The sequence below is a fragment of the Scyliorhinus canicula genome, chromosome 11 (assembly GCF_902713615.1).
Source record: "Scyliorhinus canicula chromosome 11, sScyCan1.1, whole genome shotgun sequence".
Lineage (NCBI taxonomy): Eukaryota > Metazoa > Chordata > Chondrichthyes > Carcharhiniformes > Scyliorhinidae > Scyliorhinus > Scyliorhinus canicula.
Window position 1 is genome coordinate 79,505,340 of NC_052156.1, and position 576,716 is coordinate 80,082,055.

The 576,716-nt window shown below is 45.9% G+C and overlaps 1 protein-coding gene across 5 annotated transcripts; it reads left to right on the plus strand.

Moving 5' to 3' along the window:
* The first annotated feature begins 58,658 nt into the window (after window positions 1-58,658).
* rad18 (RAD18 E3 ubiquitin protein ligase) lies at window positions 58,659-465,784 on the plus strand. Of its 5 annotated transcripts, none has more exons than XM_038810763.1 (13): window positions 58,659-58,794; window positions 59,618-59,699; window positions 118,718-118,779; window positions 122,931-123,001; window positions 186,273-186,610; window positions 189,487-189,586; window positions 219,806-219,987; window positions 282,399-282,472; window positions 282,559-282,619; window positions 307,864-307,983; window positions 323,272-323,437; window positions 427,697-427,759; window positions 465,388-465,784. In XM_038810763.1, the coding sequence occupies exons 1-13, from the start codon at window positions 58,777-58,779 to the stop codon at window positions 465,473-465,475; spliced, it is 1,425 nt and encodes a 474-aa protein (XP_038666691.1). In that variant the 5' UTR covers window positions 58,659-58,776; the 3' UTR covers window positions 465,476-465,784. The 5 variants fall into 5 exon arrangements, with proteins under 5 accessions (XP_038666691.1, XP_038666695.1, XP_038666693.1 ...); XM_038810767.1 differs by having other exon boundaries at window positions 186,273-186,361; XM_038810764.1 differs by lacking the exon at window positions 58,659-58,794 and adding an exon at window positions 59,303-59,388.
* Window positions 465,785-576,716: the final 110,932 nt, after the last annotated feature.

The window sequence follows — 576,716 nt, forward strand, 5'->3', positions numbered from 1 at the left end:
CATGCACAGAAAGCAAATAAAGAATAAACGAAAGCCCATCGGAGATGGGAGGAGAGAGGACTCAAGACCAACCATTGCAGAAGACTGGAGACCCAGAGTTCCGAGCTGTGAGAAGGATAACAGTCTTCCCCCAGAAGAATGAACCTGCCCAGTTTCTCCTAGATGGGTAATATCTGAAACAAACTCTGAGAAACTTTGTGACTCGGAACTGTGTGAGAGATTAGACTAGACAGTAGATTGGAGCTTTAATTCTGTGCGAGTAGATAGAGGGAAAACCAGCAAGTGGAGTGATTTGAATGAAAGTCGAGTCAGTGTGAATTGTCAGAGACATTAAAAGGGTTGTGGTACAGTTTACCCAAAACTGCAAAAGGACACAGACAGGTTGGTGGATGGGCGGACAAGTAGACGATGGAATTCAGTGCAGAGAAGTGTAAAATGATTCAATTTGGTAGGAAGAACAGAGAGAGAGAATATAAAATAAAAGAGGTTCCAGGTGCATGGGGGCCTGGATGTATATGTACATATGGACTGAAGGTGAAAGAACAGATTGAGAGCACAGTCAATAAAGCATACAGCATTGCACACTTTATGAATAAAGGCACAGAATACAGAAGGAAGGAAGTCATGTTAAGCTTGTATAAAACACTGATTTGGCCTCAGCTGGAGTATTGTGTCCAGTTCTGTCACCGCACTATAGTAAAGAGCTGAAGGCATTGGATAGTATGGAGAAGAGCTCCAGGAATGAGGAACTTCAGTCACGTAAATAGACAGAAATTGGTGTCAATGTCTTATTAGTTATATTGTTACGGTTTGTTAATGTCAATTACATTGTTAAGGAGAAGGACTCATGGGAATTTGAATATATATGAATAGGGAATAGTTGGGACACTGGGTGTAGGTGATGTGGTGATATGCATCACTGTAAATACACAAGGAGTTAATGTAAATACACGTAGACTAGATAGACACTAGAGGGAGCACTAGAGACATGACGCACAGACATTCAACCAATAGGCCAGTAAGATAGGACATGACCAATGGGCATTCAAAATACACACAGAGGTGACACTACCACAGGGGGGGCATTACACCAATCCATATAAAAGGACACAGCACAGATGGTTTTTCTCTTCCAGTGGAGACACTTAGTGAATGCACAGGGTTGTTTGAAACACATCACACCCACCACTTGGATTGTAGCAGACTGGTTAGGTTGTCTGAGTAGCTATAGCAGGATTAACAGGAGAGTCAAATCCAAGTAGGAAAATCATTAACAGTTTAATAAATGTGTTAAAGCTATCTCCAAGTCTGAGCCTTCCTTCGTCAGAGTGCACATCAAGGAAGCAGCTTATGCTACGTCAAGAGCATAACAAAACATGGTACCAGTGAGTGAACTGTTTAAATCCATATAGTTACAACTCAGCAAACAGTGACAACCAGCAACAGCAGCCAGGCAAGGTGATGTTCGAGATTCCGGTTCCTCAGCAGCTCAGGTACCAAGGCAATCTCAGTGAAAACTGCCGTACGTTCAGGCAGAGATTCGAGATCTACCTGGTAGCGTCCGACCATGATGGCGTTGCGGATGCAGAGAAAATAAAGCTTCTACTTACCATCGCGGGTCCAAGAGCAGCTGAAATCTTCCAGACCTTCAAATACTCAAAGGGGCAAAACAAGAGCGACTTCCAGTCAGTCCTGGACAAATTCCAAGAATTCTGCGAGGAACATACAAGAAAAAATGGTGAAAGAGGCACCAACAAACATCAGTTTGGATTTTCAGCCATCTTGGAAAAGGTTCTGCACATGCGCAGTTGCATGAAGAGCACACAGAACGGGAAGGTCCCGTTTGTGCATGCGCGAGAAGCCGTGCATGTGCAATTGCGAAAAAGTCCCCAAGTAAAGGAACAGCGATCTGCGCATGCACAATCGCTTCCCACGCTCTACATCACACGCTTCGTGATGTCAGATGCCCCGGACCACGCCCACTTAAAGGGGAAATGTCCCAAAACACGAAAAAGAAGTTTTAAAGCCGTAAAGCCCGATTCTTTCACCTGGAACGACAGCACAATGCCTAAAATTCGACCAGTAGCTGAAAGTAACCTCCGCAGAACCCTGCAACAAGCAGTTAGGACCGCCCAGAGATGATGCAGTCCTTGAAGACTATGACTCAGACCTTGAATTCTTCTTTGGACATCACAAGCCCAATGCCAGCTCCGACACAAAACGTGATGATATGGTCCTAGAAGACTACCACTCAGACGATGATTTCATCTTGGGAGGTGGCTACCCCAGTACCAAATCCGAACCGCAACTAGAGGTGTTGTGCATTAAAGATCCCGACGATGAGTTCTTCGGATTGGGGAATCCTCAGCCCAGCATATATGACATCCCGATGTGAGTGCAGGATTATGCTGCGGCCTGATGCCAAGAGACAGAGAGCGGTACAAGCCCACAGAGTGTGGCCTGCTGCCACACAGAAAGTGGTCCACGCACCGCGAAGGGTCCCAGCCTCCACACAGAAAGCGATGAAAGACTCCACAGCGAGACAACTGCACATCTCCACACAGAAAGTGACTCCAGTGACACAAGTCTCCATAGCGAGCTCGTGGACAGCCTCCAAGATGGAAGCAACGCAAGACTCCAGAGCGCAGTTCTTGCATGAACAAGAAGTGATGACAGTCTCCACAGTGAGACCAATGCACGGTTCCACACAGGGAACGCTGCCAGACTCCACAGAGGGAGTGACACAAGCCTCCACTGCGAGCTTGTGGACGGACTCAACGATGGAAGGAACGCAAGACTCCAGAGCGCAGTCCTTGCATGAACAAGACCATGAGGGTCTAGCAACCTCCTCTGAGCAACCAGCAGCAGATGATGCAGGTCTGCCACGCTCAAGTGAACAACAGAAAGACTCTGACAGTCTACCCAGCTCAAGTGCACAGCAAGAAGACACTGAGGCTCTACCCACTGTATGTGCGACAAGTGACGACGGCATCCCACTTCCCAGATACCAGATGTGCAACGTGACAGACCTCAGCTAGTGTGCACAGAGGCACTCGACAATCACAGTGAGACTACTGGTGACTCCGGTGACACCACGTTAATTCAATCCTCATCTGCTCGAGCCTCTGCACAAGTTAATGCATTCCTGAACGTTTTGACTCTGGATGTGGAGCATCAAGAAACCTCAGCTGCCTCAAGTGAACCTGCAATGACTCCAGACGGGGAGCGGCAAGAAACCAAAGCTGATTCAGGTGAACCAGAAAGGGCTCCAGACGGGCAGCATTGACAAGCCAAAACTGACTCAGGTGAAACAGACCAGACGAGGAGAATCGACAAGCCAAAGCTGATTCAAGTAAGCCAGACATGACTCCAGACGGGGAACGCCACAAACGCAGTGATGGCACGCTCAAGGAAACAGCAGATGCAACAAAGACGCTGACACGAGTAACTGTGTGAAGGACTCGTATTATCCACTGAGTGTGGTCCTTGAGCGCAGCAAACACGACAACAAAACCAACCGACACAACAACAACATCAAAGACAATAACGAGAAGCGTACCAGAGGCAACAATGTCAACAACAAGCACGACAAAAACAACAACAATGGAACTACGACTGGTACGACATGGTACAACTCTGCAAATGAGGGACATTGTTACTGTTCAGTTCAGTACAATGACATACCATGGCAGGACGATACATCTTACCAATTCACGTTTGCTACACTACCAACAGGCAACCCGGCTTTCAGGAGAGATACCATCAAGAATTGCTACCATAAGCATCGAAAAAAAAAGACATCAAATCAGTCAAGAAGTGATTTTGAACACTTGAACACCTCCTGATGACCAAACACCAGGACACTGAGGGCGTTCACAAGGGAATGACAACGTCACCATTGACACTTCCACACAAGACCATATAAATTCATGAACTATTGGAGTCATAAATTTTATTTTGTATTGTCTTATCCTCAAAGTCATCGCAACTGTTATTTGGTCTTGTATACTATTGTATAGTCATCACAGTCATCATAACTTGTACATAGCATCACTTATCCACCTGTTTTTGTTCAAATTTCTTGAACACTGTACAGAAAATATATAACACGAACAAAGGGGGGATGTGGTGATATGCATCTCTGTAAATACACAAGGGGCTAATGTAAATACACATAGACTAGATAGACACTAGAGGGAGCACTAGAGACATGACACACAGACATTCAACCAATAGGCAAGTAAGATAGGACACGACCAATGGGCATTCAAGATACACACAGAGGTGACACTACCACAGGGGGGCATTACACAAACCCATATATAAGGACACAGCACACATGATCTTTCTCTTTCCAGTGGAGACATTCAGTGAGTACACAGGGTTGTTTGAAACACATCACATCCACCACCTGGATTGTAGCAGACTGGTTCGTCAGTCTGAGTAGCGATAGCAGGATTAACAGGAGAGTTGAATCCAAGTAGGAGAATCGTTAACAGTTTAATAAATGTGTTAAAGCTATCTCCAAGTCTGAACCTTCCTTTGTCAGAGTGCACATTAAGGAAGCAGCTTATGCTACGTCAAGAGCATAACAAAACAGGTGAGAAGTGTTGACACTGAACATCGTCAATAAACTCACTGAACATCGTCAGTCAACTCTCGCAGCAAGGAAAGGCCCTGTGACTTAATTTTAAATTCACCAACTGGGGTGGGTACTGTTAACATTTTGGGACTGTTTTCTTTGCAGAAGAGAAATAAATTGTTATGGGAGAATGTCCAATTAGTGATTAACAATGTGACACTTCCATTTCGGAATAGCTTGGTCAACAATTGAACTCATTCCCATTCACAGCGCGCTGCTGACGGTCCAAGTACATATGCCCACTTGCTGACCTCAAAATGTTGGAATGGCTGCAAACACTGCTAATTGCCGACAAGAAAGCTTTTGTCTGCAGTATTCCTCGCCAGCATGATTGCTGGTGTGACATGAGCCAAGGACACAGCACACAAAGGGATGCTTGCTGGAGCTGCCCATAGTTGAGTGGCAGCACATTCAGGCAATGAGGGAGACACCAAACACACTTGGCAAACATATTTTCCGTCAGAAAGTCTTATTTCCAAATAAGACTTATCTAGCACAAAGTCTGCGTGGAACAGGTTGGCTGGGAGAGTAATTATTTTCCTGTCCATCATTTTTGCAACATGTCTGCGTGCCTTGCCTCAGATGAAATTATCCTGACATTTTTCCCTGAACAGAAATCTTTTATTCACAAAAATGAAAGCACAATACTACAGATGCTGCCAGACCTGGAGTGTTTATCCAGCATTTTCTGTCTTTTTTTCTTTTTCTCACCCGTTGCTTCCTTCCCTTCCCAATGTGACAGATTAAATTGTTGCATGAAATTACCATCTCCCAAACCACCTGCCTCAGCATTGTACTTTCATGCTTAGAATCATAGAATTTACAGTTCTGCCCATCGAGTCTGCACTAGAAAGAGCATCCTACTTAAGCTCACACCTCCACCCTATCCCCATAACCCACCAAATTTTTTTGGACACTAACGGCAATTTATCATGGCCAATCCACCTAACCTGCACATCTTTGGGAGAAAACCGGAGCACCCAGAGGAAACCCACGCAGACATGGGGAGAACGTGCAGACTCCACACAGACAGTGACCCAAGCCAGGAATCGAACTCAGGTCTCTGGCGCTGTGAAGCAACAGTGATAACCACTGTACATCTGCTACTATGTTAGCAGTTCCCAAACTTTTCCTTGGAACCCATACAGTGCAGTGGGAGGCCATTCAGCCCATTGAGTCTGCACCAAGCCTCTGAAAATACACCCTACCTAGGTCCACAGCCCGCCCTATTCCCATAACCCAGTAACCCCCGCCTAGCCTTTGTACACTAATGGGAAATTTAGCATGGCTAATCCACCTAACCAGCAAATATTAGGGGTGAGGTGCAGACCCCTCAGGGGGGTTGGACTTGGATGAGGGGCTGAAGAACTCCAGGTCACGGGTCACCCCAGGGGCAGACAGGAGAGGATGAGGGGCTTTTCATCTGTGAGACCTTCAAGCCATTTTTAAATATTGTCGACACCCATAACTGAGTTACCCATAACAGAGGCACCAGGCGCAAATCACGATTTTTGCATTACCTGCTATTCGCCACCCAATCCCAATTCTAGCTGCCAGCTTCGGGAGGCGGAGAATTCAGCCCTAGATTTATTTCAGGACAGCAATATACATCCTCCCACAACTGCAGCCCCACCATTGCCCTTCCTGTTGTCGGTCAGCCAGCCCAGATCAGACTGATGTCACCCATGATGAGGTGCTGCAGTCTAAAGCTGGATCTCCTGGCTCCAGAGGTACTTAAGGGGGTTAAGCAAGGTCACCTGCAGTTGCTTCCAATGAAAGTCAGCAGTCTTCCACCAGCCATGCTGTATCCTCTTGGGTAACACTGCATAGGAGCACCAGGACAGGCAAAGACTAACGGAAAACAGACAGCAAAGAAATACGCAAGGTAGGTTCTGTGACGTTTCCAATGGAATGTTGGATAATATGACTGACATTGGTTTGGAATATTAGTTTTGTGATGGATTTTATTTCAGCATTGTGGTCAAGTAGATGTTATGATCATCAGTAATAGGGGGGCAAGGTGTGAAGACTATTGGTGAATGGAGAATTGCACTTGAGTCCAGTAGTACTGCAGTCAGATGAGCCAGTCACAGTCTAGCCAGAAAGGAAAGGCTTCCTTCCTCTTCTTTGCTCTTCCCCTTCCTCCTCAGATGCTTGCCAAATAACTGGTGCTAAAGGCTGTGTCTCGTGATATATACATAGATGATAGGAGCAGGAGGAGGCTTTTTGGCCCTTTGAGCCTGCTCCGCCATTCATCACGATTGAGGCTGATCATCCAACTCAATAGCCTAATCCTGCTTTCCCCATAGCCTTTGATCCCATTCTCCCCAAGTGCTATACCTAGCCGTCTCTTGACTATATTCAATGTTTTGGCATCAACTACTTCCTGTGGTAATGAATTCCACAGGCTCACCACTCTGTGTGAAAAAATGTCTTCTTATATCTGTCCGAAATGGTTTCCCCTGAATCCTCAGACTGTGACCCCTGGTTCTGGACACACCCATCATTGGTAACATCTTCCCTGCATCTTCCCTGTCCAGTCCCATTAAAATTTTATGTCTCTATGCCATCCCCCTTCATCTGAACTCCAGCGAGATGACATGCAACAGAGCATTGGCGAATAATGCAGGGCTCCCCCAATGTGATGCACACACCAGAAGCCATGTTTAAGCAACCCAGTGGTCTGCTCGATAACACTTTGTGTAGCAGCATTTTTGTTATATGCCTGCTACCCACATGTGCATGGGTTATGTTCTGGAGTTATGAGCTACATGGTCTAGAGATATGCCTCGCTGTCCAGCGGCTCAAATGCTCAAGTGGCTCAAATGCAGTTGGTGCAGTGGACTTTCACAATATGAAGACTGTTGCCAGGATACCAGGCATTGAGCTGCAAGGTGCTCTAAATGTGGTCAAACACCAGCTGGAAGTTAAGGGATTGGAACCCCTGCTGGTTCCAGTACATTCAGAAGTGACGTGTAAGCACCCACAAAACGATATAGGCGTGCAGTCAATGACATCCTGCGCCACGGGCAATCCTACAACCCTGACAAAAATGTGTGTTTCCTCTGCCAGCTTCTCTCTGGCAGGAGAAAATGAAATGTTTTCACTTTGCTCTGCGTATAGAGCCTTTTACAACAGCGGCTGGACGGTGTTACATCACGGGCTAGATTCTCCTGTCTGCCAGCCCTGTGGTTCTCAGCAGCGTGCAATTCGCTGGTGGCAGGATTCTCTACTCCTGCCACTTGTCACTGGGATTTCCCATTTAAGCCACCCCAAATCACTGGGAAACCTGTGGGTGGGAAAAGATCATTCCGGCCCTTATCTCCAGTTCGAGGCTAGAAGGAAGCCTGGCGAGTGAAAGTTCATGGCCACAGTCAACCTTTACAGACACTAGTAATATCACCCTCACCCGGCCGTAAGGTTCCAAGTTTGCCTGCAATAAGTGGCAGGTTTCCGTGAACATCTCCCAGGTGACCCTGAAGCATCCAACGCCCTAATCCTCGCTCAGCCTAAGGTTGGAGAATTGTCCCCTGAATACACTGTGGATATTACCTCCTGCTGAGAACCTCATCCTCCTCCCATCTTTGAGATGCTTGCCCTGCTCTGTGACACCACTGCTTATTCTCCCTGCTATGCTGCAGGCTGTGGGGCGACAAGACACTACGGGACAGGGTGTCGGCTCAAGTCTTGAGCTCCAAAATAGCTGGCGTCAAGCCAGAGCTATACACCAACTGATGTCACAAGCTGCCCAGTTCCCTATTCCCAAGAGCTAATGTCCTTACAAAAATACTGTCCTGGACTGTAAGTCTGAATGCATTGTATGGACACCATTTTGACACCAGTAGTAACAAGATTAGCAGCTATTGTCTCCAGTGTGTTGACCTATCTGTATAATTAAAAGACTTGTCTCTAATGTACATCCATAGTGTGTGAAGCAGCTCGGAGTTTTACACATGAATATTTTCTTCTTTTTAAAAAAATATTTCTTTATTCTCCTCCTTTTTTCACATTTTCTCCCAAATTTACACCCACCAACAATAAACACAATCAGTAACCAATATGTCAATCCCCATATCAATAACAGCAATCCCATCCTCCCACCAAACCCCAAACAGTAGCCGCATGTTCACATAAACAAATAACAAAAAGGAATCAGGAATCACCCATAGTCACCCTTAATACACACAGCCCCCCCCTCCCCCAACCCTTCCACCCACCCCCACCAACTAATGTTCGATGTTATCCAGTTCTTGAAAGTGCATGATGAATAATGCCCATGAATTGTAAAACCCCTCCGTCCTTCCCCTCAGTTCAAACTTAACCTTCTCAAGAGTCAAGAATTCCAACAAGTCTCTGTGCTCTGTGTACCACCTTCAACTGTATCAGCCCCAACCTCACGCACAAGGTGGAGGCATTTACTCTCCGGAGCACCTCACACCAGAACCCCTCCTTCATATCCTCTCCAACTCTTCCTCCTACTTTGCTTTGATCCCTTCCAGTGGTGCCTTCTCCTCTTTCAAAATAGTTCCATAAACCGCTGACACTATCACCTTCTCCAGTCCCCCTGTCATCAGCACCTCCTCCAGCAATGTGGAGTTGTGGATGTGGAACTCCTCCGGGGAGTTCTGTATCTCCTTTCTGGCAAAATCTCGAACCTGGATGTATCTAAGCATTTCACACATGAATATTTTCATCTGATTGGTTTGAATGTTCTGTCAAGTTATGCTGATTTGCATAATTCACATTTATATACCAGTTAAATAAGCGTCCAGGCACAAATAAGCAATCTACATAATACCAATCAATCAAACCATTCATTCAATATTGTTTTCAAACAGATCAGTCAGGAGCCAATTATTTAGCCATATATTCATAGTCATTGCAGCAAAGAGGAAGGCTATTCAGCCCATCAATTTCATACTAACCCACTGTAGTAATCCAGTCAGTCCCATTCCCCTGCTTTATCACCCGTAGTCCTGCAGATTTATTTCCATGAAGTTCCCATCCAAATTCTTTTTGAAATCATTCATCGCCTCCACCACCCTTGTAAGCAGCGAATTCAAGGTCATTATCACCTGCTGCATCCTTACATGCTCCTCTGCATATCTTGTCCCAAATCTTGCGTCTATGTTCCCTGTGTTTAGTACTGATGGTATCTCTGTAATAAAAAGTGGAAACAAGTCTTGACTTGTTGAACACCAATTTTATTGTGTTCTACAATCACTCCTCATCCAACACCACAGAGTGCCACCTCTATCCCCTTTATATGGTCTATTAAACAATTAAAACTCCAATTCTAAATTAAGCCCTGGGGAACAGTAACTCTTTCTTAACAGATTCCCATCTTAAAGAAAAAAATAAGAATCTTTTATGTAAATTACAATAGCACAAATGTATATTTTTTGTTTTCTACAATAACTGAAAACTATTCGCCCCCTTTTAAAAAATTTTAATATCCACTTTCACATTCTCTTCCTTATAAAATGTCCCTCTTTCACAATTCCTAATAACATCTTCGAACTTCCCCATTAATTCCAGATAATTGGTAACCGCTATCAACCCACTTGATGCTGTCAATCCCCCTGTACTCTAGCATCTGTTTTAGGCCCGCTATGTCAATCTGTTTCAGTTCTCTAATATCACCTGAAGATGAGAATTTCAAAAGACAATTCTCCAATTTTAATTTCGCTAATGTTTTGTGTGCGCTAACAATTTCTTCAACTTTGGGATTGTTCATTTTAGTGCTTCGTTCTAAAACATCAAAACTGCCGTCTGATCTTGTTTGTCTGGCTGACCAAGTCAGCTGCCCAATTAAACTTTAGAGTTTCTCTTTCTCCATTTCAGAAGGCACTGTATCCTTTTGTGAGGCCTGGCCACAAGTAATTGCTCTGGGGTTAATATTCTCCAAGTAAGGCTGCTGATGTCGAGTGGCATGTGAACCACTCTGCCTGATTTTTAACCAAATGCATTTGAATGCACCAGAGGCCTGACTGCCAATTTTGAACTCTGTTCTAAGCCTATTAATAAGTTATTTCAAATTTGTTACTATCGCCCCACAAAACGTCATCTACATGCATCATGAAGATGGCCAAGAGTTTCCCTCCATGTGCCAATAAAACATTACAGGGTCTGCTTTCTGATGACAGGCATCATTCACTCCATATACACATTCATGGAATGGCAGTGGCATAGTGGTATTGTCGCTGGACCAGAAACCCAGGGCGATGATCTGTGGAGCAGCGTTCAAATCCCACCACAGCAGTTGATGGAATTTAAACATAATAAACAATCTGGAATTAAAAATCTAATGATGACCGTGAAACCATTTTCGATTGCCGTAAAAACCCATCTGGTTTGCCAATGTTCTTTAGGGAAGGAAATCAGCCATTCTGACCCACATGTGATTCCAGACCCACAATAATGTGGTTGACTCTTAACTTACCCCTCAATGGCAATTAGGGATGGGCAATAAATGTTGGCACAGTTTGTGATACCCACGCCCATGAACGAGTAAAAAAAAATGTTACTTCCATAATACCCTTTCTGTGTTTAAACCTCTTTCGGAGGTCTTACTCTTTGAAGCTGATGTCCCTGAAATATCTATCAACTTGCATTCCCAAGTATTTGTGGCTAACAGAGCCAAGAAGATCTTCAAAATAGCCTTTTCTGCTGCAGGTGAATCTATCCTGACATCTTGATTCCCCAAGTTTCTTCAAAGCCTCGTGTCACCAGCTTGGCCTCATAAATTCCATCAGGAAGCACCTTTTTTCTGCATATCCATCTGTGAGATAGAACCCGTTGTCCCCTCTCTGGGACCTCCATGTACACCCCAAGCTCTTGCTTGTTTTGCTTCCTTTATTAATTTATCATCTAATTTGTTGGAAGTCACTAGGTCCTCTCAATCATATGAGCTTCTGCCCCTTGTAGCATTCCTAGTCTGTACCATGGGCAGGATTCTCCATCCCACCAGCTCCATTTTCCGGGGCAGTGCACGCTCGTCGACAGTGGAATTCTCCGTTCCCACAGCCGGACAATGGGGTTTTCCTGTGGGCCACTCCAGATGATCAGGAAACACGCGGGTAAGGGTGCGCTGCCGGCAGGGCGGACAATCCCGCTGATGGAGAATCCCGCAGCATATTTCTTGAACTTGTTAAGCTGTGTCCTCTGCCCTGCCTTATATCTTATTCTGGACTGCTACTGAGTGATCTGCTCTTCCTATTATTAGATGTTCTTTCAACAGTTCTTGATTTCTTCCGATGGACATGTTCACTGCCAGACCCACTGTGCAAACAGGCACTACGTTTCTGTGCTCTGTGTTTTTGTACTTCATGTTCCCTGTCAGGCCGTCATAGAATCTTAGAACTTACAGTGCAGAAGGAGGCCATTCGGCCCATCGAGTCTGCACCGGCTCTTGGAAAGAGCATCCTACTTAAGTCAACTCCTCCACCCTATCCCCGTAACCCAATAACCCCAGATAATCTTTTTCTTTGGACGCTAAGAGCAATTCAGCATGGCCAATCCACAAAACCTGCACATTTTTGGACTGTGGGAGGAAACTGTAGCACCCGGAGGAAACCCACGCACACACGGGGAGAACGTGCAGACTCCGCACAGTGACCCAAGCCGGGAATCGAACCTGGGACCCTGGCGCTGTGAAGCAACAATGCTAACCACTGTACTACCATGCTGCTCCATGGGCCTAACCTCCTTCTCTTTACCTTGTACATTCAGCCAGTTTTTAAATTTTCTGGTGGCCTTCTCTGCCCAACCAACAATAGTTGCATCCTTCCACTGACTGGCCCCTTCTGGCAAGTATGTCACTTCAGTGCCAACTTCTGGCTGTTGTCCTTTGGGACAAGTAACCTCATTGGCTCCTCAGAATTACTATGCCCTTCTTTAGACACCCTGTGAATTTCCACAATCTGGTCCTCATAATTCTGTAACATGTATGGATGAGAAGTACCTAGTTTCTCAGCACTTTCAATAATGCCTTTTGAATCCACAAAGTTATAATCTGTGCCCACTAATCTTGATGAGAGTACCCAAACAGTCTGGGTTTCATGCTGCAAAATGATTGTTTTACCTTCTATGCTTATAACCTTTCCTGGGTCTTGCCACTCATTAAATCCATCGCTTTTTTAGTATGCCGTGTCTCCCTGCTTCCGATGGCCGTATATTGTGCCTCAAGGCTCTCCGAATTCTTTCTGAAATTTCTGCTTTAAGGAATGCTCTTCAGCCCGGGTTCAGTGAATTCAAATGCTCAGAAAAGATTGAGCTAATCATATTTCCCCTCCCAAGCTGGAGGATGATCATTCATGACTGAAGGAATTTTGGGATTCCTACAAAAAAAAACAACTGATATGCTCTGTAGCCACCTAACCATCTATAGCAAACTCTTTGTATGGATGGCCCGTGCTAAAGCAGAAGTTAATTATCTGCCAATATTTTATGAAGCATTTCATCTATCACAGCATAATTTCTCTCGCTCACCCCGTTACTAAATGGGCTTTCTGCAGCTGTATTCACAACTATTATGTTCAAATTCTCAAACATATCCCAAAATTCATTGTGAGCAGATTCCCTTCAAGATGAGTGAGCAACTTTGCTGATGGCCCAAATCCCGTCCCTATCCATTGTTCCATTATCTGTTCCACAATGATTTTCTTTACTGCTTCTAATCATCGATCGACTAAACCTATTTGCCAAATCTACGAAGTGTAAAATGAAAATATTCTTCTCTTTATCCCACACTTAAAGATCCATAGCCACAACTTCATTAAAATCTCTCGCGAAGGCATACTCACTATGGGTCACGCTGCTGGGCTTCTATACTTCTTACATATATCACATTAATCGCTTATCTGTTCATACGTTTAGTGTATTCTTCATCTCTTATACCCGAATCCCAGAGCAAAATTTTTCATCTTTGGGCAAATTGTCAATGTAACTTCAACACAATCGACTTTTTGTTTTCTGGACTCCAGCGGCGGGATTCTCCGGTCACCGATGCCGAAATCATGTTTGGCGATCAGCCGGAGAATCAACGTTCATGCCGAAATCGGGGGCAGCGCCACTTTCGTGATGCTCCACCCCCTCCAAAGCAGCATACTCTAGGAGTATGCCGCACGTCATATTGATGGCCTCAGGACATTGCCTGAGGCCCTCCCCCCCGATGTTCCGCCCCCAACCAGCTGCGTTCCCAAAGGCGTAGGTCTCTCATGCTATTATTTGTCAGGAACTCGGCCTGGCGGCTGCGGACTCAGTCCAGTGCTGATCGGGAGAGCCGATCCGCGGGAAGGGGGGACTTCTGCAGCGACTGGGGGCAGTGTTGGGGCGTGGTCCGGCGTCCCGAGCCGACCAAAGTGGGGGCACTATTTGGCTTGCTGGATCCACGTGCAGTAGTGGCCATGTTGCACAGAGCAACCGCTGCAGGTCGCTACCGTGCACATGCGCAGCCAAGCACCGGGCAATTCTCTGGTCGTATCTGCGTGTGGGGGTTGGGGAGGTTCTCCTTATCCGCCGCAGGGTCCTCAGATGTCCGGGGGGGCATGTCCATGGGCGGTCATGATGCCTCTTGGGAGGAGTGCAGTGGGGGTCGATGTCCATGGAGTGGAGTCCCAATGCCTGTTTGGCCTTAAATTTCACTTTGAGATTGTGGTGCTCTTCAAAAGGGGTGTCCCAATCTCAGATTCCTGGCATTGCCGGCATGTTTAGGTCCCGCCCCTCCAGCTGGCTATGTGGTCCTCACCAGCATTCTAAAATTTCACAGAGCGCTGTTAAATCAGGTGAGAAAAGGTGGCTGTGAAGTCAATGGCTTTCACACAACTTTTCTCATCTGATTTTCCTTTAACAAATCCAGGCTGAAGCATTCACAATAATCTTCAACCAGAAGTGCCGAGTTGATGATCCATCTCAGTCTTCTGGCAGAAGACTAATAGAATGTTATCCTTTATTATGAATGAAATTGAACATAAAATAAGGATAATGGCCGGGTTGCTCCAAAACACCCGGTGACGCCGGTGTAAACACCGGAGTGCTTCACTCTGGCGTCAACGGGTCTCTTGGCCCAGTGATTTAGTGGGTCACAGGGGGCCAGCACGATGCCGGAGTGCTGCGCGATGCACCAGCGCCAATACACGACCTTGCACCATCGGCACGGGACCGCGCATGCACGTGGTGGCCGTTTCCGCACTGGCGCATGTGCATGGTGACCTTTTCCCCGCCGGCGCCGCGCAACATGACAGAGTCACCCAGCGGGCCCGTGCGGAAGGAGGTAGGCCCCCTCCAGATCACGCGCGCCCACCGATCAGTAGCCCCCCATCGTGGGGCTTCCCGTCGTGCAAGTCCCCCCCGGAGTCTGATCCCCCCCGCCCCCCCCCCCCCCCCCCCCCCCCCCCCCCCCCACCAGGATGGCTACTGCAGCTGCGGGTCCGAGCTCCCGCCGTGTGGTACCAGGTTGGAACCACGCCGGCGGAACTCGGCGGGAACTTGACCGGTCGATTGCGGAGAATGGCCATGGGGGCCGTTCAAAATGGCCCCCGACTGTCGCAACATCGACCGCATGCACGCGACTGCCGCCGATTCTCTGGTCACCGGAGAATCGCGTTCCAGTGTCGGCATGGCGGGAATTTCTAGTGTGACCGCCAATTCTCCGACCCGGCGTGGGCTCGGTCAGTTATACAGGGCATTGGTGAGACTTCATCTCAGATACTGCGTGAAGCTTTGGTCTCCCTACTTAAGGAAGAGTATCAATGTATTGGAGGTGGTTCAGAGGAGGTTTACTCGATTGATACCTGGAATGAGCGGGTTGTCTTATGAATCCAAAACTATGGGGCACTGTTTTAAAATGAGGGGCTGCCCATTTCGGACAGAGATGAGATGAGGAGAATTTTCTTCTCTCGGAGGGTTGTGCAACTTTGGATCTCTCTGCCTCAGAAGGCGGTGAAGTGGGGGGACGTTGGTATTGAATGTCTTTAAGGTGGAAGTAGATAGATTCTTATTAGGAAAGGAAATCAAAGTTATTGGGGGTAGATGGGAATGTAGAACTCGAAACACAAATAGACCAGCCAGGATCTTATTGAATAGTAGAGCAGGCTCGAGGGGCAGAGAAGCCTGTTTGATCTTCTACAACCACCCCTGGGACACATTCCTCCATCCTCCCCGCCAACAACTTAGCCAATACTTTCACATCAGTGTTCAATAGTGATATTGATCGATACAACCCACCTTCCACCAGATCCTTCCCCTTTTTTGGGGATTAGTGTGATTACTGCCTGCTTCATCGTCCTCGGCAATCCCCCTTCTCCAGTGCTTCATTAAACGCCCCCAAATGATGTGGTGTCAGGTCCGCAGCAAATTCCTTATAGAATTCCGCCTAGTACCCGTCCGGCCCAGGGGCCTTCCCCGACTTCATATCCCTGATACTATCCAGCACCTCCCTCAGACCCAGGGGCTCCTCCAACGCCTGCCTCCTTGCTTCCTCCACCTGGGGAAATTCCAGCTCGGCCAGAAACTGCCCCATGTCCCCCTTCTCTCCTCCTGGGTCTGCCTCATAAAATCCCTGGTAATGCTCTCTAAATGCCTCATTTATCTTCCCTGGCTCTGACACCACATCCCCAGCCCCAGTCCGGATCTTCAATATTTCCCTGGATGCAGCCTGCCTCCGCAGCTGGTGCGCCAGCATGCGGCTCGTCTTCTCTCCATACTCGTATTGCACCCCTCTTGCCCTACGCAGTTGCCCTACCGCCCTCCCCGTTTTCAGCCTGTCAAATTACCTCTGCAACTTTTTCCTCGTCGCCAATCCCTCCACGGTGGGCACCCTCGAATATTCCCTGTCCACCTCCACTATCTCGCTCACTAGATGGTCATGTTCGGCCCTCCTTTCCTTATTCGCCGGAACTGTAAATGAGATAATTTCTCCCCGGACCACTGCCTTCAGTGCGTCCCAAAATTGCCCGCTGACAACTCCCCATTCTGATTGAACTCCACATAATCCCTAATCGCCAACCGCACCTTATCACAAAAACCTCCAACAACCCCGAGTCAAACCTCCACCCCGGCCTCTGCTCTCGTCCCGAACTGAACCGAATATCCAGCCAGTGGGGTGCATGGTCCGAGATAACTATCCCGCATACTCTGCCCCCTCCACCCCAACCAAAATTTCCCGACTCACTACAAAGTAATCAATCCTCAGTACACCTTATAGACGTGTGAAAAGAAGGAATACTCCCTTCCCCCTGGGTTCTGAAAGCGCCATGGATCCACCATACCCATCCTCTCCGTAAACCCTCCCCCCAGCTACCTTGCCATTCGTACCCTACCCATCAACCTGGGGCTCGATCTATCCACCCTCGGCTCCAGGACACAGTTAAAATCTCCTCCCATGATCAACTGGTACGTGGCCAAATCCGGGAATGCTGCCAGCAACCCCCTCATAAAACCCCCATCATCCCAATTTGGGGCATACACATTCACCAACACTACTGGTGCCCCTTCCAATACCCCACTCACAATCACATATCTCCCACCTGGATCCCTCACCTCCTTCGCACTCACAAATCACAAATCGCCACACCCCTCGATTTCATATCAAACCCCAAGTGAAAAACCTGCCCAACCCACCTCTTCCTTAACCTAACCTGGTCCCTCACACGGAGGTGTGTCTCCTGCAAAAAGACCACCCCCGCTTTCAAACTCCTGAGGTGCGCGAACACCCGCGCCCTTTTAACCAGCCCATTCAGGCCCCAAACGTTCCACGTTACCAGTCTTCCCGGAGGTTAGCGCCTCCAATTCCGTCTACCATCCGTCATCTTCCCCACTTAACTCCTGCCCCTTTAATTCCACTCTGTACCTAGCCCATCCCAGATGGCCCCTTTCTTCGCCCTTGACCGCGTCATCTCTCACCCCCTGCCGCGTCACAAACCCCACCTCCGCTTTTCCCCTTTCCCCCCTCCCCCCCCTCTTGGCCTTCTCCCCCACCACCTCACTTCCGTTCACCAGCATGACCTGCTAGCGCGGCTGCCACTGCCCTAAAGGCACATCCTAATGACCTCCCCCTCCCACCCCCCCCCCCCCCCCCCCCCACTCCTCAGCTCCAAGAAGAAGGCCTCCTGCTGGCCTTACCCTCCCCCACCCAAACAAGGACTTCTGCTGAACTCCAGGTCACCTTCTCCAAAAGCAAACAAACAGATGTTAAACACAAACAGTCCCATAAAACAGGAAGGGGGATGGGAACATCCATCCCCACATAAACTTTTCACCCCTACAACTCCTTACAATCTCAACATTTGAACAGAACCACCCCCCCCCCTCCCCCCCCACAAAAAAGGCCAAAATCCCCCAATCCCTACATCCACTTCAAACATGCTCCGGACCATTACATAGTGCCAACACCCCGGTTCCCAAGCATTTTCCACTCAGTTGTCCCCCAGTTTATGATCCTTGATAAAAGACATCAGTCCCTGTATCTGGGGCGTTCCAGCTTGTCCCTCCCCCGCCTGCACGCTGGAAGAGGCTGTTGCTGCAGCACCAGACTGTTTCAACTTTCCAACCAAATTTCTCACTGTTTTCTGCTGGGTCTGGCGATCAGGAGACATACCATTCCGGGGGTAAACTACTCCTCTAACATTCACCTCCACCTTTCCATCAAAATTCCACCTGGATCTGTGTGAAAAGAGCCCTCTTCTGTGACTTTAAGCAGGAGCAGCCCTGTAAGTGACCACTCACTCCATGGTCACAACTGGAAGTCCAACATCTCAAATACATACTGCCAAAGCACCAACACAAATAACTATTAAGCTTCTATCGTTACTGTTGCTTCACAGCGCTAGGAACCCGTGAATGATTCCTGGCTTGGATCACTGTCTGTGCGGAGTCTGCACGTTCTCCCCGTGTCTGCGTGGGTTTCCTCGGGTGCTCCGGTTTCCTCCCACAAGTCCCGAAAGAGACATGTTGTTAAGTGAATTGGACATTCTGATTTCTCCCTCAGTGTACCCAAACAGGCGCCGGATTGTTGCAGTGTTAATGTGAGCCTGCTTGTGACACTAATACTGATTATTATTCCAGGGCGGAATTCTCCCATTCCGCCCATGGCAGCTGGGAATGGAGAATCTAGAGGGAGCCAAAAAGTCATAAACCCACCAACCTAAAATCAGATTGAAAATCTCTCACTGGCGGTGTTATAACCCCCACAACCTGATCAATTGCCTTGTGAGGTTAATGCAAAACAAGCTCCCCCAGTGAGCAGCGGAGGCCCAACAGCAGGACTCAGGAAGGAGCCGGCATCTCGGGATGGTGCGGGCTGGGACTTGGACTGTTGCTTAGTTGCTGTATTTCCTAACTGAGTAGGAAATAAACTACTTTTGACTTACCTTTTCGGGGCTCCTCATTGACTACAATAGACGGATTAATGGCGGGCCAGTCTTCCCGCTGGCTGATGTCATGAACGTCAATTGCATCTAATGAATATACATTAAAACAGCTGCCCACCAGCATCTGGTCAGGTCTTCCAATTCTGTGTCACGCCAACAGGGAATCACATCAGTCTAAAACCCTATTAATAAAGGAACTTCTCAGTTCACAAGAGAATTTGAGATGAGCACAACCAAGCCTTTCTGTCACAGTGCTGCTGTGCTCCTGATGCCCACTCTGCCGGGCCAGACTGGTTCCTGCCCTCCATCTCTATGCCAGTTGGTTTTCACGGACAGCACCGTGCTTCTGGACCCAGGTGCCCTCCTGCGTCACCGAATTGATCTATACCACACCTGAGGTTGGGCAGCATAGAGTCTCCTTCTGCCTGGACAGCACTGTGCTGTGAGACTCAGTCAGCAACAAAGATCTGAAGTTCCACTGGGGTTGGAGTGAAAGGTGAGGCTAGGGGCGGTGGCAATTGAAGTAGACAAGAGATGGCAGGCAAAGGGGTAAGGAAGTGGATGACGAAGATGAACAATGGGAGGCAGAAAGAAGACCGAGAGGAGGGAAGCAGGATCCCAATGAGGTTGCATGGAAAGCTCACAAACAAGGGGGTCAAAGCGACACCACATCTTTTTCTGGACGGAAATGGACGAAGGTTCCAGGTGCAATGGGTAGAGGGTTCAAATGGGGTATGGGCGCCTCGCAGGCAATGTGGTCGGTGGGGGTGGGGGAGGGGGGCGGCGGGGCGGGGAGGAAAGTGGTTGAATCAAGGGATAGATGTCTTCTTAAGCTATTTTGCTGGTCAGGACAGCTGGATTTCAAACAGTCGTGGCAGATTGGCTTCAGCAGTCACAGGATGTGGAATTTTACATTCGTTGAAGAGACCTCTGGATTGATGACATCCTGCACGGTCTGGTGAAGACAGATGGGCTGGAGAGAGTGATATGAGTGCGCTGGACCGCTATTTAAATATGACACTGGGACCTTCGAACCCGCCAGCTGAGGTAGCCTGCCCCCTTAAGGGGGTGAGTTTTCAGAGAGTCATGTGACCCGTAGGGCCAATCAGGCCAGGGCATGCAAATCATGGGGCTGAGTGCAGTTTTTACTGTTAGTAAGGAGTTTGGAGTTGTGCAATTCGGTTGCCTTTATCTGAGGGCGGGAGGACGAATCAGCTTCTGGAGCGTCAGGAGAGTTTGAGGGGAACTCACCTCTACATAACCAGGAACATGTACCAAGGCACCATATGCTTGCAGCCCATGATTATTCCATTCGTAACAAAACACACCACTAAAAAATGTAATCTCAAGTTACTTTTTTAATCGGAAAATCTGGCAATTACATTGTTTTAAGAAATATCAACATTCTACATCGATTGCACACACATTTTATGATCAGTATTAACTCGTAAATACTTTTTAAATGGATTTTATTAAGAATATAAAATGGACAAAGTGATATGTTATTCACGCAGCTGAGACACTGAACGTCATTTTTGAATTGAGCTCTGAAAACTCTAATTGTCTGTCATTTGCTTCAATAAATGCATTCCATGTGGACTGACTCAGTGGTAATTCAGTCATAAATTCTAGTTACTTTGTGCTGCACTCCTTAGAGAATGCCAAAGATTTGTCAGAAAGTTTCATGCATTTAGAATGAAAGCTTAGTCAATGTGTTCCCTCACCTCAACCTCAGCGAGGAACAGGGTGTGCTGTGTAAAAACACAAAATGCTGGAAACACTCAGCAGGAACAAAATCCTGGAATTTCCTTCGCAACAGCTCTGTGGGTGTTACCTGCACCAAATGGACTTCAGTGGCTTAACTGTCAAGGGATTAGTAATGGACAACAAATGCTGGTTTTGCCAACAAAATCCATGGCCCAAGAGCTTGTTAAACCAAAGTCAACATTTCTGGAGGTAGAAACAAAGTTGGCATTTCAGGTCGATGATCTTTCTGTTTCCCAGTATCCTCAGCATCTCGCCTTTGTGCTTCTGTAGTGTGTGTGCGACGTCGGCATGTTGCTCACTGAAAACATCTACCTGTTGCAGACAGTTTTAAAACAGGCGAGGACAGCCCTGCCAGGGATTGTGAGGGGGACAATGGCTACGAACATCTTTGGCTGGAGCAGGTGACTTATTCAACATTTTGCAACTTGTGTCCGGCATTTTGGAGGGAACGCACTATATGGAGAGGGGAGCACATTCAGCTGGATTCTCCGTCGGCGGGATTCACCGCTTCACCAGCAGTGCACCCCGACGGCGCGGATTTCCCAATGCCGCCGGGGTGCCCATAATGTGAAACCCCATTGGCCAGCTGCCGGGACGGAGGATCCCGCTGCCGGCGGGGGCGTGCCACACCAGAAAATGGGTGCGGTGGGGCAGAGAATCCCGTCGATTGTTTTCACTCTGTGGTAGCCTGCCCCTTTAAGGGGGTGAGTTTTCAGAGTCATGTGACCCGTAGGGCCAATCGGACCAGGGCATGCAAATCATGGGGCTGAGTGCAGTTTTTACTGTTAGTAAGGAGTTTGGAGTCGTGCAATTCGGTTGCCTTTATCTCATTCTCTGTAAGTAGTTATTTGCCTTAATAAACCTCTTTACTCATTAATCTACTTGATGGTCTCCAGTCTTTCAAGATACTACACTCTTTCCAGAGAAGAGCAAGAAGAGTGTAAATATGGCTTCACTCGAATTTCTGACTTCCGGACAGTACAGAGTGACATTAACTGCACAGATGTCACTTTACAGAAGCTGCATCTAAATGCAGAGATGTACCTCAACCACAGAATTCCACTCCTTGAATGTATGGTTGATATATGGGCATGCTTCGTGCACCATGCACTGCAATAACAGCTGTCCTGCCAAGATGGCGGCTAGTCTACTGTATCATCTTCATTTGAACCACCACATCAAACCAGAGGATGGTTGCTCAACAACATGGGCTACCACTGACCGCTGACTCTGGTTCACATCCCAAGCGCACGTGAGAAGCATGAATAAACCGAGGACTGTGCTGTCACACGGAATTTCATTGAGCAGACCAGGGGGTGCTTCCGCAACACTAACCACAGCATGGAGCACTCTGGAGGAGCCCTGTAGTGCTTGTGTGTCCTGATTTGTCATGGTCTGCTGTATCCTTTGTAACCTTGCTGTTGTCAAGACCTTGCCCCTGCCACCAGGTATATGGCAATCAGCCAGGGAGAAGGGGGAGGAGGAAGATGAAGAGAAAGGGAGGAAGCAGCCAGTGCATCCCTTTTCTGTCCAGGTTGTCCACGATCAGCTCTTCTCATTTTGGTACCAGTGAACAGAACCCCAACTCCCCATTCACTAACAGTCCCACACTTTTTAAATCTTTTGTCCCTCTTCTTGGCCGTAACGCTGAAGTAAAAGCCAGCATAATAAACAAAAACCAACAAATATGAGAAAACAACAAACCATCCAATATTCCATATAAGAGTCAGCTATTCATCAATATGCTTTCCATGAGTGCCTGTCTTCCACTTGCTTTGTCTACCCTAGTGCTCCTCCACTCTGCTAGCCCAGTGCCTGCAGCATGGTTGGTGGAAGACTGCTGACTTTCAGTTGAGGAGACCACAGAATGACCTCAAACAGCTCTGATCCTCAAAGGCCTGGTTTCAGACTGCACCATCTCGACATGGGAGGTAGCAGTTTGGACTGGTTGGTTTTGAGAGGCAACTGCGAGGGTACTGGAGTGGTGACAAGGAGAGTCCTGAGAGGGGGCAGCAGGTTTGTGGTCAACGGTGCCGCAGCCACTACTGTTGTCACGAGTGGCACCTTATCAACTCCAGTAATCTATTGAAGGGCGCAGATTGCTGGACTGCTGGAAGAACCTGCAAGCCCCTTTCCCATGATGGCAGCAGTCTGACCTTCCGCTGCAGAGCTGAGAGACTTGGTGCCTTCAGCCTACTTTGCAATGGAAGCTAAGATATCGGCAAGCAAACACTGCACATTGCATACGCCGGCTTGTTCTCATAGAACTGGCCACCACTTGCACACTCCAAAGAATGGACTGCAAACCTAATTTGCCCTGTGCTTTGATCATGCTTATAAGACCACGAGAAAGGATATATTGCTCCAGGAGTGATTCCATGCCCAAATAGTGATAGTGTATTAAAACAAATCTATTACTAACATAGGATTAAACGAACTTTAACATCATGAAGAAAAGAGTTTATAATTACCAGTTAAACAATGCTTAACAATGAAATAAAACACTAATTCCTAACTGCTTTCTTTTATCTCACTCAAGCAAACCCCATCTCAGGTCAAAACCCACTTTTAAATACAGTTAGCAGACCCATAAATACTTGCATAAAGAGATGTCTTGGACAAACTTTTTTGAAAGAGAGATCCTTCAGGAACCAGCTTGCAGATTCTTGTCTGTCAAACCATAGTTTAGACTGCCAGCCTTTTCAGGAACTGCTGTCTGTTCACAGGCAAAATCTTTAACTGAACTGAACACTAGAACTCAACACCTGGCTGCTTCATCCCCTGGCTTCTCCCATCAATTACATCATCTTACTAAAGCTAAATATAATGGCCGCGATTTTAAGGCCGCATCGTGCTTGAGCGACAGCGCGACATGGCCGATAGATGCCAGGCTCCGATCGGCTTGCAATCTAAGCTGCCCGCTCCCATTGCCGAAATCAGGATTCTGCTGTGATCTAATCGCCTTCCCAGCAAGTGTCCACGTGGACGCAGATTAGTACACCTTTCTAAAAACATGAAGCTGGCGGAATGTCTGCTGAGGGGAGCCAAGGAGGTGATCAGCCACTTTGAGCCCCGGGCAATGAGGGGCATTGGGCTGCTGCCCCAGTGCTTTGGGGGGGGGGGGGAATCTCGGTTCTGGATGGGACCATCATCGGTGGGGGAATCAGCTCTAGGCTGGGGGGAGTGGGGGGGGGGAAGTGGGTGTCTCAGCACCCGCACCTCTGTCATGCCACCCTCTGGATGGTGTGCACAAATAATGGGGCCAACCCCAGCTCCCGCCTGTCTGACCCAACAACACCCATAACTCCCACTGACCGTGGAAGCCTCTAGCAGCTCAGCTGAAGGCAATTGCTAAGAGGGAATTGGCATTTGTAGATAAGTGAACACTTCACGCCTCCCAAGGGATTCTCACGGGTAGGCGTGCCATGTAGCAAGTGGGAGTCATTGCCTCGCATCCCAATCCGGGACACGGTGCCTGAACACTGCGGAAGGCAACACCACGGACATAGTGGCCAACATCCAGACACCCAGGGGCTGGGCCGCAGCAGTGGGGACATTACCGCAACTAGATAGTAGGTCTGTGCACCAGGGAGGGGACCAGCGGCCGGTCCAGGTAATGCTATATGTGGGTGCCTGAGATACAGGGTCTGGTGTAAGTGACCAGGGTCCGTCACTGTTGGGGGCTCATGAGCAGCCCGTTTTGGATGGCAGGGGTGTGGTGGGAGGGAGGGGAGGAGCATCACGGGAATGGAGGGTACCGGGACTGAAGACATCACTGGTTGTCAGTCTCTCATCCTCTCCAAGTTCTTACAGATATCACACGGGATGGATGTGAATTTGGACCCCGCGGAGGCTGCCCTCACGGTGCTGCTGGCAGACCTGGTGACCAGCTGCTGGGGAAGGTGACGGCAGCTGCGTCGACAGGGGCTCGAGGTGGCGGCCCATGCAAGGTGTACAGGCATCGCTGGTCTTTCGAACAGGTGAGGTGTAGCACCTGTGCCATGTCCGTGCAGACTTGGCACCATGTGGAGTAGGAGGATACCCGCTCCTGGTAGCCATCAGGGTCACTGCAGCCCTGAACTTTTATTCCTCAGGATCATTCCATGACTCGAGCGGGGACTTCTGGGCATCTCACAAGCTACAGCCCACAACTGTATCCGTGAGGTCATGGATACCCTGTTTGCCTGAGCAGCAAACTATATAAACTTTGACATGGGCCAGGCCTAACAGGATACCCTGGCAGCAAGATTCTCTGCCATCGACGGGATGGCCCAGGTCCAGTGGGTAATAGATGGCACTCATGTCATCTTGTGTGCACCGAGTTGTCAGGGAGTGCCCTATATCAACAGGAAGGGGTTCCACTCCCTAAACGTCTAACTCAAGTGCGACCACCACAGGAAGATCATGCACATGTGTGCACACTCCTGGGGCAGTCGGACATCCCGGTCTCTTCGAGGACCACCCCAGGATGGCCAGTTAGTTCTTGGGGGATAAAGACCTGGCTAATGACACCAATATGGAGACCAGTGACCGATATAGAGGCCCAATACAACAAGGCCTATGTGGCCACTCGGGCTGCCATTGAGCGGTGCTTTGGAATCCTCAAAATGCAGTTCTGATGCCTCGACCAACCTGCTGGTGCACTGCAGTGCACTCTCCAGAGGAATGCCCAATTCGTAGTGGTCTACTATGTCCTCCACAACCTGGCACAATAGCAGAGCGACGTGCTGGACGTGGAGGGGGAGGAACATGCAGCCACCTTAATGAATAAACTCAGCCGGTACGGAAATTGAACCCATGCTGCAGGCTTCGCTCTGCATCACCAACCAGCTTTCGCAGGAAACTAAGGAAATTCAGCATGTCCACATTAACTTGCCAAGTTTTACAGATTAACTTTTACAGATGCAGCATAGAAAGCATCCTCTCAGGCTGCATCACAGCCTGGTATGGCAACTGCTCAGCCCAAGACCGCAAGAAACTTCAGAGAGTCGTGAACACAGTCCAGTCAATCACACGAACCTGCTTCCCATCCATTGACTCCATCTACACCTCCCGCTGCCTGGGGAAGTGGGCAGCATAATCAAACACCCCTCCCACCCGGCATACTCACTCTTCCAACTTCTTCCATCGGGAAGGAGATACAAGTTTGAGAACACGCATGAACAGACTCAAAAACAGCTTCTTTCCCGTTGTTACTAGACTCATAAATGACCCTCTTATGGACTAACCTCATTAACACTACACCCCTCTATGCTTCACCCGATGCCGGTGTTATGCAATCACATTGTGTACCTTATGTATTTTATTTCCTCTTCTTTTCATGTACTTAATGATCTGTTGAGCAGGATCAGAAAAATACTTTTCACTGTATCTTGGTACATGTGACAATAAACAAAATCCAAATCCAGCCAACTAAACTAAACAGGCTTCCCATTAACGTTTGATACCGGTAACAGACTCGCCAGGTCAGGAAGGTTGCGACAGTTCCCGCTCACTTCCAGACTTAGAAACTTCTCAATTAAATCACTCACAATGTCTCTAATTATCTATTCCAAAGGAAACCTCCTTCATATGAACTAAATTCCATTAGCCCAACTTTTACAATGCCTTAATTATCAATTGCAGCCAAAGTGTCCACTTGTCTTTTAAATTCGTATTTTAAAAAACGTGACTGCAGCAGTCATATGCACACTAACCCAGGCTTTTGCCTCTTACTGCGGGAGGCAGGAGTTTTAGTCTGTGTCGGTGCTAATCCGTCACCAGTACCGGCATCGGTGAGGGGTTTGCACTGATTGTTTTTGCATAAACCTTCGCGGATTCTCTGTTCGAGCCGGCACTTAGCCGCACGAACAGAGAATCCCACCCAATATATCTGAAACTCCTACATTCGTCACAGCAGTAACCATTGCAGACCAAGCAGGCCAGCAGCACGGTTCGATTCCCGTACCAGCCTCCCCGGACAGGCGCCGGAATGTGGCGACTAGGGGCTTTTCACAGTAACTTCATTGAAGCCTACTCATGACAATAAGCAATTTTCATTTCATTTCATTTCATTGGCTTTCTGCCAATGCATCAAACATTTCCTGTAGTGATTCCATCCTAGTTCTCATCAAGTCCCTTGCAAAAGAATACATGTGCAATGTTGTCCTCTGGTCAGCTGACCTTTCTACTGCATTGCCCTCTGCACCTGCCCTGGCTGTCGCAACTCTTTTCTCTGACTCACCGTGCAGAATTCCCACCTCGATGCTGCTCTCTAAGGTTCGCATAGCCATGGTGACTGTGGGTATGAGATGGTGAAATGGTGTTTCTTCATCAATTTCCTGTCCTACTTCCACTTCTTGCTCATGCACCACTGCATGACCAGGTGGGGGTTCTTGGAGATATGAAAGGAGCAAGGCAGAAAGGGTTGGATTGTGCTAAGGGCATGAGGGGCGACAAGAACTGCCATGTTTAGACCATCTGCAGGTTGGAAATCAGAAGAGCTTACGGGGGAAGTGGCAATGTGGCCATCACGGTTGAACAGCTGACAGTGAGTGTGAGCGGTAACATATTGATTTTTGAGACTCGCAGCAGTGTATGTGAATGAGGGTGAGGTGAGGTTGTGAACATTAGCTATGAGCAGTCATTGATGGTGTTTGTTGGTCAGCGAGTGATGGGAAGGGTGACTCGTGTAAATTTTGGCAAGGTGGACTGTCGAACTGGGGGCAGTGGGGTGGCTGGGGTTTGGTGCTGAACATGTGAGAGTGGTGGCTGGGAGAAGGGGGTCTGCTGGCAAACCTGTGGGAGCAGAGGGGATGTTGCAGAATATGTGGCGGGACAGCAGGAAATCAAAACTTAGATCAAATAATACATAAACTGGTCAGAACATAGCAAAAAGCGTTAAGAATAGAAGCATAAAGAAATCAATTTAAACACAAACAGATAGATGATTCAGGAATTCAGGAAGTTAGGAATTCAAGAATGAAACCTCACCCACGAGATCTTACTTTTAAGGGAATCCATATCTATGATCTAACCCCTTATTTACTCTCATGGGTTCTAATTCTCAGCTGAAGCTTTCTGATTTATTCAAACAACTGCCTGTCACTTAGCACATGATTTGTTAGCCAGGCATTGATCATTACTTAAAATTCTCTAATGTCCATCAAATTAATTAAATGTCTACATGCACCCGCGCAGACACAGGGAGAACGTGCAGACTCCACACAGACAGTGACACAAGTCAGGATTTGAACCTGGGACCCTGGATCTGTGAAGCAACAGTGCTACCCACTGTGCTACCATGCTGCCTAATAGCACCTAAAACCATGAATAAATCAATAAATCAATAATCTATCAATGGTCCTATAAAGTCCAGGGTGGTTGGTATGCCATTCTTATAAAAATAAGGTGCTTGCATCAACCTTGCTGTTGACACATTTTTAGTATTCCAATGGGCTTTATGGAACTTTTCATGGAACAATGTTTTGAATTTCTCCAGCCATGACACAAAAGTTTGATAGTTTATTCATTATTTAAAATAATGACTATTCTCACAGTCAAGGCATTTTTAATATTTCACTCTTAGCTATGATTTCAATTAATAATAATCATAATAATAATAATAATCTATATTGTCACAAGTAGGCTTACATTTACACTGCAATGAAGTTACAGCTTACATTTACACTGCAACGACACCACACTCCGGTGCCTGTTCGTGTACACAGAGTGAGAATTCAGAATGTCCAAATTACCTAACAGTACATCTTTCGGGACTTGTGGGAGGAAACCGGAGCACCCGGAGGAAACCCACGCAGACACAGGGAGAACGTGCAGACTCCACACAGACAGTGACACAAGTCAGGATTCGATCCTGGGACCCTGGATCTGTGAAGCAACAGTGCTACCCACTGTGCTACCGTGCTGCCCAATAGCACCTAAAACCATGAATAAATCAATAAATCAATAATCTATCAATGGTCCTATAAAGTTCAGGGTGGTTGGTCATCCTAGGGATGGGGTGTGGTAATTTGAGCAGAGGATGTTACTAATGGTAAAGCTGGGGAAATGTGGCATTTGAAGATTCATTAACTCACCTTGATCACTCAAATAACTTCTTTGGCACTTGCACTCAAGTCCAAAGTATGAGACTGCTGGCAATAACCTGATGCTCATCTACTCTTAATGTATTCTCAAAGTTTGCTCAGAGGGGGCAGCACGGTGGCCTAGTGGTTAGCACAACTGCCTCACGGCGCTGAGGTCCCAGGTTTGATCCCGGCTCTGGGTCACTGTCCGTGTGGAGTTTGCACATTCTTGCCGTGTCTGCGTGGGTTTCGCCCCCACAACCCAAAAAAAAATGTGCAGAGTAGGTGGATTGGCCACGCTAAATTGCCCCTTAATAGAAAAAATAATTGGGTAATCTAAATTTATTTTTAAAAAAGTTTGCTCAGAGGGCCTCCTGAACCCTGGGGGTAGAGTCCCTCTTTTCTCATTTCAACCTCCTGCACCATGGCCTCCAGTGCCGCATCAGAGAGCTTAGCTTGGAGCTATTATTCACTCCCATTGTGTGCTATTCCTGTGTCTTTCCCAGCATAAAGCTATTTGCGCAATGAATTCCAACCCCATGACCTACCCAGGACACACTTCCACTTTAAGAAGTGTTTTAAAAAAACATTAATTCCTGGGATGTAGGCATTGCCCTTGAGAAGGTAGGTGGTGGTGAGCTGCCTTCTTGAACTGCTGCCGTCTATGTGGTGTAGCTACACCTATACTGCTGTTCGGGTGGGTGTTCCAAGATTTTGACCCAGTGATAGAGAAAAAACGGCGATTTGTTTACAGGTCAAGGTGGTTAGTGTCTTGGAGGGGAACTTGTAGATGGTGGTGTTCCCATGCATCCGCTGACTCAGCCTTCTAAATGGTAGTGGTCTAGATGGTTTGGAAGGTGCCGTTAAAGGAACCTTGGTGAGTTCCTGCAGTGAATCTTGCAGATGCTACATGTAATGTTCTTGTCGGTTGGCCTGATTTATATTACAAGAACACCTGTAGCTAAAGCTGTAAACTTTATAGTTTATTAACATTAACTGTGGGTCAAATATATACAAAGCAACAGATGAATAACAGTACTAACATGCACAAGCAACCTCTCTCTTCCAACTGCCGAGTCAGTCTGAGGTCACCTAACTCTATGATTCACTTATATACTAACGCGGCTCCTAGTGGTCAATCGGTGAATTACAACACAATCATGCTATCACTACAGTATACACTACTGATCCTGCGTTGGTGGTGGAGGAAGTGAATGTTTGTGAAAGGGGTGCCAATCAAGCAGCCTGTTTTGTCCTAAATGCTGTTGAGCTTCTTGAGCATTGGAGCTACACTCATCCAGACAAGTGAATATTCTATCACACTTTTGACTTCTGCCTTGTGAACAGGTTTTGGGGAGTCAGGAGGTGAGTTACCTGCCACAGGATTCTTAGCCTTTGACTTACTCCTACAGTCACAGTATTACATGGGCAGTCCAATTCAGTTTCTGGTCAATGGTAACCCTCAGGATTTTATTAGGGTGTTTATAGATAATGAGCACTCGGTCCATGTGATCTGCACGGCTGGTTTTGAGCATCTCTGGGGTTCAGAGTGCAATTTTCCAGAGCATTTGTTTTCCCTTTTTGGTTTTGTTTTCTGTTTTTCTTTGTCTCTTGTTCGAATAATTCCTTCCTTATATCCTTTTAACAGATTTGAAAAGCTAGGGGGAATAATGTTTTTGCCAATTTACTTACTGTGGTGCAAAACATTCATCTTAAGACGCAAACAGCATGTATACCCCCTAACGTATAAAACTTGCATGTGGAGAACATAACTGGAATTGCGAGCGTGACATATCCAAATCTATTCACGCCACCTCGTCTTGAAGTTATTGTTAGTCGAAGTTTGGACTAAGTCAAACATTTGTCTTTAAACCATTGTCTTTAATTTTGCTGGATGTAACTGTTGTTTTATTATCCTTGGATTATTCAAGAGATTGTTGGATAATTATGTCCTGTCAAATTGTATCTTTGTTTTTGATCTTTTTTCTTCCCGAACTAAAACCTTTGTGGTGAAACGTATCTTTCGCAATTTCTGTGGTTACAGGAATCGATTCCCTTATTTATGCTGCAGTTATTTTCTGCTTTTACACTACCCTTCTGTAATATAAATGTGTTTTAACTTAACAACCCTTTTAGCTTCATATCATTAATGCCATCAAAATTACTTATTGTTCAGGGCCGAGTCGCATGGGACACTCTTCTAATCACCTCCAGGTTCGCCAACCATGGGGCCCGGCCAGTGGCACGGACATCCCATCCCACCCCACACTCAACCCTGCCCTTGACCACCCCATCCCATGAACACCCTCCTTGCGCCATACCCCCCTTACAACACCCTCTGTTATTCCTACCTGCCTCACTACGGGGTGCGGGCTCTGAGTTGGCAGGACCCGAAGGCCCCCGGGCTACTCCATCGGACGAGAGTGTAGTTACTGTAGTTGCTGAGCTGTCGGCCCTGGCGCACACATTGTGCGGCCTCCTGTGCCTACCCAGGCTCCATGTCCTGACCGTTCTGTCCTTCCTCTGCATCCTCCCCATCAGGCGAGGGCTGGTGTTCATCTCCCTCCTCCAGCACGTCACCCATCTGCTGCGTGATGTTGTGGAGGACGTGGCAGGCCCCCACAATGTGGGAGACTCTCCGGTTCCATACTGCAGGACCCGGGCATTGCTGCTGAGCCTCAGGAAACTACAGAAATGAAGAGAGGTTTCCAAGAAATCTGGAGTTAATAGAATGGAGGAAACTTGTAATCAGAATCGCTTACTGTTTAGTCACAGAGAGTTGAAAAGGCATTGAATCGTGTGAGACCAGAAAGATCTGCATTAATGATAAGGTTTGTGAGAAATTACTACAGTTTGGGAGACATTGAGGGGAATTCTCCATTGGCTGAGGCCCACCCCCCGCAGACGCCGCCACCTACCAGCGGGACAATACGCCACCCACCTAAGGGCAGCGCCCATAATAGCCTGTGCAGGAAGGCACCGGATGGGGGCCGTAGAGCGTTCTGGTAGTATGGATAATGCCAGCACCTGGCAGCAGGGACGGGCACCAACAAGGCCAGGGGTGCATAAAGCAGAGTGCCAGAGGGAGCGGCCAGAGGACCCTCCAGAGAGCTCCAGGGACCTGAACTCCATCTTCAGAATTCCAAAGCACCACTCGATTAGGCCCCTGGTCACAGCGTGGGAGTCGTACTAGCAGGTCTCCTCAGCAAAGCCCGCTGTGACTGGGCCATGCTCTGCAGCGCTGCTGCAATGTCCAGGTGGCCCTGGTACATGGCAGCCTGTGATAGAGCACTGTTCTAGGCCTCGTCACCACTGCACAGTGCCCCAGGCCTTGGACATCCTGATCCATGGCCGATACTTTCTCCTCTAAGGCCTCCACCGCAGGTGGTGGTGTTAGCCTGGGTGGCAAGAATTGTCAGCACCACGTCCTGCGAGTTGAACTCCTCCAACTGTACCTGCAGGTGCTGGATGGTTGCCAACACCCCCTTATGCAGTCACTAGCTCTGCGACTGTATCTCTACCAAAGATGGGATCGGCCTTTCCAGAAGCACAAAACCCATCTGGATGGCAGCTAGTCCCTGGGGTCGGCCAGCCCTCGACCGTCTGCCCCATCGGGGGTTCCTGCCTTCACCTGATGTCCCACAGCACGTGATAGTGCCCCAGGAAACTCTTCACTAACATGCCCAACCGTGTCTCTGGGATGGTGGAGGGTGTTGGAGACAGCTGTGACAGGAGGTCAGTGTTATCCCTAGACTGGTGCTCCGGGTCCTCTTCCACTTTGCCCTCCTCTTGGGCGTTTGGGTTGGGGTTGTGGTTGGAGACACGGGACACCAGAAAGGCCTGCCCCGTCGCCAGGAGATCCCGCCAAACACATGACAGGATGTATAATTGGATCGCGGGTTGGGGTGGCGGGGGCAGTGGTGGTGGAGGGGATGATGATGGAGAGGGAGGTGTGGGATGGTGGTGGTGGTGGAGAGGGAGGTGTGGGGGCGGTGGAGGGGGGTCTGGGGGTGGTGGTGGTGGAGGGGGTGGTGGAAGGGCAGTGGTGGGATGGGGTGGTGGTGGAGGGGGTGGTGGAGGGGGTGTGTAGGGGTGGTGAAGGGGGAGGGGGGATATGGGGTAGTGGTGGAGAGGGTGGAGGGGGAGGGGGTGGTGGTGGAGGTGTTGGTGGCGACACAAGTGCCATACGGAACCCTGACTCAGCGGGGTCACGCTTGCCCGAAGCAGACCTCCGCCTCGGTGACTGCCCTCTCTCCAGGCCCACTGATGAAATCCAGTGTCTGCTGCCCTGCTGCGGGATGGGGTTGCAGGTCCCGTGGTCTCCCTCCAGCCTTTTCTCTCTCCCAGCAGTTGTGGGCCACCTTCTCCTCAGGGGAGACAGAAAACACAGTTTTAGACAGTGGGACACATGCAGCTCAGGGTGTGGGTAGCTGGTGGTCTTCATGGCCAGGATACCCGGCCATGGTGGCTGGTGTGGGTGATGGCATGTGGTGCAGGGTGGGGTTCAGTCAACCTCCGGATGGGGGTTACAGGTGCTTGGGATGGGGGTTGGTGCCAGGGGCACAGTGCTGTCTACTCACCCTGGCCGCCCTGAGGAGATTGCACTGCTGTCCGGTCCGGATGGTGTTGCCCACAGCATTCACGACCTCTCCCAGCTGCGCCCAGGCCTGGTGCACTCCTTCCCACCCTGGGTGCAGAGTAGCCGCCTCTCTTCCACAACGTCCAGGAGGGTCTTGGGCTCGGCGTCTGTGAACCATGGTGTCACGCATCTTGTTGCCACCATGTTGGCTGGGATGAGTGTGTGTGGGGGAGTGGAATGCTTATATGTAGCTGCGGCTTGACAATCCCGAGTTCAGTGAAAGGGACATCGTTTTTCATGGGAATCGATCGTGTTCCATGTAGCCCGGCGCGAGCCCGTTAATGATTGATGAATTGGTCCAGGAGCGACACCAATATTTCTGTCATGGAAGCCAACCGATTCAGTTCCAACGTCAACTCTGAAACGGAGAATCCCGCCCATTGAATTAATTGTGGAAATCAGTGGCTGGACCGTGATGTTTGTGTGAAAGCCTTTTGAGACAAAAGAAATCGGAAGGGGGAGCTGTAAAACCTGAAAGCAAAACCTTGATGGAAGCAGCGGATGGAAAGCATAATTTAAAAGAAGATTTGAAAGTATGACTTTTGAAAGCGGAATTTTAAATCACTCGTGTGGAAGCTAGAGTTCAGTGGGACAAGGTGGCTCACGGTATTAGAATCTGCTGCGGGAATTTCGAGCAGAATTCTAGGCATTCACTTGGGTTCAGAGCGGAGTGTGTTTTGCCATAGTCATCTTATGTGTTCAAAAGGGACTTTGTGGGTCAATGAGACCATTGTAGTTGAAGAGATACTTTGTAATCCATGTTAATCTTAAAATCTATGTGTAATTGTTGGGGGAGTAAAGGGGTATTAATCCAACTTTTCATGTTTAATAATTTTTTTTTGTTGGTGTTAAAACTAATCAGCGGTCTTGTGACTATATTCCTCCATGCTTTGTTGAAAAAAGTAAAAGTTGATGCACGATCAATTGCACAAAGACGAGCATTGAATACAACTGAGGCTTTATTACACTAAGATGTGTGGCCTCCGACAGCAGCTGGCGAAATGGCTGCTGTACGGGTAGCACACATATTCATACTCCCCCTTCTGGGCGGAGCCAGCAGGCAGGGTCTACCCCCGTACCTGTAGTACAGGGCCTTACCACACCTCTCCTAATATATACAACAGTGGTGATTACCACATTCACCCCCTGTTAAAATTGAGTCCGGCGGGGGTAGCGGAGAACAATATACAGAACAAGTTTTAATATACAGAGGCAAAAACATTTTTGGAGTCCAGTACAAGGTGCTTTAACAGTCCCGAACCAATTACAGGTTTAGCTGGTCCAGGGCCTTGATCTAACGTTGGGAGCGCCGCAGTTGTGGCAGCAATTCTGGTGACAGTCTGGTCCTCGGTGACTCTGGAAACGTGCCGAAACCCTCCTCATCCTTGGGCGTGGGCAGGGGGAGGACTGATGGTCCCGGGGGGGGTTGCTGCTGGGTGTGTCGGCCGAGGGTAAGCCTGACTGATAATCTTAAGTTGGTTGTTAGCATCATTCTTGGCATCGTGGTGGTGGTGGGGGGGGGCAATAATTCTCTGGTGCATTCTCAATGTCTTGACCATTCAGAATCAAGCTGACAACCATTCAGCACCCCTTCCTCATGCAGCAAAAGTTGTTACTCCCTTTGAAATTTGGCATTCTGCAAGATCAAAACCTTTGGCTGCATGTCTCTTTTTTTTCAGCAATACTCAAGTTCTGTTCCAACAAGCAACTATTTATCGAATCAATCCCAATGACCTATCCTTTCCCCAGAGCCCTGCTGGAAGTAACTGTTGTAGACGGAGGCAACGACTCCATGAGAGACCAGGCTGACAGGATACAGCTCACTTTTATTCCACACGAGTCACAATAATCACTCGTCTCCACTCCCCGCAGGGTCTCCTTCTCCGAACTGCTCCCAGGTCAGGGTTTATATTCTATGTGGTGCTCCTCCAAATGGGAGGAAGCTCCGGCCCCTTGTCACCAAGTAGCTCATACTCTGAAGTGCAGGAGGGGAACTGGATGCTATGGAAGCTCTGTCCGCGTAGGTGTCGTAACAGTAACTATTCAATCTGCTTCCATTGCCCTTGCAAACAGTGCATTCCAGACAATAACATGTCTCCTTACTTTTCTATTTGTTTGTAATATATAATTGCATTCTGTCAGCCCTTGGAAACATCAAGATACAATTTAACTGATGAGTCATGCTGTTCTGCATTCTTCTTAATAACTGAATAGCTCCTTAATCAATATAAATTACGTTAGTTTAGGTAGGATGACTCAGTCAAATTTACCCATTGCAAATTAAATAATTGGCATAAATTTAAATCACAATCCATTTTTCTTACCAGCGTGGAGGGAGAGAAGCAGCTTGTTTTCCTTTGCTAATAATTTCTCAGTTAACGTTGATAAAGGTGTGCATGTTAAGTACAGAGAAGCATTGGTACGTTCTCTCACTGAATTATCTGGTACATTCCCATGGTCGAGATGTGGAAGAAGGCACGGGAATAAGGCTTGGATCTGACATTCAGCATCTGCTTCTGCAGTGTCCAGTCACAAAGATTCTGGGCCAAAGACTGCCGGGGCCTTTGCAGCAGTCGCAGAGGTGCCGGCCACCAATTGGCTGGGGGCGTAACATGCCCAGAATAAAAGCAAAATACTGCGGATGCTGGAAATCTGCAATAAAAACAGAAAATGCTGTACAGACTCAACAGATTTGGTTACAGCATCTGTAGAGAGAGCAACTGAGTTAATGTTTCAAGTCCATTCAGAGCTGACGAGAGGGAGAAATGTGTTAGATTTTATACTGTATAAGAGGGGGTAGAGCAGGTGGAGCAAAATACAAGGTCAGCTATGAGCGATTGCACAAAGATGTGCAGGGCACTAGGCAAAGGGATTGTTTATTGAAGCGTGAAGAACTATAGAAGGTGCTGATGGTGGCATAAAGGTAAAGTAGCGGAATGTGTTAATGAGAGAACATGGGTCAGTACTCAGTGGAAGCAAAACTTCAGAACAAGTGATGATTGGCTCTGTGGGAGGAGTTTGCATGAGGCAAAAAAATGTTTGGATTAAAAAAGGATCAAGATGATGGAGAAAGTTCACAGTCTAAAGTTGTTAAACATGGTGTTAGGTACAGAAAGCTGCAACGTGCCTAATATGAAGATGAAGTGTTGTTTCTCCAATTTGTGTTGGGCAAAGATACCCAATAACATGCCCAGTTGGCCTTCATACAAACGTAATTAAGGAAGTAGCTATCAAAATATTTCATATTCTCACAGGTCTCTTTAGGGAATTATTAAAAAGTGGCAGAGGAACAACTCAGGAAGCCACGGATCAGAAGCGTGTGAGCAAAGTATGAGAAAACATTCCAAAGGATGGAGTAATGAAACACTTTGAAAGATGCAGAATAATAATAAGGGCATGGTTCACACATTCAAAATTCATTATAATCACTCTCACTCTATGCAGATGATCTGCACCTCTACATCTCGGACCCACAAAGCAGCATGGACGGAATCATCGCGCTCCTGAAATAGTTTGGAGCCTTCTCGGGCTACAAACTCAACATGAGCAAAAGCGAGATCTTCCCAGTACACCAGCAGGGGGGGGGGGGGGGGGGCAGTACTAAAGGGGCTGCCGTTCAAACAAGCCCGACATAAATTCCGCTACCTGGGGATCCAAATAGCCCATGACTGGAAAGGGATCCACAAATGGAACCTCACCAGCCTGGCGGAGGAAGTAAAAAAGGACATGCAAAGATGGAACACACTCCCACTCTCCCTCACGGGGAGAGTCCAGACGATCAAAATGAACGTATTGCCCAGGTTCCTCTTCCTGTTTGGATCCATTCCGATCTACATCCCCAAGGCCTTCTTCAAAGCGCTGGACAAACTTATCATGGCGTTCGTATGGGGGGGTAAAAATGCTAGGATCCCAAAGAAGGTCCTACAAAAAACAAAATCCGGGGGGGGCTAGCCCTCCCGAATCTACAATTCTACCACTGGGCGGCAACAGCCGAGCGAGTAAGGGGATGGATCCAGGAGCCAGAAGCCGAGTGGGTGCGTGCGGAGGAGGCCTCCTGCATAGGGACCTCCCTCCGGGCCCTCGCCACAGCAGCACTCCCATCCCCACCCAAAAAACACTCCAGCAGCCCAGTGGTGACAGCCACCCTCCAATCCTGGAACCAACTGCGGCAGCAATTTGGCCTGAACAAAATGTCGGACAAGGCTCCCATCTGCAACAACCATAGGTTCAAACCAGCACTGACTGACGCCACCTTCAAAAGGTGGAGGCAGGACGGAGGGACACTGACAGTCAGGGACCTATACACGGACGACAGGATCGCAACACTGGACGAACTGACAGAGAAATTTCGGCTAGCTGGGGGGAACGAGCTACGGTACCTGCAGCTCAAAAACTTCCTACGAAAGGAGACAAGGACGTACCCACAACCGCCACGACAGACACTACTGGAAGACCTACTGGACGCAAGTATCCTAGAGAAAGGGAACTGTAGCGACATGTATGACCGACTGGTAGAAAGGGACGACACCGTACTGGACGCAACAAGAAGGAAATGGGAGGACGTCCTGGGGATGGAGATAGGGTGGGGAGTCTGGAGCGAAGCACTGCATAGGGTCAACTCCACCTCCACGTGCGCAAGGCTCAGCCTGACGCAACTAAAAGTGGTACATAGAGCCCACTTAACAAGAAACCGTATGAGTAGGTTCTTCCCGGAGGTGGAGGACAGATGTGAACAGTGCCAAAGAGGCCCGGCCAACCACGCCCACATGTTCTGGTCTTGCCCCAGACTTGTGGAGTACTGGACAGCCTTCTTCGAGGCTATGTCCAAAGTGGTGGGGGTGAGGGTGGAGCCATGCCCGATAGTGGCGGTCTTCGGGGTTTCAGACCAGCCAGATCTATTCCTGGGGAGGAGGGCGGACGCCGTTGCTTTTGCCTCCCTGATCGCCTGCCGTAGAATCCTGTTTGGCTGGCGGTCAGCAGCACCGCCCAGAGCTGCAGACTGGCTGTCTGACCTCTCGGAATCTCTCCAAATGGAGAAAATCAAATTCGCCATCCGAGGGTCGGACGACGGCTTCCACAGAACGTGGGAGCCATTCATGCAACTGTTCCGGGACCTGTTTGTGGCCAACGTACAAGAGGTACAACGTACAAGCAGTCATTCTGTACTGGAGCTGCTGGGGTAACTACTTGTTCATTAAAGCCTTCAATTGGACTACAATCTCGCTTCAGCAGTGATTGATCACTACTTTCCAACATCCTTCACCTGAAATTCTCAGCTTTACTAATCAAAAACATTACAACTGCCCAGTAAAAGTGAATACAGAAGCTGTATTAATCTCAAGGCAACGAGATTGGAAAACTATCTACAGTTTTCAGATTGAGAGAGATAAGCTGTTGTACACTGTTCTTAAACCGAATGTACGTTTGAGAGACATTGGCAAATCGATTATTTGACAATTTGCCATTTTGCAAATTATTTCAAGGAAGCATGTGTGGAGTCTGCACGTCCGTGTGGAGTCTGCACGTCCTCCCCCTGTGTGCGTGGGTTTCCTCCGGGTGCTCCGGTTTCCTCCCACAGTCCAAAGATGTGCGGGTTAGGTGGATTGGCCATGCTAAATTGCCCGTAGTGTCCTAATAAAAGTAAGGTTAAGGGGGGGGTTGTTGGGTTACGGGTATAGGGTGGATACGTGGGTTTGAGTAGGGTGATCATGGCTCGGCACAGCATTGAGGGCCGAAGGGCCTGTTCTGTGCTGTACTGTTCTATGTTCTATGTTCTATGGCTCAAGGGTGCACAATTCAACCAGCAGGGAATGAACTTTCCCAACTATAGCAAGTAAAGGTATTCAGGTTTTTTGCCATACCAATATCTGACTGTAAAACGGGGCATGACAGTAAAATGCCTCGGAACAAATTTAAATGTATCATAAATCAGACATGGCTAGAAACCACTGATATATACCTTGCATTCCATGATTCGTTAATGAAAGTTGAAATATTCTGAATATTCTGTGCCAGTGCCATGTTTTGATAGAAAGACCAATGAGAGTCAAGCTGTCTGGTTTAAATTTCAAAAGATGCTTGGCAGTTGACTGTCACTCACCATCAACTGGCACATTCTCTATGGCAACACCTACACCACAGAGTTCACTTTCCAACCAATCAGGAATCTCTTCTCATAAAATTGATGCTTCCCCTGGCATTGGTACTTTTGCAATTGGCCTGATGAGTGCAAGATGAAAAGCTTCAACAAAATGTATTTTTTCAGCAATATTCAAGTTAAGTGCTACAAAATGATAATCTGATTATTGTTGTATTGCTAGTAATAAGTCCTATATTTTCTTTCCCCACATTTTTCCTCATCTCCTGAATGTAGGAATCATGTTCTACAATTATCTGGTATCTTTTTGTACCTGGCCCAGGTTTTAATTCTTCATGAATCAGCCCACAAGAGGAAAATGTGCTGGGTACTTGGTGGTGGAGAACGCAAACGTGAATTCATCCTGAAGCAAGGTCCACTTTACAACTGGATACCAATCAGCACTTTTGGTGAGCTACCCTTGACATCCTTTAAAATTTCTGGAGTGGGGATTGAACCCACAACCTCCTGAGCCAGGAGCAAGAGTCTGACTCTGGAGGTGATAGAAATTAGATTTTTTTACATTTAAAAATATAAAAGCTGTTACAATGCTCAGTATCAACCTTGGTTGGAAATATATGCTTTGGAATTCCAATAAATTCAAGGGAAAATTAGACAAGTGTTTAAGGGAAAAGGGAACAGATGGCTACAATGGGTGGATTTAGATGAGAAAGACTGGGTGGTGGCTCGAGTGGAGCATAAGCACCAGTATGGATGGATGGGAGAATGGCTTTTTTCTGTGTCTATATCATAAGTTCAGAAGGTATAGGAGTGGAATTAGGCATTCGGCCCATCAAGTCTGCTCCACCATTCTATCATGGCTGATATGTTCCTCATCTGCTCCCCACAATGTCACGACCAAGAGCTGGATTGCAGTTAACCAAATCCCAATTTTGTGCATCTGTTACATTCTCCACAACTTGGTCCAATCCTTCCAAGGTGTATCTTCACTTCTTCCTTCAGGTAGCATGCCCTGAGAGGACATTGGTGACCATGGACTTCCATTGGATTGGTCCATGATTCTGCGGGCAAAGTGTTTGCTGTTGCCTTCTGCAGTAGGGATGACCAGGAAACTCTCCCACGTTTGCTGCCTGCCAGCAAGTCTATTGTTAGAATTTATAAGCTGATAATCAACCTGTTTGGCCATATTACGAACACACCTGCCATGGGCATGATGTCCTAACTTGGACTTGAACCCATAGCTTCTGGCGTGTAGGTAGGGACACTAACACTCCGCCACAAGACCTCTGCACTTGCTGTTTCTACTTTTATTGAACCTGAACTTTTATGGTCTCTTACTCGTTCAACCAGCTTGAGTGTAAATAGACAAACCCAGTTATTTTTAAAGTATACATAATAAAACATTAAATAACAAAAGACAATCATCTCCAGAGACCGGATACAATCATAGATCTATCGAATTTCTTTAGAATAAATTTTCAGTAAGGGTGTTTCAAGTTAAATCAAGCAAAACTTGAATATATTTATCTAATCTTATATCCTGCTCTCTACCTCCGGTGAGATGCTTTTCTTGAGCACAATAGATCTTTGGTCCTTGCAACAGAACCATAATGCTCAATTTCTATTATGTTTTATTTGTTTGTAGGAAATACAGGCAAGGCTGTATATATTGTCTGAACCTAGTTATTGTTACAGCCCTGGGTCCTGTTCCTAACCAGGTGCTGATCCAGATATTTTTGCAAAGGTTACTGAGATATTACAAGGCGGAAACAGACTGTTCAGCTCAATTATTCTATGCTAGTATTTATTGGCCTGTTGCCATAAACCTTTATTTCCTTGTCCTTCAACCATTTATCTAATCTAATCTTAAAAGTTGATATGTTCGCTGCTTCAATCAATGACTCTGGAAGTTCATTCCATAGCCTATCTCTATATTAAAACAAGTTTCTCTTGCTCTCCGTACTAAATCTCTTTCATTTAATCTTACAACATAATTTGTTTTAGACCTCTTGATCACTGGAGAATGTTTGTTTCTAGCTACTCTGATCCATCACTTCATCGTATAAATATCACTATCAAATTCAGCCTTAATCTCTTCTGTTCTAACTAAAACAGCACCAATTCTTTCCTCATGCCAGGTACATCCCCCCCCCCCCCCCCCCCCCAATGAATATGCAACATTCTCTCTCTGCTATCTTTGAATGCTTCCTATAGTTTGGAACCAAAATGGCTTGTTGCAGGTCAGTCTGTGTCAGCTGGTTTTGCCGTGTGAAGGCCCAGTACAGATCAGTACTGAAGAGTGCTTCTGATTTAGAGTTGACCCTCTCTCACAAATTTCTGGGATTTTCCAGCCCTTCCAGTGGCAGGAAATTGCTATTGGTGGGACTGGCAAATCTCGGCCTATGTCTGAAATCAGAGACCAAGGATATTGGGCAGGATTCTCTGTTGACTGACGACAAAATCGTGAAACACGATTGGGCGGAGAATAGGTTCTGATGGCAAAATCGCGGCGGCCGCCGATTTGACGCCAAATCACAGTTCTCCATCACCTTGACAGCGGTGTCAATGCGGTCCGGAACGCACGTAAACACGTTTGCATGTCATTAGCGGGCCTGACCAGGTTTTCTAATCATCTTTATTAGTGTCACATGTAGGCTTACATTAACACTGCAATGAAGTTACTGTGAAAATCCCCCAATTGCCACACTATGGCTTCCAGGGCCTCCGCGATTCTCCGCCTTTGATGGACTGAGTTCCCAAAGGTGCTTTAAAAAATCGCGAAACCGGCTTTGTGATTGCTGAGGAAGAGAGAGCGGGTACGGAAAGTGTCCAACATCGCCAGTGTGCTGACAGTTGTGCCGTTGCCTGGGGGCTTCTGACAGGGCTGGGGGGAGTAGCTGCAGGTGGCCAGGAGGTGGGCTGTGGGGTTGGGGTGGACGGGCATGGAGCACCATTACTGAAGCCGGAAAGGCAGCCAAGCAGCTGCGCACGCCGATGACAGCCCACTGTTAACGTAGGGCCACGGGTCATATTGTTGACCCCCCAGGCCACCTTTAGGTGCCCTCATGCCCCAGCCAACTCATCAGGTGTATGAGCGTGCTCCAGCGCAACCAGTGGCATCTTGTTTGCTGGGATGAATGTATGTTGGGATAACAATGTGTATATGTGGCTGCAGCTTGTCAGCCTCCCAAGTGACAATCACGGACCCGGCGTATCCCGCACCGTTTTTCATTGGAATTGATTGTGTTCCACATGGGGCCATTGCTAGCCACTCCACAGTCGCTGAATCGATCCAGGTTATGACTGAAGTGATATGCACTTTGTCATGAGAATGTCACTTTAAAAAATGGTTAGCTGCTCATGTTACTGCAGTGATGTCAGGGTGTGGGTGGAGCTGAGCTCTGGTTCTGCTTTTTAGTTTCAGTTTGAGAAACAGCTTGGGTGTGTCTGTGTTTTTCAGTGAGCTGCAGCTGAAGTCTGCCATCCAAAGACTATCTATGGATCATTTGGTGAACCCAGAATTGAAAAGGGTTTCAGTATTGAATGTAAACCCTGATTTGCTTATGTTTAGAGGTTTGTTAAGACTTTTGGAAGTTAAAAGAACAGCATACAGATTACTTAGTGTTGTATTCTTTGGGGGGGTGTATTTGAATTAATGGTTGCTAAGGTTAAATAGAGCAGGTGAATTGGCTAGACAACATTTGAAAGGTGCACAAAATGTGATGAAACGGGTAGCGGACAAGAAATCCAAAGTCCTGTGGAGATAAAGTTTTAGTGTTGTTACTAGTGGTAGGTGAACCTTTAAAAGCTAGGTTTGTGGACCTTATCAGATTGAAAGGAAATTAAGTGAGGTGAATTATGTGTTAAAAACACCACATAGAAGGAAGACTTACCGAGTGTGTCATGTGAATATGCTTAAAAGGTACTTTGAAAGGGAAGGAAAGGAAAAGGAGGAGGTTTTAATGATTCTAACTCAAAGTGATGAACCAAATCCAGATGACTGCGAATTTGACATACCTCAAATTAAATTGAAAATGAGGATGTTCTTAAAAATCTTCCAGAGGAAAAACGAACTGACCTGAAAGAGTTATTGATATCACATGGGCAAGTTTGTGGAGCTTAATTGGGAAGTACTAAAATGGCTATACATGATGTAGATGTGGGAAATGCTGTTCCAATCAAACAACATCCACATAGACATAACCCTTTAAAATTGGCACAGATTAACAGAGAGATTGAGAGTATGCTTAAAAATGGCATAATTGGAGTGGGTTGCAGCCAATGGAGCTCACCCATAGTGATGGTACCTAAACCAGACGGTACCCAACGGTTGTGTGTGGACTATAGAAAGGTTAATGCAGTTACAAGAACAGACTCTTATCCCATCCCACATTTGGAGGATTGCATTGAGAAAGTGGGACAGTCCGCTTTTATTTCCAAATTGGATTTACTTAAACGTTACTGGCAGGTACCTTTATCGAAAAGGTCGAAGGAGATTTCAGCTTTTGTGACTCTAGAAGGTATATACCAATTCAAAGTTAAGCTATTTGGCATGAAAAACGCCCCAGCCACATTTCAACAGTTAACTAACAAAGTTGTTTCAGGATTACACAATTGTGCAGTATACATCGACGATCTGGTAATTTTCAGCCAGAAATGGAAAGACCATTTAAAACATCTGATGGAGTTATTCGATCGACTTCAGGAGGCGGGTTTGGTGATAAACCTAGCCAAAAGTGAATTTGGAAAAGCCCGAATCACTTTCCTTGAGGAGTTTCTGATACCCTCAAGCCAAAGGAAAATAATGCGATTTCTTGGCATGAGTGGATTTGATCGAACATTTGTGCAAAAGCTTTGTAGCGTGATTGCACCACTGGTGGACTTGCTGAAAAAACGTTGAAAATTTCAACGAACAGCGGAGTTTCAACAGGTATTTGACGGCCTGAAAGCTGTGATAACCAATGCTTCTGTGTTGGATATTGCAAGGGATTGCAAGCAGATTGAACTAAAGTATTTGACTTTAAAGAGAAATGCCGAGGCATGGAGAAATGGACGGATCATGCAGAGACCTTCTTGTTCAAAGAGACTGTCAATCGAGACGGGTTTCAGTTGGAGGAAGAACGGAAAAAATGGATTATATTATACCTGTTTGTGTCTGTTGTTTTTTGAAACGATAAAGTGTATTTACTGTGTGCATTTTTAAAGGATGGTGAAAAAGCGAAAAATGAAACCATCTTGAAGTTGATGGTTTATTTTTTTTTCTTGGGGGAGGTGTCATGAGAATGTTGCTTTAAAAAATGGTTAGCTGCTCATGTTACTGCAGTGATGTCAGAGTGTGGGTGGAGCTGAGCTCTGGTTCTGCTTTTTAGTTTCAGTTTGAGAAACAGCTTGGGTGTGTCTGTGTTTTTCAGTGAGCTGCAGCTGAGGTCTGCCATCCAAAGACTATCTATGGATAATTTGGTGAACCCAGAATTGTAAAAGGTTTCAATATTGAATGTAAACCCTGATATGCTTCTGTTTAGAGGTTTGTTCAGTCTTTTGGAAGTTAAAAGAACCACATACAGATCACTTAGTGTTGTATTCTTTGGGCGGGGGGGGGGGGGCTGTATTTGAATTAATGGTTGCTAAGGTATTCACTGTTTGTTTTAAAAAGGTTAACTTGAGTTCATAGAATAAACATTGTTTTGTTTTAAAAAATACTTGTCCATTTCTGCTGTACCACACCTGTAAAGTGGGCCGTGTGCTCCCCATACCACAATCTATTAAAAGTTGTGGGTCAGGTGAACTACATGATACACTTTGGGATTCTCTAAACCCTGACCCATAACTACTTAAAGCAAGAGCAAGTGGTATGAGGTACGTGCTGATTGCTCACAACATTGACTGTGAGAGCCATGTGTCCAAACAGTAAATATTTATTTTGTTTTTACCATTTGAAGATAGTGACAGTTGATGACAATCCTGCGGTCCACTGAGATGAAGGAGGCCACTCATGTGGGCCACTCACTTGTCTATCTTGTCTATCACTGTTGTAGACGGTGCATACTATACACACGGTGCCATATGGTAGAGGGAAATGTTCTTTTCTCATATCTCTTTTGCAAATTGCTTTAAATCTGTGCCCTCTCATTTTCGTTCATTTCACGAGTGGGAAGTTCCTCCCTATCCACTGTGTTGAGACCCCTCATGATTTTGAATATCTCTATCAAATCTTTTCTCCCACAAAAACAGTCCAAACTTCTACAATCTATCTTTAAGAAGGATGCACAGAGGCAGATTAATATGCCATCAATTAAGACGGAAAACGCAGAACGATTTAAACTATGGTTTTAATTGAATTACAATAAATTAAAGAGCTATTTATCATGGCTCCGGGCCTCAAACCAGACCTCCTGCAGATAAACCCCCAATCAGCCGACGCCGATGTCATCTTTGCACACTGGCTACGCTGTCCAGAATCTTTCACCAATTCTGCCGCCGTCGCCGTCACTGAGAAGCGCAAGCTGCGAGTCCTCATCTCCCAGGTGAACCCGCGAATTTTTCTCATCTACCGGGACGCGGCCTCGTTTAATGAAGCCATTAATCTCTTGAAAGGACGGTATGTGAAACGGGTTAACGGACTGTTCGCCAGGCACCTCCTTGCCACGCGGCGTCAGCGCCCTGGAGAGTCGCCGGCATTGACTCACACTGCATTCGCCAGCACCTGCTAGAGAGAAAGAAACTCGACCTCTGGGAAACGGTGCAGCTTGCTGAATCGCTGGAGGTGGCCTTCTGTAACATGGGTGGCTATGCCTCCGACCACGTGGCACCCTCGTGGACGTCGGGGGCACCACCATCGTCAATGCCACCCGCCACGTGTGACCCGCGGGGGCCGTCATCTGCCACGTAGGGCTGCCATCTTCGACATCATTTTTCAAGTCCACCGCCGCATCTCCGACGCCATGTTTGAAGTCCACCGCCGTCTCCTGGAACCCCGGCTCGCCCGTTCGTCAACTGGCCTCTGCTACTGTGGGCCGGCCTGCCTGCTGTCCGAAGCCCACGCACCTTCCGAAGCCGGCCCGCTGTCCCGTTGGCCCCTCCATCACCCTAGATCATTCTCGGCCTCGTCACCTCGCAAAATGTATGATAGCGGTCCGGATCAACGGCCACTAGACGCCTTGCCTTTTTGACTCCGGGAGCACTGGCAGCTTCATATACCCGGACATGGTACGGCGCTCCTCCCTTCCCGTTTTACCCACAGCCCAGAGAATCTGCCTGGCCTCTGAGTTGCATACCGTGCACATCCGTGGGTACTGTGTCGTAACTCTCATGGTACGGGGCGTAGATTTCAAAAGTTTTAGGCTCTATGTCCTCCCACACCTCTGCGCGGACGGTCTTCTGGGTCTCGACTTCTAGTCAGGGCCGGCTCAAGGCACCGGCGACTCGGGCAGTCGCCCGGGGCGCCATGTGCTAGGGGGCGCCAGAGACTCGGGTCCCGCGCATGCGCAGTTGGGCCGGTGCCAACCAGCGCATGCGCGGTGGCCGCCCTCCCCCAGGGCGGCCCCCCCGGTCCGCCCCCCCGCTCGGTCCGCTCCACCCGCCCCCCCCCTCGGTCCCCCCCCCCCCCCCCCAGGTCCGTCCCCCCTCGGGTCCGCCCCCCCCCTCGGGTTTCCCCCCCCCCCGCACCTCTTCGGCCCGGCCCCCCCCGCCCCCCCCCCCCCCTCCAAGGGCGCCGAAGTTCAGTTTGCCCGGGGCGCCAGCAACCCTAGGGCCGGCGCTGCTTCTAGTGCAACCTCCAGAGTATCACTCTGAAGTTCGATGGACCCTGCCCCCACTCACCGCCAGTAGCCTCTCGACCCTTAAGGTCGCTCCTCCCTCGCTCTTTGCCAACCTCACCCCAAACTGTAAGCCCGTCGCCAGTAAGAGCAGACGATACAGTGCTCGGGACATGACCTTCATCAGGTCGGAGGTTCAGCTGGAAGGGATCATAGAGACCAGGAACAGGCCCTGGAGAGCTCAAGTGTTGGTCGTCTGGACTGGGGAGAAGCATCGGATGGTCATCGACTACAGTCAGACCATCAACTGGTACACGCAGCTCGATGCATACCCACTTCCCCGCATATCTGACATGGTCAGTCAGATTGCGCAGTACTAGGTCGTCTCCACCATGGAATTGAAGTCCGCATACCACCAGCTCCCTATCGGCCCAGAGGACTGCCAATACACTGCCTTCGAGGCAACTGGCCACCTATACCACTTTCTCTGGGTTCCCTTTGGCGTCACCAATGGGGTCTCGGTATTCCAGCAAGCGATGGACCGAATGGTTGACCAGTTCAGGCTGCGGGCCACGTTCCCGTACCTAGATAATGTCACTATCTGCGGCCATGATTAGCAGGACCACGATGCTAACCTCAAGAAATTCCTACACACTGCCAAGCTCCTTAATCTGACATACAATAAGGAGAAATACGTTTTCCGCGCAACCTAACTAGCCATCCTGGCTATGTCGTGGAAAACGGAGTCCTAGGGCCCGACCCCGACCGCATGCGACCCCTCCTGCAACTCCCCCTCCCCCACTGCCCCAAGGCCCTGAAGAGATGCCTGGGGTTCTTTTCGTACTATGCCCAGTGGGTCCCCAATTATGCGGACAAGGCCCGCCCACTCATCAAATCCACTGTTTTTCCCCTGACGGCTGAGGCCCGCCTGCCCTTCAACTGCATCAAGGCGGATATTGCCAAAGCCACGATACACGCTGTGGGCAAATCCATCCTGTTCCAGGTAGAGTGCGATGCGTCTGACTTTGCCTGGCCGCAACCCTCAACCAGGCAGGAAGGCCCGTGGCTTTACTCTCCCGTACCCTCCATGCCTCCAAAATTCGACACTCCTCCGTCGAAAAGGAAACCAAAGCCATTGTGGAAGCTGTGCAATATTGGAGGCATTACCTGGCCGGCAGGTGATTCACTCTCCTCACTGACCAACGACCGGTTGCCTTCATGTTCAGTGGGGCAACCAGGGACTGCCAGGTCTGCGCAGAGTGCAAACCGCACTTCTATCAGCCAGACAGAGCACACCTGGTGAAGGCCTCACGCCTCTTTGTACGCCTCAGCATTGATTTCAAAGGGCCCCTCCCCTCCACTGACCATAATGTGTACTTCCTCAACATCCTTGACGAGTACTCACGTTTCCCTTTCGCCATCCCACGCCCAGACATGACCTCTGCCACAGTCATCAAGGCCCTGAGCGGTGTCTTCACCTTGTTCGGTTTCCCCACTGACATCCAGTGATTGGGGTTCCTCCTTCATGAGTGATGAGCTTCGTCAGTTCCTGCTTAGCAAAGACATCGCCTCAAGCAGGACTACCAGCTACAACCCCCGGGGCAACGGGCAGGTGGAGAGGGAGAACGCGACGGTCTGGAAGGCCGTCCTTCTTGCCCTACGGTCTAGTGGTCTCCCAGTCTCCCAATGGCAGGAGGTCCTTCCCAATGCGTTCCAATCCATCCAGTCGCTTCTCTGCACAGCTACTAATGTGACCCCCCATGAGAGGATGTTTGCCTTCCTCAGAAGGTCCACCTCAGGGGTCTCACTCCCGACCTGGCTGACGGTTCCAGGGCCCATCCTCCTCCGACGACATGTGAGGACTCATAAGTCGGATCCTCTGGTCAAGAGGATCCTTCTCCTCCATGCGAATCCTCAGTACGCCTACGTGGCTCACCATGGCGGGCGGGAGGACACAGTATCCCTTCGGGATTTGGCACCCGCAGGTTCCCCAGCGACTGTCACCGGAGCTCCCAGCTCTATTCCTCCCCTCTCCACTATTGATATGCCATCAATGAAGACAGAAAACTTAGAGCGAATTAAACTATGGCTTTAATTGACTTACAACAGAGCTGGCAGCGTGCCCCAGAATGAGGCAGTGTGAGAGGTCGGCAGCTTATATACCCAGGCCCTAGCGGGAGGAGCCATGGGCAGAGCCAAAACCGTACAACATGTAGTATATTGGCAATACTGTACAACACGTAATACTGCAGCAGCACAATACAACACAGTGGTTTCACTGCAATGAAGGATGCACAGAGGCAGATAGATACAGAGATATGTTTTAAGCGTTGACCCCTACGACGGTACATAGGACTGCAATAAATCTGGGCAGCAGCTAGCAAGGTTCCACTGTGTCTGAATGCAAGCGGTGAAGGTTACACAGTGCCCAATGCAGGCGGTGCAGTTTGTACAGTACCCAATGCAGTCGAACGTTGGACAAGTACTCACTGGAAGCATTGAAGGTTGCACAGTATCCAATGCAGGTGAAGGTTGCGCAGTGCTCACTGCAGCAGTCAAGAGTGGAATTTGCCCGCTGCAGACACAGTGGCATTTGCAAGTTGTCCGGTGCAGACACAACGCTGTTTTCATGGTGCCGGTGCAGACACAGTGCCATTTGCAGTGCCCGCTGCAGACACAGTGCCATTTCCATGGTGACCGGTGCAGACACAGTGTTGTTTGCAGTGCCCGCTGCAGACACAGTGCCGTTTCCATGGTGACCGGTGCAGACACAGTGTTGTTTGCACAGTGCCCAGTGCAGCTACAGTGCTGTGGTGCCCAGTGCAGACACTGTGGGGTTTGAACTGTACAGACACACGGTGCCCGTGCAGCTACAGTGCTGTTTGCACAGTGCAGACACAGTGCCGTCTGCAGGGTGCCCGGGTGCAGACACAGTGCCGTCTGCAGGGTGCCCGGTACAGACACAGTGCCGTTTGCAGGGTGCCCGGGTGCAGACACAGTGCCGTCTGCAGGGTGCCCGGTGCAGACACAGTGCCGTCTGCAGGGTGCCCGGTGCAGACACAGTGCCGTCTGCAGGGTGCCCGGTGCAGACACAGTGCCGTCTGCAGGGTGCCCGGTGCAGACACAGTGCCGTCTGCAGGGTGCCCGGTGCAGACACAGTGCCGTCTGCAGGGTGCCCGGGTGCAGACACAGTGCCGTCTGCAGGGTGCCCGGTGCAGACACAGTGCCGTCTGCAGGGTGCCCGGGTACAGACACAGTGCCGTCTGCAGGGTGCCCGGGTACAGACACAGTGCCGTTTGAAGGGTGCCCGGTGCAGACACAGTGCCGTTTGCAGGATGCCCGGGTACAGACACAGTGCCGTCTGCAGGGTGCCCGGTGCAGACACAGTGCCGTCTGCAGGGTGCCCGGTGCAGACACAGTGCCGTCTGCAGGGTGCCCGGGTGCAGACACAGTGCCGTCTGCAGGGTGCCCGGTGCAGACACAGTGCCGTCTGCAGGGTGCCCGGGTGCAGACACAGTGCCGTCTGCAGGGTGCCCGGTGCAGACACAGTGCCGTTTGCAGGGTGCCCGGTGCAGACACAGTGCCGTCTGCAGGGTGCCCGGTGCAGACACAGTGCCGTCTGCAGGGTGCCCGGGTACAGACACAGTGCCGTCTGCAGGGTGCCCGGTGCAGACACAGTGCCGTCTGCAGGGTGCCCGGGTGCAGACACAGTGGGGTTTGCAGGGTGCCCGGGTACAGACACAGCGCCGTCTGCAGGGTGCCCGGTGCAGACACAGTGCCGTCTGCAGGGTGCCCGGGTGCAGACACAGTGCCGTCTGCAGGGTGCCCGGGTGCAGACACAGTGCCGTTTACAGGGTGCCCGGGTGCAGACACAGTGCCGTCTGCAGGGTGCCCGGTGCAGACACAGTGCCGTTTACAGGGTGCCCGGGTGCAGACACAGTGCCGTCTGCAGGGTGCCCGGGTGCAGACACAGTGCCGTTTACAGGGTGCCCGGTGCAGACACAGTGCCGTCTGCAGGGCGCCCGGGTACAGACACAGTGCCGTTTGCAGGTTGCCCAGGTGCAGACACAGTGCCGTCTGCAGGGTGCCCGGTGCAGACACAGTGCCGTCTGCAGGGTGCCCGGTGCTGACACAGTGCCGTCTGCAGGGTGCCCGGTGCAGACACAGTGGGGTTTGCAGGGTGCCCGGTGCAGACACAGTGTCGTCTGCAGGGTGCCCGGTGCAGACACAGTGGGGTTTGCAGGGTGCCCGGTGCAGACACAGTGCCGTCTGCAGGGTGCCCGGTGCAGACACAGTGCCGTTAGCAGGGTGCCCGGGTGCAGACACAGTGCCGTCTGCAGGGTGCCCGGTGCAGACACAGTGCCGTTTGCAGGGTGCACGGTGCAGACACAGTGCCGTCTGCAGGGTGCCCGGTGCTGACACAGTGCCGTTTGCAGGGTGCCCGGTGCAGACACAGTGCCGTCTGCAGGGTGCCCGGGTACAGACACAGTGCCGTCTGCAGGGTGCCCGGTGCAGACACAGTGCCATTTGCAGGGTGCCCGGTGCAGACACAGTGCCGTCTGCAGGGTGCCCGGGTGCAGACACAGTGCCGTCTGCAGGGTGCCCGGGTGCAGACACAGTGCCGTCTGCAGGGTGCCCGGGTGCAGACACAGTGCCGTCTGCAGGGTGCCCGGGTGCAGACACAGTGCCGTCTGCAGGGTGCCCGGGTGCAGACACAGTGGGGTTTGCAGGGTGCCCGGTGCAGACACAGTGCCGTCTGCAGGGTGCCCGGGTGCAGACACAGTGCCGTCTGCAGGGTGCCCGGTGCAGACACAGTGCCGTCTGCAGGGTGCCCGGTGCGGACACAGCGCCGTTTGCAGGGTGCCCGGTGCAGACACAGTGCCGTCTGCAGGGTGCCCGGTGCAGACACAGTGCCGTCTGCAGGGTGCCCGTTGCAGACACAGTGCCGTCTGCAGGGTGCCCGGTGCAGACACAGTGCCGTCTGCAGGGTGCCCGGGTACAGACACAGTGGGGTTTGCAGGGTGCCCGGGTGCAGACACAGTGCCGTCTGCAGGGTGCCCGGTGCAGACACAGTGCCGTCTGCAGGGTGCCCGGTGCAGACACAGTGGGGTTTGCAGGGTGCCCGGTGTAGTCACAGTGGGGTTTGCAGGGTGCCCGGTGCACAGTGCCGTCTGCAGGGTGCCCGGTGCAGACACAGTGCCGTGTGCAGGGTGCCCGGGGCAGACACAGTGCCGTCTGCAGGGTGCCCGGGTACAGACACAGTGCCGTTTGCAGGGTGCCCGGTGCAGACACAGTGCCGTTTGCAGGGTGCCCGGTGCAGACACAGTGCCGTCTGCAGGGTGCCCGGTGCAGACACAGTGCCGTCTGCAGGGTGCCCGGTGCAGACACAGTGCCGTCTGCAGGGTGCCCGGTGCAGACACAGTGCCGTCTGCAGGGTGCCCGGTGCAGACACAGTGCCGTCTGCACCGTGCCCGGGTACAGACACAGTGCCGTCTGCACCGTGCCCGGTGCAGACACAGTGCCGTCTGCACCGTGCCCGGGTACAGACACAGTGCCGTCTGCACCGTGCCCGGTGCAGACACAGTGCCGTCTGCACCGTGCCCGGTGCAGACACAGTGCCGTCTGCACCGTGCCCGGGTACAGACACAGTGCCGTCTGCACCGTGCCCGGTGCAGACACAGTGCCGTCTGCAGGGTGCCCGGTGCAGACACAGTGCCGTCTGCAGGGTGCCCGGTGCAGACACAGTGCCGTCTGCAGGGTGCCCGGTGCAGACACAGTGCCGTCTGCAGGGTGCCCCGGTGCAGACACAGTGCCGTTTGCAGGGTGCCCGGTGCAGACACAGTGCCGTCTGCAGGGTGCCCCGGTGCAGACACAGTGCCGTCTGCAGGGTGCCCGGTGCAGACACAGTGCCGTCTGCAGGGTGCCCGGTGCAGACACAGTGCCGTTTGCAGGGTGCCCGGGTGCAGACACAGTCCCGTTTGCAGGGTGCCCGGTGCAGACACAGTGCCGTTTGCAGGGTGCCCGGTGCAGACACAGTGCCGTCTGCAGGGTGCCCGGTGCAGACACAGTGCCGTCTGCAGGGTGCCCGGTGCAGACACAGTGCCGTTTGCAGGGTGCCCGGTGCAGACACAGTGCCGTCTGCAGGGTGCCCGGTGCAGACACAGTGCCGTCTGCAGGGTGCCCGGTGCAGACACAGTGCCGTTTGCAGGGTGCCCGGTGCAGACACAGTGCTGTTTGCAGGGTGCCCGGTGCAGACACAGTGCCGTCTGCAGGGTGCCCGGTGCAGACACAGTGCCGTCTGCAGGGTGCCCGGTGCAGACACAGTGCCGTCTGCAGGGTGCCCGGGTGCAGACACAGTGCCGTCTGCAGGGTGCACGGTGCAGACACAGTGCCGTTTGCAGGGTGCCCGGTGCAGACACAGTGCCGTCTGCAGGGTGCCCGGTGCAGACACAGTGCCGTCTGCAGGGTGCCCGGTGCAGACACAGTGCCGTTTGCAGGGTGCCCGGTGCAGACACAGTGCCGTCTGCAGGGTGCCCGGTGCAGACACAGTGCCGTCTGCAGGGTGCCGGGTACAGACACAGTGCCGTTTGCAGGGTGAAGACACAGTGCCGTCTGCAGGGTGCCCGGGTGCAGACACAGTGCCGTCTGCAGGGTGCCCGGGTGCAGACACAGTGCCGTCTGCAGGGTGCCCGGGTACAGACACAGTGCCGTTTGCAGGGTGCAGACACAGTGCCGTCTGCAGGGTGCCCGGGTACAGACACAGTGCCGTCTGCAGGGTGCCCGGTGCAGACACAATGCTGTTTGCAGGGTGCCCGGTGCAGACACAGTGCCGTCTGCAGGGTGCCCGGGTACAGACACAGTGCCGTCTGCAGGGTGCCCGGTGCAGACACAGTGCCGTCTGCAGGGTGCCCGGGTGCAGACACAGTGGGGTTTGCAGGGTGCCCGGTGCAGACACAGTGCCGTCTGCAGGGTGCCCGGGTGCAGACACAGTGCCGTCTGCAGGGTGCCCGGTGCGGAAACAGTGCCGTCTGCAGGGTGCCCGGGTGCAGACACAGTGCCGTCTGCAGGGTGCACGGTGCAGACACAGTGCCGTCTGCAGGGTGCCCGGGTGCAGACACAGTGCCGTTTGCAGGGTGCACGGTGCAGACACAGTGCCGTTTGTCGGGTGCCCGGTGCAGACACAGCGCCGTTTGTCGGGTGCCCGGTGCAGACACAGTGCCGTCTGCAGGGTGCCCGGGTGCAGACACAGTGCCGTCTGCAGGGTGCCCGGTGCAGACACAGTGCCGTTTGCAGGGTGCCCGGTGCAGACACAGTGCTGTGTGCAGGGTGCCCGGTGCAGACACAGTGCCGTCTGCAGGGTGCCCGGTGCAGACACAGTGCCGTCTGCAGGGTGCCCGGTGCAGACACAGTGCCGTCTGCAGGGTGCCCGGTGCAGACACAGTGCCGTCTGCAGGGTGCCCGGTGTAGTCACCGTGCCGTTTGCAGGGGGCCCGGTGCAGGCACAGTGCCGTCTGCAGGGTGCCCGGTGCAGACACTGTGCCGTCTGCAGGGTGCCCGGTGCAGACACAGTGCCGTTTGCAGGGTGCCCCGGTGCAGACACAGTGCCGTCTGCAGGGTGCCCGGTGCAGACACAGTGCCGTCTGCAGGGTGCCCGGGTGCAGACACAGTGCCGTCTGCAGGGTGCCCGGGTGCAGACACAGTGCCGTCTGCAGGGTGCCCGGTGCAGACACAGTGCCGTTTGCAGGGTGCCCGGTGCAGACACAGTGCCGTCTGCAGGGTGCCCGGTGCAGACACAGTGCCGTCTGCAGGGTGCCCGGTGCAGACACAGTGCCGTCTGCAGGGTGCCCGGTGCAGACACAGTGCCGTCTGCAGGGTGCCCGGTGCAGACACAGTGCCGTCTGCAGGGTGCCCGGGGGCAGACACAGTGCCGTCTGCAGGGTGCACGGTGCAGACACAGTGCCGTTTGCAGGGTGCCCGGGTGCAGACACAGTGCCGTCTGCAGGGTGCACGGTGCAGACACAGTGCCGTTTGCAGGGTGCCCGGGTGCAGACACAGTGCCGTCTGCAGGGTGCCCGGTGCGGAAACAGTGCCGTCTGCAGGGTGCCCGGGTGCAGACACAGTGCCGTCTGCAGGGTGCACGGTGCAGACACAGTGCCGTCTGCAGGGTGCCCGGGTGCAGACACAGTGCCGTTTGCAGGGTGCACGGTGCAGACACAGTGCCGTTTGTCGGGTGCCCGGTGCAGACACAGCGCCGTTTGTCGGGTGCCCGGTGCAGACACAGTGCCGTCTGCAGGGTGCCCGGGTGCAGACACAGTGCCGTCTGCAGGGTGCCCGGTGCAGACACAGTGCCGTTTGCAGGGTGCCCGGTGCAGACACAGTGCTGTGTGCAGGGTGCCCGGTGCAGACACAGTGCCGTCTGCAGGGTGCCCGGTGCAGACACAGTGCCGTCTGCAGGGTGCCCGGTGCAGACACAGTGCCGTCTGCAGGGTGCCCGGTGCAGACACAGTGCCGTCTGCAGGGTGCCCGGTGTAGTCACAGTGCCGTTTGCAGGGTGCCCGGTGCAGACACAGTGCCGTCTGCAGGGTGCCCGGTGCAGACACTGTGCCGTCTGCAGGGTGCCCGGTGCAGACACAGTGCCGTTTGCAGGGTGCCCCGGTGCAGACACAGTGCCGTCTGCAGGGTGCCCGGTGCAGACACAGTGCCGTCTGCAGGGTGCCCGGTGCAGACACAGTGCCGTTTGCAGGGTGCCCGGTGCAGACACAGTGCCGTCTGCAGGGTGCCCGGTGCAGACACAGTGCCGTCTGCAGGGTGCCCGGTGCAGACACAGTGCCGTCTGCAGGGTGCCCGGTGCAGACACAGTGCCGTCTGCAGGGTGCCCGGTGCAGACACAGTGCCGTCTGCAGGGTGCCCGGTGCAGACACAGTGCCGTCTGCAGGGTGCCCGGTGCAGACACAGTGCCGTCTGCAGGGTGCCCGGTGCAGACACAGTGCCGTCTGCAGGGTGCCCGGTGCAGACACAGTGCCGTCTGCAGGGTGCCCGGTGCAGACACAGTGCCGTCTGCAGGGTGCCCGGGTGCAGACACAGTGCCGTCTGCAGGGTGCACGGTGCAGACACAGTGCCGTTTGCAGGGTGCCCGGGTGCAGACACAGTGCCGTCTGCAGGGTGCACGGTGCAGACACAGTGCCGTTTGCAGGGTGCCCGGTGCAGACACAGTGCCGTCTGCAGGGTGCCCGGTGCAGACACAGTGCCGTCTGCAGGGTGCCCGGTGCAGACACAGTGCCGTCTGCAGGGTGCCCGGTGCAGACACAGTGCCGTCTGCAGGGTGCCCGGTGCAGACACAGTGCCGTCTGCAGGGTGCCCCGGGTGCAGACACAGTGCCGTCTGCAGGGTGCCCGGGTGCAGACACAGTGCCGTCTGCAGGGTGCCCCGGGTGCAGACACAGTGCCGCTTGCAGGGTGCCCGGGTGCAGACACAGTGCCGTCTGCAGGGTGCCCGGGTGCAGACACAGTGCCGTCTGCAGGGTGCCCGGGTACAGACACAGTGCCGTTTGCAGGGTGCAGACACAGTGCCGTCTGCAGGGTGCCCGGGTACAGACACAGTGCCGTCTGCAGGGTGCCCGGTGCAGACACAATGCTGTTTGCAGGGTGCCCGGTGCAGACACAGTGCCGTCTGCAGGGTGCCCGGGTACAGACACAGTGCCGTCTGCAGGGTGCCCGGTGCAGACACAGTGCCGTCTGCAGGGTGCCCGGGTGCAGACACAGTGGGGTTTGCAGGGTGCCCGGTGCAGACACAGTGCCGTCTGCAGGGTGCCCGGGTGCAGACACAGTGCCGTCTGCAGGGTGCCCGGTGCGGAAACAGTGCCGTCTGCAGGGTGCCCGGGTGCAGACACAGTGCCGTCTGCAGGGTGCACGGTGCAGACACAGTGCCGTCTGCAGGGTGCCCGGGTGCAGACACAGTGCCGTTTGCAGGGTGCACGGTGCAGACACAGTGCCGTTTGTCGGGTGCCCGGTGCAGACACAGCGCCGTTTGTCGGGTGCCCGGTGCAGACACAGTGCCGTCTGCAGGGTGCCCGGGTGCAGACACAGTGCCGTCTGCAGGGTGCCCGGTGCAGACACAGTGCCGTTTGCAGGGTGCCCGGTGCAGACACAGTGCTGTGTGCAGGGTGCCCGGTGCAGACACAGTGCCGTCTGCAGGGTGCCCGGTGCAGACACAGTGCCGTCTGCAGGGTGCCCGGTGCAGACACAGTGCCGTCTGCAGGGTGCCCGGTGCAGACACAGTGCCGTCTGCAGGGTGCCCGGTGTAGTCACAGTGCCGTTTGCAGGGTGCCCGGTGCAGACACAGTGCCGTCTGCAGGGTGCCCGGTGCAGACACTGTGCCGTCTGCAGGGTGCCCGGTGCAGACACAGCGCCGTCTGCAGGGTGCCCGGTGCAGACACAGTGCCGTCTGCAGGGTGCCCGGTGCAGACACAGTGCCGTCTGCAGGGTGCCCGGGTGCAGACACAGTGCCGTCTGCAGGGTGCCCGGGTACAGACACAGTGCCGTCTGCAGGGTGCCCGGTGCAGACACAGTGCCGTCTGCAGGGTGCCCGGGTACAGACACAGTGCCGTCTGCAGGGTGCCCGGGTGCAGACACAGTGCCGTCTGCAGGGTGCCCGGGTGCAGACACAGTGCCGTCTGCAGGGTGCCCGGTGCAGACACAGTGCCGTCTGCAGGGTGCCCGGTGCAGACACAGTGCCGTTTGCCGGGTGCCCGGTGCAGACACAGTGCCGTTTGCCGGGTGCCCGGTGCGGACACAGTGCCGTCTGCAGGGTGCCCGGTGCAGACACAGTGCCGTCTGCAGGGTGCCCGGTGCAGACACAGTGCCGTCTGCCGGGTGCCCGGTGCAGACACAGTGCCGTTTGCCGGGTGCCCGGTGCGGACACAGTGCCGTCTGCCGGGTGCCCGGTGCAGACACAGTGCCGTCTGCCGGGTGCCCGGTGCAGACACAGTGCCGTTTGCCGGGTGCCCGGTGCGGACACAGTGCCGTCTGCCGGGTGCCCGGTGCAGACACAGTGCCGTCTGCCGGGTGCCCGGTGCAGACACAGTGCCGTCTGCAGGGTGCCCCGGTGCAGACACAGTGCCGTCTGCAGGGTGCCCGGTGCAGACACAGTGCCGTCTGCAGGGTGCCCGGTGCACAGTGCCGTCTGCAGGGTGCCCGGTGCAGACACAGTGCCGTTTGCAGGGCGCCCGGGTGCAGACACAGTGCCGTTTGCAGGGTGCCCGGTGCAGACACAGTGCCGTCTGCAGGGTGCCCGGGTGCAGACACAGTGCCGTCTGCCGGGTGCCCGGTGCGGACACAGTGCCGTCTGCAGGGTGACGGCTTCGCGACCGGAACAAGGTTTCTCAGCTGGTGATGACGTGTATCCGGCGGTCTGAAGCGCGCGGTTTTTACTCCGAAAGAGAAAATGTGGGAGAGACTGAAGGTGAGAGAGACTGAGAGGGAGAGCAACTGAGGGAGCGAATGGGAATGTGGGGGAGTATTTGGGAGGAGGGATAGAGAGAGTTTGGGAGGAGGGATAGAGAGAGAGAGAGGGAGAGTAAGTTTAGAAGAAGGGATAGATAGAGAGAGAGTGAGTTTGGGAGGAGGGAGAGAGTGAGTTTGGGAGGAGGGAGAGAGTGAGTTTGGGAGGAGGGAGAGAGTGAGTTTGGGAGGAGGGAGAGAGTGAGTTTGGGAGGAGGGAGAGAGTGAGTTTGGGAGGAGGGAGAGAGTGAGTTTGGGAGGAGGGATAGAGAGAGTGAGTTTTGGAGGAGGGATAGAGAGAGAGTGAGTTTGGGAGGAGGGATAGAGAGAGAGAGTGAGTTTGGGAGGAGGGATAGAGAGAGAGAGAGTGCGTTTGGGAGGAGGGATAGAGAGTGTGGGAGGAGGGATAGAGAGAGAGAGAGAGAGTGAGTTTGGGAGGAGGGATAGAGAGTGTGGGAGGAGGGAGACAGGTTTGTGTGACACCAGCTCAGAAGTTGTTGAGTATGTCGCTTTGGGATATTCTGGGGTTCTTTGTGATTGAGTTAAATTTAACCCTGTAAGTGGGATATCCATTTTATTCTGTTGGTAAATTAAGTGAAATAAGTAAATTGGTGCAAATATTGTGCATTGAACTCCATAAACCTACAATCATGTGGTTTTATACACCAAGTTCCCTTAGTCAAGATGACACCTTCATTAAAAACGGATAGTACTCATTGTAGTTTTGCTCACTTTGTGTAATACACATCCAGTTTGGATTCATGTTTGATTTGTTTCTGTCCTAGGACATGGATAATCTCCTGCGCTGTGGCATCTGTTTTGACTACTTCAACATTGCCATGATGATCCCTCACTGTTCGCATAATTGTAAGTATTCAGGTTGCGGCAATCACTACAGAGGCACCAGAAACATCCTGTGTTGTCAAGATTTCAGTAAAGTGTAATTCGGTTGTGAAGAAATTTACATACATCTGCCCTTCTAAAATGCAAAGTATATTGATTTTGATTGACAGATGAGCTATAAACAAAATAACTAGCAGAGTATTATTTAAATGATAGATTAGGAAATGCTGACATACAAAGAGACCTGGATGCTCTTGTACACCAGTCACTGTAAGACCATAAGATATAGGAGCAGAATTAGGCCACTCGGCCCATCGGGTCTGCTCAGCCATTCAATAATGGCTGATATTTTTCACATCCCCATTCTCCGGCCTTCTCCCCATAACCCGGGTCCCCTTATTAATCAAGAACCTACCTATCTTTGTCTTAAACACATTCAGTGATTTGGCCTCCACAGCCTTCTGCGGCAAAGAGTTCCACAGATTCACCACCCTCTGGCTGAAGAAATTCCTCCTCATCTCTGTTTTAAAGGATCACCCCTTTATTCTGAGATTGTGTCCTCTGGTTCTAGTTTTTTCCTACAAATGGAAACATCCTCTCCACATCCACTCTACCCAGGCCTCTCAGTATCCTGTAAGTTTCACTAAGATCCACCCTCATCCTTCTAAACTCCAATGAGTACAGACCCAGAATCCTCAACCGTTCCTCATATGACAAGCTGTTCATTCCAGGTATCATTCTTGTGAACCTCCTCTGGACCCTTTCCAAGACCAGCACATACTTCCTTAGATATGGGGCCCAAAGCTGCTCACAATACTCCCAATGGGGTCTGACCAAAGCCTTATACAGCCTCACATTTCTGCTCTTGAATCCTAGACATAAATGCTAACATTGCATTTGCCTTCCTGACTGCCGACTAGACCTGCACGTTATTCTGAAGAGAACCTTGAACAAGGACTCCTAAGTCTCTTTGTGCTTCTGATTTTCTAAGCGTTTCCCCATTTAGGAAATAGTCTATGCCTTCACTCCTTCCAAAGTGCATAATCTCATACTTTTCCACATTGTGTTCCATATACCACTTCTTTGCCCACTCTCCTAGCCTCCCCAAGTCCTTCTGCAGCCCTCCTGCTTCCTCAATACTACCTGTCCCTCTACAGATCTTTGTATTATCTGCAAACTTAAGCCCAGTGGCCGATGTTCCATTGTGAAGAAAAAGTGCATGCGACATTCACATTAGAGTTTATAGTTAATGTCGTCAGTTCGTTGGAAGGGGGATTTATATTCTGCTGAACTGTCTGAACAGCAACAACTGTATTTTCATAGCACCGTCAATGGTGTTTCACAATTCCAAATTTGTTGGAAGTGTTTCTTGGGTCATTGGGCATTCGTTGCACGTGATGATTGTGAGCGGAGAGTTCAGTGCTTGCCATGTCGCAGGTGGGTAATAGAAGTTGTTGCAATTACAGACATCCATATCTGGACTGGCAGATCTCTGCTGTATGTAAATGGGGAAGAGGTTGTACATGACCTAGAGACGTACCTGAGTCAAATGGAAGGTCTTGGTATTTCCTCCTGCCTACAGAGAATATTGAGTTGCATTTAAAAATAAAAGATTGCAACATCAATGGACAGGAATAGACCAGTTGGCCCATTAAGCCTGTTCCATGCACCTCTGCTCCTGACCAAACCCTTGCTCCCCATGACCTCTTGCAGCCATGTAATCTCAACAAATTAAAATAAATATGAGGCCTGCTGGGATCTGGAAAAAGATACTGCAGGTTGATGCTTGATGATGGTGTGATGTTTGATAAAACTTTATTCTTGGGATGTTGGTATTGCAGGCTAGGTCAGCATTTGTTGCCCATCCCTAATTTTCCTTGAGAAGGTGGTGGGGGGTGAGTCTCCTTCTTGAACTGTTGCAGTCCCTGAGGTATAGGTACACCCAGAGTGCTGATCAGGAGGGATTTCCAGCGACAGTGAAGTTACGGAGATATATTTCCAAATCAGGATGGTAAGTTTTGGAGTGGGTGTTCCAGGTGGTGATTTCCAAGGTGGTCGAGGGTTTGGAAGGTACTGTCTGAGGAGGCTTGGTGAGTTACTGCAGTGCATTCTGCAGACGGTACACACGGTTGGCACTGTGTCGTTGGTGGAAGGAGTGAATATTTGTGGAAGGGGTGCCACTCACATGTTACGTTGTGCTGGATGGCGTTGAGCTTCTTGAGTGTTGTTGGAGCTGCACTCATCCAGGCAAGTGGAGAGTATTCCATTACACTCCTGACTTATCCCCTGTAGATGGTGGACCTGCTTTGGGGAGTCAGGAGGTGAGTTAATTGCCACTGCTCTGGCAGCCACAGTATTTATATAGTTATTCCAGTTAGGTTTCTGGTCAATGGTAGCTCCAAAGGTGTTGATAGTTGGAGATTCAGCAATGGTAATGCTATTGAATGTCCTTGGGCAATGGTTTGATTCTCTCTTATTGGAGATGGTCATTACTTGCCACTTGGCAGCCCAACCCTGGATATTGTGCAGGCCTTGCTGCATATTCACGCAAACTGCTTCAGTGTTTGAGGCATCATGAATAATGCTGACCATTGTGCAATCGTCAGCCAACAGACCCACATCTGACCTAATGATGGCAGGGAGGCCATTGGTGAAGCAGCATTATAGCACAGTGGGTAGAGCTGGTGTTTCACAGCTCCAGGGTCCCAGGTTCGATTCCTGGCTTGGCTCACTGTCTGTGAGAAGTCTGCACGTTCTCCCAGTGTGTGCGTGGGTTTCCTCCGGGTGCTCCGGTTTTCTCCAACAAATCCCAAAAGATGTGCTGTTAGGTAATTTGGGAATTCTGAATTCTCCCTCCGTGTACTCTAACAGGTGCCGGAATGTGGCGGACTACGGGCTTTTCACAGTAACTTCATTGCAGTGTTAATGTAAGCCTACTTGTGACAATAAAGATTATTATTAAGCAGCTGAAGATGGTTGGGTGTAGGACACTACCCTGAGGAATACCTGCAATGATATCCCGGGACTGAGTTGATTGATTTCCAACCACCACAACCATCTTCCTTTGTGCCAGGTATGACTCCGACTAGTGGGGAATTTTCCCACTGAGTCCCATTGACTCCAGTTTTGCTCCGACTTCTTGATTCCACACACAGCCAAATGCTTCCTTGAAGTCGAGGGCAGCCACCCTTTTAAAAAAAAAATTAGAGTACCCAATTCATTTTTTCCAATTAAGGGGCAATTTAGCATGGCCAATCCAGCTATCCTGCACATCTTTGGGTTGTGGGGGTGAAACCCACGCAGACACGTGGAGAATGTGCAAACTCCATACGGACAGTAACCCAGAGTTGGGATTGAACCGGGGACCTCGGCTCCGTGAGGCAGCAGTGCTAACCAATGTGCCACCGTGCTGCCCTCGAGGGCAGTCACTCACCTCACCTCTGGAGTTCAGCTCTTTTGTCCATGTTTGAACCAAAGCTGTAATGTGATTGGGTGCTGAGTGACCCTGGCGGAATCCAAACTGAGCAGGCTATTACTAAGCAAGTGCCTCATGATAGCACTATTGATGACCCTTTCCGTAGCTTTACTGATGATCGGGTGTAGACTGGTGGGGCGGTAATTGGTCCAGTTGGAGTTATCCTTTTGTGTACAGGATGCACCTGGGCAATTTTCCACATTGCCAGGTAGATGCCAGTGTTGTAGCTGTAGTAGGTCAGCTTGGCTAGTGGTATGGCAAGTTCTGGAGCACAAGTACTAGCACAAGCATCAGTACTGTTGCCAGAATATTGTCAGGGCCCGTAGCCTTTGTAGCCAGTGCCTTCAGCCATTTCTTGAAACCCCATGGAGTGAATTGAATTGGCTGAAGACTGGCATCTGCGATGCTGGGGACCTCAAGAGGAGGCTGAGATGGATCATCTACTCAGTACTTTTGGCTCAAGATTGTTGCAAATGCATCAGCCTTGTCTTTTGCATTGATGTGCTGGGCTTCCCCATCATTGACGACATGGGCTATCTGTGGAGTCCCTTCCTCCAGTGAGTTAATTGCCACCAGCATTCACGACGATGTGGCCGGACTGCAGAGCTTAGATCTGATGCGTTCATTGTGCGATGGCTTAGCTCTTCTATTATTAGCTGCTTACGTTGTTTGGCACACGAGTAGTTCTGCGTTGTAGCCTCACCGTGTTGACACCTCATTGTTATGCTTGCCACCGCCCCTGGCGTGCCCTCCTTCACTTTTCATTGAACCAGGGTTGATCTCCCGACTCAATGGTACTTCCACGATGGGGGGGGGGGGGGGGCAGGATGGGGATGGTAATGGTTCCATGAGTATGATTGTGTCAGGCTGTTTCTTGCTAGCCTGTGAGACAAATCTACTTTTGGCACAAGCCCCCAGATATTAGTAAGGAGGACGTTGCAGCGTCGATGGAACTGGGTTTGCCATTGGAACCAAGCAGTTTTTATTTCCGATCTCGGTGAAGCTGTTGTGTATTTCTAGCATTTTCTACTCTTATTTAAGTCCCAGCGATACCAGATTTTCTTTTTTACTTGTCTTGTAGTTATGTTTTGGATTCTTTCTCGCTCTCTCTCCTAACCACCGTGCCGCAGAAACATGAAAGGTTTATAAGTTTGGGAAAAATGTCTGGTGTTTGGGTGACCAGATTTGAAACACTGTACATGTACTTTTATGCCACTTTGGCTGATATCAATTAACTATGAACCTGGATCTGCATGGATCACATTCCATGCTTTCCACTGAGTCTGAATTCTTGAGTTATTCAGCCTGATGGTTTGATCTGAGCAATGGGAAGGAAGATGGCTGATATATTTCAGTTGCTTTGAGAGGAAGAGGGAATCTCACCTTCTGTCTGCTCATGTCGCATCCAGTGAATCTTCCGTCTTCAGCTCGCCTGGCCCCCAGTGAACACGGAGCTGTAATTTGATATGGTTTGCAGGTAGAAGGACTGTTTTGTGGAAGCCTGGGTGAGGTTCTGGTTTGTCGGGAGAGAGGGGGGTTGCAGGGAGGGTCTCGTCTCCTGTTCTTCGGTGATAACTCTAGCACAGCTTCTGTCTGCTTGGGAAAGATAGTGAGGTGGCTGAAAACAATCACGCTCAGAAAATTAGCATTTGACTGCAAATAGATTTGTGGTTAGCACTGTTGCCTCACAACACCAGGATCTCAGGTTTGATTTCTGGCTTGGGTCACTGTCTGTGAGGAGGTTGCACATTCTCCCCGTGTCTGCGCGAGTTTCCTGAGTGCTCTGGTTTCCTCCCACAAGTCTCGAAAGAATTTGGTAAATTGGACATTCTGAATTCTCCCTCTGTGTACCCAAACAAGGGCCGGAATGTGGCGTCTAGGGGCTTTGCACGGTAACGTCATTGCAGTGTTAATGTAAACCTACTTGTGACAGTCAAGGTGATTATTATTGAAGCAGAGCGTGAGTCACTCAGCAGTTTAATGGTATTGCAGGTCAGTGCTCCCTGTTCCACAGAACACAGTTAACAATTCTCTTTGTGTCACAGTCCTTATATGGGATTGCTTTATTGTTGTATTATTAATTGATTTTAAAATCAATTAATTTCCCAGCAGTAAATCCTCCCGTTTTCCCCCCCTTTCATGGCTTACTCTTCCCTGGATAGAAGCCAGGCTGATTGGCCTGCAGTTGTTGCCTGGATTGGACTTGGAGAATGCAGGCATGAGAATTTCTCGTTTTAAATCCTGCAATGTCTATTTCTTTTTTTTAAAACATATTTTATTCAAACTTGTATCAAAGTAGGTTACAGCAAATAAGCACCCCCCGGGAAACATACTTCCCAACAATCAGTTACACAGTTTATACAGATTTTTCTCCTTTTTCATCCCCCTTCCCATCACCCACCCCCTCTACCCCCCTGCGACGAACAGCTCCTCAAACACGGTCACAAACATCCCACCTCTTTTCTCGAACTCCCCTGCTGAGCCCATTAACTCATACTTTATCTTCTCTAACTGCAGGAAGTCATGCAAGTCACCCAACCATGCTGCTACACCCGGTGGCAATGCCGACCGCCACTCCAGCAACATTCGTCGCCGTGCAATCAGAGAGGCGAAGGCCAAGACATCGGCCTTCCTCCTCTCCATGAGCTCCGGCTTCTCTGAAACCCCAAATATCGCCACCAAAGGGTCCGGGTGCACTCCTTTCTCCACTATCCTGGCTAAGACCGCGAACACTTCCGTCCAGAATCTTCACAATTTTTCACAACCCCAAAACATGTGCGCATGATTTGCTGGCCCCCTCTCACACCCATCTGCTACCCCCTGAAAAAAACCACTCATTCTCGCCAGAGTCATGTGCACCCTGTGCAGCACCTTAAACTGTATCAGGCTCAACCTTTCACAAGAGGAGGTCCCGTTTACTCTTCGCAGTGCCTCACTCCATGCTCCCCAATTGATCTCCATTCCCAACTTCGCTTCCCATTTCTCCTTGATCTTCACCACCCGCTCGCCTTCCTGCTCCCCAGCCACTTGTATATATCCCCAATTCTTCCCTCCCCTTCCACATCTGGAAGCAGCAGTCGCTCCAGCAGGGTGTATCCCGGCAATCTAGGGAACCCCTTCCAGACCTTTTGTGCAAAGCCCCTAACCTGTAGATACCTGAACTCACTCCCCCTCAGCAGCTCTACCCTCTCCCTTAGCTCCTTCAGACTGATGAACTCTTCCTCCAAATGGAAATCCCTCACCTTGACCAGCCCCACTTCCCTCCACCTCCTGTATACACTATCGTTCCCCCTCCGGCTCAAACCCATGATTCTCGCAGAGCGGCGTTAGCACCTAGAATGCCTCCTCAGCTGATTCCATATCTTCACCGTGGACTGCACCTCTGGGCTCCCTGAAAACCTACTCGGAACCATTGGCAATGCTGCCGTCACCGTAGCCCTCAAACCCGACCCCTTACAAGATTCCTCCTCCATCCTAACCCGCTCTACCCCTTCTCCTTCCCACCACCGCCGCACCTTGTCCACATTCTCTGCCCAATAATAATGAAGCAAGTTTGGCAACTCCACCCCCCCCCGCCGCTGCCTCTGCCTCTGTAGCATGCGATGTCTATTTCTGCTAACCATCAGCACCTCCCCAACCTCCCAATTCCTCACAAAATAAATACCTCAAGGCTCACTCTTGTTACAATTTAAAGATGAAAGAAAGAATTGTAATGTGTTTTCCATTTCATGAAAATAAATCCCGAATGACAAATGAGGAATATGACCCCTTGATTGTCCAGCTCCTGTTTCCCAACTCTATTGAGCTGTCTCAAATTTAGTGTGTTGAGGGTTTATGGTGTATGTTGTATATAATTAATTAGTGAAATTAAATAAACTTCCTTCCTTTGAAATTCCCATGCTGTTTCTGACGTTAGAATGTTCTGTTTGCTGAATAGACTCTGTGTTCAGCCAGGCTAGAAAATGCCCTGTTGCTGATCGGCCTCTATTATTCGTAAATAACTCCTCCGCCTGGCACTGCAGAGATGTTTTCTCGAGCACATGCCTTTATTTGTCGAATAAAACTTTATGGCTTTTGGGAATCTGCATGTTTTAGCTAATTTGGTTTATGGGAATCAAGCATATTATTAGAATGAATCAAACCCGAGTTATGCTCCATAGCTCTTCCTGCATTTCACCTTTGGCTGTAAGGCATGAGCATGCTGCCTGTCAGTACTGGAAGAGTTTAATGGTCCTTCGGCAGAATGTCAGTAAAGCTGATCGCTGTTGTTTTTGGCTCTGTCGAGCACCTATGAGCTTCTGGCCTTGGCTCCATCGCCCTCCCTGGATCTTACCTCAGGCTAAACCTGATGGTGGCAGTTTTAACCCAAGCAAAACTTTCTTGAATCTGATTTGTTGCCAGTATTGTCCGTCTGAAGCACTGTCTGCCCTTTTTCCCCCATCTTTGCAGCCAAAAACTCTTATCTTTTACATTTCAACTCCTGCATCAGTCGTGCTGTTGGCCTGCCGGTTTCCCTGCCCATTTAAATAAGAATTCTCTGGCCTGGATCCTCTCCCAGCTTTCCAACACATCGTCCATCTAAGTTCCCTGCCCGCAGATGATTTTCGGATTTCTGTCCTGCAGTTCTGTGGCGCTGTCCCGTCCAGTCTCTGCATTCTCTTCTAATCATACATCCCAATGTGCTCTTGGTGGTCCTTCAACACTAGTTTGTTCTTTTTATTCAATGGCAGGATGTGGCCATTGCTGGCAAGGCTGGCATTTATTGTTCATTCCTAATTCTTCTTGAGAAGCTGAACCACATGCTTGAACCACACCAGTTTCTACGGTTTGTAGTTTTCTTGGACAGGTTTTTTAAAATAATCTTTATTAGTGTTACAAGTAGGCTGACATTAACACTGCAATGAAGTTACTATGAAAATGCCCTCGTCGCCACATTCTGGCACATGTTCGGGTATGGAGAGGGAGAATTCAGAATGTCCAATTCACCCAACAACGTGTCTTTTGGGACTTGTTGGAGGAAATCTGAGCACCCGGAGGAAACCCACGCAGACACAGGGAGAATGTGCAGACTCCGCATAGACAGTGACTCAAGCCGGGAATTGAACCCAGGTCCATGGTGCTGTGAATAAACAGTGCTACCCAATGTTCTACCGTGCCGCCAATATTTGATATAACCGAGTGGCTTGCTAGGCCACTTGAGAGGAAAGCTAAGAGTCAATTATATTCCTGTGGTTCTGGAGTTGCATACAGACAGACCAGGTAAACACACAGGTTTCCTTCTTTAATGGAGATTAGTGTGAACCCATTTTTTTTACCGGCCGTCTGATTGTTACATGGTCACTGCACACGAATGCTAGCTGTTTATTCAAAATTTTGTGAATTATTAATTTAAATTCAGCAGCAGCCTCGGTGGGACTCAAACCCCTGCCTTCAGATTATTAGTTCTGGCATCGGGATTGGTAGTCCGTTAACGCAATTGCTGAGTTGCAGCAATGCAGTCCCTGATCCTCAGGCCAATGCCGGCGGGAGCCCGGCCCGGTTGCTGAAGCCGGCGGGAGCCCGGCCCGGTTGCCGAAGCCGGCGGGAGCCCGGCGCGGTTGCTGATGCCGGCGAGAGCCTGGCCCGGTTGCTGAAGCCGGCGGGAGCCTGGCCCGGTTGCCGATGCCGGCGGGAGCCCGGCCCGGTTGCTGAAGCCGGCGGGAGCCCGGCCCGGTTGCTGAAGCCAGCGGGAGCCCGGCCCGGTTGCTGAAGCCGGCGGGAGCCCGGCCCGGTTGCTGAAGCCGGCGGGAGTCCGGCCCGGTTGCTGAAGCCGGCGGGAGCCCGGCCCGGTTGCCGAAGCCGGCGGGAGCCCGGCGCGGTTGCTGATGCCGGCGAGAGCCTGGCCCGGTTGCTGAAGCCGGCGGGAGCCTGGCCCGGTTGCCGATGCCGGCGGGAGCCCGGCCCGGTTGCTGAAGCCGGCGGGAGCCCGGCCCGGTTGCTGAAGCCGGCGGGAGCCCGGCCCGGTTGCTGAAGCCGGCGGGAGCCCGGCCCGGTTGCCGAAGCCGGCGGGAGCCCGGCCCGGTTGCCGAAGCCGGCGGGAGCCCGGCCCGGTTGCCGAAGCCGGCGGGAGCCCGGCCCGGTTGCCGAAGCCGGCGGGAGCCCGGCCCGGTTGCCGAAGCCGGCGGGAGCCCGGCCCGGTTGCCGAAGCCGGCGGGAGCCCGGCCCGGTTGCCGAAGCCGGCGGGAGCCCGGCCCGGTTGCCGAAGCCGGCGGGAGCCCGGCCCGGTTGCCGAAGCCGGCGGGAGCCCGGCCCGGTAGCCGAAGCCGGCGGGAGCCCGGCCCGGTTGCCGAAGCCGGCGGGAGCCCGGCCCGGTTGCCGAAGCCGGCGGGAGCCCGGCCCGGTTGCCGAAGCCGGCGGGAGCCCGGCCCGGTTGCCGAAGCCGGCGGGAGCCCGGCCCGGTTGCCGAAGCCGGCGGGAGCCCGGCCCGGTTGCCGAAGCCGGCGGGAGCCCGGCCCGGTTGCCGAAGCCGGCGGGAGCCCGGCCCGGTTGCCGAAGCCGGCGGGAGCCCGGCCCGGTTGCCGAAGCCGGCGGGAGCCCGGCCCGGTTGCCGAAGCCGGCGGGAGCCCGGCCCGGTTGCCGAAGCCGGCGGGAGCCCGGCCCGGTTGCCGAAGCCGGCGGGAGCCCGGCCCGGTTGCCGAAGCCGGCGGGAGCCCGGCCCGGTTGCCGAAGCCGGCGGGAGCCCGGCCCGGTTGCCGAAGCCGGCGGGAGCCCGGCCCGGTTGCCGAAGCCGGCGGGAGCCCGGCCCGGTTGCCGAAGCCGGCGGGAGCCCGGCCCGGTTGCCGAAGCCGGCGGGAGCCCGGCCCGGTTGCCGAAGCCGGCGGGAGCCCGGCCCGGTTGCCGAAGCCGGCGGGAGCCCGGCCCGGTTGCCGGTGCCGGCGGGAGCCCGGCCCGGTTGCCGGTGCCGGCGGGAGCCCGGCCCGGTTGCCGGTGCCGGCGGGAGCCCGGCCCGGTTGCCGGTGCCGGCGGGAGCCCGGCGCGGTTGCCGAAGCCGGCGGGAGCCCGGCGCGGTTGCCGGTGCCGGCGGGAACCCGGCCCGGTTGCCGGTGCCGGTGGGGGTCCGTTCCGCTTGAGAATCGCAAAATATGAATTGAAATTGCAGAGAACGCTGTCACAGTTCGGCCTGTTCGCAGGTAATCCGTTGGTTAGCCATAATAAAAGAGAAGGTAAAATGAGGGGATTATTTTTATCTCTGTTTGGAAAGAAGGATTTACTTTCCTGTTTTCCATCAAAGCAAATGCAATGTTTCAAATATCCACTGTTGTCACAAGGATTGCACTAAACCATACATCAGCATAATTTGGTCGACCTTGTGTGTTGTGTGCGCAAAGAGCATTTTGCTCTGTGCAACATTCACATGAAGTACTAATGGTTTGTCACTCAGGATGGGAAGTGATTAATTAAATCACTTCAGTCGCAAACAAGTGAAGAATCATTAAAGAATACATGTGATACATACAGAATAAATACATCTCAAATCTAGGCAGTGTGCAAATGTATAAGAAATTAATCCAAAGTGCAATAAGGAGAAAGAATGAACTCCACAAATCTTGTTGACGGAGGAGTTTGTTGGGATAAATAGAACATGCAAAATGCATGTTAAAAAGGTTGGTGGAGTTGCAAAAAGAGACTTTGTGGAAGTGTATCTTCATCATAACTGCAACCAATTATTTAAGCACAATAACAGAACTGATAGGTCTGAAACTGAGCACGAACACCAGGTAGTTAATATATTAAATGATTATTTTCTTCCTCTGAATCTAGGAAGCCGCAGACAATGTGGCCTCCTTGTTTTGTCATATCCAAGTAGAATTAATGATTTAAACTAGGTGAATAATCTACATAACCTTAAAGAATTCAGAAGAAATAAGACTCGAGGGGTAGTTTATCTCAGTGTGCTGAGACAAGAGACTGTAATAATAAGGAGCTCTGACATTATGAAAGTCCAGTTAGATTTCATACAGACAAAACTGGTGCCCACTTCCAGAAAATATGACCAAGCAGAAAATGACCAGAACACATTCTGACACCTCTGGATGAAAATTTAGAAGCACCCGGAGGAAACTCATGCAGACACAGGGAGAAAGTGCAAACTCCACACAGACACCCGAGGCTGGCATTGAACCCGGGACCCTGGAGCTGTGAGGCTGCAGTGTCCTGGATTGGCACAGTGGTTAGCACTGCTGCATCACAGCTCCAGGTTCAATTCCGGCCTCGGGTGACTGTCTGTGTGGAGTTTGCACTTTCTCTCCGTGTCAGCGTGGGTTTCCTCTTGGTGCTCTGGTTTCCTCCCACAGTCCAAAGAGGTACAGGTTCGATGGATTGGCCATGCTAAATTGCCCTTAGTGTCAAAAAGAGTTAGGGGGGGGGGGGGGTTACGGGGATATGGTGGAGGTGTGGGTTTGGGTAGGGTGCTCTTTCCAAGGGTCGGTATAGACTCGATGGGCCGAATGGCCTACTGCGCTGCAGGGATTCTATGATAACCTGCACATCTTTGGGTTGTGGGGGTGAAACCCACGCAAACACGGGGTGAATGTGCAAACTCCACACACAGTGACCAGAGTCAGGATCGAACCTGGGACCTCGGCGCCGTGAGGCAGCAGTGCTGCCCTAAATCACTGGATATTTGTTAGATAAAGTAGTGTTGGGGTGAAGACAATTGCTGACTTGCTGGCAAATGCTTGGCTCAATGTTGGGACCCACACTGTTTCAGATTTACATTAATGATCTGGTTCAGAAAATGATCAGATTTACACTTCATGCCAAATTAGGAGAGGCATTTAATTTGGGGAAGATGGTGTCATGGATTTGCCTTGTAACAGCAGTGACACAAATTTAATAAGACATTAAAAGGATGTAATATGTCCAGCAACAGAAATCTGCCTAGCAACAGCAGTAGCCAGCTGACAAAAGGCAGGATGAGGTGCACCTTTCCTAGTAATGAGATTAGCAGATAGAATCATGCGTGAATCCCCTTTTAGGAGAAACAGTTTATCAAGATAACCGCGAGATCAATGAGGCATACACACGCTAATTTCAAGAGTCAAGAAATTTGAGGGGAGCAGACAGCCAAATACATCGACGGCAGAATCAAAGGGGAACGAAGTATAATTGCCAGGACCCAGAGGATGAAGGCAGGCCAGTTTTCACCTTGCAGCTTGGAGACTATGTTTTACATCTTTACAGCCTCTATGTCTCAAGAGGCACGGCAGTGCAGAAACCTTTGTAACGGAAGTTTAAATACCTTCACTGGATCAGGAAAAAATGTTTTTCCGACTTGATCATCAGCCCTGTATTTTAAAAAAAAAGTGAAAATCGCTTATTGTCACGAGTAGGCTTCAAATGAAGTTCCTGTGAAAAGCCCCTAGTCGCCACATTCCGGCACCTGTTCGGGGAGGCTGTTACAGGAATAGACTAGATTTAACTCCTCGATGTATTTCATTTGGATTTGTTTGGGGGCCAGGGGCCATCCTAAAGAATTTGGGGATCGTGGATATATTTTGGAACAAGGGGTACTTTGCACAAAAACTGTGTGTTACATGCCTAATTATCTTAAGAGTAATGTAGTCCTGTTCATGTGTATTTCTTTTCTCTAATTTAATAAATAGTCTTTAATAATTGTGACACCACAACAAAACTGATTATTCTCACTGCGGGTTTCACTTGACTGCTCGCACCGTTCCAAAAACAAAATTATACACCCCCACGAACAGGTGTTTTAAGTTGTGATACCCTCGCAGATAACATCAGCGTGGTTCATGACAATGGTTTGGAAACTGCAAAGTAAATTGGAAGTAAGCAGGTGGCACAATGGCGAATGAAACTTTAACACAGGAAGTATATGATGCTGTGCTCTCCGTCCGCAGGCATATGTAAGCCAGGGTAGATGAAGACTGAGTGGAGACCAGTGTCTGCAGCCATTCTAAAGATGGACCTGCTCAAAGGCTGTCCAACTGCTGTAAGCAGTCTCTATACTCCAGCTAACTGGAGGCCTGGAATACCCTATGTTCAATATCTGGTGGGCTTTTAATTAGCAAAGTTGTGCTAAAGACCATGATATAGGTTTCTGCAACTGGGTTAGGGACCTCTGGTTCTAATTGGTATCCAGTGACATTTGATGGGTGGTGCAATTTGGGAGGGTGGGGGGGAGTGGTGCATTCTGCACATTGATGTCAAATGGGTATAAGTCCTGTCCCTGAGAATTCTCTTTAATAATTTACCGACTACCGACGTGCGGCTCACCGGCCTATAGTTTCCTGGATTATCCCTGCTACCTTTCTTAAACAGTGGTCTTTCTTATACAATAGCTATTCTCCAGTCCTCTAGGATCTTTAGGGGCTGGTTTAGCACACAGGGCTCAGTAGGTCTCTGTCAATACCACCTCCTTTTTGATGTCAACATGACCCAGACTACCAACACACCCTACCCAAGAATCATCATCCACGAAGTCCTTTTCTTTGGTGAACACTGATGCAAAGTACTCATTTACTACCTCACCCATTTCCTCTGGCTTAACACATAGATTCCCCCCACTGTCCTTAAGTGGTCCAATCCTTTCCCTGGCCACTCTCTTGTTTTTTTACATATGAATAAAAAGCTTTGGGATTCACCTTAATCCGCCTTGCCAAGGACTTTTCATTACCCCTCCTAGCCCTCCAAATTTCCAACTTAAGTACCTTCCTACTTTATTTAAAAAAAAAAAAAATCTGGAGTATCCAATTAATTTTTAACAATTAAGTGGCAATTTAGCATGGTCAACCCACCTATCCTGCACATCTTTTGGGTTGTGGGGGCGAAACCCATGCAAACACGGGGAGAATGTGCAAACTCCACACGGACAGTGACCCAGAGCCAGGATCGAACCTGGGAGCTCGGCGCCATAAGGCAACCATGCTAACCCCACTTTCGCCACCGTGCTGCCCTCCAATACCATCCTACTTTCTTTATACTCCTCGAGGATTTCGACTGTCCCCACTCTTCTAGACCGTGCAAAAGCCTCCTTTTTGACGAGATTTACAATATCCCTCATTATCCAAGGCTCCCTAAACTTATCCTTTGTTGTCTCAGGAACGTGACTTTCCTGAATCCTAATCAACTGTCGCTTGAAAGACTTCCCAAATGTCCGATGTTGATTTACCGTCCAACAGCCGCACCCAATCCACATTCTTCAATCCCTGTCTAATGTTATCGTAATTTGCCTTTCCCCAGTTTAGCACCTTAAGTAACCTATCCAAAAGTAACCTAAAACTTGGGAATTGTGGTCACTACTCCCAAAATGTTCCCCGACTGAAACATCAACCACCTGTCCAGGCTCATTCCCCCATACCAGGTCCAGTACTGCCCCTTCCCTAGTTGAACTATCTGCATATTGCATCAAGTAGCCTTCCTAGATACACCTCACAAACTCTGCCCCATCGAAGCCCCTAGCACTAAATGAGTCCCAGATGGTGTAGGGGAAATTAAAATCCCCTACCACAACAACCCTGTTACTTTTGCACCTATTCAAAATCTATCTACCTATCTGCTCATCTATCTCTTGCTGGCAGTAAACACCCAACATTGTGATTCCCCCCTTCCTGTTCCTGAGCTCTACTCAGATTGACTCATTGTATGAGCCCTCCGAGGTGTCCTCCTGCAGTACGGCTATAATCTCCTTAACCAGTAATGCTACTCCCCCACTCCTTTTACATTCCCCCTCTATCTCTCCTGAAGCATCTATATCCTCCAACGGTCAGCTGCCAATCCTGCCCTTTAACCATGTTTCTTTGATAGCCACATCATAATTCTAGGTACCAATAAGTGCTCTAAGTTCATCTGCCTTTCCTGCTGTACGTCTGGCATTGAAACAAATACACTTCAAACTACTGCGCTTGAGCAGACAGGGTGATATTGTTCTCTTATTTTTTTTCTCTATTTCCCCTTCAGTTATTACACCGAAGCAATGTTCTGGTTCCCACTCACCTGCCATACTAGTTTAAATACTCCCGAGTCACACTAGCAAGCGTCTCTGCCAGGATAACGGTGCCCCTCCAGTTTAGATGCAACTCGTCCTTCTTGTAGAGGTCACACCTGCCCTGGAAGAAATCCCAGTGGTCCTGAAATCTGAAACCCTCCCTCCTACACCACCAGTTTAGACACATATTTTGCTGCACTGTCCTCCTATTTCTATCCTCACTGGCACGTGGCACAGGGAGTAATCCTGAGATCACAACCTCAGAGGTCCTGCTTTTTAGCTTACTGCCTAACTACCTGAACTCCTTCTGCAGGACCTCATCACTCTTCCTGCCGATGTCGTTAGTACCTATGTGTACTACGAACTCTGGCTATTCACCCTCCCCCTTCAGAATGCCCTGCGTTCATTTAGAGACATCCTTGACCCTGGCACCAGGGAGGCAACACACCATCCTAGAGTCTCTTTCACATCCACAGAAACGCCTATCTGTGCCCCTTACTAGAGAGTCCCCTATAACTATCGCTCTCCTACACTTTGACCTCCCCTGCTGACCAACAGAGCCAGTTGTGGTGCCACTGTTCGGGCTGCTGTTGTTTTCCCCTGATAGGCTGTGGCCCCCAATAGTATCCAAAACGGCATACTTGTTAGAGAGCGGGCAGCCACAGGGGATTCCTGCACTAACTGCCTGCCCTTTCTAGCGGTCATCCATCTGTCTGCATGCACCTTGGGTATGACCACATCTGTATAACTCCTATCTATGATGCTTTCCGCCACTTGTATGTTCCTAAGTGCATCCAACTGCTGCTTCAACCGAACTACGCAGTCTGTGAGGAGCTGCCATTGGTTATACTTCCTGACGACGTAGTTGACCAAAACGCTGGAATCGTCACAGATCTCCCACATCTCGCAGTTGGGAGCACTGCACCCCACTGAGTGACATTTAAGCACTAGTTAATTAATTTTTTAAAAAGGGCGGCATATGGTACAGTGATTAGCACTACTGCATATAGTGCTGAGGACCCGGGTTTGAATCCTGGCCCTGGGTCACTGACCGTGTGGAGTTTGCACATTCTCCTCGTGTCTGTGTGGGTTTCGCCCCCACAACCCAAAGATGTGCAGGTTAGGTGGATTGGCCACACTAAATTGCCCTGTAATTGGAAAAAAATAATTGGACACTCTAAATTTATAAAAAGAAACAAAAACAGAAAAAAATAATTTAAAATAAATACTTAAATCGTTATTAGAATAAGTTGCAATTAATTCTATGGTCCCTGGTGCGAGATTTTTACTGTAAAATTAAATGCTAAATACTAATCTCTGCCCTCAGGTTTAGTTATTCCTCTACCTAGTTAATTAATTAGTTTTTTCAATGTTTTTGTTTTCAAATTTAGCACAGATTTTCCACCAGCCAATCAGGACACAACTTTATTGTGCTGTCACTTCAGTTTCCCCGTCCCCCCACAATTTGAAAACCCAGAGACACAGAAACAAATACCACTTACCTCCCCAGACTGCGCTGTTGTTTCTCCCACTCATCTCCGCTCCCCAATTGAAGGACTTACTTGCCTTACCTGATACTCGCCAATCAGCTTCCTCCCAGCCGGGCAAGGCCACTCACTGGAAATCGAAAAACAAATCAAGGGACAAAAAGCACCTCCTCCCACCCAGCCTTGAATTCCCACCTAGCTTCAAAATTCCCAACTCCCAAACTCGCTCTTCAATGTGTCCGCTGACAACAGCGCGGCCTGGATGTTGCTTGGGACCGTGCCCTGGACTATGGCGAGCCTTCACATTAGCTTGTTGTGTATTGTGAGCTGGAGTTGGCAGGGGATTATGTGGGTGGTCCTTTTATCCCTGAGCGTGTTGCCTGCCAGATCCGGGATCTTGACATCGGTGATGTAGGCAGGGGCTCTGGCCCCGACACAGTGACCCTTGTGCACTGGGCAGAAGCTGGTGGATGTAGCCGATGGGGAGATGGAGAATTGGCCTGCAGGAGCGGGTCTTGGCTTGTGGAGGAGGAGCAGGTGAGATGCCTTTAACTGGCTTGGCCCTGCTTCAACTAGGACAGGTTAGCGCTTTGGAATTGGCCAGCACAGGTGTGAGTGTTTGTCTCCCTCCTACCCCATGGGCACGGAGAGATGTGGTAGAGCATTATTTTATGATTCTATTTTATTAAATTTGGTACTCTGAACATTTCTAAGAAGGTGTCATAAACCAGAATTAAGTTGGAAGGATATTATTTATCTTGCACAGTGAAGCAACACTCCTCAAAATTGTCAGTGCAGCTCAATTGGTTTACAGTTAAAATTCTTGATTAGATGACAACATTGAACTTTTTCCGTAAATTTACACCCTTGCCCTTTCCCTGTTTTCTGTCTCATTGAGTCAAATGCTTGGGAATTGTATTTATAACCCAAATTTCAGACATAACACCAAGGAATGAAGGAAGAAGAGTGTCCTGAGTCCCAGAAAACCAGGAAACTGCCCCAGAATTCCAAAAGTAATCCTTGAGAATATCCCGAGAAGAGCCTTTGGGGAAAAAACACATTTTGACCCCTTTTCATCAGGCTCATTTTGATGAGAGATTTTTACTGTCGTATTGCGATGAGAAAAACGATTTAATGTTGCTCTCAAACTGCTAAATGGCACGGGAGAAAATTACCCACGAACTTCAAAGCTGCAATTTCACAGACCAATGAAGGATTCAGCTTGACGACAGCTTCATTAGCCAAATTTCCATTGTTCGCTCCAACAGGAAACCGCATTAATTCTTTGAAAATAGGAATTACCAAGTGGATATCTGCATTGTTTTTAAATTCTGTTTTTGTTAAATACTACAATATCATCTGAAAGGCATTAAATCATAGCAGGGTATGATTCTGCGGACATCAGCCATCCATATGTGTTCCTTATGTGTGTGTGTAGACAGTGAATGTCCGTAGGTTATTTAATCACAGTGCATTGTAGTTTAATCTAACCTCGTTTTCACCTCGCATAAATGCACCTTCAGCGGGAGTTGCATGTTTCTAATTTTTATAATGGTTTCTAGGTGAGCGGAGAGTTCGTATGTTTTGTGTACATTCAACACTTGTCAGTATTTGCATGCAAACATTCTTTGAATATTGATGCAAGTCTTTTTTTCTCTTTCCTGCGCACTGCATTTAAATGTTCGTCATCCTGACTCAGTAGGTCTCTGTCAATCCAAGACATTGATCAAAAGGGGCAGAGGTGGGGTGCAGCTACAGCCATCCGTATCAATGTGAAAGAGACCTTTTTGTTGATGCAGCTGAAATTGTAATTTAGGCATTGAGTAAAATATAATTCACGATTGTTCCATCAGTGTAACTCCCGTGTCACTTGCTGTAAATCAGTACATAGCATGTTTCTCTATATACTGGAGCCTGAGCTTGAGCATCCAGGGTGTTGGTATTGGATAAGTTCACTTCACTTTAGATTGCTAGCAATTAAATCTTGGAAACCCAGCGGTGGATGTTATCTAACTTTAAATTGGTAATTTCTCTATGTCCTTGTTTGTATTGGAGTAAACAAGCTTTTTTTGATTCCAGTCACCAAATTCACTGTTCTATTTAAAGTTGTGACTCTGTTTATGCTGCCAGAGGGGTACTGGTGGTAGTGCTAGGCTTTTGCAGCCTGCAACAATGTGTGTTCAATCAAAGGGAGATGGCAGGGCCCTGATGAGGTCATACAGGTGCTGTATCCTGGTGTGCGACAGACAATCAGTACGGTGGCATCGTGGTTGTGTTGCTCATAAACCGATGGCATGAATTCAAATTCCTCCAAGGCAGTTGGGGAATGCAAATTTAGTCAATTAAACAATTCTGGAATTAGGCAGGAACAACAGTAACCGTGACCATGGAGCCATGATTTGTTTTAAAATCCCAGCTGGTTCACTGACATCTTTTAGGGAAGAAATCTGCTGTCTTTGCCCGATCTGTCCTACATGTGATTCCAGACCCACAGCGATGTGTTTGACCCTTAACTGCCCTCTGGCAGTTCGTGTGAGTAATGGAAATGTGCAGCATTGCAGCAGGGAGAGATTTATTGAAATTACTGCGATTAAGGGAGTGCACATGGAGCCTTATTTTTCATCTAACCCATGCTGTACCTGAGCTGGGAATGTTTAATGCTAACCCTGAGTGCCTGAAGTAGGAACTTTTGTTCCATTACTGAAAACTTTACCTTTTTTAGATGCAATGATAGCTGTAAAAGAGACAAAGTAATGATGTGGTACAAATTCTCAAACCTGCACTTAAAAAAATTCTGTAATCGAAAATTTTTTGAGTACAAGGTTAACCACCTCTTGTGATTCTTCATTGCAATGGTGACATATGGTGACAGGATGTGCTGAGCGGATACACGAAAGGTGGCTCTCCTCCTGAGAATTAGGATTTAGATACTTTAAACTCAAAACACCCCCTCACCCTCTTCCGACATCACGGCTAGTCATAGGAACAACAGCAACTCCAGGGGACAAAAAGAAGGGAGAGGCAACAAAAGCGTGGAGAGGCGAACAGAGGAGACGGCAAGCACGTGGCGACGTAACCCAGGCCACACCTTACCAAGAGGTACCACCAGGCAGAACCACCTGGCCGTGTGCTGAGCGAACGGATGGAGGGAATTCATCCACAGGAACTCCAGGAGGCCATTAAAGTTGTTTTGAGAGCAGGGGTGAAGGTGGCAGAGGAAGCTGGAAACTCAGAGGACAACCATCAGGGAGCAGGAAAAGGCCTCAACAAGAGTGACCGGATCACTGCACTAGAAACGGAGGTAGCAAGGTTGGTGGCTACTCGAGGGATGCTAAAGAGAAAGATCGAATATCAGAGAACCGATCACGGCTTCAGAACCTAGCATAGAGGGCCTACTGGCGGGAACCGAGGGCAGGAACCTCGCGGATATGGGCCCAAATGCTGGGCAACCTGGTGCAGAGACACAGCTTCCCCAGGCCACCAGAAATGGACAGAGCCCACAGGTAACTCCGGCCAAAGCCCAGGGCCGGGGAACAACCAAGGGCCATAACTGCAAAATTACACCCGTACCAAGACTGGAAAAGAAACCTGAACTGGGGCAAGCAGGCAAGGTCGTGTAGTGGGAGGGACAACTGATCAGGATTTATCAGGACATTGAGGTGGATCTGGGCTAAGCACCGGGTGGAATTCAATAGAGCCAAAGCAGTCCTGTATAATGACATGGTGAAATTGGAATGCTGGACCCAGTCAAGCTCGCGGTCACCTTACAGGGCAGGGAGCATTGCTTCCCCTACACCTGTGGATATGGGCCAATTTGTCCATAAACAGGGGCTGGGAAGACAGCAGCAGAGCCAGCGATGAAATGGACACCCTAGCGGATTGGGATTGTGAAAGACTATTTGTGCGGGACTGCATCTCCTCGGTTTAAATGTGAGAACTAAGGCTCAGAAAGGAGGTGGCAAGAGCAGCAGGAGAGGGTGAGAAGGAGGAAGGGGGAAATATCTATAGCAGATGAAGAGGAGGTTTAAGCCGACCCTGGGGTGGGTGGGGGGGGGGGGGGGGGGGGGAGGAGAAGCACACTAGTGGGATAGCTAACATCAGGACATCAGGAGGTACGAGCGAGATGGAGGGGGAAGGCTTGCGGCTCATCTCCCATCGGCGAGAGAGTGCCTGCCGACATTGCGGGAGGGGGGGGGGGGGGGGGGGGGAAGGGGAGAGGGAGAGACAATTGGGTAGAACGGGTGGCAGTTTTGGGTGGACAAAAAGAAACCTTGGAGCGCAGGGACCCAGCCTCATGGTGAGTACGGTGACCGTGGCCATCCTGGGTTGCCCCAGGAAACCCTGGGGCGTATCCACAAGGTAAGTATGGTTGATCCCGGGGCGTCATGGACCTGGAAGACGATACGTTATAGTCGGCGATGTCCTGGAAGTGGCACGACTGGTCCTTGTTAAAATGTACGCTCCCAACTAGCACGACATGTAATTCATGAAGAATACGATGACGGAAATCCTTGATATAAACACACACCGACTTATCCGGGGCGGGGGGGGGGGGGGGGGGGGGGGGGGGGGGCTTTAACGTACTGGACCCACTGACAGACAGATGAAACATCAAATTGGGGGGGGGGGGGGTGGGGGGGGGGATCAAAGGAATTAGACACGTTCATGGAACAGATGGGGGCAGTGGACCCATGGAGGTCCATGCCCAGGGGAAAAAGAGTTCTCCTTCTCCCAGGTAAACAGAATATATACCAGGATCGACTTCTTTGCAGTGGGGAAATTGGTGCTCCCAGGAGTAGTAAGAGCGGAATACTCCGCAATTGTAATCTCCTACCATGCCCCACACGACATGGATGTGAGGTTGGAGACAGGCTGGGCCCACGCCCGCGATAGGAGACGGGGACTGGAGGCACCATTAGAACTGGAGCTGTCATGGAAAGTATCAACTCCATGCAAACGGGGAAGGTGCTGGGCCCAGATGGATACTCGGCGGACATCAACAATACACTTGCAACAGCACTGGCCCTGCACTTGTGGGACTGTAAATACCTGATAGAGGTATTGGAGTGGTTTGGACTTGGATCAGCATTCGCCGCCTGGGTGAATCTTATGTACAATGCTCAAATGGCGAGCGAGCGGACTAACGCCACCAGCTCTAAATATTTCCAGCCGCGCAGAGGCACAAGGCAGGGATGCTCACTGTCCCCGCTGCTGTTTCCCCCTGGCAATCGATCTACTGGCAATCACCCTCAGGACAGCGAAAGGTTGGAGAGGTATCCGGAGAGGGCACAGAGAACAAAAGTGTGACTCTATGCGGATGACCTGCTTCTCTGCATCTCGGATCCACAAACCAGTATGGAAGGGCTCTTGAAGGATTTTGGCGCCTTCTCTGGCTACAAGCTCCAACTTGAGCAAAAGCAAAATCTTCCCAGTGAACCCGCAAGGGAGAGGGACTTAGCTGGAGGTATTGCCATTCAAATAAGCCCAAACAAAATTTGCTACCTGGGGATCCAAATTACCCATGACTAGACACAGATCCACAAATGGAACCTGATGAGTCTGGTGGAGGAAATAAAAAAGGATCTATGGAGGTGGCACACACTTCCAGTCTGGCTGGCAGGAAGAGCGCAGACGATCAGGATGAAATATCTACTCTGGTTCCTCTCCCTGTTCAGATCCCTACTGATCTTCAGGGTAGATAAACTAATCATGGTGTTTGTGTGTCGAGGAAGGAGAGTTCCTGTACAGGGATATTCCTCCGGGCCCTCGTCACAGCAGCACTCCCAACCCCACCAACCAAACAGTCAAAAAGCCCAGTGGTAGTAGCCATGCTCCGAACATAGTACCAGTTGCGGCAACACTTTGGCCTGATCGAAATGTCCACCATGGCCCCCACTTGTAACAACCACAGGTTCCTGCCACCTGCAAAAGGTGGAGACATGACGAGGGGACATTGACAGTTAGTGATGTTTATACAGATGACAGTGACATTTATGCAGACGAGAGACTGACGACTTTGGAGGAATTAAGGGGAGGTTCCAGCTGCCCAAAGGGAATTAATTAAGGGGGGGGGAGGAGGAGGAGCCTCTGGATCGAAGCAGTAAACAGGGCAAACTCCACCTCCACATGTGCGGGGGTGAGCCTAATGCAGCTAAAGGTGGTATACAAAGTGCACATAACCAGTACCCGAATGAGCAGGTGGAGGGCAAATGTGAACGGTGCCAGGAAAGCTCAGCCAACCATGCCCACATGTTCTGGGCCTCCCCCAGACTTGTTGGGTTCTGAACATCCTTTTTTGAGGCAATTTCCAAGGTTGTGGGGCTGAGGGTGGAGCCGTGCCCAAAGGTGGCGTTCTTCGGGATCTCAGAACAGCCAGAATTCTTCATGGGGAAGGGGCTGATACCCTAGCCTTTGCCTCCCTATTTGCCCGCCGAAGAATCCTGCTCAGTTGGTGATCAGCAGCATCACCCAAAGCTGCAGACTGACCGTCCGACCTGTCGGTATGACTCCAACTGAAGAAAATATAATTCGCCATTTTGAGTATAAAAATTGGCAAGTCATGTTGCAGCTGTATAGAACCTTAGTTCGGCCACACTTGGAGTATAGTGTTCAATTCTGGTCACCACACTACCAAAAGGATGTGGAGGCTTTAGAGAGGGTGTAGAAGAGATTTACCAGGATGTTGCCTGGCATGGAGGGCATTAGCTATGAGGAGAGGTTGAATAAACTTGGTTTGTTCTCACTGGAACGAAGGAGGTTGAGGGGCGACCTGATAGAGGTCTACACAATTATGAGGGGCATAGACAGAGTGGATAGTCAGAGACTTTTTCCAGGGTAGAGGGGTCAATTACTGGAGGGCATAGGTTTAAGGTGCTCGGGGCAAGGTTTAGAGGAGATGAACAAGGTAAGTTTTTTTTACAGAGGGTAGTGGGTGTCTGGAACTCGCTGCCGGAGGAGATGGTGGAAGTAGGGACGGTAGTGACGTTTAAGGGGCATCTTGACAAATACATGAATAGGATGGGAATAGAGGGATACGTATCCCGGAAGCGTAGACGATTTTAGTTTAGACGGGCAGCATGGTCGGCGCAGGCTTGGAGGGCCGAAGGGCCTGTTCCTGTGCTGTACTTTTCTTTGTTCTTTGTTCTTTGCTCATCTGTGGGCCCAAAGGGGGCTTCCACAGGACGTTCCCAGACCTGTTTGTAGCCAGCAACCTATAGAGGCGGGGGTGGGAGGCAAGCCACAAAACGCAAAGGGGAGGGGGTTAAAAGAAGCCTCCGGGGAGAGGGCGGGGTGGGGGGGGGGGTGGCAACCATGGGACACAGACGGAATAGCCGCAGAGGATGGGCCCGAGGGAAAAATGAACAACACCAGTTTGATGGGTGATATGCACCAGGGCCAACGCTGAGAGCTCAACCAGGGCAGAATGGCCAGATTGGGTAGGGGGGAGGAGGGGAGAAATGTAAATAGTCATACGGTCCCTTGTTTGAGTATTTTCTCTATCTGTTTTTATGTCTGCTCGTTTCTGGAAGGGAGCTCCGTAAATATGCAAGCATTAACCTTTCAGTGAATGCTGGACTATGCATCATTAAAATATGAAAATCAATAAAAACATTTTTAAAAAGGGCGACATTATACCTGCTGTATTCTCATCACAGTTGTGTTTCAAGTCCTTTTCTAGGGTTTTGTTTGAAAGCTTTGTGCACAGCCTGGGGTTTTCTTTGGCTGCTGTTTTAGTGCCCTTTATTACTAACATTTAACTCTTGTTCTGTTTCTTTTTATAAAGTTACAGATCATTGACCTTTTCTGGGAAACATTGGATTTTATCTAGACTTCGTCTGTTGTGCCCAAATAAAATAAGAGCTGGATTTTCTCACAAGCGTTTGGGAAGATATAAATATCCATTCACATATCAAATTCGTACATCAGGCAAGACTTCCACTTACCTTTCGTCCTGTCACCAGTTCCTCCTATTTGCATTTCTTTGGATCCAGTGCTGTTGTAAAATTATACGTCGGGGTCTGAGTTTTAATGGGATCAAATGATTCTGCCCATTTAGTCCCCATTGATACAGAGCCTCGAGTCTTCACGCACTTCATCCCTTGTAGGCATGTGTAGATGTGAAATTCACAAGGATTGAGTAAGCATATTAGTCTCAAACTTGGATGGTTGGCAGAGCACTGATGTCTAGCTTGTTAAATTAAGCACATAAGGTGTGAATAATAAAAATGGAACAGTTGGAAAGGAATAAAAGAAAAATTTACTGTAAAAGATTGCAGAAGACAAATGTAAGTCCCTTACAGTCAGAAACAGGGCAATTTATAATAGGGAGCAAAGAAATGGCGCGCCAACTGAGTATATACTTTGATTTTGTCTTCACAAAGGAAGACACAAGTAACGTACCAGAAATGTTGGGGCACAGGGTTTAGCGAGAGGGAGGAACTGAAGGAGGTCAGTATTATTAGAGATATGGTGCTGGGGAAATTGATAGGGGTTTATCGGCTTTGAATCGAAGGCCTGATAATCTACATCCCAGAGTATTTAGGGAAGTGGCCCTAGAAATAGTGGATACATTATTGGTAATCTTCGAAGGCTCTGTAGACTCTGGAACAGTTCCTACAGATTGGAGGATAGCTAATGTAACCACACTATTTAAAAAGGGAGGTATAGAGAAAACAGGCAATTATAGACCAGTCAGCCTGATGTCAGGTCTGGGGAAAATGCTAGAGTCTATTAGAAAAGGTTTAATCGCAGAGTACTTGGGAAAACAGTGGCAGGATCGGACAGGGAGTCAGGGATTTATGAAAGGGAAATCATGCTTGACAAATCTACTAAAATTATTCTAAGATGTAACCAGTAGAGTTGATGAGGGGGAGCCAGTGAATGTGGTTTATTTGGATTTTCAGAAGGCTTTCAATCTCTCAAGAGATTAGCATGTAAAATTAAAGCGCATGGGATGGGGGCAGTGTATTCAGATGGATAGAAAACTGGCTGGCAGGCAGGAAACAAAGTGCAGGAATAAACGGATCTTTTTCCGAATGGCAGGCAGTGACTTGTGGGGTATTCACAATATATATTAATGATTTATATGAGGGGACGCAGGGGTTACATCTAAGGGTGTGGGTAAACCGTTTAGGATTGAGATGAGAATTCTTTTCATCCAGAGATTGTTGAGCCTTTGGAATTCTCTACCACAGAAAACATTATGTTTTGAAGAAGGAGGTAGATACAGCTTTTGGGGCTAACAAAATCAAAGGATATGGAGGAAAGCATATCCATCAGTTGGATTTCGGCGGGAGCTGGGATACTTCAGCTGGTGAGTAGATTTGTCAATTTCAATTGCAGCAGCCAGCCATTGGATACCGGCAGGGGCTGAGCCTATCGGGAGGTGAGTGGTAAGTTTAAATTACTTACCTTTGCAGGGGTTGCAGTCAGTTGGATTTCGGCGGGAGCTGGGATACTTCAGCTGGTGAGTAGATTTGTCAATTTCAATTGCAGCAGCCAGCCATTGGATACCGGCAGGGGCTGAGCCTATCGGGAGGTGAGTGGTAAGTTTAAATTACTTACCTTTGCAGGGGTTGCAGTCAGTTGGATTTCGGCGGGAGCTGGGATACTTCAGCTGGTGAGTAGATTTGTCAATTTCAATTGCAGCAGCCAGCCATTGGATACCGGCAGGGGCTGAGCCTATCGGGAGGTGAGTGGTAAGTTTAAATTACTTACCTTTGCAGGGAACAGGAAGTTTGTCCCGTGGACTTCTGGGAAGGTTTACCCCTCCCGAGTTAATAAATTCTGGTGGAGAGGAAACCCGAGACACTACACGTGTAGTGTCTCCCACCCGCCCTCCTCCTCTAACCTAATAATAAGACCCATTGGGGTGAGCAGGTGAGTGCCTTATTACATTATTATTTCTCTTTTTCTTATTTGTTAACCAGAACTAGGTTGGAAAAGACTATAGCAGAGGTCTCCAAGTTTTTTTAACTGAAATTTATACAAAGTAATAAATTAATTAACTAATCAGAGATGGCTGGGCAGGTGATGTGCTGTAGCTGTATGATGTGGGAGCTGGCTGTTCCCCTTGTGAATGGCAATGACCACATCTGCAGCAAGTGCTGGTTGCTGGAAGATCTCCGGCTCAGAATTGATGATCTGGAGTCTGAGCTTCAAACACTGCGGCACATCCGGGAGGGGGAGAGTTACCTGGACACTTTGTTTCAGGAGGCAGTCACACCTGGGAGATTAAGTAATTCACATTCAGTAACTGATCAGGGACATCAGAGTGTGACTGTAAGTGAGGCAGGCAGAGGGAACCTGAGTTCAGGAGTGCAGGAGCCTCAGCCCTTGACCTTGTCCAACAGGTATGAGACTCTTGCTCCCTGTATGGATGAGGAAAGGGGCTCTGGACAGGATGAGCCAACTGACCACGGTACCATGGTGCAGAAGGCCATTCAAGAGGGGGGAGTAAAAAGACAAGTAGTTGTTATAGGGGATTCTATAATTAGGGGGACAGATAGTATCCTATGCAAGCCGGATCGGGAGTCTCGCATGGTGTGTTGCCTGCCCGGTGCCAGGGTGCGGGACATCTCTGACCGGCTTGAAAGGATACTGGAGCGGGAGGGGGAGGATCCAGTTGTTGTGGTCCACGTTGGGACTAACAACATAGGTAAAGCTAGGGTGGAGGACCTGTTCGGGGACTATCAAGCACTAGGAAGAAAATTGAAGTACAGGTCCTCAAGGGTCATAATCTCTGGATTACTGCCCGAGCCACGTGCCAATTGGCATAGGGATAGGAAAATTAGGGAAGTAAACACGTGGCTAAGGGATTGGTGTGGGAAAGAGGGATTCCACTTCATGGGACATTGGCATCAGTTTTGGAACCGGGGGGATCTGTACCGTTGGGACGGTCTCCACCTGAACCGATCTGGAACCAGTGTTCTAGCGAAGAGGATAAATAGGGTGGCCAGTAGGACTTTAAACTTCTGAGTTGGGGGGAAGGGAAAGTGAAAGCGACAGGGAGCAGGGAGTTAAATGGCAAGATACGCAGGAGGATAACATGTAGGCAGGTGGATTTAAGCTTGAGGCAGACTAGGAATGCAACAAAAAGGAAGGATAACTTTGGACATCTTAGGACTTCCAATATCTGTACTGATAAGAAAGTTAACATTAAGGCACTTTACCTGAATGCTCGTAGCATTTGTAACAAAGTAGATGAACTAATGGCACAGATCATCGTGAATGATTATGATGTGGTAGGCATCACAGAGACATGGCTGCAGGGGGTTCAGGACTGGCAGTTAAACATCCAAGGATATACAACCTATCGAAAAGACAGGGAGGTGGGCCGAGGGGGTGGGGTTGCCTTGTTAGTTAAGAACAAAATTAAATCTATGGCACTAAACGACATAGGGTCGGATGATGTGGAGTCTGTGTGGGTAGAATTGAGGAACCACAAAGGCAAAAAAACCATAATGGGAGTTATGTACAGACCGCCTAACAGTGGTCAGGACCAGGGGCGCAACATGTACCGGGAAATAGAAAAGGCATGTCAGAAAGGCAAGGTCACAGTGATTATGGGGGACTTCAATATGCAGGTGGATTGGGTAAATAATGTAGCCAGTGGATCCAAAGAAAAGGAATTCATGCAATGCTTACAAGATGGCTTTTTGGAACAGCTTGTCATGGAGCCCACAAGGGAGCAGGCTATTCTGGACCTAGTGCTATGTAATGAACCAGACTTTATTAAAGATCTTAAAGTAAGGGAACACTTAGGAAGCAGCGATCATAATATGGTTGAGTTCAGTCTGCAGTTTGAAAGAGAGAAGGCAAAATCGGATGTAATGGTGTTACAGTTAAATAAAGGTAATTACGAGGGCATGAGAGAGGAACTGGTGAAAATCAACTGGAAGCAGACCCTAGCAGGGAAGACAGTAGAGCAAAAATGGCAGGAGTTTGTATGCATAATTGAGGACACTGTACAGAGGTTCATCCCCAAGAAAAGAAAGATTATCCAGGGAGGGATTAGACAGCCATGGCTGACAAAGGAGGTCAGGAAATGTATCAAAGAAAAAGAGAGATCCTATAAAGTGGCCAAAAGCACCGGGAAATCAGAAGATTGGGAAGGCTACAAAAACAAACAGAGGTTAACAAAGAGACAAATAAGGAAGGAGAGGATCAAATATGAAGGCAGGCTAGCCAGTAATATAAGAAATGATAGTAAAAGTTTCTTTCAATACATAAGAAACAAACGTCAGGCCAAAGTAGACATTGGGCCAATTCAAACTGATTCTGGAAGGCTAGTGATGGGAGATGAGGAAATGGCTGGAGAACTTAATAAGTACTTTGCGTCTGTCTTCACAGTGGAAGACGTTAGTAATATCCCAAAAATTATAAAGGGTCAGGGGGCTGAGTTGAGTATGGTTGCCATTACAAAAGAGATGGTGCTAAAAAAGCTAAAAGGTCTTAAAATTGACAAATCTCCTGGCCCCGATGGGCTACATCCTAGAGTTCTGAGGGAGGTGGCTGAAGAAATAGCGGAAGCGTTGGTTGAGATCTTTCAAAAATCACTGGAGTCAGGGAAAGTCCCGGACGATTGGAAGATCGCTGTTGTAACCCCCTTGTTCAAGAAAGGATCAAGACAAAAGATGGAAAATTATAGGCCAATTAGCCTAACCTCGGTTGTTGGTAAAATTCTAGAATCTATCGTTAAGGATGAGATTTCTAATTTCTTGGAAGAGCAGGGTCGGATTAGAACAAGTCAACATGGATTTAGTAAGGGGAGGTCGTGCCTGACGAACCTGTTAGAATTCTTTGAGGAGGTGACAAGTAGGTTAGACCAGGGAAACCCAGTGGATGTGGTCTATCTGGATTTCCAAAAGGCCTTTGATAAGGTGCCACACAGGAGGCTGCTGAGTAAGGTGAGGGCCCATGGTGTTCGAGGTGAGCTACTGGCATGGGTTGAGGATTGGCTGTCTGACAGAAGGCAGAGAGTTGGGATAAAAGGTTCTTTTTCGGAATGGCAGCCGGTGACCAGCGGTGTCCCACAGGGTTCAGTGTTGGGGCCGCAGCTGTTCACCATATATATTAATGATCTGGATGAAGGGACTGGGGGCATTCTAGCGAAGTTTGCTGATGATACGAAGTTAGGTGGTCAGGCAGGTAGTGCTGAGGAAGTGGGGAGGCTGCAGAAGGATCTAGACAGTTTGGGAGAGTGGTGCAGGAAATGGCTGATGCATTTCAACGTGAGAAAATATGAGGTCTTGCACTTTGGAAAAAAGAATCCAAGCATAGACTACTTTCTAAACGGTGAGAAAATTCATAATGCCAAAGTACAAAGGGATCTGGGAGTGCTAGTCGAGGATTCCCTAAAGGTAAACATGCAGGTTGAATCCGTGATTAAGAAAGCGAATGCTATGTTGTCATTTATCTCAAGAGGGTTGGAATATAAAAGCAGCGATGTGCTACTGAGCCTTTATAAGGCTCTGGTTAGGCCCCATTTGGAGTACTGTGTCCAGTTTTGGGCCCCACATCTCAGGAATGACATACTGGCACTGGAGCGTGTCCAGCGGAGATTCACACGGATGATCCCTGGAATGGCGGGTCTAGCATATGAGGAACGGCTGGCGTTCCTGGGATTGTATTCATTGGAGTTCAGAAGGTTAAGGGGAGATCTAATAGAAACTTACAAGATAATACATGGCTTAGAAAGGATGGACGCAAAGAAACTGTTTCCGTTAGGCGAGGAGTCGAGGACCCGTGGGCACAGCCTTAGAATTAGAGGGGGTAAATTCAAAACAGAAATGCGGAGACATTTCTTCAGCCAGAGAGTGGTGGGCCTGTGGAATTCATTGCCGCAGAGTGCAGTGGAGGCCGGGACGCTAAATGGCTTCAAGGCGGAGATAGATAAATTCTTGATGTCGCGAGGAATTAAGGGCTATGGGGAGAATGCTGGGAGGTGGAGTTGAAATGCCCATCAGCCATGATTGAATGGCGGAGTGGACTCGATGGGCCGAATGGCCTTACTTCCACTCCTATGTCTTATGGTCTTATGGTCTAAAGCGGGAACACATTACTGAGCTGGATGATCAGCCATGATCATAATGAATGGTGAAGCGGGCTCGAAGGACCAAATAGCCGACGACTCCTATTTTCTATGTCCCGATGTGAAAATGTACGGTGATTAACAATATGCACATCTTTAAGGTTCATAAAGTTAGTGCCATTTAATAATGTTTGGATTGAGATTAGGTAGAAACATTCCCAGTAAAAAGACTTTTGAGGACAAAATAAGTGCCTGGAATTAGAATTGCTGAGGAACAAGTGACTTGTTAAGTCCTTTAGGGATAGAAAGTAATGAACAGTAGAATGTATAGCTACAGAAACAAGAGGCCAAGATTAGTGAAGATTATGTAACATTTACAAGGAAATAAGGTAGTAAGAAGGCAGAAAAAACTTGAAGTATCTTACAGATTTAATGTCACCACTGAGTTGGCACCTGGATACTTGAAGAAAGTCCACATAAATAAATTGGGGTTGTTGCAGAACTGAAGGATGAGCGAGGAAGCAGTATTAGCAGAAATCTGTTAAGGATTAGCTAGATAGTGGGGACAGTTCCAGAGGACTGCAGAGCACCGAACGCAGTGGCAGGATTTTGGTAATAGACAGATTATTATGGTATCAGTGCTACATTATTTTCATGAATCAATTATGAGAGAATGGCTAGTGAAACACACAGAGAGCTGTAAACTAAATAGAAAATGACAGCATGGATTTATAAAATAAAACTTTTAAGTGCAGAGCAATTTGATATCATTTCAGTGAGCTCAACAGTGTGTGTGTAATTGACTTTAATTAGGTGAAGTATTCTAGCATAAAAAATTAGTACCTGAAGTCAGCAGGCATGACACTGCTGGCGTTGCGCTAATGTAGAGTAAAAACAGGTGGGGTGGTAGACAAAGCATTTTGTCAAAGGGCACTATTTTGGATGGAGAAGCGGTGACTGGAATTCTTAGCGCCCCGGTTAGGACTGGTGTTGTTTAATATTTTTGTCTGTGACTTGTAGGAGACCACCTGCTGCTTTATCATAAAATTAATGGACAAAACTAAATTGGTGGAGCATTTGGAAAGCTCGGGGGAATGCACATTGTTTTGGAGGGAAATTTTTGACAGTTTGGTTGGGACAAATATAAAATGCCTGTGAATTAGGAGCAGGAGTAGACCACTCGACACCCCCCCCCCCCCCCCCCAAAAAAAAAAGCTTGATTCACCATTCAAAAGGATTGTTGCTGAACTGACTGTAACCTCAACCCCATATTCTGACTACCCACCATAACCATTCAGCCCTTTGCCTATCAAGAATCGATCGATCTCGCTCTGCCTTAAAAACATTCAGAGACTCTGCTTCTATCGCCTTTTGCGGAAGAGAGTTCTGGAGAGACACGGCCCTCCATCTTAAGTCAGCAACTACTTATTATTAAACAGTGGCCCATATTTCTAGATTCTCCCACAAGAGAGCAAATAACATAGGTTAGTTAACATTGACCTGAAATGTTAGCTTTGTTTCTGTCGGCAGATGTTGCCTGGCCTGCTGAGTATTTCCAGCATTTTCTCTTTTGACTCTCTTAAAATCTTCTCTCATCAGTTTTAATCTGTGCCTCTCTGTTCTCACTCTTTCACTTGAAGTAACGTCATTACCCTAATATCGATTATATTTCTATAAGGTTCCTCCTAGTCACCTTCTAATGCTGTAGAACACCAATTCATCGGCTTTTTTCCTCGGCCTTTAATACAGGAGGTTTTGTGGTTTTTCTGTACATTACTTCTATTCTTGAATGTTCCCCGTTGTTGAGTATCTGCAGTTATGCTCATTTCCAGTTCTTCTTATCCATCCGCTCACTTTCCTGACATGCTTTTTATATTCTTCCGAGAGGATCTATAGAATTATAGAATCCTTAAAGTGCACAAGGAGGCCTTTGGCCCATCGAGTCGTCACTGAAGCCCCCCCCCCCCCCCCCCCCCCCACCCGAAAGAAAACCTTACCTAGACCCTCCCCCATCCCAGAGGAAACCAATGCAGACACGGGGAGAATGTGTAAACTCCACATAGTCACCCAAGCCGGAATTTAACCTGGGTCCTTGGTGCTGTGAGGCAGCAGTGCTAACCACTGTGCCACTTGGCCTTTATTGCAAGGGGAATGACGTGTAAAGGTAGGAAAGTCTGATGACAACTGTACAGGGTGTTTTTGAGACCAGTTCGAGAATAAAACGCACAGTTTCACTCTGCCAACGTCAGGAGGGAAATACTTGCATTGGAGGCAGTTCAGAAAAGTTTATCAGGCTGAATTGCTGGGATGAGTGGATTGTCTTGTGGCAAAAGGTTGAATAGGTTGGGCCTATTGGTGTACATTTTCTGCTTTGGTAGTGCATGCTGAGATACTTGGCTATATGAATTAATGCTTGCTTTTAAGTTGCCACGAATGGTGTTTTCTGCTGAAACAGTGACTTTGGACTAAACGAGTGACTCATAACAGATGCATCCTTAAATGACAATGGGTCAATGATGACCATTGCTCCATGGACTGCAGGAGCTGTTACTCTAGCTGTCAAAACCAGCTGAGAGGAAGCCCGCCAAGCGGCTACGAGTGAAAGCGCCCTCCCAGATCCGGCATCCAAGACCGGCAATTCATGATCTTGTGTAATCACGCAAGCAACATATAGAATAGAATAGAACAGTACAGCAAAGAACAGGCCCTTCGGCCCTCGATGTTGTGCCGAGCAATGATCACCCTAATCAAACCCACGTATCCACCCTATACCCGTAACCCAACAAACCCCCCTTAACCTTACTTTTTAGGACACTACGGGCAATTTAGCATGGCCAATCCACCTAACCCGCACATCTTTGGACTGTGGGAGGAAACCGGAGCACCAGGAGGAAGCCCACGCACACACGGGGAGGAAACCCACGCACACACGGGGAGGACGTGCAGACTCCGCACAGACAGTGACCCAGCCGGGAATCGAACCTGGGACCCTGGAGCTGTGAAGCATTTATGCTAACCACCATGCTACCGTGCTGCCCATTGATTGGACGAATGTAACATACTGTGTAAAGAATTGATTAACTATATATGGAATGAACTGCGATACTAAGAGAATTGATTGGCTGCATGTAAATGAGAATGCGATCTAATTCTGCCTTTGAAAGAGTATATTAACCCAGAAGAAGCCACAACTCTGAGAGAAAGTGTGCCGCCAGGACCATGGGGTCTAGGACCTTTCTCCCACAGCTCTGCAACAATAAATTGCTTCTTTTGCTCACGTTAAGGTCTACTTGTGAACATTTTCACCCAACAGGCCTATATTGATTGGCGAATAAAAGCATGAGAGATGATCTTATTGAAACATATTAGATTTTGAGGGGGCTCGACAGGGTAGATATGGCGAGGTTGTTTCCCCCTCCTGGGGGAATCTGGAACTAGAGGGCACAGTTTTAAAATAAGGGGTGCCTCATTTATGGTAGAGATGAGGAAGAATTTCTTCTCAGAGTTGTTAATCTTTGGAATTGCCTACTCCAAAGAGATGTGGCAGCTTGGTTATTGAATATAGGCCAAGTTAGATTTTTGATCTACAAGGGAGTTAAGGGTTATGTGGGGCTCGCAAGAAAGTGGAGATAAGGCCGCAATCAGATTAAGCCAGGCATTGTCAAACTCTGGGGCACGACCTGCGGGTGGGTTGCGGGCGGGTGTCGGGAGGATCGCGGAGCCGTCCATCGCGGCGCTCCCGAGTGCGCAAATTTGTGCGCAACAGCCGCAACCAGCCGGCTTTTAATAATGCCGGCTGCGAGCGGCCTTCAAAATGACCAGGAACAGATTTTTAAAAAATTTGGCCGCACTGCACATGCGTGCCTGATCTTCGGTGCGCATGAACAACTATTCGCATGCGTACCGAAGATCGGGCACGCATGCGCAGTGCGGCCGCACTTTTTTAATATGGTTGCTGCCTTTTGTTTTTCCAAGTTCGGGAGCCAAAGGGACCCAAAAGCATTTTCTCAGTTTTTGTCAGCAACAAACAAGGTCAGATAAAATGGCAGGTCGCGCAGGTCGACCGGCGTGGGTTGTGAAGGTCGGCCGGGTTGGGACCCGAAGGTTGGGCGGTTGTTAAAAATGGATCCCCGGAAAAAAAGTTTGAAACCACTGGATTAAACCATGATTGAATGGTAGAGCAAGCTTGAATGGTCAAATCCTGCTTCAATATTTCATGTTCTAAACTTTCTCACTCCAGAATTCTTAGCACTGTTGCTTCACAGCTCCAGGGTCCCAGGTTCGATTTTCGACTTGGGTCACTGTCTGCGGAGTTTGCACATTGTCTACGTGTTTGCGTGGGTTTCATCCGGGTGCTCTGGTTTCCTCCCACAGAGCAAAGATGTGCAGGTTAGGTGGTTTGGCCATGCTAAATTGCCCTTAGTGTCTAAAAAGGTTAGGTGGAGTTTAGGGGATTGGGAGGGGGGGGGGGTTCGCCTTGGGTATAGGAGCTCTTTCCAAGGGCCTCTGCAAACTCGATGGGCCAAATGGCCTCCTTCTGCACTGTAAATTCTATGATCCTGGGACATTTGGGAGTGGTGGGGCTTGCGTGTATCTATGATTTACAAGTTTTTGCATGCTTTCTCTGGCTCAGCTCATCTCCCATCAATGTAGCACAGGCTTTTTCAAAGTGGGGGGGTCACGATCCATGGGTGTAAAAAGGGTTGCGCACACCCCAAAATGAGTGCAGGTATCCCAATTACTGGGCAAGATCAGGATGGTAAACAGAAACAGTTCCATGAAAATGGATTTTGTGAGGGGTTATCCGGGAGAATGCATGGCCCAGGAGTGAAAAGCTGAGTGGGCTGGCAGGCTGACAGTCATCTCAACAGCATGGCAGACGGTTATCTATAATTTTGAACCATCACACTATTACGGGCCAGGGTTTAGAGAACCCCAAAGTGTATCATGGAGTTCACCTGACCCACAACTTTTAATAGATTTTGGTTAAGGGGAGCACAAGGGCCCACTTTACAGGTGTGATGCAACAGTGATTAAAGTACTTTTAAAACAAAACAATGTTTATTATATGAATCCAGTTAATATTTTATAAACACACAGTAATCATCTTGGCAACTATCAACTCAAATACTTCCCCCAAAGAATACAGTACTCCATAAGTAACCCTAAATCTTTACAGGCAACATCCATCAGACAAATACCCTCTTTAACAAAGACAGCAGGTTTAAATTCTCTACTGAGAGCAGTTACCACTTTTAAATTAGCCAGTGATCTGAAGACATTCTTTTCGTGCGGAGAGAGATTAAAATTACACCTTGTTTGGCTGGCTGCAGTTCCAACTCTAAAAACAAACCAAACACACACACACTAGCTGCCATCTCAAAAACGAAAGCAAAAGCAGACAGACAGCCCAGTTCTAATCACTCCGACATCACTGCAGCTATTTGATAAACACCCCTTTCTTTCTTAAAGGTACATCCACTACAGCTATTTGATAAACACCCATTTCTTAAAGGTATTCTCGCATGACAACACAGACCAGAATGAAGCCGAGTAACGAGCCATTGGGTCGTAACCAATCAATCCGACTCTTCACTGAACTGAAATCTTTCAATCAACTAAACTTAAATTGAGTAGCAATCAGGTTCACCCACCAAGAGACTCTGTTCCCATTTGTGTAGAGAAGCTAGCACAGGCCCACACCCTGAAATCCCTCCTCCTTACACACTGTCCCTCTTGATCCCCTCATTGGAAGAAGCTTTTGGGAAGCCAAATGCCAGGTTGGAGAGTTTACGCATCCATTCAAAATATGTGAAGGACAACAGTTTGGTGAAAACTGTCGTCTTTCTTTCTGGATCTGGGTGTCGATTCTCACCTGCAACTCTGCATTTACCAGATTAAACCTGGCGTAGAACAATCACACTTGGGCATAGAACAATCACACTTGGGCATAGAACAATCACACTTGGACTCTTTCACAACAGCTACCGAAGGAAAATCCTCAATTTTATGGGAACTCGCTGCCTTTGTCCTTTGTCTGCACCCCCACAAAAGAATCTTCATGCATCGTAAGTGAAAAAAATATTGGTCTGAATCCCAAAAGCAGCTTTTCAGTGTTTAAACCTGTATGCCTTTGTCTTACTCTTCAGTTTAATTTACAGTAATGTTCTGGATTCATCTTCCCAACCATTTATTAGCATACTGCATCTTCAGGGGCTGATTTAGTTCACTGGGCTAAATCGCTGGCTTTTAAAGCAGACCAAGCAGGCCAGGAGCACAGTTCGATTCCCGTATTAACCTCCCCGGACAGGCGCCGGAATGTGGCGACTAGGGGCTTTTCACAGTAACTTCATTGAAGCCTACTCGTGACAATAAGTGATTTTCATTTCATTTCATTTCATTTCTCCTGCAAGACTATCTTTAATATTAAGGACTATTAACTCTAAATTTCTGTAATCTTTCCTCTGTTAGTTGTGGCTCAGTGGATAACGCTCTTGTTACTACATCGGACGGGTATGGGTTCACCTCCACATCTAGACTAAGTCTAGTACTGCAGGGATGCTGCCCTGTTAGAAATGCCATTTTCCAGTTACCATGTTACATGGTAACTGCCTCTCATGTAGATGTAAAAGAATAACTACATTGAATAAGAACAGGGAATTATCTCTAATGTCCCTTTATCACACACTCAACATCACAAAAACAGATTATCTTGTCTTTTTCACATTGCTGTTTGTGGGATCTTGCTGTGTATAAAATGGCATTACAGCAGTGGCTATTTCATTGGTGACAAACAACGTTATACTCATGCAATTGTGAAGCTGCTAGAAAAATGTAAATCTTGTTTTTTCTCAAACTTTGACATCGACCTCGTGACTCTCCTCTGCATTTTGAATATATCTCTACTTTCACAGAGTCATATAGTTTTACAACACAGAAAGAGGCCCTTCGGTCCATCATGTCTGTGCTGACCATCAAGCAGATCCCGAAGGTCAGGCAGGTGGCAAAAGTGAGTCCCGGGGAAAAAAAGTTTGAAAAACACTGATTTAGCATCAAGCATAATTTTGACTTGTTTGCACTGGGTTCCATTGAGAAGCTATTTTAAAAAAAAAGCAAATTCCCCTCCAGGTGTTCAATCCATTCAAGAGTTTAATTCTAGCAGAGTTCATTATAGCATACTTGACTCTTAATTGTTGTCATAGCTATGAATAGGTGCTGGTTATCAAACTGATTTGTTTGTGTTGCTATGTTATCGCAATCAGAATGATTATCAGGTACCCAGACTTTATTGGAGTGTTTCAACCATTAAGACTGGCTCTATGATATATCAAGTGATTTATCCTAGCAGAGTTACCGAGTAGCTGAAGGATCTTACACACAGATTCTCCCTGAACAGATATCTTTGAGTTTAATGTTATTGATGTTGTGCAGACAGTGACCTCAGAGCAATTTATTGTGCTATTGTTAGTGTCCAGGACTTTAATTTTTTTTCTTTCATCATGGGATGTGGACATCCCCAATTGCCCCTGAGAAGGTGGTGCTGAGCCGCCTTCTTGAACCGCTGCAGTCCATATGGTGTAGGTACACCCACAGTGCTGTTCGGGAGGGAGTTCCAGGATTTTGACCCAGTGACAGTGAAGGAACGGCGATATATTTCCAAGTCAGCATGGTGAGTGGGTTGGATGGGAACTTGCAGATGTTGGTGTTTCCATGTCTCAGTGCCCCTTGTTCTGGATGGTAGTGGTTGTGGACTTGGAATTGATCTTTAACATATCTGGTTTGCAGCAACTAGTGATGTTAAAAAAGCGCCAGGTTTGGGGGGGGAGGAGAGAAGAAGAGAGGGGGGCGGGGATGCGTCTGCTTTTCTGCCCTTGGACTCACCTGAACCCACTTTGATGATGGGTCCCAGAGATGCACTGTTGCATGGATCTCTCACGGTCTGAGTCAGAAGATCGGGCAAGACATGCTGACGGTAAAAATTAAGGAAACGGAGAAGCAACCCAACACTGATTGTCACTCCAAGGAAGATAAGGGAGTAAAGATGCTAAGGCCTGAGAGAAGATGTCGAGCAGATTTATTAGGACTGTACTTCAGGAGAGGCGGTGGCATAATGGTATTGTCACTGGATTAGTAATCCAAAGACCCAGGGTAATGCTCTGGGGACCTGGGTTCAAATCTCGCCAGGACAGTTAGTGGAATTTAAATTCAATAAAAATCTGGAATTAGAAGTCTAATGATGACCATGAAACCATTGTCGATTGTCGTAAAACCCCATCTGGTTCACTAATGTCCTTTAGGAAATTTGCCGTTCTTATCTGGCCTGGCCTGCATGTGACTCCAGACCAACAGCAATGTGGTTGACTCTTGAATGCTGTAGCCACCTGGGTTGGCCACTTCCTCACACAAAATGGAAGAACGCAAAGGTTACAGGGAAAAATGGACAGTTGCAAAGAGACAAGCAGTTTGCAGAATCCCTGTGTATTCTGGCTGCTAAAGAAACCAGACAGCATTGTAACAAGCTGCGCATATTAAGTGAGCGATTCCCGGTGATTCCCAGGCACAATGGACACAACAGTTAGCTGCAATCGCTACATTCTATAGAAGGTCAGACTTCTTGGCGCCAAAGGGAGTCTGAAACAATAAGCCCCAAGGACTGCCCAGTGATCAAGGAACAGCCCCGTTATTGGGGAAATTCAAATCAATCGATTGGGAAGAGACCCAATCGATTGCAAGTTTATAGAGGGTCCGCCCAGAAGGGCGCGAAGCCCCTGGGACCTATAAAAGTCAGGTCCCAGGACTGATTCTTTCTTCCTGACCAGCCGGCCCTCCCAGCAGAACACCTTTGCAGCAGAAGACCTTGAGAAGGAGAGGCCTGGTCAGCAGCCGCCATCAAGTAAGTGTCATACAACGCAGGCTACGAGAGTAGACACTCCTGACCCCTTTAGTCCACACCAGCTGGAAGCCTGCGGATCCAGGACAAAGCAAGAGGCCATTGTTCCCTGATCCGGCAGTTCCCTTATTTCAGATAAGTATTGGCCTAAGTAGTGGTAGGAACAGTTTAGTCTTAGTTTATATGCATGAGTAGCAAATAACTGTGTAATAATAAACGTGTCTTGTTTGAACTTACTAACTGGTGTATTGAGTCATTGATCTGAACTTGAACTTGAATCTTGTGGCGGTATCATAAGGATACCTGGCGACTCTAGAGCTAAGGAATAAAACAGAGCCAATTGAGTGTAAAGCACACTCACCCAGAACAAGCAATAATGCCCTCAGGGATGTGCAATAAATGCCAGCCAGTGACGTCCACATCCCATGAACGAATTTAAAAAAAGTGAGGGACTGATATGGCAGGGATTGTTTTCCTCCGAGCAAAGGTTATAGGTAGATTTTATTGACGTGTTCAAAACCTTGAAAGGATTTGATAGAATAGATGGTCAGAAACAATTTCTATTGGCAGGAGGGATGGAAAGCAGAGGGCATAGATATGAGATAATGTGCAGAAGAACCAGAAGGCAGATGAAGAGCCTCTTACGCAGTGACTTAGTATGATCTGCTTGGAAGGGTGGTGGGATCTGATTAAATATTACCTTTCAAAAGATGAATGGATATGTCCTTGACAAGGGAAAAAAATTAAAAACTAAAGAGCAGGGGAGAGGGGCCTAAATGGTTGGCTCTTTCAAAGAGCTGGCACAAGCACGGTAGGCTGAATGGCCATCTCAACTGTGCTGTCGGATCATTCAAACTCAATGATGGTGATACTGGAATCAAAGCAGATTTCTGAGAGTCTGGCTCAGTTAATGTTACTGCCACAGATTGGCTCTGAAAGTTGAGAGTTCAAGCCTCATTGTGTGACTTTGGTGTGTAATCTTGCTTGCTAAATCCCAGTGCAGTACTCAGATGAGATAATAAACTGCGGTCCCATATGCCTGTTCCGGTCGTCATGTAAAATCCCACATTAAAATGCAAAGGACAGAGCGTTCTTGGTATCTTGCCTATCATTCTTTTCCCTCTTCTTGAATCAACAGTACCAAAATAAAATGATTAACTCTTCATTCATCCAACTGCTCTTTGGGGGACCGATGCACATAAATTGACAGCAATCGAACTTCAAAACATCTCGTGTTTCAAGCGCTTTGAGATTTTGATATGAAGTGTTCTTAATAAATGTTACTTGAATTAAATGGTTTTTCCATTATCACACTGGGCACTGGGGGTTTAGGGTACTTTACTCTTGTTTACTTCGATGTCAACAAAAACAACTTGCATTTTATACAGGACCTTTAACATAATAAAAAAGGTCGCAGGAACACTATCAACAATGATACTGAGCCAGGTAAGGAGATATTAAGGCAGATAACAAAGCTTGGCCAAAGAGGTAGGTTTTAAGGAGCATCTTGTAGGAGGGGTGTGAGTGGTGGAGACAGTGAGGTTTAGGAGGGAATGCTACAGTTTAGTGTTCAATCAGCCGAAGACACAGCTGTCAATAGTGGAGCAAGAAATATCACTACCTCCAGAATTTTCCAAACCTGATTTGTTTCTTTCATATATGATTGACTTGCAAATGAACTTGCTCCAAGTTGAAGCACCATCAAATATAGCATAGCGGATAGCATATTTGATTCTAGCCGCTGTCTGGCTGCAGTGTCACCTTTCCTTTACCCACGACATAGCTCTTGATGGTTTTTCTTGCTGTCGTATCCAGGTTTAGGGCAGCATTTGCATAGTACCAGACTGGGAGCTGAGTAACACTGACGGGCAGAATTATTGTGAAGCTGAGGAGGAACCTCCTCCTGAGGTACGGAAAGTAAATCTGCGGTAATATGGACACAAGGAAACAATGATCAGGCTGTTTTGGGGCACAGGTCCAATTTATGGGATCCTGTTGTTTTTGCCCCCCCCCCCCCCCTTCTCATGGGAAAAGGGGTTGGGCAAGTCTGATCCAATATGTCATTGTGAAGAAGCTAAAATCCATTACTAAAGAGGTAACAGCTAGACATTCAGGAAGTCATAACGATGAAGCAGAGTCGACATGGTTTGTGAAAGGGAAATCATGTTTGACAAATTTATTAGAGCTCTTTGAGATGTAGCAAGCTGGGTGGGTAATGGCGAAACGGTAGATGTAGCGTATTTTAGATTTCCTAAGGCATTCATAGAAGGATTCTGCACAGAGAGAGCTGATGCTGCTGGGGTGTTCTATTAGTTTTGTAGAGGATTGTCTAACTAACAGGAAACAGAGTCAGGATAAATGGATTATTTCCAGGTTAGCAAACTAACTAGTGGAGGGCCACAGGGATCAGCGTTGCCACTTCAACTAGTGAGAATATCGAACCAAGCTAGAGTCGCAGAGTTTCGGCGGTTGTGGCAAGGACTAGAAGAAGAAGAAATCGCTTATTGTCACAAGTAGGCTTCAAATGAAGTTACTGTGAAAAGCCCCTAGTCGCCACATTCCGGCGCCTGTTTGGGGAGGCTGGTATGGGAATGGGACTAAATAACATAATGGGCTACAAAGCGAGGCCCAGCAGTATCTCTGGCAGCAGCGCACCCCTCCCTGATGAATTCAATGCATTCTATGTTCGGTTTGAGCAGGAAACCAACAATCCGCTGTCGAGTGCCCCAGCAGCCTATAACTCACCCATACCCACCATCACAGTTTCCGAAGTCAGATCGGCTTTCCTGAAAGTAAACCCTTGCAAGACAACGGGCCCAGACAGGATCCCTGGTCGTGCACTCAGAACCTGTGGGGGTCAACTGGCAGAGGTGTTCGTGGACATCTTTTACCTGTCCCTATTCCACTCCGAGGTCCCCACCTGCTTCAAGACCATCATCATACCGGTGCCAAAGAAGAACCAGGCAATATGCCTCAATGACTACCATCCGGTGGCCCTGACTTCAGCCATAATGAAGTGCTTCAAGAGATTGGTCATGAAGCGCATCACCTCCATACTCCCTGAACGCCTTGATCCACTGCATTCGCATACCGCCGCAACCGGTCCACAGCAGACGCCATTTCCCTGGCCCTACACTCATCCCTAGAGCATTTCGACAACAAGGACTCCGACATCAGACTCCTATTTATTGATTACAGCTCCGCCTTCAACACTGTAATCCCAGCGAAGCTCATATCAAAGCTCCAAAACCATGGACTTCGCTCCTCACTCTGCAACTGGATCCTCGACTTTCTGACCTGCAGTCCACAATCAGTAAGAATAAACAACAACATCTCCTCCACAATAGTCCTCAATACTGGGACCCGCAAGGCTGCATACTTAGCCCCCTAGTCTACTCCCTGTACACACAACTGCATAGCAAAATTTGGTTCCAACTCCATCTACAGGTTTGCTGACGATATGGCCCTAGTGGGCCGGATCTCGAATAACGACGAGTCAGAATACAGGAGGGAGATAGAGAACCCAGTGGAGTGGTCATTGACTTCAGGAAGCAAAGTACTGTACACACCCCTGCTTGCATCAGTGAGGCCGAGGTGGAGATGGTTAGCAGTTTCAAATTCCTAGGTGTGAACATCTCCAAAAATCTGTCCTGGTCCGCCCACGTCGACGTAACCACCAAGAAAGCACGACAGCATCTATACTTCCTCAGGAAACTAAGGAAATTCAGCATGTCCACATTAACTCTTACCACCTTTTACAGATGCACCATAGAAAGCATCCTATCTGGCTGCATCACAGTCTGGTATGGCCCAGGACCGCAAGAAACTTCAGAGAGTTGTGAACACAGCCCAATCCATCACACAATCCTGCCTTCCATCCATTGACTCCATCTACACCTCCCGCTGCCTGGGGAAAGCAGGCACCATAATCAAGGTTCCCTCCCACCCTGCTTACTCACTCATCCAACTTCTTCCATCGGGCAGGAGATACAGAAGTCTGAGAACAGACTCAAAAACAGCTTCTTCCCCACTGTTAGCAGACTCCTAAACAATCCTCTGATGGACTGAGCTCATTAACACTACACCCTGTATGCTTCACCCGATGTCGGTGCTCATGTAGTTACATTGTGTACCTTGTGTTGCCCTATTATGTGTTCTCTTTTATTTACTTTTCTTTTCATGTACTTAATGATCTGTTGAGCTGCTCGCAGAAAAATATTTTTCACTGTACCTCGGTACACGTGACAATAAACAAATCCAATTCAATCCAACTATTTCTGATCTATGTTAATGACTTGAAGGACTGAGTGTATTGTCAAATTTACTGATGATGGAAAGATGGGTGGGAAAGCGAGTTGAGGGGAGCACACAGTCCACAAAGGGGTATCTATAGATAGGTTAAGTGAGTGGGTAAAAAATGGGCATCTGGGAGTATAATGTTTGAAAATATGAGGTTGTCCACTTTGGCAGGAAGAACAGAAAAGCAAAGTTTTACTTAAATGAAGAGAGATTACAGAATGATGCAGTACAGAGGGATCTGAGTGCTTTTGTACATGAATCACAACACGTTGGCAAGGAAGCGAAGTGTTATAGGGGAAAGGCAGGAAAGCAGAGTGAAAGCCAGTATCAGATCGACCCTTATCTTATTGAATAGCTGAGCAGGCTTGCTGGGATGAGTGCTCTACTCTTGCTCCTATTTCTTATGATTCCATGTCTGCAAATTTGGCTACAATTTACTTCATGCCTTTATTTATGTTGTCAATATGGATATGCATTGTAAATAGTTGAGGGCCTGGTACTGATTGCTGTGGCATTCTGTGGCACTGCACTGGTTCCAGTTTACCAACCTGAAAATAAACCATTTAGCCCAACACTCTTCTCTGCAAGTCAGTCAATCCTCTATTCATGCCAATATATTACCCTGACACCTCGAGTTTTTATCATGTGCAGTAAACTTATTTATTTTTATTTTTTCATGGTATGTCGACGTTGCTGGCTAGGCCAGCATTTATTGCACATCCCTAATAGCCCTTGAGAAGGTGGTGGCGAGCTGCCTTCTTGAACGTACATCCACAATGCTGTTCCAGGATTTTTACACAGAGGGCAACAGTGAAGAAACAGCAATATAGTTCTAAGTCAGGATGGTGTGTGCCTTGTCGGGATGCTTGCAGGTGGTGGTGTTCCCATGTGTCTGCTGCCCTTGTCCTTCCAGGTGGTCGAGGTTTCATGCTTGGAAGGTGCTATTGAAGGAGCCCTGGTGAGTTGCAGCAGAACATCTTGTGGATGATAGACACTGCTGCTACTGTGCGTTGGTGGTAGAGGGCGTGGGTGTTAAGATGCTGGATGGGGCACCAATCAAGCGGCCTGCTTTGTCCTGGATGGTGTTGAGCTTCTTGAGTGTTGTTGCAACTGCACTTATCCAGGCAATTGGAGAGTATTCTATCACACTACTGACATGGACGTTGTAGATTATGGACAGGCGTTGGTGAAGTCAGGAGGTGAGTTATTCTCTGCAGAATTACCAGCATCTGACCTGTCCTTATGACCACAGTGTTTATACGGTTAGTCCAGCTCAGTTTCTGGTCAATGTAATCCCAGGATATTGTTAGTGGGGGCTTCCTGATGTTAATACCATTGAATATCAAGGGAAGATGGTTGGTTTCTCTCTTGTGGGCAATCATTTCCAGGCTTTTGTGTGACATGCATGTTACCTGTCACTTAGCAACCCCCAAGCCTGAATGTTGTCCAGATATTGCTATGTATTGGAACAGGCTGCATAAGTGTCTGAGGAATTGTGAATGGTGCTGAACATTATGTGATCATCAGTGAATAACTCCACTTCTGATTTTATGGTGAGAAGATCAAGAGCTGGAGAACGTTGGGCCTCGAACACTACCCCTCCGAACTCCTGCAGTGACGTCCTGGGATTGAGATGATTGACCTTCAATAACCACCACCATTTTCCTTTGTGCTAGGCATGACCCCCAACTAGTGGAGAGCAGCACCGCATCGAATGTCTTTGGAAATCCGAATTCGCTATATCTACCGGTTCTCCTTTATCCATCTGCTTATTACATTCACAAAGAGCTCTTCTCCCTCCCCATTACTTTGCTTTGAATGGCTGTATCCAGCCATTTACATCTTAGTAGACACGTCTTTTGTTTCTTTAATTCACCTATTACTGCCCTCTTTGGCTTTTGAAACATTTTGACATATATTATCTCATGCTCTCCACCCTATTCCAAATTTTCCCTTTTGTCCCACTCTCCCCATCTTCCCCTTATCAGTTGCTCCCAACCTTTAAATTTCTATCTTTCCTAAGGTGTCGATGGTAGCTATGATGTGGAGATGCCGGCGTTGGACTGGGGTGAGCACAGTAAGAAGTCTTACAACAGGTTAAAGTCCAACATGTTTCTTTCAAACACTAGCTTTTGGAGCACTCTCCTTCACTGATTCACCTGAGGAAGGAGCAGTGCTGCGAAAGCTTGTGTTTGAAACAAACATGTTGGACTTTAACCTGGTGTTGTAAGATTTCTTTCTATCTTTCCTAAGTTCTGATAAAAGGACATTGACCTAAAATGAATGGCCCCTAATGTCCTGGCTCCCGAGCGTTCGGTTTGGGCTGGGGTAATCCTGGTGCGAATTCCCAGCTATGGGTAACCCCCCCCCCCCTGACTTGACATCCGACCCGATCACATGTCCCCGATGTCTGACCCACCTCAATCGATGTCTGACAAGGCTGAACTGCACTGCCTGAGCCTCAGCAGGCCTGAGTCAGGAAGATCGGATGAGACAGGTGCTGTGAAATGAAATGAAATGAAAATTGCTTGTCACAAGTAGGCTTCAATGAAGTTACTGTGAAAAGCCCCTAGTCGCCACATTCCGGCGCCTGTTCGGGGAGGCTGGTATGGGAATTGCTGCTGGCCTGCCTGGGTCTGCTTTAAAAGCCAGCGATTTAGCCCAGTGTGCTAAACCAGCCCCTCTGTATTAACCCTTATTGGATTCTCAATGTTCCTCCATACAAAATGCTGTGTTAATTTACCATGGATGTAAAAATAGCCCATGGCTACAGAAAACTTTGAATGCCTCAGTAATAATATACTTACACAAACCACAGGGAGCATCCACAGTGATTAGTGACAGTAACACAAAATAATTAGGGAAACGTATTCACAATTATTAAAAGTGAAGGCAGTGTCTGTATCACCACTGCAGAACTTATATAGTAAAAGGCACTGTGATGATTTTTGCAAGAGTGGAGCGCATTCAACTTCCAAAATTGACTGACTTGGAGGGGAATTTATAGGTGGTGGTATTCCCAAATATCTGCTGCTCTTGCCCCTTGAGGTGGAGGAGATGCTATTAAAGGAGCCTCGTTGTGATAATATTGCAGTGAAACTTGTAATTGATACGCGCTGCTGCCATTGTGCCTTGGTGGTGGAGGGGGGAATATTTAAGCCTGTGGATTAAGAAGGCTGTTTTGTCTGGGATGATGTTGAGTTTATTGACTGTTGTTGGAGCTGCACTCAGCACACTCCTGACGCATGTCTTGTATTTGGTCCAGGCTTTAGAGAGTTGGGAGGTGAGTGACACATGGCTGAATTTACAGCCTCTGACCTGCCCTTGCGCTAACAGTTTTTATATGGCTAGTGCATTGCAGTCTCTGGTCAATGGTAACCCCAGGATGTTGATAGTGGGGATTCAGTGATGGCAATGCAGTTGAATGTCAAGGAAAGATGGTTAAATTTTCTCTTGTTGAAGATCACTGCCTGACACTTGGATCGTGCAGGTGAGCACTGACTGCTTCATTATCTGTGGAGTTGCAAATGGTGATGAACACTCTGCAGTCATCAGCGAACATACTATTCTGTTTGTCAAAAAGTCATTTATGAGCCAGCTGATGATAATTGGGCTCAGGGCACTCCCTTGACAACGTTCTTGGATTGAGATGTTCGGCTTTCAAAAACTACAATCGGGTTATTTTGTACTTGGTATGATTCCAGCCGGTGGAGAGTTTTTTTCCCCAATTACCATTGACTTCCATTTTGCTGGGTGTCTTTAATACCACAGTTGGTAAACGCTGCCCTTTTCTCACTTCGTCACACCCCTGGGATTCAGTTCTTTTGTCCATATTTGTGCGAAGGCTGTAGTGAGATTTGGGGTGGGCAAAACCCAAACTGGGCATTGGTGAGCAATTTATGCTGATTAACTGCTGCTTGGTAACACTTCTGCCGACACCTTCCGTCACTTTGATTGGGAGTAGACTGGTGTGCTGCTAACTGGCTGAATCGGATTTGTTCTGTTTTTACTGAGCAGGACATACCTGGAAAATTTTCTACATTGCCGCGTAGATACTTGTGCTGTAGCTGAAATGGAACACCGTGGCTAAATATGGCTATTTCTGGTGCAATAGTCCATAGACCCATGGCCTTTGCAGTATCCAGTGGGGTTAATTGGATCGGCTGCAGACTCTCATTTTTTATCACATGAGGCTGCTGAGATAGATTACCCACTTGGCATTTCTTGGTTGCAAGTATTACAAATGCTTCAGTCTTGTCGTTTGCACTAATCTGCTGGTCTCCCGCATCATTAACAATGGGAGCATTTTTGTAGCCTTCCCCTCTGGTTACTTTTTAATTGCCCACCACTATTCACAACCATATATGGCAGGACTGTCAAGCTTTGATTTGATGTGTTGGCTGTTGGGTGTCTTAGCTCTGTCTGGAACATGCTGTTTTTGCTTTTCAACATGCAGGTAGTCCCATGTTGTAGTTTGCCAGATTGGTACCTCATTTTTTTTTTGGTATATATGGTGTTGCTCCTGGCCTGTCCTAGAGTCCTTATTGGAGCAGGGTAGGACCCTCTCTTGATGGTAATGTTCGAGTGAGGAATATGCTGGGCCATCTGGTTGTGGATTTAGGTTGAATATAATTCAGCTGTGGTTATAATTCTCCTTGTGGCTTTCCAGTTTACCGACACCTTTACAGAACCTAGGGAATTTTGGAAGATTTCAACCATCTCACTGCATCGCTTATTTTGAGACTCTAGAATGCAGACCGGAATTGTCAGCCTTCAGACCCATCAGTTAGCTCGATAACTTTTCTGTAGTAATCACTGTTTTGAGCTCCTCCCTTTCCCTCTTGAATTTCTTCTGTCATATAGCTGATTTTAGTATCTTCTAACATGAATACAGAGCAAAATACATGTTTGAGTTGATGGGCCAAAGGGCCTCTTTCTGTGCTATAATTCTCGATATTCAAAGCCCCTGCGATTTTCTTGTTTCCAGTTAAAATTCCCCCAGTATTAACCACTAGAGGACCAAGGTTTATTTTAAGGACTTGCTGTATTTGTAGAAACTCTGTTAGGTTCGATAATCTAATTTGAGATCTTGTGGTTTTAAGGAATTAATCTAATTTATGGGGTCTTGTCATTTTACAAAACCAGTTACAATTTATAGAATCCTGCAGTTTGAGGGAATTAGTCCAATTTGCAGGATCTGGCTAATTTATGTGTTTTGGCAAATGTGGAATACTGCTTCCTTCTTGGAAAAAAGATTGCACTCTGACTTAACTTCGCTATAACACAATCCATGGGGACCATACTTTGAGACTGGGTTAGAGGTAAAACCGTTACCTGCAGGGTGCATACTGCATTCCCGTAACAGCCTCCCCGAACAGGCGCCGGAATGTGGCGACTAGGGGCTTTTCACAGTAACTTCATTGAAGCCTACTCGTGACAATAAGTGATTTTCATTTCATTTCAGGCTTTCTTTCTTGGCTGCCATCATCCATCCCTCCCGACACTCTTCCCAGTTTCATCTTTCAGTCACCCTGAAGCATTGACTCCGCTGTCTGCATCCTTTCATTAGACATGCGTGCCTGATCGTCTTTGATCTTGTCAACGACTATCATAGATAGAATTCCTAGAATTTACATTGCAGAAGGAGGCCCTTTGGCCCATCGAGTCTGCACTGGCCCTTACAAAGAGCACCCTACTGAAGCCCATGTATCTACCCTATCCCAGTAACCCCACCTTACCATTTTCGGATACGAAGGACAATTTATCATGGCCAACCCACCTAACTCGCACATCTTTGGACTGTGGGAGGAAACCGGAGCACCCGGAGGAAACCCACGCAGACACGGGGCGAATGTGCAGACTCCGCACAGACTGTGACTCAAGCTGGGAATCGAACCTGGGATCCTGGAGCTGTGAAGCAACTGTGCTAATCTCTATGCTAACGTGCTGCCCAGCTTTCGTGACTTTCAGCTTCCCAGTGATGATAAATGTGTTTATTTTCGTGACCCCAGTACACGTTTCTGTGTTGATTGTTGTGTGGGTACCAGTGCAAGCACAGCTGATCCTATCCTAAATTTGACCTGCATTGAAACAGTGAAAACTATAGTTCAATTACGATGGGAAATTTCACTGACTGAACACCTTAACTAGTCACATGGCTGCCATCTCATTGACTGGGGTTCAAAATCTAACTGCATGTTTTTAAATTAAAAAAAAAATAATAATGAAAGCATAATCAATAATCCAGTTAATAAAGGATAGTTTTGTGAATATCAATATATTTAAATTTATATTTCCATACAAAAATGACCTGAAATTAAAATGTTTGAAATAAAATTTCATTTAATTGCTTGTTTGGGTGCTGAAATGTATTAACTCATGGAGGTGGAATATTTCCACTTCAACAATGTTTGACACAGTGCAAAAAGAGACTGGAAATACAGTCTAAAAGGATAAGACCCGTGTTATATAGTGTTTAGCACTACAGTGGACTGCATTATAGCAGTGCCTGAGAGTACTTTTACAACCTTTGAAATGTGATCACATCACCTGGGCTGTGAAATGATTGTTAAGAAAGTAATTCAGGATTGTGTATGGAAAATATCTGACGGACCTTGGTGCGTATTCTCCAGCAGTCACCGATGGGTGGAAAGCTGGAGTAGAAAGCCTGCCTGGACACTGTGGTTTGTGAGGTATTAGCTCAACTGCAGCATCAGCCTCTTTGTTAGTGCAGCTTCCTCTGGAGATCCAGAATTGTTAATGTTTTCAGAACAGTGATATAAATACAATATTAGATTTGTTATTAAAATGAATTAGATATTATTGGGACAAAAGCAAAATTCTGCGGAAGCTGGAAATTAAAATAAAAAAAAGTTCTGGAGACACTCAACTGGTCAGCCAGCATTTGTGAAAAAACAACCTCAGTTTAGGTTTCAGGTTGATGACTTTGCATTTGAACTGGAAGATGTTAAAAAGTCAGGGATAAGTCTAGTTTGGGGCACTTTCTCGCTCTGTAGGGTGTGATTTAGCATAATGGTATGGTGTGTGTTCTTTTATTCTCAAGCAGTACTATTCTCTTATTCCAGCATGGAGTTACGTGAAGAGAGAACTGTAAGCTGTATGACATTAGGCCCAAGTGTATTGGTAGTTACAAGTTATTCTTTGATATCGGTGAGAGCAATTTGATCTTTTGGGTTGTGTATCTTTTTTCTTGTAGTATTGGGAGAAGTACATTAACAGAGCCTTGCGGCAACACTTGGAAGTAGCCTGCATTGGTGAATTGCACATCAACCCTTCTACTGGTTTCTTGAATCTGTTATAAAAGATGAGAAATAGTTAACATTAACTGTTAAATTTTATTAGTTAATATTGTTTACAAACTTGCACTCTATTTTGCCTGCTAGTTTTCTCCCAGCTGAAAGAAAGAGCTGTCTATGCATTACACCTTATCGCACGTAACATTGCGATGTCTTTCACACATTTCTTTTGTAGGTGATTACAGTGACAAAGTAACACACAGCAAGTTTACAGAAGAAGCAATGAGAAGTATGAGTAAGCTGTTTCAGTGGTTTGTTGACCAATGCACCAGGGAGAATTTCATATTCTTAAATGTGCCATGGCATTTTACATACGTTTTGTAAAGACGCTGCAGTTTTTTTTTTTTGCAAGGTGCACTCAGAAGAATATTTTGCAGTGCCATCTTGTAACATACACCGACAGAATTGTTACGATGCAGGAGGAGGCCATTTGGCCCTTCATGTCCACACCGGCTCTCCAAATGAGCATGGTCACATAGTGTCATTCCCCTGCCTTTTCCCCATACACAGTTTCTGTACAAGTAATCAGCGAATGCCCTCTTGAATGCTTCGATTGAACCTTCCTCCACCACACTTCCAGGCAGTGCATTCCAGACCCCAACCACTCGTTGTGTGAAAAAGATTTTCCCACATCACATTTGCTTCTTGTGCAAATCCCTTCAAAACTGTGCCTTCTCGTTCTTGATCCTTTTGCGAGTGGGAACAGTTTTATCCCTGTTTGCTCTGTCCTGCCCCCTCATAATTTTGAACATCTCTATCAAATCTCCTCTCAGGCTTTCCCTCTCCAAGGCGAACAGCCCCAACCTCTCCAATCTATCCTCATTACTGAAGTTTCTCCTCCCTGGAACTGCACTCTCTCCAGTGCGTTCACACCCTTCCGAACAAGCACTGGGTTTTGATTTTCGAGTTTAATCTCAGGAAAATACATTAAATATTGACAGTACATTCCGTCCAACCGAGCTAAACTGCTACTTAGTAAAAGGCACTGACTCGCCTCCGGGTTTTGTTCCATTGAATTAAGTGATCTTTCTTTATATATTTAGAATGTCTATATGTGTCTGCTGGCCAGTGGACTCTGTAATGTTCAAGCCATAATCTGACATCTATAGCTATGCAATTGAGTCGAGGTCACTGGATAGCCAGTGGTTAGCACTGTTGCTTCACAGCGCCAGAGTCCCAGGTTCGATTCCCGGCTTGGGTCACTGTCTGTGCGGAGTCTGCACGTTCTCCCTGTGTCTGCGTGGGTTTCCTCTGGGTTCTCCGGATTCCTCCCACAAATCCCAAAAGACGTGCTATTAGATGTGTAATGCAGAACAATGCCAGCAGCGCGGGTTCAATTCCCGTACCGGCCTGCCAGAACAGGCGCCGGAATGTGGTGACTAGGGGCTTTTCACAGTAACTTCATTGAAGCCTACTTGTGACAATAAGTTATTATTATTATTCGATGAATTCTCCCTCTGTGTACCCGAACAGACGCCGGAATGTGGCGTCCAGGGGCTTTTCACAGTACCTTCATTTCAGTGTTAATGTAAGCCTACTTGTGACAATAAAGATTTATTATATATATTATAATAGGAATTTTGGCTGTTATTTGTCTTCCTTCTACTTGCACTTCGTGATTTTACAGGGTGTACATAGAACATAGAACAGTACAGCACAGAAGAGGCCCTTCGGCCCTCAATGTTGTGCCGAGCCATGATCACCCTACTCAAACCCACGTATCCACCCTATACCCGTAACCCAACTGTACTGTACTGTATGGAAACTTTGTGTGGAAGTCCACCTGGCGATATAATTTTTCTTACTGACCCAAGCAAAGTTAAATACAGATCCCAAATTACTCAGCGTGTAAGATTAAGAATTCACAATCTCCATAAATAATTATCATTAGGTGAAGGATTTCAGATTTGAACAATATCTCATAAAAATTGATTGGTATTTAAATCATTCTTTTTGAATGCTTCAATTAGATTGCTTTGAATGATGCTGCTAATTCAGTTCGTATGAGTTAGATGATTTCCCATGGTGTTGCACACAGCAAATCAAAACCCAGAGTGTGTTGAAATTTCTGCTGGACCGTTGCAAGGAATGTGATGACCACGTATCATAAAACGGGACTGTAGAGGCTGACTTTAATAAGGTACGATAAATAATAATGCGTTTATGGAAAACGCGCTCCCAATTTGTTTTGCCATGGCAATGCCTCTGCCAATTAGAGTCAACTTGTCAACGAAGCAGCATCCTTTTCTCCTGTAGTATAAATCATGGTGATTGTTTGAAACTTGGCATTCTTGCATTTTGCCTGGTGAGAGCCAGACCAAAAGCTTCAGCAATCCTCCAGAAACCTTCACCACCTCGGGAAGTCCCAAAGCGTCTCACAGTCTGTTGCACTTTTTCTTTGAATTGCGGCAGTGTAGGAATCCTGACAGCGAAGGGGTGCATAGCAAGATCCCGCAAATAGCATTGCGGTAGATCATCCAGATCATTTTTAATCTCCGTGACATTTAAGAAACGTTTAGATAAGCACTTGAATACCATAGCACACAAGGCTGCGGATCAAGTGCTGGAAAATGGAGTTAGAAGAGGTGGGTGCTTGTTGGCTGGCACAGACACGATGGGCTGAAGGGCCTCTTTCAGTGCTGCAAAACTTATGACTGACATTTCTTCAGCAAAAATCAAGCAACTGCTTTTTGTATGTGCCATTATATAAGCACAAAAGGAAAACTGAAGCCACCAGGTTTCCCAGTGACATACTATCGATGAATAGTGTAGCGAAGTAGACATGAATAAATTAATAAATGACTGGAAAATCAGCATCACTGAACAAATGAATTCTTAGAACAATAAAACCAGCAAACTAATACATTAATGCGGTAGTGGGCACCAGTGAATTAAATAGTGAAGTGGGAAGAAGTTAATTGATGTATTCAGTGATACTGGAGCAACAATGATTCAGTAAAGGAGCGAATGAATAAAGAATGCTGCCAACTGGAAAGCATAATTGTTTTAAAAAAAGCTAATACGTTCTTAAGACATTTAAGTGGTTAATATGTATTTGCATCATATTGCTTTATCTGATTACACGTGCTAGAGTACTAGGGCATTCCTCTACATTAAAGCTGCTATATAAAACGTACTGATGTTGCATAATAAGGTTAAATAGTTCACAGAAATATTTCTGACACTTGAATTTAGAAGTGGCAGTCCCATCACAAAGCATCGTTCTCGGATTAAAAGAGAAATGCAGGGGGCTGGATTCTCCGATTTTGAGACTAAGTGCTGTCGCCGGCTTGGGAACAGTGGTGTTTTACGACAGCATAAACGGCGCAATAGTTGCACCGATTCAGCAACTCTAAATGGGCTAGCACCATCGCCACGTGGAACACAACCGGTTCCAAACGAAACGGCGCCAGATTCGCCAGGTCCATGATTGGCGCACTTCAGGCCCGCACGCCGCTGTCGTACTTAAACTATCCATCCTCCAACACACATTGTTGCAGCCAACAAGGTGGTTGGAAGGCGAGCGGCGCATGAGCGGATGGTGCACTGGGCAGCACCTTTTATCCCTTGCAGGTTTTCACGCTTTTGGGCGGTCCCAGGTAGGTGCCCAATAAATCAATAAGGCCTCGATCACCCTGATCGATCTCAATCAATTGGTGATGGGCACCTTGATAGCGGGGAGGATCCCAGTCAGCCATGACCGTTTAGTCCGAGGCATATAGGCCTTCCCAAATAAGGAAACCGACGCCACCAAATCTGCCACATGTTGTTAGTTTCTACCTGGAGCCCATTGTCCCGCGATCGCCTTTCAACGGCTTTTTCCCTGTGTCAGTTTCTGCAAGGTCCGGGCTACAGACCCTGTATGTTTGCAAGCTGCAGCCTGCTTCTGTGTTGACCAATTTCCCATCGATCATTTTGTATACCCATACCCCTCATTCTCACCCCCCTCACCCTTTCCCTCCTCACCCCAGCCTGTTATCTGCCGGTGCCCCCGGTTCTGGCGCCTGGGGCACCGTTGGCTGGCACTACCCTCACTGGGGGATGCCTTGGGTGTGGCCCTGGGTGATCCCCCGGTGGGTTGCTGCTGGTTGGGCAGGATGTTTGGTGCTGAGTAGGGTGCTGCGGTGGCGGTGGGGTGCAGGGGTGGCCGCACCCACCCGGCCGGTGCCACTGTGTCGAACAAGGGGCCGGGGTGAGTGGTCAGCGCGTGTTCAGCAAAATGGTAGTCGGTGCCTGGGCACTGCACCAGTCCCGTGGGGGTGCACCCCGGCGACTCGATACCCCCTCCTTCTGCAGCCAGCAGCCCGCAGTCACACCACGCCATTTGCTACCGCCGCGCTCTCGCTCAGCAGCCAGGACACCAGGTTCGTGATTTGTGAGAGCACAAGTGAACAAGGCCATGGGGAAATCGGCCCATCGGTGGCGGTGAATCACGGAGGCCCAGGAGCAAGGGTGGCAGGCCCGCTAATTTGCCTACTTTACTTTATGCCTGCATGGCATGCGCCGCATTTACACCATTTTCGGGGTGCTGGAGCATCCCGATTTGGCGTCAAACTGACTCGTACTGCGATTTCGGTGTCGGAAGATATTCTCCACCCAATCACATTTCATGATTTTGACATCTGCAAATGGAGAGTCCAGCCCAGAGTCTGGGAAGTTATCTCAGAGGGTGTTATTAGAGTTGGGCAAGTGTTGGTGTGACTATGGGACTAGTGAGTTGTGAGGAGTGAGGTACTAAGCTTGAAAACAGTGCTATCCAGGAAAGGAAGCAAGGTCATTATTCCACGTGTGAAAGCTGAGACTTGGGTAGACCGTGGGCTAAAATTGTGCTGAATGGCAGCATGAAGGAGGGAGAGATTGGAAAATATGCAAAGGAATTTTTGACCAAACATTAATACTTGGCTTGCTGTTAAAACTGCTGTGATATTTACTACGTTAATAAATGCAAGCATCCAATTTGAACAAACCACTCCACTGTCCTTGTCTTTCTGCATTTTTGCTGTATTAAAAGCTAGTTTTATTTTATTCTGTGCCACATTCCTTGTGGCTGTTCCACTACACTGCAAAGGAATTCTTCCAAACCTCTTTATATGATCTGTTAATGGTATCTTATATTAATATTTGTGCTCCCCATTCTCTGCTCTATTCTGGACTTGCCCACAAATGGAAAAGGTTTATCCATATCTACTCTCTCCTATGTTCCCATTGAACCAGTTATTACTCCCAGATCCTTAGACCACACACTCAACAATACCAAATCATATGACCTCTGATCTCCCCTGCATACTAAACTGGTGTAGGAAAAGACCTGTTGGTCCATCAAGCCTCTCCCGCCTATGAAAGCTGGACCATCACCATCCTTATTCTGCATCACCGCCACCTACCACATACCCATTCTCCTGCAATCATGTAATTGCCTTGGAGAGGCAATACAACTCCAGGGTCGATAAGCAAGGAGAAAAACACTAAAGTTTCTCTCTTAAACCAGTCCAGGCAGTTGTGTGCACTAAGTCTGAAAAGAAGGGAGGCCGTTTATTTATACAGAGCCTTTCAAAATGCCAGGATGCCCTGAAGTGCTATTTTGAAGTGTAGTCACTGCTGGAATGTTGGACATATATGGCAGCCAGTTTGTGCACAATAAACACCCACAAAGAGCAACGAGGGAATGGCCAGCTAACTTTTTTGTGTGTGTGTGATGTTGATTGAGAGATAAATGTTGGCCGGAACGTGAGGGATAGTTCATCTGCTCTTTAAAATAGTGTAATGAGATTTTTTTTAGCACCCATCCGAGAGAACAGATTCAGCCTCCATTTAACATCTTTTCTGAAAGATGGCACCTCCTACAATGCAGCACTGCCCTGATACTATATTGTAATAACAACTTAGATTTTTGTGCCTAAGTGTCTGGAAAAGGACTCAAGCCCATAATCTTCAGGCGTGAGTGCTATTGAGTAACTGGCTGACATTTACCTTCTGTAAAATGTAATCTCATTGCCCAGTCAGGAACCTGTCCAGCTCCCTTCTTCAAGGCATGCAAAGAGTCCGCATTCACCATGTCAGCTGGTAACACATTTGGGAGGCTCATAATTCTCTGGGAGAAGAACTGCTGAGCATCCAATATGTTTTTATGCTTGTCTAGTTTATACTCTTGTTTCTTGAACCTTTACAGTTTGTTAATACAAACCAATATCTTATTAGCTTTAACTATAGTTCCTCTATATTGGCCATGAACCTTCAGTGATCTGTGCACAATTACACCCAAGATTATTTTCTCTCAATCTCCACTATTGTTTCTTGTAAATGATACATGTTTTCTTGTTGAACCTAACAACATCCATGACGCTGCATGGACAGATTTTGGTGGTGTCATTGGCAGACTTGCTTACTGTACTCTAAATACCTCTGCCCAAAATAGTTGTAAATCAAGGCCATGAAGAGTAGTGGGGAACCACTTGTCTCCAGGCTGAACCACATTCATTAACTACAACATTTTGGCTACGGGTTTGGAACTGATTCCTAATCCAGCATTTCAAATCCCTCCTGATGCTCCAAGATGCTAGACTGTGAAGTAATTTGCTGCAAGATGCCCAATCAAATGCTTGTATTGAGATGCATCTACTCACCCACATTGAACATCTTCTATGCTATCTATAAATGGATTCTGGTTGCCAAAAACAAAAATGAGGAGGAGGAGAAGGAATCCAAATTTAGGTTATGGGTAAACAAATGAAAAATAATTTTTTAAAAACTTTTACAGTTTGCATATGTTGATAACAGGATTTCTCACCCACAAATACCCTAATATTCCCATGATACTTTGCAATATAAGGAACATTTCACTTAACCATTTAGTGATCCTGCTACTGCATTGGAAGTTACAAAAATTAAAATTGTACTGTCTAACTCTTGAGCCACTTCAGCTCATGCTGTTTACATTGTACCAGCGAGGTCTAAATGCTCCTGTATGAAGGCCAGCATTTGTGTGAATGGTGCTGGAATGGCATGCTAGAAAGTTGTGGTTCCAACAGGCTCTCAATAAGCTTTTTGATTGATCTTCGGACCTGGAGACATAATTCCCTGGTTTGCCTTCATCCTAACTGTTCATGTGTGACTCTTGTTAGTGCCCATACTTAGTGCAGCTTCAAGTGTATCCAGGTTTGTTTGATCCAGAAGGTGTGTGAAGAGTTACTTTACTACCAGCTCATAAAACTTACTCAGTTTGAGTACTGAGGTTTAGAAAGAAAGCAACTCGTGGCCAGATTCTTAACACCTCTGCAGAACCTTCACCCTGCAACCCAACTGTCAGTGGTGTGTTGTGAATATCTAAAGTGTAACACAGCTTAATGCTACTAGAATAAACTGACTATGCTAAGTATGCGCCTTCAGAGTTCAATTACCCCGATATTCCATGGATTGCTTCCTCGTCTCTGCACACTCAAAGTACAGCAATTCTCTTTCATATTGTCCTCAATCGAAAAACTTCTACCATCCTGAGGGTTTGTTATGGGTAAAGGCATACAAGGCTCAGTAATTTTATTCTTTTTCACTTTCTAGATTGTTCCCTTTGTGTGAGGAAATTCTTATCGTACAAAACCCAGTGTCCGATCTGTTGTGTGGTAAGTAAAGCTTCTTCATGCCCCTGAGAAAGGAACTGACCAACCTTGAATATAGTATGAGAACATAAAATGACATGTAGGGATCTTGAAATTAGGAGTTAAACATAATATTTCCCATATTAGAGACCCTGAACTTGAAAATGCTGGGATTATGGGCAAACTTTACAGAAATTGATTGTAAGGCAAATGGGATAAGCCTTACTGCCAAGGGTAAGGTTTACTGTAAATCCTTTATCAGTCTATTGCACCTGTGATGGATTCAGGTATTGAGAATTTAGGCCTGATCCTGTTCTTCAAAGTGAAAAACAAGATTCCCTTTATGCAGGACGAGTAAGGACAATATAAACTGTGTGAAAATGTTGGCTCGAGAGAGAAATGCTGTAGAAGGCATCCTCTTAAATCATTGTTTTTTTTCATGATCGTCTGTCCAAGAGCAGACCTTGAGCGAAGTCAATGAAGAGAAAGACGTGAGATAGTGTGTGACCGGGAGATATGGAAAAGACATAGAGCAAGAATAAGAGGGACAGTGTGAGAGATAATAGATGGACAAATATCAGTGAGGGGCAGGCATAAACATGGAAGAGAGAAATGAGAGACGTTATAGTGGATGAGAGGGACAAGTCAAAATTGGAGAGAGTGAGAGACAAGTGAGAAATCTGAAGGAAGGTGAAAGCCCCAGACTTTCAGAAGTTGGATGATTACAGTGAGTTGTGCGACAGTCCAAAGATGTGCAGGTTAGGTGGATTTGACCATGCTAAATTGCCTTGAGTGTCCCCAAAAGGTTAGGTGGAATTACTGGGTTGTGGGATTAGGCTGGAGGTGTGGGTTTAGGTAGGGTGCTCTTTCCAAGGGCCGGTGCAGACTCGATTGGCCGAATGGCCTCCTTCTGAACTGTAAATTATATGAAATCTACAACATTTGATCAACTTAATGTCTTGGGAATCTTGTGTTATATATATTGTGCATATCATGACTCATTCGCATATTGTTATATTTTCTGTCACAATTACACTTTTTTTTCTCTGTGGTAATTAATACTATCAAAAGGTAGGGCTGAATGTTCTTGGGTGTGTGCCAGTATTTGCAGGACATTCCTCCCCCAATACAATACTTTGAAACGCGCTGCACGATTGTGCAATGTTGAGGTAGAGCTGCATTGTCACAGGTGTTGTCCTAACCTTTCAGCTGGCTGCACGTGGCGCAGTGGTTAGCACTGCGACTGCGGCGCTGAAGACCCGGGTTCGTATCCCGGCCCTGGGTCACTGTCCATGTGGGGTTTGCACATTCTCCCCGTGTCTGCGTGGGTTTCACCCCCACAACCCAAAGATGTGCAGGTTAGGTGGATTGGCCACGCTAAATTGCCCCTTAATTGGAAAAATAAAATAATTGGGTACTCTAAATTTATCAAAAAACCCAAAAAAGAGTCTTTCAGCTGAGAAGGCAGATGGAGGATCAGTTTAATGTTAAAGATCTGACAACACTATTCACTAGACCAACATTTTTCTCCAAACTGATAAAAACAAATGAATTGGTCATTTATCTTTTTTAATACACGTTTTTATTGAATTATCAAATATAAACTAATACACATATAGCCAAAAATATATATACAATATAACTTTCATAAACAACCAAAGAGAACCCCCGTCCCCCCAAAAGCCCTCTAACAAGTCCAGGTCCTTAAAGAAAGAAATGAATGACCGCCATCTCTGGTAGAACTTCCATACTGAGCCATTGATGAAATACTTGACTTTCTCCAGATGTAAAACGGACATCAGGGGCGGGATTCTCCCCTACCCGGCGTGACGGGGGGTCCCGGCGTAGGGGAGTTGCGCCAACCTCTCCGGGGTCGGGCCTCCCCAAAGGTGGGGAATTATCCGCACCTTTGGGGGCCAGCCCGTGCCGGAGCGGTTGGCACCAGAAGACTGGCGCAAAAAAACCGGCGCCAGCTGCAGCGGGGCTGGCTGAAAGGCTTTCGCCGGTCGGCGCATGCGCCGGCGGTGACGTCAGCGACCAGCTGCCGCTGACGTCACCACCGGCCCATGCGCGATGTGGGTTTCTCTTCCGCTTCCCCCATGGCGGAGGCCGTGGCGGCCGCGGAGGAGAAAGAGTGCACCCAGGGCACTGGCCTGGAGTCTGAGCGGGGGGCTCTGATCACAGGCCAGGCCACCGTGGGAGCACCCCCCAGGGTCCGATTGGCCCCCGCCCCCCCCCAGGACCCCGGGGCCCGCTCGCGCCGCCGATCCCGCCGCCACCAGAGGTGGTTCAAACCTCGGCGGGGGAGAGGCCTCCCAGCGGCGGAACTTCGGCCCATCTGGGCCGGAGAATCACCGCAGGGGCCTCGCCGATCGGAGTGGCGAGATTCCGCCGCCGCCACTTCCCGGGGTGGCGGAGAATCTCTGCCACGGCGGGGGCGGGATTTTCGGCGGCCCCAGGCGATTCTCCGACCCTGCTGGTCATGATGGCCATGCGATCGTCTGGGGGGAGGAGGTGCATGCAGCCGCCGCCATTTTGTCTCCTCCCAACTCCAACGAAGCCTCCGATTCTGAGTAGCACATCTGGATCCCCCCTCTCTTGTTCTTCTTATTTTTTGGCATGTTTTGATTTGAAGTTGTATACTTCCCTTGGTGTCCCTTTAAATTTTTGTTTTGAGTGCTATTTATAGTGCGCTTTACCAGTCCGGTCGGGTTGGAGCTTCTCCAGATGCGTGCCCTCTGCTCACATCCACAAACGGAAGTCTATTGGTCATTTATCTTGTCGCTGTTCGTGAGATCTTCTTGTGCTTTCGCATTTGTTTGTGGTTTGAGAGACATGATCCAGTGCTGTATAAATTAAGTTAAATCTTTTTGAAGTTGAATTTAGCATGTTGTGCAGCTGCTTCTCCCAAGCCAAGCATAATCTGCATCTGGAAGCCAGCACTGTTCTCATGGCAGTGGCGACATTTCGATCAATCCTAGAATCCCTACAGTGCAGAAGGAGGCCATTCGGCCCACTGAGCCTGCACCTCCCTTTGAAAGATTACCCTACCCAGGCCCATTTAACCACCTAACCTATGCATCCCTGGGCACTAAGGCATTGCCAGCCCACCTAACCTACTCGGAGGAAATCTACGCAGACACGGGGGTGAGTGTGCAAACACAGTCACCCAAGGCCAGAATTGAACCTGGGTCCCTGGTGCTGTGATGCAGCAGTCCTAACCACTTCCAGATTTTCTTATGCTCTTCTTTCTCGCCCCTTCCATGGGGGAAACCTGACTTCTGCTCACTGGATGGTTACCCAACATCACTAATCAAAGCACTTAACAGTGGGGAAACTGCATCTCTTCTCGCCATATCTTTAGGTCTTAGTGGACCAAAGCATAGTGCTATTAATTGTTCAGGAAGGAACCTTTGTGGTACTAAGAAACCATCCTTTCTTTGTACAATAGGGTATTTGTGCACAGTAGATGGGATCCTGGGCTCCCACCATTTATCGGATAGCAAAGACTCATGGATGTAGTGTCTTTCATGACTTCAGGACAGTCCAAAGCACTTTATAGTCAATGAATTACTTGAAGCTGAACACTGTTGTAGAAAATGCAAGTCATTTGGCGCTCAGCTAGATTCCCCGCCCCCCAGCAATGTGTTAATGATGTCCAGAACTAACACTCCTGTTCTTTGAAATAAGGCCATGGAATCTTTTACATCCACTTGGGAGAGTCAAAGGGGCCTCAATTTAATGTTTCCTCTGAGTGAAGGCACTTTAAGTGTCAACCTAGATTTTTCTGTTGAAGTTCTGAGGTGAACACAATCTTTGTCTGAGGTCAGAGGACTACCAACTGTGGGACAGTGAACACGGTAAATGTGTGTACAGGGCTATTGAGTGAGTTATTTAAGTAGAGCGTTCTTTTACCACTTCTGCAGGAAATAAAATGTCCAGTACCCTGTTTGCTACAACAAAAATTTGAAACTACTGGTGTAACCAGTCCAAAACTAGATCGGCAGTGGTGGCCAATGGATGGCAATGTTATAGTGTCACTGCAATCTGGGTTTGAAACAAGCATCTTTTTCGTGGTGTTTGTTTCCCATTATTGTTTCCACCAATTACCGGCAACCCCCAGAACCCCCATTGTAATTGTGCCTCTCTTCTCCCCCAACCCCACCACCCCTCAGACTGTGACGGAACCAGAGCTACGAAATAACAGAATATTGGATGAATTGGTGAAATGCTTTCGCTCTGCAAGGTACAGCAATTTTTGTTGTTGAAAAAGTTAAGTGGAATGCCTTCTGTTTTCATTTCATTGGAATTGTCTGTTGTTTTTCAAAGTGTGTGAATAATTTTAGAAGTGCTTTTTGTTTTCCTATGATGAATGGAATTCACGCGTAAGTTATGGCACATGTGTCTCCAGGAGTGTGTATACTCCATCTTAACTCTTGCTATGCTGACGTTTGTGTTGATCTCAGTTTGTCGCATGCTATTTTCTGCCAATTTTCTCACCTCTGTGTGCTGAAGGCATTGGTTGTTGCTGGAATATAATTCCACAGAAGGGTGTCCTTCTGCATTAGTTAACACTTCAACTGGAGAGATGTCGGAGCTCAGCTCCATCCTGATACCTCTGCTTTTACCAACAGGAATCATTGGATAGTGGTTAGTAATAGGAAATTAAATTGTCCTGTAACCCAGGGCAACTGAGCCCAACTGTAACTAGCCCTACTTGCACCGTGACTAAGCTGAGCTAACTCAAAATGCACTGCAAATTGAATTTGATCTTATGCTCCATGCAGTCATTGGCAACTGAACGATTTGCGAGATCATGTTGCATATTTTTAAAAGACCAAACTTATATTTATATTGTGCCTTTCACAACCTCATGATGTCCACAGCCTTCACAACCAAAGAGGTATTTTGGAAGTGAAGTAACTGTTGGTGATGTAGGAGACATAGCAGCCACTTTACACACAACAGGTGATATGGAAACTAGGCTAATAAGTGGGTTACATGAGTGGCCCTTCTTCATCTCAGTTGGCCGCAAGATTGAAATCGGGCATGTTCATTAACCAGGACCTCATGAATAAGATTAAGTACATTTGATGCACGCCGAATATTTCATAGAAAGTTATAGAAAATGCTTAACCATTTATATCTTAATAGAACTGTCATCAACTTCAAGTGGTAAAAGCAAAATGGATCTGTGCACTTGAATGGACACACAGGGAATGCACAGCTCTCTCAGTCAATGTTGTGAGCAATCAGCATGCACCTCATTTTTCATTGCCGTTCTTTACATTTGTCTCACTTCAATCATACCGACAGGACAAAGGATAATGCGGATGGAAGCCAGTCGAATGTGGCAACTCAGGGTGTGGGCAAAGGTCGACAAAATGTCTCGTGGGCCACACTCAGGGCATTGGACCCAAGCTTGATCTTCTCCTTAGTTGCTGTTGGTACAAGTGCACGGCTCAGCATGAATCGCTACCAAGCAATAAATAATCGAGTCCTATCTGCTTTTTGTTCTCCCCTCCAAAACCCAAGGAGCTGAAGCCAGTTGTATCATTTACAGTGACATCTTAGCTAAGATCACCTAATTCAGCAAGAGGCTGACAGTCTAACCTATATGGTGTGGTAGAACCTGAGGCAGTACGTTTATCAGTTGGACCAGTGACAAACTGATTAAATTTGATTTTTCACAATAAATTGGCTTAATCATAGGTGGCTAATAGCATTGGAGTTTGGCTAAGGAAAAGAATGGTCAGGACCTGAAATGTCTGCATGTATTATCAGACCATGACCACATTGTTGTGTTATACTTGAACCTAGATGATAGAGCAGGTTGGATGGATAAAGTGGGCCATTTGCTCTGCTTCTGTGTGCTGCTGGTATGGAACTCGTGGATGATTCAAGAAATTATACCATTAGGTGAATGCAGTAGATTAGGCCCAGTCCTTTCATTTCCAGGGACAAGCTTGATTGGATGAAAGTTTCCCCTCTCCATTGATTGTCAGGATCTCCGATTAACTGAGTTTTGAATGGTATTGACACAGTTCCTGGACAGTATAGATCCACGCGATATTTGGCCAATTTAGTGCGCATCACAGGAAAGGTATTTGTATCGTGCTGATCTAGAATGCACTGCCTAAATGTGAAGTGGAAGCTGATTTAATCAGGGCCTTCAGAAAGGGGAAAAGACAGGGGGAGTGGAACTAGTTGAATTGCTCTTACAGAGAGCCAGCATGGTTATAATGTATTGACCAGCCATGTTCTGCAGTGTAACCATTCTGAGATTCTGGCCGGAAATATCTGGCTGTTTGCTGGCGGTGGGATTCTCTGGTCCTGCCGGCAGCACATCCCCGCAAGCGCATTTCCCGGCAGTGTGGGGTGGCTTCAACGGAAATTCCTATTGACGGCAGTGGGAGCAAAGAATCCCACCACCAGCGAACACACGGCTGGGAGACCGTGAATTCCACCCTCTGTATAAGGCCAGTCCATTTCTTATTTTGAATGAATTGCCACGGTGTACCTATAGGTGGCAGCAATGCTTAATTTTGCCTGGCAACACTTGCAAAGCATATTTTAGAATGTTAACGGCCCCATATTAAGGCAAGTTATATTTGTTTTTAAAAGAAAAGTGATATACTGAAAACTATAAAAATGTTTTAACGCTGAGGTTTTTCAACATGAAGAATTAAAGGAAAAACCTATTGAATTTGTTTTCTGACACCTTGCCAACATGATCTTGAAAAAGTGCTGTTGTTCACCAAGGGTAAAAGCATTTTCTAAATTTGTGTCCTCCTATGAGTCTGCTCCTTTTAAAGGAATGCAGCTTTTGATTAACATCAGAGTCACAGCTGGTGGGGGAAAAACAACTTTTAGTCACAACTTCAGATATTGTCAACCAGTGAGAATTAGTCTGTCAGCTGATGTAATGCTATGTTTTGATATGGTTTCCATTGGTAGAAATCCCACTCCTTGCTAGAGAATGTCATCCTCCAACCAGTCATGAAATGGGACAAAAACAGAAAATGCTGGACAATTTCAGCAGGTCTGACAGCACCTGTGAAGAGAGAAGGAAGCTAACGTTTCGAGTCTGGATGACTCTTTGTCAAAGCTGGCCCCATCTCCACTGTCGGCATTCTACGATGATACAGAGTGTGACTCAATCAGTGTCTAGAGTCTTGAAATGGGAACAGATAAAATATAGGAAGCCCTATCTTGATTGGAAGAATGAAGAGCAAGACAGTTTATAACATTAGGATGAAAGTAGGGGCGGCATGTGGCGCAGTGGATAGCACTGGGACTACGGCGCTGAGGATCCGGGTTCGAATCCACGCCCTGGGTCACTGTCCATGTGGAGTTTGCACATTCTCCTCGTGTCTGCGTGGGTTACACCCCCACAACCCAAAGATGTGTAGGTTAGGTGGATTGGCCAAGCTAAATTGGGGGAAAAAAAATTGGGTACTCTAAATTTAAAAATAAAGTAGCTGCAGAACATATTGGCTCCTGTTCACGTAGAAAGCATTGGCCAACTGGAGCCTGTAGATCCAAACAATACCACCGGGTCCACCCCATCAACTTTGCGTGTCTTAGGAAGGGTGATAGATGTATGTGTCTGTGCATGGTGGCACAGTGGTTCGCACTGCTACCTTGCAGCGCCAGAGACACAGCTTCAGTTCCAACCTTGGGTAACTGCCTGCGTGCGTTTTCACGTTCTCCTCGTTTCTGTGTGGTCATTGCCTGCCATTTGTGTGACGTGAATGTTACTTGTCAGTCGAAGCCTGGGTGTTGTCCAGATCTTGCTACGTGCGGACATGGACGGCTTCAGTATCTGAGCAGACGTGAAATGTGCTGAAGATTGTGTGATCGTCAATGAGCTTTCCTTCTGACCTTGTGATGGAAGGAACGTCATTGATGAAGCAGCTGAAGATAGTTGTGTCTGAGGCACTCCTGCAGTGATTACTGGAGCTGCGATGACGGACATCGAACTACCACAACCATCTCCCTTTGTGCCAGGTATGACTAACCAGCGGAGAGATTTCTTTGATTCCCATTGACTTCAGTTTTGCTCGGGCTCCTTGATGATGCCTTGATGTCAACGGCAGTCACTCTCACCTCACCTCTGGAATTCAGCTGTTTTGTCCATGTTTGAGTCAAGGCTGCAATGCGGTCAGGAGATGAGTGACCCTGAGCGTCTGTGAGCAGGTTATTGCTAACCAAGTGCCACTTGATAGCACTGTTGATGGCTCAATCCATCAATTTGTTGATGATGGAGTAGACTGATAGGGCCGGAATTGGCTGTGCTGGATTTGTCCTATTTCTTGTGCACAGGCACATCTCGGCAATTTTCCACATTGTCGGGTAGATGCTAGTGTTGTAGCTGTACTGGAACAGTTTGGCTAGGAGTGTGGTAAGTTATGGAGCACAAGTCTTCAGTACTGTTGTGATAAAGTGCTATCCGAGTGGGTGCAGTAGGCCTGGTGCAAGGCTGCTGACTTTCTCTGGGAGAGCTGTAGATGGCCTTTCAAAACACACTCGCGCAGCTCTGGGCTTCAAAATGTGTCTCCTAAGCACTGTGGCACTAGACTGACAGGCAATAGCAAGCTGTGGCAGAGTGTTGGTGGAAGCACAAATTCTCCCATCCTGAGAGAAGACAACCAGTTTGTGCATCAAGGAGTCACTGTTATTTCCCTGGATGTCTCAGCAACCCTCCCACACAGCACATACCACCCCCACACTGCGCACCTCCCACATTTAGGACCCCCCCTCACAGCGCACCCCCCCCTCACAGCGCACCCCCCCTCACAGCGCACACACCCCTCACAGCGCACCACCCCCTCACAGCGCACCCCCCCCTCACAGCGCACCCCCCTCACATCGCACCCCCCCCTCAGAGCGCACACCCCCTCAGAGCGCACACCCCCTCAGAGCGCACACCCCCTCAGAGCGCACACCCCCTCAGAGCGCACCCCCCCTCAGAGCGCACCCCCCCCCTCAGAGCGCACCCCCCCCTCAGAGCGCACCCCCCCTCACAGCGCACCCCCCCCTCACAGCGCACAACCCCTCAGAGCGCACACCCCCTCAGAGCGCACACCCCCTCAGTATAGTGTCAACCTGTCTTGCAAATGTATCTGTTAGCTCAGTAAAAGTGTTGTTTTAATCTATTGAATTATGCTGTTTCATGCTGATTTGTGTCTATCTATGTTTTGAGGTGGCCTGAGGTTATGAGTGAATGTAAAACGGGTATTTAAAGATTGGGGCTTAATATTTACGCTAAATAGCTATCTTTTACCTAGCAGGTGTATTAGAAAATCGTCGGTTTCTACAGTCCCCACTTTGATAAATCGAAAGAATAAGTGAGATATATCACAATAAGATAAATGACACCATTAATGTGATAGGATAGGTTAAAGCACAAAGAATAACTCATTCATATTGTCATTGCAGTTTTAAATAATAGAGTGGGCAAGCATTGCATTACAAGCATTTCAGCAAAAATTATTATAATTCTTAAAGAATCATTATAAAATAACAATTAATCAATTAATCAAATTTGATTTTACTGATTCAGTAATAATATATTAACAATATGTTAATATTACAGTCAAATAATTGATTGATCAGTAACATTTCAGCAATAATACTTCATTTCTATTTCAGCTAATGCTGGTGCAGTAGGATTAGTGTGAATAATTCTGACAATTGGGCCCTTGCATTTGGTGAATAGTTCTTTGATGCTATTGGTACATTGGCATGTTATGTAAATGATGAATCCAGCTACACAGGAGAATAAGATTATTCTTACTGTTGACATTCCAGTGTGTCCCAACTACCCGCAAAGTTTATCCCAGAGAGAGATATCTGGGGGTGGATCAAGTTTCTTTATTTCTCTTTGGACATGTAATGCCAGATCTTTAACTTGTTTTGAGTTATCTGGAATGAAAGTGCAACACTCCACACCAATTAGGGTGCAGGTACCATCTTTTTCAGCAAGCACATAGTCAGATGCCATTTGATTTTGTAATGCCTCGGTTCGAATTGCTTGCATTTCGTCAGAAACTTTACCTCGGGCAGTGGTGGTGCAATCGGCTACGTTTTGTATGATGGTCATTATTTTATTCAATTCATTGCCCATCCTTATTTCCCAATAGAAAGGAATAATTCTAGCGTAAATTGCATCTCGTAAGGTTATGGAACGTTTATTTCTTCGAGTGGCTGGTTCTGTAACATAAGGGAGATGAGGAAGATGACGGATGGCAGGTACTAAGTATCCTAAATAGCAAGATCCTGACCAGTATTTTGGGAGCCAGGAATATCATCACAAACAAAATAAGTCCCATTATAAGCAGAATATAAGTAAATATCTTCTAAGTACCAATGATCTGAGAATGTTTCATTATTTGTGATGTTACGTATGCCTGTTATTGTTGAGGACCGTTTAGTTCTTTGTAATAAATTTTCTGTACATTTATAAGCTGTGTTAACATCTAAATAATTAGTACAAACATTATTGCCCATTTTCATCCCTTCAGAGTGATTACTAATGAGGCATATTGATCCTTTTTAAAAAATATTAGTTGGGAGGCTAATATATTGAGGATTTTGTTAGGGTTATAAGCCTGCAGATTTCCGTAAGTTAATAAGTTTCTGTAAATAAATCTTGAACCTTTTTCACATGAATATGCTCCAGAATGGACCACTACAGAGCGAGGGACGCTTTGATAGATGCACCATTCTACTGTTTATGAAGTATTAAAGGGAATAGTTAGAAAGGGAATACCCTCTTCTGAGTTAGTAGGGGTTGCAATGCATACCCAACAATTGGAAATTTCAAACTTTTTAGCATATATCTTAGATGTGTAAAGTAATGTGTTCTTATTCAGTCCTGGTACAACATTTACAAAGCCAATCAAATAACAAAATGAATATTACGGTAAACATTTTACAGATCTTAATATTTATACGTGCACTTCACGTGCGATGTGTGAATGCAACTTTTCTTTCCTTTTAACTTTACAGCGGATTGGGTGGTGAGAAGGATTCCGAATGGTCCTTCCCACTCTGATCCTAGGGGTTCTTTTTGTTGCTTTTTGACATACACTTATTCTCAGAGCACCAGGTCGTGCCCACCTTCTGGAGGATCTCCCCACGCTAACACCTGTTGAGAAGCAGAACTAACAGCATTTGTTAGATTTTGACAATAAGTCAGCAAAGTATCACTCTCTAAATGACAGTCTGCTTTCCACAAATCAATAGTTCCTGGCAAAGCCATTGGTCTGCCTGTGATTATTTCAAATGGACTCAGGCCTGTTGTTTTGTTTGGTGTAGCTCTAATACTGCATAATACTATTGGCAAAGCTTTGACCCAATTCATGCCTTCCTGGCTGTATTTAGATAGTCTTTCTTTCAAAGTTCGATTCATACATTCCACTTGTCCTGATGATTGTGGATGATAAGTTCAGTGTAAATTCCAGTCACTATTCAATAGTCTACAGACTTCCTTACAAACAGCACCTGTAAAGTGGGTTCCATTGTCTGAGTCAATGCTAGCTGGTACTCCACATCTGGAGATAAAGTCTTTGCATAGCACTTTGGCTGAATGGGCAGCTGTCCCTCTTCTAGCTGGAGCAGCTTCTACCCATCTGGAGAATGAATCCACTATTACAAGGACGTCATTATATTGTTGACATTTAGGAAGGGTGATGTAAACTACCCGTATATCCTGGAATGGTCCTGCGGGAGCAGGAGCTCTTAATCGAGGCATTGATGTTCTGGGTCCCAAGTTATTCTTTTGACAGGTTACACAACGGTTTGATACTAATTGTGCATGTTTTTTGAATTCTTTACCACATCAACTTCTATGGAATCGATCCATCATTTGTTGAGGTGATAGATGTCCCCATGAATGAATTTGTTGAGCGCAGAAGGGCATTAGTGATTGTGGTGTGACTGGTTTATCAGTTTGGACTTCTCTTCAAATATTGTCATCATACGGCTGAATACCTGATTCTAACCATGTCCATTTCTCTTCTTTTGTACAATCATGCTGCATTTCACGTAAATCCTGTAATACAGTGGTTACTCCCAATTTGTAAATGTGACTGCATTCCTTATGCCATTGAGAGGCAGCTTCCCTTGCTGCTTGGTCCGCAAGTGCATTTCCTCTTGCTTCCATAGTGTCCTCATGAGAATGGGCTTTACATTTTAGAACTGATACTTCTTTTGGCAAGGCCATAGCTTCTAGAAGATCTTGTACTTCCTTTCCATTTCGGATAGGTGTACTTGCTGTTGTGAAAAATCCTCTTTTTCTCCACAGGTGGCCAAAATCATGTGCTACTCCAAAACTATATCTGGAGTCAGTATAGATGTTAGCAGTTTTATCTCTTGCCACATGACATGCTTCTGTTTGTGCTTTTAATTCGGCCTGCTGAGCTCATGTACCTGGGGGCAAACTTCCTTCAGCTAATACTTAGTATGGGCTTGTGACTGCCCACCCAGCTTTTCTGATACTCTTGTCAATAAAAGAGGAACCATCACTGAATAGGACTAAATCTGGGTTCTGTAGTGGTTCTTCTACTAAGCGTACTTCTTCCATTTCCTCTATTATTTTCACAGTCATGCCCTTCTCCCTCTCCCCACTTTTGTTCCTCGGGAAGTGGGAGCAAAGATGATGGGTTTACAGGACTGGCTCTGTGAAAATATAGGTTGGGAGCTTCAAAACTGCTGTCCACCTAGTCCATCTAGCTGATGTACCTTGGGATACTCTGTTCATGGATAGGAGAGAATGGACTGAATGTGGATATTTAATGGTTAACTTTTGGCCTAGGACAAGGCCTGATGTTGCCATTACAGCTCGACATGTGGCTTCCATTGCTCGTAAACAGCTGCCAAATGCTAATGCCACATTGTCAAGTTTAAGGGAGTAGTATCCAACCGGTCTTAACAGATCACCATGTTCCTGGGCTAGTACTGCAGTCATGGATCCATCTTTTTCATGCGCAAAAATAGTAAAAGGTTTTCCGTTGTTTGGAATACCTAAGGCTGGTGCTGAACACAGGGCCTTTTTCAAATTTAGAAATGATTGCTTCTGCTCTGAATTGAGTTTAACTGGATCTTTTGATTTCCGGTTTCCTTTTAAAAGATAATTTAATGGCTGGGATAATTGAGTGTAAGAATCAATCCAATTTTTGTTAAAATTACACAGTCCCAAAAAAGATCTGACTTCTTGAACAGTTGAGGGTTCTTTAGCGGCTTTGATGGCAGCCGTTCTGTCCTGAGTAAGTTCCCCATTGCCTTTAGATATTTTCTGACCTCAGTAGATAACATCATCCTGGGAAATCTGAGCTTTGGCAAAGCTAGCTTTGTGACCATTATCACTGATGTGGTTCAGGACCACTCGTATGTTTTTCTCATGAACATTTTTATTGATGGAGGCTATCAGAGCGTCATCTACATACTGGATATTGGTAGAAGGCAGATCAAGCAGTTGCCTGAGATGATTCTGTAGGGCCTTTTGGTAAACAGTTGGGCTACTGTGAAAACCTTGCAGTAGTCTAGTCCATGTGTACTGTCATTGATTAACGGTGAAAGCAAACCATGGTTGTACTTGCTTAGCTAGTGGTACTGACCAGAAACCATTTGCCATGTCAATGACTGAAAACCATTGAAGGTCAGGTGTTAAAGAGTTAAATATTGTAGATGGATCTGCCACTAAAGGAGCTTTTCTGACAATGAATTGATTTGCTCCTCTGTAGTCAATAGTAAGGCGCCATGTGCCATTAGCTTTTTTTACAGGCCATACCGGGCTTTTGATGAGCTGTGAATGTGCACTAAGATATCCCTTTCTTCAAGTTGTTTTATTATAGGTAGAATGCCTTGAATTGAAGTTTTGTTAATAGGGTATTGTATGGTACAAGGTGGAGCGGATCCCATGAAAGTGACTGGTTCCATTTTCAAAAGGCCGCAATCTTTTTGTCTTTTTGCCCAAATTGGATGATTTTGTATTTCATCTTTTTTGAATGTGTCTACTGGACCAGGTGATTTTTCCATTATCGAAATTAAGTGAAGAATTTAGTTGAGATAAGATGTCCATAGCTAGAAGTGCTTGTGTTACCGGACCTACCCAAATTGATGCCATCAGTTGATGTGGTCCAAATTCGAAAAGCAGTGGCTCAGTTTGTCGCAGAATTAAAGAATTTCCACCTGCAGCAAAAGCATAAATTTTTCCTGCAGTTAGGGGAAATAAAGCAGCATAAGTTTTGAGTAACACAGGTAAGTTCAGCTCCAGTGTCAAAAAGAAAATTGATATGGATACCTCCCACTCTTAGTGAAATATATAGTACATCCTTTTTCTGTTCCAAAAGTGCATGTAGAGAAATATGGAAAGAATCATCAAGAGTGGGGTTCAGTAGTTTTTTGAATGATCACACATAGAACTCCTTTGAGCTGGAGTGCAGCTGTTTAACATTTCGTTCATGCCATTGTCGTCATCACGTGCGTCTGTACGTGGGTATGGCTCATCCCTACATGGAATGCCTGGGAGGGTCTAGAATCCCTGGACGCAAGTCTGGGTGTGTCTTGTTGGAACGTAACCATAGGTGTGTCATGTCTGTGCATGTTACGTGATTGGCCACGAGGTAGATATGTATTGTAGGAATCATTGCATACTTCATTGTCATCTCTTGACTCGAGCCGTTGTTTATAATAACATGAGGCCATCTAATGTCCTAGTTTACCGCAGAAAAAACATTGAGGTATTTTCTTATCTGATTTTAATGGAGGAAGAGTGCATGCTTGCCCCGATGCTTGTGGGGAGGTTGCTGTTACTGCTGATACCCCTGCAGGCGCTGCAGCAGCTGCCGCCAGAGCAGCAGGTAACACAGGCTGAATTGAGCAGTTGCAGTGTTGTAGTTTATCTGGTTATGCAAACCGCGATCAATCTGAATGCATCGGTCAACTATTTCGCGATATGTACCAGCTGTGACCCAAGTTGGTAAAACCAGATTCAAAGCATCAGAAATTTCAGGTTTAATACCGGCTATAAAAGCCATCTTAATTGGACCTAAAGTGCTTGTGTCCCAAGTGTCAGTCTCCTCTTGGAGTTGCATTCCTGAATGTTCTATCCAGTCATGTAAAAATCTATCTTTGAAATCCTGTATATCTTCAGTATGTTTTTGAATGCAAGATGTGATTTTAGACCAATCGGTTTTTGGAGGGCAAAATTTTTGACTGCTAGCCAACCAGCTTCTAAATTTTGCAAACCTCCTCCAAGAGTTGCACTGTCACGAGAGCCTACCATAATAGACAGAATTTGTACTCCATCGAATGGGTGAAGATGATAAATGGATTGCAATCTGTGGAGTTGTTCCCATATGGCCAAACCACCCCTTTTCAGGTGATGAAGATCTTTAGACCATCTGTCAATTTTTTTCAGGGTCTGCGACCTCATGTACCCAATGCTGGCCAAATATAGTTTTAGTAAACGTCAAACTGTCTTTGTCTACTTCTTTGCTTCCAATTTTAACCCGTTTGCATTTTAAAGGGTCTAATCGAATTACTTTATTATTTTGCATTCTAGGAAGGCTTGTTTCATCACTATCTTCATCTGAGTCAACTGGCAAACAAAATTTAGATTTTGATTTAGTCCTAGCACTTGATCATGGCTTTGGAACTGGAGCTGATTGTGCAACTGGGTTTGCTAGTTGAATTGGAGCTATTTGAGGAACTGGAATTGAATTTGGAGGTGAAACTGGAGTTGGAGCTGTGTTGCTTAGAGTACTTACTCCAGCTCTAGAACTAACATTCACGTTTGTGCTTTGATTTAAATTATGAGCTGCAAGATTGTCTGTCAAGATTTTGCTGTGTCCTTTAAAATTGCTTATTTCACCTTCCAAAACACATCTTTCCTTGATTAACTGACCAATTTGACTTTTGATTTAATCAAATTCTCTGTGTAACCATTGGTATTTGGACTCTGATTCAATATTTTTACGTTGCAATTTTCCAATTTGAAATGATTGTTGTTGAACTTTAAAGGTTTCGTTTTGCAATAATGTTCTAATTTGATCAATTGCTCAAGTCTAGCTTTTGCATCTCGTAATTCCTCAACAACTGCGGTTAGTTGGTCTTTAGTGGATTAAGGTCATGATCGCTTTTATTTTTAACGATTAGCTCTTGCTGTCTGCGAAGCTGTGCCATTATTACAATAGACCATTGTGCACGTTTTTCACCGTTTAAGCATGTGGTTTTCCCCTTGCCCTTCTGATATTATCGAGGGACCACTGTCCTTTGGGGATATCATATTTTGATTTCGTTTTTCTTGAAAGTTCAGACAGTCCAAATTATCTACGAATCAAAGATCCAAGATCACCCAATGCGTCGTCGATAGAGACATCCGGTACAGCGCAAACTCCCTTGGTAGTTGTGGGAATTAGTTCTCTACCATTTGAAGGCTCTGAATCTATTTTAGGATTAATTTCTGCCATAAATTCAACCTTACACCCAATTGTTTGGTCGGCAACTGTGTAATCTGTGCACACTACCGCGACTATTTTTTCAGTCCTGTTTTATTTTACTTCCAACGACCGGCACCCGATTGAATTAACACAGTCTATAAAAATGTCCTTTCTAGAGGTCGAAGCATTGCTTGATGTGGCTTTAAGACTTTTAATGGGTGAAAAAGATGTTTCTTACCCAGTCTAGTCTTTTTTTTTGGGGTCTTCCGTCCTTCTGGGCTTCCGTTAGCGATATGATCATTTGTCTTCCGACGTCCTCCAATTCTCCCCGACGTCTCCACTTGTTCCGAAGGTTTCCGAAACTCTCCGATTTCGTCTCAGCGCTCCTCACCTTTTGCCGAACTACGTCAGTTGTAGAGATCTACCATACGGATCTAGAACATAGAACATAGAACAGTACAGCACAGAACAGGCCCTTCGGCCCTCGATGTTGTGCCGAGGAATGATCACCCTACTCAAACCCACGTATCAACCCTATACCCATAACCCAACAACCCCCCCCCCTTAACCTTACTTTTTAGGACACTACGGGCAATTTAGCATAGCCAATCCACCTAACCCGCACATCTTTGGACTGTGGGAGGAAACCGGAGCACCCGGAGGAAACCCACGCACACACGGGGAGGACGTGCAGACTCCGCACAGATAGTGACCCAGCCGGGAATCGAACCTGGGACCCTGGAGCTGTGAAGCATTTATGCTAACCACCATGCCACCGTGCTGCCCTAGTGGCACTTGCGACACTAAAACGCAGCAGAAATTTGTGTTAAAATTTCTCGGGTGCAAATAGGAATAGTTTATTGCCTCTATTTGATTACAATTGATAGTCACTTAAATTTTATTCTCTAATAAGCCTGGCTAGCAAGAAAGACTTAAAGAGAAGCAACTTGTACACAATTTAACTTTTAAAATAATACAGACATTGTTTCTTGCTTACGGCAAAACACCTTGCATTCACTTCCAGAGTTCGAGTGGAAAAGTGAAAGTATGAAAAATAGAGACAGCGAATAGTTTAGATCAAAGTATAGGATGACTCCGGAATAAAGATGGCTGTACGGACCCTCACGGTTACACAAAATCATATCAGTCTTTAGCCATCTATCTGCACCTCTAAGTCGTCCTATTTGGTTTGGGTTACAATCAAATGAGTTTGATTTGACGGTTAGCTGTCAATCTTCAATGTGCAACATTAGTTTTAAATGTTTCATGTCTGAATACTTGTGCATGTTATGGAAAGCGATTCTGTGCTGTTATCACGACTAGCTTAAACGGATCTTCTGCTGACTTAGCTGTTATCCGTATTGTGAACAATGGTGCCTTCATATTACTATGGTGTTGCTATGGTGTTGCTATGTCCTTGAACTGATAAATGGTACAGCACAAGTATAGTGTCAAACTGTCCTGCAAATGTATCTGTTAGCTCAGTAATTGTGGTGTTTTAATCTATAATGGAATTATGCCGTTTCATGCTGATTTGTGTCCCTGTATGTTTTGAGATGGCCTGAAGTTATGAGTGAATGTAAAATGGGTATTTAAAGACTGGGGCTTAATATTTACTTTGAATCTATCTTTTACCTGTCAGGTGTATTAGAAAATAGTCAGCTTCGACACCGATGCTCTTACCCTATCTGGTATTGCTTGATGGCACAAGTGCAAAAGAAACCTGACCTTGTATGCTTGATTGAATGGTGTAACAGGATCATTTCTATTTTTTGTTACTACATGAAATGAAAATGAAATGAAAATCGCTTATTGTCACGAGTAGGCTTCAATGAAGTTACTGTGAAAAGCCCCTACAAAAAACCACTACATGGTTTTGCAGTGCCTAATGGGGACACTATAGTTCTTTGATTACTGTGTATCTAACATAGAATACCTCCCGCAGGAGTGATTTATTGGAACTGTATGGAGGAAACTACTGTGAACTTCCTGCATTTTCACTGTGATGGAATCTGTGGGCAAAGCTATTTTTTGATACAGACCCCAACTGAAAAGATAAACTGAGAAAGGAAACTGACCCAAATACTAAGAAAACTAAGACTCAAACTGAGAAACCAAAATCTTCTGTTTGAAACAGTATAAAAGACATAGCCATTAGAGATCAGAAGTTGATGAGTCCGGTGGTGCAGTACAGGCAGGCTGTAAAGACAGAGGCTGAAGTTAGAATCGGAGAATAAGCAAAGGTATAATTTCTGCAGCTGTTACTTGAAGATAATATTGGTGTAATCTGTGCCATCCAGACCAAATCGAGGAGGTATTGCATATGTGTGCCATTTTTGGTGAAGTCCAGTCACCCGGAACTCTGGTTGGTTGTTGTCTGGGGCTCACACTACATCCTTGAAGAACAGATGCTGGAATTCTTTGTGAGGAAGACAGTGTTTTGACCTAATTTGATGACCTATATGCTGAATAGACTACTGCACCAATTTGCTAAGATCTGTCTCAGTTCCATCTGTAATTTAATGTACAATTGATCGCAATTTACTTGCCACTTCATGTTTAACTAATTTTGATTGGATTTGAGTATAGTGATTAACCAAGATAGTATTCACTGTTTGCTTTGCTTGACCCTTATATAGTAAGGGTTCTTCTGTTTCAGCCATGAATGAATAGTGGAGCAGAGTTGATGGGCCGAGTGGCCTACTCCTCCTATGTCTTATGGTCTTAAGTTTCAAACCATGGAATTTTGTAGCTTCACCTTTCGGAAAATAACTGGGATTTTGTCTACTTGTTCAAGACCAATGAAATATATTTTTTGACAAGATGAGAATACACCAATCTTAGGAGTGCTTGATGCTGACACTGGGATTTTGGATTTTGTCTACTTGTTCAAGACCAATGATATATATTTTTTGACAAGATGACAATACACCAATCTTAGGAGTGCTTGATGCTGACACTGGATACAGAAGTGGTGTCCTCTTTCCCCGCCAACAGTACCCTCTTGATAACATAAAAGTTCACAAATACACTTGCGTCATGGACCAAAGACTCCTGCCCAATTCTGGGCTTGTAATAACAATCTTTATTATTGTCACAAGTAGGCTTATATTTAACACTGCAATGCAGTTACTGTGAAAATCCCCTAGTTGCCACATTCCGGCGCCTGTTCAGGTACACAGAGAGAGAATTCAGAATGTCCAATTCACCTAACAAGCACGTCTTTTGGGAGTTGTGGGAGGAAACTGGAGCACCCGGAGGAAACCCACGGCGACACGGGGGGAACGTGCAGACTCCGCACAGATAGTGACCCAAGCCAGAAATCGGACCTGGGACCCTGGTGCTGTGAAGCAGCAGTGCTAACCACTGTGCTACTGGCCTTTTTCTTTCTCGGCTGCTTTATATACGTACACAAATTGAAAACCCTTCAAAGCTGATATTTCAGAATGGTCTCCTACATTAAAGCCCTTTTAATTAACAATCTGGCAGTTTTCTTACGGTGAGGAAAACCTTCTGCTGTGCTCAGGGCTTTTGTAAAACAAGAAGTGAATGAGATGACTTGAAAAGAGAAATGTGTGTTTTCACATAGGCACTAGTGCGTATTGCTTTCTGATACCTTACTTTGGCAAACAAGCATCTTTTTTGCATTGAGAGCTCATTAAGTCACTGCCACATCAAGCAGGAAAACGTGAAGTAGGTCATAGCTATTCTCAGTTTGATGACCGTTTTCCAACTCTTGGAGGCTTTTTGCAAATGGCTGTCATCAGGCACACTTGTGGAGACAGAACAGAGAATGTAAAATCTGGAGGATCCGTGCTGATGCGTAGCCTCACTTGAAGTTCTAATAATGTAACGACTCACTTAATCGTTGCTTCTCCTAAACATTGATGAATCCGCCACCCCCTTCACTTTCTTTCTCGAGTAAAATCTCTCATTTACCTCCTATTGTCTCAACTCATCACTAACTCTTGATGAGGGTAAAGTTTAATGGGTGCCTGTAGCACTTATGTACATCACCCAGTTGGCCACTGTTCACGTGTAAATCTGGACGGCTAATGATGGCAGGACATTGAACCATGAGAGCCTGACAGCTGAGATCAACCTCTGCCAACTTGAGGTGGGAGGGGTGGGGTTATTGCATTGTGATCAGGATGGGTTGGAACTTAGTTTAATTTGCATCTCCCTAACCCGGGGTCAGTGCCCTTGCTGAGATCAGTTAACTGCACATACCAGGGTGCTCCACTATGTATGGGTTCAGAGGGAAGCTAATTTTGTTCTTCACCACTGCACACCACGCAGCCCTGCTGCTCTCTTCTGTCTTTCCACCACGGAACAGTTGCTGTTTCAATTAAAGATGAACTTGTTTAGAAACCCCATCAGTTTTGCTTTGGTGGTTTCAGTGCTTTGTGTGTTATATTTTATACCATTTATCAATTGCTGGTGAAGTTGCAGTTTTTTTGGTTCTTTTTCTGCAGTGGCCGTAGACATAGAACATACAGTGCAGAAGGAGGCCATTTGGCCCATCGAGTCTGCACTGACCCCCTCAAGCCCTCACTTCCACCCTACCCCCGTAACCCAATTACTGCTCCTAACCTTTTTGGTCACCAAGGGCAATTTATCATGGCCAGTCCACCTAACCTGCTCGTCTTTGGACTGTGGGAGGAAATCCGAGTACCCAGAGGAAACCCACGCAGACACGGGTAGAACGTGCAGACTCAGCACAGACACTGGCCCAGCAGGGAATCAACCCTGGGACCCTGGCGCTGTGAAGCCACAGTGCTATCCACTTGTGCTATCATGCTGGAGAATCTCTAAAATTTGCAACTTGGTGAAAAATATTTTATAAGTTAACCACTTCTCGAGGGGAGGTCAGTTATAAATGTTTTTTCCTGTTGTCACTTGTACTGTTTAGCATTAACTGCAGAGTTTATAGTGTTCGTGAGTTTGCTTCTTTGACTCTTCATGTTTCATGTTAAGACACAGAAGGTAACACTGCACACAGCTCCATCGGACCTTTGGTTTTCTCTTGCTTTTGCAGTTTCGGTATACAAAATTTGATTTAATGCTTCTTCTCCCCTTTGTGTGGCAGCGTCTGTTCTACTGCAGTTCAGGTGCTTAGGAATTTACTTTTTAAAATTCATTTGTGGGATGTGGCTGAGCTAGCCATTTATTGTCCATTCCTGGCGACTAGGGGCTTTTCACAGTAACTTCATTTTGAAGCCGACTTGTGACAATAAGTGATTTTCATTTCATTTTCATGTCCAAGAAAGGGAATAGGGAAAACCCTGGGAATTACAGACCAGTCAGTCTCGCATCTGTGGTGAGCAAAATAACTGGAAAGGATTCTGAAAGAGAAGACTTATGATTATTTAGAAAAACATAGTTTGATTAAAGAAAAACATAGTTTGATTAAAGAAAAACATAGTTTGATTAAAGATAGTCAGGTGTATTGCACACAGCGCCACACATGCTGCCGACTCCATTTCTATGTCTGTTGCACACTGAGCTGGCACATGCTGCCGATTCCATTTCTATGTATCGCACATTGAGCTGGCACATGCTGCCGATTCCATTTCTATGTATCGCACACTGAGCTGGCACATGCTGCCGATTCCATTTCTATGTATCGCACACTGAGCTGGCACATGCTGCCGATTCCATTTCTATGTATCGCACATTGAGCTGGCACATGCTGCCGATTCCATTTCTATGTATCGCACACTGAGCTGGCACATGCTGCCGATTCCATTTCTATGTATCGCACACTGAGCTGGCACATGCTGCCGATTCCATTTCAAGTGTACTATACACTGAGCTGGCACATGCTGCCGATTCCATTTCTATGTATCGCACATTGAGCTGGCACATGCTGCCGATTCCATTTCAAGTGTACTATACACTGAGCTGGCACATGCTGCCGATTCCATTTCAAGTGTACTATACACTGAGCTGGCACATGCTGCCGATTCCATTTCAAGTGTACTATACACTGAGCTGGCACATGCTGCCGATTCCATTTCTATGTATCGCACACTGAGCTGGCACATGCTGCCGATTCCATTTCAAGTGTACTATACACTGAGCTGGCACATGCTGCCGATTCCATTTCTATGTATCGCACATTGAGCTGGCACATGCTGCCGATTCCATTTCTATGTATCGCACATTGAGCTGGCACATGCTGCCGATTCCATTTCTATGTATCGCACATTGAGCTGGCACATGCTGCCGATTCCATTTCTATGTATCGCACATTGAGCTGGCACATGCTGCCGATTCCATTTCTATGTATCGCACATTGAGCTGGCACATGCTGCCGATTCCATTTCTATGTATCGCACATTGAGCTGGCACATGCTGCCGATTCCATTTCTATGTATCGCACATTGAGCTGGCACATGCTGCCGATTCCATTTCTATGTATTGCACACTGAGCTGGCACATGCTGCCGATTCCATTTCAAGTGTACTATACACTGAGCTGGCACATGCTGCCGATTCCATTTCAAGTGTACTATACACTGAGCTGGCACATGCTGCCGATTCCATTTCAAGTGTACTATACACTGAGCTGGCACATGCTGCCGATTCCATTTCAAGTGTACTATACACTGAGCTGGCACATGCTGCCGATTCCATTTCTATGTATCGCACATTGAGCTGGCACATGCTGCCGATTCCATTTCTATGTATTGCACACTGAGCTGGCACATGCTGCCGATTCCATTTCAAGTGTACTATACACTGAGCTGGCACATGCTGCCGATTCCATTTCAAGTGTACTATACACTGAGCTGGCACATGCTGCCGATTACATTTCAAGTGTACTATACACTGAGCTGGCACATGCTGCCGATTACATTTCTATGTCTGTTGCACACTGAGCTCGCACATTCCGCCGATTCCATTTCAAGTGTACTGCACACTGAGCTGGTACATGCTGCCGATTCCATTTCTATGTCTATTGAACACGGCGCACACAAGCTGCCGATTCCATTTCTACGTCCATTGCATACTGAGCTGGCACATACTGCTGATTCTATTTATATCTGTATTGCACACTGAGCTCACCATTTCTATCCATTTCTATCTTAAAGGTGGACTGAAAGGCATTGTAGTGTGATGTGGCTAATTCTAAATAAACATCTTGAAAACTCAATAAAAAACATTTTTTTAAATTCTAAATAAACATCTGGTTTGATTTATGATTGAGCAGAGTACAGTTTGCAGATCAAGATTTAATCATCTCTCCTATTACTCTTTGTACCATACTCACTTTACAAGCCTCAATTAACTGCCTGGCACTAATCTTTCGAAAACAAGACCTTCTAATCTCATTCTGACTGCATAAGAATGCGTGCATGTGTCTGCGAAGTATATATGTAATACACACATACATGCACCTGAATGTGTATGGTTTCCATCTCCACACTGTTTTCAAGCATTTTCAGGTCAAAAATAAGTTCAAGGTAACTTTTTGCATTCTACACATACCACCCTGACTTGGAAATATATCGCTGTTCCTTCACTGTCGCTGGAGCAACATCCTGGAACTCTCTCCCTAACAGCACAGTGGGTGTACCTGCACCTATAGGACTGCAGCGGTTCAAGAAGGCAACTCATCTGCACCTTCTGAAGGGCAACTGGGGATGGGCAATAAATGTTGGCCTAACCAACAATGTCTACATTCTGTAAATGAATTTTTAAAAAAATAATGATACAACCATCAAAAATATTAGACAGGAAGAAAGAAAAATCTCCCATTTTCATAGCACCTTTTATGACTACCAGTTGTTCAAAATGCTTTATAACTAATGAAGTGTCGCCACTATTGTAAGAAAATATGGAAGACTTTTTCTCCTAGAAAGCCAGTTGGCAAAGGATAAAGCCGGAGCCAATCTTTATACACTTCTAAACATTTAAGTAGAGTTGCATATTATAAGCATACAACCCCTAAACCAACAACCACAGTTTTAGTCTATGTCTGTTATTAAAATTTTCAGCTCACCCATGCTTGCCACAGGATGATTTTATTTAATTCAAATTCAAATTTGAGTGGCATTCAAGCCTACATCCCAGAGCATTGCTCTCGGTCAGTTGACCGACCAGGCCATTGGAGACGCAACCAAATCACTAGTTAATGTCCACCACATGCATACAATTAAATACCATTATAGAATCATAGAATTTACAGTGCAGAATGAAGCCATTCGGCCCATCGAGTCTGCACCGGCCCTTACAAAGTGCACCCCACTGAAACCCACGTATCTATCCTATCTCCGTAACCCACACTGAACATTTTTAGGACATTAAGGGCAATTTACCATGGCCAATCCATCTTTGGACTGTGGGAGGAAACCGGAGCACCTGGAGGAAACCCATGCAGAGAAGGGGAGAACGTGCAGACTCCTCACACACTGACCGAGCCGGGAATCGAACCTAGGACCCTTGAGCTGTGAAGCAATTGTGCTAACCAATGTGCTACCATGCTGCCCAAATAGAAATTAATAGAAACAGGCCATTTTGAGCCGAATTGTGATTTGTCTAATCCCATAATCCGTAATATCACATATATTATGCCTGAAGACCAAGATGAAAATGATGCTTGTGGGGGAGAAGCAACCGATCTTAGAACTGTAAATGTTGCAGATTTAATAAGTGACATCACCTGATGCACATTCCCTGGCTCTCTCAGTATTTTCATCTATGTTAATATACTGTTATGTTTGTACAGGGTGTTGTTCTCCATAAGGTTTTTAAATTGTTTTGTGTAACTGCATTGTAGATGTAGTCTGTGTTTGTAAAGTATACTTTAACTAAATGCTTACAAAATGTTTTCAACTTTTAATTGAAATGCAGGGTCTAGTTTCTGTGAAGTTTGAAATTGATACACAAGTAAGGACTCTAAATATGGGCATGTGATGTCTTTTTTAGTTACAAAGTCAATTGGATGAGGTCTGACTTAATAAGTAGCATGGATTTCGTTCCTGGTTCAGATTTATTAAAAAGTGAGGATACGATTATTCTTTGCTTCCCACTGACCCTCTAATTGTCGGAGGGGAATGGAAGAGGAAATAGTGGGCACACTGGGGAGGAAACAAATAACTAAATAATTGTTATAGATTGATTGTAAAAGAAGGAAAGAAAAGGAATGGAATTCTGAAAGTATGCATTAGCCTCCTTCCTCAACCAGTGTGTTTGTGAAGGCATTGCTAAGTTTAGTTATGAATAATAAAATGTATCAGAGAATTGAGTGACCATAATGAGAGGTTTGGGGTCCAAATAGAAAAGCAAAATAAAATAGTAGAACAGCATCAGATTGGAAAAGGTCAGCCTTGAAACAGATGAGGACTGACACGAGTTAAGATCAGATGGAAAGCGAAATTGGAACACAGGCCAGCCGGTCAACAATGTGATTTTTGTTTTAATCGAGATTCCACGGTTTCAGAACTCGATTAGTGTAGTTTTGTTAAGTTTTGGAGAAATTCTTCTATTTCTTGTATTTGCTGCCCAAAGGCAAGTCTGACCCACCTTGCTGCGTCCTCCACCACAGTTAGGGCAAGGAAGCGAACCCTGAATCTACCCAGCCGGAAGGGGGATTGAACCCTGAGTTGTTGGCACTAATCTGATCCACATAGCAATCCAGTCAACTGCTCTCTCTTCTCTCCTCCCCCTGCCTCCCATGAGTCCGGGTTGTTGTGGCAACATACATTTTTGCCCAGTAGTTCCAATTTCCTTCCATCCGTTTGCTGACCAGTGTTCAGTCCGACACTTATCCCCTGCCATTGGCGTATGTTGGACGGATTTTCAAGTTGGTACTCAACTTGTTTAGTCGTGTTATGAACACACTTTTCTTGGCCGCGTGAACCTGGAGCTTCTGGCTCAGAGACGGGCATACACCCACTGTGCCAGAAGATCTCCAGTTAATAATTTACTACCGCTTTATTCATTGTGTGTACTGCTTACCCTAAGTAGATGCCCATGGAGGGTTTGACACTGTGGTTAACTAAGTTGATCCTGCACATGGCTCCACCATGTGCGCAACTTGCACTTCTCAGCCAAAGCTTGTGCTGGGCTTCCAGCCTCTGCTCCTCCTGTTGACAGCTAAGAACACATTCAACTGGACCTGCGTTGAGAGCTCTACACAATCCATGGCACCTGCCGTGCCGTCAGGCATCTCGCAACTTTCTGGTTCGAGAGCCAGGACGTTAACCGGGAGCCCAATGACTCCCTTACCCTGATCACCTCCAGCCTGATAGCATCTAGTGCTATGGTAAAGCAAAGCACCGTGAAGAAGACAAAAAATATATGTTGTCACAGCAACTCTGATTCCTTGGGGGGCCAGTTGGCTTGATAGCCAGTGTGGATCAGATTGACGCAAACAGCATGATGTTTGACCCCCAATCTGGCAGAGGTCATTCGGGATCTGTCTCCTTGCCCTACCTGTGATGGAGGTCGTGCCGCTGAGGGTCAGACCTAACTTTGGGCAGGGAGCACAAGAGAAAAAAATGGAATAATTTTTGAATAACTTGGCAACGCTATGCTATTTAAAAAAAAAAAATCACATTGTTGACCAACTGGCCTGTGTCAATTTCTCCCCTCACTTGACATCAGCTCGTTTCATTCCTTATCTATCCACATGCTGACTTTTTCCAATTTACTTATTGAGTCAATTCAAATTGATTAGTAACGGGTCACCTAGCCATGTTTAATGATCCTTGCATGTTGCTGTATATCAAATTCAAACTTCACAGAAGCTAAAATATTTCCTGCAGGCTCTGCAGGGAGAAGAGAGCTGAGAATCTCTGCAGTAACGGACCAGGTAATCAGCATCCTGATCAGCGATACATGCAGAAGCGGTGACCCCTGGTTCGTTAGCAATTGTGGAGCAATCAGGACAAACAAAACCTGCTCTCTTTGGTTCTTTGAATGAAGGAGGTTTATGTACATTGTATTTAGTTTATTGGGGCCGAAAATGTTGGGTTTGAATGCATTGCCAGATATTACAAATATTTAAATGAGAAAACTTGCTTTTATACATTTCATTATGATTTTAGTTGTGATTTTTAAGAAGCCTATCTATTATTTAAAATGGCACATTCCTTTAAGTCGATGCCCTGTAGCATGAACTAGAACTCCATTCTGTTTGAGAATTCTGCAGATGAATTGAAAGCTTAAAAACAAAATCGAATTGAAGAAGAACTGATGGCTGTGATTAAAAGTAAGGGAAATGAGAAAATAAGGACAGTGGTTTAAAAAAAGGATATGGAATGCTATGAGGAGAAAACTTCTTCAATACCAAGAAATGTGTATTAATAAAGAGAATAATTAAGTGTTGGATTGGATGCCCAAGAGGAGAAAAAAGTGAGTTAAGTTAAGGCCATGAGAAATTGATGGTGTTTATTAAATACTTCAATGCTTATACATACTTCATTGCTTAAAAAAGTGAAGGATGTTGGGGAGGAGTTAAACCTGACTTGGTTTAAAACAAGATGAATGGTATTAGAAACAGATATATATGAGGTACGTTAGTTTTTGTTAAAGGAGGACAAAGTACCAGCACTTTATGAGATACATCCACAGATCCTGAGGGAAACAGTAGAACAAGCAATCCTATTCCGAGGCTCCACGAGCGTGGATATTTGCCAAAAGACTGGCGAGCGGCCCATACAATACTCATTTTCAGAATTGGGGCAGCAGGGTAGCATGGTGGTTAGCATAAATGCTTCACAGCTCCAGGGTCCCAGGTTCGATTCCCGGCTGGGTCACTGTCTGTGTGGAGTCTGCACGTCCTCCCCCTGTGTGCGTGGGTTTCCTCCGGGTGCTCCGGTTTCCTCCCACAGTCCAAAGATGTGCGGGTTAGGTGGATTGGCCATGCTAAATTGTCCGTAGTGTCCTAATAAAAGTAAGGTTAAGGGGGGGGGTTGTTGGGTTATGGGTATAGGGTGGATACGTGGGTTTGAGTGGGGTGATCATGGCTCGGCACAACATTGAGGGCCGAAGGGCCTGTTCTGTGCTGTACTGTTCTATCTATAAGACAGAGTGAACCCAGTTAATTATAGACCAATTAGCTTAACATAGTGGGAGGGAAAGTTTTGAAATCCTTGCTTAAAGATGCTATTACTCTAGAACTAGGCAAAGAAAACTCAATTAAAAACAGCTAACCTGGATTTTAAAAAAGGAAGGTCTTGTTTGACAAATCTGTTAACCCTGTTTGAGGAGGTGACAGATTGGGGAGGTTGTGGCATAGTGGTGTTGCCGCTGGACTAGTAACCCAGAGATCAAAGGCAATGATCTGGGTACCTCGGTTTGAATCCCACCATGGCAGGTGCTGGAATTTAAACTTAATAAAATATCTGCAATTAAAGTAGGAGAGGGAGAGAGAAGAGTTGCCCTGGGTGCCCTCAACTTTGACACTGGCCCCTTGAAATCTCATGGCTTCAAGGTTAAATATGGGAAGGAAACCTTCTGCGAACTATCATGTAATGGCCACCATCGGCTGATGAATCACTACTCTATGTTGAACACCACTTTTATGATAATCTTTATTATTGTCACAAGTAGGCTTACATTAACACTGCAATGAAGTTACTGTGAAAATCCCCATGTCACCACATTCCAGCGCCTCTTCGGGTAGATGGAGGAAAAATTCAGGATGTCCAAATCACCTAACAAGCACGTCATTCGGGACTTGTGGGAGGAAGCCGGGGCACCCGGAGGAAACCCACGTAGACACGGGGAGAACGTACAGACTCTGCACAAACAGTGACGCAGGCCAGGAATTGAACCTGGAACCCTGGCTTGTTAAGCAACAGTGCTGACCACTGTGCTAGCGTGCCGTCTTTTGGAGGAAGCAAGAGTGGCAAGAGAGCAGAATATACTCTGGGTGGGAGACTTCACTGTATATCACGAAGAGTGGCTCAGTAGTACCAATGCAGACTAAGCTGACCCGGTCCTGAAGGTCATAGCTGTTAAACTGGGACTGCACTAGGTGGTGAGGGAACTAACCAGAGGAAAGAACATACTTGACTTTATCCTCACCAGCCTGTTTGCTGCAGATGCATTGGTCCATGACCTTATCGGTGAAAGTGACTCTGCACCGTCCTTGTGGAGACAAAATCCCATCTTCACATTGAGGATACGCTCCATCGTGTTGTGTGGCACTACCACTGTGCTCAATGGCATTTACTTTAAACAGATCTAGTAACTCACCTGGGCATCCATGAGGCACTCTCAGCCATCGGCAGCAGCAGAATTGTATGGAGCCACAACCTGCAACCCCATGGCCCGGCATATCCTTCACTCTACCATTACCACCAAGTCAGGGGATCAACCCTGGTTCAATGAAGAGTGCAGGAGGGCATGCCAGGAGCAGCACCAAGCATACCTAAAAATTAGCTTTCAGTCTGGTGAAGTTCCAAAACAGGACTATTTGTGTGCCAAGCAGCATAAGCAGCAAGTAATAGACAAAGCTTGTTTTTATAAATGTTTTTTATTGGGTCTTTTGAACAAAGTATATTTACCGTTATATACACAGAATAAAATATATATATATATGTATAGAAGAAAAGTTCACACACAAACAAACAAAAAAAAGTAAAAAATAAAATAACTGGTAGGGTATTATGTGCGAGCTCAACAACAGCAACTCTGTCCAATTGGCAATATTATTTTTAACACATAAGCAGGCATCTGGTTTGTGGGGGGAGTGGAGAAACTGGGGAGGTACATATACGTTTGGGTGCCAGAGAAACAATTACAGAGGGCAATCTGCAAATGGATTGGTGTTGATGTTGTCAGTTGCTTCTCCTGGATGGATTTCACTGCCATTGTCATCTCGCGTTCACCTCTGCTTCAGCCGTTCGTCCCGTCTTTCGCCTGGGCTTTCCTTGCTCCCTGTTCCTGTAGATGCCAAGTTTGTTATCGTTTCCTGTGCCCTCCTTCCAGCTATCATTTCCCCCCCCCCCCCCCCACACACACACACACACACACACACACACACAAAACCAACCTCCCTGGCTCCCCTCCATTGTTCCCTGTCTCACTCTTCTCCCCTTCTCCTGTGGTTTCCCTTTCTTTTCTCTTAGGTCTAGCTGTCTCCTCCCCCCCCCCCGGGGTCTATTCATCCCTCTAATGCCTTGGTTACTTTCCCCTGATTCTTGGCCACCTGGCTATTCTTCTGCTTGTTCGTTGGCCACACACAAGTCCCGGAACAATTGGGTGAATGGCTCCCACGTTGCCTCGAAGAAGGCTGTCTAGTACCCTGCAAGTCTGGGGCAACCAGAACATGCGGGCGTGGTTGGCCGGGCCTCCTTCGGCGCCGTTCACATCTGTCCTCTGCCTCGGGGAAGAACGTGATGTGGAGATGCTGGCGTTGGACTGGGGTGAGCACAGTGAGAAGTCTTACAACACCAGGTTAAAGTCCAACAGGTTTGTTTCAAACACGACCTTTCGGAGCAATGCTCCATTCACCTGAGGATGGAGCTGCGCTCCGAAAGCTCGTGTTTGAAACAAACCTGTTGGACTTTAACTTGGTGTAAGACTTCTCACTCCGGGAAGAACCTACTCATACGAGTTCTTGTTAAGTTCGCTCTGTGTACCACTTTTAGTTGCATCAGGCTGAGCCTTGTGCATGTGGCGGTGACCCTATGCAGTGCTTCGCTCCAGTGTCCCTACACTATTTCAGCCCCCAGGTCTTCCTCCCATTTCTTTCTTGTTGCGTCCAGTATGGTGTCGGCCCTTTCTACCAGTCGGTCATACATGTCGTGACAGTTCCCATTATCTAGGATGCTTGCATCCAGTAACTCTTCCAGTGATATCTGTCGTGACGGTTGTGGGTACGTCCTTGTCTCCTTTCGTAGGAAGGTTTTGAGTTGTAGATACCTTAGCTCGTTTCCCCTGGCTGGTTGTAATTTCTGTCATTTCGTCCAGTGTTGCGACCTTGCCATCTGTGTATAGGTCCCTGACTGCCAGTGCCCCTCCGTCCTGCCCCCACCTTTTGAAGGTGGCGTCAGTCAGTGCTGGTGTCAACCTATGGTTGTTGCAGATGGGAGCTTTGTCCGACATTTTAGTCTGGCCAAAGTGCTGCCGTAGCTGGTTCCAGGACTGGAGGGTGGCTATCACCACCGGGCTGCTGGAGTGTTTTTTTGGGTGGGGATGGGAGTGCCGCCGTGGCGAGGGCTGGAGGGAGGTCCCCATGCAGGAAGCCTCTTCCGCGCGCACCCACTCGGCTTCTGGCTCCTTGATCCATCCCCGTATTCGCTCGACCGTCGCTGCCCAGTGGTAGAATTGTAGGTTTGGGAGGGCTAGCCCCCATCTCTGGATTTTGTTTTTTGTAGGACCTTTTTTGGGATCCTCTCTCTCTCTCTCTCTCTCTCTTCCCTCCCCCCGGGGAGGTTCCATTTGTGGATCCCTTTCCAGTCATGGGCTATTTGGATCCCCAGTTAGTGGAGGTTGTGTCGGAAGTCCCATTCGTGCTGCCCCACCTACTTGTGGGTGTGCTGGGAAGATCTCGCTTTTGCTCTTGTTGAGTTTGTAACCTGAGAAGGCAGCAAACTCTTTCAGGAGCGCGATGATTCCGTCCATGCTGTTTTGTCGGTCCGAAATGTAGAGGAGCAGGTCATCTGCATAGAGTAAAACTCTGTGCTCTCTGCCGCCCTTTGGATCCCCATCCAGCTTTTTGCTGCTCTGAGAGCAAATGCTAATGGCTCAATCGCTGGAGCGAACGGCAGCAGCGGGGACAGGTAATAGGTAAAGCTAAGCAATTCCACTATGAATACATCAGGTCTAAGCTCTGAAGTCCTGAAACATCCTGCCGTGAATGGTGGTGGACAATGAAACAACTCATTAAAGGAGGAGGCTGCACAAATATCTCCCTTCTCAATGATGAAGGAGCCCAGCACGTGAGTGCAAAATATGAGGCTACAGTATTCGCAACGATCTTCAGCCAGAAATGTCGAGTGGATGGTCCATCTCGGTCACCTCCGGACATCCCCAGCATCACAGATGTCAGTCTTCAGCCAATACGATTCACCCCACATAATATCAAGAAACAGCTGAAGGCACTGGATACTGCAAAGGTTATGGGTTCTGTCAATATTCCGGCAACAGTACTGAAGACTTGTGCTTCAGTGTAGTTGGCATCTCCCCGGTGCCCGAGCCAAGCTGTTCCAGTACAGCTACAACACTGGCATCTACCTGGCAATATGGAAAATTGCCAGGTGTGTTCTGTACATAACAAACAGGACAAATCCAACGCAGCCAATTACTGTCCTGTCAGTCTACTCTCCATCATCAGCAATTACAGCCTTGGTTAAACATGGAGAAAAGAGCTGAATGCCACAGGTAAGATGGATGACTACCGTTGACACCAAGGCAGCATTTGACTGAGTATGGCATCAAAGAGCCCCAGCTAAACTGGAGTCAATGGGAATCGAGGAAAACTCTCCGTTGGTTGGAGCCAAACCTGGCACAAAGGAAGGTGGTTGTGGTTGTCGATCATCTCAGCTCCAGGACATCACTGCAGGAGTCCCTCAGGGTAGTGTCCTAGGCCCAACCATCTACAGCTGCTTCATCAATGACCTGCCTTCCTTCATAAGGTCAGAAGTGGGAATGTTCGCAAATGACTGCACAATGTTCAGCACCATTCATGATTCCTCGGATAATGAAGCAGCCCGTGTCCAATTGTAGCAAGACTGGACAATATCCAGGCTTTGTCTGACAGGTGGCAAGTTACATTCGGCCACACAAGTGCCAGGCAATGACCATCGACAAGAGAGGATCTAAACATCACCCATGACACTCAAAGGCATTATTCTCGTTGAATCCCCCACAATCAATATACTGGGGATTACCATTGATCAGAAACTGAACTAGACTAGCGATATTAATACTGTGACTACCAGAGCAGGTCAAAGGCTAGCAATAGTATGGTGAGTAACTCACCTCCTGACCCCACCAAAGCCTGTCCACCATCTACAAGGCACAGGTCAGGAGTGTAATAGAATACTCTTCACTTGCCTGGATGAGTGCAGCTCCAACAACACTCAAGAAGCTCGACACCATCAAGCAAGCACGCTTGATTTCTCCCCTTTCCACAAACATTCAATCCCTCCACCACTGCGAACAGTGACAGACTTGTTTGTCATTTACAAGATGCAGTGCAGGAGCTTGCCAAGGTTCCTTTCGGCAGCACCTTCCAAACCCATGACCACTACCATCTAGAAGAACAAAAGCAGCAGATAACTGGGAACTCCATCACCTGGCGGTCCTCTTCAAGCCATTCACCACCCGACATTGAAATATATCGTCGTTCCTTCACTGTTGCTGGGTCACAATCCCGGAACTCCCTCTGTCACAGCACTGTGGGTGTACCTACACCTCGGGGACATTGGCAGTTCAAGAAGGCAACTCACCACCCTTCTGAAGAGCAACTAGGGATGGACAATAAATGCTATCCTAACCAGCGACACCCATGTCCCATAAATGAATAAAACATATGAAGAAAAAAGATCTGGTCGGTGGTGGAGTGCAGTCGAGAAGAACATCGTGGACAAGGTGGATATAGATATCTCATTAAGAAAGAGATTTTGTACACTGGCAACATCTTTTTTCACAGATTTAGTGATTGGCAATGTGGAATTCGGATATCAGTTTGTGTGGAGGATAAACATGAAAAAGGGCCGATTGTGCCAATGTATTAGTCTGATCTGACCTTGTAACAAAGACGTGGTCCAAATATTTATTGGCTGAAACATCTTTTGCAGATACAGCTAACCTGGACAAGGACCTTTAATTTAAAATATTTTAAATATCACGGTAAATTTGTGCATAACATTGTGAAGGTAGTATTCAATACTACTACCAGACATATTGCATCAGGTTCTTTGTATGTTTGAGGTTTGGTTTGGTGAAATTTGATCTACAAAGATTACTTTTGTAATCCTGGCACATGGCTCTTGTATTAGATCATATTTTAATTTGTGACTTTTATAATGTGATAAACGTTTGGTTCAGATGGTCTTTGCTTCGCCTAAAGACAAGTGAACAAATACAAAGATCTAATTTTGTTGTTGCGCCTTGTTATAATAAACCAGCATCACTTACTTGGTTAACTGAACGGTGCAGGAAAGCAAAGAACAATGGGCTGGATTCTCCGCCATCAGGATGCTCCGTTTTGCTGGCAGTCCAGGGGTTTTCCTGACGGTGTGGGGCTGTCCCATAATGGGAAACCCAATTGGCCAGACGACGAAACGGAACATCCCGCCGGCATGCTAAACCAGAAATCTGGCGGGATGGAGAATCCAGCCCAATAATTTGGAGTGTTTTTGGGACAATGGACTGTTTTAGGAGAGTACCTAAAGCCATTTTAACATTGAGCAGGTGACACTGACTACTAGTGTCCAAGTCTTGAACAGGTACCGGAAAGACCTGGACATAAACTTGCCAGAAATGCGAAGATTGGTAGCCAGGAGACCCAACAAGCCCCAAGTCTTCCTGGCTGTTGGTCCTCATGAATCTGACAAGTTTATCCTTGGGGCTGTCATTGGCTACCCAAGATTTGCATGTTGGTATTCATGGCACTTTAACAAGAAGAAGTAGCTTCTGAAGATAGGTCCCAAGTCAGTCCTTGCAGAGACTTGCAAAGAATAGAGAAAGCTATTTAAGGCAGGGTTGGCTGAAGACTGTCCATAAGTGACAGTGCGCTGATGGAAATAATTAGGTCGTTGGCAAAGAATACAAGAAACCAGAAGCATCAGGTTGCCTAAATAGCAAGACAAGACATACCAGATAGGTTAAGGAAACAAATACTAAAATTAGATTTATGCACAAAAATAAAATGTTGACCTGAAGACATTCATGGTGACCAGTCATCATGGCCAAATGGCTTAAGACTTCGTCAAAGAGTTATGTTCCTTAGAACATCTTAAAGGAGGGAAGAGAGGTAGAGAGTTTCAGGGAGGGAATTCCAGAGCTTAGTATTGTTATGGGCCAGGGTTTAGAGAACCCCCAAAGTGCATCATGGAGTTCACCTGACCCACAACTTTTAATGGATCGTGGTATGGGGACCACACGGCCCACTCTTAAGACTTGGTACAGCAGAAATGGAAAAGTATTTTTTAAAGCAAAACAATGCTTATTCTATTAACTCAAGTTATCCTTTTCATAACAAACAGTGAACATCTTAGCAACCATCAATTCAAATACAACCCCCAAAGAATACAACACTAAGTCATCCTTAAGCTGTCCTTTTAATATCCATAAAAACCTTTAAAACACAAAGATCAGGTTTAAATTCACTATTGAGAGCAGTTATTAGTTTTAAATCACCAAAGGATCGATTTACAGTCTTTAGATTACAGAGAGAGAAACTAATACACCTCTGGCTGTGACTGCAGCTATCCAGCTCTGAAAACGAAACTAAAACACACCCTGCAGCAAACAGCCTAAAACAAAAGTAAAAAGCTGACAGACAGCCCAGCTCCACCCACACTCTGACATCACTGATAAATACCCATTTCTTAAAGGTAAATTTCTTAAACACCCATTTCTTAAAGGTAAATTTCTTAAACACTCATTTCTTAAAGGTACTCTCACATGACAGTACCTAGGCATCTGAAGGCATGGCCACCAATGGGGAGGGGGTGATTAAAATCAAGGTGTTCAAAAGGCCAGAGTCAGATGGGTGTGGATATTAGAGGGTTATGGGGCTGGATAAAATGACAGAGATAAGGAAGGGCAAGGCCAAGATCGATATTAAAAACAAGGATGAACGTCTTATGGTCACATTTGCAATTTTTTTGCACATATCTTTCTAAAGATTGGATTCTTTGAAGATGAATATTACTTGCAGTATTGTGCCAGCAACTGTGGTAGTGGTGTTAAATAAACCTTTTTGTGTCTGTATTCACAGTAGAAGATGCAAATTGTGTACCAGAAAGAGAGGGTAACCAAGGAATTAGTAACAGTGAAAAACCTAAGGTAATTAATATCAACAGAGAGTACGGATTGGAGAAACCCAAGAAACTAAAAGTAGACTAATACCCATGAGCTGGTGGCCTACATCCATGAATTCTTAAAGAGGAATCTGCATGGCTAATGGATGCGCTGGTAATAATTTTCCAAAATTCTCTCAGGTCTAGAATTATTGCAGTGTGTTGGAACCTCCGTTTTTCTTTGTGACCCCTCCTAGCTTGCATTTCCTCCTAATTTTGAATCCTCAGCAAATTTAGATGAGACCATAAAACATAGGAGCAGAATGAGACCATTCGTCCCATCGAGTCTGCTCCACCATTCAATCATGGCTGATACTTTTCCCACCCCCGTTCTCCTACCTTCTCACCATAACCCCATATCCTCTTATTAATCAAGAATACATCTCTGTCTTAAAGACACTCGGTAATTTGGACTCCTCAGCCTTCTGCGGCAAAGAGTTCCACAGATTCACCACCCTCTGACTGGAGAAATTCCTCCTCGCCTCTGTTTTAAAGGATCGTTCTTTCGGTCTGAGGTTGTGTCCTCTGGTTCTAGTTTTTCCTACTAGTGGAAACATCCTCTCCACATCCACTCTATCCAGGCCTCACCGTATCCTCTAAGTTTCAAAAAGATCCCCCCTCATCCTTCTAAACTCCAACAAGTACAGACCCAGAGTCCTCAACCGTTCCTCATACGACAAGCTTTTCGTTCCAGGGATCATTCTTGTGAACCTCCTCTGGACCCTTTCCAAGGCCAGCACATCCTTCCTCAGATACGGGGCCCAAAACTGCTCAAAATACTCCAAATGGGGTCTGACCAGAGCCTTATACAGCCTCAGAAGTACATCCCTGCTCTGGTATTCTTGCCCTCTTGATATGAGTGCTAACATTGCATTTACCTTCCTAACTGCAGACTAAACCTTAACCGTAGCACATTAACCTTAAGAGAACCTTGAGCAAGGACTCCTAAGTCTCTTTGTGCTTCTGATTTCCTAAGCATTTCCCCATTTAGAAAATAGTCTTAGCATTCATTCTTCCTTCCAAAGTCCATAACCTTACACTTTTTGACATTGTATTCCATCTGCCACTTCTTTGCCCACTCTCCTAGCTTGTCCAAGTCCTTCTGCAGCCTCCCTGTTTCCTCAATACTACCTGTCCCTCTCCAAACCTTTATACAGCTACATTGATGTCGGTGTCTCTGTCTAAACCCATTAATATAGATTGTAAATAGCTGAGTCCCTAGCCTGTCAACTTGATAATGCTCTGTTTATCCCTAATCTTTGTGTCCTATCAGTTAACCAATTCCATCCATGAAGATATATCCATGGATATATTAAACCCCCCCCCCCCCCCCCATTTCTCACACAGGATGGTGAATTTGTGGAACTGGCTGCCTTATGGTGCGGTGGACTCGGGAGTCATTAGAAAAAATAATAATTTAGAGTGCCCAATTCTTTTTTTCCAATTAAGGGGCAATTTAGCATGACCAACCCACCTGCCCTGCACATTTTAGATTGTGGGGGTGAGACGCATGCAGGGAATTGGAGTCATTAAATGGTTTCAAGAAGGAGATTGATTTATTTATGACAAGAAAATGGGTTAAAGGGATATGGGGAACAGGTGGAGAGGTAGATTTTAGACCAGGAAGAGATCAGCCATGATCTGATTGAGTGGTGGAGCAGGAATGAAGTGCTGAATTGCTTACTTCTGCTCCTAGTTCCTATGTGTGTCCCCCCCCCCCCCATTCCATGTGCCCTTAACTTAAATTTTTATGCAGCGCATTATTGAACGTCTTTTGGAAATCCAAGTATTCTACATCTCCTGGTTCCCCTTTACTTACACTACTAATTACATTCTCAAATTTGCCAAATACGATTTACCCTTTGAAAAACAATGTTGACTTTTTTGATTCTACTATAATTTTCCAAGTGCATTAACAGTTTATGAATAGATTCCACCATTTTCCCAATGTTGAGAGGGCCTTGGGTGAACTTGCACAAGGAACATGGAAACTTTGTATGCAAGTACAGCAAATAATTAGGGAATTAAATTGCATATTTGCATTTATTGTAAGGGGATTAACAAAAATTAGAAAGTCTTACTACACTTGTAAAGGGCATTGTATAGCGCTTAAGCAGTTATATCCCAGATGATATTTGGTACCATTTAACTAGTTTCCACAACAGTTGAATGAGTCATGAAATAAATGTTGTATTTCTATATGATTATAATTGGGAAATCCATTCTTTTGATTCATAAACAGGATATATGTGATTAAAGGATACAATGTTTGATGGCACTGTGCAGCACACTGTGATGAGTGCGCAGGGAACCTGTAAAATTTTGTAAAATTGCACTATTATTTAAAAAGCTGAAATCAGTGTTTGCTATTGCTTGCCGCATCTGTGATCTTGCTGTTAAGATACATTGTGATCTTTTGTGAAATAGCTGAACCGCTGAAACCATTTTCTTGGAGAATCTTTGGAGAACTGCATGCGAGAACCTGCAGAAATAGTGGAGTAGAATTTCAACTATGCAACCGAATCTGGAGCTGGATGCTCTTTGAGATTGGACCTCAGCCCCCATCTTAATAACAGTGGAGAGCTGCTCTGTCTCTAGAGGCAGCTTGCCCAGAACTAGGGATCAGATTGAGGACCTGCTGCATTACTGGCAAATCCTGGAAACTGGGTGGTCGAAAATGCAGAAGAGCCTTGTGCAGCAAATAGTGCTGTGGAGCCTGGAGTGGTGCTAATTCCCTACTGTTTCTCCAGTGGCCTCCAGCAGTCTCTTTCAGGATCACTGATTAGGCTGCAGTAGAACTGTAAAACATACTGGAGCTTGCATGTCTAGTTTCCTGTGCATTTTTAGCTGGTTACTGAAAATGTCACAACAGTGCCGGAATCCCTCATCAATGAAGTGGTAACCGTAGTGTAAGGCCAGGGCCTGGCAATGATTGACATGTGACTCTACCCATGCAATAATGTGAAGAAAACACCTGACCCACCCCAGGAGTCAGTGTAGTATTTGAACAAAGTTGTGTATAGAAGCAAGCATTGTGACTGCTCCTTGCTTAGACCTTTACCCTTTACCCATGCATATAGTTTTTAGTTTTGAATAAATATTGTTGAACTTGCTGAGAATGTGAATATCTTAAGGGTTTAGTGAATGGGAGGAGCTGAAGGAGATCAATATTATTGGAGAAATGATGTTGGGGAAATGGTTGGGATTGAAGGCTGATCAATCCCCAGGTCTTGATAATCTACATCCCAGAGTACTTAAGGAAGTGGCTCTATAAATGATGGATGCATTGGTGGTCATCTTCCAGGATTCCATAGATTCTGGAACAGTTCCTGCAGATTAGAGGGCAGTTAATATAATTCCACTTGGCACAGTAGCACAATGGGGGCGGCACGGTGGGTAGCAGTGCTGCTGCACAGCACCAGGGTCGCAGGTTTGATTCCCGGTTTGGGTCACTGTCTATGCGGAGTCTGCACGGTCTCCCTGTGTCTGCGTGGGTTTCCTCCGGGTGCTCTGGTTTCCTCCCACAAGTCCCAAAATATGTGCTGTTAGGTAATTTGGACATTCTGACTTCTCCCTCCGTGTACCCGAACAGGCGCCGGAATGTGGTGTCTCAGGGCTTTTCACAGTAACTTCATTGCAGTGTTGGTGCGAGCCTACTTGTGACAATAAAGATTATTATTATTAAAAAACAAGGTAGAGAGAAAGCATGGAATTATAGACCAAAATGCCGACGTCGTAAGTGTGTAAAATTCTGGAATCCAATGTCAAAGATCTTAAAACAAAGCACTTTGAAAGCAGTTGCAGGCTAGGACAGGATCAGCATGGATTTATGAAGAGAAAATCATGCTCAACTAATCTACTGGAATTCTTTGAGGATGTAACTCGTCGAGGTGATGAGGGGGAGCCAGTGAATGTGGCTTATTTGGACTTTCAGAAGACTTTTGACAAAAGTCCTGCATAAGAGATTGGCGTGTAATATTAGAACGCATGGGATTAGGAGTAGTGTATTGAAATGGATAGAAAACTGATTGGCAGACAGGAAACAAAGAGTAGGAATTAACGTGCCTTTTTCAAATTGGCAGGCAGTGACTAGTGAGGTGCTAGGAACCCAGCTCTTCACAATATATATTAAGGATTTAGAATAGGGTGGTTTGGACAAGTTGAGTGAGTGGGCACTTGAATGGCAGAAACAGTATAATTTGGATTAATGCAAGTTTATCCACTTTGGTAGCATAAACAGGAAGGCAGACTATTGTCTGAATGGCCATGAATTAGGAATGGGGAATGTACAATGAGACTTGGGTGTCCTAGTACACCAGTCACAAGGTAAGCATGCAGGTACAGCAGGCAGTAAAGAAGGCAAAATTGTTTGCTGGCCTTTGTTGTGAGAGTATTCGAGTACAGGAGCAGGGATGTCTTGCTGCAATTGTACAGGGCCTTGGTGAAGTAACACCTGGAATGTTATGTGCAGTTTTGGTCTCCTTATCTGAGGAAGTATGTTCTTGCTTCGGGGGAGTACAGTGAAGGTTTACCTGACTGATTCCTGGAATGGCGGGACAGACATACGAGGTGAGATTGATTCAGTTAGGATTATATTCGCGGGAGTTCAGAAGAATATGGGGAATCTCACAGAAACCTATAAAATTCTAACAGGACTAGACAGGGTAGATGCAAGAAAGAAGTTCCCAATGGTGGGGGTGACCGGCACCAGGAATTCACAAGCTGAGGATATGGAGTAGACCATGTAGGACAGAGATGAGGGGAAATTCCTTCATCCAGAGTGGTGAGCCTGTGGAATATGTTACCACAGGAAGTAGTTGAAGCCAAAACATTGTATATTTTTACGAAACAGTTAGATATACCACTTGGAGCGAAGGGGATCAAAGGATATGGGGGGTGGGGGGGGGGGGAGCAATCATAATGAATGGCAGAGCAGGCTCGAAGGGCCAAATGGCCTCCTCCTATTTTCTATATTGCTCTGTAAGACTGCGCCCAACAGTAACAGAGAACTTGGAAAATCATAATAGGCTTAGGAGAGTCGACATGGTTTTATGAAAGGGACATGGTGGTTGACAAATGTTTTGAGTATTTTGAGGATGTAATGAGCAGAGTAGATAAAGAGAAATCGGGATCAGTATATTTGGATTTTTAAGCTAAGGGTGCTTGAGGTTGAGAGGAATACGTTAGAAGAGATAGTAAGATTGGTTAAGTGACAAAAATGAGAGTAGGAGCAAGCAGGCCACTTTCAGGTTAGCAGGCTGCTATTATGGAAGTGTCACATGGATTGGTGGTATGACCTCAGCGTGGAGGTGGCTTCCTAATGACGGACTGGGGGACCAGCACTACAGGCAGCCTTACATGGCTGCCACGGCTTCCTGCCTTGGTTTAGCAACAGTGGCCACAGGTCGTTCAGTGGAGGAGATTCTGAATGTATTTTTCGACCTGACATTAAAGAAGGTGGAGGGAAGGTCCCTCCATTTTATAGCACCCTCTCTCTCAGTCACCTGCCATAGCAATCTGCTCCTACTTTCAAGCTGAGGACTGCCTATTGGCTATCCAACTTTGAGAGATCACCCTCAATCCTTAATTGGCCATCAGTCGGATAATTGGGGGAAGATCATCAGTGAGTGACTTGTGTCCCACAATGTGGGCTTCTGACTAACTTTTGATTCAGACTGCAGAATCCTGAAGTCCATCGGAATATTCTGTTTTGGTCTCCGTACTTAAGAGAGGGCATATAATATCTTTAAAGGCAGCCCAACAAAGGTTCACAGAATTATTCCTGAGAGGACTATCCTTTGAGGAGTGATTGAGTAAAATGGTCCTTTGCCTTTCTAGAGTTCAGAAGATTAAGAGGTGTTCTCATGAAAACATACAATTCTTAGAGAGCATTCTATAGTATTTGCTGAGAGGATGCCTCCCTTGACTGGAGAGTATGTACTCGGGTGGAAGGAGTGGATTGGGGCTTTGGGGGGGGGGGGGGGGGGGGGGGGGGGGGGGGGGGGGGGGTGGGGGGGGGAAGAGGTTGACCATTTTGGACTGAGATGAGGAATTGCTTCACTTGGCTTGTTTCGAGTATTTGAAATTCCCGACCCCGGATGTGCTTGTTCACATTTGCGAAAGCATTCAAGGAATCAAAGACTATGGGAATTGGGTGGGAAAGTGAAGTTGGGAATGAAGATCAATGAAGATCTTGTTGAAAAGCAGAGCCCTATGGCCCTACTTGTTCTCCTCTTTCTTAATTTATTTTTTCTTCGGAATTTGGGAACAAGAGTAAGCCATTTAGCATCTTGAGCCTATTCTGTCAATTGGTGAGATTGCATCCAATTTACGATCTAACTTCCAGATGCACATATCATTTTATACATAGAACATAGAACAGTACAGCACAGAACAGGCCCTTCGGCCCTCGATGTTGTGCCGAGCCATGATCACCCTACTCAAACCCACGTATCCACCCTATACCCGTAACCAAACAACCCCCCACCCCTTAACCTTACTTTTTAGGACACTACGGGCAATTTAGCATGGCCAATCCACCTAACCCGCACATCTTTCGACTGTGGGAGGAAACCGGAGCACCCGGAGGAAACCCACGCACACACGGGGAGGATGTGCAGACTCCGCACAGACAGTGACCCAACCGGGAACCGAACCTGGGACCCTGGAGCTGTGAAGCATTTATGCTAACCACCATGCTACCCTGCTGCCCTTTGAACAACAAAAAATTATCAATATCAGATTTAAAATGTACACAAATGTAAACTGTTGTAGATTCCCCAACAGCAAAAATTTCTATTATCGTTTATAGCAGTTCCCCTATATATTCTGGAATCTTCAATGAAATCATGTCTTGATCCTTTAGATTCTAGGGTATGCAAGATCTGTTTCGTAAGGAGTCCAGATATCATTCTGCTAAATCTATGCTGAACTCCCTTTAAGGTCAATCTCTCCCTCCTTAAGATATGATGTGATGTATATACCACGCAGTCACCCAAGGCCAGAATTGAACCCACATCCCTGGCGCTGAGGGGCAGGGATGTCACCATGTGTCACCATGCCTCACCCCACTCTGCCACAGTGCTGCCTTGATTCTAATCATTTACTTGCTTGCATATGGAGGGATAATAGAACATTGATTGTAGAGTTTCTCCTCAGAGTAGTTAATTTATGGGGTGTTGTATTTAGTCCCAGCTAAACAAGTCATGTGACATCCTAGTGGGATATAGATGATGTAATCAATGGGAGGAGCCAGGTCAGCCAAAGGTCTTTATGCGGCCCGCCAAAGGTCTTTATGCGGCCCACCAAGATTAAGTCATATGAGGTGCCCAGAATCATAACCGGGTGAAGCGCCATTTTTGAAAAGTAGAGAAAAAGAGGGCTAAAGGCAGGATGCCGCCGGGGGAAGCGCTGAGGTATATGCCGCACGCTAATTGGTTACAACCGGGACTACTACGACCGTCCTATTGGTCGCACCCAACTATACCCACCAATAAGACAGCCCCGCTCATCTACCCCACTACGCTCGCCCGCACCGTTGACTCTGCTAGGCTCATGACTCGGATGTGCTTCTGTTGGCTTCCCGCGCGACCACACTCTGGCTCAGTCCGTAGAGCTTTCTATTGCTTTAGATGAGAGTACTGATATTCAGGATACTGCTCAGTTACTCATTTACATCAGAGGAATTGACGAAAACTTTGAGATTACAGAGGAATTGTTATCTATTGAGTCTCCCAAAGACACAGTTACTGGAAAAGATTTGTACAGCAGTGTCATTAACAGTCTAATCAGGTCTGGATTAAGCCTGGATAAACTGGCAAGTATTACAATTGATGGTGCTCCTTCACTCACAGGTAAACATTCTGGCCTTGTGAAGTTGATGAATGATAAAATCAAAGAAGATTTTCCACTACACAGTGCGTTGTCTTTTCACTGCATCATACATCAAGAAAGCCTCTGTAAATCTTCTTTAAAACTCAAACATGTTATGGATCCAGTGGTGCGTGCAGTCAATTTAATAAGAGCACGGGGACTGAAACACAGGCAATTCCGAAGTTTCTTGGAAGACATCGAGGCAGATTTTACTGATGTGCTGTATCACACAAATGTCCGCTGGTTAAGCATGGGAAAAGGACTAAAGAGGGTGTGGGACCTCAAAGCAAAGATTGTCATGTTTTTCAATATGAAAGACATATTGTGACTTTTCAAAGGAAATGGAGAGTGACGAATGGGTTTGTGATTTTGCATTTGCTGTGGACATAATGCAAAAGCTGAATGAGCTAAACACAAAACTACAAGGCAAAGCTGTATTTGTTCATGAATTGTACCTGGAAGTGAAAGCCTTTCAATCGAAACTCAAACTTTTTACCAAGCAGCTGAATGAGCAAAACTTTTTTCATTTTCCTCTGTGGAAAACACGAGCAGTTACACAAGCATTATCGCACAAGTACAGTTCCCAGTTGATGGCCTTAAAAGAGGAATTTATCAGAAGATTTGCTGATTTCAAGGCAATTGAAGGACAGTTCGGTTTGCTCAGCTCACCTTTTGCCTGTGACGTTGAAACAGCTACTGAAGAACTGCAGATGGAACTGATTGATTTGCAAGCCGACAACTCTTTAAAGAGGATGTTTGAGAGTAAACCACTGGTCGAGTTTTATGCATCTCTGCATTCAGAAAAGTTTCAAAATCTGAAAAAATTTGCGAGAAAGATGTTTGTGTTGTTTGCATCAACTTACATTTGTGAGCAGACTTTCTCTATAATGAAAGTTAACAAGTCAAAGAATAGATCACTTCTCACAGACTCAAATCTTCAGTCAGTGTTAAGGATCAGCACAAGCAACTTGACACCTGATTTTAACAAACTGGTAAATGACTGCAGTCAGATGCATCATTCTCATTGTTTTTCAAATAAATGTGTTTCATTTGAAGTTTCTACTTTAAAATATTAATTAATAAAAATTAATTGCTTTTTTTTCTTTAAACTGAGTTACTTTGTTTTTCAAATAAATGTGTTTCATGTAAAGTTTCTACTTTAAAATATTAATTAATAAAAATTAATTGCTTTTTTTTCTTTAAAAACCTTTTATTTTGGCTATTTTAAATATTAATTATTTTACTTAATATACTATGTGGCCCTTTAAAATTGTGAATTTCTGAATGTGGCCCTTGCACGGAAAAGTTTGCCCACCCCTGGTCTAAACCCACAAAGGACAAAGTCAGCAAATGCATGGGAACACCACGGCCTTCCAAGTCACTCACCATCCTGGCTTGGAAATATATCACTGTTCCTTCACTGTCGCTGGGTCAACATCCTGGAACTCCCTTTCTACACCACGTGGGCTGCAGTGGTTCAAGAAGGCAGCTCAGCACCACCTTCTGTAGGGAAATTACAGACGAGGAATAAATGCTGGCCTAACCAGCGACACCCGCATTCCATGAATGAATGAAACAATATTAACAATTAAGTGATTGAAGATTTTAAATGGCACAAGTGAGACTAAACAGACTATCCGTGAAATGTATTGTCGACGGTATGTTTTACCCAACGAGAGGTGGCCTACATTTTGTTCACGTTATTAGATGTGAACTAGGTTTTGTTCATTTTTCCTGAAAGGCAAGCACATGAAGATGAGCATTCAGCAAAGATACACCCAAGTTGGACAAAGTGATATGTATTGCAATTGGCAAACTGAACCCAATAATACCAAGGAATGAGATATCGGGTCAGGAAGTTCATGTGTCAGGCCAGTTCCAATAGGCTTCACCTCAAAAACTAAGTTCCTTTGGGGAATGAGAATGACTTAACAAGCTAATCCTCTGTTGTGGAGGGAAGCAAGGTTATTTTTCTGGACTGTTGATGGAAATAGCTCTTATGAAGTTAGATAGAGGTTAAACAAAGGGCGTTAAAGTGTTAGTCTCTCCGATCCCAAATGTTCTAAGCCATCACCAGTCTTGACAAGTGGAACTTAATGAAGTGGATCTGTTTTGTGGGAGCCTTGTAATAGTGCCTGATTAGTGCCACTCCTGACCACTTGTGTACTTACTGCTTTTTCATTTAGAGCACGCACAAAACAAATGTTTTTGTGACCATTTAGAGGGTGTTTCTATAGATTCCAGCCCCTGTGCACAGCTGAAATTAATTACATGAAATTATGTAATTGGAGCTGAAAATAGATGCTTTCTTTATGATTATGCTTATGGGGTAGTAAAAAGGGTGATTTTTAAACTATAGAGCAGGAATTGTCAAACTAAAATAAAATTTGACATTTACTACTTTTCTAGGCTATTAAATGACATGTAACTGGCGTTTCGGGCCATGCTGATGTTAAATGGGAGGTATCCTCAAACCCAGCAAGGTAACTTGAAACACCAGTTCATAGTGGTGCAGGTGTTTTTTTTGTAAAATGTGAGGAAGGCGTACAACCCAGTGAGGGACAGTCCAATCGTGTGAACAATTAATGAAGAATAATTTATAACTGAAAAGAAAGACAAAAATCTCGCAAGAAGGACTGTAATAAACTGTGACACTTTAGTATACTGATGGCTAAAACACCCAGTGTTACATAAAACTATCCCTTGGTCCCCAAACCTATGTTGCCTGAACTCTTGAGATACCCCTTTTCCCAAACAACATCCAATGTGAAGTAGTTTGCGTTTTTATAGCTGTTTTAGCCATGCTAAATTGCCCCTTACCTTCGTATCTAGGGATGTACAGGTTAGGTGCGGTTATGGGGATAGGACAGGGGAGCGGGCCTTGGAAGGGTGCTCTTTCAGAGGCACGATAACACAGTGGAAGAGGCATGGTAGCATAGTGGTTAGCAATGTTGCTTCACAGCTCCAGGGTGCCGAGTTTGATTCCCGACTTGGGTCACTGTCTGTGTGGAGTCTGCACGTTCTCTGCGTGGGTTTCCTCCGGGTGCTCCGGTTTCCTCCCACAGTCCAAAAATGTGCAGGGTAGGTGGATTGGCCATGGAAAATTGTCCCGTAGTGTCCAAAGGTTAGGTGGGGTTGCTGGGTTACAGGGATAGGGTGGAGGTGTCGGCTTAGGTAGAGTACTCTTTCAGTGGCTGGTATAGATTTGATGGGCTGAATGGCCTCCTGCACTGTAAATTCTAAGGGCAGCACGGTAGCACAGTGGTTGACACAGTTGCTTCACAGTTCCAGGGTCCCAGGTTCGGATCTGGTTTGGGTCGCTGTCTGTGCAAAGTCTGCACATTCTCCCTGTGTCTGCTCTGGTTTCCTCCCACAGTCCCCCAAAGATGTGCAGGAAAGGTGGATTGGCCATGATAAATTGCCCTTAGTGTCCCCAAAGGTTGGGTGGGGTTACTGGGTTATGGGGATAGGGTGGAGGGCTTAAGTGGAGTGTTCTTTCCAAGGGTCGGTGCTGACTCGATGGGCCGAATGGTCTCCTTCTGCACTGTAAATTCTATGATTCTATTGAGTCGGTGCAGACTCGATGGGCTAGCAATGCGATCTTAATAATTTGTTTTAGTGATCTTGGATGGGGGTAAATATCGCTGTAGACACTGGAGAGAAACCCCTGCTTTTTAAAGTAGTGCCATGTGTTCTTTGCCATTGCGTTGCCAAAAGAAGAATTGATTTAATATCTAATCTAAAATATTGCACTTCGGCCAGTGCAAGATTCCCTATGTACTGCACTTATGTATTACCCTGGAGTTTCTGACAAATTTCTGGAATGGGCCTTGAATCCACAACGTTCTTATTCGGAGGTGAGGGAGCTATCTCTTTCTCTCTCTGGCTCGCTCTCTCTCGTGCTCGCTCTCTCTCGTGCTCGCTCTCTCTCGTGCTCGCTCTCTCTCGTGCTCGCTCTCTCTCGTGCTCGCTCTCTCTCGTGCTCGCTCTCTCTCGTGCTCGCTCTCTCTCGTGCTCGCTCTCTCTCGTGCTCGCTCTCTCCCCCTCCCCTTGAAATCGAGGATGACTAGCTCCGCACAGAAAATTGACTTCTCAGGTGACTGAGGAGTCCAATACGTGACCTACAGTCTGCCACAGGTGGGAATCACAGGGGTTGCAGGAATGGGTGGATGTAGTGCCTGGGTTGCCACATGCTCCGTTCGGTGTCAACACTTGGCTTCATCTTGCTCTTGGTAATGAAACTTGAGGTGTTTGGTGGGGATGCTGCACTTTTCCAAGGAGGCTTTGAGGGTGTCCTTGGAATGTTTCCTCTGCTGTCCTGGGACCTGCTTGCCATACTGAAATTCTGAGTAGTGCGCTTGTTTCAGGAGTCTCGTGTCAGGCATGCAGACGATGTGGTCTGCCCAGCGGAGCTGATTGAGCATGGTCAGTGCTTTGCTAGAGCTGCTAAACAATACATTACTCCATGCTTCAATCACTATCTGTCCACTGACATCTGCCAGAGACTTAAAACATTGCAGATTCACATTAAGTGCCAGTTCTAAAACATGAGACCATAAATTGCTACAAATTCAAAAATTGCATCTTTAAGGAATCAATACACAGTACTTCCTGTAATATAGATAAATGTAGCAAGTCTGAGAAATCCAGTTATGCCCAGCCAGCCATCTCTGAGCTACACAGCCCTCAATTACTATGAAGAAACCTCCAGCACAGCATGATTTCAAGAATTTAACAACAGCTGTCTGCATCAGATCATACAAATTAGAACTGGTCTGAAAGTCCACATTCCAAGAATGTTGAAATAATTGCTAAACCCAAGAACACTGGACCTGTTAGCATTCTGCATCAACTGACAAAATATTGCTAACATCTGTCATGATATGCAAACATGCAACCAATGAACAGTCCGAATAGGACACAATCAATGGGCATTCAGGACACTCAGAGGTGGCATCACCATAAGGGGGCATGACATAAACACTATAAAAGGGATGAGGCACTCGCACCCTGCCTCTTCCCACAGACAGACATCGAGAGAGTTAGGGTTGATCAGCAGCATCACACCCCAGCATGTGGCTTAGAGCAAGCTGGTATAGTTAGACTGAGTTACTACAGTTAGATTAGCAGAGAGTCGAACTCATTTGAGAACTGTGTTAATAGTTCAATAAACACATTGAACTCATTTCAGAGTCTGGAGCATCCTTTATTTAAGACTGCATCAAGTAGCAGCCTGTGTTATCCGAAGCAGCATAACACAACAACATCTACTATTACTTCCAGCATTCTATAGGCTTGGACAAATTACATTGTTTTTCTTGTGAGGTAATTATTGGCAGATCAGCATAAAATCTGTCAGGCGGGGATGCTCAGCAGAATACTCCCTGCTGTGAAATGAGAAGCATGGACTTTTGACTGACGAAGTAGCAAAAATTGCAAAAGCGCAACCACTGGAAAAGGCAGGGTGAGAGTCTGGTGTTGGTGACATGGGGAAGCATCAGGAAAGAAAAGGCAAGGTCGGAGGAAGAGTGGGTGGGTGGACAACACGAGAAACTGAGTGGATGGAGGAATGAGAGTGGTGCACAGAGTTGCAGTGAACAGAGATGCCTCTTGCCCCACATGGGTGAGTAATTATGTACGGATATATCTGTTTAAAAAAAACTCTGATCAAAGGTTGAATTTATGCTCTCATTCCCTTATCTCCAAAGTGGAGATGGCTAAACCATCTTGTCCACACATTTTTATTGGGGTTCCTCCTCTAAGCTTCCATGGATCTTCTCTGTGGAAGATATTTAAGGAACAAAATATGAATCTGGTAACCTTCCCCCAAGCACAATGCCTAAGAAATATTGAACAGACTACAATGAGCCCATTTCAATTCCCTGACTAAGATAATCAGTTGCTTGCGGCAGTTAATTACAGGCATACTCAAATCCTCTATACAAGAAATTCCTTTATAAGAGGTGGACCCTTCTGATTGAGAATCCAAGTGGAGATATGCGCTTGGCCAGTATACTTATCAGATTCTAGCCAAGTCTGAAAGGCATGCCTTCAGACCCATTGGGTGGTTTTGTTTGCCAAGTGGTTGCACAATTTCGGGTAATCAGCAGAATGGAATGGAATTTGCTGTCGCTACTAACTACTTTGTATGAAGGACGAAATGTGGTGTAACAGGAAATAATTGTCCATTCCCTGTACATAAAGGTGAAATCCATGGCCTTCAGTGCATTGCATGATGGCAAAGGTAATATTAGTGTTGCTCCAATGCAACCCATTGCCTTTTGCTATCCTTATTACTATAACCTCTCATTCATAATACTCAATTGAATCTTCACTGTATTCTTTCTGTAGATATATGCTTCTTGCAACAAGGTGCACAGTACTCCAGCTGTGCCTGAACCAAAGTTTTCTAAATTTCAAGATTACTTCCTTTTAAATTCAGTGTCATCCTGCATGGAACCAAGGTTCCCAATTTTAACAACGCTCTCTGCTGTACTGCTGCTCTTAAAAGATTTGTGTGGTTTCCCACCTAGATCCCGCTGAAATTCTTACTATTTAGAATATTTTTACTTTCACTGTTCCTCTTCCCTATATATCACTTCATTTTTCTCTGTCCCAGGACCATCTCCTGTCTGTATTCTGAGGGTGCATGCCTATATCCATCTGCGGTCTCTGCATTTTCCCTTAGTTTTCAATATCCTAATTTAGTATTCCTCTTGTGCATAGAGGGGTAAGTTGACATTTACAAGGATGATTTGGTCAAGTTAGACACCGCTATGGTTGTAGAATTGCTTATCTGGATCAGAAGCAGTACGATTGCAATAAGTCCCCATTTTAAGTTGCCCAGCTTTAAGTTGTTTTGTTATGACTTTGTATTTGTTTTTGATCTGTTTCCCCTGATTTAAGTCACAATTTCTGCTTTAGCGTTATTTTGCATCATTGTGCTTGTCATCGATGTCCGTTTTCAGTGGGTACACATCATCACTGCTTGCCATTATCTCTTTTTGCATATCAGCGCACAGTACATATTATCGTGGGTCGGCTTCCTTCATGCAGTGTCTGGACCTGTGATCTGAATGGCACCATTGTTAAAGAGCTGTTCATCTGTTCATAGTGTAGTATTCCAGATAACATAAATTTTATTAGATTTTTTCAATTTTACAATTAATGCAACAAAAAAAGCAAATAATTATCAATGCAAAACAGGTACAGTACAGAACAAGAATCATTGCAAATATAGGAACAAACGAGACAGAATGAATTTTGAACAGTAGACTAATGCCTCCAGTTTTAATACTTGATCAATCTAAAAACAGTTACGGAGAAAAAGAGGAGAAGGCCACATAGGTACGAAAGGATAACACCTCTGGCCGCACACCGTTATATGTTACGAGCTCATGATTTAGATTATGGCTCATGGGAAGCCCAACAGGAGCAAGTCAGATAAGGTGGACAAATTTAAGATGGGGTTGCATGCTTTACAAATGAACATAGAACATAGAAAAATACAGCACAAAACAGGCCCTTCGGCCCACGTTGTTGTGCCGAACCTTTGTCCTAAATTAAGGGCAGCACGGTAGCATGGTGGTTAGCGTAAATGCTTCACAGCTCCAGGGTCCCAGGTTCGGTTCCCGGCTGGGTCACTGTCTGTGCGGAGTCTGCACGTCCTCCCCGTGTGTGCATGGGTTTCCTCCGGGTGCTCCGGTTTCCTCCCACAGTCCAAAGATGTGCGGGTTAGGTGGATTGGCCATGCTAAATTGCCCGTAGTGTCCTAAAAAGTAAGGTTAAGGGGGGGTTGTTGGGTTACGGGTATAGGGTGGATACGTGGGTTTGGGTAGGGTGGTCATTGCTCGGCACAACATTGAGGGCCGAAGGGCCTGTTCTGTGCTGTACTGTTCTATGTTCTATTAATCATAGATTATCATAGAATTTACAGTGCAGAAGGAGGCCATTCAGCCCATCGAGTCTGCACCGGCTCTTGGAAAGAGCACCCTACCCAAGGTCAACACCTCCACCCTATCCCCATAACCCAGTAACCCCACCCAACACTAAGGGCAATTTTGGACACTAAGGGCAATTTATCATGGTCAATCCACCTAACCTGCACATCTTTGGACTGTGGGAGGAAACCGGAGCACCCAGAGGAATGCATAAGACTTGGAGCGGATTACAGATGAACCAGAGAGCACAACCTCAGACTAAAAGGACGATTCTTTAAAACAGAGATACGGAGGGATTTCTTCAGCCAGAGTGGATCTGTGGAACTCTTTGCCACAGAAGGCTATCGAGGTCAAATCACTGAGTTTCTTTAAGACAGAGATAGATAGGTTCTTGATTAATAAAGGGATCAGGGGTTATGGGGAGAAGGCAGGAGAATGGGGATGAGAAAAATATCAGCCATGATTGAATGGCAGAGCAGACCCATGGGCCAGATAGCCTAATTCAGCTCCTATATCTTTTGTCAGGAATTCCATAGGATTACATTCCATTACTACTTTATGCCAGCTTTGAATTAATGGATAGTTGTCGTTGAACCAGGGGCAGAGGATTTTCTTTTGAGCTGCAAAAGTTAAGGTATTATGCAGCTTTTTTTCAATAGCATTGGAAGACCCAGAATTAAGAACACAGGATTAAGTTCCAGGACACTGTCAAAAATCCTCTCCAGCTCTCTGACTACACCAGACCAATAGGATTGAATCATTACACAGGTCCATGCTCAGTGTATATCATCACTCTCGACGACCAGGCACTTTAGGCACAACGGGGATATAACAGGATCAAACCTGTGTCTAAGACTAGACGTGGTATGCAAGTGGTGCAGTTTCTTAAACTGAATCTCCATCATTCTATTGCCAACAGAATTTTACTGGCATAATCTCATATACTGCTTCATGTCTCCTCATCAATATTAGTTGCCAAGTGTTTTTCCCAAGACTGCAAGGCACCCAATATACTAACACATGATCTACAACACAAGGTATCATGAAACTTGCTGATTAACTGTTTAGGCTCCACAGAATTTTTTCCACTGGGGAAATAGAGGAATCAAGGTTGTCTTATTAAAGATAAGATCTCTGTGTTATAAATACTTTAAAAAGAAAGGAGTGTCACAGGATGTCAGATTGTTGGCATAGCTACCCCCCAAAGGAAATATCACTGAACAGGAAGAAATAGCGAGGCATATGGATAGAAATTGTCCCATTGGGCAGACGAGGCATGGGTTCATAAAGGGCAGGTCGTGCCTAACTAATTTAGTGGAATTTTTTGAGGACATTACCAGTGCAGTAGATAACGGGGAGCCAATGGACGTGGTATATCTGGATTTCCAGAAAGCCTTTGACAAGGTGCCACACAAAAGGTTGCTGCATAAGATAAAGATGCATGGCATTAAGGGTAAAGTAGTAGCATGGATAGAGAATTGGTTAATTAATAGAAAGCAAAGAGTGGGGATTAATGGGTGTTTCTCTGGTTGGCAATCAGTAGCTAGTGGTGTCCCTCAGGGATCCGTGTTGGGCCCACAATTGTTCACAATTTACATAGATGATTTGGAGTTGGGGACCAAGGGCAATGTGTCCACGTTTGCAGATGACACTAAGATGAGTGGTAAAGCGAAAAGTGCAGAGGATACTGGAAGTCTGCAGAGGGATTTGGATAGGTTAAGTGAATGGGCTAGGGTCTGGCAGATGGAATACAATGTTGACAAATGTGAGGTTATCCATTTTGGTAGGAATAACAGCAAACGGGATTATTATTTAAATGATAAAATATTAAAGCATGCTGCTGTGCAGAGAGACCTGGGTGTGCTAGTGCATGAGTCACAGAAAGTTGGTTTACAGGTGCAACAGGTGATTAAGAAGGCAAATGGAATTTTGTCCTTCATTGCTAGAGGGATGGAGTTCAAGACTGAGGAGGTTATGCTGCAATTGTATAAGGTGTTAGTGAGGCCACATCTGGGGCAGGATTCTCCCCTACCCGGCGGGGTCCCGGCGTAGCTGAGTGGCGCCAACCACTCCGGTGTCGGGCCTCCCCAAAGTTGTGGAATTCTCCGCACCTTTGGGGGCCAAGCCCTCACAATGTGAGGGGCTAGGCCCACGCCGGAGCGGTTGGCACCACGCCAACTGACGCCAAAACCGGCACCAGCGGCCTTTGACGCCTGGCGCCGGGGCTGGCCCGAAAGGCCTCGCTGGTTGCCGCTGACGTCGCCACCGGCGCATGCGCACTGGGGGATTCTCTTCCGCGTCCGCCATGGTGGAGGCCGGCAAAAATCAACTGAAGGAAATTGGCCACCTATAACTGCCTGAAAGATGTGGTAATTCTGACGCTCAGGTACATAAACCCCAATGGGGACCACCTGAAGTGAAAATTAGAAAGAGGGAGGGGGGGGGGGGCTGCCCCTGAGCTCTCCCACGACATAGCCTCTGATTTTGTAAAATTGATCTTGTAATTGGAGAAAGCGCTAAACCTATCCCCTGGGTTAATAATAGCAGGAGCCAAGACATCCAGCTTCAACACAGACATCTGCATAAAGCATAATCTGGTGTTGCTTTTCCTCTCATTCCAGCCCCGATATTAGAGGGTCACCTAATAGCCTCTGCCAATGGCTCTATGGTCAGTGCCAAAAAACAAGGGGGAATAAGGGAAAGCCCTGCCTGGTCCTTCTCTGGAATCCAAAGTTCTCTGACCTAAAACCATTTGTGAGCACAGTGACCTATGGTATAGTACCAGGATTTATTTAACATAATCCTAACCCAGCCCAAATAGTAGCATGGTAGCACAGTGGGTAGCACTGTTGCTTCACAGCTCCAGGGTCCCAGGTTCGATTCACGGCTTGGGTCACTGTCTGTGTGCAGTCTGCATGTTCCCCCGTGTCTGCGTAGGTTTCCTCCGGGTGTTCCGGTTTCTTCCCACAAGTCCCAACAAATGTTAGGTAATTTGGACATTCTGAATTCTCCCTCTGTGTACCCGAACAAGCGCCTGAGTGTGGTGACCAGGAGCTTTTCACAGTAGTTTCATTGCAGTGTTAATGTTAGCCTACTTGTGACAATGAAGATTATGATTATTATCTCTGCAACATGTACACCAGATAATTCGACTCAATGTGATCAAAGGCTTTATCTGCATCCAAGGAGATCACCAGTCCATCCATTATCTGCTTCTGGAAAATCTGGATCTCATTCAATAACGTTCTAACATTGTTACTGGAGAACCTGCCCTTAATAAGCCCCTTAATTGGAAAAAATGATTGGGTACTCTAAATTTATTTAAAAAAAATAAGAGGGTGGCATGATAGTACAGTGGTCAGCACTGTTGCTTCATAGCGCCAGGGTCCAAGGTTCGATTCCCGCTTGGGTTACTATCGGTGTGGAGTCTGCATACTGCATACGAAAGACTTGCTTGTTAAGTGAATTGGACATTCTAAATTCTTGCTCTCTGAACCCGGACAGGCATCGGAATTTGGTGATGAAGGAATTTTCTAAGTAACTTCATTGCAGTGTTAATGTAAGCCAACTTGTGACACTAATAAAGATTATTATTATATATTTTAAAAATTGGCCTGTAAAGATCTTTGCCCATCTTCAAAATCAGGAAGATGTTGGCCTCCCACAGCATTGATTGCAGCCCTGTCTCAAAGAAGTGATGATACATACCCACCAATGGCTTGATTAACTGATCCTTAAACTCCTTGTAAAACTCAGCCAGAACCATCTGGTCTACAGGCTTTGCCCTGTTGAAGCTGCTTAATGGCCAGAACCACTTCATCTTTAGAGACAGGAGCATTAAGGGCCAAGCGCTGATCCTCCAATTCCACAGGGAGCCCAAGGGAAGAGAAAAAAGGTTCCAGGCCTGCCACCAGACTGCCTAAAAGATTGCTAGACTGACCTCCCACCTCTCAAATGACACAGAGAGGGGATAGCCTGTCTGCCTTGTTCTTAGTCAGACAGGCCAAATACTTGGCTTATTCCCAAACTCTTACCAGTTATAGCCCTGCAAATTTTAGCTTTCTCTCTGACTGCTGCGTCAATAAGGAGTCAGACCACCCAAGTGTATTAACCTCCTTCAATTGCTTGTTAGGGGCTCTTGTATCTTTCCTCAACATCAGCCAAACAGACCTCCAACCGACGCTAGCTCCCCAGCATTCATCCCCTTTTGTTGGCTGTGGAAGAGGTAACTAGTCCTCTTACAGATTTCCTGCAGCGTGGAAGGGGTGACATCAGAAGCAGAATTAACTGAGTGGAAAAACGCAAACTCAAAATATATGCCAACGGATTTACCCCAAATTGGGAGGTGTCAAACCACCATGATGGAGGCTGGGAAGAGAGGGTGAGCCCTCATGCACATGTTCCAGGAAAACTGGAGCATGATCAGAGATTACAATGCTACCTACAGAACGCGAGAAAACTAAATGTAGCGTATTCCTAGGCACAAAACAATAGTCAATTCTAGTGTGACACTGATGAGGGGCCGAAATTTTTTTTTTTACATTTCTAACCCTTTGATGCAAAGTTCTCCACGTGTCCAGGTATCCCATTTCCTTATATGCCAAGGCCAGTTCTCTAGCCTGTAGGGTGGGAGATTCTAGTGACCGGGAGCTTGCCCATCAAGCCATATGTCTTTGCCATCAGCATGTAACCTCCTCAATGAGGAGTAGAAAAGAGCCAACAAGTATATGAGAGTCAAATGACCTTCCTGCATTTTAAGCCCACTGATGAAGACCTGTATCCTGCACCCAACCCTCGGCCATGGCACCACTCTGTTCTGTCATGCTTCAGACAAAGATAATAAAAGACAACTGATAATTAGCATGCGGTACAGCTGCCATGAATAAACACTCAAGGATCAGAAGAAGACATTCATTACAATGCTCAAATATTGACACCTCTCCTTCAGCAGAATATATGACAATAGAATCAGACAAACAACGCCATGATAGGGAGGCTGTCCGGATTAAAACCTTTGAATTTTCCAAGCTGCAGATTGTCAGTAATTCTTTGTCCTTCATTGACTTGAAGGCCAAGGCAGTAGTCGGATTATCAAAAGACTTAATGGAATCGTCGGCTATCGCTTTCAGTGTCACAGGATAATGCATAACATAATTCACTCCAGCTGCCATAAATTCCCTTTTGTTGCCAATTTATGGGGATACTGTCCTGGCAGAGTCACCAGTAATGTTGCCAATCGGCACTGGAGTCATGTCGCCAATTAATAATGATGCTCTTTAGAGTTGCCAGGTATCAAATGATACCACCGCAAGGCTTTACCGGATATCGATCAAAGGACCACACAACCAGTTAGTCAGTTCAAGTTCAAAGATGGTTTATTTACACACAAGAATTATTTTGACATGCAACAAAAAACACTACAAGTTAAACTACACCTAACAGCTACAATAACCTATACTTAACTTCAGGGCAACCGGCTATGTGCAGATTGTCAAGGCCTTTGTCCGGATCTTGCGTAGCTGGGTGGAAGAAGTGGCTCTGTTTCTGCTGGGCTCATCCATCTGGTAGCGATCGTTGGTCTTGAATTTGTCTGCCTGGTCATTATGCTGCACTTGGGTTGGCATAGGCCGGATCCAAGAGAGACCGAGCACATGGCTGTCTCTCTTCTTATCCCTATGGGATTTTGCGCTCTTTGGGGCGGTCCTTAACTTGGACCCAATAATTCGACAGGCATCGATCACTGCCTTTGATTTTGGCCAATAAAGGGGCGGGTGCCTTGATGGCTGGGCGTGTCCTTAGCGGTCATTGACCGTGGCTGTTTGGGCTACCTGAGGAAAGGGAGTGGCGTCGCTTAGTCTGTATCTGTATTGGTTACCTGAGTACAGTTCTTTTGTTCTGGGGAAATGGGTTATTAGAATGCAAACGAGCGGGGGTTTCGATCGCATCTAGCTATCTAGGTGCAAATACACACACAAGCTCTGAGTCTGTCTGAGTTGTTGCTCGTTGTGTTCTCTCTTTAATTGGCTCTGTTTATGGCGGTTAATATGGTCGCCTTCCTTAATTCTAATTACGTTTGCTCAAGAGTCGCCAGGTATCTTTCGATACCACCACAAGGTTCATAACCGAATACTGATCAAAAGCTCGATACACCAGTTAGTAAGTTCGAAATCAATGCTCATTTATTTACACACACAGTCAATTATACTCGTGCACAAACTCTACCAACTAAACTATCACTACTACTAAAGCCTACTTAGCTTTGGGCGCCCACTCAGTCAAAGGAACAATGGCCGTTGTCCGGTTCTAAGGCTGCTGGGATCGAGCTGGTATGGAATGGTAGCTAGGAGCGTCTATCTCGTAGCATGCGTTGACTTTGGACTTACTTGTTCTGGTGCAGCTGCTAGGCAGGCCTCTCGTCGCTGAGAGCCAAGGCCAAGAAGAACGATTCTCTCTTGGAGCTTCTTCTTATACCTGAAGGGGGCTTTGCGCGCTTTTGGGCGGGCCTTGAACTTGGTCCCAATTAATTGGACCGTATCCTGATCATTGGTATCGATTTCCTCCAATAAAGGGGTGGCTTCCCTGATTTAAAAAAAAAAAAATTTTTATTGGAATTTTTTTGAAAAATATATATCAACAGAACAATAATAATAACAATAATAATAAACACCCCCCGGCACCCGTAACAACGCAAGTAACAAGCCCCCCCCACCCCCCCCATACCCAATAAACAACAAAATAAAATAACAATCAGCAAATTAACTTAAACAATACCCTCCTGGGAGCCCCCCCCCCGGTTGCTGCTGCTGCCGGCCTAGTTCCTTATCTCTCGGTGTCTGCGTGGGTTTCCTCCGAAAGCTCCGGTTTCCTCCCACAAGTCCCAGAAGACGTGCCATTAGGTGAATTGTATAGTCTGAATTCTCCCTCTGTGTTGCCGAAAGGCGCCGATGAGGGGCTTTTCTCAGTAACTTAATTGCTCTGTAAATGTAAGCCTACTTGTGACAATAAGGATTATTATTATGAGCACTTGGGCTTTATGTCAGCAAGCTGAGTCTCTGACCTGTTACTCGGATTTGTTGGTGTCGTGATTTTCAGCTCTTCTGAGAGTGCCACAGAGAGCGCCGGGTGGAGAGAGTGCTTGAGGTTCAAGTCGCCATATTGAAAAGGCGTCTCCACCTGTGCTGAATCCAACTGTGCCTTGATATTACCAGATTTCTTCACGTTTGTGGGCATTTTCTCACCAATACTTATCCAGAAGTCTTCCTGGGCATACTACCAAATGTTAAAGTATGGAATAGGTGAACATGTGCCAGGCAAACAGGATAAATGACGTATTAGAAAGTGAGTGGCACCAGAGCGTGCAGCAAAGCTGCTATTCCCGCGCCCGCATCATGTTCTCTCCCCCCCCCCCCCCATCCCCCAAATTATTTTTCAAAAGCCTGAGGCATCCAAAGCTAGATTTATTTTTCCAAGTCAGAGGTTAGATTTGAATTTTGAAGTTTCAGGAGTGTTTTCTCTAGGTAAGACTTTTAAATTGCTTTTAAACATCTGTCAGAAATGCCCAGTAAGAATCATAGAATCCCTACAAATGATAGAATCCCGACAGTGCAGAAGGAGGTTATTCAGTCCATCGGGTCTGCATCGACCTTCCGAAAGAGCATCCTAACCTCGACCCATTCCCCACCCTATCAACGTAACCCCACTAAAGGGAAATTTAGCATCGTCGAGAGCTTTCCAGTTTACTGGAGGCAATGGAAATCATCACAGGGGATGACGTGAAGGGAGAGCATAGTACCAAAGTGAACAGGCGGTCAATGCTTTAATTAACTGCTGCAGAGAAATTTACCAGGAGAAACCAAAGAAAATTGTCCGACAGTCTGTGGATACATTTTTCAAGGTTGTTGACGATGCTGCCCCAACATCCCTTTAACTCCAGTCGGACCTGGCTGTTGCACGCCACCTTCAATTCAAAATCAAAATCACTCCAGCTTCAGTCATTGAGCTTTTCTGGAGAAGAGGAGTAGGTCATGGCTCCATGCAAGTAGCTCAAAGCACCACCAGCAGTGTTTTCAAAGGATGCTACAAATTCAGTGATGTGAAAGGCGATGTCAACAGCCCCAAGCTAACATGCCTGGCACTGAAGCTCTAAATCACTTGAGATCACCCACTTGAGGATGTCCTCGAAGCATTCCTGGAGAGGTCAAACATCTCCCCAACCCATCGAGCTGGAGTGGAATTGAGAAACTGCCTAAGAAGGGAGAGATTAATAAATGTTATCTGATTTGAATTCATACAGGATTTCTATTATATTTCGTGATTTATCTTATTTTACGATGTATCTTATTTTGAAGTTATTTCAGCTAGGAATGCAAAGTGCTGTATACACATATCGTACAATATTTAAACTTGTCCGTTGTTTTTTTTCCTGGCTAGTTTTACCGATGGAACCTAACTCCAGTTTTAAAGTTGATTCTGATGGGAACCTGTGCTTCACATTAAGTTGTTTCATTTAAATTTGCGATTTCCAGGAATATAATTCAAAACGAAGATTTACTGTGTTTAATCTTTGACCGGAAACAAAAGACTCCAGTTATAGAACATAGAACATTACAGCGCAGTACTGTTATAGCTCAAGTAAAATGGGTATGGTAGGTGCCATGCCTCAAAAGTCTTGGGTTTCAGGAGAGGAGAAGAACATGTATGTCTCCTTCAAAGTTTTTACCTGATAGCAGCTGTTCGAACCTTCTCAGATTGAGTGCCAAATACTTTCTTCCTTTATTCTATCTTTGGTGGCTGTGCGTTTGGCTTGAATTCCCTCCTGAAGACTCTCTAGCTCTCCCTCCAACTTTATATTATTGCTTAAAAACCATCTCTCTGATCAAGCTTTTCATCACCTGACTTACTGCCTCTGTCACGTGTGACTGATTTTCTGTGAGAACTCCTGCGAAAGCGCCTTGTAACATTTACAAGGTGTGCTATACAAAATGCAGGTTGTTGTTGTAGTGTCCACTGTTGTATGGGGAATTGTAAACTTGCTATAAAAATTTATTGCAGCGCATTTAGTTTTCCAGATTTAGAAATTAACACCACATTCAATTATATTTTGAGATTTTCAATGGGGAGAATGAGTTGGATGTGAGGATGGCAGCGTTTCCTATTCTGTGCACATGGCTGTTAGGTGGACACTGCATCAAATAGCATCTGGCAAACATTTTTTTGTTCACACTACTTTATCGTAATACAGATCAAATTGAAATAAATAATTGGGCCTCCATTCTGGAACATGTCAAGGCAGATGTTGGCGAGTTTTTCTGATTCCTCTTGCTTCATAAATGAAGGGTTTTTGCCATATTTCTTGGCCCTTTATTTAAAAAAAGAAAACAACAAAGCTGCAAAAATGAGCAACTGTTGAGTTCATTGCCTAATAGCGTGACATATGGGACTGATAAATATGCAATGATTTGCCCTCAGCTAAATTCATATCCAACTCATTCTTCCCAGTTAAAATGACAAAAAATGTATCAAAGTGGTGGTACCTTCTAAGTCTGGAAAACAAAATTCACTGCAATAGATTGTTATAGCAACAACTCACAATTTCCCATAAAACAATGGACACTACAACAACCCATATTTATAAAGCAGAGAAAATCAGTCACAAGCGAAATCAGGTGGTCAAAAGCTTGATCAAAGATATGGGGCGAGATTCTCCCATCGGGAGACTAAGTGCCGACACCGGAGTGAAAACCGGAGTGTTTCACTCCGGCGTCGGAGGCTGCTCCTCACCCCCTATTCTCCCACCCCCGGGGGGCTAGGAGCGGCGCCGCGTCATTTACGCACGTCAGGCCTTGGCGCCGCCTAAAAGCGCCGCTGTGTAAATTACGCGGCCAGAGCCGCGTAAATGACGTCACCCGCGATGCGCAGGTTGCCGTCCTCCCCGCGGGCGCCCTGCAAGAAATGTCGGAGTGATCTTGCAGGGCGGCGGAGGAAAGGAGTGCGTCCTTCAGAGAGGCCGGCCCCCTCCGGTGCTGGATCCCCCCCCCCCAGGCCGCCCCCCCCAGGCCGCCCCCGCAGCGTTCCCGCGCTGTTCACACCGGCAGCGACCAGGTGTGGTCGGCGCTGGCGGGAACATGTCGTATTGGGCAGGCCCCTCGGCCCATCCCGTAAATCTCGCCGCGCTGGTTTGGGGGGGGGGGGGCGTGGGAGAATCGCGTGCGGGTCTCACCCCCTAAACCCAAAAAAACTACACGTGGTAGGTGAATTAGACACACTAAACTGCCCATTAATTGGAAGGAAAGAATTGGATGCTCTAAATTTATAATGAAAAACAGGATCAAGATTCTCATCGGGCCCCAGTGGATGGGTGCAAATGGGTCATTAAGACCCATTTGCAGCCTATGAACGGGCCGGGCACCATATTCTCCATACCCGGGTGATTCTCCAGGCTTCCAGGCTTGGAATCTCATTTCTGAGAATTGGTGTGGGTCTTGACAAATGTGGCCCTGACACAGTGGACCTTGTGGTGAGCCAGGGAAGTAACTCTTCAAGGCAATTGCCCCCAAAGTCCATCGGAGGGTCACCATCCCGCCCCTGCACCACCACTTGCTCACCAGACTGCACCCCCCCCCCCCCCTTCCCTCCAAAAAGAGAGATTTTTGCTGGGAGTCCCCCCCCCCCCCCATAAGAGAGGCCTCTGCCTGGAAGCGCCCCCCCCCCCCCCCCCCCCTCCAAAAGAAAGAGGCCTTTGTCTGGAATCTAGAGAACAATCCATACAGAAGCAGTGAAAAAAAATCACTGCTTTGAAACTGAACTGTGCAATAAACCTGACTCAGGCAGGGGAAGCAGCAACAGTCTATTCCTGGAACAAAAAACAGTCAGCTGTGTTTAAACTCCCTCTGATCTTTAACCTGTAAGCCTTTATTCATATCACTGTTAAACGTCTTTCACTGGGCTTTGATTGACAGCTTCCACACACACACAGCTGTCTGTATTGTTTCATTCATCTCCCTTCATGCTGGAATGGCTTTTAAGTACCAAGCTGTTAAACAAACCACAATGCTTAGAAGTATCTAGCTATGATTGACAGCTCCTGGACTTATTCAAAGACAGTTAAGTGCTTTCTGAAGAGAGAAAGAGGAAGTGACAGCATTAAAAGAACTTAATTTTTTAAAATACATTTAGAGTACCCAAGTATTTTTTTTCCAATTAAGGGGCAATTTAGTGTGGCCAATCCACCTACTCTGCACATCTTTGGTTTGTGAGGGTGAAACCCACACAGACATGGGGAGAATGTGCAAACTCGACACAGACAATGACCCAGGGCTTCGATCGAACCCGGGTCCTCAGCACCGCAGGCAGCAGTGCTAACCACTGTGCCACTGAAGCACTTAATTGCTCAGTTTCACAACCAGGCAGGGGCCTCCCTATGGTGGATCTCGAGGGATTCTCTCTAATTGAGGGGGGTCTTTGATGGGGGTGTCTGTAGTTGGGGCCTAATTGGGGCCTGTCTGGTGACAGATGCCTCTAATTGAGAGGTCTCTGGTTGGGGGGGGGGGGGGGCAGTGGGGTAAGGGGAGGTCGGGTCACTCGTACTGTGTGGGGGGTGGGTGACCCAGAAAATCGATGGGTGGGAGAGACCCAGCTGCCGGACCTCGCCATTGGGCCGCCCTCTCAAAATGGTGGTCCGATAGCCGGATTCCCTAGGGAATCTCTAGCAATCCTCGCCATGCACAAATTTGCATGGCTAAGAATTGTCACTCACTTTCTGATTTGCGTGCCCAGCGTGAGACTGTGGTTCGCCAAACAGAGAATCCCGGCCCATTTTCAAGCTTGCCACGCCCCAACCCAGCAGGATGTCCAATTTCTCCCCCTAGATTGGTTCCCAATATACCACATGTAGACAGATGGTACATAATTGGTTCAGCATATGGAGCTTGTTTTGAGTGTTACATCAAAAGGACATTTAATTGTTTTCCAGTCACCAGCTACTGGCTGAGAACCCCGTGGGAGCTGGTTTCTTGTTCGAGTATGTTGTTACAATCCCCGTGGAGAGACATAACTTTTTAAAAAAATGAAACTAATATCCCAGTAACCGAAGGAAATAACTGAAGGGCAAGAGTTCATATCACGAGCAAAACACAAATTGAACGTTACTTTTAAAGCAACTAATATAGCAAACTAACAAAAAAGATGCTTTCACATTAAGAATTTAACTCAATCTAGATACACCTTACAACTAATTTTTCTGTGCACTGCAGTTCTGACAGATGTAGCAAAATAAGATCAAGTCCCTACTTATAGCTTTCCAGCAGCCCTCACATCTCCCTGCCTCACCAGGTTGAATCTCCCAATGTCCTCTGAAAAATCATTTCACTCATCCTGAATATTCTGGAGATGAGTTTTATCAGCCAGGCCCTCCTTGGTGACTCCATGTTCCTTAAATAAGCGTCCACTTAGTTCTGCCCCCTTTTCAAACTGCAAACAACATTTTTACAAGCACGCTGATTGCTTATTAACTCAAAAACACAGCAGTAGCCGCTTTAGTTTCTCTCTTTCTCTGTCTCCAAAAAGCAGCTGTCATAGACATAGAATTTACCATTCGGCCCATCGAGTCTGCCCTTGGAAAGAGCACCCAACTTAAACCCACACCTCCACCTTTAACCCCACTTCACCTTTTTGGACACGAAGGGCAATTTATCATGGCCAATCCACCTAACCTGTACATCTTTGGACTGTGGGAGGAAACCGGAGCACCCGGAGGAAACCCATGCAGACACGAGGAAAACTCCTTGTTGCTGCATCAAGGTGTGAAATCTTCTACTTGATTTTCAATTGGTTTTGATTTGGATCATTTTTGTCATGACAACCATGACAACCCGGTCTGTCTCCGGGTAAAGGTTTAATATAATAATATAATCTTTATTGGTATCACAAGTTGGCTTACATTAACACTGCAACAAAGTTACAGTGAAAATCCCCTAGTCGCCACACTATGGCACCTGTTCGGGTACATTGAGGGAGAATTCAGAATGTCCAAATCACCTAATATGTCCACCAACCTCTTATCCAGAACATTCCGTTTCACCTTAAGTTAAAGGAGATATTTTAAAACAACCTTCTTGTTTACTTTCAAGTGGATGAATTCACAAACTGCATGTTTTACCGGTTGGTCCTGGAAACCACATTTTTGACACTATGGGACTATTGTAGTTTATTTGCTTATAAAATGGTGGTTCTCTGAAATCTTGGTAGCATGGACCCTGAGAGAAAATGATGGTAATCAAAGTTGAAATGAAATTTGAAGATAGGATTTTTTTAAAGTTGTAGTTGGAACTGGGATTATCTGATTGAGTAGGTTAATATAAATTAAAGCATACTGATCTATCAACATCTGGGCTAGAACTGAGTTTGATACACCCAATGTGAGGTTATAAATCTTGATGGATTAAGTGATGCCATCTGGTGCCAAGTTATCAAATGAGCATGGCTGGATTCATCAAATTGTGAGGGGATCTCACTGGGAAGAACTTTTGTATAAGGGAAAGATGGTGAATGTCTTATTTTAATCAAAAAAATAGAATCAGGTTAATAGAAACAGGATTACCACATTTGAGGTTTCTCATTAAGCGTGGAATTTAAAGAAGCAGTAGAAAACTGGAAAGAAACTCCTGTGTTCACGAGGGAGATAGAAATAGAGAATGTTGATCATTTAGGCGCATGCAGAACCAATTTTGGGACAGAATTTGAGAATTGGTTTTTTGGAGAAATGAAGAGATCAATTGCTGGAAATCCCCAATTCTGGCATTTGTTTCAAACACATCTAGGTTAAGCTTCCAATTGTGAGGTTAGGTGGTGAAGCCTTTCAACTCTTTCCTTAATCTCTTGCATTTAGTCTTGCATCGATGTCCTCTTGTTCTGCAGTTCTCAATCGTTAGAACCTATCTATCCTACCCCATCACTGAATAATTATAAGCAACTTGCCCTTTAATCTCTTCTGTTCTAATGAAAAGAGCTCCAGTTTTTCAAGTCTTTCTTTGTAATTGTAGTTCCTCCTACCAGGCAGCATCCTATAACCTCTTTTGCCTCACCATCTTTCCTGTAGGAGTCTAAAACTGCATGCAGTGTTCAAACTATGGATGTACTAAGGTTTTAAATGAATACATAATTGCATTTTGACTTTATATTCTATATTTATATTTCTTGCCACAAACCTGGTATTCCATAAGTTTTTTATCCATTATGCTTTTGCTGTCTTGTGATGCTGAACCACAAAACTCTGCCCTTCCACGTTGACCAGCTTTTCGCTTTTCATAATTTTCGCAGTGAAATGCATTAGCTTCCATTTTACAGGCAGTGAATTCCATTTGATACTATGAAATGAAAATCGCTTATTGTCACAAGTAGGTTTCAAATGAAGTTACTATGAAAAGCCCCTAGTCGCCACATTCCGGCGCCTGTTCAGGGAGGCTGGTACGGGAATTGAACCGTGCTGCTGGCCTGCCTCGGTCTGCTTTAAAAGCCAGCTATTTAGCTCTGTGCTAAACCAGCCCCTTGTGGACTCCTTTGATCTTCAGAATTATTTACTGTGTCCTTTATTTTAATATCATGTGCAAACTTGGGCACCATTCCCTATTGTAGAAATTGCATACAGATGTTGAACGTGTAAACATTTAAAGATGCGCATTTTTCCACATTTGAACTTTATTTGTTCATGCTGGGTCTATTCCAATATATGGGTTTAAAAGCTTCATCCATGGCTGTTCTCCTGAGGAGAGATTTTCAAAATGACAGCTGGGAATGAAGTCTATTGAAGAAACACTTCTGGAATTTCCTCAACGGATCAGGCGTCTAATTGACACTGCTTTCCCCTTTTTTTTGTGAGTTAAGACACTACAAGATGTGATACAAAATCATATAGCTCTTAAATGATGTCTGATTCAGCGGGAGCAGTAGAAAACTGCGAAAAAGTAAATGTACAGCAGATATAAGAAAGATTTCATTGCTCATCGTGATAAATGTTTGGAATAATCTATCCCGCAGAGTAACATAACCAGATACCGCTCTCATCATAACATCTAACTGGGCGAGTAATTTGCTAGAAAGATGAGCAGAATGGTGCATTTCATTCCTCACTTTTTTGGTGTTGTTAACCTTGTTCAGCTGGGATGAATTAAACTTGAGGCCTGAGATAAGGAAGGCCAGTGTGTAACCAACTGCACTACTCAGCTTTCCTAGTCAAATCAATTAAGTTTTTAATTTTGATTTCCTCAGAGATCTTCTGGTGAAGTGCGATTTGCAGTCTCCACCAACCTCTCCACTGGCAACACGGACAGATGTATCCGACAAGAATCATTTGAAAGGTTCGAAAGCTAATGCTGCAATGAAGCAGGGGATGAAATTTATGGATAGCTTTTTATCTCTGACCCCTTCCTCCACACCCGTGAGACCATCAGGGGGAATGTCTACAGAGAAACAATGCCAAGACGAACAGAATAGCACTTGCTCAAAATCGATTACTGCTGCACCTAATTGCTTGGCACACCGAACGCAGGGGGATACTGATGTCACAGAACAAGCGTCAACTTCTGGATTAAAGGAAATAGTTAAAGGTTGTGTGTTGATTTTAAAAAAATATTTGTTAAGAATTATAGTTATTTAAAACAGCATAAGTCTGCAGTTATCATTACCCAATTGCTTGTAAATATAATTTAGCGTCCTGTTTCGACAATTACTTCAAGTAGTGGATTTTAAGTTTCAGTTTTGGGGAAAGACTAGAGAAGCTCGTTTTCCTGGGAGCGGAGAACGTTGGGGGAGATTTAATTTTTTATGGTAATATCACTAGACTTGTAATCTAAGGCCCAGGCTCATGCTCTGGGGACATGGATTCACACCCAACCATGGCAACTGGTGAAATTGAAATTCAATTAATAAATCTTAAATTATGAATTTAGTCTCAGCAGTGGTGACTACGAGAATTATCATCAATTGCTGTTAAAAACCCATCTGGTTCATTAATTCTTCTTTTGGGGAAGGAAATCTGCCGTCCTCACCTGGTCTGGCCTACATGTGACTCCAGACCTACAGCAGCGTGGCTGCCTACCCTCTGAAATGACCTCGCAAGACACTCGGTTCAAAAGCAATTTGGGATAGACAACAAATGCTGGCCTTGCCAGCAACACCCGATCCCTTGAAAGAATGTTGAAAGTAAATAAGGAAAAGCTATTTCCATTGGCAGTAGAGCTGGTAACTAGCGGACACAGATTCCAGGTAATTAGCGAATTAACTCAGGGGATGGGGGGGGCAGGGGGGGAGGGGGAGAGGGGAGAGAAATGAAAATGCATTTACGCAGCTGGTGATTATGGCTGGAATACACTGCCTGAAAGAGTGGTGGAATTAGATTTAGTAGTAATTTTTTAAAAATGGAATTGACTATATACTGGAAAGAGGAAAATTATAAGGGCTATGTAGAATGAGTAGAGGAATGGGACTAATTGGGTAACTCTTTCCATTAATTGGCACACGCAGAATGGACTGTGTGATTCATAAGCCACCGTTGAGTTGTAGGTTTTCCTCGGTGGTCTAGTGGATAAATGCGCCATGTGGTACAGAAGTGAAGTGTACAAGCAAGGGAAGTCCGAGGTGCATCCCCAGTCTGCACTGAGTCACCCACTCTCAGCTGGGCAATGGAGGCACTAAAGCTAACCTCCAGTATTCTCAGGCATGGGAAGGGGACATTTCCTCAGGCTTTCACCCAGTTTGCTGTCTCTGGGTGTATGGATAGGGAGATATTAGTTAAAATGTAGCCTAGTCATGGTGGATTAGCTTTTTAACACAATAGCCTAATAACATTCAGCATCCAGGCTCATTTTCGGAAAGTGTGTTGCCATTGAATTGTGCGAGGCGCTTGGTACCACTGGGAGCCAGCACCTTTTGAACCATACCCGGGATGAGTAACCATCTTCAGTAAAGAAGAGTTAAGTGATAATCATTAAGAAAAAAAAGCAATTTTGTATTGAAATTTTAATATTTTTGAGTGGTGTGTTCCATAGAATCTCTGCAGTGCAGGAGGAGGCAATTTGGCCCACTAAGTCTGCACCGAACGTCCGAAAGAACACCCTACCGTAGTCCACTCCCTCCATATTGAGATAGTCATAGCTAAGTTATGACTCGTCATGTCGCTAGAATGCCTGACTACCCATTACCAAAGCAAATCTTCTCTGGAGAGCTCGAGGCTGAGGTGCTCTTTCCTGATGATCAAAGGAAGTGCTCCAACCACATTGCAAGGCTTCGCAAAGTTTTAATATTGATTTTGAATCCTGGGAGACGTTCGCAAAGAGCGCTGTACCTGATGCAACCAAGTAAAAAAAAAAAAAAGGTGTGGTCTGCTATGGAATTAAGCGCATGTCAGCGAGAAAATACAAGGAGAGGAAGTCCTTGAGCCAGGAACTCATCCAAACCTCAATTGCCTGTAGTATCCTGTCCAATTTGCAGTTGAACTTTCTGGGCTTAGATCACAGTCAGCTACGTGTCTAACGGGACCCTACCAGATGATGAACATGGTCATCTTTGCCTCAGAGGACAAATCAGAAAGGAATTATTTTTGAATGTAATCGCTGCTGTAGTGTAGAAAATCCGATGAACCATTTTGGCACAGGAAGCTGTGTAGCTTTAACAGTGTTGGTTGAGAGGAGAAATATTGCCCAGGATACTGGGAGAACTCTTGCTGTTCTTTGAGCAGTGCATTAGCACCTTTTTATGTGCACTTATGGCACCTCTGACAGTGTAATGCACTCTCAATACTATATTAAAATATTAACCTAGAGTTTGTATTCAGATCTTTGGAGTGGGACTTGGAGGCATGAGTTTTACAACTAAACCAAGGCTGACAGGTGAGCATAGTATGAAGATCAGAAATGATTTTGGGAGCATTCTTGAGATTTTAGCAGAGTAATTCAAATTGTCAGGATCCCCTGTTTGGTCCATAAAATGTACATCCTAGCAATTTTTGCTGCTTGTGATGAGAAGATGTATACCCTTGGTATGTTGAAATCTCCCCTGCCCCGTGCACAACTGGGCAACACCTAGAAGATCTAAACGACTGGGAATTATTGATGTTGAGCATTTGTGTGCGGATGAAGCGGCATTGAAGAGCTTGGGACCATTTCTTGGATAATTGTACAATAAGATGATCGTCCTATCAGAACCACAACACGCACCTGGGCAGGAGCAAGCTAACAGAAAAGGGAGCTCTGCTCCCTCTACTGGAAAGATTGCAACTCAACACTAGTCCAAGAAGGGTTACCACCCCCGCTCATCTCTCCCCATCTCAAATATCTAACCAAAATCCTTATCTGCTGCACGTAGCAACATTATAGTATGATTAAAATGTGCTGTAGCCGCACTATATTAAAACCACTAGCTTTGTGAGGACAAAATAATATGCTACACTGTGCTGTATAATTTTTTTTTCTCTTTTGCCGTGCAGTGAATTGTCCAGTGTGTGCGGTTGCTATTCCTGAAAATAACATTAACAGGCATCTCGACAGCTGCTTAACACGAGAAGATAAGAAAGAAAGTCTCCGAAGGTACAGTGCAATGAACATGTATTGTTGTGACAGTCATCTTGTGCCACATTGCAGGCTTCAATCCGATGACCCAGCCTTTATCCTCACCAAAAGAGAAAATCTTCCTTTTCAGTTAGTAGCTAATGGATAATATGGCCTTGGGAGTATGAAGGGCTGAGGTACAACAAACAGGCGCGCACAATGTGGTGCAGTTCATAATATTGCTATACCTTTTATAAACACCTTCGGGGGAAACTTGCTTTTTACGTGCTAATTAAAGTGAGGAATACTAACCATGGGAATTGAATTTATTTCTGTTTCATGCATTCATCAGCATCAAGCACATCGTATTTATGTTATCTGTGGAGTAAATCTTGTCTGCTGCAATATCGGAAAGACAGCCCACTGTACCTGTGAGATGTTCTCCATCTCTCAGACCAGCCTACCTCCTGATCTGAATTGGATTGCAAATTACGCCAGATTTTGGACAGTTATGTTTTTTGCAAACTCTCTTGAGTTTATCCAAATTAATTTTACACGGGACTCTCATACTTTAGATAGAGGAAGTTTTCCTTCCCGGGCTATGGTCTAACTTGAAACCCAGGTGCAAAATACAAAAGGGCAATATTTGATGCGCTTCATTTCCCAGCTATTAGCTGTAAGCTTGAAAGCATTGACAGGCTTGCTATGCTAGATTTGTTACACTGTCATTGTTATCTGGAAATATGCAAGTGGTTAGTCAGTTTCTAAAGGTTAATGATGCTTTCATGTTTGTATCCTTCATCGGAACTGAAGACTGAAACATAAAAAGACATGATAATAAGACCGGGGGAAAGATACATTTTTTGTTTTAACATTTACGTCATCATTTTCTATGAGGGGCGACTTGACAGAGGTTCATAAAATGATCAGGGGAATAGAGTAGATAGTCAGAGACTTTTTCCCCGGGTGGAACAAACTATTACAAGGGGACATAAATTTAAGGTGAATGGTGGAAGATATAGGGGGGATGTCTGAGGTAGGTTCTTTACCTAGAGAGTAGTGGGGGCATGGAATGCACTGCCTGTGGAAGTAGTTGAGTCGGAAACATTAGGGACCTTCAAGCGGCTATTGGATAGGTACATGGATTACGGTAGAATGATGGGCTGCAGATTAATTTGTTCTTAATCTAGGACAAAAATTCAGCACAACATCGTGGGCCCAACATCTGTGCTGTATTTTGTTCGAAGAACCATGAGTCACAAAGACCTTCAACCTCTGTCTTCCTCGCATCTGTACTTCTAAGAGCTAGTCTTTAAAAAAAAATAAATTTGGAGTGTCCAATTTTCTTTTCAATTAAGGGGCAATTTAGTGTGGCCAATCTACCTACACTTCACATTTTAGGGTTATGGGGGTGAGACTCACGCAGACATGGGAGAATGTGCAAACTCCACATGAAACCAGGGTTGAACCCGGATCCTCGGTGCCATGAGGCAGAAGTGGCAGCTTGCCGCTGTGCCGCCCTTCTAGGAGCTAGTCTGATCCCCAGCCGACAGCAGCATACTATCAATGTGAGTTCCACGGGTATGGTCCTCACCACAAATGGCACACGTCTGCAGAACCTGCTCAACTTGGTCTGAATGGGGTAGATCAGTGATGCGCAACCTAGGCTAGTGAGTGGGCCGCAAGAGTGGCCCTCTTTCATCTAAGTCAGCGGCAAGATTGAAATTGGGCATGTGTCACTTATCATGAAATTAAATGAAAATCGCTTATTGTCACGAGTAGGCTTCAAATGAAGTTACTGTGAAAAGCCCCTAGTCGCCACATTCCGGCACCTGTTCGGGGAGGCTGTTACGGGAATCGAACCGTGCTGCTGGCCTGCTTTCAAAGCCAGCGATTTAGCCCTGTGCTAAACAGCCCCTTATGACCATGAACTTATGAATAATATTAAATAGATTTAATGCACATAAGGCTAAGTCTAATCCAGTTTAAAGTGACACATAGGGCACATAACAACGGTAACACATATGAGGGTAGCAAGGGTGAGGAGGGGATAGAGGATAAGTGTGTGCAGGGTGGGCCGTGAATCACTTCCACATGCTCTGGCATGTCCAAGACTGAAGGGGTTCTGATGCGTTCGCAGACGTAATGCCTAAGGTTCTGGGGATGGGGATGGTCCTGAGTCCAGAGGTGCCGATATTCGGGGTGTTGGAAGACCCAGGAGTCCAGGGACGAGAGAGGCTGATGTCCTGGCCTTTGCCTCCTTGATAACCCGGAGATGGATTTTGCTTGGGTGGCGGGACTCGGAGCCGCCGAAAGCGGGGGTGTGGCTGAGTGACCTACCGGAATTCTTGAGGCTGGAGAAGGTTGAGTTCATCTTGAGGTTGGTGAATAGGTTCACCTGGGTGTGAAAGCCATTTATTGATTTCTTTAAGGAGGTTTGAGGGGTGGGAGGAGGGCTTAAAATGAGAAGGCGGGAGATGAGGAGGGGAGTGGTGTTAGGGGAGGAGGGGGTTTGTTTAAAATGTTGTTTGGTTGTTCTGCTTTTGTTTGTATATATGCAAATGACTTGAATAAAATATTATTAAAAAATATACACCGAATATTTTGAGTTGTAGAATGTTCTTAAATCATTTGTATATTGATTGAACTATCATCAATTTCAAATGGTAAAAACAAAGGAAGTATTTACACTTTGGGCGCAGAGGTCGTGTATGGCTCTCTCGGTCAAGTTGTGTACAATTAGCTCGCAACTCACTTCAATTGCCCTTGTTTTACATGTGCTCTACTTCAGTCATACCGGTAGGAAAAAAACTATGCAGACAGAAATCAGCGGAATGTGACAACCTTGCCATGGACAACGGTCAACAAAGTGTCTCGTAGACTGTATGCAGAACCCAGATGTGCCGTATGTGGCCCCTGGGCTGCAGGTTTTCCATCACTGGAGTAGACCCACCAAGCTCATGCAACAGAAAACAGCTGCAGCTTATTCTCAGCTTCTGAATCTGGACTGTTGCCATCGGCCATCTTCACCTTGTACTGCGTCGCTGGACTCAACAACTGCTACTGCTTCTTGGACTGATTTGTGTCCTTTTATATCCTTCAACACGGTTTAGTTTTGATTGCCCAACCTGCACTTGTTCCTGTTTCCCTGAAACGGGGAAGTTCAATTTCATTGCTCTGTTTACCTTTTCTCCTTCATCTCAACTGAAAGATGGCACCTCTGGCAGTTCAGTATTCCCTCAGTACTGCACTGGAGTGTCAGCCAATATTTTGTGCTTAAGCCTCTGTAATGTGACTTGGGACGAAAAGTTGTTGAGCAGGATTCTCCTTTTTGGGAGACTAAGTTCTCCCGCCAGAGTAGAATTGCTCCAGGTCTATGCTGACGCAGGTGCTAGAAGTGCGGCCAGGAGCGATTCACTCTCCCTTGCCATGCTAATTTGTTAATGGCAAGGAGCTCCTGGAATTCCATTATGAATCCCATTCAGAATGGCAGCCTGATACCGAGGCCCAGTGGCTCCCTGCCCACATTGCAAATCTTGCCCCCCCCCCCCTCCGAACCGCGGGCAAGTAGGCCCCAGATCCCCCCCCCCCCCCCCCCCCCCCCCCACACCAAACACACACACACCACCACGGGATTTGCTGGGGCACACCCATAAGCACAAACGCATTAGGGTGCACCGGCCCCATATCAGACACCCAATATCAATGAAGTCATCCACCACCCCAATCAGCCACTCCTGCCTGGAAGTTAGAGTAGTTGAGGCAGAAATTGAAAAAAATCACTGCTTTTTCACTTATCATGGTGCCTGATGTGGGGGTCTCTGGTGTGAGGGTCTGATATGGGTCTAATGGGAAGGGGGTTCTGATATGGCAGTCTGATGGGGGCTATGGTGGACAGGGTTGGCGTTGTGTTTTAACAAGTTACCTTTATACTTCTCGCCAACTTTTCTGTGGCTTTAAAACTGTTTTCAGCGTTGCTTAAGTCACTGATTTCCAAGCGAGCTCCTTCTGTGTCATTTTATGTGGAATTTGGTAATTTATTTCAAAAGGTTTTTTGGGGACACATGTTGCACATACCAGTGCAAAAACATGTGCAACACAGCATTAGTTAAACCCCCCAAAAAAGACTGGCATCACTCTGTTTTTAAAAGCATTTTATGCAAACTTGTATCAAAGTAGGTTACAGCAAATAAAAACCCTGAGAAACATTCTTCCCAACAATCAACTATACAGCTTGGTACAGATTTTTCTCCTTTTTCCCCCACCCCCCTGCTCGAACAGCTCCTTAAACACAGTCACAAACATCCCCTGCCTTTTCTCAAACTCCCCCGCTGAGCCCCTTAACTCATACTTTATCTTCTCCAACCGCAGGAAGTCATACAGGTCACCCAACCATGCTGCTACCCCCAGTGGCGATGCCGATTGCCACTCCAGCAAAATTTGTCGCTGTGCAATCAGAGAGGCGAAGGTCATGACATCGGCCTTCCTCCTCCCCATGAGCTCCGGCTTCTCTGAAACCCCAAATATCGCCATGAAAGGGTCCGGGTCCACTCCCTCCTCCACTATCCTGGCTAACCATGATGTGGAGATGCCGGCGTTGGACTGGGGTGAGCACAGTAAGAAGTCTTACAACACCAGGTTAAAGTCCAACAGGTTTGTTTCAAACACGAGCTTTCGGAGCACGGCTCCTTCTTCAGGTGAATTCCCCTGAAGAAGGAGCCGTGCTCCGAAAGCTCGTGTTTGAAACAAACCTGTTGGACTTTAACCTGGTGTTGTAAGACTTCTTACTATCCTGGCTAAGATCGCGAACACTCCCGCCCAGAATCTTCCCAATTTTTCACAACCCCAAAACATGTGCGCATGATCCGCTGGCTCCCGCCCACACCTTTCGCACTCATCTGCTACCCCTGAAAGAACCCACTCATTCTCGCCCATATGCACCCTGTGGACCTCAAACTGTATCAGGCTCACCCTTGCACAATAGGAGGTCCCGTTTACCCTTCGCAGTACCTCACTCCATACTCCCAAATTGATCTCCATTCCCAACTCCGCTTCCCATTTCTCCTTTATGTTCACCACCCGCTCGCCTCCCTGCTCCCGCAGCCACTTATAAATATCCCCAATTCTTCCCTCCCCTTCCACATCCGGAAGCAGCAGTCACTCCAGCAGGATGTATCCCGGCAATCTAGGGAGCCCCTTCCAGATCTTTCGTGCAAAGTCCCTAACCTGTAGTTATCTGAACTCGCTACCCCTCGGCAGCTCTACCCTCTCCCTTAGCTCCTTCCAAATACAAATCCCTCACCGTGACCAGCCCCACTTCCCTCCACCTCCAGTATACATTATCCATCCCCCCCCCCCCGGCTCGAACCCATGATTCTCGCACAGCGGCAGTAGCACCGACATCCCTTCCACCCGTGAATGCCTAGAATTTATAAGTGGCTGATTCCATATCTTCACCGTGGACTGCACCACTGGGCTCCCTGAATACCTACTCGGAGCCATTGGCAATGCTGCCGTCACCATAGCCCTCAAACTAGACCCCTTACAAGATTCCTCCTCCATCCTAACCCACTCTACCCCTTCTCCTTCCCACCACCGCTGCACCTTGTCCACATTTGCCACCCAATAATAAAGAAGCAAGTTTGGCAACGCCAACCTCCCCTGCTGCCTCTGCCTCTGTAGCAGGGTCCTCCCCACCCTCAGCACCTTCCCCACCCATAAAAGTTAGAGATGATTGTGTCCATTTTCCGAAAAAAGGTCTTTGGTATAAAGAGCCTGAAAGATGAACAAGAACCTTGGCAGAATATTCATTTTCACCACTTGGACCTCCCCGCCAACATTAAGTGTAGTGTATCCCACCTCTTAAGATCCTCCCTGGACTCCTCCACCAGCTTTGTTAACATAAGAACATAAGAACTAGGAGCAGGAGTAGGCCATCTGGCCCCTCGAGCCTGCTCCGCCATTCAATTAGATCATGGCTGATCTTTTGTGGACTCAGCTCCACTTTCCGGCCCGAACACCATAACCCTTAATCCCTTTATTCTTCAAAAAACTATCTATCTTTACCTTAAAAACATGTAATGAAGGAGCCTCAACTGCTTCACTGGGCAAGGAATTCCATAGATAAAGTTAAGTTCCACATATGGAGCCCCGTCCATTCTCTCGCTACCTGAACCCTCAAGTACCTAAATGGCATTCACCGGGAATACCTCGCTTTTCCCTACATTCAGCTTGTATCCTGAGAACCCTCCAAACCTCCCCAACAGGCCCATAATCCTTCCCATACTCTCCAACGGATCCGAAACATACAGCAAGTGGTCATCGGCATAGAGCAACACCCGATGCTCCCTCTGTCCCCTCATTATCCTCAGCCGACCCCCTGAGAGCCATTGCTAATGGCTCTATGGCTAACGCAAACAGCAGCGGCGACAGCGGGCACCCTTGCCTGGGGTGTAAGTCAAAGCTTCGTGAGCTCATATCATTCGTCCTCACCCTTGCTCTTGGCGCCACATACAGAAACCGCACCCATGCCGCAAATCTCGGCCCTAACCTTCCCAATCAAATGCTTTCTCTGCGTCCATGGACACCACCACCTCCGGTACCAGAGCTCTCGACGGATTCATCACCACATTCAACAGTCGTCTTATATTACTCGCGAGCTGCCTGCCCTTCATGAAGCCTGTTTGATCTTCTGCAACCACCCCCGGGACACAATCCTCCATCCTCCCCGCCAACAACTTAGCCAATACTTTCACATCCGTGTTCAATAGTGATATGGGTCTATACGACCCACATTCCACCGGATCCTTCCCTTTTTTTACGATTAGTGTGATTACTGCCTGCTTCATTGTCTCCGGCAACTCCCCCTTCTCCAGTGCTTCACTAAACGCCCCCAACAGATGTGGTGCCAGGTCCACCGCAAATTCCTTAAAAAAATTCTGCCAGGTACCCATCCGGCCCAGGGGCCTTCCCCGACTTTATACGCCTGATACTATCCAGCACCTCCCTTAGCCCCAGGGGCTCCTCCAATGCCTGCCTCTTTGCTTCCTCCTGGAGAAATTCCAGCTCTTCCAGAAACCGCCCCATGTCCCCCTCCTCTCCTCCTGGATCTGCCTCATAAAGTCCCTGGTAATACTCTCTAAATGTCTCATTTCTCTTCCCTGGCTCTGACACCACATCCCCAGTCCCAGTCCGGATCTTCAATATTTCCCTGGACGCAGCCTTCCTCCGCAGCTGGTGCGCCAGCATGCGGCTCGCCTTCTCCCCATACTCGTATTGCACCCCTCTTGCCCTACGCAGTTGCCCGACCGCCCTCCCCGTTGTCAGCCTGTCAAATTGGCCCTGCAACGTTTTCCTCCTCGCCAATCCCTCCACGGTGGGCACCCTCGGATATTCCCTGTCCACCTCCACTATCTCGCTCACTAGATGTTCATGTTCTGCCCTCCTTTCCTTATTCGCACGAACTGTAAATGAGATAATTTCTCCCCGGACCACTTCCTTCAGTGCTTCCCAAAAAATGCCCGCCGACACCTCCCCATTCTGATTGAACTGCACCTTCTAATTGAACTTCTAATCGCCAACTGCACCTCATCACAAAAACCTCCATCTGCCAACAACCCCGAGTCAGACCTCCATCCCGGCCTCTGCTCTCTTCCCGTAATGAACCAAATATCCAGCCAATGGGGTGCATGGCCCGAGATAACTATCCGCTCCTCCACCCCAACCAAAATCTCCCGACTTATTACAAGGTAATCAATCCTCGAATACACCTTATAGGCGTGTGAAAAGAAGGAATACTCCCTTCCCCCATGGCTCTGAAAGTGCCATGGGTCCACCATACCCACATCTCCATAAACCCTCCCCAGTTCCCTTGCCATTTGTACTCATTGACCTGGGGCTCGATTGATCCACCCTCGGCTCCAGGACACAGTTAAAATCATCTCCCATGATCAACTGATACTTGGCCAAATATGGGATTGCTGCCAGCAACGCCCTCATATAACCCCATCATCCCAATTTAGGGCATACACATTTACCGACACTACCGGTGCCCCTTCCAATACCCCACTCACAATCACATATCTCCCACCTGGATCCCTCGCCTCCTTCGCACTCATGAATCCCATTTTTCTGCTCATTAAAATCGCCACACCCCTCGATATCAAAATAAACCCCGAGTGAAAAACCTGCCCGACACACCTCTTCCTTAACCTAACCTGGTCCTTCACAAGGAGGTGTGTCTCCTGCAAAAAGACCACCCCCGCTTTCAAGCTCCTGAGGTGCGCCAATACCCGCGACATTTTAACCGGCCCATTCAGTCCCCGGACGTTCCACGTTACCAGCCTTCCCGGAGGTTTGCGCCTCCAATTCTCTCTACTGTCTGTCATCTTCCCCACTTAACGCCTGCCCCTTTAATTGCACTCTGTACCTAGCCCATCCCAGATGGCCCCTTTCTTCGCCCATGACCATGTCATCTCTCACCCCCTGCCACGTCACAGAACCCCCCTCCCCCCCGCTTTTCACCTTCCCCTTCTCCCCCTCCCTCCGGCCACCCCTCTTGGCCTTCTTCCCCACCACCACACTTCCATTCACCAGCATAATCTGCTAGTGCAGCTGCCCTTGCCCAAAGGCACAGCCTAATGACCCCCCCCCCCCCCACTCCTCAGCTCAAAGAAGAAGGCCTCCTGATGGCCTTACCCTCCCCAACCCAAACAAGAACTTCTCCTGAACTCCAGGTCACCTTCTCCAAAAGCAAACAAACAGATGTTAAACACAAACAGTCCCATGAAACAGGAGGGGGGATGGGAACATCCATCCCCACATAAACTTTTCACCCCTACAACTCCTTACAATCTCAACATTGAACAGAATGCCCCTGCCGAAAGAAAGGCGAAAATCGCCCAATCCCTACACTTCAAACATGCTCCCGACCATTACATAGTGCAAGCACCCCAGTTCCCAAGCATTGTCCACTCAGATCTCCCCCAGTTTATGCTCCTTAATGAAGTCTTTGGCTGCTTCTGGTGTCTCGAAATAATACCCCCGGCCTCCGAAAGTCACCCATAATTTCGCCGGGTAGAGCACCCTAAACCTGATCAGCTGCCGGTACAGCACCGCCTTGGCCTTGTTGAAACCTGCTCGCTGTTTTGCCAACTCTGCTTCGTTTCCTGACAAATCTGGACGTTATTTCCCCCCAAGTCGCAGCTACACTTCTCCCTGGCCCACAGTAGAATTTTGTCTTTTTCCACAAATTCATGGAGTCTCACGATCACCGCCCACGGCGGCCCCCCAGCTCTAGGCTTCTGCCTCAGAGACCTGTGCGCTCGGTCCACTTCAGGTGCCTTATCTTGCACCCCTTCTGCCACCAGTCTCGCCAGCATCCTCGAGACATACTGTTGCTCGTTGTGTTAAGTGTGCTTTACACTTAATTTGCTCTGTTTAATCACCTTGCTCTAGAGTCGCCAGGTATCTTTATGATACCACCACGAGGTTCAAGTTCAAGTGCTGATCAATAACTCAATACACCAGTTAGTAAGGTTCAAATCAAAACACATTTATTACATACACAGTCAATCGCTACTGATGCATAAAATACTACTCACTAGACTATTTCTAACACTAAAAGGCCAATACGTAGCTTTGGAAACTGGCCCACCAGGTCATGGGAACAAATGGCCTTTCGTTTGTCTCTGAGTCTGCAGGCTTCCAGCTGGTATGTACTAAGGGTTAGGAGCGCCTATCTCGTAGCGTGCGTTGACTGGACACTTACTTGCTTGGTGCAGCTGCTAGGCAAGTCTCTCCGAGTTGAGAGTCACAGTCGAGTTCTTTCAGAGCTGCCAAAAAGCTGTTAGGCCGGTCTCTCCTCGCTGAGAGCCAAGTGCCAAGAAGATCGAACTGAACTTGGGGACTCTATTTTATAGTCCCCAGGAGCTTCGCGCCCTTGTGGGCAGACCGCGTACCTGGTTCCAATTGATTGGACCATGTTCCAATCAATTGATTTAATACTGGGGCTGTTCCCTGATCGCTGGGTGGTTCCTATATGTCCGTTGGCCTTCCTTTGTCTTGGCTCCCGCTGGCGCCGAGGAGTCTGGCTTGGCCTCGATTATCTTAAATGTTTCCAATTGTTCCCGGGGATCGCTCATCAACATGTAGATAGTTGTTAGTTTCAGTGCTGTCTGGGTTTCTGCAAGTTCTAATATGCAGGAGATTTTGAACCTGCTTATTTTCCTGCGTTTGGCCATTTCTCCCTGCATTCTTAGTGGGCTTCCATTTTGGAGTCGGGAAGTGGTCAACCCAGGTGGCTACAGTACCTCGTGGCACTAACACCTTCCACTCCTTCAGGCAGGCCCACTATTCGCAGGTTCTGTCTTCTCGAGGTATTCTCCTGCTCCTCAACCTTTGCCTCAGCGTTTTACAGAGGTCTCTTAGGAGCCCCATCTCTGCCTCCAGAGCCACCGCACGATTGCTGTGGTCCGAGATCACTCCTTCAATCTCCCAAATCTGTGACCCCTGCACCTCAAAACACCTCTCCATCCGCTCCAAAATACTCTTCAGGGGTGCTACAGCTTCTGCAATAGCCTTTGCATGATCCTCATGCATTTGTTTCCTCTGTTTATGGAATTCCTCCTTGATAAAAGTCATTATTTTCTGTATGTGGGGCCTTACAGCTTGCCTCTCCCCCGCCTGCATGCTGGAAGAGACTGTCTGTGAAGCACAAGACTGTTTCAACTTTCCAGCCAAACCTCTCTCTGTTTTCTGCCGGGTCTGGTGATCAGAAGACGTACCATTCCACGGTTAAACTACTCCTCTAACATTCACCTACGCTTTTTCATGAAAATTCCACCCAGATCTGGGTAAAAAGAGCCCTTTTCTGTGACTTTGAACAGGAACAGTCCTTTATGTGACCAATCACTCCATGGTCAGAAGCGGAAGTGGCATCACTTTCAACAGGCTACCTGAATTGCTTATTGTCTCTCACATTGCAGACATTATCAAATTGTTTTACTGAGCTTGTAATTGTTTTTCTTTCCCTCAGCAACATAGTAATCTTGTGAACTGTGCTGTGCACCTTTCTAGCTCTATCAGTCTGCTCCTAGCTGGCTGCATGATGGGTGATTTGTTTCATTTTTCTAAGTGATAATTGCATTGAAGAAGGTTTAGTTATGATGACAGAGTGGAAGGAATTGGAAAAAAACAGTAGATCAAATAAAGAATTTAAATTTGTCACATATTAGATAAATCTGTTTTAACGCTGACCTGACACTTCAGAATAACGTTAGTAGACGGCGGGTCTGTTCTAGGTTTGATAGTTGCACCCAGACTTTCTAGAAACATGTGAACATATTCATATTTTCCACACTAGAATAGAGAATCAGAACACAACAGTGCAGAGGAGAGCATTCGGGCCATTGAGTGTGTGTCTGCTCTTTCAAAGTACAATTTGGTTAGTCCCACTTGCCCGTTCCTTTCCCACGCCTATGCAAATATTTCACCTTCAGTGATCTGTCCAACTCTGTTTTGAAACTATCATTATATGTGTATCCCCCACCCTATCAGGCGGGACATTGCAAATCACAACCATTATTGCATGATGATGTTTTTTCTCATGGTGTCTGGTTCTTTGCCAATCGCATTAAATCTGTGCCCACTAGTTACCCTGAAGATGATTGGAAGCACTTTCTGTTTGTCTACTCTTTATCTACACCTCTCAGCCTTTCCCTGCTTCAAGGAGGACAGCGTCAACTTTTCCAGGTCTATCCAGTCGCTGTAATATCTCAACCCCGAAATGATTCTCGGAAATCCCTTCTGTACTCACTTCAAAGCCTTCACATCCATTCTAAGTGTGGTACCCAGAATTGGACGCAATTCTCCAAAGTAGTGTTTTATATTACACTACTTCCTTTTTTTTTGTATTCTCAGGTTTTATTTATAAGTCCTTATTATCTCTATTCGTAAACCACTCCTGCCACCTTGAAAGATTTATGCATGAATCCCCTTAGGTTACTCAGCTCTTGCACCCTTTTTAAATTGTACCATTGGGTTTGTAGTGACTTTCTAAGTTTTAGTGTCACCTCACACTTTTTGTGTTAGATTTAATCTGCTATGTGTCTATCCATTCCACCAGCCTGTCTATGTCCTTGTGAAGTCCATTGCCATCTTCCTCATCATTTACTATATCGTAGGTTTCTGCAAATTTTGAACCAGTTTTTTTTAATATAAATTTTTTCCCAATTATGGGGAAATTTAGCAGGGCCAACCCACCTATCCTGCACATCTTTTTGGATTGTGGGGTTGAGACCCACCCAGACATGGGGAGAATGTGCAAACTCCACATAGACAGTGACCCGGGGCTGGACCAGGGTCCTCGGCAGGCAGTTGTGCTAACCACTACACCACCGTGCTGCCCTTGAACTACTTTTTCTTTTTTCAAACCCCTCTTTGTCTCATGTTAGAAATCGATTCTGGTTGATGGCTGAACTTTAATAACTCATCTGAATGCCATAATTGAAACCGGAGCACATGCAGTGAGGCGGTTTGGCTATGGATATTACAGCCGAGTACAATCCTTTCCTTAACTGACACTCAGATCTGCACTTTTGCTTCTGCGATCACTGGATAACAATGAACAGAGAAGAGAAATGAAGGATTTGTGTCTGTAAAGCACCGTTCGCAACCACAGGCTGCCCCAACAGGCTGTATAGCCAATAATGTACTCCAGAAGTATTGTTGTTGTAATGTTGGATACGTAGCAGCCAATTTACGCACATCACGGAAACACAAACAGCAATGTGATATTGACCTGATAATCTGTTTCTATGGTGTTGATTGAAGAATAAATATTAGCCCATATACTGGAAGAACTCCCTAGCACTTCTTTGATCTAGTCCCATGGGATCTTTTCTGTCCACTTGAGGGGTCAAACGGGACCCATGGTTTACTAACTGAAACAAAAGCCGGCACCTCTGACAGTGCTACACAAAAGCAGTGCTGCATTGAGGTTTGCTGTGTTGTCTTGGTCCTTGTTGTGGCTGAGTAGAGGTTAGGGGTTGTTGGGATACACAGACATGACAATGTGCAATGTGAGGAAATTGTTTCTGTCTTTAAATTCTGCTCTCGTATTATTGAGTAGTTTATATTGAAAAAATTGAGCTACGTTAAAGGCATGTCTTTACTCATTGCATAGTTGTAAATTTGCCACATGGGGATTTTCAAAGTCGCTTCATTGGAGTGTTAATGTAAGCCTACTTGTGACACTAATACAGATTATTATTATATTATTAATCTGTTGTGAGATAATAAGCAGCATTTCTGCCTGATTTCTCAGGACACTATTTACAAAACTTGAGTACCAAACACAAATACCAATAAGCCCCAAGAGCAATGCTGAAAGCTTTACACCGTTACATACTGATATCCCTCTGCTGCCAGAGAGGCCGCATACCTGCACCCTGCCTTCACTGAGCCACATTCCCTTGGAAATGGACCCGGCCCGGGTGATGAAGCTACCTTGTTTTCAGGGTCGAGGGAATCAGTTACTCGATACTGAGCGTGTTTGTGCTCCGGGAAATGGCAGCTGATGAGGGGAATCATTAACAGTTGTGAGGCAGTATCATGGTCATCAGAGTCTTTGAATCTGGCATTGTTATGAATACCCAATTCATTTTTCCAATTAAGGGGCAATTTAGCGTATTCAATCCACCTACCCTGCACATATTTGGGTTGTGGGGGTGAAACCCAAACACGGAGAGAATGTGCAAACCCCATACGGACAGTGACCCAGAGCTGGAATTGAACCTGGGACCTCAGCGCCGTGAGACAACCGCGCTAACCACCACCACCATGCTGCCTTGAATCTGGCATTGTTAGTGACCATAAAATTAAAGTGACAGACATGAACCAATATCGGACAAGGGGTAAAGTGTCTGAAAAGTGGGCTGTCTTGTATCAAACCGGCTGAGTGGCCACCTCCAGCTCCAGGTCCTGGCGATGTGACCCCTCGACCAGGAGGCCAAAACCCCCCCCCCCCCCCCCCCCCCCCCCCCCAACCCCCCACCCCCCAGGCCAGTTTTGACTCTGGTCCGAAAGTTACAAGTTCTCGGGATTCGGCAGTAAAAGTTTTTGCAAGGGTCCTGCTTGGTGAATATGTTTCACAGGGACATGAGTCAGTCAAGCAGGGCAAAGAAAATGAACCTCGCTCCCCAGTTACTGTTTTAAGTTCAGACAGTTTCGTCAGCTTTAATTGGAAGCATTTTGATTTTTTTTTAATGGAAAACATAATTTTACTGTACTGTTTAATGTCAGACAAAAGAACAGTTCAATGGGACTGTTTTGCTTTCACTCCGAACACCACCATCAAAGCAATGGGTGATTAACAGGAAAGCTTGTTCGGGTAAGGCTTTTCTAAAGCAAGGATTTAGCAATTTGTTTATACAGAGTCCTCTATTAAGACGGGTAAACTGCAATAACTGTGCATGTGAGAGTGAGGATCATCTTTCATTACCGTGGCTCTTTTTACATGTATAGTAATTTTGAATTTCGTGCTGTGCTTTTGTCTGATTACTGAGGGTGTTATGTGACTGACTGACTACATGGCCAAGATCAGGCAGTCTGGCTGTTTGATTCGGCACCCAAGTCTGTTCCTGGAACGTTTTTCTGGCCAATTTTGTTTCTATTAAGCATGTTTGTGAAAGCTTACCTTTTTTTTAGAAAACATTTTATTGAAGCATTTGTAATGTTCAGTTTAACAAATTAACATTCTGAACAGTCTAGAGGCCCGACACAGGCAACAATATTAGAATAACATAACCAACTACCCCCACGACCTAGCTCCTAACTACCCATGTATTAGATTCCCTGTCTCTTATTTTACACTGCCATGCCTCTCATCCCCCCCCCCCCGCCCCCTCCATCCTCTCTTTCTGTTTTCCTAAAAAAAGTCGATGAACGGCTGCCACCTCTGAGCAAACCCCTGAATTGAACCTCTCAAGGCAAACTTTTTCCAGCATGAGAAACCCTGCCATGTCACTAACCCACATTCCTGACTTTGGAGGCTTTGAGTCCCTCCATCCCAGCAAAATCTGTCTCCGGGCCACCAGGGAGGCAAAGGCCAAAACATCGGCTTCTCTCTCCCCCTGGATCCTATTGCCATTTCTGGACTCTGAGTCGCCCTCCTTTCCACGACCTCTGACATGACGTCCGCATATCCCTGCCAGAATCCCCTCAACTTCGGACATGCCCTGAACATGTGTACGTGGTTCGCCGGGTTACTCCCACACCTATCCTCCACTTCCTCAAAAAACATACTCATCCGGGCCACAGTCGTATGAACCCTATGAACCACCTTGAACTGGATCAGGCTAAGCCTGGCACACAACGAGGATGAATTGACTCTATTCAAGGCCTTTTCCCATAGCCCGACTTCCAACTCTCCTCCCAACTCTTTCTCCCATTTCCTCTTCACTTCTCCGATAGGGACCCTTCCCACTCCATCAATTCCTTTTGTATCTCCAAAACCCTCCCCTCCCCAACCCCTGTTTTTGACATCACCTTATCCTGTCGTCACCTAAGGGGAAGGCGAGGAAAGTTGGAACCTGCTTCCGGACAAAGTACCGTACCTGCAGGAACCGAAACCCGTTCCCACCCGGCAACTCAAACTCCTCCTCTGATGCCTCCGGGCTCGGGAAGCCCTCCTCAATGAAGAGATCCCCAAATCTCTCAATCCCTGCCCACTGCCACCTCCTAAAGCCCCCATCCAGACCCCCCCGGAACAAACCAGTGATTGTCACAGATTTGTGAAAGCTTAACTTAACCTGGCACTGAAATGTTGTTGAATGTTTAAGAAATGCATCCGTTTCCAGTAATGTACTTGGGTTATGACTTGAAGCCATTCTGTTTCCCTCTGCTTCCAGACCTGATGAGTATTTGCAGCATTTTCTGTTTTCTACAAATATTCAGATTTGCAGCATCCATTTTGAACTTGTGCTTTTTTTGTTGGTGTACACTGTGGCGCTATGAAGAGGGGTGGTTAGCTCAAAGGGAAACAATAACTGGCACGGATCTGCATGTACCTTATTTATTCAGTAGATTATGAAACCTATTATCTGAGTGTTCGCCAGGGGCTCTTGTTCGGTGGCAGTCCCCCAACCCGAGTTCCTGGCTGCAGGATTGGCTCCCTTTGATTAAATTCACCCTCCCAGAGCCTGCACCACATGGCCCAGTCCAGTAACCTGGGGAAGCAGGTCAGAATACAACCCCTTCCTCACCCCCCAGCCACTTCTCCTCTCACTCACACACTTCCTCTCCTCTCCATTCCCTCCCCTCAAATCCTCCATACATCTGGACCTCACTCCAAATCCTTTCCCTACCCCTTTCCTCCCCAGAATCTTTCCTATCCCACCTCACATTTTTTCTCTTCCCCCTTCCATGTCCCGAGGGGCTGGTTTAGCACAGTGGGCGAAACAGCTGACTTGTAATGCAGATCAATGACAGCAGCGCGGGTTCAATTCCCGTACCGGCCTCCCCGAACAGACGCCGGAATGTGCCGGGAGCATTTCACAGTAACTTCATTGAAGCCTACTTGTGACAACAAGCGATTATTTTATTTTAGTTTTTTCTTCCCCTCTGCTCCCCATCCTTCCCAATTCCCTCCCTCATCCTCCTCTACATTAAATTTCATCCTCCCCTACATTACATTTAATTAGCCACGTGTCTTCCCATTCCACCAGCCTGTCTATATCCATCATTGTGAACTCCTCGCAGTTCTCAATACTTCCAAGTCTTGCATCATCTTCAAATTTTGCAGTTGTGCCCTGTATACCCAGATTTAGGTTATAAATATAAAGGAAGAAAAGCATTGTGTCCTCAACATAACATCTCCCAGTCAGAGGTAAGCAAAGTTTTCTGTAATTCTTGTTTTTAATAGGCTTAAATTATTCAACTGTTGCAGAATGGAATTCTAGAAATGCTAAAGACTAATGATTCAAAATATCACATGGTTTGAAGTAAACAGCCTACCAGCACAAATATTTGTCACTTAAAAAGCATTTTTTACTTATATTTGGGGCTCAAATGATTGATTACCTCGGAAAGCCCACAGTCCAAAGATGTGCAGGTTAGGTGGATTGGCCATAATAAATTGCCCTTAGTGTCCAAAATTGCTCTAAGTGTTGGTTGGGGTCACTGGGTTATGGGGATAGGGTGGAGCTGTTGACCTTGAGTAGTAGGGTGCTCTTTCCAAGAGCTGGTGCAGACTCGATGTGCCGAATGGCCTCCTTCTGCACTGTAAATTCGATGATAATCTATGATTAATCTAGGACAAAGGTTCAGCACAACATCGTGGGCCGAAGGGCCTGTTCTGTGCTGTATTTTTCTATGTTCTAAAGCAACATAATAGGTTTATAATGTAGCCACCGAAGTTGGCCATTCCCTCAATACAAAATGGGGGAACGCAAAGCTTGCAGGGTAAAATGGACAAAGTTTGCAGCACAAGCAGGCTGCAACAAGCCACTGTGTATTCTGTCTGCTAAGAGAGCAGACAGCACCGAAACGAACATTCCGCATACTAATGAGGCAATCTTCGGGACAGTTAGCATAGTAATGGAACGATCCCAGGGACAAAGGACACAAATAGGGAAGTGATTGCAACATTGTATGGGAAGCCAGACACCCCGGCACCAGCGGGGTTCGAAGACAAAGCACCTGAAGGCCCGCCCAGTAGCCGAGGGACAGCCTCAGTATTGGGGGGATTCGAACAAATCGATTGGGAAGAGACCCAATCGATCCCCAGCAGAGAGAGGGTCCGCCCAAAAGGGCGTGAAACTCTGGGACCTATAAAAGACAGGTCCCAAACTCAGTTTGTTCTTCTTGACCAGCCCTCCTCTCTTGACCAGCCCTCTCGACCAGCCTTTACCGAAGAAGACCTTGACCGAGAGAGAGGTTCGGTTCGGACAGCAGCCGCCAGCAAGTAAGTGTCTCACAACGATCGCTACCAGAGATAGACACTCCTGACCCCTTTTAACCCGTACCAACCTGAAGTCTGCGGACCCAGTGCAGAGCAAGAGGCCCTTGTCCCCTGATCTGGCAGTTCCTTATTCAGATAAGTATTGGTCTTTTTTGTGGTAGGAATAGTTTAGTCATCTTAGCGTGTGTATGAGTAGTTTATAATTGTATTATAATAAACTAATTTGTTTGAACTTACTAATTGGTGTATGGTTTTATTGCTTTGAACTTGACCTTGAAACTTCTGGTGGTATCTTAACGATACCTGGCGACTTCAAAGTTAAGTAACGAAACAGAGCCAAATCGAGTGTTAAGCACACTCACCCAGAATGAGCAACAATGAATTATATGGTCATACATTTTCGTCAAACTGCAGAACCTTCAAATTTCTCTCTACGTCACTGCAAGAGGCTCAGTACCAGGCCATGTCTGCATATGTTTACACTGCCATCAGAGGAGCCAACCTTATTAATACTTTTTGTAAGGATAGTAATTCTTCTATTTTATGATCACCATTGCCCTGGTTATCCACCCCAGATTAGTTACAGTCCTTGCAGCTGTCAGCAAGAAGCATTCTTCTGATATGGGGAAATAACATCTCATTCCATTAGAGCCAACATTTTACTCTTTACTAAACCTGGGGCGGGGGGCCCAAAACCACTTACGTTTGTATCTTCTGTGATCTTCTGTGATCTTTTGTGTCATCTGGTCATTTGCACATCAATTGAGACGGTTCTAAGATTGAAGAAAGTTCCAGAAGAATGTACGGTCAAGACAATGAAAACAACAAAAACTTACACTTAATGTAGAAAATATATCCAGGGCTTCTCTGCGATGCAGTCAAATGACAAATCATGTCAAACCAAAGAAGGTGATAGAAATGATAGGCACGGTGGCACAGTGGTTATCACTGCTGCTTCACAGCGCCAGGGACCCAGGTTCAATTCCGACCTTTGGTGACTGTCTGTGTGGTGTTGGCACATCCTTCCGTGTCTGCGTGAGTTTCCTCTGGGTGCTCCGGTTTTCTCCCACAGTCCAAAGATGTGCAGGTTTGGTGGATTGGCCATGCTAAATTGCCCCTTATTGTACAATGGTTAGGTGGTATTACATGGTTGCAGAGGACTGGGCCGAGGTAGTGTGATCTTTCAGAGGGTCAGTGCAGATGCGATGAGCCGAATGGCCTCCTTTTGCGCTGTAGAGAGATTCAATGATTCTAAATGAGTGCTTGGGGAGGGGGGAGGGGGGGGGGGGGGGGGTATAAAAAGCTTAGTTAAAGAGGTTAGTTTTAAGATTGGTCTTCAAAGCAGAAAACAAGATGGAGAGGTTGTGGGTGGTAGGGGTGTGTGTTTGGGAGATGGTTGTCGAGTGTGTGGCACAGCAAAGTGCACGTTCACTTATGGGGTTGAAGGGAAGGGGATGAACGAAAGACCAGAATCAGAGTAACTCCGCTCAGGGTGGGTTATAGGGGTAGAGGATGTTTGACATCGGTAGGAAGGATAATGCCAAAAACCTAATCAGCATTAACTTGTAAAATTAAAACTTTTTTATAACATTTACCAAACTTGCACTGTATCCTGCAAAATGCTGTGAACTGTGCTAAGGAGGTTCCACTGTCTACCGTAATAATCTTTTTGCTCTCTGCTCCTGAGATAAATTGAAAATACTCCTTTCTTAAGCTGATTTCCTCCTCTTCCTATCCACAGCTGGCAGAAGCAGACTGCAAACAATGCATGAAGAAACAAAGATTTGCATTTACATAGCACTTTTCACAACTACTGGACATCTCAATACAGCCAATAAAAGTACTCTTATGAAGTGTAGTCACTGTTGTAATGCAGGCTACATGGAGCCATTATGCGCTCAGCAAACTTTGACAAATAGCAATGCATTAATGACTAGATAATTTGTCTTTTGTGATGTTCATTGAGGGATCAATATTGGGCAAGGCACAGAAGCCAGCTCTCCTGTTCTTTGAAATTGCGCCATAGGACCTTTTATATTAATCCCAACAGGCAGATGGTGTCTCGGTTTAATGTCTGTTCTGAAAGATGGCACCTCTGACAGTGCAGCACTCCTTCAGGACTACACTGAACTGTCAGCCCTGAAATTTGTGCTCAAGCCTTGGAATGGGACTTGAACCCGGAACCTTGTGATTCAGAGGCGAGAAAGATGCCACGGCTGAAATAGATATTTTTTTGATGATTTTTTTTCGTGTCAATCAAAGTGTCTAGAATGTAATGATCAACACAGTTTTGCCCAACAAAACCTTCAAGGCCTTCTACCAAGGGCTGTACACCTCAGAGCCCCCAATGGGGGAGTCTGGGATGAAACGGATCCTTGATGGACTGGACATTCCAGTCGTGGGGCAGGGCAGAAAACGGGACCTGGAAGCACCACGAGCACTGGGAGAGATCATGGACAGCATTAGCTCCATGCAGACAGGGAAGGCGCCGGGACCAGATGGGTTCCCGGTGGACTTCTACAAAAAATTTACGACAGCACTGGCCCCACACCTACGGGAAATGTTCACAGACTCGCTAGCTCGGGGCACACTGCCACCCACGCTAGCACATGCCTCAATCTCGCTGATACCTAAGAAAGACAAAGACCCAACGGAATGTGGGTCACACAGACCCATCTCACTGCTGAGCGCAGATGCCAAAATACAGGCCAAAATCCTAGCCAAAAGGCTAGAAGACTGTGTACCAGAGGTGGTCGCAGAGGACCAGATGGGCTTTGTCAAAGATAGACAGCTTACCTCGAACATCAGGCGCTTGTTGAACGTGATAATGACCCCCTCTGGGGAGAGAACACCAGAGGTGATCGTCTCCCTAGCCGCAGAAAAGGCCTTCAACAGAGTCGAATGGAAATATCTCATCGAGGTACTGGTGCAGTTCAGGCTTGGAACAGGGTCCACCTCCTGGGTAAAGCTCCTATACAATGCTCCAATGGCGAGCGTACGGACAAACAACACCAATTCCCGATACTTCCAGCTGCACAGGGGCACCAGACAAGGATGCCCACTGTTCCCGCTGCTGTTCGCTCTCGCGATTGAACCACTAGGAATCGCGCTCAGAGCAGCAAAAAGCTGGAGGGGGATCCAAAGGGGCGGCAGAGAGCACAGAGTCTCACTCTATGCAGATGACCTGCATCTCTACATTTCGGACCCACATAGCAGCATGGATGGAATCATCGCGCTCCTGAAAGAGTTTGGCGCCTTCTCGGGCTACAAACTCAACATGAGCAAAAGCGAGATCTTCCAGGTACACCCACGCTTAGGTGGGGCAGCACTAACGGGACTGCCGTTTAAACAAGCCCGACACAAATTCCACTACCAGGGGATCCAAATAGCCCATGACTGGAAAGGAATCCACAAATGGAACCTCACCAGTCTGACGGAGAAAGTAAAAAAGGACCTACAAAGATGGAACACACTCCCACTCTCCCTCATGAACGTACTGCCCAGGTACCTCTTCCTACTTAGATCCATTCCGATCTACATCCCCAAGGCCTTCTTCAAAGCACTGGACAAACTAATCATGGCGTTCGTATGGGTGGGGAAGAATGCTAGGATCTCAAAGAAGATCCTGCAAAAAACAAAATCCGGGGGGGGGTGTGGCTAGCCATCCCAAACCTACAATTCTACCACTGGGCGACGACGGCCGAGCAAATAAGGGGATGGATCAAGGAGCCAGAAGCCGAGTGGATGCGCGCGGAAGAGGCCTCCTGCATTGGGACCTCCCTCCAGGCCCTCGCCACGGCGGCACTCCCACCCCAACCCAAAAAACACTCCAGCAGCCCGGTGGTGATAGCCACCCTCCAATCCTGGAACCAGCTAAGGCAGCAATTTGGTCTGACTAAATTATCGGACAAAGCTCCCATCTGCAACAACCATAGGTTCACACCAGCACTGACTGACTCCACCTTCAAAAGGTGGGGGCAGGATGGAGGGACACTGACAGTCAGGGACCTATACACGGATGGCAGGATCGCAACACTGGACGAACTGACAGAGAAATTCCAGCTAGCCAGGGGGAACGAGCTCAGCTATCTACAACTCAAAAACTTCCTACGAAAGGAGACAAGGACGTACCCACAACCACCACGACAGACATTACTGGAAGAGTTACTGGACACGAGAATGCTAGATAAAGGAAACTGTAGCGACATGTATGACCGGCTGGTAGAGAGGGCCGACACCATACTGGACGCAACAAGAAAAAACTGGGAGGAGGACCTGGGGATTGAAATAGTGTGGGGACTCTGGAGCGAAGCACTGCACAGGGTCAACCCCACCTCCACGTGCGCAAGGCTCAGCCTGACGCAGCTAAAAGTGGTACATAGAGCCCACTTAACAAGATCCCATATGAGTAGGTTCTTCCTGGAGGTGGAGGATAGATGTGAACGGTGCCAAGGAGGCCCAGCCAAGCATGCCCACATGTTCTGGTCTTGCCCCAGACTTGCGGGGCACTGGACAGCCGCCTTCGAGGCAATGCCCAAAGTGGTGGGGATTAGGGTGGAGCCATCCCAAAAAGTGGCGGTCTTCGGGGTATCAGACCAGCCGTATCTATTCTTGGGGAGGAGGGCGGACGCCCTTGCGTTTACCTCCCTGATCGCCCGCCGTAGAATCCTGTTCGGCTGGCGGTCAGCAACACCACCCAAAACTGCAGACTGGCTGTCCGACCTCTTGGAAGCCATTCACCCAATTGTTCCGGGACCTGTTTGTGGCCAATGAACAAGCAGAAGAATAGTCAGGTGGCCAAGAATCAGGGGAAAGTAGCCAAAGCATGAGAGGGAGAGATAGACCCGGGGGGGGGGGGGGGGGTGCGGAGAGAGAGAGCTAAACCTAAGAGGAAAGAAAGGCGAACCACGGGGGGGGGGGGGGGGGGGGGGGGGGAGAGACGGGGAACAAGAGAGGCGAACCAGGGAGGTGGGGGGGGGGGGGGGGGGGAGGCAGGGCAATGACAGTCGGAAGGAGGGCACGGGACACGATAACAAACTTGGCATCTCCAGGAACAGAACAAGGAGAATACAGGCGAAAGACGAGAGGAATGGCTGAAGCGGAGGCGAGCGCAAGACGACAACGGCAGCGAGATCCGTCCGGGAGAAGCAAGTGACAACGCCACACCAAACCCATTTGAGTATTGCCCACTGTAATTGTTTCTCTGGCACCCAAATGTATATTTACCTCCCCAGTCTCCAGCCCCCCAACAAACAGTCACCTACTTGTGTGTTGTAAATAATTTTGCCAGTTGTCCAGTTGCTGCTGTTGAGCTGGTGCACAATACCCTACCAGTTATTCTATTTTATTTATTTTTTTATTATTACTTTTTTTTGTGTATGTTTTGGTGTGCCCTTCTCTTCTGTGTATGTATATATCTATATATATATATATATGTAACTTTCTTATTCTGTGTACATAACAGTAAATGTACTTTGTTCAAAAACCCAATAAAAACATTTATAAAAAAAAAACAGTTTTGCCCCTGGTCAACCTGCATTCCTTAAAGTCGAGCCTTTAACCACAATGTGGTATATGTTAAAGAAAACCTTCAAAGCCATAAAAGTAGAGCCATGAGTGTTTGTGTTACCTATGTTTTCAGACATTTTAAAAAATAATTTTAAATTTCCATCTCCACATGATTAATATCAACTGCAAAAACAACAAACCAAGTTCATATTAAAAAACTGAGCATGAAAGAAAGTAATTAATGAAGAAATGCAGACTGTGGATCCCCCAAGCATGCCCTCCAACCAAAGTGCTTCATAGAGGTCATGCTGCCAAAATCCATTGTTGGTATATAATATATGTAGGAAGATTATTTTTTGAGAATAGGCATTGGATAAGTTTACACACTTTGTCGGGTAATGTTTGAGAATAGATATTGAAACTAGTAAGTTTACACACCTTGTCGGATTATGGCAAATGGAATTTACAGGCACATAAATGGGAGGCTGGTACAAGAGCTTGCTACATTTTACAAGCACTCCCACTGGTGGAGCCATTGCCATGACTGAGAAAGGTGGAGCAGGGCTTAGTTTGTGTCATGTGTCATTTTTCAGCATGCTAAGTATTAAGTTGATGTCTCGGTGTCTCCTTGACTAACTGCTGGTCCCAGGGCTTGGAAGATGATTGGTTTGGGATTGTTATGACATAAAGATGTCGATTCTCATCTTCAGCAATATATCTTCCTGAATTACAGCTACCATTGTTTCCTTTCACTGTAGATAAAGATTGCAACAAGCAAAGGGTATGTATTATAAATGGAAACACTACTATTGTCGTGAAGTTTGCATTAAATGATCTCAGGAGATCCGGGTACAGCATGATCATTTATTCCTCCATCATATGATGGGGGAGAGCTACATTGGCAGGACCTCGAGCAGGGCTCTGCTAGTCTACAGACCTGCAAGCACCTTTATACACTGACAGTTCACAGAACATTATTTTGATTCCAATGCTGACTGTGTATAGGTTTATATTAAACAGATGTCTCTGGATCCAGGTGGCACATAGTTCACAGGCAAGGTGTCTCCTAGATTAGGCACTATCTGTCCTCTCCAATTTTCCCAGAAGCTGCACGTAATCTCTGTCTCGATGCCTCTCCCTAAACAGCCACCTGTTCCTTCTACACCAAACAGCCATGGCCTTGCATTGGGATGTTTTGCTAACTCAGGTCTGTGAGGAGTACAAGGCTCATCAGGGAAAGGCATCCTGAAATGAGCCAGTTGTGTTCAATAAAGGTTCAATTGTGGAAAGTTACCTGCCTACATAAATATGCAGCTTGTGGTATCTTTTACTCCCATGATTATTGGTTAAATAAATTCATATTAGTTTAATCAGTCACTTTTAGAAATATGTTTAATAAGTTCATATTATTTTAATTAGTTTTTAATTCCTAACACAATCTTATCTTCAAGAGACCGATTACAGGAACAATCTCCACGTTCCAGCATTCAGTGTTTGCAAGTGTTTTCAGACAACATAGGAGGGTAAACTGTTGCTAATTTGCAAAGTGTGCTTTACACTTAATTTGCTCTGTTTAATCACCTTGTTCTAGAGTCGCCAGGTATCTTTATGATACCACCTCGAGGTTCAAGTTCAAGTGCTGACCCAATACACCAGTTAGTAAGGTTAAAATCAAAACACATTTATTATATACACAGTCAGTTGCTACTCATGCATAAAATACTACTCACTAGTCAATCTCTAACACTAAAAGGCCAATAGTTAGCTTTGGAAACTGGCCCACCAGGTCAGGGGAACAAATGGCCTTTTGTTCGCTTCTGAGTCTGCAGGCTTCCAGCTGGTATGGACTAATGGTGAGGAGCGCCTATCTCGTAGCGTGCGTTGACTGGACACTTACTTGGTTGGTGCAGCTCACGGTCAAGGGTTGTTTTGAGCTGCTGAGGGACCCTGCCAAGAAGATCGAACTGAACTTGGGGACTCTATTTTATAGTCCCCAGGGGATTCACGCCTTTTTGGGCAGACCCCGTACCTGGTTCCAATTGATTGGACCATGTTCCAGTCAGTTGATTTGATTTCCCCAATACTGGGGCTGTTCCCTGATCGCTGGGCGGTTCCTATATGTCCGTTGGCCTTCCTTTGTCTTGGCTCCCGCTGGCGCCGAGGAGTCTGGCTTGGCCTCGATTATCTTAAATGTTTCCAATTGTTCCCGGGGATCGCTCATCAATATATAGATGGTTGTTAGTTTCGGTGCTGTCTGGGTTTCTGGAAGTTCTAATATACAGGAGATTTTGAACCTGCTTGTTTTCCTGTGTTTGGGCATTTCTCCCTGCATTCTCAGCGGACCACCATTTTAAAGTGGGGAAGTGGCCATTCCAGGTGGCTACAAAACCTTATTTATATATTACAGCCTCCTGTCCAAAAAACTGATCGATGTTGAAATTACTTTGAAAGATTTTCTGTCAAGGTCATTGTGTCCTCATAAAATAATTATGTAAATATTCCAATATGGTGCACTTCAATACTGGAAAACGGAAGAAAAAGAGTGAGGGTAGAACATTTGGGTCTTTTGGGCCTGCTTCGCCGTTCAGTAAGGCCACAGCTGACATTCAGCCTCAACCCCACCTTACACTATATCCATATCTGTTTATTCCCTTCAATATTGTATTAAAGAATGTATTGATCTTTGATTCAGAAATGCTTAATGACTGAATATCAACAGCTCTGTGTGGTAGAGAATTTAAGACACACACAAGAGGCTTTCTCCGTCTCAGTTTTAATTGCCAACCCCTTATTCAGAGATTGTGATCCTCTAGTTTTAGACTCCCAAACCCTTCGACATCATGTCAGCTTTAAGTCCCAAAAATCCTCCGTAAGAATTTTATATTTTCAATAAAATCACTTCTCATTTTTAAACCCTGGGGAATATTGGTCTGATCCACTTAATCATTCCTTCAGGACAATCTCCTCATCCAGAAGGCAGTCCAGTTGATTTTCATTGCGTTCCTAAGGCAAGTATATCCTTCCTCAGGTAAAGAGGCCAAACTGCACAGTACCCATGTGTGATCTCGCCAAGGCCCTATTTAATTCCACAAAGATTTCGTGAATGTTTTTCTTCAAATTTTATCATGTAATTTTATTTGTTTATTTAGCTAATGCAGAGACCCTAAGGCAAGCAATTTCTTCTGGTTCTGCTTTGTTGAGTACAGATAGGCATCTGCTGAGTCTGTGGATTGGACACTTTTCTCTGATGTGGTACATAGTTTGCTCTCTCCCACAGGCAGATTGGGAGCTGGCACTAATGCCCCTTCTGTAGAGATTGACCAAGCAGGGATCATGGCCTGTCCTGAATCTGTTAAAGGGTGGACCATTTTTTCCTTGGAACGTTGAAACCAGGCAGCTGTTGGGTTAGGTTTGAGACCAGGTACTTGTTTGTCATACCCAATGATTCTAATTCATTTGAGCAGGTGGAATTTCTCTCTCCACAGATACAGCCAGGCCTGCTGAACGTATCTAGAATTTTCTGTTTTTACTTTATATTTTTTGAAATGAAGTAGTTGTGGTTGGGCCCATTATCGTGTATATTACTCATGGCCTGCAGTAGGCCTGGGCTTGATGGACTGGATGCTGTTCGATTTCTTTTCTTATCCTGTGTACCCTTATGTTCTTGATGACCACTATCCCCAGCAATATCAGGCTGTTTGGTTTGTGTGTGTTTGAGAACAATCAATTGCAACTGAGAGACTTCTCAGACAAGTAAGTTCAAATTATATCACGTAGTGTATTTTTTAGAGGTGAGTGCACACAACTGCATGACAAAAGCATAAATCAGCAAACTGTAATTAGAATTGAGAGTAAATTGTTTCATATCATGATTGAATTAGTTGAGATTTCCAAGCTAAAATATAAAGCAGAAGAAATCCAAAGTATGCCAAGTCTGATGTTGCAGGATGATTGAAATGTTGAGTGCAATTTTGGGTACTTAATCGAGAGAAAGAAATTGGAGACCAGACCAGAATGATTCAGAGACTTGGAGATAAAAGATTAGTTAAAAGAAGCAGTTTATCTAAATGAAAAAGCACTGCATTTGAAAAGATCTCCCGATCCCAATATCTGGGAAGGTGAGGATGGAGGGGGTGGAAATAGTTGCACAGGGTCAAAAATCAATTTGATAAGGACATAAGAAATAGAAGCTAAGAAACGGGACTAGGTCATTTGCCCTTTGAGCCTGCTCTGACATTTAGTAAAGCGTAGCTGTCCTTCCATCAACTCCCATTATCTCCAAATCCAGTAATTTCCTTGAACGAAAGAGAAAATGCTGGAAAATCTCAGCAAGTCTGGCAGCATCTTTAGGGAGAGAAAAGAGCTAACGTTTCGAGTCCGATGACTCTTTGTCAAAGCTAACAGACAGAGAAAGTGGGAAATATTTATACCGTGGAGTGAGAATGAAAGATGAGTCATAGCCACAGAAACCCAGGGAAACCGGGTGCTAATGGCCACAGATACCAAGGGGAAAGAGTGTTAATGGCAGTCCCCAGAGAGGACAAAAGATGTGAAAGGTCAAACAGCAGGGAAACTAACATCGGAGGATGAACTGTAGGTGTGGGGGGAGGGGAAGGGGAAGCAAAGAGGAAAAAGGTGCAGGAAAGATAAAATAAGATTGGAGGGGGAAAATTAAATGTATATTAAGAAAGAAAGAAATGGTAAAAGACAGTTAAAATGAAATGAAAACAAATGGGTCGAGGTGGGGCTGATCATCTGAAGTTGTTGAATTCGATGTTCAGGCCGGAAGGCTGCAGCGTGCCTAACCGGAAGACGAGATGTTGCTCCTCCAGTTTGCGTTACGCTTCACTGGAACATTGCAGCAGGCCAAGAACAGACATGTGGGCATGGGAGCAGGGTCTTTTGTTAAAATGGCAAGCAACAGGAAGGTCAGGATCCTGAATGCGCACAGACCGAAGATGCTCAGCAAAGCGATCACCCAGTCTGCGTTTGGTCTCTCCGATATAGAGGAGACCACATTGGGAGCAGCGAATGCAGTAGACCAAATTGGAAGAGATGCAAGTGAAATGCTGCTTAACCTGGAATGTGTGTTTTGGGCCTGGAATGTTAAGCATGGAAGAGGTAAAGGGGCAGGTGTTACACCTTCTGCGATTGCATGGGAAGGTGCCATGGGTGATGGGAGAGGTACTGGGTATGGTGGAGGAGTGGACTAGATTTTCTCGGAGGGAACGGTCTCTGTGGAATGCTAACAGAGGGAGTGAAGGGAAGATGTGTTTGGTGGTGGCATCATGCTGGAGATGGCGGAGGATTGCATACGGTAATTTCCTCAGTATCCAAAGATCTATCACATGTTGCCTTGACTACACACACTGACTAAGCGTTCACAGCTCTCGGAGTTCGAAAATTTCAAAGATTCACAACTCCGAATAAAGACATTTCTCTTCATATCATTCTTAAAGTGCTGATCCTTCATTCTAGGACTATGCTCCTAATTCTCGACTCCCCAGATTGAGGAAATAACCTCCCAGTATCTTTCCTGTCAAACCCCTTAAGATTTTTATACCTTTCAGTTAGTTAGATCACGTCTAAATTCTAGGGAATATTCGTTTAGTCTACTCAATCTCTTCTCATAAATTAATCCTCCCACCCCAGCAATCAGCCGAGTCAAACTTCCCTCCAAGGCAGGTAAATGTTTAATTAGGTAAGGAGACCAAAATTGTACATAGTACTCCAGGTATGGATGAACGAAGGCCTTAATAATTGCAGTCAAATTTTACACTTGTACTTCAATTCCATTGTAGAAAAGAATATAATACTGTTATCTTCCTAATTACTTGCTGTACCTAATTGATAACTGGTTTATGTGAAAGATACCCAGGTCCTTCTGAATGACCACATTTCCCAGTCGTTCAACAGTTGTAAAAATATTCTGCTTTTCTATATTTCCTGCCAAAGTAGATAACTTCGCAGTTCCCCACTTGCTGCTCTACCTGTCATGTTCTTGCCTACTCACTCAACTTGTTTATATCTCTTTGCATCTTCCCCATCTTTACCCTCATCTAACTATCATTAACAACTTGGATGCATCACATACTGTGTCCTCATTGAATTCATTCGACTATCTAAGGCTCGAGTACTGTTTCTTGCGATATCCTGCTGGTTATAGCCTGACGACAAGAAAATGACATGGTCATTCCTCCTCTCTATTTCTGTTTGTTCACCTGTCCTCAATAGATAGAACAGTACAGCACAGAACAGGCCCTTCGGCCCTCGATGTTGTGCCGAGCAATGATCACCCTACTCAAACCCATGAGGTCTTTTTTGTTTTCATTGTGCCTTGGCAGGCTGTCTCAAAAGAGCTGTTTAATTAGTCCCAATCCTGTGCTCTTTCCCCATAGCTCTCCAAATTCCTCTTTTCAAGATACTAGTCGAATTTCTCTTCAGTAGTTATTGAATCTGCTTGCGCCACGTTTTCAGCCCGTATAAGGTTTTTTTTTTGCCAATAATTTTAAAAAGGTATCCGCTGATTGCTGAATCCTTTTTCAGTGGAAACAGCTTCTCCTCGCCTAATCCATCCAATCCCCTCATAATTTTGACCATGTCTATTAGAATATCCCATAAATTTCTCTGCTCTGAAGGGAAAATTCCCAAGCGATTCCAGTCTCTGACGTCCTTACCCCTTTGTAACAAAGTAGGTAACCTATGTCAGACCTTGTTATGATCAAACCCACCTCATTCTGGGGGAGCAGTTATTAACAAGACATGTTCTCTTGTTTGTTTTTCCGTTTAAGCTCGGTGAACCAAAGGAAACTGCCTAAACTAGTGTATAATCTGATTTCTGAACGGGATTTGAGGAAGAAGTTGAAGGAGTGTGGACTGTCAACTCAGGGCAGTAAAGCACAGTTGGTCAAACGACACCTGGCTTTTGTACAAATGTACAATTCACAATGTGACTCCTTAAACCCTAGATCAGGTGAGTAAGACCTACATTGTCAGAATAAGACACATGGTATGTGCAGTTTGTTATTTCTGTAAGTGTTCATAACATTTGTACATCTTTAAAATTAGGTAAATATGGGCAGCACGGTGGCACAGTGGGTTAGCCCTGCAGCCTCACGGCGCCGAGGTCCCAGGTTCGATCCCGGCTCTGGGTCACTGTCCGTGTGGAGTTTGCACATTCTCCCCGTGTTTGCGTGGGTCTCGCCCCCACAACCCAAAAGATGTGCAGGCTAGGTGGATTGGCCATACTAAATTGCCCCTTAATTGGAAAAAATGAATTGGGTACTCTAAATTTAAAAAAAAAATGAGGTAAATATAAACAATAATCTTTCTTACTGTTTTGTTAGAATTTCGAGAAAAAAATAAAGGTTTACAATGTAACTTTTGAAACCATGCGTATGAAGTACAAAAGACCCTTTGAACTGTTAAGATAATTGTGGGAAGGTCAGGCAACATTTTTTCAGTAATCAGTGTCACCAACTCTCCTCAGTGAATCCCTCAATCTAAATTGATTCTAATCATCTCTTGAATCATCCTATACCTGCCTGTTTACATGTAATAAGGTAGCGCAGTGGTTCGCACTGTTGCTTCACAGTACCAGGGACCTGGTTTCGATTCCTGGCTTGGGTCACTGTCTGTGCAGAGTCTGCACATTCTCCCCGTGTCTGCGTTGGGTTCCTTTGGGTGCTCCAGTTTCCTCCCACAAGTCCTGAAAGTTATGCTTGTTAGGTGAGTTGGACATTCAATGTATCCGAACAGGTGCCGGAATGTGGCGACTAGGGGATTTTCACAGTAACTTCATTGCAGTGTTAATGTAAGCCTACTTGTAACACCAATAAAGATTATTATTATTATGTATTTCATAAATAAAAACGCAGTAGGGCTGGCAGCATCTCAGGTGAGAGAGACAGTTAACACTTTGAATCTGTATGTCCTTTCCTCGGGGCATTTCACAGAATACATTTCACAATCTGCTTTCCTTTTGGTAAAACAGTTCTGCTTAACTAACCTGCATGGTACTTAAACTTTGTGATACATGATCCATTTGTAAGTGTCAACATCACAGCTCTTCCAGTTAAACACTCAGAGCAGCAGGTAAATAGGCACAATAACCAGGATTTTCTACCAATAAATTCAGCTCCCTATGGTTTTCCTGTCCATTAAACTGAATGGTGGACGGGTGGGGTACTTTGAAGCTACTGAACACGTTAAGGAGAAAATTGAAACCAATGCCTTCGATGTTAATGGTCATCATTATGTTGCATGAAAACATTTGAGTCATTTTAGTCTCTGTGGTTAGATGAACCAATCAGTACACAGTTCACATCAGGTTTCCTGTGAAACTTGGTTCACTGTTTGATGTGTGAATACCAACCCTCAAGGAAACAAATCTCTGCGCACATTGGGAATCCTTCTGTCTCTGAACTGTGCCTCACCAAATCTCTGAGACAGGTTATGGCGCCAGCTGCTTCTAGAATCATAGAAGTGGTAGACATTTACAGTACAGGAGACCAGTTTGTTGATTATTGCTGAAAAAGCTATCCAGCCTAATCCCACCTCCTGGGCACTTGGCTTACAGCCTCGTAGGTGATGGGGCTTTTGTTTAAAGTAGTAAGGATTTCAGACAATGAGTTCCGGATTCTCACCTATTTTTCATCTAGGTGAAAATATTTCCTCTCAACTCGTCTCTAATCCTTCTGCCAATTACTTTAAACCTATGAACCTTTGGTGTTGATCCATCTGCTAAGGGAAATTGGTTCTCCCTATCCATCCAGCCTAAGCTCCTGGTAATTTTATACATCTCATTTAAATCTTTTGTTCCGGATCCTATTTTGAGTTGGATGTTATTGCCTTAATTCTATGTCTGCGTGTTTCCCTGAGGAACAATAAAAAAAGATATTCTTGGGATACCTGCATCCAGCCAATTAAAATGGAGAAGAGAAATAGTTTTATCTGTCGAATTTTGTCTTTTGTGGCTGGTTTGCTTCATTAATACATTTCTGTGTTTGCTCACAAGTGGCTTGGAGTTGAACATAATTGCGTTAGAAACATTTAAAATATTTTACTAGTAACCTTGTTGGCATTCAAGGGAAGAGGAAGTTTAATATTTTATAGACCTTGTGTAGTTTGATATTTCGGCAACTCCTGCATTTCAGGCCTTAATTTTGTTCAGAGAAATAAATTGGGCCTCTTGAGGAATTAGCCATTTACACAACAAAGTATTAAAGTGCTGATTGGAACTTCTGCAGTTCATGCCTCAGGATGTACAATCACTTCACTTTAGTATTATTCCCAACATCTGTCATGACGTAGGCATCCAAATTACAGAATTAAATTATTTTAACCTTTGCAGAGTACAGTGAGTTAGATATTTCCTTCTCTTGAGTTTGTTAAGCTATTAAGATAGTAAATGCCAAGCTGTTCAAGTCCAAGAAGAATCTTGAAGCAACTGTTTTATAAAAAGTGTCGGTGGCATAGTGGTGATGTCACTGGACTAGTAATTCAGAGGCCCAGGCTAATGTACTGGGGACACGGGTTCACATGCCTCCACGGCAGCTGGCGGAATTTAGAAGTGAAGCCAGGAGGATAAAAGAGCGCGAGAAAGAGCGAGACTGAGAGCGGAGCAGGGACAATAAAGGAGCCTGAGAAAGAGGCTAGGGGTGGGAGCGCTAGTTTGGAGCTCCTGAGGTGACATCAGGATTCAAATTTGACACGAGGCAAGTGGAAGCAGCTGATTGGGTGAGTATGGTTGGGGAAGTATTTACTACTTTTCTCGCTTTTCGTTTGTAAGGTCTATATTTTGCAATATGTAGTTTGTTAGGAGTAACGAGGATCAGTGAAGAAGGGCTCCAGAGTAATTGATATTATTTAATTTTAAGTACCATCCAAAAGGTTTGATTTAAAGTGGTAAGTCATGGCTCGAGAGCTCTATTTGGGAAGAATGTGCGCAGGAAGTGTCTCCAGCTGCAGCTCCTGGAAGTCCAGGGTTCGGAGCTGGTGTGGTGGCTGGGGACACTGTGGAGTATCCGTGAGGAGGAGAGTTTCGTGGATATCATGTATAGAGAGCTGGTCACACCTCAGGCTAAGACTCCATAGGCAGTAATGGAATGGGTGACCACCAGGCAGAGCAAGAGGACTGGGTAGGCAGTGCAGGAATTTCCTTTCCCCTGGAAAACAGATATACCACCTTGGATACTGTGAGGAGAATGGCCTCTCAGGGGAAAGCAGCAACAGCCAAGTTCCTTGCTTCAGTGAACAGTATGGGAATGTATTAATAATAGAGGATCCAATTGTAAGGTGAATAGATAGGTGTTTCTGTGCCGTAAACGAGACCCCAGGATGCCTCGCTGGTGCTGGGGTTAAGGATACTCACAGCGGCTACAGTGCGTTCTGGAGGGGGGAGGATGGACAGCTAGTGGTCTTGGTGCAGATTGCTACAAATGACCTAAAATTTTTTAAAAACCGAGGTCCTAAAAGCAGAATATGGGGATTTAGGAGATAAATTGAAAAGTAGCACCTCAAAGGTAGTGATCTCAGGATTACTACCAATGCTACGTGCTAGTCAGTGCAGAGATAGCAGGGTATATCAGATGAATACTTGGCTGAAGAGATGGTGCGAGGGAGAGGGTTTCAGATCCCTGGTTCATTGGAATTGCTTCCCGATTGGGATTGCTGGGGCCAGTACCAACTTGGAGGGGTTGCACCTGGGCAGGACTGGGACTCGTGTCCTAGGATGAGTGTTTTCTGGAATGATTGGGGGGGGGGGGGGTTTAAACTAAAATGGGAGGGAGATGGGAACCTGAGCAAGGAGTCAGTGGGGTGGATACACTGACTAGAACAAATTACAGAACAAATTACAGAAAGGAGAATAAGAAAAGTGATAGGGAGAGAAATCAAGGGCCAGAATCAAACAGTGTCACAGTGAAAAATAATGGGAACGGGACACGGAATGTTAAAAAGACCAGCCTTGAGGCTTTGTGTCTTAATGTGCGGAGCATTTGCAATAAAGTGGATTCATTAATCGCGCAAATAGAACATAGAATAGATGCAAACAGGTAAGAAATATTTGGGATTATGGAGACATGGCTGCAGGTTGACCAGGGATGGGAATTCAACATCAGTATTTAAAAAGGTCAGACAAAAAAGAGTAGGCAGTGGGGATTGTTGGTTAAAGAGGAAGTTAGCACAAGTGTGGAAGGATATTAGCTCTGATGATGTGGAGCAGAACTGAGAAACACCAAGGGACAAAAAGTGTGAGTGGGAGTTGTATGTAGATCCCTAAACTGTAGTGATGATGTTGGGAATGGCATTAAACAGGAAATTAGAGACGTATGCGATAAAGGAATATATGTAATTATGCAAGATTCTAATCTGCATAAAGATTGGGCAAATCAAATTGGTATCAATACCATAGAGTAGGAATTCCTGGCGTATATACATTGGTTTTCTGGACCAATACAATATAATCAGAGAGCAGCCCATCCGAGACTGGGTACTGTGTAATGAGAAAGGAGTAGTTGGAAATCTGCTTGTGTGAGACCCTTGGGGATCAGTGACCATAAAATGATAGCATTCTTCACCAAGGTGGAGAGTGACGTAGTTGATTCTGAGACCAGGGTCCTGAATCTAAATAAAGAAAACTGTGATGTATGAGAAGAGAGTTGCCTACGACGGATTGGGGAACGTTATTTAAAGGGATGATGCTGGGCGCACAATGCTAAATATTCAATGAGTGCATGGATGAACTGCAACAATTGTTTATTCCCGTCTGGTGCAAAAACAAAACGGAGAAGGTGGCCAAACTATGGCTTACAAGGGAAATTAGAGATAGTATTAGATCCATGGAAGAGGCATACAAATTGGCTGGGGGAAAAAACAGCAGGCTTGAGGATTAGGAGGATTAGAATTCAGCTAAGGAGGACAAAGGGACTGATGAAGAAAGGAAAATGGAGTACGAGAATAAGCTTGCAGGAAACATAAATACTGGGTGGAAATTAGAAATAGTAAGGAGAAAAGGCCGCTGATGGGCATAGTCTATAGGCCACCAATAACAACACTATGGTCGGGCGACCAATGAACAAATGAAATAACTGATGCATGTAAAAAATGGTATGGCAATGATCATGGGGATTTTAGTCTACATGTCGATTGGTCAAATCAGGTCGGTGAAGGCAGTCTTGAGGACGAGTTCATAAAATGTATCTATGACAGTTTCCTTGAACAGTATGTAATGGCACCTACGAGGGAGCAAGCTACCCTAGACCTGATCCTGTGTAATGAGACAGGGAAATTAATGTTCTCGCAGTGAGGGATCCTTTCGGACGGAGCAATTATAATATGGTTGAATTTAAAATACAGGTGGAGGGTGTCATAATATACGTCTCTGTATATAATGGAGTGCAGACAGGCAGTGATTGACACACAGGATGACCAGTAAGCACACAGAACAGAGCAGCCAATCACCAGACAGGACACGACCACTATAAAGGGCACCAGTTTTCCCGCTCTCTCGGGACCAAGCCTCTGAGACAGTCAGAGCTCGTGAGCTAGCCAGTGCAAACACCATGTGGTAGCTGGTAAGTCTGGTCAGGCTAGTGTCAGGTCGCCATTCAAGTCAGCATAGTGTCAACCCACGGTTGAACATGTATAATAGTTTAGATGTTAAATAAAATCGTGTTGCATCTCATCAAGTGTTGGAAGTCTGTCTCTCGCTACACTGCATCAAGTGCCGTCCACATCGACCCAGCCAGACCAACACATCATGGTACCAGGTAGTGATGCTGAAAATTGACGGACCTAGATTGAGTGAATCAGCGTTGACCAGCAAACAGCCATCCGGTGACATGGAAAACTTCCGCCCTTCTCCGCATCGCCGGCAACCTCGGTGCAAATTGGAAGATCTTCAAACAGAAGTTCCAACTCTATCTCGAAGCCACCGACCTCGAGGCCGCATCGAATGCCAGGAAGATCGCACTATTCCTCTCCACAGCTGGGGACCACGCTATCCACATCTACAACTCCCTTACATACGCTGAAGGCGAAGACAAGACAAAATTTAAAACAGTCCTGCTGAAGTTCGACAGCCACTGCGACATTGAGGTGAATGAGAGCTTTGAACGGTACGTTTTCCAGCAGAGGCTTCAGGGTAAGGATGAAGCTTTTCAATCCTTTCTGACCCATCTCCGCATCCTCGCGCAGTCATGTAACTATGACTCAACAACTGATTCCATGATCCGGGATCAGATCGTTTTCGGGGTCCACTCCGATTCCCTTCGCCAGCACCCCTGAAAGTCAAGCAGCTCACCCTCACAATTGCCATCGGAACGTGCATTCGCCACGAACATGCTAACAATCGGTATTCCCACATCAGGGCGGCAGAAACGGCAAAGCAAACCTCCCACGAGGCGGAACGGGTGCAGGCCATCGCACAAATGCGGGGCCTAAATATCGCCGAGAGTGGCCATTTTGCGCGCTTTTCCCGGGCCCCTGCGCATGCGCGCCACGACCGGCGAAGGCGAGGCAGAAGACGAGCCTGCGCAGGTGCGTACGTCGTTCGATCACACTGCACATGCACGTTGGCGCACAGAATGCACTGACGTTGGCGTCATGACGTGTCCGAATTGTGGCTCCACCCATTTAAAGCGGCAATATCCGGCAAAATCACGACGGTCTCTACAGTGTGGCAAGCGTGGCCACCACGCAGCCCTTTGTAGATCTGCTCCACTGCCCAGCATCCAGCAATCCCAGCCACGGCGCAGTAGCGTCCGTTCCATACAACAGGCCATGCCAGACTCCGACAGCCCAACAGATCCTGAGGCTGAGTGCCTCAAATCCCCATACCGGCTGGGCATCATTACGAAGCATGCGCTGCCTCTCTCCAAGATAGTGAAACACCTCCCAATCCTCAGCGTGGATCCCGACGACGAGTGGTGTGCTGTCTCACAGTCAACAAGGCTCGCATCTGGTTCAAACTGGCAACACCTTCCTATGTATATAAGTTCATTTTAGCACATTCTGTATATAGTCACGCACATATACACGTCCACACGCACATGCACCTTGCTATTTATTATCTGAACACAAACAATGTAAAAAAAAAAGGGGGGGAGATGTCATAATATACATCCATGTATATGATGGAGTGCAGACAGGCAATGATTGACACCTAGGATGACCAGTGAGCACACAGAACAGAGCAGCCAATCACCAGACAGGACACGACCACTATAAAGCCAGAGGGCACCAGTTTTCCCGCTCTCTCGGGACCAAGCCTCTGAGACAGTCAGAGCTCGTGAGCTAGCCAGTGCAAACACCATGTGGTAGCTAGTAAGTCTGGTCAGGCTAGTGTCAGGTCTCCATTCAAGTCAGCATAGTGTCAACCCACAGTTGAACATGTATAAGTTAGATGTTAAATAAAATCGTGTTGCATCTCAAGTGTTGGAAGTCTGTCTCTCGCTACACTGCATCAAGTGCAGTCCACATCGACCCAGCCTGCCTAACACATCAGAGGGTGAGAAGGTAAAATCCAATATCAGTTTGTTGTGCTTAAACAAAGGAGACTATAGAGGGAGGAGTTGGCTGAGGTAGGCTGGATCAAAGACTTTATGGTGGGACAATTGAGGAACAGTGGAGGACTTTCAAAGTGAGTTTTCACAATGCTCAGCAAAGGTATATACAAGTCAAAAGGAAGGAAGGTAGGAAAAGGGATAATCAGCCATGGATATCTAAGGAAATAAAGGAGAGTATCAAATTGAAAGAAAATGCATACAAAGTGGCAAAGATTAGTGGGAAACTAGATGATTGGGAAATCTTTAAATGTCAACAGAAAGCCACAAGTAAAGGTTTCTACAAATATATAAAACGAAAAAGAATGGCAAAGGTAAACATTGGTCCTTCAGAGGATGAGAAGGGGATTTAATAATGAGAAATGAGGATATGGCCGAGGCATTGAACAGGTATTTTGATTCGGTCTTCACAGTGAAAGACATAAATAACATGCCAATAATTGATGGCAGGTGAGGATCTAAAAACGATCATTATCACTAAGGGGATAGTGTTGGGCAAGCTAATGGATCTAAAAGTAGACAAGTCTCCTGGCCCTGATGGTAGTCCCAGGGTACGAAACGAGATGGTGGGGGAAATAGCAAATGCGCTTGTGGTAATTTACTAACATTCGTTGGACTCCGGGGCGGTTCTGGCAGATTGGAAAACAGCACATGTGACGCCACTGTTTAAAAAAGGAAGTAGTCAAAGGGTGGGTAACTATAGGCCGGTTAGCTTAAATTCTGTAGTGGAGAAAATGCTTGAATCTATCATCAAGGAAGAAATAACGAGACACCTGGATAGATATTGTCCCATTGGGCAGACACAGCAAGGGTTCAAGAAAGGCAGGTCCTGTTTAACTAATTTATTGGAATTCTTTGAGGATATTACGAGCGCGGTGGACGACGAGTAACCGGTGGATGTGTTGTATCTGGATTTCCAGAAGGCATTCTACAAGGTGCCACATAAAAGTTTATTCCATAAGATAAGGGTACATGGTATTATGGGTAACATATTGGCTTGGATAGAGGATTGGTTAACTAACAGAAAGCAAAGAGGAATAAATGGGTGTTTTTCTGGTTGGAGATCATTGTTAGTGGTGAACCTCGGGTCAGTTTTGGGACTGCAATTGTTTACAATGTACATAGATGATTTGGAGTTCGGGACCAAATGTAATGTGTCAAAAGTTCACAGATGACAGTAAGATGAGTAGTAGAGTGAAGTGTGCAGAGGAAACAAAGTCTGCAAAGGGATATAGATAGATTAAGTGAGTGGGCATGGGTCTGCCAGATAGAGTACAATGTTGGTAAATGTGAGGTTGAATGCGTAGTAGTGGGGATTGGCTTACAAGGAGAGACTGAGTAGACTGGGACTATACTCATTGGAATTTAAAAGAATGAGGGGGAATCTTATAGAAACATAAAATTATGAAGGGAATAGATAAGCTAGAAGCAGGGAGGTTGTTTCCATTGGTGGGTGAAACTAGTACTAGGGGGCATAGCCTCAAAATGAGGGGAGAGTAGATTTAGGACTGAGTTGAGGAGGAACTTCTTCACCCAAAGGGTTATAAATCTATGGAATTCCTTGCCCAGTGAAGTAGTTGAGGCTACCTGGTTGAATGTTTTTAAGGCAAAGAAAGATAGATTTTTGAGTACTAAAGGATTAAGGATTATGGTGAGTGGGCGAGTAAGTAGAGCTGAGTCCGCAAAAAGATCAGCCATGATCTTATTGAATTTCGGAGCAAGCTCGAGGGGCCAGATGTTCTACTCCTGCTCCTGTTTCTTATGTTAAAAGCTTCTACAGGTATGTGAAGGATTGGTAAAGCCAAATGTTGTACCCTTGCAGTCAGAAACACAGAATTTTAATGGGGAACAAAGAAATGGATGACCAGCTAATTACATAATTTGGTTCTGCATTCATTTTTTAAAAAGCTTCAATTAAGAGGCAATTTAGAGTGGCTAATCCACCTACCCTGCACATCTTTAGGTTGTGAGGGTGAGACCCACGCAGATATGGGTAGAATGTGCAAACTCCACACACTGACCTGGGCTGGGATCAAACCTGGGTCCTCGGTGCCATCAGCAGCAGTGCTAACCACTGCACCATCATGCCGCCATTGGTTCTGCATTTATAAAGGAGAACACAAATAAATTACCAGAAATTTTGGGGACCAAGGGCTTTAGTGAGTGGGAGGAACTGAAGGAAATCAATATTAGTAGGTAAATGGTGCTGGGGAAATTGATGGGAATGAAAGCCAATAAATCCTCAGGGTCTGATAATCTACATTCCAGAGTGCTTCAGGAAGCTAATGTAACCTGACAACTTAAAAAGCCAGGAAGAGGAAAAAATGGGGAATTATAGCCTAGTCAGCCTGACGTCTGGAATAGGGAAAATGTCCATTGTAAAAGATTTAATGGCAGAGCACTTGGAAGCAGTGGTAGCTTCAGATAAGAGTCAGCATGGATTTATGAAAGGGAAATCATGCTTGACAAATCTACTGGAATTAATATGATCCCAGACCGAGCGCCAATAGTGGCTAGGATACTGGACGGAAACCCCAATATATTATTTTCATTTTGTAAGACTGTGGAAAGGATTCCTCACTCCAGGAGTGAATTCAAGCAAAATAGGGATATGGCACATTCAAACAAACTTTATTACTAACACAGTATTAAACTAGCTTTAACATCACACAAGAAAATAGCTTACAATTACCCCTTAAACCATGCTAAACAAAACGGTTGTTGAATAGCTCTTAACTGCTGTCTTTATTCTCATTCAAACAACAAAACTATCTCAGCTCTCAATACACTTTTAAATAAATTTAGCAGACCCAGCCATATTTGCTGTACAGAGATGTTCCTTGAGACTGTTTTAAGATTCCTGTCAGAACAATGCTGTCTAGCTGAAATTTTCAGAAACTGTCCGCCGGGTTTGACTTTCAACTCCCAACTTAAACTGAACTGCTTCTCTTCAAAATGTCTGGTATTCTAGCTCCTCCCATTACTGACCAAGCTGAAACACAATTCCTACATTCGTCATTTGACTACAGAGTTATTTGAGGATGTAACTAGGGTTGATGAGGGGGAGCCAGTGGATGTTGTTTATTTGGACTTTCAGAAGGCTTTTGACAATGTTCTGCATAGAGCATTTAAAATTAAAGCACTTGGTATGGGAGTAGTGTATTGAGATGGATAGAAAACTGGTTGACAGACAGGAAACAAAGTTTGGAATAAATGGGTCTTTTTCCAAATAGCAGGCAGTGACTTTGGCGTCCCACAGGGATCGTTGCCAGGAGCCCAGCTATTCACAATATTATTAATAATTTAGATGAAGAAACAAAATATAACATCTCCAGATTTGCAGATGACACAAAGCTGGGTGGGAGGGTGAGCTGTGAAGAGGATGCACAGAGGCTTCAGTATGATTTGGGCAAATTTAATGAGTGGGCAAATGCATGGCAGATGCAGTATAATGTGGATAAATGTGAGGTGATCCACTGTTGCGGCAAAAACAGGAAGGCAGATCATTATCTAAATGACGATCGATTGAGAGAAGTGAATGTGCAATGAAACCCGGGTATCCTTGTACATCAGTCGTTGAAAGTAAAAATGCAGGTGCAGCAACTGGTGAAGAAGGCAAATGACATGTTGGCCTTCATAGTGAGAGGATTTGAGTACAGGAGCAGGCTTGTCTTGCAGCAGTTAAACAGTGCCTTGGGAGATCACACCTGGGATATTGTGTGCAGTTTTGGTTTCCTTTTCTGAGGAAATATGTTCTTGCTATCGAGGGAGTGCAGAAAATGCTAACCACACTGATTCCTGGGATGACGGGACTGATGCATGAGGAGATATTGAGTTGGTTAGGATTATATTCGCTGGCATTTAGAAGAATAAGGGGGGGATCTCATAGCCGATAACATTTTAACAGGACTAGACAAGGTAGATGAAGGAAGGATATTCCTGATGGCTGGAGGAGTCCTGAACCAGGGGCCAGAGTTTGATGATACCGATAAACCATTTAAGACTGAGGTGTGAAAAATGTTCTTCACCCAGACAGTGATGAGCCTGTGGAATTCACTACCACAGATAGTAGTTGAGGCCAAAACATTACATGTTTTTCAAGAAAGGTTTCGATATACCTCTTGGGGTTAAAAAGATCAAAGGATACAGGGGGACAGCGGGAACACATTACTATTTTGGATGGTCGGCCATGATCATGCCGACTCCTATTTTCAATGTTTCTATGTTATCTTTCACATTTTTTACAGTATGCGGAGAGGTTTTGAAATCCAGAAATGAATGTCCTCGGCTACTGTAATGATTTTATAATAAAGTACATATTTATTCAGAAATAGGAAAACATCAAATAGAATTACACTTAGACACAAAATAGCTTCCCACAGTATCAATACTTGAACGACAACAGAGAATGCTAGAAAATCTCAGGTATGGCAGCATCTGTAAGGAGAGAACTGCTTGATGGGAGTCGACCAGCTATTCCTGCTGTCTGCTGAGATCTGAAAGAACAATCCATAAGTTTGAGTATCTTCTTTAATACGTTCTTTCCCATTGATCTCCATTTTTTTCACTCTATCTCTTTAAAAATGCTGTCTCTAAGAATTGATTAACTTTATTTCTTCACTTTAGCTTTTAGAATTAAAAAAAGTAAACTCACTCTATATCCATACTTTACCAATGCTACCTTTCTTTGACACCCTGTATATCTTCTCCTTTTGAGCCACAACAATCCATTCAGATCTTCTACTGTTCTGAACACAGCTTTACTAAATTACCTTTTGTAAACATCTATTTTAAATATTTCTGGGTTCCTTACCATATAAAACCCACTGTTTAGATTCACACAGTTGCTCTGTCCCTTGCTTTAATTACCGATCACCAAACCACCAAATATATGAGAAGAATGTTCCCAACGAACCCAACATTACAAATTCTTGGGTTTACCTGACAAGTTGCAACGATGGTTCCTCTTCTTGTTTGTTTCACCCACTGAAAACCGAACTGTAAATATTGACAGCCAAGTTACTTAACAAAAGCCTTTGTTTTCATATCATTGAGGCTTGCCTATCAGTGTAGAAGTAAAGCCACATATCTCTTTTGCTCTGCATTCCTGCAGTTAGACAATATTGTTTTTGAGTTATGCCTGCTGCACAGATGATCCAAGATTCCCTCTGATAAGCCAAATACTTAGTTGCACTTGCATAGCACCTTCAACTTTGCAAGTCTCCCAAAGTACGTCACAGAAATGTAATTTGACAAAAGTCGACAGAAAGCCAAATGTAGAGATATTATGGGAGAGGGTAATGAAAAGCTTTGCAAACTAGATTTTGAGGTGGAGAGATTTAGGGAGGGCCAGGAAGTCGGTGGGAAAGAAGAGATTCAACAATTTCTGATCGAATAATTGTTTTTGAGGAGACTTTTGAAGATGGAGAGATATAACAAGAGAAGAGGGGGTTATGAAGAGAACATGCGTGTTGTGTCATGACAGCCGAAGGTTGTGCCCTCTAATTGAACAAGACGGATGGAAGTGCAGTCAGTCAATTTCAGAGGGGTGAAATGGGGTGAAATATATGAGCAGAAATGCAAGGCTGGGAAAGTATCAGCAGGAGGAATGTGGAAAGACAATGTAAGCAAGGATGAGGATTTTATCAATTAATACTCCCAAGCATAGATTTGCAGTGAATATTGGTGAATGTGGGCCTGATAGTTGAGCTGTACTTAATACGGGATGGGATGTGGGTGCTGAATTTCTAAGGTATATTTTTGTGCTCCGAAGCTTCAGTCAAACAAATCACATTGAGGAAGATGATGCAAAATTGAATGATAATTAGTTGTAATGAATCTAATCCTATGCACTAAACTACAAGGTGAGTAAACAATTGGTGTGTCCTGGCTCATTTTTTGCAGTATAGCAAATTAGATTGTGCCTGTATTGATTGACCTGGATTTAATTTTTCTGCAAACAATTGCTGCAGTCTTTAAAGCAGGATTTCTCCTCAGTAATATGTGAGAAGCTCCAAAGTTCATTTAAATCCAAACGCCTGTTCTTCCAGGAACGCAAAAATAATTTTGGAAATTTTCTTTCAATTTTAAAATGTATCTTTTTGGCCTTATTTGGCTGTGCTGCCGTGGGACCTTGATGTGGAGACTCCAGAGCCTCTTGCCTGAAGTAGATGGGCCATTCGTCCACCCAGGAGTCTGCTCTTTTCAGGATAGCATCAGCTGGATGGGGAAAGCGGTGATAAGTTTTCTGGGTCATTGCTGCTCCACGTATGCCTGGCGGGGCCACTCCGAGTCTCCTTTACCATCTTGATGAAGTGGCACTTCAGTCTACTCCCCTGCAGCGAGGGATGAAGTCATCTGGCAGCACCTGATCCAATGAACGAGCATGCATGTGGGCGAAGATGCTGTATTACGGTTCCATTTAATGGTACATTTGATGAGGAGTTAAACTGAGGCTCTGTCTGCCCTTTCATGCCACTGTTTTGAAGAACAAGGAGAATTCTCCCCAGTTTCCTAGCCAATATTTATCTCTCTAAAGGTACGGTATATACATGCGTGGCTTTATTAGTTTAAGTAGCAAAAGATGCACTCCGATGGGCGATCAAGAGGTCTGCAAATGGTACGACCAATGATACTGAACCGGAGGGAATACAAAGATACAAATATGAAATTGTTACATCGATCGTCAAGTGTGCAGTTTTCACAAGAGGCAGGCATGAGGAATGTAAAACCATAATCTCTTGTAATAAAAATGGAATTTGTCTCGGTCGCCAGAAACTAGTGGCTGTAATTATAAGCAGATTGAGTTGCAAATGTGTTCCCTGAAAGCTAGAAAACACTCAGAAATCTCATCATATAAATGGAATTTAATTCAAGTGTCTCTGTAACCCTGTGGTCCTCTGATCAGCCTTTTTACACTGTGTGCGGGTGCCTGAAGTAGAGTGAAGATGTCTAGTATGTGTGTCTTCACACTATATAAGGTTTTCAGTTTGTAATATGGGTACAGACAATAGTTTTACTGCTCCCAGACCTGGAGAATGTATGCAAACTAACTGAAAGGTGACTGCAGTTAAGCACATGGAAAATTTCAAAATCCCTCTTCCTCAATGATTACCTGAGCATACCAAGAAGCAATTAAAAATGCAATGGCTTGTAGGATTATTGGTTCTGCATTAAAAGATACCAATACATGCCACAATTACAAGGAAAAAAAGATCATTGCACTTGGACTTGCTCATCAGTGATGTTTTCTCCTTTTCCTTGAACCACATAGTTAATTCTGGTGAATTCTGGTGTACATTCAGGTAAGTGAGTCACCCTGATAATCATACTTTGAACTGGAATAATATCTCTATCTCCGATTTTTGTTAGATTGTGCCCGCAGTTTGAGAGATATTGGCTGAGAATCTCTGTTTGGGAGTTTATGTTCTCCCACCGGAGGTGAATTGGAACTAACCACCGATGAGAACGATGAGGCGAGCTCCAAGGATGCCACCATAATCGCGTCATGGCTGTCATACCCACCCTCCACCAGCGCAGAGATACACACCTTGGTGGGTGAAGTTGTGGATAGTCGTCTGTGGCACAATCTGGTGAGCACCACACAGTTGCTGATGCACATCAGGTAGAGGCAGGAACGTCCAGGCGAGCCAGTAGTTGGAGGTCTGCTGGATCCCAGGACCTAGCTGAGTCCCAGTCAGATGCTGAGCCTCTGGGTCAGGTCTACCTGGGTTGATACAGTTGATAGGATGCAGCTGTGAGATTCAGAGGGGGATGTCAGCGACACTCCAGCAGGTCCTCAGTCGATTGGAGGGGTCCCAAAGGCTGCAGATGCAGGAGATAGCACCGGCAATGCGTGGCACCAAGGCCAACACTACTGGGGTGGGAACCATAGTGGAGAGCCTGGAGCATGACATCAGCTCCAGTGGTGTCCTGAGCACGGCTCAGCCAGTGACCGAGCATCTTGGCAGCATGTCCGATTTGCTGGGGGATGTGTTCCTTACGCAAATGACCTTTCAGAGAAGCTGGGGCGCATGTCCCAGTTTCAGATGGGCATTGTCGAGGCGCTGCAGAACATGTCCCAGTCGCTGGGGGGCATGTCCCAGTCTCAGATGGGCATTGTCGAGGCGCTGCAGAACATGTCCCAGTCGCTGGGGGGCATGTCCCAGTTTCAGATGGGCATTGTCGAGGCGCTGCAGAACATGTCCCAGTCGCTGGGGGTCATGTCCCAGTTTCAGATGGGCATTGTCGAGGCGCTGCAGAACATGTCCCAGTCGCTGGGGGGCATGTCCCAGTTTCAGATGGGCATTGTCGAGGCGCTGCAGAACATGTCCCAGTCGCTGGGGGGCATGTCCCAGTTTCAGATGGGCATTGTCGAGGCGCTGCAGAACATGTCCCAGTCGCTGGGGGTCATGTCCCAGTTTCAGATGGGCATTGTCGAGGCGCTGCAGAACATGTCCCAGTCGCTGGGGGGCATGTCCCAGTTTCAGATGGGCATTGTCGAGGCGCTGCAGAACATGTCCCAGTCGCTGGGGGGCATGTCCCAGTTTCAGATGGGCATTGTCGAGGCGCTGCAGAACATGTCCCAGTCGCTGGGGGGCGTGTCCCAGTCTCAGGTAGACTTTGTCGGCGCACTGCTGAGCATGTCCCAGTCACAGGTGGGCATTGCTGAGGTACTCCAGAACTTGTCCCGGTCGCTGAGGATCGTGTCCCAGAATCAGGTCGACATTGGCGAGGCACTGCCCTCTCACAGAGGGGGCCATCACTGAGGGCATCGATACCATGGTACAGACATTGGGGAGGCGCCAGGGCTGGCAGAGCCAAATGACGCAGCAGCATCCAGAGCTCAATCCAACTGCCCCCTACATCTCGGTGACCCCCAGTGGCCGATGGGCACCGACCGGGAGGAGGAAGCGCTGCCGGCAGACTCTGGGTTGACATAATCTTTATTATCGCCATAAGTAGGCTTACAGTAACACTGCAATGAAGTTACTGTGAAAATCCCCTAGTCGCCACATTCCAACGCCTGTTTGGGTACACTGAGGGAGAATTCGGAATGTCCAATTCAGCCAACAAGCACATCTTTCAGGACATGTGGGAGGAAACCGGTGCACCCGGAAGAAACGCACGCAGATACGGTGAATGTGCAGACTCTGCACAGACCGGAATTGAACCTGGAACTCTGACGCTATGAAGCAGCAGTGCTAACCACTGTGTTACTGTGCTGCTCTGGCATGGCAGACCTGCGGGTGCTGGGACCACCCCCACCGATGGCAGTTCGACCCCCCTCCGAGCACTGGGCTAACAGCAAGTCTGCCAGCTTTATGTTTTGAAAATGATGAACTAAATGGCACCCATGTGATCACTCGCTGGGGAGCTGGTTAGATCAAGGGAGGCTGTTAGATAGGGGGTCATCACTGTTAATGATATGAAGTATGGCTTTAATTGGTGATTATTGGTTTTTCGCCACATCAGGGTAGGATCCTCCCAATAGGAACGGGCCGGTTAGATCGCAAACTGATCGGTGCCCACCGTGGTTCCTGATTTTGTCCTCTCCCTCAATCTAATGGTCGCGCTCGAGCGAGAGCGTGACGCGACCGTTAAACCGCGTCTTTGTCTATACTCCAGTTATTTTGCATGGGAATTACTCGTGACGTCAATGTTTTGTTATTATATATGAATCATATCAGATCCTTAGGGGATTGAGAGACTTGATGCTGAAATGGTGTTTCATCTTGTTGGAGAGTAAGAACTGGGGGTGTAGGTGGGGGGGGGGGGGGCACGATTTAAAAATAAGGGATGTCCCATTAAAGATGGAGATTAGGTGAAATCTTTTCTCTGAGAATTTTCTTCTCCCGGAGAGACGTGAGTCTTTGGAACTCTCTTACCCAGAGATAGGTGGAGACATAGTCGTTGACATTTTTTAAGGCAGAGGTAGATAGATTCTTGACTCATAAAGGAGTCAAAAGGGGTAGAGAATGTGGTATTGAGGCCACAATCAGATCAGCCATTAACTTCTTGAATGATGGAACACACTCAAGGGGGCAAATGACCTCCTGTTCCTAATATGTCTGATTGAATGTATCCTCAAACCTGAAACATGTAGAACCTTTGTAATCCTGACCCTACTATGATTCATACTACTGAACCATTCTAATATTTAACAGTCGGTTCCTCACATTTTCAAGGTGCAACCAGTGTTCAACGTGGCACAATCGAATGTGAATGAATCCATAGTTAATATACTCTTTATTGGACTAAAGCTTCCTGGTGCTTTGGTGATGAATGCAAGAAATTGGTATGTTTGTTGTACATTGTATTTGTTGCAGTAAATGTTTTTTAAAAGACAGAGTTAAGGGCCAGAATTCACTGATATTGCGGCCAAGTGTTGACGCCAGCGTCAACAGGCCTCCAGGTCCAGTAATTCTCCTCCTCGAGGGCAGCATGGTGGCGCAGTGGGTTAGCACTGCGGCCTCACGGCGCCGAGGTCCCAGGTTCGATCCCGGCTCTGGGTCACTGTCCATGTGGAGTTTGCCCATTCCCCCCGTATTGCGTGGGTTTCGCCCCCTCAACCCAAAAATGTGCAAGCTAGGTGGATTGGCCACGCTAAATTGCCCCTTAATTGGAAAAATTGAATTGGGCACTCCAAAAATTTCAGAGAAAAAAAATTTGCCTCTTCTTCAGGGGCTAGAACGGCGCCGGAGCAGCGCACAGCACTAGGGATCCGCGGCGGCACGTGTGTGTGGTTGCCATCTCCGCACCGCCCCTTCGGGCAACATGGCAGAGCCCTACAGGGCCTGGCGCGGAGGAACATAGGCCCCCCCCGGAATGAGCACGCCCGCCGATCGGTTGCCCCCGATTGTGGGCCTGGGCACTGTGGAGGCCCCCCCGCCGGAGTCGTATGCCCCCGCCAGCCGAACAAGACGGCCCCCACAGCCAGAACGCCAAGGTCCCGCTGGATGGGACCATTTGTAAACCACGCCGGCGGGACCCGGCGGGCACTCTGCCCGTCGAGTGCAGAGAATCGCCGCAGGGGCCGCTTTCACCGGCCCCCCGAATGGCACCGCATTAAAGTCAATAACCCAAGTTAAACCAAGTTAAAGTCCATACTGTGTGCCTGCTAAAGCTGCAATTAAGTGGTCATAAAAGCTGAGGTAACTATTATTTTAACCATTTACTTGTTTACTGAGTAATACCTAATGGAACATTTTTATGATTGCTGGAGGTTCCCTGGAGAGTAGATAGTTTGAAGGATTGTATGTTGTCCTAGCAAAGCCAGTGATGCAACATTATGTGTTACAGATGATGTCATTAATGGGAGGAGTCAGGCCTGTCTGTAGTTTTTTGCAGTCTGCTCAGAGTTTTTAAGTTTCACAGCAGCTTTGCCACATGTCAGATTGTGCAGAAGCTTCTGACAAAACAAGAAAATTTTTACGTTGCATTGGAAAGGTTATCTCTCCAAAACATCGCTACACGGATAATCAAGTAACTTCTGTCAACTTTATTTATAAGTGGCATTTGAACTATATTGGGGTTTTGCTTGGTTTTGAATAATTCTAGTGAAGGTGTAAGATGTAAGTTGAAGTTTTTCCTTGTGTTTAAGAACTGCTGAACTGATAGTTGTAATGCTATTTTATTTGATGTTCATTGGTTGATTCTGTGTTTACATCAAAGTTTATTTTAACATAAGAGATACCTGTTGGTCAGAGTCATTACTCCTGGGGTGAAGTATCCTTATTTTACAAATCTAAAATTGTGTGTGGGGTCTTGTCTGGTATCTGAACAAATGTTGGGGTCTGGTCCAGGATCTTAACATCTAGTACAATTCCCTCAGACTGATGATTATCATGATTTTCAAATTCCAATGTCTCTGTTTCTTGCGTTCGAGAACCCTGCTCTTCAACTTTGGGCAGTTAATTATAGAATGATATTTTGAGTTACATCTGAAGCACCTGTTAACAATTCTATGGGTATTCCTGGGGCTCATTTGTTAGTTCTGCTAAAAATACCTTCATCCTCATTCCTTTTGTCTGTGACTCTTCTGTTGTACTGACAAACTGACTTCCTACGGAAGCTAAAAGTAATTTGGCATGTCTGCATCGACTCTCACAAACTTCTACAGATGTGCGATAGAGAGCATCCTATCTGGCTGCACCACAGCCTGGTATGGCAACTGCTCGGTCCAAGATCGCAAGAAACTGCAGACTGTGGTGAACTCAGCCCAACGCATTACACAACTTGCCACCCCCACATTGATTCTGTATACACCTCCCGCTACCTCAGGAAGGCAGACAACATTATCAGAGACCCCTCCCAACTCGGCATTGCCTTCTTCCAGACCCTTCCATTAGACAGCAGGTACAGAAGTCTGAAGACTCGCACATCCAGACATAGGAACAGCTTCTTCCCCACAGTTACAAGACTCCTCAACGACTCCCCTTCGGACTGATCTGTTCCCTGTAAGAACACTATTCACGACGCCATATGCTGCTCTTGCTCATGTATTTGCTTTGCTTACTTTGTTTGGCCCCTTGTTCCGCACTGTAACCAATCACTGTTTGTCAATGTACCATTTGTTAATGTCCTCTGTTGATTATCCTTTTGTCTACTATGTACGTACTGTGTACGTTCCCTTGGCCGCAGAAAAATACATTTCACGTTACTTCTGTACATGTGGCAATAAATCAAATCAATCAATCAATCAAACTGTACCTTATACCTGCATGGTCTATGAAGGCTGCAATCATCGAGTCCCTTGTGACATTGCAAAATATTCCATTTCTATCAAGCTGCTGGAAATGACTGCTTCCCTTGGAATTGTTTTAAAGCATCAGACATCTGAACCAAGAGGAAATCTCTTTCTGAGAATCGAATGCCAGTTAAGACTGGGATTCAGTCCTTTTGCGACACCGTAGCAGCACAATCCAACAATTTGAATGCAAGCACTGAGCAAGCTATTTTCAAATTGAATTTCACAATTTTATATATAGTCTGTTAAAATGGAATAGCCAAAGTCTGACCATGCCTCACAGGCATTCTTTCTCAAATGAAACTTAATAGAATATCCAAATCTTCCTCGGTCTTCAACAGCTCTCAAAATACTTGACTTCTGATTTTACTTTTGACAAGAAGTGACATTCCAAAGCCGTACCTTGTTTTCTCATTGGTCATGCAGTGACCTGTGCCTGCATATCCACTCTATTTTTTCACTGGTCATAAAGTTTGGATTCCGAGAACAGCAGTGGGTAATCACACCCTGACGCTTTATACCGGTCTTCAGCCATTTTCCACAAAAGTAACTCTGATTGCAACCTTCAGTGTGGGGGCAAAAAAGTTGTTGGTTTTCACCCTTCACATTTAGGCAACCATCCTTCAGTATCCTGTTAAATTATTCTGTGGTCAGATTGTGAAGTAGGAAACCAGACACCAATCGTTTTACCTCATACTAGCTTTTTTTTGTAGAATGTAGCATTACTTATGTCTGCCTTCTCCCTAACCAGCGCTCAGTGCCCCAACAGTGTCTATTCTCTTTTGTGAAAAACAAATAACTAATTAAATACATTAACTAATTAACAGCTCCTTAAAGGAGTTCTGTAACAAAAAATCCTAAGCTTTAAAGGAAACTTATCAAAGCTAAATTAAAATGATGTTCCTGAGGTTGATGATGCACTCCTGTCTCCGCTGTGCCCATCGGTAGTGGGAGGTCTTAAGCAAACCAGTGGACATTGCAGGAGTGTTTATCACCTTATGAGTAAACAAATAAAAAAATAACTCATTAACAAATTAATGCATGAACAAGTTAACAGACTGTTAGCTCGCAAGTACCAATGAACTTCCCCGTGAACGGTGTAGAAGGGGGCGGGGAACCTCTAAACAATGTCTAGTTGTATGGTAAATAAAGCCAGTCACTTAGGCGCTGGCAAGGCAGACCCAGTTGGGATCTGCTGTGTGATGTATATAATAGTTATTGTAAATAAACTAAGTTGCTTTGAATTACTCAGTGTGGACTCCTTTGTGGCCTTATAAAACAGACCCTTAAAGGGGCACTGTAACAGAAAGACAAAACTTTAAAGGAAAATTAAATTAAAGTAGCGTTATTCCCATCCTCTGAGGAGGCGTACCATGTGCAATCCAGCATACTGGCAGATGCCGTGTGAGTGTTGCTTTATAGGTGCTCAGAAGTACTTAATCAGTGCCTTACACCTGTATATCCTTAACTTCAATAATACAATTGATATAGCATTAACACTGTTTACTGCCAAAATAATCCCCTGAGCCCAGAAACTGGTTCTGTTTATTCCTTGGAATATATTAAAGTGAGGTACCGATTGCAATCTCACTGTTTTGCAAGCAGGCTGATTCTGGGCTGTGTACTAACAATCATGCAAAGCCTTCGGTCAGTGATCAACTCATAGGCTGTAATGAAATAAACATAATGGTTAACTCCATATTTTCAAAAGCAAACTTTTTTTCTGTGGACTGATTCTTGTTTTGTAGCTGGTGAGCATCTTTAGTCGGGTTGGCCTTCTCAGCTCTGCTACTACTGAGATTTTAGAAGCAACCTGGATCAGTGCTGCTAAAAATGGCTTCACAGCCCCTGATCATTGTGTGGGAATCAAGAGCAAGGACCCAGCCTGATTCTATTGAGTGTCTAATGTTCAGGGATCTGCCTGATCTGCTCAATCACCTGACGAAGGAGCAGTGCTCCGAAAGCTAGTGTTTGAAACAAACCTGTTGGGCTTTAACCTGGTGTTGTAAGACTTCTAACTGTGCTCACCCCAGTCCAACACCGGCACCTCCACATCAATCTATAACCATACAGCATTGTACGCTTATGATCTGAACTGGATGTATGTGACTTTTTCATACTAACCTCAAATCTCCCCAGGGTCAGACCAAGAACACATTTGGTATGTTGCAAGCAGATAAGAATTACGCTGCCATATTTCATAGAAAGTTGAAATTTGGTGCACCTGTTACATTCAGATTAATAGTGTTAATGAGTCCATCCTATCTTCACAAATTACAAAAATGGCTACACGTCTCCATGAGAGTAGGTTGACTTGCTTGAGTTAAGTAAAATAATTCCTAATCACTGTCCTGCATGCTAAACTTTTCAGCGTCATTGAAGCCTGCATTACATTTTCAAGTTAAAGGATGATTGACTTGGTAGCCTTTGCTGAAGCCAAATTTTTCAATTTGTTTCTGCTTTAATCACCCTTGTTTTAGAGCCGAAGGGTCCAGAGACGTCTCAACACAATAGATGCAACGTGTTTATTGATTACTGAGGCAGACAAATTGCTTATTATTTGTAATCTGGAGAGAAGAAACATCAAGTCTTAGCTTAACATTTTAACCATTTATTTTCTTCGTGCTTTTTTAAAAAACTTGTACGCAGACTATGTTTGGAAGCCAAGGGAAGGTTGTTTAGTAATTGCTGAGACCTCTTTCAGCAAATTAATTCCAAGAGCTCATTAATATGTGCTCTATGTAATGTGTTCAACTCTGCCCCAAGCTGCCTAAAAAAAGCCTGAGATTTCTGCGCCGTGTTGGACTGCTTGTTCAATCCATTAATTAAGGCAACATGTTTTCCCCTTTAACTGAACACATGCTGTTTGTTTGATGTTAATGGCCTTTGTCCACAATGCCAGTCTTTCCCCCTCATGTTCTGTTGTTTTTCTGTTGTGCAAATATTGCCTCAAATGGTAGTTGCACTCACTAATGCTTTTCTGTTCATTGAAGTATGCTGAATGTAAATTCTCTTTTTATGTGACTGCTGACCATTGTGTTAACCTCCTAGGTGATCTTTTCATGTGAAAGAAAGGGGTAAAAAATACAATGGTTCTGTGCCCTTACAGTAAACAATAGATCTGTCCTGTTCACCATGTGGCAGTCTTGTATCACAATTGGAAGCAACTGTGTTGCTTAGTCTTGGAAATACAAGTCTGACTAATGAAGCCTAGTCTCGTAGTGACAAGAAGTATTTTCTTGCCAGAAATACATGTGGCAGGCAATTTGAACTTTTATGTAACAGTGCATTTAAAAAAAATGTACACACATGCACAGAGCCTCTAGTACTTAGGAGCTTCTTAGTAAGTCAAAATTAATGCTCCGGTTTTGTGATCCTAACTCATTCCGATTCTGTGTTGTGTAACCTCATTTGCCATTATCTCCAATTTGTAGTTTGGAATAGTGCAACCAACTTGAACAATTCAGCTTCAGATGTCAAGGGAAATCTATCAGACACTGTGTCTATTATATTTTGACTAAATTGAAACTTTACTAATAAAGTTTTGGAGCATTGACTCAAAGTAATGTAGGTGAAATGAAGACTGCAAATGTTAGCTGCCTGTTCTTTTTGAGTCCTTTTCTCAAGGATTTTGGTGTGCTTGAATTTTGTTCCTAATTCACATGTAGCTTCTGTATTTGGTTCCATTGCCATGCCCACATCAGCAAAACCTGTGTGTCTTGTGTATATTTTCAGAAATGCAATAGAAACAAAACCACAGATGCTGGAAATCTGAACTAAAAACCAAAAATGCTGGAAATGTTCAGCAGGTTTGGCAGCATCTGTGGAGAGAAAAACAGAGATAATATTTCAGGTTGATGGCCTATCATCTGAAGTCCATTATTCATAAATCCAGGCACTAAATAGATACCTCACTTGAGAACCTGGATTTGAAATGTTCCATTTGTATGTGAAACCTGCAAGGGTAGACCAAGGGGACCTTTGAACAACAAAAACTGTTTATTTTTTCCTTAGATTGACGTCGTTTATCCGCCTTCTCAACATATTATCCATTCTAGTCTTACTCTGTCCGTCTGTCTCTCTCTCTCTCTACATTTAAATTTGCAAGTTTATCAATTTTGTCCTCTGGTATTTGAGCTCTTTACCAAAATGGAAGACTTCCAACTAGATCACTAGTGATTTCTGATTCTTTTGTAAACTGTAACAAAAAACAAACCAGGTACTTAATTGTATTCTTTTTTTATTCGCCCCAGTTGAATGACTCCCTATCCCACGGTGCTGTGATCAGTTTGCTCATTCACCCTGCAATCCCGTTTCTCGTCCAAGCAAGCTGTAAGAGCCTCGAACCTTTCGAGCAATGGCTCCTCCATTGCTACTTCTGGGTCTCCATACCTGCCTCACTTGCAGTCACATCCTCCTGTCCCTCACAACAGACAAAATCAGAAGTACCTAGCCTAAGGGGTGTGACTTCCTCTTGGAACAAAGCGTCCAGGTAAATTTCCCTCTCTCTGATGCGTTGTAACCTTGTACTCAAACTCAAAGTTTCTAGAGCTGCAGGCACTTATTGCAGATGGGTTGTCATGGATCTCACAGCTGTCTGCCAGCTTCTACATGCAACAGCTACAACACATCACCTGCCTCATCAACTTTATTTTGTTTTATTTAACTAATTAGGTTTCAAGTTTAGAAATATCACTTCTGTTATCTGTAGTTATACTAAATAGTTTAACTAGTTAATCTATACATTTAATGCAATACTTATTATCTCCCTGCACCAGTTAAAACTACTATCCCCATTTAGAGGATAAAATCCGCAGCCTTGCCAACCAATCACTCATACCTGCTCACCTAATTAATCCTTTTGAACAATCACCAGCCAGTGGAGACTGAAAACGAGGATTAGAAAGCAGCAGCTTCTTACCCTCTTGGGCTTTGTCGTCTCCATTCTGTGCTCCTATTTGTGTGTGACCACATATTGTGGAGCTGAAGTTGATATGTAGCCAAGTGGGCAGATTTCCTTCCTATCCTGAAGAATGGTGGAGCACAGTTCATCAATAAAAAGACAAAGCTGCGACGCTTGCAACATCTCCTGCCGGGCAGCACGGTAGCACAGTGGTTAGCATAGTTGCTTCACAGCTCCAGAGGCCCAGGTTAGATTCTTGGCTTGTGTGATTGTAGGGAGTCTGCACGCTCTCCCTGTGTCTGTGTGGGTTTCCTCCAGGTGCTCCGGTTTCCTCCCACAGTCCAAAGATGTGCAGGTTAGGTGGATTGACTAAGCTAAATTGCCCTCGTGTCCAAAAAAAGGTTAGGTGGGGTTACGGGGATAGGGCAGAGGTGTGGGCTGAAGTAGGGTTACTCTTTCCAAGGGCCGGTGCAGAGCCGATGGGCCGAATGACCTCCTTCTGCACTGTCGATTCTATGATGATTACAGCTGCCAGTCTTGAGCTAATTTGTTTAGTACGAAGTGATAGCAAGAAACTGCTGAACATGCTGAATATAACAAAGGCCCTCATAGCATCCTATCTGTACTGCTGAAGAATTGCACTTTTGAGCTAGCTACGCCCTGTGCCAAGTTATTCCGTTATGGCTGCAACTCTGGCATCTACCTGTGGAAAATTGCCCTGGTCTGTTCTGTCTACAAAATGCAAACAATCCAATCTGGCCAGTCTTGCCCTGACATCCTACTCTCAATCACCTCAATCAGATTCATAAAATTTTAACGGGACTATATACGATAGGTGCAGGGAAGATGTTACGAATGATGGGTGTGTTGAGGACCAGGGGTCACAGTCTAAGGATTCAGGGTAAACCATTTCGGAAAGATATAAGGAGACATTTCTTCATACAAAGAGTAGTGAGCCTGTGGAATTCATTACCACAGGAAGTAGTTGATGCTAAAACTTTTAATATATTTAAAAGGCGGCTAGATATAGAACTTGGGGGTGGTGGTTGGGGGGGGGTGGGATCAAAGCTATGGGGAGAAAGCAGAATTAGGCTATTGAGTTGGATGATCAGCCATGATCGTGATAAATGGCGGAGTAGACTCGAAGGGCCAAATAGCCTCCTCCTACTCCTATCTTCTATGTACGTATCTATGTGTATGTCATCAAAATGATGGAAGGTATCATTGACATACTATCTAATGCTGTCAGCAATTGCCTGCGCATTGATGCTCAGTTTGGGTTCCAGAAGGTCATGCTTCAGCTAGGACCACTGGCGTTCTATGAGCGGTTTTGGGCACCAGAGCTTAGGAATGATATATTGATATATGATGGAGTGCAGCGTAGATTTGCCAGAACGGCACTTGAACGCCATGGGGTAAATTATGAGGAGAGATTAAATAATCTGGATTTCAGACCGTTAAGGGTGATTGATCAAATCTTTCAAGCTGGTTGGGAGTTATTAGTCTCAGTGGGCATAGTCAAAAAATAAGCACCTGATCTTTTATGAGTGCAATTAGGAAACACTTCTTCACACAAAGGTAGAAGTTCTGAATTCACTTCGCAAACTGCAATTGATATTAGATCGATTGTTAATTTAAAAAGTGAGATGGATAGATTTTTTTGTTATCCAAAGTTATCAGAGGATATGAGAAATGGAGTTAGATGGCATAACAAGCTCATGGGGCCAAATGGTCCATTCCTGTTCCCATGAATTCAGTTGTCACATTTTGTCATGTTGCGATTTAAACTCAGTTCCTGGATGGCTAGTCCAGCACCATAAACTGTACCACAATCTCACAACCCACCCGCTATCATTTTGGCTGTCTCCCTAGTTGGGTTACCTGAAACCCTTGCAGCTTTGCTGGCTGTTTGAATTTTCAATGCCAAAATGATGCATTTAAAAAATAAAAATGGTTCAGCAACCTGATTGGGTCAATGAAAGACCAGCAATTTGATAGCAAAGCTGCTTGCTGCTGTAATCCTAATTATTTTACATTTTGTGAAAGGATGTGGTCTGACTTGAAGACATGAAATTTCAGGCATGTGAACCCCTGATAAATTGGCCTAACTTTATATTTAGCAACGAACTATCAAAACACCATGGTGATGAATATTGAATTATAATTACAAAGAGAATAGGTAGAAGTAGTGATTATAAAGCAATTATCTCAGTTTGTGAGTGGAATTTCGGCAGAAGAGACACACAATGGCACTTATCGTAGAAAAGAAAATGAGAAGCATCATTAACGAGGTAATCAACAAACTGAAAGGAAATGGATAATACAGATATCAGGGATGATCTTGAAGTTGCATTTGAGTTTCTCACGAGAGGGTACCAATGTAAAACAAGGCAAGAGCAATCAGTTTGAGGAACAGGCTCCCATCAGAAGCAACAATTATCTTAATTGATTCAAGCTTTGTAAATATTGGTTGGGAGCAGATCTGAAGGTTATAGGGCGAAGTCCGAGAGTGACAATCTATTGAACAGTGTTTGGATTGAAGGAATGTAATACCATGAAGAGCAGCTGGTCAAAGAGAAGTACTGTAGATTATAAAATTAGATGTTTTGCAGTGTTGCTTGATACAACTCTGCATAAATTTTACCGAAAGCAAATCAAGTGACTGCAGCCACAATTGATTTGAAACTTAGAGGCACGGGTTTTCCTTTCCAGAGCAGTGCTTTGACTTGGTTTATTGCTTGGTACAGCAATCTGAGATGGTAATGAGGATTAACTCCTTACAGTCCTTCACAACGTCATTACACAGATGTTTGGAGAACTATGAGATCACAGAAAGGGATTTCCCATTCGTGAAGTCACGGCAGTGCTCACAAAAGTGTGGATTTCAGAATTTCTGGGTTTTCGGAGTTTTGGAAAAGGGATGTTCAACTGGTATTCGGTTCATGGCAAGGACAGAGGGTGATGCCAGGAGTTAATGTCATGACCATCAACTCTGGTTTAGCTCACAAAGCTAAATCGCTGGCTTTTAAAGCAGACCAAGCAGGCCAGCAGCACGGTTCAATTCCCGTACCAGCCTCCCCGGACAGGCGCCGGAATGTGGCGACTAGGGGCTTTTCACAGTAACTTCATTGAAGCCTACTCGTGACAATAAGCGATTTTCATTTCATTCATTTCTCAATGGAGGCACTTTGAATATGCAATAGATTTTGTGAAGAAACCGGTAGAAGTAAAAACCAAGGGGTGCACAGCTCACGATGTAAGCCAATTACCCATACACGTCTTTGTGTTTAATCATGTAAGGCTGCTTTGAGTGAACTTCATTAAGGAGTTATGCCAGTCCCATAATTGTCTGCTTTGAGTGGAATGTAAAGTTTTTCAATCTTTTCTTGATTCAAGCTTGCTGCCTGACTATCAGTCGAGAATAGTAGCTTTAATATATTTGGATGTTGGATTCCTTCATGCAGTACTGTATGAAGCAACTGAGTATATTTCAGTACATTGTGGATACATCAACATTAATTTATTTGAAAAATGCTCGATTTGGTGTTTGGCTTTTGTTTATAATTTCAAAAACAGTCCTTATTTTACTGATATATTGGGAATTGCTGAAATATTTTTATCCCATATGGAGCCGCCTGCTCAACCCTGTGCTGGTTGCGGCGGTGCCTATGTGGAGTTACAAGTTTATTAAGTATTGTTAAGTACCTTTTCAGTAAAATTGTTTTCTTGGTGCGCTGTTGGATGGCTCAGATATTCTGCGAAGCAGCAAACATTGCTGGAGTACTACTCCACTAGAATTTTTCCTGCCGCATTACTTCACTGCGTTTCTTCCTGGGTTACCTGAGTGACTTCTCTAGAAATGCAGAATATAGCATCCCTTGAAGAACGGCATTGCAGCAGGGACATGCCCCCTTTTTGACAAGGCGTCATGTCAAAGGTTGCTGCACAAAATAAGAAATCATGATGTGGGGTTAACATATAATCATGGATAGAGGATTGGATAGCTAATAGGATGCAGAGAGTGGGCGTAGATGTCATTTCGGAAAACTACGAGTGGAGTGCCACAGGGATCAGTACTAGTGCTTCAGTTATCTACAATCTATATCAATGATTTGAATGAAGGGATCAAATGTACGGTTGCACAGCTTGCTGATGACACAAAGATAGGTAGGAGAATTAAATTGTGAAGAGGACATAAGGAGGCAGCAAAGATAGGTAAGTGAGTGGGCAAAAATGTGGCAGATGGAACATCATGCAGGAAAATGTGACTTGTCCACTTTGGAAGGAAAAATGGAAAAACATTATTCAAATGATAGAGAATACAGAACTCTGATATCCAAAGGGATCGGGGTATCTTGGTACATAAATCACAAAATGTTAGTCTGCAGGTACAGAAAATGATTCGGAAGACAATGTAATGTCATTTATTGCAAAGGGAATAGAAAATGGAAGTATGGAAGTGTTGCTACAGTTGTATAGGGTGTTTGTGATGCCACCTATAGAGTTCTGTGTACAATTTTGGTCTGCTTATTTAAGAAAGAGCATGCAGAGAAGGTTCACTCAATTGATTCCTGGGATGAAGCGGTTGTCTTATGTGGAAAGTTTAGAAGAATGAGTTGGTGAACTTTTACTGAAACACAAGATTCTACTGGGGCTTAGGGTGGATGCTGCAAAGATATTTCCCCTTGTGGAAAAGACAAGAACTTAGAACACAGTTTAAAAATAAGGCGTCTCTTTCATTTAAATCAGAAGGTCGTTAGCCTATGGAATTCTCAGTGGAGGCTGTGTCATTAAGTGTTTTCGAAGGCCAAATTAGATAGATTCTTAACGAACATGGGTGTCAAAGGGTTTGGGGGTAGACAGGAAAGTAGAGGCCATAATCAGTTCAGCCACAATCTTATCGGATGACAAAGCAGGCTCGAGGGACAAAAAGGCCCATTTCCGCTCCTAATTCATATGTTTATACAACACATAACCGCAAAGCATGTTGCCCCAAGAGAGACATCTGAGGGCACTTTCACCACTAACTGAGAAGTTTATCCCAGCCACTCTGCTTCCTTATAAGCCCCCAAAATGCAAGAAAAATCTTGGATTTATAATAGCTTTGTTTACTCTTCCAATGTGTATGCAGCAAGATAACATTTATTGCATAAACAAATAATAAGTTAAGCAGTAACTTAGGGGCGGCATGGTGACACAGTGGTTAGCACTGCTGCCTCATAGCGCCAGGGTCACTGTCTGGGTGTAGTTTGCACATTCTCTCCGTGTCTGTGTGGGCTTCCTTCGAGTGCTCCGACTTCCTTCCACAGTCCAAAAATGTGCAGGTTAGGTGGGATTGGCCTTGCTCAAGTGCCCATCAGTGTCCACAAAAGATGTGTAGGTTAGATTAAGTGGTTAATGGGATAGGATGGGGGAGTGAGCTTGGGTGAAGTACTCTTTCAGAAGGGCGGTGCAGACTTGATGGGCCGAAAGGCCTCCTGCACTGTAGGGATTCTATGAAGTAGTGGGAAAAAACTTGATCCCTTTTCCAGTCCCTTGAACAATTTCCCCTTGAAGCATGATGCGCTTCCCTGTATCTTATTAATATTTCTGTCCCTAGATATTACCTGTTTCATGTCCCTTCACAGCATAGTTTGGGCTGCACAGCTGTGCCGTGACCTTTAGCAACATGCAAAATAAATCACACGCATGGAATACCTCACTTACTCACTGAAAGACCTCTGCAACTAAAACAGTGCCATTGGGGAGGGAGGGTTTAATTACAATGTGACAAGTTTACATGAGCATTTTTAATTTCAAAAAATTGTCTCAAGTTTGAAAACAAAATTCACAGTGAAGCAAAATATTTTTACTTAGTTTTATGGTGTGTGTTTGCTGCACATAGTGAATTGACTTAATGTGTGGTCAAGCAGTTTTCGAGGGTGGGGGACCAATTGAAGCAGCATTGAGGAAGGGTTGTGACAATCGATACCAGGGTGAAAGTTAACTGTGGTGGGTGCGAGGGGAAGTAAAAACAACTGCCGAGGCTGGGGAGTTGGGAGGCCAGCAAGGAAGAGCAGGCAGAACAGATAGACTTGTCTGAGTGATGACAACACAGCAGAGTAACTAATAGATCGTATATAAAATGCAGGATTGTTGTAAGGAATATTAATCAAATGATTGTGGGGAATTTTGGCTGATGGGTGGTGATGCATCAAGCTCTTATTTTGTGCCAGAGATTAACTGGCCAGCCGTTCCAGCATTTTTTGTTTTTCTTCTTAAATGTCAGTTTTGTTGAGTTGTTTGTTATCTGTTGTATGCAAGTTACCACGGTAGAGTTGGCTTTCCATTGCATGAGTACTTGCTGTTGAAAGGCAATCCATTATGAATTATGCTTTTGTGAAGTTACACAGGATGATTTCAGTCCCAAATAGATTGAAGTTTTGTGGATTGTGGTGAAATAGCCGAGTGTAGATTGTTTTGTGCTTATTCAACATGAGCAATTTTGATGAATGTAGAAATTTCAGTGTTGTATTACAGGTTTTTGGTGCAGTAAAGGTTAAAAGCCTGGGTTCGTGTGTGAGACTGCTGCAATCATGCTTTCAAAGAGTATTGGTTTGAAAGGTTAGGAGCCAGGGGTGCAATTAAATATTAGCAAAAAGCTTGGTCTCTTGATAGGGAGATATTAGAAATTTGTGTTCAGAAATGGGGCCCAAAAATGAAGCAGACAATATAAAGGTTGAAACAGATTGAAGTAAAATGCTGTTAGCTCGAACCCAAAGGGAGGCACCCATATCTGGCTGAGTCACATGCTCCCATTCAGACTTAAACTTGTTAGAGAATACGTAATGTGATTCACCAAAGACTCATTGCCGTTTGGGACATTCCTGCATGACCGGCCATTACGGCATTAACAGAGTCTGATGACCTTGTGGTCTTATCAATGGCAGGTTGCATACGATGGCACAGCTCTGGCCTTTTGTGTAAACGGGAATGGGCTATTAGCCAAATAACAAGAATAGATTCAAGTTTTTTTTAATAAACATTTTATTGAGGTATTTTTGGTATTGTAACAACAACAAAATAAATAATGTACATGAAACAATAAACATAGTGCAAAAGCCGTCTCGCTTCCTCACTGGTCCCAACTTTATGAACAGCCTACTCTAAGCTAAACTAACCCCCCCCTCCTCTGCTGACGATTAATTTTCCGCAAAGAAGTCGACGAACGGTTGCCACCTCTGGGCGAACCCGAACAGTGACCCTCCCAAACAGAGAAAGCTAGCCATGTCCGATAGCCAGGTCTCCGACTTCAGGGGCTCTGAGTCCCTCCAAGCTAATAGAATCTGTCTCCAGGCTACCAGGGAAGCAAAGGCTAGAATGTCTGCCTCTTTCTCCTCCTGCATTCCCGGGTCTTCCGACACCCCAAAAATCGCCACCTCTGGACTCAGTGTCACACTTGTTTTTAACACCGTGGACATGGCATCTGCAAACCCCTGCCAAAATGGGCAGCACGGTAGCATTGTGGATAGCACAATCGCTTCACAGCTCCAGGGTCCCAGGTTCGATTCCGGCTTGGGTCACTGTCTGTGCGGGGTCTGCACATCCTACCTGTGTGTGCGTGGGTTTCCTCCGGGTGCTCTGGTTTCCTCCTACAGTCCAGAGATGTGCAGGTTAGGTGGATTGGCCATGATAAATTGCCCTTAGTGTCCAAAATTGCCCTTAGTGTTGGGTGGGGTTACTGGGTTATGGGGATAGGGTGGAGGTGTTGACCTTGGGTAGGGTGCTCTGTCCAAGAGCAGGTGCAGACTCAATGGGCCGAATGGCCTCCTTCTGCACTGTAAATTCTGTGAAAATCCTCTCGGCTTCGGACATGTCCAGAACATGTGGACATGGTTCGCTGGTCATCCCGCACATTTTGCACACCTGTCTTCCACCCCAAAGAATCTGCTCATCCGGGCCACTGTCATGTGAGCCCGATGAACGACCTTGAATTGTATCAGGCTGAGCCTGGCACATGTTGCGGACGCATTGACTCTACTCAACCCGTCCGCCCATAGACCATTCTCTATCTCTCCTCCCAGCTCCTCCTCCCACTTGCGCTTCAGCTCCTCGGTCTGCGTCTCCTCTGACCCCATAAGTTCCTTGTAAATGTCCGAGACGCTCCCTTCTCCTACCCACCCTCTGGAAGCTACCCTGTCCTGAATTCCCCTTAGCAGTAGGAGCAGGAAAGGTTAACACCTGTTTACGTAGGAAGTCCCGCACTTGCAGATACCTGAATTTGTTTCCCCTCGCCAACCCAAACATCTCCTCCAGCGCCCTCATACTCGGAAAGCTCCCCTCTATAAACATATCCCCTATCCCCGCAATCCCTGCTCTCCGCCATATCCTGAACCCCTCATCCATACGTCCCGGGGCAAACCGGTGATTATTACAGATTGGGGATCAGACCGATTCTCCCTCTGCTCCCACATGTCTCCTCCATTGCCCCCAGCCTCTGAGGGCCGCCACCACCACAGGGCTGGTGGAGTACCGTGCCGGCAGGAACGGCAAAGGCACAGTTACCAACGCCACAGACTGGTGCCCATGCATGAAGCCGCCTCCATACGCTCCCATGCCGACCCCTCCCCCACCACCCACTTCCTGATCATGGCTATATTCGCCGTCCAGTTATAGTTACTAAAATTTGGCAGCGCCAGCCCGCCCTCTCCCCGACTCCACTCAAGCATTACCTTCCTTACTCGCAGGGTCTTGTCCGCCCAAACAAAGCCAGTGATCCCTTTGTTGACCCGTTTAAAAAAGACCGCGGAATAAAGATGGGGAGACACTGAAATACAAACAGGAATCTCGGGAGGACCGTCATCTTCACCATCTGCACCCTCCCATTGACAACGGAAGCGAGTCCCATCTCCAAACATCGTCCTTCATTTGGTCTACCAGTCGGGCCAGATTTAATTTATGCAGCCGGTCGCATTCCCGCGCCACTTGAATGCCTAGGTACCTAAAGCTTTCCCCTACTAATCTAAACGGCAACTCCCCAAATCGCCTCTCCTGTCCCCTTGCCTGGACCGCAAACATCTCACTTTTCCCCATATTTAGCTTATACCCCGAATACCGGCCAAATTCCCCTGGAATCCTCATGATTTCTTCCATCCCCTCTAATGGATCTGATACATGCAAAAGCAGGTTGGCTGCATAGAGCGAGACCAGCCCCTTCCAGCCCCTTGAGGCTCTCCGAGCAATTGCCAACGGCTCAATAGCTAGTGCGAATAACAGTCGGAGGAGGGGGCATCCCTGTCTCTTCCCCCGGTGCAGTCTAAAATAGTCCGATGTTTTCCTATTTGTCCGTACGCTTGCCACAGGAGTCTGATACAGCAAACTGACCCAGTCAATAAAGCCCCGCCCAAATCTGAACCGTCCCAGTACCTCCCACAGATAATCCCATTCTACCCGATCAAAAGCCTTTTCTGCACCTATTGCAATCACTACCTCCACCTCCCTACCTTCCGGGGGCATCATGATCACGTTTAACAACCTTCTTACATTGGCCACCCACTGCCTACCCTTAACAAACACCGTCTCGTTCTCCTCAATAATGGCTGGAACACAACCTCAATCCTGGAGGACAAAATTTTGGCCAGCAATTTGGCATCCACATTCAACAGGAATATTGGCCTGTCGGACCCACACAGCTCTGGGTTCTTGTCCCGTTTCAGAATCAGCGAAATCGTGGCCTGTGACATCGTCGGGGGCAGCACCCCTCTTTCCCTTGCCTCATTGAACATCCTCATCAACACCGGCCCCAATATCCCAGAGAACGTTTTATAAAACTGCATTGGGTACCCGTCCGGTCCCGGGGCTTTACCTGACTGCCTGGCCTTCAGACCCTCCACTATCTCTTCCAACTCGATCGGGGCCCCCAACCCTTCTACCAGCTCCCCGTCCATCTTTGGAAAATTCAGACCCTCCAAGAAGTGCCTCATCCCCTCCGGCCCCGTTGGGGGTTCCGACCTGTGCAGCCTACTGTAGAAATCCCTAAACACGTTATTCACCACTGCTGAATCTCCAACCTGGTTCCCATCTCCGTAATTTATTTTCCCTATCTCCCTGGCTGCCTCCCTCTTTCTAAGCTGCTGTGCAAGCATTCTACTGGCCTTCTCTCCGTAATCATAGATCGCCCCCCTTGCCTTTCTCAGCTGCTCCACCACCCTCCCTGTGGTTAACAAGCCAAACTCCGCCTGTAGCCTCTGCCGTTCCCTTAAAAGCCCTGCCTTTGGGTCTCTGCATATCTCCTATTGATCTTTATCAGTCGGTCCGTCTCTGCCCTGTCCACCTTCTTCGTATGGGCCCGTATCGATTTCAGCTCCCCTCTGACCACTGCCTTCAGTGCTTCCCAGACCACCGCAGCTGAAATTTCCCCCGTGTCGTTGACCTTCAGGTAGTTCTGAATACATTTCCTCAGCCACTCGCACATCCCTCATCAGCCAAAAGTCCCACATCTAACCTCCAGTGGCGCTGGTTACTGTTTTTACTAAACTGCAGGTCAACCCAGTGTGGAGCATGGTCTGAGATTGTGATCTCCGAGCACCCTGTGTCCATCACTCCTGCCAGTAAGGTCCTGTTCAAAATGAAGAAATCAATCCGGGAGTACACTTTATGCACATGTGAGTAGAAACACTTTATGCACATGTGAGTAGAAGGAGAACTCCTTCACCCTCGGCTGCCCAAATCTCCATGGATCCACCACCATCTGCACCATAAACCCTTTTAGTTCTTTTGCCATTGCTGGCACCCTGCCCGTTTTTGAGCTTGAACGGTCCAAGCCAGGGTCAATAACTGTGTTGAAGTCCCCTCCCAAGAACAACCTGTGCGAGTCCAGATTCGGTATCTTAGCCAGCATCCTCTTTATAAACTCCACATCATCCCAATTTGGTGCATACACATTTATTAATACCCCCTGCACACCCTCCAGTTTCCCACTGATCATAATGTACCGACCTCCCACATCTGAGACAATTCTACCCGCTTCAAACACCACCCGCTTATTGATCAGGATCGCGCCCCTTCTAGTCTTTGAGTCTAGTCCCGAGTGAAAGACCTGACTGACGCAGCCTTTCCTCAATCTAATCTGGTCAGTTACCCTAAGGTGCGTCTCCTGCAACGTTACCACGTCCGCCTTCAGTCCCCTAAGATGCGCGATTTTTAAAAAAAAATTTAAAGTGCCCAATTATTTTTTTCCAATTGAGGGACAATTTAGCATGGTCAATCACCTACCCTGCACATCTTTGGTTTGTGGGGGTGAGACCCGCTTACGCACGGGGAGAATGTGCAAACTCCACATGGATAGTGACCTGGAGCCGGATTCGAACTGGGTCCTCAACGTCGTGAGGCAGCAGTGCTAACCACTGCATCGGTTACGCCCGGAAACACATTTTTAATATATTGGATTTCAGGACATTTGTTTAGTGTTTTAGGATCACCTTCTGCAATTTAGCATGCTTTTTAAAAAATGTTGCTTTTAATTTTCCCCCACACTGAAGTAGCCGTTACCCTTCTTTATCATTATTCAATGTCTTATGGCTTTGAGTGGATAATATAAGTGTCCTGGACATCTGAGACAACATTTGAGACAGTTATAGCGTCAAGGAGTTCCAGTAACAAGTAAAACAAGAAATTAATTGCATAATACCTAACACACAGGAAGATGGCCATGGTTGTTGGAGGCCAATCATTGTGGAACAAATGTCATGACACTCTGGGCTAATGCGTGGTCAATTCCAACCCCACCTGACCCGGAGTGGCAAAACAGGTGAAATTTCATTCTGTTCAAAATACCTGAGGTCCCTGGCTGAGTCCAATAAACTGCAGTCAATAGGTTTGTAACTTTAACACAAGTAACCTTTTATGGTGTTCACTATTCTAATTAAACTGACAGAAAATGATACACACAGGCAAGCAACACAGAGGGGAAGGGCTGATTGAGAGGTAAAGAAACTATTAATAAAATAAAAGGATAATGGATCTTTGCACTGGAATGACTTCCAGTTAATGTCTTTCTGAAGTTCAGGTTCTTGTTTTGGCACTTCTTCTTTCTAGACCTGAGAGAACTTTCTCTGGCAACTTTGTCTACTTTCTCTGTAAATTCAAGATCATTTCAGGTTTACAGCAAAGATGGAACAGGCACTCACTAGTTTTAGAACAGTAAAGCTGTTCACTCACTTCAGCAAGCGAGAGAGAGAGTGCGTTTCTCCTCCTTCCAAGGTCTAAACACTTATGCCAAGTTTGCATACTCTCACCATGTCTTCGCAGGTTTCTTCGCACAGTGCAAAGATGTGCAGGTTAGGTGGATTGACCATGCTAAATTGCCACTTAGTGTCCAAAGGTGTTGTGGGGTTGCTTGGATAGGGTAAGGGACTGGGCTTACATGGGTGCTCTTTTGGTGGGTCAGTGCAGACTCGATGGCCGAATGGCCTCCTTCTGCAACGTAGGGATTCTATGATTCTAAGTTCTATCAGAAAGCATCATGCAGGAACCAATCATGGACTGTTGTCAGGCAGAACATCACCCCTGGCAAACCCACCGATTGTCAGCTAACCAAATGAACCGACTTTCTCCCAAGCTGGTTCCTAAGATCCACTCGTGCTGAAGAGTCTGGTCTCTCCTATCCAAACATAAAACCTGGGAACACAATGTCCTTTCAAGCAGGCTTTTCCAGCTTGAGTTTTGTGCTGAAAAGACACATTCCGGTTATGTGTTCACGGACCAAAAATAACAAAATAAGTGGGAACAAAGGAAATAAACCGGAAGAACTCTAACATAAGATCACCACCACAGGAACTCAACCGAGCAAGGATCCTAGCCAAAGAATATTCATCTGCTTCACTGATCATCTTTCCCCCATTAAAGTGGAAAGTGGGGCTATTCGCTGAAAATTCCATTTTATTCAACTATATTTACATTTATGTTGATGAAATTGTACATGCTAGCTCAAAAAAAACTCAGACAATAAACGGTCATAGGTTGAGCAAGCATTTATGCCTTTCAAGTACCAGCTGTTGGCCATCCACAGTGATAGTTCTGATCTTCCACTGGAGAGCCCTTCATAACTGCCACAGGCTCAAAGCTTGTCTGGGCCTGCTCTACCATCACTGGCTGCAAAAGAAAGGAATATGCTGGTTCACTGCAAGAAGTGATTCACCTGGTGGCTGCTGCCTGTAAGCTGCAATGGCACTCAACACTATCGAGGACCAAGCAATTTGCAGTATGTATAATCTCCAAGGTGCAGTTCAACTCACCAAGCTTACTGAGTGGTAATGTTATGGTGAAAGCATCTTCCCCAAGTCTCTCACCAATTTGTCTTGAATATGTACTGGGATTCCTTCATTGTTGCTAGATCTACGTAGAATTTCTTGCCTGACGCCATTGTGGCAAAGTCATCGCTACAAAGACTGAGGAAGTTCAAGAGGACATCCAATCACCATCTCAAGGAGAACAACAGATGGGCAATGACTGTGGTCTTGTCAGTATTACCAAAATGGGGAGAATAATACAGGTTATGATAGAATGCATTGTAATTCGATAATTTCACTTCAAATTTCAACAATTGCAAAATTCGAGATTTTCAATGTATCTGTACTTTATATAAATTCATATCATGTGGGCATGTTTAGAACAGTCGCTGGAACCTTGGCGTTGAAGCAAACAGCATTCGCTGCTGAACTATTGTTTTTGTATAATCAAACTTCATGAGAGATCAGTGGAAAGAGATGTGAATCCAATTTCTGCTACTTGGGGAAAGCAAGTTTGCATGTCACTGCTGGGCTGAGATGCAGCAGATTTTTTCCACTTCCCAATCCCAGCAACCAGTCTTACTTTTTGTTTAATTTTGATCCCAGATTATTCTTTTTCGCTGTGGGTGGAACTTAAAGAAATGCCATCAGAACCACATGGCTCAGTTTGTTTTCTAGAGGTTATTGCTGCAATCTGACATCAGTTCTGTTTTCTTAGCCAGTTCAGAGATAGGATAAGGGTATCTCGGAACAAATCATAGAATCCCTACAGTGCAGAAGGAGGCCATTTAGCCCATGAAGCCTGCACCTAGCCTTGGAAAGAATACCCTCCATAAGCCCACGCCTCCACCATATCCCAGTAATCCTACCTAACCCTTTTAGACACTAAGGGGCAATTTATCATGGCCAATCCATCTAACCTGCACATCTTTGGACTGAGAGAGGAAACCGGAACACCCTTAGGAAACCTACGTAGACATGGTGAGAAAGTGGAAACTCCACACAGTCAGCTGAGGCTGGAATTGAACCCGGGTCCCTGGAGCTGTGAGGCAGCAGTGCTAACCACCGTGCCACCCAAAGACTCAGATCAGTGTAACTACTTGCTTCCTTGTCTGGTCTGATTGTGAACTGCATGGAGTACTTGGGACTCAACATGGCCTCAGACTTGGCCACTTAGTTTGTAAGATTCTTCCTCGAACCTTTGACCATTACCTCTGTACTATCTGTATAGTATGAATGATGAGCCACGGATGTAGCACCACAAAGACACAAGAGATACATAGGTCATGGGACAATTTAGGCACATTGTGGGAGTTTTGTATTATGTATTTTGTTTGGATGTTAAAGCAGACATGAACATATATGCTGAAATGTGGATGACTGACATCTATAACCTTCACTCAGTACACTATTGGGGAACTGCAGAGGTTTAAGTAGAAATGAGTCAGCAACTACTTCACCCTGTACATCTAATATATGTTCATCAATAATGAGAGAATGGGGTTATATTTGGTAATATAATATAATCTTTATTATTGTCACAAGGATAACATTAACACTGCAATGACATTACTGTGAAAATCCCCTAAATGCCACACTCCGGCACCTGTTCGGGTACACCGAAGGAGAATTCAGAATGTCCAACTTACCTATCAGCACGTATTTCAAGACGTGGGAGGAAACCGGAGCACCCAGAGGGAACCATGCAGACACAGGGAGAACGTGCAGATTCTGCACAGACAGTGCCCCAAGCCGGGAATCGAACCTGGGACCCTGGCGCTGTGAAACAACAGTGTTAACCACTCTGATACCTTGCCGCTGCTTTTGTCCCCAAGAATTTTATGGGTTCAAATCCCACTGCAGAGACCTTGGCACAAAATCTAGCCCGACACTCCATTATAGTACTGAGGGAGTGCTGCACTGTCCGAGGTGGACAAGATGTTAAATTGTGGTAGGGTCTGTCCTCTTCGGTGAATGGACAAGATCCCACACCATTCAAAGTAGAGCAGGAGAGTTCTCTCTAGTATCCTCTCCAAACTCTCGCGCAGTATTTGACCAGTTCCTGGCTGAGGCTGTTGATTAGTGTTTTTGTGAGAAAACAGAATTGAGAACATTACCCCCCAAACACCAATTAAAACTCTGTGTGATACAAGTGGAATTTGGCTTATTCCACCTCCATTAGCTAATGGACTGAATTTGGAATGGAAAACATTCATGAATGCGATTCCCAAAACACCAGTAAAAATCCCTGAATTCCATGCTATCCAAGTAAAATTTGTTCACCTACACACACTATAAAACTGATCCTGTATATTACCATAAACAGCTCTGATGTGTTTCTGAGGTTAGTTGAGCTTCAGTTATTATGCGTCATTCTGGCTGCATCAAACAATTACAGTCACTTGGCCCAAAATAGGATTGGTACTTCATTCCAGTTAAAATGACAGAAACTTTGAATACCATCAAATCAGAATGAAAAAAGGATAAATTAATTTGTGGTTTTCTGGGAAAGAGGGCTGCATCTCACTGGACGTGTTGGGATTTTGAATTGAAGTTTGCTGAAGTACACATTCTTGGGCCGATGTTGACTTGGACTTTCTTTATGCCTTTTCACCTTAATTCCAAATAATTGGAGCTCCTGAGAGTTGATGTGCGCAGCACATGGTGTTGTCTTTGTAAACCCGTTGGGTTTGGCTGCTAAAATATATTGGCTCACTTAAATCAAGAAGCCTTCCTCTCTTCAGTAAGTAAAATGTTGTGGGGCTGAGTCATGCGCAGATCAACCTGGAAAAGTTGTGGCTTTGGTTTCTGATCTGTGCTCCATGTCGGGGCCATTCTCAACTAGAACAATAATGGGGTACTTGGAATCAGCGCTGCTGGGTTGAAAAGAGATAAATCAAAATCACCTGATTGCTAGCCAGCATGCATGCAGAAATGTATCCATATTCCTAATTTATTTATTTGAATATGGTGCAGTCATATGGTGCTTAAGTTTTCTGATCGATTGACTTAGTTTGTCATTGGTTTTCAGCAGGCTGATTGATGGATTTGGTTTGCTTCTTGACCATGGATTATTGGCAAGTGTAGTTGATGTGCTGAAAATACTAAGGCAGGCAAGGTTGACGCCTTCTGTTAAAAAATGTTTGACCACCACAGCCTCCCTGCTTTCCACATGTCAATAAATTCCAGCACTAAAATGCAAATTTCAGTACCTGTTTCCTTATAAAAGCAAAGCACAAGTTAGAAATATCAATATTATAGCTGATACCTTGATTTTTATCAGGCAAAGCCTGTGCTGTCTGTCATGTGAGTGTCCCTTGAAGAAATGTTTTTGTCTTATCACATGGCTCAGTGATGTCATTGTGTGGGTGGAGCTGAGCTGTGGCACTGGGAGTTGGTTTTACTTTTGCTTTGGTTTGGGGTTTGTTTTGGTGGCTCTGAATTTTGGTTTTGTTTTCACATTTGGCTGCTGTACTCAGAAAGAGAAGTATCTTAGTCTGTCTCTCTATCTTCATTGTAAAAGCTGTTTCCAGACTGCTTGATAACTCGAAGATATATAACTGTTTTCTGGAACAAATTCAAAACTGATGTTTTGGAAAGGAAGCAAGGCCATCCATACCGGGTCTTGTGTGCTGGGCTACACCTTTGAAAAGAGGTTTCTGGTTTATGGGTTCTTGTTATTAAATTGGAATCTATTAAAATGCTTACCGTGTGTGTTTATAAAAATGTTAACTAAATTTGTACAATAAAGCTTGTTTTAGATTAAAAGTGCTTAAGGCCTCTGTTGAATAACAGCTGAAAGGCAGGCCCTTGTGCTCCTCATAACCAAAATTAATAAAACGTTGTCGGTCATGTGAACTCCATGATATACTTTGGAGTTTTCTTAACCCTGACCCATAATATGTCCGTTATCTACTCGTCACATGTGGCTAATTGGAGTGCCAAGTGTGCTAATTGTAATTATTTTAGCAAATAAAAATTGGACCAAAACGCAATAATCATATTTCTGTGGTGTATCGAAGTGCACATCAATATCTTGGCAAAATGGTAAGTTTGTTTCGTGGATTTTATTGCTGTGATTATTTTTTTTAGTTTACTGAATGTTGGTAGATGTTTTCTAATTTAAAAAAAAAACAATATTTTTCCAATTGAGGGGCAATTTAGCGTGGCCAACTCACCCAGCCTGCAGATGTTTGGGTTGTAGGGGTGATAACCATGCAGACACGGGGAGAACGTGCAAACGCCACACGGACAGTGACCTGGGGCCTGGATCGAACCTCGGCGCTGTGAGGAAGCAGTGCTCACCACTGTGCCGCCTGTGGTCGATATGATGTATATACGCAAAGTTTTCGAAATTTATTCTTTCATGAAATGTGAGCATTGCTGGCAAGGACATAATTTTGTTGCCCCAATTGCTGTTACTGGGTTATTTCAGAGGGCAGTTAAGAGTCAATCACATTATTGTTCATCAGGATTCACATGTAGGCCAGGTCAGGTAAAGGTGACAGATTTCCACCATTTAAAGGACACTGGTGAACCACATGGGTTTTTACAATGATCGAAGATAGTTTCACAGTCACTATCATTGAGACTAGCTTTCAATTCCAGTTTTTATTCACTGTATTTAAATTCCATCAGCTGGTGGGATTTGAGCTTGTGTTCCCACAGCCTGGGCCTCTGGATTACTAGCTACATTATCAGAGTTGCCAACTAACAATGATTGTCCGTATTTTCTACGGAAAATTCGTTTAAATACAGAAGTATATTTTCTCTTGTAATACGGAAAAGCTGCCCCCGACAAAATGCTTTATTTGGTTTCTTTGGTGACAGGGTCCCACGCTGCGGGCTCGTCCCCTCTCTCCGCTCTAACAGCGAATTCAATACATACCTCTATCTCATCAACAGAGCACGCGTGTCTGACGCATGCACTGTTAGTGTGCGGGCTGGAGATGGGGCAGGGCCTCTGCGTGGGGCCCTGTTGCCAAGGAAACCAAGACGCACCTCGATGCCTCATGTGCGAGACACTGTCAGGCATCAAGGCGCCTTGATTTTATTGGGATACAAAAATCACGTCGAGGGAGGGTGGATTACACTCAGCACTAGCTCTATCACTGATCTTTGTAGAGCACTGCTATGTATTAAAAGAAAAGAAAGTGCTGGAAATACTCTGGCCAAGCAGCTTCAATGGGGAGAGAAGCAGAGTTAACTTTTCAGAATTATTGAAAGGCCATTGATCTGAAATTTTAACTCTACTTTCCTCTTTCAATGCTGATAGAGTGTAGCTGATAATACATTGCATATTTTTAAGTTTCAGCAGGATTCAATTCATAAATCCTTGTTTTATTTGTGGAAACTGCTCTTTTTGCTGTGAGCATTAAACAAAAATGCTGAAAAAGTGAACCTGAATCATCATGCATCTATTTAACCATACCTTCAGCTTTCTACTTCTTGTGGCCATTCTTATCTTTGTGCTCTTTTACGTTTACTATCACATACCCTAATTTGAACATCAAATCTGTTAGTGCTACGTCATGAAATATTTTTTAAAAGAATGAAATGCACAGGATTCCTCCTGTCTGCATACAGTTTCTTGTGAGAACTCAATTAAGTTAATCAAGTGTTCAGGACAACTTTGAACTTCATTGAAAAAGGCAATGTTTTGCTCACATTTTTCATTCTTAGTTTTACTGAATATTTGAACTTCATTTGAAAACACCCACTCATGATGATGTACATGTATGAAGCATGGGATTGGAATTTTCCATTTTTGTTTTAGATTTGTGCAATAATGGTGTAAAGCTGGTGGGCATTTGTCCTTTGAAATTAAAATCTGGATTTTAACTAAAGATGTGCAGGTTGGGTGGATTGGCCATGATAAATTGCCCTTAGTGACCAAAATTCTATGATTAACCTCGGATAAAAGTTCGGCACAACATCGTGGGCCGAAGGGCCTGTTCTGTGCTGTATTTCTCTCTCTTTACTGCCAAAATACTGATTTTTGGTACCTGGAATACTGATTTCTGTTGGGAAAGGTTGGCAGCTCTGCATTATTCTTACTCCACTGTCTATCCCTCTAATATTTCACTGCTATTATTTCTCTGTTATTGTGTGAGACTTTGTAAATTGCCTTATTCTAAAATTGATTTATGTGACACAAACTGTTTTGTTGTGCGGTTAGTTCTGTTGTCAAAATTGGGCTAGACATAAGTTTGAAAAATAGACTGAATCATCTTGGGAACTTATCCTTAACATTTAGCACAGATCTCTGAACTAATGAAACTCTTTTTAACAGTATGGACATTTATTTACTTTTGTAACAAAAGCACATCTCTATGTAATCCTCTGACATTTATTGATGGCAGTTTTAACATTGCTTATGAGTAGTAATATTTCTTTTTCTTTTCGCAATTGAGATCAACATATTTCTATGGCGTAAGGGATATTATACTTTTCAGTTCAATGGACAAATCCAGGAGTTTGAACTTGTTTCCTTGTGAAGTATTTCCAATATTCAAGACTTCTGCCTTGTGGCACTGTCATCATAAATTCTTCTTTAGTTTTTGCCTTATGCTTTTTTTGTGTGTGTGATGTTGGAGGTCATATAAAATTTTGGTGAGGCCACAACTGGAGTATTGTGTGCAATTTTGGCATTATAGGAAGGATATGATTGCATTGGAGGGGGTACAGAGGCGAATCGCAAGAATGTTGCCCGGGATGGAACATTTGTTATGAAGAAAGGTTGGATACGCTTGGGTTGTTTTTGTTGGAGCAGAGAAGACTGAGGGAAGACTTGATCAAGGTGTACAAGATTATAAGGGGCATGGACATGGAGGATAGGGAGCAGTTGATCCCTTAGTTGAAGTCATGACGGGACACAAGTTCATAAAAGTGAAGGACCGGATGTTTAGGGGGGATGTAAGGAAAAACCTTATTACCCAGGTCTGGACTGCACCAATGTTGAGAAGGCAGGGTCTTCATGGATAACCTCAGCCGGTACGGAAATATGGTGTCGCTCTGCACCACAAGCCAGCCATCCAGCCAACTGAACTCAGTTCAGCCAACTGAACCCCACTACGATGTCTATCCAGTCGTTTCTCAGTGTTCATGCTTCATTTATTCTGACCCTGGACACCAAGCGTTGCCAAGTTATTTATTTGTGGAAAGCATGACAACCAAATCTGAAACACTTTCTCTACATTCATGGAAGTAGTTTCCAGCAAGACTCACCGATAGTGATTGGGACTGTGAACCCTAACTAATTCCTCTTCAGTTCTGACAACCTAGGGGCATTGACACTGATTGCAACACCAAGCCTCTACACTGACCGAGATTGTCGAATGTAGCACAGATCCACAATTAGAGGAACCCAACTTTTGGTCTATTTGTTTCAGTCCCACAACAGGTACACATTCTACCCATTTGGTCATCAGGCAAATTCTTGAAGAATTGTTGAAGACCAGTTTAAACGAAGATCCACAATGCAAACAAGCAAAGCACAATGTTTTCTGGTTGGTTCCAAGACAAAACCAAAGATCAAAAAAAACAAGCACATACCTGCTTGTATGTAAAGCAAAGTTGAACGTGAGCTTTGCGCTGTGCATTATTTGTGTTGATGTATCTCTGAGGTCCTAAGTGAACGTTATGGAAATATTTTAGCTGTATTTTGAAGCTTTATATTGGTAAGTGTCACATTGTGGTTCACATATGAACATTAATTTGCTGAGTTCTGGGTGAAGGTCTGAAAGGAAGCGGGCTGCTTTGCCTTGGGTGGTCTTGAATTTCTCGAGTGTTGTTGGAGCTGCACTGATCCAGGCAAGTGGAGAGTAGTCACACTCCTGACTTGCACCTTCTAGATGGGCGAACAGGCTTTGGGGAGTTGTGAGGTGAGAGTGGCATAGTGTTGTTGTCTCACAGAGCCAGGGACCCATATTCGATTCCGGACTCGGGTGACTGCGTGGATTTCCTCTAGGTGTTCAGGTTTCCTCCCACAGTCCAAAATGTGCAGGTTAGATGGATTGGCCATGATAAATTGTCCCTCAGTGTTCAACGGTAACCTAGAGTTACAGGGATTGGGCCTAGGCAGGGTGCTCTTTCTGAGGGTCGTGCAGACTTGATGGGCCGAATGACCTCCTGCGCTGTGGTGATTCTATGATTGTATGATACTCACCACATAATACGCAATCTCGTATCTGCTCTTGTAGCCATAGTAATTATACGGCTAATCCACTTGCATTTCTGGTCATTGCTTCCCCCTGAATGTTGATGGTGAGAAACTTGGCGATGGTAATGCCATTGAATGTTAAGGGGTGGTTACTCAACTCTCTCTCTCATTACAGATGGTCATTGCCTGGCACGTGTGTGAGACAAATGTTATTTGCTGTTTATCATCGTATCATCGGAAGGTTATGGTGCATGCATGCATGGTCTGATTTATTATCTGAGTATTTGCGAATGGAGCTTGTAATGATATGCATATTGACTGGGATGTAAAGAGTTAAGGTAATGATTATGCTTCTTACCACTAGAGAGAACCACAGAGCAGTCATATATATCATGTGACTTTGGGGATTCTGGGATTAGCTGATTGGGAGTGAAGAGTTATGAGAGTGCTGGAAGAGGGTCAGGCATAGACAGCAGTTGTATACATGAAAGCTATGTAAGTTAGAGATAGCATAGTTTTATGCAATAACCATCCACTTTAGGAATGTGAACGGATCTTATTTAGTAGTGTAAATAAATGTATAATTTTGTTTGTTAACAAAGCTTTGTGTTCTTTATTCAACACTACACCTCCGAGCCACCCAGATAAAGCAGAACAGAGAACATAACATGGTACAAGAAGTGGACAGCTTTAAATTTTAATTACCACATTCTAACATGGTACCAGCAGTGGTCTGAGAGTAGTTTAGTCAGGTTTAGGGAGAAAGAAAGAATCACTACGCAAAAAAAAAGTGCGAAAAAAATCTCAACCAGACTCCAGTAGCAACAATAAGACTCCAGCAACAACCAGCAGCATCACAGAAAGAAATACCCAATCGAAGAGTCATGTAAAGTCTGCAGTTTCCAAAGGCATTCAGCACATCGGGTAGATGTAAACTGAAAAATATTCAAACAAGACTTTGAACTGTACCTCTTATCCTCCAACGTCCAAACTGCCAATGATAAGTATAAAACCGCTTTATTACTATGAATAGCTGGACATGCTATAGAAGTATATAACTCATTCCACTTTGAGAATGAAGTTGAAAAAAGTAACTTTGAAGTGGTCAGTAAAACATTTGATAGCGATTTTGAGCTCAAAAGAATTGGAAACCTGTGTAAAAGATTGCAAAAGCAACAAAAGATGATGCCTTATTATTCAATTAAAATGTCCCGCGTGACTAAAGAATCTAAAAACAGAAGTGCCACTTCAAAGTTATTTTTTTCAACTTGATTCTCAAAGTGGAATGAGTTATATACTTCTATAGCCTGTCCTGCCATTCATAGTAATAAAGCAGTTTTACGCTTATCAATGTTGAATTGGCAAAGAAAAAAAAAGTGGCCTTCGTGAAAGCAATGGCGCAGTTAGAAATTCATCGCGCTGAAAAAGACTGATCTGCGCAAGCACATCTGGAAAAAACGCACACTTTGGAAGTTGGACATTTCAGACATGCGCAGCTCAAGGAAATAACACACGGTTCAGAATTTGAACGTTCTGCGCATGTGCGGGACCAGTTTGCAGATGAGCACATTGAAAAACAACGTGATGTGGAAGAATACCATTTTGCACATGCGCAGAAGATTGCGCATGTGCATCTGGAAAAAGGACGCACTTCGGACAATGATTAATTTGCACGTGCTCAATGCATATTTGCACATGATGTCACGGACATGATGACATCAGAATGTTGTGGACATGCCCACTTAAAGAAAAACTGCCCAGAGATTGAAAAAAACAAGTATTAAAGGCACAAAACAGAAGTTTGTTACCTTGCAAGGCAGAACATTGCCTGAATTTGAACAAACAGCTGAAGAAGACTTTTGCAGCACCATGAAACAAAATGTTTGCTGCATGTAACAAGAAGAGAATGTTAACAAACATAAAAGAAGATAAATCCTACATTGAAGAATATATTACTCCGATACGGCAACGATATTCGGGTTTGATGATTATTCTGTTAGTGACAAGATTGAAAAGCTAAATAGCACTCTACTAATGGTAGATGAATCCAATACATTGCTGGAATTGTATACTGTTGCTGACAAATGAACGGCCAGAAGAAAAAGACATCGCAAGAAGAGCACTGAAAGACTCCAGAAGAACAGCAATGAAAGAAGAAGACTATGAAGGTCTATCTAGTTTATTTGTACAAGAAAAAGAAGACTATGAAGGTCTATCCACTGTATTTATGAATAATGACAAAGTGATCACAAGTAGCATACAAGCTGTGAAGGACAAAAGCGAGACTGTCAGATCTCAGCTGGACTGTACAACAAAACATGACAATCATAGTGCAACAATGAATGAATCAATTGAGAACACATCAATTGTGAACAGCCTACAAGAAAATTACATCTCGGAGAAGTTGACTCCAGAAGAGAAGCACCAAGAGATCAAAGATAAATCAGATCATCCAGAAGTGACTGATGTCACAAAGCTCAACGATGCATCAGATCATCCACAGGAATCTGAGATCATAAAGTACAGCGAAACATCAGATTATACAAAGGACACTGATACTAAAAAGTTTGAAAATGAATCAAACAATCCAGAAGGAACAGATCCTGAACACACAAATGCAACTACGGAACAACAGACTGTACACAATGGGACGATTCTGAAACCAAAGGACAACTGAACAGCACAGTCCAATGAAATGACAAGAAAGTGTTGAAACTTGCAATCCCACTTGATAGACCATACAGTCTAGAAATAATTCCAGGTGGCAACTGAGCAAGGGACTGCAAGACAGTGTGTGAAACACAGCTACCGGTCGTGGTAGAACAAGCAAATGTGTGTGTAAACAATACTAAATTCATGCATAACGGCACCAATGGCAGGAATAACAGGACATTGTTCAGACAAAAAAGAAGTCATGCCAACGAATTTAACGAGTTTGTATTCGCTCAAAGATGAAAAAAACAAACCAGTTTCGAAGGAAAACAACACACAAAATCGACACCGCAAACACAGGAAAAAAAAACCAAGTCAGACGACAAAAGTGATTCAACCAGTCAAACATCTGATAGATTTGAGCTGATGACCTGTTACTACTTCAACACACTACGAGTGAAGACTGAGTACAGACTCAATTCGTGGACTGTAAAAAAGTTTTTTTTTAAATTGTTAACTGCTGTACAATTTCAATACTCAATTACATGTACAGAGCATACATTGTTTCTTACTCTACATATGTTTGTAGAAATCTCCAAACATCTTTGGGGAAAAAGGGGGATGTAATGATATGTATATTGACTGGGATGTAAAGGGTTAACAAGTTAATGTTAAGGATTCATACCACTAGAGGGAATCACAGAACAGTCATATATATCATGTGACTTTGGGATTCCGGCATTAGGTGATTAGGAGTTAAGAGTTAGGAGAAAGCTAGTAGAGGGTCAGGCATAGAGAGCAGCTGTATACTTGAGAGTTCTGTAAGTTGGAGATAGCATAGTTTTATACAAAAACCTTCTACTTTAAGAATGTGAACGAATCTTAGTTGGTAGTGTAAATACATGTATAGTTTTGTTTGTTAACAAAGCTTTGCGTTCTTTATTCAACACTACCCATCCGAGCCATCCAGGTAAACCAGAATAGAGAACATAACAGAATTGACACGTGCAATCGTCAACAAGCACCTCAATCTCTGACCTAATGATAGAGGGAAGATCATTGATGAAGCTGCTGAAGATGGTTGGGCCCAGGACCTTTGCCTGAGGAACTTTTGCACTGACATCCTGGGGCTGAGATGATGGGCCCCTAACAACCATCCTTCTTAATGCTGGATATGACTCCATCCAGTGGAAATCACCTCCTCCCCATTCCCATTGGCTTCAATTTTACTTGAAATCTTTGATGCACATTCAGACATATATGCTTTGATGGATTACAATCCCAGACCAGACCCCAACAGTGGCCAGGATACTGGACCGAAACCCAAATATTTTATTTTACTTTGTGTGGAAGGAATACTTCGCTCCAGGAGTGATTTCACGGAGCAATAGGGATTTGGGATTATACTTAAGATCCTGGGCAAGCCTCCAATTTCATTACGATCACAGACCAGACCGTGACAGTTGCTAGGATACTGGACCAAACCCCCAATTTATTTTGTAAGACTGTGCGGAAAGAATACTTCACTCCTGAAGTGATTGCACAAAGAAATTGTGATTTAGGATTATTAGCAATTATTGACATCACACCTGAAAATATCTTAGAATTATTATTGCAACACAATGCGGGTAGCACGGTGGCGCAGTGGGCAGCACTATTGCTAGGTCCCAGGTTCGATTCCGACTCTGGGTCACTGTCCATGCGAGTTTGCACATTCTCCCTGTGTTTGCGTGGGTCTCACCCCCACAACTCAAAGATGTGCAGGGTAGGTGAATTGGCCACGCTAAATTGCCCCTTAATTGGAAAAAATGAATTGGGTACTCTAAATTTAAAAAAAACTATTACTCAACACTCTTAATTACTATCTTAATTCACAATTAAACAACAAGAAAGGGAAAACATTCAGCTCTCGATCTATCCTACATCTCAATGACACGGATTCATACTTGTTCCCAGAACAGATTTGACTCCTGATAGAACCCCTGCAAACACTGGCTTGACATCTTCAAAAAGCTGATTCAACTGGTTTGTTTCTGCTTTCGACTTCTCCTCAGACAAGTCTGTTCTGCTTTAAATATTATTACACTTTTTAAAAACATTATCCTACTGTGGGCAAAAAAACTTTATTTGTGGAAGCTTTTTCAAAATGTCTGACTACCTTAGCTCCACGCAGTAATGACATCATCTCCCCAAACTGAAAACAAATTAGCCCTTCAGGCTGAAAACAAATTGACTCCCCAGGGACTCCCTCCTCATCAAACAACATTGCATTAGGCCAGGCTGAAAACACATTACTCTGGTCAGTTTTACCTTTGGCTCCTAAAAGCTTTCTTGTCTTGAAAAACAAGCATGAATATTGCAGTGAAACACACTAAGGCTTTTAACCCTTAAATTGCCAAATGTCTATAATCCAATATATCTACAATACTGCAATCATCACAGTTGTCAAGGGCAGTTGCTCTTCCCACATTCTGAAATTCCTTTATTTTGCCCATGTTTGTCCCAGGGCTGTAATGAGATCTGGAGCTGCGTGATCAGAGCAGAACCCAAACCGAGTATTGGAGAGCTGATTATTGGAGTAAAGTACTGTTGTCAATGCCTTTCATCATTTCGGTCATTGAGAATAAGCTGATAGGCAGCAATTAGCAAGAGCAGATTTGTCCTGCTTTTGCAGACTGAATCACTCTGGGTAGAGCTAAGTGAGGTAAAGAAAGGGAAATGATGGACAGGAATTTCACTACTTAATACTGGACCCTGACCAGCTATTACCCAGGGAAGCAAGAGAAACATCCAAGGAGGACAGTACTATAATAATGTGGGATTTAAAGCAGGATATTTATTGAGTGATGTTTGGGTAGTGGTATTCAATCAGAGAGGAGATGAGATTTATTTTTTATGCAGCAGGCTATTATGATCCAGAATAAATTCTCTAACGGGATGGTAGAAACAGATAAAATATCTTTCAATAGGGAATTCGATGTACACTTGAAAAAGGAAGATTTGCAGGGCTCTGTGGAATGAGTAGAGTAGTGGAATTAATTGAAATACTGGCACATTTCTGTTACATTCTCTGATTTTCTGGGGCATGAAAGAGCACGTTCTGAAATAGACCAGAAATGAAGAAATTGTACATGACTAATGCTCACCATTAAAGTGCCGGTAATGCCCCGAGTGGCTAGGGATCAGATCTATAGATCCTAGAAAATGAAAGGAGTAACAAGTTTCAGACCGTTGCAATTTTGGAAAGACAGATATTAGGAGGCCTTGGGTGCAGTTAAGAGCAGAGGCCTGGGTAACAGTAAGCGGACTGATGGCTAAGCAGAACAGTCAATGAAAGATAATTGATAGGGCAGTGGTGCTTTATATAACTAGTAGGCATTGAAATGTGTGCAGAATGTACTTTGCGCAGGGACACTTCTATGTCCATTAATCAGAGTAGTTTGGTAGCATCACTATTGACTGAAGTGGCCAAGTCCTGAAAGACGCAGCTGTTAGACTGGACCTGAGGCATGTAGTGAGAATCCTACTTTACCTTTATCTCACTGGCCTACCTGTCACAGATCTATCTGTCTGTGACCGTATTGGTAGAAGGGTCCACTGCACAGTCTTTGTGCAGATCAAATCCTGTCATTGTACATTATATGTAGCTGGACTGCTAAATGGAAAAACCTCAGAAGAGATCTCGCAACTCAAATCTGGGCACCAGCAGCAGCAGAATTTTAGTTCATTCCTACCCATTTGTAGCATTTCCCTCACCTCTACCATTGCACACAAGCCAGGTGTCCCCCTCTGTTCAATGAGGAGTGAAGGAAAGCATGCCAGGAACGACATGAGGCACAACAGAAATGAGATGCCCAACTGATGAAGCTGCAACCAGGATTTTCATTGGATTGGATTGGATTGGATTTGTTTATTGTCACGTGTACCGAGGTACAGTGAAAAGTATTTTTCTGCGTGCAGCTCAAACCGATCATTCAGTACATGAAAAGAAAATATGTAATAGGGCAATACAAGGTACACTGGTATTGGGTGAAGCATACAGGAGTGTAGTATTAATCAGATCAATCCATAAGAGGGTCTTTTAGCAGTCTGGTAACAGCGGGGTAGAAGCTGGTTTTGAATCTGTTTGTGTGTGTTCTCATTCTTTTGTACGAGTAAGTAAGCTGGATGGGAGACGTCTTTGATTATGCTGCCTGCTTTTACAAGACAGCAGGAAGTGTAGATCGATGGGATGGATGGGAGGCATGTTGTGTGATGGACTGGGCTGTGTTCACGACTCTCTGACGTTTCTTGCGATCTTGGGCCGACCAGTTGCCATACCTGCCAGATAGGATGCTTTCTATGGTGCACCTGTAAAAGTTGGTAAGAGTCAGTGAATTTCCTTAGTTTCCTGAGGAATTAGAGGTGCTGTTGTGCTTTCTTGATGGTAGCATCGATGTGGTAGACCTTGGAATTTGAAGCTGCCAACCATCTCCACCTCGGCCCCGTTGATGCTGACAGGGGTGTGTACAGTACTTTGCTTCCTGAAGTCAATGGCCAGCTCTTTAGTTTTGCTGGCATTGAGGGAGAGTGTTGTCGTTATACCACTCCACTCGGTTCTCTATCTCCCTCCTGTATTCTGACTTATCATAGAATGTACAGTGCAGAAGGAGGCCATTCGGCCCATCGAGTCTGTACCGGCTCTTGGAAAGAGCACCCTACCCAAGGTCAACACCTCCACCCTATCCCCATAACCCAGTAACCCCACCGAACACTAAGGGCAATTTTGGACAATAAGGACAATTTATCATGGCCAATCCACCTAACCTGCACATCTTTGGACTGTGGGAGGAAACCGGAGCACCCGGAGGAAACCCACGCACACACGGGTAGGATGTGCAGACTCCGCACAGACAGTGACACAAGCCGGAATCGAATCTGGAACCCTGGAGCTGTGAAGCAATTGTGCTATCCACAATGCTATCGTGCTGCCCGTGACTTGTTAGACCATAAGAAATAGGAGCAGAATCAGGCCACTCGGTCCATTGAATCTGCTCCGCCATTCAATCATGGCTGATATTTTTCTCATCCCCATTCTCCTGCCTTCTCCCATAACCCCGATCCCCTTATTGATCAAAACCTATCTATCTCTGTTTTAAAGACAGTCAGTGATTTGGCCTCCACAGCTTTCTGCGGCAAAGCATTTCACAGATTCACCACCCTCTGGCTGAAGAAATTCCTCCTCGTCTCTGTTTTAAAGCATCATCCCTTTAGCCTGAGATTGTGTCCTCTGCATCTAGTTTTTCCTACAAGTGGAAACAGGTTCTCTCCACGTCCACTCTATCCAGGTTATTCGAGATCCGACCCACTATGGTCATGTCATCAGCAAACTTGTAGATGGAGTTAGAGCCAACCTTTGCCACGCAGTCGTGTGATTTGATTTGATTTGATTGATTGTCACATGTACTGAAGCACAGTGAAAAGCATCTTTCTGCGGCTGAGGGAACGTACACAGTACACACATAGTAGACAAAAGAATAATCAACAGAAAACATTGACAAATGGTACATCGACAAACAATGATTGGTTACAGTGCAGAACAAGGGGCAACCAAAGCAAATACATGAGCAAGAGCAGCATCGGGTGTCGTGAATAGTGTTCTTACAGGGAACAGATCAGTCCGAGGGGGAGCCATTGAGGAGTCTTGTAGCTGTGGGGAAGAAGCTGTTCCTATGTCTGAATGTGCAGGTCTTCAGACTTCTGTACCGTCTGTCTGATGGAAGGGTCTGAAAGAAGGCAATGCCTGGGTGGGTGGGGTCTCTGATAATGCTGTCTGCCTTCCTGAGGCAACGGTAGGTGTATACACAGTTAATGTGAGGGTAGCAAGCTTGTGTGATGCATTGGGCTGAGTTCACCACACTCTGCAGATTCTTGTAATCTTGGACCGAGCAGTTGCCATACCAGGCTGTGATGCAGCCGGGTAGGATGGTCTCTATCGCACATATTTAGAAGTTTGTGAGAGTCGATGCAGACATGCCAAATTTCTTCAGCTACCGTAGGAAGTAGAGACGTTGTTGGGCTTTCTTGACTGTTGCATCAATGTGAGTGGACCAGGACAGACTGTTGGTGATGGTGACCCCCAGGAACGTAAAGCTGGCGACCATCTCCACTTCAGAGCCATTGATGCAGACGGGAGTGTGTGTCGTGCTGCGCTTCCTGAAGTTGATGATCAGGATCTGCTGTGGACCTGTTGCAACGGTATGGCGAATTGCAGTGGATCTAGGCATCTGGGGTGTATGGAGTTGATGTGCCTCATGACCAACCTATCACCTGTCGCCTTCCGAGGGTTCACTTTCAAGAAGGCCAATCTGGCTTCGGAAACTGACAGTGGTAATGGGTGTGTCCGGGGCAGCTAGGCCGAGCATAGAATTTATTGAGTTCATTGGGGAGGGTAATAATAATAATCTTTATTGTCACAAGTAGGCTTACATTAACACTGCAATGAAGTTACTGTGAAAAGCTCCTAGTCGCCACATTCCGGCGCCTGTTTGGGTACACAGTGGGAGAATTCAGAATGTCCAAATTACCTAACAGCACGGCTTTTGGAACTTGTGGGAGGAAACCGGAGCACCCTGAGGAAACCCATGCAGGCACGGGAGAACGTGCAGACTCGGCAGAGACAGTGACCCAAGCTGGGAATCGAACCTGGGACCCTGGCGCTGTGAAGCAACAGTACTATCCACTGTGCTACCATGCTGTCCTCTTGGTATGCTTTTGCCAGAGATCCTGCTCGGCTTGGTTTTGCAGCCCAGTTGTTTAGGCCTTGCCACAACTGACGAGAGTCTGTAACATTAGTCTGTGATTCTAGCTTGGTCTTATATTGTCTCTTGACATCCCAGATGGCTTTTCGGAGGTTGTACGTTAAACATATACGTTAAACAACAAAAGGCGCAATTTATCAACAGAGAAAATATTTTTATTGGTATTTTCAATTTTTACACGGTTGCACTTTATGTTAAATATTTACAGTACGTGTGGTTCTTATATATATCTTGGCATCTTTTGTCTTGGTGTGCCTTCCTTCCCCCCCCCCCCCCTTTGGTATCCTCCCTTCTTGTTCAGGGTGTACTGTCCCCTGGCTCCCAATCTCCCCTTTTCCCCCTTCTTCCCTTTGTGCTCTCTGCTGTGTCTGCCTTGTGGGTTTGCGGGGAGGAGGGGGTCTTCCGCCTCCTTTCCCTCCCTCTTGTGCTGGTCCCCTGTGTTCCCCACCTCCCTCCAGAGTTGTGTGTTTCTGTCTGTCTTCTCCCATCTCTCACATTTTCCTCTAGTCACTGTTGGCTTTGAACAGGTCTTGGAATAGGCCGACTAATAGACCCCATGCTTTGAGGAAGCCTTCCTCCGACCCTTGGATGGTGTATTTGATCTTCTCCAAATAGAGAAATTCCGCCAGGCCTACCATCTATTCTGCAGCTGTGGGTGGTGGTGCTGATCGCCAGTCGAGCAGGATTCTCCAGCGTGCGATTAGGGAAGCGAAAGCTAGGGCGTTGGCCTCTTCCCCATGTGTAGCTCTGGCTGCTTGGAAGCCCCGAAGACAGCCACCCTTGGGCACGGCTCCACCCTCACCCCCACAACCTTGGACATTGCTGCAGAACCCTACAAGTTTGGGACATTCCCAAAACATGTGGTGTGGTTGGCCAGGCTCCTCTGGCACCGTTCACATTTATCGTCCACCTCTCGGAAGAACCTGTTCATTCGGGTTCTGGTTAGGTGCGCTCTGTGCACCCAATCCAGCCAATTGCTGCTCCATCAACCTGTTCTCAATCATCAGCCTGTTCTCAATCATCAGCCTGTTCTCAATCATCAGCCTGTTCTCAATCATCAGCCTGTTCTCAATCATCAGCCTGTTCTCAATCATCAGCCTGTTCTCAATCATCAGCCTGTTCTCAATCATCAGCCTGTTCTCAATCATCAGCAGCTTTTAACGAGTGGAGGTGCCTACAGCTACCAAATGCCTTAGGCTTCCCAGGAGACACTCCCACTCTTACCGCCTGCCAGAGGCATATATGAAGGATTTTCCAGGTTCTCTTGAACCCAGAGCTTCTGGCTCAGAGAAAGGGATAATGCTCACTGCCACAAGATTGCGTGCAGCTAGCCCTGGACATCATTCAGGCGTGATAACAAGTAGTTTCTATTTTGAAAGCCACAACTGAATCTGCCTTCGCCACTCTCTAGGGCAGTGCATCCCAAATCCTAATTGCCTGCTGTGATATTGTTTTTCTTCATTGCTTCTTTCCCCTAGCCAACAGCAGCACAAGGCCAATCCGAGTTCCGGGGCATGGTCTTTGCCACAGATGACACATACCTGCAGAATAAACGCAAAATACTGCGGATGCTGGAAATCTGAAATAAAAACAGAAAGTACTGGGCAATTCAGCAGGCCTGACAGCTCCTGTGGAAAGAGAAACCGGATTAACATTTTGAGTCAAAATGACCCGTCTACAGAACATAGAAGGGCCATTTGGACTTGAAGGTTTAACTCTTACTCTCTCCATCTACCAGACCTTCTGAATTTATCCAGCATTTACAGTTTCCATTTTATACATCTGCAGATCATGCTCCACTGGTCCTGGAAGGGGTAGACCCACCAACGCTCTTTTCCTGTCGTAGAAACAATTGCAACATCTCGTTCTCAGCTTCTGGACCTGGGCTGTTGTAAGTCCTCTTCGGGGGGGAGGCTGTCAACCCACCACTCCACCTCTTAAGGGCAAGGTACCTGATCCTTGACCCTGGCACCTTGGCACTGAGACCCTGACAGTGCCCCTGCCAGCCTGACAATGCCAACTGGCCACCCAGGGTGGCACTTAGAGTGGCAACACCCAGGTGCCAGACTGGCAGTGCCAAGGTGCGCAGGTATCAGCGGAGGTGCGGCAGTACCACCTTGCCAAGAGCCCAACCACTCAGGGGTCTCTAATGTCCTGCGAGACCCCCAAGGTGTCATGTTTGTGGAAATCATTGCTAAACAGCGCCAATACAAGGTCTCCCGGGGTGGCCACTAGTTTCTGGACCATGGATGAATATGGCCCAGATATGTTTAAATGAGCCTAATGGCTCACAAAAATCTGTTAATCTGGATCGCGCCCAGCGAGGCTGAGATCTAGATAGCGACGTCTGCGAGATTCCGTTAAATCTTTCGAGACGTCACGTGCAATTCCCTAAAATCATCCGAGACGTTTTGAGTTGTCGCAAATCTCGCGAGCGGCCTCTCGCAAGATTAAATGGCCTTGAAACGTCACAAAGTCGGGCACGATGAGGCCATTAAATTACGCCCAGTATCTTTGTTCTGTTTACTGTTGCTGTGTGTCAGCCATCACCGGCATCTGTTTCAGATAATAAATTTGTTTTGGATTTCTGAGGGTGGCATACAGTCTTCTGACTCTTGATTTCCCTGTTGTTTAAAAAAGAAAGTGGAGAAAGTTTTTAGCAAGCACAGTGTTCAACCAGTTAAAGTGTGTGCAAATGACATATTAGTCAAAGGCATAATTAGCATCAATGCATCCTGTTCTATGTTTATTGCTTTTAGCAAATAACAATGCTGCTTGGTTACTTCGGTAGCTTTGCAACATTTGAACAGCAACATTCCCATTAATTTCAGTATGTTGTGGAGTTGCCCTGCTGCACTGCACAGCTCCTTTAAGATTAACTTGCAACCACATGTGTGTACCTTGAAGTGAACATTGCTTGTGCACAACCTGTTTGTTCCCTGCATGTTCCTGATTGCTGCAAGGCCACACACTCGTGCAGTTTAGAGGGAACATTATTGAGCAGCTGAACTCCAATCAAAGTTAATCTGTTGTATTCTGCTTTATCTTCATGTATAAGGCAAGGAATTTTAAATATCTCAAAGATATCAGATGAGTTATTTTAATCCCATATAGTTTATGAATTTGGTCACATTTAGAAAATTTTCCAGGCAGATATGGAAGAGGGAGGTTGTAGTGGGATTTGGAGGGAGGAAAAGGATGAGGCTTTTCAAACTTGAGATGTAGCTGTACAAGAACGGCAACATAGGTTTCAAATCGAAATGGGCTTGGGTCCGATCAAAAGGTCGACACCTGGACGAATTTCTATGAGGTTTTTCAATCTTTGGCTTTTGATGGAACTGCTTTTATTATAAGCCGGCAATGATGATCTGTGCTTTATTTGACTTTGTTGCTGAGCTCTTAGTCTTTTAACTGTTTCCAGCTGATGTAAGAAATGGAAACTGAGTCAGATCAAGGGCTGGATGTGTTCCTGACTTTCCGTCTCCTCACCCATTTCCTTCAGGTCTTCTTTGTGAATCATTGCTTTAAGAGCTGCATTATGTTTTTGGGAGCATTGCGTGTGGGTGGGATGTCAGCAAGCAATAAATCATATGCTGCATTGTTTAAATTAAATTATATTTTGTGATCTTTGGGTCACCACATTACTCCAGGAAAATAAAACTTAATTCTTCCTGGCAGTAAATCTTCTTCATCCACCCTAATAATGTTCTCTGTTCAATAAAGCGTTTTTCAACAATGTTTGTTTTAATCATAAAAGTTAATTTGTTCCCTCCACCATAGAACCTGGATAGTGCAGGTAGTTAATCTCAATCAGGGCATTGACCATAAATTTGGCCTGAACTAGTCAGGGTTCAACTTGAATTGACTCCAGTACACTGAAAAATCCAGATGACGATGATGATCACTTATCTTTGCTCACATTTTCACCCAATAAATTGTCCGGAAAACCCAGCTGGAAAATGCATGTGCATGAACTTCCATCTATTATTGGTGTTATAGTTACTTGTAGAGCAGATGGTTGGCATAGTAAAAAGGAGGCAATATATTAAAAAAAATCACATGAGGAATGTTGTCCGTGAGAGGGGCAGCATGGTGGCGGAGTGGTTAGCACTGCTGCCTCATGGCGCTGAGGTCCCAGGTTCGATCCCGGCTCTGGGTCACTGTCTAGTGGAGTTTGCACATTCTCCCCATGTCTGCGTGGGTTTCACCCCCACAACCCAAAGATGTGCAGGGTAGGTGAATTGGCCATGCTAAATTGCCCCTTAATTGGAAAAAATGAATTGGGTTCTCTAAATTTATTTTTACAAATGTTGTCCATGTAACGTTTCTGGGAAGTGAGCATTTGCAATATGCTTGTATCCGTTTTTAAAAATTGGAATAAAAAAGGCAATTAGTTTATGCGCGGGAAGAATGCCATGCAACCAATAACATTCCTACATTTTAGAAGGAGACTATTTGGCCCATTGTGTCTGCACCAATCCTCTGAAAGAGCACCTTACCCAGGCCCGCTGCCAAAACCTATCCCCGTACCCCCACTCGTACTGCACATTCCCATGCAGACACTGGGAGAATGTGCAAACTCCACAGACACGAGGCTGGAATCGAACCCTGGTCCCTGGCACTGTGAGGTTGCAGTGCTAATCATCGTGCCACTTTGCATTCTCCAATAAAATATGGTTTTAGTTTTCAAAAGCTGCACAGAAGATTTCCAATTTATCCAGGCGACAGTCCCGTTTTGGCTGACCATCCCATCCAGAGTTGCTCCAGTTTACAGACCATTTAGTGGGGATGAGCAGCCCTCCTGGATGACTGTTCATGCCAGTCTGTAGCTGCCCACCAGGAGGAGCCCAAGAATCGATTGTCTTCCTTCCTGCCTTCTGTGACCTGGCTGGAGTTGAATATTCTTGATGAGGGGGATTGTGGCCAGGAAGATAATGAGATTGTACGCTATTCTCTTATATTCTCCCATCAAGGAGAAGCACGTTATTCCTTGGGTTTTTTATTAACCGTTATGATGGGTGTAAATTTTTATTCTACACCTTCCTGAACTATGAAAACCACTCAGCAATGCAATTATAGATGTTATTCTGCAGCTGTCCGTGCAGAGCATTTAGTGCTGCCTAGCACCAGTTAAAGTGTTGATTGTAATGGGAGCAATTCGAAGTGATGATAGTGAATCGGAAGCAAGCAGCATATTACAAAACATTAAAGTATTTCTGAAGTGTGACTTTATTCCTTTAATGAATGATTCCTTTATGCTGAATAATCCAAATGATAATGCTGACTACTCATCTTTCAAAACTCTGGTTGCCCAACATAAAGTCCAAAAATTTTGATTGAGGTGTTTTGATCACATCTGCCATCTGTGGTGTTGGGTTCTTGCCGCATGCCTTCTCAAGCATGTCACTGCCACCTCCTGTCCTTTTTTAATTTTATGCCTGGCTATCCCAGTATCTTTATCTTGGGCTGTGAGGAGGCGACATAGTGGTATTGTCACCATATTTGTAATTCAGAGACTGAATGCGCTGGAATCAAGGCCCACCAAGGCAGATGGTGAATTTGAATTCAGTAAAAATCTGGAGTTAAATTTTTGATGTTGGAACCATTGTTGATTGTTGTAAAAAGCCATCTGGTTCACCACTGTCCTTTACATCATAGAATTTACAGTGCAGAAGGAGGCCATTCGGCCCATCGTGTCTGCACCGGCTCTTGGAAAGAGCACCCTACCCAAGGTCAACACCTCCACCTTATCCCCATAACCCAGTAACCCCACCGAACACTAAGGGCAATTTTGGACACTAAGGGCAATTTATCATGGCCAATCCACCTAACCTGCACATCTTTGGACTGTGGGAGGAAACCGGAGCACCCGGAGGAAACCCACGCACACACGGGGAGGATGTGCAGACTCCGCACAGGCAGTGACCCAAGCCGGAATCGAACCTGGGACCCTGGAGCTGTGAAGCAATTGTGCTATCCACAATGCTGCCGTGCTGCCCCAAGGGAGGACGTTTGCCATCCTTACCTCGGGTTGACTCTTAAATGCCCTCTGAAATAGCCCAGCAAGCTGTTCAGTTAGGGGCAATTACGCCAGTGATGCCCACATCCCAATGAATAAAGAAAACATGTTCTGTTTATACTTGTGGAATCCATCCTAAAGTTTAGCTAGGATGCTGTTGTGTTGCTTGATATTTGCATTATTGACCAAAAGGTATATTTCGTGCACCACCTGCATAATTTCTGGTTGGTTCATGCCTAAGGTGATGTCAATTTTGTTTTTTCAAACAGCCTTCGAGATCGCTAGGGAAATTGAAAAGAATGAGAAGACCCGAGCTCAGCTTGAAAGCAAAGCAAGTGAAAATGTGAGTCTCATATGAAGCTTTTCATGTCATTTGTTTTCCGCTTTCTGGAGAAGCTAGAAGAAACCAGTTCAATTGTTTTTAATTAGGTGTTGAAATTCACAAAGGACCAGTCAGAAGAAGAAATCGATGAAGTTCACAAGGAATATCGTAAGTACATCAGGTTCGATTCTGACCTCTGGTGACTGTCTGGAGTTTGCACGTTCTCCCCATGTCTGTATGGGTTTCCTCCGGGTGCTCCGATTTCCTCCCGAACAGGCGCCGGAATGTGGCGACTAGGGGCTTTTCACAGTAACTTCATTGAAGCCTACTTGTGACAATAAGCGATTTTCATTTCATTTCATTTCACAGTCAACGATGTGCAGGTTAGGTGGATTGGCCATGTTAAAATGTCCCTTAGTGTCCAAAGGTGTGCAGGTTAGGTGGGATTGCAGGAATAGGATGGGGGAGTGGGCCTAGGTAGGGTGCTCTTTTGGCGGGTCAGTGCAATTTTGATGGGCCAAAGGTAGGTGCAGATTTGATGGGCCAAGTAGCCTCCTCCTGCACTGTAGGGATTCTGTCGATAAAACATTATTGTTTTATTCACGCTGTATAAAGGCCTGGAGGCTCATAAAATCCTGACTGTTGCATTAAATGCTTGAGTAGTGACAATGCTCCAACTCCCTTCCATGACCAACTCTAATGTCAACCTTGAAAAATGTAAGGATGTTGAGACCTTGTAGAGCAGTGTTTTTCCCGGCGGCCCACTTGTACAAAATGGCCGACTCTAGCAACCCACACCATGTTCATAATAGATTGTCCATAGTTACTTGCTAAAATGTCATATTAATTGATGTAAGAATTGTACATAAAAATATATTTTCTATTTTTTGTTGTTATTTGGAGATATAAATAACTTGTAATAAAAATCTCTGAACAGATCAGTGTGCGAGACTTGATCGCAGACTTCTTGGTGTTTTAAGGGTGAGGGAATTCTTGGAAACAAACCTGGATTTTTGGCTGATAGGGAAGGAAGAAGCCTCACCGTTGATCGCAATGTCAGTGTCACTGAGAGCGACTGATCTCAGAAAGTGAGCGGAGAGCAACACCACATTCTGAATATACATCAAACTTATTCACACACAGCACGACTTTCAGCATAGATCTGATTGATAGTGTTAAGAGTAGCATAAATTCAACAGATTACAACAAGTCCAAAGATGTGCGGGTTAGGTGGATTGGCCAGGCTAAAATTGCCCTTAGTGTCCTAAAAAAATAAGGTTAATGGGTGTTGTTGGGTTACTGGTATAGGGTGGATACGTGGGCTTGAGTAGGGTGATCATTGCTCAGCACAACATCGAGGGCCGAAGGGCCTGTTCTGTGCTGTACTATTCTAATTCTAATTCTAATACTTGCTCAGTGAATAAAGCCTCCAGATTACATGGGTTTCGAACAAACAAAATCAACTTAACTATACAAGACCAGAAAGATAAAAACAATTTACAATACCTGCCTTGTACTCTAACGTTCAGAGTTAATATGAGGTACATGTGATATATCAGGCAAAGTGTGGTCGAATGTACTTCTCGCTTAACGACAGATGCGACCAAGACAGAGTTAACGGATTTCTGAACAACCCACCCAGACGTCAGTAACAATGTGAGTCAGCCAATCTCATTGAAACTCTGTCTCTCTCATGAGGGAATCCAGTGTTCATTTTCAAACATCTCACCTTGGAATTCTCTCCAAAGGTCTATCCAACTCTGATGGCATCAATGACTGCCCACCTCGCAGGGTTTCAATCTTATCTCCTGTGACTTTGTTCCTCTGGATTCTTAAGTATGCTCTCAAGCACGTTTTCAGCTCTTCAGCCTTGCTTAGCAGAATACTGCTGCTCCAAAGTGATACCTTCAACCCAGTGGCCTTCAACAAAGAGTGTCCAACCTTCTCTTGCCTTCTTGGATCTTCAGGGCTTCTCACTAGCCCACTTTGATCCTAGGGCTTTTCCTGAGTTATTTTCACTTAAAGTCTGCTAATCACAGCCCTTTCTCGAATAACAACCTCTTTTTCTGCTCATTACTTTCTAACTGAACTGAGACCTCTTTCTGTTCCTGTCTCCTAACTGGAACTCTGGTCTAATATGATGTTCCGCTCCCAGTCAACTGACCTGGATTATCATGCTATTTTCATGTGCTCGGCCTGTCGTAGGCCCAAATAATTTATACTGATGAATTGTGTATGTGCAGCCTGTTGGACTGTGAAAACGTGAAAACTCAAGGGTCTGTTGGGATTTGAGATTCCTGACCTCCTGCCCTCCAACAAGGTAAGTAAGAATAGCTTTTGTGACAAAAGCAGCAGCCATTTTTCCGACAGCAGGGACCCACAAACAGTGTTATGACAGTGGCCGAATAATCTGTTTTGATGATGTTGATCAGTGGTTGAGTATGAGCCAGAAACTGGGGGAAGCTGCCTGTTTTTCAAAATCATGCCGTTGAATCTTTTATGTCCCACCTGTAAGAACAGAGACTTGGTTTAACATTTCATCTGAAAGGTGACACCTCTGGCAGTGCAGCAGTCCCTCAGTGCTGCATTTCAATGTGATTGTATGAAATAGAACAAAATTTACATAACCAGATTAAATAATTACCTCCAACACTTAAAGTGGGTGGAGGTAATGTTAATGCTGCTGTTTGTTTACATGTTTGTCGGTAAATAATATATCTTAAAAACTAACAAAAGATTTCAGAACAACTAGTGTTGCTCTGTTTACTTGCTATAAATATAGCAGTCAATATGGTCGCCTTTCTTAATCCTAATTATGTTTACACTTAGAGTCGCCAGGTATCTCTCGATACCGCCACAAGGTTCAAACCTGAATACTGATCAAAGAGCCAATAGACCAGTTAGTTAGTTCAAAGTTAATACTATTTATTTACACACACAGTAATATCTACTCATGCACAACAGTACTACAAACTAAACTATCTCTAACGCTAACGCCTATACTTAACTTCGGGTGACCGCTTAGTCAGAGGAACAATGGCCGTTGTTCAGATCTGAGGCTGTTGGGTTCGAAGAGGTACAGGAGAACAGCTAAGGTCGTCCGTCTGGTAGCAAGTGTTGACCTTGAACTTACTTGCTTCTGGTGATGCTGGTGGATGGGTCTCTCCGCTTCGAGAGCCAAGTCCAAGAGAGCGAATCTCTCGTGGGGGTTCCTTCTTGTACTTGGAGGGGCTTTGCGCGCTTTTCGGCGGGCCTTAAACTTGGTCCCAATTAATTGGGCCGCTTCTCGATCATTGTTATCGATCTTGTCCAGTAAAAGGGTGGGTGCCCTGATGGCTGGGTGTGTCTTAGGTGGCCGTTGGCCTTGCTTTGTTTGTTTCTTTCTGGCGCCGGGATGTCTGCAACAGTATCAACTACCTGAGTGTTAGTCCTTTGTTTCCCGGAGATGGGCCATCAATATGCTAATCGACCCAGAGTTTCGATTCCGTCTGGTAACTGCTTCCCAAATATACATTCAGGCACTGTGCCTGCTTGCTGTCTAGCATTGTCGACATTCTTTGTGAGCGTCCATTTTGTGTTCTGGAAGTGGCCATCCCAGACGGCTACACTAGCCATATGGATAATTATAACCCAAGGAAGAACTGATTAGTTTTTGAAAAAGATCCAGATCCAAATCCTGCAATTTGTTAAGGGATCTGTTAATATTAGGAGAGAGGGCAAATTAACTTTAACACAGAATGTTGTGGATTATTTCAGCTGCTGTGGTGCAATTTGTCGCAGTTGTCAAAATGTGAGCAGAGTTTCAGGAGCAGGTTGTTGATATGGCTTGACCTGACACCACCCTTAGGGAGTTACAAACTATTTTAATACAAAGATTTTGTTTTTCAGCTTTGTAGTTACAGAACAGCAATCCAGGCAGTGAAAAGCCTCAAGGAAGAGTTGCTGAATTGCAATAATGTTCAACACTGTACTGAGTGCCCTCTCCCACTTGTTAAAGTTGCATTTCACCATTTTCAGTGACCAGTGGCCTGTCATCTTTGGGGTCTGAGCTCGAATCTAACCCAGACTAAGGCAATGAAAGATTATTCTTTCCATCAGTTAGAAGGGTCTTTCTTTGGTGAATACAGTAACTTTTACTTCCACCCAAGCTCATCGGCCTGTAGAGTATACCTAAGTAGCCATTTTCTGTGTGAGAGAGCCTGGGCAGTAAATGTTGGCAGACTATTTGAGCATGTGACTCATTACAGGAGAAACTGCTCATGTTTTCACTCAATGTCCGGGGTACTGACTTTCAAGGAGAAGTGCCTGGATAGTGGCCACGAGTGGAACTCTTGGCTGATTTCCCACCTTCTCCAATCCTGGGCCAGTGAAACTATTTGTCGCTCTGAAAAACTGAGATTAGCTTATTTAACAATGCCCAGGAGCTGAACCCAAGACTTTCTGTCTGCACTACACCACGCAGTGAATTTAAGCCATCAGGGTTGTTGCTGGGAGAAAATTCTACTTTTCCCTCCAGTTCAACTCTGCTGGAAAAGGGCACAAAGTCAAAATCACAGATTCCAGGAAACTGTACAGGCTGAAATGAGTGAAAACTGATTTATATGATTTTAAAACACAGGAACATGGTTGTGAAACTCTGTGAAAACTAATCACCCCATATCTTTCCTGAACGAGGTGTCCTCTGCTTGGTTCTGGTTCCATAGACACCAGGAACCTATGTCGGAAGGGCCATTCTTCACGTGTGCACTTGAACCAGTGTTGGTAATTTATTATTGAAGGCAGCCATCCTAATAGGTTTTAAGTTCGATTACCACTCCGAGGAGGGCAAAATGATCCTGTATGCATGAGTGCAGAATGGTCTCTGTAGTTGTACTTTCTGCGTCTGTAATTTATGCGCACATGCTACCGATGTCAAATCAGGTGTAGGATAGGTGGATGTTTTCCACTCACTTCACAACGGAATCTGTTGTCATCCTGAGGGGAATCAGTAAATACAATGGGTTACATTAAATCTGGTGGTGTCAATATCATGACGGGTGACAGAAGTAGCCGGAAATTGATTGGGTAAGCTGTTCACGCCATTGAAACATTCACACCTCAAAGAATACAAGTTCATAAGTCAGAAATGTGTATGAATCCAAGTTAGATAGAGTTCATCATGGGAAACGTATTGAAGTAGATAGTATATATGGGCGCAATGAATATTTGGGTAGGTCCTTTGGGGAACAAATTTACTGATTCAGTGAAAAGGCAGCTGAGTGTTGTGGAGCAAAACTTTCCATCCACAGGAACAGTACCCCTTTTAAGGCGTGATGAAGGTTTTGTTTGTTTTCTGCTTGTCATAATTGAGTCAAATTGGAAATGAACATGGCAGCAATTCTCCACAGATCAGTACATTAGTGACAGGTTATGACCTCCATTAGCACTTCCAGTTTGCTTGTTTATATTCATCACTGAAGATTTAGGCTTTGCTGAATGAAAATAATTGCAGCTCCAAGGTTATCTTGTTAGTTGCTACCTAAAATTAATTTCATTTTCTGAGTGTATGCTGTATAATCAGTTTCCTTTGAGCACCGAGGTTCGCTGTGCTGAAGTTTGTGCCTCATTTATCGCTAATTGTTTAAATCTCCTGCGGGAAGTTTGAATAGCTTTGTCCAGTGAAGTGTTAGTTTTGCGTGCTGACTACTGTGGATCCAATGTTCTCCTCAGCTCATTTTTAACCTTATGAAATGCGTGTCTGACTTTCATTGGGTGGTTAGCTTCATTGCATAAACGTTTGAAATATAGGTGGGGTGAGAACATGGTAGGTTTTGCGAAATCAATCACGGTGAAGTGTAGAATTGCCGTGGGCACTATTCAGGATGTGGGCATCACTGGCAAGGCTGACATTATTGTCCATCCCTCGTTGCCACTTAAGTGGCTTAAGTGTCTTCTTAAGCCACTGTAGTCCATGTAGTGCAGGTGTTGGAGGCTAGTCATCTAAGTCAGTGTTTTTCACACTTTTTTTCCAGGACCCACTTTTACCAACCGGCGGCCCTTTGGGACCCATGCTGGCTAACGTTCGTGACCCTTGTCGGCCGACCTTTGCGACACACCATTATTGCTTACCTTTAATGCGGCACGTGAGCCTGCTTGGTCCTCACGATTTAATTTGCTTCGTCATTCAATGTTACGTTTCTGCGAAAGACGTCAGCTGACAACTTAAGTTCTCGCTGCATTCTTTGAAAGGAATCAGGAGGTTTGTCCTCGAAAGTGCCATGCTTCATCTTTAAATGGCCTGAAGCTTTTAGCATTTTAAACTTTCATTTGCCAGTACTTCCCTGCATATAACACACATGGGTTTTACATCCTGATTTGCATTGGCATTAATAGAAGCTATACCTCACAAAATCATCTTTGTACTGCGCCCGATTTCAGTTTCTTCTCAATTATTTGTTCACCAGAGGCCCTGAAGCTCTGGATACAGCTCTCACCAGCACTGCTTTGTCCTGCGTGGAGACTCCTGCGAAGGTCCCTCCAGCAGATTCAGATGTGAGATCCTGGCCTATTTGTGTCTCTGGCTCTCTTCCTTTTTACATAATAATCCACCTTCCGTTCTTCACACAGTCCGTTGCTTGCTTGCGGGCAGTCACGGATGTACAGGGCACGTTCCCTCAGTGTATGTGCTGGGTGTGTGACCTCTCTGCCGGAAAGACTCAATTGTTCATATTTAAATGGCAGTCGCGTCTGACTTTTTTTTACTTTGAAACTTTATTTCCAAGTCCTGCTTTTTCCACGTTTATGACTCTTTACTACTGAAAAGTAAAACAATTTCAGTTGAACATACGTTTCCTTACATTTGCACACAAACTTTGTTTTAAATATATTCCCATTTCTTTAGAAATTTAAACAAGTATAGAAAAAGGTACAATCTTGTTTTTACTTTACAAACTATGACTTTAGACGAGATAAAGTAACTTGCCAAACATGTACAATGTCACGATATTTCTTCCTGCTTCCACTGCATTGCACTCTCCAAACATCCAAGTCATCTTCTCCATTCTCACCGAAAGCACACGGGCTGGTTTAGCACTGTTGCACGTTTTACTATGGGCGTAAAACGCGTTTATTGGAGTGTATTAACACGCCTCCGAGTTCGACGTGTGCTTAACACTACTAGGCTCTGTTCTATGTAATTATTTAGCTCTGGAGTCGCCAGTTGCCGTATAGGCAACGTCACAAGTATTCCAAGGTCAAGTTCAAAGTAATAAAGACGATACACCGATTAGTAAAGTTCAAACGATCAATATTTATTATACAGTTATAATAAATACTCATGCACACACTAAGAGACTAAGCTATAACTAAACTTTAAGCGAACAGAATACTTATCTAACAGGAACAGGCAAGGTCAGAGAACGAGGCCTTCGTCCTGGTCTTGTACTGCAGCCTTCAGCAAGCGTTCTGGTACTTGGGAGTCTAGTGGGTTTGGATCGCGTAGCGAGCGTTGAACTTACGGTTTCGGCGGCTGGTGCTCAACGGCTGGAGTCAGGATGCAAGATGTCAGTCAGAGCCGGAGCACGAGTTTAACAGACCGGGCTCTGTGGGGAATTTGCTTTTATACCCCTCTCTAATGTCCTTGCCCCCTTCTAGGCGGGCTCTACCTTTCGGTACCGATTGGAACGTTTCCAAACGGCTACCTTCGAAATCCTCCAATGCGGGGGCTTCCCTCGATGTTGGGGGGTGGTTTCGATATTCGTTACTCTGGTGCCATCCTGTTTGCACAACCAATTAAGTGCTACATTGAGATGGAAATGTTGCCATTGTGTGTGCCTGGATCTGGGCTGCCTCATCAGAATGTTAAGCGCTTTGCCATTAACACCTTTGGCTTGGAGATCTGCACCTGGCCAGAAAACTGGTTTGCTGCTTGCAAAATGCTAATTAGTTGAGAGCAGGCTGTCTGTTCTCACTAAACAGGCTTTCCCTGCTGTCTTCCATTTTAGTTTGGCTCAGTGTCCATTTTGCGTGGCCAGCATGGCTACATTCCCTCCTTGTGATCCTCACAATCATACTATTGTGAAGGATCACCTATGTACTTTGCCTTCCTTGTGTTCTGACCTCTTGCCAGTTCCTGTTCTACTCTATTCTTAAACTATGGGAAGAAGAGAAAAAAATTTTAACTAACATTTCTACTTGGCCCTATGTCAAAGGGACATGCATTACTACAACTGGGAACCTCTACCTATCACTATTAACCTTAACCTTAACTTAACATTTCATCACTCTAAAATCTTAACCATTCACACCACAACATCACACTTCCCAACTCGGCAGTCGAGTATGGAACAATATAATACATGGCTGAACCTTTTATTTACAGAGTGTTGTAATCAGTGAGGGGTTGAGGGGTTTGGTGGAATCCAAAGATGGGGGATTGAACTCTATAGATGGGTGAGGTGCTGGAACGAGAGGCTCTCCTCTTCCATTTCCTCAATCTGAGGGTCTGCACTAGTATGATGAGGATCGCGATCACCAACAGTGATTCGATTATATAGGACATGGAGTACCACGTCATGAATTTAGTACACCAGGTCTGAACCTCGCTGATCAGAGCTGAGCACTGGGGGTTTGCTGTAATTGAAGCATTTACGGTGGGGGTTGTGGGGGAAACGTGTCTTGTTTCCACACATATACATATAACATTAAACAGTAATAAGTGGGCTTCCATCATTTTGCTGTTCTTCTTCTTTCTCTTCCTTCTTCCTCCGGTATTGACAATCCTGGCTTCGACCTCTGTCTCGTCCTTTGAAACCTTTGGGATCAAGCACAGTATCTGTCAATACACAGTTTAAGACCTTTACTTGTTAGTGCATCTGTCTTTCAAAACCCAATTGACCCTTTAAAATGACTGGCTAAGTCACACCCTGTGACTCCCCTCATTTTTTTTTTCAAAAAGCGAATTTAAAGACCAGCATACACCTAACAATCCTTCCTTCTGCGAGCCGTCTCGCAGGCTTTGCTGATTTACCATCCGAATGTTCCCGGATGTAAATAGCATGTGGGATGGTGGCCGAAGGGCTACCTAACGTAAAATGAAAACAAACTTTGAAACAAACATCCGAATGAGTTGCGTATGGGCCGCGACGGGTACGAGTTGGATGGGATCCCCGGGTAGGGCGTGCTGTGCCATTCCCGAGCTTGGCTGACCAAGAGTTGGTTCTCAGACAGGGCGGGTCCTCAGTGCCGTTTGTCCACTGCCTGAGTAACCTGGAAAGAAACGGGTACGAATGTGTTGACCATGACTTGCAGCCTCTATTTCGCCGAATAGAGGGGCACCTAAAAAAAAACCAAGGGAGCCAAGATGCTCCAACTGAGGACATCACTGAAGTTCTCAGAGATATCTGCGGACAAGCTATTTGGCGTGTGGCCTTACAACTTTGGAAAAGATCTCCAATCAAACCGAAGTTCTCAAAAGTTTCGGCAGACAAGCTAACGTGTATGTGAGGTGGTCACAATCTTTTCAGCTGAAAAGAAGATGTCCATCCTCCAGCTGAACAATGTACAATCCTGAGACAAACAAACATAAAACGAAGACAAACATACGTGCAGGTTCCATCAGAAAGGACATCGTTTCCCTCAAACGATTCTTATCTTACATCATCTGGACACCTCACTTTGATTCTGCCTCTGTGAACAGGGTCACAAAGGGGTTGCCGTGTCGGGAGTCAGACACCGTGTCGTCCTGCTCTCCCGGATCCCACACCCTTGTGTGGATCAGGCATGAAACTTTGGAATTGTGTGACCGGGGGTCACTTTCATCATTGCGGACAAGCCTGTAGGAATTGTCCCTGTGCCATTGTGTAGTGTCGAGTGTGTTGTCGGGGTAGTCGGGGTCGTGTGGTGGTTCTGGATATTTGAGGTAGGTGACTTCCATGGGGTCACTGGAGTCGGGGTCGTAGTTGGTGCAGTGTGGGCTGTATGGCTGTGTGCTGTCGCTGTCTTCAGAGTCAGTGTCAGTCCTGCTGTCTCTGCTGTGGCAGCTTGTGGGCGTGTCGGGGCGTGGTCTGTAGTGGTCTGGGGGCGGAGTCTTGGGCGAGTCCGTGGATGAACTGGTCTGTGAGGGGGATGGTGGAAAAGTGTCTCTGGTGGGCGGGGTGAAGTGTTCTGCTGCATCCAGCAGGACATGGTGAGCATGGTTGGCCTGTGTTCCATATGCCTTTAACTGGTTTATATGGAACCACGCGGTCTTCCCATTAGGATACTTTATTCTGTAAACGGAGGGGCTAATTTTGTCCGAAATTGAGTAGGGACCGGAATATTTTGGAGCCAAAAAACTGCTGGGGTTATAAACAGATAACATTACCTGTTGCCCAACCTGGAATTCTGTGGTGTGTACGGTCTTATTGAAACAGGCAGTACGTTGCTGTCGGCGTTTCCCTAGCTGGACTGCGGCTGCGATCTGTGCAGACCTCACAGTCTCAACTAGATCTTTAACTGCCTTTTCATGTGTGAGGGCCGTCACTTCGGGGCTTGTCATGTCCAGTCCTAAAAGGAATTCTGTACCTTTCATAGGGCGTCCGGTCATGAGTGTATGTGGTGTGTATCCTGTAGATGTGGAGACAGTGTTCCTTATGAACATAAGTGCAAAGGGGAGCACTGAATCCCATGTGGAATTAGTCTCTTGAACCATTTTCCTGAGGGTCGTTTTTAGGGTCCGATTCATGCGCTCCACAATCCCGCTGGACTGTGGATGATACGCAATATGGAAGTTTTGTTTGATACCGAATATTGTCAGGACGTTCCTCATGACCCGTCCTGTAAAGTGAGATCCCTGGTCCGAATCGATACTTCGGGGTAAACCCCATCTCGTGAAGATGTGGTGGGTCAGGATCTTTGCAGCTGTCTTAGCTGTGTTTGTTCGTGAGGGAAATGCCTCTACCCATTTGGTAAAGGTGTCGATGACCACCAGAACGTATTTATAGCCATTCCTACAAGGGGGCAATGGACCTATAAAATCGATCTGGAGGTTTGTCCAAGGGCCGTTAACTGGGCGAGTATGCCGAAGTTGTGCCTTCTTAGAATACCTCTCCGGGTTATTCTGAGCACAAATCAGGCAATTCTCAATGTAGTGTGTGACATCAGTCCTGAGATTAGGCCACCAACAGAGTTGCCTGAGGTGCCTCGTTGTTGCATCAATTCCCTGATGCCCGTGTCCGTCATGGAACAAGGCAATCATCTGATTCCTGTCCTGCTTCGGGACCACATAAAGTTGGTCCTTAATGATCACACCCTCATGTGTGGTCAGTGTGTGTTTAAAGTGCTCGTACGCAGGCACAAAGTTTCCCTTGAAAACCTCCCTGAGGTCTCCGTCCTGTTTCTGTGCTGCTACGAGATCTTTAACCTCTGTTTGTGAGACTTGTACTGCGCTCACAGGGGCGCTAGCTGGTGCGCTAGCTGGGGGGGTCCATAAGTGTCCTCTCCTGGAACCTGCCTTAGCCAATGCGTCGGCTTTTACATTCCCAGGGGGTGATGACCTATGGTGGCTGCGAACTTTTATAATGCCGAAGGTCCTGTCCTTCGCTTTCTCTAGGATATGCTGGAGTAAGGGGGCTGATGGAAGGGGTTTTCCGTCTGCGGATACAAAACCTCGTGTCCTCCACAGGGGCAGAAAATCTGTTAGACTGTTGCATACATATAAGCTGTCCGAATATATGTCTGCTGGGCTGGGGAAAGAATCGGGGTGGTCCACTATATACGCTATGGCTGCTAGCTCTGCTGCCTGCGCGCCTAAGTGACCTGGTAACTTAAGAGCTATCTCTTCGAGAGCGCGCCCCTGCGCGTCCTCTACATAGATGCCGCATCCTGTGATACGTTCACCATTTAAAACTGTGGAGGAACCGTCTACATAAATCCTCAAGGGTCCACACGTGTCTGTGGGCTGGGGGCTTTGTTTTGGGTTCCCTATCTTCCTGGGGGGTGTTTTTGCTAAAAAGGGGCCTGTGTTATGCAGGGGAGCTACAATTTCACAGTCATGGGGCTGTCCGGGGTATTGGAGGTTGTCTGCTAAATATGTGTGTGTGCGTGTCCGTTTTACTGTAATGTCCCGTCCTTGTAAAAGTAGGGTCCACCTAGCTGCCCTAATCTGGCTAACTGAACCGTCCTTCAGTCGACCGTCTAGTAGTAGCTGTGTGGGTGTATGTTCGGTTAGAATGGTGATGGGGTTTAGTCCGGTTATGTATGAAAAATACTGTACTGCCCAGAAGACAGCAAGGAGGTGCCTCTCACAGGCTGAAAATCCTTGTTCTACCGGGTCTAACAGTCGGGAGGCATAAGCCACTGGTCTTAGCTGCTCGTGCCGTTCCTGAAGCAACACGGCCGAGAGGGTCAGATCTGTGCTAGCTACCTCGATTGCGTACGGGGAAAGTTGGTCGGGGACTAGCAGCGCGGGTGCTGCACTAAGGGCTCGTTTTAATTCTTCCACAGCGCCTGTATGCTGCGGAAGCCATTCCCAGGGGGCTCCTTTCTTAAGGAGGTCTGAAAGTGGGGCGGCTTTTGTCGCGAATCCGTCTATGTGGTTCCGACAATAGCCAACCAGTCCTAAAAACGACCGGAGGGCTGAAACATTCTGGGGAAGGGGCAATTTGACAATCGAATCAATTCTTTTGAATTCGATCTCGCGTTTGCCGTGCGTGATGACTGATCCCAAATACATCACTTTACTTTCCAATATTTGGGCCTTTTTCGGGTTAACTTTACAGCCAATTTCAGTCAAGAGTTCCAGGAGTTCGGCCAGAAGCGAAATGTGCTCTGCCTTTGTGTCTGTCTGCAGTAGTAGGTCGTCTACATACTGTACCAGACATTCGGGTCGGGAAAATTTTTCTAATCCACTTGCCAGCTGTCGGTGGAAAATGGAGGGGGAATTGTGGAATCCTTGTGGGAGGCATGTCCACGTGTACTGCTGAGTTTTAAAAGTGAATGCGAATTTGTATTGGCACGCTTTTGCCAATGGTATGGACCAGAATCCGTTACTGATATCCAATACCGTGAAGTACTTGGCGTTGAGACCCTGCTTGAGCATGGTCTCGGGACTAGTAGCTACCGTTGGGGCTACTGCGGGGGTTACTTTGTTGAGTTCCCGATAATCGATGGTCAGACGCCATGATCCATCGGGCTTCCTCACTGGCCAAATAGGGGCATTGTTGGTGGAGGCTACCGTTCTCAGTACACCTTGGTCCAACAAGCTACCTATAACCTTTTCTATTTCCACCTCTGCCTCGAGGGGAAATCTATATTGCTTTTGCGGTCGGGGGTCCTGTCCGGTAACGTGAACTGGTCCAGTCATTCTGCCACAGTCATGACGGTGACTTGCAAATGCTGTCCTGTGTTTGTTTAGTAGTGCTTTAATTTGTCTGTCGGTGTGGAGTGTAGTCAGGTCGAATGAGTACTCTCCCACTGCGCTAATCCGATTAGCGTAGTCTCCTACTGTGAGGGTGGCTGGGGCTCTGTCTGATCTAGCCATTCGCCAGACACACTGGTTCACTGGGTCGAACGATAAGCTGTGTGTGTTCATAAAATCTATCCCTAGGATGTGTTCTGCTGTCCTGGGAAGGTTTACTAGAACTACGGGGTGCCTTGTGCTAATGTTCCCTAGCTGGATCGCTACGGGTGCTGTGATATGTCCCTGCTGCGAGTGTCCGGTGAACCCGCTAAGTGTGATGGTGGAGGTGGTCGGTCACGTGTCTGCGTGTGCCGTGGTTGTGGAGTTAATGGTGGTGCGGGATCCTCCTGTGTCCCACAGTAACTCTATGGGCTTCCCTTTGACTTTCGCTGTGACTACGGGCCTCCCTGATGAGTCCCATAGTGTGTCACAGACCCAAGTGGGGGAGCCCGAACACCGTCAGTTCGTCTCGTCCACATTGGTGGGTCCTGACTGTACTGTCACATTATGGATCGGTTTTGACTTATTGCGGTTCAGAGTGCCTGTCTGCTGGCCTCTCTGAGATCGCTGGGGTGCATTGCACTCTTTTGCCCAATGCCCTAACTGTCCACAGTTATAGCATTCCTGTCCTTTCTGTTGAGGGCTGCTCTTGCCTTCATTTACCCATGCGGGCTTCTGGTGCTCTCTGACTGCTTGGATATCTGCAGCAGCCTGAGCCTCTTCTGGGGATCTAACTTTTCCTTTTCCCTGAAGCGATTGCTCCCAAGCGCGGGACAATCTTTTCAGGACCCATTTCTCATTATGGGCCTCTTCTGAGGGGTCATAGCTATTGCAAGCGCTCTGTCCTGCTTCTGTTGCGTGGGAGATAATTGTGCGCGTCCACTTAACCATGTTTTCACGGGTTAAATGCGCTCTATCTAACTGTCCGAAAACTGCGCTGAAATGAATCCACAGCCTTCCTGCGAATGCTGTGGGGTGTTCGGATCTTTTCTGCCTGCACTTATTCAATCCTTCTACGGGGTCACCTCTATTGTACCCTATGGCATCTAAAATGGCGGTGTGCATCTCCTCTAGGCTGCCTCCTGCCACGTTCTGTGGGTCGGGGAGGGCTGCTACTACACTCTGGTCTAAACTCAGCACGGTGAGCTTAACCTGCTCTCTCTCATCCAGGCCGTACATGGTAGCCTGCTGTTTTACGTTAGCGAAAAACTGGTGGGGGTCTGCGGTGGGGAGGAACGGAGTGATCTTTTCACAAGCGTCCCTTAGCTGGGTTACTGTTAAAGGGGTGGTGTAAGTTATGTCTGGGGCGCCTTCTGATTCGGCTTTTCTCTGCGTGGTTACGGGATTCATGGGTGCGGTTATGGTCTGAGCTGTGGGGGGTTGGGGTGCCTGTCGTTTCTGCTGAGCTGCGGGCGCACATATTCCCTGAACATAACGCTGCGCTGTCTCGCTTAATTCCTGCCAATCTGGGGCATTTTCCCCATCTAACTGTGCTCCAAAGGTGCTTTGGAAGCCATTCTGCACCGAAAGCAGAGATTGCAGTTCCGCAATCTGTTTCCTGCATTTCGCGTGGTCAACTGTGCTTTGTCTTTGTTCGGTCGTTGCAGCATGGAGTGCTCTCAAAGCTGCTTTGAGATCAGAACATTGCCTCTGCAATGCCTCCACCTGCTTTTCCGATTCCTGTCTTATCAGAACGGCACGTTGCACGTCCTGATAGGCTTTCTCATACTGGGTCTGGGAACTGTTCAGATGAGCTAGACAAGACTGATGAGCCCTTTTGGCATCATCCACCTCTCTATCCTTCTCTGCCAACTTCCCTTTTAATTCCAGGTTTTCTTTCTCGATGTCCCTGACATCGACCTTACTCATCCTATTCCTCTCTTCTAAATCTGTCCGGAGCGTCCTGATGACCTCCTCTGCGCCTCGCAACTGTGCCAAACAGGACACAATCGCCATCGGCTTGCGTGCTTTACCTAGATTCTTTTTGTGTATTTGAGAGAGGTTCTCCCACCAAGTATGACCTATACTCCCGGGACCTGTCTCCTCATTTGCACAAAACTCTTTCCAAAGGGGCCATCCCTTTCCTTGTAAATATTTGCGGAGTTCCAGCTCCCACGTGGGACACTGGCCTACCCTGCTACTGCTGCTGGTCGCTGCGACCACAAACTTTGCTGGATCCATCAGACGTTCCATTGCCTGCATGGCCATTTCCTCTGACTCTCTTTGTATAATTTGGAACAGGGGGTTGCTGGGGTGGTGTTTCGAGAAAAGGGTACGGCTTACGCTATTTTCCGATCACAAAACTACCGAAAGTTTGTCGCAACAAAAAGCTTTCAGTTTTACCTTACAGCCCTGTTAGTACGCATGCACTAAACACACTTCCGAATTACGCTTATTATTTTGAACACCTTGAATACTTGTGATCTCTTTACTTTCTTTGCAATTTGGAGTTCTAATTCAAATTTCAGGGTCCTGGACGGTGTGGGGTTTCCACTTACAACCGTATCCCGCCAGGAGGTCGCCACTAAATGTTGCACGAAACACAGGTCCTCAAGGGTTCAAACGAATAAAAGCTATACACCGATTAGTAAAGTTCAAACGATCAATATTTATTATACAGTTATAATAAATACTCATGCACACACTAAGAGACTAAGCTATAACTAAACTTTAAGCGAACAGAATACTTATCTAACAGGAACAGGCAAGGTCAGAGAACGAGGCCTTCGTCCTGGTCTTGTACTGCAGCCTTCAGCAAGCGTTCTGGTACTTGGGAGTCTAGTGGGTTTGGATCGCGTAGCGAGCGTTGAACTTACGGTTTCGGCGGCTGGTGCTCAACGGCTGGAGTCAGGATGCAAGATGTCAGTCAGAGCCGGAGCACGAGTTTAACAGACCGGGCTCTGTGGGGAATTTGCTTTTATACCCCTCTCTAATGTCCTTGCCCCCTTCTAGGCGGGCTCTACCTTTCGGTACCGATTGGAACGTTTCCAAACGGCTACCTTCGAAATCCTCCAATGCGGGGGCTTCCCTCGATGTTGGGGGGTGGTTTCGATATTCGTTACTCTGGTGCCATCCTGTTTGCACAACCAATTAAGTGCTACATTGAGATGGAAATGTTGCCATTGTGTGTGCCGGGATCTGGGCTGCCTCATCAGAATGTTAAGCGCTTTGCCATTAACACCTTTGGCTTGGAGATCTGCACCTGGCCAGAAAACTGGTTTGCTGCTTGCAAAATGCTAATTAGTTGAGAGCAGGCTGTCTGTTCTCACTAAACAGGCTTTCCCTGCTGTCTTCCATTTTAGTTTGGCTCAGTGTCCATTTTGCGTGGCCAGCATGGCTACAGCACACTGGGCTAAATCGCTGGCTTTTAAAGCAGACCAAGGCAGACCAGCAGCACGGTTCAATTCCCATACCAGCCTCCCCGAACAGGCGGCGGAATATGGCGACTAGGGGCTTTTCTCAGTAACTTCATTGAAGCCTACTTGTGACAATAAGCGATTTTCATTTCAGTTCATTTCATTTCAGTGCAGAAAGAGGCCTTTTGGCCCATCGAGTCTGCACCGACCCACTTAAGCCCTCACTTCCACCCTATCCCCATAACCCAATAACACCTCCAAACCTGTTTGGTCACTAAGGGCAATTTAGCATGGCCAATCCGCCTAACCTGCATGTCTTTGGACTGTGGGAGTAAACCGGAGCACCCGGAGGAAACCCACGCAGACACGGGGAGAACGTGCAGACTCCGCATAGGTAGTGATCCAGCGGGGAATCAAAGCTGGAACGTTGGCACTGTGAAGCCACAATGCTATCCACTTGTGCTACCGTGCTGCCCTGTCTTGTGCGTGAATGTTTGTTGCTATGACCTCTAGTCCTCTTTTTGCCCTTGGGTTTATCCCTTTGCATCTCGCTGACTTCTTGTGGATTTTTACAACCCCCCCTCCCCTCCTCCGCAGCCCCCCGCCAGCTCTATTGGCTGTTGGCTATACAAACAGGTCCTGTAACAAATTGGTGAATGGCCTTCACGTCTTGTGGAACCCCTCTTCCAATCCTTGGATGGCGAATTTGATTTTTTCCAGTTGGAGAAATTCTGACAGGTTGGACAGCCAGTCTGCAGCTTCGGGTGGTGCTGCTGATCACCCGCCAAGCAGGATTCTTCGGTGGGTGATTAGGGAGGCAAAGGAAGGGCGTAAGCCCCCCCTTCCAATGAATAGTTCTGGCTGGTCTGATACCCTGAAGACTGCCACTTTCGTTCTTCGCTCCACCCTCACCCCCACAACCTTCGGCATTGCCTCAAAGAAGGCTGCCCAGAACCCGACAAGTCGGACATGCCCAGAACATGTGGGTGTGGTTGACCGGGCCTCCCTGGCACTGTTCACATTTGTCCTTCACCTCCAAGAAGAACCTGCTCATTCGGGTTCTAGTTAGCTGTGCTCTCTGCACCACTTTTGGCTGCATTAGGCTCAACCTTATGCAAGCGGAGGTGGAGCTTGCCCTGTTCAGCGCTTCGCTCCAGAGTTCCCACCCTTTTTCTATCCGTAGTTCTTCCTTCCATTTTTCCCGTGTCTCGTCCAGCGGGGAACGTGCCTCCTCTAACAGTCTCCATGCAGGTCCCCGCAGTTCTCCCCCCCCCCACCTAAGTTGCCCGCATCCAACAGTTCTATCATTGAAAGTCTTGGCATCCGTGAGTATGATGTCATCGTCTTGCGGAGGAAGTTTTTGATTTGTAAATGTCATAGTTTGTTCCAATTGGGCAGTTGCAACCTTTCTGTCAGTTCCTCTAACCTCGCTAATCTGTTGTTTGTGTAAAGGTCCCTCATTGTTAATGTCCCTTCTGTCCTGTCTCCACCTCTTAAAGGTGCCGTCCATTGTAGCTTGTGTGAACCTGGGGTGTTGCAGATGGAGCTATGATGGACATATCAGTGAGGCCGAAGTGCTGCCTTAGCTGGTTCCATGTCCGGATGGTGGCTATTCCCACTGGGCTTGTAGAGTGCTTGGCTGGCGCGATGGAACTGTTGCTGTGACAAGTGCCAGGAGGGACATACCTATGCAAGAACTCTCCTCCATCCTTACCCATTCGGCTTTCAGCTCTCTTACCCACCCCTTCACTCTTTCCATTGTGGCTGCCCAGTGGTAGTATTGGAGGTTTGGGGGTCCCATGCTTCTCTTTCTCTGTAGAAGCTTTTTGGAGATTCTTGAGTTCTTCCGCACACACTCACCCACTTCACCTTGGCCGTCTGCACTCAGCCACGCCGCCACGGATAGTGGGAGTGCATCCCACCTCTGCAGGTCCTTCTTTACTTCCTCCACCAGACTTGGCAGGTTCCATTTGTAGATATGTGTCCAGTCATGGGCAATTTGGATCCCCAGGTAGTGGAATTTGTTTTGGGCTTGTTCGTCTCCCTGCGGGTTCGCTGGGCAGACTTCACCTTTGCTCAAGTTGAGTTTGTAGCCCGAAAGGCTTCAAACACTTTCAGGGCCGTCATGATCCTCTTCATGCTGCTTTGGGGGTCCGAGACATAGAGCAGGTAATCCGCAGAGAATGAGTCTCTGGGTGCAATTCTCCGGCCTCGTTGCACTCTCACTCAAACAATACGAGGCCGATGAATAGCTCTTCTCACAACCCAAGTGGATTCCCGCGGGTAGGCAGGCCATGTAGCATGGGGGAGTCATTGCCTAGCACCCCAATCACACCTTGATGCCTGGACACTGTGCCTGAACACTACGGAAGGCAGCACCACACACACAGCAGCCAACATCCGAACACCCAGGGGATGAGATACAGCTCTGGGGACATGTCCACGGCTAGAGAGTGGGTGAGTGCCATGAGGAGGGATAGGATGCCTGTGCCAAGCATTCCGGGGTCGGCCCGCGTTGCGGAAGAAAGTGACAGAGGCATCATACTAGTTGTGCACAAGGGTGTTTATTGTGTTTTACAATTCTCCACTCTCCTGATGGTGCTGCCCCCTCCCCGCCCCCCCGGGTGCCCTCAGTGATCCTCGATGTGCTTTACTTTCCTAGCTCCACCATTATGTCTAGGCGTGTTTCCAGGATGCACATCAGAGGTGGAGGTAGCCAGCTGCTTACCATGTCTCGTGGCCTTCGATGCCTCTGGCCGGCGTCCTCTGGGGTCGAAGTTGCCCTGGCTCACTTGTCGATGGTACCTGCACAGTCGGGTGCTGGCTGTGAGAAGTGGCCTCATCAGAGGGGTGATCTTGGGGGGAGCTGATGGCCACCATACCCACTCCATGGACGGGTCCGGGTTGGCACTTCGCATTCCCTCCTCCTGGTCTGCGCCCATAGGGCCCTGAGGTTCATCTTGGGATGGAGGGGTGGCTGGTTCGAGCCCCAGCTGCCTTGCGGCATCTGGGTCTGTCAGCCCTGTCAGTTCCCCATGCTCTGCACTATCGTGTCGACGCCCTCAGTGACTGGGACATGCTCTGCAGCGCCTCCGCAATGCCAATCAGTGACTGGGACAAGCTCCACAACGCCTCAGCCATTCCCATCCGAGAGCAGGACATATCCCACAGAACCTCATCAAGGACCCACTGCGCCATGCCTTGGGCACCTTCACTAATGGTGCCGACATCGCACACCAGGCTCTCCACTGCGGTCCCCGCCCAGCAAGGTTGGCCTCGGTGTCACGCATTGCCACTGACATCTCCTGCACTCGTAGTCTCTGGGACTCCTCCGATCGACTATGACCTGCTGGCGTGTTGCTGACATCTCCCTCTGAATGTCCTGGCTGCACCCCAATGTCTAGATCAGCTCCAGGAAAACCTCTTCCACAGGCTCAGCATCAGGCTGCCACGGAGCTGGGTCTTGAGATCCAGCAGACCGTCAACTGCTGTCTCACTTAGGGGTTCCTGCCTCCCCCTGATGTGCATCAGCAGCAGTGTGGTGCTCAATAGATTGTGCTATGGAAGCCTAACCTCTAACATTTCCCACCGAGGTGCGTGTATCTGCGCTGGTGGAGGGTGGGGATGACAGCTATGACTCCTCGATCGTGCCTTCCTCGGAGCTCCCTTCCGAGATGTTCTCCTGGGAAGCTGGAGAGGGTGCCACCCAGGAGAGCCGGCACTGTTAACTAGGGGACGTGCGGGAGAAAGGACATGGGGTCAGTGGGAGGGATGGGTCAGTTAGTAAGGCAATCACTACTCACGTTTGACAGGTCCTTTGGGTGGAGTCTTGTGGTTCTTCACCTCTGCAGCATCCGCCAGCCTCCACATTGATCACCACTCTGTCTTCGGCCGCCCCAGTCACCTCCGGGGCCTGTTCCTCGAAGGAGGTGAGGATTCTTATGTCTGGCACCCCAACGCCTGTCTGGTCCTTCTCCCGACGGTTGTGGGAGAGCTTTTCCTGAGGAGACACAGAGAGGGCATTGTTAACCACAAGGTGCTTCACAGTGGTGGGGGAGATGTCTGAAGGAAGGGTTGGGGTGGTGGGAGAGGGGGGTGAAGGGAGGGTTGCAGAGAGAGGGGGTGAATGGAGGGTTGGGATGGTTGAAGAGAGAGGAGAGGTGGAGGGAGGATTGGGGGAGTTGAAGGGAGAGGGAAGGTGGAGGGAGGGTTTGGGGGGTTGAAGGGAGAGGGGTGGAGGGAGCGTTGAGGCTTGCATGGAGAGTTGGGGTGATGGATGCTCATGTGGGGTGGAAAAGTCTCGTGGGGAGGAGGGTGGAGAGGGGAGGGGTGCATTGGTGTCTACTAACTTGTGCTGCCTGGTGTAGCCGTTGACCTTTTTCCACCACTGGAGACCAGCCCTCCCGGTCACACTCCCGGCACTCATAGCCACCGCCACCATGTCCCAGACAGCACCGGCTGCCCTGGGACTACTGTCCAGGACCCACAGGGGAACAGGAGATCCCTCCTGGCCCAGGAGCCTGGTCCAATCTACATGCTCAAATCTTGGGGCCAGTCTCCTGGGCGCTATTGTTGCGAGCTGGCCGGGGTTGGCTGAGTAAGTGCTACTCGACCTTGTTAGCGGAGGGCTGCCAAGCCTTCATTTGCGGCGAGAGGCCTGTGGGGCCTTGTTAAGTGGACCAGTTAACGTTAAATGCGCCGGGATGCTCGCGACTGTTCCCGCACATTGCAACACTTTCAAATCTTTCTGGAGAATCCCGCCCTCTGTGCTCTCTGCCCTCTCTCTGGATCCCCTTCCAATTCTTCGGCGCTCTGAAGGTGATCAATAGTGGTTCTATTGGGAGGACGAATAGGAGTGGGAACAGCGGGCATCCCTGCCTTGTGCCCCTGAATTGTTTTGAGCTGGAGGTGTTAGTCTGCACGCTCGCTGTGGGAACGCTGTACAGGGGTTTCCTCCAGGCAGTGAACCCTGCTCTGAGCCCAAACCGCTAAAGTCGAAGACCTTTTCTGCATCCAATGAGATGTTCACCTTGGGTCTCTCCCCGGATGGGGTAATTATCTTGCTCAACAGGCGCTTGATGTTCAATGTTAGCTGTCTACTGTTAACAAAGCCCATCTGGTCCTCTCCGACCACCTCTGGCAAGCAGTTTTCCAATCGTTTAGCTAACATCTTGGCCAATATTGTCGAGCGGCTTGGAGGTGTACACCCCCCCCCATTCGTGCGGGATCAACCATACTTGCCTGGTGGATGCGCTCCGGGGTTTCCCTTTTTGTCCAGCGGCCACCCAACATGGCCACCAACTATGTACGCCATGTGGGTGGGCCCCTATTCGCCAGGCTTTCCCTTTGTTTGGGAGCCCTTCAAAGGGGCTGCTTGCGGTGCCATTTTGTTCCATGTTGCCACGTGGGGCCTGTAGTAGCCAGCCGAGAGCCCCCCCCCCCCCCCCCCCCCCCCCGATTGTCCCTATGTTTCCCCTATGATTCTGTTTCCCCCCATGTCTCTCTTTCTCCCCCCCCCCCCCCCCCCCCTTTCTCAATCCTTAAAATTGATTAAGGGAGTAGACTATTGGTCTCTCAGTTATCAAGGTGCTAGAAGCATATTGGCCATACACCTCCTGCCATCTACAGAGAAAAGCTCTTTGTGTTGAAGGGTGAGGAGAGAAATCAAACCATTGACACCTGCTGTTAAATACTCTGTCCAGCAAAATCTGGCGAATGGTTTCTCTTGTGCTCTGAAGTAAAGAAGGTTTTTATTTTATGAAAGTGGTCAATTAAACTGAACTTTTGAGACTGTATAAGTGGAGCAGCCTATTGATTGGCACAGTAAAGATCGACCAGGAAAATTACAGCATTCATATGAAGAGTAATTTTAATGTTTCTTGAAGTGTGGAAAGGAGACAACTACAGTTTGAAAATATGAATAAAAGACTCCCAAGGATTTGATTTGACCTTTTTTGTTTTAAAAGCTGGTGACTTTTTTGGAAAATGATCAATATTTTTCACGGAGTCCAGTAGGGCATCTATACCTGGACCACATTTTCTAACCAGTGCCTGTCCACTTTTAGAAACAAAATGCAATTTTAGACAATTTGATCATCTTTTTCACCTGCGTGTAAAACTTTACTTTTGTCTACCCTATTTCCAAATAAGGCATGTAGAAATAATTGATAACCTTCCCATCACCAGCGCAGGAAACTTACTTTTCAAGTTTAAACTTCTCCAATGTAGGAATTGGGGAGAACTCGAGAATAACCTCAATGAGTGACGAGGAGCTGCAATCTGATGGGTGTCCTGCTGTGGCACAGTGCTCTTTTAAAGCACTCCAGTTGGGATAAGTGACCATCAGTGCAAAAGCTCTGCAGCTGTAACTCCTGTAAGCAGCATTCTGCGTCAGCCCTGAGATGGCAGATTGAGCCACCTACACACTCACTTCACTTTAAATAATACAACTTCAAGGCAAGAAGGCAAAGAAACCAACTCTTTTTTTAAAAAAAATAGGAAATAGTATTTGGCTCGTGGTAGTTGACTAAAGACAATACAATGCAAGAATCTTTTATTGTGAATAGGTCTTAATGGTTATAAGGGAGAACAACTTGACTCACTTGAGATTTTTCTTCAGTCTTAAACTTTCAGTCTTCCAAGGCAGATAAAATGTTACAACCGACCTTCGTTGAAGGGAAAGATACGAAGGCAAGCAATTTGAAATAAACAGTGAACAAGCTCACCTGTTCCACCGCAAATGATGGCCTCAACCCGAATGTCTGATATTTAACATTCTTTTACCTAGTGGCTGAATAACTTTGAAACATTTCAATATACAGCCTACTTCTGTGAATTCAAAATAGCTTGATTTGATTATCTAAAAGAGATGATTAGAATTTTGGAAAAAAAGGCCACTTAATAGCAGACTACTTTTTTTGTTTTTGGAGGTGTAGGTTGATGGATTAGTAATTGGTTGGATTGGATTTATTCTTACTTTTGCACATAAGACAACAAATCTCCACATTGTTGAGTCGAACCCAGTGTTGTAAATGCACTAGAATGACATTGCTAGAGGCACGGCCAGTTCTGGAGCACGGGTCTTCATCACGACAGCTGGGTTGCAGGTCCCAAACCCTTTACCTTATCGAGTGCCCTCAGCCATTTTTTGATATCACACAGAGTGAATCAAATCAGCTAAAGGCTGTCTTCTGTGATTGGGACCTTAGGAGGAGGTTGTGATGGATAATCCACTTGACCCTTCTGGTCAAAGATGGGTGTAAATGCTTCAGCCTTGTCTTTTGCATTCACTTGCTGGGCTCTGCCATCATTGGGAATGGGGATGTTTATGGAGCCTCCTCCTCCCATTAATTGTTGCATAAAACAAATTCTCCCCCGCCTTTCCTCCCAAGATTTTTGTCAAGTATCATAAATCAGTGTTCTCTGGTTACTGACCTTCCCACCAGTGGAAATATTTTCTCTGGCTGAAGATACAGGACACACAAAAAAAAAGAAGATACAGGGCACTTTGAAGAGGATCCTGAGTAGCTACAAATACTGTGTGACTGTTTTGTCTTTGTCTTGGATGCTGGAGTTGCTGAGAACAATGTACCTTCACTTCGAAGACCTCAGTCGACAGTTTGTGTAACGTTGATTATGCCCATTATGCTGTAGCTAATTTTTTGCCTCTGAATGGAGTGGGTGTTGGAGGGAGATCCATGAGCTCTTTTTATGGTGCATGAGACAATTGCTCATAGCACCTGCCTCTGATGTATGGGATTTGAGCATTGTAGTACTCTGTTCCAGTCATTTGTTCCTGCTCTTGGAGGGTTTAATGCCATAATATCTCATTCTGAAGAAAGAGAAGTTAGGCGAATGCTTTAAAATCTAGTCTCCACAGCAAAGGTAGAAGGCTCTTGTCGCAATTATATGCTTGTTTACCAATTTATAGTAATAAATCCTTTTTCCTCATATTTTCGAGGTTTTGATTCTCCCACCTTCAAATGGCTTTTGATACTTGGGTGGAGAGAGTATGCCCGATCAATGAATGCCTCTGATACCGTGCTGTGACAACAAGCAGGGCCAAAGATGGAGCGGGGATGCGGAGAAATGGGGAGGATTGAATAGAGTCGTAAGTCTGGTGCACAAGTGTTACAATACAGGTATAAAGATTTTTGGGGAAAAGATTGTGGTTGTGGTTGGTGGGGCAGATCTGATGCATTTGAACTGTGCACCCTGTATCGTCTTGTGTCAGGCAGGATGGAATTTCCCCTTAATGCCCTCATTCTTCAGTTCCTGTGCCCTCGTATGGGTAGAAATGTAAAGCATGCTGCTAATGATCAGGTTGAATGGAACCTGAGGTAGGTATCCATATGATGAGGTATAGTTGGACTTAGCCTTTAAATCTGTCCAGAGGTTCCTAGCCCTCTCTAAAGTGAGCAAAACCCTTCCAATTCTGGTACCTAATTGAAAATCTAAGGGAAGAATAGAGAAAGATCAATAGGATCACTGTTTTCTTGGGTCAATTATGTGGCAAGATCCTGCCATTCACTGCCCCCATTCATAGACTCATTGTAACATTCCCAAAATGGGATGTCAGGATCATTCTCTTAATTACAGTGATTATATTCAGTAAAAATCTTTTGCATGTTACATTGCAGGTGTAAAACATCAAAAGGAGTTTCAAGAGCTGGTGGCTGAGGTGAGAAACAGATGGAAAACAACGGAGAAGAACATGAAGAGCGACAAAGATACTGAAGGACAGTGCCTAACCATCAAAGGTTAGGGATAATAATTTTCAATTTTTCTTCGCAAAGTTTCATGTCATCTTGCAAATCTGAGCCCAACGTTAGTTGGCCTTTTGCAAACCAAATCTAATCAGCACAATTCTAGACACAAATACTCTAGTTCCCAGTAGAGTGACAGTATAATTGGTTTTGTTGTCTTTAAGTTTTGGTGTTCATTGCTTACACCCGATACAGTTATTGAAGCTATATCTTTTTGTCAGAATCAGTATAAAATCAAACTTAAAACAGTTTGTCATTGACATAATATTGAACTTAATTCATGAGCAAAGCTGTATATCAGTGAAAACTTTGTTGTGGGGGCTTCCCGAAGCTCAAACAAGTTGTCCAAATGAAAAGCAGCTCCCGAAGGCTGCTCGGAAGAATCCAGTGACAAGTACAACTGCAAAGCAGACAGACCAAACTGTAAGGTAAAGTCGCCATTGTTGCCGATGACCATAGGCTGCTTCCCCATTTGAGGGCGAAAGCTGACTTGTGGTGATTTAATCTGAGGATCACCGCACCTCAAACAAGGGGCAAGGTTGAGAGGCGCTTCATGATTAACCCCAGCCAGTGCAGGAATTGAACCCACGCTGCTGGCCTTTCTCTGTATCACGAACTAGCTGTCTAGCCAAGTGAGCTAAACCGACCCCCAATTCCCAATAGCACTACTCTCCCCTACCAAGCAGGAGGTGGTCATTATTACAACCCAGGACCAGACCCCCAACAGTAACTAGGATACTGGACAGAAACCCAATATTTTATTTTAATTTTGTACGACTGTGAGAGGATACCTCACTAGTAATTTGACGGAAACTAGGGATAGGGTATGATAAAACAAACTTTATTACTTTTTTAAAAAATACTTTTATTTATTATTTAACATTTTAAATAAATAGCAATAAAATAAAACAACAAAAAACCCAACCATCCCCATCCTCCAGCACCCCAGTAACTCAAAACAAATGCCCCCCCTTCCCCCACCCCCACCTTAACAGCCGATGGTAACCAACTCTTTGAAGTTATATATGGAACCCTTCACTCGCCCCCTCAAAATGAACTTAACCTTCTCCAAGTACAGGAACTCCATTAAGTTCCCCAGCCATACTGAGGCACAGGGCGAAGAGAAGCTTACCTCCACCCCAACAGGACCAGCCTGCGAGCAATCAGCGTGGCGAAGGCTAGAATATCTGTCTGCAGCTATGGCAAGTCCAGCACCCCAAATATGCCCCCAGGGACTGATCTCCAAATCCACATGCAGGATCGCCGACATGGTGCTGAAAAGTGCCCTCCAGAATTTCTCCAGCTTTGGGCAGGACCAGATCATATGCACACAATTGACTGGACCACTCCCACACAGTTCACCAATGTCCTCCACCTGATCAAAAACCTGGCTCATGCTCAACTTCGGCACCTTTAGCTGTATCAACCCCAATCTCGCGCACAAGTTTGAGGCATTGACCTTCCGCAACACCTCACAATCCCTCTTCCAGCATCATCCCCAACTCCTCCTCCTACTTGGTTGTAATCCCCTCCAATGGCACCATATCCTCCCAAAATCCTCCCACAGATCGCTGAGAGGACCACCCCCCTTAATTCCCATCATCGACATGACCCACTCCAACACCAAGAAGGGCGGTGCCACTTGAAATGCCGGACAAACCTTCTTCGCGAAACCCCGCACCTGCATATACCTGAAGAACACCCCCCCCTGGCGCCGGAATCCCAAACTTCTTTGTCAACTCCTCCAAGCTCGCGAGCTGCCCTTCTAGAAATAAGTCTTTCATTTACATCACATCACCCCTTCCTCCTCCCACCCTCCAAACCTAGCATCCAGCCTCGTTGACTCGAACACACGATTCCCTTGGATCGGCATCAGCTTCAATCCCGCCCCAAACCTAAAACGTTCTGCCTAAATTGTCTCCTTTTCTTCAGCATGGCCACCACCACCGGATCCCGAATAGTGCCTTGGGGCAAACGGGAGAGGTGCTGATAACAGTGCCCGCAACCCGGACCCCCTGCAAGAGGCTGCCCCCATCCTCATTCACGTAGCCTCCAGCTCCCTTCTCCTTCTCCACGTTCAACACTCAATAATAATGCAACAAGGTTGGAAGGGCCAGCCCTCACTGAAGCGCCGTTTTCCGAATCCTCGCTATCTTTTTTCATTCATGTAACGTGGGCGTCACTGGCTAGGCCATCATTTATTGCCCATTCCTAATTACTCTTGAGGGGGCAGTTAAGATTCAACCACATTGCTGTGGATCTGGAGTCACATGTAGGCCAGACCAGGTAAGGAACGCAGATTTTCTCCTCCAAAGGACATTAATGAACAAGATGGGTTTTACGAGAATCGACAATGTTTCATGGTCATCATTAGACTTTTAATTCCAGATTTTATTGAATTCACATTTCACCATTTGCAGTGGCAGGATTTGCTCCTGGGTCCCCAGACCATTACTCTGGGTCTCTGGTTTACTGGAGCTTTGACAAAGGGTCACCTGGACTCGAAACGCAAAGCTCTTTGCTCTCCCTACAGATGCTGCCAGACCTGCTGAGATTTTCCAGCATTTTCTGCTTTACTAGTCCAGTGACAATACCACTCTGCCATCGCCTCCCCTTACCTGCACAGACAAACTACAAAATCAACCATTCCACCCCCATAAGAAATGCTTTCGGCAAAAGGATCGGTAGACACTGAAATAAAAACAAAAACCGTGGCAAGATATTCTTTACCACCTGCACCCAGCCTGCCAGTGACAGGAAAAGGTTGTCTTATCTCAACAAATGCACCTTGACCCTACCCACCAGGCCCGTGAAATTCAATTTACAAAGCCGGGCCAGTCTCAAACTACCTGCAACCCCACGTATCTAAAGTGGGTAGTTGCCACCTGAAACGGCAATCCCAAGCCAGCTCCCGCCTTCAGAGAAGACACCAAAAACCCCTCATTTCCAGATTCAGTTTATAACCTGCAACAGCCCCAAATCTCCTGAGCAGCCCCATTATATCCCCCACCGTGAAACACGGTTTAGAAATATACAACAATAAATCATAGGCATACAAGGACACCCTATGCTCCACCTCACTTTCCCCTTCCGCTTATCCGAACACCTCGGTGCAATGGCCCTGAATTCTATTGCCAGCGCAAACAGGAGAGAGGACATCGGGCGCTCTGCCTCGTCCCCTATGTAACTGAAAATCTCCCGAATTCATCTTACTCATGCATATACTCACCTTCGGTTTCCTTTATAACAATTTAACCCATGCCACAAATTGAAGCCCAATCCCAAACCTCTCCAGAGCCGCAAACAAGTAGCTCCACTTTACACGGTCAAATGTCTTCTCTATGCCCAGAGCCACCACTACCTCCAGCTCCCTTCCTTCTGACGGGGAGAGCACCACATTTAACAAACCCGCACGTTCAAAGACAGCTGTCTGCTCTTGACAAACCCTGTCTGATCCTCCCCATCACCTCCGGAAGGCACTCTTCCAACCTAAGCGGCAATACCATGTCAAGAATCTTGGCATTCACATTTAACAGAGATATTGACATATACTATCCACACTCCACAGGGTCCTTAACCTTTTTTAGCAACAGCAAAATGGATGCCTGTACCTTTGTCTCTAGGAGTGCCCCCTCAGCCATGCCATCCTCAAACTCTCCGCCAACAGAGGAGCCCACCTATCCAAAAACCTTTTCTAAAACACCACCAGGAACCCATCCGGCCCCAGTGCCTTGCCTGTTTGCATCTTCCCTATCGCTGCCTGAACCTCCTCACCCGGCTCTTCTAACCCTGTCTCTCCTACTCTAGGACACTCCAAGCCGCCGTCTCACCCCCCCCCCCCCACCCCACCCACCCACCCACCCACCCACCCACCCACCCACCCAAGAAATCCCTCATATCCGCCTCGTCAGCTGGGGGCTTCGAGCTGTACAACGTTTTATTAAACTCCTCAAATGCCTTGTTCACCTGCTCCAGTGCCACCACCAGCTCCCCTGCCTCGTCCCTGACCTGAACAATCTCTTGTGCAAAGTTTGCAGGTGGTGCTGGCCCACCAACAAGGGTTGGCCTTCTCCCACATTCATATACTACCCCTTCATTCCCCGCAACTGCCATACCACTTTCCCTGTCGGCAGTAGGTCAAACTGTACCTGCAATTCCTTTTTACTCACCAGAGGTTCCGGTGTGGGATCATCTGCATTCCTCCCATCCACTGCCAAGATTTCCTCTACCAGCCGCCACCGCTCCTCTCTTGCCTCCCTATCCACCTGAGCCTTTTGCATCACTCAAGAAAATAGCTTACAATTACCCCATACACAATGCTAATCAATGCAGTGACACAGTAACCCTTAACTGCTATCTTTATTTCTACTCAAACAACAGAACCAACTCAGATCTCAATCCACTTTTAAACACAGTTAGTACACCTAGTATACTTTCTTAAGAGATGTTCTGTGCGATAGACCTGAACCCTGTCGGAACAATGCAGGATCTCTAGTTGAAATCTTCAGAAACTATTCAAAATTAGACTTCCAGGACCAATTGCAAACTCCTGCCTGTCTCAACTCATTGTGCAAACTGCCTATCCTGTTCGCCAGCAAATCAGTTTCTGGTCTGTCCCCAGTCAAACCTTTAACTGAACTGTAGTGAGAGCAGATGCTTGACTTCTGCTCACTTCCCAATCTGAAACTCAATTGCTTTTCTGCAAAATGCCTGGTACTCTAGCTCCTCCCTTTAATTACATCTTCTTACCAAGCTGAAACACGGTATCTCTAATTAACTACTCCACAGGGAACCATCTTAATCAACAAAAGTCCATTAGGCCCAGCTATTATGATGCTTTAATTGCACCTCTAGCTCCCCAAAACACCAAGATTTTTAAAGACACTAGTGTGGCAGTCATCCACACTAACCTTTTTAACCCTTACTGCACCAACTACATATAATGCAACATATTGGAAATTCCAACCTCTGTCAAAATCATAACTAAGGAGATCAGGGCTTCTGAAATAAGGAAGGGACTGTTGAAGTGCCAAGATACTTGACAGCATTGGCTGCTTTATTCTGCTTTGTCCTCCAGATTTTCTGGACGTGAGTGCTTTTCACAGTTTTTACCACTGGCACTCTTGTGCTGGAATTGACGGAGCACATTGAAGTCACAGTTTAAATTTCTTGGAAGAACATGGAACAGACAGTCATTTTTTTTACCATTGTGTAATACACTCAAATGTCAGGCTGATTTTGGGAGTCTTACACTACTCCAGACTCTACAGTATTGACTGCACCTAATTCAGGAACTGATTTCAATATAGTATCAAATTCAGGGTGCGTCTGATGGCTATTTCACATGAGAATAAACTAAATGGGGTACAAATAACCTTTCGCATGCCATGATATTTTGTTGACACGAGGATTTTGATATGGTGTAATGATGGATGTATGGAATTGTTGCAGAAATAGAATATCCAATTAAGCCATGGAAAACACCAAGCTGTACAAATATAGCCATTTTTTTCCTTCCAAATTTGTCTTCTTTCCGGTGAATGTATTCTGAGTTATATAACAGGGAAAGCAGATCGATTGTGAAGAGAATTTTGAGCCGAATCAAGGCTGTCATTATTAACATATTAACACAAACATATATTGGCAAAATAGAAATCTTACTGATGTATATTTGTGTGTGTTTAGTAAGATAACACAAAGTGCACACAACAACATCAGGATCTATATATGCTGCTCATAGACCTAACTAAAGCTTTTGGTAGCGAGTTGACCCGGTTTATGACACCTCATTCCCAAGATAGGATGGCCGAACAAGTTTTATCAAAATCCTGTGTCTAATGCTTAATCGCATGGCTGGATGCATTTGTGCCTGTGTTGAGATAAGAACATAAGAACTCTGAGCAGGAGTAGGCCACCTGGCCCCTCGAGCCTGCTCCGCCATTCAATGAGATCATGGCTGATCTTTTGTGGACTCAACTCCACTTTCCGGCCCGAACACCATAACCCTTAATCCCTTTATTCTTCAAAAAACTATCTATCTTTATCTTAAAAACATTTAATGAAGGAGCCTCAACTGCTTCACTGGGCAAGGAATTCCATAGATTCACAACCCTTTGGGTGAAGAAGTTCCTCCTAAGGTCAGTCCTAAATCTACTTCCCCTTATTTTGAGGCTATGCCCCCTAGTTCTGCTTTCACCCACCAGTGGAAATAACCTGCCCGCATCTATCCTATCTATTCCCTTCATAATTTTACATGTTTCTATAAGATCCCCCCTGCATCCTTCTAAATTCCAACAAGTATACAGTCCCAGTCTACTCAATCTCTCCTGGTAATCCAACCCCTCCACCTAGGGGAGGGGAGATTAACCTAGTGAATCTCCTCTGCACACCCTCCAGCGCCAGTACGTCCTTTCTCAGGTAAGGAGACCAAAACTGAACACAATACTCCAGGTGTGGCCTCACTAACATCTTATACAATTGCAGCATAACCTTCCTAGTCTTAAACTCCATCCCTCTAGCAATGAAGGACAAAACTCCATTTGCCTTCTTAATCACCAGTTGCACATGTAAACCAACTCTTTGCGACTCATGCACTAGCACACCCAGGTCTCTCGGCACAGCAGCATGTTTTAATATTTTATCATTTAAATAATAATCTCTTTTGCTGCTTTCCTACCAAAATGGATAACCTCACATTTGTCAACATTGTATTCCATCGGCCAGACCCTAACCTATTCACTTAACCTATCCAAATCCCTCTGCAGACTTCCGGTGTCCTCTGCACTTTTTGCTCTACCACTCATCTTCGTGTCGTCGGCAATCTTGGACACATTGCACTTGGTGCCCAACTCCAAATCATCAATGTAAATTGTGAACAATTGTGGGCCCAACACTGATCCCTGAGGAACACCACTAGCTACTCCGATTGCCAACCGGGGAAACACCCATTAATCCCCACTCTTTGCTTTCTATTAATTAACCAATCCCCTATCCATGCTACTATTTTACCCTTAATGCCATGCATCTTTATCTTATGCAGCAACCCTTTGTGTGGTACCTTGTCAAAAGCTTTCTGGAAATCCAGATATACCACATCCATTGGCTCCCCGTTATCTACCGCACTGGTAATGCCCTCAAAGAATTCCACTAAATTAGTTCGGCACGACCTGCCCTTTATGAACCCATGCTGCGTCTGCCCAATGGGACAATTTCCATCCAGATGTCTCGCTATTTCTTCCTTGATGATAGATTCCAGCATCTTCCCTACTACCGAAGTTAAGCTAACTGGCCTATAATTACCCGCTTTCTGCCTGCCTCCTTTTTTAAACAGTGGTGTCATGTTTGCTAATTTCCAATCCGCCAGGACCACCCCAGAGTCTCATGAATTTTGGTAAATTATTACTAGTGCATTTGCAATTTCCCTAGCTATCTCTTTCAGCACTCTGGGATGCATTCCATGAGGGCCAGGAGACTAGTTTACCTTTAGCCCCATTAGCTTGCCCATCGCTACCTCATTAGTGATAACAATCACCTCACGGTCCTCACCTGTCATAGCCTCGTTTCCATCAGTCACTGGCATGTTATTTGTGTCTTCCACTGTGAAGACCAACCCAAAAAACCTGTTCAGTCCCTCAGCCATTTCCTCATCTCCCATTATTAAATCTCCCTTCTCATCCTCTAAAGCAGTGCTACTCAAAGTGTGGTACGCGTGCCGGTACGCGAGCCATCGTCTGCCGGTACGTGGAGTGTTTCCAGAAAAGAAAGAGACAGTAGTGATAATCAACGCCACGGGAGACTGCCGGTCCCTGGCACATTGAAAAAAAAACTGCCGGTCCGCCACATCAGATAGTTTGGGAATCACTGCTCGAAAGGACTAAAATTTACCTTAGCCACTCTTTTTTGTTTTATATTTGTCGAAAGTTTTATTATCTGTTTTTATATTCTGAGCAAGTTTACTCTCCTAATCTATCTTGCTCCTCTTTATAGCTTTTTTAGTAGCTTTCTGTTGCCCCCTAAAGATTTCCCAGTCCTCTAGTCTCCCACTAATCGTTGCCACTTTGTATGCTTTTTCCTTCAATTTGATACTCTCCCTTATTTCCTTAGATATCCACGGTTGATTTTCCCTCTTTCTACCGTCCTTCCTTTTTGTTGGTGTAAACCTTTTCTGAGCACTGTAAAAAATTGCTTGGAAGGTTCTCCACTGGTCCTCTACTGTTTCACCACAAAGTCTTTGCTCCCAGTCTACCTTAGCCAGCTCTTCTCTCATGTCATTGTAATCTCCTTTGTTGAAGCACCAAACACTAATGTTTGATTTTACCTTCTCACTCTCCATCTGTATTTTAAATTCCACCATATTGTGATCGCTCCTTCCGAGAGGATCCCTAACTGTGAGATCATTAATCAATCCTGTCTCATTACACAGGACCATATATAGGACTGCTCGTTCCCTTGTTGGTTTCATTACATAATGTTCCAGGAAATACACTCTATCAACTCCTCCCCAAGGCTGCCTTGACCGGCCTGGTTAAACCAATCGACATGTAGATTAAAATTCTCCATGATAATTGCTGTACCATTTGTACATGCATCCGTTATTTCTTTGTTCATTTCCTGTCTCACCATAATGTTAGTATTTGGTGGCCTATAGACTACTCCTATCAGTGACTTTTTCGCCTTACTGTTCCTGATTTCCACCTAAATCAATTCAACCTTATCCTCCATAGCACCAATGTCATCCCTTACTATTGCCTGGATGTCATCCTTAAATAACAGAGCTACATCACCTCCCTTACCATCCACTCTGTCCTTCTGTATAGCTTGATACCCTTGGATATTTAATTCCCAGTCGTGACCATCTTTTAACCATGTTTCAGAAATGGCCATAGGGAATGATCATAGTCATTCACGATGATTTGCGCCATCAACTCATTTACCTTATTCCGAATACTACGAGCATTCAGGTAAAGTGCACTTATGTTGGCTTTTAGACCTCTGTTTTGAATCTTAACACTTTGATCAGTAACCTCTCGTAAGTTATTATTCCTCTTAACTTTTCCTAGTTATTTTTCCTCTTACCTTTTCTCCTAATTTTCCTAGTTGTTGAACCCATATCTTCATGTAACAACCTGCCACGCCGCTTTCCATTTATGTTTTTACTTCCCATTTTATTCCTTTTAGTATTACTGGATCTATTCACTGAGCTCCCCTCAGTCACTGTACCTTGTACTATCGCCCTTTTTGATTTTTGACTATGGCCTCTCTGCCTTACACTTTCCCCTTTACTGCCTTTTGTTTCTGTCCCTGTTTTACTACCTTCCGACGTCCTGCATCGGTTCCCATCCCCCTGCCATATTAGTTTAAACACTCCCCAACCGCTCTAGCAAATAGCCCCCCTGGGACATAAGTTCCAGTCCTGCCCAGGTGTAACCCGTCCAGTTTTTACAGGTCCCACCTCCCCCAGAATTGGTCCCAATGCCCCAGGAATCTGACACCCTCCCCTTGACACCATCTCTTCAGCCACGTATTCATCCTATATATCCTGTCATTTCTACTCTGACTAACACGTGGGACTTGTAGTAATCCTGAGATCACTACCTTCGAGGTCCAATTTCTTAACTTCCTTCTTGCTCCCTGTATTCTGCTTTTCGGACCTCATCCCTTTTTCTACCTATGTCGTTTGTACCGATGTGTACCACGACCACTGGCTGTTCACCCTCCCCCTCCAGAATGTCCTGCACCCACTCCGAGACATCCTTGACATCCTCTAGTACCAGGGAGGCAACATACCATCCTGGAGTCTTGTTTGCGGCCACAGAAACGCCTGTCCTCTATCACCCCTCCCCTCTGCAGCGGAACCAACCGTGGTGCCACGAGTTTGGCTATTGCTGCTTCCTACTGAGAGGCCATTCCCCTCTACAGTATCCAAAACGGTATATCTGTTCTGCAGGGGAATGGCCACAGGAGATTCCTGCACTACCTCCCCCGCTCTCTTGCTCTGTCTGGTGGTCACCCATTCCCTTCCTGCCTGTGGAGTCTGAGCCTGCGGTGTGACCACCTCTCTATACGTGCTATCCACGATACATTCCGACTCGCGGATGCTCCACAGTGTCGCCAACCGCCACTCCAGCTCTGAAACTCGAGCTTCCAGGAGCTGCAACTGGAGACACTTCCTGCACACATGCTGACCCTGGCGACTAGAACTGTCCCCAGCCTGCCACATGGAGCAAGAGGAACAGACCATGCCTTGGGGCTGTTCTGCCATGAATTATTCCTTTAAATTAAGCCTTTGAAATTAAACTTTAGAAAGATGTTTTTGTGTCAGATTAAATCCAATCCCCGTGTACTATTTAATTAGATTTTTTTTAAATACTGAGTATTTATCCCTCTTGATCTGACAACAAATTAAAAATAGTTATTTAACTGAACTTAAAATAAGTTATTTAAGTCAAATTAAAAATAATTATTTAAATCAACACAAAGTAGTTATTGAAGTCAAATAAAAAAATTTTAAAAATAGTAATTCAAATCAACTTGAAAATGGTAATCTAACTGAAATCAAAACTAGTATTTAAATCAGTAACTCTCGACTTTCAGCCAATCATGTCACTGTCTCGTGTGACGTCATATTACCGTTTTTTTTCAATTTTGAAACAAACAAACTGCTGTCTTACCCGAGAGTGCTCTTTCTTCAACTCTCGCTCTCTCTCTTTCCGCACTCTTAATTCAAGTCTCGCCCTCTCTCCGCGCTCTTTATTGAAGTCTCGCCCTCTGCGCTCTTTATTGCAGTCTCGCCCTCTCTCTCTCTTCGCGCTCTTTACTGCTGATACCTGATGTCTAATACCTTTGTGGTAACCAGCAGCACAAAGCAAGAATGTGTTGTGACTCCCCAACTCATCAATCTCTTCTTTGCTGCAATGTTAAGGAAGCCACCATAGTCATACCTGTAGTTATAGGTTATGTTTCAACTAGCATCGGGCATATGTCATGAAGCACCAGACATAACCATTCATGGTACCAGTTTCAAGGTTGTGGAAAATTCTCCTATTTTGGTGGTGTACCTCCCTAGAGGTGCCACTATTGATAAAGAAATCCATTCATGCATCCAGAAAGCTAGTTTTGCTTATGGCTGACTCTATGATCGTGTCTCGAAGCAACATAGCATTAAGTCGAAGACTAAAATCAAATTCCAATTGACCCTTGTCTTTACCACCCTGATGGATAAAGCAGAATCCTGGGTCTGATGTCGGTGCCACATCTGGAAAACTTTCACCAAAGACGCCCAAAGCCCATCATGAATATTCAACAGCAGGCGGCATGGTGGCACAATGGTTAGCACTGCTGCCTCGCGGCGCCGAGGACCCGAGTTTGATCCTGGCCCTGTGTCACCGTCCGTGTAGAGTTTTCACATTCTCCCCGTGTCTACGTGGGTCTCACCCCCACAACCATCTGCAGGGTAGGTTTGGCCACGCTAAATCACCCCTTAATTGTAATTTTTTTTTAAAGTATTCAAAAACAGGAAAACAATGACGAACCATGTGGTCATCTATCATGCCTGTGCTCAACAGCATGGAGACTGCCTTCCAGAAAATTCAACTTGGAGGGAAGACCATGCTTCCCACAAGCAGATTTTCTATGAGGAACTGTCAAACAATGTCAACATGGTCACAACATCCAACATGCTCAGAGGAAGGCCAAAGGTGCCACAGCTGCTAAAATTCCTCAAAACTGACTATATGAATTGTCAGTTCTGTGGATGTCCATGCCAATTCCACACCAGACTCTTCATTCAGGAGAGGACAACCTAAGATAATGAAATTATTTACAGCTTGAACATACTCAAACAACAAGTAGTTTACTGTGTTGACTGCTACGCAATGGAACCACAACAGTATGGTAGCTTGATAAAACCCATTCTAATGAAGCATTGAATAATATATTGCAGTCTCTTTACGCATACAAAGTCTGGATGCAGTAGTTTCACCTCCAAAGGAACATGAGTTCTAGTTTCAATCCTCTCTGTCCCTCCTCCCATACATTGCATTGGGTGCCACTCCTTTTGAGGAACTGGATTATGAGTGATTTCTTGGTTTGGCCAGTTGAGAGCAGATATAGTTACTATTCCCAAAATAAAATCAGCCTAGCCTCAGAGTTACTGTGTGGGGTGAATTAAGGAAATTTGCACAAGACCAGATTTAGCAGAGTGTACACCATCACAAATTTAACAGCCAATGGAGTTTCTGTAATCAATTTGTACGCTTTAAGTGTTTCAAAGAGAGGTGTGCATGTTCTGCCATCCTTGTCTTTGTAGCAGTGCGATGACTAGTACTGGACTATGAACTCAGTGCTGATGCCAGTGTCAGCCACTACCACATCTCAACTGTTCAGCTACTGGAGAGTGATTAATCGTGTTTATTAAAAATATATAGCAAAATGGAAAGGTGTCATTTGTAAAACAGTGGCCCCTAGTGATTTGGTCACATCTAAAAGCTCAATCCATTTCTTGTAGGTCACTTGTACACGATTGTCAGGCCTGTCACTCTATCCCAAGCATTATCGAAGATTAGAAAGGTCGCCAACAATTCAAACAATAGGAAATATCTCCTGTGTCAAGGGGACTGATTGACTGTCAGCAGGGCACAGATAATTAGGCCTTTGCAACACTCAGACTGTCTCCTAGATGCAGTGTTTCAAAAATAACTTTTCTAACAACACTTCAAAAAGTTGGAGTAGAGGGATTAATACATTTTTTGTGATTTGCTTGCGTGAATGATGATAATGGCACTGATTAATTCTTTTGGAGAAGTTTAAAATCCGTTTCAACTTCTAAAGATGTGTGGCGTTTGCTCCTATATCATTTTTCCCACATTATTTTAATCAGCTGTACCATTGCTGATGAACTTGCATTTGCAATTTGTGGACAGTTCCTGTGAATGACCTTGGTCATCGAAGGCACGTGTGCATTGCCAGTTGCCACGAGCACAAACAGCCATGAAACAAAAAACAGATGCCTGATGCATACCAAGAGAATTCTTCAAGGGAGGAACGGGCAAGTACAATAAGTTGAGAGTGAAAGTGAAGAGGAAAATAAGACTGGCAAAGAGCGTAGAATGAGTTACATAAAATAACTCAAAGCTTCTACCAGCATGCAAATAGTAAGCGGGTAGTAAGAGACAAAGAGAGTGACATATGCTTTGAGGTTCAGAACAAGGGTAGAATACCAAATGAGCACTTTATGCCAGTATTTTCTAAGGAAAAAGGAAGCTGACAAAATATCGGCAGAAGTGACGATGGTAGATGTGATGTTTTGCATAAGCAGTCATGTATATAGTGATAGAGAAGACCTCCAACCAGCAAGTGTCAGTCGAGAACAACCACGTGACACTGCTATCTCAAGGGAGTCTAGGAATAGTCTTCTTGTGGATAGTTAGTTTGTAGTAACTATTAATTAATTTATAATAGTTAGTGTTTTGATAGTTTTATGATGTGGAAATGCCGGCGTTGGACTGGGGTGAGCACAGTAAGAATCTGACAACACCAGGTTAAAGTCTAATAAGTTTGTTTTGAATCACTAGCTTTTGGTGCACAGCTCCTTCCTCCGACTCGAGGGGCCAAATGGCCTATCTCTTATGGTCTTATGAGAGTCATTGTCAGCTAGGTAAATATTGGCTTAAGGACAGAAAACAGCGAAACATGGTAAATGCTTATACATCAGCCTGGAGGATATAGACAGTTGTGCTCCCCAAGGATCAGTTCTAGGACCACTGCTTTTTTTTGACATATGTAAGTGACTTGGATGTTAGCATACAAAAGAAAATTTGAAAGTTTGCCCTTGATACCAAAGTTGGCAGTCAGTGTGATACCAATCAATTGCAGCAAGGCATCGCTAGGAATGTACAGACAATTGTCAGATGGAAATTAGAGAAGTTTGAGGAATGAATTTTAGCAGAAGGAAGACAGAAGCAATATGGACTTAATGACATAGTTCCAAAGTACGTGTAGAGACTAGGGGATTTGGAGTTCATGTGAATAGATCTTTGAAGGTGTCAGGACCTGATGACCTGCATTGTTGGCTCTTAAGAGACATTGCTACTGAAATAGTCCAAAATTCCCTGGATTCTAGAAAGGTCCCAGTGCATTCAGGAAAGCTAAAATGGTTAGGCTAGTTAGTCCAACATCATTCATTGGGAACATGCTGGAATTCATTTTCTTTGATTCATTGGATATTGGCTTCGCAGGCTGGACCAGCATTTATTGCCCGTCCCTAAATGTCTTGAATTGAGTGGCTTGCTAGACCATTTAAGAATCAAGTATATTGCTGTGGATCTGGAGCCGCATGTAGGACTGCCCGTGTAAGGAGGCGGATTTCCTTCCTGAAAAGGCATTACTGAACTATTTTTATGACACTCGACAATCATCATTGGACTTTTAATTCCAGATTTTGTATTGATTTCAAAGTTCACCACCTGTGATGGTGGGATTTGAACCCAGGCCCTGAGAGTATTACTGTTGGCCTCTGTAACGACAATACTACTGCACTACCTCCTCCCTTAAGGAGGAAGTAACAGGACATTTAGAAACTCATAATACAATCAGGTAGAATCAACATGTTTTGTCAAAGGGAAATTGTGTTTGACAAATTTATTAGAATCCTTTGAGGATTTAACAAGCAGGGTGCATGAAGGGGAACCAGCAGATGTAGTGTTAGACTTCCAAAAGGCATTTAATAAGATGCCGCATAAAAAGTTGCTGCACAAGATAAGATCTGAAACATCACAAAACGTTCAAAGCAGAACGCTTTGTTCTGGATAGTGTTGAACTTGAGTGTTGTTTCGGCTACACCAATCCATTCAAATGGTGTTCCGTCATACTCTAGACTTGTGCCTTGTTGGTGACAGAGATGCTACAGAATATCCTGGCTCTGACATGTTCTGGGCACTATGCCATTTATGTGGCTGGTCCACTTCAGTCCTTGGTCAATGGTGAGCCCCACAATATTGTTACAATTTTATAACAATATTATAGAAGTAGAATAAGGGAATATACAATCAAAATACAGGAAAATCCTATGTTAAAATTAGTGCAAAAATATTAGTGTGGTCATCAGATTGAGAAGTGCGTCTCTTGGTTGTGTAATGTGAACATGTACATATACATATTGAAATTGAAACGGAGGAGATCGCCTACCCAAGTCTCTGATGGGACAGAGTGCATAGTAAGTGAAATTATTGCTAAGCATTGACTCTCCCAGACTCTATTGAAACTAATTTGTAAATCTTATTACAGTAGAGAATGTTGAGCAGTGCCAGGCCACAGACCGCAATGTACAAGAGGTGCATCAGGATGAGACCCGATTATCAGAGAGCACAGGATCGCTTTCGGCACCTGATACCTTGACAGACGAGCATTGTTCATCCAATGTGCTCCCAGCTTCACCCTTGTCAACAGCCAGGTAACTTCATTTTTCCTTCGTTCCTCAACCCCACCCAGCCCTGTCCAAAGGGCATGTATTACTTTCTGGAGTTGGGTTAGGGTTCTGGAATTATCCAAGTGCTCCAGTTGCTCTGCTGTAACTTTATGCCTGACTGCAGAAGCTGTCATAGCTGGGCCTGATCCTGTCTTTCATCCAGTTTCCACAGGGGCACTTGTGGCGGTGGGTGGGATCAAGGGAAAGGTCACTTATGGAAGTTTTTATCTGTCTTACCAAGGTGCACCTCCGATAATTGTAGTCCTGCCTGATACTCCAGATGACATCAGGCAGCTCAGCAGAGACTGTTTATTAAATCTATGTGGCCAAAATAAATCTGGTTGAATTGCCTATGGCCTTTAACAGTTGAGTCACTTGCCTTGGCATTCTGGATGTTTTACAATGTTCAGATTGAAGACTGAGATGCACGAGGACTGTCTAACTTGGTCCAGTCCCAGATTTTTGGAAGCACCCTGGATAGCATGGAACGAGGTCAAGAAGGAAGTCTGGTTGAAGGGTTGTAATATGCAGTATTAATCTGGCACAGTGCATTTCAGTTTCAGTATATGTCCAACTGTTACTTAGTTTGCATCTTAAACATAGATATAGGATTCAGCAGAGCAGACACTTTTATATTCGTGAGATTATTTCTTATCTCCCGAAAGCTTCATGCTCTTTCCTTGCTCTCTTTTTCTGAGTAGCCCAGAGGCTCAGTGAAAATGCTGAGAACCTGTTGGCTCCACTTCCTAATAGAATTGGCAGCATTAACCTGACAGCCGATTCGTGGACTGACGCCGTCACCCAGATTAAGTGATATTACTTAACTTATTCCTGCTCCTGTGCATTATCGAATTCAGTATCTAATTTCAGCCAGCACACACTGTTGATGTTAGCCCAACTTCCTAACATCATCCAGCTCCCCTTTTTTAATTGGCACTTGCCAAGTCACTAGATATGTTCCTAGGATGAAAGGGTTGTCCAATGACGGCAGGGTGCTTGGTTAACTGGGTGTACACTCTGTGCAGTTTGGTAGAATGAGAGGTGATCTCTTCAACACATACAAGATTCCGAGGCGGATTGATAGGGCATACACAGGTCCTTTACCCTGGCTGAAGAGTCCAAAACATGGCTGTTGTGGTGGAGGTGGGCTGGGGCAGTAGTGCACTTCCTGAGATCAAGGTGTCAATTATTTAGGACTGAGAATATTGAGTTTTCTCCACTCAGGGGCTTGTGAATCTTTTGAATTCTCTACCCCAGAGGGTTCTTGATACTTCATCCAAGGCTGGGAAGATAGATTTTTGATCTTTTAGGAAATCAATCAGAAAAGTGGAGTTGAGGCAGAAAATCAACCATGACCATATTGAAATGCAGCACGGGCTAGAGGAGCTGTCTAACCTATTCCTGCTCCTATTTCCTTGTTGCCGATTGCTTGTGACTTCCTTGGCCAGTGTTAGATCTCTTTGTTTCCACAGAGTTAAGTTAATTAAATTTCAATGGCTTTATTCAGCACCCAAAGGTGCGATTCAGTTACACTTCTTTCGCTGTTCCCAAGGCAAAGAGAAAGAGCTGTTTGCGTGCTTGTTTCATATACCCGTGATGTCACTGGTTTTAACCGCATTGGTGCATTTGGATTCACCGCCAGGCCCTGATTGGTCTTCACTGGGGCTGAGGCTGTCCCTGATTGGTAGTCGGGAGTATGTCACCGGTGGCATGACGTCAGATGTCGGCATCAAATGGGCCGCGGGGCCAAAATCGGTAGGTGGCAGTGGCCATTTTGATCGGGCACCGGAGGAAGGGGTAGTAGCCATTTCACGGTGAGATGCTTCCCGATCGAGGATCGGGCAGAGGAGGAGGTCAGGCTCCAGATTGGGCGCCGGCAGAGGAGAAGGTTAGGCTCTATCATTGCCCCCAACAAAGATGGCTGCCGCTAACTGCGCATTCAGGCGCCGGCATTAACTGCGCAAGTTCCATCACCCCCCCCCCCCCTTGATTCTTTTCACAAATAGAATCACAAAAGGTGGAGATTATCCGGTTCACCCTCCAGTTTCTTCACCCGGAGGCCCTCATTGTCTGACATTGCGCACACCACGTGACATTTGATTAATGCAATTCTAAGGTACAAAATAAAAATAATAATAAATAACAAAATCAATCCTTGTATGAGAGAGCTTCCCAAGGATCCTAATCAACCAGTTGCCCAACCCCACAGGGTGGACGCAGAGGGTTGTTTTAACTTTCTTATCTTTGTTTTAATGTGGTCAACTAGGTCGGTAATGTCCTCGGAACTGTCCCGGGCTATATGTGCAGCACTCGGTCCTGATTAGGGCACATGCCCCTCCTTTCTCGGCCGAGCTGTATCCAAGGCCATCCTATTCTGCAGGGCTATCGTTCGGATAGCTACCATTTGGCATTTACTTGGGTATGGGCCTCAACTGGATCATTGGCCACCTGTTCCAAGACTGCAGCCGTGCTTACAGATTCTTGAGCTAGTTTCCCTGCTTCATACCAGAGAAAGGCAATGGTGAAAAACCTTTTGGTCTCCGTAATGGCTCGTCTGGTTATAAGGTGATGCTGAGTCAAGAGATTTTGTATGGCGTATATAGGGGATTACATATGCTAGGTAGCATGATCCCATCCAATTTCGGGGTAGCCATGGGTAGGCCTTGGGCCCACATACAAAATACGTGCCGTTGTAGGTCGTGTGCCATATCCCGATGACATACTTGGGTGAAGTACTTACCACCTGTAAGGTTCCAAAATTGCGATTGTCAGTCGTAGTCACATTGAAATTCTGGATACATTTGCAATGTCCCAGCTCTTGTCCTATCCTTTGGATCCTGACAAAACAGACTGACCCCTGAGGTCTCCCTAACCCCGAGGTGTTGGTGAGAACTAAGAAGGGGGGGGGGGGGGGGGGGGAGTTTGGGGTCTTGTTTCCAATCGTGCTGATACCACCCCAAAACGTTGTTTAGCTCCTAACCTCGTTCTGACTAAGCACCCATTTGGCTGTCTCTGACTCACTAAAGGGGATAGGCCTTCGGAGAATACCTCCTGTAGAGTGCAGTTGCACGTGTACATACACCCAGCAGCTGGAGACATTAGCCTCTTTAGCATAGGTATTGGACGCATACAAAAAGCTGTTGACATGTGCTTCCCATTTGGCTCTAAAGGGGGCTTGGCTCTCGACCAACATATAAATGAAAAGCACTTGGATAAAATGACGATTTTCATTTTGCAAAGTCCTGTTCTTTTGCTGATTCAGTCGCTAGACACCCTCTTGACGTGTGACACGTGAATTGTGAATTCAGGTCTTTTTTTCCCTGAGCTTTAACCGACGATGCCATGGTTACAGTTCGATACCGTCTGGGCCTACTTCTTAAATCCCCGACCCCACCAGCTCTTCTGAAATCGGGCTGTCATTTGTTGTGGAGCCGTGTGTCCCCATGAGTGGATCTGCTGAGCCAGGAAAGGCTTGAGGGGCTACCGGTTTATCAGTTCCTCTCTATCTCCACACACCATCTTCGCACACCCTCATGCCTTCTTCCATCCAAGTCCATTTTTCCTCCCTGCATAACTTGTAGATCTTTAGTCAGCTTAAGTACCTCCAGTTGACGTATCCGTGATTCTCCCACCGATGGTTCGGTGATCGAGGCGGCTTCTTTGACCGCCCGGTCCGCCATCGGGTTTCCCCTTGCCTCTTTGGTGTTCTCATTTGTGTGGGCCTTACATTTTAAAATGGATACTTCTTGGGCCTCCTTCCCATTTTGGATTGGCATTCCGGAGGCTGTAAGGAATCTTCCCATTCGCCATAACTGGCCGAAGTCATGGGCAAGCCCGAATGCATACCGTGAGTCAGTTTGGATGTTTGCCGTCTTGCCCTCCACTATCTTGCATGCCTCTGATAGGGCTCTTAATTCTGCTTGCTGGGCGGAGGTTCCTGCAGACAAGCATCCCTTTGCCATGGTTTCATGTAGTGTTGTTACTGCCCACCCAGCAGTTGTTTACGCCGATGCCAGGAGCACGATAGCGGGGTTAGCTGGGCTAGTGCGGACAATGTAGATCTTGGGTGCCCCCAGGATTGCTGTCCACCGGGTCCACCTAGCTGCTGTTTCCTGAAACACTTTTCATGGACAACTGTGTGTCAACTACATAAGGGCACTTAGTAATCAGTTTTTGGACAAGGACCAGGCCTGCGGTGGCATGTGGCCTCCATGGCTCTGAGGCAACTTCCCCATCCGAGGGCCACCGCATTTAGCCTTGCCGAGTAGTACCCGATAGGTCTCTGTCTGTCTCCATGTTCCTGTGTTAGTATGGCCTTCATATACCCATCTCTTTCGTGGACAAACAGTGTAAATGGCTTTCCATTGTCCGGGATCCCAAGAGCCGGTGCCAAACACGGGGCTCTTTGAAGTTTGTTGAAATCCTCTTTTTGCTCTTCAGAGAGAGCTGTGGCTTTTGATGCTCACTTCCCCTTTTAAGAGATTGTTCAATGGCTGAGTCAGTTGCGTGAAGGAGTATCTACCCAGTTTTGATTAAAATTACACAGGCCCAAAAAGGATCTGAGTTCCTGAATAGTGATGAGCTGTTTGGCAACCCGGATGGCTGAAGTCCTGTCCTGGGTAAGTTCTCTTTTTCCATATGAAATCTTCTGTTCCAGGTATATCACCGCTTCCTGCGCTAGCTGTGCTTTGTCAATGCTAGCCTTGTATCCCTTCAGGTTAAGATGATCCAGCAAGATGTGGAAGTCCTGTTCATGCTGCTCCTCTACGTTGGAGGCCAGCAGAATGTCATCAACATACTGGATGGCAGCAGAGGCCTTGGTGGGTAACTCACACAGCTGGTTTTTCAGGGCCATATGAAAGACCGTGGGGCTATTGTGGAAGCCCTGCGGCAGCCCAGTCCAGGTATATTGTTGTTGGACTGTAAAGGTGAACCAGAACTGCACTTCATGTGCTAGGGGTACGGACCAGAATCCGTTAGCAATGTGAAAAAGTGAAAATCGCTTATTGTCACAAGTTGGCTTCAAATGAAGTTACTGTGAAAAGCCTCTAGTCGCCATATTCCGGCGCCTGTTCGGGGAGGTTGGAACGGGAATTGAACCCGCGCTGCTGGCCAGCCTTGGTCTGCTTTAAAAGCCAGCTACTTAGCCCTGTGCTAAACCAGCCCCGCCAATGACGGAGAAGTGCCGGTGTTCAGGAGTCAGCAAGCTAAAGATGGTCGAAAGGTCTGCCACTAACGGGGCCTTTTGAGTGATACACTAGTTAGCTTTTCGGTAATCGACTGTACGTCGCCACGTCTTGTTATCTTTCCGCACCGGCCAGACAGGGCTATTAATGTGTTTTTACCAATACCCCTCTTTCCTACAGTTTTTGGATGACTGGGATGATGCCCGTGATAGAGGCGGGATTTATGGGGTACTGTGTGATGCATTGCGGCAGGGTCCTGGTGAAGGATGCGGGTTTCATTTGCAGAAGGCCACAATCATCCTTGTCGCCTGCTCATTATGGAGTGTTCTCGCAGCTCTTCCATTTTTAGAGATCTGATGGACCAGGTGACCTGGCCATTGTTAAAGTGTAACAATGAGTCCAGTTGGACTAGGACGTGCATTCCCAATAGGGCTTGGTCGACTGGCCCTATCCAGACTGCCGTCGTCAGCTAATGGGGACCAAGTACCACGAGTATGAGTTGGGTTTGTTTAATGACCATTCTGTGTCCTCCGGCTTCATGGGCAGTATGTATCTTGCCGGCCAAGGGTAATGGCTTCTCATAACTTAAGGGTAAACGGCTTAACTCTGCCCCTGTATCCAAAAGACAGTCTATATTTTGATCGTCTACCCTCATGGTGATGTGTAATCCATCATCTTTTTGTTTGTTTAATGCCTGTAGCGGGCGCTGTGGGATGAGGGCAGCTCCTCTAGTTTTTTGCAGCTTTACCTTGCTGCTTGGTTGACAGTGTTTTAAATTGGTCTATCAAACTGTCTCCCCCTGAGCCATTGTGGTTGGGGCATTGGTGTCCCATGCCCTGCCTGTTTAGCTCTGCATGTCTTTGTTCAGTGTCCCTTTTCTCCGATGCCCTGTCTGAATTTTGTGACATCCACCCTCCCTGTAGGGCTAGTATCTTTGCTCCCTGGTCCCGGTCTACTTGTTTACATTTCCGGACCAGAGCTGAAAAAGGGAATGAATCCTCCTCCCACTCTGGCTTTATTAATTTTCCAATTTACTGAGTTCAGGTTTTAATCCAGCCATAAAGGCAGGTTTGAGAGACCCTCATACTTCCTCATCGAGGTCATCTGGGTCTGCCCGGGAATTAAGGCCAAATGTTCTAGCCAGACTGTTCTGATTCTCTTCTCTGGGGCAGCACGGTAGCATGGTGGTTAGCATAAATGCTTCACAGCTCCAGGGTCCCAGGTTCAGTTCCCGGCTGGGTCACTGTCTGTGCGGAGTCTGCACGTCCTCCCCCTGTGTGCGTGGGTTTCCTCCGGGTGCTCCGGTTTCCTCCCACAGTCCAAAGATGTGCGGGTTAGGTGGATTGGCCATGCTAAATTGCCCGTAGTGTCCTAAAAAGTAAGGTTAGGGGGGGTGGGGTTGTTGGGTTACGGGTATAGGGTGGATACGTGGGTTTGAGTAGGGTGATCATTGCTCGGCACAACATCGAGGGCCGAAGGGCCTGTACTGTTCTATGTTCATGTTCTGGGATCTCTTCTGTCGCCCTCTTCTGGAAGGCAGCGACCCTTGACCAATCTGTCTTGGCTGGTGCCATTTGCAGTAGCCAGAGCCGAATTCCCTCCCAGGCTTCGGTCAGGAGGGCTGGAGTTAACGGTCCATCATGCCACATGAATATTGTGTTCCCGACCCACTGCAGTTTACGGGACACACTGCCTGTTAACATCAGAATTTGGACGCCACCTTCAGGGTGCAGGCTATTGAGATCTTGAAGTCGACACAACTCTTCCCAGGTTTTGAGACCACCCCTTCTTGGGACGTGATAGAACTTTGGACCATTTAATGATTTTTTTTCCGGGATCTGCGGGGATGTGCACCCAGTGATTGGCGTGCATGAGTCTCCTACTTGTTACCCCACTGGCTGCGTCTGCTCATTCTTCCATTTTGATCTTGTTTCTTTTCCTTTTAATGGGACCAATAGGGGACCACAGTTGGTTCTCTTTTTGACTTCCTAGCTCGACATTTCAGTGGAGGAATTGTCCTCATCATCCGTTGTGCCAGTTGTATGTTGCGATGTCTTAATCGTGTGTACACCCAGATGTGGGGTTAGCGGATATGTTGGGAGCGGCGGATGGAGGTTATCGGGCGGCGCGGTTGGCCTCACCAGGGTTGCGGCGGTATTTGAGACCGTTACTTCTAATTTGTTGATCATTTTTTTAACTTTAGCGATTTCTGCATCTTTTCTGCCTATCTCACTCTATTTCTTATTCAAGTGTTCACCTGTCGCACGTAATTGTTCCTTGGTTTTCGCATTTTCATTATCATCATGCATTTGCTTACGGATCTGTTGTGTCTGTCGGATTTGTCCCGTCACTTTCAAAGACCATTTTAATTGTTCCGGGGCCTTTAAGCATGTTGATTTTCACCAGACTCTTAATTATTGTCCAGCATCCACTGACCACTGGAGGTCCTGTATTTTTGTTTAATTACTGAAGCCGTTTTGGTCAATTCTTGATATTGTTCTATAAATGCTTTTAATTGAGTCAACATTTCTTCTTCCGTGATGTTGTGGGGGCAAGCCCCGCCCTTAACTGTCGTTGGAAGTGTGTTTCTTTTGTCTTCTGCCATTTTTCGGTGGGGTCTGCGACCGCAGGCACTATCGGTGTAGGCATTATTGCCGGGTCAATTACGCTGAATTGTCTATGAACTCAATAAATGGGTCGTGACCATTTAACAACCAGACAGTTCTTTGGATTGTGAGAGGGTTACACAGACTATTTCTATGGACTGAGGACTTCTATGTACAGAGAGGTCCTTACCTCAGGGGCTGCGAGGGAGTCCATTCTCTAAGCTGGTGCGGTCCTCTGCGATCCAGCCGGCTATGCCAGAATGTTAGATCTCTTCGTTTCCACAGAGATTCGAGTCCGGTTGTTAGATTTCTATGGAGGTAAGTACACAGTTCTAATGGAAGCAGCTGGATGCAGGTAATGTGTATCCTGTTGAGGTATCATGACATTATTGCTGACGATAAAAGGAGTAGCTATGTTCAGAGAGACCTTCTAAAATGTCACGGACAGTCTGAATGTGCAGCATATCAATACCTACTTTGCAACTAGGCTGCATTCTTAATAGCTGATGAGCAGGAAGCATATCACAAGCAGTAAGCACCTGCTTTTGAACAGAGAGAATTTTATTTCCCTTCTCTATCAATGTTGGTGGGCAGCACAGTAGCATAGTGGTTAGCACAATTGCTTCACAGCTCCAGGGACCCAGGTTTGATTCCCAGCTTGGGTCACTGTCTGTGTGGAGTCTGCACGTTCTCCCCGTGTGTGCGTGGGTTTCCTCCGGGTGCTCCGGTTTCCTCCCACAGTCCAAAGATGTGCAGGTTAGGTGGATTGGCCATGCTAAATTGTCCTTAGTGTCCAAAATTGCGCTTATTGTTGGGTGGGGTTACTGGGTTATGGGGATAGGGTGGAGGTGTGCGGTTGGGTAGGGTGCTCTTTCCAAGAGCCAGTGCAGACTCTGTCCTTTGGGTCGAAACATTTACCTAAGTTTTCCCTAATGCAACACATATCTCTAAAAATTCTAAGGGGGCACTATAACATTCAATCATATATTTCAATTTCTATGCACAAAAAGGGAACCTCTAACTGTCCTTAACTAAACTACACTCATACTGCTATCTAATAACCAAAGAACTTGCATTACAGTACAAAATAAACAATAGCAGCATCACATGTTACAACTGTGAGCAGTCAGGACACCACCCGAGATTGCAGGAGACCCCCACCGCCAGCTAGACTAGTCCCCAGAGCCAAACGCCAGTTAGTTAGTTCAAGATCAAGGGTACTTTATTTACACACACAATTATCATGCAACATAAACACTACTAGTTAATCTATACCTATCAACTATGACAACCTGTACTTAACTTCAGGCACCCGGTTTAGGTCAGAGGAACAGTGGCCTTTTTCGGATCTGGATTTATCGCGTCTGGAGAAGTAACTGCTGCTCAGCTGGGCTCATCTGTCTGGTAGCGGGCGTATTGGAGTTGACGTTGCTGGAGCGCCAGGTCCAAGAGGGATCGAACGCATGGCGGTCTCTCTCTTTATCCTTGGGGGGTTTTGCGCTCTTTTGGGCGGTCCTTCGGTTTGGACCCCATTAATTGGGTAATTCTTGATCACTGGATTTGATTTGAGCCAATAAAGGGGCGAGTGCTTTGATGGCCCAGCGTGTCCGAAGGGGTCATTGACCCTGTTGTTGATGCTTCTTGAGTACAGGGAGTGGCGCCGAAATGTCTGGGATTGTATCGGTTGCTCAAGTATCAGTCTTTTGTCTCACGGAGATGGGACATCAAAATGCTAATCGGTTGGGGGTTTTGATGCTGTCTGGATTCTTCGCTCACAAATATATTTGTGTATATATATATACATTCAGGCTCTGAGCCTGCCTGAACCTTACATTGTCCATTTTTCCCGTTATGCTTTGCGACCGTCCATGTTTCTTATTGTAAGTGGCCATCCCAGATGGCTACAGAATACATCATAATTAATCCTTCCTCCCATCCCTTAGAGTCCTCACTTAATGTACAGACGCAGTTTCCAGGGAGTAACAATGTGTATTGGTCAAGATGTAAAAGTGGAATAATAACGCACTTAAATTGTTCCCCTAAGACCAAGCCTGTATAAATAAGGACTCTTTGCTTTATTAGCCTGCTAGACTGAGAGAGCTAATTGTGCTGGAAAAAGCTAACAATTATTAAATTGAAAGTCTTAATGGAATGTATTCGTGATGCAGATGCTAATTGAAGCGTGAGTGGATCTGTTGCCTAATTTTCAGAATGTAGTCATTCTGCTCATGTTGGTCACTGAGAACCAGCTGCAAACATGTCTCCAATGATTTTCACTGCAAAGTGATTCCTTCCAGCTGTCTTTTTAAGGGGGAAAAAACTCAACAATCTTCTTTTTCTTTGACACTAACCTATTCAACATTCTGATGGGTTGCAGCAGTACCTGCAGGAATTAATTCAGATTTATCTTTCAGATATTTTTTAAATCTCCCCATGACCTGCCCCCATCCTAATTCTGTAATCTCCTCCAGCCCTAAAACCCACCGAGATATCTGCACTCCTCTTATTTCCGGCCTCTTGAGCATCCTGATTTTAATCATTCCACCAGTGATGGCTGTGCCATTCGTTCCTTAGGTCCTAAGATCTGGAGTCCCCTCCTACAACACTCTCCCTCACTTTCGTCCTTTAAGACAGCCTTTAAAAACAATCTTTTTGACCAAGCCTTTGATTATCTGTCCTTAATATTCCCTTATACCGCTTTGATCATAGTTTTGTTTTATAATGTCACTGTGAAACTACCTGGGGCATCTTATTTCATTAAAGGTGCTATATAAATACAAGATCTTGTTGCTGTCAGCTTTGTTTAAAAGTTTTATTTTCTATAGAAGCCAGATCTCAACTGCTTGCACTGTTCCTTTTGGTAGCTGGGCCTAAGGGGCCACTTGCATCTTGTAATTAAAAACAGGATGTAGTGTCCTGGAAATACTCCACAGTTTCTATAACATCTGTGTCAAAAACACGGAGCTAAGATTCGGGTCGTGATTCCGTTAGAACTGGAAAATGTCAAAACATTTAACATTCTTTAAGCAAGTAGAGTGTTGGGGGAGCTGATGAACATCAGAAATTGGAGCAGGATTAGACCATGTTACCCTTGGTCCTGCCATTTAGTGTAGTCATGACTGACCTTCTGTCTCTCAATTCCACTTTCCCTCTGCTCCCCATATACCTTGATTCTCTGAACGACTAAAATTCTATCCCAGCCTTGAATATGCTCAACGATTGTGCATTCAGAGCCATTTGGATTGGTGAATTCTAAAGATTCACAGCCTTCTGAGTGAAGAAATTTCTCCTCTTCCTAGCCCTAAATAATCAAAGCCTTATCCGGATACTATGTCCTATGTTCTAGATTCCCGAGTCAGGGGAAACAATCTCTGTGTCTGCCCTGTCAAACCCTTTCAAATTCATGTTTTGATGAAAGTACCTCACATTCTTTTAAACTCCAGAGCTTATGGGGTAATTTTATTCAGCCTGACATCAAAGGACAACTCTCTCATATGTAAGAGACTTCTATATTGGAATACAGAGTAAAATGACGACATTTTTTAAGTATAGCAAACGTGGAGGTGAGAATGATAACCAATCCACTGCAACGAATTGTAGATAGGCTAACAGAATGAGCAGATAGGTAGAAAGTAGACTTTAAGATGATGCATTTCAGCAGAAGGCATAGGCAATATACATAATGCATTGTTGTAAAGAGTGTGCAGCAACAAAGGAACCTTGGACATGGATCTTTGAAGGTGGCAGAACATACTGAGAGAACAGGGGCTGGTTTAGCACAGGGCTAAATCACTGGCTTTGAAAGCAGACCAAGGCTGGCGAGCAGCACTGTTCAATTCCCCTACCAGCCTCCCCGAACAGGTGCCAGAATGTGGCGACTGGGGGCTTTTCACAGTAACTTCATTTGAAGCCTACTTGTGACAATAAGCGATTTTCATTTTCAGATAGCAAAGCACATGGGATCTTGGACTTTATAATTGGAGGCATTGGCAAAAAGCAGGGATGTTATACTGAACCTTAATAAAGCTCTGGTTGGTCCAAGGCTAGATTGTCGTGTCCAGTTCTGTTCAGTGCAGTTTAGAAGGGACATAGATATTCTTGAGCGATTTCAGAGGATACTTACCTGCATGGTTCCAGGAATAAGGGAATTTGATTACAAATTTAGGTTGCAGCAACTGTGGCTATTCACCCTGCAGCAAAGGGGATTGAGGGGGAGATCTGTCAGAGGATTGTAAGATTGTGACAGGTTTAGATCAGACAAAGAAAATCCGTTCCCATTAGCTAATAGTAAAAGGATTAGCTAAACATAGATTTAATGTTCGGGCAATAGATGAAGGAACGATGTGGGGAAGGACTTTTTCATGCAGTGAATGGTAATGATCTGGAACCTATTGTCTATGAAGTTGATGGAAGCCGAGGCGATCAGTAATTTTGAAAGGGAGGTGGATAGATACTTTTAAAGAAAATAAATAAACTTAGAAGTACCCAAATCATTTTTTTCCAATTAAAGGGCAATTTAGCGTGGCCAATCCTCCGACCCTGCACATCATTGGGTTGTGGGAGTGAAACCCACGCAAACACGGGGAGAATGTGCAAACTCCACACAGACAGTGACCCAGAGACGGGATCAAACCTGGGACCTCAGTGCCGTGAGGCAGCAATGCTAACCTCTGGGCCACCATGCTGTCCCTAAATATTGGATAGATATTTGAGGGAAATAAACTTACAGGACTATGGAACAGTGAGTGGGGATGCCGCTGACTGGGTTGTTCCACAGAGAACCAAATAGCCGCTACGACTCATTTCATGAGCCAAACCAGTGAACCTCTGTGGCAAGTATATCAGTTAGATATAGAGAACAAAACATTGCAGAGACGAAATAGCAAAAAACATAATGGTGTAAGGTAAAACAGGCTTGCAATGAAGGTGGTGCAGTAGTTAGAACTGCTGCCTCACAGCGCCAGGGACCTGGGTTCAATTCCAGCCTTGGGTGACTGTGGAGTTAGCACTTTCTCCCCGTGTGTGCATGAGTTTCTTCTGGGTGCTACGGCTTCCTCCCGCAATCCAAAGATGTGCAGGTTAGGTGGGGTTATGGGGATAGGGCGGGGGAATGGGCCTAGATGTGATGCTCTTTGAGGGTTGGTGTAGACTCGATGAGCCGAATGGCCTCCTTCTGCATTGTAAGAATTTTATGAGAGAAGAAAGTGGACAGAAGATGAGTTAAGAAATAGCTGTAAATAGCTCTCAGATCTGCTGTCCAGGAAATTGGTAACAGTGGTTACAATGAGATATTTTTAAACCTAATGTTGAGCAGATAGGCTATAAAGTGGGTCATCAAAAGATGGGAAGCTGTTCTCCACCCCTCTATTGAGCTTCATTGGAACGCATGGGGGACAGATGGGGACACATAAGGGACAGATCCACCACCAGTATGTGTGTCAACATTTTGAAATTATCATCAAAATAATTAATGAATTATTTAATTGTAAATTCTGGCAAACAGTAGCTGCAGCCCTGCCCAGCTAATGCAGCGCAGAGATTTGCAAAAAGCCTCACACAAAAGTCTTCTAGGTCTTCTGTCTGCTGCCTGTTTGTTAGTTTGGACGGTCTTAATCTAATGGCCCATATCATAAAACATACTGCAATTCAACACTTAAATGCCAGCTGACTTGGAGGGGCCACAAATGATTTCTGGTCCCACTGATGTGTGAAATTGAAAATGACCAGAAAAGTGCAGAGAAAATTGGAGCTGAATCTTGTTGTTGTAACAGTGTCTCGGGAACTGTAATCTGCAGCTAAGCATGCAAACATCACTTTCCATTATCCATTTATAATTTTAACGAGTAGAAAATGTTATAGAAAGTGACATTGAAGAAAATATAGTGAAAGAGCACCATGCAATAAACAGACAGCGTGGCATTAACCCCCCACCCACCCGACCTGTGCTCGAAATCCCATGGGTATCAACCTTAGACTGACTAAAACTTCAAAAGCTAATAACCCTGATGACAGACATCTGCAGGATTTATACTGAAAGTCGAAATATAGCAGAGACTGCCATGCTAGAGAAGTGGGTTCCTGAGCCACGCCAGATGATGTTTAACACTGGGTTGACCACCATGGCGCAAAACTATCGTCTCTCGAGATGGAAGGCTGATGCCAAGAAGACGACAAAGTGCTGTAAGACATGAGCTGAATATTGCAGATTTAGTTAACATTTTATCACTTTCAACAGAAGGCAAAGGCGATATGTGCATAAAAGTGCAGTTAGCGGGAGTGACGATGTTGAAATTAATCAATAAAAATCTGGCTACTCGCCTGATCCAGTATGAGACATGTCCCCTTCGTAAAATGTCGATGTTTGCTTTGGCGTATTTGTTGCTTTTTTGGAGCCAAATGTAATTCAGAGTGTGTATTTTCATTTTTAAAAAAATATTTTGTGTTCAATTCTCAGCAGTTCTGTAACTACTGGAATTATGAAATGAACCCAGTGAATAATGTTAACTCTCGGGCAAAACTCCTCTCATTGAAATAAAGCTCAAGCAAAAATTGGAGGAAACAAATCTTTGCAAAAAGTTTATTTTAAAGAAACTAAAACGATTAACCAATTTTTAGCAGCTTGTTTGGATTTGAATGCTAAATAAGCACATCATGGGTGGAACTCTCAGAAACAAACAGGCCATTTAAAGTGTTTCTGCCTCCTGTGTGTATGCAGTGAAGCATGGGGAAAGTGAACCTATTGATGACTGTGTGAATGCGTCTCTAATTCACTTGTCTCTCAGTCCGGAAGAAACAGTCTCGAACACATTTGTACTTCAGAATATTCTTTATTGCGATCGGGGCAGCTCTCTAGGTATCCCGGAGAACCACCTCGGAGAGTGCCAATGTATTGCTCAAAACATCCTTTTATATGTATTATTAGGGGGCTGTCCCTTACATTCACTTGAGCCCGCCCCCATTACAAAGCATAAACTTGTTATTGCCATAGTTCCAATACATCACTTCACAGACTTTGAGGTAATCTATTGGCACATGAGTATGTAGCAGTCTTAGCTTAAACAGCAGGTGTTAGCCATAGTTGCAAGCGGCTCGCACATTTCATATTCCGTCATCCGGCCATCTGCCTTGTTTCTCAAGGCTATTCGGCATTCATGAGTCGGCTCACAAATTCAGATATCAATTCCCTTATCTCAACAAGTTCATCCTCCTTCAATGGCTTCAATAACAAACTCCTCTACTGGTGATTTTCCACTAATGTATCCCATTCATTCTGGCTCGTCCTAGCTATTAACCCTTGCTTCACATCCTCAACTGTCCTGTGACATCTTTGATTCTGACAAGTTTCAGCCTTATCTTCCACGTTATCTAACAACCTCCACGTTACACTTTTTGAAATTGTTTAAATTTGTCTGTTTCTTCACCTTCCACTCAACTTCTGTAAAATGTCACCCATTTTAATGTCTCCTTTGGCTTGGCACCCATTTTTGTCCGATTACACCTCTGTAAAAGACCTTTGCAGGGTTTTCTACAGTAAAGGTGCTATACAAATGAAGAGTCTTGTTTAGTTGCCGAGATAAATGTTAGCAATTCCAGTCACATTGAAAATATCTATTGGCTCACTGATCTTAATTTGCAATGAACCACCCGTGGATTTATAATTCTTCAGATCCAAAAAACAAAATTGCCTGTCATTTTTTATATTTATTGTGTCAAATTGTATCATTGAGGTTAAAAGCAGAAAATGCTGTCAAAACCTGGCAGGTCAGTCAACATCAGTAAAGAAAAAAGAGCATGTTAAGATATTTCAGAATCAGTGATCATGGCTTATTGCTCTCCTTGCCAGAATTGAAGTTCACAGGTTGGTCTGGGTTGAATTAGCTGATAGCCTCACGACCAAATGCAAAAGCGGGTTCACTCGTGAAGAACAGAATTTACATGAGGGATTGAGAGGGCAGCAGGCAACTGTGAGCTGTTCACCAAGTGGGCTTCAGTCTTCAGGAAATGCAGTAGGCAGAATCAATGCTTTCACTTATTTGAAAAGACCCTGTGAAAGTACTTTTGCCCTTCTAATGTTTCATTGCATACTGGTGTATGTAAGGTCATTTATTGTCAATGGTTAAGGTGTTAATCCTTAAACATGTGAAATAATGCACAAAAACTGTTGCAAAATTTGTTCTGGGACATGTATGTATTTATTGACCACCCTTAGTTGCACGTGAGAAGGTGGTGGCTTGCCTTTTTTTATGCCTTTTTAAAGCTTTTTTTAACTGGCTGAGAATTCCAGGGTTTTGACCCAGTGACACTGAAGGAATGCTGATATATGCCCAATTCAGAATGATGTGTCATTTGGAAGGGAACTTACAGATGATGTTTCCATGCACCCGTGCCCTTGTCCTGAGTTTGTGAGGTGCTTTTGAAGAAGTGTGGTGGAGGCAGATTTAATTGTAACTGTAAGATAATTCGATAATTATTTGAAGAGGAATAATTGGCAGCATTACTGGGGAAAAGGCAGGGGAATGGGAATAACTATGTTGCCCTGAACCAGCACATAGCTAATAGGCTTTGTAGCCTCTTCCTATGCCTGTGTCACAACCATTCTATGGCTCTCCAAGCCCTGATTAGTTGAAGATGCAGTGTATCTCGTAGCCAGGGTTTAGAAAGCCCCAAAATGTATCATGGAGTTCACCTGACCCACAACTTTTAATAGATTGTGGTTATGGGGAGCACATGGGCCCACCTTACAGATGTAATGCACCAGAGAATTAAAGTACTTTTAAGTTAAAACAATGTTTATTTATGAAACCAGTTAACACTTTATAAACCCACAGTAAACATCTTAACAACTATCAACACCAATAAATCCCCAAAGAATACAGTACTCTATAAGTAACTCTTAATCTTTCCTTGCAACATCCATAAGACAAAAAGAACCCTCTATACAGAAAGACATCAGGTTTAACTTCACTACTGAGAACAGTTACCATTTTGAAATCACCAAATGAACATTCATAAGCTTGCTGAGATTCATACACGTCTTGCTGTGACTGCAGCGTTTCCAAATCTAAAACGAAACTAAACACACCCTGTAGCAAACAGCCGAAAAACCGAAATCTGGTATTGTGAAGAATGCCTCCATGACCTGTTGATGATAAGACTGAGTGATTTTGCTGCAACTTCAACTCAATTTCCACTGGGACTTTCTTGTGACTTAGAACTTGCATTAAGTTTCCTATCTAGTCAAGAAGATATGAACATAAAAACATAAGAAATAAAGCTTGAGTATGCCATATAGCCCCTCAAGCCTGCTGTGCCATTTGATACGCTCATGTCTGAATTTCCTCAACTCTACTTTCCCTCCTGCTCCCCATGTCCAGAAAACCATAAGATACAAGAGCAGAATTAGGTCATTAGGCCCATCGAGTCTGCTCCGCCATTCGATCAGGGCTGATATGTTTCTTATGCCACTCTCCTTCATTCACCCCATAACCCCTGACCCCCTTATTAATCAACAACTATCTACCTCTCCACAGCCTTCTGCGGCAATGCATTCCACAAATTCACCACCCTCTGGCTGAAGAAAACACCTCTCATCTCCGTTTTAAAGGATCATTCCTTCAGCCTGTGGCTGTGCCATCAGCTTCTTATTTCTCCTACTAGTGGAAACATCTTCCACACATGCACTCTATCTAGGCCTCTCAGCATTCTCTAAGCTTCAATAAGATCCACTGTCATCCTAAAACTCCATTGAGTACAGACCCAGATTCCTCAACTAGCTCCTCATACAACAAGCTCTTCATTTCGGGAATCATTCTTGTGGACATCCCCTGGACCCCCTCCAAGACCAGTACATCGTTCCTTAGATATGGGGCCCAAAACTGCTCACAATATTGCAAATGGGGTCTGACATGGAGCCGTATACAGCCTCTGCAGTGCATCCCTGCCCTTGTACTCTAGCCGTCTCAAAATTATTACGATCTCAGACCAACAGTGTCGAGGGTAATGGCCAAAACCCCAATATTTTAGTTTATTGTAAGACTGTGCGGAAAGAATGATTCACTCCAGGAGTGATTGCATGAGAAAAATAGGGCCCTGATGTTTCTAAAACAAAACTTTATAATGAATACAATATTAAACAGCTCACAATTACCCCTTAACACAGCTATACACTTTCCCATTACACAACAAGAAAATAAACATACAGCTCTTAATCCAGCATAAAATGAGCAGGGCAGAGAGTAATAATTGCTTCGTAAAACAGATTTGGCTCCGGTTGGAACGCCTTCAGATTCTGGTTGAATATCTTCAAATAGCTGCTTCAACTGGACTGTTTCGGCCTCTTCCTGTCTTCAGACAGGACTGCTCAGCTTTGAAATATTATTGCTTTTTTCAAAAATATCCGAATTGGAAAGAATTATCGAGTCAGAGTCAGGCAGATCAGAACTCAGCTCCTCTCTCTCTCTCTCTCTTTCTCTCTCTCACACAAAGCTTCTTCAAACTCTCTGCCTCTCTGTCTTTCTGCGCTCCACACAACAATGTGTCCCCAAGCTGAAAAACACTATGGGCGGGATTCTCTGTCGGCCGTAGGCACAATTGCAAATCGCGATCAGACGGAGAATATGGCGTCAGCAGGGGCTGCAGTGCAGGCCGGGCCGCCATGTAGCCCATTGAACCTGGTTGGGCAATAATAGCATCATGATAACATGTCTGCCTTTTACCCCCTTCAGACAATGGATTTTGGAATCTAACCAGACCTCACTGCCACAAACTCCCTCAGGGTGCCCACTGTCCCCCGGGGACTTCTCCTCCCCCTCCAACCTGGTGATGCCAGTCCTGGAGGCCTGCTCTCCTCTCGACCAGGGTCTCGATGCTCATGGCCATGGAACACAGGATCAGTGTTATGTCTCTCTGCGACTGTCTTAGGTCAGCCAGGGCCTGGGTAATGTCCTCGACACCCGCAGCCATGACCCGTTGTGACTGGGCCAAGCTCTGGAGCGCTGCTACAATCTGCAGGTGACCCTGGTTCATGGCCGCCTGTGACAGGGCCGACTGTCATGTGCTTCGGCCACCGCCTGGGCAGAGTGTCGCAGTCTTGAACACCTTGACCCATGGCCGATACTTTTGCCGCCCCCCCCCCCCCCCACCCACCCACCACCAAGGCCTCCGCTATGGACGTCACCCATTCAGTATTGGCTTGGGTAGCACGCATGACCGGCACCACCTTCTGCCCTGCAGATGTTTGGACTCCTCCAACAGCATCTGTGGCCGCTGGATGGTTGCTCCCTCATGTAGTCCCTGGCTCTGTGTCTGCACCTCCAGCAGACCGCCCTTTCCAAACCCGAGACCCATCTGGATGGCAGCTAATCCCTGGAGTCAGACTGTCCTCTCCCTCAGGAGTTCTACCTCCACCTGATGCACCGCTGCATGTGTGTGTGCACACCAAATTGTGTCCCAGGAGCCTCTTCACCGTATTGCCCAAGAGGTGAGTGTCTCGGGGATGGTGGAGGGTGTCAGAGAGCGCTGTGATGCACAGTCGGTATCATCCCTGGACTGGTAATCTGGGGTGTTGCTGCCTGGTGTTTGGGGGCTCGCGTCGCTGTCCGATCCAGTCTTGTCGTCCGACGTGTCCTGGGTTTGTGGCTGGGGGCGGTGAACGCCAGGCAGGCCTGTCTCATCGCCAGGTGATCCTGTAAGACTCGAGACATGACGCATGGTTGGATTGTGGGTTGGAGTGTGGAGGTGCTGGGTGGGGAGGCGGTGGGTGGCGTGGAGGAGGGGTGGTGCAGAGCTGGTGGGGTGGGGGTGCGGTGGACGATGGTGGGTGGTGCCACAGCAACACCGCAACTCAGTGGGGGCTCACTTGGTTGCTCGATGCTGACCTCTGTTGTGGTGAAGGGCCGCAAGACCGGTGGGCATCCTCCAGTCTGCTCCCTCTCCCCGTGATTGTCCACCTGTCGGACAGCACAGTGGGTGGGCAGCTAGTATCAGATGTGTGCAGGGCACCAACCATGGCAGGTCATAGGGTTGGCATGTGGTGCAGGGTGGCGTATGAGCGTGTGATGTTCGGTTGCCCTCTCTGTCCAGGGGGGTGGAGAGACGTGTGTGTGTGGGATGGCGTTTGGGTGCCAGGGACACGGTGCTGGTTACTCACCCTGGTCGCCCTGAGGAGGTTGTGCAGCTTTTTACCACGCTGCTGGTCGGTCTTAGTGTTGTTGTCTACAGCAGTCACGGCCTCTGTTACCTGCACCCTGGCCTGGTGTACGACGGTGGGTGGTAGCTTCCTTCCCATGCCGGGGAAAAGTGTGCCTCACCTCTGCTTCACTCAGCTCACTCAGCTAAATCACTGGCTTTTAAAGCAGACCAAGCAGGCAGCAGCACGGTTCGATTCCCGTACCAACCTCCCCGGACAGGCGCCGTAATGTGGCGACTAGGGGTTTTTCACAGTAACTTCATTGAAGCCTACTCGTGACAATAAGATATTTTCATTTCATTTCATTTCCAGCAGGGTCTCCAGCTCCACATCTGAGCAACAAGGCAGGGTGCCACCCTTCAGAGTCCGTCTTGTTGGCTGGAATGAGTGTTTGTGGGGAGTAGAGTTGCCAACCTTGAGAGTGCCAATCTGGGCCACAGCAAATCAAATGCCATTTTGCATTGGAATTGCACTGGTTCCATGTGGCATCGGCATGAGCCTATTAACGGAGCCTGAATGGCTCTGGGACCGGCGCTGCTTTCGGGGTAATAGAACACCACCGATTCAGTCCTGGCCTGAGCACTTAGCCCCTGAAACAGAGAACCTAGCCCATTATCTCCGCAGGCTGCAAAGGCACAGTAACTCCCCAGGGACCTCCCCAGTTAATCCACTGTTCATTCGCCCAGACGGATAAACACACTCCTTCATCAATTTCATCTTCTGGCTGATAAAACACCCAGGCTATGCAAACAGAATTATTTTTTTAACGCATGACAACTGCAGTCAAACACATTATAACCTCAGGCTTTTAACATTTAAATTGCCCACTACATTTATAATCCAATTTTCCTAAAATCCTCCAATCATCACAAAATGAAGACAGATATTGAATTTTCCTTCCTAACTGCCAACTTAACCTGTATGTTAACCTTAAGAGAATTATGAACTAGGACTCCTAAATCTCTTTGTTCTTCTGATTTCTGAAGCTTTTCCCCATTTAGAAAATAATCTATGCCTCTATTCTTCCTACCAAAGTGAGTAATCTCAACTTTTCTACATTGTATTCCATCTGCCACTTCTTTGCCCACTCTCCTAGCCTGCCCAAGTCAATCTGCGGCCTCCCCTCTTCCTCAGCACTACCTGTCCCTCTACCTATCTTTGTATCATCTGCAAACTTGGCAACAATACGTCTTCCAAATCATGAGCGTATATCAAGAATAGTTGTGGTCCCAACACTGACCCCTGTGGAATACCACTGGTCACCAGCTGCCATCATGCAAAAGACCCCATTATCCCCACTCTCTGCCTTCTGCCAGTCAGGCAATCCTCTTTCCATGCCAATGCCTTACCCCTAACACCCTAAGCTCTTATTTAGCAGCCTCCTGTGCGATACCTTGTCAACGGCCTTCTGGAAATCCAGATAAATCACATCCACTGGCTCCCAATTGTCTAACTTCCTTGCTACCTTTTCAAGGAATTCAGGTACGACATATCCTGACTCAGCCCTATTTTACCATTTACTTCTAGGTACTCTACAATCTCATTCTTTTTTTTAATACATTTAGTGTACCCAGTTAATTTTTTCCAATTAAGGGGCAATTTAGTGTGGCCAATCCACCTAGCCTTCACATCTTTGGGTTGTGGGGGCAAAACCCACGCAAACCAGGGAGAATGTGCAAACTCCACGCAGACAGTGACCCAGAGCCGGATCAAACCTGGGACCTCGCTGTCATGATACAATCTCATTCTTATTAATGGACTATCAAATCTTACCAACGGCTAAAGTCAGGCTAACCAGCCTATAGTTTCCCGTCTTCTGCCTCCCTTTCTTCTTAAACATTGTTATATTAGCCATTTTCCAGTCCTCTGGGACCCTCCTTGACTCGAGTAATTGAAATGAAATGAAAATCGCTTATTGTCACGAGTAGGCTTCAATGAAGTTACTGTGAAAAGCCCCTCGTCGCCACATTCCGGAGGCTGGTACGGAAATTGCTGAAAAACCACTACCTCACGTCTGTCCCCTGGCTCTCCTGAAGTTCTGGTATGCCATTGGTGTCTTCCACTGTGAAGACTGATGCAAAGTATCTGTTGAGATCCTCTGCCATTTCTTTGTTCCCCATTACTATCTCCAGCCTAATTTTCCAGTGGTCCAAGGTCCACTCTTTTACTTTTTATTGAAAAAGCTCTTGCAGTCTTCTTTTAAATTACTAGTTAGCTTGTACTCTCATTTCATCTTCTCTCCCCTTATTGTTTTTTAGTGACCTCTGCTTGCTTATAAAGGCTTCCCAATCCTCTGGCTTCCCACTAATCCGCGCCGCATTGTATGTCTTTTCTTTTGCTTTTATGCTTTCCTTGATTTTCCTTGTCAGCCTTGGTTGCCCTGAGCATGTTTCCTCCTTCTTGGGGTGAATTTCTGTTGTACCTCCCGAATAACCTCCAAAAACCCCTGCCATTGCTGTTCCTCTGTCTTCCCTGCTACGCTTCTTTTCTAATAAACTCTGGCCAGCTCCTCACTCATGTCTTTGTAGTTTACTCAATTGTAATACCGTTTTATCTGTTTCCAACCTCTGCCTCTCAACTGCAGGATGAATTCTACCATATTGTGGTCACTGCTGCCCAAGTGTTCCTTCACCTTAAGTTCCCTAATGAGGTCTGCCTCGTTGCAACCCCGCCACCTCTGCCTACCTGCCTGTTCTTTTGATAGGACACATATCCTTAGATATTTAGATCCCAGCCCTGATCCCCTTGCAGCCACTTCTCTGTGATGCCCACATCGTACCCATTAATTTCAATGTGCACTACAAGCTTATTTGCATTGTTTTGTATACTGCACCCTCCCCCCAAATATTTAATTGAAAGACCTATCCATAGCCCTAGTTATGCGATTCGCCAGGACTCTGGTCCGAGCATGTTTCAGGTGAAGACCATCCGATTGGAACAGCTCACTCGTTCCCCAGTACCAGTGCCGATATCCCATGAATTTGAACCCTTGATTCATTGAGAGACCAAACATCTGTTTATCTCTGCTTTGAATATACTCAAGGATGGAGCATCCACAATCTTCTGTAGTAGAGAATTCCAAGCTTCACAACCTTTTGTGTGAAGAAATAGCCCAAAATGAGCAACCCCCTTATCCTGAGATTGTGCCAACATATTCGTCAGCCAGGGGAAATAACCTCTCGGTATGAGAGATTTGGCAAAGAATCATCCAGACTCAAAACATTAGCTCTCTCCTCTTTCCCATATGCTGTCAGACCTGCTGAGATTGCCCAGTATTTTCTGTTTGTATTTCAGATTCATCGCAATCATTAGCTTTTATCTCAGAATGTATCCTGTCAAACCACTTCAGAATCTTGTATGTTTCAATGACAGCACCCATCCAAGAGTACGGGTCCAGTTTACAACCTTTCATCATTGGACAACTCTCTTATTCTAGGAACCACCCCTTACACGTGTACTTCAGTCCCCTTGCGATGAAGGCATACATGCCATTTGCCTTCCCAATTGTTTACTATGTCTGCATGCGAGTTATTTGTATTCCTTATATAATACACCCAAGTCTTTCTGAATATCAGCATTCAGAAGCCCTTGTTAAAAAACACTGCTTTTCTATTCTTACAACCTAAATGAATAATCTCATGTTTCACAACATTATATTTCATCAGCCATGTTGTTGGTGCCTACTCAAACTGTCTCTATCTCAGCCAGCCTATTTGTGACCTCACAGCTTACATTCCCACCTACTTTTGTATTGTCAGCAAACTTAGCTCCATTATTCTTGGTTTCTTTGTTTTAGCCATTAATATAGATTGTAAATAGCTGAAGCACCAGTGCTGATCTTTGCAGCACTCCACTTGTTACACCTGCCAACTTGAAAATTCCCCGTTCGTCCCCACTGCTGTCTGTTAACCAATCCTTTATCCATACTGATATGTTACCCCAACTCCCATGTGCCAATTTTGTGTATTGTGAGAATGGGATAAGGAAAGTTGTGGTTAAGGTGTCTAGATGCTGTAGTGTACAGGTAACTTTACACTGCTTCCATCCCTAGCCACATTTGTTCAGGAAGTTTGTAACTGAGCAGGATAGATGAAGCAATCCTCTGCATTTAACTGCTGCGTTACCTGGCCTGGGTGTGCTTCATTTGAACCTCTGCCTCTCCATCACGCTTTCCTTCTTTAAAACGCAGCTGGAAACCTACAACATCAAACAAGCATTTGGTCATCAATCTGATATTTGCTTCTTTGACTTGGTATCAACATTTGTCTGATTATGTTCCTGGTTTACTACCTCAAGGGTACTATATAAGCAAGTTGTTTTCGGTTCAAAAATCATAAAAATGTTTCTTGGCCGAGGACTGCCTCAGCTCAACTTGATAAAACTCAAAAAATATTTCAACATCTTCCTTCCTTCTGTGTACAGGAGCTCCTTTAAGATGTTCCTTAAGACCTACATAAGCTTCTGGTCACCTGTCCAGTATCTTCTTCCATGGCTTGGTGTCAGATTTTGTTTGATAATGTTCCTGTGAAACAACTTGAAATGTTTTATTACATTAGAGACACCATATGAAGGCCAATTGTAGCAGTTAAAACATTGATGGTATGTGTTAGTTATTTAAATACATTTTTCTTCCTCAGAGCAGTTAGCATGAAATTGTTCCATCCAATTGCCACTTTACTGGAAGACCAGTAACTGGAAAGAGGGAACATATGTTTTACACGGATCAAAGATGGAAATTTAATTTCTGCAATTATACCTCCAGAAAGCTGGAGCACTATCAGCACGCTGGAGGGGAATTATTCTGTACACCGCGGTGATTTTTATTTTTTTGATGCACTGAGTCATTCAATTGCAGCTAAAATCAAAGTGGCACTTATCATATTATTACACAATTTATCTTATAACAAAGCAAACACAGATAATCTTGGAACACAACAGTGCACTGACTAATTCAGATCGTGTGTTTTTTACCACATGCACAAACAGATGAGAGAGGCAGGCACAGGTTGCTGTTTGGAAGCTTTTCAATATCAGTGGCTTATGAAAGTATAACAAATGCATGGTAAGAAAGAATGTCAAAGAAGTGATACCTGAACAGGTAGCATTTATTCCCTCCATCTTCCTCTTTAAGGTGATTCACCTGTCCACGATCTCGGCCTAAAACACACTTGTTTCAGCGTAACCGAGCACCATTGAACTTTAATTCTGTTGGTTCATGCTTAAATGCAGTATCCTTTTGCGATAGTTTTTGTCGACTCTGAGGGTCTGGATTGCTGCTTTATATTTATTTCAGCATTTGTTCCATTTGCCCAGGTTCCAATGTGCTTTTCAACTCTTGGTGTTGCAGGAGATTTTACAAAAACAGTTTCCTGCTCTGAGCCTAATACAATTTTAGTCAAAACGGTCCATGCAGAAGTGGAACATTCTTATAGGAATAAGGAAAGCTAGGTTAGCCGGATGGCGCATGAAAGCAAAATGCATGAAATAAAATCAGAAAACACTGAAAATACTCACAGACTTGATAGCATCTGTGGAGAGAGACGAAGAGCTAATGTAGCAGCCAATCACGTTTCATTAGAAGTAGGTAAGGTTAAAATTGTAATACCTTTGAAATAAGTGAAAGGGGGGGTGGAAGATAGGCAATTCGTAGAGTCACACAGTACAAAAGAGGCCCTTTGGCCCACCATGTTTGCACTGACAAAACTACACAAAACACTAATCTCACTTTCCAGCAGTTGGCCCACAGCACTGAGTGTTATGACTTATCAAGTGCTCACCCACATAGGTTTTAAAGGTTGTGAAGTTTTCTGCCTCTACTACCCTCCTAGGCAGTGCATTCCAGACTCACACCATCTTCTGGAAAATGTGTTTTCCTCAAATCCCTACTAAACCTCCTGCCCCGCAGCTTAAAATTATGCCCCCTTGTTATTGACCCTTCTACTAAGGGAACAATAAAGTAAGTAAGCGCGGGCAAGAAAAATGTAATGTAGATATACAACTGTTTATAAATATGAGAAACGCTAATAAAACGATTTTTAAAAATAAGAAATATGAGCAAGAGTGGCCCATTAGGCCCCTCAGCCATGTTTCACCATTCAATAAGATCATGCGAATCTGGTTGAGTCCTTAGTTATAGTTTCCTGGGGCAGCATGGTGGTGCAGTGGTTAGCACTGCTGCTTTACGGCTGGGGTTGAGAGTCCGAGTGAAGATAAGGAGACACAACAGTCACAGGAACAATTTCCAGATATTTTTCTGTCCTGTATGGTGACCAAGGTAATAGCCAAACAAAGTCCATCACCAGAGATGAAAGTCACACCTCCACCAGATGGTAGAATAGCTGGAACTATCCTTGAGAATGAGGATAATTCCAAGGAAGTGTTTGATAGGACTTCATTAATTGAGGCCCAGAAGGTAGCCCCAGACTTACACAGATTAGCACAGTCAGCTCTCACAGAAGTTGAAGGGATTCCAGAGTGCTATTACGCGAAGAGCACTGATGAGGAAATCGAGATGTTCTCATAGGCCTGTGGACGATGAATGGGCGGTTTTCATCAGTTAGTGGCACCGCTGAAATATCAGAGGTAAATACTGTGGATGGCACATGAGAAACCAATGGCAGGACATATGGGAATTCAGAAAACTCCGGCATCAGTCAGCATGCATTGTTCCTGGCCAGGATGTAGTGCAATTCTGCACTGTTATACTTGTCAGGTAATAGGTAAACTAAACATGTAATGAGACCAGCACCATTGATATCTATACCAGTGTTTGAAGAACCATTTATTCATATTGGTATTGGTAGATTGTCGGACCATTGCCTAAAATGAAGGCAGGCCATGAGTACCATCTTACGGTCATGGACAAGACCATCCGATTTCCGGAAGCCATACCTTTTAAGAATAATTACAGCTAAGATAGTCGTGAAAAATTTGACGCAGATCTTCACGCGCTCTGGCTGACTCTTAGAACCTTGATCAGATTGTACTTCTAACTTTATATCCAACATTTTCCAGGGCATAATTCATAGTTTAGTAACTAAAGTTGACTGCCTATCATCCAAAAAAATGAGGAGCTTTGGGGAGATATCTGACTCTCAAAACCATGATTAGGGCCTATTGCCATGTATATCCAAGAGATTGGGACAATGGATTAGATTTTTTTACTATTTTCCGCCAGGGATTCTCCAAACAAATCTACTGAGTTTAGCCCATTTGAATTAGTCTATGGCCATGAAGATTGATGAAAGAGAAGTTTCTAAAACATAATATGAATCCTCAATGTTAGATTATGTGTTCACGTTTATGGAATGACCCTCAGGTGCTTACCAGGCAGCCCAAGAGCATTTAAAGGTTTTGGAAACAAGAATGAAAATGTGGGCCGACAATCTTGCCAGAGTCAGAACATTCCAGCAGATGAGGTACTGGTATTGGTGCCTTTGTAGGGCGAAGTGAAATTCAGCAGCCCCTATAAGGTAGTTAGGAGGGTGAGTAAGATGATTTACCTGATAGATACTCCAGATTGTAGGAAGGAGGACCGATTATGCCACATAAACATGTTCAAAAAATATAATTGTATGGAAAAAGCGAGGAGCCATGTGTCAGGTGCTGAAAGAAGTGGAAGAGGACAGAGATTGTAAGAGTGAGGTAGGCGAAGAGGTCAACTGTTCAGAGTGATCCTCCTGTGGTGCGACTAGCAAATGCTTTGAACAGTTAGATAATAAGTTTGCACACTTAAAAGAAGAGCAATGAAAAGATCTCATGAAGCTACTGCAAAAGCATAAGAAGATTTGTAGGGACACGCTGGGGTGCATTGTATTAACGCAACATGATGTTGTCATAAGTGACTCCAACACAATAAAACAGCCTCCATATCAACTAAGCCCCCTGAAACTAGATCGATTGGAAGTGGAAATCCAGAATGTCAATACCATTGCCAAAATGGATTTGTATCTGATTACCAGGTTGGAGGACTATCGATAGGTTGGACAGTGCCTCATGCCTTTCGAAAATTGATTTTTTAAAGGGGAATTGATTGATGCCTTTAATGTTTAAGGGCTAAAGCGATATCTGCCTTTGTGACTAAGGGGATTGTATGAGTGTAAAGTGATGACGTTCGGACTTAAAAACACACTGGCTACATTCCAGTGGCTCATACATCAAGTAGTGGCTAGGGTGCCCAACTACATAGTCTATTTGGACGTTTACAGTGACACATGGAAGGAGTATGTAGGACACGTAGAGGAGCCATTTAAACAACTGCAGTTGGATGATTTACTCATCAATTTGGCCAAAAGTGAGTTTGCCAAAGCAAATGTGACCTATCTAGCGTACATTGTGGGATCGGGACAAGTCGTTCCCAGAACAGCCAAAGTTTATGCATGGGCATTATGAGATTTCCCCGTTCCAAAAACAAAATGGGAGATTGAGGTTCCTAAGGATATGTGAGTTCTATAGAAAATTTGTACTTAACTTTATTACCAAGGTGGTACCTTTGACTAATATATTGCAGAAATAAGTAAAAATGATATGGTCCATTGAATGCCAAACAGCTTTTGAGAAATTGAGGGTCAAATTGGTAGGTGAACCAGTTTTGGTTCCCCCCCTGATTTTTACAAACCCTTTAAAATGGCCACGGATGCCAGCGTCTTGGGGTTGGGGGCAGTGTTACTTCAGGATGATAAGTCAGGAATAGAGAGGCCGGTGGGATACTTTTCAAAGAAACTAAGTGCCAAAGAAAGTACTCCCACCACTGAGTGAAGCCATAGCGGTGCGACTAGCCCTTCAGCATTTTGAAGTTTATGTCCAGCACGATCAGAAGAAAAGCCTCGCCTATACTGACCATAATCAGCTTGCGTTCTGTGGAAACATTTAAAACTCAGATTGCAAATTTATTTTGTTAGAATGTATTGTTGCAACCTTCAAACATAAAAATTGTGCATATTCCTGGAAAGGATAATGTTATTGTGGATGCATTGTCATGCGTTTTAAGTGCTGATAAGTGGTGGATATAAGATGGGGGAAACTTAAGTGGTGGGAAAGGAAGGGTGAATAGGTATGTGTTCTGTGTCACATACCTTGTAATGAAACGTCCTTGCAATGATATTGTGTCCCTTTCAGGGTGAGGTGTGTAAGAGTTCTTCCTGTTAATTTCCTTTAATCTCTTTTATTTTATTTTTATTATTTTGGTCTGTGGATCCATAATCGGGATGTGCACCTAAGCAGAAGATTTAAAGTTGAAGCAGCCTGCTTGCCAGGACATTGACTTCCCCAGTTTTGTATTTTGGAGAGGAGAAACCAGATTCTTTGACACCATACTTTCCTCTCTGTGCTGTTCGTCTGTGTATTAGGTATAGGTTGTGTGTAGAGAGTGGGGGTGAGTTAGGAAGGGGGGCTTTGGAAAAGGGTTAGTAGACAGCCAGTTAAATTTTCTGTCCATTTAATTATAATACTGTACATAATAAAAGGTTACTTGTGTTTTAAAGTTACAGACCTGGTGACTAATTTATTGGGCTCAACCAAGGACTTCAGGTTTTTTAAATAAAATCTAATTTCACTTGTGTTGCGACTCCAGGTCAAGTGGGGTGAGAATTAACCCCAGGGTGCCTTGACACATTCATATTAAAAGCCTTTAATTCTGTGTTTTTAAGGAAGGAAGACGAAAGGTTGGCTGCCAACTTTTCAAATGAGGGTGATATACCCCTTCAGTGTAAAATCTTTTCGACTAAGTGCACTTTGTATATGCATACAGATACATATACTTTTAAAACTTCTATGTTATCGATATGATAGACACTAAAACAGTTCAGCTTGATGTATTGCGTGACCTTCCATGCCGCACTGAGCAAATTATCATCCACCCCCAATAAAAAAATGAAAGTGTTATTTTGTTCCTGTGGAGAGTGCGTCATGCTTCCTCTGATGTTCCTATTGAATTTTCAATCTGTTTCTCATCTGTGTCTACTCCTCAAGCTCTCTGGCCTCACTGTTTTTGTTCATTTGTACAGAGTTCCAAGTGGAGTGATGTGTATAATAGGTACTTACAGTGCTGTTGAGAACACAAACTATCGTATACTGTCAGATACTTTTACGGTTGTGGACTTAAATGTTACTGTTCCCTCAGCAACAAAGTCTGTGGCGATTTTGTGAGTTTTCCATTCTTATTATGCTGCTGGTAGAATCAACAAAGAAAATTATTCTGTCTCTCCCACCCATGCTATGTCCATACAAAACCCATTGAGTAGATGTCATTTACTTGTATTTTCTGAAGAGGTGTTAATATGTTTCCATATTATGAGGTTGTTAGTGAAGATTAAGACTCTCAGATGCAATGTAACTGGCTGAATAACATGAAGCAGATGGTGCCAATGAATGGAAAAATTGGGAGGCAGTAACTATTCTGGTTCCAGTAATCTCTGTGTTTATAATGTTGTTTGTATAATATTCGGATAAACAACACCCAGAAGCATGGTTTTATTAGCTTTTGATCCTGATGACTCACCCAACTCTCACTAATGGCTTCAAGGTGTGAGATTTCAGATCAATTACAATTGTCAGACTGAGTTGGAGAGCTGATTTGTTCAGACTAGCTACAGACCATGCTGGGCACAAGCATGTTGTCATCGGCTTCACAGAATTTTACAAGTTAATCACAATCAGTGCAAAATGCAATATTGTGCAAAGGCATCAATTCACTCTGGAACAGTCTTGTGTTCTGTTGTCTAAAATCTTGCTTTGCCTCTTTGTGCTTTAGGGTCTTATAAGTTTTATTTTCTACCCTTTACCAACCTTGGCTCTGTTCTCTATTGGGTCAAATACATCTTCTACCTGTGGTGATATGCCTTTGGGAAGGTGTGCGACCTCCAACCAACAGGTGACGGTACAGATACACCATGGTGTCTCTACTAAGGGCATGTGACTCCGTTATGAAGGGAGACACACCGGCTATCTCCAGAAGAAGGTTGAGAGGGTAATAAGACATACATATGAATGGTCAGTGCTAGGTGCAGGTTCGAGAGGAGTAGTTAGCAGACTCCATGATAACGTGCTCTGTATTAGATTGCTGTCTTACCACACGAGACGCAATAAATGATTCTGGTTTGGACAAGTCAAGGTGTTTGGTGAGTTCCTTTGTGAAGTACAAAGGACCAAGCACACTAACTACTCCAAAAGTTGGTAATTAGATCATTTTTCTGCCAAGGCTATAATTTGAGGTGACATATATTTCAAGACCTTCATGGTCACACAATTCATGTATGTATTGTTTATAGGGACTTCACAGTCTCACACTTCCTTGATACTGTTAACTCTGTGCTGCTAATATCTTTTGTTTTTCACAGTTCATGTTCATAGAATTTACAGTGCAGAAGGAGTCCATTCGGCTCATCAAGTCTGCACCGGCTCTTGGAAAGCGCACCCTACCCAAGTTCAACACCTCCACCCTATCCCAATAACCCCACCCAACGCTAAGGGCAATTTATCATGGCCAATCCACCTAACCTGCACATCTTTGGACTGTGGGAGGAAACCGGAGCACCCGGAGAAACCCACGCACACAAGGGGAAGATGTACAGACTCCGCACAGACAGTGACCCAAGCCGGAATCGAACCTGGGACCCTGGAGCTGTGAAGCCATTGTGCTATCTACAATGCTACCGTGCTGCCCAGTTCTTGACCAAAAGGTCACACCTCCTGCTGCTGTGGCTCCAAGGTCATGTCATTTATCTACAATGACAGCTTACAAGGGTCAATTTGTAAAGAGTCTGTCTTTGCAGCTTTTTACTGGATAGGGTATATTTACAGCCTTTACTGGGCAAAGGGTTGGAGGTTTTCCTGAGGTTGTCCACATTTTAAAGCATTTCCAATAAAGTTGTAAATTAACTGAATTAACCATTTTACATTGTTTCTCGGGATTTCATACCACTTGGACAAAGCATCATCTTTAGCTTAATCTTACCCGTCATGCCTTGCAACATTACATTCAGAATACAGTGGCTGCAATGTTCCCACCACGTTGCGCCCTCCACTGGTCCTGTTACACTGGGTGCATCGTGGGAGAGGCCCAAAACGGGCGCCGAGCTGATATATAATAATAATCTGTATTGTTGTCACAAGTACATTAACACTGCAATGATGTTATGTGAAAATCCCCTTGTCGCCACAATCCGGCGCCTGTTCAGGAAAGCAGAGGGAGAATTCAAAATGCCCAATTCAACTAACAGCATGTCTTTCGTGACTGCTGGCAGGAAACCGGAGCACCCGGAGGAAACCCAGGCAGACACGGGGAGAACGTGCAGACTCCACACACACACTGACCCAAGCTGGGAATCGAACCTGGGACCCTGAAGCTGTGAAGCAACAGTGCTACCCACCGTGCTGCCTTAAGCGTTAAGAGTTTTAATTCCAGATTTGTTTTATTGAATTCAAATTTTACCATCTGCCATGGTTGAATTTGAACCCGGTTCTCTGGAATAGTAGTCCAGTGACTTTCCCCTCTTATCTTTATCATACCCCTTCCAGGCCTGGTTCTCTCCAGCATTTTCTTAAATGTTTTAATCAACTTCTTATTGATTTCAGCATCTTACTCTGGATACCCAAGCATTTTACTGTTAAGCCTTTATAGATGTTTCTGAAATAAATCATATCAACAGAATATTCCACAGTTAGCTTTTCCACAGTTAGCTTTTAACAGATCGATTCAGATTAATATCCACAAATGCATTGAGAAGTGGTTCAAATTTGAAATTTATAGATTATGTTTTGGGACTGTTTAATTTGAGACAATATAGAACAATGAAGGACATCATGTGACCTACTCCCAATCTTGTTTGACAACAAATGTGTGGTTTGGTTGTCATCGCTACTTTCTGGTCTCCTCACTAGCAGTCACACCCTCCTGTCCCTGACCACAGACTAAATCAGAAGTACCTAACCTAAAGGTGTACTGCCTCCTGGAACAAAGTGTCCAGCTAACTTTCCCACTCCCTGATGCATTGTAGTGTCCAAGGCTCAGGTGCCAGCTCATCAACTCTGAGCCAAAGCCCCTCGAGCTGCAGACACTGACTGTAAATCTGGCTGCATGATCCCGGACGTGTCCACCAGATCCCACATGCTGCAGCAGCAACATGACTATAGTTGCTGCTTCACTAATGTTCTCTCTGAGTACCATGGTCCTCCTTCAGTATATGGCATCTGCCAGAATCGATCTGTTAAGTTTCACCATAACTTCTGAAATATCTCCCCATCATACATTCAAACTCACATGTTGAGTGAATTATCTTCAATTATTTTCTAGAAAACTTCTCCCAAACCATTATTTTGTCTGTTGAAAAAACAGTTATGATTAACATTCATTCCTGTACTTATTTCTACTATCTTCTTTCTTTTTATAATCTGTTTTGGCAGCTTCCCGTCTCTCCCACATTTCTCCTTTTAACCTGAAGACTCGGCATAAATTATTGTTTTTCTTATTTCCATTTTAATTGCTGTGTTCATCCATTTTGTGATTGCTTATTTAACTTATGCTTATTATTCTTGGGTATAACTTTATCGTGCATATTTATTATTATCATTTTATAAGTTTTATATTTTTTTATTTAATCCAACTATTTCTCAGTGGTACAGCCAATTTAGTTCATGTAGTTCATTGCTCTGAAGTTAGCCTTCTAAAATCACATTTCTGTTCTACTTCTTACTGGGGCCAATTGTCCAACAATCTCAAATTTTAATATATTCTGATCCCTTGTTTCTGTCACCTTGATTACAAATTCTTCTGACTGGAGGTAAGACATTGTGCCAAGAAACAGTCTTCTTCCATGTTTACTCGCTGTGATTCTGTTGCCCAATTTCCATTTGGATCCTCCCAATTTATACCGAGTGGGTTGAACCCGCCTATTAACTATTGTTATTCATACACATCCTTCTCATCTCATTATATATGATGATGCCATTCCTTTCACCCTCCTGGGGATCTGGAACAGATCCCAGTCATTAACCTTGTCTTGTGAGCTCAGGCCAGATCTTTTTTTCTTTTTCCTTGCCTTTAGGTATTTTTTTTCAGCTTTCTTTCGCGAGCTTAAACATTTTGAAGAAGTTTAACTGTGAGATTTCCATGGATCCCTCCTCTACGTTTACTCGGCTGATTTTAAAACCTTTAGCTCCTGCACCATTGAGGTTTGGAAAAGGTGACTGGAAAATTTGGTACAATGGACTGATAAAATAGTACAGCAGAAGTCAGCCCATCTTCGGCTCTTTTGAAAAGTAGTCCAGTTAGCCCCACTGTTAACTCATCAACTAATTTAATCGTCAATCAAAGTTGATTTTCTCTTAGGAAGCCCATACTGGCTCTCCATTATTACTCCGTGCCTGTCCAAGTGGCTTTTAATTTTGCCACCAATTATTGTTTGTAAAGGTTTCCGAATGAATGACAGACTAATTTCTACTTTCCAGATTTATCGTCCTTCCCTTAAGTACTGCCAGCCTTCCTTGTTAAAAGCAAATTACTGTGGATGCTGAAATCTGAAACCAAAGAGAAAATGCTGGAAAATCTCGGCAGGTCTGGCAGCGTCTGTAGGGAGAGAAAAGAGCTAACGTTTCAAGTCCAGATGGTCCTTTGTCAAAGACTTTCTCTGTCTTTTAGCTTTCACAAAGGATCACCTGGACTCGAAATGTTAGCTCTTTTCTCTCCCTACAGATGCTGCCAGACCTGCTGAGATTTTCCAACATTTTGTCTTTGGTTTCAGCCTTCCTTGTTCCTCCTCTTTAGCTATTTTCCATCTCATCCAGCATTCCAGCAACCTCCTTATTTACCATAGCTTTAGTAAAGTCCTCTTCCTAAGTAAACACCGATGCAAAATATTAATTTAGCATCACAGCCATGCCTCCTGCCTCCAGCAAGATGTCCATTATGGCTGCTAATTGGCCCCACTACTCCTGAAAGTTCTTCAACTGTTATTCTCAATGGAAGACATTTAAATTTCCTTACATCTTAACCATCAATCTATTCTTGTACTGTCTCTTTGCCCCATCTAATTCCTTTTTCTCTTATCATCTATACTTTTATATTCAGCCTGATTCTCCCCCTGTTGTCAAGATGTCATCTGTCCTGTGCCCTTTCTGCTTCCTCCTACCCTCTAACTCCATTATTCTTTTGTCGTCTGGTGAGCTCTGGCTTTGCTTACCCTCCTTTTCTGCCTCATGGGAATGCACCTTGACACCATAAGTGGAAATGCTTCCGCTTGTACTTTGAAAGCTACCCATTGCTCCATTACATTTCTGTTTGCAAGTTTTTGATTCCAGTTTATTCAGGCCAGATACCTTAGTTCAGTGCGATTTTTCCTCCACCAGTTAAAAGTTTTATTCCAGCTTGCTCCTCATCCTTTTCCATAGCAAATCTAAAACTTATGATGCGGAGATGTCGGCGTTGGACTGGGGTGAGCACAGTAAGAAGTCTTACAACACCAGGTTAAAGTCCAACAGGTTTGTTTCAAACACTAGCTTTCGGAGCACTGCTCCTTCCTCAGGTGAATGGAGAGGTCTGTTCCAGAAACATATATAGACAAATTCAATGATGCCAGACAATGCTTAGAATGCGAGCATTTGCAGGTAATCGAGTCTTTACAGATCCAGAGATAGGGGTAATCCCAGGTTAAAGAGTTGTGAATTGTCTCAAGCCAGGACAGTTGGTAGGATTTTGCAAGCCCAGGCCAGATGGTGGGGGATGAATGTAATGCAACATGAATCCCAGGTCCCGGTTGAGGCCATATTTATATGTGCGGAACTTGGCTATAAGTTACTGCTCGGTGATTCTGCGTTGTCGCGCATCCTGAAGGCTGCCTTGGAGAACGTTTACCTGGAGACCAGAGGCTGAATGCCCTTGATTGCTGAAGTGTTCCCCAACTGGAAGGGAACATTCCTGCCTGATGATTGTCGCGCAATGTCTGTTCATTCGTTGTTGCAGCGTCTGCATGGTCTCGCCAATGTACCACGCTTCGGGACATCCTTTCCTGCAGCGTATGAGGTAGACAACGTTGGCCGAGTCACACGAGTATGTCGCATCGCGAACCTGGTGGGTGGTGTTCTCACGTATAATGGTGGTATCCATGTCGATGATCTGGCACGTCTTGCAGAGATTGCCGTGGCAGGGTTGTGTGGTGTCGTGGTCGCTGTTCTGAAGGCTGCGTAGTTTGCTGCAAACAATGGTTTGTTTGAGGTTGCGGGGTTGTTTGAAGGCAAGTAGTGGGGATGTGAGGATGACCTTGGCTAGATGTTCACCTTCATCAATGATGTGTTGAAGGCTGCGAAGAAGATGTCGTAGTTTCTCCGCTCCAGGAAAGTACTGGACGACGAAGGGTACTCTGCCGGTTGTGTCCCGTGTTTGTCTTCTGAGGAGGTCGGTGCGGTTTTTTGCTGTGGCGTGTTGGAACTGTTGATCGATGAGTCGAGCGCCATATCCCGTTCGTACGAGGGCGTCTTTCAGCGTCTGTAGATGTCTGTTATGCTCCTCCTCGTCTGAGCAGATTCTGTGTATACGGAGGGCTTGTCCATAGGGGATGGCTTCTTCAATGTATTTAGGGTGGAAGCTGGAGAAGTGGACCATCGTGAGGTTATCCATGGGCTTGCGGTAAAGCGAAGTGCTGAGGTGACCGTCCTTGATGGAAATGAGTGTGTCCAAGAATGCAACTCATTTTGGAGAGTAGCCCATGGTGAGTCTGATGGTGGGATGGAACTTATTGATGTTGTCGTGTAGTCGTTTCAGTGATTTTTCACCGTTGCCCAAAGGAAAAAAATGTCATTGATGTATTTAGTGTATAACGTTGGTTGAAGGTCCTGTGTAGTGATGAGGTCCTGTTCAAACTTGTGCATGAAGATGTTGGCATATTGAGGTGCGAATTTGGCCCCTATGGCTGTTCCGTGTGTCTGGATGAAGAACTTGTTGTCGAAGGTGAAGACGTTGTGATCCAGAATGAAGCGGATGAGTTGCAGAATTACGTCTGGAGATTGGCAGGTGTCAGTGTTGAGTACTGAGGCTGTTGCAGCAATGCCGTCGTCATGGGGGATGCTGGTGTAGAGTGCCGAGACATCCATTGTGACGAGGAATGTTCCTGGTTCAACTGGTCCATGGGAGCTGAGTTTCTGTAGGAAGTCCATCGTGCGACAGAAGCTGGGCGTACCTTGTACGATGGGTTTCAGGGTGCCCTCGATGTAGCCAGAGAGGTTCTCACACAGGGTCCCATCGCCTGAAACGATAGGACGGCCTGGTTTGTTGGCCTTGTGTATTTTAGGGAGGCAGTAGAGATCTCCAGTGCTGGGAGTTCGTGGGATGAGAGCCCAAGGTGCTCTGAAGGTCTGGATCCAAGATCTTGATCAGTCTGTTGAGTTGACGGATGTGTTCCTTGGTCGGATCTGTGGGTAATTGTCTGTGTGTTCCTGGTTGTTGAGTTGTCGGTATACTTCTTTGCAGTAGTCCGCTCTGTTCAGTATGACGGTGGCCCCTCCTTTTTTGCTGGTTTGATGACAATGTTGCGGTTGGTCTTGAGAGCGCGGATGGCGTTGTGTTGTGCTTGGATGACGTTTGGGGCTGTCTTGTGAATGTGACTGATGAATCTGGCATTGACGCGACTCCTGATGGCTTGAGCATATATGTGGAGTCTAGTGCAGCGGCCTTCTGGAGGGGTCCAATTCGACTCTTTCCTCTTCGGTTGCAGCACCGCAGATCTCGCGGTGTGCTGTTCCGGTTCATTGGTCGTCTCCTTGGGTTCGCTGTCGGCCTCTTGGGGTCTGTGGAAGAATTCCCGGAGCCTCATTCGCCTGATGAATTCCTCCGTGTCTGCCGCGAGACTGATGGGGTCCATTTTGGTGGTGGTGCAGAAATTGAGCCCTCTGCTGAGGACTTTGATTTTGTCTGGTTGAAGGGTGTAGTCCGACAAGTTGACAATAGATTTCCCTGTACTGTTTTTTATTGTGATACCGGGGGAGGCTTGGTTGCTGCTGGTGGTGATGCCGAGTTTCTCAAGCTTCCTGTTCTTGGTGTGCATATAGGTGGCATAGTATCGTTGTCTCATCTGTTTGGCGGTGTTCCGCAGCTGGTCTGCAGTGTCCTCAATTTCTCCGGCCAGGCAAGCGGTCGGGCGGCACCGATCCGCGGGCGCGTGCGATCTCGGGGGAGGGGGGGGGGCCTACTTCGTCCATCATGGTCCACGGTATGAGTCCGCCATGTCGCACGGGACGGCTGCGTGGACTCCAGACCGGAAATGCAGGGCCCCGTATCTGCAGCCAGAGCTGCGAGAAGGACTCCGGGCCCTGCAAGCCCCCGCAAATCGGAGGATCACTCTGGACTTGATTAAGGAAAATCCAGAGTCAAACCCCCACGTTTTGACACTGGCCTAGGGACATAGCCCCATTTTTGGAGAATCCCTCCCGTTAACTACACATTAAAAAGGGCAACACGGTGACATCATGGTTAGCACTGCTGCCTCACGGCGCTGAGGACCTGGGTTCGATCCCGTCCCCAGGTCACTGTCCGTGTGGAGTTTGCACATTCTCCCCATTTGAGTTGTGGGGGTGAGACCCATGCAGACATGCTAAATTACACCCACGTGCTTGGCCACGCTAAATTACACCTTAATTGGGAGTACAAAAGACTTTGCCTGAACACAGATGAATGCCAAACTAGCTTGGGCTTCTTTGTATTTTCTATGATCCCCCTAATTTTGTATTATTTCTAAATCTAACTGCCTCTTGTGATCAGGCCTCTGTGCAACTTGATTCCACTTTTTAATGCTGTGTCTTTATGCCCAAATCCCCGCTCCATTAGTTCTAACCTTTCCTGACAGCACTAGTTATTGTGTCTGCCAGGATTTCGGTCCCAACTCAGTTCTGTTGCATCCTGCCCATCTTGAATCGGCATCTCCTTTCACAGAGCTGGTGCAAATGTCCATCTGCATCACATCCCTGGCCATGCATTTAACCTGCCTTCTCCTTATATTTCTACTCGCTTTAGCCAAGGCATTAGGAGCAATCTAGTGTTTATTAATTTTAAGGTCTGTCTTTTAACTAATTCCTAGCTCCTGTATCTTTAGGATCTTAAGGCTCTTCCTCCCTATGTTGTTAGTTTTAGAATGGGCCTCAACTTCTGGCACTTCTTGCCTGCAGCATGTTTTGCAACCTCTCTGTGACAACTCTTTTCCTGACACCAGGGAGGCAGTTTACAATATAGGTTTCATGTTGACAAGTGGCAGAACTGTTTGTCTGTCAGCTGAGTTGTCTGTCACCTGAGTTGGGACAACTTTGTAAATCAGCAATGAAGTATTGTAACCCTGTTTGACGGACTACGGAAATGCATCTCTCGCAGATAGACCATGATAATGGATGAAGGTAGTCCATTATTTGCATACCTTTTACTGCTGAGTTCTGTACAACCCATGGTCATGTGACCCAGTCAAATGGATAAGGTGGACTGCTCCATGCTAGAAAGCATCACCTGCAACATGGAAGAAGTGTGCCTGGGTTGTCAATCCTTTGCAAGATCTTGATTGCAAGAATCTCTGGCTCTTGGACGTTATCTCTCAGTAATATTGGGAAGATGATAGCCATTGCAATTTCTGCTCAACATTCTTTATCAGTTCAATGTGTTCAAATACAAGCAGAGATTTCATGCTACCGTGGGCGGCATGTGGCGCAGTGGTTAGCACTGGGACTGCAGCGCTGAGGACTCTGGTTCGAATCCCGGCCCTGGGTCACTGTCAGTGTGGAGTTTGCACATTCTCCCCATCTCTGCATGGGGTTCACCCCCATAACCCAAAGATGTGCAGGTTAGGTAGGTAGATTGGTCACGGTAAATTTCCCCTTAAATGGAGAAAAAATAATTGGGTACTCTAAATTTTAAAAAAAGATTTGCATGCTATCTGTTAATTTTAGTGCAATTCAAACTCCAGCAGTATCAACATGCAGAACCTGAGCCCATCTGCACTGAGTTTCAAGTGCAGAATTGCCTATCACTTGGTGATAACAGGGTTATTGAGGGACAATTAAGCTCTGTGAAATGTCTAACTTGCCCATTTGTAGCATTGCGCCATTCTAGTTTTTAATGTGCATTTTGTAACAGCCACTAGAATCAGATTTGGGAGAATTTATCTTTGTTTCGAGTTGCGCACTATTTTGTGGCACAGGATTTGTTTTTTTTAGTTCATAGATGTTGCGAGAAAGATTAAGATGAAATTTTAAATGGACAGAGATGAAGCATTTGGAGAATGCATGAAATTGAAGCCAGCTGGTAGTCAGGCATCTGAAGAGCATGTATAGCCTATGAAAACATGCAACTGCATATTGTGTTAATTAACCTGTTGCCATTCTCATTGTTTGGTTTATTTTAATTCAGAAATATGGATCAATATTATTAATTCAAGCCTTCAAATATAAAATGCGTGACCAATGCTTCTTCATGAACAAGTAACAATGACAAATTTCATGGAAAGTCCTCTTCATCTCGCATAATATTTGCCTTAAAAATATTATCCTGGGATCCCTCACAATCCACCTGAGAGATGGTAGAGAGGGGCAGTGATATAAATCCATGGTTCTCAAATTGGAGTCTGTCTCTTTCTGGGGATCTGTCAGCCTTGGGTAACATGGAGGGCGACATGAAATGAAGAATACTTAGAAGAATACTGAGAATGATGTGAAGATTACTATATCTTTTGTTCTATTTAATAATCTGTAAGTAAAATATCCGTTTTCCTAAAAGCATTAGTAAAGCCGTCTTCACATTCAGCACTTTCCTATTATATAGTATTATAATTTGATGGCAGGGGTGGTCCAAGGGAACTGATCTATTTGCTAAGGGGTCCTTGAGTCAAGAAGGTTTGAGAACCACTGGTGTAAAAATATCTAAGAGTTGACTTTTTACTGCACGAGAGGAGGGAAACAGTTTTGGAAGCAAAATGGTTCTGAAGATGTTTTTGCTCTCAGGCTTTTAGAGAACCGAGCAATGTATAGCATTGGTTTCCACTAATGTGATGGCACCTCGGGCACTAGAGACCCCCAGGTGGCCGGGGACAGGGCAGGGTGGTACCCAGTGGCACCGTCTGTGTGGCACCCTAGCAGAGCCCCAACATCTTGGCAATGCCAAGGTGTCCGGGTGCCGGGTTGGCACTGTCAGCATTCGGGTCCGGGGGAGGTGGTGGCCTTGTCCATTAGAGGGGCTAAGGGAAGTTCCAGTGGCCACAAGAAGGTTGGGGGGTGAATGGAGGCTTCCGAATACAGGGGGTGGTGTAGAGATCGGGGCTGCCATTCAAAATGGCGCCCCAATTTGCGAGGAGCTGGTCTGCTCGCCAGTGCAGGAAATCTACTAAGTGTGGCCTCGGCGGAGAGAAACTTCCCCAAGGCTCAAAAAAACCACCCAAGTGCCCGTGAATAGCGGGGTGAATCTTTGTGCTGCAGCCGCCGAGAAGCACCCCACTAAACCCGCCCAAAAGTGGACTTTGATTTATGTCTACTGAATCGTGCCCTAAGACTTATCATGCTAATAAAAAATTACTTGAATGGACAAACTCGCATTTTTCTTTGGTGAGGTTAGAGTGTGTACAACACCTAATTGTAACAATTTTGCATCTTTCCACGTGTTTTAATGTTGAGTGGCTTGGCACAATACTATTATTGTACACCTTCTGAAGTAGCAAGTAACTCAGACAACAGCTGCCTGATTTCCACATTTAACTGCGCATGTGCAGTCAGCAGACTTTGCTGTCCAATTTACTCTTTAATAATAATGATCGCCGTTGATCTCACCGTTACTTCCACAGCAAATTCCAGGCCAATGTTTTCTGCGCCTGTTTTTTAGAATCCCATGTGTAACGTGCTTTGAGCCTATCCAAATCCATTGCAGAGCTTTGCCTGTAATGTACAGCCTGGCTCATGAACTGATAGTGATGTGCCTCTTGTGGAAATATAAATCTTGAATCATGTCTGCCTATGACTCATCTTTCCATGGATCACCTGATTCCATTATTTAATTGCAAGCATTCAAATTTAATATTACACAGCACATGTTGATGCAACTTTAAAGGGAAATAAGATTATTAATGTTTCAATATAATGAATATGCTGTAATTTTTACATCTGCCATACTTGAAGCTTTCTCCACTGATGCATTGGTGAAACGATATTTGATGTTCACTAGCTTATAAAAATCAATAATAGTGGGTGAGGGGTCATTAGATTGAATAAGTTTGTTCATTTTAATATAAGCACCCTATTAATGCAGTGTAAATAATCGCCCTAAAATCACTATGCTCTGACCTGCTTAGATGTGGTGAGAAACGTCATGAAGAAGGAGGATTGAGATCCGTAATATAGCATCCTGTGAGTTTGTGTTTTCATATACATCTGATATTTATTACACGTTGTATATTCAGGTGATACAAATTTCATGCTATGGACCAACCGGTATAGGCCTCATCACTTTCTCACTGTTTCTTGTTCTCTATTGAGAGCATTGACTCTTCACTGGGATACAGTTTTGGGGTGCATTTTGCCCCCAAGTGCTAGTTTTCCACGTGGATGATGCACTATCATATACAATGAGACGAGAGTAGAGTGCATTCGAGGCTTTATTACGCAGAGATGTGTAGCCTGCTGCAGCTGCTGCCGAAATGGCTGCAGCTCGGTGAGCACACACATTTATACTCTGCCTACTAGGGCGGAGCCAGCAGGCAGGGATCTACCCCCGTACCTGTAGTACAGGAGCCTTACCGTATTACATCTCGTATATGATATATACAACAGTGGTGACTACCACAGTGGACTCGGGTGTAAAGAATCAGCAGACAGTTCAACGACAAGGAGCATCGCAATGAAATCCAACCCCAACCCTAGCCTGATGTCCGGGCAATGTGCAGTTCTTGAAAAGAGAAGGTAGCAGCAAGAGCTCTCCCTGATTTCACTCTTCCTCGCCCAAAGATGCGGAAGCAAATTGCAGCCACCTGACTGCGCATCAGCTGATATCAAGTTTGAGGCAAAAATAAATATTTATTTTTGAAATTCAATGTTGAAAATACTAGACAGAAAACATCCGTGGAGTGTTGAATGGTTGTGTGGTGTCCCGCTAAGAGGTCTGGATGTTTGTGTGGTTATTTATCATTAACACACAACTATATACGTATCTCTACGATATGATTCTATCTAGGTGCTACCATTATGCTGACGTCTCTGAGACTTTTTCCTCACCACCCTGTCTACTGTCATGTGTCTCTCTACAGCATACTGTGGGCAGAACTGTTCCCCAGTCTCACTTCAACTTTTGCTGCGCCAAACACCCTTTTGCATAGAAAGAAAGAACAGTAACGTTTCAAGTTGATGACCTTTCAATAAAACTGGGAGAAGTTAGTGATGTTTTGAAGTACAGGGTCGGGCGGCATGGTGACGCAGTGGTTAGCACTGCTGCCTGATGGCACCGAGGACCTGGATTCGATCCCAGCCCCGAGTCACTGTCCGTGTGGAGTTTGCACATTCTCCCTGTGTCTGGCTGGGGGTCTCCCCCACAACAAAGATGTGCAGGTTGGTGGATTGGCCACGCTAAATTGCCCCTTAATTGGAAACAAATAATTGGGCACTCTAAATTTGTATTGAAAAAAAGTACAGGACCAAAAGGGAAAGGTGATGGTGCAAGAAAAGAAACAAAAAAAAATCAAAGGATGTGCCAAGAACAGGTGTGCTGCTGTCTGAAAGCAAAAATACGAGAAAAAGTGAAACATGCAAAGAAAAGGACACAAAATAGGGGACGAGCTTATGGTATAAAATTATTGAACTCAGTGCTGAGTCTAGAAGGCTGTAAAGTACCTAAACAAAAGTTGAGTGCTGTTCCTTAAGCATACATTGAGACTCACTGGAACAGTGTTGCAGGAAGAGGACAGCGATTTCAAAGTGAGAACAAGGTTGGGGAATTAAAATGACAGGTTACCAGCAGTTTGAGGTCATTCTTGCAGACTGCCTGATTAAATATGAAAAGGGAAAAAGAATGCAATTAAGGTAAACTAGGTGAAAGAGACAGTCGGAAATCATCAACAAGGGGGGTGAGTGGTGACACAACGGTGCATTACAGCCTCAAATTATTACTGAACTTCTGAGTGGAGACGTGTATTTTTTAAAGAAATACAAGCAAAGACACTGAGGAAAACATGACTGAGAATGTAAAGTATAACCACTTTCTGGAAAACTCCTATACTTGACCGACGAGTCCCGAGAGAAGATGGAATGGTGCACCTGAAAGGTGTCAGGGACTTCTTAAAATGGGCTGGATTCTCCAAGGCCCGCTGCCAGTAGCGGAGTTCCCGATGCAAGGGAGAATCTCGCATCGCTTCTTCTGTTGATTTATATCTCAGGATGTGGAAATGCTTTGAATTGAAAGAAAAAACATGCACTTTGGGTGCAAGACGTCCCTTTCAGGGAAATGGGTTAAAACGCTTGCTGGAGACCAGATCTGTGTGCACTGGTGTTGGTGTGTCAGTGTGTGTGACAGAAGCAAGAAAAGACAGCAGTAGTTACCCCTGTAGGTTGCAGGCAAAAGATCCCTCTCTTTCTCTCTCTCTCTCATTGGAAGAAAGCTCCGCAAAACCCACTATCGGATGGTAGTAGCCATACCCCAAAATCCAGCACCTCCAAACTAACTGCTAACCTGCTGAGATGAGCTCTACGGGAATCACCCAACAGCCACAAAGACGTCCATTTCAGGGAAATGGGTTAAAACGCTTGCTACAAGCCAAAGACTGATTTGTGTATATTTTTTTAATTTGGGGATTTTTAACTTCTCAATTCTGATCAGTGTGTGAATGTATGTGTGTGCTTTTTATTATTTTCTCAAGATTTTGGAAGTAATAAACTTACTCTTTGAGGAAAGCCAGGTTGAAATGTCTTCTTCCAAAACGTATGTATATTTGGACTGGGAAAAGATCTCCATGGGGGAAGTGACCCTATTTAAACTAACCAAAGTCGGCGGGGGGGGGGGGGGGGGGGGGGGGGGGGGGTTGAACAGAGAAGGGAAGCCAGCTGATTCTTCCTCAACCACAAAATTACAGTCCTGTTCTGGAAGTTAACAAATTAGGGGACTTTGTCTGGGGACCAGTTGTAACAGTCGATATGCTTAACTCTCAAAAGGACAAGCTTGACCTTGAAGATCAACAAAGTGGATAATTGTCAATTTATTCCTGGCATGTATGTGAGGTAGATTGTTATAATGTTGCCCCAAGTAAAATGTCAGTCACAATTGGCTGTGGGCTGATCTCATATCATGTATAATCATAGCATGACATATTACAAGTGATAAGAACTCTGCATCCTTTGTAGTCACCAGATTGAAACATTTAATTTTCTCCCGGGGGCAAAAAGTGAAAAGAATATTATATAGAGGGGCAGATAACATTTGGAAGAATATTTCATGGAGTTCTTTTTCCCACCCCTTCCCACCTCCGGGAGTGCAGATAATGGATATATGTCTCCACCGCTGTGGTACTGCAGTTTTCGCTGCATCATGGGACTGTTCTAGACTGTTGATAATGATTGATTGCTGTGATTCACCAACAACTTCATTATTGGCTCATAAAAATCTAGAAAGCAGAGAACTGGAGTAAAGAATTCAAGTTATCCCCCGCCCCATCCCCAAGACCCCACCTAACCTGCACATCTTTGGATTGTGGGAGGAAGCCAGAGCACCCGGAGGAAACTCCCACAGTCATGGGGAGAAAATACAAACTCTATACAGCTTCTCAAATCCAGAATTGAACCAGGGTCCCTGGCTCTGTGAGGCAGTAGTGCTAACCACTATGCCACCCCTGTGTATGAACACCAGCAGACTAATTGGGCTGAGTGACCTGTTTCTCTTCTACATGTTGAGTCTAATTATTGTTGGATTGCATGGTTACTCCGAAAATGAAGAAGATTGATAGTGGTCTTTTTCTTCTCGTATTTCTTGTGATACCTCAAAGTGGACACTCTTCACATGAAAGTTACAGTAACAAGTGCCCAAAGGTTTCTGTACCACTGGGCAGACCTTGGTCTGAGCCTGCCCTTGTTTGCTGCACATACACTTCCCAGGGGCGTTGAGGGAGGTTGGTGAGCGGGAGGTTATTGGTAGCAAATGATCATCTCTTTCCCTCCTTAACCCAAGGCATATTGTGTAGTTTCCAACTGCTGCCCTAAGGTCAGTGAACTCTGCACAGTTGGGGGATTGAAGAAGTGGCAATGTCTCATCTGCTCAGTGTGTTAAATGGTTGAACTATTGAGAGATTTATGGAGTTGCATTGATTGCATTTCCTATAATATTACCATTGTGAGATTTGAGACCTCAAAACAATTTGGGAGCACAGCTGGCAGACAATCTCATTTGTACCTTTTAACAAGAATTAAGTACCTTTAGAGTTTACCACACAGCTTTTCTGTCTAAATCATGCTGGTTTTGTTTTTAAATCAAGAAGTTTTAATAAATTAGAAAAACATGATACTAAATTATTAAAAGGTGGAAATTAACACAAACATCATGTACAAATGGCACTGAATAGGCTGATTTAGTTACAGGTGTGATCTAGGTTCTTGCAATGATTTTTCATCCTCTGACCTCAACTGCAGGGCAGTGGTTGAATTGCAGAGGCTCATTTACTATGGCATTGGTGAGCCAGATGTGCGTTCTTATGAAGTCAGTTATAATTTTATTCCACTGTCTGTACAGTTATGTACTTTTGATTCTTAGTTTGAGAGGGATCTGCCTTCATCTTTAAATGCTCACTGGCTCAACAGTTAAAAGGATTTATGAATCACTTGGAATTTGACCTATTCAATCATTCCTTCTTTTTTTGGACAGGATTTAAACCTATTCTTTAGGAAATGTGCTCCACAATTCCATCTGGTTATGATTAAATCCACTATTTCTCAGTAACCAAGTAAGTCAAAAGCTGTTTTTGTTACATGGGATCACAATAAAGTGTAGTTGCGGCCACAATCAGATTAACCATGAACTTATTCGATGGTGGTGTATACCCGAGGGGCTAAATGGCCTCCCCTCGCTCTTATTTCTTATGATTTTATAATTCAATTATTCCAATGCTTTCCTGGCTGGCTTCCAATCCTCCACCCACCAGAAACCTCCGTTTACCCAGAACCGCTTCAATCCTATCTTTCACTTAGTTGTTCATATTATCCCTAATCATCTTCAATATGAAATTCTCATTGTGTGTTTAAATGATTCCATCACCTTACTCCCCTTTATCCCTGTAACCCCTGTAACCTCCTGCAGCCCACAACCCCCCTCCTTCCCACTGCCCATACTCTTATGTTGCGTTAACTCCAGTCTTGTACAACCCACCTTTCCTCTGACCTAACGTCAGCAGCTGAGCTCTTGATGAATTAAGTCCGAAGCTTGGATTTTCAGAATTAGAAGGACTCCAGATCCAATTCAAGGTTTCCCAATCCCATTCCCAGAGCTCACTGCTTTCACTGATAAGATAACGTGGCCTGGCTGAGAGCACAGACCCGTAAAAAGATTGTGAGTGGGATGTTGTTTACAGAGCTGGAGATAAATGTTAATTTTTGCTTGATTGCCATCTTTATAATATAAAATTTATTAACAATAATAATCTTTTGTCACAAGTGGACTTGCATTAACACTGCAATGAAGGTACTGTGCAAATCCCCTGGTCGCCACGCTCCGGCGCCTGTTCAGGTATAGAGAGGGAGAATTCAGAATGTCCAATTCACCTAACAGCACGTCTTTCGGGACTTGTGAGAGGAAACTTGTGGGAGGGGCAGCACGGTAGCATAGTGGTTAGCACAAATGCTTCACAGCTCCAGGGTCCCAGGTTCGAATCCCGACTTGGGTCACTGTCTGTGCGGAGTCTGCATGTTCGCCCCGTGTGTGCGTGGGTTTCCTCCGGGTGCTTCGGTTTCCTCCCACAGTCCAAAGATGTGCAGGTTAGGTGGATTGGCCATGCTAAATTGCCCTTAGGGTCCAAATTGCCCTTAGTGTTAGGTGGGGTTACTGGGTTATGGGGATAGGGTTGAGATATGGACTTGGGTAGGGTGCTCTTTCCAAGAGCCGGTGCAGACTCGATGGGCCGAATGGCCTCCTTCTGCACTGTAAAATCTATGAAATCTATGAAACCGGAGCATCCGGACGAAAGCCATGCAGACAAAGGGAGAGTGTGCAAACTCCGCACAGACAGTGACCCAAGCCGGGAATCGAACTTGGGACCCTGGCACTGTGAAGCAACTGTGCTCTCTGTGGTTATATTAAGTTATTTTTTATGTGTTCAATTTTGTCCATGTCTCGATGTTTGATGGCGCAGAGGTATGAAGTGCTTAAAAGCTTGTGTTATTGATACTTTAGTGGTCTGTTTCATTGGCACTGCCACAGGGTTGTAGGAACTAAAGTATTTTTCCTCTGAGTTACGAATGAGTGATTTTGCTGATCAGTTTCACACATGCCATTATTACCGTAGGGTTCATTGGCTCTGTACATATTGTATTCCGGACGAATGGACATGGAAGGGCCATCAGTTGGCATGGGGCAATAAGGGGCCATTGGGTGGGTACGGGGGGGGGGGGGGGGGGTAATAATTGACATGGGGCCATAGAGGTGACATTGGGAGTGGGTGGATGGGTTAGTACTGGGGTGTGAAAGCTGGAGGACCTAAAATGTAACCAAACAACTGGAAACAAGTTGCAAAGGACTGAGTAGACCTTGAACCAGGCCACTTTAGCATCCAAGCTGCCCCTGTAACTGCCTTCAACTCTATCCTAAGCTGGGGCAGCACGGTGGCGAAGTGAGTTAGCCCTACAGCCTCACAGCGCCAAGGTCCCAGGTTTGATCCCGGCTCTGGATAACTGTCCGTGTGGAGTTTGCACATTCTCCCCTGTTTGGGTGGGTTTCGCCCCCACAACCCAAAGATGCGCAGGCAAGATGGATTGGCCACGCTAAATTGCCCCTTAATTGGAAGAAATTAACTGGGTACTCTAAATTTATGATAGATAAATAAATAAAACCTCTGTCCTGAGCCCATCACCCTCCCTGTTAATATCTTTCATGTTAGCTCAGTATCCATTTTTCGTTATACTTATGAAGTGCTTTGTGATACTTTTCCCTATTAAAGCCAATTATATATGAGCTGTTGTTGATTGTTACGTGGTTAATAGATGTAGTCAGCCAAGTGGAGTTAAATCCCATCTTTGAAAGTCTTCTGGTGAGACATCGCAGAAAAGAGTAATATGGAATGATCAAATTCTCCCTTAAAGACAGTCTTTCATAATCATGTTTTCTGCACCCGCCTCATTTTGATCATTGTTCATGATGATATGTGAATCCAGCTTCAGTCAGGACTAATGTACTGAGTCATTATACAATAGTTTATCTTTGTAAAACAGCACAATGAAGATAGTGCAGGATAGTGTTGCAAAATGATGCTAATACCATTCTGTTGATTGCCATATAATTTTCTCCTCATGGTTGAGATTGATCCCAGATGATGATCATTGTTCTGTACATATGGCACAATTCTACCCAGTGTCTTTAGCCAAATTTCAGTCTGTGTTAAATACCCTGACTCTCTGGAAGATATCACTTACAAAGTTTAATGAGTGCATCAAACAGACAATGAGTCACTTAAGTCAAATGATGAAACTTGAATCTCTTGGTAGATTCTATTCTTGTCTATATGACGTGCTAATGCACAAGTTCTTCACTATATTATTGATATCCTGTCAGCTTGATGCCACAGAAAAGTCACTGACAAAATATAATTTGGTCCAATAAAGCTAATTCCTTATTGACTTTTTCTCTCACAAACCTCACATCCAGCTTCATTCTGATATATTTGACTTCTCATTTCTTGCCTGGCAGATAATTCCAAACATTTGTTCCGGCGAGTGTAGAAATTCTTTGCGATATCTATTTTAAATTTAATTTTCACAATTTGAATTTATGTCTTTTGGTATTACTGATCTGTCATATTTGAAGTTGTCATCTGGTCTCAGCTGCCTTTAAATTGCTTTTCTAGAAAGTGTAGCTTAAATTTGTTTGCTCTTTATTATTTAAAAATGGGATACCAAACTGGCGAAGCTGCAACACAAGACATTAGGTCTGTGAACAGCAGATATGGCATGTTAGAGGCAGAGCTAGGTGATCGCACAATTAAAAGATTGAATCAAAGCTCTGGCAAACTGCCACATCCAATCATGAATGATGGTGGGCATTTAAACAAATAGCAAGAGGCTGAGGCTCCACAAACATCCCCATCCTCAGTCATGGTGGAGCTCAGCAAGTCAATGCAAAAGATAAGGATGAAGCATTTGCAGTCGTCTTCATCCAAAAGTGCAAAGTGGATGGCACTTGGCCTCCTGCTGAGCTCTGGATCATCAGACCTGCCCAGTCTTCAGCCACTTTAATCCACTCCACCTATATGGCTGAAGGCACTGAATATTGCAAAAAAATACAGGTCCTAACAACACCTAAGCTCTAATACGGAAGATACGAAATACGGAAGATGGGGCAGCAGGGTAGCATGGTGGTTAGCATAAATGCTTCACAGCTCCAGGGTCCCAGGTTCGATTCCCGGCTGGGTCACTGTCTGTGTGGAGTCTGCACATCCTCCCCCTGTGTGCGTGGGTTTCCTCCGGGTGCTCCGGTTTCCTCCCACAGTCCAAAGATGTGCGGGTTAGGTGGATTGGCCATGCTAAATTGCCCGTAGTGTAAGGTTAATGGGGGGATTGTTGGGTTACGGGTATACAGGTTACGTGGGTTTAAGTAGGGTGATCATTGCTCGGCACAACATCGAGGGCCGAAGGGCCTGTTCTGTGCTGTACTGTTCTATGTTCTAACTCAGTAACCTGTTCCTGACTTCCCCTCATAGCATTTGATCCCTTTAGCCCCAAGGAATGAGTTAAGAGACATTCCAGTTATATGTCTCATTGATGTTAAGTATCCAATAATTGACACTGATATGTAAAGAGGTTGCAGGTGGCACATTTGTTTGGTGTGGTGTGGCGATAGAGTTTTGTGTAGAGTGTGTACAAGGATAAATAAAGGTGTATTGGGAAAGGAGCAGAACTCTTGGCTCTTTACTGAACAGCAGCCAGAAGCTAACACCAAGAGCTATATCTAACACCTTCTTGAAAACATACAGGGCTGAATTAGTCGTTTGGGAAACGATGTTCTCCTGCTGGAGCTGAATTGCACCAGTTTTGTGATCCCGTTGCATGGAATGGAATACGAGGGATTCTCAGGGAATCCTGCTTTCGGGCTGCCTGCTTATGCAGGAGGCCCAATACTGAGGTCCCGAGGCAAGCGCCCCTCCCTCCGACAACGATGTAGTCCTTGAACCCTCCCCCACCACATGGCAGCCCCACCCCCAGAGCCCTGAGTGCCCCACTCCCCCCATGTATGGGACTACTGTTATAGAGGGATCCTTCCAGGGCCCCCTGTAATAGGGGGACCCTTCCAGGGACTCTGTAATAGGTCAACCCTTCCCAGGACCCCCCCCCCTCCCCCGTAAAAGGGCAACCCTTCCTAGCGACCCCTCTAATAGGATCCCCCCACCCTACAGTGACACCTGTAATAGGGAGACCTCCCACAGGGACCCCTGTAATAGCCCTCTCCCATAGACCCCTCTAATAGATAGAACCTCACAGGGTCTTCTGTAATAGGGAGACCCCCCTCCCCCCCCCCCCCCCCCCCCCCCCCACAGGGACCCCTGTAATAGCCCTCTCCCATAGACCCCTCGAATAGGGAGAACCTGACAGGGATCCCTGTATTGCCCCCCCCCCCCCCCCCCCCCCACAGAGGGAACCCTGTATCAGGGGAATACTCACAGAGACCCATGTGTAAAGGTCCCCTCCAGACCACCCCCAGACACAGACCCCCCCCCCCCCCCCCCCCCCCCTCCCCCTCCCGAGATTGGAAGCCTGTCTGGAAGCTAGAGAGCATTCCAGACGGGGGCAGTGAGAAGCATTATAGCTGTAATACATATCTTGTAGCTTCATGTGTCCATTCCTTGAAGGGGAGCAGCTGCGCCTACATCTGGTTCCCACAGATCCACTATCTGCAAACCATTCATAGCATTTGAATAGTAGCCTGTGTTGTATCTGCTAAATCTCAGATACTTTGACCAGTGTATCTATCAAAGTTTTACCCAGGTTCCCTTAGTTGCAAGATGGACAAAGGACAAACACAAATAAAGGTTCAATAAGTTTATTCAGAATAATACTATTAGCCCTTAAATTACCCACCTAAATGATGTGGAGTGCCGGCGTTGGACTGGGGTGATCACAGTAAGAAGTCTTACAACACCAGGTTAAAGTCCAACAGGTTTAGTTAGCTTTCGGAATGCAGCTCCTTCCGAGCACTGCTCATTCACCTGAGGAAGGAGCAGTGCTCCAGATTCAAGCACACTACCCGCAAAGGTGGTTTGGTTGAACTGCTGGCCCAACTCTCTGAGACCCTGTGGTCTATCGTCACGAAGGTGAGTCTCGATGGTAGCTTCTTCCTTCTCTGGTCAGTCTTCTGGATGGTCATGATCACCTCCCTCGTCGAGTCTTCGCTGCTGGTGTGTCTGAGATGCGTACCATTAGCGAGCCCCCCCCAGCCTTTCCAGAATCTTCGCTGGCTTACGGCCAATGAGGTCTTCAGTGGGTTTCTTGATGTCTGTCTGATTGGACATTGGGGCCCGCCCCCAGGTGTCCATCTCTATGGTGTTGATTATATGTGATGTGGAGATGCCGGCGTTGGACTGGGGTGAGCACAGTAAGAAGTCTTACAACACCAGGTTAAAGTCCAACAGGTTTGTTTCAAACACGAGCTTTCGGAGAAGGAGCCGTGCTCTGAAAGCTCGTGTTTGAAACAAACCTGTTGGACTTTAACCTGGTGTTGTAAGACTTCTTACATTGATTATATGTAACCTGTTGCCATATAAGGTAACGGCAGGAACTCTAGGCGACAGAAAGTCTGGGCTCCTAACAATAGGCTGGTGCATTTCAATGGGATGCAATGATCTCCTGCTGGGTCTCAGTAGAGGGCGATTATCTTTGATGGGTAATTGATAGGACAGGCTCAGAAGCACTGTGCAACTTACATTTATCTGATGTAGTCAATGTTCACAAACATTGGGATTTCACTACTTCGGCCACTGAAGCATGAAAGGCTATGAATGGATCAAGCGTGTACAGGACCCAACGACGGACAGATCAAACCCCAGAACGGGGAAAACCTCAAACATGGCAAGGGAACTCAGCCACTATATGGAGCAGATGGGAGCAGTAGACCCCTGGAGATTCGCCCACCCGGGGGAGAAAGAATTCTCTTTCTTCTCCCCAGTACACAACGTGTACACCAGAATTGACTTCTTTGTGGTGGGGAAAACGGTGCTTCCAGAGATAGACAAGGTGGAATACTCCGCAATTGTGATATCAGACCACGCTCCACACTACATGGATGTGCGGCTAGAGACGGGAAGGGCCCAGCGCCCCAAATGGAGGTTGGACGGTGCCTTACTAGCTGACAAGGCCTTCAGCGAAAGGATAGTGCAGGCCATAGCGGAGTACACTGAGATCAACCAAAACGGGGAGGTCTCACCCTCCACGTTCTGGGAAGCGCTTAAGGCCGTACTAAGAGGGGAAATCATAGCCTACAAAGCGCAAAGAGATAGGGAGGAAAGGGTGGCTAGGCAGAAGCTGGTCGACTCCATACTGGAGGTAGACCATAAATACTCCGAGGCCCCGACTGTAGAACTCCTGGCGGAGAGAAAAGAATTACAAAGGAACTTTGACCTGCTCTCCACCAGGAAAGCAGTACACCAACTCCGCCAGGCACGCGGGGCCCTATACGAACACGGAGACAAAGCCAGCCGCCTGTTGGCCCACCAGCTGAGAAAGCAGGCAGCCAGCAGAGAAATTGCGCAAATCAGAGATACCAGAGGCACGTTGGAAACAGAACCAGAGAGGATTAACAAAACCTTCAAGGCCTTCTACCAAGAGCTGTACACCTCAGAGCCCCCAACGGGGAAGGCTGGGATGAACCGGTTTCTCAACGGACTGAACATACCAGTTGTGGGAGAGGGCAGAAAACGGGATCTGGAAGCACCACTAGCACTGGGAGAGATCATGGAGAGCATTAGCTCCATGCAGGCGGGGAAGGCGCCGGGACCGGACGGATTCCCGGCGGACTTCTACAAAAAATTTGCGACAGCGCTGGCCCCGCACCTGCGGGAGATGTTCACAGACTCGCTAGCTAAGGGCACGTTGCCACCCACGTTAGCACAGGCCTCAATCTCGCTGATACCTAAGAAAGACAAAGACCCAACGGAATGTGGGTCATACAGACCCATATCTCTGCTGAATGCAGACGCCAAAATACTGGCCAAAATCCTAGCCAAAAGGCTAGAAGACTGTGTACCTGAGGTGGTCACAGAGGACCAGACGGGCTTTGTCAAAGGTAGACAGCTGACCGCGAACATCAGGCGCCTGCTGAACGTGATAATGACCCCCTCCGGGGAGAGAACACAAGAGGTGATCGTCTCCCTGGACGCAGAAAAGGCCTTCGACAGAGTCGAGTGGAAATACCTCATAGAGGTACTGGAGCGGTTCGGGCTTGGAACAGGGTTCACCGCTTGGGTAAAGCTCCTGTACAACGCTCCCATGGCGAGTGTACAGACCAACAATACCAACTCCCAATACTTCCAGCTGCACAGGGGCACCAGACAAGGATGCCCACTGTCCCCGCTGCTGTTTGCACTAGCAATTGAACCGCTAGCAATCGCGCTCAGGGCAGCAAAAAATTGGAGGGGGATCCGAAGGGGAGGTAGAGAGCACAGAGTCTCACTCTATGCGGATGATCTGCTCCTCTATATCTCGGACCCACAAAGCAGCATGGACGGAATCATCGCGCTCCTGAAAGAGTTTGGAGCCTTCTCGGGCTACAAACTCAACATGAGCAAAAGTGAGATCTTCCCATTACACCCGCAAGGGGGGGGGGGGGGGGGGGGCAGCACTAAAGGGGCTGCCGTTCAAACAAGCCCGACATAAATTCCGCTACCTGGGGATCCAAATAGCCCATGACTGGAAAGGGATCCACAAATGGAACCTCACCAGCCTGACGGAGGAAGTTAAAAAGGACCTGCAAAGATGGAACACACTCCCGCTCTCCCTCGCGGGGAGAGTTCAGACGATCAAAATGAACGTACTGCCCAGGTTCCTCTTCCTGTTTAGATCCATTCCGATCTACATCCCCAAGGCCTTTTTCAAAGCGCTGGACAAACTCATCATGGCGTTCGTATGGGGGGGTAAAAATGCTAGGATCCCAAAGAAGGTCTTACAAAAAACAAAAACCAGGGGAGGGTTAGCCCTCCCGAATCTACAATTCTACCACTGGGCAGCAACAGCCGAGCGAGTAAGGGGATGGATCCAGGAGCCAGAAGCTGAGTGGGTGCGTGCGGAGGAGGCCTCCTGCATGGGAACCTCCCTCCGGGCCCTCGCCACGGCAGCACTCCCATCCCCACCCAAAAAACACTCCAGCAGCCCAGTGGTGACAGCCACCCTCCAATCCTGGAACCAACTGCGGCAGCAACTTGGCCTGACCAAAATGTCGAACAGGGCTCCCATCTGCAACAACCATAGGTTCAAACCAGCACTGACCGACGCCACCTTCAAAAGGTGGAGGCAGGACGGGGGAACATTGACAGTCAGGGACCTATACACGGACGACAGGATCGCAACACTGGACGAACTGACAGAGAAATTTCAGCTAGCTGGGGGGAACGAGCTACGGTACCTGCAGCTCAAAAACTTCCTACGAAAGGAGACAAGGACGTACCCACAACCGCCACGACAGACACTACTGGAAGACCTACTGGACGCAAGTATCCTAGAGAAAGGGAACTGTAGTGACATGTATGACCGACTGGTAGATAGGAACGACACCGTACTGGACGCAACAAGGAGGAAATGGGAGGACGACCTGGGGATGGAGATAGGGTGGGGACTCTGGAGCGAAGCACTGCATAGGGTCAACTCCACCTCCACGTGCGCAAGGCTCAGCCTGACGCAACTAAAAGTGGTACATAGAGCCCACCTAACAAGAACCCGTATGAGTAGGTTCTTCCCGGAGGTGGAAGACAGATGTGAGCGGTGCCAAAGAGGCCCGGCCAACCACGCCCACATGTTCTGGTCTTGCCCCAGACTTGTGGCGTACTGGACAGCCTTCTTCGAGGCTATGTCCAAAGTGGTGGGGGTGAGGGTGGAGCCATGCCCGATAGTGGCGGTCTTCGGGGTTTCAGACCAGCCAGATCTATTCCTGGGGAGGAGGGCGGACGCCCTTGCCTTTGCCTCCCTGATCGCCCGCCGTAGAATCCTGTTTGGCTGGCGGTCAGCAGCACCGCCCAGAGCTGCGGACTGGCTGTCCGACCTCTCGGAATCTCTCCAAATGGAGAAAATCAAATTTGCCATCCGAGGGTCGGACGACGGCTTCCACAGAACGTGGGAGCCATTCATGCAACTGTTCCGGGACCTATTTGTGGCCAATGTACAAGAGGAAGAATAGTCGGGGGAATGGGGCGGGGGGGGGCTACAGGTTCGTTACGGGGGTTCGATGGCTAGCTAAGGCCCAAAACCAAGCTAAATAAACATGTTGAGGGGGGGGGGGGGGGCGCAGTTACTACTACGAAGATGCTTACCTGTAAATATGTATGTTAATTTTTGCGTGTTTGTTTTTGTTTGTTTTTTTTTTTGTTTCTCTCTCCTAACAATTTGTAATTTGTTCAATATAAAATACGAAAACTGAATAAAAACATTTATAAAAAAAAAAATGAATGGATCAAAGCTGCATAAAAACCATCTGTAGCTTTGATCCATTCATAGCCTCTCATGCTTCACTGGCCGAAGTAGTGAAATCCCAATGTTTGTGAACATTGACTACATCAGATAAATGTAAGTTGCACAGTGCTTCCGATTACTCAAGTATGTGATTTCATTGCACATACCTTGAAGGGGGGGGGGGGCTTGAAGAGGGTACCTTTAGGCAGGAGGTCCCCACACCCATTACAGGGGTCCCTGTGCAGGGTCCCCCTGTTCCAGGGGATCCTATGGGGGCTCCCCTTATTACACTGGTCCCTTTGGGGCGGGGGGGGGTCTTATTCCACTGATCTCTGTTGGGGGGGCACATCTCCCTATCACTGAGCTCCCTGTGGGGTGGGGGTGTCTCCCCATCACAGTGGTTCCTGTGGCGTGGGAGGAGTCTCCCTATCACAGGGACAGAGGTCCCTGTGATGTGGCGTGTCTCCCTATCACAGAGATCCCTGGCGGGAGTCTCCCTATCACAGGGGTCCCTGTGGGGTGGGATGTCTCCCTATCACAGGGGTCCATGTGGAGGGGGTCTCCCTATCAAGGTCCCTGGCAGGTGCCTCCCAATCACAGGGGTCCCTGTTTGGGGTTTCTCCCTATCACAGGGATCCCTTTTTTTCCCCGAAGCCCGATTCTCCATCCCAATAGGGAAAGCATTCTGGCATCCCGGGATAGAGAACCCAGCCCACAATGCTTTGGCTTCAACTGCATCCTATATTAGCGAATTCCACAGGCTCACCACTCTCTAGATGAAGAAATTGCTCCTTATCTCTGTCTTAAACGGTCTACCCTGTATCCTCAGACTGTGACCCCATGTTCTGTGCACCCTCGGGAACATCCTGATTAGTCCTGGTGGAATTTTATAAGTTTCTGAGGTTCCACCCTCATTCTCCTGAATTCCAGCGAATACCATCCTAACCGACTCAATCTTTCCTCATTCGTCAGTCCTGCCATTCCGGAATCAGTTTAGTAAACCTTCGCTGCACTTCCTCAAGAACAAGAACATCCTTCATCAGGTAAGGAGATCAAAACTGCACACAATATTCCAGTTGCGGCCTCACCAAGGCCCTGTATAATTGCAGCAAGACATCCCTGCTCCTGCACTAGAATCCTCTCACTATGCAAGCCAACATACTATTTGCCTTCTTTGTTCCCTGCTGCACATGCATGCTTACCTTCAGCGACTGGTGTACAAGGACACCAACGTCTTATTGCACATTCCCCTCCTAATTTATGGCCAATCTGCTATGTGCCAAGGTTTAGAGAACCCCAAAGCGTATCATGGAGTTCATCTGACCCACAACTTTTAATAGATTGTGGTATGGGGAGCACATGGCCCACTCTACAGGTGTAGTACAGCAGAAATGGAAATGTATTTTTTAAAGCAAAACAATGTTTATTCTATGAACTCAACTTAACCTTTTTAAAACATACAGTGAGCATCTTAGCAACCATTAATTCAAATACAACCCCCAAAGAATGCAACACTAAGTAATTCTTACTTTCGTTTTAACATCCATAAGACTTTAAAAACACCTTTTAACAGAAAGACATCAGGCTTAACGTCACTACTGAGAACAGTTACCACAGCAAATGGACACTCACAAGCTTGCAGAGATTCACCCACATCCTGCTGTGATTGCAGCTTCTCCAAAACGAAAATGAAACCAAACCCACCCTGCAGCAAAAAGCCTAAAGCGAAAGTAAAAAGCTGACAGACGGCCCAGCTCCACCCACCCTCTGACATCACTGCTGTAATAAACACCCATTTCTTAAAGGTACTCTCAGTACAGATATTTATATACACAACCATTTCTTAAAGGTATTCACACATGACAATTCAGATAGTAGTCTGCTTTCCTGTTTTTGCTACCGAAGTGGATAATCTGACATTTCGCTAAATTATAGCTGTGCTCCAGACTGAGACATGCCCTTAGCCACGTTTTTTCTAATACTAGCTAAACTCTGGCATCTACCTAACAATGTGGAGTATTATCCAGATATCTATTATTCATTAATGAAAATAGACAAATTTAATCCAGCCAATGATTAACCTTTCCCTACCCCTATCAGTCTGCTCTCAAACATCAGCAAAATGTTGGAATGTGTTGTTGGTGGGGCTTCAAGCGAAGCGACAGGCCTTTCACTTCTGCTGTGATGGTAATTCTATAGAAAATTGGAGAGGGGGGGGGGGGGAAGAGATTGTTCGATGCTCTTTCCTTGGAGATGGTCATTGACCTGCACTGGATGCTGCCCATATTGGGCTCATATGCCTCTTGAAATTTAGGTCCTGAATTCAGTTTGCAAGATTTTGAAAATAATATTTCCACAAAATGAAAAGTTAATTTAACGCTAAGGCATTTAGATGAAAGTTAATAAGTATGTTAAGTGAAAATTATTTCCTCCAAATGAATGGGCAATTCATTAGCTTGCCTGGATAATTGTAAAACATCTTACAATTTGTGTGGTAAAGTGTTTTGATCGCTGACCCTGAACAGTAGGAGATAAAAAAAACCATCGTTAGGGTAGTCAAGTTTGAAACGTTAGGTTCCTACAATTACCTACAAAGATAATTAATTTGCGGAATGCAAGCTGTTTCCTGCAGAAACCAATGGCCAATTAATTAACTTATCCGGCTGATTGAAAAGCACCTCCTCACATTTATTGTGTTATAATATCCTTTGATCTTGTCTCTGACTGTGAACAGAGAGCAGTTTAATAAAAAAGAGAGGCAGGAACACAGGGTGAACCAAGCAGGCTGTGACGGCAGTCAGCTTTGTAAAAGGAAAAGGGCCGGAATTCTCCATTTGGGTGGCTTGAGTGTTGCCACGAGGACTGAATAGCTTGCAATTTGCACTTCAGTTGGGGACGCTATTCAGTAAGCGAGTCAGGACATGCAAATGGAACCAGCACTCTGCCGCTAACTATTCAACCTCCTGCTCCCCCTCTGCAGCCATGGCACCAACGGCCCACTTGTAAATACTTGTGAGACTCCCACCTAAGAGGGCAGAGTATCACTGGAGGGTTGAACATAAAGTATCCAAGCCGCTAATGATATTGAATCCATACAAATGATGGTTTTGTGAGAATCCGCCACCTTGGGGCCCAAACATCTACATCGCCGCTAGCAAGGGTCCAGAGCATGGCATATGAATCGGTGCTGGGAGCAAACTTTGATTTTTTTTTTCTTACCCGCGTTATTACGCCCAGTTGCGATTTACGATTCCGGCATCGCAAAGAGGAGAATCCAGGCCAAGGTATGAGGACTTTTTCTGAGGTAAAAAGTTTAAAATTGCTGAGGATATTTGACAGCCATCTTGTTCAAGCCAAGTACAACAATCCAGAGATGCATTCTTCTTTTGTATTATTGTGCAATGAAATTTGTACAGATTGATTTAAATAGTCTGGTATGCCCATTTTACGGCAAAATGAATCAGCTTAACGTTTACATCTGGCTTCTCTTATCAAGTATTTGCTCGGCCTACTTCAGGGATATTGAAGAAGTACACCTGTGGAAAAGATGATGATTAAGTTTTGGTCACGCAGTGGCTCTTATATTTCCACTCCTGCCTATCACAGAAGCAGATCTTAGACAGCATGAGTCAACTTCTGTAAACAAGACATAGACCACTTACAAAAATGGCTGATATTGCAGACCTGGGAACGTGGCGGACCCAATTTTTGAATACCATATCTGAAAATGGAGATGAGGGAACGAGGCTTTGATTTAACCACTTGAATATGAAATCAACACATCCATTGGATAGACAAAGGGTTAAAAGACAGTCACATTAGCAACAAGGTTTTGACTGTGAGGAAGTCAAGTGATGATCAGCCAAGAAAGTGGGAGTTGAGGCTTAGGGTCAGTCATGTTCTTATGAAAGGGACTGGTTGAGCATAGGGCTAAAGAGCTGGCTTTTAAAACAGACCAAGGCAGGCCAGCAGCACGGTTCAATTCCCGTACCAGCCTCCTCGAACAGGCGCCGGAATGTGGCGACTAGGTGCTTTTCACAGTAACTTCATTTGAAGCCTACTTGTGACAAAAGCGATTTGCATTTCATTTTTTGTTTCAAATGGCAGAGCAACCTTGAGGGACTGAATTGCTGATGAAGACAGGTCAGGTTGAGAAAATGGTTGCTAAGGATTACAGGAACCTGGGAGTTATAAATAGTAGCATAGAGTACAGGAGCAAGGAAGTCATGGTGAATCTTTTATAAAAATACTAGTTCGGCATCAGCAATACTGAATTCTGGACACTTCGGAAGAATGTGAAGGCATTGGAGAGGATTCGGGTAAGATATATGGGGATTGTTTGAGGGATGAGGAACTGCAGTTGTGGGGATCAATCGAGAAGTTGGGATTATTCTCTGGGAAGAGAGTGAGAAGAGCTTTGCTAGAGGTATTCAAATCATGAGGGATCTGGTTGGGAGAAATTATTCCCATTACAGACGGGTCAAGAACCAGCGAACATGGATTTAAGGTGCTTGGCAAAAGAACCAAAGTGACATGAAGGGAAACTTTTTCACATTGAGTGATTAGGATTTGGAATGCACTGCCTTAAAATGTGGTGGAAGGCAGATTCAGTCAGGATTCTCGAGAGGAAATTGAATAATTTGACAAAGCCAAAATATTTGCAGGGCTACGGAGAAAGGATTGGGGAATGGGACTGGTTGAGTTCTTGCAGAGAGCTAGCACAAACACAATGGGCTGAGCGACCACCTCCTGTGAGGTAAGCATTCTTTGATTCTATGACCCTGATCCTGTTTCTTATGTTCTAAATCCAGAGCCGACGGTTTTAAGTTTGATTCTCAGCCGAGGTGGTATTAACAATTCTATCATTGGCTCCAGCACCCTGGTCCTACAGTGAGTAAAATTAGATCAGGTGAATGGCCCTACTGAGTAGCTCCTGTTATATTACCCTCTTTGGTAATAAATCGTCCCAGGTTCGATTCCCGGCTGGGTCACTGTCTGTGCGGAGTCTGCACGTCCTCCCCGTATGTGCGTGGGTTTCCTCCGGGTGCTCCGGTTTCCTCCCACAGTCCAAAGATGTGCGGGTTAGGTGGATTGGCCATTCTAAATTGCCCGTGGTGTCCTAAAAAGTAAGGTTAAGGGGGGGGTTGTTGGGTTACGGGTATATGGTGGATACGTGGGTTTGAGTAGGGTGATCATTGCTTGGCACAACATCGAGGGCCGAAGGGCTTGTTCTGTGCTATACTGTTCTATGTTACTCTTTGCTTCGTAATCCAGAAGGGTCTGATGGTGTGATTCTGAAGAAAGCACCAATCTTCAATTTAAAGCAAAACTGATTTATTGAATAACAATTGATTAATATTGAGTTCGCACACTCCACAGAACTAACTAGTAATCAAGTAATCTATATTAAAGTAATTACTAATTTAAACTACGCGTGCTAAACTATGCTGTGATCTATCTATCTTACACTCTGCTGTCAAGTCACTCCTGGTTGGAAGAGAACCAGACTTCTGAGTTCTCATATTTATAGTGTGAACTCGTGGTGCCCTCTCGTGGTTGTGTTACACTGAGATGTAATAATTAATCGTTTACTTGTCTGCATATATACATATCATTACATCCCCTTTTTTTAAACATTTCTTTCTTATGTGTAACAAAGGAAAAATGTAGAATAATATAATAAAACATGATATGTATATCTTTGTACATAGCAAAATGAGTAACAATCATACAGTTTACTGTAAATTATTTACAAATTCCATCTATTAGGTTTTTTACGTCTCGTGGATCTTAATGCACGAGGAGGTGACGATGAGGTTTTTACAGTTCTTTGCATGTCATCACATCTTTGAGTGTTGGTTAAAATATCTTGAAATATTGTTTCATTAAGTTGTAAATTTGGAAAGAGTTTAGTGTCCAGCCTAATTTTTTGAAGTGCTCAACTATTTATTCGAAGTATGTTTCCTTCAGCCGTCTGAACTATGTACGAATGTGGTGCTGCTTGTCTGATGAGTCTGGCAGGAGCAGACCAACCTCCATCAGGTATCTTGATCCTGATGGTGTTATCTGGAGGTAATTAGTCCAATGTGGTTGAATGCATGTCATAGTACATTCTTTGACGAGCACGTTGCTGTATCATTTTCTGTATCACTGGCAGATGATCTGGATTTGGAAGTTGTATCATTGGTAATGTTGTTCTCAAATCTCTGTTCATTAACATCTGTGCTGGTGACAGTCCAGTTGATAGAAGAGTTACTCTGTAGGATAGTAGCGCAAGATGGATGTCTGATGTGGAATCTAAAGCTTTATTGATCAGTTGTTTTATTATATAGGTGCAGTTGTTAATTGTGATTTTAAATCAGGCCACACTATTTGATGATCACTTTTCTACTAGAAAGAGGTTGATTTCGTGATCAATTTTTGAAGAGCTGTTGTTCTGCTTGATAGATTAGGTATGAATTTGTCTAAGAAGTTTACAACGCCTAGAACATGTAGAACTGCTTTTTTGTCCTCTGGGACTTTCATTACTTGAATGGCTACAATCTTGTCACTATCAGGTCGGACACCATGTTCAGAAATCTGGTCTCCAAGGAACTTGAGTGTGGAAGTGCCAAAACTACACTTGGATTGATTCAGCTTCAGACCATAGTTGTGTATGCGCTCAAAACGTTTTTCAATCTTGAGATATGCTCTTCCTCTGTTGATGACCATATGATAATGTCGTCAACGTAGACACAAACACCCTCTATGCTCTCAGTCACCTGTTCCATTATGCGGTGGAGGTTTTTAGATGCAGAGATTATTCCGAAAGGCATTCTGTTAAAGCAAAATCTGCCAAAAGGTGTATTGAAGGTGCAGAACTTTCTGCTCAGTCATCCAATTGAATTTGCCAGAAACCTTGAGATGCATCTAATTTGGTGAAGATGCATGCATTTGCCATCCCGCTTGTGATTTCCTCTGGTTTTGGAATGGGATAGTGTTCCCTCAAGATGTTCTTGTTGAGATCCTTTGGGTCGATACATATCCTCAGATCACCAGAAGATTTCTTCACGCAAACCATCGAACTGACCCAGTCAGTCGGTTCAATGACTCTTGAAATTATTCCTTGCTGTTGTTGGCTTTCTAATTGTAGTTTGAATCTCTCTCTTAATGGAGCAGGAATTCTCCTTGGAGGATGTGCCACAGGTTTGGCATCCTTCCTTAACAGGATCTTGTACTTTAATGGAAGTGTGCCCATGTCTTTAAAGACATCTGGATATTGATTTAGTATACCTTGGATATCATAATGCAGTATGGGTTGAGACTAAGTTGCAGTACAAATTTTCTGTATTGGGTGTAACTCCTTGGTTTGTGCACCTAAGAGTGATGATTTATCTGACTTGACAAACTCACATCTTGGTGCCAATTCAATATCCTTGTTGGAAACTATCAAATAGCATGATCCAATTGATGAGATTCAATTGCCATTGTATATTTTAATCTACAGGCTGCTGGAAGTATCTCAGGGGCTTGCTTAAGCTTTGTGAGATCAAGCTTTCCAGGCAAATTAGCTAATTCACTGTCTCCAACTTGAATTTCATTGGAAAGTCGTTAACTTTAAATAGTGTTCCATTCTGTGTCCGAATTAATGAGAGGTGATATTACTTCAGTAGAGTTATCAAATTTCTATATGATTCTGACAAAGAAAGTGTTTTCCAGAGAGTATCCATCTGTATACTTTGAAAACTTCTGTTTTAAATCTTCTTCCTTGGTTTCAACACTTCGTACATCAATATGTCTTGAATTGGGTATGGCAGATTTAAATGCGAGTACGGATCTGCACGAAGCAGCAAAATGGTTAATTTGCCACATTGTGAGCATTGTTTTCCTTTGACAGGGCTTTTTTTTTGAAAGTGGGAGGTTCCACACCTTGAACACGTCATGACGCGCGACACTTCTTCGCACATGCGCAGATCGGCTTTCGTCCGCCTCGCATCTTTTGATGAAGTGCGCTTGTGCAGGATTAGAATGCACGCGTGCAGGATTAGAATGCACACGTGCAAGATGGCTGCCGTCCGAAACGCACATCCCCTTCATCTGCAACTCTCCCTTTACACATTCTACCTCATGGTGAATATTCGCGCCCTTTTCACTGAGATAATACTCTTGGTATTATCTTGATTTTTTGATTATTGATGAACAAGACACATTTCAATCCGATTTCTAGAGTTAGATCCTTTTACCTAAGTAATCTTTCTCTCAGCTGTTATTCATTAATACCAAATACTATTTGGTCCCGAATCATAGAATCATTCAGTGTAGTAAAGTTACAGGATTGTGCCAGCAGTCTCGGATCAGTAACAACGTTGTTAAACGATTCACTCTTGTTTTGCAATCTCTATTTAATTATGAAACGCTCAAATGTCTCATTAGTCTGGCTTTTACAATGGCTATCGAATTTTTCAAGAATTACATCAAACTTTGTTTTCTCTTGACCCGCTGTGTACTGGAAAGAATTGTAGATCTCCATTGCCTGTTAACCAGCCATAGTTAATAGTAGAGCAATTCTGCAAGCATTATTCAAATCGGAAGCTTCTAAATATTTTTGAAATTGTTGCTTGAACAGACGTCAGATTAAATTTAGATTACCAGTGATCCTTAGATGTAGAGGAGCTTGAGCTTTATCCATCGACCCTGGATTGGATGAAGTTCTACAGTTTGAGGATGATGCTTCACAATTCAAATAGCTTCTTTGTTTTTTTCTTTTCTAATGTTACTAGATTATGCCAGTTAGTTTCTGTAGCCAATCACTGGTACCATGTTATATTATTCTCTTTGGTGACATATCGTTACTCTTTGCTTCGTAATCCAGAATTGTCTGATGGTGTGATTCTGAAGGAAGCACCAATCTTCAACTTGAAGCCCAAAAAAATGGATTTATTGAATAACGGTTGATTAATATTGAGTTTGCACACTCCACAGATATATAACCAGTAATTAAGTAATCGATATTAAACTATTTAACTAATTTAAACTGCACGTGCTAAACTATGCTGTGATCTATCTTACACTCTGCTGTCTAGTCACTCCTGGTTGGAAGAGATCCAGAACCACCGAGTTCTCATATTTATATTTATATGAAGAGAAGGAATAATTTTAGCAGGAAAAAAATAAGGTTAGCAGTAGTGGATGAGTCAGGAAATTAACCCTTTAGCTCAGATGAGTGGCAATCAGAATCTTCATTTCACAATTTTATAAAAACAAGCTTTCGTTTTTAATTTTGCCATTGTTATATGTAGGGTGTTATTCACTGAGGAAACAGAACTGCCCATAGGTTTCTATGACCATGCAAATCACTGGAACTCAGTGCCTAAACAACACAAAGATCTCATTGCTGAGACCTTATGGACCCTCTACAGTGTTTCCGGCTTCTTTTAGACCAAAACCTACAGATCAATCTCTCCCGTATGATTGATTTTAAGTTTTTTTGTCCAAATAGTGCAGAAGGTGAAGCGCTTTGATTCAACATGAGATAAATTTCCGTGCGAGCGTTTGACCAGGGTAGCACCGATCCGATCTTGAAATATGTCCGTGTAATTGAAGAGGTTTTATGTGTATGTGTAGCATCCATTTAAGTCTAAACTGTGGCCACCATGCAAAGTCTTAGTTAACGGCAAAGTGTGCCAGCTGTAACTGGACCCGGGAATTCCAACGTACCGCAGGTTATTATTGTAAAGCTGACTCATCAGGCAATTTATCCTAAAAAATTGCCTCTTACCTATTTGTTATATAGTATAGGAAACATCTTGCATCCAGAATACTCTTCCTGTAAGTTTTGTATATATCCTCTGATACTTAGAGGGCGGCACGGTAGCACAGTGGTTAGCACAGTTGCTTCACAGCTCCAGGGACACATGTTTGATTCCCGGATTGCGTCACTGTCTGTACGGAGTCTGCACGTTCTCCCCGTGTCTGCGTGGGTTCTCCTCCGGGTGCTCCGGTTTCCTCCCACAGTCCAAAGATGAGAAGCTTAGATGGATTGGTCATGCTAAATTGCCCTCAGTGACCAAAAAGGTTAGTGGGGTTACGGGGATAGGGTGGAGGTGTGGGCTTAGGTAGGTTGCTCTTTCCAAGGACCGGTGCAGACACGATGGCCCAAATGGCCTCCTGCACTGTAGATTCTATGATTAACTATCAGACTTGGTTAGTAACACTTCTATCATTGTAAAGCAGTTTGTTCACTGTTGCTGCGTCAAAATCCTGGAACTCCCTTCGCAACAACACGCTGGGTGTTCGCACAGCACTGCAGCAGTTCAGGAAGGCAGCTCACCACCACCACCACCTCAAGGGCAAATAGGGATGGGCAGCAAATGCTGACCTAGCCGTGATGCTCACACCTCATGAATGAGCATTTAAAAAATTCCCAACTCACCAAATAACAACATGAGAGATTTACTAATGGATTGTTCCAACCTGAATAACATGGATTATCTGAACAAGTTATGATGTATATATATCGGAAATGACGCAAGTTAACGTGTCTTGGTGCTGCTTTTATTCTTTCCCATATGAATTTAGGCCATTTCAGCAATCGGGTTGCTTTTTATCTGTTCTGATGATGCCACTTTCCAAAATGGTACTGCTGAGATGTTTTCATTTGTCCTTAATCGTGGCTTCCCACCCACTGTGGTCGACAGGGCTGCCAACCATGTCCGAATCATCTCCCGCACCTCTTCCCTCAACCTCTCTCCTCCCTCCTAGGACCAGGTTAGAGTCCCCCTTGTCTTTACTTCTCACCCCACCAGCCTCCACATTCAAAGAATCATCCTCCGCCTGTTCCGCCAACTCCAGCATGATTCTACCACCAAACACATCTTCCTCTCACTCCCGCAATGGCTGTTCCCTCCGGGATACACTGGTCCACTCCTCCATCACCCCCAACCCCTCACCTTTTCCCACGGCACCTTTCGATGCAATTGAAGACGATGTAACGCCTGCCCCTTTACCTCCTCCCTGCTGACCATCTCAGGCCCTAAACACTCTTTTCAAGTGAGACAGCGCTTCACATGCATCTCCTTCAATCTGGTCTATTGAATTTGCTGCTCCCAGTGCGGTCTACTCTACATCTGAGAGACTAAACGCAGACTGGGTGACTGCTTTGCAGAACACCTCTGGTCCGTCCACAAACAGGACCCAGACCTTCCTGTCGCTGGCCATTTCAACTCAGCATCCTGCTCTCAAGTTCACCTGCCCGTCCTTGGCCTGCTGCAATGTTTAAGTGAATCCCAATGCAAACTGGAGGAACAGCACCTCATCTTCTGATTTGGCACGGTCCAACCCTCCGGACTCAACATTGGGTTCAACAGCTTCAGACTGTGAACTCTCTCCATCACCTTTAGCTCATTTTTATTTCCATCAGTTTATTTTTATTTTCATTTCTATCATTGATCTGTTTTTCCCTCACCATTGTTCCCCTCCCCTCACTCCACTTGAGCCAACTGTTTCTAGTTGCCTTTTACACACTGCTCATCTTTGTTCTGCCAAACACACATTCTAATCTCTTTACGTGCCAGCACCCTTCTTAGCCTTAATCATCCCCATTTACATTCCTTCTATCTTCTGTCCTTGACATTTCTGTCAATCTCCACCTATCGCTGGCCCCTTACCCAGTCCCACCGTTCCACCCACCGTCCTACCACCGTATAAATCTGACCCCATTTCCAGTTCGCTCCAGCTTTGACAGAGAGTCATCCAGACTCGAAACGTTAGCTCCCTTCTCCCTCCACAGATGCTGTCAGACCTGCTGAGATTGTCCAGTATTTTTTGTTTTTGTTTCAGATTCCAACATCTGCAGTAATTTGCTTTGATATTAAGTTGCTTTTCTCTTCAGGTTCTCTGACACTGACACATTTCTTCTTAAGTTCTTCATCCTTTGACCAAATATTTCCAAACACGGCAGCACTAAATTCCAGTTCCTGTAAGGTTAATCTCCAGTTATTGCTCTTTCTTGTTTAATTGCCAATTGTTCTTTCTTAATCGGGAAAATAAACTTTGGCTAATACTTGCATTAGATCCTAACCATTTCTTTCACAAAATAGTTGTGGCTGTTTAGTTAACTAAATTGTCAGTGTTGTGACACTCTGGGCCATTGTGTAGTCAATTCAAGCCCAATTGACACGGAGTCACAACACGGTAGAAATTATGTTTTATTTGAAAATACCCAAGGTGGGGTATTCGACTATAAATGAACTACAGTCACCAGGTTTGTAAACTTAAAAACATTTTTTTAAATTATTAGCAGTAACAAATACAACTGGTAACTACTGTCTAACCTCTAAGCCCACACTCTTCCCCCCCTCCCCACAATATAACTCGCCCCACGTACACACACACATACACACACACACACAAAATTAATCATAGAATTTACAGTGCAGAAAGAGCCCATTCGGCCCATCGAGTCTGCACCGGCTCTTGGAAAGAGCACCCTACCCAAGCCCACACCCCCGCCCTATCCCCATAACCCAGTAACCCCACCCAACACTAAGGGCAATTTAGCATGGCCAATCCACCTAACCTGCACATCTTTGGACTGTGGGAGGAAACCTGAGCACCCAGAGGAAACCCATCCACATATGGGGAGAACGTGCAGACTTCACACAGACAGTGACCCAAGCCGGGAATCGAACCTGCGAACCTGGAGCTGTGAAGCAATTGTGCTAACCGCTATGCTACAGTGCTGCCCTAACAGGCGGAGGATGATTAAATGCAGAGAAGTGTAAAATAATGATGAATGTAAAAAGATAAGTCTTTGCTTCAGATTGGCGTCTTTCGCCAGTCTAGGCTTTGAGATGGATGGTATCTCTTTTTTCAGCTTGTAATGGTTTTCACTGTAGCTTCAACCATCAGACAAACAGCATTCGAAAGAGAGAGGGACATCTTTCACGGTCTAGAAACCTCTGCCTTAAGACAGCAGGGAGCAGAGAATGAGAACTGCTTCCACCTTGACAGTCCAGTGGCTTCTGCCAGTTCCTCTCCGAAAAGCCACATCTGGTAGGACCCAATCGGTAATTTCTATCGTGTTGCAACTCTGTGTCAAGTGGTCTGTTGCCATGCAGGATACTTCCCTGGCCAATCGATTGGCCACCAGCCAACCAATCGAAACAAATCCCTCCAATATGTTGGGTGTGATAAAGTCTTTGAACCATAGAAATGATACAGCACAGGAGGGAGATCTTTGGCCCGTCTTGTCCATGCTGACCCAAAAATACCCAGGTGCCCTTTCTAATCCCATATTCCTTTACACAGCCCATAGCCCTGCAGCTTATAGCACTTAAAGTGCCTATCCAGGTAGTTTAGAGTCACTGCCTCCACCACCAACTCGGGCAGCGAATTCCAGACACCCAGCATAAAAAAGTTTTTCCTCATGCCCCCGCTAATTCTTATGCAACTTAGCTTGAATCGATGACCCGTGGTTTTTGAACTCCCTGTCAAGGGAAGCAGGTTCCTCCTGTCTACTATATCTCTAAATCGTTAATACATAAAACAAACATCAGTACAGTCTAAAGTTTGATTAAGGTTAGTACCAGTCAATGAGTTAAAGCCAACTAATGTGACTTTGGAGAAAATGTTCCTGTCTTGGTTTTAATCAGTTCTGCAACACATAAATGGAGGTGTGATATTCATTTGGCGATGCACTTTCTTGATGCTGGATATTTCTTACAATATTTTGTCTCTGCATATTAAGACACAAACTGCTTGCAGGCTAAGGCATTCTTCAAAATGCCTATTGCTTTTAGAAGAGATCTATCTGATCTTAGGAAAGCTGCTTACCCATCTATCACATTAGACCAGGGGTGGGCAAACTACGGCCCGCGGGCCGCATGCGGCCCGCCAAAGGTATTTCTGCGGCCCACCAAGTCATTAAAAAAAAAAAAAAAAATTTTGTTTTTTAATTTTTTTTTTTTTTTTTTTTAATTTTTTTTAAGGTTAATGGGGGGGGGGCTGTTGGGTTACTTACTGGTATAGGGTGGATACGTTGACTTGAGTAGGGTGATCATTGCTCAGCACAACGTCGAGGGCCGAAGGGCCTGTTCTGTGCTGTTCTATATGAGGCGCCCAGAATCATAACCGGGTGAAGTAATTATTTTACTTAATATACTATGCGGCCCTTTGTGAATTGTGAATTTCTGAATGTGGCCCTTGCACGGAAAAGTTTGCCCACCCCTGCATTAGACCGATATAGTTTTTTTTTAAATTTAGAGTACCCAATTATTTTTTTCCAATTAAGGGGCAATTTAGCGTGGCCAATCCACCTACTCTGCACATCTTTTGGGTTGTGGGGGCGAAACCCACGCAAACACGGGGAGAATGTGCAAACTCCACACAGACAGTGACCCAGAGCCGGGATCGAACCTGGGACCTCGGCGCCGTGAGGCAACAGGGCTAACCCACTGCGCCACCGTGCTGCCCTAGACCGATATAGTTAACAGAGATGCTTAGAGAGCAATACATTTCAGATACATAATAGTTTGTGTCATTTGAGTGTTGATTAATCTGTAATGGGTTAATGACCAGGTTTCAGGTCTGTTATAAATCTAATATGGCTGTTGGTTTTGTTCTTTCTGGAAGCCTGTTGGACTATTTGTATGCTAAGTGCTAGTTCAAACTGAAGTGTGGTTGAGTCCAATACTGGAATTAGAAGCTCAGTGTTATAACAGAAGCAACAAATTCAGTTGCTTCCATGCTATTTATTTTTAATATTTACATTTGGTGGTAGGGAAATTGAATATTAATGTGTCCACACATTCTAAGTACCTGAGGTTAAGGAGTGTTGTAAACAGGGTATTTAAAATTAGGTTTGTTTCTAGCCAACATTTAGTAAGCAGGTTTTTGAATTTTATTGCTTATATTTGATTCTCTATATCAAACGTTTTGTCTCCAGATAGTATCAGTGCCAGTATGCAATATCCAGCAGTAGGTTGTACCAGCAAAGGTTATAATAATATTATGAGGCTTTAGAACTCAGTTTCTTGCAAGAGGAGAATATTGGAAATGGGTGAGATTTATTTGTGCAGACAGATAAAATGTTCTTGGTGCCAGAACATTCAACTTGCACTAAATACATCATTCAGTGCGTCTTGGAACTCTTATCACCTCTTTTCAAATAATTTTCTTTGTATATTGAGCTGCACAAGAATTCACATGCTTTCCTGGGTCATAGCAGAATACAAAGTACGTAATTCTTTGCAATCGCATATGTTAGCGGCTCCATACAGTGATACTGTTCCTCACGAATAGGTGGATTTGGCCGAGTATTCCATATCCTTCAGCTTCAGTTATTACAAGAAGTAAAGTAAGGGATCTAGAGCAAGAGATCCATCGAGATTTAGATGTAGGACATTTGAGCTGCTTTTTTGCTGCATCCTACTTTTTTTTTTAAATTTAGAGTACCCAATTAATTTTTTCCAATTGAGGGGCAATTTAGCGTGTTCAATCCACCTACCTTGCACATCTTTGGGTTGTGGGGGCGAAACCCACGCAAACACAGGTAGAATGTGCAAACTCCACACGGACAGTGACCCAGAGCCGGGATCGAACCTGTGACCTCAGCGCCGTGAGACTGCAGTGCTAACCCACTGAGCCAGCGTGTTGCCCTGCTGCATCCTACTTGACCAAACCCTAGACTGCTAGCCTCCCAAGCTAAAATTCTCCTTCCCCAGCCCCTTCTATTGATCACTAATCTTTCAATGATGTTGCAATCCAGTGAGTTTTGGTTTGAGAGTAGAATTGAGAATAGATTTGATCAACTTGACTTAAAACCAAGATATACTTACCTATGTTATTACCCTGGTTTTAGTGATTAGTCAGCCAATAGTTTAACATTGAACTCTCTTTGGGTAAAACATGTGCACAGTGATCAATGCAGAAAATTGTTATATTTTATATTTATTACGGTAATAATTGTTTTTAAAAAAACCTGGATAAGAAACATACAGGCAGTATGCTGCTAAAGCTGTGATTAAGATGTAGTAAACGTTAGGGGGAATGTTCTGCTGATAGATTTGAGAAGCATTTACTTGATTGCAAATGGCTGGCTAATGGAATATTGTTTTGGTTTGGAGGTCCCTGGGGTGTAGATAACTTATGAAAGATATATTTGGTGCTGGTTAAACAGGTCATGGGATATAGAACATGCAGTGCAGAAGGAGGCCATTCGGCACATCGAGTCTGCAGCGACCCACTCAAACCCTCACTTCCACCCTATCCCCGTATCCCAATAACCCCTCCTAACCTTTTTTGGTCACTAAGGGCAATTTATCATGGCCAATCCACCTAACCTGCACGTCATTGGACTGTGGAAGGAAACCGGAGCACCCAGAGGAAACCCACCCAGACCCGGGAGAACGTGCAGACTCCGCACAGACATTGACCCAGCGGGGAATCAAACCTGGGACCTTGATGCTGTGAAGCAACAGTGCTATCCACTTGTGCTACCGTGCTTCATGTGGGAAGAGCCAGAAAAATGCCTTATTCTTGGGTACAGGTGATGTAATTAAGGGGAGGAGCCAAGTCTGACTGTCGTTACAATCTGCCATAGGATTTTAGTCTGACAAGAGGTGTCCTTCCATTTGCTCCTGAAAGGTTCTCTCCAAGATCTCTGCACAGAGAAAAGCAAATAAAATTTGATTAGCTATTAACTTTATTTATAAGTGGCATTTGAACTATATTGGTTTGCTTAATTGGAATATTGAGTAGCAGTAGGAAGTAAGTTAGAGTTCCTTCTTTGATTTAAGAACGGTGAGCTGTAAGGCTATTTCTTTGTTCTTAACGCAGTTCATTCTGTGTTTAAATTAAAGTTTGTTTCAACATAAAAGATACCTATCGGTCAGTGTTATCACTCCTTGGTGCAATAACCTTTCCTCGCAGTTTAACAAATTGCAAGTAGTTGGGTTCTCATCTGGGATCCTAATGGTGTCAAAGATTGTAATAAAACCCTGGACACTTTGAGTATTAGTACGACCTTCAATAGGAGAGGGTCTCGCCTGTTAAAAATGTAAACATTACCAAGCTCAGTTTAAATAATACATGCTGTCCATCAGTCATGATTAGGCTTCCAGGGCAGCATGGTGGCGCAGTGGGTTAGCCCTGCAGCCTCACGGCGCTGAGGTCCCAGGTTCAATCTCAGCTCTGGGTCACTGTCCGTGTGGAGTTTGCACATTCTGCCCGTGTTTACTTGGGTTTTGCCCCCACAACCCAAAAATGAGCAGGCTAGGTGGATTGGCCACCCTAAATTGCCCCTTAATTGGAAAAAAAAAATGAATTGGGTACACTAAATGTATTTTTAAAAAATGATTAGGCTTCCGATGGCCGAATATAAATGCCTATCTATGGCTCCTCTGTACAAGTGTGACATTTTAATTTGCTTTAAACAGTTATCCCAGTAATGTCAGTCGTGCTCACTATTTAAATGAAAGTTTAAAAAAATTAACAGGAACAGGGGCAACTGAAGCAAAGGAGATTTTCAACACTATCAATAGGATTTATACACATGCCAACAATCATTACTGTGATTAAATACACTGCACTATCCAGTATCTAAAAACTATTTTTAATTTCTGGAACTATTGTATGTGTCACATCTCTATCAATGGGAGTGGAAGTTTCCCATCTGCTGGCTGTAAAGTTTTATATTAAATGAATTTGGGTAGCCTCAATTGTGTACTTGTGAATGTGGATCCTTATTGAACTATCCACGGTTCAGTGCCAACTTCATTCCAAGAATGAGCTAAAACAGAACACAAGCAGTAAAAATGTAGATATGAAGTTAAGAATGCAACAGACAATAGTCATTTAGAATATGTTGCCATATTTTCACTTGACCATTCTTACCTCAAGCCAGTTGTCAAAATTTCTCACCATGCAAAAATGAGAAAGAGAGATTGTTCTCTGAGTTGGTCTGGCCATAGCTTGTGACAGACGTTTGAAAGGTTTAGGTGTATGGTCTATTGTCAAATTAATAATTCTGCACTATCGCAGGTACATTTTCCTCTGTTTTTTTTCTTCTCTCCTGAAGGGACGAGCGAGGTTCCAAAGGCACCAGACACCTCCTGGTTCCTTGATTGAAGAGCTATTCTTCTGAGCACTGCGTGACACGCATGTGGGATTGATTCTCTATTATTCTGCCATTCACACAGGCAAACTTTCCTGGTCACTATCCAGTGTCCTCTGCAAGAAGATTTGTGGATGAGGTTAAATTTGGTTGCTTTTCAACGTGCCTTTTTCTCTCCCAACCCCAGTCCTCTGGCCCAGGGTCCAACTTTCTTTTCAAGGTCTCTTCTTTAGATTTTCCTGAAGGCTGCTTTTTGGTTTTCAGGGGCTCTTTTTTCATTCTCACTTACTCCTTTATTAGGTGATGCAGTCACGTAGTGACAATATCGCCTGCATTTGTGTTGATAAATGGGGTATTTAGACTCGCGCAGAAGCAGAATTAGAAGAATTCAACTTAGAGCCGCAGCGTACGAGGAAAGCAATAACTTCCTAGACTCCACCATTTTAAAATCAACACAGGCCAACAGTTGGAGATTAGCAACAATTTGTTTTTCAATAATTGATATACTTCTTCACACAAAAAGCCATTACCCAAAATATGCCTTCCGCGGACTGGAGAGGTCACAGCCAATAGGTTTTTATCAGACGTAGACAAAGCTGGATGATTTTAACCAGGCAACTACTACCCCTTTTTTACTGCCTCTCAGATTTCGACCTTGACCTAACATCAATTCCTGTTTTTGGAAGAATATTCCAAAATTCTACCACCCTTTGTATGGAGAAGTATTTACTTATTTCACTCTCTAAAGATCAGATTCTAATTTTTAGATTATGCTCTCAAATCCTAGACTCCCATAAATTAATTAACCATCAACCTCATTACATTTCCATCATCACAACAGTTACAACATTTCCAGAGTGTTTCATTGTCTGTAAAAAAAAACACTATAAAAATGCAACTTATTCACTACTGTTCGGAAGCTTAATGTATATAAAATGCTTGCATGTTTGTCTCTAACATTGTCATTGCACCTCAAGTAATTCTCAGTATGTGAAATACTTTGAGATGTGATAACACAAATGCTAACCTTTCTTATAAAATAAAGCTGTTCAGTATTAAATTATCCAATTAACACAGTACATATTTTAATGGCATCCACTACATATTTCCCCCATATAATAGCTCCTGAACCTAATGCAACCTTAAGTGAAAGTCTCCCACATCATGACCTCAGTGATAGGTTTCCTGACTCCCAGTTAGCTGATTATTAATTTGCTATGATGTGGAGATGCTGGCGTTGGACTGGGGTGAGCACAGTAAGAAGTCTTACAACACCAGGTTACAGTTCAACATGTTTGTTTCAACCACTAGCTTTCGGAGCACTGCTCCTTCACCTGATTCACCTGAGGAAGGAGCAGTGCTCCAAAAGCACGTGTTTGAAACAAACATGTTGGACTTTAACCTGGTGTTGTAAGACTTCTTACTGTATTAATTTGCTGACAGACTCCCGGCCATCCAGCAGCCTCCCTCTTCCACAGCAGTCTCCACCTCGCAACCTCTATCCACTCCACCAGCCTCCCCTCCGAAGTTCACCCCCCCTCCAAAATCCTGTCCTATGCAGCCTCTTTTCCTCCACCAGCCTCTCCCACAACCTCTTTTTCCCCACCAGCCTCTCCCTCAGCCTCTCTTACCCCACCAGCCTCTCCCTCAGCCTCTCTTACCCCACCAGCTTCTGCCTCACAGCCACTGCCCTCACCAGCCCCTCCCTTGTAGCCTCTCTCCCAACTAGAACCTCCCTTGCAGCGTCTCTTCCCACCCAGCCTTTCCCCATAGCCTCTGTGGCCCCCGCCAACCACTTGGCCACCAGCCTCTCCCCCTTACGTACATTCAACAGTATTATCGTAACTTTTGTAGCTCTTTTTTGTTGATCTTGCTATCTGCTTTATAACCCTTGTGCATCTTGGTTGGGGTGTGAAGATTTATTCCTTCAGTTATTGGAGATTTTGATCGGTGGAGGCAGATGATCTGACGCAAATTGGTCATTAAAAAGTGTAGAGTCCAGTGATGAATGAAGGAGGTCGTTGATATGAAAATGAGCAAGACCAGAGAGAGTTTTGTGCATGAACAACCCTTTCTTTTGGGGTGGGAAGCATAACAAAGACCCGAAGGTGAGCCTTCAGCTACTTTAGTAAGATGCAAAATAACCACAAACATTGTCTTGCTGAGAGTAGTAATATGTTCACAGCTACATGGGACTAGAAACCGTCAGACTTTGGAAATGTTTCAGTCACTCACAAATCATGTCTCATCAAGTGTTCACGAACAAAGCTCGTGGCAAGAGGCAGCAATGGACCAGTCGAGCTTAAAATCATAATCATGATTACGGAGTAAACCATAAATTTCTAAATTGTCGATATTGAGAGTTAACAGCAGCTTCCCAAAGTTGTGTGATCATGGCTATCTTCCAGTTGGTAACTGGAAGTGCATCCATATTGAAAATTTAATCTGCTGATTGAGAATCATCCGATCATTCTACCAGTAAATGCAGGCTCCTAAATGTTGGCACAAGTGCCTTATACTGTATCGGTTTGTGGGTCAGATAGCTTCCAATATTTTGATAGCTTCAGTATGCGTCAGATGAAGTCATATCACCCCACATTTACAGTGTGTTTTGTTGCAGTTACTCACAAAACAGATGCATGTACTGAGTAATATCATACTGTGACATGGATCTAAACCATGACATTTATTTTGTCCTCAGTATTTTTATCTAGAGAATAAGAACATAGAACAGTACAGCACAGAACAGGCCCTTCAGCCCTCGATGTTGTGCCGAGCAATGATCACCCTACTTAAACCCACGTAACCCGTATACCCGTAACCCAACAATCCCCCCCATTAACCTTACACTACGGGCAATTTAGCATGGCCAATCCACCTAACCCGCACATCTTTGGACTGTGGGAGGAAACCGGAGCACCCGGAGGAAACCCACGCACACACGGGGAGGACGTGCAGACTCCACACAGACAGTGACCCAGCCGGGAATCGAACCTGGGACCCTGGAGCTGTGAAGCATTGATGCTAACCACCATGCTACCGTGAGGCCCCAAATAAGTCAATAGTGCGGTTTTAAAAATGTTGGGGCTTTTACTCAACTTTAACCCATTCAAGCAGCTTCACATTGAGGGTATTATTGGAGGTTTTGTCTATTGAATAGGGCATTAAATTAAGACTTATCTGACCTTTCAGAAAAATGATCCCATTTTGAGTAAAAGAGGAGTTGCTCCCAATGACCTGGCCATAGTTAGCCCTCAGCCAACACGACAAACAGACTGTCTAGTCATTACCACTTTGCTGTCTACAGGATTTTGCTATTCATTGACTACTGCATAGCCTATATTATAAATACAGGTAAATCCCATTTTTACAGAATGAATCGGGGCCGAGTTCATTCCTTGAAAGGGATATTCCTTAAAACTGGTATTATGTTTCCATGAGGAAGCACTTCAGCTTAATTGATCCCATCAGCAATACAAACTAAGGTGGAGGATGTGCTGCAGGATTGACTAGCCTCAGAAAATTTCAATCGAGGATGCCCATTAGTCCATATAAAGGGTGAAGTTGAAAGAAAGAGTAGAAAGTGGGAAAGAGAGAGGCTGAGGAGTTGATGAATGCGTACAGTTAGGAAGCTGTTGTGGGAAATGGAAGGTTAAGAATAATTAACATTTAAATCAGAAATGAGGGATGAAAGAGTTGAGATGTTTGAGGAAGCAAAGGTGCACAATGGGCAGCCAATCTAAAAGCACTCACTTTGCACCGCTTCTTGAGATCAAATTCGGACGGATGAGCATCTGCAACCAGGGCCCTGATAGAGGAAATACCATCAAAAGATGCATGAACTAATCCTCCAATTAGAAAAACAGCACAGAACTAGTCTATGAAAGCGAGAGCGCGAACAGTATAACACACATCAGGTTTCAGATTCCTGCCTTAAGGAGGACAGTTAGAGGAACTCCGACAGTTCCTGAATGATTGTGATGGTGATAATGAATGTGTGCAGTAGTAACAGTAAATCAGATGAAAAATTATGGTGGTCAGTTAAGAATGTCAGACAGCTGTGTAAATGACAGTGTTTTAATATTCCCTTTGATCTGCATGTTCGTCTGTGGATTTCTAATTAATGTGGCCATCGGCAATACAAATAGTCACTGTCGTTATGTTTGAGGGAGAAAAGTTGCCATAGTAGTTGGGGAAGAATTGGATGTGATGGGAGCAATACTGTGTGCGAACAGTTTGGATAGAATGGATAGTAAAATGTATGGCCGAGTGAGATGGCTTTGGTGCGGGCAAGGAGATCGTGCCTGCAAACACTGGAATATTAATAAATTTATCCTTTGAGAAAATGGGCATCTTCGAGTGTATTATGGAGTAGGGCAGTTGTAGGTGATATGGTGAGTCAAAAAAGAGTTATCGGAAGAGTTTTTGTTTTAGCAAGGCAAATTCTCCGAAGCTCTCTGCAGTAAGTTCAACAGCGAAGCTGACAATCTGTTATTTTTAAAATACATTTTAGCCTGTGACCTGAACGCTTCAGCTGATATAAATTGGCACACTATGGAAAGGAGATGAACAAATACAATCCAGTACAAGTCCGCAAGCCTGTCCATAAAACTGGCATTTCCGGTAAATTGGTGTTATGTAGAAACGGGATTTACCAGTAGTACAAAAGCAAATACTGTGGATGCTGGATATCTGAAATTAAGTAAAAGTGCTGGAAAATCTTGGCAGGTCTGGATGCATCTGAGACACGGTGTTAACATTCCAAGTCCAATATAACTCATCTTCTGAACTGAACTGAATTCAGCAGAAGTCATATTGGACTCAAGACGTTAACTCTGATCCTACATTAGAATAGTGACTACCTTCAAACAATATTTTATTGGCCATAAAGCATTTTAAGATACCCTGAAGCGGTGAAAGGCATATTATGCAAATGTCCCCCTTCCAACACTTTCCTCGCAAACTCAACACTGATCAAAGATCAGTACTGGGGGACCTACCTTCCATGCGTGACTCATTCTCTTGCATATGTATCTGGTTATTTCAAGTCTCTGATGAATGAGAGTTAAGCATTTTGATTTTACTAGATGTATAAAAGAAATCAGTGCATTCAATGAAACCTCCAGGCATCATTTCAAATGTAGTTAACACCTTTTGAGTTGCAGTTCTGTCAAATCCTTTTACTATTTTTAGCAGCAATCCACAGAATTCCAGAAACATTTCAAACCATGAAAGGAAGAAAGCTGCAGTAATTTTCTTGTCAACCACAATGAGTGTAATTGTGAAGCATGAATGCCTGTAAAGTGTTCTTATCTGCTTCCTCACAATAAGGGATGGAAGAATTATGCAGCAATTCATGGCTGCCCTCAACCTTACATTAATTAATATTAATGGCTTACCTTTGTGGATTTCTGCAGGTCAGCCATCTTTTCACCGACATTCTCCCAGGTTCAGCAGGTTTGCAAGGCAGCATTCACTTGCTAACAATTACTTCACCTCTCTGGTAAAGGAGCACTTATGAGGAGAACAGCACTCCAGTCTGCAGATTGTGCCTCCTGTTTTTCTGCCTCTCAATAGAGTATTGCTTCCGTTCCTTTCCTCCTGAAACAAGATTGCACACCAGACAACTCTACTGTTTTAATGTGCACTAATTCAAGGCCCTTAGTTCCTCGACAGGTAACAGGTTGGATTAATGTTATCTTGATTCTTCATGCAGAATCGTTGTAGCAATAGATCATCTCATCCAAAACAATCAAATTAAAGTTGACTGATACTGTATATTATAATCCTGAAACTTTGTGAGCAGTACTCAGTGGATCCTTCACCCCTTTTTAAAAAAAAAAAATCTGCTGAGATGATGGATTGCCAATGTAAAAGAAACACAGGACTAGAATATGTCTGTTCTTCAGTTGAAACTAAGCTGAGACATTTTAATGTTTCTAAAAGGAATTGCATTGCAAGACATTCCTGCAATCTAATTTTTTGTCACTTTGCTTTGATGTAATTGATGTGTTATGTACTCTGGGATAACACATGCTGCAACTTGATGCAGCTTTGACCAAAAGATACTCCAGAGTTTGAAGTAAGTTCCAATGTGATTTATTGAACCATTAGCACAGTTCTCTAAGAGTTTGACTCTCCTGCTAATCTTGCTATAATAACTGAGTCCAACTAACCAGTCTGCTCTAAGCCACGTGGTGGGTGTGATGCTTCTGATCTGCCCCTGTCCTACTGTCTTAAGTGTCGCCTGTGGAAAGAGACAGAGCATGTGTGTCATGTCCTTTTATATGGGTTGTGTAATGCCACCTCTTCGTGTCTTGACTGCTCATTGGTTGTGTCCTATTCTAAGTGTTCATTAGCGGCATGTTTACATATCATGACGTCTCCGGTGCTCCTTCTAGTGTTTCCTTAGTTGTAGTGTATTTACATTAACCCTTTGTGTATTTACAGTGATGCATATCACCACAGTAATAGAAGTTTTGTAGCTTAATTTTCCTCTAGTATAACTTGTCTGAGAAATGTATAGGGCACTGACAATGCTTCAGTTTTATTTTTATTTCTTCCTCTTCATCTGAAGGCGATGATTCATTCTGCCATAGATTTGATAGGTGCCGGCAGCCCTCAACCAGCTCAGTCATGTGGCCATTCTTCTTATGTAAGGGGAGACAGCGATTGCGAATGGAGTATTTGATTACATAAAGCATCAAGGCTCACCACATATCTCTGCCATGTGATTTTCATGCTGAACATTTTAAAAATACAAAAGGGGCAGCACGGTAGCACAAGTGGTGAGCACTGTAACGTCACAGCGCCAGGGTACCAGGTTCGATTCCCCACCGGGTCACTGCACATTCTCCCCATGTCTTTGCAGGCTTTCTCCAATAGCTCCGGTTTCCTCCCACAGTCCAAAGACGTGTAGGTTAGTTGAATTGGTAATGGTAAATTGTCCTTGGTGTCCAAAAAGGTTAGGAGAGGTTATTGGGTTACGGGGATAGGGTGGAAGTGAGGGATTAAGTTGGTCGGTGCAGACTCAATGTGCCCAATGGTCTCCTTCTGCACGGTTATGTTCTATGTTCCTAAAAGCATTCATGCAGTTCATATGCACACTAACAAGCAATCCTACCTTCTGAACACCCGATTTTGCACATAAACCAGTGGACTATTTCTCATGTATGCACCAGGCAAAGGAGCTCAGTATGTCTAGTAATTTCTGTGGGAAGTCGGGTGAACCACGGTAGCACAGTGGTTAGCATTGTTGCTTCACAACGGCAGTAACCTTGTCTCGATTCCTGGCTTGGGTCACTGTCTGTGCAGAGTCTGCATGTTCTCCCCGTGTCTGCATGGGTTTCCTCCGGGTGCTCTGGTTTCCTCCCACAAATCCCAAAAGACGTTCTTGTTAGTTGAATTAAACATTCTGAATTTTCCCTCGGTGTACCCGAACAGGTGCCGGAGTATGGTGACTAGGGGATTTTCATAGTAATTTCATTGCAGTGTTACTGCAAGCCTACTTGTGACACTGATAAAGATTATTATAATTATTAAAATTTTGCTGTGCAGCATCAATTATTCTCAAATATTGCTGTTCAAAACCAGGCAGGTGATTTATCCAACTTCCCATAGAAACTACCACACATGCTGAGCTTCTCTCCCAAGTTCAAGCATACTGATTGTAACATTCAAATGCTGCACACAGCCAGTATCTGTTAAGTCAATGGATTGAATGTGGAATCTCCCAGCTGTGTATTGTTCATTCCCACTGTTTTGTTTGTATGATTGCCTACGCTGACAATAGACTATTGATGCATTCCAGCTGAATTGACACTAAGAGCTTTTTGCTTCAACCATTTGCCGTGATACAATGATCAAAGTGTGAATACAAGTAGAAAATGAATTGATTGTTATTATTGATATAGAACATAGAACGATACAGCGCAGTACAGGCCCTTCGGCCCACGATGTTGCACCGACATGGGAAGTCAAAAACTAAAGGCCATCTAACCTACACTATGCCATTATCATCCATATGCTTATCCAATAAATTTTTTAATACCCTCAATGTTGGTAAGTTCACTACTGTTGCAGGTAGGGCATTCCATGGCCTCACCACTCTTTGCGTAAAAAACCTACCTCTGACGTCTGTCCTATATCTATTACCCCTCAATTTAAAGCTATGTCCCCTCGTGCTAGCCACCTCCATCCGCGAGAGAAGGCTCTCACTGTCCACCCTATCTAACCCTCTGATCATTTTGTATGCCTCTATTAAGTCACCTCTTAACCTTCTCTAACGAAAACAACCTCAAGTCCATCAGCCTTTCCTCATAAGATTTTCCCTCCATACCAGGCAACATCCTGGTAAATCTCCTCTGTACCCGTTCCAAAGCTTCCACGTCCTTCCTATAATGAGGCGTCCAGAACTGTACGCAATACTCCAAATGCGGCCGTACCAGAGTTTTGTACAGCTGCAACATGACCTCATGGCTCCGGAACTCAATCCCTCTAGCAATAAAGGCCAACACACCATAGGCCTTCTTCACAACCCTATCAACCTGGGTGGCAACTTTCAGGGATCTATGGACATGGACACCGAGATCCCTCTGCTCATCCACACTGCTAAGAATTTTACCTCTAGCCAAATATTCCGCATTCCTGTTATTCTTTCCAAAGTGAATCACCTCACACTTCTCTACATTAAACTCCATTTGCCACCTCTCAGCCCAGCTCTGCAGCTTATCTATGTCCCTCTGTAACCTGCAACATCCTTCCATACTGTCTACAACTCCACCGACTTTAGTGTCGTCTGCAAATTTACTCACCCAACCTTCTGTGCCCTTCTCTAGGTCATTTATAAAAATGACAAACAGCAACGGCCCCAGAACAGATCCTTGTGGTACGCCACTCGTAACTGAACTCCATTCTGAACATTTGCCATCAACCACCACCCTCTGTCTTCTTTCAACTAGCCAATTTCTGATCCACATCTCTAAATCAACCTCAATCCCCAGCCTCCGTATTTTCTGCAATAGACGACAGTGGGGAACCTTATCAAACGCTTTACTGAAATCCATATACACCACATCAACTGCTCTACCCTCGTCTACCTGTTCAGTCACCTTCTCAAAGAACTCGATAAGGTTTGTGAGGCATGACCTACCCTTCACAAAACCATGCTGACTATCCCTAATCATATTATTCCTATCTCGATGATTATAAATCGTATCTCTTATAATCCTCTCCAAGACTTTACCCACAACAGACGTGAGGCTCACCGGCCTATAGTTACCGGGGTTATCTCTACTCCCCTTCTTGAACAAAGGGACCACATTTAGATATGGCTCTGATAGAATAAGCTCGAGTCCCAGGCTAACCACATGGATCCCTGCCGTCTATGGCAAGGTCTGCAAGACATAACGGGCTACAAGAGGAAGACACGTAAAATCATCGGCTCCACGCACCCCCCCCCCCCCCCCCCCCCCCCCCCCCCCCCCCCGATGAGCTCAACGCATTCTATGCCCGCTTTGAGCAAGAGGTCAGCGAAAGCGAGCTCTCCAACCCAGAAGCCGCTGATGAACTTGTATCTGAGATCATCACTGCAGACATCAGAGCAGCCTTCTCGAAGGTCAACCCACGGAAAGCCACTGGCCCGGATGGGGTACCCGGACGGGCACTCAGGTCTTGCGCGGATCAGCTGGCGGGGGTATTCGCAGACATCTTCAACCTCTCTTTACAACAATCTGAGATCACTATCTGCTTCATGAAGACGACCATAATCCCTGTGCCAAAAATAATGACAAACAGCGTGCCTTAATGACTATCGTCCAGTGGCTCTGACATCCATCATCATGAAGTGCTTCAAAAGGTTAGTCATGGCACAAATCAACTCCAGCCTCCCGGATTGTTTGATCTACTACAGTTTGCCTACCGCTGCAACAGGTCCACAGCAGATGCCATCTCCATGGCTCTGCACTCTACCCTGGAACACCTAGATAACAAAGACACCTATGTCAGACTCTTGTTTATCGACTACAGCTCAGTCTTCAACACCATCATTCCTACAAAACTCATCTCCAAACTCCGTGGCCTTGGGCTCGGCTCCTCCCTCTGCGACTGGATCGTGAATTTTCTAACCTACGGGCCACAATCAGTAAAGATAGGCAACAACACCTCTTCCACGATCATCCTCAACACCGGTGCCCCACAAGGCTGTGTCCTCAGCCCCCCTACTATAGTCCTTATACATCCATGACTGTGTGGCCAAATACCCCTCCCACTCAATTTTCAAATTTGCTGATAACACCACCGTAGTGGGTCGGATTTCAAACAATGACGAGACAGAGTACAGGAATGAGATAGAGAATCTGGTGAACTGGTGCGACGACAATAATCTCTCCCTCAATGTCAACAAAACGAAGGAGATTGTCATCGACTTCAGGAAGCGGAGTGGAGACCATGCCCCTGTCTACATGAAAATGAAATGAAATGAAAATTGCTTATTGTCACGAGTAGGCTTCAATGAAGTTACTGTGAAAAGCCCCTAGTCACCACATTCCGACGCCTGTCCGGTGAGGCTGGTACGGGAATCAAACCGTGCTGCTGGCCTGCTTAGTCTGCTTTAAAAGCCAGCGATTTAGCCCAGTGAGCTAAGAACCAGCCCTTGACATCAATGGGAACAAAGTAGGAAGGGTCGAGAGCTTCAGGTTTTTAGGTGTACAGATCACCGACAGCCTGTCCTGGTCCCCCTCCATGCCGACACTATAGTTAAGAAAGCCCACCAACGACTCTACTTTCTCAGAAGACTAAGGAAATTTGACATGTCAGGTACGACCCTCACCAACTTCTACTGATGCACCAGAGAAAGCATTCTTTCGGGTTGTATCACAGCTTGGTATGGAGCCTGCTCTGCCCAAGACCGCAGGAAACTACAAAAGGTCGTGAATGTAGCCTAGTCCATCACGCAAACCAGCCTCTCCTCCATTGACTATCTATAATTCCCGCTGCCTCATAAAGGCAGCCAGCATAATTAAGGACCCCACGCACCCCGGACATACTCTCTCCCACCTCCTTCCGTCAGGAAAAAGATACCAAAGTTTGAGGTCACGTACTATGTACCAACCGACTCAAGAACAGCTTCTTCCCTATTGCCATCAGACTTTTGAATGGACCTGCCTCGTATTAAGTTGATCTTTTCTCTACACCTTGCTATAACTGTAACATTATATTCTGCAGCCTCTCCTTCCTTCCCTACGTACAGTATGCATCGTTTGTACAGCATGCAATAAGCAATACTTTTCACTATGTACTAATACATGTGACAATAATAAATCAAATTTTAAAAAAAGGCTTGACCCTAATTCATATCATCACTGTGATTTAGAAATCCTTTCAGAATGTTTTGACTCTCATTGCTTCATGTTTTCCCACCTTACTTCAGTCAGATCATTGCTGAAATATTTTCCACTTGCATTGGTTTTCTTGAGCCATGAAGTGATTATTTCTCCTTCAAGTGTAAGTGTCAGACAGTACTGATATTTAATTAGACAGTAGTGGTGGTTATGCTTTGGTTTTTATCTTTGGCATAATGTGAATTCTTCTCTTTACACTAGCATTGTCGGCTCTGCCTTCAGCACCACTGGCTTTCCCTCTCTCGGCTACTTTGCCTCTCTGCCAACCTCTCCTCCAAGATCCTTGTTGAAATCCATTCCTTTTCCATGCTTTTAGAATAATCTTTATTCTTGTCACTGTGTATCATTCAGAATATCCAATTCACCTAAAAAGCATATCTTTCAATACTTGTAGGAGGAAACCGGAGCACCTGGAGGAAACCCACACAAACACGGGGAGAACGTGCAGACTTCGCACAGACAGTGACCCAAGCGGTTTAGTTACTGTTCCTAATAGCTCCTTCTTTATCTTGGCATGCTTTTTTAACTGAAGTGCCTTGGGAAATGTTTTTTCGCAAGTTAAAGGTACCCATATATTTGCAAGTTGTAGTTGCCATGCTTGTGCAAGATTTTGGTCCGCACAAGTTTTTGTCAGGTATAGGTTTGGGTGCATAATCAACCTAGAGTGAAAGATTTTCTTTAAATGATCCAACTTCAGGATAGTGGAACATTCTTGTTGATCGGTGTTATCTATACACATGTTTGCATTCTGGTTTAGGGAATTGTTGGAATGTGCTCCAGAAGGTCCTGAGTGTTTTCTCCCAGGCATCCCTGTGCGTATCTCCCAAAGTGTGCTAGTTTCAGTATGCATCATTGTATGTAGATGTGTTGAAAATAAATGTGTTTCTCCTCCCTCTCCAAAAGCTAAGGAATTAGAATATTTTCATATTCTCTGTTTTTAGTTCAGATTTCCAATAATTTGGGGTGAAATTAGAATTTACAGTGCAGAAGGATGCCATTTGGCCCATCGAGTCTGCACGACTCTTGGAAAGAGCACCCTACCCAAGTCCACACCTCCACCATAACCCAGTAACCCCATCCAACACTAAGGGAAATTTTGGACACTAAGGGGAATTTAGCATAGCCAATCCACCTAACCTGCACATCTTTGGACTGTGGGACGAAACCGGAGCATCCGGAGGAAACCCACGCACACGCGGGGAGAACGTGCAGACTGCACAGACAGTGACCCAAGCCGGGAATCAAACCTGGGACCCTGGAGCTGTGAAGCAATTGTGCTAACCACAATGCTACCGTGCTGCCTGGTAACATTACCGTGTAACGTTATTCCAACTGGAAAAAAGTGGTTCAGTCTCCCAAGTACAATATAACATTTACATCTTTGCACTGCGGCTATTATTGGACCAACTTTAAAGTAATTGAAGGATCTATCCTTTTGCATATTGCCACGGTGCTGTAACATGTCATGTAAGCTAACATTTAAAAAAGCAAAGATTCATTCCGAGGGGAATGGTAATGAAAAACAGAGATGTTATATTAAACTTGAATGACACTTTGGTTCGAACTCACTTAGGGTACTGGATACAGTTATGGTCTCCATTATTGCAAGAGTAATAGACACTGACTGGTGGGGCTGCAAAAATAGCTTCACGACAATGATACCAGAACTGAGGCTCCAACTAGTAGAAAAGACTGAACAGGCAGGGATTATTTTTGACTAGAAATGGAAAAGCTATGGGGTAGCGTAGCCTATGTCCAAACAAGGTACCAAAAATCTATGGTGATCACTGATAATTCACTTAAGTAATTCAGGAGGAACATTTTTACCCAGAGAATGGTTCAAATGTGCAACTTGTTATCACATGGAGAGGTTGAGGTGAATGGCATTGATGCATTTAAAGGGAATCTAGATAAGTACATGAGGGAGAAAGAAATAGATGGGCTGATAGATTGGGAGGTGGCTCATGTGGAACAGAATCATTAGCATCGACTGGGTGGCTGAATGACCTGTTTCTGTGTTGTAAATTCCATACAATGAACAAGACTAACCTTGAGGGCCCAACAAGAAGAGTGTTTGACAAGATAGCATTCCTTAGTTTTCAACTGGAAAGAATGCAAAAGGAATTAATTGAATCTGGCAGTATTTTTACAGCTGTAAATAAACAGACTTAAATGATTTCACAGACAACATTCACAGAGTCCAGGAGCAACAGGTGGAGACACTTTTACTCAAATATTAAAACCAGTGTCGGGCAAGTGAGTTCAACAACAACAATTTGCATTTATATAGCACTTGAGACCTCGGGCACATCACAGGAGCATTGTAAAACAGACTATCACACCGAGCCACATTAGGAGATATTGGACACGATATAGTGGCCTTGTCATGCCCGACTTTGTGTCGGAATGAGGTAGTTGAATCTCACGTGATTTAACAAAATCACGATCTGGATCTCGCCCTCACTGGGCGTGATCCAGTTCTGCATGTTTAAATGATCCATTAGGTTCATTTAAATATGCGTTTGCGGGATTCTCGTGGTGCCCCAGACTAATGGTCGCGCCTGGGAGACCTCGTCAGGGCGCCGCTTCGTGCTGGTTTCCACAAACGTGGACTGGTCATAATGGCACCTGGAGGGGTCTCCCAGGCCATTAGAGAGACCCCTGGGTGGTCTGGGACAGGGCACTCCTTCTGGCACCTTAGAACTGCCAGGCTAGCAGGGGCATTACCCCGGTGCCAGTCTAGATGCAGGATGCTAAGATGAAGAGATTGGTGGGGTGGGGGTGGTCAGGGGCTGTTCCCAAGGGCCCATCCTGACATTGGAGATGGGGGGGGGGGGGGTTTGAAAGGTGGGGAGGAGGGCGGAGAGACGATCGGGCAGCCAGCCAGAATGGCGCCCCTATCCACGAGGAGCCCCTCCTGCTGGGCCTCATTCGAGACTGGGGTTTTTTGTGCGGGTGGTCCAGGTTGGGTGAGCCGCAGATCGGGGGCACTATTTCCGCAGGGCTGAGTCTGCCATGGAAGCGGCCGCCACCGTGCGCATGCACGGCCTCTGACCCGGAAGTGCAGGGGCCGTATTGGCAGCTGAAGCTGCAAGCTACATAACAGCTGCCTGCCAGTCTCCTGCTAGGCTGTGAATCTGTGGCCTTTTGACGCCAGTTTTCCTGGCGTAAAAGACCACAGTTATCAGGACACTGTGGGGATATAGACCAGAAAACGGAGAATCCAGCCCCCGATGCCTCAAAGAGTTCTGGGGATAGAATAGATAACAGAAAAAAGGGCTAGGCCATAGAAGTAATTGAAAACACAAATGAAAATTTTGTAATCAAAATGTTATTTGATTGGGAGCCCATGTACGTCAGTAAGCACAGGCATGATAGAGGACCAGGATTTGGTGCTAATCCAAACACAGGCGGAAGAGCTTTGAATGACCTTAGGCTTACAGAGGGTAGAATGAGGGTGACCTGCCAGGAGTGCATTAGAATAGTCAAGTCTAAAGACAACAACAACCTGAATGAGGTCTTCAGCCACGGGTGAGCCGAGATGGGTGAAGAAACAAGTAGTCTTCGTGAAGGCATAAATATGAGGTCAGAAGCCCATGCCGAGATCAAACATGACACGAAGGTTACAATCTCAGGTTGTTGCCAAGAAGCAAGATGGGGTTGGTAGTTAGGGAACAGAGTTTGGAGCAGGCACCAAAAGCACTGGCTTTAATCTTTGCAATATTTAATTGAAGGAAATTTCTACCCATGCAGTACTGGACATATAATAAATAGTCATATAAATTAGCAACAGTGGAGAGTTGAGAGAGGTGGTGAGGTGGAGCCAGGTGCCGTCAGCGTACATGTGAAAACTGATACTGTGCTTTCAGATTATGTCGCCGATAGGCAGCATGTACATGGGAAATAGGCGACCAAAGGTATATCCTTGGGGGATACCAGAAGTAATTGTGCACAATTACGGTATTGCATTGCTGACCACCCCACCGCCCCCACCCTTCCCTTCACCACAACCACTGCAAGCATTTTCCCAGTATAGTGCATATTATCAGCAGGCTGATTTGGGATATACATTGTACTTACAGTAAAGGAAGGAGCCTGGATACGTTTGAATTCTATTATGTCTGTCTCCGTTCCCAGTGTTCTGGAATTTGCTATAATTATGTTGCATGGTGGATTCCAGAGTACCAGTAGCAACACTGTTGCACGTTTTACTATGGGCGTAAAACGCGTTTATTGGAGTGTATTAACACGCCTCCGAGTTCGACGTGTGCTTAACACTGCTAGGCTCTGTTCTATGTAATTATTTAGCTCTGGAGTCGCCAGTTGCCGTATAGGCAACGTCACAAGTATTCCAAGGTCAAATTCAAAGTAATAAAGACGATACACCGATTAGTAAAGTTCAAACGATCAATATTTATTATACAGTTAATAATAAATACTCATGCACACACTAAGAGACTAAGCTACAACTAAACTTAAGCAAACAGAATACTTATCTAACAGGAACAGGCAAGGTCAGAGAACGAGGCCTTCGTCCTGGTTTTGTCTGCAGCCTTCAGCAAGCGTTCTGGTACTTGGGAGTCTAGTGGGCTTGGATCGCGTAGCGAGCGTTGAACTTACGGTTTCGGCGGCTGGTGCTCAACGGCTGGAGTCAGGATGCCAGGTGTCAGTCAGAGCCGGAGCACGGGTTTAACAGACCGGACAACACGAGGTCCCTATCTTTTATAGGGGTTCCATTGTCCTTCCCTCTTCTCGGGCGGGCTCTACCTATTGGATCAATTTCTTATCGATACTGGATTAATTCCCCAATGCGAGGGGGTCTCCGTGATGGAGGGGGCGTTTCTTATGTCCTTTTGTTTGGAGGTTTCTGGTGCCTCGATGTCTGGGTCTTGATTAGAATGTGTCCATTCAGAACCAAATGTATCTATTGTGTGGGTGTTCAAGTCTGATGGCCTCATTAGCATGCAAAGCGTTTTGCCATTTGCACCTAGCTAAGGTCTTTTCACCTGAGCCCAAACTGGTTTCTGCTGCTGCAGAATGCAAACTGCTCTTTGCAGACTGCTGTTCTGGCTAAACTGTCTGTTTCCCAGCAGTCTTCCATTTTAGTTTGGCTCAGTGTCCATTTTGCGTGGCCAGCATGGCTACATTCCCTCCTTGTGATCCTCACAATCATACTATTGTGAAGGATCACCTATGTACTTTGCCTCCTTGTGTTCTGACCTCTTGCCAGTTCCTGTTCTACTCTGTTCTAAACTATGGGAAGAAGAGAAAAAAATTTTAACTAACATCTCTACTTGGCCCTATGTCAAAAGGGACATGCATTACTACAATTGGGAACCTCTACCTATCACTATTAACCTTAACTTAAACATTTAATCACTCTAAAATCTTAACCATTCACACCACAACATCACACTTCCCAACTCGGCAGTCGAGTATGGAACAATATAATACATGGCAGAATTTTATTTACAGAGTGTTGTAATCAGTGAGGGGTTGAGGGGTTTGGTGGAATCCGAAGATGGGGGATTGCACTCTATAGATGGGTGAGGTGCTGGAACGAGAGGCTCTCCTCTTCCATTTCCTCAACCTGAGGGTCTGCACTAGGATGATGAGGATCGCGATCACCAACAGTGATTCGATTATGTAGGACATGGAGTACCACGTCATGAATTTAGTACACCAGGTCTGAACCTCGCTGATCAGAGCTGAGCACTGGGGGTTTGTTGTACTAACATTTACGGTGGGGGTTGTGGGGGAAACGTGTCTTGTTTCCACACATATACATATGACATTAAACAGTAATAAGTGGGCTTCCATCATTTTGCTGTTCTTCTTCTTTCTCTTCCTTCTTCCTCCGGTATTGACAATCCTGGCTTCGACCTCTGTCTCGTCCTTTGAAACCTTTGGGATCAAGCACAGTATCTGTCAATACACAGTTTAAGACCTTTACTTGTTAGTGCATCTGTCTTTCAAATCCCAATTGACCCTTTAAAATGACTGGCTAAGTCACACCCTGTGACTCCCCTCATTTTTTTTTTTCAAAAAGCGAATTTAAAGACCAGCATACACCTAACAATCCTTCCTTCTGCGAGCCGTCTCGCAGGCTTTGCTGATTTACCATCCGAATGTTCCCGGATGTAAATAGCATGTGGGATGGCGGCCGAAGGGCTACCTAACGTAAAATGAAAACAAACTTGGAAATAAACATCCGAATGAGTTGCGTATGGGCCGCGACGGGTACGAGTTGGATGGGATCCCCGGGTAGGGCGTGCTGTGCCATACCCGAGCTTGGCTGACCAAGGGTTGGTTCTCAGACAGGGCGGGTCCTCAGTGCCGTTTGTCCACTGCCTGAGTAACCTGGAGAAAACGGGTACGAATGTGTTCACCATGACTTGCAGCCTCTATTTCGCCGAATAGAGGGGCACCTAAAAAACCAAGGGAGCCAAGATGCTCCAACTGAGGACATCACTGAAGTTCTCAGAGATATCTGCGGACAAGCTATTTGGCGGGTGGCCTTACAACTTTGGAAAAGATCTCCAATCAAACCGAAGTTCTCAAAAGTTTCGGCAGACAAGCTAACGTGTATGTGAGGTGGTCACAATCTTTTCAGCTGAAAAGAAGATGTCCATCCTCCAGCTGAACAATGTACAAACCTGAAGACAAACAAACATAAAACGAAGACAAACATACGTGCAGGTTCCATCAGAAAGGACATCGTTTCCCTCAAACGATTCCTATCTTACATCATCTGGACACCTCACTTTGATTCTGCCTCTGTGAACAGGGTCACAAAGGGGTTGCCGTGTCGGGAGTCAGACACCGTGTCGTCCTGCTCTCCCGGATCCCACACCCTTGTGTGGATCAGGCATGCTATTTTGGAGTTGTGTGACCGGGGGTCACTTTCATCATTGCGGACAAGTCTGTAGGAATTGTCCCTGTGCCATTGTGTAGTGTCGAGTGTGTTGTCGGGGTAGTCGGGGTCGGGTGGTGGTTCTGGGTTTTTGAGGTAAGTGACTTCCATGGGGTCACTGGAGTCGGGGTCGTAGTTGGTGCAGTGTGGGCTGTATGGCTGTGTGGTGTCGCTGTCTTCAGAGGCAGTGTCAGTCCTGCTGTCTCTGCTGTGGCAGCTTGTGGGCGTGTCGGGGCGTGGTCTGTAGTGGTCTGTGGGCGGAGTCGTGGGCGAGTCCGTTGATGAACTGGTCTGTGAGGGGGATGGTGGAAAAGTGTCTCTGGTGGGCGGGGTGAAGTGTTCTGCTGCATCCAGCAGGACATGGTGAGCATGGTTGGCCTGTGTTCCATATGCCTTTAACTGGTTTATATGGAACCACGCGGTCTTCCCATTAGGATATTTGATCCTGTAAACGGAGGGGCTAATTTTGTCCGAAATTGAGTAGGGACCGGAATATTTTGGAGCCAAAAAACTGCTGGGGTTATAAACAGATAACATTACCTGTTGCCCAACCTGGAATTCTGTGGTGTGGACGGTCTTATTGAAACAGGCAGTACGTTGCTGTCGGCGTTTCCCTAGCTGGACTGCGGCTGCGATCTGTGCAGACCTCACAGTCTCAACTAGTTCTTTAACTGCCTTTTCATGTGTGAGGGCCGTCACTTCGGGGCTTGTCATGTCCAGTCCTAAAAGGAATTCTGTACCTTTCATAGGGCGTCCGGTCATGAGTGTGTGTGGTGTGTATCCTGTCGATGTGGAGACAGTGTTCCTTATGAACATAAGTGCAAATGGGAGCACTGAATCCCATGTGGAATTGTTCTGTTGAACCATTTTCCTAAGGGTAGTTTTTAGGGTCCGATTCATGCGCTCCACAATCCCGCTGGACTGTGGATGATACGCAATATGGAAGTTTTGTTTGATTCCGAATATTGTCAGGACGTTCGTCATGACCCGTCCTGTAAAGTGAGATCCCTGGTCCGAATCGATACTTCGGGGTAAACCCCATCTCGTGAAGATGTGGTGGGTCAGGATCTTTGCAGCTGTCTTTGCTGTATTTGTTCGTGAGGGAAATGCCTCTACCCATTTGGTAAAGGTATCTATCACCACCAGAACGTATTTATAGCCATTCCGACAAGGGGGCAATGGACCTATAAAGTCGATCTGGAGGTTTGTCCAAGGGCCGTTAACTGGGCGAGTATGCCGAAGTTGTGCTTTCTTAGAATACCTCTCCGGGTTATTCTGAGCACAAATCAGGCAATTCTCAATGTAGTGCGTTACATCAGTCCTGAGATTAGGCCACCAACAGAGTTGCCTGAGGTGCCTCGTTGTTGCATCAATTCCCTGATGCCCGTGTCCGTCATGGAACAAGGCAATCATCTGATTCCTGTCCTGCTTCGGGACCACATAAAGTTGGTCCTTAATGATCACACCCTCATGTGTGGTCAGTGCGTGTTTAAAGTGCTCGTACGCAGGCACAAAGTTTCCCTTGAAAACCTCCCTGAGGTCTCCGTCCTGTTTCTGTGCTGCCACGAGATCTTTAATATCAGTCTGTGAGACTTGGACTGCGCTCACAGGGGCGCTAGCTGGTGCGCTAGCTGGGGGGGTCCATAAGTGTCCTCTCCTGGAACCTGCCTTAGCCAATGCGTCGGCTTTTACATTCCCAGGGGGTGATGACCTATGGTGGCTTCTTACTTTTATTATGCCGAAGGTCCTGTCCTTCGCTTTCTCTAGGATATGCTGGAGTAAGGGGGCTGATGGAAGGGGTTTTCCGTCTGCGGAGACAAAACCTCGTGTCCTCCACAGGGGCAGAAAATCTGTTAGGCTATTGCAGACATATAAGCTGTCTGAATATATGTCTGCTGGGCTGGGGAAAGAATCGGGGTGGTCCACTATGTACGCTATGGCTGCTAGCTCTGCTGCCTGTGCGCCTAAGTGACCTGGTAACTTAAGAGCTATCTCTTCGAGAGCGCGCCCCTGCGCGTCCTCTACATAGATGCCGCATCCTGTGATACGCTCACCATTTAAAACTGTGGAGGAACAGTCTACATAAATCCTCAAGGGTCCACACGTGTCTGTGGGCTGGGGGCTTTGTTTCGGGTTCCCTATCTTCCTGGGGGGTGTTTTTGCTAAAAAGGGTCCTGTGTTATGCAGGGGAGCTACAATTTCACAGTCATGGGGCTGTCCGGGGTATTGGAGGTTGTCTGCTAAGTATGTGTGGGTGCGTGTCCGTTTCACTGTAATGTCCCGTCCTTGTAAAAGTAGGGTCCACCTAGCTGCCCTAATCTGGCTAACTGAACCGTCCTTCAGTCGACCGTCTAGTAGTAGCTGTGTGGGTGTGTGTTCGGTCAGAATAGTAATGGGGTTGAGTCCGGTGATGTATGAGAAATACTGCACTGCCCAGAAGACAGCAAGGAGGTGCCTCTCACAGGCCGAAAATCCTTGTTCTACTGGGTCTAACAGTCGGGAGGCATAAGCCACTGGTCTTAGCTGCTCGTGCCGTTCCTGAAGCAACACGGCCGAGAGGGTCAGATCGGTGCTCGCTACCTCTATTGCGTACGGTGAAAGTTGGTCGGGGACTAGCAGCGCGGGTGCTGCACTAAGGGCTCGTTTTAACTCTTCCACAGCGCCTGTATGCTGCGGAAGCCATTCCCAGGGGGCTCCTTTCTTAAGGAGGTCTGAAAGTGGGGCGGCTTTTGTCGCGAATCCGTCTATGTGGTTCCGACAATAGCCAACCAGTCCTAAAAACGACCGGAGGGCTGAGACATTTTGGGGAAGGGGCAATTTGACAATCGAATCAATTCTTTTGAATTCGATTTCGCGTTTGCCGTGCGTGATGACTGATCCCAAATACATCACTTTACTTTCCAATATTTGGGCCTTTTTCGGGTTAACTTTACAGCCAATTTCAGTTAAGAGTTCCAGGAGTTCGGCCAGAAGCGAAATGTGCTCTGCCTTTGTGTCTGTCTGCAGTAGTAGGTCGTCTACATACTGTACCAGACATTCGGGTCGGGAAAATTTTTCTAATCCACTTGCCAGCTGTCGGTGGAAAATGGAGGGTGAATTGTGGAATCCCTGTGGGAGGCATGTCCACGTGTACTGCTGTGTTTTAAAGGTGAATGCGAATTTGTATTGGCACGCTTTTGCCAATGGTATTGACCAGAATCCATTACTGATGTCCAATACCGTGAAGTACTTGGCGTTGAGACCCTGCTTGAGCATGGTCTCGGGACTAGTAGCTACCGTTGGGGCTACTGCGGGGGTTACTTTATTGAGTTCCCGATAATCGATGGTCAGACGCCATGATCCATCGGGCTTCCTCACTGGCCAAATAGGGGCATTGTTGGTGGAGGCTACCGTTCTCAGTACACCTTGTTCCAACAAGCTGCCTATAACTTTTTCTATTTCCACCTCTGCCTCGAGGGGAAATCTATACTGCTTTTGCGGTCGGGGGTCCTGTCCGGTAACATGAACTTGTCCAGTCATTCTACCACAGTCATGACGGTGACTTGCAAATGCTGTCCTGTGTTTGTTTAGTAGGGCCTTAATTTGTCTGTCGGTGTGGAGTGTAGTCAGGTCGAATGAGTACTCTCCCACTGCGCTAATCCGATTAGCGTAGTCTCCTACTGTGAGGGTGGCTGGGGCTCTGTCTGATCTCGCCATTCGCCAGACACACTGGTTCACTGGGTCGAACGACAAGCTGTGAGCGTTCATAAAATCTATCCCCAGGATGTGCTCTGCTGTCCGGGGAAGATTTACTAAAACTACGGGGTGTCTTGTGGAAATGTTCCCTAGCTGGATCGCTACGGGTGCTGTGATATGTCCCTGCTGCGAGTGTCCGGTGAACCCGCTAAGTGTGATGGTGGAGGTGGTCGGCCACGTGTCTGCGTGTGCCGTGGTTGTGGAGTTAATGGTGGTGCGGGATCCTCCTGTGTCCCACAGTAACTCTATGGGCTTCCCTTTGACTTTTGCCGTGACTACGGGCCTCCCTGATGAGTCCCATAGTGTGTCACAGACCCAAGTGGGGGAGCCCGAACACCGTCAGTTCGTCTCGTCCACATTGGTGGGTCCTGACTGTACTACTACATTGTGGATGGGTTTTGCCTTGTTGCGGTTCAGAGTGCCTGTCTGCTGGCCTCTCTGAGATCGCTGGGGTGCTTGGCACTCTTTTGCCCAATGCCCTAACTGTCCACAGTTATAGCATTCCTGACCTTTCTGCTGAGGGCTGCTCTTGCCTTCGTTTACCCATGCGGGCTTCTGGTGCTCTCTGACTGCTTGGATATCTGCAGCAGCCTGAGCCTCTTCTGGGGATCTAACCTTTCCTTTTGCCTGAAGCGATTGCTCCCAAGCGCGGGACAATCTTTTCAGGACCCATTTTTCGTTATGGGCCTCTTCTGAGGGGTCGTAATTATTGCAAGCGCTCTGTCCTGCTTCTGTTGCGTGTGAGATAATTGTGCGCGTCCACTTAACCATGTTTTCGCGGGTTAAATGCGCTCTATCTAGCTGTCCGAAAACTGCGCTGAAATGAATCCACAGCCTTCCTGCGAATGCTGTGGGGTGTTCGGATCTCTTCTGCCTGCACTTATTCAATCCTTCTACGGGGTCACCTCTATTGTACCCGATGGCATCTAAAATGGCAGTGTGCATCTCCTCCAGGCTGCCTCCTGCCACGTTTTGTGGGTCGGGGAGGGCTGCCACTACACTCTGGTCTAAGCTCAGCACGGTGAGCTTAACCTGCTCTCTCTCATCCAGGCCGTACATGGTAGCCTGCTGCTTTACTTTAGCGAAAAACTGGTGGGGGTCTGCGGTGGGGAGGAACGGAGTGATCTTTTCACAAGCGTCCCTTAGCTGGGTTACTGTTAAAGGGGTGGTGTAAGTTATGTCTGGGGCGCCTTCTGATTCGGCTTTTCTCTGTGTGGTTACGGGATTCATGGGTGCGGTTATGATCTGAGCTGTGGGGGGTTGGGGTGCCTGTCGTTTCTGCTGAGCTGCTGGCGCACATGTTCCCTGAACATAACGCTGCGCTGTCTCACTTAATTCCTGCCAATCTGGGGCGTTTTCCCCATCTAACTGAGCTCCAAAGGTGCTTTGGAAGCCATTCTGCACCGAAAGCAGAGATTGCAGTTCCGCAATCTGTTTCCTGCATTTCGCGTGGTCAACTGTGCTTTGTCTTTGTTCGGTTGTTGCAGCGTGGAGTGCTCTCAAAGCTGCTTTGAGATCCGAACATTGCCTCTGCAATGCCTCCACCTGCTTTTCCGATTCCTGTCTTATCAGAACGGCACGTTGCACGTCCTGATAGGCTTTCTCATACTGGGTCTGGGAACTGCTCAGATGAGCTAGACAAGACTGGTGAGCCCTCTTGGCATCATCCACCTCTCTATCCTTCTCTGCCAACTTCCCTTTTAATTCCAGGTTTTCTTTCTCGATGTCCCTGACATCGACCTTACTCATTCGGTTCCTTTCCTCTAAATCTGCCCGGAGCGTCCTGATGACCTCCTCTGCGCCTCGCAACTGTGCCAAGCAGGACACAATCGCCATCGGCTTGCGTGCTTTACCTAAACTCTTTTTGTGTATCTGAGAGAGGTTCTCCCACCAAGTATGACCTATACTTCCGGGACCTGTCTCCTCATTTGCACAAAACTCTTTCCAAAGGGGCCATCCCTTTCCCTGCAGATATTTGCGGAGTTCCAGCTCCCACGTGGGACACTGGCCTACTCTGCTACTGCTGCTGGTCGCTGCGACCACAAACTTTGCTGGATCCATCAGACGTTCCATTGCCTGCATGGCCATTTTCTCTGACTCTCTTTTTATAATTTGGAACAGGGGGTTGTTGGGGTGGTGTTTCGTGAAAAGGGTACGGCTTACGCTATTTTCCGATCACAAAACTACCGAACGTTTGTCGCAACAAAAAGCTTTCAGTTTTACCTTACAGCCCTGTTAGTACGCATGCACTAAAACACACTTCCGAATTACGCTTATTATTTTGAACACCTTGAATACTTGTGATCTCTTTCTTTCTCTGCAATTTGGAGTTCTAATTCAAATTTCAGGGTCCTGGACACTGTGGTGTTTCCACTTACAACAGGGTCCCGGCGGATGTCGCCACTAAATGTTGCACGTTTTACTATGGGCGTAAAACGCGTTTATTGGAGTGTATTAACACGCCTCCGAGTTCGACGTGTGCTTAACACTGCTAGGCTCTGTTCTATGTAATTATTTAGCTCTGGAGTCGCCAGATGCCGTATAGGCAACGTCACAAGTATTCCAAGGTCAAATTCAAAGTAATAAAGACGATACACCGATTAGTAAAGTTCAAACGATCAATATTTATTATACAGTTAATAATAAATACTCATGCACACACTAAGAGACTAAGCTACAACTAAACTTAAGCAAACAGAATACTTATCTAACAGGAACAGGCAAGGTCAGAGAACGAGGCCTTCGTCCTGGTTTTGTCTGCAGCCTTCAGCAAGCGTTCTGGTACTTGGGAGTCTAGTGGGCTTGGATCGCGTAGCGAGCGTTGAACTTACGGTTTCGGCGGCTGGTGCTCAACGGCTGGAGTCAGGATGCCAGGTGTCAGTCAGAGCCGGAGCACGGGTTTAACAGACCGGACAACACGAGGTCCCTATCTTTTATAGGGGTTCCATTGTCCTTCCCTCTTCTCGGGCGGGCTCTACCTATTGGATCAATTTCTTATCGATACTGGATTAATTCCCCAATGCGAGGGGGTCTCCGTGATGGAGGGGGCGTTTCTTATGTCCTTTTGTTTGGAGGTTTCTGGTGCCTCGATGTCTGGGTCTTGATTAGAATGTGTCCATTCAGAACCAAATGTATCTATTGTGTGGGTGTTCAAGTCTGATGGCCTCATTAGCATGCAAAGCGTTTTGCCATTTGCACCTAGCTAAGGTCTTTTCACCTGAGCCCAAACTGGTTTCTGCTGCTGCAGAATGCAAACTGCTCTTTGCAGACTGCTGTTCTGGCTAAACTGTCTGTTTCCCAGCAGTCTTCCATTTTAGTTTGGCTCAGTGTCCATTTTGCGTGGCCAGCATGGCTACAACACCAAAACAATTGAGCGCACACAAGTTTGGATGTGTGCATCTGTTTAAAATTTGCATCTTTTTTGTTCTAGCCAGGGACTTTCTCCAGGTTTGGAACAGGATCTATCCAGTAACGATTTGCATTTATGGGTAATGGTTAAGATAGAAAAACGCTGCAAGGCGTTTCATGAAGCCAGAGAAGGAGATTGTAGGAGGTGCACAAAAAAAACCCTTGATCAAAAATGCAGGTTTTTTTTAAGGAGGGTTTTGAAAGAAGAATTGGAGGTAGAAGGGATTCCAGAATGCGGCTCCAAACAGCTGAGTTCACAGCTACCAGTGATAGGACGGGATGCAATTGGTGCTGCACAATGGATACTCCTGCAGCTCAGTATGTGAAATACGCTTTGCTGCCCTCGCTTCCTGGGCTCAGCCCACTGCCAGTCGTGACAAATAACTCTGATAACATTATAGCAAGTATCAGGTTCACAATACCAAAACAAAATTTTACACTTTTCACAACCTCTGCATTACCCAAAGCACTTGATGGCCAATTAAATTCTTTTGAAGTGCAGCCACTCTTAAATTGTCGACCGCCTACTTACACATAGAGATGTTAATTGATGGATAAATATTGTCCAGGGCACCAGCAATGGGGAATCGAGCAAAATAGAGCAAGTGCAAAGGAAAGGGAAATAAAGGCAAACAGCACATATGTGAAAAGATCGGCAGGTAGCATCAAACAGACCACTGAACTATTGTTTATAAAGATAGAGATTCAAAGAAAAGTTATAACCGATTTGGGCCCAGAAAGGAAGTGCATTGAGTGTGCAGTACAGAAATAGGCAATCAGCCCATCTGGTCCACGACATTGTTCATATTCCACACGAGGAAATTTTCCTGTGGACAAAGATGGAGCTGCTGAGGTAATAAATGTAATTTGCACTTGTTTTTACTAAAGAAGTGCATGCTACCAATGCCAAAGTAAAGGGCAGATTCAATAATAACTCACAAAACGAAATTGGATGTGTCGAAAAATTATACAAATTTACACCACGGAAGAGGCCATTCTGCTCATCTTGCCCATGTAGCCGATGAGTATCCATCCAGCCTAATCCTACTTTCCGGCTCTTGATCTCTAGCCTTGTAGTTAACAGCTCTTCAAGTCCATGTCTAAGTGCCGTACAAATGTTATAAGAATTTCTTTTCGACAACCCGTTGAGGAAGTGAGTTCCAATCAACCTCTGGGTGAAAAGAATTTCCCTTGAGTTACACCTAAACCTCTGATTACTTACCCAAAATCTATGCCTCCAAGTTTAGAGCACTCAACCGAGGGGATTAGGACCTTGTTATTCACTCTATCTGGACCCCCTCATTGTTTTCTAGACTTAATTAGCTAAATAAATAGCTTAGGAAGAGCTGTAAAATTATGTGTTTGCATTCTTTGAGCTTTTGTAGTCATAGTACCAGAGCATTGAACCGATCTTCCAGATCTGTATATTTAGCAGTTGCAGTACTTCAGGATTGCCACCTTCACTCTGTATTATTCAGGGTAGACACATGCATGGTACTCAAGGATGTGGACTCATACCGTTTGTTGGACTGGACATTTTAGTCAGGTGTCAAATTATTGAATCGGCTGAATTAATTTGTACTATTCGCTTAACCTAAGTGGGAATTAATGAAAACTGTAATATGATATTTCTGATAAAACAATGCTGCGGAGAATCCTGAGCAATGCTCTGAGTCACAATTTTTTGCATTTGGTGTTCCGACAATTTTATGTCAGTAATACAAGTTAAAAGTCCTTTCTTTTGTGCCAAAGTCAGACCAGATTTGCAAATGTATCACTCATGCCAACAATTCAAAATGCATTTACTTCTGTTTTGCGATTCTAAACATTTCCACGTTCATAGAAACTGTCTCAAAACACAATTTTACCTTTATTCAGCTGGAGGGCCTGTTGTGAAATGTTAAGAGATCTTTAGTGCATAGTAAGATGAAGCATCACTGACCAGATGAACTGGTTTCATTAATACCGTGAGACCACGATACATGTATCATTAAATTGAAAGTGGAGAAACATGTTTTTAATAAGTTCCAAATACAGATTGCGACTTAGAAATGTTGCCCTTTGGAATTATTTTGCAAACCTCCTTCCCTCCGATTCTAAAGAGGCTATTGACTAAACTCCATAACGATTTTCTCCAGGTCCAATTCTATGATAAATTGGTTAATCTCAAAAAAAAATGATTTTTTGCATTTGTATATTTATGTTGCATATCCTTTGCTCAGAACACTTTACAATGAATGACACGTAGTCAATGTTGTGACGTAGGAAATGTGGCTGACAATTTGTCCACAGAAAACATGTACAAACAACAGGAAGGATTAACTATTTTAGTGATCTTGGTTGGTTGCGGGACAAATATAGGCCAGGACACCGGGATAGAAGTCCCCTGCTCTTCTTTGAAATGGTGCTGTTGAATCTTTATGTCCAATTAAAAAGGCCATTTGGCCTAATCAATGTCGGACCCAAAGGAAGAAACCTCTAACAGTGTAGCATTCCTTCAGTACTGCACTAAAAGATCAGCGATAGCCTTTGTTCTCAAGAATTTGAGTGGGACTTGAATCCACAAGCTTCTACCTTAGAGGCACGAGTACTACCACCATGTCATGACTGAGATTGTGGGTAGGGCTGATGAAATCAGCCAGGGTTCATAAATTTGATCACTATCTAGTGATTGCTCCTGAAAAATACCTATATACGGTCATTGGAGAAGGTCAGGATCAGATTTGATGGTGATTTCTGCCTCCTGCACCAATTCCACACTGCAAGTGCTCTCTGCTAGTTTATATGTAGATTAACAGCATCAGTAATATAGCGGTATTACGATACTGCACCAGACCCCAACAGAGACTAGGATATGGGACAAAAACCTCAATGTTTTAATTTTGTAAGACTGTGAGGAAAGGATACCTCGCTCCAGGAGTGATTTCATGTAAAATAGGGATATGGTATACTGAAATAAACTTTTTATCATGAACACAATATTAAAATATCTTTAACATCACTCAAGAAAATAGCTTACAATTACCCTCAAACAATGCTAATAAATACAGTGCCACAATAATCCTTAACTGCTATCTTTATTTCCATTCAAACAACAAAACCATCTCCGATCCCAATCCATTTTTAAATGCAGTTATCACTCAGGAATACTTGATGTACAGAGATGTCTTTTGAGACGTTTGAACAGACAGATCTGAGCCCTGTTCAAACAATGCAGAATGTCCGGCTGTATTTCTTCAGAAACTTCTCATTTTGCCTTCCAGCCATAAACTAAAACTGAGCCTCAACACTTGACTGCTTCAACCCCTGGCTCATCCCATTAACTACATCCTCTCACTGAACTGAACACAATGTGTCTAATTAACTACTCCGCAGGGAACGTCTTAGCATAAACAGACATCTATTAGCCCAAACATTTACAATGCTTTAATTGCACCTGAGGCTCCCAAAAAGCTTAGCTGTCTTTCAAACCAGGATTTTTAAAAGCACTACTGCAGCAATCATACACACACTAACCGAGGCTTTTAATTACTCCACCAAATACATATAGTATTATACATCTGAAACTCTTACATTCATCACAGCGAAGGATTAGCAGTGTTTTCAACAACAACCCAACACCTGCAATCTTTATGGTTGAAGTGAATGCGCTGATGTATCCGCAGTGATTTATTGCTGTAATTTCTCTGGTAAGTGCTGCTATATTACAAGAGATGTTCTCCTTTAGTACTGGGAAGCAAATCACTGCCAACTCTTATTGCTGTTTGGCATTAGATGCACGGCTCTGTTCAGCTCAAATGGTACTTCGGTCAGGTTTCTCCGGAGTATAAATGTATTTAACTTGTTTCTGAATTTTCATTCAAATCCTTTATTCTGTTTGTGCAGCTCTGACTCTGACATTTGTAGAGATCCTGTGTATTCCCAGGAATCTGCAGGATCAATAACCATGTGAGTACAGCATTTCACATATAAAGTTGCTTTTCATTTTCAAATTGTATTTCCTGACTTTCCTTCAATCATTACGAGTAACTTGAGCAAAATATTCTGTACGTGTATCCCCAATGTATCATCTGAGGTGCAATTAACTGTTCCGTGGTAAAATTCTCAATTTGATCTTCAGTGATTCAGCAGCTTGAGCTGCGTAGTTGTACACTAACCCCGATAAGAACTTAGTTTTATATAATGTGTTCAGCAGGGGACTGCGGACAGGATGAGGAGTCACAGTGCAAAAGTTTTGTTGAGGAAGGTAGCATGGAAAGTGACCATCAAAGGGATTGGAAGATGAGATGGAAAGGATGGAATAAGCCTTCCATTTTATCTTTCAATGCTTTGGACATGCAAAAATAAAGAAAGTGTGCCAGAGGAGAAAGGGAAGAGGTCAAGGTGGAATCTGGTGTTGGAACTCATGACACTGCTACAGCAGGCTGAGTAAAAGACGCACTGGAATATATATGGAATTTTGATGAGCAGGTATGACTCACTGTCTGTAACCAAGAGCAAAATGTTAATTCACTGATCCAAGAAGTCACAAATAGAACATAGAACAGTACAGCACAGAACAGGCCCTTCGGCCCTCGATGTTGTGCCGAGCAATGATCACCCTACTCAAACCCACGTATCCACCCTATACCCGTAACCCAACAACTCCCCCCCCCCCCCCTTAACCTTACTATTAGGACACTACGGGAAGTATAATTATAACAAGGTGTGAACGTTCTGGAACGTGATGCAGTGAGAAGCTGTGGCTGAAGAGAGGAGGAGGATTGACCCCAGGTCAATCAACTTGCCAGGATACTTATGAGGAGAGGGAATGAGCAAGCTGAGATGGCTACTGTGAGTGAACCAGAAACAGGAGCCATGGCGGTATGTCGCAGAACGCCTAGAATGGAGCAGAAAAAAAACCTGTGGCATGTCCACGAAGAACTCGAGCCCTGTGCTGATGACAGCAGATTATGGTCAAGTGGACGGGTGCATCAATAAAGATATGTTGCAGAGGACATACTTTATGGGAATACGGCTGACTAAAATTGTCGAAGATCAGAAACTTACCATTGGATCCCCAGTCTGAGCAATTTGCTGAATTTAGTCAGGTAAACTAGGGTTAGGTGGTAACCACCCAACATTCATATTCCATTACTGATTCTGATCAAAAAGCACACGAATGCTCAGCTGTGATGCCCCCACAAACATCATTACAGGAGCTCATATTTGAGCAACTTTCTTATTTTATTCATTTGTGGGATGTGTGTCACTGACTAGACCAGCATTCATTGCCCATCCCCAGTTGCCCTTGAGAAGATGGTGGTGAGCTACTTTCTTGAACCACAATTTCCGAGGTGTAGGTACATCCATTTTGCTGTTAGGGAGATAATTTAAGGATTTTGACTCAGCAACAGTGATGAAATGGCAATATATTTCCGAGTCAGGACGGTGGGTGACTTGGAGGGGAATCTCCAGGTGGCAGTGTTCCCAGGTATCTGTTGTTCTTGTCCGAGATGATAGTGGTCGTGGGTTTGGAAGGTGCTGCCAAAGGAGCCTTGGTCAGTTCCTGCAATACATTTTCTTTTTAAAATAATTTTTACGAGATGTGGGCTTTGCTGGCTAGGCCAGCATTTGTTGCCCATTCCTAATTATCCTCGAGAAGATGATGGGTAGGTGCTGCCGTCCATGTGGTCATCCACAGTGCTGTTAGGGAGGGAGTGCCAGAATTTTGGCCCAGTGACAGTGAAGGCACGGTGATATGTTCCCAAGTCAGAATGACTTGGAGGGGAACTTGCAGGTGGTGGTGTTCCCAGATATCCGCTGCCCTGGTCCTTCTAGATGGTGGTGATTGTGGGTTTGGAAGGTGCTACCAATGGAGCCTTGGTGATTTCCTACAGTGCATCTTGGGGATGATGCTCACTGCTGCCACTGTTTGTCAGTGGTGGAAGGAGTCAATGTTTGTGGAATGGCCAGCAATCAAGTGGGCTGCTTTGTCTGGGATAGTGTCAAGCTTCCTGAATGTTGTTGGAGTTCCATTCATCCAGGTCACGCAGAGGATTCAATCACACTCCTGACTTGTGCTTTGTAGATAGTGGACAGGCTTTGGAGACTCAGAATGTGAGTTACTCGCCACACAATTCCTAGCCTTTGACCTGCTGTGGTAGCCACAGTATTTATATGCTGGTCCAGTTCAGTTTCTGATCAATGGTAACCCCAGGATGTTAATAGAGGGGGAATTCATCTATGGTAATGTCATGAATTTCAAGGGGCAATGGTTAGATACTCTCTCGTTTTGGATAGTCATTCCCTGGCACTTGTGTAGCCTGGATGTTACTTGCTACTTGTCAGCCCAAGCCTGGATACTGTCCATGTCTTGCTGAATTTGAACATGATCTGCTTTAGTATCTGAGGAATTCCGAATTGTGCTGAACATTGTGCCGTCTTCAGCGAACATCCGCACTTCTGACCTTATGCTGGAAAGGAGGCCATTAATGAAGCAGCTGAGGATTGTTAGGCCGAGGACACTTAACCTGAGGAACTCCTGCAGTGATGTCCAAAAGGTTGAGATGATTGATCTCTAAATAGCACAACCATCTTCCCTTGTGCCAGGTATGACTTCAAGGAGTGGCGCCTTTCCCCCCTGATTCCCATTGACTCCAGTTTTGCTGGGGCTCCTTGATGAGTCAAATACTTGGTAAAATGCTGCCTTAATGTCAAGAGCAGCCACTTTTACCTCGGACATTCAACTCTTTTGTCTATGTTTGAACCAAGGCTGTAATAATGTCAGGAGCTAATTGACCTGGCAGAACCCAAACTTAGCGTCCATGCGCAGGTTATTGCTGAGTAAGTGTCGCTTGATAGCACTGTTGATGATCCCTTCGTTCACTTTGCTGATGATTGTGAATATACTGATGGGGCAGTAATTGGCTGGGTTTGGATTTTTCTTGCTGCTTGTGTACAGGACATAACCTGGGTAATTTCCCACACTGCAGGGTAGATGCCAGCATTGTAGCTGTACTGGAATAGCTTGGCTCAGGGTGAGGCAAGTTCTGGAGCACAAGTCTTCAGTGCTATTGCCAAGAAGAATATTTTGTCCTTGAAGGGAGTGCAAAATAGGTTTACAAAAATGATACCTGGACTACAAGGGTGAAGTTACGAGAAGAGATTACACAATTTAGGCCTGTTTTCACTAGAAGATAGAAGGTTAATGGGTGATCTGATCGAAGTATTCAAGATATTAACGGAGACAGACAGGGTGGATAAAGATAAACTATTTCGACTGGTTGCAGATTCTAAAACTAGCAGGAATTCACTAAAATTTAAGGCAAGACCGTTCAGGAGAGATGTTAGGAAGCACTTCTTTACTCAAGTGGAGATTTGGAACTCTTTCCCACAAACAGCAGTTGAAACTAGAACAGTTGTCGATTTTAAATCTGAAAGAGATAGATTTTTGTTAAGCAAAGATATTAATGGGCCCAAGGAGTTGGGCCACAGACCAGCTATAATCTCATTAAATGGCGGGACAGGGGGTGGAATGGCCGACTCCTGTTCCTATATTGTCAGGGCCTGCAGCTGAAGGGCTGGATTGCCTGAGGAGCCAATTGATAGCGGGAGCCAGTGGATGGGAAGAAATATTGTCACTCCCTTCTCTTAATATGAAGTAGCTAATATCGACCTTTGAACAGATGGCAGGAACCGTGCTGCTGAAATCTAACTTATGAAATCAGTGAAACATGAAACAATGAACTGAGTTTAATTTTCTGTGGTGCTGCAGTTTATTGCAGTCACAAGACATTATTTGGTCCATTAATTTAACATGATCATTAAGGTTAAGCAATTCTGTACACATGCATTAAGCTCCATATTTGGTCTGACAATTTTCTATACCCTCCATTATTCTGGTCTCTGAGTTTTTAGTGGTGTCTTCTAGCTAACTTGTGTCATGGGTGTGTGCTCAAAAGGACATGGGAAGCTACAAGATGAGTGATTAGAAAAAATATTTCCTCCACAGAGTATTAGTTAAGTGAAATTAGATCCAGTTGGAAATTGGAATCTCTCTCCGAAGATTGAGTGGGTTGGATGGAGTCCCTGACAGGATAGATTGCACATGGTTTGTGGCGAGGGCAACTCAATTTGGCAATACAATCTTTCCATAAACCATAGGAGAAGAATTAGGCCACTCAGCCATCAAGTCTGCTCCACTATTCAATCATGGCTGATAAGTTTTGATCCCCAGTTTCATGCCTTCTCCCCATAACCCCTGATTATCTTCTTAATTAAGAACCAATCGCTGTCTTCAGGACACTCTGATTTGGCCTCCACAGCCTTCTGCTGTGGAGATTTCCACAGATTCACCGCCCTCTGGCTGAAGAAATTGCTCCTCATCTCTGTTTTAAAGGACCGTTACTTTAGTCTGAGATTGTGTCCTCTGGTTCTAGTTTTTCCTACTCGTGAAGACATCCTCTCCACGTCCACTCTATCCAGACCTCGCAGTATCCTGTAAGTTTCAATAAGATCCCCCCTCATCCTTCTAAACTCCAACGAGTACATACCCAGAGTCCTCAACTGTTCCTCATATGACAAGCTCTTCATTCCAGGGATCATTCTTCTGAACCTCCTCTGGACCCTTTCCAAGGCCAGCTCATCCTTCCGTAGATACGGGGCCCAAAACTGCTCACAATACTCAAAATGGAGTCTGACCAACCCCTGATCTTGTATTCTAGCCCTCTCGACATGAATGCTAGCATTGCATTTGCCTTCCGAACTGCTGACTGAACCTGCACATTAACCTTAAGAGAATCTTGAAGAAGGACTCCCATTCCAAACATGGCGATGACAGCTTAATATAAATATGGAAACTTGGCAAATGTGCTATTGTTCTGCCTTTTTTTTGTTTCATGACTAACCGTAACACAAAGTCAATCATTTGTGGTGTGCACTCGCTAATGGATGCCTGGCTTGAAATGGGATTGTAGGATTGTCCTTGTATTGGGGAATACCACCTAATTTTGCTGAGTGCACTGAAATTTCCTGTTGTGTATAAGAGCCTTCCACTAGCTGCACCAGTTAAAATTCATAAACCTGGAATACAGTTTGGAGTTAGTGATGATAAGGTACCCAGCATTCCCCTCTTCAGTCACCTTGTTAGTTTCCTATTCTTCCTTCTGATTATGAAAGGTATACGTTTAATTTATCATTTAATTTATGGCCTCTGCCTTGGCTCAGTGAGTAGCACACTCACCTCTGAGTCAGAACTTTGTGTGTTGAAGTCGCACTCTGGAGACTTGAGTGTATAACCTTGGCTGATACCAATACTGAACAGGAGATGAGATGTCAGACTGTAGTTGTCTGTACTCTCAGGGTAGAGATCCCGTATCGCAATTTTGAAGTAGGGCAGGGAAGATCTTCCTCATGTCCTGGGTGATATTTATCCCTCAACCATCATGACTAAGTTGGTTGTGGGAGCTTGCTGTGCACTCATTGGCTTCCATGGCTCCTAAGCTACAACAGAAACAACTTTTCAATGTCTGCAAAACACCATTGGTGCATCCTCTGCAGGTTAAAGGTGCTGCATAAATACAAGTTTTGTTCTCACAAAAGAAAATTAGGGGAAGTCGGTGCTTTGAAGAAAGCATTGTGGATTTCTTTGCTAAAATGTAGTATTGTAGGAAGTCACGTTCAAGGATTCATTCCTGTTTTTGTAGTAGGGTAAAAGATGCAAGGTAGCTGTTTTAGCACAGTCCAGATTTTAGACTGTAATACCTCTCCTGATTATTTGCCATCCAGTTTGGTGTAAAAATCATCTCATTCAGACTAAGCTTTAACTTGTGTGCAGTTTACTTGGCAAAAGATGGTTGCGTTCAATAATTTGGATGTTTCTAGAATATTAAACTGGACTTCAAAAATTCTTTACACTTATTGATAATAAATTGCATTACACAGACTGTCAAGCTCTTTGGAGTCCAATGAAATTAAAACTCCCATCCATTAACACGTCATTGCAGTTTTTCATCTATGTTTATATGATAAACAAGCTAAATTCAAGATAGACTCTCAGCCTTTCCTGGGAGGAAAGTGAAGTAGAATTATAGAATCCCTACAGCGCAGAAGGAGACCATTTGGCCCATCGAGTCTACACCGAACCTCTGAAAGAGCACCACACCTGGGCCCACTTCCCCACCCTATCCCCGTAACACCTCCTAATCTGCACATCTTTTGGGCACTAAGGGATAATTTAGCATGGTCAATTCACCTCACTTGCAAATCTTTGGATTGTGGGAGGAAACCGGAGCACCCAGAGGAAATCCACAGAGACACGGGGGGAATGTGCTAACTCCACACAGACAGCTACCCAAGGCCAGAATCGACCCCGGGTCCCTTGCGCTGTGTGAAATCACTGTGCTAATCACTATGTTGCCGTCATTGCAAGCCTGTTTTACCTTGCGCCATTATGCTTTTTGACATTTAATCTCTGCACAGTTTTGGTCTTTGAATCTAACTGATGTGCTTGCCACAGAGGTTTAGTAGATTGGCTTGAGATGAGACGTAGGGTCATATCAACAGGGGGGCGGCTATTTGGTTCACTGTGGAACAAGCCAGTCAGTGGCATCCTCGCTCTCTGTCCCGTAATCCTGCAAATGTATTTCCCTCAAGTATCCAATTTCCTTTCAAAATTACTGATCGCCTCGGCTTCCGTCAACTTCATAGACAACAGGTTCCAGATCATTACAACTCACTGCATTAAAAAGTGCTTCCTCACATCGTTCCTTCATCTATTGTCCAAACTTCAAATCTATGTTTAGGTAATCCTTTTACTATTAGCTAATGGGAACAGCTTTTCTTTGTCTGTCTGATCTAAACCTGTCACAATCTTACATACCTCTGACAGATCTCCCCCTCAATCCCCTTTGCTGCAGGGTGAATAGCCACAGTTGCTGCAGCCTAAATTTGTAATTAAATTCCCTTATTCCAGGGCAGCACGGTGGCCTAGTGGTTAGCACAACCGCCTCACGGCGCTGAGGTCCCAGGTTCGATCCCGGCTCTGGGTCACTGTCCGTGTGGAGTTTGCACATTCTCCCCGTGTCTGCGTGGGTTTCGCCCCCACAACCCAAAAATGTGCAGAGTAGGTGGATTGGCCACGCTAAATTGCCCCTTAATTGGAAAAAATAATTGGGTAATCTAAATTTATATATTTTTTTAAAATTCCCTTATTCCTAGAACCATGCAGGTAAGTATCCTCTGAAATCGCTCAAGAATATCTATGTCCCTTCTAAACTGCACTGAACAGAACTGGACACAACAATCTAGCCTTGGACCAACCAGAGCTTTATTAATGTTCAGTATAACTTCCCTGCTTTTGTCAATGCCTCCAATTATAAAGTCCAAGACCCCATGTGTTTTGCTATCTGTTCTCAGTATGTCCTGCCACCTTCAAAGATACATGTCCAAGGTTCCTTTGTTGCTGCACACTCTTTACAACAATGCCATTAAGTATATTGCCTATGCCTTCTGCTGAAATGCGTCACCTTAAATTCCACCTGCTACTTATTTGCCCATTCTGTTAGCCTATCAACATTTTGTTGCAGTGGATTGGTCATCATTCTCATCTCCATGTTTGGTATAATTAAAAATTGTCATAATTTTACTCTTGTTCTAATTTAGAAGTCTCTTACATATGTTGTCCATTGATGTCAGGCTGAATAAAATGTGCCCATACTCTCTGGAGTTTAAAAGAATGTGAGGTACTTGCATCGAAACATGATATTGAAAGGGTTTGACAGGGCAGGCAGGGAAGAGAAGAAATTTCTTCACTCAGAAGGCTGTGAATCTTTAGAATTCACCACTCCAAATGGCTCTGAATGCACAATCGTTGAGCATATTCAAGGTTGGGATAGAATTTTGGTCGTTCAAAGAATCAAGGTATATGGGGAGCAGAGGGAAAGTGGAATTGAGAGACAGAAGGCCAGTCATGACTACGCTAAATGGCAGGACCAAGGTAAACATGGTCCAATCCTGCTCCAATTTCTGATGTTCATAAGCTCCCCCAACACTCTACTTGCTTAAAGCTTGTTAAATGTCTTGACATTTTCAAGTTCTAACGGAGTCACGACCCGAACCTTAGCTCCGTGTTTTTGACACAGATGTTATAGAAACTGTGGAGTATTTCCAGGACACTACATCCTGTTTTTAATTACAAGATGCAAGTGGCCCCTTAGGCCCAGCTACCAAAAGGAACAGTGCAAGCAGTTGAAATCTGGCTTCTCCAGAAAATAAAACTTTTAAACAAAGCTGACAGCAACAAGCTCTTGTATTTATATAGCACCTTTAATGAAATACGATGCCCCAGGGAGTTTCACAGTGACATTATAAAACAAAACTATGATCAAAGCCGACTAAGGGAATATTAAGGACAGATAATCAAAGGCTTAGTCGAAAAGATTGTTTTTAAAGGCTGTCTTAAAGGACGAAAGTGAGGGAGAGTGTTGTAGGAGAGGACTCCAGATCTTAGGACCTCAGGAACTAATGGCACAGCCATCACTGGTGGAATGATTAAAAATCAGGATGCTCAAGAGGCCGGAAATAAGAGGAGTGCAGATATCTCGGTGGGTTTTAGGGCTGGAGGAGATTACAGAATTAGGATGGGGGCAGGTCATGGGGAGATTTAAAAAATAGGCTGAAAGATAAATCTGAAGTAATTCCTGCAGGTACTGCTGCAACCCATCAGAATGTAAGAATGTGAAAGAAAAAGAAGATTGTTGAGTTTTTTCCCCTTTAAAAAGACAGCTGGAAGGAATCACTTTGCAGTGAAAATCATTGGAGACATGTTTGCAGCTGGTCCTCGGTGACCAACATGAGCAGAATGACTACATTCTGAAAATTAGGCAACAGATCCACTCACGCTTCAATTAGCATCTGCATCACGAATACATTCCATTAAGATTTTCAATTTAATAATTGTTAGCTTTTTCCAGCACAATTAGCTCTCTCAGTCTAGCAGGCTATTAAAGCAAGGGGTCCTTATTTATACAGGCTTGGTCTTAGGAGAACAATTTAAGTGCGTTATTATTCCACTTTTACATCTTGCCCAATACCCACTGTTACTTCCTGGAAACTGCGTCTGTCCATTAAGTTACGACATTGAGGGATGGAAGGGTGGATTCATTATGATGAGTTCCATAGTTCAATGATCTTGCCAAAGATCACACATGAAAAATGGTCTCCTCAGAACGATACGAGGGGACCCCCAATCAGACTTCAAGAAACATAGCAGGTGTCAGTGTATTTGGGAGGAGAGAACATTGATAGAGAGGGGAAATAAAATTCTCCTTCTTCAAAAGGCAGGTACCTACTGCTTATGATATGCTTCCTGCTATTCAGCTATTAAGAATGCAGCCTAGTTGCAAAATAGGTATTTATATGCTGCACATTCACAGACTGTCTGACATTTTAGAAAGTTTCTGTGAATGATGCACCTCATTTTATCGTCATCAATGACTGATGTCATGATACCTCAATAGGGTACGCATTACCTGCATCCCACTGCTTCCATTAGAACTATGTATTTACCGGCTAAGGAAGATAGAAGCAATCAACAACATAAGAAATAGCCGCAGGAATAGGCCATATAACTCCTTGAGCCTGCACTGCCATCCAACACGATCATGGATGATCCCCTAAGGATCAAATATTTATCTTTTAGCCTTGGAGGAAGTATCCAGAACTCTCTGGGGTAGAGAATTCAAAAGATTCACAAGCCCCTGAGTGGAGAAAACTCTCTAATCTCAGTCCTAAATAATATTTTCTGATTCACCTGAAGAAGGAGCCGTGCTCCGAAAGCTCGTGTTTGAAACAAACCTGTTGGACTTTAACCTGGTGTTGTAAGACTTCTTACTGTGCTCACCCCAGTCCAACGCCGGCATCTCCACATCATGGCTAAATAATTGACACCTTGACCTCAGGCAGTGCACTACTGCCCCAGCCCGCCTCCACCACAACAGCCATGTTTTGGACTCTTGAGCCAGGGTAAAGGACCTATGTATGCCCTATCAGCCCGCCTCAGAATCGTGGATGTGTTGAAGAGATCACCTTCATTCTACAAAACTGCAGAGAGTGTGCACCCAGTTTACTGAGCACCCTGCCATCATTGGACAACCCTTTCGTCCTCGGAACAATTAAAAAAGGGGAGTTGGATGATGTTAGGGAGTTGGACTAACATCAACAGTGTGTGCTGGCTGAAATTAGATCCTGATTTCAATAATGCACAGGAGCTGTAATAAGTTAAGTAATACCATTTATTCTGGGTGACCTCAAAAAAATGAGGGTCTATTAATCAGCTGACAGGTTAATAGGGAAGCAGGAGCTACCGCCATATTTATAGTTAGCTGCCTTTTTCTGTTTTTATTTTCTAACTGATTCCTTTTATTTTCAAAATCATTTTATTTTCTAATTGTTTGTCGAAGTTTTAAAGACAGAAAATGCAGCAAATGTCAAATTTGTAATATATTAAGATGTGAGATTCCCATGTCCATTTCCTGTCTGTTGTCTGTCTCTCTCCCTCACGCACACACTTACCCTTTTCTCCACCTTGTCCCCCACTTTCCCTCCTCACTGAATCCTGATTCACAGGTGCCCCCCACTATTGTGCATAGGTTCTTTCCTAGAGACCACTGGAATACGGTGAGGAGAATGCACTCTCTTTGATCAGACGGATAGCACATAGAATAAACAACGGAGAAACAAGCCATTCAACCCAACTGGTTGATGCCAGTGTTTAGGCTCCTTATGAGCCACCTCTCGCCTTATTTCACCTAACTTCATTGATAGATCTTTCAGCCTCTTTCTCCCTCATGGTTTTCCTGCTTCCTCCTGAATAGAATGTTCATCACAGGTAGCCTTGTGGTAGCACGTTTCACATTCTCACCACTGGGACCTTCCTGGTGTCTTTAGCTCACCAGCCAGTTTTCTGCCTTTACCAGCCAGTCAATTAAGACATAACAACAGAAATCGTGGAAATAACCCAGGTCTGGCAACATCTGCAAGAGAGAGAGAGAGAGAGAGAGATGCAGGTCGAAGTTTCGGTTGATGGCCTTCCATCAGACTTGGCTGAGCAATTGCAAGAGCCTGCACACATTTGCGTGCCTCTCGTGGTTTTCTTGTAATTGTCAGATTAAGCACCGCATTTAGTTTGTTGCAGTTTCTTTTTCAAATCATTGTATTTGTTATTAATGGCTATATTGAATCGATTTATAATCACTTATGCCTTTGTCTGTTGAAGGGACAAAAGCAGGGAAAAGAACTAATTATGTATTACTGACCATGCTAAGTGTTTCACATCTTTGGTTCCGTGCTGTGTATTATCACCATTTCAAAATGAATTATTGCCTGTATCACAGATGCTAAGAGTAAGTGCTTTGTAGTTTGACCTCCAATGTAAGTTGTTTCATTCCTTACTAAATATAACTTATATTCCTATCTGACTTATATCTCCCCCGCTTTTGGCTGTATTTTTGGACAGGCAGATGTTTTAGTGGAAAAAGGTGCAGGAGTGGTGGAGGAAGAGTTTATTCCACCGGTGGATGGATTTGTGGACCAGAAGTGGTTTTAGGTGAAGGTTTCTGTCGGAGCGAGGAACATTTCCTGCGATACAGGGGAAGGTGGCAGAGGGGACCGGCCCTACCATCTCAGTGGTCTATGGAACAGCTGGTCAACTTCTTGTACGATAAGTTCACCCAGCCGAGGAAGGAGTCTCTAGAACACTTGGCAAGGACGGGGGGATCTGCTGAAGGCAGGGATTGACCACATGGGGATGAGATTGGAGTCTCAAAGCCAGGCTATCCAGAAGGTGGAGGCGACGGCGGGGGAGCATGAGGAGCCGCTTGTTTCGTTGGCAGCCGAGATGGGGTGATGCGAGATACCCAGAAGCGGCTTCAGGAGAAGGTGGAGGATCTGGAGAGCTGCTCCCGGAGACAGAACCTGAGGATCGTGGGATTGCTAGAGGGCATTGAGAGAGCAGACGCTGGCTCATAGGTGGCCAAGATGTTCGAGACGTTGCTGGGGGAGGGGTCTTCGGACAGCCCCTGGACCAGGCGCACAGGGCGCTGATGAAGCAGCAGGGCAACCAGCTGCCAAGGGCGATAGGTTGCGCCTGTTTCTGGACAAGGAGCGGATCCTGAGGTGGGCCAGGCAGACTAAGCGGAGTACCTGGGAGGGAAGCGAACTTGAAGTATACCAGGACCTGGTACAGAGCTGGCCAAGAGGAGAGCGGGCTTTAACAAAGTGAAGGCTGCCCTCTTTAAGAAGGGGTGATGTTTGGGATGCTGTACCCGCCCCGCCTCTGGGTGATCTACAATGGTCAAGAATACTATTTTGGGATGCCGGAAGAAGCGATGGACTTTGTGAGAGACAATGGACTGGCAGGAGATGGAGGACATTGAACTTTGGAGGAGCTGTTTTTTCTCTCTCTGGGACCAATGTCCTTTGTTCTTCTGTGGGATTGCGGGGCAGTTTTTTTCTTAGTTTTGGTCTTTGAATATGGATGTTGTTGTTTGCACCAGGGTAGTGTTTGAGAGGGGGGAGGGGAATCAGTGGGGGGTAGGGTTGTAGGCACCATGGGCAGAGGTTGCCAGGCTAGCTGGGCGGGCTAGTTTTTGGAAGCGTTGTGGGGGGGGTGAGCAGACGGTTAGATTGTTGATGGGGGTTGTGATTGTTGTTTTGGGGGGGGGGGGCTGCTGACAGGAGAGGGGTTTTCGAAATGTGGTATGAGGGGGGGGTCATTGACGGTGGGCATCCGAGGGCGGGTCTGAGAGGGTTGCGGGACGCCAGTTGGAGGCTGGCCCAGGAGAGGCCATAGCCGATCGATGGGGACAGGGTGCCCTCTGACCAGGCTGATCACATGGAATATGAGAGGGCTGAATGGGCCGGTCAAGAGGGCTCGCGTGTTCGTGCATCTAAGGAGCTTAAAGGCGGATGTGGCATTCTTACAGAAAAATCTCCTAAAGATTGGGGAGCAAACTAGGCTCAGGAAATGGTTGGACGGACAAGTCTTTCATATAGGATTGGATTTGAAGACGAGGGCGGTGGCAGTCTTGATAAATAAACAGGTAGCTTCTGAAGTGGGAGCATAGTGAGGTTTGTTATGGTGAGTGGGAAATTGGAGGGGATGCCGGTGGTGTTGGTGAATGTTTATGCCCCGAACTGGGACGATGTAGAGTTTATGAGGTGGTTGCTGGGGAAGATCTCGGACCTGGACTCATGCTGGTTGATAATGGGGGGTAGGGGGGGAATTTTAACGCTGTTCTGGAGCCAAAATTGGACCGGTCGAGGTTGGGAGGGTGTTAGCAGTGGCAAGGGAACTGAGGGGGTTTATTGGGGGGAGTATAGACCCGTGGATGTTTGATAGGCTGAGGGCGAAGGAATTCTTGTTTTTCTCCCATGTGCATAGGGTGTACTCCTGAATCGACTATTTTGTGTTGGATAGGACGTTGTTGGCAGGAATGGTCGGTCTGGAGTTCTCCGCAATTGTGGTCTCAGAGCATGCGCCACATTGGGTGGACTTGCAGGTGAATGGGGGGGGGTGAGACAGCATCCGCAGTTGAGGTGAGATGTCGGGCTATTGGCAGATGAGGAGGTTTGTGAGCAGGTGAGGACTGCTATTCGAGAATATGTGGAGCTGATGACATGGGTGAAGTTTCGGCCACCACGCTATGGGAGGCACTGAAGGCAGTAGTAAGGGGGAGTTCATTTCAATAGATCCACACAGGGATAGGATGGAGCAGGAGGAGATGGCAAGGATAGTGGAGGAGACTTTTCAGGTGGATAGGAGGTATTCGGAGGCAGGATTGTTGAGAGAGCGATAAACTTCAGATGGAGTTTGGGCTGATATCTATGGGTAGGGCGGTTGAGGAGAGCTAGAGGGGCGGTCTATGAGTATGGGGAAAAGACGAGTAGGATGCTGGTGCATCAATTGAGGAAGCAGGAGGCGGTGAAGGAGATCGGAAGGGTGAAGGATAGGGGGGAGGAACACGGTCTTGGACCCAGTGGGTTGAATGGGGTGTTCGGGGACTTTTATAAGAGATTGTACGAATCGGAGACCCCAGCGGGGTGGAGGGAATGAGGCGTTCTTTTGGAGGAGCTGGAGTTCCCATGGGTGGAGGAGGACCTGGTGGATAGATTGAGAGCCCCCATTGGGCTGGTGGACGTTGTGGCGGGTATGGAGCGAGGTAGGCGGGGAAGGCCGCAGGTCGGATGGGTTTCCGGTGGAATTTTACAAAGCGTTTTCGGGGGACTTGGGGCTCCTGCTGGTAAGGGTGTTTAATGAGGCGAGGGTGCGGAACGACAATGCAGAATTGCCGAGCAAAAACTTATAGCTAAGTTCCGCACGCATGCGTGCGGCCTCAACAGGGATCTTGGATTCATGTCGCATTACATCCACCCCCCACCATCTGGCCTGGACTTGCAAAATCCTACCAACTGTTCTGGCTTGAGACAATTCACACCTCTTTAACCTGTGATTATCCCTCTCCCTGGAATCTGTAATGATTTGATTACCTGCAAATGATCGCATTCCAAGCATTGTCCAGCATCTCTGACTTTGTCTATATAAATGTTTCTGGAACATACCTCTCCATTCACCTGAGGATGGAGCTGTGCTCCGAAAGCTCGTGTTTGAAACAAACCTGTTGGACTTTAACCTGGTGTTGTAAGACTTCTTACCATGCTAAATGGGATAGACTTCGAACAGATCCATCAACTCATGACTGGGCATCGATGAGGCGCTGTAGGCCATCAGCAGCAGCAGAATTGTATTCAACCACAATCTGCAAACTCATGGCCCGGCATATCCCCCACTTGACCACTACTACCAAGCGTGCAGGGGAGCATGCCAGGAGCAACACCAGGCATACCTAAAATGACGTGTCAACCTTGCGAAGCTACAGTAAAGGATTACATACGTGTGAAACAGCATAAACAGCAACTAATAGAGCTAAGCAATTTCACAACCAATGGATCAGATCTAAGCTCTGCAGTCCTGCCATATCCAGCCAAGAATGGTGATGGACAATTAAATTACTCCATAGTGGGAGAAGCTCCACAAATATCCCCATCCTCAATGATGGGGGAGGCCCAGCACATCTGTGCAAAAGGTAAGGCTGAAGCATTTGCAATGACCTTCAGCCAGACGTGATGAGTGGGGGAGGCAGTGGTCATTAAACTAGTAATCCAGAGACCCAGAGTCATGCTCTGGGGACCCAGGTTCGTATCCCATCTTGGGGGATGGTGAAATTTAAATTTTATAAAAATCTGGAATTAAAAGTCTAAATGTGACCATGAATCCATGGTCAATTGTCGTAAAAACCCACCTGGTTCGCTAATGTCTTTCAGGGAAGGAAATCTGTCGTCCTTACTGGTCTGGCCTACATGTGTCTCCAGATCCATAGCAATGTGGTTGATGGTTAAATGCCCTGGTGCGTGGGTAATAAATGCCGGCCCAGCCAGCGATGATCACATCCCATGAAAGAATTTTTAAAATGATCCATGTCGGCTTCTTCCGAAGGTCCCCAGCATCACAGATGTCAGTGGTCAGCCAATTCGATTCATTCCCAAGTGATATCAAGAAACAGCTGAAGGCACTGGATATTGCAAAGACTACGGATCTTGGGGAGGCGAAGTCCAGTCTTCAGACTGTGGATACCCTTCATCGTGTTGTGTGGCACTCCCACCATGCTAAATGGGATAGACTTCGAACAGACCCAGCAACTCAACAGGGCATCCAGTCTTTCAATAGTAATGAAGACCTGTGCTCCAGAGCTAGCCAAGCTGTTCCAGTACAGCTGCAACACTGGCATCTATCCAAAAATGTGAAACTTTGCCCAGGTATGTCCTGTACAGAGGAAGCAGGACAAATCCAACCCTGCCAATTGCCGCCCATCAATCTATCCCCGAGTGTCAGTAAGTGATGGAAGGAGTCACCCATTACGCTAGCAAGCGGCACTTTTGGGCTCATGGATGCACATTTAGGCTCTGGCAGGATCACTCAGATCCAAATTTTATTACAGCTTTGGTTCAGACACAGACAAAGGAGTTGAATCCCAGAGGTGAAGTGACAGTGACTGCCCTTGACATCAATACAGCATTTGACCGAGTATGGCGTCAGAGGCCGAGCAAAACTGGAGTCAATAGGAACCGAGGTAAAACTCTTCACTGATTGAAGTCACACCTGGCACAAAAGAAGATGGTTGTGGTGGTTGGAGGCCAATTAGGGGCTGTTTTAGCACAGGGCTAAATCGCTGGCTTTGAAAGCAGACCAAGGCAGGCCAGCAGCACGGTTCAATTTCCGTACCACCCTCCCCGAACAGGCATCGGAATGTGGTGACTAGGGGCTTTTCACAGTAACTTCATTTGAAGCCTACTTGTGACAATAAGCAATTTTCATTTCATTTCATTTTCTTCATCTGAGCTCCAGGACATCACTGCAGAAGTTCCTCGGGGTAGTGTCCTAGACGCAACAATCTGCAGCTGCTTCACAATGAACTCCCTTCCATCATAAGGTCAGAAGTGGGAATGTTCACTGATGTCTGCACAATGTTCAGCACCATCTGTGAATTCTCAGATACTGAAGCAGACCCTGTCCAAATGCAGCAAGATGTGGGTAATATCTATTCTTGGCTGACGAATGGCAACTAACATTTGAGCCACACAAGTGTGAAGCAATCACCATCTCCAACAAGAGAAAATCTAACCATCGATCCTTGGCATTCACTGGCATTACCATCATTGAACCCCCCCACTATGAACATCCGGGAGTTAGCATTGACCAGAAACTGAACTGGACTAGCTAGAAAATACTGTTGGTACCAGAGCTGGTCAAAGGCTAGGACTCCTGCTGTGAGTAGCTCACCTCCTGAATTCCCAAAGCCTGTACACTTACTACAAGGCACAAATCTTGACTGTGACGGAATACTCTCCGCTTGCCTGGATGAGTTCAGCTCCAAAAACACTCAGGAAACTCAACATTATCCAGAGCAAGGCAGCCTGCTTGATTGCTCCCCCTTCTACAACTGACGCATAGTAACAGCCACATGAACCATCCACAAGATGCACTGCAGGAACTCATCAAGATTCCTTGGGGTGCACCCTCCAAACCCACGATCATTAGGGCGATCACATTAGCACAGTGGTTAGCATTGTTGCTTCACAGCACCAGAGTCCCAGGTTCGATTCCTGGCTTGGGTCATTGTGTGCGTGGTCTGCACGTTCTTCCTGGTTTGCATTGGTTTCCTCTGTGTGCTCCAGTTTCCTCCCACAGTTCCAGAACGAGATGCTGTTAGGTGAATTGGACATTCTGAATTCTCCCTCCGTGTACCCAAACAGGCTCCAGAGTGTGGCGACTAGTAACTTCATTGCAGTGTTAATATAAAGATTATATTATATTATTATGATTATCATCTGGAAGGACAAAAAAACACCACCACCTGGAGGTTCCCCTCCAAGTCACCCACCATTCTGACTTGGAACGATATCACTATTCCTCCAGTGTCACTGGGTCAAAATCCTCGAATTCCTCGCTTACAGCACTGTGGCTGTACCTACATGACCTGGACTGCAGTAGTTCAAGAAGGCGGCACAGTGGTTAGCACTGTGTCCTGTGTCTGCATGGGTTTCCTCCGGGTGCTCCGGTTTCCTCCCACAATCCAAAATGTGCAAGTTAGGTGGATTGGCCATGCTAAATTGCCCCTTAGTGTCCAAAAGATTAGATGGAGTTACTGGGTTACGGGGATAGGGTGGAGGTGTGGGGTTAAGTAGGGTGCTCTTTCCAAGAGCCAATGCAGACTCGATGGGCTGAATGGCCTCCTTCTGCACTGTGTATTCTGTGATTCTATGAAGGCAGCTCACCACCACCTTCTCGAGGGCACCCAGGAATGGGCAATATATGCGGCATAGCCAGTGACTTCACATTAAAAAATGATTTAAAAAAGACAAAGGGCGGGTTCAGTGAATGTTCAGCCTCTCCGTATCCAGAGTGATTTCACCTGATGGCATTCACCGTTCTCGGACTTGGAAGACTTTACCGACAGTCATGCTGTACCTCACTGATTTTGTGTCGTCTTATATTGTTTTATCTCTATGCATGTGGAGCACTCATTCTCTTCTCGGGCACGGGTAACTCGGCCAGCATAGACATTCACCCTATCGGTAGTGGTGGGTGGAAGCCAACATCGTGCTAGACTGTTGCACCCATTGTGCTATTACAGAATTATCATAATTAGGACTGAGGATGTTCCAGGACACCACCATGTACCAATGGGTCGAATGGCCTCCTTGTGCACTATGAATTCTATGAATATGTTACTTGGGTATTATTTGAAAACTTTGGCCTGATGCAAGTATAATTAAACAGAAGCTGCAGAATGATTGTTTTTTCCTCCTTATTGAAATCTAACTCATACTAAAATGTGGTAGAACGACACAATCCAAATTAATAATGGGTCAAACCGTCTGCCTTCCAGATCATTGGAAACTGGACATAAGGGTTGAAGATGCCTCCGTGGAAGTCCTGACCCCCAGGCCTCCATGGGAATTGTCCTGGGCATGTAATAGGCATTTCCCGTGCTTCCCGGAATCTCCATGAATATCCCTGACTCTGGGTTAGAGTCCGAGACTTCAGACAGTTCTGCACTACATACCTGGACAGCGACCCAGGAAAATTAGACAGATTGAAACCTGTTTTAACATCTGGTAACTACATAACTGACACCCATGATCTCGTCGCACCGCCCCCTCCCTGATCCCAAAACCCCAATTATAACTCCGCACACTTAACTATCCCAACCTGAAGACTCTTTTCACCCCACCCGAACAGACCACCTCCCAACCACCTGACCTAATCTGATTACCCCCTACCCACTTACCACCTCACCAACTGATCCCTCCATCCACTTACACACCAACCCCTTTACCTACCTCATCCACCTACCGAGTACATACTTCCCACTCACTCACTCAGTCGCCCTTTCACCCATCCTTTTACTAACATTCATACTGGATCTTTCAGCTTACTATACAGAAGCCTTCTCTGACTGTACTCCGAAGTAGTTCCCCATTGGACACTGCGCTGCATATTTCTATGGAGGCCGAGCTCGGAAGATCCGGTAGAAATGCGCAACGACATTGAGTTAGGAGATTTTTCAAGCACAGTGACAATCCGACAATCATCGATGCCCCAGCTTGGAAGATCTGGGCCAATATGCTTTTCTTTACCATCATTCTTGCTTCATTAACTGCAGTCAACCATCAGAGCCTATGCTGATCAGATCACATTTGCATTACATAGGATGCACAGCACAGAAAAAGGATATTTGACCCTTCCAGTCCATGTTGGTGTTTGTGCTTCGCTCAAGCCTTCTCCCATCCTTCTTTGTAACAACCTAACCTTATATTCCCACATCCCCCATGCACTTATCCAGCTTGCCTTTAAATGCATCTATACTATTTGGTTCAAGTGCTTCTTGTGATAGTGAGTTCCACATTCTCACCACTCTGGGAAATATTTTAATCTCTTTGTTTGATTTCCTGGTGACTACCTTATATTATTGGCCCCTAGTTTTGCTCTTCCCCATAAGTGGAAATGCTGTTTCTGTGTCTATTCGATCAAAACCATTTCAAAATGTTAAAGATCTGTATGAAGTTACACTTCAGCTTTTTCTTTTCAAGAGTAAAGACACACAGTCTGATCATTCTTTCTTCATTGTTTAAAGCTTGCATTTCTGGTATCAACGCCTGTGTTTTTAAAAAAATCCCCCTTCAGTGCCTCTATATCCTTTTTATAATGTGGCAACCAGAACTATACACAGTGGTTTGATGCAAGTTTAATACGACTTCTCCACTTTTCAATTTCTTTTTTATGGCCTGATTGATAAGTGCTGCTACTTCTATTGATTAGTGCATATGTACTTTTAAGATTCTTTTGCTCCACTTCCTGATTTAGATTCTTATTTTCCAAGTATCACGTGAACTCCTTATTTTTTTTTACTATAATTAAATACTTTGCTATCTGTGATTAAATTGTTTTGCCAATTATATGCAGGTTTATAAAAGTTGTCTTGTAATTTGCTGCAGTCCTCCTCAGTATCGACCATGCCTGCGAGTCTTAAAATTTAGAAATTGTTTTTGATTCCAAAGTCCAATTTGCTGATATAACTAGTGAACAGCAGTGGTCCCAGCAATGATCTTTATAAGACCCCACTTTCCACTGTCACTCTGGAAAGCTGCCCATTTAGCTACTTGATCGAGCTCCACATGCTCTGATCCTATTCATTTGCTTATTATTTGGCACCTTATCAAATACGTTTTGGCATTCTGGATGCATTGCGTACGAATTAGGAGCAGAAATAGGCCACCTTTGTCTACTCTCTTTGTTTCCTCTTCAAAAAAAAATCGGTAAAGTTGCTCAAGCAAGATTTCCCCTTTTAAAATTCATGCTGACTATTATTTATTTTTTGTTTTTCCATTTTCTCTTCCAGAAGGGATTCCATCAGGTTTCCTGCCACTGATGTTAAACAAACTGGTCTATAATCTCTGCCTCTATCTTCCCATCTTTGACTCCCACTCTCTCCCTTCCTTAAATATAGGTATAATATTAACTATCCTCCATGCTATACCACTACACCGTTACCTAATAAACTATTAAATATGTGTAATGGTGCCTCGGCTATCTCTTCCCTAAATTCTTACAATTTGTGGATTCAGTCCATCCATGCTGCCTGTGATTTTATCCTGTTCGTTCCTACGGCAATTTTCATTTTTTATATATGTGCCCATAGAATATTTTACTATTTTGTATTATGTCCCTTGATAATTTAACTTCATAGATTTTCTTTCCCTCCTTAATTTTTATAATTCATCTCTTAATTTATTTCGATTCCACCTGTCATGCTCTCCATGTATTCCATCTCTGCCTCTTTTCCCTAGCCTCAATTTTTCCCATATGTTTATTATTGTTATGATCCAGCAGGTGATAAGGGCCATGCGAGCCAAACCCCATAAAGTGGAAATTTGATAAGTGATCACAGTAGTTTTCCATTTGTGTTTTATGACACAAAAATATATGTATTGAAATAACGAACCACATATTCCAATAACATTTTTTGGAGATTTTAAATGTTAAATTAAATCATTCATTAACAAAAGAAAACTTAAACACACAAGTTTATATTTACGCAGTTAAAATTGGTCCTGCAGAATATTACCACAAATTATTCTTTCTTGGTTAGGCTCACAAGTACACATCTTTTAGGCAACAGTCCTTATAGGTAGTTAATATATAAAATTCCAGTAATACTACTACAAGGCACAACCCACTCGTGGAGGTACCAGGATCCCAGGTTCGATTCCCGGCTTGGGTCACTGTCTGTGCGGAGTCTGCACGTTCTCCCGTGTGTACGTGGGTTTCCTCCCACAGTCCAAAGATGTGCAGGTTAGGTGGATTGGCCATGCTAAATTGCCCTAAGTGTCCAAAATTGCCCTTAGTGTTGGGTTGGGTTACTGGGTTATGGGGATAGGGTGGAGGTGTGGGCTTGGGTAGGGTGCTCTTTCCAAGAGCCGGTGCAGACTCGATGGGCCGAATGGCCTCCTTCAGCACTGTAGATTCTATGATCTCGAGCTCTTTGTCGCTCACTCCCTCTCAGTTCTCTCATGTCTCGCTCTCGTTCTCTCTATCTCTCTCTCTTTCTCTCTCACCCCCCCCCCCCCCCCCCCCCCGCCTGTGGAAATTCAAAACCACAACCCTGCTTCTGAACTGGCCAGGGACTCGGGTTCGATTCTGGCTTGGTCACTGTCTGTGCGGAGTCTGCACGTTCTCCCAGTGCTTGCATGGGTTTCTTGAGAGTGCTCCAGCTTCCTCCCACAAGTCCTGCTTGTTAGTTGAATTGGATATTCTGAATTCTCCCTGAGAATTTTAACAGTAACTTCATTGCAGTGTTGATGTTAGCCTACTTGTGACACCAATAAATATTATATTATCATAAAAATCTTTTCTGTTCTCCTTATGGCCACTATCTCTGGCTAAAATAAAAATTTGCCTTATTTATCTATGACCTTTTCTAAGTTGTAAATTCCCTTTGAAATTCAATATCTAAAAAAAAACAAATCCCCACTTATCTCTTCATGCAGTTTTCTACCCGTGTCTTGTTTACCTGTAGAATGCCCAACACGGCCCTAATCAAATGTTCGCATTTCACACCTCACCCCTTCAATGTCCTCAACATTGCAGACACTCAGTCCCCAATTTTACTAAATTTTTACCTTCCTTCTCTCAATGGGAGAAGGATTGGTCTGCCAGGTACCACCACTTTGAATGTGATAAACGCTTGTTGATGTGGAGAATTGAGGCAAGATTAATCACATTGAGTTAAGCCTTGCTACTTAATGAATGGAAGCTAATTCATACTACCTGGACGTAGGTGACACGTTGACTCAATATGCAGGAGTAAACAGTTAATTTCAGTATTGTCCATTAATGTTTCCAACCGTTAATGTATGGTGACGAAAGGTAATTTTAGTATTAAGTTACAGAGAATGTTTCACCGCTGTATATTTATCCGCTGATTTTGACCTTATCCAACACCATGATATAAATTAAATCAAAATTCCCTTCTAGGCCAAGTACTTATCTCTCTTAAAATTATACACTAACCTTTGAAATCTTTTAGGACTACATCCAAGAAAAGTACAATGCAAAATTCACTTCCTCGCCTCTTCTCCCCACCACAAACTCCAACATCCACACAAGAGAATAGGTTGTTGGCAGCAAGGGCTAAATTGTTGATTGACTACCATATCCAACCTTACCTCTCCACTAACTGATCCTTCTCAATCTCTTCAAATGGTGGATCTTGTGTCTGCTGCCTCACGGGACCAAGAACCCAGGTTCGATCCCGGCCCCGGGTCACTGTCCGTGTGGAGTTTGCACCTTCTCCCTGTGTCTGCGTGGGTCTCACCCCCACAACCCAAAGATGTGCAGGGTAGGTGGCATGGCCATGCTAAATTGCCCCTTAATTAGAAAAAAATAATTTAATGGTGGATTTTATGAATAGAGGGGAGTTTCAGCCATGAATTAATATAAAACATACATTTTGATTGAAACAGTTTGTGATGAATCACTGAGAAACTGTCAAGGACTCTGCCTGTTCCTTTGAATACCTCTCCTTTTAAGAAACAGAAAATAAGAGCAGGAGGAGGCCATTTGGCCCTTCGAGCCAGCTCTGCCATTCATTATGATCATAGCTAATTATCCATAGCTGAACCGCTTTTCCCCCCATATCCTTTGATCCCCTTCGCCCCAAGTGTTGTATCTTTGTTTTTAAAAAATGTTTCATTCGATTTTTACATCTTGATATTTAACAATTCATAAGTTGCACATTACAAAACCGTGCCCAAGAGGAAATTAATAAGGAAAACCGAAACCAACACATATATTTACAAGCCATTGTCTTCCCTCCCGCTGTGGCCTTGAACCCCCCACCCCCCCCCCCCCCCCCCCCCCCCCCCCCCCCCCCCCCGCCCCCCACTTGTAGCCGATGTACATATGTTACAATTCGCAGTATGGCCAGAGCGTGTATTTAATTTGGGCGACCTCTTGCCCTTGAACCAATCCCCTTTAACTTTGACCCTTGTCCCCCTTGTTCTCTCATGCGTGCTTTTGCCCACTCCTGCCAAGTGCTATATCTAATTGCTTCTTGAAAACATACAATGTTTTGGCTTCAACTATTTTCTGTGGTAACTAATTCCACTCTCTGGGTGAAGAAATTTCTCCTCATCTCAGTCCTAAATGGTCTACCATGTAACTTCAGACTGCAGCCCCTGGTTTTGGACACCCCCACCATCGGGAACATCCATATTGTGTCTATCCTGTCCAGTCTGGTTAGGATTTTATAGATTTCTATGAGATTCCCCCTCATTCTTCTGAACTCCAGCGAATATAATCCCAACTGACTTAATCTCTCCTCATAATTCCATTGTGCCATCGCATGTGTCAGTCTGGTAAACCTTCACTACGTCCCTCAGGAGCAAGAACACCCTTTCTCAGATCAGGAGACTAAAACTGCACACAGTGTTCCTGGTGTGGCCTCACCAAGGCCCTGTATAATTGCAGCAAGTCCCTGCTCCTGTACTCAAATTCTCTTGGTATGAAGGCCAACATACCATTTGTTCCCTTCAGCACGTGCAGTACCTGCATGCTTACCTTCACCGGCTGGTGCACATGGACACCCAGGTCTCATTGCACATTCCCTGCTCCTAATTTATGGCCATTCAGATAATAATCTGCCTTCCTGATTTTGCTACCAAAGTGAATTTCCTCATTTTTATCCAAATTATACCGCCATTCATTTGCCCACTCATTCAACTTGTCCAAATCACACTGAAGGACCTCTGCATCGTCCTCACAGCTCACCCTCCCACCCAACTTGGTGTCCTCTAAATCATTAATATATATTGTGAATAGCTGGGGTCCCAGCACCGATCCCTGCGGTACCAGATTTGTCACTGCCTGCCATTTGGAAAAAGACCGTTAATTCCTACTCTTTGTTTCCTATCTGCCAACCAGTTTTCTATCCATCTCTGTGCACTAATCCCATGTGCTTTAATTTTACACACTAATCTCTTATGTGGGACTTTGTCGAAAAACTTCTGAAATAAACCACATCCACCCATCTGCAGAAATAGTTATTTTCACTAATTGACGCACATTACACCCTCAAAAAAATTCCAGTCGATTTGTCAAGCATGATTTCTCCTTCATAAATCCATGCTGACTCCACTGTTTTCTCAGTGATCTGCCATAAAATCTTTGATAATGGATTCTATCAATTTCCCCCACTCCCATTGTTAAACTTACTGATCTGTAATTCCCTGTTTTCACTCTACCTCCCTTTTTAAATAGTGGAGGTACGTTAGCTTCCCTGTGACTAGACATCTGTCGAGGTGTGATAGTAATCCTGCAGGAGCACAGCGCTGCTGCATATTGCATCCCTAAAGAGTATTTCCTGTAAATTTCAGATAATGTATCTAATGATTAATGATATATTTTCCAATGACTCGCATTGCTTCCCCGAAGTGTTTTTGCTTTTCTCAAACCTGAGAAGAAAATAAATGCTTCTTGCAGTTTACAGTAGCTAAAATACAATTGTTGAGTTTTTGTATTAATGGCAGCAGTGTTGAAGTCTGAATAATCGTTCATCAACAGTAATGGGCTCATTCATCCTTGAAAACACTGATTTAACGTTTATAATGGGTATCTTTCAGATTGGTAAATAAGTTGGTTAAATAAATGATCAGCCTGCTAGGCTGCAAAAAAAAAAGAATTATTTTCCCTAATTGACGCACAAGTTCTCTGTCCAAATCAAGCACTTAGTAATTCAGTCACTTTAAAACTGCAAATTGTAGAACTGAGATCCTTGATTGTCCATTTGGAGATCTGTAAATTTAGCCCAGCTGGGAATCCAAAGCTGGGCAACATGTCTGTTTCAGAGCTTTCCATCTCTGCAGTTGATAACGACAATCCTCCGGAACATGGGATCAGAAATAGTCATTCAGCTCCATGAACCACCATTCTATTAGATCATGACTGATACAGAAGGCAAAAAAGGACCTGAAAATTAACTCTTTGATCACATATCAAAATTATTTCATACCTCGGGATCTCTAAAGCTCCTGAAAGTAAATTTTCTTTTGGCTCATTTCCTTACCACAAGATTCCATACAAACGTAGTGAAAAGAAAAGGAAATTTGGGCCATCCATCCAGACCCTTGCAGTATCTTCAGCTATTTCTACAGAATGTCTCAAACCCAGTTCACAGGAAAGCCAAGTGGTGACCATAATTCCAATCACCTACTTCCATCATATTGGGAATCCAGTGCTTCAAAACAGACGCATAGCATGGATCAAAGCTTGCTTTCCGCTTCTCAACTGCTGACTTTAATCTCCGAAGATATGCAGGATAGGCAGATTGGCCATGATGTGTTTATGGGGTGTGGGCCTAGATAGTGGGCTTCTTTCAGAGGGTTGCTGCATACTCGATGGACCTCCTTCGGCATTGTAGGGATTCTATGATGAAATTAGGAATCAGGTTAAAGTCCAACAGGTTTGTTTCAAACACGATGCTTTCGGAGCACTGCTCCTTCCTCGGGTGAAGGAGCAGTGCTCCAAAAGCTAGTGTTTGAAACAAACCTGTTGGACTGTAACCTGGTGTTGTAAGACTTCTTACTGTGCTCACCCCAGTCCAACGCCGGCATCTCCACATCGAAATTAGGAATGGTCGGAGAGCCTGGTTGCCTGTTTCGTGCCAGTATCGATGGAATTACAGTCAGCTTTTTTGCGGTGGGCCTGCACTCAGTAATACAGTCTGAACACAGTTCCAAACAACTTCACATGGGAACCTATAATGTTGGCAGATTGGAAGCATTAAATTGCCTGGCCTGGATTAGGCAAGAAATCCAGGCACAGAAAATATTCCAATACACAATTACACTGCTCATTTTTGAGTTAGGAATTGGTTGAATTGTATTTTCATCATTTTATCAATCACGATAAATGCTTTAATGTAAAAATGATATTAAATAAGTGCATTTCCCAATGGCTTGACGCATAATGACTTGCACATGTTTTTGTTTTTGCTTTGCTTAAGCAGATGGGTATAGGGAGTGCTGATCCGTCCAGTTTTGTCAGTTTGAGAGTCAGTAATTATGGTAGTTCTCTGAAGGTTGCAATGTGGGCCAGTCTTAGTTAAACATTACTTCAACGGAGACTGCATTCTGTGGAACTGTCCTCCATTCCAAACTTCAATGTGATTTTCAGTGGGAGGCAGAGAAAAAATGAACAAGGAAGAAAGTTAAATATCTACCTTGGGTGAGTCTACTTTGGGTTTTCACATTCCTTAACAGTGAGGCATCCCTCCCATTCCAAATGCACACTTGTCTACTCTATTTGAAGCATGCTTTGCAGTCTCCACCTCCACTAGGTCTCTGACTCTGATGGGTCAACTTGTTAAATGGAGGGCGCTGTGCAATATACACTATAGCAACTCACCAAGGCTTCTTCAACAGTGCCTCCCCAACCCACGACCTCTTGAAGAATATCGGCTTGGTAATACCATTACCTGCAGACTTCCTTCCAAGTCACACACCATCCTGACTTTGAACTACATGGTTTCTTCAATGTTGATGAGTCAAAATCTGGGAACTCCCTCACTAAGCAAGTAGGCTTAGCTGTGATGCTTCACGCCCCTGGAGATCAGGCAGGTTGTTGAAACTCGCTCCCTCTCTCATCACATGAGATTGCAGCAGTTCAAGAAAGCAGCTTACCGCAACCTTCTCGAGGGCAATTATGGATGGGCAAATATGCTGACCTAGCCAGCGAAGCCCATATTCCATAAACAAATCAAATAAATCAGAGGCAAAGAATGAGCAAGACCATAATATTGGAACACAAGAGTAACATTTCAAAAAAGATGATACCGAACTTGGAGATGTGGCAGACAATGAGGATGTACCAATCCAGTCTGCAACAGAACACAGGCTAGTAGAATGGTAGACCATTGACAGACTGAATTTAATGCCGAGAGGTGGGAGGTAATGCATTTCAGCAGAAGGAACAGGAAGAGGCAATACCGACTACATGGCACAATTCTAAGCATATGCAGGGACAGCAGGAACTGGGGGTAGGTAGGTAACCTGATTTTTCAATTTTTGCGGATTGGCCTTGCATGTCATAGAATTAATTCCAATAGACAAAAAACAAGATCACAGTAATGAAACAGCCCTTACCAATGTGACAAATGATATCGGTGTAACTAACATCAGTAAACTATCTTTCTTCACTTTTCTCAACCTGCCTGTAGTCTTTGACAAGGTTGACATTGGGGATATTTGCCAGTGCTTCACCACTGTTGTCTAGCTGGGTGGGACTGCTCTCGCGTAATTCCAAATGATCTAATTGTGCGTAGAGTATCACTCCATACCTCTGCCCTTCCCCACTGCTCTCACTAACGTGCTGCCCTTTTGTGAGATAATCAGAAAACACTGCATTAGTTTTCACATAGAACATACAGTGCAGAAGGAGGCCATTCGGTCCGTCGAGTCTGCACCAACCCACTTAAGCCCTCACTTCCACCCTATCCCAATAACCCCTCCTAACCTTTTTGGACACTATCCCCCGAACCTGCCTGTCTTTAGACTGTGGGAGGAAACCGGAGCACCCGGAAGAAACCCACGCAGACACGGGGAGAACGTGCAGACTCCGCACAGATAGTGACCCAGCAGGGAATCGAACCTGGGACCCTGACACTGTGAAGCCACAGTGATTTTTTTTCATTCATTTACAGGATGTGGACGTTGCTGCCGAGGCCAGCATTTGTTGCCCAGTTCCCAGCTCTATCTCACAAGCACTTCTCCTGACTCCTCAATGATTGCAAAATTATCAGGCTGCTTATTTGGCATCATGTATTGGTGTTTTCTGTTACCTGTTTCCAAATGCATTGCCTCACACTTCTCCAGATTGAACTATATTTGCCAGTGCTCCAGCCACCTGACTGGTCCATTCCCACTCGATCTGTAGTCCTGCAATATTATTTTCTTCCAAAATCATCCCCTCATCCCTGGAACTATTCTGGTACGCCTCCGCTGCATCCTTTGACAGGCCCTCACATCCTTCCTAAACAATGTTGACAGGACCAACGCAATATTTTAGTTGGAGACAAACCAGCGCGATGAAGAATCAACTTGACTTTCCTGTTTGTTATCAAGGACAAAATCCAAGATCTCATATGTTTTGTTAATTGCTTTCTCAATATGTTAGGGCACTTCAAAGATCTATGCACTTGAATCCCCAGCTCCTTCTGTCCCTCCACACTCTTTAGAATTGAAATGCATTGCCATTTAAATGCCCTTAGGTTCTACTGCCCCTGGGTAAAGTAAGGGGAACTTACTGAAGGATCCCACTCCTGACTGCTATTCAGCAAGTAGGCTTAGCTGTGATGCTTCACACACCTTGGAGATCAGTCGGCATGTTAAAACTCGCTCTGTTTACTCTCACGAGCAGTATCTTTCTTGGGCACTGGGGCTCATGGTACTCATAGAACTAAGAACCACAGAAATAGGAGCAGGAATGGAGCATTCAACCCCTCAAACCTGCTCTGCATTCAAGAAGATTATAACTGATCTGATCATGGCCTCAACTCCACTTGCTTGCCTATCTTTCCCATAACCCTTGGCTTCCTTGTCAGTCAATAATCTATAAATCACCCTTCAATATATTCAACAACCCAGCGTCCTCTGCTTGCTCGGGAAGATTAGGGGGAGGTGGTGGTGAAGTGATACTGTCGCTGGACTAGTAATCTAGAGACCCAGGGTAATAATCTCGGTACCCAGGTTTGAATCCCACCACGGCAGGTGGTGCAATTTAAACTTAATAAAATATCTGGAATTAGAAGTCCAATGATGACTGTGAAACCATTGTCAATTGTAAAAACCCATCTGATTCACTAATGTCCTTTATGGAAGGAAATCTACCATCCTTACCTGGTCTGGCCTACATGTGATGCCAGACTCTCAGCAATGTGGTTGACTCTGAAGTGCCCGCTGAAATGGCACAGCAAGCCACACCATTGTATTCAACCGCTGCAAAAACACGGAAAAGAAATGAAACTGGACGGCCTCCCGGTATCGATCCAGGCGCCGGAAATAACAATGGCAAACCCAGCCCCGTAGACCCTGCAAAGTCCTCCTTGCTAACATTTGGGGGCTGGTGCAAAAATTGAGAGAGCTGTCCCACAGACTAGTGAAGCAAGAGCCTGTCTTAATCATATTCACAGAATCTACCTTGCAATACCAGACACCACTATCACCATTCCTGGGTATGTCCTGTCCCACCGGCAAGCCAGACCCAGCAGAGGTGGCGGCACAGTGGTATAATCGGGAGGGAATTTCTGTCGGAGTCCTCCACATTAACTCTGGACCCCATGATGTATCGTGGCTTCAGGTTAAACATGGGCAAGGAAACCTGCTGATTACTACGTACCGTCCACCATCAGCTGTGAATCAGTATTCCTCCATGCTGAGCACCACTTGGATGACGCACTGAGGGTGGCAAGAGCGCAGAATATACTCTGGGTGGGAGACTTCAATGTCCATCACCAAGAGTGGCTCGGTAGTACCACCACAGACCAAGCTGGCCGGGTCCTAAAGGACATAGCTGCTAGACTGGGACTGCAACAGGTGGTGAGGGAACCAACAAGAAGAAAAAACATACTTGACCTCATCCTCAGCAACCTGCCTGCTGCAGATGCATCTGCCCATCACAGTATCGGTACAAGTGACCATAGCAAAGTTCTTGTGGAGACAAAGTCCGGTCTTCACATTGAGGATACCCTCCACCATATTGTATGACACTGCCACCGTCCTAAATGGGATAGACTTCAAAAAGATGTAGCAACTCATGACTGGGCATTCATGAGATGCTGTGGGCCATCAGCAACAGCAGAATTGCACTCAACTGCAATCTGCAATGATATGGTCCAGCATATGTCCCCCTCTACCATTACCATCAAGCCAGGGATCAACCCTGGTTCAATGAAGAGTGCAAGAGAGCATGTCAGGGGCATACTTAAAAATGAGGTGTCAATCTGCTGAAGCTACAACACAGGACTACTTGTGTGCAAAACTGCATAGGCGGTAAGTAATAGACAAGGCTAAGCAATTCCACAATAAACTCATCTAATTTAAGTTCTGCAGCCCTGCCACATCCAGCCATAAATGGTGGTGGACAATTAAACAACTCACTGGAGGAAGAGGCTCCACAAATATGCTCATTGATGGAGGAGCCCAGCACATTTGTACAAAAGACAAAACTGAAACATCCCAAGAATCTTCAGCCAGAAGTGCCGAGTGGATGAGCCAGCTTGTCTCCTCCAGACATCCCCAGCATCACAGATGTCAGTCTTCAGCCAACACAATTCACTCCATGTGATATCAAGAAACAGTTGAATGCACTAGATACTGCAAAGGTTATTCCGGCAAAAGTACTTAAGACTTGTGCTCCAGAACTTGCCGAGTTGGCACCCAGAGCCAAGCTGTTCCAGTACAGCTACAACACTGGCATCTACCCGGCAATGTGGAAAATTGCCCAGGTGTGCCCCGTAGACAAGAAATGGGACAAATCCAACCCAGCCAATTACCGTCCTATCAGTCTACTCTCCGTCATCAGCAAAGTGATGGAAGAAGTCATCAACAGTGCTATCAAGCGGCACTTACTCAGAAATAGCCTGCTCATGGACGCTCAGTTTAGGTTCTGCCAGGGTCACTCAGCTCCTGACCTCACTACAGCCTTGGTTCGAACAATGGACAAAAGAGCTGAATGCCAGAGGTGAGGTGAGTGTGATTGCCCTTGACATCAAGGCCGAGTATGGCATCAAGGAGCCTGAGCAAAACTGGAGTCAATGGGAATCAGGGAAAATTCTCCACTGTTTGGACTCAACCTGGAACAAAGGAAAATAGTTGGAGTGGTTGGAGGTCAATTATCCAGGTCCTGGAGCTCCAGGACATTACTCAGGAGTTCCTCAGGGGAGTGTCTGAAGCCCAACCATCTTCAGCTGCTTCATTAATGACCTGCCTTCCATCATAAGGTATCTATCGCCCTTTGACGTTCAATGGCATTGCCATTGCTGAATCCCCCACAATCAACATCCTGGGGGTTACCATTGATCAGAAACTGAACTGGGCTAGCCTATTAATACTGTGCCTACCAGGGCAGGTCACAGGCTCGGAATCCCTCGGTGAGTATCACCTCCTGACCCCCCCCCCCCCCCTCCAAAGCTTGTTCACCATCCACAAGGCACAAGCAAGTAGTCTAATGGAATACTCTCCACTTGACTGGATGAGTGTGGCTCCAACAACACTCAAGAAGCTCATCACCATCCAGGACAAAGTAGCCCGCTTGATTTCTACCCTTTCCACAAACATCCAATCCCTCCACCACCTACGAACAGTGGCAGCCATGTGTATCATCTACAAGATGCACTACAGGAACTCGTCAAGGTTCCTTCGTCAGCACCTTCCAAACCCACGACAACACCACCCTGACTTGGAAATATATCGCCGTTTCTTCACTGTTGATGCGTCCAAATCCTGGAACTCCCTCCTTAACAGCACTGTGGGTGTACCTACATCTCAGCAATTGCAGCGGTTCAAGAAGGCAATTCACTAGCATCTTCTGTAGTGCAACTAGGGATGGGCAATAAATGCTGGCCTAACCAGCGACGCCCACATCCCGTAGATGAATTTTTAAAAAATAATTGCAAACACTGAGAGAATAAATTCCTCCTCATCTTCAGCTTAAATTGGAGACCCATTTATTTTGAAAGCCTGGCCCTCAGTTCTAGATTCCCCATGAGTCAAAACATCCTTTCAGTTTCCATCTTCACCCAGAATCTGAATTGATTCAATAAGATCGCCTCCATCTTCCAAACCCCAATGAGTATAGGCCCAGCCAGCTCAACCTTTCCTCATAAGACAAACCCCTCATCCCAGGAATCAACCTAATGAACCTTTTCTGAACTGTTTCCAATCCAAGTATACCACTCCTTAAGCAAGGTGACCAAAGTTGTACGCAGTAGTCAGTCGCATCAATGCCCTGTACAGTTGTGGCAACATTTGCCTACTTTTATTCTCCATACCCCTTGCAACAAAGAACAATTTCCTTGTACCTTCCTGATTGTTTGATGTGCCTGCATGTTAACTTGTTGTGATTAATATGGAAACACAACATTTTGTAGTCTCTCTCCAATTAAATAATATTCTGCTTTAATATTCTTCCTACCAAAGTGGACAACCTGACATTTTTCTGTTACATTCCATCTACCAAATTTTTGCTCATCTTAACCTATCTCTCTTTGTAGATTCTGTCTGCTCGCAAAACTTGGTTTCTCACCTATTTTTGAGTGCTCACTAAGTTTGACTAGAATACACTCAGTCCCTTTATACAAGTCACTAATGTAGATTGTAAATAGTTGAGACCCGAGCACTGGTTCCTGTGGCAGTCCACTAGTTACAGTTTGTTAAACTGCAAATGAGCCATTTATTCTGACTCTGATTCTTGTTAGCCAGTCCTCTGTCCATTCTAATATATTACCCTCAACACCTTGAGCAGTTATTTTCTGTACTAACCTTTTACGTGGCACCTAATAAATTCCTTTTGAAAATCATAATACGCCACCAAACTATTGGTTCCCCATTATCCACCCTGCTTGTTACATCCTCAAAAAACTCTTTGATAAGTTTGTCAACATTAATACCGACGTTGGCTCTGCTTGATCGTATTTATCCTCTTCTAAATATCCTGCTACTGCTTCCTTTATAATTGACTCTGGCATTTTCCCAATGACATACTCTTTTGGCATTACTTTGCAAACAAAGAATTTAGGAAAGTTTGTGCTCACAGGCCTGACTAGTCAGACCTAACCATGACTCCTACAGTGGGTGCATGTGTGGGTGCAGTTGCTGCTGAGAACTGTTTGATATTTCCTTCTCTTTTCCATGCCGGTTTCTCGCTCAGTCTCTAGGGGTATCTGTAGCATTCCTAATATAGCTTCTCCAGGTATCACGATCTCGTGCCTGCTTATTCCATTGATGAAGGTCAATGCAGCACAAAGAAAATAACCTATTCAGAGAGTCCTTGAAGTGTTGCATGCGGCCCCTCTGTTCCGTTTGCCCATGGTCAGCTCCCGACGCAAGACAACCTTGGATAACCAGCTGTCGTCCATCCAGATGACGTGACCCACCCAGTACAGAAGGATGACCTTGATGCTGGAGATGACGCTCTTTCCAGTACTATAGTGTTTGTGGTGCAGTCTTGCCATTGAATCTTGAGGATTCTCTGGAAACAGTGCTGATGAAGGCGCTTTAGAAGGTGTACATGACAACGGTACAGGATCCATGACTTGGCGCCATACAGGAGGATATGAAGGAATGCGGTTTTGGATACTTTGAGTCTGGTCTGTGCTCTGGGGCTATAATTATTCCACACTCATTTGTAGTTTGTTTGCTTTTCAAATCAGAAGCACTAACCCAAGAGATGCAAATTCCCCCTGGAACAAAGTGTCCAGGAAACTTTAACCTTCCCCGATTCATTGCAGTGTCAGTTCATCAACTCTGAGCCGAAGTTCCTCGAACTGCTGATGTGGTTTCTGGCGTCCGCTTGCTCCCAGATGCTGTAGGTGCAATTCATCTCCTGCCCAGCTAGCTTTATTGTATTTTGTTTAACCAGTTTAGAGTTTCAAGTTTTGAAAGATCACCCAACAATTATTTGCCCTGATATCGAGTAGTTTATTTCAACTATAAATGTAATATCGCACCTGTGTCTCACTAATTTAAACTACTGCTCAAGTTTAGAGAAAGCGAACCTTAAGGCTCACCAACCATTACGTCATGCATCTCGGGTCTCTCTGTTCCTATTTCCCTCTCTCAGACCACTCCTTGTTTACAAAAGACCAGAACAGCACTTCCTCACTGCATCTTTTCCCTCACTCACCACATTGTTTAGCTAAGTACTCTGTAGAAACTGTACTCCGTCGAGGTGGCCTCTTTGTTACTTACTCCATTATTCATAAAAACAAGAAAGACCAAAGTCAGACCTTGCTGACAAGGTAACTAGCTCAAATTAATTACCTAATGAGCAGTGCAACTTTCACTAGCATGAATCTTGTTTACCGCTAACTAACACCGTGAAAGAAACTACAATTTAAGGTTAAAGTTAAATAACAAGCTAAATGCAAAACCTGACGAGATTTTAAAAAGGCATGGTAATCTGGTGAGTTAGGGAATTCAGAGTTAAATACCCAATAGAAGCTGTACTACATCAAGCTGGCCTCTGTAGTACTTATCCTATTGGTTACTCTACACCATTGATCATCAAGCTGGCCTCTGAACTACTTACCCTATTGGTTACTCTACACCATTGATCATCAAGCTGGCCTCTGAACTACTTACCCTATTGGTTACTCTACACCATTGGTTTGCCCCTTCAAGAGAAAAGCGATTGGGAGAATAATTGGAGAAGGAAACACATTGTTGTTATTTCAAAGCAATGTGAGGAATTTATTTCTATAGGAAGCAACCATTACATATTTTACCTTTAAAGAATAAACAGTGCAGCAAGGTATGAATTACAGGGCAGATTCGGTATTTGGAGACGTGTACATCAGATGCGAAATCCAGAGTAGTAATAATAATCTTATTATTTTCACAAGTAGGCTTACATTAACGCTGCAATGAAGTTACTGTGAAAATCCCCTAGCCCCACACTGTCGCCTGTTCGGGTGCACTGAGGGAGAATTCAGAATGTCCAAATTGCCTAACAAGCACGTCTTTTGGGACTTGTGGGAGGAAACCGGAGGAAACTCATGCAGACACGAGAAGAACATGCAGAGTGTACAGACAGTAACCCAAGCCGGGAATCGAAACCAGGTCCCTGGCGCTGTGAAGCACCAGTGCCAGCCATTGTGCTATCATGCCGTGGGTGAGTCTCAATGAAGAGTTACTGGCTGCTATGATCTCAAGAGCCACTTCATTTTAGGCGGCAAACAGAGAAAGTCAACATCCTGTGGCCTGTTGATCATCCACGAGGAGATTAATTCTCTTCATACAGTAATTCTTGGTTCTAGTGATTAGTGTTGTCATCCATCTGTCCTAGCCATATTGTTTTTGTGTGGCTGTATTTGTTTGGTAATCATACAGGTTTAATTAAAGTGATTAAATTGGATATTTTTTTAGGAGAGGCATTTTCAGAACTTATTCTGTGAACAAGTTCTGAAATTAGTTTCTTGTTTTGAAATTATGGATAATAATTAGCAATCTAATGCCTCCAAACTGTGAAATTATGGAACAGGTTTCAAGTCAGAAACATGGCATTTACAAAGCAAGTACTTCTGCCAGAGTAAGCTTTCACGGTGTCTTTGAAGCCCTTATTTTGCCGTCCTCTTGTTCGGAAGCCATCCTTGAGCTGAACAAAGAAGATTTGCTTTGGTAGTTGGTACTCTGACACCTGAGCATATTGCCAGCCCAGCCGAGTTGGTTTCAGATGAAGAGATCTACTTGGAGGAACCTCCTGATTGAAGCGGCACAATTCTTCATGGAGACCAAGAAAAGGAGCCTGAGAAAGGGATGCCAGAGATCTAGAGTCCAAGGACCGTCCCTACCAAGTGTGCGGTCAAGATGCGGCTCTGGGATTGGGCTCAGCAGCCATGCAAGAATCCACAGATCCCATGACCAGTAACATGGAGTTTCTTAGGTGGACCATCATACTCATTAGCGATAGTAAAGAGAATATTTTTAGAGTTTTTGGGGGCCATCTAAGACCTTATGTTTAGTCTCCGCACCCCCCCGCCCCCTAACCACCTGCTTTGCCAAGTCGAGAAATCTTGCCTTTTCCCATCTTCTCATTGGCCTCAGCTAATTATGTTTGATTATTTCTCCTGCCCTGACCTCATTAAGGTAGGTAGGAAGACGGGCGGGTCCTGTCTCAATTACATTTTTCTGCTTCCTCTTGCCCGCTTCCCCCAACAGATTTTCTTTTATCCTTCCCACCTCCTATACTTGAAGCAGTGGCCACTTGTTAATGATCCAGAGGCTCTGGGTGCTCCCCTATAACTCACCCAGGACTCCTTTTTCTCATCTGTGAGCTGACACTGTAAGTGTCAGTGGACCGGTTGACCATGAAATGCAACATAGCCATATTCGATCTTGTTGTCGCCTGACATTCTTTTGGTAAATTTCAGCAGGGGAACTGGGTAATGATAAGGAGCAAGGGCTTTGATCATTTATTTTCCTCCCCTTAGCCCTGTAGCTAATTGTGGTAACCCTTAACCTATCTGAGATGTGCTCAGACCAGTGACACAGTGGTTAGCACTGCTGTCTCACAGCGCCAGGGACCCGGGTTGAATTCCGGCCTTGGGTGGCTGTGTGGAGTTTGCACGTTCTTCCTGAGACTGCATGGGTTTCCTCCAGGTGCTCCAGTTTCCTCCCACAGTCCAAAGATGTTAGGTGGAGTGGCCATGCTAAATTGGCCTTCAGTGTCCAGAGTTTGTGCAAGTTAGGTTATGGGTATAGGATGGAATGGGTGGGGGAATGGACCTAGGTAGAGCTCTCTTTCAGAAGACTGGTGCAGAGTCAATGGGCCAAATGGCCTCCTTCTGCACTGTAGGGATACTATGCATTCTATATCCAACCTTGGGCCTTTCTAGTTTGTGTGCTTCAGCAGCTGAATAGCTAAATTAATTACTTTCATGAGCTTCTAGCAAAGGGGAACAAGAGAGGACTCCTGACGTTAACTCTCCAATCGGCTTAATGGGGACCGAAACCCCCCCCCCCCCCCCCCCCCCCCCCCCCCCCCCCCCCCCCCCTGGTGTTGGGCAGCCTTTCTTCTGAAGTGAGGAATATTATGAGATCTTGCAATGCTTGTGGTCCAGCAGCAAAATAGTTTGTTTGCAGCTCTGCCAAACAAAATATCTGCTTTTTGTTTTATTTTCCTTAACATATTACTTCTCTTGCAGGCAATTGTCAAATATGAAGACGCAGAAAAGGAAAATGAGGGGAGTGCCCAGGAAAAGGAATACCGAAAGCAAACGGAGAAGGAAGTGAGCATTCCAACACAAAACATGACGCGAGCTTCCAATAAGAACTAGCCCGACCGAATATTACAAAACAAAATGTATTTTTTAGCTGCAATAAAGAATCAACGCTTAGGAATGTGCACTCACATAGGCTTAATAAACTCCAGAGCTTAAAAGTTTATTTTTAATGATCTGATTGTATTAAAAGCCGTGAGGAATTTAATTAGGGTATTATATTGACAGACTGTTTCACCCAAGGCTGCGCAGTTGCAATTTTCCTGCAATTTTAACATCAAGTTCCTGAAATTTGCAAATAGATTAAACACAACCCGCATGACTGGAATCACAGACTGCAATATTAATCTCCCTCTGTATACATTAGGTGAGGACGTTGCCAAGAATAATGTACATGCGTAATTAGCCATTTTTTGATTTCCGGTTACCCATTGCTCGCTACCTATTGATATATATGAGGCTTGTGCATGTGTTGTAGCCCTGCACGCAGTTCTCGTAAAACTAATCCTGTTGACGTCCCCACCAGGCAATTAAGGAAGGCAAACATCACTTGGGTTTGCCTCTCCAGGTTGCAAAGTGCATTTGTTGTGGTTGCTGGATAGGGACACATTTTAAATTTGACCCAAGCTGCCTCCTCATGCCACCTCCCCTCCACCCGTACAGCTGACTGTAAAGATTGCATTGTAGCACTGGACGAGGTGCAGGAAGGAGGCTAATTTTATTAAATTATAACCTGACGCAAAGTTAATACCTTCAGAAGAAAATTGGACCAGAAGAAGGAAAAAATATCAAAAGTAAAAGGATTGGCTAGGGATTTATTTATACAAGTGGCAGGAGGAAGCCACGGGTTATTATTTTTTTGTGAAATCGTGTTGTTTTCAAAGTGAAACAACAGCAGAGATTGCAATGTAACCTCTTGTTTGATTGCCAAAGTGTCTTGCTTATTACGTGCAGGTTATAATTTGGATTGTGACCAGACAATTTTAGCCAGCAGCCATCATTCAAATGATTGCAGCTTTGGAGACCTGTGGTAAACAAGGCCAAAATAGTTGAGTAACCAAGCGTTTGATAGATTGCATTGCGAGGATTTTTTATATAACATCTCGTAAAAATATATGTATGGTAAATTTAAACTATATTTGTAATTACTTTGCATTGTTAGAGCTTGTTCACATTCGTCATCAACATTTTAAGAGATACAATTTTTATTTTGCTGTCTCCTTCTGCCGCTTTGTCTGCTGAAAAGGTTATTGTTGTAGTTCGAAGAGATTTGCTGTGCAGTACCAGGGAGTCGGAAGGCCTGTCAAATGCCAAGATTGCTCCTTACAACAGATGCATTTTCTAAACTTAAAACCACCTGCGCAGCATGAAATTGAACATCAACATTCAGGCCTCTAGTGTAACAATTATCTCAATACTATGGTCTTTTTTTAATTGCAATCCAACTGAGGGACATTTTTTAAAAGAGGAGCGTCCAAAAGACCAGCTTACTTCCCAAACAATTCTGCTTTTACCACACGGTACTGTCGAGCTAATGTCCCATCTCTTTGAATATATGATGTTCTCATTGGGTGAAGCCTCACACTAGCTGCTTCAGTACTGTACTTATGAGAACTTGTGAGTGGCAGAAATGTATCAGCATGAATCTGATTCAAACAAACCTAGAGAATGGATGGACCTTCCGCAAGGCATTTTAGTGACAGTGTTATTTGAATTTCATATAGCTCCAGATCCCTATCAGTGTTAAATTTGAAGCTGCAGATTCATTTCATAAACTTAGAGTTTGCTAATGTGCATCCAAGAGAAAAGACTGAACAAGTATCCTATAATTTAGGATGGGGATCAAACCACAGGATTGATACATTGGTTCCTGTAATGTATTCCAGTATTGTCAGTGGGCTAATTGCTTTCAATGAATGATGAGAAAAATCACACTTGTGCTTTACAGTGTGACAAACTTAATGTATCACCTCCAATTGCTCTTTTTAGTCCTACCAACACCCATAATCACCAGCACTTTACCTTAATATTATACAGATCAGAATGTTCTCTCCAAGCAGAGCCTGTCTGAAAGGACAGATGTTTTACTGATATTGCTGAGTCAATCCATACATCAAATGGAAATGTGAAACCGGCTAGCACGGAGAAAACTCTCCTCCTTGCTATAAATAAAGTTATGGACCACTGGCGGAGTAATAGCACTGAGTTAGTTTGAAAGGATTTTCATTTAGTAAAGCTGTAAAGAACAATCTTGGCAGTTCCACAATCGGCATTTGTTTAAAATTAGACCTGAAAGAAACCTGCACACATTGGCATAGACTTGATTGGCCGCCACCTGAGACCATGACTAGATTTTACTTCCCTCATTGATTATGTGTTATTCAGGCAAAATTATTCGGTGGGAGAGGAAAAGGAAAGGAAAGAATGTGTATTACGTAACCCCAGAGGTTATGAGTTCTGTTTGCTGTAGTTTGTCAAGACTCTTCAAATAGACTTTAAGAAAATAGACTTTATTGGCTGTTAAGTAGACTCTTTGCTAAGTCCTGTCACAAGTTTTGTCTCTAAATTATATTTATAAATAATACTTCTCATTTTTTGATAAACTTTCCGGTTGGTCTGAAGGCATTGTCCTTCATGCCACAGTACTGTAATAATACTACCTAAACTGGTGCAGCACTAGATTTGTTACTTGGTTTTTCAAGTACGTTGCTTCTGGGGATGTTAGTCAAGGCTACACCATCTATGCAGTAAAATCAAAAGCATGTGTTGATTATGGAATACAAATTGTGTGCATTCCTGTTGTTCTGCCTTGTAATAACTTTTAGGCATCAAATGAAAGAAAAATAATTGTTCCATCTTTGAGGGAAAATATATAGTTTGGGCAGCACGGTAGCATAGCGGTTAGCATCAATGCTTCACAGCTCCAGGGTCCCAGGTTCGGTTCCCGGCTGGGTCACTGTCTGTGCGGAGTCTGCACGTCCTCCCCGTGTGTGCGTGGGTTTCCTCCGGGTGCTCCGGTTTCCTCCCACAGTCCAAAGATGTGCGGGTTAGGTAGATTGGCCATGCTAAATTGCCCGTAGTGTCCTAAAAAAGTAAGGCTAAGGAGGGGAGTTGTTGGGTTACGGGTATAGGGTGGATACGTGAGTTTGAGTAGGGTGATCATTGCTCGGCACAACATCGAGGGCTGAAGGGGCCTGTTCTGTGCTGTACTGTTCTAAATTCTAAAAACTTTAATGTTTCTTTCCAATGCTTGAGTACTTCTGTATAACGTCTTTTTCTGCTGTTTACAATAACTGGCAGAAAACTAATAATTGTAGCTTATGCCTTTTAAATAAAGTGGATGGTTTATTTGGTGGAAGTATCTTCATTTCATCTTTAACAAAAGTAGAAAAGCAAAAACTGCTGGGAACTCCCGACATCAGTGTGGAGAGAAACCCCTGTGAAACCTGGGGAGGTACCTTTCTAGAAAGAAAACTGTCCACTTACCTGCATACAGTGAAAAGGCTCTGATTTCGGATGGAGGAACCTGCAGAACTCCCTCAGCACAGGAATCCTTGAAGAAAGCAGCGGAGAGAATCTGCAGAAGCCAGGCTCCATTGTATGGCACCAGCCTCCGTATTCTGGTAAGTGTTTAAAGGTCCCCAAGCTTCTCAGTGTGTTCGTGTATGACTAAATGGGTGAGTGAAATAATCGGTCTGTAGGTGTGCAAGTGGATGGGTGAGTTAAGTGGGTCTGGTGGAACATGGGTAAGGTGACAGCTGGATGAGGTGGACAGATGGGTTGGGGGAGTAGTTGGGTCGGGGAATCTGATTGGGAGGGTTTGTCAGTTTGGGGGCTAGTCGGGCCTCATCGAGGAGTCAGGTGGGTGAGTTGGGTGATGCTGTTGGGGGTTAGTTAGATCAGGTGATGGGGGCTAGGCGGGTTGGGTCAAGGGGAGCCAGAGATTGACGGAGATCAGGTTATGGAAGCTAGCCAGGTTGGGTCGGGGGAGTTAGGGCTCTCAGTTACTTTGTTATCCAGGAGTTAGACTAGTATTTTTCTAACATTTCTTGGGTACCTCCCGGTAAGCAAGTCTGAGGTATCCAAAGTGAGTCGAGACTTTCTCGGAGGGTTCCGAGGAACAGGAGAATTGTCCGTCAGAAGTTCAAACTTCCTGGGGAATTCCCACAGAGTCCATTGCATTGGAACTTCCACAGGGTCCCCAACTCATACATCTAATCTCTGATGATTTGGAAAGTGGAAGATCAGGACCAGAACATGAACGTTTGTCAGACCAGAAGACTTGAGAGATGGACAGCTTTTAAGGAAGTACAGAACCCAGGGGCAAAAAGAGGCCATTCAGCCCGTCATGTCTGCACCAGTTTGCCAAGTGATCAATTTCATGAGTGCCATTCTCCCACCTTCTCCCCATAACCCTGGAGTATTGGATTCAGTTCTGTGAGCCACACTTTAGGAAAGATGTGAAAGCATTGGGGCAGTGTAAAAAAGATTAATGAAAACGGTTCCCTGCACATTCCTAGCTTTTCAGATAAAAGTCTACTTGTCTTTTGAACGATCCAATTGAACCTGCCTCCACCCAGCACTCAGGTAGTACATTCCAGATCCTAACTATTCGCTTTGTGAAAAAGGTTTTTCTTGCCTCTCTTTCCCTAATTACGTTAAATCTGTGCCCTGTTCTTGAATTTTTCATGAGTGGAAATAGTTTCTCCCAATCTACTCTATCCAGAAATCCATGATTTTGTATATCTATCAAATCACCTCCCAGTCGCCTTTTCTTGAAGAAAGACAGTGCTAAATTCTACAATTTATCCTCATAACTGAAGGTCCTCATCCCTGGAACCATTTTCATGAATCTTTTTTGCACTACCCCAATGCTTTCACATCTTTCCTAAAGTGTGGGGCACAGAACTGAATCCAATACTCCAGTTGAGACTGACCTAGTGTCCTGTACAAGTTTAACATAACCTCCTTGTACGACCTGCCCCTATTAGTCAAGCCTAGGATACTGCCTGCTTTATTACCTGTTCTCTCAACCTGTCCTGCTACCTTCAGTAACTTGTCCGCATGTGCACCCAGGTCCCTCTCGTCCTAAGCTCCCTTGAGAATGGTGCCCTTTATATTATGCCGTCTCCATGTTCTTCCGACCAAGATGAATCACACCATGCTTCTCTACATCGACCTTCATCTGTCATTGGATGGACACAGAGTTCATTAAATTAATTCAGAATCACTTTAGCTACAACATCATCATCGTGGCGGCACGGTAGCACAGTGGTTATCACTGTTGCTTCACAGTGCCAGGGTCCCAGGTTCGGTTCCCGGCTTGGGTCACTGTCTGCAGAGTCTGCACGTTCTCCCCATGTCTGCTTGGGTTTCCTCCGGGTGCTCCAGTTTCCTCCCACATGTCCCGAAAGACATTCTGTTAGGTGAATTAGTCATTCTGAATTCTCCCTTCGTGTACCCGAACAGGCGACGGAATATGGCGACTGACGGCTTTTCACAGTAACCTCATTGCAGTGTTAATGTAAGCCTACTTGTGACAATAAAGATTATTAAAATTAAGGACCCATTCTGGATCAGATTTGGCGCTTTCACTTTCAGAATCGTCCTTCGACAACAAATCATCTTAATGATACATCAACTGGATGTTCTGCATTTATTAATGATGTGATTACACTTGTGTACTGATAGCTTCCCATGCTTTGACATTGAGATCATGCCAAACATCAAGTGAGGAAGCATGCATATATCCACTCTTCAGGAAGGTTTTTTCCTGTGTCAACCATCCACCTGTTCTATTTGGCGCACAATTGCTCCCTGAATGACTTGGTAAAGCACACATCCAAAGGTTAACATTAGACCACCTCTTACAATTCCAATTTGGGGGTTTACGCAAGCACTTTTTGCTCACATTGGTAAAATGGGATCCAAACAGGTCCCACACTGATCAGCTGCATTCTTTATGCAGGCTGCCTGGAGGCCTATTTCTACACATTATCGATCTGTGACTTTGCCCTAACCAACTATTGTCATGGATAGGCACAATAACTCCTGAAGGGAACTTGATGTTCAGCAATGCTTTTGGTAATTACATCCTGGACTACTGTGCAGTCAATGCCAGCGCCAGAGTCCCACCATAAGGGACTGGTTTAGCACAGCAGGCTAAACAGCTGGCTTGTACTGCACAACAAGGCCAGCAGTGCGGGTTCAATTCCTGTACCGGCCTCCCCGGACACGCCGGAATGTGGCGACTAGGGGCTTTTCACAGTTACTTCATTGAAGCATACTTGTGACGATAAGCTATTATTATTATTAAGTGAATAAACCAAATTTGTGTAAAAGTCCCCAAATCTTTGGCCCTTGACTGCTCAATAATTTACAGCCACCAAATGTGCAAATTCAACACAAACTTTATTTATAACAGAAGTAAAATATGCAGTAATTACAACAGAATAACGGCCAGCTAACCTACTAACCCCCCTTTCAACCGTCCCACCCTTTACCCACGCACACACACAAGACCAACAAACACAGAGGGATGGGGAGGGGTAAAATAATTGGTATTAAGATAAAAATAAGTTGAGAATTCTTGTTGCTGGTGTTGAAGACATTGCAGCAGGCTGCCCTCCCAGGACGCTGAATGATTGAAACCACTGGTGTATTGTTTGTGATGATCTTCTGGCATGATTATTCATTCAGTACTCCCATGCAGTAGGATTTCCTCTGGAGATTATTTTAACCTTTATCAACCTGGGCCTTCACGCGAAAGAACAGCTGCAGGCCTGATTAATTCTTAAGAATCTTTGCATCACCTCAGCCCAACTCCAGTCCGAGTTTTAATCTTAGGTGGTTTTCCAGCTTCACCAGAATAACCTCCAGCCTTCCAGAAGGGCAGAGTCCCCACACGAGATTTTCAGTGAATTTTAAACATCTCAGAGAGAGCAAACCAGCTTCCAGCTCTGAGCTCAAAAATGAATCTGAAATCACGCAGCATTACTGTGGAGATAGAAAAGAACTCCTTCACTTGATTTTGTATCGAACTCCGTCTTCAGCGTGGCTGAACTTTATTTATTTGCAGTTCAGTCTTGCTGTGCAGAGAGAGAAGTTTGTACCCCGGATCTTCAGAGGGAATCAATTATATGAGAGAGGGTCAGACTTCAGGCTCCAGGCTTCTAAATTAAACTGAAAGTAAGAAAAAAACCTGGGGCACGATCGAACGGCCATGCTGCACCTTAAAAGCAGCTCGGCAAGCGTGGCCGATAAATGCCAGGAGACAGCACTCCCGGAATCCAGCCGGCTTGCAACGCCTGACAATCAACGTGATCTCACGAGACGTTGCAATGTAATTCCTGTCCATTGTGGGCGGGATCACGATTTGGCAAATTGGCATGTTGAAGCGAAACAGTTAGCCTCACTCTAATGTGCCGATTCCAGAGGATCCTGAGGCTTTGGGATTCACCCCCTTTGCCTCGGAGACCTTGGGTGAGTATTGTTCAGCACTGGTCCCCACAAACGGGGACGAGACTGAATGGCACTCGTGGGGATCTCCCAGCAGATTGGAGACCCCTAGCTCCATGACCTTTGGACAGGGTGATGCCCTGGCACTGCTGTTGTCATCTAAGCACCCTGATAGTGTCAGCCTGGCACCTTGGCAGTGCCACCTGGGTGCCAGCCTGGCACTTCCAAGCCATGTGCAGGCGGGTACCACCATGAATCTCATGTCCTGTAGTTTTCACTAGGACTGTTTTCAAAACTTTCCGCTCCATAGTTTGGCTGCTGGGCATATCAGAATTCATGGGCATTTCATTTTTTCATTTTCATTTCATTTTTATTTCACTTCTTTTCCTTTCATCCATGTTGCTGATGTGACTTCAGGGGTACTCATATTTTTGCTGATGAACTGCTGAAAATTGGTAATTTTGCAATCAAGATCTTTTTGTAGTCACAGTAATCTTGCCTTTCTGTCGCAGAAACTGGACTGTTTCATTCCATAAAGTGGCTGCGCAAACAAGCTGTTGTTATGAAATCTTTACTTGTCTCAGGGATTGATTTGGCCCTCTGATATGGGTATATACACACTGCATATCTGATGATGATTTAACCACTCTGACATTTTCGAGGACCCATTCTGAAATATGCTTCTGAAGACAGCCAGGTGGCTGATCCCTGATCTGAAGATTTTAACAGCATTTGACCTATAGTATTCAGCTTTCCAGTTAGACAAATAGAGATACTCTTGCACAGTTAATAGCCACTTCCCTTCATCCCGTGTTGGGATCTTCCAGTCCACCTCTTGGCGACCCATATGTGGTGTGTTCTCAGTGGTAGAGGGTGCGGGAACAGAAAACTGTGTAGAGATTGGCAGGACCGGCCAATGGTAGGCTGAATCCGCCACCAGATAATACACCAGCGATGGGGGGGCTAAAATCCAACAGACTATTGTAAGGCTATTGAATCAGACCCCAACATTTGTTAGGATGTTGGGACAAGAACCCAAACCTTTTCAATTTTTAAAACTGAGGAAAGGATTCTTCACCCCAGGAGTGATTACTCTGACCAATAGGTATCTTTTTATGTTAAAACAAACTTTAAGTTAAACCCAGAATTTATCACATTAACATTAGAGAAATAGCTTTACAATTATCAGTTAAACAGTCTTAAACACAAGGAAAAAACTTAAACTTACCATCTACACCCTCAACTGACTCCAATTAAGCAACCCAGCACAGTTCAAATGTCACTTATAAATAAAGTTAACAAAACAGGTTTAACTTGCTTAGCTGTGCTAAAATCTTTGGAGAGAGTTCCTTTCAAAAGTACAGTCAGTACACTTAGCTGCTGTTCAACTTAAATTCCTAGAACAGACAGCAAAACTACAGACAGACTTGGCCCCTCCCATTAATTACATATCTGTATCCTACTAAGATGTCACATGACCTGCTTAGCTAGGACCAAATAGCACTCCCTTGTATATTTCTACTCTGCAGGCAATCGCCAGCAATTATAACAGTATCCCATTAGACCTTTAGCTGTAATCAATAATTGATTGGAATGAATCATGACCTCACGTTCTCCGACTCCTTAATTACAGCTTTAGCAGACCGACTACCTGTATGTTTTTTAAACCAGGGTTTTTAATAACATTGCTGCAACAACATAAAATACAATGTAAAACAATTTTTACATTCATCAGGCTATATAAATGCTTTGCTTTCTCCTTTGACTGCCATCTCTTGAGATCTCTTCTCTTTGCTTTCGAGTTTGATGGAAGCTATTTCTCAGTGTATCTATGGCAGGTAGGTACAACAATCCCACTCCAATTATTTGTCCTCCCATTGCCTGCATCCTCTTGTTTCAAATTTCTACCGGCTTTTTTCTAAAGAGATGCAACGTTCTCCAGTTCAATAACTTCCTGAAGCAAAACATTCCAATACTACAATAACTCACCATTAAACAATTTATCTCAATCTCTCTTACTGGTGGATTTAATTTGGCTCCTCTCCAAAACAGAGGAAATAATCGTTCCCTGCTCACTCTATTAAAATCCTTCATAATGAGAAAGAATCACCTCTAAATCTTCTCTGCTGTGGTAGCAACAGTATCATAAGCCTCACTCATTACCAAAGCTTCTCACCCATGATATTTCCTGCAAATCAATGTTGCATTCTCCTTACCTTCAATGTCTTTTCCACAATCGGTGCCCAAAAGCTACACATAGTACTCTTTAAGTGTGTCCTATTCATTGCCTTATATAAATGTATTCTTGCTTTTTATTCTGGTATTCAAAGTCCCTATTTATAAAACCCAAATGCAACTCTTTGTGTTATATCTTTATCTACCTGAACTTCTTATCTGAATTCCTCTGTTCGCCACCCAATTCAACACTCTTTCCTTTAGTATGCTTCCATCTGAAAATGTTGCACTTCACACTTCATTGTAATGCACACAACACTTGCTTTCGCTTTCCAAGTAACCTATGTTCACTTCTGAAGTATCTCATGCCAGATATTTAAAGTTGGTTGCGTCCACGTAAACATTGAAGTTGCTTGGGAGCTGCATTGCAGTCTGTTTCCTCATCGGGTAAACGTTTGTTGTTGTGTGAAAATTGCCCCAATCTTTCTGGTTACATACCCATCAGGAGCAGGTGTGCCTCAGTGATACTCATGGGCGAAGTCAATCGATGTTGAACCTTCACAGCATGCTGCAAGACCACATTTCAAATTGTGGGCGCGATTCAGCGACGCTGACCCACTCACTCATTCAGTCACCCGACTCACTTACCCGGCGTGATCTGGATCTTGCCCTGGGTGGCTGTGATCCAGATCTGCATGTTTAAATTAGCCTAATAGCTCATTTAAATACCCAGATAACAGATTCACCAGGCGCCTTGGACTCACAGGCCACGCCTGGGAGACTTCGCCAGGGCGCCGTTTAGTGCTTGTTTACACAAACATGAACCAGGCGTACCGGCACCTCGGGGGAGGAGGGTCTCACAGGCCATTGGAGATCCCCAGATGGTTTGGGACAGGGCAGAGTGGTACCCTGGCACTCCCTCTGGCACCCTGCCCAAGTGCCATTTTGGCACTGCCAAGGGTCGGGCCTAGGAAGGCTTTGCCACTTGGAGCGGTGTTCCTGTTTAAAGGGGCAGGGGGGTGTTGAGGGAGGGTCAAAAATGGCACCTGAAAATGGAGGGGGAAGGTCGGGGCTGCCTTCCAAAGTGGCGCTTTGATCTAGGAAATCACTCTGGCCTCAGCGGGGAGAAACTTCCCGAGGCCAATAAAAAGGGCAAAGTGCCGTTGGCTAGCAGGATTATTCTCGGCGCTGCAGCTGCCGAGCAGGGGCTGGTTTAGCACAGTGGGCTAAACAGCTGGCTTGTACGGCAGAACAAAACCAGCAGCACGGTTCAATTCCCGTACCAGCCTCCCCGAACAGGCACCGGAATGTGGCGACTAGGGGCTTTTCACAGTAACTTCATTGAAGCCTACTTGTGACAATAAGCGATTATTATTATTATTCCCCGCTAAACAGCCTGACAGCAGACTTTAACTTCAGTCCGCTGAATGGCGCCCTGTATTTTTAGATATTGTGGCAAAGGTACAGCATTGAAATCTTGTGGCAGAAAATTACTAATATTATTCTTCCACTGGCTCTGGCCAAGCTTCTGGTCACCTGTGTCAATTTCTGCTTGGGGCCACTTCGGCAAATCGTCACCCTTGCCCAGGTTTTTCAAAGTGGTGGTCGCGACCCGTGGGTAGATCACAGGCGGGTGTCGGGAGGGTAGCGGAGATCCGATCGTGCGCATCAGCCACAGCAGTCGGCTTTTAACAATGCCGGCTGCGAGCAGCTTTGAAAATGACGGCTGCAACCATATAAAACAATGCGGACGCACCGTGCATGCGTGCTTGTTCATCGGTGTGCATGCGCAGAACCACGCGAGAAGCATCGCCTCCTCCTCACGTCAGCGTGCTGACACAGGAGAAGATTTTTTTTTAAATTTATTGAAATCTTCCTGCGTGAAGTGAGGCAAAGAGCAGATCACGTGCTCTGGACGCTGACATCACGTGCTTTGGGCATGATTGCAAATCCTCCATTTTGTCAGCAGCAAACAAGTAAATGAGGACCAAGCAGGTTCACCTCTCGCATTAAAGATAAGAGAAAATGGTGGGTCGCAAATGTCGGCCCACGTGAGTCGAGAATGTCGGCTGATGTGGGTCGCAAAGGTCAGCCAGAGTGGATCCTGAATGTTGGCCGGTTGGTAAAAATGGGTCCCCTGAAAAAAAGGTTAAAAAACACTTCCCTAGCCCATAGAATCTTAGAATTTACAGTGCAGTGGCAGGCCATTCGGCCCATCGAGTCTGCACCGGCTCTTGGAAAGAGCACCCTACTTAAGCCCACACCCCACCCTATCCCCATAACCCAGCAACCCCATCTAACCTAAGGGCAATTTAGCGTGACCAATCCACCTAACCTGCACATCTTTTAACTGTGGGAGGAAAACGGAGCACCCGGAGGAAACCCACGCAGACGCAGGGAGAACGTGCAGACTCCACGTAGACTCCACACAGAGTGACCCAAGCGGGAATCGAACCAGGGTCTCTGTCGCTGTGAAGCCATAGTGCTAACCACTATGCTGCCGTGCTGCCCATGACTGATACCACCTGGTCCAAAAAGGGCAATCGGGCTAATGGGAAAACCACCAAGTTCTCCAAATCAGACGCCCTGATTTGGAAATATTCACCATTCCTTCTGTGCCACTTGTCAAAATCCTGGAAGTCCCTAAAAGTATTGTGGCTGTACCTACACCGCAAGGACTACAGCAGTTCAAGAAGATGGCTCACCAGCACCTTCTCGAGGTCAATTAAGTTTGGGCGGTAAATGGTGGCCGAGTCAGTGGGCACCCACATCCTGTGAATGAGAATCAAAAAATAAATAAAATTGACGGTAATGGAACTGACAGTGGAAAATCCCAGATTATTGTAGTAGCGTTTTACGTCCTGCACACCCAATTAATAAGCATATGTGGGCAATGGGCCTTTCAGCCTCTCGAGCCTTTCCTGTCATTCAGTTGCACATTGCTGATCCATATCTTAACTCCTTTCTACCTGCTTTGGATGAATGACTTTTTTTTCCCTTTCCTAACAAAATCCTGCCAACCTGTACTGAAATTTTCAATTGACTGAGTCCCAACAGCTTTTTCTGTGCTAAATTCTTCTCTAATCTTAAATGCAGAATACTACCCATTTTTTGTTTAATCTTGCATCATTATCATTTTGATGAAGAAAGCCACGAATGCTGGAGTTCTGGAGCATAAACTGGAAGCTGGTCAGCCAATATTTCATCTGTGGCTGTATGTTTGACAATGCCTTACTTTCTCATCGGGACGCTGGTGAGCCATCTTCTTGAGCCATTGAGATGCTCATCTGCCTATTGAGTCATCGTCCTGTTTGTACGCATTACAAAGCGAATCTCCGATTCACTCAAAGTTACAGCAAGCCACAAAGATGTGAGACATTTCCAGGTTTGATGCAAGGTCCGTGCTGAGAACTTGGTCCCAATTGGGATCAAGCTAAAGATCAAGCAGGTACCTCCTCGAAAATTAAACGTGTGGGCACTGACTGAGGATATGGTCAACCTTGGTTCTGATGCCCTTTATGGTGGAGTTGCCTGTCAACACTTGCTATTGGGGCTCACACATGACGAATGGCCGATTGGACAAGACGTTGCTGATTCTCATTCTCTAACTCCTTTATTGCCTGCCCCCACCCACTCTATTACTCTACATTATTGCCCCATGGTTGGTGCATAACTGTACTCGTTGGAATTTAGAAGGATGCGGGGGGATCGTATAGAAACATATAAAATTATGAACGGAATAGATAGGATTGCTGCATAACCGAAACCCTTCTTTAAGACACGGCTTAAAACCTGATCACCCTTCCTAATATCTCCTTTGGATGAGAGTCCACTTACTTTTCATAAGAACTAGGAGCAGGAGTAGGCCATCTGGCCCCTCGAGCCTGCTCCGCCATTCAATGAGATCATGGCTGATCTTTTGTGGACTCAGCTCCACTTTCCGGCCCGAACACCATAACCCTTTATTCTTCAAAAAACTATCTATCTTTATCTTAAAAACATTTAATGAAGGAGCCTCAACTGCTTCACTGGGCGGGGAATTCCATAGATTCACAACCCTTTGGGTGAAGAAGTTCCTCCTCAGCTCAGTCCTAAATCTACTTCCCCTTATTTTGAGGCTATGCCCCCTAGTTCTGCATTCACCCACCAGTGGAAACAACCTCCGCAACAATCATATCTATTCCGTTCATAATTTTATATGTTTCTATAAGATCCCCCCCGCATCCTTCTAAATTCCAACGAGTACAGTCCCAGTTTACTCAACCTCTCCTCGTAAAACAACCCACTCAACTCTGGGATTAACCTAGTGAATCGCCTCTGCAGACCTCGCCAGTACGTCCTTTCTCAGGTAAGGTGACCAAAACTGAACACAATACTCCAGGTGTGGCCTCACAAACACCTTTTGCAGTTGCAGCATAACCTCCCTAGTCGTAAATTCCATCCCTCTAGCAATGAAGGACAAAACTCCATTTGCCTTCTTAATCACCTTTTGCACCTGCAAACCAACTTTTTGCGGCTCATGCACTAGCACACCCAGGTCCCTCTGCACAGCAGCATGTTTTAATATATAATTTAAATAATAATCCCTTTTTCTGTTACTCCTACCAAAATGGATAACCTCACATTTGTCAACATTGTATTCCATCTGTCATTCACTTAAACTATCCAAATCCCTCTGCAGACTTCCGGTATCCTCAGCACTTTTTGCTTTACCACTGACCTTAGTGTCGTCTGCAAACTTGGACACATGGCACATTACATAGATGATTTGAACTTCAAATCATCTATGTCAATTGTGGGCCTAACACTGATCCCTGAGGGACACCACTAGCTACTGATTGCCAACCAGAGAAACCCCCATTAATCCCCACTCTTTGCTTTCTATTAATGAATCAATCCTCGATCTATGCTACTAACGCCATTAACCCTTAATGCCATGCATCTTTATCTTATGCAACACCCTTTTGTCAAAAGCTTTCTGGAAACCCAGATATACCACATCCATTGGCTCCCCAATGTGTACCGCACTGGTAATGTCCTCAAAAAATTCCACTAAATTAGTTAGGCACGACCTGCCCTTTATGAACCCATGCTGCTTAGGTCCAATGGACCAATTTCCATCCAGATGCTTTGCTATTTCTTCCTTGATGATAGATTCCAGCATCTTACCTACTACCGAAGTTAAGCTAACTGGCCTATAATTACCCGCTTTCTGCTTACCTCATTTTTAAACAATGGTGTCACGTTTGCTAATTTCCAATCCGGCGGGACCACCCCAGAGTCCACAGAATTTTGGTAAATTATAACCAGTGCATCTGCAATTTCCCTAGCCATCTCTTTTAGCACTCTAGGATGCATTCCATCAGGGCCAGGAGACTTATCTACCTTTAGCCCCATTAGCTTGCCCATCGCTACCTCCTTAGTGATAACAATCATCTCAAGGTCCTCACCTGTCATAGCCTCATTTCTATCAGTCACTGGCATGTTATTTGTATCTTCCACCGTGAAGACCGACCCAAAAAACCTGTTCGGTTCCTCAGCCATTTCCTCATCTCGTATTATTAAATCTCCCTTCTCATCCTCTAAAGGACCAATATTATTTACCTTAGCCACTCTTTTTTTGTTTTATATATTTGTAGAAACGTTTACTATCTGTTTTTATATTCTGAGCAATTTTACTCTCATAATCTATCTTACTCTTTATAGCTTTTTTAGTAGCTTTCTGTTGCCCCCTAAAGATTCCCCAATCCTCCAGTCTCCCACTAATCTTTGCCACTTTGTATATGTTTTCCTTCAATTTGATACTCTCCCTTATTTCCTTAGATATCCGCGGTCGATTTTCCCTCTTTCTACCGTCCTGCCTTTTTGTTGGTGTAAACCTTTGCTGAGCGCTGTGAAAAATCACTTGGAAGATTCTCCACTGTTCCTCAACTGTTTCACCATACAGTCTTTGCTCCCAGTCTACCTTAGCCAGCTCTTCTCTCATCCCATTGTAATCTCCATTGTTTAAGCACAAATCACTAGTATTTGATTTTACTTTCTCACCCTCCATCTGTATTTTAAATTCCACCAGATTGTGATTGCTCCTTCCGAGAGGATCCCTAACTATGAGGTCATTAATCAATCCTGTCTCATTACACAGGACCAGATCAAGGACCGCTTGTTCCCTCGTAGGTTCCATTACATACTGTTTAGGAAACTATTGCGGATACATTCTATAAACTCCTCCTCAAAGCTACCTTGACCAACCTGGTTAAACCAATCAACATGTAGATTAAAATCCCCCATGATAACTGCTATACCATTTCTACGTGCATCAGTTATTTCTTTGTTTATTGCCTGCCCCACTGTAATGTTACTATTTGGTGGTCTACAGACTATTAACAGTGACTTTTTCGACTTACTATTCCTGATTTCCACCCAAATGGATTCAACCGTATCCTCCTCAGCACTGATGTCATCCCTTACTATTGCCCAGATGTCATCCTCAAATAACAGAGATACACCCTTACTATCCACTCTATACTTCCGAATAGTTTGATGCCCTTGGATATTTAACTCCCAGTCGTGACCATGCTTTAACCATGTTTCAGTAATGGCCACTAAATCATTGTCATTCACGATGATTTGCGCTACAACTCATTTACCTTACTCCAAATACTACGAGCATTCAGGTAAAGTACCTTTATATTGGCTTTTATACATCCGTTTTGAATCTTAACACCTGTATCAGTAATCTCTCATAAATTATTTTTCCTTTTAACTTTTCTCCTAATTATCCTTACCGTAGCACCCACATCCTCATGTAATAACCTGCTGCGTCGTTTCCATTAATGTTTTTACTTCCCGTTTTATTCCTTTGAGTATTACTGGGCCTATTCACTGAGCTCCCCTCAGTCACTGTACCCTGTACTTTTTGATTTTTGACTGTTTCTTCTCTGTAAACTTTCCCCCTTACTGCCTTTTGTTTCTGTCCCTGTTTTACTTCCCTCCGACTTCCTGCATCGGTTCCCATCCCCCTGCCACATTAGTTTAAACCCTCCCCAACAGCATGAGCAAACACTAGGATATCAGTTCCAGTCCTGCCCAGGTGCAGACCGTCCGGTTTGTACTGGTCCCACCTCCCCCAGAACCGGCTTCTACTCTGACTAGCTCGTGGCACTGGTAGCAATCCTGAGATTACTACCTTTGATTTTCTACTTTTAGTTTAACTCCTAACTCCCTGAATTCAGCTTGTGACACTTGGCTGTATGGGTCTTTCCCCACATTAATGGTGGTATTTTTGGAGTAAAATTGCACTTTATCAGCCAAAATGGTCCAAAGTCCTGCTTCTGGAATTAGCAAAGTGTCCAGCAAGGAAGAGCGCAAGTTTATAGAATGCTTGACCCCGGCAGTGAAACTGTGCTGTGAATGTCCTCAGACTGGATGGCAATTAAACATAGTTCTAATGAAAGAAAGCCCATGTCCCTCAGTCTGTGCCCTAATGTAGTGTTTTTGCAACAACTGTAGACATAGAATGCAATTTAAAGATTTGGACCATCATTGAGATGAAAATTCCAGGGTGATTTCTCTGGGATTGTTTTGTGTGATGGTTTTATTATCCACTAAATACCAAAACTTCTTCCAGCTTAGTGCTGAGGTTTAGACAAATCCACCTGCTTTGCCGCAGAGGATTTCAGGACAACGGTTATCATCATTTGCATTTAAATGAGGTACAACTGATGTGGTGGAAAACAATCCGCCCACACTTGAGATCTGCAATTGGGTTTCCAACTAGATTTTTGATGTTTTGAGGAGTGAGAGAAGTTTTAGTCACAAATGCCGAAAAATAAATAATCCTGAAACAGGCTCCAAGCAAATAGGTTTCTGTCAAGCCATTTATTGTGCTGTAAATTCAAACTGCCCTCAAGTTAATGAAATGAAAATCGCTTATTGTCACAAGTAGGCTTCAATGAAGTTACTGTGAAAAGCCCCTAGTCGCCACATTCCGGCGCCTGTCCGGGGAGGCTGGTACGGGAATTGAACCGTGCTGCTGGCCTGCTTGGTCTGCTTTAAAAGCCAGCGATTTAGCTGAGTGAGCTAAACCAGCCCCTACTTAACTTAACAGACAGACTTAACTTAACAGACAGAATCAATAAAACTAGATACGATTTCATTTTTATAGGAAATGTAATTTACACCGTAGAGCAGCAATGAAAGGCATAGTAGCAGACAATTTGTGCAAAGCGAGGTTTCACAAATAGCAAGATAAATTTATTTTTAGTGAAATGAATAAGAAGAAGGCAGACTCTGTTTAACATCTCATTGACAAGACGGCACCGTCGACAGTGTAGTACTGGTGTCAGCCTACAATATATGTTCAAATTACTGGAGCAGTAATTGTTACGTTGTCATTTTCCATTCAATTTTTGCTATATCAACTGATGAGCTGTGATTTCAGAGCCTGGCCATTGGGCAGCTCTGTTGAACGAGTTTCAGAAATCTATGCCCCCAGATTTACAGCCAATGAAGTACTTGTGAGGCTTAGTCAGCATTGAAGCTTGGGGAACACAAGCCAATTTGTACACAGCCAGATCCACTTTCGATAACTAAGTAAATTATCACATATACTGTTTAGGTTTGGACTGAGGGATAAATATTGACTCAGGACATCAGAAAGAGCTCCCCTGCTCTTCAAAATATTGCACGGGATCGTTTCTGTCCATCTGAGGAAGCACAGTGGGCCTGAGGTTCTCATCCAAAAGCACGGTAGCATTGTGGATAGCACAATCGCTTCACAGCTCCAGGGTCCCAGGTTCGATTCCGGCTTGGGTCACTGTCTGTGCGGAGTCTGCACATCCTTCCCGTGTGTGCGTGGGTTTCCTCTGGGTGCTCCGGTTTCCTCCCACAGTCCAAAGATGTGCGGGCTAGGTGGATTGGCCATGATAAATTGCCCTTAGTGTCCAAAATTGCCCTTAGTGTTGGGTGGGGTTACTGAGTTATGGGGATAGGGTGGAGGTGTTAACCTTGGGTAGGGGGTAGGGTGCTCTTTCCAAGAGCCGGTGCAGACTCGATGGGCTGAATGGCCTCCTTCTGCACTGTTAAATCTATGTAAAAAGACGGCACTAGAGTGTCAAAGACAGCATCGTGTATGGGCTCAACTCTCTGGAGTGTGACCTGAATCCACAACCGTTACAGTCAGAGGTAGCGAATGTGCTACAAACTGAGCCATGACTGGCCCCGTAAAGTAGCATTCAATTTAGTTTGGTGTAAGCACCTCCCCAGCAGCAAAAACAAAATGAACCCAAGTTTTTTCTAATTGTCCATGAAGAGGATTTGTGAATGTAACGAATTTGGCTTGGACAGAATAAATACAGGAAAGTTGGAACTGATTGGACTCGTCAGTAGCAAGGTCAAAAATAAGACACTGCTTGGACAGAAAAAGTTGCCAGATGTGGATACTTGGTACAATTTCAGAAAAATCTAAAGTGACAGCCCTGAATTTTAACCTCCATCATGAATCAAGGCAGCATTTGGCTGAGTGTAGCACCAAGGAGCCTTTGTAAAATTGAAGTCAATGAGAATGGAAATGCAGCAGAGTTCATCTCAGAGTGCAAAAATCAACACATTACAGCAACACGTGTAAAAGTAATTTCCTCATGGTTCTGCAGATCTGTTAACTGCCAGGGCAGAATGCATGATCTGATTGTTGGGTCAAAGTGGAACAAACAAGGCACTTGTACAGCCTTTGAAGGTATCCTTGAGTCAGTAGATACCTTCCCTTTGGACTCCATGGGATGCAGCCAAAAGTCTGAGAACACGCACGAACAGACTCAAAAACAGCTTCTTCCCCGTTGTTACCAGACTCCTAAAAGACCCTCTTATGGACTGACTTCATTAACACTACACCCCTGTATGCTTTACCCGATGCCAGTGTTTATGTAGTTACATTGTGTACCCTGTGTTGCCCTATTACGTATTTTCTTTTATTTCCTTTTCTTTTCATGTACTTAATGATCTGTTGAGCTGCTCGCAGAAAAACACTTTTCACTGTACCTCGGTACATGTGACAATAAACAAATCCAAATCCAATTGCAGAGCTGGGTCCAGGTTACTGTGTGTAATGTTAAAAGAACTTTTCACTTGAGCAAGCAGGAAGGATCATGTTGCAGTGGAAAATTATGTCAAGAGGTACCAAGTTGAATGCCAAAGGCACTCGCCTCTACTCTTTAGGCTGATGGGTGGGTTTGGCTGCAGCTGATTGACATGCATTGCTTTTCTTCAGCATGCTCACAGTTTCCCCCTGGCTTCAGCCACCTCACTGGCTTCAAGTTGAGCATTCTGTTGCTCAAGTTGACAAGAAGAGAATTGTCCAAGGAGCTGTGAGTAGTAACGTGGAATTTAAAGGATGTGGCAAAACAGCTTGGACAAATGGAGTACCCGGGCTGGACTGGGGATGTGTTCAATATTTCAGTATCTATTCGGCAACTGTAAAAGTAAAGCAAAAAGCCCAGTTGTAGTAATCACCCAAAGGGGAAAAGGCAACAGCAGAGGGTGTGGGGGAAGCATCAACAATGTGCAGTGTCCTTGACATAATAAGACATCCCAAGTTGCTTCATAGGAGTGCAACTAGAAAAAAATATGACGCCACCCAGATAAAAAAGACAAATGGGTCGGCAGCCTCTGGCTGCCCACTGGTGGTGGGATTCTCTGGCCCCACCGGCAGCGCGCCCCGGCCTGCGGGTTTCCCAGCATCGTGTGGTGGCTCCAATGGGACTTTCCATTGACAATGGCGAGAAAAAAGAATCTCGCCACAGCTAACGCCACGCCGCCTCGCACTGCCAGGAAACACACGGCGAGAGAGGCCGGAAAACACCCGAGGACAGGTGACAAAATGCTTGGTCGTATAGTTAGGTTTTAAAGTGGCGTCTTAAAGGAGGAGAGGAAGGTGAAATGGCAATTAGTTTACAAGATGTATTTTGTTTCCTGCATCCTTATTACCAGACAGTGAGTGTTCGCAGCTACTCAAATATTTAATTCAACAGCACCTTCCAAAGGGTTCCCTCACTGCTGAAGTTCCGGACGGAGGTGTTCAATTCCGACGACCCTGACCTATATAAGAAACCCAGGTACGACGTGCGGAAAGCCATCAGGGATGCAAAAAGACAATACCGCATCAGACTAGAGTCCCAGGCCAACAACACTAACCCACGACGACTATAGCAGGGCCTACACAAGATCACAGGCTACAAAGCAAGGCCAGGTGGAATATCTGGGGCTGGAGCATCCTTACCTGATGATCTGAACAAGTTCTATGCCCGCTTTGAGCAATCAGCCAATGCATCAGTGCCACCCGCCCCAACAGCCCTGACCCACCCATACCCACTATTACAGCCTCAGGGGTAAAAGTTGCCTTCTTGAAAGTGAATCCGTGGAAAACGATGGGCCCCGACGGAGTCCCTGGGTGAGCAATCGGAGCCTGTGCAGACCAGCTGGCGAGTGTATTCGCAGATATGTTCACCACCTCACTCCTCCGCTCTGAGGTCCCCACCTCCTTCAAGTAGACCAGCATAATACCAGTACCAAAGAAGAACAAGGTAGCCTGTCTCAATGACTACCGACCGGTGGCCCTGACGTCTGTTATCATGAAATGCTTCGAGTGGCTAGTCATGAGACGGATCACTGCCAGCCTCCCAGACAGTCTCGATCCACTGCAATTTGCCTATCACTGCAACCGGTCCACAGCAGATGCTATCTCACTGGCTCTATAATCAACACTCTAACACCTCGACAACAAGAACAGCTATGTCAGACTGCTGTTCATAGACAACAGCTCCGCCTTCAACCCCATTATCCCAACAAGACTAATAACCAAACTCTGCAATCTTGGACTTGACCCCTCCCTGTGCAGCTAGATCCTCGATTTCCTCACCAACAGACCGCACTGACTGTCAGGATAGGCAACAGCACCTCCTCCACAATAGACCTCAACACAGGAGCTCCGCAAGGATGTGTGCTCAGTCCTCTACTGTACTCCCTATACATACATGACTGTGTGGCAAGATTTAACTCCAACTCAATCTATAAATTTGCGGATGATATGACTGGTGGGCCGCATCTCAAACAACAACGAATCAGACTACAGGAGGTTGATAAATCACTTGTTTGCATGGTGTACTGAAAACAACCTCTCTCTAAATGTTGGAAAAACCAAGAAATGGATCATTGACTTCAGGAAGTGCAGCAGGACATGCACTCCCGTCTGCATCAATGGCTCCGAAGTGGAGATGTTCGATAGCTTTAAGTTCCTGAGGGTCACCATCACCAACAGTCTGTCCTGGTCCACTGACGTTGATGAAACAGTCAAGAAAGCCCAACAATATCTCTAATTCCTACGGAAGCTAAAGAAATTTGGTATGTAGAATCATAGGCCGGGATTCTCCGCCGACGTGATTCTCCATTTTGCCGGCGCCCGGGAGTTTCCCGACGGTGTGGGGCTGCCCCACAATGGGAAACCCCATTGACCGGCTGGCGTAACGGAGAATCCCGCCGGCCGATTGGGGCAGAAATGTGGCGCGGTGGGGCGGAGAATCATGGCCACAGAATTTACAGTGCAGAAGGAGGCCATTCGGTCCAACGAGTCTGCACCGGCCCTTACAAAGAACACCCTGCTGAAGACCACGTATCAACCCTGTCCCCGTAACCCCCAATTATCATGTTTTGGACAATAAGGGTAATTTAGCTTGGCCAATCCACTAAACCCGCAGATCTTTGGACTGTGGGAGGAAACCGGAGCACCCAGAGGAAACCCACGCAGACACGGGAGAACGTTCTGACTCCATGACCCAGTGAGCTCCGTGGAACAGTGACCCAGCTGGGAATCAAACCTGGGACCCTGGAGCTGTGAAGCAACTGCGCTAACCACTATGCTTCCATGCGGCCCGATGTCTGCATCGACTCTCGCAAACTTCTACAGATGTGCAATAGAGACCACCCTATCTGGCTGCATCACAACCTGGTATGGCAACTGCTCGGTCCAACGCGAGAAACTGCAGAGTGTGGTGAACTCAGCCCAACGCATCACACAAGCTTGCCACACCCACATTGATTCTGTCTACACCTCTCGCTGCCTCAGGAAGCCAGACAGCATTGTCAGAGACCCCAACCACCTTCTTTCCATCAGGCAGAAGGTACAGAAGTCTGAAGACCCGCGCATCCAGACATAGGAACAGCTTCTTCCCCACAGCTACAAGACTCGTCAACGACTCCACCTTGGACTGATCTGTTCCCTGAAAGACGCCCTTGGCTGCTTTTGCTCATTTATTTGCTTTGTTTACTTTGTTTGGCCCCTTGTTCCACACTGTAACCAATCACTGTTAGTCGATGTACCATTTGTCATGTTCTCTGTTGATTATTCCTTTCTCTACTATGTACGTACTGTATACGTTCCCTCGGCCGCAGAAAAATACTTTTCACTGTACTTTGGCACATGTGGCAATAAATCAAATCAAATCAAATCAACCCACAAACTGTCCCACCTCGAAGGACAAGGGCAGCAGATGCATTGGTAACGGTGTGTTCTTGAAAATACAGAAAAATGTGTCATTTGAAATATGGAAGTCTGGCAATATCTGGTCTGAGAGGATATAGGGAAAGATCCCACAAAAGGTTAATAGCAGCTGCAAAGAGAAGGATTATAAAATGCAGATTCTTTCTCACAAGCAGGCTTAGCAAACACACAGGATTCTGGTATTTAGCTAAAACAATGGCTCACACCTTCATAGGATGTAACTATCTTAGGAAGTTTCTGGAAAAGCATGGATGAGAGTTTCAATTGAATTAAGTGACGAATGTTTAAAGCAGGCAGGTCTTTCAAGTCATAACCAAGTTAAATTTTAGCATACAGCTAAAAGCAAAGTTTCACACCTTAATTGGAATGAACTCTCTTAGTAAACAGCTGGAAAGGATGGATGATGCTCAGTCGAATTTGGTGTCAATTCTAAGTGTAAAATTCTACGAACATCAAGTCAATTAAAAGAAAATTGGAGACAACCTGTCTATGAGGAACATAATTTAAAGTCAAAATCAAAGGCAAAGTTCTGAGCTGGGGACAATTGGAAAATTAAACGATTCGAAATCACAGAAATAAAAGTAACACCTATTGAAACCAAAGCATTTTTTAATCAGATCTGAGAGGTGACGTTATGCCCAAAATGAATAATTAGTTGTATTAAAATGTTTACATCAAAGATACTTTTTAACAATCAAAGTGAAACAAGCTCATTTACAATAAAGTCGTTAAAACTTAAAAACTCTTCGAAAGAGAACATAAACACGAAGAAAGGGGACAGCCAGCAGAGCTAGCTCTCACAGCTCGGTACATGGGAAGGATAGGACACAGCAACCGTGTTCACCAGCGAATACATCTCCAGAAGACCAGACATTAAAGAAGATTGATTGTCAAGGTGGGCCTGAAGGTCCCTTCAACCAACAGGAAGGATCCAGAAGCAAGATCTTTTTACCTTTCTGTAAAGAAAATGTTTACAGCTTTAAAAAAAAATTATAATAATAAAATAACTTAAAAGTTTTAATCTGAAACAGTGGTTATTAGCCTACTTTACTTAACAACGGAGGACCCAGGACATCGATGCTACTAAGGGGTAAATAGGTAAAATTATTTGATGAAGGTATGGGTTATACCGGGGAATAACTTGAAAATATAGTTTGACCTGAATAGCACCCACCGAAGCCTGCATCAGAGTCAGGGAGTGAAAATCCCTGTTCACCATTTAGAATCTCGACCCTTTTTGGTATAGGGGGAATTCTAAGAATAGTGGTGAGTTTTAACTTCAGGCGCCACCTGCAAATTTCCTTCCAAGCCACACACCACCCTGGCTTGGAAACAGATTGCCGTTCCTTCCCTGTCCCTGGGTCAAAATTCTGGACCCCCCTCCCTAACAGCACTGTGGGTGCACCTACACCTCGGCACCTCAGAGGCTCACCACCATTTTCTCGAGGGCAATTCGGGTTGGGCAATAAATGTTGGTCTGGCCAACGATACCCACATCCTGTTGAAGAATTATTTATTTTTAAACGATGGCATGACGGCACGTGTCATCGTCACCCGGTGACTGCCTACTGCCCGTTGATAAGCAGGAGCAGAGATTCAATTCTCCCACCCACCCTCCAAGTCCAGAGTGCAGAGACTTAACTAATTGAATGAGAATCAAAGCTAGTGCCTCCTGGTTCTAGATGGGTTTAGCAATATATGTTGGCAGTAATTTTGTCACATGAGGACTGAGAAAGTGAACAAAAACTTCTCTTAAATTGTCGCAAGAATTTGTATTTTTTTAAAATGGGGAGTCATCCTGTCACTCTCCATCATAATTGCTCCTTTCTAATAAAGATGTGCTTAGTTGTTGATAGAAAGGAACGATGAGAAACCGGGAATGACAATTGGATCCAACAAGACTGACCCATTTGTGATAGATCCTACCACACATACCAACTACTCCCATATTCCTAAGCTCTTGCGATGTCCAGAAGCTCATTTAGTTTTCTGACCGCAACGTGGGTCAATGAGCTCCTTTTGTACCTCATTGCATAAATCTGGTACATTTTGTATAAAAAAAAGTTCACTTCATATTTTATTATTGCCCTAATTTTTAAATCTGCTTTCTCCTGGCTTGAGACCTTTGCCTCAATAAAGAAGTAACCCAGAGCAACCTTGTCACTTCTCTTCATTGGCTTGGAAACTTCAATCAGGTGATTTCAAATTCTCCTTGTGACCCGGACGAAGGACCTCATTTATGCTTTCTACATGATTTGAATTCTGCACTTTGGGTATCACCATGGGATATTTAATCATTGCAACAGACAATGACAGTTTCATCCGAATGATGACACCCCTGACAATGCAGCATTCATACTGACAACTCAGCCTAGATATTCCCAGAGAGAAGTGAGAGTCTGGAATATTTTGGCAGCTGACGTGATGGTTGATGAATCCCTGCGCATCTACACACAAAGGACTGATTCTCAGCTCGATCAGAGATTGCAATATATCAACAGTAACAGAAACCTGGGTGTGGGAGGTGGGGGGGGGGGGATTGCTGGGGGGAGGTGACTGCAATAAATCTCACAGGATATTTTTCATTTGTCCCTTATTGATTCTTTTTATACCGCTCCAGGAAGGTTTCAGGTTTGAGGGGGTTGGGCGTGCCTGGTCATCATTCTCTGAAATATCATGAATATGGGTAATTTTGCTGAGCCGAGGTGGTTCATTCCGGCCCCATCATTTCCCTGTTTTACTGTGCAACTCAAGACCTGCTGTGGGGTTTGATGAATTCAGTATAATTTTAATATCAGTAAAGTGGTGAGCCATGCTGGAAATAGAACCATTTTTTCACTACACACCAATGTATTTAATCAGAAGAATTTTATTGAATGGAGATGTCTACAATAATAATCGCTTATTGTCACAAGTAGGCCTCAATGAAGTTACTGTGAAAGCCCCTAGTCGCCACATTCCGGTGCCTGTTCGGGGAGGCCGGTACAGGAATTGAACCCGCGCTGCTGGCCTTGTTCTGCATTACAAGCCAGCTGTTTAGCCCACTGAGCTAAACCAGCCCTCATGTAATGTCTATCAGCTCATTACGAAGGAAACCTAGATAGAAAGTGACCAGAGCTTGTCCCTTCTTTAAATGATGGACGAGATTCTCTGGCCTCTCCGCGGCGTGTTTCTCCGCGGCGGGAGGCAGCCTGCCATTGGACGAGAGCTGGATCATCTGGTCCCGCCACTGTCAATCGAATTTCCGATTGAATCCACCCCATGCTGCCGAGAAACATGGGGTGGGGGGTGCACCATCAGCGGGACTAGAAGACCCCGCCGATGTGAACAGCTGGAAGATTTCACCCAATAAGTCCCCGACTTGTTGAGGCACATTCAAGGTAAGCCCGAGATTCCTCATGAAGTTCAATTTGTGATTACGTTCTCCCATATTGCATCAGAAAATTGGGGTTCATTGCAAGATCTTCCTGGACACTCACCTTCTACAGTCCTGGAAATATTAACTGCTTTGTGAGTGATAACTTTGAAAAAGGCCTGCAGGATCTCACTTTCCTGTAACTTCTGTATGTCCTCTAATAGGTCATGCTTTTCCAGATTTTAATCCTCTTGATCACTCTACAGGGTGTGTCTTTAAGTAATGGGATTGTATTAATCTCTTCCCGGTGTTTAGGGATACCTCCTGAATTCAGACCCAGCTTTGATGATAGAATTGGATTTGGTCAATGAGACACTAATCTCCTCTGATTGTAGGGTCAGTTCCCTAAATACACACTCAAAACTCAGCCTGACTTTAAACACCAGTTATATTCACGCCATCCATTTTATTGCCGAGGATTGAGCACAAAGTGTATAGAACCCAGAAAGTATCAGGAAAGCACCTCAACTCATCTTTTACTTTTCTCAACCTTGAACTATCAGCTTTACTCCATTCAAACCATTCAAATGAGTTTCTCAATTTTTAAAAAAACCGATTAAGTGAATCAGAGGCCATGTTCAGGACAACAATCACTGTATTTGATTTGGGTGAGGCTATTTGCAAAGAAAAACGTTTCAATCTCAGGAACTGCTTTTGATAGGTTCCATTAAACATCTCAGGAGTAGTTTTAAAATTACCTTAGCGACGGCCCTGCTAAACAATTCAATCTTTTTGAGTTATTCTAAGGACCCCTTTGCAGTTAACCAGTGCAGAGCATTTGGCAACCCATTAGTAATGTCATCAGTCATAGAAAAGATTGCGCAGGTTAAAGATGTTATCATTCAACAATGGCAAACTGTCACTACAACATTCATGATAACTGACCTAGACCGAAAACTATTAATGATTGCCCTAACAGTGTTAGATTGGTCGTGTGCTTGGAATGCAAAACTTGTGTGATAAACAACTTGTGAATGTAAGCAGTATCACTAACAATTGAGCTACTATAGCCACCTGAGTTGACCACTTCCCAAGTTAAAATGAAGAAACACAAGGAACGCAGGGAAAATTGGACAATCCCAGAGAAACAAGCAGTTTGCAGACTTTTCCTGTGTATTCTGCCTGCAAAGAAAGCAGGCAGCACTGAAACCAGCAGCTATGCATATTAATGAGCGATTCCCGGGCACAATAGTAACAATCATAGGTGATCGAAGTAAAGCTAGACTCCTCGGCGCCAGCAGGAATCCAAGACAAAAGAAGCAAACGGGCACCCAAGGACCGCCCAGCGATCGGGAAACACCCCCAGTATTGGGGAATTCAAACCAATCGATTGGTATGGGATCCAATCGATTGGAAGTAAGCTCGGGGTCCGCCCAAAAGGGCGCGAAGCCCCTGAGGACTATAAGATAGAGCCCCCAAGGTCAGTTCACTCTCTTAGCCGGCCTTCCCAGCAGAACATCTTAGCAGCTCTTGGAGAACTTGACCATAAGGAGGAGAGGCCTGGCCAACTGCTGCACCATCAAGTATGTGTCCAGTCAACGCACGCTACGAGATAGATGCTCCTGACCCCTTAGTCCGTACCAGCTGGAAGCCTGCAGACTCAGGATCGAGCAAGAGGCCATTGTTCCCTGACCCAGCGGGTTCCCTTATCCAGATAAGTACTGGCCTGTTAGTGGTAGGAATAGCCTAGTCTTTTAGTATTGTATGCATAAGTAGCGATTAACTGTGTATTAATAAACGTGTTTTGATTTGAACCTTACTAACTGGTGTATTGAGTCATTGATCTGAACTTGAACTTGAACCTCGTGGTGGTATCATAGGGATACCTGGCGACTCTAGAGCTAAGTAATAAAACAGAGCCAATTGAGTGTAAAGCGCACTCACCAGAATGAGCAACACTACTCTGTTCTGCACTTCTACATTCTGTGGGCAGGCTTTTCCTTCCCTCCTCCGCACTGTGTTCTGCCGCGGCGGAGGGCGAGTAGCCAGTGGCCGGCAGCGCGATGTTCTGGTTGAATGCACTCCCACCACTGCAAAAGCTGTGGCGGGGGTGAGCTGTCGACAGGACCGTAAGATCCCGCCAGCATGAAAATGAAAATGAAGATGAAAAATCGCTTATTGTCACGCGTAGGCTTCAATGAAGTTACTGTGAAAAGCCCCTAGTCGCCACATTCCGGCGCCTGTCCGGGGAGGCTGGTACGGGAACCAGACGATCCCGCCCCATATCTTCTCCAAACACACTATGACATTCTAAAACTCCTTTATGCATCTTTGAACTGAAATTCTCCAACCTTTCCGCTTCCCTTAACTTATATTACTCATACTTCTAAAAAATCGGGAACAACAGCCCCTGAAGCACCTTTTCTGATGTAATTAAAACATTCCTTCAGGCAATCTGACCAATCAATTATTTGACAATAAAATTGGGATTCTAATTTGAACTTCACAAGCTTATCAGCGCTTAATTAGCTGTCAATCATCATCTTAAAGACTGCATGTTTCTGCTACTTAATGAGAGGTGGTAAAGAGGAGTTATTTTATGTCCAAAGTTTTTGCTTAGCCGTAGATTCAGGGTCAACAAGTTAGTGAGCTTCCAACTGAAATGGCAAAATAACCACCAGCCAAACTAATCTGGGGCAGGATTCTCTGTCGGCCAATCAGGAAACACGATTGGGCAGAGAATCGCGCATCAGCCAAAAATCATGGCCGTCACAGGGCGCCAAACCCAGAATTCCTTGCTCCAGCCCTTGACACGCTGCATACTGGTGTGGTCATGCAAATTGTATCGTAAACATCATTGGCATATCATTAACGGGCCTGTCACGGTATTCTCCGGGACGATAGTGATGCTCTGCCTCTGCCAGGATGAATTACCGATGGCGAGATTCATTTGTGGTGTATAAAATCGGGAAGCAGGTGTCGTGGCTGCTGAGGGAGGTAGAGGAGGTAGGGCATTTTCCCAAAGGCACAACCGTGGACTGCCGGTGCTGCCATTGGCTTGGGGGCGGGGGGGGGGGGGCATTTTCCAGGGCCACAGGGAGTAGCGAGGGGTTAGTAGGGGATGTGCCATGCGGTCGCTGTGACCCCCAGGACTGGGGTGCCCTGGCATGGGCGCCATTGTCATGCCCGCCATTGTCACGGTCTGCAAGACCTTGCTGCGCTCACCATGGCCCGTGGTTGGGCAGAGTGGCACCAGCCGTATGGGTACCCACATCCAGGCGCCACCCTGCTGGTGGAGCATCACCCGGCCCAACCAAGGAGGATTCCCACAGTAGATCCCATAGGAGGACGCCAGACAGGGGTTGCAGAGTATACCACTGTCTTGACCCAGACACCGGTACCTCTGCCAGCAGGGATGGGAGCAGGCGCCAGAGTGCCTCCCCCCTCATCCCCCCGCTCTCCAGTGCCATGCATCGACGGTACCAGGGGTATCGTGTGGAGGGCAGAACACCGCGGGGAACGGGCGAGGGTGAATGTGGGGATAGGATGGGAGAGGCCATGCAGAGGTAGGGGCTGCAATGCAGGCCAAGGCCATTGTGTAGCCCATTGAACCTGATCGGGTGCAGGTTATCCACCATGCTAACATGTGCACACTTTACCCTCTGCAGACAGTGTATTTTGATATCCAACCAGGCTTGTGTAGCCACCTAAAATGGATGCTGAGCTACAAAAATAGGCCAAGCGCTAAGACTGCTGGGAAACAGACAGTTTAGCCAGAACAGCAGTCTGCAAAGAGCATTTTGCATTCTGCAGCAGCAGAAACCAGTTTGGGCTCAGGTGAGAAGACCTTAGCTAGGTGCAAATGACAAAACGCTTTGCAGGCTAATGAGGCAATCAAACCTGAACACCCACACAATAGATACATTTGATTCTGAATGGACACATTTTAATCAAGGCCCAGACATCGAGGCACCAGAAACCTCCAAACAAAAGGGCATAAGAAACGCCCCCCCCCCCCATCACGGAGACCCCCTCGCATTGGGGAATTATAACAGTATCGATGAGGAATTGACCCAATAGGTAAAGCCCGCCCAAGAAGAGGGAAGGACAATGGAATCCCTATAAAAGACAGGGACCTCGTGTTGTCCGGTCTGTTTTGTGCTCCGGCTTAACTTCGATCAAGGTCTGCTTTTCCGTGCTCCGGCTCTGACCACGACCTTGAAGATCCACTCTGACTCCAGCCGTTGAGCACCAGCCGCCGAACCGTAAGTGCCAGTACGACGCTCGCTACGCGAACTAAGCCCGCTAGAACCCCCAGTGACCAGAACGCTTGCTGAAGGTTGCAGCCCAAGACCAGGACGAAGGCCTCGCTCCCTGACCTTGCCTGTTCCTGTTAGATAAGTATTCTGATTACTTTAGTTTAGTCATAGCTTAGTCTCTTAGTGTGTGCATGAATATTTATTATTACTGTATAATAAATATTATCGTTTGGACCTTACTAATCGGTGTATCGTCTTTATTACTTTGAACTTGACCTTGGAATACTAGTGACGTTGTCTATACGGCAACTGGCGACTCCTAAAGCTGAATAAATACATAAGACAGAGCCTAGTGGTGTTAAGCACTTGGAAGTTAATACACCCCAATAAACGCGTTTTACGCCCATAGTAAAACGTGCAACATTTAGTGGCGACTTCCTGACGGGACACGGTTGTAAGTGGAAACCCCACACCGTCCAGGACCCTGAAATTTGAATTGGAACTCCAAATTACAGAGAAAGTAAGAAAGTAAAGAAAATCACGAGTATTCAAGGTGTTCAAACTGATAAGCGTAATTCGGAAGTGTGTTTAGTGTATGCGTACTAACAGGGCTGTAAGGTAAAACCGAAAGCATTTTGTTGCGACAAACTTTCGGCAGTTTTGTGAACGGAACATAGTGTAAGCCGTACCCGTTTCTTGAAACACAACCCCAGCAACCCCCTGTTCCAAGTTAACTAAAAGAGAGTCAGAGAAAATGGCCATGCAGGCAATGGAACGTCTGATGGATCCAGAAAAGTTTGTGGTCGCAGCGACCAGCAACAGTAGCAGGGTAGGCCAGTGTCCCACGTGGGAGCTGGAACTCCGCAAATATTTACAAGGAAAGGGATGGCCCCTTTGGAAAGAGTTTTGTTTGAATGAGGAGACAGGTCCCGGAAGTGTAGGACATACTTGGTGGGAGAACCTCTCTCAAATTCACAAAAAGAACCTCAGTAAAGCACGTAAGTCGATGGCGATTGTGTCCTGTTTGGCACAATTGCGAGGCACAGAGGAGGTCGTCAGGACGCTCCGGGCAGAATTAGAAGAAAGGAACCGAATGAGTAAGGTCGATGTCAGGGACATTGAGAAAGAGAATCTGGATCTAAGAGGGAAGTTGGTAGAGAAAGGTAGAGAGGTGGATGATGCCAAGAGGGCACATCAGTCTTGTCTAGCCCATCTCAGCAGTTCCCAGACCCAGTACGAAAAGGCTTATCAGGACGTGCAACGTGCCGTTCTGATAAGGGAGGAATCAGAGAAGCAGGTGGAGGCGTTGCAGAGGCAATGCTCTGATCTCAAAGCAGCTTTGAGAGCACTCCATGCTGCAACCACAGAGCAAAGGCAAAGTACTGTGGATCACGCGAAATGCAGGAAACAGATTGCAGAGCTGCAATCGCTGCTTTCGGTGCAAAATGGGTTTCAAAGCACCTTTGGAACCCAGTTAGATGGAGAAAATGCCCCAGATTGGCAAGAATTAAGTGAAACAGCACAGCGATATGTTCAGGGAACCTGTGCGCCAGCAGCGCAACAGAAAAGGCAGGCACCCCCACCCCCCACAGATCAGATCATAACCGCACCCATGAATCCCGTAACCACGCAGAGAAAAGCTATAACAGAAGGCGCACCAGATATAACCTACACCACTCCCTTAACTGTAACCCAGCTCAGGGACGCATGTGAGAAGATCACTCCGTTCCTCCCCACCGCAGACCCCCACCAGTTCTTCGCTAAAGTAAAACAGCAGGCTACCATGTACGGCCTGGATGAGAGAGAGCAGGTTAAGCTCACCGTGCTGAGCTTAGACCAGTCAGTAGTAGCAGCCCTCCCCGACCCACAGAACGTTGCAGGAGGCACCCTAGAAGAGATGCACACCTCCATTTTAGATGCCATCGGGTATAATCGAGGTGACCCCGTAGAAGGTCTTAATAAGTGCCGACAGAAAAGATCCGAACACCCCACAGCATTCGCAGGAAGGCTGTGGATTCATTTCAATGCAGTTTTCGGCGAGTTAAACAGAGCGCATTTGAACCGGGAAAATATGGTCAAATGGACGCGAACCATAATCTCACACGCAACAGAGGCAGGACAGAGCGCTTGCAACAGTTATGACCCCTCAGAAGAGGCCCATAATGAGAAATGGGTCCTGAAAAGGTTGTCCCGCGCTTGGGAGCAATCAATTCAGGCAAGAAGTAAGGTTCAATCCCCAGAAGAGGCTCAGGCTGCCGCAGATATTCAGGCAGTGAGAGAGCATCAGAAACCCGCATGGGTCAATGAAGGGAAGAACAGCCCACAGCAGAAAGGCCAGGAATGCTATAACTGTGGACAGTTAGGGCATTGGGCAAAAGAATGCAATGCACCCCAGCGATCTCAGAGAGGCCAGCAGACAGGCACTCTGAACCGCAGTAAGGCAAAACCCATCCACAATGTAGCAGTACAGTCAGGACCCACCAATGTGGACGAGACGAACTGACGGTGTTCGGGCTCCCCCACTTGGGTCTGTGACACACTATGGGATTCATCAGGGAGACCCGTAGTCACAGCAAGAGTAAAAGGGAAGCCCATAGAGTTACTGTGGGACACAGGAGGCTCCCGCACCACCATTAACTCTACGACCACGGCACACGCAGACACGTGGCCGACCACATCCACCATTACACTTAGCGGGTTCACCGGACACTCGCAGCAGGGACACATCACAGCACCCGTACCGATCCAGCTAGGGAACATCACAACCAAACACTCCGTAGTTCTAGTAAATCTTCCCCGGACAGCAGAACACATCTTAGGGATAGATTTTATGAACGCTCATAGCTTGTCGTTCGACCCAGTGAACCAGTGTGTCTGGCGAATGGCTAGATCAGACAGAGCACCAGCCACCCTCACAGTAGGCGACTACGCTAATCGGATTAGCGCAGTCGGAGAGTACTCATTCGACCTGACTACACTCCACACCGACAGACAAATAAAAGCCCTACTGAACAAACACAGGACAGCATTTGCAAGTCACCGTCATGACTGTGGCAGAATGACTGGACCAGTTCACGTTACCGGACAGGACCCCCGACCACAGAAACAGTATAGATTTCCCCTGGAAGCAGAGGTGGAAATAGAAAAGGTGATAGGAAGCTTATTGGAGCAAGGTGTGCTCAGAACGGTAGCCTCGACCAATAATGCCCCTATTTGGCCAGTGAGGAAGCCCGATGGATCATGGCGTCTGACCATCGATTATCGGGAACTCAACAAAGTCACCCCCGCAGTAGCCCCAACGGTAGCTACTAGTCCCGAGACCATGCTCAAGCAGGGACTCAACTCCAAATACTTCACGGTATTGGACATCAGTAACGGATTCTGGTCAATACCATTGGCAAAAGCGTGCCAGTACAAATTTGCCTTCACTTTTAAAACACAGCAGTATACGTGGACATGCCTTCCACAAGGATTCCACAATTCCCCCTCCATTTTCCACCGACAGTTGGCAAGTGGTTTAGAGAAATTCTCCCGCCCCGAATGTCTGGTACAGTATGTAGACGACCTACTACTGCAGACAGACACAAAGGCAGAGCACATTACGCTTCTGGCCGAACTCCTGGAACTGTTGACTTCAATTGGATGTACAGTTAACCCAAGAAAGGCCCAGATTTTTGAAACTAAAGTGATGTATTTGGGAACAGTCATCACACACGGCAAACGCGAGATCGAATTCAAAAGAATTGATTCGATTGTCAATTTGCCCCTTCCCCAGAATGTATCAGCCCTCCGGTCGTTTTTAGGACTGGTTGGTTATTGTCGGAACCACATCGACGGATTCGCGACAAAGGCAGCCCCACTCTCAGACCTCCTTAAGAAAGGAGCTCCCTGGGAATGGCTTCCGCAGCATACAGGCGCTGTGGAGGAGTTAAAACGAGCCCTTAGCGCAGCACCCGCGCTGCTAGTCCCAGACCAACTTTCACCCTACGCAATAGAGGTAGCGAGCACCGATCTGACCCTCTCGGCCGTGTTGCTTCAGGAACGGCACGAGCAGCTAAAACCAGTGGCTTATGCCTCCCGACTGTTAGACCCGGTAGAACAAGGATTCTCTGCCTGTGAGAGGCACCTCCTTGCTGTCTTCTGGGCAGTACAATACTTCTCATACATCACCGGACTCAACCCCATTACTATTCTGACCGAACACACACCCACACAGCTACTCCTAGACGGTCGACTGAAGGACGGTTCAGTTAGCCAGATTAGGGCAGCTAGATGGACACTACTTTTACAAGGACGGGACATTACAGTAAAACGGACCCGCACACACACATATTTAGCAGACAACCTCCAATACCCAGGACCGCCCCATGACTGTGAAATTGTAGCTCCCCTGCATAACACAGGACCCTTTATCGCAAAAACACCCCCCAGGAAGATAGGGAACCCAAAACAAAGCCCCCAACCCACAGACACGTGTGGACCCTTGAGGATTTATGTAGACGGTTCCTCCACAGTTTTAAATGGTGAGCGTATCACAGGATGCGGCATCTATGTAGAGGACGCGCAGGGGCGCGCTCTCGAAGAGATAGCTCTTAAGTTACCAGGTCACTTAGGCGCGCAGGCAGCAGAGCTCGCGGCCATAGCGTATATAGTGGACCACCCCGCTTCTTTCCCCAGCCCAGCAGACATATATTCAGACAGCTTATATGTCTGCAATAGCTTGACAGATTTTCTGCCCCTGTGGAGGACACGAGGTTTTGTCTCCGCAGACGGGAAACCTCTTCCATCAGCCCCTCTACTCCAGCATATTTTAGAAAAAGCGAAGGACAGGACCTTCGGAATAATAAAAGTAAGAAGTCACCATAGGTCATCCCCCCCTGGGAATGTAAAAGCCGACGCACTGGCTAAGGCAGGTTCCAGGCGAGGACACTTATGGACCCCCCCAGCTAGCGCACCAGCGAATTCTCGAATTCTCCGCACCTTTAGGGGCTAGGCCCTCGCCGGAGTGGCTCCCGCTCCGTCGACTGGCGGCAATGGCCTTTGGCGCCACGGTGATCGGCGTCGGGGCTGGCCGAAAGGCCTTTGCCGGTTGGCGTGAGTCCGCGCATGCGCCGGAGCGTCAGCGGCCGCTGACATCACCACCGGCACATGTGCGGTGGAGGGGGTCTCTTCCGCCTCCGCCATGGTGGAAGCCATGGCGGCGGCAGAAGAAAAAGAGTTCCCCCACGGAACAGGCCCGCCCACCGATCAGTGGGCCTCGATCGCGGGCCAAGCCACCGTGGGCCCCCATGACCCCAAGGCCCGCTCGCGCCGCCTGCTCCCTCCGGCACAGAGGTGGTTTAAACCACGTCGGCAGGAGGGGCCTGATAGCGGCGGGGCTTCGGCCCATCGCAGGCCGGAGAATCGCCGCGGGGGGTCTGCCGACCGGTGCAGGGGGCCCGCCGACCGGTGCAGGGGGTCCGCCGACCGGTGCGGGGAGTCGGAGAATTCCGCCCCTGATATGTATTCCAGATCGGAACAATTCATCACATTGAAAAAAATTTGCACTCCACTTTTGATCCTTTGCCAATTAACTTAAAACTATGTCTTCTCCCACCAACCCTTCTGCCACTGGACATAGGTTTTCCTCGTTAACTCCATCAAAAAGCCTTTATTAGTCAAACCACAGGTCGCTCTGCTCCACAATGATTGCTACTGCTCCAGGTTAAATATGATCCTTCTCTGTCTGGCGTCCCATTTCTATTTAATAAAGAGATTTCTTAAATTTCCCTGGTCTAACTTGTCAGGACTGGGCGCATTTTTATGAAAGGGCGGCTTGTGTTTGTATTCCAAAAGGTTATTTAAAAATCAAATTTTTAAAACTAATCTGATAAAAAAAACGAGGGGAGAGTGATGAAGGTACAGCGGGTCAGTCAGCTGAACATCAAAGCGAGGAAAGTCCTGAGAGATAATAATCCGAGCAAAATGAATTGGCATTTGGAAAAATCTGGGTGAATAAAAGAACAGCCATACCTCAAAGAAATCTTCCCCCTAACCTCCTCTGCTCTCTGAACAAATCAGAGACATTTTTTCTGGACTCTTCACGTAACTGAAGTCTTTTCTCCATCTTACCTTCCGACTAAATCTCCACTGCACCTTTTCTACGTTCTTGACTTCCATCTTAAATAATTGGGCACAGTATGCCAACTGGGACCTAACCAATGCTTTGTCAAGGTTTAGCATAAATTCTTTATTCTTTTGTCTTCTGCGCCTCGATTTATAGAAGCAAGGATCCCATATGCTATTTGAACAATCTTTGCAACTTTCACTGCCACCTTCAATGATTTATGTACATATATCCTCAGGTCACTCTGTTCCTCCACCTTTCCCCACCCCCCCACCCCCCCCACCGGCCTCAGTTGAAACTTACCAAAATGTATCACTAGGATAAATGGTCGGCACAACATCGTGGGCTGAAGGGCTTGTACTGCTCTGTGTCCGAAAGTAAATCAGTGTTAAATTCCACATGTCTGCTTATTTCCCCAGTCTGTCAATGAGCTCATGAAGTCAGTTACACGCCTCCGCACTGTTTACCACATTCCCAAGTTTTGTGTCACCTGTAAAATTTGAATACTATTCCCCTGTTTACCCAGCTCTGGGATCTTAACAGATATTAAAAAGGGCAGTGTCCCTGCAGGGCGGCACGGTGGTTAGCACTGCTGCCTCACAGCGCCGAGGACCCATGTTCGATCCTGGCCCCGGGTCACTAACCGTATGGAGTTTGCACATTTTCCCCATAACCCAAAGATGTACAGGGTAGGTGGATTGGCCATGCTAAATTGCTCCTTAATTGGTTAAAAATGTTAATAAAAAGAGAAATGGTCTCAACACCGGATCCTGGGGAAAACCAATGCAGATTTCGCTTCAGTTTGTAGCCCAACAGTTTATCTCCACACTGTGCTTTCTGTTCCTTAGCCAATTTTATATCTGTGCTGCCCCTTTAACCACATGAACTTCAGTTTTGCTTGTAAGTCTGTTAATGTGACAGTTTAACAAGCATCAGTCACAGTAAGTGCAGTTTGCCTTCAAAAAACTGTTCTTTCATTCACCCATATTTCTCCAAATTCCAATTCATTTTGCTTGGATTATTGTCTCTCAGGATTTTCCCCGCATTGACGTTCAGCAGACGGGTCTGCTGTTTCATAGAATCATAGAATTCTTACAGTGCAGAAGGATGCCATTTGGCCCATTGAATCTGCACTGCCCCTCCAAAAGAACCCAACCTAGGCACTCTCCCCCCATCTTATCCCCATAACCCCATTACCCTACCTATCCTTGGGATGCTAAGGGTCAATTTAGCATTACCAATCTGTAATGTTCTCGTCAGATTACCTGATTTATATTACAAGAACACTTGTAACTGTGACGATTTATTAACATTAACTGTGGGTCGACTAAATACAAACAACAGATGAATAACAGTATTAACATGCACAAGCAAACTGTTGCTTCCAGTTCTCCAGCCAGTCTGAGGCCACCTGACTCTAACATTCACTTATACTCTAATGAGACTCCTAGTGGTCAGTCGGTAAATTATAACACAACCATGATATCTCTTCATCCCCTTTCCTTTGAAGGAATAAATTGATCCATTATCATCAGTATATTTACATGTGATATCATTGGCCTGTGAGTACAACGGTATTAATTTTTTTCTTTAAAATTTTTAAGATTGGGTTAACATATATATAATATAAAACAGCAAGCATAGTGTGTACAAATGTATTGGACTCTGTATAGTCCAAATCTACAAATTGAGTCATCAGGTTTTCTTCTGACTCTGGTTGATCTTCTCAAAGTTTGACCTTGCTGCTCAGAACTTGTAGATTCAATGTTCACCATGACATTCTCATGCTCAGGAACTGCTGAACTATCCGACACTGCAGCTGACTTTGATTCTGACATAGATTCGTCATCGATCACGTTTTTGCAACGATTTCTTAAAAGCAACCCATCCTCTGTCTGTTCATTGTAGGAACAAGTGGCGCGATTCTCCGACCCCCACGCCGGGTGGGAGGACTGCGGAAGTGCCGGGCAATTCCCGCCACGCCACCCTGGCACCCGCACGCGATTCTCCCCCCCTCCCCCCAAAACGCGTGCCGAGTTTTATACAGGCCGCTCGGAGAATCCCCACTCGCCGTTTCTAACGGTCGAGCGGCGATTCTCTGGCCCAGATGGGCCGAGCGGCCTGCCCAATCCGACCGGTTCATGCTGGCGCCAACCACACCTGGTCGCTGCCGGCATGAACAGTGCGCGAACGCTGCGTGTGCGGCCTGTGGGTGGGGGGGGGGGGGAGGGAGGATCGAGCACCAGGTGGGTGCTCAGGAGGGGTTTGGCCCGCGATCGGTGGGCACCAATTGGCGGGCCGGCGTCTCTAAAGGACGCACTCTTTTCCTCCGCCGCCCTGCAAGATCAATCCTCCATGTCTTGCGGGGCGCCCGCAGGGAGGACGGAAACCGCGCATGCGCGGGTTGGCACCGGCCAACCTGCGCATGCGCGGGTGATGTAATTTAAGCGCCGCCGGCCGCGTCATTTACGCAGCGCCGCTTTGACGCGGTCGCCAAGGTCCGGCGCGTGAAATTGATGCGGCGCCGCTCCTCGCCCCCTGGGGTGGGAGAATAGGGGGCGAGGAGCGGCCTCCGACGCCGGAGTGAAACACTCCGGTTTTCACTCTGGCGTCAGCACTTAGTCCCCCGTTGGGAGAATTGCGCCCTTAGTCTCCCATTGGGGAGAATCGCGCCCTTAGTCTCCCGTTGGGGAGAATCGCGCCCAAGGTGCTACTTCTTCAAGTACAATTACTTTTCTCGGCCAAGTGCCCGAATCTTCTACTCTCACAATGTCATCACTACTCAGAGGTGGTAAAGTTCTAGACATTCTATCACAGAACTGTTTTTGTTTTGCTTTAATGTTTTGCATTTCTTGCAGCACCACTGCATTCTCCTCCTTCTTTTCCAAGTGTGGAACTGTGAGTAAATCTGCTGTCGATCTACTCTATGACAATGGTGATGCTCTGTAACTCAATAGTGTGAGATATGGATAATCAAATTGGCTGTCCATTGCTTTATTCTTAACAATATGCACAACTTTTCTGGCTTTTCCATTAGCTTGAGGGTACAAAGGACTCGGCATGACTTGATTGAAATCATACATGACTGCAAAGTGTTGCCACTCTTTACAGCTAAAACAAGGACCGTTGTCACTCACGACGACTTGAGGAATTCCATGTCTAGCAAAAATTGACTTGATATACAGTAATACACTGCTTGCCGTTTTGCTTGGTAGTACAGCCATTTCATTTTAGCTTGAAAAATAGACTATGATCATTAAATAATCTTTCCCTCGCAGGTGAAAGAGATCCATAGCTACTTTCTGCCATGGTGCCTTAGGTAAATCAGATATTTGCATAGATTCTCTTATTTACTTTCATGCGTCTGGCATGTGTCACAACAACTGACCATCCTGTCAATATCCTGGTTGATACCTTGTTTTTTAATCTATATTGTCACTAGTAGGCTTACATTTGTCTTGTTATGCTCTTGGCGTAGCATAAGCTGCTTCCTTGATGTTCACTCTGACAAAGGAAGGTTCAGACGTGAGATAACTTCAACACGTTTATTAAACTATTAACAATTCTCCGACTCGGATTCGCCTCTACTGTTAATCCTTCTATAGCTACGCAGACTGACGAACCAGTCTGCTACAATCCACATGGTGGGCGTGATGTTGAAACAACCCTGTGTCTGTACTCACTGAGTGTCTCCACTGGAAAGAGGAAGATCATGTGTGCTGTGTCCTTCATATATGGGTTGGTGTAATGCCCTCCTGTGGTAGTGTCACCTCTGTGTGTATCGTGAATGCCCATTGGTCGTGTCCTATCTTACTTTATTCCGGATGCTCCGTGCATTAAAGTAGACGCACTTCAACCCACCTTCCTGTCTGCTGGTACACTCCTGCCACCTTGATACCCTCCTCAATACCTCACTACTCTCAACACTTGCTTCTGGACTACAGCTCGTTTTCCCAATTCTCGGAAGTGCATCATAAACAGCCCCCATGAATTGTGAAACCCTTCCATCATCCCCATCAGCTGAGACTTCACCTTCCCGAGAGTCAAAGAAATTCAAGTAGATCCCACCCCACCCTTTCACCAAGCTGTGTCACAGGATGGAGAAGCTGACCCCCACCCCAACAGGCAATCAGAGAGGCGAAGGCTAAAAATATCTGCCCCTCCATCCAACTGAGCTGGTCCGACACCCCGAAAATGGCTTCTAGAGGCCCTGGTTCCAAGTTCACGAGCATTACCCCCGAGATGACCCTGAAAAATCTCCAACAAACCCCTCACATTCCATGTAACTGTCCTAACCGGGGGTCTCTCGCCACCCTCCTCCTATCCACTATCCTCACCCTGTCCCATTGTCAACATCACCCCCTCCCAGAATACTCCCATCCACTTCCATTTGAAAACACCTCACCCAGTATGGTCTCCACTCCAAACATTTCACACCCCTTAGGCTATTTGAAACCTGTTCTACCAGGCTCTGATGGCCGCAGCCCCCCGCCCCCCCGTTCACTGGACAGCTTGAGCTAGCCAATGAGGAGGCCCCTGCCCAGGCCTCACACTCCCTCCAATCCCCTCCGCCCTGCCCGGTCCCAGGAAAACAAAGAAATCCCCTTCAACACACAACCCCAGTGTAAACACATAAACCCCAAAGAACCATCATCGCAAAGGAAAATCCTAACTCTTACCTTGTCCAAATAGGCAACGTCAACTCATTTAGCACATATAACAAAATGCAGTGGAAAATAGTGCTCCATGCACTCCTCAAACCCCCCCCCCCTCCCCCATCCTCAGCCCAAGACAAATCCTCAGTCCCATTTCTCACTTTTGCCCAGGTCCTTTTGCCTTCACAAATGCCTCCGCTGCTTCCACCTTCTCGAAATAAAAGTCTTTGGAGTTATAGGTCACCCTCAATTTAGCTGGGTACACTGTGCCAAACCTCAACCTGCTGTTATACTGTACCGTCTTCACTCGGCCGAAGGCTGCCCACCTCCTCGCCAACTCCACAGTAAAGTCCTGGCATATACGTATGCCAACTCCAGTCCACTGCATCTCCTGCTTCAGCTTTGCCCAACACAGGATCTTCTCCTTTACGCGGTACCTACGAAAACATAAAATCACTACTCTTGGCGTTTCATTTGCCTTTTGTTTAGGTCTCCACACCCTTTGAGCCTGATCCAGTTCCTACCGAGAGGGATCTTCCCCCTCCCCCAACAACTCCTCCAACACATTGGCAAAGTACTCCGTTGCCTCGGGCCCTAAACCTCTACGGGCACGCCCACGATCCTCAGATTTTGACACCTAGATCTGTTTTCCAGGTCCTCCACTTGTTGGCCTCCAGCACCCTCTGCAGCTCCTCATCCATCGAGGTGAGATGATCACTGCGTTGCGACAAGGCCTCTTCCACTCCCTTCAGTTTCTCACCCTGCTCCCACACCTCAGCCGATGTCCTCGACACCACCGCCTCTACTGGGGAAATCACCTCCTCCACCAGCACCTTCAATGCTGCCATCATCTCCTTCCTCATCACCTCCATGTGCTTTGGGAACTGTTTGTCAAGTTCCATGACCATCATCTCGGTTATCTTTTCTGCCATGAACAATGTGGCCCCACCCAGCAACCTAGCCTCCGCCATCCTTCCAGTTGCCAAGCCAACCCTTCCACTCAATGGCGAATCTTCACTCCCCCCCTTCTTCACGGCAGCTTTCCTTTGGGTTTTGGACAGCCTCCTTCCTTATGTCTTCCTGCACTTATTCAACCAAAAATTGCCCCTGGGACCGGGCATTAAATTCTAAAAAATCAAAACTCGAGCAGGAGCCCTCCAATGTGCAACCTCCTCCTACATGCCGACACCGGAAGTCAACCGCATTTATTTTAAATGGAGCATCAGTTTGCATTTTTTAAGTGCTGGAGAACTTTTTGAATTCTCCAAAAAAATTCTTCTGCTCTGTTATTGGTCCAACCACCAATGATGTTTCATGACTGGCGACTGTGTCTTCCAGTGCCCTGGCTGATCTGGGGTTGAGCTTAGAGTAACAATTCTGAGCAAAGTGAATTTTTTTCCTTTGCATCTGGAACAAAACTTGCCAAACATTGGACACTGCCTTAATTTGTGCCTATAACCATGTCTTTTACACAGAAATAATCCGTCCTGATCTTTTTTGCCTGTGGTGCCTTTTTTTGGAAGTTTTTTGGACGTTTTCCACCTTTTTGGAAAAAGGGCGGCAACCGGAGTGTTGTCCTCCAAAGTGATGCCGCCATTACTGAGAAACATTTTAGAATGCTGAGCTGCTAGCTCGTGAGCCTGACAAATCTTAACTGTTTATTCCACAGACTGCTCCGATTCCCTCAGCAACCGTTCCCTCAGCTTATTTACATTCACACCAAACACAATCTGGTCCCGAATCATGGAAGATTCCACCACAGAAAAATTACAGGTTTTAAATCATCGATGAAATGATCTATGGACTCTTCTTTCTTTTGTAAACGTGATCTAAACACATAGCATTCATAAATTTCATTCATTCTGGGGGTGCAATGTGCATCAAATCTTCGAATTTCTTTGGTAAATTTTTTACCATCTTCATCGTTTGCAAATTTAAATGCGTTAAACATAGCAATTGCGTCGAGCCATACTGCTGTAAGGAGTATCCCTATCTTACATAAATCTGACTGAGCTCCTAAATTTACTCCTAAACACTCGCCAGTTGCTGTCCATGTTACCATGAAATTTGAGACTCATTGATGGCTTCAATGACTCCATGTTGTTAATTCTGGCAGTCTGCAAAATCTTCAAATCTCTGAGAAACCTCGTGTCAGGCTCAGTTTTCAATACCATCCAAACCTGGTACCATGTAATGTCCTCGACAGATGGCCTGATTTATATTACAAGAATTCTTGTAGCTTAAGCTGTAAACAATTTACTAGCATTAACCGTGGGTCAACAATAATGCAAAACAACAGATGAATAACAGTATTAACATGCACAAGCAATCTCTCGCTTCCAGGTCTCCAGACAGTCTGAGGTCACCTGACTCTAACATTCACTTATATACTGATGAGACTCCTGGTGGTCAGTTGGGGAATTACAACACAACCATGATATCACCACATAATCCACCTAACCTGCAAATCTTTCGACCTTGTAGGAAACCGGAGCACCCGGGGGAATCTCTAACTCTAACAGGGGGTACAGTGACTAGCACCCCTACCTCATGGTGACCGTGCCACAGTCACGGTGGCACAGTGACTAGCACCCCTGCCACATGGTGCCAAGGACCTGGGTTCGATCCCAGGCCTGGATTTATGCCCATGTGGGGTTTTCACATTTTCCCCATTTCTGCATGGGTCTCAACGCCACAACCCAAAGATGGGCAAGGTGGACTGGCCAAGCTAAATTGCCCCTTAATTATGGGTGGCAGGGTAGCACAGTGGTTAACACTGCTGTTTCAGAAAACCAGGGTCCCAGGTTCGATTTCCAGCTTGGGTCACTGTCTGTGCGGAGTATGCACATTCTCACTGTGGCTGCGTGGGTTTCTTCTGGCTGCTCCAGTTTCCTCCCACAAGTCCTGAAAGACGAGCTGTTCGGTGAATTGGACATTCTGAATTCTCCCTCTGTGTACCTGAACAGGCGCCGGAATGTAGCGACTCGGGGCTTTTCACAGTAACTTCATTGCGGTGTTAATGTAAAGCTTACTTGTGGCAATAAAGATTATTATTATTAATTCGCGCAGACACGGGGAGAAAGTACAAGTTCCACACAGTCACCCAAGGCCGTAATTGAACCCAGGTCCCTGGTGCTGTGAGGCAGCCATTCTCTCCTGTTGCCTTCAGCACTCTCCCCATTCATTTTGAACGGATTGGTCAGAAAAATCTGAATTTAAAAAAAAACTTTTTGGAACAAAAACACAACCGGTGCTTTCATAAAAATGAGGCCAATCATAACAGGTTAGACCAGGGAAACTTTATAAATCTCTTTATTAAATAGAAATGGGGCAACAAAACAGAGAAGGATCGCATTTAACCCTGGAGCAGTAGCTATCATTGTGGAGCAGAGTGTCCTGTAATGACAGTGAAGCTAGATGTTGTATCAAATATGTTGGCGAGTTGATCTCGGAAGATTTTGACATTCAAAAACACCAACATTTTCTGATGAAAGTTCATGCTTAAGGCTTTTGGAATGCTCTGCTAATGACCATCAGACTCCACTAGCGGGGTAAGCTTATAAAGATGCAAATCGCATCCATTTCCTTTCAATAGTTCATTTTTGAAATGGACCTTGATAGTGCCAGGTGTGATATTCCATGAGCAACATGCCAAGACATATCTTAAGTCCAATTCATATAATGTCTTAGTGGTTACCTCATAATTCCAGACATCAGGTGACTTGCGGCATTCAAATAAGAAAAAATAAAGTTTGGGTTCCATAGTTTATGATTTAATTACTTAGGCTTATGTCAAAAGTAAATGGGTAGGTAGGTTAGGGGGAAATTGTCGAGGGATGAGTGTAGGAGGAATTAGTCAAGTGGTCAGGGTGGATAGTCGGGGTTGGGGGGGGGGAGTCGGGGTTGGGGCCATATTCCAATGGCCAGAGGGTGGTATGAGGAGCTGTCAGAGGGGTAGATGGGTGGTTGGAGGAGTAGTCGGGGGAGGGGTTATTGGTGTTAGTCAGGTGCTCACAGGGGGGTAGTCAGGGTGGTGGAGATGGTCTGAAGGTGGAGGGATAGTCTGGGGTCGAGGGATTGTTAAGTCTTTAGGGGTAGACATGGGGTGGGGTGGTCAGGGGAGGTTAGGTGGGTGGGTAGTCGGGGGTTGGTCGGTTGTCAGGTGGCACAGGGGTTGCAACGGGGTGGGGGCGAGTCATGAGGGCGCTAGTAGTGTAATTATGCAGGAGTTAGAACTGGTTTTAATCCTTCTAATTTTTCCTGCTAATTCGTCTGCTGACAGAATCATAATCATTCAAAGTCTCTGATGGAACCATCAATTCACCAGACACGTGTTTCCGATATGAATCTAGGCTTTAATCGACTTACTTCAGAGCCAGCCTGTTACCCGTTGATGAACTCTTAGTGAACTCAGGCTGACTCTGGACAAGGGAATTTATACAGCTGCACTAGGGGGAGGAGTCGTGGGCGGAGCCACGGGTGGAGCCCAGTACAAGTTCCTGAGTACTCCCAGAGCTACTCCCCCTAGTGGTAGGATAGCGCTACTGCGCTTACAAAGACAGTGTGAATTATCATATATATATATATTACATTCACCACAGTCTCCAACTTTAACTTTGTGTTTCGGGGGTTATTGACCAATGGAAGTTGAAACTTCCCAGGCAATCTCTGTAATGTCCTTACCATGGGACTCCCCAGGGATCATCCAACACATCTTGGGAATGAAAAGCTGTGCCAAAACCATCTGCTCAATATTATATTTCAACTTGTGGTATCTTACTGTGTGCACATCAGATGCTATGTTTCCGAGACTTCCGGTTGAGGCGATGCAGTGCTAAGCCGCATGTTCGGTGGCTCCCGCTATTTTTGGACTTTCATACTCTTTTAAGGACCCGCAACGGCGCTGCTTTGACTTTTCCCCGGGTGGGAACGCAGCCTTTGTGCTTGGCGGCCGGTGGATGGGCTGGACTAGAAGTGGAGCGACCAGAAAATCAACTTTGCAGCAGAAGAAGGTGCGAGGCAGAAAGGACAAGATGGCGGCGGGCGGGGAACCAGCAGCGTGGCAGCAGTGGGCGAGGTAGCAGCAGGACCTGCTGCTGCGCTCCATCCAGGAACTAAGAGCTGAGATCCTGGAGCCATTGAGGGCATCGCTGGACAGGCTCAGGGCGACTCAGATGGCTCAGGCTGCGGAGATTCGGGAGCTGCAGCAAAAGGCTTTCGGAGAACGAGGACGAACCCCTGGGCTTGGCGGTGAAGGTGGAGTCGCACGAGGCGCTTCACAAGAAATGGTTGGCAAGGATGGAGGAGATGGAGAATCGCTCCCGCCGGAAGAATCTGCGGATTTTGGGCCCCCCGGAGGGGCTGGAAGGTTCGGATTTGGGGGCCTACATGGTCCTGATGCTGAACTCACTGATGGGCGCGGGGTCGTTCCGGGGACCCCTGGAGCTGGAGGGTGCCCATCGGGTGCTGCTGCGGAAGCCCAGGCCGAACGAACCGCCCAGGGCGGTGCTGGTCCGCTTTCAACGCTTGGTCGACCGTGAGTGTGCGCTTCGTTGGGCGAAGAGGGAGAGGAGTAGCAAGTGAGAGAATACGGAGATCAGGATCTACCAGGACTGGGGTGCGGAGGTGGCGAAGAGAAGGGCTGGGTTTAACCGGGCGAATGCAGTGCTCCACAAGAAGGGGGTCAAGTTTGGCCTGTGGGTCACTTATAAAGACCGCCAACTTTATGTTGACTCCCCGGAGGAGGCCTGGACTTTTGTCCAGGCAGAGAAGCTGGACTTGAACTGAAGACTGGGGGCTGGGGAACATTGTACACAGCCCGGAGGCTTTGTCCTCCTTGATATCCTTTCACTTTTTCTGGTTCTATTGGACGATTTTTTTTTTGCTGTTCTGTTTTTTTTTCTGCTTTTCGGGACTGTTATCTGTTTACTTGGGTGTTTTATCATATCATGTTGGGATTTTTATTATTTCACTGGTGGAGAGTTTGGGTGGGGTTCGCGGCCCTGTTGGGTCATGTGCCTGTCATCCCGCGTTTTGGGTCGGGGGCGGGGCTTGGAATGGGGGCGCGGGCTTTTCTCCCTTGCTGGAGAAGCAGGGGGCGGGGTCGGCATTGGGGGAATGGGTGTGTGACACTGGAGCGGGTAATTGGGGTGGCGGGAGCAGCCGGGGTCAGCAGGAGTCGGCTGACTTACGGAAGTACAATGACTGGAGTTACGCAGCTGGGGGGGCCCTAGTTTGGGGGGGGTTGGGGAGGTTTGGGGGGGGAGTGGAAGAGGGGGGGGATACCGGGTTGCTGCTGGAATGGCCAAGAAGGAGCTGGAGCGTGTAGAGGGGGTCGGGATGGGGGTCTGTCGCTGTGGGAACGGACTGAGCAGGGGCCGCGGGCACATGGCAGACTACAGAAGGGTGATGGCTAGTCGACGGGTGAGGGGGGCAGGTCTCCTTCCGATCTGGCTGATCACCTGAAATGTGAGGGGACTGAATGGGCCAGTCAAACGGTCCCGCGTGTTCGCGCACCTGAGGGGGCTGAAGGCGGACGTGGCTATGCTTCAGGAGACGCACCTGAAGTTGGCGGATCAGGTCAGGTTGAGGAAGGGGTGGGTGGGCCAAGTGTTTCATTCGGGGCTGAATGCAAAAAACCGGGGGGTTGGCGATCCTGGTGGGGAAGAGGGTGTCGTTTGAGGCGTTGAGTGTGGTGGCAGACAGCGGCGGGAGGTACGTGATGGTGAGCGGCAAGCTGTAAGGGGAGCGGGTGGTGCTGGTCAATGTATACGCCCCAAATTGGGACGATGCGGGTTTCATGCAGCGCATGTTGGGCCGGATTCCAGATTTGGAGACGGGGGGCCTGATAATGGGGGGGGGGGGGGGGTTTCAACACGGTGCTGGATCCGCCACTGGATCGATCCAGTTCCAGGACGGGTAGGAGGCCTGCGGCGGCTAAGGTGCTGAGGGGGTTTATGGACCAGATGGGAGGGGTGGATCCATGGAGGTTCGTGAGGCCGAGGACCAGGGAATTTTCATACTTCTCCCATGTGCATAAGGCCTACTCCCGGATCGACTTCTTTGTTTTGAGTAGGGTGCTGATTGCGGGGGTAGTAGACGCTGAGTACTCGGCGATAGCCATTTCTGACCATGCCCCGCATTGGGTGGACCTCGAGCTGGGGTGGGGAGAGGGACCAGCGCCCGTTGTGGCGCTTGGAGGTGGGGCTGCTGGCGGACGAGGTGGTGAGGGGGCGGGTTCGAGGATGTATCGAGAGGTTATCTAGAGGCCAACGATAATGGGAGGTCCGAGTGGGGACGGTCTGGGAGGCACTGAAGGCAGTGGTTCGTGGGGAGTTGATCTCCATTCGGGCCCACAGGGAGAGAGGGGAGCAGAGAGAAAGGGAGAGATTGATGGGGAGATGGTGAGGGTGGACAGTAGGTACGCGGAGGCCCCGGAGGAGGGATTGCTGAGGGAGCGGCGCAGCCTTTGGGCTGAGTTCGACTTGTTGACCACCAGAAAGGCGGAGGCTCAATGGAGAAAGGCTCAGGGTGCGGTGTACGAGTATGGGGAGTTCGCGGGATGCGGCCAGGGAGATTGGTGGTGTTAAGGATCGGGGAGGAAATGTGGTGCGGGGGGGGGGGGGTAGACATTAATGGGGTCTTCAGGGACTTTTATGAGAGACTATATCGGTCCGAACCTCCGGCGGAGGAGGGGGGGATGGGGCGCTTTTTGGACCGGCTGAGATTTCTAAGGGTGGAGGAGGGACGGGTGGAGGATCTGGGGGCGCCAGTTCAGCTTGAGGAGCTGGTCAAAGGGATAGGGAACATGCAGTCGGGGAAGGTGCCGGGGCCGGATGGGTTCCCGGTTGAATTTTACAAGACGTATGCAGACCTGCTGGGCCCCCTGTTGGTTAGGACCTTCAAAGAGGCAAGGAAGTGGGGGACAAGGATCCCCTGCAGTGTGGGTCATACAGGCCTATCTCACTCTTGAATGTGGACGCCAAGTTGTTGGCAAAGATCTTAGCCGCGAGGATAGAGGACTGTGTGCCGCAGGTTATCCACGAGGATCAAACGGGGTTTGTGAAGGGGAGGCAGCTGAACACTAATATACGGAGGTTCTTGAACGTTATAATGATGCCGGTGGTAGAAGGGGAGGCGGAGATGGTGGTGGCGCTAGATGTGGAGAAGGCCTTTGATAGGGTTGAGTGGGGGTACTTGTGGGAGGTGCTGGAAAGGTTCGGGTTTGGAGAAGGGTTTGTCAGTTGGGTGAGGCTGTTGTATGAGGCCCCGATGGCGAGTGTGGCCACGAATAAGAGGAGGTCGGAGTATGTTCGATTATATCGAGGGACGAGGCAGGGGTGCCCCTGACCCCCCTACTTTTTGCGCTGGCAATTGAACCCCTGGCTATGGCGCTGAGGGAGTCGGGGGATTGGAGGGGGCTGGTCCGGGGTGGGGAGGAGCACCGAGTGTCGCTCTACGCGGATGACCTTTTGTTGTATGTGGCGGACCCGGTGGAGGGAATCCCGATGGTGATGGGGATTCTCTGGGAATTTGGGGATTTCTCAGGGTATAAGCTTAACTTTGGGAAAAGCGAGCTGTTTGTGGTACACCCGGGGGACCAGGAGGGGGGGATTGGGAGGCTCCCACTGAAGAGGGCGGAGAGGAGCTTCAGGTACTTAGGGGTTCAGGTAGCCAGGAGCTGGGGGGCCTTGCATAAGCTAAACCTCACAAGGCTGATGGAGCAAATGGAGGAGGAGTTTTAGAGGTGGGACAAGCTGCCGCTGTCTCTGGCGGGTAGGGTGCAGTCAGTCAAGATGACGGTGCTCCCGAGGTTTCTGTTCCTGTTCCAGTGCCTCCCCATCCTTATCCCGAAGGCCTTTTTCAGGCGGGTTAACAGGAGCATTATGGGGTTTGTGTGGGCACATGGGACTCCAAGGGTGAGACGGATGTTCTTGGAGCGGGGCAGGGATGGGGGGGGGGGGGGGGGGGGGGCTGGCGCTGCCCAGCCTCTGTGGGTATTATTGGGCTGCCTACGCAGTGATGGTGCGTAAGTGGGTAATGGACGGGGAGGGGGCAGCATGGAAGAGGATGGAGATGGCATCCTGTGTGGGTACGAGCCTGGAGGTGCTGGTAACGGCGCCGCTGCCGCTCCCTCCTATGAGATATACCACGAGCCCGGTGGTGGCAGCTACCCTCAAGATTTGGGGGCAATGGAGGCGGCACAGGGGGGAGGTGGGGGCCTTGATGGGGTCCCCGATACGGGGAAACCACCGGTTTGTTCCGGGGAGAATTGATGGCGGGTTCCTGAGTTGGCACAGGGCAGGTGTCAGGAGGCTGGGGGACCTGTTTATAGACGGGAAGTTTGCGAGCCTGGGTGAGCTGGAAGGGAAGTTTGGGCTCCCCCCGGGGAACACCTTTAGGTACATGCAAGTAAGGACGTTTGTCAGGCGGCAGGTGGCGGGGTTTCCTCTGCTGCTGCCGCGTGGGGTTCAGGACAGGGTGCTCTCAGGGGAGGATCTCGGAAGTGTACCAGGTGATGCAGGAGGTAGACGAGGCCTCAGTGGAGGAGCTGAAAGATAAATGAGAGGAGAAGCTGGGTGAGGAGATTGAGGAGGGGACGGGGGCGGATGCCCTGGAAAGGGTGAACTCCTCTTCTTGTGCGCGGCTTAGCCTCATACAGTTTAAGGTACTGCATAGGGCTCATATGACCGGGACAAGGATGAGCCGGTTTTTTGGGAGTGAGGACAGGTGTATTAGGTGCTCTGGGGGCCCAGCAAACCATGTCCACATGTTCCGGGCATGCCCAGCCCTGGGGGAATTTTGGAAGGGTGTAGCAAGGACGGTATCAAGGGTGGCAGGATCCAGGGTCAATCCAGGCTGGAGACCCACAATATTTGGGGTTGCAGTGGAGCCTGGAGTGCAGGAGGCGAAAGACGCCGGCATTCTGGCCTTTGCGTCCCTAGTAGCCTGGCGGAGGATTCTTCTTCAGTGGAAGGATGCGAGGCCCCCAAGCGTGGAGGCCCGGGTCAACGATATGGCGGGGTTTATTAAATTGGAGAGGGTGAAATTTACCCTAAGAGGGTCAGTGCAGGGGTTTTTCAGGAGATGGCAACCATTCCTAGATCTCCTGGCAGAACGGTAAAATCAAAAGGTCAGCAGCAGCAGCAACCCGGGGTGGGGGGGGGGGGGGGGGGGGGGGCGGGGGGAAGTGGTGGGGGGAGGGGGAAGGGGCGAGGGGAAGGGGCGGGGGAAGGGGCGGGGAAGGGGGGATGGGAAGGGGGGTGAGGGGGGTTGTCTCTTTGTTTTTGTTTTGGGTTGAATCTTTGCCAACGACGGGCATTTATTTATTTTTTTCTCTTTTATATACACTTAGAATTTTCTGTTGCTGTTTTCTTTTTTGTGAAAATGTGAAAATTTGAATAAAAATTATTGTTTAAAAAAAGATGCTATGTTTCCTACAGTAGCTATACTTCAGAAATGCTTAATTAGTGGGTGAAACAATTTGAGGACTTCATGAGGCCGTATAAATGCCACTTTTTAATTTTACATTCACCCGATGGTGGTATTCTGATATGGAGAATGGTGATATAAAGAAAGGAACAAAGTGTTGTCAGATTTAAATATTCACTTCTCCTTTCTCCATTTCAGTGTCGCCTCTGGGTCAGTGTGTCATCAGAAAGGAACTAGGAGAAACTGAAGAGGTGCTGCATTGGAAACAGAACTCACTCTGTCCTCTAGATACTCCTCCAGATACAGGCAGATACTGCTCTGTCCACTGGATACTCCTCCAGATACAAGCAGAGACTGCTCTGCCCACTGGATACTCCTCCAGATACAGGCAGAGATTGCTCTGCCCACTGGATACTCCTCCAGATACAGGCAGATACTGCTCTGTCCCCTGGATACTCCTTCAGATACAGGCAGAGACTGCTCTGCCCACTGGATACTCCTCCAGATACAGGCAGAGATTGCTCTGTCCACTGGATACTCTTCCAGATACAGGCAGAGACTGCACTGTCCACTGGATACTCCACCAGATACAGGCAGAGATTGCTCTGTCCACTGGATACTCTTCCAGATACAGGCAGAGACTGCTCTGTCCACTGGATACTCCTCCAGATACAGGCAGAGATTGCTCTGCCCACTGGATACTCCTCCAGATACAGGCAGATACTGCTCTGTCCACTGGATACTCCTCCAGATACAGGCAGAGATTGCTCTGTCCACTGGATACTCCACCAGATATCGGCAGAGGTTGCTCTGCCCACTGGATACTCCTCCAGATACAGGCAGAGACTGCTCTGCCCACTGGATACTCCTCCAGATACAGGCAGAGATTGCTCTGCCCACTGGATACTCCTCCAGATACAGGCAGATACTGCTCTGTCCCCTGGATACTCCTTCAGATACAGGCAGAGACTGCTCTGCCCACTGGATACTCCTCCAGATACAGGCAGAGATTGCTCTGTCCACTGGATACTCTTCCAGATACAGGCAGAGACTGCACTGTCCACTGGATACTCCACCAGATACAGGCAGGGATTGCTCTGTCCACTGGATACTCCTCCTGATACAGACAGAGACTGCTCTGTCCACTGGATACTCCTCCAGATACAGGCAGAGATTGCTCTGCCCACTGGATACTCCTCCAGATACAGGCAGAGACTGCTCTGTCCACTGGATACTCCTCCAGATACAGGCAGAGATTGCTCTGTCCACTGGATACTCCACCAGATATCGGCAGAGGTTGCTCTGCCCACTGGATACTCCTCCAGATACAGGCAGAGACTGCTCTGCCCACTGGATACTCCTCCAGATACAGGCAGAGATTGCTCTGTCCACTGGATACTCCTCCAGATACAGGCAGAGGCTGCTCTGCCCACTGGATACTCCTCCAGATACAGGCAGAGGTTGCTCTGCCCACTGGATATTCCTCCAGATACAGGCAGAAATTGCTCTATCCACTGGATACTCCTCCAGATACAGGTAGAGACTGCGCTGTCTACTGGATACTCCTCCAGATACAGACAGAGACTGCGCTGTCTACTGGATACTCCTTCAGATACAGACAGAGACTGCGCTGTCTACTGGATCCTCTTCCAGATACAGGCAGATACTGCTCTGTCCACTGGATACTCCTCCTGATACAGGCAGAGATTGCTCTGTCTACTGGATACTCCACCAGATACAGGCAGAGACTGCTCTGTCCACTGGATACTCTTCCAGATACAGGCAGAGACTGCTCTGTCCACTGGATACTCCTCCTGATACAGGCAGAGACTGCGCTGTCTACTGGATACTCTTCCAGATACAGGCAGAGACTGCACTGTCCACTGGATACTCTTCCAGATACAGGCAGAGACTGCACTGTCCACTGGATACTCTTCCAGATACAGGCAGAGACTGCACTGTCCACTGGATACTCTTCCAGATACAGGCAGAGACTGCGCTGTCTACTGGATACTCTTCCAGATACAGGCAGAGACTGCTCTGTCCACTGGAAACTCCTCCTGATACAGGCAGAGACTGCGCTGTCCACTGGATACTCTTCCAGATACAGGCAGAGACTGCTCTGTCCACTGGATACTCCTCCAGATACAGGCAGAGGTTGCTCTGTCCACTGGATACTCTTCCAGATACAGGCAGAGACTGTGCTGTCTACTGGATACTCTTCCAGATACAGGCAGAGACTGTGCTGTCTACTGGATACTCTTCCAGATACAGGCAGAGACTGCGCTGTCTACTGGATACTCTTCCAGATACAGGCAGAGACTGCACTGGCAACTGGATACTCCTCCAGATACAGGCAGAGACTGCGCTGTCCACTGGATACTCTTCCAGATACAGGCAGAGACTGCGCTGTCTACTGGATACTCCTCCCGTTACAGGCAGCGACTGCTCTGTCCACTGGATACTCTTCCAGATACAGGCAGAGACTGCGCTGTCCACTGGATACTCTTCCAGATACAGGCAGAGACTGCACTGTCCACTGGATACTCTTCCAGATACAGGCAGAGACTGCTCTGTCCACTGGATACTCCTCCAGATACAGGCAGAGACTGCACTGTCTACTGGATACTCCTCCTGATACAGGCGTGTACTGCTCTGTCCACTGGATACTCTTCCAGATACAGGCAGAGACTGCACTGTCCACTGGATACTCTTCCAGATACAGGCAGAGACTGCGCTGTCTACTGGATACTCCACCTGATAGAGGCAGCGACTGCTCTGTCCACTGGATACTCCTCCTGATACAGGCGTGTACTGCTCTGTCCACTGGATACTCCTCCAGATACAGGCAGAGACTGCGCTGTCCATTGGATACTCTTCCAGATACAGGCAGAGACTGCGCTGTCTACTGGATACTCTTCCAGATACAGGCAGAGACTGCGCTGTCTACTGGATACTCCTCCAGATACAGGCAGAGACTGCGCTGTCCACTGGATACTCTTCCAGATACAGGCAGAGACTGCGCTGTCTACTGGATACTCCTCCCATTACAGGCAGAGACTGCTCTGTCCACTGGATACTCTTCCAGATACAGGCAGAGATTGCTCTGTCCTCTCTATACTCCTCCAGCTACAGGCAGATACCACTTCGCTCTGTGCATGATTAGCATGACCAGAATGCTCCGACCGTTGGGATTCCCTTTTCTGGCCAGGAGTGCACCTCCGCCCATAGGTTTCCTGGCGGCGTGGGTCAGCTTCAATAGGAAATCCCATTGACAAGTGGCAGCTGCAGATAATCACTCCGCCAGCGAATGGCGTGCTGCCGAGAAACACACGGCCGGGAGACCAGCGAATCCAGCCAGTGTTCTCGAGGCCGGCAAACACTACTCTGTTGCTGCACCCGGAGCACTATTTAACGCAACAACATAGACTTATAAAGTGTCTTTAATGTAGTGAACACCCATAACTCTTCACAGGAATATTAAAACAAAGTCTGACACCGAATCATACAAGAAGATATTGGGTCAGGTAACCAAAAGCTTGGTCAAAGACGTAGGTTTTAAGGGTTGTCTGAAGGGAGGAAGGTGCGTTGGAGAGACGCAGGGATGGAATTCCAGACCTCAAGGCCCCTGCCGCTGGAGGTGCAGCTACCAATGGGAGAACAAGTCAAATGGGGATGCTGAAAAGGCCAGAATTAGTTTTTTCATTCATCCGCAGGGCGTGGGCTTTACATTCTCAACCAGCATTCATTGTCCATCCCTAATTGCCCTCGAGAAGGTGCTGGGTGATATGCCTGTGGTGATATGCATCACTGTAAACACACAAGGGGTTAATGTGAGTACACGTAGACTAGTTAGACACTATAGGGAGCGCCAGAGACATGACACACAGACATTCAACCAATAGGACAGTAAAATTGGACATGACCAATGGGCATTCACGACACACACAGAGGTGACACTACCACAGGGGGACATTACACCTCCCCATATATAAAGGACACAACACACATGATCTTCCTCTTTCCAGTGGAGACACTCAGTGAGTACAGACACAGGGTTGATTGAACATCACACCCACCACGTGGATTGTAGCAGACTGGTTCGTCAGTCTGAGTAGCTATAGCAGGATTAACAGGAGAGTCGAATCCAAGTAGGAGAATTGTTAACAGTTCAATAAAATGTTGAAGCTATCTCCAAGTCTGAACCTTCCTTTGTCAGAGTGCACATCAAGGAAGCAGCTTATGCTAAGTCAAGAGCATAACAAAACACTGCCTTCTTGAACCGCTGCAGTACATGTGGTATAGGTACACCCACCGTGCTGTTAGGGAGAGAGTTCCAGGATTTTGACTCACAACAGTGAAGGAACGTCGATATATTTCCAAGTCAGGATGGTGAGTGACTTGGAACGAACTTCCCGTTGGTGGGTTGCCATGTGTCTCCTGCTCTTGTCCTAGCGTAGAACATATTTGATACAACATCTAGCTCCACTGTCATTGCAACTCTCAGCTTCTTCAAATTGTGCTAGGTGCATTCCTGGGCTGCGAATGAGCATTTATTAATCAAACCTCAGCATGCTCTGCTCCACAATGATAGCTACTGCTCCAGGGTTAAATGCGATCCTTCTCTGTTTTGGTGTGCCATTTCTATTTAACAAAGAGATTTATAAAGTTTCCCTGGTCTAACCTGTTGTGAGTGGGCTCATTTCTATGAAAGCGCCGGTTGTGTGGAATTGGAGGAGATTACAGAGATAGGGAGGGGCGAGGAAATGCATTTGAAAATGAGGAGAAGAATTTTAAAATCAAGATGTTGCTTAACCAGGAACCAGTGGAGGTCAGTCAGCACAGGGGTGATGGGTGAATGATGGGTGAACTTGGTGTGTGTCAGGAGCGGGGCAGCAGATTTTTGGATGACCTCAAGTTCATGGAGTTAATGATAGTGTTATGTTAAAAGTCAGAAGATATTTCCAGGCGGTGTGGCAGATGACCGGTGTTGCATTGTAACAGGACCCTTTATGTAATAATTCCCGGTGTATTGCGGTTATTGAGCTATGTGGGATTGATTATCTGACCAGCTGCAATCCATGTGTGGATATCGCTCCACTGTAAATCAAGCCATCTGGTTTCCATATAAGTGCGATTCAACAAGCATGTAATTATTATCAAAAGAAAGTATTTTATGAATTACTGTATAAACAGTATCTATGGAAAACGATAGACAAGATCTGCCCTTTACTCTGAATCCTCCCTTCGTTGAGCCTGTGTCTGAAATCACAATTGTGGTGTTTTGAAAAGGAAAGGTTTTGTCACTATGGCAACCATCACCAGTGGCGGACTGGGTCTAAAAATATTGGTTGCCAGGAGACAAAGGGGGCCCACCCACAACTACAATGCTATCATTTAATTTTCATAACGAATAAATAGAATTTTCAAAAAATACATATGGATAAAAGGGTACAATTAAAATATTTGTGGAAAAAATGTGTATTTCTTAGTAATTACAGTGTACATGTACTGTACATATTACTGGCAGTAGATACCAAATGTAAATACAGAATGTTATAATTAAATTTTTTATTTTTTTTTTTAATTTTAAGTAATTGGTTGATATTTTTAAATAGTTTACTACATAATTTACACATTAACAGATAGTTCAAAAGCACAATAGAGCATTGCATGCAGTCCACAATATTAAGAGCAATCGTTTGTGTTCGCTAGATGATTGTGCGAATCTGCCAATAATTGCTTCTGCATCCAATTCATCTAACAATTCCTTTTCAATGGATAGCAACATGTATGATTCTAAATTCTCCTCAGACAGCGAATTTCTTAACCTTGTCTTTATGATCTTTAGCTTTGAAAATGTCCTCTCACATTGGACTTAAGTAACTGATAGTGTGCAGATGACTTTATAAAGTTCATAAAGGTTATCATATGCCTTGTCATGAAGTCTGTTGGATGCCAGAATTTTTAGTACACACGATGGGCAAGTGCTGCAAATTTTACAATTGTTGCAACTGGAATCCATATTCTCACCATCATTAAGCAATAGCTTTAATACATCAAAGTTTGAAGCAAAAGAAAACAATTCCAATATTACTTGATCTTTGCTGATTTGTGGAAACAGCTTAATAATACCTCCAATGCTTCATCTTCAAGGCCCTTCTCTGCAATAGTTTTAAACTTTGTTGGGTCCAAGCAGGACAAATCTTTATACAACTGTTTGTGTTGTACAAAGCGTGATTCTAGTGACTGGACAATGCGATCCATTATTAGGTTAAACACATTTACTCGAAAATCAGCTAGAGAATCTGAGGAATTTCTTTCATCATCAATAAGCTCATCTGCCATTCTTTTCTTCTTCCTCTGCCTCTTAACTGGCAATGCTGTTTCCAACGCATCAATTTCCAATGTTTGATTTTTATCCATATTCATCTGTGAAATCCTGTCATTACATTTATTTACAAATTCCAAAGCCTTACTGTGAACGTTATCAAATGTTCTTGTCTGTTCCTTCAACTTTGGTGTAGCTAAATCTACCAAACTCCATGCAGTAAACATATCTAAACCACTTGTCTGTAGATAACTTGATAACGGGGTTGTAGTTTCAAATATATACAAGTAAGTAAATGCTGTCAATATGGTTTCAAACTTTAGAAGACTTTGAAGTAAAACATTTGCTTCATGTTTTGTTTTTGCATCAAACTTTTCTGAATCTTGTGTCATTGATAAGCATGTCAATAGATTTACGAAAGTACTGGCAGCGGAGTCCCTTTGATTCTTATTGACTATAGATTTGCTAGGGTTCCTTGATGCCGCACTCGGTCAAATATTGCCTTAATGTCAAGGGCAGTCACTATCTGGAGGTCAGCTCTTTTGTCCATGTTTGAACCAAGGCTATAATGAGGTCAGAGTGACCCTGGCGGAATGCAATTTGAGCATCCGAGAGCAGGTTATTGCCTAGTAAGTGCCACTTGAAAGCACAGTTGGCGGCTCCTTCCATCACAGGTTATTGCAAAGCCAGTGCTGCTGGACAGCACTGTGGATAACCTCTTCCATCACTTTACTGATGATGGACAGTAGATATAAAAAGGCGGTAATTGGCTGGATTGGATTTCTTGTGTACAGGACATAACTGGCCAAATTTCCACATTGCCGGATAGATGCCAGTGACGCAGTCGTACTGGAACAGCTAGGGGTTAGGGGTGCGGCAAGTTCTGGAGCACAAGTCTTCAGTGCTATTGCTGGAATATTGTCAGAACTATAGCCTTTGCAGTATCCAGTGCCTTCAGCCGTTTCTTGATATCACATGTGGTGAATTGAATTGGCTGAAGACTGTCATCTGTGATGCTGGGAACCTCCAAAAGAGGCCGAGATGGATCATCCATGCGGCATTTCTGGGTGAAGATTTTTTTCAAATTCTTCATCCTTATCTTTTGCACTGAAGTGCTGGGCTCCTTCATAATTGAGAATGGAGGGAGTTCTGGGTTGAATGTTTAAGGTGGTGAATGAGGTGCTGTGGATTGTGTCAAGATCGTCAGTGTTGTTAGAGCAGCAGTCACCTAAGCAATTGGAGACTGTTCTTTCACACTTCTGCCCTGGAGATGGTGGAAAGGTATCGGGCAGTCAGGAGGTGATTCCCAGTCTCTGACCACCACATTTATATTTCTGGTCAATGCTGACCCCTCAGATACTGATGGTGGGGGATTTTGATGATGAGTGCTGTTAAATATTAAGAAAGATGGTTACACTAAAGCTTGCAGGAGATGCTCATTGCCTGACACTTGTGTAGCTTCAACATTACTTACCACTTATGAAGACTGTTATCCAGGTTTTACTGCCTGCAGACACACACAGCTTCATTGTCACAGCCATCTATGATTCATTCCCAACAATCACAGCCATCTATGATTGACTCCCAACAATCACAGCCATCTTTGTGTTCGATATGACTTCAACCAGCGGAGAGTTTCCCCCCTGCTTCTGATTGGCTTGAATTTTAATAAGGATTCTAGATGCAACACACAGTCAAATATACCCTTGGTGTCATGGGCAGTCATCCTCGCCTCACCTCTGGAATTTAGCACTTTGTTCGAACCAAGGCTGCAATAAGGTCTGAAAGCAAGTGTGGTGACAGAATCCAAATCCAATATCAGTGAATAGGTTGTTACTGAGTAAATACCCCTTGATCGCATTGTTATCAACACTTTCCAACACTTTGCTGATGATTGAGCGGAGATGTAATTAAACACATTGGAGTTTTCCTGTTTTTTGTTTGCAGAATATACCTGGGCAATTTTTCAGACTCAGGTAGATTCCAGTGCTGTATCGGCGTACTGGAACAGCTTGGCGAGTGCCGTCACTAGCTCTGGAGCACATGTCTTGCACCTTCATCCAGGGTGTTATCAGTCATTTCTTGATATCACCTGAAGTGTATCAAACTGGCTGAAAACTAGCATCTGTGAAGGTCGAGACTTCAGAAGGGGGACAAGATGGATCATCCACTTAGTACTTCTGGCTTAAGGTGATTGCAAATGCTTCAGGATTGTATTTTGCAGACAGGGAATAGCATCAGCCCAGGAGGGACTGGCATTTTCATTGAGTTTGAAATATGTGCTTCTTGTTTTTTTTAATTTTTCTAATTAAGGGCAATTTAGCGTGGCCAATCCACCTACCTTGCACATCTTGGGGTTGTGGGGATGAGATCCACGCAGGCACGTGGAGAATGTGAAATATTTGCTTATTACACTCTCGCAGGCAATGAATAATTGATCAGTGAGTAAATTCTTTGAAAATATCAATTCGATTTATGATTAATTCTCGCCAGTTGTGCAATTCCCACAAAGCCTGTCAGCACATTAATTCTTTTTTTAGTCCACAAACTGTCTCATTTACATGGCGGTCACTCACTTTGATTTAAAAATATAACCGATTTTGACATGTTCGTGAAAGATGAATGCATCTCCCTCTATTTCTGTGCTTTCAATACCTATTACCTTTAATGGTTAGAAATGCCCCTCCTGATATCACACAGTCTCGATATTTCTTTGTAACATTTACTTTTTTAAATGTTAAAAAATGAAGTTGCCTTCCTAATGCCCTGCTGCTGTTGAGAGCTTTGGCTTTGGAAAGTGAGAGACTCCTCCTTCCGAACCTTTCCCTGGTCACTTTGTGAGCCTCTGCTCACCTCCATAACCCCACTGGTTTAAAATGTGGCTATTTGCAAATCTGAAGTAACTTCCAATCACTTTGGACCTACTCCGTCATCACATTAAATGTTTCTTGTTTGGTGCCAACCGAGGCAAGTTTGCAGAGAATAGGCCGGGGCTGCCAGCCAGCCATTGTGCCTATTGGGTTCATATAGTCTGTATTGACAGAGGCCTGTATCTATAGGACCAAATGTTGTCCTGTCTACGTATCAGATAAGGACTACACTTGTTATAACCCGCACGGGTCTTACAGAGTAGGGATGATTAATTGCCCCGTGGATCTTGCAGAATACGAGCTCCCCCGATAAGGGGGCGGGGGACTCTAACAATACTTGGCTTTGTATTAATAGAATCGCCCAGTTAAGGTACCGACTAGTGAAGACCCAGTAGGGAACTATGTGAGCTGCATATAAGTTTAATTGTAAAATAAAGTCGGTTTTTATTTCAACCTGTGGATTCTTCATTGTTCTTACAAAAGTTCTCATCATTGGGTGTGCTGCTTTCCGTGCGCAAGAGTGGTGGCATGAGGTTTTAGACCTTAGCCACTTCGCCATAAAGCAGACAGAAGAATTTGGGACAAGCACAAAGCACTTTGTTGACCCTGTAAGCAGATAGCAAGCCATTCTCTGTTGATGGATTTAAAATCCTTTGTATTTATTTTGCCCTCCTTGTTTTTAAATCCCTCCATGATCTTGTCCCTCCCAATCTCTGGAATCTCCTCCACAATCCTCTGAGATTCTGGCCTCTTGTGTGTCCCCAATTTTAATCACTCCAGCCTTTGTGGCTGCGCCTACAGCTGCTTGGATCCCAAACTCTGGAATTGCCTCCTGGCAGCTCTCCATCTCTTTACCTCACTTTCCTTCTTGAAGACACTCCTTAAGCCGCGTCTCTTTGACCAGGTTTTTGGTCCTCTGACCGAATATCTCCCAATGTCGCTCGATGTCAAACTTTGTGTTATAATGCTCCTGTGAAGCATCCTGGAGCATTTGATTATGTGAAAGGTGCCATATAAGTACATTGTTATTTTAACTGGAGTAACTTAGTCTGTACGGCTTGTCAATTTCAATATATTAATGTGTCAATTACAGCAATGCTAACATGATTATTGCAATTTCATTTTGGGTGCACGATTTTCCCAGGCTTCCTACAACCTGCCAGTGTAAAGAAGGTGAGACTGGAGCGGAAGGCATGGGGACGTGTAGATATGACAGAAATCAGCACTGAAACCTCATGGTTAATTTCTAATATGATTATATGAAAAGATTAGTGTGCAGAACTTGTTCTGAGAAATTACTTTGCACACTCGGGGCCACCTCCACCCCGGGCCCCTCGGACATTACGTCCACAAACCCCTGCCAGACCCCCTTCAGCTGTGGACATTACGGCCACGAACCCCTGCCAGACCCCCTTCAGCTGTGGACATTACGTCCACAAACCCCTGCCAGACCCCCTTCAGCTGTGGACATTACGGCCACGAACCCCTGCCAGACCCTCTTCAGCTGTGGACATTATGTCCACAAACCCCTGCCAGACCCCCTTCAGCTGTGGACATTACGGCCACAAACCCCTGCCAGACCTCCTTCAGCTGTGGACATTATGGCCACGAACCCCTGCCAGACCCCCTTCAGCTGTGGACATGCCCAAAACATGTGGACCTGATTCGCAGGCCTCCCCTCGCACCGCCCACACCTGTCCTCTACCCCCTCAAAGAACCTACTCATTCTTGCTATTGTCATATGTGCCCGATGGACACTTTAAACTGGATGAGGTTTAACCTCACACACAATGAGGTCATATTCTCCCTCCACAAGAGCCTCCACCTCTTCTCCCAGCTCCTCCTCCCACTTACGCTTTATATCCCCCACCAGGGCCCTCTCCTAGTCCATCAACTCCTTTTGAACCTCGGACACCTTCCCCTCCCCTATCTCACCCCTCGACAGTACCCTATCCTGCAACCCCAGGGGCGGCAACCCCTCTCTTTACACAATCCCGGAGCTGCAGGTACCTAAAACCGTTCCCCCTGGGCAGCTCATACTCTTCCTCCCAGTCCTTCAACGTTCAAACTTGCCTCTTACGAACAGGTCACCAAATTGCTCGATCCCCTCTCACCATCCCCTAAACCTCACGTCCAACCCCCTGCCGCAAACCTATCCCAATTGCTGCCTCTACTGCCCCCACACTCTGAGCACTGACACTGGGCTCACAGAGTACCTGGCCGGCGAGAACAGCAGAAGCGCTGACAACAAAGCCCTCAATTGGAATGTTCTTGTCGGCTGGACTGATTTATTACAAGAACATTTGTTGCTAAAGCTATCAACTATTTATTATAGAATTTACAGTGCAGAAGGAGGCCATTCGGCCCATCGGGTCTGCACCGGCTCTAGGAAAGAGCACCCTGCCCAAGCCCATACCTCCACCCTATCCCCAGAACCCAGTAACCCCACCCAACACCAAGGGCAATTTTGGACACTAAGGGCAATTTATCATGGCCAATCCACCTAACCTGCACATCTTTGGACTGTGGGAGGAAACCGGAGCACCCGGAGGAAACCCACGGAGACACGGGGAGAACGTGCAGACTGCGCACAGACAGTGAGCCAAGCCGGGAATCGAACCTGGGATCCTGGAGCTGTGAAGCGATTGTCCTAACCACATTAACTGTCGGTAAACTATATACAAGGCAACAGATGAATAACAAGTAAAATTATGCACAGGTAACCTCTGTCTTCAGTTTACTCCAGCAAATCTGTGTTCAGCTGACTGTAACATTCACTTTTATACCAGTGAAACTGGTCAGTCGGTGAGTTACAACACGACCATGATATCACAACATCAATCTCCTTCCCCGACACGATGCCCCCTTCATCCGACCCATCACCTATAACCCATTTCCTAAACACGGCAAAGTTCGCCATCCAGTAGTAGTTTAGTAGTTCATCACGTTCAGGAGAGCCACCAATCACCCCCCAGCCCCCCCCCCCCCCCCCCACATCTCTTAAAATCCACTTTCATCTGCTCCACCAGCCAGATTCAACTTGTGTAGCTGCGCCCAACCCTGAGTCACCTGGATGCCCAAGGATCTAAAACTCGACCCCACCACCTAGAACGGCAGCTCCCCTAACCTCCTCTCCTGCCCTCTAGCCTCAATCGGGAACACCTCGCTCTTTCCCATGTTCAACTTGTACCCGGACTACCGGCCAAATTCCTCCAAAATCCCCGTAATGTGCTCGATACTGCCCAATGGGTCTAATATATATAGCAGCAGGCCGTCCGCATACAGTGAGACCCTGTGCTCAGTGCCCTCCCCCCGGACAATTCCTCTCCAGTCCCTTGCTGCCTTAAGCCCCATTGCCAGCGGCTCTATCACCAAAGCGAAGAGCAACGGGAAGAGCGAACACCCCAGCCTCATATCCCGATGCAGCCCAAAATATCCCAAACTCACTCGGTGCGTCCACACACTTGTAACCGGAACCTTGTACAGCATCTGGAGCCAGTCCACAAACCCCTGCCTGAACTCGAACCGCCCCAAACTTCCTACAAATACTCCTACTCCACCTGATCAAACGCCTTCTTTGTCATCGCCACCACTACCTCCACCTCCTGCCGCTCCGAAAGCATCATGATAACATTAAGCAGTCTCCTTACGTTCGCTGTCAACTGCCTCCCCTTCACAAACCCCATTTGGTCCTCGCCTATCAGCTTCGAGATGCAGTCCTCGATTCGCAAGGCCAGCACCTTTGCCAACAACTTGGCCTCCATGATCAGTAACAATATTGGACGGTATGACACACACTGCTCCAGATACTTGTCCTTCTTTAGTCTCCGGGCGATGGAAGCCTGCGACCATGTAAGGGATGTCATAATATCCACTCTGAGATGCAGACAGGCAGTGATTGGCAGACAGGATAACCAATGAACACACACAACACAGAACAACCAATCACCAGACAGGACACCACCACTATAAATCCCACAGGGCATTAAGGCTCTCTCGCTCTCTCACAGGACATGGCTAGGGAGATAATCACAGTGCACAAGCCAGTGAACATCATCACCATGTGATAGAGAGCTAGTCTGGTCAAGCCAGTAGGAGGTTATCAGTTAGGTTAATAGAGTGTCAACCCACAGCAGATTATGTACAGCAATCAGCAGGTTCAATAAAACAGTGTTGGTCCATCTCCTGTGTCGGAAGCCTGTTTCTTGTTTTACTGCATCCAGTTGCAGTCGATGTTTGACCAACACAGATAACACATCAAGGGGGAGTTCCCCCTCTCCCTTGCCTCATTATACACCCTCACCAGCAGTGTCTCCAAGCCCACCCTAAACCTTTTATAAAACTCCACTGGGAACCCGTCCGGTCCCGGGGCATTCCCTGCCTGCATCACCACCATACTGTCTGTGGTAAACCACTGTTGCACCTATATTAGGTGATGTATGGTAGGACCTGTACTACAGGTACGACGGTAGTCCCTGCCTACTGGCTCCACCCAGTAGACGGAGTATAAATATGTGTGTCCTCCGTGCAGCAGTCATTTCGCCAGCTGCTGTGGGAGGCCATATATCTTAGAGCAATAAAGCCTCAGTTGTATTCAACTCTTGTCTTTGTACAATTGATAGTGCTTCAATTTATTGCTCTAAGATTTTCAGAAGATGGACTTCCGTATCAAGCCGGATCGCCTGCAGCTGGATCCGCAATCAAGCGACGCCAAAAAGGACTTTCAGCACTGGCTAGCTTGTTTCGAGGCGTACACCAACTCGGCGCCAAGCCTTGTTCCGGAGGCTCATAAAATACAGATACTGTACCCAAGGTTAAGCTCCAACATCTTTCCGCTGATCCAGGATGCGCCAAACTATGCCGAAGCCATGACGCTACTTAAAGAAAATTACGCCCAGTAGCCGAACACGCTCTTCGCCAGGCACGTGCTCACCACTCGCTCTCAACCCCCTGGTGAGTCCATAGAAGACTTCTGGCGGGCCCTAATCCCACTAGTCCGGGACTGTGACTGTCAGGCCGTTGCGGCCACTGAACATTCTAACCTCCTTATGTGGGACGCTTTTGTTACAGGGACTGGGTCGGACCTCATACGCCAGCGACTGTTAGAAGGAGCCACGCTCGATCTCGCAGAGACAAAGAAGCTAGCGCTCTCTATGACGGTCGCCTCGTGCAATGTTCAGGCCTACACCCCCAGCCGCGCGGCCCACCCCTCCTACACCCCCAGCCGCGCGGCCCACCCCTCCTACACCCCCAGCCGCGCGGCCCACCCCTCCTACACCCCCAGCCGCGCGGCCCACCCCTCCTACACCCCCAGCCGCGCGGCCCACCCCTCCTACACCCCCAGCCGCGCGGCCCACCCCTCCTACACCCCCAGCCGCGCGGCCCACCCCTCCTACGCATCGTGGACCCCACAGACCGCCGCCTCAGCGGGGGCCTTACCCAGCTAATACGCCTGCGTAACACGCCAGCCAGCGAACCCAGGGGGTCCCCAATGTTACTTTTGTGGCCAGAACAAACACCCCGCCAATGCTGCCTGGCCTGTGCTGCCCTTTGTAAGGCTTGCGGTAAGAAGGGGCACTTCGCTGCGGTGTGCCAGGCCCGTGCAGTTGCCGCTATCGCCCCCACCCCCCTTGTTTATGGACAATGGGCGCTGCCATCTTCTCCCCCTCAGACCAAGCACGGGCAGTGGACGCCGCCATCTTCCCCTCCACGCAACACGTGCGGCCCATGGGCGTCGCCATCTTTTTCAATCCCCGCCACGCGCGGCCTCCCATGGGTGCCGCCATTTTGTCCTCCCCAAGAACTTCAGGCGCCGCCATCTTGTCTCCCCACAGCACATGGGCACCACCAACGTTCCAGGACCCGTGCCCCCCGGGCACCACATCAGTCGACACCAGCGACGACCAACCACAACTCGCCTCAGTGACCATAGACCAGTCTCATCCGCACAACCTGGCCACCGCATCGACCAGCGTTAAGATCGATGGACACGTGACCTCTTGTCTGCTTGATACGGTAAGGCGCTGCTCCCTCGTGGTACACCCCGCCAACCAGAGAATCTCCCTGGCCTCCGGATCCCATTCCGTGGCGATCCGGGGGTACTGTACTGTCACACTCACAGTCCAGGGCGTAGAATTCAGCGGCTTCCGCCTCCACGTCCTCCCTAAACTCTGCACTGCCCTACAACTCGGCCTGGACTTCCAGTGTAACCTCCATTGCCCAACACTGAAATTCGGTGGGCCCCTACCACCCCTTACTGTGTACGGCCTCGTGACCCTAAAGGTCGATTCACCTTCCCTCTTCGCAAATCTAACCCCGGATTACACACCCGTCGCCACCAGGAGCAGACGGTACAGCACCCAGGACAAGGCCTTCATCAGGTCCGAGGTCCAGCGGCTGCTTCGGGAAGGCATCATCGAGGCCAGCAATAGGCCCTGGAGAGCCCAAGTGGTAGTGGTTAAAACTGGGGAGAAACACAGAATGGTCGTGGACTACAGCCAGACCATCAATCGGTACACACAGCTTGACGCGTACCCACTCCCTCGCATATATACGCGTGCGACATTTGAGCCACCAGGTGAAAAGCCCACCATCTTCCTTACCGATCTCACCGCAGAGAGAGTATCTGAGCGGCTGCATGGTCTGCACAAAGCCTGTGCTGGCGCATCAACTTCTGGGGAGTCTCCAATGCACCACCTCCAATGGGGTGCTTGAAATGCCCTGCATAGATTAGAGATGTGAAGCAGAGCAGTCTTGGTAAGAATGTGTTGAATGAAAATGATGCACGTGATCATATTTCACTCGCTGTTGACACCATGTCGACATGACAAAGTGCTGTATGCCATGTGGCTGTTCAGTATTTAATTCTGTTGCCAGATGTCTGGGAGCCCCTATCTCTTACAGTCAAGCACGCCGACACTCCACTGATGTCCAGCCTCTTCTCTGTCTCCTTGACAGCTGCCAATGTGGACCTGGTTGGAAGGCCACCTCTGGTTCTCTGCTTCTCCTCACGCCTTGTGCTCTCTTCTGAAGGAGGGACGGTGAGCCCTCCGAGTGAGAGCAATGGCATGTGTTGAATGGATTGATGCAGAACATTTGTTGAGGGTAATAGCGAGGGAAAGACCCGACAATGGATTTAGGTGAAGGTGAGTGCCAGTGAGCAATGGACAGTTGGGGATGTGAGAAAGTGCAGAGAGTGAAAGGAATGGGTGTACCTGCAAAGGTAAGCTGGTGTAAGGAGTGGTGTGCTGGAGTAGGCTTGAGAAGGTGGAGTGAGGGAGGTTGGTGTCGGTGAATTTGCCACTGTACTCACCTTTCCTGCCCTGCTAAGATCATTAAACTGCTTTGGGCATTGAATCCAAGAGCGTGATACCACAGAGAATCAGAACCATAGCTTTTACAGTGCAGAAGGAGGCCATTCGGCCCATTGAGTCTGCACCGGCCCTTGGAAAGAGCACCCTACTTAAGCCCACACCTCCAGCCTATCCCTGCAACTCAGTAACCCCATCAAAGCACTAAGGGGCAATTTAGCATGGCCAATACACCTAACTTGCACATCTTTAGATAGTGGGAGGAAACCGGAGCACCCGGAGGAAACCCACGCCGACACAGGGAGAACGTGCAGACTCCGCACATTTAGTGACCCAAGCCGGGAATCGAACCTGGGACCCTGGTACTGTGAAGCAATAGTGCTAACCGCTGTGCTACCTTCTGCTGCCCACATCCCACTGCCAACCTCACAGGCAATCTCCAACCCATGCTTTTATTGATTTACCTGTCCACTCTCCCTCCTGTCATTAGGGAAAAGTATCCTTACAGCTTCCAGCAGCACTTCCAGGGACGGTATCACTAACATGAAGCCTTTAAACATCTGTCCTCCATCCTTTCAATTTCTGCTGTTGTGCTCCCAACTCTGACAAATTGTATGTTTAACATAACCCAGTAAATACTGGAGTTGATGTCACCTCGTGAGTCATCATCAGAACCGCTAACATTAATAGTTTGGGAAAGCTGGCACAGATATGGTGAAGCAGCGGCCAAGTTAAAAAAACACCCAAAGACCACAGCTCTTCCTTCCAAATTTTCCACGCACTAATGCGCCACCACACTCTGGTCCCACCACATAGGGAATTTAAAATCCAAGCCTTTGCTTTGTGTGCCCAGGCATGGGGAATCGAATGAACCCGGCTACTCGCTACACCGTGGCACTGGTTTCTCGCCCAGTGCAATAGCTGAGAAATGAATGTTTGCTGTTACCTCAACACGCAGTCCATTGGTACATTAAAAATCCTGTTTCAACCTGGAGCCACGGTTTCATACACATCTAATCGGTCCCAGCTGAGCTTATCATTCACCACTGCTCCGTTTAATTGGCACAATTCAAGTCAGCGCATTGAGGATTAGGCCGAAGAGGTGAAATTAGTCCATACCAACATCGCTAAATGACTCGTAGCGAATGAGAAGCTTGTTTTAATCAGGCTGTTGATTCACTGTGCACCTATTTCGCCTCCAGGGAGTGCTCATAACACCAACCAATACGCATTGAATGCAACATTTCGCACTTTAGCACACAGGACTTTGTGTTATCTTTTATTTGGCACGCTGCATACTATTGACAATGTCCAGACCTGCAAACGTTTAGCCATTCTCACAGCTGGTCAACACCACTTGGCTCTCTTGTTGACTTCATAATGTAGTCAACAGCTGGTGAGAACACTAAGGCTGGAATTTGATTTGCTGACTCAGAATGGGGTCAGAGGTGGGTTAGGGAAGGTGGAGGGTGTAAAATGTGGTCAGGACGTATCCAGCCAGAAGTCATTTGATGTGCAGTGAGAAACATGGAGGGTGAGCTTCTTACTATGATGCAGTAGACCATCAGTTAAGTTGTTAAAATGGCAATTTACCCAAATTTTATGACATTTTTCGAATGTTATCAATGGCACATGGGATTTTAGAATGATGTCTGGCTAGAGGAGGGAAGCTGAGAGTTCAGTCCTGTCCCTGCCAAACACCAACCGGAGAGCCAACAAGCAGTGGAAGGAAGGCTGATAGGAACATAAAAACAGGAGCAGGACATTCGGCACCTCGAACCTGCTCTGCCATTTAATGAGATTGTGGCTAATTTGTGGCTCCACTCCATATAACTGCCTTTGGTCCCGATCCCTTAATATCTTTGCAAAACAAAAATCTATCTCTCAGATTTAAAATTAACAACTGTTCTGTCTTCAACTGCTGTTTGTGGGACCGAGTTCCAAACCTTTGAGTGAAGAAGTGCTTCCTAACATCTCTCCTTAACAGTGTGGTCCTACTTTGTAGACTATGCTCCCTAATTCTAGTATCTCCAACCATTGGAAAGAGTTTATCTTTATCTACCCTGTATTTTTCTGTTAATATCTTGAAGACTGCGATCAGATCACCTTTAAACTTCTAAATTCTGGGGCGGCATGTGGCACAGTGGTTAGCACTGCTGCCTCATGCCGCTGAAGACCTGGGTTCGAATCCCGGCCCTGGGTCTGTCCGAATAGAGTTTGCACATTGTCCCCGTGTCGGCATGGGTTTCACACCCGCAGCCCAAAGATATGCAGGTTAGGTGGATTAGCCACTCTTGAGGTCCACCGATATAGGTGGATTGGCCTCGCTAAACTGTCCCTTAATTGTAAAAAAAAATAATTGGGTACCCAAAATTATTTTTTTTAAATTCTAAATTCTTGAAAAAAACAAGCCTAATTTGTATAATCACTCATTATAACTTAACCCCTGATGTCCAGGTATCATTCTTGTAAACCTGTGTTGCACTTCCTCCAAGACCAAAATATCCTCCCTCAGGTGTGGTGCCCAGATCTGCTCACAGTGACTCCAAGTGGGATCTAACTAGGGTTTTGTAAAGCTGCAGCATAACATCTGTATCATTATACTCCAGTCCTCTAGATATAAAGGCCAGCATTCCATTAGCTTCTTGATTACTTTCTGCACTTGTTTGTGGCATTTTAAAGATCTATGCACCTGAATCTCCAGGTCTCTCTGGTCATCCACTGAATTTAGCTTCATACCATCTAGAAAGTCCCCTGATCTATCCCAAAATGGATAACCTCACTCATGTTTCCATTGAAATTCATCAGTCAACGTTTTTCCTATTCACCTAGTCTATCAATATCCCTTTGTAATTTTATGCTGTCTACACTGTCTACAATGCCACCCAACTTTGTGTCATCAGAAAATCAATACAGTTCATTGCTGGATGGCAGCAGGAGGGGGCATAAAGGTGCCACCACTAACTGAAGGGGCTTGTAAAGGTGCCAGGACTCAGTAGGGGGGTTAGCATGCTGCAAGGTCAGTAAGGGGCAATGGCATTTGCTCCCAAGGGGCTGTTGCTGCTTGTCGCTGCTCCTACCAGGAGATCTGCTGCCATGGGATGTCACACCTACCTGTCTTGTGCCACTCTCACACTTCCACTCCGCTTGCCTGCAACCACTCTGTGACATCCATCATCCAACTTCACCGAGGTCGACCCCTCTTTCTGCTGACCTCCACTTTTCTCTCTAGCAGAGATCTCTGTGACTTTTCAGCTCTGATCAAGTGTCTGAAATACTGACATTTCCTTTCCAGATGACACTTTTTGGAGTTATTTCTGCTCTTGCCATTTCAAGCACCTCTTCACTTGTCTTATGGTCTGCCTGTGGAACTTTGAGCGTACTTCCTGTCATTCACATTTCAAAAGCCTCTATTCTCTTCCACAGATCTTTATTTATTTCCCAGGTTTCTGAGGCTGTCAGGAAAGTGGATGGAATGTAGCATCTTAGGAGTTTCGGCCTTGTTACAAGTTAAAGTTTTCTTGTTGCTTTTTTTGCCTTTTGTTTTCAACTTAGAGTACCCAATTCTTTTTTACACAACTAAGGGGAAATTTAGCATGGCCAATCCACCTACCCTGCACACCTTTGGGTTTTGGTTGGTGAGACCCATGCAGACATGGGGAGAATGTGCAAACGCCACACAGACAGTGACCCGAGACCGGGATTTAGCCCAGGTCCTCTGTGCCGTGAGGCAGCAATGCTAACCACTGCACCACGTGCTGCCCGCGTTTTCCTGTTGTTAACAGAAACTTCATCCTCACAAAATTACTTCTATTTCTACCCTTCTTCTAATTTCAGCATCATATCCACCATCTTCTGTTATCATTTGCCCCAAACAGACAAATTCATCTACTTGTTCCAATGTGACACCACATCAATCTTCACTCTGGTTTCTTTTTAAAATATACCTTCTAACTGACATTGTTTTTGTCTTTCTGGTGTTCATACTCAATCAGATTTTAAACTTCTCGATTTTACTTGATCTGCAATATTTTGGAGGTCCGGCAAGAGTGCCAACCTCGGGGTGGGCACACTGGAGAAGGCAGCAGAAGACAATGTCAGTCCAGCCTCCTGCATGAAGCAGGTTCGAGCCCCAGGAGAGTGTCTACCATACACAGCTACTATCCGCACATGTTGCACAGGGGAGGTGGTGGTGTAATTGTATTGCCACTGGACTATAATCCAGAGACCCAGGCCAAGATCTGGTGACCACAGCAGGTGACGAAATATAGAATTCAGTTTTTAAAAAGTCGGAATTAAAAGTCTAATGATGATCATGAAACCATTGTCGATTGTCATAAAAACCCATCTGCTTCACTAATGTCCTTTTGGAAGGAAATCTGCCATCTTTACCTGGTCTGGCCTAAATGTGACTCCAGGCCCACCAAAATGTGGTTGACTCTTAAATGTCCTCAGGGTGGGCAACAAATGATGACCCAGCCAGTGACTCCCACATCCCTTGAATGAGTTTTTAAAAAATGGAATGGCAGTGTCACAGCACACTGGGGTTGTTCAGGGAGGTGGTCACTGATCTGCTCCATACTGTCGTATGAGCTGATACCATGTGAGGGAGAAGGAGTGGCTGTCTTGCGCATGTGGGGCTTTCATCAGGATGCCCTTGGTGTGGATGGCAGCTGCTCTGCCCGTCTGTCAGTGACCTCAGTAGCTGCAATGATTTTTTAAAAGTACCGATTCAATTTGTTTCCAATTAAGGGACAATTTAGTGTGACCAATCCACCTAACCTACACATCTTTGGGTTGTGACGGTGAAACCCACGCAGACACAGGGGTAAAATGCAAACTCCACACAGAGAGTGATCAGGAGCCAGGATTGAGCCCATGTCCTCAGAGTCGTGAGGCAACAGTGCTAACCACTGGACCACCGTGCCATCCCAGCTGCAATTATAGAGGAGGATCTTGTATCTGTGTTGGATTCCCTCAGCATGTCAGGGCCCTTCAGGCCTCAAACAATCTGCCATACCCCCAGTGATACTGCTCCTCCTCCTCCTCCTGTGTTGCTCCCCCTTCAGGAGGTGTGGGTGGGGCTGGTGGCGGACAACATGTCTTTAATTTCTTCTACTAATATTGATGGCACTACTTGCTCAAGGTGCTGTTGTATTGACTCGCTGTGCTTGTTATCCAAAACACTGTTGCTTTGCCAACTCCTGTTACAGGCCCCCTGATGTTGGACTTTTCTGGATCCTGACAGCACCTGTCAGCGGCATCAGAAAATGGCCACTGTCAATGCAGATGAGCAATAGCATGTGGATGAGGATGAAGAATCAACAGCAGTGACCATAGCAAGTGGTCAACACCTTCAGGAGAGGGGACAGGGGCAGGCGGGCAGAAAATTACCAACAAACCTTATGGGACAATCCCTGCAGCCTCCTCAAGCACAACCATTTTCTTGAATACACAAACTCTGAACATGACCAGTGAGGGAGCGGCAGTAACCTTGCCGACATAATGAGTGCGACGAGGCAAACTTTCATGTGGTTCAGGTGAGCGGCAGCATTGGACGGCAGATATTAATTAAAAGTCCAAATTCTACATTTATGGACAATCCTTATGTTGATGGGAAGATGGGTTCTAAAAGGGTTCTGACTCTTTGAGCGCAAGTAAACTCCCGAAATGTGAGTCAGATGGAACGGAGCTAAGTCCATTTGTCACTGAATTAAATTCACTTGTGATGTGCAATAAAAACAGTTCCACTGTGTAGGATAGCACAAAGCTTTCAATTGAAATGCTTTCCAAATGGAAATCACTTCCTCGGCAGAGTGCAGTGCTATAAATTACTATCACATGAACCTCTGAGGCAAAGTTTCCATTATCTATGGGCACTTTGGATGATTAATAACCTGAGTTAGGCACAGATAGAATTGGTCATAAAAGCATGAGCTCCTGTGTTTTCCCAAAAGAATTGTGCTGCTTTACCCACTACTGTGGCCTGTTCCATGGTGCAGTCCACTTGGACCAGTGACTTGCCCTGAAATAGGGTGGGAAGCAGGCCTGTTTCTAGATGGTGCGCCATCCCTCCCCTTCCCCCATGCAACTGGCAAGAGATGTAAAGTACAAAATGTCCTGGCAAGAGCAGGTGCAGCGGTTTCCCTCAAATCTGAGTCTTCGTCCTCCCACTTTGTAACAGTGAGTCAGTTCCATTCCCAGTCTGCTTCTCTGTTCCAAAGCGGCCATCTTGTGTTTCTACATTCTAAAATGGCAGCTTAAGTTGTGCACACCCGTGAGGTTTTGTCGTGGACGGTTCAATATTTATTTATTATTGTGCTCAATAACATAGTATTTTCATCAATTGGCTGAGTATTAGATCCAGCAGAGGGCAGCAGAGCGGAGCTGCTGATTGGCTGTTGTGGGGAAAATTTGCATCAGTGCATTGCGGTCACTGTATCTAGAAGGTGGTTTGTGGAGGAGCTGTTGTCAAGTGACAGTTAAACCCCAAACAGTGTTTCCCTCTCTACCTCCTCCACTAAAAAACAATCACAATAAGGATCCCAGCCGAGTAAAGATCAAGAGGGAGACTCAAGGGCAGGTAGAAGTAGAAAGAAGTTGAACCGTGACTGTTACAGCCTGCAGGTAAGTGATTAGCTGGTGACTGGTAAGTAGTTTTTCTTTTCACTGAGGTGTTCTCGTGCAGGACGCAGTGGTTGCTGAGTGAGTGCTTGCTGAGAAGGGGAGTACATTTTTAAAAAAAACTTACTGTTGGGAGATTCCAGCTGAATCCGGTCGGAGTGAGGACAGACTGACTGCTGGGTAAGTAGTAAAGATTTAAATTGTTTGCGCGGGCCCATAACAACTGATTGCTGTTCTCATATGGGGCACAGAAGTTGCTGGTTAAGTGTTTTATTTTTACCTGCATTTAAGTTGGGCGGTTCCTAAACCCTAGGCACTACACTTGCAGTGTCCGCCACCCTTCCACCTCCTCTAACCTAAGGGGCAGAGTGAATAGCAGATAAGCTTTCTTTTTCTTGTTTTATCTAGAGGGGATGGCAGGGAAGGCAGTGCAATGTTCCTCCTGCAGAATGTTTGAGGTGCTGGACGCCGTCAGTGTCCCTGCTGATTTCACCTGTGGGAAGTGCACCCATCTCCAGCTCCTCAGAAACCGCGTTAGGGAACCGGAGCTGGAGTTGGATGAACTTTGGATCATTCAGGAGGCAGAGGTGGTCTTGGATAGTAGCTTCAGGGATGCAGTTACTCCGAAGAATAAAGATAGATGGGTGATGGTGAGAGGGGCTGGGTAGAAGCAGTCAGTGCAGGGATCCTCTGTGGTCATTCCCTCAGTAACAAGTATACCGCTTTGGATACTGTTGAGGGGGACGACCTAACAGGGGTAAGCCATGGTGAACGGATCTCCAGTACTGAGTCTGTCCCTGTGGCTCAGGAGGGAAGGAGGGAGAGCAGGAGAGCAATAGTTATTGGGGACTTGATCGTTAGAGGGACAGATAGACGGTTCTGTGGCAACGAAAGAGACTCACGGATGCTATGTTGCCTCCCAGGTGTCAGGGTCCGTGACATGTCGGACCGTGTAATGCACAATCAATGGACACGAAACGTAGATGAAGTCCGAACGAAAGGCTTTAATTCGCAAGAAGTGGACTCGGCAGCAGACGTACAGAAGAATGGCTGGCTGCTGGGGAACACGGGTTCTTATACCCCGCCCCGTAGGCAGAGCTACCTTCCTCTCAGCCAATCGGCTGAGTCCTCTGCACCAATGGCAGCTCACACTCCCAGGTACCGTAATACCCCTAGTCATACTACCACATTCACCCCCTGTTGAGAAAGGAACCGGGGGGGTGGGGGGTGTGTATGGGGAATGCGGACATGGAGAGGGGGGGGAGGGGGGCGTGTGTCCCGTGAGTATGTGAGAGACTGGTAGTATGACTAGAGATGTTAGATCGTACCATTTCATTGATGGCTGCCCGCTGGCCCGCAACTATTTACAAATACAGAACACAGTAACTATGTACAGTTTGGGAAATGGGGAGAAAAAAAATAGGGAGAAAAAAAATAGAGAACAAGCAAAAACAAGAGTCCATCAGCAGTTCACATGGATTCGATCAGCCGATTGGGTGCCTAGATGTCCTGTGAGACCTGGGGAGCTGTGCCGGTGATGTTGGAGTGGTGGTCGTCCTTGACTCCGGGAGCGATGATCCTGTTCTTGCGGCTGCGTCCGTACCCCTAGTCGGAGCTAGTGGGGGCCAGGCCGGGGGAGGGTCATCCTGCCCACTAGGCAGCGTGTGTGAAGGTGTCGGGGGGGGGGGGGGGGCTGCCGGGGACAGTTGGGGTTGGGGGAGTTGGGGGGGGGGGCTGGCGCTGGGGGGTGGGGGGGGTGGCCGGGATCCGGTTGGTGCCTGGTCCCGTAGGGAGACGGTGTCCTGTCGGTCGTCGGGATACTCCACATACGCGTACTGCGGGTTTGCGTGGAGTAGCTGGACTCTTTCGACCAACGGGTCGACTTGTGCACCCGCACCTGTTTCCGGAACAGGATGGGCCCGGGGTAGCCAGCCAGGTCGGGAGCTGGGTCCCTGAGAAAGATTTCCTGGGAAAAACAAGAAGACGTTCATGAGGCATTTGGTTAGTGGCGGTACAGATAAGTGACCGGATTGAGTGGAGGGCGTCTGGGAGGACCTCTTGCCAGTGGGAGACTGGGAGATTTCTGGACGCAAGCCAGCAGGACAGCCTTCCAGACCGTACCGTTCTCCCTCTCGACCAGTCCGTTACCCCGGGGGTTATAACTGGTCGTCCTGCTGGAGACAATGCCTCTGCTGAGCAGGAATTGATGCAGCTCGTCACTCATAAAGGAGGACCCCCTATCGCTATGAATATAAGTGGGGAATCCGAACAGGGAGAAAATGGTGCGTAGGGCTTTAATGATCGTGGTTGTGGTCATGTCAGGGCAGGGGATGACGAATGGGAAACGGGAGTACTCGTCAATCACGTTGAGGAAGTACGTGTTGCGGGTGTTGGAGGGGAGGGGACCTTTGAAGTCCATGCTGAGACGTTCAAAGGAGCGGGAAGCCTTTATCAGATGCGCTTGTTCGGGGCGGTAGAAGTGCGGTTTGCACTCCGCGCAGATGTGGCAGTCCCTGGTCACTGTCCTGACCTCCTCGATGGAGTAGGGCAGGTTGCGGGTCTTTATAAAGTGCAAAAAGCGGGTGACCCCCGGGTGGCAGAGGTCCGTGTGGAGGGTTCGGAGGCGGTCCACTTGTGCGTTGGCACAGGTGTCGAACATGAAGGCCACTGACCGTTGGTCTGTGAGGAGGGTGAACCTCCTGCCGGCCAGATAGTGCCTCCAATGTCGCACAGCTTCTACTATGGCCTGTGCTTCCTTTTCGACTGAGGAGTGGCGGATTTTGGAAGAATGGAGGGTACGGGAGAAGAAGGCCACGGGTCTGCCCGCTTGGTTGAGGGTGGCTGTAAGAGCTACATCGGACGCATCGCTCTCGACTTGGAAGGGGAGGGACTCGTCAATAGCTCGCATTGTGGCCTTTGCAATGTCTGCTTTGATGCGGCTGAAGGCCTGGCGGGTCTCCATCGACAGGGGGAATGTGGCTGATTGGATGAGGGGACGGGCTTTGCCGGCGTAATTGGGGACCCACTGGGCGTAATATGAAAAGAAGCCCAAACAGCGCTTGAGAGCTTTGTGGGAGTGGGGGAGGGGGAGCTCCATCAGGGGGCGCATGCGTTCTGGGTCGGGGGCTATTACTCCGTTACGCACTACGTAGCTGAGGATGGCTAGACGATCGGTGCTAAACACGCATTTGTCCTTGTTATAGGTCAGATTCAGGAGTTTTGCGGTTTGGAGGAATTTTCGGAGGTTGGTGTCATGGTCCTGCTGATCGTGGCCGCAGATGGTGATGTTATCGAGATACGGAAAGGTTGCCCGTAAACCATATTGGTCAACCATTCAGTCCATCTCTCGTTGGAAGACCGAGACCCCATTTGTGACACCGAAGGGAACCCTTAAAAAGTGGTAGAGTCGCCCATCCGCTTCGAACGCTGTGTACTTTCGGTCACTCGTGTGGATGGGGAGCTGGTGGTAGGCGGACTTGAGGTCCACCGTGGAGAAGACCTTGTACTGCGTGATCCTGTTGACCAGTTCGGAGATACGTGGGAGTGTGTACGCGTACAGCTGTGTAAACCTGTTGATGGTCTGACTGTAGTCTATAACTATCCTATTTTCCTCCCCGGTCTTTACCACCAGCACTTGTGCTCGCCAGGGGCTGTTGCTAGCCTCGATGACCCCTTCCCTCAGAAGCCTTTGGACTTCGGACCTGATGAAGGTCCGGTCCTGGGCACTGTACCGTCTGCTCCTGGTGGTAAAGGGTTTGCAATCTGGGGTGAGGTTTGCAAAGAAGGACGGGGGATCGACCTTGAGGGACGGAGGCTGCAGACAGTAAGGGCCGCCGAATTTGAATGGTAAGCTCTGGAGGTTGCACTGGAAGTCTAACCCCAGGAGTGCTGCCACGCAGAGGTGAGGGAGGACGAATAGCTTGTAGTTTTTAAACTCCCTCCCCTGCACCGTGAGGTCCGATATGCAGCACCCTGTGATCTGTACCGAGTGTGAACCGGAGGCCAGAGCAATTTATTGTTGACCGGGTAAACAGGAAGAGCACGGTGTCTTATCGTGGCGGGGTGGACGAAACTCTCTGTGCTCCCGGAGTCCAGCAGGCAGCTTGTCTTGTGGCCATTGAGGAGGATCTTCGTGGTCGCTGTGGATAGGGTGCGAGGTCGTGACTGGTCCAATGTGACTGGGGTGAGTCGTGGCAGAAACTCCGAGTCGTCATCAGGCAGAGAATAGTCACCTGCGGGATCCCCGGTGCCGATCCAAGATGGCGGCGCCCATCAGTCGCACATGGTGGGGGGTGGACAAAATGGCGGCACCCGTTCCCCGCACGTGGAGTCGGGGGTCCAAAATGGCGGCGCCCGGGGATTGCACGTGGCGGTGGGGGGTGGGGGCAGCGAGGTCCTCAGGCCGCACGGGGCCCCTGAGGAGAGCGAGGGCAGGACCCGCGGTCGCTGCTCGGGACCGCAGCTCCGCTTTAGACTGACAAATGGCCACAAAGTGGCCCTTCTTCCCGCAGCCCTTGCAGGTTGCATAGCGGGCCGTGCAGCGCTGGCGGGGGTGCTTTGCCTGGCCGCAGAAATAACAGCGGGGCCCTGTGGGTTTTTCAGGGCGCCCTGCGGCGCAGGCCTGGGGGTGGTCCGAGTCCGTGGGGGTGAGGGAGGTCGCGTTCCACGTTGCCCAGGGGGCCGCCGCGCGGTTGGGGGCATACGCACAAGTGTTCCGATTTGCAATGTCTAGGGAGGAGGAAAGGGCCCATGCCTCCGTGAGGCTTAAAGTCTCTCTCTCTAACAGTCTTTGGCGGATCTGCGAGGACTGCATACCTGCAACCAAGGCGTCTCTGATCAGAAGTTCGGTATGCTCAGCAGCAGACACCTGTGGGCAGCCGCAGTTCCTCCCCAGCACGAGGAGGGCACGGTAAAATTCGTTCCGAGACTCACCAGGTATCTGCTGCCTCATGGCCAGTAAGTGCTGAGCTTAGACTTGGTTCACCGGTCGTATGAAATGTCCTTTAAGTAAGGCTTTAATTCGCAAGAAGTGGACCTGGCAGCAGACGTACAGAAGAACGGCTGGTTGCCGGGGAACACGGGTTCTTATACCCCGCCACGTAGGCAGAGCTACCTTCCTCTCAGCCAATCGGCTGAGATGCACACGATACCTGGGGCAATGGGCAGCGAGTCCTCTGCACCAATGGCAGCTCACACTCCCAGGTACCGTAATATCCCTAGTCATACTACCACACTGTGTTTTCAGAATCCTTAAGGGGGCGGGGGAGCAGTCACAAGTCGTGGTACACATCGGTACCAATGACATAGGTAAGAGAAGGGAAGGGGATTTAAAACAGGAATTTAGGGAGCTAGGGTGGAAGCTGAGAGCCAGGGCAAACCATGTTGCCATCTCTGGTTTGTTGCCTGTGCCACGTGCTAGCGAGGTGAGGAACAGGGAGAGAGTGCAGATAAACACGTGGCTGCAGGGATGGTGTAGGAGGGAGAGTTTCAGTTACGTGGATAATTGGAGCACATTCTGGGGAAGGTGGGACCTGTACAGACAGGACGGTTTGCACCTGAACCAGAGGGGCACTAATATCCTGGGAGGGAAATTAGCTACGGATCTTTGGGGGTGTTTAAACTAATTTGTCAAGGGGATGGGAAAACGAGCTGTAGTCCAGAAGCCAGTGTTGAGAGTAGTGAGGTACTGAGGAGGGTATCAAGGTCGCAGGAGTGTACCGGCAGACAGAAAGGTGGGTTGAATTATGTCTACTTCAATGCAAGGAGCTTCCGGAATAAGGTAGATGAACTTGGAGCGTGGATTGGTGCTTGGGACTACGATGTTGTGGCCATTACGGAGACATGGTTAGAACAGGGACAGGAATGGTTGTTAGAAGTTCTGGGGTATAGATATTTCAGCAAGAGTAGGGAAGGTGGTAAAAGAGGTGGAGGAGTAGCATTGTTAACCAAGGACAATTTAACGGCTGCAGAAAGGCAGTTCAAAGGGAATCTGCCTACTGAGGTAATATGGGCTGAAGTTAGAAATAGGAAAGGAGCGGTCACGTTGTTAGGAGTTTTCTATAGGCCCCTAAATAGGGGAATGGGACAACTCATCGCCGCCTACTCATCGCCGCTGACTCATCGCCGCCAACTCATCGCCAGCCCAACTCATCGCCAGCCCAACTCATCGCCAGCCCAACTCATCGCCAGCCCAACTCATCGCCAGCCCAACTCATCGCCAGCCCAACTCATCGCCAGCCCAACTCATCGCAAGCCCAACTCATCGCCAGCCCAAAATAATAATAAAAACAAAAACGCCTCTTCATACATAACAAGTAATTACCGACTAACTAGATCCACAAATTACCGTTTCTAGGAACTTAAATTTTAAATTCTTCCAATTTTAAACCCTTTACAATGGAGCAGGTTTTAAGTCAGCGAGGCAAAGAGAAGTTTTCTCATAATGGATATTTGTTCATTTTTGATAAATTCAGTAAAACCGAAGGCGATTTGATGTTTTGGCGATGTGAAAAGCAAGAATTCACATAAGATTTGGAAACGTAGTGAAATTCATAAATACTCACACCCATGACTCTTCACCAATAAGAATAGAAGTGGCAAGGATGACTACAATAATTAAAACCCGAGCCGAAGAGACAATGGAAAACCCAAGTGTATTGATTAATGAAGTTTTGGCGAATGTTTCCCAAGCGGAACAAGGATCACTACCGTGCGCGTCTGCTCTGAAGAAAACAATTCGACGGAAACGGAATCAAATTAGCGTCCCTCCGCCAGACCCAAGTGACCTTCATCAGTTAGCAATCCCTGATGAATATGCGACCTACGAAACGGAGCCAAACCAGAAAGAAGATTTTTTATTAAAAGACAGTGGTCCCGGAGAAGACAGAATCTTGCTGTTTGGAAGGAGAAGTTGGTTGCAACAGTTGGCTTCATCAGAAGTTTGGTATGTAGATGGAACCTTTAAGATAGCTCCGAAGCTATTTTCTCAGGTGTATATTGTACTGGCTCAAAAATTCGGAGGTGTCATCCCAGTACTTTATGCTCTTTTACCTAACAAGCAAAAAGTTACATATTCAAGGTTATTTGAAATGATAAAAGAAATTGAGCCCACTGTAAACCCGAAATCAATTGTATGTGATTTTGAACTTGCGGCATTTAGTGCAATCAAAGAAATATTTCCAAACGTAGAATTAAAAGGGTGCTTCTTTCACCTTAGTCAAAATATGCAGAAGCACATTGCGGCTTCGGGTCTAACTTCTCGTTATAATAACGACAACAAGTTTTCGTTACAAGTCAAGATGATACTGGCTCTTGCATTTGTCCCTGTCGAACATATAGATTCCTATATTGATGCCTTAGTTGACAAATTATCTACAGAGCATATGCCAATCCTGAATTGGCTCGAAAACAATTATATAGATCAGTTAAACAGGCGCCGAAATAGCAGACGTGCCCCACTCTTCCCAATGGAAATGTGGAATTTGTATGTTCGAACTTTAAATCATGAAGACAAAACCAACAACCACGCAGAAGCAGCAAACAGAAGACTACAAATGGAATTAGGGATGGAACATCCTACAATATGGAAATTCATTAATGCACTCAGAAAAGTTCAAAAAGGACGAGACTGTTATTTGGAATTGCTTATAGCTGGCAGTGCACCACCAGCAAAATTAAAAAGATACCTAGATACTGATAACCGCATTCTTAGGATAGTCCAAAATTTTAATGAAAGGATTCCTATTGAATATTTACGCAGTATTTCTCATAACATAAAATAAGTCTTTTCACCTCCATTAATTTTTGAGACTTTGATTTTGAATAAAGATGTTTTTAATATCCACCGAATTTCTCCATGAATTTCAATTTTTAGTTGGGCTGGTGATGAGTTGGGCTGGCGATGAGTCAGCGGCGATGAGTCGGCGGTGATGAGTCAGCGGCGATGAGTTGTCCTAGACCCCCTAAATAGTAATAGAGATGTGGAGCAAGAAATTGTAAAACAGATTATGGATAGGTGTGGAGGTCTCAGGGTAGTTGTCATGGGTGACTTGAACTTTCCAAATATTGATTGTAACCTCTATAGGTTGAACAGTTCGGATGGGGCAGTTTTTGTACAGTGTGTGCAGGAGGGTTTCCTAACACAATATGTAGATAGGCCGACAAGAGGGGGGGCCACATTGGATTTGGTACTGGGTAATGAACCAGGCCAAGTGTTAGATTTGTTTGTGGGAGAGAACTTTGGAGATAGTGACCACGATTCGGTGTCTTTCACTATTGCAATGGAGGGGGATAGGGCCATACGGCAGGGCAAGGTTTATAATTGGGGGAGGGGTAATTATGATGCGATTAGGCAAGAATTAGGGAGCATAAGATGGGAACAGAAACTGTAAAGGTACAAGTGAAAAGTGGAGCTTGTTCAAGGAACAAATACTGCGTGTCCTTGATAGGTATGTCCCTGTCAGGCAGGGAGGAAATGGCCGTGTGAGAGAACCATGGTTCACAAAAGAGGTTGAATGTCTTGTCAAGAGGAAAAAGGAAGAGTATGTAAGGATGAGAAAACATGGTTCAGTTGGGTTGCTTGAGGGTTACAAAGTAGCAAGGAATGAGCTAAAAAAAAGGGCTTAGGAGAGCTAGGAGGGGGCATGAGAAGTCCTTGGCGGGTCGGATCAAGGAAAACCCCAAGGCTTTTTACTCTTATGTGAGAAATAAAAGAATGACCAGGGTGAGTTTAGGGCCGGTCAAGAATAGTAGTGAACTTGTGCATGGAGTCAGAAGAAATAGGAGAGGCGTTGAATGAATACTTTTCTTCAGTGTTCACCAAGGAGAGGGGCCATGTTTTTGAGGATGAGAGTGTGATACAGGCGAGTAGGCTGGAGGAGGTAGATGTTCTGAGGAAGGATGTATTAGCAATTTTGAAAAACCATAGGGTCAACAAGTCCCCTGGGCCAAATGGGATATATCCAAGAGTTCTTTGGGAGGCAAGGGATGAGATTGCAGAGCCTTTGATCTTTGGGTCCTCACTGTCCACAGGGATAGTGCCAGAGGACTGGAGAGTGGCGAATGTTGTTCCTCTGTTCAAGAACATAGAACAGTACAGCACAGAACAGGCCCTTCGGCCCTCAATGTTGTGCCGAGCCATGATCACCCTACTCAAACCCACGTATCCACCCTATACCCGTAACCCAACAACCCCCCCTCTTAACCTTACTTTTATTAGGACACTACGGGCAATTTAGCATGGCCAATCCACCTAACCCGCACATCTTTGGACTGTGGGAGGAAACCGGAGCACCCGGAGGAAACCCACGCACACAGGGGGAGGACGTGCAGACTCCACACAGACAGTGACCCAGCCGGGAATCGAACCTGGGACCCTGGAGCTGTGAAGCATTTATGCTAACCACCATGCTACCCTGCTGCCCCAGAAAGGGAATAGGAATGACCCTGGTAATTATAGGCCGGTTAGTCTTACTTCGGTGGTTGGTAAGTTAATGGAAAAGGTCCTGAAGGATAGGATTTATGACCATTTGGAAAGATGCAGCTTAATCCGGGATAGTCAACACTGATTCGTGAAGGGTAAGTCTTGCCTCACAAATTTGATTGAATTTTTTGAGGGGGTAACTAAGTGTGTAGATGAAGGTAGAGCGGTTGATGCCGTATACATGGATTTTAGTAAGGCGTTTGATAAGGTTCCCCATGGTTGGCTCATGAAGAAAGTAAGGAGGTGTGGGATCGAGGGAAATTTGGCCAATTGGATAAGTAACTGGCTATCATACAGAAGACAGAGGGTGGTGGTGGATGGAAAATTTTCAGACTGGAGACCAGTTACCAGCGGTGTATCACAGGGATCAGTGCTGGGTCCTCTGCTATTTGTGATTTTTATCAATGACTTGGAGGAGGGGGCTGATGACACCAAGATTGGTGGAGTAGTGGATGAGGTGGAGGGCTGTTGGAGGCTGCAAAGAGACATTGATAGGATGCAGAGCTGGGCTGAAAAATGGCAGATGGAGTTTAACCCTGATAAGTGCGAGGTGATTCATTTTGGTAGAAAAAATTTGAATGCGGATTACAGGGTCAACGGCAGGATTCTGAGGAATGTGGAGGAACAGAGAGACATTGGGGTTCATGACCACAGATCTCTGAAGGTTGCCACTCAAGTGGACAGAGCCATGAAGAAGGCCTATAGTGTGTTTGCGTTTATTAACTGGGGGCTTGAGTTTAAGAGCCGTGGGGTTATGCTGCAACTGTACATGACCCTGGTGAGACCACATTTGGAGTATTGTGTGCAGTTCTGGTCACCTCACTATAGGAAGGATGTGGAAGCATTGGAAAGGGTGCAAAGGAGATTTACCAGGATGCTGCCTGGTTTGCAGGATAGGTCTTATGAGGAACGGTTGAGGGAGCTAGGGCTTTTCTCTTTGGAGCGGAGGGTGAGAGGCGACGTAATAGAGGTTTATAAGATGATGAAGGGGCTAGATAGAGTGGACGTTCAGAGACTATTTCCTCAGGTGGATGTAGCTGTTACAAGGGGGCATAACTATAAGGTTCAGGGTGGAAGATATAGGAGGGATGTCCAAGGTAGGTTCTTTACTCAGAGTGGTTGGGTGTGGAATGGATTGCCTGCTGTGATAGTGGAGTCGGACACTTTAGGAACTTTCAAGCGGTTATTGGATAGTTACATGGACACACCAGAATGACAGGGAGTGGGATAGCTTGATCTTGGTTTCGGACAATGCTCAAAGAACAAAGAAAATTACAGCACAGGAACAGGCCCTTCGGCCCTCCCAGCCTGCGCCGATTAAGATCCTTTATCTAAACCTGTCCCCTATTTTCCAAGGATCTACTTCCCTCTGTTCCCCGCCCGTTCATATACCTGTCTAGATGCTTCTTAAATGATGCTATCGTACCCGCCTCTACCACCTCCGCTGGCAAAGCGTTCCAGGCACCCACCACCCTCTGCGTAAAAAACTTCCCACGCACATCTCCCTTAAACTTTCCCCCTCTCACCTTGAAATCGTGACCCCTTGTAATTGACCACCCCCACTCTTGGAAAAAGCTTGTTGCTATCCACCCTGTCTATACCTCTCGTCATTTTGTAGACCTCAATCAGGTCCCCCCTCAACCTTTATCTTTCCAACGAAAACAATCCTAATCTACTCAACCTTTCTTCATAGGTAGCACCCTCCATACCAGGCAACACCTGGTGAACCTCCTCGGCACCCTCTCTAAAGCATCCACGTCCTTCTGGTAATATGGTGACCAGAACTGTACGCAGTGACTTCCGGTGGCGGCAATGTGGAGCTAAACCGCACGTTCGGCAGCTCCCGCTAATTTAGGACTTTTGGGCTCTTTTAAGAGCCCACAACGGCGTTTTTTCAACTTTCCCGCGGGGGGAAACACAGCCAGTGTGCCCAGCAGCCGGTGGATGGACTGGACTCGCAGTGGAGCGGTCCAAAGGTCGATTCTTCCACAGAGAAAGGCGAGAGGCAGGAAAAACAAAATGGCGGCTGGCGGGAAAGCAGCGTGGCAGCAGTGGGCGCGGGAGCAGCAGGAGCTGCTTCAGCGCTCCTTCAGGGAGCTCAAAGCTGAGATTTTGGAGCCATTTAAGGCCTCGTTGGACAAGCTGGCAGCGACTCAGGCCGTGGAGGTTCGGAAGCTGCAGCACAAGGTCTCAGAGAATGAGGATGAGCTTCTGGGCCTGGCAGTGAAAGTAGAGACACACGAGGGACTGCATAAGAAATGGCAAGATAGGATGGAGGAAATGGAGAACTGCTCCCACCGGAAGAATCTGTGGATTCTGGGCCTCGCAGAGGGGCTAGAGGGCTCGGATCTGGCGGCCTACGTGGTCCTCATGTTAAACACGTTGATGGGTGCGGGGTCATTTAAAGGGCCCCTGGAGCTGGAGGGCGCCTACCGAGTGTCGCAGCGGAAACCTAAACTGAACGAGCCGCCCAGGGTGGTGCTGGTCCGTTTTCTCCGCATGTTTGGCTGGGAGTGCATGTTGAGGTGGCCGAAGAAGGAGAGGAGTAGCAGGTGGGAGAACACGGACGTTCGGATCTTTCACGACTGGAGCGCAGAGGCGGCGAAGAGAAGAGCTGGCTTCAACCGAGCGAAGGGAGTGCTCAATAGGAAGAGGGTAAAGTTTGGCCTTCTACAGCCGGCTCGCATCTGGGTCACGTAGAAGGACCGCCAGCTCTATTTTGACTCTCCGGAGGAGGCCTGGACTTTTGTCCAGGCTGAGAACTTGGACTCAAACTGAGGATTGGGGGGGGGGGGCCGAAGAGAAATGTACTTGGCTTGAAGGCTTTGCCTTCCTGGGTATCCTTTTGCCGATTTTGGCTGTGTTTACTAATGGTTGTTTCATGTTTGTTTTTGCTGTTTTCGCTATTTTGGCTATTGTCATCTGTGTTCTTTCGGGGGGGGGGGGGGTGTTTCTGGTTTTCGGACTGTTGGATATTTATCGGGGTGCTTTTCTTTATTTTTTCCACTGGTGGGTACACTAAATTAAAATAAATAAATAAATAAATAATAATCACCTTTAATCATAAAAAATAAAATTACAAATTACTTTAAAAGAATCAATAACGACAACCATGTCTGTATAAAAGAAGGAGCAAATAAAATTGTTAAAAAACTGCAACATACCTTGAAAACACTTGTTAAATATGTTGCCTGTTGTCTTTGATATAAATCAGCAGTTTAAATGCCTGCCATCAATGGCTGTTCCTTAGCTGTGGCGTCACAAGCGGGTGTGTTTACATCGAAGCTGTGCCGTGCTGGAGCCTGCACTGACTGTCCCGCTGGAGGACCGGGGCTGCCACGGGAGTAAGAAGGTTCGTCGCTCGCTGAGGGCAGGTAGGTTTCCTCTTCCAGTATTGGCGGCCCATGGCTTTCCGCCGATAATCTCGTGGCGGCCCGACGCCGGAGTGGTTCACGCCACTCCTCAGCACCGGAGTTGCCCGCCCCTGCCGATTCCCGCAGAATCCCGCCCCAGATTCTGAAAACTCTTTTCTGAACTTTCTCCACTGCATTAAAGTCCTTTAACTGTATGAAGCCCAAAACAGCAGATTGGAATAGCACAAAATGAATTACTCTTTCTTAGAAATGGGGATATACAATGGGCCGAATAGCCTCTTTCTGTAACGTTTCTGTGAAAGTCCAAATGTGATCTGAACAACGGTCTACATAAGATCCCAACACTTGTTTTTTGTTTTAGTCATATGTCTTTGACGACCACCTGATTTTATAGTAGCTTCACATTCCATGGATAATTCTGTTTTTTTTAATTGCCAATTTAGTGTTCAATTAAGAGCCTTGTGTGAAAGGTCATTGCCCACTTAGAAGGGGCAGCATGGTAGCACAGTGGTTAGAACTGTTGCTTCACAGCTCCAAGGGTCCCAGGTTCGATTCCCAGCTTGGGTCATTGTCTGTGCGGAGTTTGCATGTTCTCCGGGTTCTCCGTGTCTCCGGGTGCTCCCATGGTCCAAAGATGTGCAGGTTAGGTCGATTGGCCATGCTAAATTGCCCTGAGTGGCCAAAAAGGTTAGTGGGGTTACTGGGTTACGGGGATAGGGTGGGGGTGTGGGTTTAGGTAGGGCGCTCTTTCCAAGGGCCAGTGCGGACCCTCTGGGCCGAATGGCCTCCTTCTGCACTGTAAATTCTATGATTCTATCATGCTATGATTCTATGATTCCATGGACTGGGAATGGCTAGCACTGTGGCACATCACTCTAATTGTATTTCACAACATGCATCATGATTGTACCAATCACTTTTCCCTCACTGATATAATGAAATCATTTCCTGGTCGATTAAATTTCACACTTGGCACAACAGTTGCAGTTTTTGGGATTCTACAGTGTCAAAAATGTGTAAGGAACAATGAGAGAACTCACAAGGAGAAGGAGAAGTTGTCCAGACTCTGCAAGGACATTTTTCAGGAGTTGAAATTCGCCACACTTTTCACCTCATGCCATCATCAAGTGCTGACATACCAGTAGAAACACAAGTTTCAACCTCCACTATTGTAGGAAACATCATCATCATGTTGCTTCACAATCCGAGACATAACTTGTAGCCTCTCTGTCACCCCTCAATGCCAGTAAGATCACAATCATTCTGGGATAAATCCAAATAACAAGATCTGGCCGACAAGAGACAACTCCAGTCTCAGGACAGTTCCCCACCTTCCACCTCAGCACCATCTCACACACGCACACACACACACCAGCTCAACTATTGCTGAGAGTGAGCCTGTCTTCTGTTAGCTTTAGGGCGTTTTGTGTTGTCGGCATCAGGAATTAGCGGTGACCCCCAAGTCAATTGAATCCTAATTTCACCCTGTTTTGTTGGGTTCAAATGAATGCACCAGTCCATCACAGGATGAATTTTACATATTTTGGACAATACTGAAAATTATCATGAGACCATAAATGTAATGTCGAATGAAGCATAATAATTATATATATGACAGAGTGCATACTGTATTTATAACACATGCCAGATACAGTACATAACATCAGTAGAGCTATGTTCGACACAGCATTAATGTTAGTCACCTTAATGTTACAGTAAGAAGTCTTACAACACCAGGTTAAAGTCCAACATGTTTGGACTTTAACCTGGTGTTGTAAGACTTCTTACTGTGCTCACCCAGTCCGACGCCAGCATCTCCACATTATGACCTTAATGTTAGTCACCTACTAATTTACTCGGTACATCAGTTGGAGACTCTGAACAAGTGGAGGCCATTTCATACCAAAAGATCCTTTGTAATCTCTCAATTATCTCCTCATAATTGATAGCCTGAGACCCACTCAGCATACAGAAGGTGTGGTGAGCTATGCAGACTTTTTTCTTTAAGCAGCGACCAGAAAACAGCTTTAAGTGTCCCCTCCATTTAGTAGGAAGAGGACAGAATATCTCGTCACGGATATTCTACCTGACGAAGGGTAGGAAGCTGGAGAGATTTTGGGAAGACCAGAGAGATCCAAGAACCGGGCCGCCAAGGACTGGATTGAGGGCGCACAGCTGGCCTTGGCATTGCGGGGCCTCAATGAGAGGGAGCAGGTGGTATTTGTGATGGTACATCTGTGAGAGAAAGCTTGTTGGAAAGTTGTTCAAAGACGTCAGTGGCAGATCTTGGAGGCCCTGACACAGGCTTTTGGGAACAGCAGTAGCCCACACAGCTGAGACAGAGGGGTCATGAGTACAAACAAGCCAGAGGAGGACGTGGTCACCATGTTCGCTGGAGCAGTTGTTCAACTCTATTGTCCTCCTGGATCCCTCCTTCAAATCAACTGGGGGCATGCAGCATAAAAATTACCGAGCTGAAATCAGTGAGGGACGAGGACACTCAGAGGGAGCCGAGGAGACTCAATTCTCAAAAGTCCCAACAGCCCCTCTTTAATGCATGAGATAACATCATCCAGATCATGGGGAAAGACTGGACTCTAAGACCAGGAAGGAAGGCATTATCAGGGTGGTGACTATCGGCACGGATGGGGATGTGGACATCAGGCTGAACAGGCAGACAGAATGGACACATTTAAGGAATTCTTTAACAAAGTGCAGGAATTCGAACTGGGTTGGACATTTCCAGCGTGAGTGCCCTCAACAACCACAGATGCTAATGATGTTAGGCATGGTGACCCCCATCCAGCACAACTCCATTGTTCTTCTCTCGCCAAAGAAAATACAGGCCTAGCATAGAAAATGGAAACGCTGAAGCCATCAGTCGGAAGGGAACCCGCTTCTGCCAGTCAAGAAGGGACTCTGGCTGCGCTGAGTCTCTGCCCATAGCTCAAGCAAATGGCAGGGTTCACAGAACAATTCTTAGCTGATTCTGGGCAGGGAGCCATCAAATTATCACTGATGTGTTAATGAGGAAGATCCAACCCAAATAACAAGGGGAGAGCCAAATTCAATTTCACATTCATCTTCATCTGAAAAGAGGATCACGTAGCTTCAACTGGCCGATGAAGACATGCCAATGGCGGACTGGCCAGGGTGTCAGCTTGCCCGATGGCAAGTGGGCCCCTGATGAAGTGGGCCCCCTATATCAAATAGAAATGCAATAAAGAAACAATGACAGACAACTGTTTTAGTAATAAAAAGGAATAAGAAAAAAAGAGAACAGGACATAAATAAGCAGTGCATGAAAAGGTACGAAGCAGGGGAGGTAGTGGAAGGATGTGGAATAGGGGGGCCCGGGTCAGGCATAATTAAGGAAATTCCATGTTTTCAGCAAGAGTGTGTGAATTTAATGATAAAGTTATAATTCGTGATTTGAGATGGTTGGCAACTTCAAAGGATATCAACCAGCAGTCTTGGTTCAGCCGGTACATCGGTCCGGGGCCCGGAGAGCCAAGAAGGGGCCCGTGAATCTCTGAAGGGCCCTTAAAAATTATAATTAATTAGATAAATAAATCTCCAACTTCTTTCCTGAGATTTGTATTCTAACTTAATAAAATATAATTGTTTTTAAAAAGAGCAATACCAAATAAAAATACAAGAAAGAAACAAACAAATAATCACTCAGTGTATGAAGGAACGAAGCAGTTTTAAATGGCTGTGAAAAGGAGTGGAGGGGGCATGGGGCTAGTTCACCCGGGTCGGACATAGTTGGAAATCCACGTTTTCAACAAGAGTGTGTGAATTTAAAGATAAAGTTACAGTTCGTGATTTGAGATGGTCGGCAACTTGAAAGGATATCAAGCAGTACATAGGGTCGTGAGGTCACCGAAAAGGAGAAGCGGTACCTTTGACCGTGAATCATGAGGTCAAAGATAGTGAAGTGATAAGCCATAATCGGTAAACTCAAAGGGTTGCAACTTGTAACACTACACTGGTATAAAACTGGACATGTTAACTTTGGTCATGGGACCATTCTTAATGTCTTACTATAGTCGGACCAAACTTCTAGGTTTCAACAGTTGTCTCAGTTGCTTGCTGGTGTGAACACTGGGCAGTGGATTGTCTCCTCTTCTGAAGCTGCATAGGCCACAGTAGTATTGACTAATGAACATAGCCTATTGAAGTGTAAGTAAGTTATTTTATATTTTTTATCAAGTAGGGGGTTATCTGGCGTTCCTTCAAGTTATTCTTGCAATCATCAATATTCATTTTTCCCAATGTGGGCTATTTTTAATTAAGTTTTTATTTCAGGAATATTACCCCTACCAGCATGGAAAAGAAAAAGCATAAATCTGGGTCACTAAAACACAAAGAACAAAAAGAAGCAGAAAAGAAGGAATCAGCCAAGCGATGCAGGCCTATTACAGAATTTATAATACCACAAGCACAATCCACATCAATATCCAGTTCTGCAACAAATAATCAAGAAGCAAGAAACAATGCTCATGGTGATGATGCAATGACATTCGAGTTACAAGAACAGAGAAGAGCTACTTTGAATGTAGAGACAAATACAAGTGCCTCCATTACTAATCAACCCAGGCCCAATATTTCTTTTGGCTTCCTTGTTCCGGTATCTGTACTGCCTGTAGTTGCAACATCTGAACACATAGCTTCAACTAGTGACAGGGAATCAGATATTCCTTCAAGCATAAATGACTTGGTTTCTGAAGCACATCCTGTAAATGAACCTACGCAAGAAAATGAAAGATCAATTACTGGAATCTTCCAATATCCATCACGAGCAAAGCTAAAACAGTTTTTTGCTGAACATCCACTTTAGCCACTTGATGGTCTGCCATTTGATGCTCGTTTGTTTGAGAGGAAAATTATGAGTGACTCAGTCCCAAGAAAATGGCTAACATATAACAAAGAAAATAGATGCTTATATTGTTCATACTGCTTAGCCTTTTGAGTTTCCCAACACTTGTAATCCATCACCCATTGTACGTGGCTTTACTGACTACTGGCGTATTAGCCAGAGCTTGACTTTACATGAATCAACAACAACACATGTCAGAAATGCTCAGCAATATATCAGTGTGGTTAATGATGGCACCTTAGATACATTTTTTGCAGCATCACTAATTAAAAGGAAAGAAGAAGTATTGAAGCAGAGAAGTATTGTCATGAGGATTATAGACATCATAAAGATGTTAGGCAAGCAAGCACTTCCTTTTCGAGGTCACAGAAATGAATCGGCCTACACTCTAGATAATGAGGTTCTGAATCATGGCAATTTTTTAGCTACAGTGCAGTTGATGGCAAAATATGACCCCATTATGGCAGCTCATATTTCTGCAGTGCAAAACAAGTCTAAACAAAGAATCAAACGATTAGAGCAACAAGGAAAGGCTCAAAGTAAAGACCGTGGTGGACTTGTTACATACCTGAGTAAAACAACTAGAAACATGTTAATCAAAATTATGAAGAATATGATACAAGAAAGAATTAGTCATGAAGTTTCTCTAGCAAAATATTATTCTATTCAGGTTGATTCAACGCAAGATAATTCATCCATCGATCAGTTTAGCATTATTATTCGGTATGTGCTTAAAGGTATTATCTGTGAACGACTACTTTCAGTTGTGCCAAGTAATGATGGTACAGGACAGGGACTTTTTGATCTATTGATTGAAACATTACAGCATCTTAAAATTGACCCCCAAAAATGTTTATCTGATAGCACAGATGGCGCTGCAAGATACCATGGCCAGTATAATGGTTTACAAAGTAAAATTGCTGATGTGGCTGATCAACATGTTCATATATGAAATGAAATGAAAATGAAAATCGCTTATTGTCACGAGTAGGCTTCAAATGAAGTTACTGTGAAAAGCCCCTAGTCGCCACATTCCGGCGCCTGTTCGGGGAGGCTGTTACGGGAATCGAACCGTGCTGCTGGCTTGCCTTGGTCTGCTTTCAAAGCCAGCGATTAGCCCTGTGAGCTAAACAACCCCTATGTTGCTATGCCCATGTCTTGAATTTGGTGATAACTGAAACAACAAAATGTTGTGTGCCTGCAGTTTCTTTTTTCAATTTGTTCCAGAATATAGCAACTTTTGTGAAAGCATCATAAAAGAGAATGGCTGTATGGATTGAAGTTGTTGGAAAACATCTAGGACAAGAAAAAATGAAATGATTAAAGCTAATTGGTGAGACCAGATGGTCAAGAAAATCCAATGCATCAACAACTATATTTGGACGTTTTGATGATGCCGCTGCCAGTACTTCCGTAAATCTATTGACATGCTTATCAATTATACAAGATTCAGAAAAGTTTGATGCAAAAACAAAACATGAAGCAAATGTTTTACTTCAAAGTCTTCTAAAGTTTGAAATCATATTGACAGCATTTACTTACTTGTATATATTTGAAACTACAACCCCGTTATCAAGTTATCTACAGACAAGTGGTTTAGATATGTTTACTGCATGGAGTTTGGTAGATTCAGCTACACCAAAGTTGAAGGAACAGACAAGAACATTTGATAACATTCACAGCAAGGCTTTGGAATTTGTAAATAAATGTAATGACAGGATTTCACAGATGAATATGGATGAAAATCAAACATTGGAAATTGATGTGTTGGAAACAGCATTGCCAGTTAAGAGGCAGAGGAAGAAGAAAAGAATGGCAGATGAGCTTATTGATGATGAAAGAAATTCCTCAGATTCTCTAGCTGATTTTCGAGTAAATGTGTTTAACCTAATAATGGATCGCATTGTCCAGTCACTAGAATCACGCTTTGTACAACACAAACAGTTGTATAAAGATTTGTCCTGCTTGGACCCAACAAAGTTTAAAACTATTGCAGAGAAGGGCCTTGAAGATGAAGCATTGGAAGGTATTATTAAGCTGTTTCCACAAATCAGCAAAGATCAAGTAATATTGGAATTGTTTTCTTTTGCTTCAAACTTTGATGTATTAAAGCTATTGCTTAATGATGGTGAGAATATGGATTCTAGTTGCAACAATTGTAAAATTTGCAGCACTTGCCCATCGTGTGTACTAAAAATTCTGGCATCCAACAGATTTCATGACAAGGCATATGCTAACCTTTATGAACTTTATAAAGTCATCTGCACACTATCAGTTACTCAAGTCCAATGTGAGAGGACATTTTCAAAACTAAAGATCATAAAGATAAGGTTAAGAAATTTGCTGTCTGAGGAGAATTTGGAATCATACATGTTGCTATCCATTGAAAAGGAATTGTTAGATGAACTGGATGCAGAAGCAATTATTGGCAGATTCGCACAATCATCTAGCGAACACAAACCATTGCTCTTAATATAGTGGACTGCATGCAATGCTCTATTGTGCTTCTGAACTATCTGTTAATGTGTAAATTGTGTAAAGTGTAAATTGTACCCTTTTTTCCATATGTATTTTTTGAAAATGTTATTTATTCGTTATGAAAATTAAATGATAGCATTGTAGTTGTGGGTGGGCCCCCTTTGTCTCTTGGCAACCAATATTTTTAGACCCAGTCCGCCACTGCCTGTCAATATTGGGGCCATTGCATTTGGCACCTGTGGAAGCATAGCTTGGCTTGAATCCCCAACTGGGACAGAGGAGTAGAAAACATTGGAGTAAAAAAATGCCTGGGGATATCTTCATAGCTGTTTGATTTGTAGACAGAATTGTCTGTGGAAGATATAGATTTACATCTGCATCTCCACTTTGTGGAGAAATCCAGAATAAATCTCCCCATCCTAAATTTTCACCATAGATCTGGTCCTACTCTTCAAATATTCAAATAAGATACAAATTAGGAGCAGGAGTGGGTCACACAGTCCCTTTAGTCCACTCCGCCATTCAATAAGATCATTGTTGATCTAATTTTAATCTCATCTTCGCATTCCTGTCTATTCCTGGCACTCTTTCACCCGTTGCTTATCAAGAACCTATCTCCCTCTGCCTCAACAACCTTTTGAGGAAGGGAACTCCAAAGTCTCACATCCCTCTGAGGGAAACATTTTCCCTTTATCAGATGCAATGGTATTTGTCTCAACCATTCTCTTGGTGCTCACTGGGCTAAATCGCTGGCTTTTATAGCAGACCAAGTCAGGTCAGCAGCAAGCTTCAATTCCCATACCAGCCTCCCCGAACAGGCGCCGGAATGTGGTGATGAGAGGCTTTTCACAGTAACTTCATTGAAGCCTACTTGTGACAATAAGTGATTTTTATTTCATTCATTTTTCATTTTTCCAACGGTCGCAGGACGTTTTTCCTAACTTCTCTCTACATTCTCTTTGTGGCAAGTTTCAAGTGAGGGCAGCACGGTAGCATGGTGGTTAGCATAAATGCTTCACAGCTCCAGGGTCCCAGGTTCAATTCCCGGCTGGGTCACTGTCTGTGTGGAGTCTGCACGTCCTCCCCGTGTGTGCGTGGGTTTCCTCCGGGTGCTCCGGTTTCCTCCCACAGTCCAAAGATGTGCGGGTTAGGTGGATTGGCCATGCTAAATTGCCCGTAGTGTCCTAAAAAGTAAGGTTGGGGGGGGGGGGTTGTTGGGTTACGGGTATAGGGTGGATACGTGGGTTTGAGTAGGGTGATCATTGCTCGGCACAACATCGAGGGCCGAAGGGCCTGTTCTGTGCTGTACTGTTCTATGTTCTATGATGGCTCTGTCACTGAATTCACAACTGGAGGGGAGTCTTTTTCCTATTCCCTCCAGGTAAATTCTTCAATACTTTTCAAAACCTCCGTTAAACCTCCGCCTCACTGCTCTAATGGAGCAGTTCCTGTATCTGCCTTTACACTAATGATATATCTTAAATTAATATTTTGAATAGCTTCAGTATTCTCTTCCACAGCTACCTTTTAAGACTGCCTTCATATCTTTTCACAGCTGTTTCTCTTTTATTTGTGGAAGAATATCAAGGACTGAGGGTGTTGAGAGTAGACACAACAAAATTCTTTGTCCATTTGGCTCCTGCAGAATTATCAAGCGCATTAATCATATGAATTTGAGCCCCTCCGTGTTCTATTTCAAACCCAAAATAGCCACGGGAGAGGCTCTGAGAAATCTAAAATGTGCAGCAGCATCAGACTTGGCAGACCAACCCCGAGAGAATTTGAAAAACAACATCACAGTAAACGCAACAGAGGAACCATGAGGAATTCTGGAATAAAAGGATAAGTAAATGAGTAAATATATTAACTCGTTACTGGAGTAATTCACGAGAGGATATGTTAGGAAAACAAAGGTAGTTTTGAGGGATCTATATTTGTGTTGGTAAATCTTTAAAAAATTATGGTTAGAAGTGTATTTAATGTAATGTTTCTGTGTCTGGAAGGGTAAAACCTAAAGTTAGATTCATGCTGGACTAAGGTGTTTGGATATGTAGAGGTTGGTTATGTTCCAACTGTGTTTTTAATGTGCTGAGAGAGGGCTATGGCGTGAAGAATAAACAAAAGGTATGGGTGATGATTAGCAACTGGTCCTTGTAAGGTAAAAAGCTTTTAAGTTTTAATCTTGGTAATTTGAGAGCAGTTGGAGCCAGGTCACTTTTGTCAGAAAAAAGATTGGACAGGACGGGAGCCGCAAAGAAGCAGACTTCCTCAAGTACAAGTTACAGTCCAGATAACCAGAGAATTGGAACAGAAAGACTGTCTAAGAAGTCCAAAGTTAAGTGAATAGACACCAAGATATTGTTCAGAAGAATTCAAGGAAGAGTAAACAAAGAGTTCTGAGTTAAAGAGACAATCGCAGTAACTAGTTTGGAAGTAGGACAGCAGACTACAGAGATAGATAGAATGTTTTAAGGGGTGACACGGTGGTGCAGTGGTTAGCACCGCTGCCTCACGACGCCGAGGACTCGGATTTGATCCTGGCCAGATCACTTTCCATGTGGAATTTGCACATTCTCCGCGTGAGTCTCACCCCCACTACCCAAAGATATGCAGGGTAGGTGGAATGGCCATGCTAAATTGCCCCTTAATTGGGAAATAAAATCTGATATTGATATAAAATTGGGTATTCTAAATGTATGTTAAAAAAAAGATGTTTTACGTCATTTTAATACAATTTGGGGATTGAAAGTTAAAGCAATTGTGAGCAGTTTGCACAGTAGTCACGACAAAGAAATTATTTATTTATTTTATTTTAAAAAAAAATTTAGAGTCCCCAATTTTTTTTTCCAATTAAGGGGCAATTTAGCATGACCAATTCACCTACACTGCGCATTGTTGGGAGTTTGGGGATGAGACCCACACAGACATCAAGAATCAAAGCAATTTGAATGTAAATTAATAGGAAAATTACAGGCAGTACAAATTCTGAATTACACGTGGAATAGTAGGTACAACAGAGACAATCTCACTGTATTTCTGGGCAATCTACACCAGCTACATGTGCCCTGTTTAAGCCACAAATTTCTTCCATGCCCAGAACTTCTGCCCAGGGCAGCAGGGTAGCATGGTGGTTAGCATAAATGCTTCACAGCTCCAGGGTCCCAGGTTCGATTCCCGGCTGGGTCACTGTCTGTGTGGAGTCTGCACGTCCTCCCCCTGTGTGCGTGGGTTTCCTCCGGGTGCTCCGGTTTCCTCCCACAGTCCAAAGATGTGCGGGTTAGGTGGATTGGCCATGCTAAATTGCCCGTAGTGTCCTAATAAAAGTAATGTTAAGGGGGGGGTTGTTGGGTTACGGGTATAGGGTGGATACGTGGGTTTGAGTAGGGTGATCATGGCTCGGCACAACATTGAGGGCCGAAGGGCCTGTTCTGTGCTGTACTGTTCTATGTTCTATGTTCTAACTTCTTTGGGCAGAATTCAAGTCCCTTTCCTTCAAAGAATTAGCAGAGTCCCCACAGGCAGCAGTTTCCACAGAAACAGGATTGTGCCCTTTTAGCCATCCCTACAAGATGCACTTCTTTCCATAACCATCTCAATGTGAAGCTCCTGTCAGTAATGGTAATGTGGACCTAACAGCCTTTAGCTATGCATGGTATGGCTGATTCTGGCCATTCAATCAATCAGAAGTGAAAGAAAACAGCCGCAGCTGTTCTAAACATAATTTCTAATGCTCTGGAATCCAGCTCCCTCACTCGACTTGCTGACCACTTCTCCTCTGTCCATGGACCAGCACTTCTTCTCATCCAAAGTTATAATTCATTCCTTTCCAATTGATACAAACTCTCAAAAGTTTTTTCAAACATTTTAAAAACGATTACAGTTAATTTCAAATTTCCTTTACTGTTACTACTTCCTTCACAAGGGGCAAAGTGAGCGTCTGAGAACAGATTAGCAGATGACATCAAAGGGAACTCAAAATACTTTTATAAGCATATATAAAACAACAGGGTAGTCACAAAACGTTTGGAATTCAACAGGGAAAAGTTGAAGAGGAGAGCTTTTTGTTGGGGCAGAGGCTATGGCTGAAATATTAAATGACTATCTTCCAGAGGAGGATGCTGCCAATGTGACAATAAAGTAGATAGCAGTAATATTGAACTAGATAAGAATAGATAAATATACCTTTAAAACAATGTTTTATGGGATATGAGCCTTGCTGGCAAAGGTGGTATTTGTTGCCTGACTTTAATTGTCCTTGAGAATGTGCTGTGAGTTGTCTTTTTCAAACGCTGCAGTCTGTTTGGTGTAGGTACACCCACAATGCTGTTAGGAAAGGAGTTCCATCCCTGATTTTGAACCATTGACAGCAAATGAATGGCAATATAATTCGTAGTCCGGATGGTATGCGACTTGGAGGGAAACATACAGGTGGTGGTGTTCCCATGTGTCTGCTGCCCTTGTCCTTCTAGATGGTAGAGGCAACAGGTTTGGAAGGTGCTGTTAAAGGTGGAAGAGAGAGTGAATGTGTAAGGTGATGGATAGGGCGTCAAACGAACAGGCTGCTTTGTCCTGTATAGTGTCAAGCTTCCTGAGTGTTGTTAGAACTGCACTCATCCAGGTAAGTGGAGAGTATTCCAGCACATTCCTGACTTGTGAGTTTGCAGATGGTGGGCAGGCGTTGGAATGAGGAGGGAGTTATTTGTCACAGGATTCCTAGCCTCTGGTCTGCTCTTGTCACCATTGTATTTATATGAGTAGTCCAGTTCAGTTTTTGGTCAATGGTAACCTCAGGGTGTTGATAGTCGGGGATTCAGTGATGTTACTGCCATTGAATATCAAGGGACGATGTTTGGATTCTATGTTGTTGGAGATGGTCATTGCCTGGCACTTGTGTTGTACTTGTGATTGCCACTTATCAGCCCAAGCCTGGCTATTGTCAAAGTCTTGCTGATTATGAACACAGTCTGCTTCACATCCTAGGTTACCTGGGGAAGTAAGGATGAAAATTGGAGAGGATCTGGCCACAATCTTCCAGTCCTCTTGGATTGCACTGAAGATATTATACCTCTATTCAAAAAAATTAGAAGCAGCCGGTCAGTCAATCAAATGCCAGTGATGGAGGAACATTCAGATGCAATAGTCCAGGGAAAAATTAATTGGCACTTTGAATACTATGGGTTAATTAATGAAAGTCAGAACAAATTTGTTAAAGGACAATCACGTTTGACTAACTTGGTTGAATTTTATGATGAAGCAACACAGGGGGTTGATAAGGGTGGCAATTGTATATGAACTTCCAAAAGTTGCTTGACAAGGTGCCCCATAATAGATGAGCAAGAAACATTAATGCTCATGGGATTAAAGTGACAAAGGCAGCATGGGTACAAAATTAGTTAAGGGGCAGAAAGTAGAGAACAGTGGTGAATGGCTGTTTTCCAGACTGTAGGCTGGTGGACAGAGTTGTTCCTCAGCAGTCGTCAGTATTTGAACCATGCACTAATTCTGATATATATTAATGAATTTGGGTACACATATATCATTTTAAAGTTTACAGATGACAGAAAAATTCAAGACATGTAAAAAACAATGAGAATAGTTATTGACGTCAGGAGGACATAGAATGGTTGGTAAAATCGGCAGGTACATGGCAAATGGAATTTAATGCAGACAAGTGCTTTGGTAGAAAGTGAAAGGTGCAGCATTATGAATGTAATGATACAATTATAAAACAACAGAGAAGTTTGGGGGTTGTATGCACACAAACCTTTGAAGGATTGGATTGGATTTGTTTATTGTCACGTGTACCAAGGTACAGTGGAAAGTATTTTTCTGCGAGCAGCGCAAACAGATCATTAAGTACATGAAAAGAAAACAAACGAAAATACATGATAGGGCAACACAAGGTACGCAATGTAACTACACAGACACCGGCATCGAGTGAAGCGTACAGGGGTGTAGTGTTAATGAGGTCAGTCCAGAAGAGGATCATTCAGTAATCTGGTAATAGCGGGGAAGAAGCTGTTTTTGAGTCTGCTCGTGCGTGTTCCGGGACCTCCCCTGCAGGAGTCACCGGCACAGGCCCTAGCCTCTCTTCCTCGCTCGGGGTGCCCGGTTTCCCCGGGCCCCTCTATGGGATGGAAGTGTGAGCGGAGACAAGCCCTGAGGCACCACCGACACCTGGCGCTGCCAGTCCTGAAGCCCCATGCCTTGCATAACCTGATCCATGGCTGACACCGTTGCCCTCATTGCCTCCACCACAGACGCCACTCATGCCATGACCGGCACCACTCACTGCTCCTAGATGTGGTGGACTTCTCCACCTACGTCTGCAGCTACTGGAAGCCAGCCGTCATCCCATTGTCTAGTCCCTGGGTGTCTGACTGCATCAGGTCTCTGGGTGGATCTGGTAAGTCCAGGAACCTGGGAACCAGCTGTGCAGCAGCTGGTTGCTGGTTTCGGCCTGCCCTCCGACTGTCCGGCCCCTCGGCTGCTCCCACCTCCACCTGCTGTACAGGTACGGTTGTGTGGTGCGCACCAGTGAGTGTACCAGAAGCGTCATCACCAAAGTGCCCAACCGAGGTGAGTGCCTCTGGTTATGGGTGGCCTTCTCCTGGGAGGGTGAGGGGTGGCGGGATGCAGCCCAGGGGGTGGGTAACTGGTGGCCTCCATGGCCAGGGCACCCGGCCATGGCAGCCGGTATGGTTGCCGACATGTGGTGCAGGGTGGGGCTTTGGCCGCCCTCTGTGTGGATTGGGTAGGGTTACGGGTGTGTGGAACGGGGTTAGTGCCAGGGGCACAGTGTTGCCTACTCATCCTTGCCATCCTGAGGAGGTTGTACAGTTTTTTACAGTACTGCTGGCCGGTCTGGATGGTATTGCTGGTGGTGCTGACCGCCTCTGCTACCTGCGCTCAGGCACGGCGAATGGCGGTGGTTGGCAGCCTCCATCCCGGGCCAGGGTACAGGAATATCCGTGTCTCCTCCACCGCATCCAGCAGGGTCTCCAGCTCGGCGTCCATAATTCGTGGCAGGAACAACAGTTGAGGAATTGATGAATAATGTTTTCCTTTGTGGGATGTGGCCAGCATAAGCAAGACTGGGATTTAATGCTCATCCCCAGCTACTCTGTACTGGTCGGCCATTTTACAGGTAAATCAACCACACTGGTGTGGAACTGATTTGACACATAGTTTAGACAGGATGTTGCCTAGAATGGAGAGTAGGTCATACGAGGAAAGGTTGAGGGTGCTAGGCCTTTTCTCATTAGAACGGAGAAGGATGAGGGGTGACTTGATAGAGGTTTATAAGATGATTAGGGGAATAGATAGAGTAGACAGTCTGAGACATTTTCCCCGGGTGGAACAAACCATTACAAGGGGACATAAATTTAAGATAAATGGTGGAAGATATAGGGGGATGTCAGAGGTAGGTTCTTTACCCAGAGAGTAGTGGGGGCATGGAATGCACTGCCTGTGGAAGTAGTTGAGTCGGAAACGTTAGGGACCTTCAAGCGGCTATTGGATAGGTACATGGATTAGGGTAGAATAATGGAGTGTAGGTTAACTTCTTAAGGGCAGCACGGTAGCATTGTGGATAGCACAATTGCTTCGCAGCTCCAGGGTCCAAATTCGATTTCGACTTGGGTCACTGTCTGTGTGGAGTCTGCATATCCTCCCCTTGTGTGCGTGGGTTTCCTCCGGGTGCTCCGGTTTCCTCCCACAGTCCAAAGATGTGCAGGTTGGGTGGATTGGCCATGAAAAATTGTCCAAAATTCTATGATTAACCTAGGACAAAAGTTCGGCACAACATTGTGGGTCGAAGGGCCTGTTCTGTGCTGTATTTCTCTATCTATCTCCTCCACTGAAGAACATTTGTGAACCAGTTAGGTTTGGATAGTTTAATGGTCACTCAAACGTTTGAGGTGGGATTTGAACTCACATTCCGTGGATGAGAAGTCCGTGCCTCCGGGTGACTTGTCAAATAATAGCCACTATGTCAAGCTAAGCTTGCTCCTGACTTTCCTGTCATGAAAATGATTTGTCAGCAATTTTGGAGCCCCATGACTAACTCTCTGATCTACGCTCTACTGAACAAGGCTCCATGGTGAAGATGGAATCTCATGATTTTGTTAGTATTGTCTTGGCATTGGTATAGTGCTGTGTTGTGTTTCACTTTCAAGTGAGAGCTTGGTAACTGCCTGGTGTCTGTGTATAGCTCAGTTGGCTGGGCGGCTAGTTTACGATGCAGATACAGTGCGGGTTCAACTCCCGTTCCAGCTGAGGTTATTCATGAAGGGCCCGGCTTCTCAACTGTGCCCCTTGCCTGAGGTGTGCTGATCCTCAGGCTGAATCGCCACCAGTCAGTTCCCCCCCTCAAAGAGGAAAGCAGCCTATGGTCATCCCGAACTATGGTGACTTTACTTACTTATACTTTGTGTGGGACTCATTTGACGGATTCTATTACACAGCAGAGACACCGCAATGCGGCAATGGCTTACAGCGTTGGGACTGATAATGTTGCAAGTTTAAATGGTCTTCTGCTGAATTTACTGGTGATCACAATAACCATTTATTTATTGTCATTTCCCCAAGTTTTGCCACAATCAGTCCAACGCACATCTTCCCTTTATTCACTCTTTTTATGACTTCTGACTTTGTGGTATGGTGGGCACTCTTGAAACTGGAACATATAATGGACTATGGTGATATCTCTCAGCTGATTGAGACAATACTGCAGTGCCGCCAAATAAATATAAAATCACAAGAAGGCAGGTCATTTTCATTTGCTTCTCCTGCAGAATTAGCGTAGTGTTTAGATCAAAGTTTAAAAGATGTCAGAGTTGTACGTTTGTGCAATGTGTTCACTTTAAGTGAGTAATTCTGTTCAGGTTGTGAAGCCAGTATTTGTCTACAAATACATTAATCCACATAATGGCTCCATGGATTACTCAACGCTTCCGAAGATGCATATAGATCCTTCATATTTAGCCAGCTGTTCCTATTGAGTGTTCACTATTTACTGCTGATGTTTGCATTGATTATTTGTGGCCAGATTTTCTTGCAGTCAGATTCTCTCTCCTGGGAACCGTGCCATTGCTGCACAAACACATTTCCCTTCAGCCTCCCAAAAGGACTGACTTGTTGGACATGATTCAGCGACCGCGTTGAGTGCAGATCTGGGTGAATAGCGGGAGAGGGTAAAATTGAGAATCGCGCACGGCGTGGACCATTTTTCGATTGACCTAGCCTGCTCCTGATGGCGAGTTCTGGATCTCTGCCAAAAAAGGCGAGCATGTCATTTACCCTACTTTGCATTCATTTCAATCTCTTTTATTTTTAAATGCATTTTATTCCAAACGTATTCAAAAGTACAAAAATATAAATAAGTCGGAGAAAATTCTCCAATCTCACAATTTACAGCTGGTATGGGTTTTCCCCCTTTCCAGCCCTTTGCCTCCACCCTCCCTGCTCCCCCACCCGTGACGAACAATTCCTCAAACATGGTCGTGATCAGTTCTCGGTGTGTCTCAAAGCCTTCTACCAGACCTGCAAACCTCTCCTCCAGATAGAGATCTCTCAACTGGTTCCACACCCTAATCATGGACTGCACCACCGGGATCACCGTGAATCTCCCCAGTGCCAGCGGAAGTGACTCCCTCACCATGGCCCTCAGGCTGGACCCTCTACAGGACTCTTCCTCTATCCCAACCCATTGTAACCCCTCTCCCACCACTGCCTCACTTTGTCCACATTCGCTGCCCAATAGTGGTGCAGAAGGCTCGGTAACGCCAACTCTCCCTTCTGCCACCGCCTCTGCATCAGGGTACTCTTCATCCTAGGTACCTTCCCCGCCCATATACACTCCAAAATCGCTGCATCTAACTTCCGGAAAAAAGCCTTCGGAATTAATATCGGAAAGGTCTGGAATACGAATAGGAACCTTGGCAGGATATTCATTTTCGCCACTTGGACCCTCGCGACCACTGCCAGGTGTAGCGTATTCCATCTCCTAAAGTCCTGCTCTACCTTCTCCACCAACTTTGTTAAATTCCATTTGCGCAATGTAGGCTGCTCCCCCTACCGTGGGCAGCACGGTAGCAGAGTGGTTGCACAATTGCTTCACAGCTCCAGGGTCCCAGGTTCGATTCCTGGCTTGGGTCACTGTCTGTGCGGAGTCTGCACGTTCTCCCCGTGTGTGCGTGGGTTTCCTCCGGGTGCTCCGGTTTCCTCCCACAGTCCAAAGATGTGCAGGTTAGGTGGATCGGCCATGATAAATTACCCTAAGTGTCCAAAATTGCCCTTAGTGTTGGGTGGGGTTACTGAGTTATGGGGATAGGGTGGAGGTGTTGACTTTGGGTAGGGTGCTCTTTCCAAGAGCCGGTGCAGACTCGATGGATCCATGTCTGATATGAACTACTCACTTGAGACAGGTCATGTGAATGGACATTTCCATTGTCGACGTCTCGCCTGCGGCGATCTTGTGGCGGGCAGGGCGGAAGAATCCCGCCTTTAGAGGGCGGGATTCTCTGTTTCAGAGACTAAGTGCTGATGCGGGGACTGAATCGGTAGTGTTCTATGACCCCGAGAGTGGCGCCGGTCCCAGATCAATTCAGGATCTCTTAATAGGCCACGTGGATGAGTGCAATTCCAATGCAAAATGGCATCCTATTCACTGGGATTGGATTGGCACTCAGGAGGCTGACAAGCTGAAGACACATATCAGCGCTCCGCTCCCCACACACACTCATTCCAGCCAACATGATGACAGCCCGAAGAGTGGCCCCCCGGTTCACAGATTCAGAGCTCGAGACCTTGCTGGATGCGGTTGAGGAGAGGTGGGGCATCCTATTCCTAAGAGTGGGATGGAGGCTGCCACCTGCTGCCATACACCAGGCCTCGGCACAGGTGGCAGAGGCTGTGAGCGCCGTGGGCCACACTGCTAGGACCAGCCAGCAATGCCATAAAAAGCTGCAAAACCTCCCCACGGCAGCCAGGGTGAGTAACCGTGCCACCCGTCCCACACACCGGTACCCAGCATTCCTCCCCCCCCCCCACCTAGAGGACCATTGAACCCCCACCGACGCTGGCCGTCTACCCGTACCCCACCCTGCACCACATACCAACACCCATACCACCGCCATTGTCGGGTGACCTGCACACACAAGCCGTTAAATGCCCACGCCCTGTGCTACCTGTGTCCCACTGCCTCAGACTGTGAATTATCTGTCCCACCCCGCACCCCAGGAGAAGGCGGTGCACAACTGCAGGGAGAGAGAGCAGATTGGAGGAGGCCTGCCGGACCTCACCATCACAGAATAGCGGCCATTGGACCTGGTCATTGGGCCCGCAAAGTGCGGAGCCGCCGAGGCAGACGTCAACATCGGAGAATCAAGTGAGTCCCGCTGAGCTGTGGTGTCCCTGTTGCATGCATGGCACCACCCCCACACCACGCCATCCCAGAATCCCACCATCACCACCGCCATCCCACCACCAATCCAACACTTCCGCCCCAGTACCCCACTTCCCCCACACTACCCCCTCCATATCTCCCACCCGCGTTCCAACCATGTGTCTTGCAGGATCACCTGGCGATGAGGCGGGCTTTTCAGGTGCCCCGGCCGCGGCCACGAATCAAGGACACATCGAACGATGAGACGAGACCAGACAGCGATGCCAAACGCCAGCCCGCGACAAGTCTGGGTACAACACCGACTTTCCATCATAGCTGTCTCCTACAGGCTCCACCTTCCCAGAGACACTCACCTTGGTTGTGCATGTTAGTGAAGAGGCTTCTGGGACACTATCTGGTGCGCACCACACTTGTGCAGCAGTACATCAGGAAGCGGTAGGAACCCCCGAGGGGGTGGACGGTTGGCGGGCAGACCGCACCAGTTACTAGCTGCCATCCAGACGGCTCTCGGGCTTCTGGAAGGGCGGTCACATCAATGCTGGAGGTGCAGACACAGAGCTGGGGACTACATGAGGGCTTTCTGCGATCATCTAACATTTACAGGTGCAGTTGGAGGAGTCTAACCGGCTGCAAGGGAGGCAGGGTAATGCTCCAGGGACCCAGGTTCAAATCCCATCCATGGCAGGTAGTGGAGATTGTGAACCGTGAACAGTTTAGGACTGATCAGTGGTTAGCACAGTTGCTTCACAGCACCAGATCCCAGACTCAATTCTTGGCTTGTTCGATGGCTTGGCTCAATTCTTGGGGCTGTTTAGCACAGGGCTAAATCGCTGACTTTGAAAGCAGACCAAGCAAGCCAGCAGCACGGTTCGATTCACGTAACAGCCTCCCCGAACAGGCACCGGAATGTGGCGACTAGGGGCTTTTCACAGTAACTTCATTGAAGCCTACTCGTGACAATAAGCGATTTTCATTTCATTTCATTTCATTTAATTGTCTGTGCAGAGTCTGCACATTCTGGCCCTTTTCTGCGTGGGTTTCCTCCGGGTGCTCCGGTTTCCTCCCACAAGTCACGAAAGACGAGCTGTTAGGCAATTTGGACATTCTGAATTCTCCCTCAGTGTACCTGAACAGGTGCCTGAGTGTGGCGACTAGGAGATTTTCACCATAACTTCATTGCAGTGTTAATGTAAGGCTACTTGTGACAATAAAGATTATTATTATTAAAGGACAAGCGCTGCTGGTACACACAGGGTCTAATGCGGTGCCTCCTTCCCACCTCCTCCTCAGCCTGTTGGGTGGCCGTCTCTCCATCCTCACCAGTTGGTTTCTGTTCCTTTGGGGCAAGCTCTGGTGCTGCAAGGCCCTCCCCAAGCAGATGCTGCTCGTCCAGCCTCCGTGCACCCTCAGGTGTGGGGCAGCAAGGCAGCTGCCAACCATTCCTGTTTGGTATTATGTTCTGTGTTGTGACTGTAATACAGATGCACACAGAACATCTAGTTCTTTGACGAGTAAGATAGTTTTATTCACAATATGAACATGTGGAAAGATGACTAATGTACTATGATACAAATGGTAACAAAATAAATGAATTCAGTCAATTCTCCTGGAGCTATCTCTGGTGCAACCGTCCTCTAGTACGACTTACTACCAACTGCCGGATATTTAGAATCACATGGTAGATCTCTATCGCCACTAGCTGGTTGTCGGTCGCATCAATAACTATATACATTGATGGACAACTATGTACAAAACTGTGCACAGTCATATCACCACATCCCCCTTCCTTTGGAAGTGTTAACGTGTACATGCAAGTGTAACTGCACTTTACAAAACATGATCTGCATAATGATTTTAGACGGGCCACATGTACAAGTGTAACTGTACTTTACAAACCATGTTATGCCTGATAACTTTAAACATGTCCCTTGTGCACAGTTTATTATACCTTCAAAATGACATTGTCCTGTTGGTCTTCTGGACCTTGACCGGATACTCAATCTCGCTTCAACTTTCGGAAGACCGGTTTTCTGGTTGATCTTTTTTGCATGACCACCTTTTTCAACCTTTTGACACAATGCTTGCTGAAGACCGGTTTTCATGCTGGTCATTTTTGGGTCACCACCTTTTTCAACCTTTTGACCCAAAGCTTCCTATTCTGTCTCCGTGTGTTTTCTTGCATATCGGCCGTATTGCTGATGCTTGTGTCTTCACTGTTGCGGGTGCTACCCGGTCGACCAACTGTGTCCTCAACTCTTCTTCTCTTCCCCTTCCCATTTGAATGATCCGCTGATTGCGTCACTTGTTCTTTTTGCCTCTCGTAGCATCCTTCTTGCTGCTGGACATGGGATTTGCCATGGGATTTGCCATGTCCGGATCCGTTGTTGCAATGGCTGCTTCTGGATCTTTTGCTGTGCAAGCTGACTCTGGCTCTTCTGCCACAATAGCTGGTTCTGGGGCCATTGCTGGATTGAGGAGGTCAGGTTAATCCATGGTGCTTGTGTTTGAACACTGTGCTGCATGTGCCTCAGCTGGTGAGGCATCCACTGTCTGCATACTTTTGGACACTTTTGCAGTTGCAGGAAAATCTGCGACTACAGGAATGATCTGCAAACCTTCGCATTCCGGTGTCTTAGCTGGATCAATGTCCTCAATATTGAGGGTTGCTTCTACACTTTGCGTTTCAGCCTCAATTAGCGGTTCAGCCGCATTGATATATGCGTCATCTTTGTTGGAGAACTGATTGGTGTCTCATTCTCATCTGATATAACGATACATGCTTCGCCTTTCATTGGAGAAGTGGACGAAGATGTATCCATTTGTTCTTCCCACAGGTCTTTTGGTGGAGTGGCCCTGACTATTGGGAAATCCACTACAGCAACCATTCTGTGTGCATAGGAAGATTCATCGTATCGCCCTAGAGCCAATTTACCAGTTACCATTTGTTCGCAGTCGATTTGCTCTCATCTGATGTATCTGCTGTTGCAATCTCACTTCCAACCTCTGCACTCGCCATCGGAGAGAGAGCTCTCACACTTATCATCGTCCTGCACAGATTGGATGTTACTTATTATCACCTTGTCACTAATGCTAAGTAAACGAAATAAATTTTCAAGGTCTTCTTCTGGTTCATCATCTGTTTCTTCATTTTAATGGTCTTCACAATTTTTCCTTCCTTCCAGTCAATTTCCATCCTATAATTTGTGGTCCCTCAAAAAATAAAAATTCTCACTCACCAGGCTGGGATTTAATTGTGTATGTCTTGATGAAAATCGCTATTGTCACAAGTAGACTTCAATGAAGTTACTGTGAAAAGCCCCTAGTCGCCACATTCCGGCGCCTGTTCGGGGAGGCCTGTACGGGAATTGAACCCGTGCTGCTGGCCTGCCTTGGTCTGCTTTTAAAGCCAGCTATTTAGCCCAGATCATTGCTTCATTTGTGAAACACACATTTGGCTCAAACTTAAACTCCAGAGTAAAACTCATTGGCTGCCCTGGACCTGAAAATCTCATCTTTAGGTCTTGTAAATGCTTTAGGATGGGCTCACCATGTTCCTGTATCATGTCACTGAGCACATCCACATTTTTGAAGACTGTTAACCAGAATTCTATAATTCCCTTTGGCTCCTCCATCTCTTCATCTGGTTTATCTTCCTCCACTTTAACTTTTTGCTTGTATCTCATCGAATAACCGCTTTATTATATCTCTTGACAGTTGCAATGGTCTCTGTCGCAGCGCTGTCTGGAATGTACAGCCGCTCAACTAGGTTCAGGGCCTCACACCCGTCCGTTCCTATGATGGACTTGCACTCCGTGTTCACAATGGAAAATTGTATGATGTGACTTTTGTTGCGTACCTATGCTTCGAGTTGACATGCTCCCCGCAATCTCATTCCCATTGTCTTTCAGAAGTCTCGTTTGATTGACGACTTTGGTTTAATGCGCAGCCCACTCAAATCGGGCAAGCTGAGAATGTTGGCCCTCACTCCCGTGTCGAGCTTGCATTTGATCAATGTGGTATTCAGCTTCGCTGGAATTCACCATCTGTTTTTGATGGTATCAGCATCACCAGCACTATTGCTGCAACTAGTCAGTAAAACTTCTTCACTCTGCATATTCGGACTCATCGTGTCCTCAGTCAAAATCAGATCAATGAAATCAGGTCTTCAATGGACATCACATCAATCGTGCTGGCTGATCCTGTTTGGTCCACTGTTGGATGCAAAAAGCATTGCTTCGCAAAGTGATTTGTACGGCCACACTTGGAACACACCTTTCCAAATACTGGACATTGCCGTGGCCCATGTCAATTGCCACATCGCTGGTGCAAAATGGCGGACACGGTTGGCCACCTAAAATGGCAACCCACACGAGACCACATTTTTCATTCTGCTACATCACAGTGCTGATGGCTGCCGTCTTCTTCCATATGGGTGCCAAAATGTTTCCAGTTGAGCGTACTAATCTGCTGTCCAGCTAGCTCACATGACCAATCTTGATAGTGTTTTCG

Excerpts from the sequence above, each read along its gene's own strand:
- rad18 (XM_038810763.1), top strand. Across the intron at positions 189,587-219,805 it reads AAGAAAGAAAGTCTCCGAAG|CTCGGTGAACCAAAGGAAAC; the intron begins GTACAGTGCAAT and ends TTTCCGTTTAAG. Across the intron at positions 307,984-323,271 it reads ACAGTGCCTAACCATCAAAG|TAGAGAATGTTGAGCAGTGC; the intron begins GTTAGGGATAAT and ends ATCTTATTACAG.